Source organism: Natator depressus, chromosome 8, assembly GCF_965152275.1.
Source record: "Natator depressus isolate rNatDep1 chromosome 8, rNatDep2.hap1, whole genome shotgun sequence".
Lineage (NCBI taxonomy): Eukaryota > Metazoa > Chordata > Testudines > Cheloniidae > Natator > Natator depressus.
Window position 1 is genome coordinate 56,484,644 of NC_134241.1, and position 576,716 is coordinate 57,061,359.

The 576,716-nt window shown below is 41.7% G+C and overlaps 1 long non-coding RNA gene and 1 pseudogene across 1 annotated transcript; both read left to right on the forward strand.

Annotated features, from left to right (window-relative positions):
• Nucleotides 1-11,461: 11,461 nt before the first annotated feature.
• On the forward strand, nt 11,462-485,020 carry LOC141992855 (uncharacterized). Its single transcript, XR_012640668.1, has 9 exons — nt 11,462-12,098; nt 21,170-21,311; nt 241,681-241,860; nt 330,073-330,617; nt 337,630-337,748; nt 338,101-338,175; nt 354,918-355,043; nt 356,298-356,403; nt 484,990-485,020. It is a non-coding gene; the product is annotated as an uncharacterized LOC141992855 (long non-coding RNA).
• On the forward strand, nt 464,763-465,763 carry LOC141992641 (iron-sulfur cluster assembly enzyme ISCU-like; annotated as a pseudogene).
• Nucleotides 485,021-576,716: the final 91,696 nt, after the last annotated feature.

Sequence of the window (576,716 nt, forward strand, 5' to 3'; positions counted from 1 at the left end):
TTGTTTCAAGAGAGGCTTTCTCTGATTACCGATATCTAGGGTTGCCAACTTTCTAATCACACTAAACTGAACACTCCTGCCCCGCCCCACCCCTTCTCTGAGACCCTGCCCATGCTCACTCCATCCCCCCTCCGTCCAGTGCTCGCTCTTCCCCACCCTCACTCACTTTCACCGGGCTGGGACAGGGGGTTGGAGTACAGGAGGGTGTATGGGCTCTGGGGTGGGGCCAGGGATGAGGAGTTTGGGCTGAAGGAGGGGGTTCTGGGCTGGGGCAGAGGGTGTGGGCTCTGGGGTGGGGCCGGGATGAGGGGTTTGGGTGTGCAGGAGTGGGTGCGGGGTCCCAATGGCGCTTCCTGCGGCTCCAAGGAAGCGGCCACCAAGTCCCTGCAGCCTCTAGGCACACAGGCTGCCAGGCAGCTCTGCGCTGTGCCTTTGTGCCCCCAGGCGCCATCCCCACAGCTCCCGTTGGTCGCGGTTCCCGGCCAATGGGACCTGTGGAGCTGGCATTCAGGGTGGGGGCAGAGCATGGAGCCTCCCAGTCCCTGTCTGCCCCAATGCCTAGGGGCCGCAGGGACCTGGTGGCCGCTTCCAGGAGCAGTGCACAGGCAGAGTATGTAGGGAGCCTGCCTTAGCCCTGGACCCCTGCTGTGCCACCGACCAGACTTTTAACAGCCTGGTCAGCAGTGCTGACCAGAGCCACCAGGGTCCCTTTTTGATCAGGTGTTCTGGTTGAAAACTGATGCCTGGCAACCCTACCAACATCATTGCGATGGACAGAACAGAATTGCAGGGTCTGGACATAAGTCAGGTAAATCACAGTTGATACACAGGAGACTGCAACCTAGAGCCTAGTCTGAGAGTGGGAGAATCCTGTGATTTCACTTAAGAGACAGGTCATGGCTTGAGGGGATGCACCTGGAGAGACTGGGAGAGGTCAAAGATGCAGTTAGCCTGGAAACTGTGACACCATCTGTTAGTGTGAACATCCAGTAGGTGAATGTCCTTTGTTTACACTTTCCCCATCTGCTAAACGTCTCTCACAGTCTGATGTCAGTGGGAGCATAGCTCCCGAGCCCTGAGGTGCACTCAGGCAGGCTTGTCTCCAGTCCCTGGGGAAGTGCTACCTTGTGCTGTCTTGATGCTCCACCCTGTTATAATGACTTCAGCTTTATTTAGTGGCTGGGTAGTCCTGGAGGAGTCCACTCAGCTCTGCTGTTGTTCTCTGCAGTGTAAGCAAAGAGCCCTCTCTGGTTTGCACCCTATCGAAGAGTTGCTTCTGCATTGTATTATATTGAGGAGTCCTCTCAGGATGCTCAGTGTGGGGGAACCAACAGCATGCCGAACCTTTGAACAGAATCTTCACCACAGCAAATACACTGCTGGCTGACATGTTTGGGGGCAGAGCTAAGACTGAGCAATCCCTGCCCCTTCACACCCATCCCTGCCCACCTATGGGAATAGGGGTATGGTAGCACTGCAGAGGCTACATCTCCCACAACATAAATCGACCTGACTGCTCTGCATGGCTGCACACTTGGGCCACAATTTGGCCCATATTATTTATTTTGATTATTATAGTATTACTATATACCTCCAGAGGGAGAGCTCAAACCTAACAAAGAGATTGAAGACACCTTAAATTTCCTAGGGGTCAAGTGTTGCCAGCCTTAGCTGCACTGAATGTAACTTTGCTCTACCTGTAGTCCCATTGAAATCAATAATACTTCTCACAGAAGGACAGACTGTGGCACCTTTACTCACAATGAATAGTACCTTATCCCCTGCCTTCCCACAGATCTAGTGGAGTCAGTGGAAGTACCTGTGGGGCAAGGTGCTCTTCAGCATGACTAAGAGTATCATACCCTGGCTCAGAGTACGGCGCTACCTCTCCCCCCCCCCCCCCGCAACAGAGTTTAGCTGGCAGAATCTGGCCCTAAATGTATTGTCTATTACTCCAGTAATTGTCACAATGAAGTAAATATACCTAATATGTTCGTATTACTATATGTAGAGCACATATTTCTCTACAAATGTTATTGCTTCTCTTTTATATTAAGTTTTACTTTGGTATTGCTGCTGTCACTTAATAAATTATTTCCCTACTGTAGATTAACAGAGCTATAACATTCTGTGCCATAGGCAAATCCTGATACACTACCTTCGTTGAGTAGGATGGCAATGAATGATGATGACTCTTTTATGCAAAACAGAGTCCCAAACTGATTATATATTTCAGTAACTGAAATCTAAAGTATTAGTCTAAACAGACATAATGCTGCATATTGTTTTACCCTAGCAAAGCTACCTTTTGCATGAAAGTTAAAGAGGATACTGATAGGATTAATAGCACCACCGTTGATACAAATGTAACAGAGTGAGACAAATTCTGTTCATTTGCAGATATTTTTGCAGGCTGTTACCCTGTCCTCTGCTAATATCACATGTCCCTTTGGTAGAAAAGATGGTGTGTTTGGCTGGACACTGCTTTGTGATTTCTTACTGTAATTTGTAATGATTCCTTTGGCTAGGAAAGGTAGGGACAAAGAGACCAAATTCTGTTGATCCAAATGAGGCTAAACTATATTTCTAGGGCCTGCACGTGGCCTTATTTAAATCAATGACAAAACTCTCACAGACTTCATTAGCAGTAGAACTTGACCTCAAATGACTTGAATGACACCAAAATTGGACCAATACCTTCCTCGGCAACAAGGTCATTTCTGGGTTCGCCAATCATCTGCGTGTTTTGTGCCCTATTACCTCATCCAACCTGAATTTTGAAACTAATACATTTAATTAGGATTACTAATAGATGACCACCACATTCAATTTATTTCAAACCCATTAATGTATTCTTTTTAGAGAGAGCAAGAGAAAGAAAATGTTTTTATGGTGCTCATTAATGTTCTACTTCTCAGGTCTTTTTGTGAAAAGTTCAAGAGTCTTTTAATCTTAAAATCTTTTAAAGTTCTGCCGTCCGTTTGGCCTAGATCCTCCCTGTCCCTGTGTAGGTCACGCCATGGGAAGCAGTCTTTGGCCTCATCCACAAATGTTACTTTTCCTCTGGTTGGACTTCTCCTGCTGAGAAATCTTTGGTAAGATCTAACAAAGGCAAGTCCTTTTGATGATGTGCTGTCAGTTGGCCCAAGAATTATGCCAATGGAGTGGAGTTGACTGCGTACCAAAAAAGCAATTTATTCTTTCCTTTTTTTAACATGATTTCAGAGGAGAAAACACTTTTAAAAAATCTAGACTGCTGGAGAAATATATTATCAGAAAAATACTTCTACATGTACATGGCCTTGATTATAGAAGTAGTCAGTATAAAAGACTGAAACAGAAAATATGTTATAAAGAATCAAATTAAAACAAATACATGAATACAAAAATGTCTAGGCTAAGTTAACATATTATATTTGTCATAGAAAAATTGTTTGTGAGCATCTATAGTCAATTAAGAAACAATAGGTCTGAATCTTATTTTCATGAAGTCCCTTTTACACCACTCTGGTAGGATAAGAGACTTAAAGTAAATTACGTTTAAAGGCTAGAGCAGTATAGAGAGGCCTTATGTAAATGAGAATCTAGCCCGATGTGTATACACCACTTCCTGGATGAATTGTGAGCGGGGTTTGAACCCAGAAGCCATAGCTTCAAAACACTGGTCTCTACCACTTGAGCTGAAAAACTCCATCAGTTAGGAGCAGAGACAAAGGAAGCTACGCTCTATGGATCAGCCATTCAGGGGAGGGGTGGGAGAGGGGGGAAAGCACACTTTCTTTTCTACTCTGGGGAATCTCTTATGAATAACTGGATTTCTCATTTGTTATAGTGTGACAGTAGATAAAGGATCATGTCCAACAATATTTCTGAACACATATCTTTACAAGATCCCAACAATAAATGCCAAAACTTATGGATTTCCCCAAATCTTTGGAGACCAGGGCCAACTGACTGGGCCTTTACATTGACTCCTTGCTTACATCAATACGGTTCATCCAGGAGGTAAACTAACCTGGGCTCATTGACTGCTGCTGCCCTCAAGAAACCTTTTCAGGGGAGGGCAGAAGCATTTTCTTGCAACGAAAATCTGCATGATTTATTAGGAGAGGATGCTGATGCCACATAGAGTAGTCACACCCTCCCAGTCTGCTCGTCCAACCATTTGGCTCCTCCTCACCCTCAGAAGCCAGTCCCTATATGTCTACAATGCAGCAGGGAGTGACTCTCCCAGCATGGGTAGGAAGAACTGCGCTCACAGGGCTTGAGCTAGTGTGCTAAAAATAGCAATGTGGATGTTGCGGTTCTGGCGGAGACTCGGTCTGTTCCCCTGAGCTCAGACCCCAGGGGTTGAGTGGGCTAAAGAACTTGAGCTGTTGCCTGAGCTGCAATGATCACACTGCTATTTTTTAGCGTGCTAGCTTGAGCCTGAGTCTGTCTGGCCAGGCTGGGTAGCTGGCTCCCAGCTGCAGTGTAGACATACCTCAAGGACCTGCCAGAGAGAGGCTTGTGGGGGTCTTGAGGAAGCATGCCTCAGAGCAGAGCTGGCTTTTGCTGTTTCTGCATCATCCCACAGCATGGAGCTGTTGATTCTACCCCTCTCAGGAGCAGACGGTGACTTACTGAATGACCCTTTATTGTCAAAGTTTTTGGTTGCTCTAATTGTTCTGACCATGGGCTACAATACAAACTGTTGCATGGCTGTTTTGTTGCTGTCCCCATAAAAGAATCTTGGCTGAAAAGGGCTGTCATGAAATAAAAAATGTAGGTCAGGATACAGTTTAACCAAAAGATGGTGCTGATGTATCTGCAGAAGCCCTTTAGCCATGTATAAAAAGAGAAAAAAATTATCTTCACAAGGAGGTAAATGTAGTGCAGATAATCATACATTTTTAAATAATGAGTATTTATATTTACCACACAGCATTGTAAATGTAAACAATTTAATTTTAACAGATAAGCACAGCTTCTATAAGTGGATTATTAGATATTAGCAGCTCAGTGGTATCTCTCAGAATTAAATATGATAAATGAAACACATTTTCCTCGAGTAGCCTAGCTTTCAAATTTAGCAATTACGTTAACTCTTCTTGCTGCTCTCCCCACAGAAATGACTCTAGAACAGATTACATGCACGTCCAGAGTTTCCAAAGGATTAAATGCTGATGGACATATTATGCTGATGATAGTTCTGAAAATTTGGCTAAATATTCAATAATATGTGTGCAAAACAACAGGTAATGGAAAGTGAAGATTTCCCACTAATACTATAAAGTCAGGAATTGCAAAATGCAAGGGACTGATCCTGTTCCACTGAAGTTCATGGGAGTGCTTCCAACCTATACCAGGAAAGAAAATCACCAGGTATCTTCCCCCATGCTTCTACACTCTTCCTGCAGTCAGCCCTCAGAAGAGCATTATGCAGCTTCTAAGCCAGACTTCAAACTCATTGCATTTTGTGCCAGGTCAACAAGCAGTCTGTCATTCATTGCCTCATAGCAAATGAGACCCCGAACTTGGCATGTATTATTGATGTTGCAGGGCCAGCATTGGCTTACCTCAAACTGCACATACCACATTCCCTGAACACACATACAAACAATGAGGAAGGTGGTGGTGGTGGGATGAGGGGAAACGGCAGCTATTCTACATCAGTCCAACCTCAAACACAGAAGGAGCTTCAAAGGGAAAACATATGAGGGTAGCCACTTCATCTGTGAGTCAATAGACAAAACCAACTGAGAAACCCTACCAATCTACAGCCCCCTGCCCCCACCCAGACAATGAAGGTTTTCCAGAAGAGCTCCTGAAGATGATAATTGTCAATGGTAGAGTCCCCAAAAATCATTGGTGGAGACTTCACCATCCATGTAGACATAACTTTCCCCTCCACTGGTCTCATATAGATGATCCCTGGACCCACACAAATGGCTGCCCATACCCTAGATGAGGGGTAAAATTTTGAAAAGTGCCTGTGTCCTATTTTCAAAAGTGACAGGTACTTAGGCAACTAAGTCTCATTGATTTTCAGTAAGATTTAGGTTCCCAATTGCATGTTATTTTTGAAACGAGACCAGGGCTCCTAAGTCACTTAGGTGCTTTTGAAAATGTTACCATGGCTAGTCTGTGTAGAACTGGACATACAGGGCCAGATTCAATGGAAAGACACCAGTTCACACAAGTTGAGGATCTTGGCCTGGAAATGTAAGAAGTTCACTGTTGGATGAAATCACTATCACCTCCAAATCAGACATCAGATTCACCAGCAGGAAAAAAGCTCATACATTAATGTACTCCCTCACAAGCTTGTAACAGGGTGGCCAGCCTCTTTATGGGCCAGAGGCCTTGGGCCAATCAGCCCTGTCCAATTAGCCCTGCCCTGCTACACCTGTACATGGTATGTCTTCGGAGGAAGGAAAGCCCAGTTGCGGGGGGCTGGTGATGGAAGTATAGCAGACAGATTTTTCAGAGATGGATGAAAGCCAAGCTGGAGACAGAGACAGGGAGACAGTGTGGCACCCCTGAATGTTGAGGTAGAAGCCCAGGAACTGGGTCAGTGTTGGAACTTTTTATTGCAGCTGAGGCTAGTCTACAAAGAAGAAGGCTAACAGCTGAGTCCAACTGGGCTGAAGATTTCCTTTTTCTATTTTCTGCTATTTTCTGGTGGACTTTAAGTGAAAGATGTTGAGGAGCCAAAAGAGGTTGAACTCTGTTATATGGAGGGCCAGGTCTCTCCTGTAGCCAGAGTGAGCCAGAAGAGACAATGGGGAACCTAGGCAGAACTTTGCAATATTACTTCTGGCCATGAAGGGGCATGCTGAGATGACACCTCTATGATGGAGTTTATGGACCCAGCCAAATTCCAGAGCATCCTCAACAGAAACATTATCCAACCCATGGGTCAAGGAATGGAACATCTGATGAGATATTATGGTGGTACACTAACTCACAGATGAGCTGTGTCAGATGAAATAGAAAGGAAATACAAATATAATTGTCAAGAAAACTCAGTGGGATGAACTGCAAAGGAAGGCTTTCTTAAATTGTCTGCTGTAGCCCTGGGAAAGGCTAAGAAATCTTTATTTTCTGGCAAAGATCCACAAAATGAGGAAGAGCAAGGGCCATTCCCTCAATCATATCCACCACTTACACCAAATACACTGCTCCATTTCTACCCTGACAAAGAACTTTGAAAATAAGGTATTCCTCTTAATGAAACAATGGACAGCGACAGCTTTGGAAATATGTGCAAATTTGATCACTTCCTCCTTCCTAACAAATCCTGCCCACCCAATCTTAAAGCTTAAAGCTAAGAGTTGGGATTCCTAAACACAGTAATAAGTGTCCATGGATCACAGTTGGTTAGTAGGGACTGGAAGCCTCCTCTAGACATATATGGATCTGAACACACGACTTCCAGAGCTAAAAGTTTTCTTCCTAAAATTCTGCTGTCAAGACTGAAGAGAATGTTGGAGTGATTTCTCTGCCTCTGATGGAGTTTAGCTCCTTTCTGGATACTGTTTAATCATTCCTGCAAAAGACTACGCTCCTGGAGCTCCACATCAAATATTTTGCCTTGGAATGTTCTGGGATGCATCAAATCTCAAGTATTTAAAAATAAATAAATAAAGAGAAATCCTTTAGAGAAATAAAGGGAAAATAACCATCTCAGGACCCTCCACCATCACCACAACACAAAGCTTTGTGTCTCTCATCCACATCTCTAATTACATAGGTTGGAAACTATTCTATACTGTTAGCTAGAGGTGATGGGGGTTAAGAATGGGGAAAAGAACTTTGTGAACCAATTGTTGTATTTTCCCCCTCTAATTCTGTCATCCACCTGCCTTTCTGGGGGCGAATCCCCCTCCATGAGCGTGGCGGGTGTGCAATTTAGTGGCTGCTTACTTAGGTTTTAGTAGTTAGAAGGTGATTTGCACTAGATGCCATCTGATGTCCAGGCAAAGATCTGTTTTTGTGAGGCTGACCTTTAATTTTGGTAATGTGTCTAAGGAATTCAAAAGGTAAGACTAAAATCACCTAAGTGAATGGATGAGTAATTGATATGACTGCTTATCAAATGGTGTTGCTGGCTTTCTTGGTCAGGGATATTACAAAGCTCTTTTTATATGAAAAGGAAAACCAATTAATAAATTCATGAGTCCATTATTTTTCCTCTCTGCGGGCACATATACACATGGAGACTGTCACAAGCTAAAGGGAACAAAAAACTGGGACCCACTTCTTTAAAGATTGGCAGCACAATGCTGTGTTGTATTGACTTTCAGCAAAGGTTTCACTCTGTTTATTCCACTCACAAGGATGCAATTAATGGCTGAATTTTTTGAAAGGAAAACCAAATAGTTTTGCTTCCTTTTAACTTTTTAAGATGCAGAGTACACCTTGCCTGTTGGTAAAATGATCTAGATTAAGCCACTTTCTGATAACAGTTCAAACCTCTTTCAGATTTCTGGCATAGTGTGACAGCAGGGGTCACTGTATTTAGTAGTCTAAATTCAAATGTATATCATGTGCCAATAATGTCATGCAAATCTTTGTTTTAAACCAAGCTGACAGCATGCTTTTCATCCTGGTTCACAAGCAATCTTTTTATGCATTGCTTTTCACTTTATTTATTCCAGACATAGCCACACAATTGTTATTTCTGTTTTGTCTACTGTGCAAACATGCTGATCTATAAATGTAATATTTGTGGAGAAAGTTCAGCAAAAAGGTCTTTGCAGTTCCATATCAGCTTGCTGTTGAATGCATAGAAATGTCTTCATCACCTGTAATTATTTCAACAACATTAATGAAGGAAATAATTTATGTGGGGAGGATTTACTTTTCCTTGTCATCATGCAAGGGGATAGAATTAGGAAACAGAAAAGATACTAACCATTTGAAAAGGAAAAAAAGAATTGAATATGTGTCTGATCCTGCTAAGTGCTGAGGTTAAAATACTTTCATTGACATCAATGAGAATTGAAGGCATTTGGTGCTCTACAAAAGGCACTTCTGCAGAACTGGGCTCTAATGGTCTGATTTTTAAAATAATCCAACCCTTACAATTGATAACAGGGATGCTTCCATTTGCAAATAAAACAGCTCATTAAAGACTATACATGTCAATTATAAATCAGTTCCATTGCTTTGGGTGAGTTGTCTTAGGGGTTTAAAACTTGTATGTTGCAAGATCTAAATATACTCCAGGAGCAGATATTTTCCTGCCTTCAAGGATAAAGAATTTCCCTCGGACTTCATAGACCAAGAGAATTGCATATAATCGAAAATGAATATAAATTCCAAAACAGTTTAGAAATTGAACAGATGATTTTTTAAAAACATGTAGAAGTACATAATGCAATTCTGGGAGATGCTAAGCCATAAACAAATCTTGCACTACTAGATATAGTATGTAATATTTTCTTTTGATGGTACTTCTAGCAGCTGTCAAGTAAAAACAGACTATGAAAAATATGGAACAAAATACTGTCAGTGCATGTTTCATTCAAATTACTGCAGCATACTAATGTTCCTATAGTTCACCTAAATATTTTAATAAATGTTGTTGATTAAATACACTTAGAAAATTTAAAAAAGATTCCTGCTGCATATGCAGATCACTTTTAGATTATTTGTACACACCTGAGAAATTGCTAACTGATTTCCTTAGGGCCTCTTTGATCAGAAATTGAAGAGGTTCTGCTAGTGTATGTTGCTTTACACCAACAAGGCTTCATCATGATTCATGACACGAAAGAGAGCTGTTTTTTGTATATGCTGAAGCTCTCACTACTGCATTCCACTCCACCACAGACCGCTATAGAGCACAAAGGCATGCTTTCTTCTCTCTCTCTATGTCACAGGGTGACACTATCCCTTTAAGAAGAAAGAGGCCAATCCACCTGTGACTGGCCACCTGACCCCCAGGGCTTAAAACAGAGCGCCTGGGCCCTTGAATAGGGAGTGAGACCTGGTAAGTCAGTCAGGAAATAAAGTAAGTGAGATGAGAACAAAGGATAGATGGAAGGAAATGCAGAGAATTCACCGAGGAGAAGAACTGCAGGGAACCAAAAGGAGACCAGAAACTGCGAGCTGCTGGTGAGAAACTGAAGGACTGGCGAGACATGGGGAAACCTCGTCAACTTGCACGCTTGGGTAGTGGAACCTAGGAAGAAGGAAAGAACAAGTGTGGTCTATCTGAGCTGGACCCAGAAGCAAGGGGTTGACTCTGGAGGGAGTTCTCGAAGAGCAGGGATAGGACTCGCAGGCAAGGAGGCCCGGCGGAGTGTAACCCTGCAGGGAGCTTTCTGGCATAAGACCCAATTGGCAGGCTGTGGGAGAAACTGAAGAACAACGGGCTGGTTCTGGAGGAATAGGACTGGCAGACAGGGAGGCCTGTCTGAGTGGAATCCTGCAGGGAGCTCTCTCATGGAATACCTGGCTTGCAACTATGGGAGAAGACTTGTGGCAGAGAAGTGGGTCTTGAACCTCTCAGACAGAAGGACTGGAGAACAGGCTCTGAAACATGGACTAAAGGATCTAGGACAGCGTGGTTACTGTGGTTAATGTCTAGAGCCCTGCGTGGATACAAAAAATGTGTATCTGCATCCAATCTGCAAAAATTATCTGTGGCTATGTGGGGATTCACAGGGCTCTACAGCAGGGGCTGGCGTGAGACTCTGAGGTACCCAACTCCCCTGCCAGAACCCGGTCGAGAAGAGCCGTGGGCAGCTGTGGGGAACCCGCCCAGAGTTGCAGACCCTCCAGGCAGGGAGCTTGGGGGCGGGGACACTGCCAGGGGCTGCTCTCACCCCCCACCCCATGCGCACCGCTGGCAGGTGGAGGGTCTGCCGTGGCTCCCCATGGCTCCCCAGCTGGGCTCCATGCTGGCCTGGCTGGAGGGGAGGGCGGTGACCTATGGACCTGCCCGAGGGCTGCTTGGGCCCCCCACTCAGGGCAGGTGGAGGGTCCGCCGTGGCTCCCCACAGCTGCCCACCCGGCTCTTACCATGGCTGGACTATGGCTCCAAGCTGCCCCACTCCCCGGCCAGAGCCAGGTCAGGGAGAACCATGCTGGCAGCTGTGGGGAGCCCGCCTGGGTCCCTCGACCTGCCCTAAGTGGGGGGCCCGAGCAGCTCCTGCCAAATGTCCCTGCCTCCAGCCCCCCACCCAGGGCAGTTGGTGGGACTTAGGCTCCCCACAGCTGCCTGTGTGGCTCTCCCCTGGCTCTCACTGGACTCCAGTGTGTGTGTGTGGGGGAAGCCTCAGAGCCGTAGCCTGGCCACGGTAAGAGCCAGGCAGGCAGCTGTGGGGAGCTGTGGTGGACCCTCCACCTGCTGTGGGTGGGGGGCCTGAGCAACCTCCACCCAGTGTCCCTGCTCCCCAGGTCCCCCACCTATGCCAGGGGGAGGGACCCAGGCTCCCCACAGCTGCCAACACCGCTCTTACCCAGATCAGGCTCCATCCAGGGAGGGGGGTGCCTCAGAGCTGCAGCCCAGCCATGATAAGAGCTGGGCGGGCAGCTGTGCGGAGCTGCGGTGGACCCTCCACCTGCCCCGGGTGGGGGGCCCAAGCCACACCCGGCTCCTGCCCCTGCCCCACAGGTCCATCAACCAGGGCAGGTGGAGGGTCCATGCCATGGTGCCTCACAGCTGGCCCCCCGGCTCTTACCATCAGAGCTCTGCACAGATACAACATTTATAACAGCATCTGCGCTGCTATCCACAGAAATGGTCCATGGATATTTGCATCCATGGATGCAGATATCAGCGGATATAAAGCGGATACCCGTGGATTTGCAGGGTTCTATTAATGATTCTTGCATTTGTGAACTGGGAACCTTTTGATAGGGAATGAAGAGCTGCCGCATTATAACCTTGTTTTATTTTGGGGTTCTGAGAGGAACTGTTCTTACTATGATAGATCTGTGGATTATGGCACTTCATATAAATAAAAGGATTTGAATTTGCCCCTAAGAGAGACAGTATTCCATTGCGCAGGTGAATTTCAAGGGGAAAACTGTGCTCCTGGCATGACATGGCCTGCTGCTGGATGGTGCTTGGGCAGGGCACCTTGTGACACTATTCATGAAAGGTAGGTTACAAAGTTGGTGCAAGACTTTTTTTTTTTTTTTTTTTTAAATGAGCATGCACTGAGAAAATAGTATACACACAAAGAACTGCTCACATAGCCTTATAGAATGCATCACACCCTGCATAGGAAGTCATGTTTGTATTGTCTTTCAGAACTGGTATCGATAAGGCTTGTATCAATGGATTCTCATCCAGAAGTAATTGAAATTATAAAGCTAGTTTAAAATCTCTCTCTACTCCACTCTCCTCATATGCACGCACACAAAATTTACAAATGTTTTTGTGCATTTTGTGTGTGGGAGGGAAGAAAGTTATTATTCAAAAAAGTAATTAAATTGAATTTTGGAAATTTAACTAGCTCTAAAAATTTAAATGTAAATCCACTATATGGACTCCACATTCACATTTTATGGCATGGACATGTGCCACCATTATGTCTTTTGATGTTATATACTGGAGAAAACTAACTATTAGCAATGACAGAAAACTGTTTCCTCATATTGCTTTATACTTCTGGTCCTCAGTGAACGTATTCATATAAGCTGTCTACCTACATAAAACAAACTGCAATTTTTGTCTCTGGCAGGTTTAAATTTTTGTGCAATCCATAAAGGCAAGGGCAGAAATAATTTGGGTATCACTGACAATTGGGATAGTACCAGATGCTGTATAAAAGAAAGGTAGAACCGCAAAATAAGCAATAGAAGTGTCAGTCTCAACAAGATATAGAAGATTCTGCATATCCAATTGAAGAACATTCCCCAACAGCTGTTATGAGAAATTATAAGTCACAAGAACAGCATTGCTCAAGCAGGGAACACAGACAAGAGCATGAGTTTATTCTTTCAGAAGAAACCCAGTGACTTTTTGGAAAAAATGGCATAACAGAATGTATGGTTGCTGATGGGTATGCTATATTATACTACATAATACAAACTTCAGACAAAGGGAAAAAAAGTGGCCAAGCCAGCCAAGACTTCAAAGTGGGTGTCATGCCATTGCTGATCTTGAAGTATTTTTCCATATCCCCTCCTGTGCTTAATTTGTTGATAGAACAAAGCACTAAATGAGGAGTGCCATCATGGGAGACTGCCATGTAGTATCTTCTGTCTCATTGAGATTACCACTGCTACTGGTTGTTTGGCTTCTCCATCACTCTTTCCATCAGCCTTCAATTTCCTAAGTGAAATGGACATAATTATTACCTTCAATTTCAATGGCAGAAACCTGTAAGGAAAAATTAGAATCCAGAGACCTTTGATAGGTCTGGTTGTCAAACTGGACACACTTAGAACCTACACAATGACCTCTATGTTCAGTTCAGAGGGGCATAACACTCCAGGTGAATGGGCACAATGATACTAAACAGATGTTTGTGAAAAATAATGTACAAGTAAAGACACACCATGTTAGAATGTTGCGTAGGTCGCTATTCTAAAATATCCCCACAGTTCCTCCTGAAGACTTTCTTCATATTTAAGAGGATAAGCTTTGGCTAGTCAAGCACCAAGTTCAAAAATAGCTTCTTTAGTGTGGGAAGTGAATTTCTAAATCTTGTGAATCTGGAGCTGACTTCCATGAATAGGAGAGGAGTACTAGCATGAGGTCTCCACTCACACACATCTGTCTAATGGCCCCATATTCTGTATTTCTTGCCTAATGGCAAGTGAAGAGCAGAATGACTCACCCTGGAAGCCTGCATATAGCTTCTGCTAAATATGGGGCTTAAGATTTTGGTTCATAATCTGGATTAAAGTTCAATAATGCTACATATACTCAAATTCCATGATGCAATGTATAGATCTGTATTACATATCTATTAGCCATACCGGTAAGGTCAAAATAGTCAGAAAATGAAGCACAAACTCTCAGGTTTCTGAAAAAAAAATCTTTTATCAAAAACATATTGAAAAGGGGGCAACAACAAAAATTAACTTGAAGAAAAACAATCGCTTAGTGCTGTGACACTTGATCATTTAGCTGTAGGCAAAATTATTGTTGTTGGTCTAGAGATCTAAAATTGTAACATTTGCTATACTTTTACTAAATACCACAAATGAATGTTTCTGCATGCCTGACTTTGTAATCAGAGGCTGTCAGGCTGCTGTTTGTAGGTAGTGTGACGGGGCAAGGCCAGATGGCTATAGAAAAGTAGTGGGAGATAGATATATTAGCTCCAGGCTAAACAAATCCCTGGTACCAGGATAAGTGAAATGGCAGCTGCTCCAGGTCAGTTAAGACACCTGGGGCCAATTAAGAACTTTCCAGAAGGCAGGGAGAAGGCTAGGTTGATTGGGACACCTGAAGCCAATCAGGGGCTAGCTGAAACTAGTTAAAAGCCTCCCAGCCAGTCAGGTGGGTGTGGATGCCAGGAGTTTTAGAAGGAAGCTTGTGTTGTTGGAGAGGCTGAGTAGTACACACCATATCAGGCACAAGGAAGGAGGCTCTGAGGTAAGGGTGAAGTGGAGCTTGAGGAAGTGAGGGCTGCTGTGGGGGAAGTAGCCCTGGGAATTGTACATGTCATGTTTCTAAAAGGTCAGCTACCATAGCTGATACTATTAGGATCCCTGGGCTGGAGCCTGGAGTAGAGGGTGTGCCTGGGCTTCCCCTGCCCCCACCTTTGCCCTCTGATTAATCACTGAGACTAGGAGACAACAGACTGTGCAAGGAAGGATAACTTCTCCTCACCTCCCTTGCTGGCTTATGATGAAAATGGCTCAGTAGACTGTGACCCTTGTCCCTAGAGAAAGAAGGGTTATGTGGAGGGTCACGGTGAGCCTCTGAGGCTTGCAAAATCTGCCAGGAAATGTGGGACCCATGGAGGCAAGGACAGAGCTTTGTCACAGTAGCTTCACTTGCAAATGCAGAAACAGATTTGGTACATCAAAGCTGATAATGCAGGATTAAAAAACTTACTGCCCTACTCAAATTTTCTGATTTGAGTGAAATACTGACTAAGATTATTTGTGCTTTTCCATTGTTAAGTTAGTGCATGCATGACTGGGCAACTTTCAATTACAGAATACCTGAAGCTTTGAAAATCTCGAATCCTTGCACAGGACTAGTTAATAATATTGGTATCATGCTGTGATAAAACCACATTTTTAATCTTACAGTATTTAAGGTACATAAAGCACCACTGCTGTTAGAGATTTACTGGTCTCCCACTGTTCAAGTTCATGTTGTCAGCAATAGTGGAAATTCAGCTTTTAGCTCATAGGCAGAGAGAGGAAAAACTATGGAAAAAGCAGATGTTATTCAAGGGCCTTCCTTCTATTAAAAAACAAAACAGTTTATGTCCCAAAAGTTTGCTACTTTACATACAAACCATTTTGTTACAAATGTATCGCAGGGGAAATACGTTGACATTCATAGTATATGTATAGCTCTTACTGGTCATCACCTTTGAAAAACCAGGCTTTTCTCTTTTAGGGGGTGCCTAAATATGGTTGTAGGAACTTAATTGTAGATGCCCACAAATCTTGGTCAGAAAATGGAGTAGGAATGTTCAAGGCCAAGGACCATGACAATATTTCACAGAGAGAATGGAAATGGGAGAGCTGAAATAAGAAATGGGACGTGCGGGGTCTTTGAACAGGCTCCATGTGAATTAGCTCTGGAGCCTGAACAATCTCATGTTTTGTGTTACCTAAATTATTTGCAAGCAGTTTGATCTGTCCGTACTTTTTTCAGCTGGAGGTCTTTCTATCAAGAAATTCTTCTCACAGCACCCTTTTGCTAATCTTTTCGGAGCATTACAGTGTAGAACACACGATCTTGAACTTTCACAGTGAATTAGAACATTGTCACCCCCTGGAAGCAGCTGATAATTTAACATTTTGATATGAGCTAAGAGAACATTTCATCACACTGAATGTGCTGCTTCCATTGCATAATTTGGCATCTGTGAGCAAAGAGGTTAATATACCCATAAATAATTGGATATTTCTGCACCAGCAAGTCACTATTTAATTGCTTTTTATAAAATTACATGATTTCACCATCGCCTTCTTCCCTATAAACTGCCTGCCTTAGATGGTGTAAATTGGCATAGCTCCCTTGAAGCCATTGGAGCTACTCTGATTTACATCTGCTGAGGATCCGGTGCTTTGACTTTTGCAGCTTCTGTTGAGTAGAGAATGCTGATATATAATTATATTTACACTGGTGGCAATATATTTATGGGTCATGTGATACTATGGGGAGAGTGATTCATAATCAAAATATGCCCCTAAGATGTCTGGCTCTGTAGATATTTGACTATTAAGTTGAGAGCTCTGACACCTCTCGTTGTCTGCTTCAACAGAATGGTTACATTCCTGGAATCTTGAAATCTACTCCTGCCTATAGTGGTTGCCTGCCCTGCAGGGAGAGTTCTGTTGAATAATATGAAGTTGCAGCTGGGGGAAAAAAATACTCACTAGTTGCAAGGTAGGTAGGACTTCAAGACTACAGGTGATTTGGCCTTCAAGCACAATGCCCAGATTATTTTCTCTATGAAGATTAAATTTACACTGTTTTATGACCAAAAATGTAAATTGCCCTCCTCTTCATAGCAATTTATGACCTGTTGACATTTCCAGGTCTGCTGTGAGCTGCTATTACTGCCAGCAAATGGATGACATTTTATTGGGGGTCTTATGGTCTGATATAGGATTCTGAGTGGAGGCTTTCAAAATGTCTTTGGGGATTTAGACACTGTCGTAGGATTGCTGCCCCCTTTTAAAACAAGTTAGGTCTCAGCCCTCTTGTGACACAGCTGATCTGCCTTCCCCAGTGGAGAAAATGATTTAAGACACATGACCGATGATTATGTGACTAAATCAGGTTTCTGCAGGAGTAGAAAAACAGACCTGTGGACAGCCAAGTGGGGCTTGCAGCGTGAAGCTCGAGGAAGGGCTGGGTAGAAAGCACGGGCTGGAAACTCTGTTTTCTTTTTGGGAAGAAGGCAGGTCAGGTCTTGCATCTTCTCAGAGAATACCTATATAGGTTGTGCCCAGCTTAAGGCTCGGGTGGAAGACTTTTTTGTGTTTGTTTTGAACTTCATGTTAATAAAGCAAACCCCAAGGAGAGCTGTTATTGGGCTCATGAAAATCTCTGGTTATTGGGCTCGTGAAAGGGGGGAAAAGAGGGATGGTGCTGCAGAGCTGTCCCTTACTATGAGAGGGTGATCAGGATGCTCCTGACCCTGGTACAGACACATCTTCCATTGAAATTAATGGAAGATATGTTTAAATTCCCCAGATTACTTTGGAAATCTAAATAAGAACCTCATACATTTTGTTTTGTTCATCTTGATCTAGCGCTTCCTCATCAAGCGTTTGGAGTTTTTTGATAATGAGCTTAGCCTCCCTGTGGAGTATGACCCTTTGTTTTGGTTTTTGGAAGGTGCATGGGCAGGCAGCTGTGCCCTTTCTCATAGGCAAGTACCATGACTTCCAGTATGTCACCAAGTGACACATTAGCACTGAATTCCTCATGGGTAATTGGCAATTCTCAGGAACATCACAGCATACGTTTATGGGATCGTTTATCTGGCAGCACATTTCTAACTACATAGCTAGTAGGCTAGAAATGTCATTCTCGCCTCCTTATGATAAAATTTAGATTAATAAAAACACTGAAACGGGAAGGGATTCACAGAGAGAAGACAGGCTGCTTGAAACTTTGAAAAATACAAAGTAATGTTGGAACATAAAACTGATTTATTATGGAAAGTGCGTATCATCATCCCCATTTTACAGAGTGGAAACTCCAGCATGAAGAGATTAAGTGACTTGCCCAAGATCATACAGGAAGCCTATGGGAGACCAGGGAACTGAATCTCAGTCCAGTGCTTTAAGCACAAAAATATGCTTCCACACTAACAGTCTGGGGAACACCAGGGTATAAATAACTACTTAAAGGAACCTGTAAAGACTTTAATGACCACCACTCTACTGCATTTGATATAGATTACGTATAACATGGACAGGTTGACTCAGTAATGATTGCTTTATATGTACTAACTTGTTTCCAGATTTAAGTAGCTGTGAGATTAAAAAAAATTCTAAGAAGTATAGGACCATAAATAAAATACACATACACATGCTATAAGGCACTTACTTGGCATGGGTCATATTTTCAAAGGAATCTTCAATGGGAGTTGAGAGGGCTAACCCTTCTTACAATCAGTTTTTCTATAGCAGTCTTAAGCCTTGTATATACTAGGCTTTTTAGGGACTTAGACATTGGGACTTAGACATTGCAACACTTGATATTGCAGTGCCTAATTTATAGGCAACCTAACTAAATAGTCATTGAAGCAGGGACTGGAACCCAAGTCTCCAGGTTGAGTGCCCTAACCACAGGGCTGCAGAGTCATTCTCCCTCTCCCTGCCCACTGCATATTTAATTTATACAAAGTGGAAGAACTTCAACAGGTGGGATTGAGCAAGACCCACTCCAAAATACTCAGTAACCTGGTGTCTAGGGAAGTCTCCTGGGAAGTGGAGACCTGGGTGCAAGTCCCTGCTCCAAATTGGGCAGAGTGGGCTTTCAGCCCTAGGTCTTCCACCTCCCCAGAGAATACACTAATCATTGGGTATATTAGGGACACACATGCTCACCCTCAAATTTTCTCTCAACTTGCCCCTGGCTGCCTTTGTGGGGGGCCTCAGCATACCTACTGGAATGGATTTCTGCAGGCAAGGTCTAGTTTGTAAATGCTACTGGGTTTGAGCTAGGGTGTGAAGCCTTGATGCCCCTGAACTGCTCAGTTGGCTTTGCACATGCCCACCAGCAGAAACGTAGGCACCTAGGGGACTTTGCCAGTGGGAATATAGGTGCCTATAGGATTAGGTAGCAGCTACATGGGGGTTTTGAGGATCTCAGTGGCATCTAAATGTTAGACCTTGCCACCTAAAGTAGCAGTTAGGTGCTTATATCCCTTTGTGGAGCTACCCCTTAGCTGCTGGTGTAGTCACATCAATGTAGCTGCACTAGTGCAAACCCCTGCTATTGATACACTGCACTGGTGTAAAGTATGAGTTGCAATCTCAAATGAAGGTAAGAGGCACTGGTGCACTAGGAGTTTGCTTCCATGCAGTTACACTGGTGTAGCTACACCCTGGCTAAAGCCCTAATATAGACAAGGCACTAACAGCATTTTTCCTTGCTCCTCATAACATCCTACATCTCTGATGCTCCTGAAAGCCTTCAGATAGTCTGAATAGGAGGTGCTAATCTCAGTTGATGATGATCTCAGTTTTTCCAGCTTCCATGCACTATTGGCACTAACAGTCAACAGCCCCTCAAGATTTGATAGTACCCAGAATTGAGTATGATCTTAGTCAATAAAAAAAGATACTTTGCTCGTCTACTGAATACTCTGCTTCTTCTATACTGTGATTATTGTGAGACAATGGCTACAGCCAAATAGCTATTTCCCTTCTGTCCGATGAGGGAGATGCAGTAATAAAAATAAAGTGGTCCTCAAGTACCATGCTGCAATTTTCATAAGTTTTTTATCTTTTGTTCATAGTGGTACATAATGGCTGCAGTTTCAATCAGATACTAGTGAACCTTAAGAAAAATAGCATTTCTTGTCAGTTCCCTTTCCTCAGTTCTATCCAAAATAATAGTGGTGATAGATAAAAAGTACACATGCAGTTTTATTTCTTTTATAAAAAAAAAGTTTATTCTGTTTTATTGACACTGTCCATCTTTTATCTGTGCTCAGGGCAAAAAGCAATAATGCCAGTAAAAGGTAACATTTCAGAGGAAAAAGTTATAGGAGACTGAAATTCACACCACTGCCAGCCCATAATTGGAACCTTAGCTCTTGAATTCTCTGCACTGCATAGAGGAACTTCAACCACAATTTTGCCTTTGTGGAGTTTAAAACTGATCTCCCTCCGCTTCCATCCTGCAAAATGTTTAATAAACATTAAAGGAGACACCCTGAGTGTACATTGTTTTCCACTCACTCATCAGGGAAAGAATCTTAAGAATCAAACAAATGGGCATAAAATAAACCATCACTTACAGGCAGCTTTATCTAAATGTCTTCAATTGCTGTGGCTGTGGAACCATGCGACAGCACACATAGATCCTACCAAGGGACTGGAAGAAAACAGGCTCTTTCTGTCTCTGTGAAAAACCACAGCTGTCTCCCTGAAGTGGGGGATTGTCAAGGTGTAGCAGGTATGAGCTGGGTTCATCAAACTAAGTGAATGCTCTGAACGCATAAGAGGAATGGGCTGTGGGAAGATAAAATTGGCAGTGTTGGAAGCTAGGATCTCCTGGAGAGTGATGGTACTGTTGGTGGCAGAGCCCCCTCATCAAATTCAAATCTTGTTTACACAAAACCTGTTTAACCCCTGACTATGGAAGAGTTTGTTTGTTTGACAAGGGCTCTGAATCCAGGCAGGAGTTTGGCCTTATTTGTTAGTTTAAGCCTTACCTCTGGGGAGCAGCTTGAGGGTTATGTTGACTGGGCTCATTTGTCCCTATTGGTTGGAGTTTAGTCACTGAGCTATTGGCCCCAGCTGGAACTGTGGCTCTTCTGACTTAGTGTAACTTCCCTTTCACATTTCATGTCTCTACCTTTGGCAGCCACCACCAGGAGAGACTATTTAACACAGTTGTAGAGTATTGAGTTGATTAGGTTTTAGTCTTATGGTGAGGCAAATCTACTATGGTTGTGTAAACCAGGAAAGAGTTTAATTTGTCATGTTCAGCAAACTGCTTTTACCTTCCACTATGTAACAGCTTTCTGTGCTTGTGAAATAATTTAAAGTATGTGTCTAAAGAAGAAAGAATAGATGAAAAGGTAACATGTCTCAGGTCAAAGAAAATCCTATTTATACTTGGTAGATTGGGGAAACTTGTATGCATGTCAGCTATATGAATTCTAATCCTTGCAAGGACAATAATATTCTGTGTGTCAAAGTTCCACTAAGGCCACTTTAGCTTATATGTTGTGTGCAGCCTAATATCCAACTTTACACCCCTTTTCTAAACTTGAAAAAATGAATTTTGTGTGTGTGAAAGATACTAGGAGAGCTTGACAGAAATCCTTTTTATACACAGCTCAAGTCATGCATGGGTAAATACCTTGGACCTGAAGAAGCAATTAATAAAAAGAAGTCCAGAAGAATGGTCTTATGCCTAAAACTACAGACTGGCACCAGTGTGGAATGGGTTGTATTCATAGTTCCTGTCGTGAACTTTGGTAAGATGCTGAACTTCCTTTTGCTTTATTCCACTTCTCCCTTCCCCAGCCCTCTTTAAAACAGGCAAAATACATCCGGCAGCATCTACCTCACAAAGATGCTGTGAAGTTACACATTAATGTTTGTAAAGTGCTTTCAAGTCCTCAGAAGATGTTGTTTTATTTATTTTTTGCTAGGATCAGCCTCACTTCTACCTGTAGAGGCTGTAGATTAATGTTGAACTGAGGGGTGGCTTCAGCCCTACTGAAGGTAGTGGGAAACGGTGGCCATGCTGAATAAAGAAGTGCAAAGAAACTTCAGCTGGAGAAATTTTGTGTGATCTTGGCTAGCATATTTTGTACAAACTGGAGCTTTGTTGTAACCTGATTGTGCAAGTGAGAAATAGTGCTGTATGAAAGGTTTCACAAGTAAAGAAAATCTGTCTAGTACTGATATTTCTTGAAAGGTTTGGTGGCAGGAATGGGAACCCTCTAACTTATTACTGTTACAACATGTGTGTTACTATACTAGCTATAGGGAAATCATGATTCACCAAAGGTAGGCAGGAACACTTCCAGTTTTGATGAAAGTTTTGAATCTTTTGGGAGGAAAAACTGAAAGCTTTTCAGGAAAATTTTAATTTTCCGGAAAGTCCCTTTTTATGAGAGAAATTTTGAACAAAAGTTCAACCAGCTCTAGCTATAATAAAATGAGTCAAATTGTGCCCGTTAGGCACAGACACTTGCTGGGGGTAATGTGGCACGAAGGTACCTCAAGATACAATACATCTCCATGCTCCTGGGTGCAGAGAGGGCCTGTGTTGGCTATACCATCACTTAAGCTGGTATAGTGTGTTCCTCTTTCTGTGGTAACAAAGACATTGCAAATAAATAACTATGGCAAGGTAATATTGCAATTGCAGGGTATGGTTCTTAAGAAATAATGGTGGTTGGTTCCAATGTTCTGTTTTACATTCGATATAAAACTTCTGCTTTCCGAAAAGACCAAAGATTCCCAGGAAGTCACTGCCAAATGCTGCTGTTCAGTATTTATCAGAGGGGAAAATAGTCGGGCTGGCGATTAATCGCAGTTAACTCATGAGATTAACTCAAAAAAATTAACTGCGATTAATCACACTGGTAAACAATAGAATACCAATTGAAATTTATTAAATATTTTTGGGTGTTTTTCTACATTTTCAAATATATTGATTTCTTTTACAACACAATACAAAGTGTACAGTGCTCACTTCATATTTTTTATTACAAATATTTGCACTGTAAAAATGATAAATTTATTTTTCAATTTACTGCATACAAGTACTGTCATACACTCTCACATGAAAGAGATTGCAACTTGCAAATGTAGATTTTTTTTTTTTTTTGGTAACATAACTGCACTCAAACAAAACAATGTAGACTCTAAAGTTTTACAAGTCTACTCAGTCCTACTTCTTGTTCAATCAATTGCTAAGACAAACAAGTTTGTTTACATTTACAGGAGATAATGCTGACTCTCTTATTTACGTCACCTGAAATGAGAACAGGCATTTGCATGACACTTTTGTAGCTGGCATTGCAAGGTATTTGTGTCAGATGAGCTCAACATTCATATGCCCCTTCATGCTTCGGCCACCATTCCAGAGGACATGCTGCTGATGCTTGTTTTAAAAAAAAAAAAAAAAGCGTAAATTAAATTTGACTGAACTACGTGGGGGAAAATTGTATGTCTTCTGTTCTGTTTTACGTGCATTCTGCCATATATATCATGTTATAGCAGTCTCAGATGATGACCAGCACATATTTGTTTTAAGCACACTTTCACAGTAGATTTGACAAAATGCAAAGAAGGTACCTGTCATAAATATAAAGGGAAGGGTAAACCCCTTTAAAGTCCCTCCTGGCCAGAGGAAAAATTCTCTCACCTGTAAAGGCTTAAGAAGCTAAAGGTAACCTCGCTGGCACCTGACCAAAATGACCAAGGAGGAGACAAGATACTTTCAAAAGCTGGGAGGAGGGAGAGAAACAAAGGGTCTGTGTCTGTCTGTATGCTGCTTTTGCCAGGGACAGAACAAGAATGGAGTCTTAGAACTTTTAGTAAGTAAGCTAGCTAGGTATGTGTTAGATTATGATTTCTTTAAATGGCTGAGAAAAGAACTGTGCTGAATAGAATGACTATCCCTGTCTGTGTGTCTTTTTTTTTTTTTTTTTTTTTTTTGTAACTTAAGGTTTTGCCTAGAGGGATTCTCTGTTTTGAATCTAATTACCCTGTAAGGTATCTACCATCCTGATTTTACAGAGGGGATTCCTTTACTTCTATTAAAAGTCTTCTTGTAAGAAAACTGAGTGCTTTTTCATTGTTCTAAGATCCAAGGGCTTGGGTCTGTGGTCACCTATGCAAATTGGTGAGGATTTTTACCAAACCTTCCCCAGGAAGTGGGGTGCAAGGGTTGGGAGGATTTTGGGGGGGAAAGACATGTCCAAACTACGTTTCCCAGTAAACCCAGTTAAAGTTTGGTGGTGGCAGTGGAAATTCCAAGGGTAAAATTAACTTGTACTTTGGGGAAGTTTTAACCTAAGCTGGTAAAAGTAAGCTTAGGAGGTTTTCATGCAGGTCCCCACATCTGTACCCTAGAGCTCAGAGTGGGGGAGGAACCTTGACAGTACCCATGTGAGATTTCTAAGGATAGATACAGCACTCAACCCAATGTTTAAGAATTTGAAGTGACTTCCAAAATCTTAGAGGGACGAGGTGTGGAGAATGCTTTCAGAAGTCTTAAAAGAGCAACGCTCCAATTCGGAAACTACAGAACCCGAACCACCAAAAAAGAAAATCAACCTTCTGCTGGTGGCTTCTGACTTAAATGATGAAAATGAATATGCGTCGGTCCGCTCTGCTTTGGATAGTTATCGAGCAGAGCCAGTCGTCAGCATGGACCCATGTATTCTGGAATGGTGGTTGAAGGATGAAGGGACATACGAATCTTTAGCGCCTCTGGCATGTAAATATCTTGCGATGCTAGCTACAACAGTGCCATGTGAATGTCTGTTCTTGCTTTCAGGTGACATTGTAAACAATATGTGGGCAGCATTATCTCCTTCAAATTGTAACCAAACTTCTTTGAGTGGTTGGCTGAAGTAGGACTGAGTGGACTTGTAGGCTCTAAAGTTTTACATTGTTTTATTTTTGAATGCAGTTATTTTTTGTACATTCATAAAAAGAGATTGCACTACAGTACTTGTATTAGGTGAATTGAAATATACTATTTTTTACAGTGCAAATATTAGAAATATGAAGTGATCACTGTATACTTTGTATTCTGCAGTGTAATTGAAATCAATATGTTTGAAAATGTAAACAAACATCCAAAAATATTTAAATAAATGGTATTCTATTATTTAACAGTTCTATTCATCACAATTTTTTAATTGCTTGACAGACCTAGAAAATAGTGTGTGACTATGAGATAATATTAATAAATATTAGTTTGTATTTACAGCACCTCCAAAGATCAAATTGACTCATAGGTAATCTTGGGTCTGAACTGCTCAGAATAAAGTAAGAGGCAAAACTTTGAGGATTAGGATCAGGTTTCATAGCAGTGTGTCCTGACCTGTATTAAATTTTTGTCTGTCTCTCTCATAAACTTGCAGAAACTTTTGATTGCATTTTTTGTAGTTTCGTTTGTATGATATCCTTCATATAGTCTAGTGAAAATGTGATTAATTAGAATCTTTAATATTACTGCTATTAATCTAGCATTCCTGTACTACCTCAGATGGCCTTTATGTGCTGTTTATATGGCGCTGATATCGTACCACTGTTAATAAATGCCACTTAACCATTCTTGTATGCTTAATATAGATATCTGGAATTACAGTAGGGTACAAAGTTTCCCCATAAAAATCAACCAACAATACACAAGTCTGTCTATAAAACTTGCAAGTGAAATGACCTCTTTATTGAAAGAGACAAGTGGTAATACTACTTGCAGAGATCTGGCCCCATAGAAAAGGATGGAGAGTCAATGTGGAGGTCAGTTACACCTAAGTTCTGATTCCTGCTCCACCACTCACTTGGTACATGGTGTTAGGAAAGCTGATCTGCGCCCCAGTTTTCCAGCGATATGTAGGAATAATGCTCGCTCGCCTCACCCAGGAATTGTGAGTTGCCTTATGTTAAAGTCTGAAAGCATCGAGACACTCGTATGGAAATATCATAGAAGGAAGAAACAATGAGGAGTAATTATTTAATGCATAACATTTTGATTATCTAAACCACTGCATAAGTGGTATTAACAGTCAGAGCAACTAATGGTGTGTGGTTCAAGAGCTGAGACACTCCATAAGGAGAGATAAAAGCATTACTACATATTTAACCCAGTGGGCTAGTAATTGAGGACAAATGTGTACAACATCACACCACTGCAAATTCAACACCCCCAGAAAAAAGAAACAAAACCCCCAGCAATTTTGATTCCTTGATTCTTATATTTTACCAGTCCTGGTGGTATCAGACCTCCTTCCAGAGCTTAAAAACTTAGATTAGCGAAGTTAGTAGTGGGAGTAACGTACATCATTGGTGGTTTAGTTTTTGTACTGTACCTGTAAATATAAGTTTTATGGAAAGCACAACCAAAGCAGTGTTTTGCATTTGGATCTGGAAGTGTGATAAAGATTTGTGATCTTTCTTTGTTCTGCCAGGACTGAATTCCATGACTGAAGGCCAGCTGTGGTGAACAGCATAGGGGGCTGAATAAGATGACCTCTTGATGTCCCTTCCAGCCCTAGATTTCCATGAGTCTATGAAAATAACAGTTTGCCGCATGGGCTTGAGCTCCCTGTAACACTCCCACAGTGAGCTGTTTCCTCTTTGAATTTGCTGATGATACTTAGAGTGTATTTTGATTAGATGATATCCTGGTCTGTAAGTGAAACAATAGCTCTTTGCACTGAGTGGTGCTATATTATTTTTCAGAATGCAGGCTGGATTGAAGAGGTGATTCACCAACTATAATAGCTCTTTGCAAAGAATTTTTGCGACAGAGGAGGAGAAAAATGTTCTCTTAACCTGAAATACAGCCTCAGCATAACTTGTCAGAATTCTTTGCATTTAAATCTGTCTCAGCCCTAGGTTTTGGCCATTGACTCTACATTTTGCACCCTCTTCTCTTTCATCTGACTCAAGTCATCCAAGAGCCATGCAGATGTGTGTGGGATATGTAGAGAAAAGCCAATTCCATAACCATTGTGTTGAGTTGATGGCAAGTGTGTGGTGATAGCAACTCACCAGCTCTGCAGCATCTTGTTTTGTTGGTAATCTGTCATCATTATGGAGTGCACTTTGGAATTTGGTAGGATCCATGAGCTTTCAGGACTCGACATAATAGAGTGACTTTGCTGTTGCCTAGAGGCATAGAGAGAATTCTGGCAATTGCTTTTCTCAGATGGTGTTCTGCCCAAGCTAGGGACCAGCTAGTGTTGTTCACTGCATCCATATGTAATCCAAAGTGGATACATGTGGATCTTAGTGTGGACCAAATTCTGTTTGAATTGTGAAAGAGACAAGTTTTTGCGCTTACACAGACCTCTTCTTTAGATCTGGGAAATGTAGTAACTTTGGTCAAATGAAAGATATTACCTCACCTGCCTTGTCTCATTAGTTAAGGCTTTCTTCTTCTTTTCAACAGCTCTACCCAAGAGTTTACAATGTATTCTACCAGCATTTGAGTCAATTTGTCTTTGATATACCTTTTTTTTTTAAATCTTCTCACAAGGTCCTTTAAGTTTCTTCTTTCCCAAGGGAACTTTAATATTAAAAATGTGAAACTGCGATCAGAATGAATTAAAGTTTTACTGTTTCCCATATGAATTAATTTCTTCCATTTCTTGTTCTTGTTACAACCTTTGTCATGAGCATGAATTAATACAAAGTTTCATTGCTTAATAGTCTATCTAAATTATGGCAGAAGAATGAAAGTTTGACCTTTGTAGTATATTGTCTTCTGGTTGGATTGCCCCTGCTCTTATTTTCATAAAACTATAACCAAAAAGAGAACTGCAAGAAGGTGGTTTAACAGCAGACCTGTGTAAATGTCAGTGGCGTGTGTTCTCAAGGTTTTATGGGACCCATATTTTGAGGGAGGGAGATTTGGTTCACACTGGATTTTCACCTCCGGTGTCTTAATTGATATTCTGTTTTGGGTTATGTGGGTGTGTTTTTGCCTTATTCTGAAGCGTCAGATTGACCACAGCTGGTGATGGGACACTGGACCAGTGCTGTGAGGTGGTACACAGAATACTTTGCTTACATACTTGGTTGCCCCAGGTCAGATTGGCAGGAACCTGGGAGGGGTTTCACCTTGTTCTGCAGCATGAGTTGTGGATTGCCTGCTGGGATCATTTGGACATATCTCCTCTCATCAATTCCCTAGTATTGCAGGAACCTTGGGAACTGGTGGCACCTTGGTCTCTCCTGTTCTCTGCCTGTGGCACACAGCAGTTTAGTTAGACCAAAGCATTTCAGTCCTTAGGATTCTAAAGTCATTAGGCTCAATATAGGGGCATCTGAGTTAAATGTATTGGCCCATGATATATAGGAGGTTGCACTAATGATCTAATGGTCCTTTGTGAGCTTAAACTCTATGAAATTATTGGGATATGAGCCTGACAAATCAAATTGGAACTGAGCTGGAAATCATTGTGTTCACCATGGACTTAGGTAAAGATTGTAAATCACTTCTTGGCATCCTCAAGCAGGAGGCCACCACAAAGCTCAGTCCAGCTTTACCCAAATGAATTATCAACCTTTTAGCAAATCTGAGATGAGTTTAGGGTTGAAAAACTAAATCCAAACTATGAAATCCAGGGAAAAACACTTGATTTCGAATTCCATTTCATACATTTTTCACATCAGATTTTTTTTTTTCAGTGAGGAACATCTGAGACTGATTCACTCTGGACATAATTCACTTCACGGCAGAGGGCTTATACAATGGCATCCATTCTACTTGGACTCCCACATGGAGGATTTATGCCCCAATCTTGTGAGCACTTATGCACCTGTAGTACCATTGACTTCAATGGAACTACTCACCTGAGTAAAGTTAAGCATGTGTCTAAGTATCTGCAGGACTGGGTCTCAAAGCAGTCAAGTTATACCAACATAGTCCTGGAGAAATGTAGTGCAGAATCACTCCATTAATAGCAGCAAAAATGAATCTGAAGAGATGGAAATCAATCCTGATATGGAAGACTTGTTACCCAGGGTTTTCAGAACCCAAAGCAGTGGTAACTTAACTCTTTCTCTCCAGGCAGCGTCAGGAACAAATCAGTGGGGACGTAGCTTGATCTGTCTGAATAAATAATTGATACAAACCAGAAGTGCTTTCATCGAAATGCTACTTTTTTATTAGATCTCAAATGTGCTCATGTGTTCGCACATACACATTCATGCTGCTGCAGTAGGGTTTACAGCATTTCAAAACAAGTATATTTACCTATAGTTAAGAAATGGTTCTGAGGGATCTGTGGCCAGCCTTCCAGGGGGCTCTGCATTCTGGCTAGATGCTGGAGAACTTAGCTGTCAAATCCTTGCCCACAGAAAGCTTCCTTGGACTGCTCCAAAGCATATTCCTTTGCCTAACCTTTTATCACTAACTTCAAACAAAGCACTTAACCTATAGTGTCTCCTCCTGGGTCACCAATGCTCCTAATTTCAGCATAACTACTCATCTCTTATCAGAACAATTCTAGTCATAATGAGACTGTCAGGGCACTTAAAACCAAGGTTGCTTTACTCTCTTCCATACTTGTTAACTTTCAATTTCATCCTCCCATTCTGATTAACAAACTGCAAGCATGCAGCTGTCTGACCTTGCCTCACAAAGGCCTAAGATTTTCCTAACTATGTGATGTTTGGTTTTCTGCCGGCCGTGGCTGAACATACAAAATGGTTGACTGTTGTATTGTCAAATTCTGGGGTAACAGACTTGCCATTACATGTCCCTCCATACTAGTTAAGTCGTGTGTGGGGTGTGTGTGTGTGGTTTTTTTTAAATACACAACATATGTACTTTCTCCCTGGAACTGATTTCAATGGTGCTACACAGATGTAAACCAGAAGTAATGACATTGTGAATCAGGCCCATGTATTCTATTTATGTGCCAATATTGCTCAACTGGGCACAGTTCATTGTTCCTTAAGTAAATACAATATGCCCTACCTTTACATATTAAAAAAAAAGTTAAGATTTAATTGTAGGATTTCTTTTTTGAGCCCCATCTGCAGCATTGTTTTGTATTAACTTTCCAAATGTTAACAAATTCAGTAAGTTTCTTACTTTACTAACTAATATTGGAATTTTTCCACATTCTTAATTAGCTTTTACCTGTATTGCCATTATTTCATAGTGTATTCCAAACTGTATGCCTTCCAAAAAAAGCATAGCCAATGTTATGGCTCCAATCAAGCAACATCAGTTTTGATTAATTACATTTAAGTAGGGAGCTATTAATGAATAATAAACTTTCACATGTTCCTTCCTTCAACTTGTGATGCAGAAAAACAGGCAGTTTCTGGGCATTAGTACACAAAGAATGAAACAGTTAAAACTACATGTACAGGGGGCCTCTCTAACCATTTCTAGAGGGCCATGCAACTATCGCCTTTCTATGCCTTTTAGGGATTGGACTGGATTCTGGTCCAGGATCCAGTCCTCATATGCTGCTCTGGTACAAAAGGGGCCTCAAGAGGCCAGGGAAGAATTCCTCTTGCGTGGGGCTGACACAAGTGTCCCTAAGCTATCCTCCATGCAATCCCATATATAAATAGAACCCTGGAGGTTGGGTAAGAAGAAGCATGCTTATTGCACTCAGCACTTTGGGAATTCAAGGCTGTAAAGCAGTTTGCAAAAGGAAGTAGTAAAATAGAGTAACAACATGGGCTTATTTCAGCCCCGGCAGGAGCCCAGAATCTAGGTCGCATAAAGACATCTTTACCTCCCCTCCCCATGGGCTGAACGTCCTATGCTGTGTCTCTCAGGAGGCCAGAACAGATTCCAGCCCCTCTTCTTCAGGGAAGGTAAGAGTGTTTAATGGGCACTAGAAAATAATAATGGGAAGCTATTGAATTTTTAATCACCACTGGGGACAAGTAAATAATACTCCCAGTAGACATAGCACTACTGTCTTATTTAAAAAAATGGCATGTCATTTACGATGGAAATTGAAATGCTCAATAGTGTACAACACTGAGTTGAAAATCAATTCCTCCACTTACGGAGGATGTGATTTTTAGTAGAAACTTACATTACTTCTTGTTTTGCCTCTTCCATTAAGGTGTTTATGTTGGCAAAGAATGCTGTTAATAAAATATTCCCAAATATTGGTACAGTGACTCTAGTAGGGCAGGTCCTTTACATGAGAACCTATTTTGGAAGGTGTAGTGTGCTATTGCCTAAGTGCTTCCAATATTGTATAAATACTGTGCTTTTACACATTGCTTTTGTTGCTCAGAACAACAGGAATTGATGGTAAATGAAGAGCACTTACAGAATAAGGAAACTAGATGGTAATGGGAACATGCTCGCTGAAAGGATTTGTGACCTTCACAGGATGTACTATGTTTGTCTTTCTTCCACAAGACAGAAGCGACTTTCTCTGTACAAAGTGAAAGCTGGTCTCCATATTGGAAGAGAAGGTTCAAGGTCTGGTGAAACAAGTATCAACCCTGCATTGCATAAGAGAAAATGAAGATTTCCTGGACAGATGTCAGGATATACTTCTATGGGCACAACATTCTGAAGAATTACAGCCTGCTGTAACAGCGGCGACAGACGGACAGTGAAGAAAATTGGCAGCATGTGACCTCCAGAAGAAAAAGGAGCATCCATGTACCAGCAAGGCAGATGCAAGCAAGCAACCGTTTTCATGTTCTCTCCACAGGTACTAAAACAGAGAGTGGAACAGATGGTACATCTGAGGGAAGGGAGCAGAAGGAGATGCCACCAACTGGAAGACATGAGATGCACTGTCCTAGGCATGGGGATTCCAAGACCACCGCTCCCAAAAGAAGGAGGTGGGTGGTGGTGGTCAGGGACTCCCTCCTAAGGGGGACTGAGTCATCTATCTGCCATCCCGGCCAGGAAAACTAAGAAGTCTGCTTGCCAGGAGCTAGGATTCATGATGTGATGGAGAGACTGCCAAGACTCATCAAGCCCTCGGATCGCTACCCCTTCCAGCTTCTCCATGTGGGCACCAATGATACTGCCAAGAATGACCTTGAGCAGATCACTACAGACTACATGGCTCTGGGAAAAAGGATAAAGGAGTTTTGAGGCCAAGTGGTGGTCTCGTCCATCCTCCCTGTGGAAGGAAAAGGCTCGTGTAGAGACCGTCGAATTGTGGAAGTCAACAAATGGCTATACAGGTGGTGTCCGAGAGAAGGCTTTGGATTCTTTGACCATGGGATGGTGTTCCAAGAAGAAAGATTGCTAGGAAGAGACTGGCTCCACCTAATGAAGAGAGGGAAGAGCATCTTTGCAAGCAGGCTGGCTAACCTAGTGAGGAGGGCTTTAAACTAGGTTCACCAAGGGAAGGAGACCAAAGCCCTCGCAGAAGTGGGATACCAGGAGAAAGCATGATTAGGAGAGCTCAAGAGAGGAGGACTCCTGCCTCCTACTGAGAAAGTAGGATGATCAGCGAGTTATCTTAAGTGCCTATAGACAAATTCAAGAAGCCTGGGAAACAAGCAGGGAGAACTGGAAGTCCTGGCACAGTCAAGGAATTATGATGTGATTGGAATAACAGAGACTTGGTGGGATAACTCACATGACTGGAGCACTGTCATGGGTGGATATAAACTGTTCAGGAAGGACAGGCAAGGCAGAAAAGGCAGGGAAGTTGCGTTGTATGCAAGAGAGCAGTATGACTGCTCAGAGCTCCAGTATGAAACTGCAGAAAAACCTGAGAGTCTCTGGATTAAGTTAGAAGTGTGAGCAACAAGGGTGATGTCATGGTGGGAGTCTGCTATAGACCACTGGACCAGGGGGATGAGGTGGACAAGGCTTTCTTCAGGCAACTAACAGAAGTTACTAGATTGCAGGCCCTGGTTCTCATGGGGGGAATTCAATCACCCTGATATCTGCTGGGAGAGCAATACAGCAGTGCACAGACAATCCAGGAACTTTTTGAAAAGTGTAGGACAATTTCCTGGAGGAACCAACGAGGGGCAGAGCTCTTCTAGACCTGCTGCTCACAAACAGGGAAGAATTAGTAGGGGAAACAAAAGTGAATGGGAACCTAGGAGACAGTGACCATGAGATGGTCAAGGTCGGGATCCTGACACAGGGAAGAAAGGAGAGCAGCAGAATACGGACCCTGGACTTCAGAAAAGCAGACTTTTGACTCCCTCAGGGAACTGATGGGCAGGATTCCCTGGGAGAATAACATGAGGGGGGAAAGGAGTCCAGGAGAGCTGGCTATATTTTTAAAGACTCCTTACTGAGGTTGCAGGAACAAACCATCCCGATGTGTAGAAAGAATAGTAAATATGGCAGGCGACCAGCTTGGCTTAACAGTGAAATCCTTGCTGATCTTAAACACAAAAAAGCAGCTTACAAGAAGTAGAAGATTGGACAAATGAGCAAGGAGGAGTATAAAAATATTGCTCAGGCATGCAGGGGTGAAATCGGGAAGGCCAATTCACACTTGGAGGTGCAGCTAGCAAGGGATGTTAAGAGTAACTAGAAGGGTTTCTTCAGGTATGTTAGCAACAAGAAGAAAGTCAAGGAAAGTGTGGACCCCTTACTGAATGAGGGAGGCAACCTAGTGACAGAGGATGTGGAAAAAGCTAATGTACTCAATGCTTTTATTGCCTCTGTCTTCACGAACAAGACCAGCTCCCAGACTACTGCACTGGGCAGCACAGCATGGGGAGGTGGTGACCAGCCCTCTGTGGAGAAAGAAGTGGTTCAGGACTATTTAGAAAAACTGGACGAGCACAAGTCCATGGGACCAGATATACTGTATCTGAGGGCGCTAACGGAGTTAGCGGATGTGATTGCAGAGCCATTGGCCATTATCTTTGAAACTCATGGCGATTGGGGGAGGTCCCAGATGACTTGAAAAAGGCTAATGTAGTGCCCATCTTTAAAAAGGGAAGGAGGAGGATCCAGGGAACTACAGGCCAGTCAGCTTCACCTCAGTCTCTAGGAAAATCATGGAGCAGATCCTCAAGGAATCAATTCTGAAGCACTTCGAGGAGAGGAAAGTGATCAGGAACCGTCAGCATGCATTCACCAAGGGCAAGTCATGCCTGACTAATCTAATTACCTTCTATGACGAGAACTGGCTCTGTGATTGAGGGGAAAACAGTGTTGTTCCTTGACTTTAGCAAAGCTTTTGATATGGTCTCCCACAGTATTCTTTCCAGCCAGTTAAAGAAATATGGGCTGGATGAATGGACTATAAGGTTGACAGAAAGCTGGCTAGATCATCAGGCTCAATGGGTAGTGATCAATGGCTCCATGTCTAGTTGGCAGCCAGTATCAGGTGGAGTGCCCAAAGAGTCAGTCCTGGGGCCGGTCTTGTTCAATATCTTCATTAATGATCTGGAGGATGGCGTGGATTGCACCTTCAGCAAGTTTGCAGATGACACTAATCTGGGAGGAGTGGTAGATACGCTGGAGGGTAGGGATAGGATACAGAGGGAGCTAGACAAATTAGAGGATTGGGCCAAAAGAAATCTGAGGTTCAACAAGGACAAGTGCAGAATCCTGCATTCAGGACGGAAGAATCCCATGCACTGCTACAGACTAGGGACCTAGTGGCTAGGCAGCAGTCTTGCAGAAAAGGACGTAGGGGTTACAATGGACGAGAAGCTGGATATAAGTCTACAGTGTGCCCTTGTTGCCAAGAAGGCTAACGGCATTTTGGGCTGTATAAGTAGGAGCATTGCCAGCAGATCGAGGGACAGGATCATTTTCCCTCTATTCGGCATTGGTGAGGCCTTATCAGGAGTACTGTGTCCAGTTTTGGGCCCCACACTACAAGAAGGATGTGGAAAAATTGGAAAGAGTCCAGCAGAGGGCAACAAAAATGATGAGGGGTCTGGAGCACATGACTTATGAGGGGAGGCTGAGGAAACTGGGATTATTTAGAAAGCTGTTTTCAACTACCTGAAAGGGGGTTCCAAAGAGGATGGATCTAGATTGTTCTCAGTGGTAGCAGATGACAGAACAAGGAGCAATGGTCTCAAGTTGCAGTGGGGGAGGTTTAGGTTGGATATTAGGAAACTTTTTCAGTAGGAGGGTGGTGAATCACTGGAATGCATTACCTAGGGAGGTGCTGGAATCTTCTTCCTAAGAGGTTTTTAAGGTCAGGCTTGACAAAGCCCTGGCTGGGATGATTTAGTTGGGGATTGGTCCTGCTTTGAGCACGGGGTTGGACTAGATGACCTCCTGAGGTCCCTTCCAACCCTGATATTCTATGATCTCTAAGTCACTGGTTCAGATCTGATCTATTCACTGAGCACCATCCATCGTCTGACCCAGCAAACCAAATGAGTATTCCCATAGACTTCACTGAGGCTATTCACATGCTTAACATTAGGTGGATTATTAAGTGCTTTGTGGATGGGGGTCTGAACAAAGTAGGGTCCTTTGGGGGGAAAAAATAGTATGTGATCATGTAATTAAAGACTGTATCATAACACATACTCAAAAGGATCTGAATTAAGGTTATACAAGCAATCCATCAGATCAGTGAGTTCTGCTTTAGGATATTGACTTCAATGCCATTTTAAGCTGGTGCTTAATTGCTACTTAGTTAAAAGCATTTTTCCAGGTATGTTGCTTTCCTATCCCCAGACTTCAATGCATTGAATTTGCTCAAGTGAGTAAAGTGAGCAGGATTTAGTCCTTCAGATATTATTTCATTAGTTAAAAACATAATAGTTGCATCTAGGTTAACAACTCTTACGGTGCAGAATTGACATAGAAGAATGTTAAACATTAGATCCCTATTTATCTTCACAGTTCTAGTTAACAAGTTTAATGTGTTTCACTGTAGAATTTTAATTCTGGAGAATAATTTCTTTTCAAAAAGGAAATCAATATACATCTCTGCACATCAAAGAGAATGGCTGTCCTTTTAATATTAATCTGTAAAGCTGTACAGTCTCACCTCAGAAAGGCATTCAACATCAAAACAACCAACAGAATGCAGAGAAAAGATGGTATCATATATGGGGAAAAATATGAACAAGGGTAGTTCAAAGTCTGATGCTACAGTTATGATCTGCTGCCAGTTCTAGTGTATTCTCAGTAATTCATGAAATGCTATTATTAGCAGTGGAGTGTAGAGCAAACCAATATTATTAGAATGTATCTCTGAGTCTGGTTCGTACCACTGAGCATTATAAAAGCTGATCTCATTGATAAGGATGACTTCTTAGGAAAAAATTATTCCTTTTCCTTAACTTTGTAGGAATACAGGACAATAATTATGCTGCTGATTTAAGTTAAAAGCAGGAAAAGGCAGGAATAAGTCTATGGAAAGAAGATAGGAGTCTGGGCCCTAGATCAACAAGCATTTAAGCATGTGCTTAATTTTAAACATCTCTATTTAAGTCAATGAGACTTAAGCATGTGTAGGTACCAGCAATGATCAACAAGAGAATAAAATGAAGAAATAGTGGCTCCAATTCAGGAATGTAATTAGCACATTCCTAAATTCATCCATCTTTGTGAATGCACTTAAGCATGTGCTTAAAGTAAAGCATAATTTGAGGTACTATTGAGTTAAAGTTAAGCAGGTACTCAAGTGGTTTTCTGAATTGGGGCCATAAGTGGTGCTGTGATGAAAGATGGCAGTGTTCCAGAAACAGAATTAGAAAATCGAAAGAAGGCAGACAGACAGGAGGGTAAAAGCAGCACACGTGGAAAGAAACAATAGAGTGGACAGGGCTTAAAAGCAAAAACATTTGTTCATCTGTTACTTTTTTTTCAAGTACAGTGAGTTAGTGTCTGTGGATTGACAATATTTGAGAACTAAAAAGTAGATTGCAACATTTTTTGACATTTGGGATGTTATGAGGTCTTTTGTTTAACAACACCAGTGCTCAGCAGTGAGATCCTGCTGCAACATTGTGTGGAACTCCTCTGTAGATAATGAAATCCTGAAAAAAATGTCAAATTCCCATAAAATATACTTTCTTTCTATTTAAAAAACTGATAATTGTCTTTCTGTTTTAATTATAGGAGTAAAGGTAGGAGAATGGGTTTTGTTTTTGTTTTTTGGCAATATATCAGATCATGAAGAGCAAATAAAATTCAAAAGCGGAGAGGAGGTCAGGCTCAGCTGTCATTTCCTCAGGAATGTATGAAAGAAACACCACAGAGATCCATCGTGCCTGGAAAGGTGCCTGGAATCCTGGTGTTGGTGCTCTTGTCATTATCTTGTAAATGACAAAAAAAGGTGACATGAAGGAGAATGCGTCCAACAAGTACAAAGCAGACACAGACCACTGAAGGACACCAAGTGCTGTAGTTTCACTAATCATGGTATAGCGTATTAAGGAACAAAAAAGTCTCCTAGGGAAAGGACAGCAGAAAAATGGCAGCTACTCTCTGAAGTATTACTCTTATGGAAGTATTAGGTCTGTCTTTTCTTTCTTCTACATCTTGAAGCTCAGTTTTAATTTATTCCTCTCTCATTTTCTACGTGCTGGATGTTGAGGAGTAGAATTGGACAAACTCATAATGAGTCCATATGAAAATCATGGTTTCAAAAGTTTGACATAACTTCAACATTACTAGATGAGAGTTCTGTTTAGTATGGACTCTGAAACGGGAGAACAGATCAAGGGGGAGAGGGAAAGGAAAAATAAGTTTTATACCTTTTGTAGGGCACCCACGTGAGCCAAGCTAGATTTTAAGGGGTGGTTCTATGCTTACTGCAGAACACAGGTGTCTCTAAGTCGAAAATCATAGTTTGTTTTGTTTTTCAAATTTAATCATCTTCAATTCATCATGGCTTTAAATGAGAGGAAATAAAGGATTTGCAAGATCAGGCTAAGGTCCTGATCCTGCAATGAGCCCCACACAGGTCCTCATTGATTTGAAGTCAATAGGGCTCCTCATTGGATTCAGGGGGACCTGGGACACTCACATGAAGGTCATTGAAAACCCAAAATTTAGTGAGAGGTTTGCAAGGTCTTGAACTTCTGAAGGGAGGAGAACCATCTCTTATGAAAGCAAATTTTGCAGCCACCTACCAACATTCTCTCTCCAAAACTACAGAGCAATTGAGAAGAAAAGGAATTATAGCTGCTCTTGTTTTTCTTTTTCAGTGGCTGATGTACTGCAGAAGGATAAACTTGAAATAGTGAACTAGCGAACAACAAGCCCAGCACAATTTTCTCCTTCAGTACTATAATAAGGCATATTTATTGCTAGTATTTTCCTTTGATTTCCTTTCAGAGGCATACCTGAATTCCTCCAAGTACAAGGTCTTCTCTTTGGGACATAATAAGTGCTGCTGATCATTGGTGCTTGGTAGTAAGATATTCCTTGGACAGTGGCATAATTAACTATGAACTCTGACCTATTGTGCCTGCTCCTTAATTCTGCAGTGGGTTAAACTAAACCTTAGATCTGGACATGCTTGGAGTTTGGGAAGTTCAGAAATGGCTCCACCTGTCACAAGAATAAAGCTGCATTCTGAGTGGGATTTACAACAGGACTGTTGGCTTCAGCTATTGTTATTTAAACAGAAAAGTGCTTACTATTTAATGCAGACACAGAACCAACACTTACTTGCTAGCACAAAATCTTAATTTTTCCTACTTCCTCCTAGCCCCCTGCCTTATGTCTTATTCCAATACATTGTAGCAGAGTTTCCTGAAGTGTTTTGTCTTTCTACCCTGTGCTAATGATATATCTGCACATATATTCCTGCATATTAGTCCTCTGGCAATATTAAGGTTAGCTCATTTATCCTAACAGGCGAGGTATGGTTATTATAAAGCTACAGGTTTTTTTAATGATAAAACTATGCATACATTATAGTTAGTATGCTAAAATAATAACTCCTATTCAGATGGGAAGATAAAACTGCAGCACAGCATAGCTCATGCATAATATCATCCTGCTTGCTTTTTGAATATAGCTTTCAGTTTACATAAAACTACGGGTGAAATCCTGATCTCCCCCAATCGACGTTCATGAGAATTTTATAACTGACTAGGGTCAGAATTTCACAACAGACTTCCTGACAAGAATACAAAAGTTTAGACTCACCAGGATTTGGAGTAAATTAATCCCTAAAATCTGGCCTAACAAACGTCTGGGAGCTGTGAAGATCACACAAAGAGCAATGACACTTTTTTTATATGATTAGAGAGTGAATTCCAGTAGCCAGCCCCGGTACGGTCATCTTCATAAAGTTCTCTCTACTGAAGCTTCTGCATAACAAAAGTGGAGAGACCTCTCACATTCTGGGGTGCACCCCAGACCAGTGAGGGGTTGTGTCTTGGCCTGCCCTGTAATTCAGGGTCTCAAAATGCCCTACTGCGGTAGCTCTCTTGACTGGGTGCTTTCAGCCAGCATACAAGCATGCATTGAGTGTCTGTGCGTTAAGCAGCCATTGTTCAGCGCTCTGACTCCAGCAGCCTGCTTGTTACACCACAGCCACACTCTAGCCTCCATCAGTCTTGGTTTCACCTGGCAAGATAGCCCCAACACCCTCAGTCTTGCTTTTTTCTTAAAACCATGTACTCTGCAATGTCCAACCCTCTCCTGGACCATTCAGAGAGATAATAAGGGTCATTTGTTCCTTTAAAGATGCTTGCCACATTAACTGGAGTTAACATTCATTTTAAATCAAAGACAGCACTGGGTTGGTTTATATTTAAAGTAAAACAAGTTTACTAGCAAAAGGAGATGGGATTTTAAGTGAGTTCAAGTATAAAGGATACAGTTAGAAATGGCTACAAGCAAATACAAGTGAAAAACACTTTCCAGAGGCTAAGACAACAAAACAAGTGGCAGTCTTTGTTTAAGGTAGTTTTCTTACCAGTCTACCTTCCACCAAGATGGTTGACCAACCCCTCAATAATAATAATAACGACACAATAATATTAATGATCAATATGTTGTTAGCTTTCTATTGATATATTACATGACACCTTCTAGCTACAGGTTATGACTTGGCACATTCAGCTGGTCAGGACGGTTGAAACTCACTACCAGATACCAATGAGACCCTTGCCCTCTTGCATTGGGAGGCTCTTAGGGTCACAAGACCCCATTGTGATGTAGATGCATGAGAAGGTAGAGTTCAGATCCTTCACTGATGTAGAATCCTTCATTCCAAACATCATGCCTTTGGAAGATTTCAGATCTCAGATTTTTCTGTTAAGGGTGAAAATCACCTCTGTGTGAAGGGCTAGCATAAGGGCTATACATCAGTTAAGTCCCCAAAATAGTACTTAAATTGTGCATAGACTTTGTTCTGTCCTTCCACACAGAAATGAATTTCATCCTAATGTAGAGGAAAAGGGACTGTATTTAAAACAGAGACAGTACATATTTAACTAGAGAACATTCAGCTGTAATGAATAGGACTTTTTGTTTTCATGTCAGAACATTTCACCGGGATATAATTTTATGTCATCCAAAAGAAATATATTTTTGGCTGTTATACCTTTGAAGGTTATATGAGCAACACTGACAGACAGACACATTTATTCATTTATGCCTTGTAATAAAATAGAGCTGGGTCCAATCTGGACCCCTGCATCAGAACACCTGCAAGCTTTGGTGAAGCTCAGATCTTCATCCAAACTTCATAACTCATGCCTGTCATTATAACCAGCAGAACCATATAATGATATGTCCTTTAAAGCTACTGAAGTATTGTTATCTGAGATGCAAAAGCTACTGGAGTCTAGTCTAATGCATAAGGTGTCGGACTGGGGAACAGACTCTGGGCTATTTTGTGTTCTTGGACTGACTTCTACAAGACACTGCAAACTGGAACACCAAATTCAAGCATGTTCCCACTGCCTGACTCTACTACCTGAACCACTGAGGAGAACATCATGGTTTGGGCATGTTTCTAGTAGTAATGGTAACCGAGGTGATGAAGTGTGTCTCCTGCAGTGTGTTAAAGGGTTCCAGTAGAACTATAATTAGAGCAGTTGAAAATATTTTCCGAGAAAATCTAAAGCTGCTTGTAATTTGCCTAGTTTGGGGTTTGAATTCAATCTTAAATTTTTAAAGATTCACCCATGATGGAGATCTTGAACATATCAGGTGAACTGAGTCCTGATTCAAACAAATGAGCACAGTTTGAGAGAACATGCCCAATTTATAATTATGCATCACATCCTTGCAAAATTTTCAGTTGCTATGCCGGTGGTTCTCAATCTTGTGTATTATGACCCCTTTTTACATACCAGGCACTCCCCCAGAATCCATCTTCCACCTAGCTGGGATCTAGTATGGACCATTCTCCAACCTATCAATATGGGAAGGGCAGAGTGGACCTCTTGGCACCTGTTTGTGGCCTCCATGTTGAAAATTGATGCTGTTTGGTTTTAACTAGAGAGAGCGACCTGAACCAAAACACTTCATAGAAACAAACCCAAACTTTGGGTCACTTTACATCCAGATTTCAATTTAGGGACTGGATTCTCCCTCTCTGTTGGACTAAACTGAAATATCAGCACTGAGCATTCTCAAACTTTGGGGACTTCTAGCTTGGAAACTTGTAGCTTGAAACATCGCTAGTTTTGACTTGGTGGTTTTGGCTGAGCTTTGCTTTCAGATTTTCAGATAGCTTGGAACACCAGCTCAAAGGGAAACTAAAGAGGGAAACGTCCATGTGAATCAGAAGCAAAGAAAATGTTTGTATAAATCCGTATAAGGGGAAACCACCTTGTTTCTCGCAGCTCTGTGAGGTTGGTTGGCAAACAGAATATAACTGGAATGATTTTCTGTTCTCTAAAGTTCAGCAGCTGGCTTGCCAAAGATAATCCTCTCTCCCAAAGTCACTGGTTGCCAGGTCATTTCCAGAGAATGGAGGAAGAGATAAGCAATTGGCTCAGATTAGCAGAAACTGAAGAAGGACATCTTCCAGCTGCTAAAGGTCTAGAACGCAAAGCATCATTTGGAGGCTACTGTTAGCCTAACACATCACAGGAAGTAGGAGTGTGACCTTTTTGAATCACTTCCGGTGGACATTCCACTGCCCATTTGAGAGAATACTCTAGATAAGTCAACTCATCAAGAACTAGGTGACATTGTCTGAGAACTTGACTGATGTGATTAAAATATGCCCTCCAAGCAAATTTCCAAGCTGAGAGTGAAATCACATCTCATTTCCTGGCTGGCCTTATATAACTCTCCAGAACCTGTCATGCTGGTAAGCATCTAACAAGAAGCCTTTTGGGATCTTTATTTTTGTTTGTTTGTTTGTAATCAGAAATTCAGAAGTAAGGGAATGGGCTGCTGACTTTTTTTTCTTTTTAAACAAAGAATAACATACTCAGAAGGAGCAGTGGCTGTCAAGTTAGAGCGGAAACCACCAAAGAAGCATATGCACATTGCCCAGGGGCCACATGAAAGAAGGAAATCTCAATCCATAGAAAAGGAAGATGTCAAGAGTTGCTTCACCTGGAGGACGTCAAGGACAAGGGCTCCACATATTTGTTACTTGGCAACATCACATCAACCAAAGCAATGTTTGGGTTATTTTTGTTTAAGAACATAAGAATGGCCATACTGAGTCAGACCAATGGCCTATCTAGCCCAGTATGCTGTCTTCCAACAGTGGATGGGGCCAGATCCTTCAGATGAACAGAGCAGGGCAATTTATTGAGTGATCTATTCCCTGTTGTCTAGTCCCAGCTTCTGGTAGTCAGAGGTTTAGGGACACTTAGAGCATGGGGCTACACCCCTGACCATCTTGCCTAATAAGCATTAGTGAACCTACCCTCCACTACCTTATTTAATTCTTTTTTTAACTCAGTATGAAGACATTATTTTTGTGTTTTTTCCATAAGCTGATGTGTAGGAGCCATGTTAAGAGCATACAGCTTACCTATGTTGTGCACCACAGCAGAGGAAAAAATAGTCATTTTTGCCTAAGTGCAGGATGGAAACTATGTAGGAGAGGCCTGTTACGGAATCTGTGCCCGTTCATAGTGAGGTGGCTTGTGACTGATACTGTTGTAGGAGCAGCAATGATCTGTATGCTCTGTATAACCTGTATGTTCAAAAGGTCTGTCACACCTCCCCCCGCCTTTTTTTTTCTCCTCTCCCTCTGTGAAGTGGCTTTTCCCCTCCCCCTCTCTCCTGGAATGCTTGTGGGATGAATGGGCTGCTAGAGCAGCTAGAAGATCAGAAGAGCTCCCAGGTAGACAAGGTGTCTGGGACTCTGATTAGGCAGTGATCACATGACCAATGCATGGACACTGTGTGAGGTGGAATGTGACCAGCCAGAAGTGGCCAAGTCATCTCTAGTCTCAGGCCATGAGGAGCAGGTCCTTAAAAGGGGAAGGGGCCACATGCTCAGGAGTGCACTCACAAGATTGTACCTCCTGTGAAGGCCCTTTGCCCAGACTGCCTGGCCAGTGGTTCACCGCATTGCATTCCATCTTGCCTCGGGAAGACTCGCACTTCATCGCACTGTCCATTGCTGCACTGTGGGACACTTACCTTGAAGGATCCTGATATCTCCAGTGCCGGGCCTGTCCTGGGAGTGTGAGTATGCGAATGTGACCTCCCCCCCATCTTTTTTTTGAGCTTCGCTATCAGTATAATAAACGTGCTGCTTTCTGCCAAACTCTGGTGGTCATTAGTCCTCCCTAAGCTTACTAGCTGGCCCAGTTTCAGGTAACAGATACCACTTTGCAGAACTGTTTTTAATGCAGCATCAGAAGGTTTCAGATATTCTAAATTGGGTTAAAGCAAATATAAATAATGGAAATACAAGAATGGAAATTGATACAGGCTTTGCAGTATCTGTAATTTCTGAAGAGATGTGCAATTTGAGAGCCATAATACTATGGGAAATATCAGGCCTGCTGGTGTCACAAATGCACATCTTGCTCTCAAAATAGGTAGTTAATACAGTGACTCATAAGGGCTGGTGAATGTATGCTGCATTCTGCATGTGAAATAGAGAAGAGACTGAGTAATTCATATAATCTAGCCGAAAACCATCCGTTATTTTTGACATAGCTTTTTGCACTCAGTTGTTGCTATATCCTGTGTCTCCTAGGTATAGCCCTGCCTAGAGTGATGCCCTATTGTTTGAAATGGGACTACATTAATGCACACTAGGGAACTTTTAGTACACACCAGCAGGGTCCACACGGGCCAGTTAGTGCACAACACACTAGCGAGCACTGGAATTTAGACCCCTGTAATGCGCCATGTAGACAAGCCCTGAAACTAACTGTAAGTATTAGGAACCTTGTATGAGGTCACTCAACCCCCACATAAGCAGTCAGATACCTCCGAGCAGCACAATTACATTTAATGTTCCTTTTCTTCAGTAGTGTTTTGCCTGGGGTTGTTTACCCAAAGCTCTTGGTAACTTTACTCTTTGCAAGGTGGTGGTAGGAAATAAATCAATAGGGACACAGCACATCTGGCTGATAGATAGTTGATGCAAGCAGGCAAATAAAAGTGCTTTCACGTACAGCTTCTACTTTATTTAGTCTCTAGCACTTCCACATGTCCACAACAGGTTAGCAGAGCAACCCAAATTAACCCCATGTTAATATTTACCCAAGGTCTTGAGGTCTGTAGACATCCAGTGGCCACCCTTCTGTTTGCAGGGGAATTTAAGAGGTGTCCAAGAAATGTCCGAGTTCCAAGTGTCCACCGTGTCTTCCTCTTTTTACACCCAATTTGTTAGTATTACATAGCTTGTTCATCAAACACGAACAAACAAACAAAAATGCTGAGCAGAAGTTAAATGTGGAGTTTTCCAGCCTGTTAGGCAGGGAATTTTCCACCGGTTATCGAGCTGTATTTCACATAGCAATAGTTAACTATAGTTGACTATAACAGGATTCAAAAAAGAATTAGATAAGTTCATGGAGGATAGGTCCATCAATGGTTATCAGCTAGAATGGGCACAGATGCAAAACAATGCTCTGAAGTGCCCCTAGTTGCCAGAAGCTGGGAATGGGGAACAGGGGTGGATCACTTGATGATTACCTGTTCTGTTAGTTCCTTCAGGGGTGTCTGGCATTGGCCACTGTCGACAGACAGGATACTGGGCTAGATGGACCATTAGTCTGACCCAGTATGGACGTCCTTATTTTCTTATTGCCAGACTTCCTATCTTGCACAACTGCATGCTTCAGCAAAAAGCTCAAGACAGGAGGGCATAGGCTTTACTCGTCATGGTCATTCAGAGCTCCTGGTCTGTTAGCTGTGCTAAGGTTTCAAAAGGGCCCCCATTTAGCTGCTTTTAGCAATAAGCATAACACTTGGTATTCCAGATGCGGACACTGATCCAGGCATTATACTGGGCTCTGGATATCAAAAATCTCCCCCTGCCTACAGTGTTGTTGTTCAGGGTTTGAAAACTCTAGGAGCGTGGTTTTGATAGGTAATCTTCTGTAAATTTGTTCATGCCTTTGACCAGCTTTGATTTTTTTGTCGTTTCTTGTTGTGTTAAAGGTGAATTTGAAATTATATTTTATTAAATTAAAAACTATGTAACAGTTCATTAATACACTTAAATAATACATTTTAAAACAAAGAAAAATCATAATTTCTTTTGAAGTTCTGAAGTCTTAAAAAGATTCTCATCAAACCAAATCTTCACGAGTTGAGATCTCCTTATCTTTCCATTTATTGCATTCAAATTGTCTCCCAAACAAGTCTAACATTTGAGTTAAACTGAGCGAGAACATGTCTGGTGGGTTATTTAAAATATTTGAGGTTAACTTTGATCCTTGTCCCTTTCACAATGAATTCTCCCTCTAGTTCTATGATGAAGGCTGCACTGCAGCCTTCGTATGAAATAATGTTTCATAATGGAATTTCAGTTGACCAGACATGGCTTATTTTATCTTACAAGCATAATATGATGATTTTTTTAAGAACTTTGGAGACTAAAAGGTTAATTCTTATGCTGTGGAGAGTCTTGTCTTTCGCAGAAATAAATCACTGGAGATAACTAGAAAAAGATAAGTGTAAATCAATTGTGTGTATATAAGGTTACTACTTTGGCCCAAAAACTGGGCAGGAGCACAAAGCCCAGGTATTGTATAGTGTGGGAGAAAGGTTTGGAGGGTAAGACTCCTCTTTTTTCCCCCCAGTTTCTTTTTGTCAAAAACCCAAAACAAATAAAAGCAACCCACCCTGCACTCACAAAGCTGAAAACTGAACAATTCCAGACAAAACACCAAATATTTCAGTTTTCAAGCTTCAGTTGCCAAAAGCAAAACCAAATAAGGTGTTGTGTTTTTTTTTTTTTATGAAAGCCCAAATTGTTTTAATCAAAAATTTTCATGGGAACAAAACACATTTCCCAGCTAACTCTGGTCTCAGAGGCTGATGTGATTACACCTGGGGGAGGGGAGGGGCGCTGAGTTCTTAGTAGTGACTTTACATATGCAGTGAGTACTACGTGGGGAATACTTACTATGCTATTTTGGGTTTATTGCTACTACTATCGGTTATATTTTGACCGTAAAATCTAAAATGTATATGTATGTAGCCTACTACAATTGTCTAGGGTAGTCTCCCTGACTGATATGTGATTCACATTAGCTGTGAGAATAGCAGATGTCTTTTTACATGTTGTGCATCCTGTTTTGTATATTGTCGTAGTCTGTGTGATGTTTAATAGATGTTTGTTTGTTTATATGGAATTAAATTTGTTTGAGTCACTATCTCTGTATGTTTGCTGGGGTGAGCATAGGAATAAATTAACATTTTTAAAAAAGGAGTTGAAAAAGTGTTTCTCCTTTGCTGATATGCAAGATGTGCTGTCGGGTCCTGTTTTTCCCTGTATCAGCTTGAATTCACTAGTACTTAAATCTATTTAAACAATGACATCTCTCACAGGGAACAGTGAGAACTCTACCCTATTTGTCTGTTAAATGCCTTTCAGTCTACCTATAGAATCCATTTTTTTCTGTTTATTTTCTTCGATCAGTTTTCCATCTGGGCCTGATTCAATTTCCATGGAAGTCAATGGAATGATTCTCATTTACTTTAATGGGAGTTGCATCAGGTTCTACATAGGGCCACATTCTCCTATAATCATACATGTGAAAGCCCACTGAACTTGTTGGGTTGTATGGATGTCAATGGGAGCAGCATTAGGCTCATTAATCCCATCCTAATATAGCTAGGGGCTCTTTTGGAAAGCAGGGATGTTACCCAAGTTTGGAAGTTAAAGATATTTGTACCCTGATCTAATGCCCATTAAATTCATCTGGGCACTAAAGGATATTACCGTAATTTTTGAGTTAACAGTTACAAGAGCATTTGATGACTGCCACTCTTCACATCATAGGCTAGCAAACTGAACAGGTAACTTAATGTTGAGATTTTGTGTATCCATGGGCTAACTTTATTAAGTGCCTGATACACTGCAGCTGGATGTAAATGGTTCGACATTACTAGAGCCCTTTGTGGCAGGGCTCCAGGGAAGTCTTGGAGGTATGTGTTCTGCAGCACTTTGCAATGATAAAAGAGGAACCCAAGTGGTATATAAAGAGGGCAGTACTAGAGAGGGCAGTGCAAGCTGACCTTGTTGGGGAGGCAACCACGTTTCATACTTGCACCTGACCTTTCTCTTCCCCTCTTGGTAGGAAACTGTACACTGGAATATTTTCATTGGAGATGCTGCTCAAGCTTGTTTTTTAAACTGAACATGCATAGAGAAATGGCAGAAGCTCAGGGTGAAAACATTTCTCAGGCTGTGCAAAAATAGACACTCCAGGATGCTGTTATGTCTGAGACATCAGAGGATAAGAGCTACAGTTTAGATCCTTTAGCAGGAGAACCCAGCCAACTAGAGAAAAATTAAGCAGAACAAATAGGACCACTTCATGTTTCTTCCCATAACATGACCTTGTCCCCCACTTCCATCTGACTCCGGGAAGTGATGACTTACCATTATCATTGCTGCTAACTGTTCAGCCAGGTTATGTATTTGTATAACAATACTAAATTCTATAGCAACTTCAATCTCAAACTAATTTGCAAACAAAGCACAGACAAGAAGCAGTGCAGCATCTCTGAAGTGGAATATGGGCATCTGTTTTTTAACATATTTGAGCAATAATTCACAACAGTTTGACCAAAAGTGAGTGGAAATCCTGTATGCAAGCTAAACTTAGAGGGGGAGACTACAATTATCTAAGGTGCAATTTGAGTAGGACATCAGAGTTAACACCCACAATTCAAAAGGGCTTTGAAATCCAAATTCCTGGAGATTGGGAGTAACCTCCTAACTCTAAGATCTCTAAAAATCCAATGCAATTTCCTAAACAACTGCTTAGGATAACAGTGTTTTTTCTGTCCTGAGGTTCCACAGAGTTCACATCCCACAGGAGTACCAGTGTAAATCATTGAATGTGAGATCCCGAGCTGATTTATTTAAGATTAGAAGGGTCTGATTTTTCAAAGGTGCTGTGAACCCACTAATCCCATTAATATCAGTGGGAGCCACATGAGCGCCGTACCTTTGGAAAATCAGGTGACTTATTTTGGTCTTTAAATATGGATTTAAGAGTTTTCGAGTTTGAAAATTTTGGGCTATAGCTATAGAGAAGATTTATCTTTTTTTTTTTTTTTTGAATGTGTGTCTTTAAGGGAATATGAACATGCTAAAATAAGTTTAGAAATAGTGACTTTGGAAATGTGTAATAAGCTCCCTTTAGCCTTTGAAGACAGAAGAGAGGGTGATGATCTGGTGGGTCTGCGGTGCAGTGCAGAGTACATCTGAACAGAGTAATACTTGAGGTCTTTTCAGGTTCAGCAAGTCAGATTTTTTTTTCTTTTGAATGCTCTATCTTCGGCAGAACCTGATGAAAACAACACATTGCCTTCAAATCCCTTAACTTTTAGTAAAGCTGTACTTTGAGATTACCTCTCTGGGGATCTGTGTTACCCAAGGGAAGCAGAGAATTAAAAAAAATAAACAGCCTTAGTTTAGCATGGCACCATAGAATGTTTCTGCTGCAAAGGACATTTTAGAGTTGATTTAGTGTAGTTTGGGGATAAAATGTTCAATAAAATATACAACATCTGAACTGTCTTTATCTTTTGGCAATTCAGATAACAGACTGTTTCTCCTGCTATTGTTTTGGCATCCATTTATATTCTGTCCTTTTTGAGGGGGTTTTCTGGCAATCTATAACTTCTTCTAGTCTGTCACTTGCTCTTTGTTTTTGGTTTAATCAATCCTCTGAATTTAAGTTTATTTCAATCTATTTTGTCATTTGATGAAGGGGATGTGGCAGTTTGTTTTAGAGGACAAAGATGTTTAAGGGGATGTGGTCATAAGATGAGATCCAAAGCGTGTTGGAGTCTTTGTATTGACTTTGATGGACTTTGGATCAGTCCCACAGCCTGCAGGATTCTAATGGTGGTAAGCATGTGTTGTCTGGCTTCTAGGGCGTTGGCAGGAAATGATGGTCTTTTCCTTCTGGTCCTGATGGCAAAGAAGCTTCTGTTTTTCCAACCTTGTTTCTAGACGTCTCTAGATTATTAGCTCTTTCTGATAGTTACAAGGCTTGGGATAAAGACACTAAAGACAAGCAGAATCATCAGCAGAAGAAGCAGATATCACTTCCAGTCAATTCCCCCACCATAACCGGTTTGTCAATTGTTTTTTTATCATTATGGTGCTATGCACACTTGCATGCTTTAAATTGGACTGAAGCAATCTGGATTTATCTGCTTTGTAGGGGTAATCAGGTGACAAGGAATTGTAATTGAGGACAGATTACTTTAGATCTCAAAATCATTATTCACCTTCATAAATATAGTGAGCCATTCAATCTAAGAAGGAATATTTTCATTTTAATTAATTGTGTGAATATGGCAATAACTTTTCTTTTAACCTCTTTTCCCTAATTAAAGATTGTGGCTTTATGGTAGAGAGGATAGATGAAGAAATGCAAACAGTGTGTAATAAAGCTCAGCAAAGACAAAAATACTGTAATTATTGCTGCAAAAGAGCATTTCTCTTTCAGGTTTCTTCTTCATTTGGATTTTGAGATTATTATATGCTCTAGAAGAGATTATGCATTTCATTTCATTTGTAAAGGATTCTCTGTCACTGGCAGTTTTTAAATCAAGATTGGAAGTGTTTTTAAAATTCAAACAGGAATTTTTGGGGGGAAGTTCTATGACCTCTGTTATGCAAGAGGTTAGACTAGATGAAAACAGGTGTCCTTTCTGGCCTAAGAATTTATGAATCATTTTAAGTCCTGGTGCTGAAGCAAAAATTGTTCTGGTTCCATTCTAATGTATTAAACTATCAATTTATACTTGTGTATATTTTACATCATTAATTAGTTTAGAGAATTGCAAAGAACAAAAGTGAGTATCGTCCTTTGTATATAGTATGAGTTTACCTGCAAACAAAAAAGCATGTTACTGTACCTGTAGAAAGTTTGGTAGCCTGTAATGTTTGGCTTGCTTGTGTGGATATAACCCATAAACTACTATCCCTAAGAAAACTATTTTTGGTCACAGAGATAGGTAAGGGCAGAACAGATTTTACTGGATATTTGTTCAGCATCCAAAAAGAATTTTATTTCACAGAGTAATAATAATTTCTGTAGGTTCTAGCTCCAATACATTCAGATACATTTATTTGTAATAACTCTGTAGTGACTCCCAAAAATGTTGCAGATGGCATTAAAAAAAACTAGAGTAAATCTTAAAATGAATGGTCCAGTTCCTCATTTGGTGTAGTTTCAATGCTGATTTATGCCATTTGGGAATCTGACACCATACATGCATACCCTAGTGCTTTAGCAGGTTCTAGCCAATATGTAGCAGAGGTGAAATCTTGGCTCCATTTAAGTCAGTGGGAATGCTTTCACCACCCAACCCTTACACAGGTCCTGCTGATGTGGATCTCTCATGCAGGGGAGTAAGAGGCTGCTCATGAATCCTTACTCTCCAGTTTAGGCTCTGTGCCAACAGCATTGTGCAGATAATCAGATTAATTTATTTTGGATTCTCATTTTAAGATAATTTTTATAACCTTGTGGACAGTTTGCAAGTGAGTTAATATAATATCATTGGTAATTTACTTCATATAGTAAGTATTAATTCTGAGACCTATGAATAGTTGGCAGGACATACTGTTGTGATTAAGAAATTTTACTTTTGATTAATAATCCACAAATAGAATTGTCTTCCCAAGGTCAAGGAAGAAAATGATTAATGTCTCTTTGGACATTATTCAAAGAATTTCCCCATATCACCTGTAACAGTAAAATAGAATTTAAAGGGACAGATCCTAAGCTGGTGTAAGTAGGTACAGCTCCTTTGAAGTTAGTCAAACTATGAATTACTGCATTCATTACTTTATTTACACCTGTGTATCTTGCTTTTTATAAATCATCCCATTACAAGAAGATTGTGGGTAGAATCCTGGCCCCACTGAAGCTGATGACAGGACTCCCGCTGAATTCAGTGAGGGCAGCATTCCACTGAAGACACCTTTACAATTTCACCCTCTCTTTAATAATTTGCTTCTCGGCAACAAATAGTTTCTTATATTTCCCTTTTTTTTATTTTCTCCTACTGCACGAAGTTTCCCTTTCTTTGTGCAGATTATAGCTGAAAGTCCAATGCTAACCATTTTCCTCCTTCCTCTGGTTATTGTCTTATCAGGGAGTGCAAATAGCATAGCAGCTGTATTTTCACTCAATGGAAAGTGACATGTCATTGATTAGGATTTATTGCTAATGTGCTTGGATGAATGTTTGGAAGGCTGATATTGTTTTACTTTTTCATTTTTGGACATCTTCTATTTTGGTTTTATCATTGCCGTTTCCCTTACTGTCTGGATCCAATGTGTGATGTTAATAATGTGTCAGTCTCAGAAATTCAGAGGAAAAACTATACTTTTCCTGAAAACCAGTTAGGAAAAAATGATTTATAACACTTTACAATATGCAATTACATTTTTATTGAATTGTTAGTTATCTATGGAAAAATAATATAAGATGTTCTAATTTCTCTTGTTTCAAATTGTTTAACATGGAATCATAAATTAGAGAGGGAAGAAAGCTCAATTAGGTCATCCAGCTTGTCTCCCTATAAAAGTAGAAATGTTCCTGGTTGTGTTTTTTCTAGTACTTTTTCTAGTCTAGTTTAAAGTTTCCCAAGTGTTTGGGCTTTGGAAAATTGTCACAGCCTAATGCATTTCACTGTGTAGAAGATTATCTAGATATTCAACCTAAATTATTCTTTAATTAATTTCATCCTATCATTTATATCAAGTTTTACCTCTGTGCACCACATAATTCATCGTCCTTCTTGGGGCTCCATTCATCCTTGTCTTGCACCTGGTGTAGTTATTTACATCAGTCAAAACAAGGAGAGTTGGAAGTGCTTTACAGTCACTTTGCGCTGATGTGTAAATGACTATGCAAAGTGCAGTGCAATGATGAATTGAACCAGTGGGCGTATGCCCTTCAAATATATGTAGACTGAGGTGATGTCTCTTCTTGGCTTAGCCAAGCTATACCTCTTTATCTTTTTTAGGCCCTAATTTAGCAAAGCACTTAAGCAGTTGCTTAAATCTGAATGTGTGAGTAGTCTGATTGGCTATTGATTTCAATGGGACTTAGTTTTCCCCCATAAGTAAGTCCTTCAAACCTTCCACCATTTTTCTTGCTCTTCTCTTTATTCCTTCCAATTATTCAGCCTCTCTTGGTAACATGGTGCTTAGAACGGAATGTAGTATTCCAGGCACTGACATACCTGCACAGAGATGTATTGGTTCCCTATTTACATGTTATCCTTTGTATATGTAACCCAAACTGCTGCTAGCCTTTTGCAGCTAAATCACATTGTAGGCTAATGTCTAACCGGCTGTCCATTATCACTAGCTGGTCTCTTTCCATATTACTTCTTCTCAGGTTTCTCCCTTGTATTGAGTATGCATGTTCAGAATTTGCTTTCACCATCTGTATTAGCTTGCATGTGTCCAAATTAGATCTTATTTTTCTATTTTCTGCCCATGATTCTAATCTCTGTTTTCATGGTGTTAACAATGCATCCAAATCTAGCATCATTTGCCAGTTTCATTAATGTGCTGTTACTCCTCCTTCCAGATCATAAAGGAAGATGTTAAAAAAATACTATTAACTTTGATGATACCCCACCAGGTGCTACATCTGTCAACACAGTACATTGATATTCATCATAACTCTTTGTTTTCATTCTTTTAGACAGTGTTCAGTCCACATGTTCTTGCTTCTGTCCAAGCCAATTTGAATTAATTTTTCAATTAAGCTTTCATGAAATACAGTGTAAAGGCTTCATTAAATTATATGCTTTTTAAAAATAATCATCCCTGGATATAAAGAAACTTTTCAGGAAACCATTACAGTATATAAATCAGTAGTTTTGATACAAGACATCACTTGTAAGTTTATAATGCATATGTCATAAATATAAAGGGAAGGATAACAACCTTCCTGTATACAGTAATATAAAATCCCTCCTGGCCAGAGGCACAAAATCCTTTTACCTGTAAAGGGTTAAGAAGCTCAGGTAACCTGGCTGGCACCTGACCAAAAGGACCAATAAGGGGACAAGATACTTTCAAATCTGGGGGGGAGAAAGGCTTTGTCTGTCTGTTCTGTGTGCTTTCTGGAGAGAGATCAAGAAAGCAAGCAATCCAACTCCATTAGAATTAGTAAGTACTAGCAAGGAAATGCGTTAGTTTACTTTTGTTTTGGCTTGTGATTTTCTCTGTGCTGAGAGGAAGGTGTATTCCTGGTTTTCTTTTTGTAACTTTTTGCCCAGAGGGAAATCCCCAGGAGGGATTTTAAAGGTGTTTACCTTTCCCTTTATATTTATGACACTCTGTGTTTTAAATCTGATTGCCCTGTGAGATTAGCTTCCCTTCTAATTTTACAGAGGTGCTTCTTTTACCTTTTTTCTTTCTGATAAAGTTCTGTTTCTTTTAAGAGCCTGACTTCTCTATTGTCCTAAGACCCAGGGGTTTGGGTCTGTGATCACTTTGTAACCAATTGGTTAGGATATTATTCTCAAGCCTCCCCAGGAAAGGGGGTGTAAGGGCTTGGGGGGATATTTTGGGGGAATAGGAACTCCAAGTGGTCCTTTCCCTGATTCCTTGTTAAATCACTTGGTGGTGGCAGCGTACCCTCCAAGGGCAAAGAGTTTGTGCCTTGGGGAAGTTTAACCTAAGCTGGTAGAAATAAGCATGCAGGTCCCCACATCTATACCCTAGAGTTCAGAGTGGGGAGAGAACCCTGAAAGCATATTACTAGAGGTGAGCTTGAATCACAACCCCAGATCCAAATGTCTCTGAACTGGATAGAGCTACAGTTATCTAGGAACTAAACTTTTCTGCTCAAGCCCATCTTTTCATAGTAATAATGTTAATAGAATATTTGGGTCACATTGTAGTGTGGTTAAAACTCTCTCTTCGGAGAAGGTCCCGTCATTTGCAAAGTCTGCAGTTAAAAACCTTGATCAGCCACATATTATACAAATATCTCTCTGGATTTGGCTTCATGGTGTAAATTCAATTTCTGATTTCAACAGTTGTTCATACTTGTTTCCAGTATTGTTCCTCAGTGTAGGGATCACTTGCAGAGTTTTAATGTATGGTGACCTCATTCATATGACATCCCTTTCTTATGATGACTACAAGCTTCTCTTCAAATTCTAAACCAAAAGCTTTATAGAGATGGATAAATCTAAATAAGGTGAGATTGACTGCATCACAGTTACTATTGCTAGTATAAGAAATTACTGGGAAGTACATTCTATATTTGTAAGTCAAAGAATGACACATAGATACAAACGTGTGAAAATAAAGAATAGTATGGTACACGTGCAAACATATCACTTGTCAGGTAATGTATTTTATCTGGATAGAAAATTGTGCAGAGAGAGAGAGAGCCCAGCCAGAGTCATATGTGCCAATATGACTCTTCAGAAGAGTTGAACAACACACAACTGGTTATGACAGGAAATGGCTTTTCTACCATGGTGGTGCAAAATCACCTCAGAAATGTCACACTTGAAGAGTGAAATGCCAATGGGCAGAATTACATTGACAATAAATATGCAGCATTGAACACAAGATATAAAATATACACTTTATAATCAGGGCTGGTTGAAAATTCTGTCACTGTGTTGCAATTATTTTTTGTTTGTTTGTTTTTATTGCAAAACCTGAGATATCTTGATTCTGAAATGCCACCATGGCAGCTCATGAGAGCTCTAGTTCAAATGAATGGGCAACCATAACTAGTTTTCAGAAGTTTGAGTCAAATCAGTGCTCTTCAATAGGACGACATACCACCAAGCAACCGTAACGCTATATTAACATAGTTTTTTGCTCTTGTATTTCCTAGTGTTTTTTTTTAAATAGGAAAAGATATATTGTTGGTAGGAGTTAGTAGTCATGTAGGCAGTTGTACATATCCTTTCCCACAATTTGCATACTGAGCTGAATCATTCTGCAGCTGGCAATGCTCAAGTCAAGGTGTACCTTGTTTTCCAGAATTGCCCAGAATCTACTCTTTGGCAATCCTGGCAGTGCACATATTTCTTTTTCCTCAGCGGTCAAGGTACCTGTTCTGTCAGTTCCAAACCTCTGCACTAAGTATTTTTGGAAATACCACATTAATTTGCCCTGAGATCAGGAAGTGACCACTTGCCTCCACTCCCTGGAGGTAGTAAAATACAGATTTTCTCAAACCACCAGTCCAAGGCTTGTCTGTCACCCGTTCTCATTACCCAACCTCTCTGCAGCAGCATCCCCTCTTCCCATTCCTGTCCCCCATCGCCCTCCCACATACAAAGTCCTTTGTCTCCTTGTCTATCTGATATAACACAAATTTTGGTTAGACCGGCTGCTGACTATTCTGCTGTGTTCACAGTAAACCTCCCTATAAAATAAAAGCATGTTCTATTATAGCAGACACAACTTGTAGGAAGCAAGATGAGTTATTAAATATTTATTATACAGGTGTACAAGGATTCAGATTGGAAACATCAGTGTTGGCATGTTCACCATAGGCGTTGGTGTTGGCACATTCCCGCAAACGATGCACACAAGCATAAAGCGGCTGCATAGATACCTTCTGAGATTTTTTTTTCTATATTGGTATATGTACACTATGATCGTTCCAGAATGTACATCTATGCAAGCGAAGAAGTGAACATGTTCTTAAATACCATTCACACTTTGGATCCCCCAAAGATTTAGTGGGAATCATAAGCTTCCTGGGGTAAAAAATGACCGAGACCATTTTGACCCACATCATAGCAGTAGTTTGATCTCTAGTTCTGTGGAAAAATGAAACAAAAAAAAAAAGCCTCCAGAAACTTCTTGGAAAAAAAGGCTATTTTTTCAGGGTTTATATCTCTGGAACCCCTGGCTCAAATGGTCTGTAGCCCCAAACCCCTCAGCTCTTATTATCCTACTCCATTGGCCTCTAATCCGGCTCATTTCACAGCAAGCATTCACATGTCTAATTCCACGTTCCCCCCCCACCAAAGACTTTGATAAGATTCCCTCCACAAGAAAATTGCCCCCCCATGACTCTCAAATTGTAGCAACCTCCATCTACTCAGTCCAAAACTCCTGTTGTCTTAGGTAGGGGGGCTTGTGACTAATTTATCCTTAGTTAGTTAATTGAAGGGTGAGTTCAGAGACATCAATCTCAATGAGCTCTGTGATTTATCCAGTCATTAGTATCCCCTTAAATTAACAGCATAAGGCATCAGAAGGAACCATTTTGGGGAGGCTGGTTACTTAAGAACCCCTTGGTCAAATGTCCCCAAATTTGGATCACTAATGCTACCTTGCACCCCCTTGAGGCATGTAAAACTTCAAAGCAATCCAAATAACTGTTTGGGTTTTAAAGCACTTACAATAGTTTGGGCTTTAAAGCATATAAAATGGTGGGAAAGGAAATCCTCTAGCTGTTTTTCTGTATTGGCACATGCACACTGTAAAAATGTACATTTTCTTAAATACTATTCTCAGTTTGGCTCTCCCAAAGATTTAGTGGATGCTGTTCACTATCTTGTTGAAAACTCCACAAATTGAGGCAATTTTGACCTGCATCACATCAGTAGTTTGATCTCTAACTCGGTGGAAAAAAAACAACAACCAACCATCTAGAAACCTTTTGAAAAATATCTTTTTTTTAGGGTGTATATTTCCCCCAAACCCTAGAACAAGTGATTCAAAATTTGGATCACTAATGCTACACCTCAGCCTCCTAAGATGCACCAAATTTGAAAGGTCTCCAACAAAACATATCAACATTTCTAAGTCCTCTAAAATTGATATTTTAAAAAGAAGTCATGATGCAACCTTAGGGCATAACATCTACTTGCAGATGTAGAGCGCTTTGAGTTAAACCTGCCTTCAGAGAGCTCAGCAGGGAAAGCGCTGCAGTCTGTCCACACTGACAGCTGCAAGCACACCGGCGTGGCCACATTTGCGGCACTTGCAGCAGCATTGGGAGTGGTGCATGATGGGCAGCTATCCCACAGAGCACCTCTTCCCATTCTGGCACTGTGGCCTGTGGGAAGGGGGCAGAGGGTGTGGGGCATTCTGGGTCCTGTCCCAACACCCCGTGATGCATCGTTTCACAACCCAGCAATCCCTGTGCTTCCGTCCACATTTGGTGCGATCTTTCAAAGTTTTTTGTACTTTACGCTCTGATTTCCCTTTCAGTCTGCGGGAATGGAGCTCGAACTGCTGAGGAATATGCTGATGAGTCTCACCAGCACGTCACGTTTGGCAGTCGAGTTACTCCTTAAAATCCAAACTGACAGCGAGGACTCCGACGATGATATTGACTCGAGTAACGCATATGACACAAGATTGCTTGTGGCATTCTCAGACATGCTCATCACCATGGAACGCCGCTTTTGGGCTCTGGAAACAAGCACTGAGTGGTGGGATCACATTGTCATGCAAGTCTGGGATGACGAGCAGTGCTGCAGAAATTTCGGATGAGAAAAGACACTTTCATGGGACTGTGTGATGAGCTCGCCCCAGCCCTGTGGCACAAGGACATGAGACTGAGAGCTGCCCTGATGGTGGAGAAGCGGGTGGCTATTGCAATCTGGAAGCTGGCAACTCCAGACAGCTACCAATCGGTCGCTAATCAGTTTGGAGTGGGAAAGTCGACCGTTGGAATCGTGTTGATGCAAGTTCGCAGGGCCATTAATCTCACCCTGCTCAGAAGAACTGTGACTCTGGGTAAAGTGAATGACATTGTGGCTGGCTTTTCACAAATAGGTTTCCGTAACTGCGGAGGGGCAATAGATGGCACTCATATTCCAGTTTTGGCACCAGCCCACCTTGCCTCCGAGTATGTTAATTGGAAGGGCTATTTCTCTATGGTTCTCCAGGCACTTGTGGATCACCATGGGTGATCCATTGACATTAATGCAGACTGTCCCGGAAAGATGCGTGACGCACGCATCTTTCGGAACACTGGCCTGTTCAGGAAGCTGCAAGCCAGGACTTTTTTCCCAGACCAAAAGAGCACCGTAGGGGAAGTCGAAATGCCCATTGTGATCCTTGGAGACCCAGCTTACCCTTTAATGCTGTGGCTCATGAAACTCTGGACAGGGAGCCTTGACAGCAGCAAGAAGTGGTTCAACAACGGGCTGAGCTGGTGCAGAATGACCGTGGAGTGTGCTTTTGGCCATTTAAATGACCACTGGTACTCTCTGTATGGGAAGCTGGACCTGGCCAATGACAACATCCCTGTGGTTATATCTGCGTGCTGTACCCTCCATAACATTTGTGAAAGGAAGGGTGAAAGATTCACTCAGTCATGGAACTTGGAGGTTCAACACCTGGAGGCTGAATCTGAACAGCCAGAGAGCAGGGCTATTAGAGGGGCCCAGCGCAGGGCTGCAAGGATTAGGGATGCCTTGAGGGAGCAATCTGAGGCTGAAAGCCACCAGTAATGTCTAGTGCCCTGCACGGGAGTGAAGTGCAGTGGTTCAAATGTTCGTAGGAATCTGTGTTTGCTACAATGACTTGCAGTGCCTGTTGCTTTCCTGGGCTAAGGTATCTTTTACTTTATGCAATAATAAAGAATGTTTTCAAAGCCAAAAATCCATTTATTGAAAAGAAACACAAGTGCTTGGGAAACAGAAAGGGAAAGGGGATGGGGTGGGGAACGGTACAATCACAGATTTGCATATGTCCTGTTATCATACTCAGCCTTCCTGTTGGGAGTGCTGTGCAATGAGTGCTGCACTTCAGGATGGCTATACTGCATGATGATGGGGGTTGAGTGCAGTGGGTAAGGGTCATAGTTTGCAAGGCTGGGTGATGAAGCTATAGGTGTTGGAGGCAGCTCGTGGAATAAGTACCCGGATGTTGGGGAAAGTGGGTTGGCGGTGACATGGAGGCACAAGGGAAAGAGTTTTGGGACAAGGGCTGTGGGCGGGGGGAAGGGGGTGTAGTAGTGCTCCGCCTGCATCGCTACGAGCACCTGGATCGAGTTTGCTTGGCACTCCATGATGCTTATCAGCCGATCCGTGCTTTGCGGCCAGAGCTCTGCGCTTTTATGCCGGCGCTCCTCACTCTGCTGGCAGATCCTCCTTTCATTGTCCCTCCACTCCTGCACTTTTATATTCTTGTTTAGGGACTGCTGCATGACTTCATGCAGCATGTCCTGTTTGCTTCTATGTGGCCTCTTCCTATTTCTTTGAAGTCTTTCGGCTGGTGATAACACGGACGGTTGAGATCTCAAGGTTGCATCTGTAAAGGCAAAAATGCAACATTTAACAGAGGCAGCATTGTTCACACCAGACAGAGTAATGATTTTCCCCATACTTAAGGGCAAGCACAGTCTACACAATAGCATAATTTTCCCTTCCCAAAGTAAGCACACACAACCCATGGGAGCCCCAAAATGGTGAGTAAGCACAGAGTAAAGGGGGATTGATTGTTTCATGGCTGTACTGTCCTCTGACTTTTTGTACCTTGGGGAGAGCCAACAGCTGCAGGGGGTCCCTATACTGAACACTGTTCCCACATTTTCCACAGGAGTTCATCCTGGAAGATATCTCGCTGCTGAGGGTGACCTGGGAAGCAAGGGAGGGTAGTCTACTACAATGCGGCTTCCACTCTGGCCCATATGCAGCTTACCTGTGTGCAACAATGGTCCCCCCGCCCCTCATGGCACAGTGGCACGGACATGTTAGCCTGACTGGGACAAGGACCAAAGTGGCTCTCCCAAGAAACCCGCGCAAGCGCATTGTCCAACTTCTGGATGAGACCTTTGAAGGGATGACTGAGGCCAATTACCGTTATGTGAGCGAGCACATCATCACCCTATTCCGCATCTAGGCATGCATGCAGCCCTAACCCTCCTCGCCCCAAGAGCCTGCACCAAATAACTTCCTTCCCAAAATAAAAGCCACTTACCAGGAACCTTCTCTGGTGTTTGTCCTTCCCCAAGCACCAGCCGCTGTGACTGGCTGCCTTCCTCCTGGCTTGAGAACAGCTCCTGGCTGCATGCATCTAGGGATTCCGGGGTGTCTTCCTCGTCCTCAGCACCCTCGCTCCTGCTTTCCTTCTCCTCCTCCAGCGTTGTTGAACTGGGCTCTGAAGTGTCCATGCTGGTCCTCAGAGTGGAGGTGGGGTCGCCCCCAAGTATCGCGTCCAGCTCTTTGTAGAAATGGCAGGTCATGGCGGCACCACCGGAGTGGCGGTTTGCTTCGCGGGCTTTGCAGTAGGCATTCCACAGCTCCTTCACTTTAACCCTGCACTGCTGTGTGTCCCGGTCATGGCCCCTTTCCATCATGTCCCTTGATATCTGCCCGAAGGTATAGTAATTCCTACGGCTGGAGCGCAGCTGGGACTGGACAGCTTCCTCCCCCCAAACACTGATGAGGTCCAGCACCTTGCCATTGCTTCATACTGGGTATTGCCTGGCGCGTGGAGGCATGGTCACCTGGAAAGATTCACTGAGAGCACTCCACGCCTGGCTGAGCAAACAGGAAGGGGATTTTCAAAATTCCCAGAGAATTTAAAAGGCAGGTCTGACGGTTGGTGACCTGAGGGCAGGGCAGTAGAGTTCAAAGCGATGACCAGAGTGGCTAGAACAGGCATTGTGGGACACTTCTGGAGGCTGATCAGAGCGCATTAATAGACCAGGGTGTCCACGCTGGTGCTGTGGTGCTCCAGCGGGGGCGCATCAAACATTATTCAACTCGCTGAGGTGAATTACCAGGAGCACTCCAGCCACGGAGTCTGGGCGCTCTACGTGCCTTGCCAGTGTGGATGTGTCGTGAGTTAGGGCACCCAGGGCTGCTTTAATGTGCTTTAGCTCGCAAGTGTAGCCATGCCCTTAATTATAGTGGCACTGTTGCACCACTATAATGTATAAATAGGGCAAACTTCTGATCTCATTTACACTGGTGCAACTTCACTCAAATCAGTGAAATGGCGCTAATGTAGCTGACAGCACAATTTAGACCTATGTGTATAAGTACTATAAGATGTACGTTTTGTAGTATTAAGACAGGTCCAACTATTTACTAAAGAACACCCCAAGACTCACTACAGTATAACCAATAGAGTCATTGCATGGCAGAAGATTTTATCAAATAGTTTGTGTTTTTCAAAATTGTGGAGTCTGATTCCACAGCCCTTACTCACTGGGGCCCTGATCCAACAAAAGCATTTAAGCATGTGCTTACCTTTAAGTATATGCTTAAGTCTATTCCTTTTCAGCAAAGCATTCAAGCCTGTGTTTCACTTTAAGCATATACATGAATCCCATTGACTTCATTTTCCCCACATGTTTTAATTTAATTAAACATGTATTTTCCCTAGACTACTTATTTTTGGGTAACTGGAACACCAATACAGAAAGGATTGTTCAATGTCAGTAGCTCTAACTGAGAGTATAACAATAGCTTGGCTTTGTCTGTTGCAGAGCAGAGCCAATAACTATCATAAACATTTTATAGAACCAAAATGTGAAAAGATCCTTTTTTTATTGGCTGTTAACATGCTTGCCATATTTAATATTACACCAGAGAGTTTGCTTTCAGTCACAGTTCAGGCGTATATGTCTACCTTTCAACCTTGATGCAAGACTAATGGCTTCTTATAAAGCTCAGTCATGGATGAGGCTTGAAAAGACAGAAGGGACCATTTTTATCTTGCTGAAATCTACATCTAGGTGGATAAATTAACTGAAAACCTAATGCATCAGTGCTATAGCTCTTGATGTCTGAAACAATCTGTAAGATGTTAAAAATCACATTGGAAACTTTTTTAAAAATAGAATACCTTTAAATCCAATTTATAACTTTGGTTGTGGGTCACTAGGGTACTTTTGCTCTTGAAAGTAGTTTTTAAAACATATATTATTCTCTCCTAAATAGCTGGTTTTGCTTCATGATGTCAGCAACGTAATTTGACCTCTAAATTTAACAGGCATTTCTTATTATATTTCTAAATCACGCAGTGGTCTCCCTTCACTTATTGTCACTGAAATGCCATTTGTGGAAGGAGAAAGACCCACTTGCAACTGAAATTCATGAGATTTACAAATCTGGTTTTTATGTTTCAGAGCTTGAAAATTCAAGGAATTTAGTTCTGTATGAGCTACATATAAAGGCTCACAAAAGCCTCCAAGGGCCTGATCCAGCTCCCATTTAGGACAGTGAAAAAGTCTCCTACACACTTCTGTGGAAGTCAGATAGAGATCTAAAAGAGAAGGGGCTATCTAGAGAGTCAGGACTTTGCAGTTCCATTTGTGGCTCTTCCACTAACCCATGATGTGGTCTTGGGCAAATCATGTAGGGTTGGATTCTATCTCCCTTCATTAATGCTGAGTTGCATCTTATTCCTTGATTAGTCTCACTGACCAAAGATGTGGCCCTGGATTTTTCAGTTTACCCTTTTGAAAATGGTTATAACACTGAACTACAGTACCATACAGGCCTGGTCTGAGATTTCCTTAATACTGGTAAAACACTTGGAGAGCCTTAGGTGAAATGTGCTATATAAACTGAAAGCCAACTCATGTCCCCTTTTTATCAGTCTCAACAGAAGGCCAAAGAGTGAACGAGCCATGGCCCACAGTAGCTGCTCCTGCTGGAGTATGATTGAAATGCATTGGTGGGACAGCATGCAGAAGCTGGCATGCAGTTGCCTGTTCTCTATCTATTCTATGGCTATGTAGGGAATGTCAGTCTCCAGTGCTGTCAGCTCTAACATTTTTCTTAAGCACTTGAAATAGAATTTTAAAGTCTTTATTACAAACATTGTTAACCAAATACCTGTTGACAAAAGTATGATGCTGAAGAGTGTGTAAATTGCTCCGATGAGCAACTGCCCTCAATTCGTCAGTGCAGAGGTGCTAGGAGGTAAGGTCAAGTACATATGGGCTTGTTCAGTCTCTGTGGGTTTTTGTGCTTGTTAATCATTATATTCTTCTGGGTAAATCTCACATTATTAGTGTCTACTTGAGCCCCAAAAGGATTTTAAAATAGCTTGAGTGAAAGGAGATAAGAGGTAGTAATTTAGGGATGGAAATCAAACTACAGCATGATACATTTAGTGGTTCTGCATGTCTATTTTAGACTCTTAATTGTTTTCACATTCTTTTTAAAGAAATGACCTGCTATCTATTATTCAAGGATGTTTCCATGTATCTCGGTGTAGGGGACATAATTATCCACAAGAATTAAACTGAATTGCTGATTTACAGACTAGACTGCAATCAGAATTTGATTTCATATACCACTATTTTTAAAGAACAAACTTGTGTTTAAACTTCAGAACTTGCAATACAATATGTCCTTGGATCAAGGAGACTTATGCTTTGTTAAGTAAGGGGCAAGTTCTGCCCTTGTTTACACACATGGAACTTTCATTGACTATAATTGCCTAGCTTCTTATACCCAAATTCTATAGAATAGATAAGCAAGGGCATAATTTGGCTCTGAAACAACAGCTATTAAAAGTGCTTAGTTATTTGGACATGTGGTCTGATTTGGATATTTTTAATACTGATAAGGAAATGTTGTAAAGGGGTGAAGGTTGTTTATTAGAAGATTAAAAGAACTATGTGAATGCAGACCTCTGGGGGTGGGTTAGGGAGTAGAATCCCATGCAGAGATAGAGAGCTGTTTCCCTAACTCTCACGGGCAGCCCAGTTTGGGTGGGTCTCATTAGTTCCAATTCACAGGATCAAAAGGCTTAGTGTCTCTTTGTGGTAAGATGTAGAGAGGGAGGGACAGGAAGTCCTTTAGACTGGAGTCCTGAGAATAACTTTCCTGGCAAAATATTTAGGTAAGGTCTGTATTGACCTGTTTAGAAGTATAATTCCCACCTGAGGGTTTCGTGGCTTATGATCCAAATAAAGGCAAAGTCCAGGAATGGATAAGCTTGGGCAAGTGTCTGTTATGTATATGGGATAGGAATTTCAAAAGTGTTCAGGATAGGCCTAACTTTGCTCCCACTAAAGTCAATAGCAGAAGATTTAGGTCAAAACTTTTGAAAATCCCACTGATGAGGTTTACAAACAACTCACTAAGGCCTAGGTAGGGGAAAGGCTGGATCAGTAGTAGGCCAGGAAAGTGCCACCCCTCAGGTGAGCATGTTCCTGGGGAAAGGAGTAGTATAAAAAGATCTCCAGTAGCCCAGGCAGGGTGGAGAGAGAGAATCCATTTCCAGGAGAAATGCTGCCCACAGACAGGAGGAGAAGCAATAGCATGCACCAGCACTCAGACCCTGGGGGTTTGGAGCACAGGACTATAATAAAACAGCAGCCATGCCCCAAACTGAGACATTGGGTGGGGTAGGAAGTGGCCCCAGGAAAGGTGAACAGGAAGTGGGCCAGTGTAGGCCAGCCCACATTGTCACATTTTGAGGACCCTGAGTCCCCCTATCCTCCTCAGAATTCCTGATGCCTAGCCCTGAGGGCAGGACCAGGGGCTTACCAGCCAGGAATCTGACCAAGTTGAACTCCATCCATGGGTCCTGGACATATTGCATGAAAAGAGAGACTGGGGCAGCAGGCCCTGACCAGTAGGCCTGCTGACTGAACCTGCAACCCTACTATACCAACCATTCATTTTTAACACTCATGTGGAGTCTGTAGAGTCTGTACACCCTGGGAGAGGGTCTGGTGGTGCAAAATCCACAAGGATTAGGGATTGGCTGGGTCAGTAATCTTCCCTTCCCTGGGACTTTCAAGGTGAACTTTGGCTACAGCAACCAGGAGATGCAATGATTCAGGGCATTCTCTGAGCTCCCTCTATAGGTGAGTCTTATTGTGAGCATGTGTAGAGCTGGCAAGACAGCCTTTATGAGGAAGGCTGTAATGGACAGGGTCACCCATGTCTGCCTAAGACAGGGTATCAGATTTGGCCTGACATAAACCACTCTACCAGCAGCCACCCACATCTGACTTACAAAACTTCTCTCTTCTCCTGTACTCCAGTCTTTGTGTGGGTAACATTGTAACAAAACCACAGCTTTGTAAGTGGGCTGAAAACATTTTGTTTGTACTAGTGATGGCTGGAAAACAGAAATCCCTTCCCCTGGAAAAAACCCTCACATTTTTGAAAACCCTGAGGAAAAATCCTAACTACATCACCTTCCACAGGGTGCAAGTCAATAACTGGGGTGCAGAAATAATCCCATAATTATGGCAGTCTCCTGTAGTCCCTCTATCTGAAATTAGCTGGTCTTAATCTGTGGAAATTCCCAAGTACCAGCTGGTTTGCCATTGGGGCTATCTCCCTGGAGTTCATGGAATTTGCACCTTTCTGTGTCTGTGGGCATGACTTTATCTTAATTAGTTGTTTTTTGTTAAATGACTTTAGTGCATGTGAAAGGTGCCAGCCTCTTTGACATCTCTGGAGACTGAAGTCCTCCATTTAGCCATGGGACAGGAAGATCATGAGAATTAACAGTGAAGGATAGGCCTACATGCCTGCTTGTGGCTCAGAAATGGGATATTTGCCTAATAACTTTACAGCTCTTCTCCTCTGAGACTGAGTAATAGTCTAAACCTGATGGTGCAATCCCTGAAGAACCAGTCTGCGGGGAAGACGTTTTGTGTACTATCACCTTACACATGAACTCCTTTGCCAGTATTATAGGAGCAAATGTTCACACTAGGGAAATCCAAGGCCATGTCTACCCTAGCATTTATGTTGGCAAAACTTTTGTGTTCAGGGTGTGGGGAAAAAACCACAACCCCTTGAGCGACATAAATCTTGCTGTCATAAGCGCTAGTGTGCACAGCGCTATGTCGGTGGGAGACGCTTTCCCACTGACATAGCTACTGCCGTTTGTTGAGCTGGTTTTATGATGTTGACAGGAGAGCTCTCTCCTGTTGGCATAATGCAGCTACACAAGCGCTCTGACACCGGCTCAGCTGGATTGGTACAGCTGTGCCGCTGGAAGTTTGTAAATGTAGACTAAGATTGTCTGCAAATAGGTGGCTTAATTCTGCATGGACAATTATTTGTATCTCTAAATACCTAAATGGAGATTACTGTCTTGTATATAGGCATGATTATAATTGTGTCAATAAATAATGGTAGGCACAAAACTGTGCTTGCAATTTTGTGGATGCAAGAGGAAGTTAAACTGAGGCTGCTTTCAAAATTCAGCTTTATGTTGTGACAAAGCTCTGTCCTTGCCTCCGTGGGTCCCATGTTTCCTGGCGGATTTCACTAGCCTCAGAGGATCACTGTGACCCTGCAGGTAACCCTTCTCTCTCTAGAGACAAGGGTCACAGTCTACTGAGCCATTTTCATCATAAGCCAGCGAGGGAGGTGAGGAGAAGTTATCCTTCCTTGCACAGTCTCTGTTGTCTCCCAGTCTCAGTGATTAATCAGGGGGCAAAGGTATGTGGGGGAGAGCCCGGGCCCACCCTCTACTCCGGGCTCCAGCCCAGGGACCCTAATAGTATCAGCACTGGTAGCTGACCTTTTAGAAACATAACATGTACAATTCCCTGGGCTACTTCCCCCACAGCAGCCCTCACTTCCTCAAGCTCCACTTCACCCTTACCTCAGGGTCTCCTTCCTTGTGCCTGATATGGTGTGTACTACTCAGCCTCTCCAACAGCGCAACTTCCTCCCACAGCTCCTGACATGCACACCCACCTGACTAACTGGGAGGCTTTTAACTAGTTTCAGCCAGCCCCTGATTGGCTTCAGGTGTCCCAATCAACCTAGCCTTCTCCCTGCCTTCTGGAAAGTTCTTAATTGGCCCCAGGTGTCTTAATTGACCTGGAGCAGCTGCCATTTCACTTATCCTGGTACCAGGGATTTGTTTAGCCTGGAGCTAATATATCTATCTCCCACTACTTTTCTATAGCCATCTGGCCTTGCCCCATCACAATGTATATGCAGGTTAAGTTCAGCATAGTACTCTATTACATACGTATTATTGACTTGCCAGATATATTCAAAGATCCCAAGATTACCCATCATTACTTTGTAATAGTCAAAATCTAATTTAATTCTGAGTTCCACTAATATTCTGGGGATATCCATCTTCTAACAGATCACCTTTCAAATGATTTTTTCTATTCTTAATTACAGACAGCATCATCTGCCCAACTAGGAAACTGGCCAAATGAAGCTTAAACATTTCACTTTCTGGCATCTTTAATGTCAAATATATAAATGACCTCTGAATGAACCAAAGACAAGCTTGCAAACAAAATGTTTTATCAGGTAAAACCAGTGATTTTAACCTTGAGCAAATAATAAAGCAAGGACAGTTCCCTTTATCAGCAAAGTGGAAGTCTCATCTATCACCTCTGGGTTTATGATGCTTATGACTGAAGTGTGACAGTGATAATGTGCAAGACTTTCTGCTGTAAATCGCCTGATCTCTTAGGCATGGGGATCTTGTAGAGCACTGCAGGCAGTTTTGATGGATTTCTCTGGCTCGCTACATTCTCCAGTAAGCACTAGGGAGCTTCTGCAGCTGTTACTGCTTGACAGCTCCTCGCTTTGTCAAGTTCTTCCTTGTGTGCAGTTAACAAAGAGAATTTGTGCAATGGCTCCAGAAACACAAGAGCCCCAGTCTGACATTAGCAGATGAAACCGTCAAGCAATAAAAAGAGAGCACCCTTTATTTCAAGGAGATTGTACTGTTTATAAAGCTGACTTGACACCTGCCCTTGATATAGTTTATGGGGATGATTTTATAACTCTCCAAGGTCTGGTTCCCTCTCCTCACCCAAAAATCCCAGCTCAGGTTTTTTGTACATAATCAAAATACAATACTTAAATCCAACAATGAAATACATGGTGATTCCTGCTCCCTCGTCCACTGCTGAATTATACTTCTGGGAATCTGTTAAGACTTTACAATTGTGTTAGATACTTAGTGCTAGATCCTCAACTGGTATAAATCAGCATAGCTCCATGACTTCAGGATTAGTCCCGATCAGGCTGGGCATTGTACAAATACAGGCAAGACAATTCCTGTCCTAAAAAACGTAGTGTAAAAGACACAAGAACAGACAAAGGGTTGAGAGAAAAGACTGTTCATCACTTAATGCACTAGCTTAGAGCTTGGGAGACCTGTGTTTGTTCCTCTGCTCTGCCACTGACTTCCTGTGTGACGTAGGCAAGTCATTTAATCTTCCTAGGTCTCAGTCTCCCATCTGTAAAATGGCATAATAGCATTTCCCTATCTCACAGGGGTATATAGTGAGAATAAGTACATTAAAGTTGGTGCAGTGGTTCAATACTATGGTAATAGGGGCCATATAAGTACCTAAGATAGAATACAGAATACGAATAAGTTTACTGCATTGATGACTGGCACAGACTTGTTATATGTTTTGTGCCTTTAAAAATATTATGCAATTGGGGATCAATAACACTATGCTAATTTACATCCGCCAAGGTGTTAACTCAAGGTTAGTGGGAATGGCCAAAATTGGGAAGTTAGTAAAAATAAGGGACTAGAAAAAGAAGAGAAGGGGAAAGTGCACAATTACAGATTGCCACATGCCTAACCATGATTAGGTGTGATAGGATTTTTGTTGGCATCATGGCAGACATGAGTCTTAAGGAGGGATTTGAAGGACGTGTCCTGGTATTTAATTGGGCCTTGCTATTGTTATACAAAGCTCACTGCCATTAACTTTATGGGAAAGAATTACAATGCTTGTAAGTAGATTAAAGAATGCAACATGCGTTTATGCAAGAGTTAGAGCAAAGGCTAGATTGTTTTTAAACTTTTTAATCTTAGTTGTAACCTTGTCGTCCCTAGATGTAACATTTTATATTAGCCAAAATCAACTGCTTCTATATTTTATTAAAAATCAGGAGATACTTTCCTACATTTATTAGCGTTAGTCATAAAATTCATATTAGAAATAGCACACAAATGAGTTCCTTATCCATAAAACCATTGAAACATAACATGACATTTATTACCTATGGTTCATAATTAGACTCACATGCTCTTGTATACCCATTTATTTCATTCATTGAATGTGAGTATTTTGAGACAAGCTGGCTCTCTACTTACAGACTGAGGTTTCTAAATTAAATTCTTCCTCTCTCCACTCCACTACTTTTCAAAAGGTGTCATTTCTGATCGAATATTTCATCTAAACCCCTGGTTTTGCAAGGATATTCTGTTTGGGGAGAGTGTCACTGTCTATTGATTTGGATTTCAGTTTTCATCTCATTTACAGTTGAAGTAATTTATAGCATCCATCATTATCACTACCTTACAGAGTTTTAATTACTGAAGCATTTATCTGTAAATCCATTTGTGCACCTTCATTCTTCAAAATAAATGTGATGAAGATCAGAATCGTATTCAGTTTAAAAAAATAAACTTCAGATTTAGAAGGGACTAAGTCACAAAAATCAGCTCCTGATGTGACCTGCCCCAGGTCTGGGGTTAATCAATCACTAATTATTATTATTTCTTTGAATCCAAGATTTTGTCTTGAAAACTGCATCCATCTTAGGACAAATTGCACAATTTGGGATCCAGATCTGAACACCCCAAAATTTGGTGGTACATTCTTTTCTGATTAGTAATTTTGTGTGTGTCAAAATATTTCCCCTCACCCAAAGACACAAAAACATAAGACTTTGGCTTTTTCTTAATTTTTTTCATTGGCTTCAATTCTTGGCAAGCCCTGTGCTCAACCGCGTTATTTAAGGCAAGCAAGACACAGTTAATTTTGCAGCTGCATCATAGTCGCACTTCTACGGGTAGCTGCTGCTGTACAATATGGCTTTATCTTTGAGTTAATTCCCATTTCTTTGACTGAATCAAGTGGCAGGTGGTCTTATCCCTATAAACACCAGGAAGTAGTTTGGAAAGTACAGGTAGAAAGTCTTCGAGCCCCATAACTCCCCACCTAAGCACCAGCTCCATTTACTGCTTCCAATCAATCTCCCTCCCAATGAATCCTCAAATTCACCAGTCATTGAAGAGGCAGGAGATGTCAGAAGCTGTAGGAAAGATGGGCTTCCCCAAACCATGGTCAGGGAGAGAAGTGGGAAACTCTCCCTCTACTTCTAATGGAGGGAGGGGAGCTGTGCTCTCCCTGAGTTTAATACCGGTTGAGCAGATTGTATGAGTGAAACAGAGCACAATTTTGCCCATTAAAAGCAAGCCAGTACCAGTGGGCAGGATTGTGCTCTCAGTTTCACTCATACAATCTGCTCAACCGGTATTAAACTCAGGGAGAGCACAGCTCCCCTCCCTCCATACCACTGCAATATGATCATCCTTTACGATGCAACAGCACTCACTACCATGGTAGCTCTTTGCTTCTTAGCACTAAAGAATGTGATCTCTTTTATACTTGTGTTTTAATCCTGAAAGCTGGTTTCTGATACTGCACAAAGAAGGAAACCTGCATGATATATGAAGAGAACGATTTGTCTGCAAAATCTGTCAGTTTCATTTCAATTTTATGTGTCAGACTGATTCAGCTGCATCTAAGTAAAAGCTCTCTCTGTACGGAATAAGCAACAGATAGCCCTGGTGACGAGCTGTGAAAGACAGAATTGAAAGGATCCAGATGTAGCTTCAAAAAGAGGGAATCATATTAAAGTCCAGGATCTTGGAGTAACAAGCATGACACCAGCAGCAAAGAGAAATTAGAAGTATAGCTTTATTGATAGTGGTGGTTCACCAGCAACATTTTGCTGTTTACAGATATTTACAGTATATAAAGGATAGGCCTGCATGATTGCTACTATCAGAAATCAAGTCCCTGCCTGATGATGATTTTGGACCTCAAACTAATCTGACCAAAAGTATGGGCCATTGTTTTACTTGTATACGGTATTCTAATTTTCTTTTTCCACTCTACAGGAAGAGATTTATTTGACATATTAAGACCTAATATTTGTCAAAACACTAATAAAATGCCTATTTCTTATATAGCACTTTTCATCAATAGGTCTCAAAGCATTTTACAGTCTTTAATTTATTTATCCCCACAACATCCCCGTGAAGTAGGGAAGCATTATTATCCCCATTTTACTAATGGGGAACTGAGGCACAGAGAGGCTCAGTGACTTGCCTGAGGTCACACTTAGGTCTAGATGTTAGACATTTTAACCTTAATTTGTAAAACTTCAATCCAAAAATGCTGTCCTTGTTGTCCTTTAAATGAAAATAATGCATCCTACATTTATATAGTACCTTTCAACTTAAAGTGCTTTACAAACTATATAAAGGGTAAAATTTTATAAGCTCCTGAGTGAATTAGGTTCTTAAATCCCATTTTCAAAAGAACTTAAGGGCCAGATTTCAAAAGGTTAGGTGCCTTTGAAAATCTCACTAGGCACTTTCTGCATCTTTAGGTATCTAGATACTTTTAAAAATCTGGCACTTTTAAAAATCTATATTCTAAACAGAATAATGTTATCTGTTGTTGAGCCACAGACACAATGAGGTGACACTCTTTAGCAGAGTTCAACAATACTAAGCAATGGTTTGGGACAGGAAGGGAAGAATAATTTTGTATCCCACTAAAAAGGTAGAGGAAAGTTTTAGTGGATAGAGTGTAACTATCCAGATGGGAATTAGATTAGGATACTGGGTATAAACCCCTCCTTTTATAAAGAGGGCCACTCTAGCTCATGACCACAGAAGAATAAGAAAACTTCAGTTTGTCTAACCTAGTACATGGCATCTCCACCAATATGGCATCCTCAACCAGCATTCTCGGATATGAGTTTAAACTTGACTCTCAGTGATAAGTGCCACATACCATATTGTATCACCAGCAAGCACTTAGGTTTTGCATGGAATCTCCCATTCAAATATGCTGACCCAGCCCACCCTTCGTTAGCTGTTGATCTTTGATAAGATCACAGCTGGAGATGGTATTGCTAGATGATTATATGTAATGTCTAGGTTTTATGGTTCAGATCCACATGCATCTGTAGTATGGAATGTTAAATTTGTTTGAACCCTTATACCATAAAATACATATGGAAAATAAAACCAAACCAACACGTTGCAGATTCCATGCAAACATCAAAATAGGTAACTAACCTCATTTTAAAAAAATGATTTGAAAGCAAACAAAAAACTGTGGCCAAATGGTACAAAAGGCACAACTATCATTTTAAGCTGATCATGAAACGGTAGTTCAAATTCAGTAAATAACTTAAAAAATAATCACAGAAAATAGATGATTTCCATGTGCGTCTGTATTGTGCCTCCCAGTCAAACAATTCCATACATACATTGATCCAGCTAAACTGAGACTAGTAATTATGTGGGTCTAATCCAAAACCCATCAAAAATCTCCCATTTATTTCACTGGGCTTTGGATCAGGCTCTCTTAATGAAGATTAAAAAAAAGTTTTAAAATATTTAGGAGAAAAAAGCTCTTTGATTTTATTATATCAATTATGAATTTATGCTATTATTTGCCTTTCAACTGCGCTATGTTAAGTGGAATCATTTGAGGTCCCTAATGGAGCGCTTAATGTAGACTAAATATTATCAGGCAGTATTTGAGAAGAACTTTTTGATTAAGGCAAATGAAATAAAGCTCTTTTGTTGCTGCTCAGTAATATGGAATGGGGGATAAAGGATGGGGTGTAGTAAAATGATAGTTGAGATAAATGAGGCTGCCAGGACATTTGAGCTCATTGTGAGGTTTTTATGAGTCCCTTAGAAAGTGTAAGGATGTTTTTACCATCTCAGGTGTAACAATCCTCTCGGCTAAATGAAATTGTCTGACCCAAGATCCTTGAGTTAGATACTCTGACAGAAACTGCTTAGTATTGTATAGTACCTCCATCTGCAACTTCATTGAAGGAAACTCTTTTTCACTGATTAAAGGCTTGTTTATGGTCAGCTCCCCATTAAATCTTTTCATTGTTATTCTTCATATTTGTTCCCCTGGAAGGACAGTGAACTAAAAAAAGATATTTGCTACTTGCTGTGACAGGGTTGGGCCAGATGGCTACAGGAGAGTAATAGAAGGCAGATATATTAGCCCCAGGTTAAGTAGGTCCCTTTTCCCTGGGTAAGGTAACAGGGAAGGTTCCAGAGCAATCAGGAACCTTCTGGAGACAATTAAGAGACACAGGCTGATTAGAACACCTGCAGCCAATCAAGAAGCTGCTAGAATCAATTAAGGTAGGCTAATCAGGGCACCTGGGTTTTAAAAGGAGCTCACTTTGATTTGTGGTGCGCATGTAAGGAGCTGGGAGCAAGAGGCACTAGGAGCTGAGAGTGAGAAGCGGGACTGTTGGAGGACTGAGGAGTACACGCATTATCAGACACCAGGAGGAAGGTCCTATGGTGAGGATAAAGAAGGTGTTGGGAGGAGGCCATGGGGAAGTAGTCCAGGGAGTTGTAGCTGTCGCACAGCTGTTCCAGGAGGCACTCTAGACAGCTGCATTCCACAGGGCCCTGGGCTGAAACCCGGAGTAGAGGACAGGCCCGGGTTCCCCCCAGACCTCCCAACTCCTGGTCAGACACAGGAGGAGTTGACCTGGATTGTGGGTTCACGAAAACAGCCAAACTAAGGGCTGCCGTGAAGCTCCAAGGTGAGCAAATCTGCCAATAAGTGCAAGACCCACCAAGGTAGAGGAGGAACTTTGTCACATTGCCAATACTTAGGAGTAATCTGAGTAAATACTAGATAATTTAACTGGCAGCTGTATTACTCTACTGGGTTTTGTAAACAGTGAGATCTTGTGGCTGCAGCATTAGAGAAGACCAGGAATATCCTCAGAAACCAGATTTGGAGATAAGAACACTGCAAAAACAAAGCACTCATTATTAATGTAAGCAATGCAAATTTTGTATAGCAAAAATAAAATCTGCCATAGTGCGCTCAATTCAGTAAGCTTTCCTTATATAAAAATGAACTAGCCAAACATTTGCTGGCCAGAAATCTTAGAGTAGGAACTTTCTACAACTACCATTTATTTCTAATACCTAAGAAGGTTGAAAGCCCTGTACTTAAAGACCCCAATCCTCACTCATTTTAGGTTACTTCCTGGCAGGGTAATTCTATGTCAATCACCTTGGGTCCTCCCCACTTCTGTGTATTTGAGATGAGCACCAAACTTCTGAGCCAGTAAACCCCAAGGAGTCTGTTCTTCCCCCTTTCAGAAGACAAGTAACAAACTACAGCATTATCCCTCTTACCCCAAGTGATGGTTGATTGCTTGTTTCCTCTGGCTGAAGCCCACACTGCTTCCCACAGCTCCCATTGGCTGGGAACGCAGCCACTGGGAGCTGCGGGAGGCCATGCAAATGTAAACAAACTTCCTGGCGGCCCACCAGTGGATTACCCTGCCGGGCCGCAGGCTACCCACCACTGGCCTAATTGCAGCTACGCAATGTGAACTCTATAAATCAAAGGCATAGCCTGAGAAATTCATAAAACTCCAAATGCCACAAGGTTCATGGATACTTTCAATGACATTTGAGGCTCATTGAGATCCACCACTTCTGGTATAAAACAGACTAATAGTTCTAATTATAGAACTAATTATAGAACTTTTGTTTAATAAGTTGTTTTTGCTAAAAGCCCTCTAGCCTGGTCATCTCCGTCTTTGCTAAAGTCATGTATCACTTTCATCTCTGAAGAAAGTATCTCTTTTCTGTAAACACTGTTCAAAGAATTGGTTGATTGTGCCAAATAAATAGTTTGTGTTCATTTTATAGCTGGAGCTGGTGGCAATATCTGTAGTTAAGGTTGCCTAACACTTTCCATTATCAGTATACAGAGCAATGGTCAAAATAGTCAGATCCCATAGGCTTTATTATCCTGTGTTTGGGCAGGAGGAACCTCTTGTAAAAGGTAGGGTGAAAATGGGAAAAATGCATGTTTGCTGGAGTATGATGACTTACAAGCTTGAGATAATGTATTGCAGCAATTTATTTTATTTTAATGGTGCAGAATGGGAAAGTGCTAAACATGTAATTTTTCAGTCATTTCACACATGCCATCAGCAGCATAATTTGAAAGGATAATGATTTACAAACCACCTGCTATCTGGCAGCTGCTTAAGTATCTACATGTGAATGGAATATGGAACAAATTGGAACATTTTAATTCCCCACTGATGTAATAGTGTCTATTCTCCTGGAGAATGCTTACTGTACAGTTCAATGAAGTTTGATTCCTTTTCGTTTGAAGTAGGCCTAGAGAGACTTTTTTTTTAATAGGCAACAAACGAGGGGAATCTCCATAGGTATTTACAATTCTTGTTAAGTTGATGCCAAATCACTGACTATTAAAAGGTGGGAAAATATGTCAGATGAGTAAAAAGTGGAGAGCTTTGGAAATTGTCAGAACAGAGAAAGGCTAATAGCATGTCTTCATATGTCAAAGACAACAATATTTTCTTTTGAGGGAAGTAAGTTAAACCAGCTCAGACATATGGTCTGATCAAGACTTCATTTTACTAAATAGCAAAACTCCCATTAACTTCACTGGAAGCAGGATCTGGACCACAACAGTACAAAGTGAATAGTGAGTTTCTCATCATCTGTAACATTTAGACAGCTGAAAATGTGGCTACAGGATGATTGTCTTTTATCCAAAATCCATTTATACACATGTGCATCTATTATACATTTCATAGAGAGAGGCCGAAACCAAAAGTTGGTAATTGACACTCCAGAACTTTGGGGTAATTGTTTTTGGGATCTGGATCAAAACACAGTAGCTGTCCTGTATCTCTGTAGTGGACTAAAAGCCTGGATCTGAATGCCCCAAAAGAAAGTTTGAGATGATCTGAATTTGAGGGAGAAAGGATGAAAGCAACAGGAAAAAAGAATATGCGTTTACATAGGTCAGCTATGTGGTTTGAAGTTGATTAATTTAAAAAACAAGATTGAATTGCCTGTGGGGTGTGAACGTTGTGGACCTCTTGAGACATCTAGACAGACATATGTGCTGTGCTGAGGAGGAGCCCGTGGTCGTGGTACATGTAGATCCCAGTGATGTGGAGAAATGGAAGAAGTCCTGGAGGCCAAATTTAGGCTGCTAGGTTAAAATTAAAATCCAGGACCTCCATTGTAGCATTCTCTGACATGCTTCCAGTTCCACACGCAACGCCAGTTAGTCAGTCAGAGCAGTGGGATCTCAATTTATGGAAGAGACAATGGTATTAGGAGGAGAGATTTAGGTTTATTTGAAGCTGGGAAACTTTTGGGAAAAGGAGGAGCCTATATAGGAAGAATCAGCTCCATCTAAACCACAACGGAACCAGAGTACAATCCATTTAGTTTTAGATGCCAGTGGAGGAGTTTTTTAAACTAAGAGCTAGGGGAAAGCTGACAGGTGCAGAGGAGCACATGGTTCAGACAGAGATATCCTATAGGGGAGAATTTATTAAAGGGGATACTGTGTATCCTAGTAAAGAGGAGAGGATAGAATTTGATAAAATACAGACAGGAAGTGAACAGAAACAGCAAATGAAAAAAGAATCCCATTCAGTTACATCACAAGAAGGCAGGTAACTAATTATTGATATTTTATAAGCGATTGTATACAAATGCAATAAGTCTAAATATTAAGATGGGTGAACTTGAGAACCTGGTATTAAATGAAGATATTGATATAACAGGCATCACTAAAACTTGGTGGAATTATGACACTCAATGGAACATGGTAATACGAGAGTACAAAATATACAGGAACTCTTCGCTTAAAGTCATCCTGGTTAACGTTGTTTCATTGATACATTGCTGATCAATTAGGGAACATGCTCATTTCAAGTTGTGCAATGCTCCCTTCTAACGTTGTTTGGCAGCCGCCTGCTTTGTCCACTGCTTGCAGGAAGAGCAGCCCGTTGCAGCTAGCTGGTGGGGGCTTGGAACCCAGGTGAACCAGCAGCCCCCATCAGCTCCCCACTCCCCTAAGATCCCTGTGCAGCAGCTGCTCAGCAGGCTGTCAATTGCAGGCAGTTCAGCTGTCCCTCCCCACACTGCCATGTGCTGCTCCTGCCCTCTGCCTTGGAGCTGCTCCCCGAGACTCCTGCTTGCTGGGTGGTGGGGGGAGGGGAAGAAAAGGGGGGCTAATGTTAGGGTGTCCCCCTTTCCCCTACTCCTGCACCCTGCTTACCCCATCTTCCATAGAGCAGGGGGGACATGCGGACTGAGGGAGCTGCGGTCTGGTCTCAGCTTGCTGATCTAATTAACAAGGCAGTGTACTTCTGACCCCAGTCTTCATACTTAAAAGGGAAATGCGCATCTCTATCTCTCAAACACACACAGGGTGTGTGTCTCTGTCTCTGTCTGCCCTCCCTCCTTTCCTGCTGCCTTGTAGAGTGTGAGAGTTAACCCTTGAGGGCTCAGCCAATTGCTAGTTCATCATTTAGCAGTAAGGCATTCCCTGGGAAATATCCCACGTCTGACTCCTCCACCTCAACCAAGCTTCAAAATCATCATCACTGTGTACTAGTATTAAATTGTTTGTTTAATTAAATTAAACAGTAATAAGTCACCAGGACGAGAGTTATTCACCCAAGAGTTCTGAAGAAACTGAAATATAAAATTACAGAACTATTAACTGTGGTATGTAACCTATCACTTAAATCAGCCTCTGTAGCAGATGACTGTTAGATAGCTCCAGAAGTGATCCTGGCAATTACAGGCTAGTAAGCATAACTTCAGTACCAGGCTAATTGGTTTTAACTAGAGTAAAGAACAGACTTATCAGGTACATAGATAAACATGATATATTGGGGAAGAGTCAACATGGCTTTTGCATAGGGAAATCATGCCTCACCAATCTTTTCAAATTCTTTGATTGGGGTCAACAAACATGTAGACAGGGGTGATCCAGTGGATATAATGCACTTGCGCTTTCAGAAACAGTGATGGGATAAGAGGGAAGGCCCTTTCATGGATCATTAACTAGTTATAAAATAGGAAACAAAGGATAGGAATAAATGGTCATTTTTCACAATAGAGAGATAAATAGTGGGTCCCCCAAGAATCTGTACTGGGACAAGTGCAGTTCACCGTATTCATAAATGATCTGGAAAAAAGAACAAAGAGTGAGATGGCACAGTTTTCAAATGATACAAAATTACTGAAGATAGTTAAGTCTAAAGCTGACTTTGAAGAGTTACAAAGGAATCTCACAAAACTAGGTGATTGACCAACAAAATGGCAGGATGAAGTTCAGTGTTGATAAATGCAAAGTAACATACATTGGAAAACATAACCCAAACTATACATCCAAAATGACGGGGTCTAAATTAGCTGTTACCGCTCAGGAAAAAGATCTTGGCGTTATTATGGATATTTCTCTGAAAACATCCATGCAATGTGCAGTGGTAGTCAAAAAAAGTTAACAATGTTAGGAACCGATAATTAGATGGAAAATATCATAATGCCACTATATGAATCCAGGGTATGCCCACACGTTGAATACTACTTGCAGTTCTGATTGCCCCACCTAAAAAAAGAAGATTATATTCAGATATCAAAACAGATATACAGAGAAGGGCAACAAAATGATTGGGGTATGGAACAGCTTCCATACAAAGAGAGGTAAAAAAGACTGAGACTGTTCAGCTTAGAGAAGAGGCAACGGTGGTGGGGTATGATAATCTATAAAATCAAGGATGATGTGGAGAAAGTGAACACAAAAGTGTTATTTACCCCTTCTCATAATGCAAGAGCCAGAGGTCACCCTATGAAATGAATAGGCATCAGGTTTAAAACAAACCCAAGGAAGTACTACAATGTGCTGACAACCTGTGGAACTTATTGCCAGGGGATGTTGTGAAGGCCAAGAGTATAACTGGGCCCAAAAAAGAATTAGATGAGTTCATGGATGATAGGTCCATCAGTGGTTATTAACCATGATGGTCAGGGATACAACCCCATGCTCCAGGTGTCCCCAAACTTCTGACTGCCAGAAGTTGGGACTGAATGACAGGGAATGTATCACTTAATAAATTGCCCTGTTTTGTTCATTCCCTTTGAAGAATTTGGTACCCGTCACAGTATGGCCACTCTCATGATTTTTAAAATATATTGGCAATGAATAATTAAGACATGTATCATAGTGGGCACTAAGGAAGGATATAAAGGAGTACAGGGTAGTGGTGTTAAAGTCTATCTAATTCCAGGGGGGTTCATGAAGTATGGAAAAAAGTTCCAAGGTACTTGTAAGAGAAACTGAAAACTGGGTGATTGAAGCTGGCATTATTAGTGAAGGCGAGTGGATGACTGTATAATTGTAGGGAAAAGCAAAGTTGTGAAGGATCTTAAAAATGAAGACCATAAACTCGTATCTGATGCAATGGAGAAGGGGAGCTAGTGAAGGGGGTTGGGGCTGGCTGATGTGATCAGAAAGATTGTCTTAGCAGGCATGTGTTGAATGGAATGAGGTGGATGTCAGAAAGGACAGACAGGAAGAATTTGCATTAGTCAAGACTGGAGATGATGAGATCCTGGCCAAGAGTTTTAATGGTATGAATAGTGAAAAAAGGTTGTATTTTAGAGATGTTATGGAGAAAGAAACAAGAAATTTGGACACAGCCTTGATGTGTAGCTACAGGTAAAGGGCAGAGTGCAAGATAACACTCAAGCTAACTAATTCACCAGTGGAGAATGATATAGAATGATTTCGCAAAAAGAAAAGGAGAACTTGTGGCACCTTAGAGACTAACAAATTTATTTGAGCATAAGCTTTCACCCGATGAAGTGAGCTGTAGCTCACGAAAGCTTATGCTCAAATAAATTTGTTAGTCTCTAAGGTGCCACAAGTCCTCCTTTTCTTTTTGCGGATACAGACTAACACGGCTGCTACTCTGAATGATAATTGTTCTGGATTTTTACTCCTGTAAACTTTGCACAATTTGGGAAACTATTAAACGTAAAGTAAAACACAGAGCAACATGCGAAAAAAAATGCAGATGCTAATCACCTCCTTTGTAGAAAGTTAAAAATATTGTTTTAAAAAAGTAAAATATGAAATAGAGGGGGATGTTAATCTCACAAAACATTAATTGTTTTAGGCATGTATTTTAATTATATGGCAAGGTAACTACGGTCTGATCCTTATTCATGTAACTCCCAGTTGACCTTGTTCATACTTTTGTTTGAGTAAGGCTTTAAGTAAGATTAATATTTCCAAAAGTGTGCAATTCCTAATTACCTAATAGCTAACTCACTAGAGGAGAGGGAAATACAATGATATGTGCTAAAATGTGCTAAAATCATGGATGCTTCTGTTACTTGCTATATAAAACAGGGATATCTCGGAAGGAATGATAATGTAAACATTTGCCCATGGCGGATTAGCAGTGTTTGAATCAGCAGCATGGATTTGACAGTATTAACAAATTAATGTGTTAGATTTGAGTGCATTAGCTCTGCTGAACTGTGGAAAGGTTTGATAATGTCATTTTATGGACATGCAAATAGTGATGGCTTTCGAATTATGGTGTTACCAAAGTGCTTAACAGATTTGTCTACCATTTCTCATCTGTAAATTACTAAATAATTTAAACATTTAATGGCAGTTAGATTACCTGTTTCCTATCAGTCTTTTAAACTACTTGTCTGTGAATGAAGAACAGAAAGCAGTATTTTCATAGGATATATATGCCTGACAGGTAGAATTCACTTGAATGGAATTATTTAAATCACTCACTGTGGCCTAATATCATGGCTTTAGCAAACATGGATAAAATGGACACTGTACCATCCATTATACTTCAGGATTTCTACCTGCTACTTTCAGAAAGGTTACTTGTAAAGGCTTGTTGTTGCAGTCTTTTCCTGATAGAATGAGGTTTAATCAAAATGGTGCTGTTGAGCGTTAGTGGTCTAATTAAATTACGTTTTTTCCCATTAATAAGGGTGACCTTTAAAGAATATATCTCCATTTAACCCAACTCAAGTGTTTTGTGTCGTCTAGTAAAACAGTATTTAATAGACAAAATGTAGCATTTATTATGTAATTAATGGTACTGGAATAAAATCCTGAGATGGAAAATGGAATGGCTTAAAATGTATACAAGGTAACTTAGAATACATTTACAAATATTTCAGACTATTAACTTTACTAGACAGGTCTTAGATAGAACTATACAAGTGCTAATAGCTGGTGTAAAAGGCCCTACTGCAGAAGCCCTAAAGAATGTAAAGGAATGAAGCTAATAGGACTTTATAGAAATTCAGTTGGGATCTATAGAAGTTTGCCCTAAAATTCTGTAGAATTTTAATAGATAATTTTGTCTTTTCTATATAGTTGTCAAACTAACCTCTATAATTTAAGAGACTAATATGTGCATTATTGAATACTAAAGAAAGGCTCTACACAATTCTCTATGGAAGATAGATCTCTTCCATAATTTATATCTTTTTAGCAATAATTTTAAGTACGAGCTTCAGTGTCATTCGTGAATATGGATGCTATGCTGAATCAACTCCTCTGTCTCCTCATACTCTCTATGGCATAAAGTGATGCAAATCCTATTGAGTTACTGGGAATTGAAACTGCTTATGCTAGGGCTTCCTCAGGTCTCCATCACCATTATTTTAATTATCTACAGATAAGTCAAATCATTGCTAGGTAATTATAGAGTTCATCATATGAGAAATTGCTTTTACTTTAAACTCAGATTTCAAAGCCGTTATCAATAGCAGCCCCAATTCCACTTACTTTGAAACCAATGAATGTCTTGCCATTGACTACCCTGGGATCAGAGTAAGACTGTATATGCAACAATGAACAAGAATAAATGCGTATAAACTAGCCATAAATAATTTTATGATGTAAATTAGAAGGTTTTCCACCATTAGAGGAGTGAGATTCTGCAAGAGCCTTTAAAAAGGAGTAGTGGGGGTGAACAACCTAAATGAATAGTTTTAAGATGGAGCTCAATATGAAATGGGTATGGGATTATGAGACATAGCTGCCTGCAATAGCAGGGAACTGAAGTCAGTGACCTAGGAAATCTCTTCTAACCCTGTGTTCCTATAAACTCAGAAAAAAGAGAAGGAAGGCATCATTAAAATTGAAGACTTACAGGCATAAGTCAGGCATGGACAAGAGTGACATTTGCTTGCAGAGGTGCATTTATTTTAATACTTTGTGCAAAGTTTCTATAACAAAAGTTGGCCTCAGTTTCAAAAAAATATTGTTTCTCTGTGTAATGGAGATACCAAACTGTTCTTCATATCATTTGGATTTTCTCCTGCTTAAATAAGTATTACAAGTGGAGTATTCTCCAGTATTTCATAAGTGAGCTATATTGAAATTCCTACTGTGACATGACATGGTATTTGATAATGTCAAGAATACATTTGTCTACAGCAGGAGTCGGCAACCTTTTAGAAGTGGTGTGCCGAGTCTTCATTTATTCACTTTAATTTAGGTTTCGCGTGTCAGTAATACATTTTAACGTTTTTTAGAAGGTCTCGCTCTATAAGTCTATATATTATATAACTAAACTATTGTTGTATGTAAACAAGGTTTTCAAAATGTTTAAGAAGCTTCATTTGAAATTAAATTAAAATGCTGATCTTACACAGCCGGCCCGCTCAGCCCGTTGCCGGCCTGGGGTTCCGTTCACCTAGGCTGGCAGCAGGCTGAGCGGGGTCTGTGGCTGGGACCCCAGCTGGCAAGGGGCCGGCAGCCAGAACCCCAGACCGGCAGTGGGCTGAGCGGGGCTGGCGGCCGGGACCCCAGACCAGCAGTGGGCTGAGCAGCTCAGCCCACTGCCTCTCAGCTCGCTGCCGGTCTGAGGTTCCGTCCGCTGGCTCCTTCCAGCCAGGGTCCCAGCTGCCAGCCCTGCTCAGCCCGCTGCCAGTCTGGGGTCCTGGCCCTGTCCACATAAAGTAGGTACCTACCTTCTCCTTGGTTCTAGCCATTCCCTTCCTCTCTCTGCACTGAGATGAGGGTGGGAGTGCGCTGAGACCAGGGCTGGGGGTGAAGGAGCAGGTTGGGGTGCAGGGTCTGGCCAGTAGCTAGAATGAGGGAGGGGGCTTAGGGTTGGGGCAGGAGGTTTGGGTGTGGAGAACTTACCTGGGCAGCTCCCATTTGGTGTGAGGGGTGCAGGTGGAAATGTGGGGGTGTGTGTGTGCAGGAGCTCCCATTTGGTGCTCAGGGCAGGGGGCTGGGGGTGTGTGAGGAGGATACAGGAGTCAGGGCTGGGGTTGTGCAGGGGTCAGGGCACAGGGCTGGGTTGTCTGGGGGGCCTGGGGGTGAGGGCAGAGGGCTGGGGGACGTGGGGGGTTCAGGGGTCAGGGCAGGGGGCTGGGGTGTGTGTGAGGGGATACAGGAGTCAGGGCAGAGGGCTGGGGGTGTGGGCTGGGGTCATGGGGGTGCTCCCAGCCCCCTGCCCTGAGCAGCTCACGGCAGGGGGCTGGAGGGGATATGCCCTGATTCCACCCCCCGCCCCAAGGTCCCCGGAGCAGAGAGCATGCTGTGGTTCTGCTTTTCTTTCTCCCCCTCCGTAGCAAGGTCCATCAGCTGATTGGCCACAGGGAGGGAGAGAAGGAGGGGCAGGAACGCTGGGGGAAGAGGTGGGGGGAGGGGGAAGCTTGCCTGCCCTGCAAGGAGAGAGTGGTGGGCGGGGGGCGGAAAAGAGCAGGCCGGGCTGGGCAGGAATTTAAATGGCACGCTGCTGTCTGCTGGGGTCCTTTGGCACGCGTGCCATAGGTTGCCGACCCCTAATCTACAGGCTGTGGGCCTGATTCTCAGGTACATTAAGTCCCCTTTAAACCAAGAGCAGATCCCCAGCTGATGTAAATTGTCATAACTCCAACTGATGATCTGCCTCTAGAAGTGAAAAGGGGCCTTAAAGGGAGCCCATATTGAGGATCCATTACACTGGTTTTCATTCCCATTGCCAGAGTGGTTTGAGGTTGCCTTTGTGCAAATGAAAATCAGCCCTCATAACTTTACCTTCTGCAAACAGTTGTTTAATCAAGAGCCTAAACCAACAAACATTTCCCATTGGAAGCACTTTCCATCATGAATAATTAAACTTAAAATTCTCCTGGCATTGACGAATGAGATGAATACCAACAGGAACCAAGCTCCAGTCTTTGAATTTATTAGGAATCCAATTCTCATTTGGAAACAATAAAGTTCAGTTTAATTGTTCATCAAACCATATTTTGCTATACTATTTCAGGCTGCAATTTACAGGACACCATGGCAGACATAACTACTTTGCAATGGCAATATTTATAGGACACTTTACAGAGAATACATTAGGATCCAAGAAAAGTTCAGTAATTCAATGTTAATTGTCAGAAATTTCAGTATGTGGTAAAGCCAAAAGTCTCCAAACATCTGTTTGCTTGCTTTATGTTGTTAGCATTTTATTTTTTCCCTGAATTGTATTACCTGTAGTAATTTAAGATAAGTAAACAAAAATGGACTGAAGAATTGTATGTCTAGGTTAACAATGTTTATGGGGGAGTGAGAAGTATGTAATGGTAACGTTGTGAATGAAAAGGCTTTCAATCATTAGAATTCAGTACTGTATACAAAAGCCTGTTTGTGTGTCTGCCTCACCATCTGTTCATTGACATACCTTGCTTAGTTGGATATTTTTGTGTTTCTTAAACATTGCTTAAGCTACCATTTTGAATCAAGATATCCAATTTAGGGCCTCATCCAAAGCCCACTGAAGTCAATGGGAGTCTTTCTATTGACTTCAGTGACCTGTGGATCAAGTACCTCAGTTTGAGAACCATTGATTTAAAGGAATACTACCCTATTTCTATACACCAGGGGTCGGCAACCTTTCAGAAGTGGTGTGCCAAGTCTTCATTTATTTACTGTAATTTAAGATTTTGCGTGCCAGTAATACTTTGTAATGTTTTTAGAAGGTCTCTCTCTATAAGTCTATATTATATAACTAAACTATTGTTGTATATAAAGTAAATAAGGTTTTTAAAATGTTTAAGAAGCTTCATTTAAAATTAAATGAAAATGCAGATCTTATCAGTTTAGTGTGATCCTTGCCCTTGCTTTTCCTTGCTGAGTTTTCCAATATCTGGCACATATTTGGATACTTTAAGCTGCACACAGGCTTCTGAGTGATCAGCTGTTAACCAGCTCCGAGAGGGACAGAGGACAGATTTCCTGTGAAAATACCTGTTCATACAGGTATGTGGATCCAAATGCTGAAAGCACTGGAAACGCAATTTTCTTCAAACAGTTAAATTTCACTGGTAGGGACATCCAGCAGGTCAGAATAGAGGCCCCATGATCTCTCTTGGTAGCTTCAAGTGCACTCCACAGATCTCCAAACTTTGATGCCCACAATTCTGACCTTTTTAACTGAATGACCTGCATTTCGAAATCTTCAACACCCATCCACTGAAATACAGACAAATCCAAGTCACTTTCATTGAACTTTTCAGTTTAATTAGAAAAGAAAGCATTGGGCCGAATCGCTGGAAATCTTGAAATCTGTCAGAAAATTCTGATTCCAGTTCTTGCATGTACATTCCAATCTCATCGACACTGACAGTGCAACGTGTCGAAGTTCGAATATCCCGAGAAAAAACTGCTAGTTCTACAACAAATGCCTTCCAGTCTTCATAAAGATACGGAACCGTTTGCCCTGCACCCTGAGCTCATTTAGGTCAGTGGTGATATCAGTTAGAAACATGAGCTTACAAAGCCATTTGTCATCACCCAGTTTGGGGTAGTTTTGTGCTTTTTCCAACAAAAAGGCCTTGATTGCATCAAAACAGTTTACAAAGCATACCAAAACCTTGCCATGACTTAGCACTGAATGTTGCTGTGAAGTGGAATGTCGTTATAAGCACTGTCCATCTCTTCTAGCAGTGCTTGAAACTGGCTGTGAGTCAAAGCAGATCGAGCAACAAGGAAATTCACAATTCGCACCACTGCAGTCATCACATTATTAAGATCTGAATTAGAAATTTTAGCACATAGGTTTTCTTGATGAATGATACAGTGAAATTTGACTGTTGGGTGGCCAATTTGATCTTCAAGTAACTTTACAAATCCCTTCTGTTTTCTGACCATGGCAGGAGCACCATCTGTTGTCACAAAAAATATTTTTCTGATGTCAACTCCTCATTCTTCAAAATGGTTTACAAAACCACTACATCTTCCCCCTTCGTTGTGCCATGCAGGGGTTTTAGGCAACAAAGTTCCTCTTGGATTTCATCGGAAGCACAATATCTTGCAACAACTGCCAAACATGGAACATCATTTATATCCACACTCTCATCAACTTCAACGCTAAACACTGCTGTGTCTTTTAATGCAGTTGTCTGTTTTACGTAATGTTTTCTGCCATTTCACTTATGCGTCTCTCAACTGTTCGGGCAGAGACAGGCAGTTCTTTTATTCTAGATACGATCATATCTTTATTTGGCAAATCATTGAACAAAACCTCAGAACTGCTGAGAAAAACTTCTTTTATATATTCCCCATCTGTAAATGGCTTTCCATTTTTTGCAATGCACTGTACAATCTTGTAACTTCCTTCTGTAGCTTGATTTTTACTTACACTTAAGCATTTAAAAACACTGTTTTGCTTCTCATATCCTGCTACTGCCTTTTTGATCGATTCAGTCTTGTCTGCTTCGTCAAGAAAGGTTTTTTCATGCTTCATTTGAAAATGTCATCGAACACTTGATGTGCGACAAACAACACTTTCACAACAAAAAGCACAAACAGTATGGTCCTTCTTTTGAATAAATCCAAAAGTGTCTGTCCAAGAAGGCTGAAATGAATGGGAATCTAACTTTGTTTTCTTAGGAGCTGACATTTTGTCAAATGTACCCCTCCACTCACAGTGGAAAATTTTTTTGCGACAGACGGCATGCACAACATCAAACGCAATGTGCTGTTCCACATGGCATGTTATAAGCAGCAAATCAGGACTTAAAAATATCCCAGTGGCTCTGGAACAATTTTTAAGGTGGGGGTGCTAAGCTGCACCCCCTCTTGCCCCTGTCTGCACCCCTCACTGCCCCACGCTGGGGCCAGTGGGCCACAGCTGGGGGCAGCTGCAGAGTGCTGGGCTGAGGCCAGAAGCAGAGCCCTGGGCTGGTGGCCGGTACCCCAGGCTGGCAGTGGGCTGAGCGGGGCCAGCAGCCAGGACCCCGGCTGGCAGGGAGCCGGTGGATGGAACCCAAAGCCAGCAGTAGAGTGCCACTGAAAGTCAGCTCGCGTGCCGCCTTTGGCACACGTGCCATAAGTTGCTGACCCGTGCCATACACTATAAACCTATCCATGTAGGTGTTGAAATTGGGCTGAATCTCTCATAAGATCAAATGTTCTTGAAAGATTTCAAATCCCATCCTGCTTTTTTCCAGGCCAGAAATAGACAACAATGTATCTCATAGTTTGGGCATGACTTCCCGGTCCATTCTCAGTTGAAACCAGGAAGTTCAGAAATGCATGGAAATTTTTTTTAGATAAATGTACATTTTAAAACAGGTTTGAGTGGAGTTTAGTTTGTATCTGAGTGATCAGCCAGTGGGTGTTAAGTGGCACTTTTCTGCTTGGTGTGTTGTCTTCCAGGGACCCTTTAGCTTGTAATGAAAGGTCTCATGGCACTTGTTGTAAGACATGGTGTAAGCTCAGGGGCCCTGGTCAAATTACAGCTGTGGGCAACAAATCCTAGTTCCTTAAATTACCCTGCAATGTCTATTGGGTATGATATTCTTCACGTTGTATTGTAAACAATTGTATGTTGTTGCTGTACACTGTTAAACAGCTGCTGCATTTCATTGGAGGATGAAGTGATCACAGTGTATGATCTGTACATTTACTTCCACAATACAATAGCACTACATGAGCAGAATGTTCATATCTTATGTTAGTGTATTATCACGTCACTCTGTTCCACCAATGACACCAGTTTCCATCATCTGTCTGTCCACTGCTCCCACTAGCTCTGTCATGCTTTCTCTTTACTGCGTATTATGAATGGAACTCCCTTCCAAAACTTGCCAGTAAAGTGTCCTCCTGCAAGTCCTCCCTCAAGACCCACTTGTACCGTGATGGCTACAGTGAATATCCAACTAATTATGGCTAGGCAGGTAAGCGGGATGACCCAGGTAATTATAGGTCCATCAACCTGACATCAATCCCTGGCAAGATAATAGAGCAGCTGATATGGGATTTGATTAATAAAAAATTAAAGGAGGATAATGTAATTAATGCCAGTCAACATGGGTTTATGAAAAATAGATGTGGTCAAACTAGCTATCTTTTTTATGAGATTGTAAATTTGGTTGATAAAGGTAACAGTGTTGAAGATAATTAGACTTCTGTAAGGTATATTACTGGGCATAGCGAACATTTTGATTAAAAAACTAGAATAATATAAAATTAACATGGCACACATTAAATGGATTAAAAGTGGATAGATCTCACAATGTAATTGTAAATGGGGCATCATCATTGAGGAGGTGAGTTTCCAGTGAGGACCCACAATAATTGGTTCTTGGCCTTATGCTATTTAACATTTTTATCAGTGACCTGGAAGAAAACATAAAATCGTCACTGATAAAGTTTGCAGATGACACAAAAATTAGGGAGGAAATAATGAATAAGACAGATCACTGATTCAGAACAATCTGGATTGCTTGGCAAACGGGGGATAAACAAACAATGTGTTTTAGTATGGCTAAATGTATATATCTAGAGCATGTAGTCCGTAATTACAATACTTTTATCCAAGGAAGCAGTGATTCTGGAAAAGATTTGGTAATTGCGGTAGATAATCAGCTGAAAGTTCTGAGTGTTATGCTGCAGCCAAAAGAGCTAACATGATCATAGGTTTCCTTAATAGGGGAATCTATACTAAGAGCAGAGAGGTCACTTTACTTATATTTGGCAATGGTGTGACTGCTACTGGAATACTGTGTCCAGTTCTGGTGCCCACAATTCAAGGAGGATGTTGATAAATTGGAGAGGGTTCAGAGAAGAGCCACGAGAACAATTAAAAGATTAGAAGGCATGCCTTATAAAGATAAACTCAAAGACATCAGTCTATTTATCTTAAAAAAGAGACGGTTGATTACAATCTATAAGTATCTATATGGGGAGTAAATATTTGTGAATGGGATCTTCAATCTAGGAAAGAAAGTTACAACACAATCCAATGGCTGGAAGTTGATGCTAGACAAATTCATTCTGGTAATAAGGAATACATTTTTAATAGGGTAGTTAACCATTTGAACAATTTACCAACGGTCATGGTGGCTTCTCCATCACTGACAATTTTAAAATCAAGTTTGGATGTTTTTCCTAAAAGATATGCTTTAGGAATTATTTTGGGGAAATTGTATGGTGTGTGCTATATAATAGGTCAGACTAGATGATCACTCTGGTCTCTTCTGGCCTTGGAAACCATGAACCAACAAGGGTTACTGATGCCCTTAATATCAATTTTTTAAATACCTTTTAATAGTCTCAAGCAAATTGTATGTATATCTAGTCTTGTTCAACCACATGTTGTGTGCACTCAGCAGTCCGCCCACGCATACTAAATTGCATGAGCTATTCAGAACATTTTTATTAAACTTTTGTCAAAACATGATGTTTTGTGAAAGTCAAAATGTTCTGTAGATGTGTATAGATTTCAAGGAAGTTTTTGACAGGAAGGTTTGAGGTCCAGCGTGACCTCTCTGCTCAGTTCCAGAGAGACCTGAATCAAAAATGTGACCATTTTGATCAGACAGATGTTTCAGCACAATTCTGTTTTGTGAAAATGTTTGAAAGGTTTTGGTTTTGTTCCTATGTGGAATGAAAACAAATTTCAAAACCTCCAAAGTTGTGAAATGGAATTGTCATTCTCTGGCCAGCTCTAGCTGCAGGTTTAGGGACCTTAGTCCACAATGTATTTTGGGATATAATTTTTTATATACAATAAATATTTTTAAACAAATAGTTGTAGGGTATATTCATCCCGACAGCTATCTTTCATAAATGTCCAGTAATAAAATGCATTCACATAACTTGTAGATCATGCGCCAAAATGTTTACTCTAAAATGAGTAATCTCCAAAACTAATCATGTTTTCCTCCATTAAATTAACTGTAAGCAATTACTGGTGTTTTACTTATAGCTCTTAATTTCTGTGATGCTATAAAACTCCAAAGAAGTGGAAGAAAAAAAGCAATTCCATCCCCAGGCCTTGGAATACATGCCTGCAACTACAGAGGCTGCTGGTACCACGGAGATAACACATCAGTATAGGAGGGGAGGGAGGGCCTTGCCGCTACTGTGCAAAAGAACTTCTCATACTCTTTCTTCACATGGTCCACATTTTTAAAGCTGAGATAGTCTCATGTTTCTCCTCCTGTTTGCATGGACCACCTTCTTCCTCGTTCACAGTCACATAACATCTCTGTCAAAATTACAGCAACTGCTTACATGGAAAAGTCATACCAGAAAAGTATTTAGGGTATTATTACCTGTCTTCTAATGCAATTCAGGGTGCTGTAATTAAGGAGGAGAATTTGGCACCATGACCCATTTCAGCAAACAATGTAAGCATGTTCTTAAGTTGTATAAAGAATTAAGCACATATTTAAAGTTAAGCATAGGCTTAAGTGATTACCTGAAGTGGGATGGATTGCTCAGCTGGGCTCTAGGTGAACATTTAAATGTCTGTGCCATACCAGCAACTACTCTGCAGAATTTAGGAAGATCTGCTGTAGAGTGATACTGCTCACTTAGGACTCAGTCCTGTTAGGTGCGGAGCACTCTAGACCAGTGGTTCTCAAACTAGGGCTGCTGCTTGTTCAGGGAAAGCCCCTGGTGGGCTGGGCTGGGCTGGTTTGTTTACCTGCCATATCCACAGGTTCAGCTGATCACGGCTCCCACTGGCCACAGTTCGCCACTTCAGGCCAATGGGGGCTGCAGGAAGGGCAGCCAGCACATCCCTCAGCCCGCGCCACTTCCCGCAGCCCCCATTGGCCTGGAGAGGTGAACCGTGGCCAGTGGGAGCCACGATCGGCCGAACCTGTGGACATGGCAGGTAAACAAAACAGCCCGGCCCGCTAGGGGCTTTCCCTGAACAAGCAGCTGCCCTAGTTTGAGAAACACTGCTCTAGGCCAGACCCAGCAAAGCATTTAAGCATGTGCTTAAGTATAAGCACATGAGTAGACACAAAGAAGTCAAAAAAGGAGTGACAACAGTAGACTAGGAAAAGCATCTCATTCGCTCTGACATTTAAGGTCTGTGCATATCAGTAAGAATGAGCCTAAGTCAGTGAGCTTCATAGACATCTCCAGGCCTTAACAGGTGTGTGACTGAATGCACCCCTGTATTTACATTCTACACACCATTATAATAATCTTGGTACAAAATATGCCTTGTGAGGTATCATTTGAAACCTAATAACTCTCTGATCAATAATATCATGGTAAAATATATATAGCAACATTATATGTAAGCTTATGAATATAAGCTGAAGTTATGACTGAAATGTGTTTACCAGACAAGTCTGGGAGGGGGTAAAACAATTTGTCAAAGACAAAGGACAAGCTGTCGTTTCTAGCCAGGTGTCATCAAAGTTGATTGACAATCATCTGTCAAGTGGTAATTCTTTGGCAACAGAGGGGTGCTGGAACAGATGGATCTGCATTTTAACAAACAACATGGAACCTCTTCCACCACTAGACTCTGTCTCCATTCTCACAACTTTTAAGTTCTAGTTACTAGAAAGGATTTTAATCTTTATTTCCCTTGTAACATTTCTGACTTTAATGTCTTTGTAGTTAAAATTTTTTGTTATATTCTTTAATCAGATCAGTGTTGTCTTTAAACTGAACTGTGTGTGTAACTCCATTTAAGGCAGCAAACGGTTGTACATTGTCCCCTTTCAGGGGCAACAGACCTAAAATATCTGAACTGTTCAGGAGAGGGATGGACAGAGCAGAACACATGTTTTCAGGAAATTGAGGACTGAGAGTGTGTTGGGATCACCCTGCAAGTAGTAACCGAGGCTGGTGGAAGCCAGAATGTGTCTGATATGTGACTGGCAGGCTTCAGCTATACACAGACCTGCATGTTGGAAGGCTGTTTGTGAGCAGTCCAGGTGGGAGCTATAGCAACAAAGCACTGTGAGGCACCCCAGGTTGCAGGACAGGTGGTGTAACGGGGTTGCACTCACCTCTCGTGAGTACCCACTGGCCGAGCACATGTGCCTGCACGCTCTCTCTACCTGTTTGTGGTTGATCTTCACTGACTCAACTGTCCAGCCAAGTCTTATATGGTCTGTCTGAGATAAAAGCAAAGCAAACCCCTTTTGAGGTACAAGTCCATCAGGGGTCTCTTTCAGTTTGTCCCTGCTCCGGAATAGAAAACTGCCCCAGGGCTCCTTCTCTGGAGACCATGTCTTCGCCCTCTCAGGGCCTTTCTGGCCACAGCTCTTCAGCAAGGCCACTTCAGTTCAGTTCCCCTTCTGCGGTGCCTCAAAGTCCAGGCTGCTTTCCCAGTGGCTGGTGGGAGGGAGCCGGGCCCACCCTCTACTCTTTGTCCCAGCCCAGGGACCCTATAGATAGCAGCCATCTGCAATGTCCCTTTAAATAAACTGTATTGCTGCTATAATTCCCTGGGCGACTTCCTCGTGGCTACTGCACATTCTTCACCCTTATCTCAGGGCCTTGTCCTGGTGGAGTCCCAGCAACCAGCCCAGAACACAATCCATTCTCCTCCATCTCTAGCAAAAACTGTACTCACTCTGGCCCTGCAGGTCTTCTTATACTAGCCTGTTGGGCCCTGATTGGCTGCTTCCCACTCAGCCACACAAGGCAGCTTGGAGGACTTCTCTATTTCCCTTCTCTGGGGAGGGGTGTGGCAGGGCCACAAGACCTCCAGCAGGGGCCTCAGGGCCTAGTCCACCCCATCACAGGTGGTGAGACAGCCCCCCACTGGTCTGGATTGCACCCTGGAATGTGATAGTATGTCGACATTACATTGTCAACCTGGATCTGTTTTTAGAGTAACAGCCGTGTTAGTCTGTATTCGTAAAAAGAAAAGGAGTACTTGTGGCACCTTAGAGACTAACCAGTTTATTTGAGCATGAGCTTTCGTGAGCTACAGCTCACTTCATCGGATGCATAGCATATCGTGGAAACTGCAGAAGACATTATATACACACAGAGACCATGAAACAAAACTTCCTCCCACCCCACTCTCCTGCTGGTAACAGCTTATCTAAAGTGATCATCAAGGAGGGCCATTTCCAGCACATGGCCCTCCTTGATGATCACTTTAGATAAGCTGTTACCAGCAGGAGAGTGGGGTGGGAGGAAGTTTTGTTTCATGGTCTCTGTGTGTATATAATGTCTTCTGCAGTTTCCACGATATGCTATGCATCCGATGAAGTGAGCTGTAGCTCACGAAAGCTCATGCTCAAATAAACTGGTTAGTCTCTAAGGTGCCACAAGTACTCCTAACCTGGATGTGTGACCTGGAGTTGTGATCTCAGCGCTTTCAAGCCCACTCTTGAGCATCCACATTGTGTTGTAAACCCGGGATTACAGTTGCTGGACTTGGGTGTATCAGCTGTGCTGAAATGCCATACAACACAATGCAGACCTTCTGACTTGGGTCTATGGCTTGAGCTGTGTCTACACTGAAAAATGAGATTCTGACCCACCCCCTAGTAGGATCATAGGACCCGGGTCTTGAGTGCTTGTTGATCTGATTCATACTGATCTGTGTGTGAATGGAAAGGAGGCTTGGGTCAAAGCCCTGGCTTAAGGTATGTCTTCATTGTGATAAAACAATCTGAAGCACCAAGTCTCAGAACCTGGGTCAGCTGATTCAGACTCGCAGGGCTTGGGTGTGGGACTATAGAATTAATGTAGATGTTTGGACTTGGGCTGGAGCCCAGGCTCTGAGACCTTCCCCCACTCCCCCCCACAATCTTAGAGCCCAGGCTCCGGCCTAAGCCTGATAGTCTACACGGCAATTTTATAGACCCTGTAGCCCAAGCTTCCTGAGCCTGGTCAGCTGACTGTGGCCAGATATAGCATAGACGTACCCAATGTGTCACATGCAGCCAAGAATAAGTAGAGTAAGGAAGTTAAGGGCAGAACCCTCGGAGATGCTGAGCATCCTCAACTCCCTCTTAAGTTTTTCTCACTGAAGTCCGTGGGAATTTACGATGATCTGAACTTTGCAGGATTCAGCCCTAAGACCTGACCAAAGTCCAGTGAAATCAGTGAGAGGCTTTTCATCAATGGACTTTGCACCAGATCAATACAGAGCAGAAGTAACAATGTTGACTTTAAACTGAAAAACAAGGGTAAATTGGAAAACATGTCTGTATGAAATAATGTGTGCAAATCTCCCAGCTGCAAATATGAATCAATATGCATTTAGCAGTTCGAAAACAGAAGAATTTTTTTATGTACACTTTGTTTTCTACTGTGTTTCTGAATTAAGATGGTGGTTGGATCAGCTAAACTCCACTTTTTCTAGGGCAAGGTCATGAAATCTCCTTGGCCTTCCCCATGTTAAAACCCAGATTTGATTTGATTTTTTAATTTGAATATGACAATTTTCTCACTGAGAATATTATCAAGAATTCATATATTCAGGTTTTTTTAGTTTGCTTATTTATACAGCTACTAGAAGTTATTTGCATGTTATAAAATTTCCCTTTCTTTTATACTTGGCAAATGAATGGCATCCAAGCAATCTGAGTTTTAATTTGATCAATATTTAATGAATTATCACTAGCACTCAGACTTTTGCAGTGCAATATACTACTGCGTAATGGTTAATCAAGGAGAGAAACTAAAATATTATATCTGGAAAATAGCTATCAAGTTTGTGCTAAAGAAATGAAATGGAGTCAGGTTATTAACTAAATTACAGATGTCTAATTTAATCATTTTTCTAGTTACCATTTTAAAATTTAATTCTGGAAGCATTTCCCTCATTTATATTTTTAAGTATCTGTGATATTTAAATAATGCACAAAGAGCTAATGATTTCTTTAGTACCAATGTCCAAAATCTCTGCATCTTTAACAGACTAATACTAAGCTATTCTAAGTGGGACAACGATGATAACATTTTGCAGTTTAAATAGGATTTCTCATATGGAAAAGTGCAATTAATTATGCTATCGGTACTGTTTATAGATTGCTAAAAAGATAGCAATGTAAATGCAGTTGGAAACAGGTAATCCTTTATGGATGAACATATCAGAGGAGAGTGTAATGTGAGTTCAGGAAACTGTTTTAATATTAAACATGTTTCACAAAGAGAAGATTTATTTTCTTCAGTAGTGTGGGCAAATCTTCATGTTTGCTAATGACCGTTTTCTTTTCAAATATACTCTGGATAGATACAACTACTTGTGGGACTGGGGACAATAACACAAGACGAGACTATTCAACCATCTGATCTCTCTCACACACTGGCACATACATGGGCTATGGACATTTTCAGAGTAGTTGATTGCAGCAGAGATGGGATCACACCTAAACCAAACAACAGAATTCAAATTTAGGAATGGAATTCTCAAGTTCAGATAGTCACAGTTCACATTCATTTTGTGGTGGTTTTAATACAACAAAATTATAGACTTTTCTCTTAAAGTATTCACCATGAAAGCAGTCCAGGAATCTTCCACATGGAGTGAACTCAAAATGTCTAGAACTATGGAATGGCATAAAAATGTTCAAATGTGGTGTTTCTCATCCAGTGCATTAAATACTCCAATCAGCTGTGTGGGAGAAACTAGAGAATTGCTACACTCACAAATGAACTCACACAGAAAAATGATAGACAAAAAATGATTACCTACAAGTGAACACTTTTCATAAAACAGTCACTCCATATCTGACTTCTTAGTCCTTTTCCTCAAAAGATGAACATGGCAGCTTAAATTCATAACTATGCCACGAAAGCTTATGCTCAAATAAATGTGTTAGTCTCCAAGGTGCCACAAGGACTTCTCATTGGTTCCGGTCTTAATAAAGACACTGGATATATGGCTTACTACAACAACTTATAACCCACTAACCCCCTTTTTTTGTCCTATGACTGCAGAGGTGTAAATGAGCCACTTTATCTTGAATTGCTCCTTAGACTATACGTTAACTACTGGTGCTAAACAAACTGTTCCACCTTGTATTTAGCTGTGATGCTCTGAGTCCCTTTCCCAGACCTAAAGAAGAGCTCTGTGCAGTTCAAAAGCTTGTCTCTCACCAACAGAAGTTGGTCCAATAAAAGATACTACTTCAGTCACATTGTCTTTCAGATAAATACAACAGTTTCAGCACAGTGTGGAACTAAGGGTATGTCTACACTACAGTGGTAAGTCGATTTATGTTACACAACTCTAGCTATATGAATAATGTAGTTGGAGTCAACGTACCTTAGTTCAAGTTACCCTGGGTCTACATGGCGGGGGGGCGGGAGCGAGAGGAGAAACTGTCCTATCGACTTACCTTACTCTTCTTCTCCTCAGGGGGTAGAGTACAGGGGTCAACTGGAGAGTGATCTACTGTTGATTTGTCGGGTCTTCACTAGACTCGCTAAATTGACCATCGGTGGATCAATCTCAGAGCATCGATCCCAGCTGTAGTGTAGATGTAGCCTAAGAAATGGACATGGGCTTTTACCATTCTGTAAAATATGGAAGTTGGGGCAGAGACCATCTTTTTCTTTGATGTTTGTGCAGCACCTATCACAGTGAGATCTTGGTCTGTGATTAAGGTGCTAGTGCAACACAAATTATGATGATGATGATGATGAATGATGTTTGAGCTCACAGGTGCTTAACACACTTTTTGTTGTTCTCAGTTGATGTCACTTACACACTCTGGGCCTGATTCTCAAGGGCTCTGAGCCTTGTGCAGTCATTTGTATTGGTTGAAAGTGTGTGCAAAATGTTACCATTCTGATTTATACACACTTTGCACTCACTTTGTACTAAGGTAAATGATGACACAGGGTGTAGGCTGAAGGACATCTGTATTTCAGGGTCAAGTGAATTGATAAACTCAAACTAAATCAGTTAAAATTACTTACACATAGTGAAATCCTGGTCCCACTGTAGCCTGTAGATAAGACATAGGTATGGAGTAAGGCTGTAACACAATGATCCTACAAGCCTCAAGACCTGTAAGACAATAACTTAGCTAAACTAAAGAAGTCCTAAGGCTTAGCATAAGCAGATAACCAGGAATAACCCTAGACCATAAGATATCACAATTATGACTAAACTGCTGACAGGTAACCACAAGATGCAAGTTGATATCAGATTTGGATATTTTAAGTTAGGAACATTAGCAGATGTCCAACCACAAGAATACCATGGTAACTAATTGACATATATGCTAACGAGCTTGAGGTAAAAGGCCTAGTAACTTATGGGAGAAAGGCACCCCAACAGAACCCTGCCAAATCACAGAATGCTGACTGGGAATTAATACATAATCAATAGATCAGGCAACATCACTGAAGTCAATTGGAGTTTTGCCACTGATTTTAGTGATTTCACCCATAATTTCCCCCTGGAATGTATGCCTAAACTACTAATCTAAACTACTATGCCCTTCCTCCCCTTACAAGATCCAGGTTCCCCTTTGCCATTTGCTGGCAGCTGAAGACTGGAGAAAGCTGACTTACAACTACAGCTGTGGGACTAACTGATTTTTCAGTTCACTGCAATTCTGAAAAATTTAAAAAAATATTTTGGGGTTTGGGTTAAACTGAAAACAAAATTGATGAATCAAAGTACCAAAATAAAATAAAATAAATAAAATGTTGGGTCAAACAAAACATTTTCTTTAACCAAAAACAAAGTGTTTCCTTTTGATGTTGTGTGGTTTTTACAGTTTCTTAATATTTTTAAAATAAAATTGAAGGAAGTTTTTACACAGAACTTGTTTCAAATAAAAATATTTTTCAAAACCGTCAAACTTTCATTTTGACTTTTTTTTCCTGAATTTTGTTTTTTTTTCCTTCAACATTAACAATTTGGCAAACCTGACACAAATTCACGAAACATTGTGGGGTCACTGAATCTGCATTTTTCACCCCTCCCCCCCCCAAAAAAATTATGTCCAAATATTTTGTCTTTGAAGTTGTTACCTTGGTTTTTCAGGAGCGGACTGATTTAACTCACTGCACATCTTTGGTTTCTTGGATATTAGCAAGGTAGACTAGCTGCCCACCAAGTTTCCAGGATGATCTTCAGAGGGTGCAGTCAGAGAGGAGTGGGGGTTACAGCTTTCCACCCTTTCCACTGAAGAAGGCAGCAAAGGATTAAGGGGGTTAGGTATCCCATGAGAAAGAAGGGAAAAGTCACTGACTTGGTTACTTGAAATTAGGCAAACTTGGTGTGATGGGGTGTTCACCCCCCAACAGCCCCTGAAGGGGTAATGTTGCTAGTTGGGCCAATTAACTGCCTAGGATGCACCTGGAGGAGGCAGTTCAGGGAACAGTGAGGACAATTAAAGGATAAAGTTCATCTGGAAAGCAGCAGGCGGGGCTTGTATAAAGCCAGGTAGCTGAGGGCAGAAGGGGGATACAGGAAGGAGGTTTGCATTCACCCTGTAAGACTAGGGAGAGAAGGGAGCTTGGTCTGGAAGGAAGGGCACTCTGGATGAGGGTGGAGAAGGCACAAGATAGAGGCACCATAGGAAGCAGTCTAGGAAAACAGCAGTAAATTGTGAAACAGTACAGACCTTATCCACTGGTTGTAAGGTCCCTGGGCTGAAACCTGGAGAAGAGGGCAGGCCTGGGTTCCCCTACCAGCCACTGGGGAAATGGCAACATTGAGGGCAGTGAATTGGAAGCCTCCCTGGGATGGTTGATATAGAGAGACTTTGGTACACACCCCTTCTTCCCCCAGAAGGGGTAATCTACAGTAACCTGGCCTGAGGACCAAGCCATGGAGGGGGTGGGGAGGGGGGGGGAGAGTGAGCACCCACATGAAGAAGAATCAGACTGGCACAGCTATTCCCCAGCCTTGGCCACAAGGAGTCACTTCAGGGGTGACTAGATCAGCCCATGGCACTTGGGTTAGTTGAATCTTGTTTTTAATGATAAAATTATTCTGATTTTGTGTTTTGTTTTTAATCAATGTTTCACACAGCTTTACTTCCAATACATAGATAACAAGACATATTCTACCCTGCACTTCCAAAGTCATTATCCTGCTACTATGGGTTGTATTACATTTAGTTTATTTGGATCCAATGGCTGCAGGCTGACAATGTAGGATGAAAAATTTAACAGCTAGGATAATTAAAGATTAGAACAAGTTACCTAGGAATGTGGTGGGGTTTCCATCACTTGAAATCTTTAAATCAAAATTGTATGCATCTGCCTGTCTGAAAGATATATGTTCTAGCTGAACCAGAAGTTATGGGTTTGATGCAGGAATTCCTGGGTGACATTGTATGGCTTGTTATGCAGGAGCTCAGACTAGATGATCATAATGGGTCCCCTCTGACCTTAAAATCCATGCATCATTTTCATAAAACTAATAATATGAGACACAAGTGAACTATGGCTCGATTCTTACATTTTATTGATGTAGAGAGTGTTTCTAAAGTTGACGGGGGAAATAAATAGGAGATTCTTATCCTGTGCTACATTAGGCAAGGGATGGATAAGGAAGTGATTTTAATATGCTACTATCTTTTATTTTTCTATGCATATTTATTCCAGGAATGTATTTGATGTTTTATTTCTAATTAGTAGAACTTTGTCTATAGGTAAATATTGAATATACTGTGGCGTAATTGGTACCCTGAGAACTGGCAGTTGTATCCAAATTATTTAGTATTTCTTCCGGACTTATCAAATGAAATGATTCTAGCATCACAATAATGTGTCAGATTGAAATCTCATTCACCCAAACTTTTGCAATGTAGTGTCTGTTCCCTGTCATGGACAGTGGAGGATCATTACATTGTCAGCATCCTCCTGTATTTAGAATAATGCTTTGTGGTTAACAGGTGGTTAGCCTATTAAAAATCTAAGATGAAAAATGAAGAGCATAAAGATCCCAAAGATGCTGCTCCTACTACTACTAATAAAACAAACCTCAGTGTATTCTTCTGAGAGAAGGGCTAGTTGGAACATTTTTGCCAAAATATTCTATTGGTTTCCACAAGACTTTTGTCAGACGAGAGAGAGAGAGTGATTCTATAGTTCAGTGATCAGGGTTCTGGGATGTGGGAGACACAAGTCCAAGACCCCACTCTTCTGTGATTCAGAGCAGAGTTCTTCATCTCAGATTACTCTGAATCAGGAGGAGTAGGGACTTGATCCTAGGTCACCTCATGCCATGCCCTAACCACCAGGCTATACAGCAACTGACACTTATGCTCTTGTTTTTGTAAAAACGTTCTAGCAGTTCTTTGTTTGTTCCAGTACGGAATGAAACCACATTTTGAAACAGAATTGTCATCCTCCAGCCAGCTCTATCTAATGCTACCAAATGTAGGGTCCAATCTTGCAAATTCTTTGTCACATGAATAAAGCTATTATGTGTTTGCAGTTTGAATATTTGTCATAAATCATGTTTTAAATAATGCACTTGTATTCTTCCTATTTCCTAGATGTCATTACACTTTGTGAAATAAATGCCTAAGTTCTAATATTATTAATATGTGCCCACTACAAGTTCTGCAACTGACACTATTCATTACATCCCAATTAATCATCTGGAAAGAACCCAATATCCCATTTCAAGCACAGACCAATAACTCCTGGAGAAATTAAATCATCTTTCAGAAATATTTCATTTCTCAGAGCTAATAATACAATGTAAATGGATTTTCAGAACAACCTGAGCACATTACATAGTCTTTCTGTAGGGTTCTCTATCTCGTGTATTAAAACTTCATACCACATTTTAAATCTGCATTTGCTGCAAAATAGATTATAGCATTGTTTATAAGGACTGGTACCATTTGCAAAGTTATAATAATATGCTTTGCTATTCATGGGAGAACTCAAAAGAACATCACTTACACGTCTAATAATGAAGAGACAGAGTAAAACACAAAGGGAAAAAAACCCAGGAAATTCTCAGTTTCATAGTGACATTTTTATCTCATCTTTTTTTCCCCTTCTCACTCATAACATAGTAGCGACCCACTTCTCCAATATCATTTGCAATTGACTTTATTATTGTGCTCATTGTTCAGAGCAAGGATAAGAAGATTAATGAAAAACACTAAGTATCCCAAAATCCTCAGTCCTGAGTAGTAGAAAGGAAAGAAGTCACATCTTATGCCTAGAATGGGAGCAGGGGAATTGTTTGAAAAGGGCTCCTTAAAGGCTGACAATAGCACACTGCTGTTCTTACAGGATTTTTAGCCATTAGGATTGAGATTAGTGCTCACACCCTAATCATCAGTGATGTGCAAATCTCTAAAAGTTTGGAGGGTGGGCTCACTCAGAGGCACCGCAGTCCAGTGGCTAGAGCACTGGGCTGGGCGTCAAGAGACAGGAGTTCTAGGCTTGGCTTTGCTGCTAAACTGCTGCATGACTTTCTGAAAGTCCCTCTGTGACATTGCACCCCATAATGCTTTATAGAAATAAGCTTATGAGTGTAAATATGACATAACTGGAATATGTTTTATGCTAGATATGCCATGTAACATATCTCTGCAAAGGTTATGTTCTTCTGCATGTATTCATCCTATTTGTATGCACGTATCATTTTTAAGTTATGAGCGTTGGCTCTATGTTTGTATTTAAAGTGTTTGCTGTAGAAAGCACCCAAGGCAGATTTGGTCAACATAGTGTGAAGGGGTTATTGAAGTAATTGGGAGTTCTTGGTTAACAATGGACCTTGATAGATGCCAATCCACATCTGAGCTTTCCTGGGAATGTAGAAAAGTAGAAAACTGAGTCATGCATGGACATGAGACTTGCCCATATGACTCCAAAACTCCAAGTCCAAAGGGGTATCCAGGGGTTTATATAGTTTCTCTCTTGTGGGTGGAAACCCCTCCCCGCCCATGTAGAATCACTGCTCAACGTGGCGTTTTGGAGTCACATGGGCAAGTCACATGTCCATTCATGACTCAGTTTTCTACATCACATTCCCAGGAAAGCTCAGATGTGGATTGGCATCTATCAAGGTCTTGCTGTAGAGCTAGGAGCCCAGAATCCCTGGAATCCCTATCTCTAGCTGGGGCTCAGCTCCAGGCACCTCAGCAAAGAGCCTGAAAGCCCTGAGAACTCGTCTTGAGCCAGGGCTCAGAGCCTAGGCTCCTGGCTCAGCAGCAGGGAATTTTTGCAGTGTGATAGGGTGGCAGAATTGGGTGCTTAGTGCTTCCTTTTATCAAAAAGGTTATTTGTAAACTTTCCAGAATAAAACTCCTTTTATAATTTTCTTTCTCTAAATTTTTTTATTAAAACCCAAGATGGAACTGTATTTCCTGAAAGCTCCGGCTTGTGCAGGTTCAAGGTTTTGTTTCAGGCACATCTCAAATATAAACACTTGTTTGAACAATTCTAAGTACATGCAGCAATGGTCGTGATGCATTCTGGTGAATTACATTTTGGAGAGGCAGAAAGATCTGTGTGTGTGTCTATCACAGCATCGTTGGCCTCCGATGATTGAAATAGCTGAGCATGGATGCCAAGGTGATGCAGTTAAGGGGGCAGTGCTGCACCAGGGCTATAAAGGGTCAGAGGGCATTAAGGCAGTGCTGGAAGAGGAACTGAAGAATGAAGCTGCAGTGAGAGGGGGAGGTCTCCTGCATTGATCCCCAAAGAAGGGAGTTGACTGCTGAGCCAGCAGGACAGAAGAGTACCTCAGGAAGGAGGGGATGTGCCCAGATTATGGCTGGGTGGAAGATTTGTTTTTGTCTGGTTTATTGGAACTTTGTGCTAATATGAAAATCAGACCCCAGGAAGGGCTGTGAGTGGATGAGCACAGCTATATGGAGTTTAAGGAGCCCTGAAGAAGGGGAAAACAGGGTTAAGCACTGCAGAGGCACCCCTGTCCACAAGGGGCACTTGGGAAGTAGCTAAAGAGTTAGCAAGACTGAAGGTAGCTTTTTCCAATAATCTATTACCATTTCTGTTTTGAGATCAATGTTGACACAATAAAAAATGAAGCAAAATACTTCTGGATCTTTCCTGTATAGTCTTAGCTAAGATGTAATTTAATCCATATGTTTCATGCAAGTGATATATTAATTATTGAGTGGCTTAATGGATATGTTAATATGCAGAAATCAAGTGGCTTCTGCTGCCCTGTTGTGCTGTCATAAATTTTTGAAGAGGTGTCTGTAGAAGACAGCAATGGGACTGGTGCCAAGAAGCCATAATGAAGACCACATACAGAGTTCAAGGGCTGGGGCCTGCTCTTCCAGAATAACATAAATAATTCTTTCCTCCCATGTAACCAGGGGAAGTTGTTACTATTTTTCTGCTCCAATTGGTACATTAAAATAAGATTTGATTTGATGTTCTTCTTCCAATGGAGGGGGAAAAAAGTTAGAACAAGTTCATGTCAACAGTATATTTAAACTTCAGTGTTTTCCCTCTGCCAGCATGTGTAGTCAGATTACAAAAAACATTAAATCACGGTCACCTTGCTGTCTTTAATACCCAAATGAAAGCACAAAGATGCACAGCAAAAAACAAACAGCTCTGGGTAAAATTTCTGTTGTTAGGGTATAATTGTGTCTTTCAATCAGCAAAGGCTGATACGTAAGATGCTCCAATCAAGAAATAGCCTTGTGAGGCATGAAGCACCAGAGAAGATGCTTTTTTCCCCATGATGTTTCCCCTGCTTCTCCTTGCTCAGAGGGAAGAGAATAATTTGCTGCTGGGTCATAACCTCAGCAATTGCAATAGCCCTATGCCAGCTCAGCTGCATTGGCCAGCACAGAGTGGAAAGCAGGATCAAGACTCTGCCCACTCCCCACTTAATGGTGCCTCACTCCATCAGGGAGTAGCATCAGAGAGAGAAAGCTGTATGGTGATAAATGAAGACACCCCCCCCAAAGGCCATAGATTCTCTCTCCCCCTCTGTTACAGCTCTTGTTGGGGTATCTCACTGGTTCCTCATTTCTCCTGTTTAAAAGGAAAACTTGATCCACTATTCCTAGACTAAGTACATCCTCAAAAGACACAGTCACACTAGTTCTGATCACATTGCCTATTGCAGACCCTGTTTATGCCCACAGAACTGAACCCCAGCCCCACCTGATTGGCTTGACTTAGAAATTTGGAGTGGAAGGAAAAGTTGCACCTTGAATCTTGCAGATTTCAGCAGGGGCCACCTAAATGAGTGGCTTGGCCAAGAATTCCAGATCAGCTTGGTCCTTCCTGGGTTGGATAATTCTTATAACAGCTTATTCCCTTGCATTTCAGAGTTGATGTAGTCTCAACAGAAAAGACATCTTTGTCCCTATCTCAAAGAACTGGCTGTCCCTCAGAAAATCTCCCCTTAAGGTCCAGATCCTGAGATGATGTAAAATGGCCTAACTCCATTGACTTCAGTGGAGCTGGTGATCTAGCACAAAGTCTATATATTTTTAATGTTAAATGGGAAGAGACTTGAAGAAAGATATTTCAAAGAGAGGTTGGCATGGGAAGTGACAGAACTTGGCAATCTGAGTTCAGGCAGCAGCTTGGAATACAAAAGATGTTACATAGCATTTGGCACGAGTGATAGCGTTTTGCATCAAAGATGCGTGCAAGTGATAAACTAGAATATTGTGGTTGCCCTTGTGGGTCAAAGCAATAAAGCCCACACTTTGCTCATTTGAAATTTCTGCTTTTTTTTGTTGTTGTAAAAATGTACTTTCACTTTCAAAAAGCCTTAATTCTTTTTCCTTGGGAAAACAAATTTAATTACAAAACTATAAATAATCATATGTGAAAAATAACAGTGGCAAAGTATACCTCTAACCTTTCTTTTTAATGATTAATGGATACTATTTGTGTAAACTGTTTCTACACTCTGGCATGAAATGAAATTTAAATTGCAAATTTTACAGTGGTGTATTTTAACTGGTGACCCTTTCCCCAGTCACAAATAAAAGAAAACCAATTATATTTGTAATAAAGATGCTAATGCATTTCTTGTTTTTAAGGTATCTAAAGCTGTTACTGCTAGAAACTTTTCCCCTATTGATGAGCCAAGAATAATACATTATCTAAAATGCTCCAAGAAGTGAATGTATCTGAACAATAATTTTCAGCATATACTCAAGTAGCATTCATGGTCAAGTGAACCCATTCTGTACCAAGTGTTACAAATATCTGCCATTCTCTTCACTCAGCAAGAAAGCTCCTTCTAGGCAAGTACATTTTCCACATATTTCAGGCATCACAACCTCGCTCTAGTCAAAGGATCCTTCAGTATATGCGATTGCTTAACCCTCAAGGTTAAGACTGTATATGATGCCTTCCAAGTCCTAAATAGCTCCCTTCAGTTGGATTACGTTGTGTGAAGTGCTTTTGGGAGAAGCAGAGATCAGAGCTCTGTGCAGAAATGAAAAGCAACTGCTTGGGTATCAGCCTTCTTTGTCAAATATATTCACTCATAACAAAGGTAAAGTTATTTGTCTTCCCTACAGTTTTTGATTTAAGGACATACACATAATATTTTAAAGTGCAGCTCTAGCCTGAAAGATAATGATAAAATGGTAACACCTTTTTATTCAACGGAACACTTCTTTTGTGCAACCAGAGTCATATTTGCTGACTTAGGTGACTAAAATAAGTCTGGGCTGTGTAATAAAATTTACTCCTGTTAGCTGTTCGGGGCCAACATAGCTATAGGGGGAAGTAACTGAATTCTTTGCACCATTATCAGAATTGTATTATTTTCACATTTGTGGTGGATTGCACAGATTCATCATTGCCCCCCGGAGAACAAGTTGCAGGGCCAAATTCTGTCTTTATTTGCACCTGTGCATCCCAGCTAGAAAAGTGGTAAGAAAGGGCAGAATTTTGGGCCTATGGATTCTCTTCTTATTGATGATGCCTGGATTGAGATGGAATGGCAGATCACAGGATGCGTTTGTGTGGCTGGCAGCTAGAAAAGAAAACAATATTGTTTTATTTTATTGTTTATTGAGCAAACTTGATCTGGCAACCCCTGAGACAGAACAAATGTGGAACATTTGGGTGCTATTTTTAGAGTTGCTTTACAGAGCAGAATGGTGCTTTCATACTAGGTATATTAAGCTACTTAACATCACATTTGAAAGCCGTGAAATAAGTGAAGCAAAGGAATTCCAATACCTCTCTCCTTCCCTTCTAAACTTAGGGCTTGTCTACACAAGGATGTCCAGGACAGTTCATCTGAATTAACTAAAGGGGTGAATTTGAAGTGGATTAGTTAAAACTCATTAAATCTATGTGTGGATGCTATTATTAACAATTAAAGTGTCTTTAATTTGGGTGAGTGTAGTTCATTTTGGAAATGAATTAAGCAAAACCAATTTAAGGTCACTTTAATTCTAAATGGAGATCTTTACAGCAAGATTTAGTTCACTTTAACTATTCCACTTCAAACTCACACCTTTAGTTAATTCAGACAAACTGTCCTGGATGTCCTTGTGTAGACAAGCCCTTACTGAGCTGTTCCTAACTGACAGATCTCCAAGAAAAGAGAGCTGTTATGCAATGCAGAGGTTAAATGCAATGGAGTGAATTAAACATGGTGTGAGATCACCTTAGTTTGGTATGTCCTGGCCTTTATTGGTTGGTGTCACATCCTCAATGTTATGTAGTTTAAATGTATTAATTTGTATTGAAGTAGTCCTTGGATGCCCCAAATGAGATTGTGCTAGGCACTGTACAAACCTATAGTAGCCGTTGGCCCAAAGGGTCTGCAATCTAAATAGGCAATAGAGTGGTTGTATTATCATCCCATTTAAATTTCTTTGCTCTCTCAATGACAGAATAAAATACCTCATGTATAGTATGAGACTTTGGGGGTTAATATTATTACTAACATTGGGAGCTCATAGTACATTTTTTTAAAGCACAATTCAAGGGGTCCTGTTTAAAGTAATAGATGTTTACCAGTAGTTACCAAGCTACAGGATCTTGGGTACCGCATTCCTTCCTGCTTTAAGAAAGCCCAGTTTGATGCCCTTGCTCCTTCACAGTAGGCTTCCCTCTGTTACTCTGATGTTCCCCAGCCCACATACCTAAATATGTTAGGCCTGATTCTCTATTCTTCCTGCAGCGGGTGTAATCATTTACATCAGGGCAAAATGTGTAAATGATAGCATTCTGGATTAATAGCACTTTGCTCAGTAAATGACTACATAAGGTGATGGAAAATCAGGCACGTCATTTTGTGGTTTAGTTTCACACCGTTGCCGTGGACCATGAAAGAGACTCTGATCTTGTTCTTTGCCCATTGCCTCTATGGAAGGTTTTGCCCTTTTTCATTCTAGTTTCATCGTGATCAAGGCCCTACCTGTCATTTGTCTCCTAATTTCATTTAAGGTTATGTGATAATATTACTAAAATACAGGACATCATTAGTAATGGTGACCAAACCACTCTCTATTCTGAATATCTGTTATGACTATGTGAAATAGACTTCTGATGAGAATAGGAGTGTTATGTGACTGATACACGTGTATGGTTGTCATTTCATGATGGGTCAATTGGCAGGGCCCATCTCCTTTTCAGGACCCTGTGAGGTAGGGAAGAATTATCATACCTGTTTACTAATGAGGAACTGAGGCACGAAGAGGCTAGGTGACTTGCCTAACCAAGGTCACTGAAGAAAGCTATAGCAGAACAGGGAACTGAGCGTGGATATCCTATGTGCCAAGCTGGTGCCCCAGCCACTGAGCTATCCTTCTTCCCCTATTAAGGGAACACTTTTTTCCCCTAAAGCACCTATTTCTATGTAATACAGGGATTGATTGTATATTAACAAAGATGAACTACATGACCAAATAAGACTTTGATCATGGTTGTGGATTAGAATGGAAGCGTTTTTTTCCTCATTGACTGCACTGCAGAAGCTAGTGGCTTTTATTGAATCTGGCCCTGTTTTTGATGTAAATCAAACGTAGTATGTCTGAATTTGTACGTGAAGCTGGTAAAATGGAGTCTGTGATCTGTAAAGGATGAACCTTTGAATTGCTTCTCCTTCTTTACACAAAGTATTCAGACCTGGCATTGCTTAAATAGTTTATTATACCATCCAACGGGAGGAGCTGAAGTTGCTAGCTTGCTGATTGCATGGTTGCGTCAATGCTAATCATAACTGACAAATAACTTAAGTAACATTTCTAAATCTATTAAAGGACAGATCTCAACAACCACAGCAATCTTCTGAAACGCAAATGTATGTTGTGTATGAAACCCAGTCATGATCCTTCCAAGATGTGCAAACACAAGTTTGCTGTTCTGTTAGATGTGGATACTGATTTTTATTTTACCCTTTAAATTTTTTAATGAACAGTCACTGGAACAAATTAATTAAGGAAGTTTTGGAATCTCTGTCATGGGAGGTTATCACCTGTAATGGATGCGCTTTGATAATGTGGTTTCAAAAATCCAGTCATCATAGTTCTTGATTAAGCTCTCTTTATACTGACACATCTTCATTGGCTTCAGAGGAATTACTCACATTTTATATTGGCTTAAGTGAGAGAGTAATCAGGACCATTACATTTATTCTGTTGTTGTTAGAAAACACATGATCATTTTTACTGTTATAGTGGTGCAAACCAACCCCGAGCAGGTTATCACCATAAATTCAATATACATACAAATCATTGTTGGCCAATTCACATACATCTGTTTCTTAATGCTGAATTATGAATGGGGGGAAAGGGTCTTCTAGCCAATATTTACAAAACTTCCAGCTGATGAATTCCCATGATACATGAACACTGTCCTATGTATATTCAGTAGAATATGAAATATGACAATCAAAAGCTGGGGAAAGTTTCTTTGTAGTTAGTCTATATTTTATAACTAAGGGGAATTAAATTGATCTCAGCCCTCTGATCAATGCATCATTCTTCATGCACAGGGTTTTGAAGACATTTTCAATCCTGTTGTGGAATTCTTATAAAATATTCAATAAGTCAGAGAGTAATAACTTGGAGGCTTCAGGATATTTTCTTCTTGCTAGATGGAAAGTTCCTTGAGAGGATTGAAAAATATCCTAAAGCATTTTTCTTGTGAATAATATCTGGATTTCATACAAACCTATGCATCATGGAAAATGGCAATAAAATTTAATGAGTCTACTAGTAGCATGGTTGTCTTGTTACTGTACTGATATTCATAAACAGGCTTCAAATATATAATGGCTGTTGGGCAAATCACAAGAGGCTCTCTTTGCTTTAGATAAGCACTGAAAAGTTGAAGGTTCAATCTAGCAATCCTTACTCATGCAAATTGTTCTACTGAAGACAGTGTGACTATTCAGGGATTGTCGTTTTATTTGTTTCACAGTAGAGTCTGGAGGCCCCAGCTGTGGGGCCATTTTGCTACTCACCATACAAACACACAGTAAAAGACATTCTGCACGCTGAAGAGCTCTGTATAGACAAATGGTGGGAGGGTAAACAGACATGGCAAATCTTACACAGAAGAGCTGCATATAGAACTTAGATCTCTTGAGTCCCTGTCCAGTTCCCTATCGTCCACTGACCATAAGTTTTTATCCAGTGCCTAGCACAATAGGACCTCCCCTGATTAAGATCTCAGAAATAGATTTATATGCAATATACATTTTTACAAATACAATATTTGCACAAGTAAGAATTGCTCACATGGATAAAAGCAAAGGCTCAGGTGCTTTTTATTTAATCCAGATTTGCCAAGCCACACTCTCGCCATTTTGCCATGTTGCTTACACAGGGATAAGGTGTTTTACATACATTAACATTAGTCCATACTAGTAATTCTCTTTTGCACCAGTCAGAGCACAAAATGTCTTTCTTTCACAGGAGCTGGCTGGAGGCTGTAGATCTCTCTGCCACGTGACAGAGGAATGAGCACAGGCTACACGATTTTATGAAGTAAATCATAATGACTCACTAGTTTCTTCAATTTAGCTTTCTTTCAATAAACAAACTGTCCATTCACAAATTAACATGAACAGGTAATAAAAACAAACAAAAAGCCCCTATCATCATCCCACTAGTTCTCCTACAGACCGAGAAGGAAAGAAAAAAAAAAGAGGGATTGTTATTTCTATTTTTAAATACTTCAGAGGCACTCAGACACTACAGTGATAGGGGAAATCTAGACAGATAAACATTAATTTCACACATCAGCTAAGAGCATTTTTCAGCTCTCTTGTAGTCTGTCTTTGCTTTCTGCGCTTTGCAAGAGTCATAGTTTGAGACAAAAGTTTGTCTCAATCTTCCATTGTGTTTTCTTTCAAATAATGGATCTAATTAGGCCCTCCATTAAAATTCCGAACGTTAACCTGATGGCAGAAATCTTCTGAGGCTATTGTATTCTTTCCATAAAAAATAATACCATTAGCTTTTAATGAATGTTTCACTTAGACATTGTTAGATGCATTACATAATTTTCAAAACAAGACCTAAGGCAACTGTTACAGTCTGATTACTCCTCATTTCTCTGTAGTTCATAGTTTGTTATAACAGTATAAAGAATTTATCTGATACTACTCAAAAAAGTGTCATTATAGATATATTGTCTTGTTCTTTAAAAAAAAAAAAAAACAAGAACCAAAAAAAAATTATCTTAATTCTTTCCTCTCCTGAAGTGAATGAAGACAGACCACATTATCATTTATTATTGTGATCTCAGTAGTGAAAACAAACTTGAAGGAATCTTTTGGTCTTTGTTTTCAGTTGTTTAGCTGTTATCTTGGGATTCTTTATCGTCACTTATCAAATAAATATATTCACCTCCTATTTTCTAAGCTGAATAATAAAAGGTTTCCCTGGGAAATAGTAAGAACTAGTTTATTTCGATTTCAACAATGGTAGATGCCTCATCCCACTACTTTGGTGGTTAGGTATATATTTGGCTTGTAAACTCTCTGTGCAAGAATGTGTTTCTTTTTGTGACCCTACCCCCTTCTAAAATGCTATGTATACTTTACAGTCAGAATCTGCTCAAGTAAATAATTCCTCATGGGAGACTAATAACCATTAAAAGATGTCTGCATTTATGTTTTCTAAATGTTCCAAAAATTATAAGATATGGTGTTAAGGGTCAAAACTGATCTGAAGTCAAAATATGGCATAATATATAGAGGACATATTTAACTTCTTAACATTATAATGCATAGTTTTGAAAATGTGAATAACTGTCTTTATGAACAGTAAACTATTTGTAAGGGCCTTCATTTTTAAATTTTATTTTGTTTAACATTTCCCAGGAATTTGTCAGTGTTCATTGCAATTTTTTTTAAAAGGTGAAAAATCAGTGCAAAGTATGAACTTCACAATTTTCTGGATAAATGTCAGGGTATACTGGGGGATGTCAGGTTCAAAGGGGGCAGGAGACCAAAGCCCACAGGTAAGTCAACAACATGGAGACCGGGGAGCAGGTTTGGAATCTGGGGGGGGGGAGGGGGGCATGGGCTGTTAGAGAAGGGATAAAGGAGAGACAAGACAGAACTGGGTGTGGGAGGAATCAAATCAGTATCTTAGATTCCTGCGAGAAGTATGAGGACTAAGCAGGAAGAACTTGAAATGCTATTTAATAAACACAACTATTACATAGTTGGCATCACAGAGACCTGGTGCGATAATACACACGACTGGAATATTGGTATAGAAGGATATAGCTTGCTCAGGAAGGACCGGCAGGGAAAAAAGGGAGTAGGTATTGACTTATATATTAACAATGTATACACTTGCATTGTGATTGAGATGGAAATAGGACACAGATTTGTTGGAAGTCTCTGGGTAAGGGTAAAAGGGGTAAAAACCCAAGGGTGATGTCATGGTAGGGGTCTACTATTGTCATAAATATAAAGGGAAGGGTAAACACCTTTAAATCCCTCCTGGCCAGAGGAAAAACCCTTTCACCTGTAAAGGGTTAAGAAGCTAGGATAACCTCGCTGGCACCTGACCAAAATGACCAATGAGGAGACAAGATACTTTCAAAAGCTGGAGGGAAGGAGAAACAAAGAGCCTGTCTGTGTGATGCTTTTGCTGGGGACAGAACAGGAATGGAGTCCTAGAATTTAGTAAGTAATCTAGCTAGATATGCGCTGGATTATGATTTCTTTAAATGGCTGAGAAAAATAAGCTGTGCTGAATAGAATGGATATTCCTGTCTTTGTGTCTTTTTGTAACTTAAGGTTTTGCCTAGAGGGATTCTCTATGTTTTGAATCTGGTTACCTTGTAAGGTATTTACCATCCTGATTTTACAGAGGTGATTCTTTTTTACTGTTTCTTCTATTAAAATTCTTCTTTTAAGAACCGAATGCTTTTTTCATGGTTCTTAAGATCCAAGGGTTTGGGTCTATGTTCACCTATGCAAATTGGTGAGGATTTTTACCAAACCTTCCCCAGGAAGTGGGGTGCAAAGGTTGGGAGGATTTTTGGGGGAAAAGACGTTTCCAAACAACGCTTTCTCAAAAATAAACCCGGTCAGACGTTTGGTGATGGACTTCCACTGGAAGTCCAAGGGCAAAAGGTAAAATAGTTTGTACCTTGGGGAAATTTTAACCTAAGCTGGTAAAAGTAAGCTTAGGAGGTTTTCATGCACGTCCCCACATCTGTACCCTAGAGTTCAGAGTGGGGAAGGAAACTTGACAACTACAGACCACCTAACCAGGTAGAAGAGGCTTTTTTTAATTATTATTAAAACAGCTAACATCATCATCCAAAGCACAGGACTTGGTGGTGATGGGGGACTTCAACTACCCAGACATCTGTTGGGAAAACAACACAGCAGGGCACAGATTATCCAATAATTTATTGGAATGTATTGGAGACCATTTTTTATTTCAGAAAGTGGTAACCGCTACCAGGGGAGAGGCTGTTCTAGATTTGATTTTGACAAATAGGGAGGAACTGATTGAGAATATGAAAGTGGAAGGCAGCTGGGTGAAAGTGATCATGAAATGGTAGAGTTCATTATTCTAAGAAATGGTAAGAGGGAGAAGAGCAAAATAAAGACAATGGATTTCAAGAAGGCAGACTTTAGCTATCAATTTGCAAACAACTAGAAGATAATAAGGTGATAAGTAACAGTCCGCATGGATTTGTCAAAAACAAATCATGTCAAACCAACCTGATAGCTTTCTTTGGCAGGGTAACAAGCCTTGTGGATAGCGGGAAGTGGTAGACATGGTATATCTTGATTTTAGTAAAGCTTTTGATACTGTCTCCCATGACCTTCTCATAAAAAAAATTACAGAACTACAACCTAGATGGAGCTACTATAAGGTGGGTGCAAAACTGGTTGGAAAACTGTTCCCAGAGCATAGTTATCAGTGGTTCACAGTCATGCTGGAAGGGCATAATGAGTGGTGTCCTGCAGGGATCAGTTCTGGGTCCTGTTCTGTTCAATATCTTCATCAGTGATTTAGATAATGGCATAGAGAGTACACTTATAAAGTTTGCAGATGATCCCAAGCTGGGAGGGGTTGCAAGGACTTTGGAGGATAGGATTAAAATTCGAAATGATCTGGAGAAATGGTCTGAAGTAAATAGGATAAAATTCAATAAGGACAAATTCAAAGTACTCCATTTAGGAAGGAACAATCAGCTGCGCACATGCAAAATGAGAAATGACTGCCTAGGAAGGAGTACTGCGGAAAGGGATCTGGAGGGTCATAGTGGTCCACAAGCTAAATATGAGTGAGCAGTGTAATGCTCTTGCAAAAAAAGCAAACATCATTCTGGGATGTATTAGGAGGAGTGTTGTAAGCAAGACATGAGAAGTAATACTTTTGCTCTGATTAGGCCTCAGTTGGAGTTTTGTGTCCAGTTCTGGGCACCACATTTCAGGAAGGATATGGACAAATTGGAGAGAGTCCAGAGAAGAGCAACAAAAATGATTAAAGGTCTAGAAAACATGACCTGTGAGGGAAGATTAAAAAAAATGGGTTTGTTTAGTCTGGAAAAGAGAAGACTGAGAGTATGTAAAAGGTTGTTACAAGGAGGAGGAAGAAAAATTGTTTTTCTTAACCTCTGAGGATAGGACAAGAAGCAATGAGCTTAAATTGCAGCAAGGGAGGTTTAGGTTGGCCATTAGGAAAAACTTCCTGTCAGGGTGGTTAAGCACTGGAATAAATTGCCTAGGGAGGTTGTGGAATCTCCATCATTGGAGATTTTTAAGAGCAGGTAGACAAACACCTGTCAGGGATGGTCTAGATAATTAGTCCTGCCACAAGTGCAGGGGACTGGACTAGATGACCTCTCGAGGTTCCTTCCAGTTCTAGGATTCTATGTCAGGATGAAAAAAAAAAACCTAACAAGTAAAGAAAAGTAAGAGTATAAGCAGTTTTTAATGCTATGGTTTATTTCATGACCCCACTCCTGCTCTGGAAGGAGATATGGTGGCTTGGTAACATGGGCTGCTCAGGGTTATTGAGCTGCTATCTCTCCTGGAGAGGGCTCAGAAGTGGAAGAGGCAGAGGAGGAAACATGAGGAGATGGCACCATCACGTCCTCCACCTCTTCCACTTCTAGGCCTCCTCTGGAAGGAAAGATGGTGGCTCAGTAATCACCATCTGTCCTTCCAGAGCAAGAAGCCAGGTTTGGGGAGTTCTGGCACTTCTAAAATTTGGGTGAAAAATCAGTAAAAACTGAATAATGGCTTTTGTAAAAATTGGTTAAAGCCAAAAATGGAGGGCCTTAATTCTATGCAACTGGGCCAAGGTTTTCAAAAGTGACTAATGATTTAGGGTATTCAGTGTGAGACAGCTAAAAAGGGCCTGTTTTCAGAAAGTGGTGAGCACCCCCACTGAAGATCCAGCCTGCTTAGTGTCTTGAATCAGGTGCCCCAAATCACTAGACACTTTTGAAAATCTTGGCCTTGTTCTCTTTTAGCAGCTATTTTGTTAGTTATTTTAAAGATTTGAAACAGGTTAGGGAGGGTGTAACTTACTTTCACCAAATATGTAAGGCCAGATTCAGATAAATTTTCTGAGTAGCCTGTAACGATGCTGCCTTTGGTGGGACACTTCTGAGAGTATCTATTCAGGAAAAAATTGCTTAGAGCACAGCAGTTACAGCCCAAGTCTGGGGTTTCTTCACTTCTAAGGCACAGCAAACCAGCCAGACATAGAGGACTTTGGTTTTACCCCACTGGCTAACCATAAGTCACACAAGCAATTCCCTTAGACACTCCAGTTTCCCAGTATCACCACCAGTGCCACTCGTTATGGGGATGAATGGTTATGAAAACCAATGCCCCAGTAAAAGAGAAAAAGGTTCTCCTGATCCCAAAGGACCAAGCCCCAGACCAAGGTCAATATACCAGTCTGATCTTACCCACAAATCATGCTGTTGCCAATCCTTTAAAATCTACAATCCAAAGGTTTATTCATAAAAGAAATATAGATGAGAGCTAAAATTGGTTAAATGGAATTAATTACATACAGTAATGGCAACATTCTTGGTTCAGGCTTGTAGCAGCGATGGAATAAACTGCAGGTTCAAATCAAGAGTCTGGAGTACATCCATAGCTGGGATGGGTCATTCAATCCTTTGTTCAGAGCTTCAGTTTGTAGCAAGGTTCCTCCAGAGATCAGAAGCAGGACTGAAGACAAAATAGAGGGGTTTCCAGGGCCTTTTATATTCTCTGCCCTGTGGAAGATCACAGCAGCAAGATGGAGTTTGGAGTCAGATGGGCAAGTCACACGTCCATACATGACTCAGTTCTTTACAGGCTGACACCATTGTTTACATGTTTGTTGGAACGTTCCCAAGAAAGCTCAGATGTGGATTGGTGTCTCCCATAGTCCACTGTCAGTTAAGTGTTTCTTGATTGGGCAATTACTGAGAATAGTCCTTTCTCAAGAAGCTGATCAAATGCTTCACTGAGGCTATTTAGAATCAAAACACATTGAGATACAAGTACATAGCCAATATTTATAACTTTAAGTACAAAAATGATACACACATACAGATAGCATAATCATAACCAGCAAATCATAACCTCTTTATAGACACCTCACACAACAACCTTTGTACAATATTTGCTGCAAATATATAACAGTGGTTGTAACAATGATTTATACAGTCACAGTTTATGTCAATAACGTCACATAGCCACACTGCCAATTACGATACATTCACTCAGAGTGAGTAGCATGTTTGTTTTTGTTTGTTTTTTTTTTTTCCTGCAAAAAATTTCAATGAAAACTAAATAAAATTCACTTTCGGCAAAATTTTCAGCAGAATTTTTTTATTTTTTCATTTAAAAGAATCTATTTTTTTGTTTTTCTGATTGAAAAAAACCTATTTCTTGAGGAAAGCAGATGCTTAGTACTACCTCCCCACCGCCCCCCCAAAAAAACCCACAAAAAACCCACCTTCTTTAGTAAAATCTAATTTTCTGTTTTGGGGGAAAATAAATAACCCTCCTTCCTCCATTCATAGTAAATGTTCAACCAGCTCTGCTTGTCTGATTAGTCTTATTGAAATCTATGAGCAGAGTGCTATTCATTGTGAGGAAAGTTATCAAGTATCAGGCCCATACATTTTTATCCCTTCCATATTATATGTATCCAAGTACTTTCCACATTAATTGCTTTCCACATTAATTGCCTACTCCATTGCCTACTCTGTTCCCATATCTACTCTAGCGACACCATCAGCAGACCCAGCCACATGAGCCACACCATCAGGGGCTCGTTCACCTGCACATCTACTAATGTGATATATAAGCCATCATTTGCCAACAATGCCCCTCTGCCATGTACATTGGCCAATCTGGACAGTCTCTATGTAAAAGAATAAATGGACACAAATCAGACCTCAGGAATGGTAACACACAAAAGCCAGTAGGAGAATATTTCAATCTCCCTGGACATACTATAACTGATTTTAAAGTAGCCATGCTTCAACAAAAAAACTTCAAAAACAGACTTCAAAGAGAAACTGCAGAGCTACCATTCATTTGCAAATTTAACACCATTAATTTGGGCTTGAATAGGGACTGGGAGTGGCTGGCTCACTACAAAAGCAATTTTCCATCTCTTGGTATTGACACCTCCTCATCAATTATTGGGAGGGGACCACATCCACCCTGATTGAATTGGCCCTGTCAGCACTGGTTCTCCACTTGTAAGGTAACTCCCTTCTCTTCGTGTGTCAGTATATTTATGTCTGCATCTGTAATTTTCACTCAATGCATCTGAAGAAGTGGGGTTTTTAACCATGAAAGCTTATGCCCAAATAAATCTGTTAGTCTTCAAGGTGCCACCGGACTCCTCATTGTTTTTGTGGATACAGACTAACACTGCTACCCCTCTGATATTTTCCACATTAATTGGCCTTTAACAGTTTTCTCTACCTTCTGTTCTTTGTACTGAAATAAATTTCACCAGTCAATCACTCCTAGGTACCTTTAGAAAGATGGGTACAGTCTTGGCCACCCTCCAGTTCTGAGGTATAATAGCAGTATTTAGTAATAAATTAAATATTTTGGGTAGCTGCTTGGCTACTTTGTTCTTTAGTTGCCTCAGAACTCTTGGATGAATGCCATCCAGTCCTTTGGATACTTATATAATGTGATTAGATTCCCTCTCAGCTACCTTTTCTCATGCCTAATCCTGTTCAGTTCAAGTACTGCTAAAAGTCGTCACTTTTAAACAGTCCACTGCAGATCCTTATCAATCCATTTATACTTTTATTCATAAAAACTTGTAGTTCTGCTAGACCATAACTGTGAGCATTCCAGCAGGAAAAAACAAGGCATTGTGTGATGACTTGCTAGCTAAGAGAGCTGAATTTTTATATAAATGTATGTAGTGTTTGTTAGAAGTGCAGAGCTATGAAAAACCGGCTTGCCCCTGGAATATTTTGCCAGGCTTGAGAAATATTTCACTGCCAACTTCTCCAAACTCATGTTTCACCCTCCCACCAAAGAGCAAATTAACTGATTTGATGGTCATATTCATTGACTCCAGGTGTCCACCATCCTCAAATAGCCCTATAATGAGACCCATCTCTGGCCAGGTCTACACTAGCATGCCCTCCAAGTGCAGACATAGTTTATACGGGCAAAAAGAGTGCTTTTGCTGGTATATTTATGCCAGTTCCCTGAGTTAAATAAACTATACCGGCAAAAACACTTTTATGCCAGAATAACAGGGCTTTTGCCAGTATAGAAATGTAATAAAAAATCATCCTACTTTCCAACATTACTATACCAGCAAAAGTTTCTAGTGGAGATCTGACCTTAGTTGTTACATATACATACAGTAACCATGTGTCCCTGAAAATCCAGAATGTGTACACACACATGCATATGTAATGCCAGTAGACCCCGGTCATCAGCAGGCAGGATTGAACCTGAGTCCTCTGGAGTTTAGTGCATGAGCCTCTATTGCATGAGCTAAAAGCCAGCTGGCTGTTAGCTAAGGGTGTAGAGCAAACTAATTAATCTCTCTCTCAGTGGTCTTGGAGCCACTAGATGGGACAGAACGCCACACCCAGGGTTACATATACACTGCTGGATAACCCCGTTGCTACAGAATATGGAATAGGATGGCCTGAAGATTCCGGTCAGTTTAGGAGGGGAGCAAATCTACATTTCCAAGCTTCCAGATAAGGGGGAAGGGCTAACCAGCCACCCTTGAATGTCCCAGCTAGGCATCCCTAAGGGATCCAGGAGGAAAAAGAGTAGTAGACCAGTGGGCCTCCTCAGGATAATAGATCAAGGTAAGATGAGGCTGGGATTCTTGTAGAGAGTGGATCATCTACATAGTAGTCAGGAAACTCCACAGGGGGGTGTCCCTGCCCCACTGCCTCACAGGAGAAAAAAAATTACAGACCTGCCCCTAAACCCTACAGACCCCCTGAGACCTGTGCAGATCTTGGAGTTCTTGTAGGGCAAGAGGGCCTGTACATCTCAGGTAGCAGAACTCCACTTTACATGGATTTCCCAGAATGGAAGGGAATACCTAGATTGTGCTGTAAAAACTTTCCTCTGCTTTTTTTCCCCACTGGGTGCAGTAGGGCAAGGGATTATGTGCATCCAGCCAAATCCCACCCCAGCCTCTTGTCGTATTCTTGGGCAGCAGTTTTAGGAAGAAATCACTTGAGACACAGAGAGCTGTAAACCTTCAAAGCAGTCATTGATTGCCACCCACTGAACTAACCAAACCCAGCCAAAACTGGATGGGCTATCCCCTAATAATCTCACTCAGTTGCCATAGCAACAACAAGGTTCTATTATCACGACAACCAAATACACAACACCTCTCCCCTCTTGTTCACTCTCTTCTCCACTTGTGCATCTCTGGCCCTTTGGAGAGTCCTTCAGGGAGGGGTGAAGTGATGACCCTACCAATTCTGTATTGGGGGGGAAAGGGTTGGATCGTACGGTCATTATCTATGCCCCAGTTTTACTCAGTCATTTCTCAGGGAAACTACTAAAATTGCTGCATCCACAGTAGGAGGTTATGCTGATTTAACTATATTCGTTTCTTAAATGTTACACTTAAAGGAGGTCAAAAGCAGTATAGACGAGCCTGAGAAGTAAGAGCTTCAAAGTTTGGTTCTATACTGTTCTTTGTAGGGTTTTCCTTTGAAAATTTAAAAGGAAATTATCAGGGCTTGTTGCGACAACTGTTGTTCATGTTCATTATTTGTGCCAATTTGCTGGCCATATTCCTTTTAATTACTCCTTTAGGCACACATTTATTTCCCACTAATTGCTAGTGCATGCTTTCAAGAACTGTACCCTACAGACTAGAGCTGTTTGTGGGCATTTTTGAAGGAGAGTTAGTAACCACTGTAACTCACTCCAGGATGCTTTGATATGAATTCCCAAGGGTTTCAATCAGTATTTTCTAATCTAGGCCAAGAGCAAACATTGTTCTTAGTTTAGCCAGCGGACTATTCTTTTTTCACCCTGTGACAGATAAGGGCAACTTCCTGCAATATCTCTGAGAGACCATATGGAATTAAGTGTATGAATGGTTTATGTACCACTGTGGGCCAGGGACTGTATGTACTCCGCAGATGGAGGGTTACCATGGCTCCTCCAGGAAGTGAAAACAGTAGGGGATGATTAAGGCGCTTCACTCAGGTTACAACACCTCCAGAAAAGGCATCACCTCCTGCGGAGGCTTGTATATTTTGGCTCAAACTGGATTCTCCAGAGACCAACAGACAAAGAAAGGACTTTGGGATAAATAGCCTGTGCTTAAACTGAGTCGGGCCTTTGTTCTGGTTCCCGATCTGAAGACTGATATCAGCTTGTAACAACAGAAAATTCAGTTGTGGGGTATGGAGGGCTGACACCTACCAGAGCCCTATGTTGGAGTTGGGGACCGGGTGATCTCTGGTAAGCTTTATAGCAAGCATGTAAGCTCTTTTATTATTTATATGCTTTCTCTGTAATGCTTTTACCTTAAGAATACATGTGATTGTTTAAAAGGTACGGTGTGGTAAATTGTAATTGCTGCTAATACACTGGTCATAGCCCCTTTGACAGAAAGCAAAGCATAGGCCCTGGCCTTTTAGGCAGACTGCGCTTGCTGGGGAGATCACAGTGTAAAGCAGGGAACTATGCAGCCTTAAAAAACCCAGTCAGAAGGGAGAGAGATGCAGCTCTCCACCCAGGAGAGGTGATGGCTGGTGCCTGGAAACCTTTACTTGGGAGCAATATGGGTGCAGTTACTCTGTATCTGTGACACACCTGAATGAATATTTTATAAATGAAGTGATATTAAAATACGAAGATTGGGCTACATGGAGATTACCTGTTTAAATAACCTTTTGATGGAGAATGGGTACCCCCTTGCATAGACTAAGAGCGGTTTGAACTTTTATTTTTTAATGAAACCTGCAGTGCAAAGTAATATTAGCTACTGCATAATGGCAAGACTACTGTTTGCCTTTGCATGGACAATCAGGAATTAAGAATGGGTAAGTCACCCTGATCCAAGCTGCACTTCTGTTTTGTCACTAATTCTTCCATCAAGTATATTTTTGTTCTGAAATAAACTTTTTTTCCCCAGTGTTCCTTAGGACTCCTATTAAGTCACTGCCTTGGCCTCTATTTCATTTGAATTTCTTCATGCACAAAGCACATTTTCAAAATTGATCAGGCACTTAGTTTGCATTCTTACTTCTGTAATATTATTTCAGGGACACTGTGTATATATGATTAATGGATTTTGTAAACATCAGTTATATTGAACCAGATACAATGCTATTAGGGAATTTGATGGGCCTGAATAAAGGATTCTTTCTGGAGTTCTCTGAATTAGTGATTCCCAAGTTTTCCAGGTACTCAGGGTGATCTACTGGTAAAAACATGGCCTGGGAGTAGACAACAGGGTCCTAGCCTCTTTGTAATACTCTATCTACAGTGTTGGAGAGTTCTTTTTAAAGATCCCAGATAGCAGTGCTGGACAATCACTCAACCTCCCTAATGTCTCCACTAGCAAGGTTCTTTTTTTTTTTTTCTTGTCACCCCCCCGGGCACAGAGAGTACCTGACCATCCATCCATTGATGGTTTCTTTTGCGTTCCTTTTGTGGATGGCCAAGATGTTGTAACATTTTCTCTTTAATCCAGACCTCATAACAGTCATCTATGCCATCGTTAGGTCTGGGCTAGATTGTAAAGTTCTCTGTTTAGGGCTACTCTTGAATACCACCTGAGGCCTACGGCAAAAGAATGCAGTGTCTACCTTCCTAGTTGAGCAAACTATTATGCGCACTTCTGACCTGTGCTCAAAGCTCTGCACTGGCTGCTTCTTCTGGCCAAGATGTAATTCAAGATGTTCATGACCATCTTTATGAACTTGAATGGCGCAGGATCTCACTGACTGTTTCACACTTCATATCCTGAGTGACAGTTTAATCGGAATAATCTCGCTGTTAAACTCCACAGCAGTAGTGGCAGAAGACCCTGATCTTTTGAAGCTCATTCTCTCACTGAACATATTTGTATCAGGGGAAACTGAGGCAGGGAGCACCTACAGATCACACTGGGCTAGTGACAGTTCCTTTTTTACATTCTGCTAACTAAAGCCATGATCATGCAATCCCTTGTAAATGTGCTTACGTTTATGGACATGAATAGTTCTATTGATTTCAGTGGGACTACTCATTTTTGCAAAGTTAAGCATATGTAGAACTTTTACAAAGTTAAGCATATATATTGCAAAATTGGGCATAAAAATAAAGTCCATTTTAAAATTTTGTTTAAATTCTGTTGGTTTCAGAGTTTCCACCCAAACAATATGATCCTGTGAGATAAACTGCGGATCCTAAATTTCCCTGGATTTCAGTGTCTTGCAGAATTCAGCTGTTTAGCTCACTATAGATATGCATGCTTAGTACTGAGTTAAAAGGCCTCTAAACCAGATGTTTATGATGGAAATACTGATACGATATTTGTACTAGCACCATGATTATCACTGTATGTAAAGTAATGTCACTTTGAATTTTTGTAGTGCCTTCCATTCCAAGATATCATTGCATTTGGTCAATTTTTATTCTGCCCACTTTACAGATGAGTAAATAGAAGCACAGATAAATTAAGTGGCTGACCAAAGCTCACACAGGAAATCAGTGGCAGAGGCAAGACTAAACCCAGCCCTCCTGTGTTTCAGCTCCATACTCTGAACACTAGGAAAAAAAACTCTTCACAGACCAAAAATAATGGGTCAGTTATCTGTATGTAAAGAGACTCTAAATAAGGCATTTTGCTCCAGAGAGAAATTCTGTATGTGGCAATTTTACAAAGCGCTGATAACTAGAGTTTACCAAAGATTGAAATGTCTATCCCATGAGAAATTTTGATATCTTGTCATTTCTTCTCATCCTGAACTGGGACAAAAAGTCAATTTTTTTCACAAAAGGAAAAATTGCAAAAAAATTCAATTAGAAAATGTTAAAACATTTCATTTTGGATAGGCATGACACTGAACCATGTCTGCCTGAACTGCTGTGGTGCCTCATGGGATTTGTAGTTTATGCCTCAGGCCCCATTCTCCTCTGTGGGCTGGGCTCCCTTGCTGCATCTGTCATGATGCACTATAACTTTGGGACCTCCATGATGCACCATGTTGGTTCTGTGGTGCATTGAGAGTTGTAGTTGAGTCTGGCCCATAGACATTGATGGAGGCATGAGGCACCCAACTACAGCTCCCATGAGGCACTGCAGCAGCTCAGTCAGACGATGTCAAACTGTGTTGAAACAAAACGTTTCAGTGTGGCGTGGCATGACCTGATCTGAAACACAATTTAAAAAAAAATGTTCATGATGGAAAATCAAAAAGCTTTAACAAAATCAATATTTTCCTGCAGGAACTTTTTTTTTTTTTTTTTTTTTTTGTGGAAACCACATTTCCTGTTTGAAAAAACCTTTTGGTGGAAAATTGCCAACCAGCTCTACTTACAAGGAAACTTCTTGATTAAATCAAATACTTACCAAGCATGCTACATATGTCTGCCATAGCCATTAATAAACTATTCCACTGGTGTAAAGAAGATAGCTAGATGTATCGTGTTCTGTTGTGTCACGTTCTTCATTAGTGTTACACTATTGGCTTCTGGAATGGTTTGTCCTTATTACTAACAGGGTGGATTTTAATTCATGTTCTGGAAAAGAATTTTGGATGTTTCTTTAGCTGGTAAATATTTTGTACATATTTATCCTAAATATTTTGTACAATATAAAACCTGGAAAATATTTTTCTGCGAAATGACTATATATCAAAATTCAGACACTGCCAAAGAAGGGTGCAGTACATTTATGACCTTGTGTGATTAGAGATCTCTGGATATAATCTTAAGGTATTTAATGGACTATAATTATCTGCAGTGTATAGTTACTGCCTTTCCTGAGATTGATTTAAAATTGCCTTAGGGGGCAAGCACTCTTTAATTATCTGATAAGAGCTAAACTTAATACTCTGACTGGAAACTTTTGGAAACCCATAAATAAATATAGTGCAGGACAAAACTTACTGTTTGCCAGCTTCAGAAATGAAATCTGTTCTCACAGGTTGGCTCTGCTTTTACAGATACAAGAAGAAAGGGAAAGGGGCTTACAACTGTTTTCAAGATACCAAGCTAATTTAGCAAACATGGCAGAAGGGGAGATTGGTTGGAGTTGGAGTCATGCCCTTTGCTATACATGTTATTATATGTGTGCACAGAGGGGATGATGGCATGGGAAAGTAGCTTGGGAAATCCTCTTAGTTCGTCACTACCCAATAGGATTTACAATACAATAAACAAGCTGATTGGTAAATGGGTTAAACAGAAGTATAGAATAATTCAATAATACCTTCCCCAGCTCAAGAGAATGCCTATTCTGCACCACCTCCAGGGAGGGTCCCTGCTTTTAATGTTCAGATACTGTTTCTTTATCAGCCTCATCCAATGCCATTTGTCAGACCCCATCATACCCATCACCTTTAAGCATTTAATCTGCCCTGCTCTGGAGTGTTTTAAAGAAACCTGCTGTGTGTGGCAAGTTCTAGGCAGAACTGAGAATGCAGCTGCTTTCAAACCTTCTTTGTAAATTAAACTTTGATTATGTTTTACACGATTTCAGAAATTGCCTCTGCCCCTATGACCTGTCATAGCAGTTTAAGATTGATTGAGGGACTTTTGCTGTCAGTGCTTGGAATTCATCTTTCCAGGTCAGGCAATAGGATTCTTTCTTTAATGTATTTGTTACCATCTAGGCTTGGGGTATTTGGGCACTTAAATGGGACATTATTCCAAGGAATAGCTGATTGTATTTGTTCTTAAGAACATCAGGGCACCTAGATACTATGGAGTTAGGGGCAATATAAATCTCTAATAAGTGAGTGCATGGATGGATGGCCTTCTAGTTAAACCACTAGTCTAGGAATCAGGAGACTAATGAAGATGGTAGAATTGTTAACAATAATTCAGAAAAGGCAAAATGTTCAAAATTTCTCTTCATTTGGAAAGAAGCAAGATAATATTTTTAAATCACATGAAGATGATGAAGTACTTTCTAGTCCATGTAATTAAAGAGGAGGTTAGGCAGTATCTTCTCGGAATAAATAGTTTTAAAATCAGCAAGCCTAGATAACTTGCACAAAAGAGTCCCAGAGGAGTTGGCTGAGGAGAACTCTAGCACATTGTTAATTGTTACTAAATCTTGGAATACCAGGGAAATTCCAGAAGATTGGAAGAGTGCTAATGTTGTGGCAACACTGGAAAAAGGTAAGCCAGAAGACCCAGATAATTACAGCAAATTGGCATGACATCATTCCCAGGCAAAATAATGGAAAAGCTGATATGGGATTCAATTAATAAAGAATTAATGGATGAGACTATAATTAATGTAATTAATGCCAGTCCATGTGGTTTTATGGAAGTAGATCCTGCAAAGGTGACCTCATTTGTTGAGGATATTACAAGTTGGTTGATAAAGGTAACTGTATAGATGTAATTTACTTACATAATTATAAGGTATTTGACTTAATACTGTATGACATTCTAATTTTATAGAATTTCAATAAAGCACATATTAAATGGATTAAGAACAGGCTAACCACCAGATCTCAAAAAGGTTCTGTTACAGGGGAGTCATCATCAAATGGGGGTTTTTCTAGTGGAGTTCTGCACCGATCCTTACTAGGTCCAAGGCTATTCAACACTTCTATATAGAATTAAACATAAAATCACTGTTGATAAAATGCACAGATGGTATCAAAATTGCCAGAGTGGTGAATACGTGAGGACAAGGCGGTCACACAGATCTGGATCACTTGGTAAGCTGGGTCCATTCAAACAGGACTACAGACCTTGCCTACGGCATGGGGGACTGTATCCTGGAAAACAGTGACTCTGAAAAAGGATATAGGAGTCAGAGTGGAAAAGCAACTCAACATGAGTTCCCTGTGCGATGCTGTGGCAAAAAGGGCCAACATGATCCTTGGATGTATAAACACTGGAGTAGGGAGATGATTTTTACCTCTGCATATGGTAATAGTGAAACCTGTATTAGAATACTGCCTACAACATTTTTTAAAGGATAGTGGAAATGTAGAGTACAGTGAAGAGTCCCAGAAATGTTTTGAGGGCTGAAGAAAAAATGCCTAACAGTGAAAGACTAAGGGCTAGTCTACAGGGTCAACGCTAAAGCGCTGCCACGGCAGCGCTTTAACGTGGCCTTTGTGGTTGCCGTGCAGTGCTGGGAGAGAGCTCTCCCAGCGCTCTAAAGAAACCACCTCCTGAGCAAGAAAGTTGCAGTGCTATAAATTGCCAGTGTAGACAACCCCTTAGAGCTCCATCTGTTGGGAGAAAATGTCCTTCAAAATCTGTGGAGCCACCAAACCCATCTCACCAGAGGAGATGGTGCAGGAAAACCCAGTGAATAGGATCTTGGAGATCTCATTACACCCTAGTCCCCTCCCAGGGTAGGTGGTGAACTGGCTCTGTCAGTGGAAGAGTGGTTACATGTACTTTATCCTGTATTAAATGCACAGACTGACACAATAAACTGTGTGAATTTACTTCGGCTTGGAAAGTTTTTAGATTTTATTGGTAAGCATCAATTTCACTGTACACACAAACCAATGAAGAAAGAAATGTTTCCATTGATAATCTAAGTTTTCAGATAGGCAAAGTAGGGCCCAAGGATCAACAATTCCTAACTTGGGGTAACAAAAGAGTGTAGACACTGAGTCCCTAGGTTAACAAACCCAAGGTCTGCTAACTTGAGTTCTCATACACTGGGGTATGTCCACATTGCAATAAAATACCCTCTGCTGGCCTAAGTCAACTGAGTGGAACTGGGACTATAAAATTGCAGTGTAGGCTTGGGATAGAGCCTAAAACATTCAGGCTTGGGATAGAGCCTGGTCTCTGAGACCCCACAAGGTGGGAGGGTCTTGGAGCCTGGGCTCCAGCTCAAGTCTGAACATTTATACTACAGTTTTACCACCCCGCAGCCTGAGCCCCATGAGCCGGAGTCAGCTGACATGGGCCAGCCACAGGTATTTAATTGCAGTGCACCTTACCCTTAAGAGCAGGCACAAAGTGATTGCAGGGCCCATCCAAATACAGCAGGCTGCTTCAGAAAAGAAATACTTTCTTCTTTCCCCCAGGGAGACCCAGACTAAAAATCTTTTTAAACAAGAACTTCCCCCACTGGCCAAAATTTGGGCATTTTCTTATAAAAACACGAGCAAAGTTAAAATTAGGAGCTTTGCACAACATTGAAGAACAAGTGCTGTGGAAAGATTTGGCACCAATGATTGGATTCTAACACCCTTACTCATGTTGAACAGCACCCTACTCTAGAGGTAGCCCCAGTGATATCAGTGAAGTAAGGTGCTAATCAATGTGAGCAAGGCATAATATTGTGATTTAGATCTTCCTTAGTTTTATGTCACCATTATGACTGGGTTCAAGGTACATTTGAAATGGGGTGGTTTATTTTTCTGAGATTTCTTTTGGAACAATATGAATGAATAAATTTTATTCTGTTCATATATTCCCCTGAACTCATATAGGATCAGTGTCTGTACCTGTACTGTTATGGCCTGTGATCTTTTTCAATATCACAGATTATACGTGGTTGGGTCTAGTCAGTACTTGGATGTAAGCAGATGGTCAATTTGGCAGATTAACAATGACTTGTACTACTTTTTGATTACTGCCATCTTGTGTTCCAGAAGCTAAGCTTTCATTAAATAATAATGATAATTAGAGCTGTGTGGACAAAGGTAATTCCATTTCATGGAAGATTTAGATATTTTGAAGTTTGGTTTCTTTCCAGTTAGGAATGAAAACCAAAAGTTTCCTAAGCCTCTGTGAAAGAAAAGCCCAGGAGTCCCAGCTAAGGGGCAGTCTGCCCAGCTGGTTGCCCCTGATCAATGGACCTAGAAGCATAGATTGCCAAGGAGCAGGTGTGCTGGCAGGAAACCAGATAGGCTTCCAGCAGAAACCTGCCTAGTAGGCAAGTTTTGAAAGCTGCCAGGCAGGTGGAATACTGCCTGGTTTCCAGAGGAACTCAGCCAAAATCAAACCATCTCCGTGGAACACTTTGATTTTGACAAATTGGTGAATTCTGGCAAAAAAAAGTGTTTCATCAGAATGTTTCCAAGCAACTCATTATGAAGATCTGAAGAGTTTTACCTGGAAGTCATCTCATCTAGATGTCATAAGCAGGCAGAGTTTGTGTTGTGTGGACAGAATTGGGTTTGCAGGTAGACCGTAGGAAAGTACCACAACTTTCTTTAGATTGATTTCTGGTTGGGAGACCTCCAGGTGATACAGGAAATGGTGTTAGTGATTTTTCCCTCTGAGTCACTATTGAACCAAGGGTCCAGCATGGTGTAATGAGGCACTGGGACGTTGAAGGTGCTATTTTTTCAGATGATAATTAAAACTGGTCCCTTGTGACAATTAAAATAATAGGTTCTTTGTTTGCAAGAGGCCTTTAGACACTGTGCGTGATTTCAATGGCAGATGCACACATGTATCTGAATACAAAAAATGGTGTTAAAATGTAAAACTGGATTGGTGTCTCTAACAAAAGTTTGTGGTGGTAGCTCCAGTATCCTGTGCTAGGAAAGTTTGAGTTAAAGTGCTCTAGGGAGCTTCATCTTATTAGTGAGTGCACAAAGTGAGCAGAGAATTTATGCTGTTGTGTGCATCTTCAAACATATGTGCAAGAGCCATTCTGTAGGCCCTTTGTCCTTAAAGAACTGCCCAACCTATCTGTACTTCTGCTGCTGCTCTGAATACTTATCCTCTGATCACTGTGGTAAGTGCCACAACTGCTTGCATGTGCACTGATGATTTGCTCAGTGCATGGCGATGGTTTGGTACTGCAGCATGTTATCCACCCCACATTTCTGGGAATTTGCTTCCTACTCCCCACCCTCTTTGAATTGCTGGTTCATGTCAGTCCCTTACTGATGAGCTGCATGTTTAGATGCTTCGTCAAATACATTCCCTTTCCTGTTTTCTTAACTGACCAGTAGAGAGTTGTTGCACCACTCATGACTTGATCAGATTTTTTGGTGCTTCACTGGGTCATATGTGAACAATATCTTGTTGTTGCTCTTTTGTTTTTCATGGGTAAACTATAAAGCAGTGCATCCCACATCCCACATAATAAGCAATTATATGTACTGTCCTGGAGCCTTAAAATTCCTCCTGTATTGCACAGGATTTCCTTCCCTGCAGGGTGATTTCCACTGAACAACATTGAGTTCCTGTTAATTTTTTTTTAAAAAAGGGAAAAGGTAATTGGAACTTTAAAATTCTAGATTTCTTGCTTCTGGCCCTCTTTTTCACTGCATTTTTTCATGCACTGCAAATCCTTTAATGCAAATCCCCCCCCCTCACCCGCCTCACATACAAAAGGAGTTAACAGGGGGACACTCTGCATAATAGTGTTCGGTGGAGTTTTAGAAAAGGATCATTTAGATAGGATCATTCCAACATCCAGCTGCTCTGTATCTTTCTAAGTCCTGACCTACGACCACCCAGTCCAATGAGATTTCCTATTGTAAACATATGCTGTATGTGCAACATATCCTGTGCACACCAACTGTGGAGTAATTCATGAGAACTGTTTAGTCAAATATGAAGCTTACTCAGTCTGAAAATATGTCTTAATGCTGACCCAAACTATCCAGAGCCCGAGAGTCACATCTTGAAATTAGTGGAGCTACCCTGATTTATACCAGCTGAGGACTTGGCCTTTTGACTCTGTAAAAATTTGGCTGGGAATTTTGTGCAAACATTTCTCATAAACATTTCTTGTGCTTCCTGCTTCTGTTTGGAGTAGAGAACAAAGTGGGCACAGCCTTTTCACAGTATTTCAGTACTTTCAGTTCCACCAAAGGAATGTGCAGATTAAATTTAATGGAGAGGGGGAAAACAGCCAAACTTCTGAGAGTCTCCCCAAGGGGTTGGATTTGGTTGTGGCTATGGCCGTAGATTTGTAACTTGTGGGTGTTTGTGTCGTTTCCGAAATGAATATCCAAATTCTGTTAATGCCTATGACAAAACCCCTTCTATTCAGGCACTCTCACTATATTATATCTCTATGTTCTGGCACAGAACACTTTTTTTATATTGGCTTAAACACATTAAAAATTAGGATTATACCCATATTATCAGTGGGGAAACTTTTATGATTACATGACAAGATGCCAGAAAAAACAATCTGGAACCTATGAAAATCAGCATCATGTGCTGAGGAAAATCAATAAGCAATTTGCCAAGAGAATCCCAAAGAGAATATCCAGGTTTGGAGGTTTGGAATAATGTTGCCCATCAATTCTTAAAATATCCAAACAGAGTAATGCAAGAACAGGGTCTGATCCTGCTGCTATTGAATACGATGAGAGTGGGATGATGCTCCAAGCTAGTAGCTATGGCATTTAGAAGGTACACTCTGCTGCTTAATGAAACTGCTTAATTAGAAAACTTTGTCACAGCCCATACATAGCTTCAAGGCAGTGCTGCCAAACAGACTGAGTAATTGTTTTCAACCATTAAACCTGATTGATATTCTTAGCTTTGAACAGACAGAAACAAGGAGAGCACTGCTAATTAGAGTAATATGAAATTTCAGGCGTTCAGTTTGTAGGGGTTTGTGTGTGCCTTTTTTGTTGTCTTTCAAACCATTTGGTATGTGAGGCTGGCTAATTTCAGTTTAGCAATCATGCCACCCTGTGCCTCAGTTTCACCATCTGCACAATGGGGACAACAACATTGACCTCCTTTGCAACCGCTTTGATATCTACTGATGGTGATAATACTAAGCTCTTATATATCATGCATCAGTAACCCAACAGCATTAAGCTAAATAGATATGCACCACCTTTTAACTGAAATACAGACTTGCACTAGTTTAACTAAACCAGTTTAACTATACGCATTCAGTTAAACTTGTGCAATTTATAATATAGACAAGCTCTGAGTTTTCACTCAAAGCTCTTAATTGGACTGTACCTCACAATTAGAATTTTGTCTCAGCACTCAGTCCAGGGTTGCCCAAAACTTTGAACCTGGCTGGCCTCAGATTTTAGTTTCATTACTAATGTTTTGGCTTTTGTGAAGTACAAAATAAGTCGCTATTGCTAATAAAGTCAGCTGTACATAGTGGAAGTATTTGCATGTGTGGGGGGAATAAATTAAGATCTTAGCTTTGAAAATATTTTTTGAGGAGTTAAGCATGCTGTTCAGTGGATTGGTGCTTTTCAACTTGGTTGGCTAGAAATAAAACCTTTCATCTTTTTTATACCTTCTTTTGGGCTAGATTATAAATCCCTTACTCGCATTGGTGAACAGCTACTCACACAACTAATCTCACTGAAATCAGCTACTCACTAATGAGAGAAAGGGGTCTGGAACTTTGTGAAGAGAAAATAAATTGTAGTTAACAGACAATATATGGATTTCCATTTTGGCCTCTTAAAAATGTTAAAGTTGTCAAAATTCAGTAGAATTTAAATTCTCACCTCTTTCCTTGGGGAGAGGGTTCTTTGGGTGGAGGAGGGGAAGAGGAAAAATTTCATTAAGTACTGCTTTCAGGGCTAATGTCCTTGGGGTCGGCTCTTGGTCTCTGTTGAAATCAGTGGTAAAACTCTCTGATTTCAATGCGATCAAGACATGACCATTAATGTAAGAGCTGGTCAAAAAGCAGGATTTCTGTTCCTTGGGATATTCCAATATTTTGGCATGTTTTCATCTAATTTTTTTCAGGGAAAGGAAAAATGTCAATGTGGAAATATCAGAATGTTTTGTTTTCTGACACTTTGAATCAAAATGAAACACTCTAATCTGGCCCCATTTATTTTATTTTGACAAACTGAACTGCTGCTGACTGAGCTTCCATGGTGGGGAGTTGTAAGTTTTGGGTGCCTCGTGTCATCTTTTTCCTCTGGCTCCTTGACCAGACTACATTTCTCAGGATCCACTGTGGTAATTGGACTCCCATGATGCATGGTGGTGGTTCTGCCCGAGAGGAGACCATGGTGTATTGTGGGAACTATAATCCAATCAAGATTCTAGCCCACAAAAGAGAACGGGGGCCCAAAGTACAACTCTGAGGCACACCAGCAGGTCAGGGAAAAGCAGGTTAATATCAAACTGACCCAAAATGAAATGTTTCAACTCAGGTGAACTCAACTTGAAATGAAACACTTCATTTTGATTTTTCTTAATGGAAAACATTTAATTATTATATATTAGCAAAATCATAAACTGTATTTTCCAACTGAAAAAAATGGACAGAAAGTAGAGCTGGTTGGGCATTTAATGTTTAACAGACTGTCCAAATAGTCAAAATAGAACCATTTAAAATTACATTTAGCGGAGCCCTATCATAAGTTTAATGCCATCCCTAGTGATTTCTTAAAATCAGACCTACGGAAGTAGATTTTCAAAAGAGTTCAACCATTTTTTTTTTTAAGTGTTCAGCATCCAAAACTGGGGCCAGATTTTCAAAACTGCTCTAAGCCCAGCAGCTCACATTGTGTCACTTATGGCCAGGTTTTCTAAGGAACTCCTCACCTAGTATGCTGAGATCTTTTTGAAAATCTGGCACTACTTGTGGAAAAACAGCTCTGGATAATTTACTTACAAATTATCATATCCACTGTTTTTTTCAAAGCATCTTGCATCATTATGGATTCCTGGCTTACCAGCCAGACTTTTTAGACTGTGATGGCTCTGTTTGTGGGAATCCTTGTCTGTGGTAATTGTCAGACACCAATGGCCTTTTAGACATAAAATGGGTTATGAAGAATGCTGCCTTTTGTTAATGGCAACAATCTCAGACTCTGATAGTTTATCAGATAACATAGGCTATGCATTTTAAGTATTAACTTTTTAAATGCACCATTAGCTACACTTTCAATGAATTGATGGCACCAATGCATCTGCATGGAGATTAAGCCACAATACTCCCATGACAGGTAACAAGAAAGGCATGGGTAACCTTCTAGATAATACATGGAAAATAATAAACCTCTCTAAATCTGAACTGCTGTCGACACTACAGTATTCTGCATAGACAAGTATGTGATAATCCTTCAAAAAAACATTTGTAGATTCATTTATGGTTAGATTGTGCCTTTAGGCACAGCCCTAAGCTAGGGGTGGTGGCTAAACAGCACCATTCCAAAAGTAGCCCCAGGAAGCAGTGTGTTTCAGACGAAACCCGGGTCACAATTCCACCTTGCTTTTGTATTGTTTTCCGGAAAAGGTATAGTAACTTGCTGTTGGCACCTGGCCTATACCTGTAGAAAATTTTGACCTCTTCCCCTTTCTGGTGCACTGGGAGGTGGAGCAAAGTCTCAGTCCATTCCCTGCCCTTTTCATCCACCTACTCTGGGGGTGGGCAGCAGACTTGCTATATCCTCTTATTCCTATAGGCCCGGACCAAAGCTCTTGATAGACTACTCACAGGGGTGGTGTGGGTGGTGATGGTGGCTTATGTCCTAACCCCTTTGCAGTAATGTATGATTCAAATCTTAATCTAGCCCTTGGTGAAATAAACTAGATTGCTTCCCTATACGTCTTAGGCACTGAAGGGGTTTTTGGAGAAGACATTGCAGTTGAAATCCACACACCAAGCTTACTCTGTTTTGTCACCCAAATGACCTGGATGGAGTTGTGTACACACTCACAGTAGCCTAAGAAGTTAAACGTTTGCTGTTGGCAAGATCTTGGGTTTTACAATAAGAGCCACATATTCTAGTTTGAGACTTATATTTAAAAAGAATCTTTTGATCTGCTGTTTCGTACCCAAATGCTAATGTTGAGTATTACAATGTTGGAGTTTGTTCAGAATCAGAAAACAGATACCATTTGCTGATACAGAACTCTATGTACTGGAATAGAAAGGGGGATGTGATATGCATTTTGGATAAACAAGGTCCTGCATTGCAAATGATGCACAATAGGGGTTATTATCCACTTTCAGAAAACAGGGTTGGATAAGAAAATAATAAACTAAGTTATTTTGTATATGAAGATGGCTGTTTGTAATTTAGGATGCCTCTTGAATAATCAGCAAATGTATGCTGGGAGGGAGAAAAAAACTTTGCTGAATTTTTTGAGGGCAATGAACTGCTTTAGGATACCAGCATTATTGGCTGTAATATGAGTTCCGTTATCTGCTCCTTATTTAATTAAAAAAAACACCCCACATCTATTTAAGAGGATAAGAAATATTTGTTTCTGCTGCCATTCACAAGTACAGTCTTTCACGACACACATCTGCTCACGACTTTACAGTGCAGAGAATGCTGATATTTTTCTAATGTTGTAAAGCATTTCTGAAAGTACCACACCACCTTGTGGAAATATCTATCGGGTCCTATTGTATACTACTGATGAATATGAATGCCATGTAATACAAAACATACCTTCTTCTAATAGATTCTACTTAACATGATAAACTGGGTTGTGTGTTGCCTTGCTTATCCCTTTCCTACCACCTACAAACTCCTTAATTGCTACATCTTGCATAACAGGAGACATGGGCTTGTAGAGGTGGAGACTGGATTTGTTATAGCTCAACACAAGTTGCTCTCCAAACTGGAAATGGAAAAATGACTGCGGTGTAGCTGTCTTTATGTCTGAATTAATTTTACCCACAGACCATCAGAACTATTCTATGCTTTGGGGCCCTGGTTCAGCAAGATGCTTACATTTGTGCTTAATTTAAATCCTGCCAGTAGTCTCACTGAAGTCAATGCGAACACTCACCTGATTTTAAGCAGGTAAGTGCTTAAGGGATGCTGAATTGAAGCCTTAATTCTGATAGGTAATAGAAGTATGGTAATGGAGTATTAGGGAATGTTAATGCATTTACCTGCATAATGTACAAGTATGCCACTCTAACGCCCCACCCATGCCTGTACACAGACACAAACTGCATGGTTATTTCTCTTTTTAATGTGATGACAATGCCATCTTACAGCCCTGAAAAAAAATACAAATGAAAAAGCGATAGGCAATGAAAGATATATAGCACTAATTGTATTATTAACAATGTGTGCCAGAATATCTTCTTTGCACCTTCTTCTTGGCGAGGGAATGTTGATCTCATTGTTTTTTTGGTTTTTTTTATTTTTTTTTTAGCTTGTTACTTTGAGTAGGATGCAACATTTTGCTGAATAAAACGTATCCTGATTTTGTATAACACCTGCCACTACTTTATAGCACACAGAGACTATTTTAATAAAATATTTTTTGCAGGGAGTGAAGGAGCTGTATTTCAAAGCATCCAGCGTGGAAAGCAGGCATTTCAGTTCCCAGTTGCATTCTGACTGTCACCACTTAGCATGTGGTGGTCCTGAATCAATAATTGCAGTTGCTTGCCATGGATAAAGTGTCTGCCAGCAGTTAGGAATTTACACAGAGTACATTCTGTTCAGTCCTTTCCCACCACTTTGCATGATTATGAGCTTTCTTTTCTCCTAATTTTATGAGTAATGCCATCTGCTTGTCATTGCTATGAACACCTTGCCTAATCAAATTATTCCTCCAAGATATTTTGGTAGATATGTATGTACTTACTGGTTCCCCATCACCACAGCATTTATGTACCCGAGAATTATTAATGCATTTCCCTTTGAAGTAGGGAACTATTTTCCCAGACTTCATATATGGGGATATGGAGCACATAGAGCATGATTCAAAGCCCCATGAGGCCAAAAAGAGGCAGCAATGGGAGGCCTTTTAAGTGTTTTCTAGCAAGAAAATGCCTGTTGTTTTTTTTTTTCCTCCCAAACATACGGATAGAGTTTGATACATGGGTACTAACAGGCATGGGGATAGTCCTGTTTTCAGTAGATAGGGCTTGAACACTCCTGTGAGGTGGAAATTTTACAGGCCTAAATCCAGGGCTGTCCTTACCCATACGCAAAGTACACAGCTGCGTAGGGCACCTCCAGGCACCTACGCAGGTGCGTAGGGCTGCTCCAGCCCCTGCTCCGGCTCTTCCCGCCCCACCCCTGCCCCACATCTTCCTGCCCCTGCTCTGCCCCAGCCCTGCCCCCACTCCCCTGAGGACTGCAGCAGGGCCGGGTCTACACTCACCGGTGGCAGGAAGTGCAGCAACCCGGCCCCAGCCGCACTGCTGGTGAGTGCTGGTGGGTGGTTCCTCCCTGCCCCCCAAGCCAGCCCCTCCCGCATAGGCCTGGGGCCAGCCCCCCCCCCCGCTCTCTCCCCCACAGAGGCCTGTCCCCCCCATGGGGGGGGGCTGCTTAGGGCCCCAGAATAGCTAGGGACAGCCCTGCCTAAGTCCCATTTTCAGAAGTGACATTGGTACTTAAGTCTCATAAAACTCCTTAGCCATCTAAGTCACCTGGGGTCAGACTTGTAAAGGTATTTAGGAGCCTAAAGATGCAGACAGGCAGCTGGGGGGATTTTCAAAAGTGTCTAGGTGCCTGACTCTCAGTCAAATCAATGAGATTTAGGTGTGTAGACATTTTTGAAAGTCTCCCTAGATGCCTATCTGCATCTTTAGTACTCCTCAGTACCTTCACAAATGTGGCCTGAGGCCTTAAACTACTGCACAGATTAGTGACTAACTACCTCTTAAAAATTTGGTTTGAGTGCCTCCACTCCAATTAATGGGAGTACTGATACCTCAGCTGCCCATCAGATTGTGCCCACATGTAATAGCTCTTCATTCATTTAGTGTGACAGCTGCTAGAGTGAGGAGTAAAATCAGGTTTTCCAATAGCTCCTGAAGAAAATATTACTATATATGTTGTACTCTGAAAATAAATATATACAATAATGATATTGTGTGATTGTGCTTCTGGAAGGCTAGAATTTGGTTTATATAGCACCATTCAGATTCATTGGACCAAAGTGTGCTGTCAGTGATGTTGATCTGCAATGTCTGCACAGGGCCCAAGGGTACATCTACACTCTAAAAACGAAAACCACGGCAGTGAGTCTGAGCCCAAGTCAACTGAGTTGGGCTCGCACTAAGGGGCTAGAAATAGCAGTGTAGACATTCAGGTTCAGGCTGGAGCCTGAGCTCTGAGACCCTCTTCCTCCCTCCCCCAGGGTTTCAGAGCCTTTGCTCTAGGCTGAGCCCAAACATGTACACTGATATCTTTAGCCCCATAGCATGAGCCTGAGTCAGCAGACCCAGGCTGAAAGACTTGCTACTTTTTTTGTCCTGTGTAGATTCCCTAAATGTGCATCTCTTGCAGATTTCTTACGAACTTTAAGCCTACTTCTGATAGTCATTACGTGTCCTAGTAAAGGAAGTTACAAGAACAACATTTGTTTAACACAAGAGAGACCCGCTTATTCAAATAGTCCGCAGATCTTTGGCAAAGACCTAAGATGAGGGCTCTTATCTGAATCCAAAGGCATTCTCCCTACATATGTACATCTGTGCTACATTTACAAATGTTTCCATGACATTTACTGTAGTGAATAGATGACAATACAGTTGAGATCAGTACATTTAATAAATACATCTAGAATTTCATGTACTTATTTAGGTTCCCCTAAACCACTTGAATCTGAAACAAAAAATGGGGTGAAGATATCTAAAGAACAGGAGTTATCATTAGATTTCTGGTGTACTTGGATTCCACTCAATATAAAACTGTCATGGAAGGGACTCCTGGTATTTCAGCACTTTCACTGTTCTGTGTTTGTACGGTGCCTAACAATATATGAGTAGAGAGCCTAGGTACTACTACATTATTAATAATAATAGTCCCAACTTTTTTGATATTCAGATGAAGCATTTCACTTTGAGTTTGGGGCAAAGGTCCAGCTGAGCATTACTTTATTCACACACATTTTGTCTATCCTATCCCAGAATTCTTTCCTTTTGAATGATACCCCATGAGCCTAGGCCTGACCGAAAGTCCACTGAAATCTCTAGGAGTCTTTCAATTGATTTCAGTGGGATTTAGATTAGATAATGTCTAATAATCCCAAATATTCCCCTATTTCTATTTGTGTTTGTTTTGCATGATCTCTTATTGCCTTTTGGAGCCATTTATGGGACTGACACTGTTGAGATTTTCTACAGAATTCCCACCATCCAGGAAGTGAAGTACCATGAGAAGACCAGAATTCATATTATTTCAACTCCACAGCTAGCTCTCTAAGCCAGTTACATTGCTTTTAAAAATATATGCATAAATACAAAGATTCCCCTCCATGCATGCCCTAATTTATTATATTTGCTACAAATTTGGGGACATTATATGAAAGTGATCTGCATACAAATACAATATTCCTTCTCAACAGTGTTTGCCCTGAAAGATATGCACATGATTTTAAGTTGCTCTTCTGTGATCCTATTCCAAACTTCAGCCTTGCAGTTTCTCCACCAGGCACATTCCTAACTCATCACCGAGTGAGCCAGTAGCTATGTTCTAGTAACTAATAACTAATAAAGCTAAACATTTTACATAATACATTAGACAAGCTAATGTGCCCGGTGGTGAAAAATGGAATACATTAACATCCAACTTACAAAATGACCTTTTATTCTGTCACCAGCTGCCCATCAGCCCTACAGCATAGTCTATAACATACTTGAAAATATATCTTACAGGCATGTCATATCCTGGAAACATTACAGCTAGGCAGAGAATAAAAACAACATCTGAAGTTAGAATAACATGCTGAGACAGAAGCCTTGCAAATAACCACCCCATAAAGTGCACAAGATCTTCATTTTAATTCAACATTAAACTAAAGTGTTGGTGTTTTTCATGATAAACATGACAAAAAGGGTTTCCATGACTTTCTAGATTGGTCTTCTAAATCTTGCTATAACATTCAGCTTTTTTGAATGGTCAGTAGGGATGGGTAACCAACCCCCCCCCCTGCACCTCCCCTCCCAAACACACACACAAGAGAAGACCGCTTCCGCCTTGATCCTGGACTACTGATATTTCCTGTAGAACCAAACCAAACTTTGATAGTCTACAATGTTTAGCTAATCTCTTCACCCCCCATCTCTCCCCCCCGCATCATTTCCCATTGTAATACCTCTGAACTAGTAGCTACAGTGTTGGAATGGTAGTGGATGTATTACATGCTATAAGAGCAGCTGTGCTTCTAAAGATTCCAGCTAGTCAAGAAACCAGATGTACCAGGATTCTTGTGATATTTCCAGTTTGGTTCTGAGGTGTCAGAAGATTTGGCTAGTCCAAACATACTTCAGAAAAATATTTAGACTTCTGGGGTCACTTCGGATGAGAACCTCTGTTAGTAACATTTTCAAGTGCCACTCGTCTATTACTACTTTCGAGTCACAATCATGCTTATTAGACGTATTCACATTAAGTCAAATCTATGTATTAATTAAAATAACCTTTATAGTGTTAATGGAAATAAAACCACCAGTTTAACTACAAGGAAAAATAAGAGAGCAAGCTCAAGCACAAGAAAAGACTGTGTGCTGGAAATTTATTGGCCTGAGACTTGGGATATCCAGGTTTTATTCTCAGCTTTGCCACTAACTCCTTTTGTGATTCAGTGCAAGTCACTTAATCTTGCTGTGTCTTGTTCCCCATCTGTGAAATGAGGATGATGATCCTGCCTTTCTTCCTATCCTCTGTCTGTTTTGCATATTTTAAATTGTGCAGTGAATGCCTGCACAAGGTTCCCACCTTCCTGGAGGCAGAGTATATCTCCCTGCATGTCATCCATGAATCTCCAGTAGCTTTTACAGAGGAGAGGCACAAAGTTCTGTCTGAGACAGGTCTACTGCCTTGTGACAGCACAATTAACAGTTTTGACTAAATGAACAATTGACATGTCTGACCATCATGAAGTGCTTCTGCACACTCTACTCAAATATTTAGTTCTCAGATGTAGAGGGTGCTGTTCACAAAGAAATCGTGCTGCACAAACCCTGGCTCTTACATTTCCTGAGACAGAGACTTGCAATAATAAATGACGACTCTCAGAATTCCTTTGAGAACTACAAGCATAATTCTGGACAGAGGCACACCCAGAATTTTCAAAACTGAAGTTTTTCCATTGTTATGTTATTACTTATAACTGGGGAACTTTAGAAGGTCTGTAGGTTTGGATGAGCAAAACAAATTTTGCCTGCTCCTCCAAAGCATGTCTGAATTGTTCAAATCCCTTGCATCTATACAACTGGACCGAAAATCTCATCAGAACAGTCTTTCTCATGATATTTTGGTAATGTGCACTTCTGGTTCTCAGACAGATCTTGTGGTAGTTATAATGCTTGTATTATTAAAACTGAAATGATTTTAGAATTCTAATTTACTTTTCATGGTCTATGCTGCGTGTTTATTTTTAGTCATGAAAAAGGACTATGTAGTTTGATTTATGTCTCTAGTCAGTTTGACTTTCTAATCACTATAATAAAACTATAATTTTAGGTCTTCAAATACACCAAAGAAATCTTTAGCTTCAAACAGAGCATTTGCCATTAGATGAATGTGTCTTTAATCAAATAAATATTTTCATTATTCCTAGTTCCTTACAATATTTTGATGCAAAAACTGCATGAATATGACCCAAAGAATGTATCTAGTGAAAAAGCATTAATGTCAAACCATGGAGACCTGAGATTCCACTAGCCAATTCACAATGGTTAAACAAAGAGGCTGCATGGAAAAACTCACTTATTCAGACTTTGTTAGTGGGAGAGATATAACCCAAATAGGCTCAAATTGCCTATTTGCACTTCTGTGATGTCTGGGACAGGATTTATTACTGATTTAGACACACATTATTACTATTGTCTGCATTTGACCATTGTGCTTCATCTGGATTTAAACTCTTGCTTTTCTTTATTCCCTTCTATGCTTTTTATCTTTGGGTTTTTAACTCTGGTGTTGTTTTTGATCATACATTTTCCCCTTATTTGGTTTATGATTAGCTAGCAATGTGTGGTTGTTCATTATATATAAATATGAGCTTCATTTAAATTTTGCTGGTTTTTGAGAGAGCGAGCGAGAAAGCAATAAGTGGTAATCTCCCAAATATTATGACTCTTAAACATAAAGGTACCTCTATGGATTTATATACAATCACCCTCATTTTCAAAAGGTGAATCCACAAAAATGCAAGAGCATATTAAGCATATGTGTTGACTTTGGCCTAGAAATTGGAGGGAATTTTAAGAGGGTATTATGAGATTTCCAGTACTACTTGTTTCCAGCAGAGTTGTGTGAATACTATGAAATTAGATCTATGGTGTTTCGGTATCCACTCTTCCAGTCCTTGCCAAAACCAGGATGTTAAAGAGGAAGGCAAATATTCAGGGGCAAGGGAGGTCAGTCACAAAAATGTTCTTGAACCTCATAGAAGATTAAAGATTCTGAGTCGGATTAAGGATTTGGGTTGAATTTCCACTAGAAAGCCTTTAGCTAGTAGCAGGACAAGTGCACTTTTATGAAATCCTGGTCCCAATGTTTTGTTCAGTTAGCACTGGCTACCGTAGCAGTGGGTGGCATGCTTGCTTCACGTTTCAGTTTACTTTTGCAGGTAATCTCCTATGTATTTAAGAATAAACAGGATGGTAGTGGACGGATTTAAGGATATATATAGCTTCAATTGATACCAAATATCAGCGCTTTAAATTTTACCAGCTATAAATTCAGTTTGCAATAATCCTAACATAACTTGTTGACAATTTTTTTCTTTACATAGTGTGTGTGATCAGTGCTGTCATATAATAATGAATAAAATGAGATAATACCCTGCACTTATAGAGCCACATCCATTTGAGGATCTGAGTGTTTACAAATATTCTGTTGGATTCAATCCAGTGCAGAGCCTGTGTTGCCCATAAGCTCCATTTTGAGGATCACCAGCTGCCTACCAGTTGTGAAGGTTTTTTTTGTAGGCTATTAAACTATTTGTGCTATTGATGGTACATCATTGATGCCTTAAGCCTCATGACTCCTAAAATTTCAATGAGAGTTTGCCTGTGCAAGGACCTCAAGGCTTGCTGTTGGACTTAAGTGGGAACTGAGAAGTGGGCTCCAGCTGAAATTGCCAAGCCCATTATAAGTACTTTAAATGTCTTGATCAATTTTAGTATGAGAGCAGCTTTCACACAATATTTCCATTCAAGTATTTTTCATGCTGAATACTGTAATGAATGGACTTTGTGATTTACATAGACATAATTCTACAGCGGAGAAGCATTTTAGGTTCCAGCAATGTTCCTTCACTTGGTGGTGAAGTCACCAGAACCACTTGAAAGAATTCTTAGCATGCTGTTCGGTCAATAGAGGCAAAAATACTTGAATCATTGACTTAAAAACACTTTAGAAAATGTTCACCCTTAAAGAATGGAACAGAAGGCATGGTTGAGTTCCCAAATAGTTAGGCCTCATGTTTTTCTAAATCGAAATGTAGAAGTAGATTTATGAAGGCTGAAGCTGCTAAATGAAAGCAGAAAAAAAATTCAAGTCACTTCAATAGAGAGAGGGCATGCTCTAGAAAGATGATTCAAAATTTTGTTTCCACCAGAGTATTACAAAAGGCTGTTCATCACTTCTGTACCTGAGGTTACAAAGTATCCATTCTATGGAGCAGCAGTCTATTAACATGACCTTAAGGCTCTATGCTATAAATTCTGACGAGCTAGTAGTGACAATGTAAGTGTATAATAAGATGTGTGGCTCTAGGCGCCTAATGTATATGTGAGCAAAGAGGGTGAGAACACCACAGACTTTGAAGTAAAGAAACTCCACTGAAGACTTGTAGAGTTTTTCTTAATTGATTTCTTACTTATCCCCCACATGGCTCATTTTTAAAGGACTTGGATTGCTTAGAAAGTTCTTAGACAATAAAAAACAAAGAGCCTGATTCCCACCTGGTGTACATGAAAAAAGCTCCATTGAAGTAAATGAAACTACACAGACTTACACCAGATAAAAATCTGGTTCAAAATGTGCAGGTGTAGAAAGTATCATTTTTAACCACATATCGGGTTTGCCCTATGGGCAAATCCAACACGACCCTCTGCACCTGTAGCAGAACCTCCTGGCAGTGGAACTAGTGCAGTATCACTGTATGGGGGAGGGGGAGCAGTTCTTACTTGGGGAAGAGGGATACACTGAGGTGCATATTGGGAGTTTAGCTGAGCCACAGCTCCCTGCACACCGGTCTGCATGGGACAGATCTGAGAGGAGCATCTCCTCCTCCTGTGTTTCCTTCCCCTGTGCTGTGCCAGGGCTTCAGTTGTGTTGACGGAGCGGCTCCACAGCTGCTCAGCGTGCCTACGCAGCGAGTGGTAGCCCGCAGCAGCGAGTTGCATAGCCTGGGTCAAGACTCAGACTTGCTCCACAGCATTAAAAATAGCTGTGCAGACAGTGCAGCTCAGGATCTGAAGCCACCCCCCACTCTAGCCTTCAGAGCTCTAGTTCCAGCCTGAGCCGAAGTGTCTACACAGCTATTTGTAGCAGCGTAGCTCAAGCCCAAGTCTGTCAGCTGGGGCTCTGCAACTCGCTGCTGCGGGCTGTGTCGATGTAGCCTCTCAGGCATGGGAGGAGGATTCTTCTACCACTTGCTGTCCAGCCCACAGCTTGATATTTGGGCTGTGCATGGGAAAAAAGGATTGGGGCTTCATTGTATGCACCGTCAGGCTAGTTCAATGGGAGCAATACTGTGATGGGGTATGCACTACTCCGCAGTTATTTCCCTACTTAGTAAAGATCACTTTGCCCCTCCCCCCAACTTTAGTAATAATAATGACAGTTTGTTTGTATTGCAGTAGCACGCGCACACACACTGATTTTTTATTAAAATACAGCTCATTTGTGCTGCTCCAACACTGTAAATGGGGCTATAACAGCCCATGCAGAATACCCTGTCATGAGGAGGAGAGTCTTATGGCAGCCTAAAGGCAGCATTATTTTGAGGGACGGACGGGCAGGCCAGTGGAGGAATGAACATGGCCATAGCACACTGATTGATGGCTATTCTGTGCTAGTATAACAGTCCAGAGAGAGACATTATAAGCTGTTGCAATTTATAGCAATCCTGAGACCAGGGTCAGGCAGGCCCCCCAGTGCCAGAATTAGGGAGTCTCAAAGATAGCTTTGTCCGCAGCTGGGTGGAGGAAACTAACCCATGGTGTCTGCCCCAGTCATCAAATACATAAAGTAGCGCTCTTATTCAATGGCAAGCTGGTATTTTTTCCACAGGAACACTGACTTGTATTAGGATTTCTGAGAAGGCTTCATGTCAAAGAAAGAAATGTACAGTAGGTTGGGGTGCCATGAACATGACTCACCCAAACAAGGAACTTGAAATGTACCTTGTGTCCAAAGTATAGGCAGCCTAAATTAGAGGCAGATCTAAACAATGCTCTCACATTAGGCCTCACACATGCTGCTTTTCAGCTCTTCTACTGTAGTTGGCTAAGGGTGTCATCTGGGATTTCAAGTAATATCAGGAATTCCTTTTAACGTAGTGTTCCATTAGCTGGAAGTTAATTGGATCTGAAGGTCAGTACAGAGTGGATTAAAATAGTTTAGGAGACTGGCAAACATGCTGGTCATGTGCAGCACATTAGTAAACTTCTGATGGAAATGTCATCACCAGAATGGTTCAACATGTCATAAGTCTTAGCATTTCACTAGTGACCTTTGCCTCCGGTGCCTGCAGATGGATGGTCAGAACTACCATAGCAAATGTTCCTAATCTATTTCAGAGTGAAGATTCTGTCCCCCCGTGTTTGTGTAATGCCACTTGGTATGCCATTTTTAGTAAGTGTTTGTCTAGTGCAGCAAAGACAAATATAAGAAAATGAAAACACAATCTGAAAGGATTAATAGATCACAGCTAACCCCACCCAGCTGTTACTTCCTAAATTGATTTTGAAAAGATAGGATGTTTGTTTTCTTTCTTGATTAGCTTTCTAGTGATATACTCATCTCTAGACTTTATTTTCTTTCCTTGCTTTCTATGTAGAACTACTGGCAATTTCCATCCTTTTCTGTATTTGACTCTCTAACTTCTGCCATTCCTCCTCCTCCTCTTCTTACTCTTATCTTTCTCTGGTGCCTTCTCTGTAGTTATGTTCCCTGCCATCTCTCTGCTCCTTTCTCTCACTCCTTGCTCTCACTCCTACTTTCTTGAAAATAGAATGTCATTGGCTTACCCCAAACAAAACAAGAGAACTCATTGTAAGTACCAAATACACAGTCATAGCCTCAAATTATGCATCTATAAAAATGAATGCACAAGTGTTTTCAACTGCAAAGTTACATCAACATCCTATGTGCATACCTGTTTTAAAGTGTTTATAGGTGGACGCTTATGTGCTCAAGTACAGGCATGTGTGCTGTTTTGCAGACTCAAACACTTGCATGAGCAATCATGTATTTTTATGGCGGCAAAATTTAGAGGCTCATTTTAAGCCACCTAAAAAGGTGGCCGTCAGTAGTTAATAAGCAGTCTAGAATTTAAAAATGTTCTTTGTCTTCGTTTTCCTTCTCATTCTTCAGAGCACCGCTATCATTTTAAAAAGAAAGAAATATATGCCCAGTAACAAGCCTCTCAAAAGTACCATGATCAATAATATTTGTGTTGAGAAGACAGAGGCTAAGATAAGTGTAAGCAAGCCATGCCTTTCAGGACACAAACTAATCAATAGGGTTATGAAGGACTTTCCTCCCTAAGAATAGGGTCTACAAACCCCTCACAAAACACAGGCAAGAATAGGGTAGGAACCCTCCCTGCTGGCAGACAGCAAAACCAGCCCTAAACTGGCTCAGCTGTAAGAAATGTCAGTTATGGAGAGACCTGTCCCCAGCTGCTGCAGCTAATGAGGGCAAAGATGGAAAAATAGGGGCAGGACAGCTTGGGATGTAGACCAACAATTCTCTGCATGAGGCAGTTGTCCTCACTACTGACAGGAAGTTATGAACAGTTAGTGAGGTACATTATTTTTCTCTCTTTGCCTTTCTCTGATATTCTCCATTGCCAGTGGCTTGATGAACTGGATTAATCAAACCCTGTGTTTCTAGTAAGTGTTGAGTTCTTGCAGAATTTCATAGGGTTTCTGTAATGCAGAATTAGGGATGGGCATTTTTACCATTTGTATGAATTCACCAAAGTATCTAGTTGATGGAATATATGTAATTATTTTCTGTGGAAAAATTAACAAATGCTGTCTATTGCTAATAGTCTGTGCTAATAGGTATTGGGTTTAGCCTTGTATTTTCTTTTCTGAGGGACCTTTGTGCTGAGGCAAGTTTGACAAATGAGAACATTTATAACTGGTGTTATGTCTATACTAATTTTCTATATTTTCTTCCATTGGAAATGCCATATCTTTGTGGTGTCTGGGGAAATAGCTCTCATTTAATCACACTGCTCACTTCTTTGAACTAAAACAAAAGATATAGATATTGGGAATGAATTAAAGTGGAACCAAGAAGGATTCTGGAGGAGCAAAGAACACCAGCTTGAAAAGACTCATAGAAAATGTCTGCACATTATTCCAAAATATAAGAGATGGCTAATGAGCGAGAATGCTTGTTCTTTTCTTTGCTGAGCAGCAAAGAAAGAGTTGAAGTGTGTTACTGTAGTACTTACAGGCCCCAACCCAGATTTGGGTTCCATTGTGCTAGAAACATGGAGTAAGAGACAGTTCTCTCTCCCCCAGAGAGCTTACAACCTGTATAAATAAAGCAAAAAAGGGGGAGTTGAGGGGTGAAGCAACTTGCCTAATGTTAGTAGCAGAGCTAGGAAGGGAACCCAGGTTTACCTGATTCCCAGTCCAGTGCCCCATCCACTAGATCATGTTGCCTCCGACCAGGGAACATGTCTTTTTATATCAGTCCTTTTCACTAACTATTCAGAGGAAGCTTCTCTGAATGACTGAAAACATCAAATGGTACAAATTCAAGTTGAACTATGAGATCCATTTTTTTAAAAAAACTTTTTATTAAGGCAAGGTTACAATAAAACATAACATACTATATTGTGCTTTACTTGTTCAAGGTTAATAAGGTTATTACTCAGAGAATCGGGCTAAAAATTCTGGCTTGCCAGCTAAGGAGTCGTCATCCTCTGAATACGCTGGAAAGGGTGACCAAATTTTTACCTATAATCTTGTTTGGAGCTTCTCTTGTGTATATACTTAGTAGGGCAGCTTTTCTATTGCAAGACTTCAGTACTGGGAAAACTGGTTAAAACTATAGTAAAGAACAAAATTGTCAGACACATAGATGAACATAATTGTTAGGGAATAGTCAAGACAGTTTTTGTAAAGGGAAATCATGCCTCACCAATCTGTGTATGGGTCCTCTTTTAAAATGAAGCTGTAGTTTGAGGCCCAGCACAGAGATGGACTACTACTTTCTGGCTCCGGGAAATCACATTTACTTGCCCTGCTCACCTTTCTATGTGGCTCTTCCCCATTCACTAGTACTCAGTCCTTGGAGAACATTGAACCCCAAATACCTTTATTTGGGGGAAGGGGGGTAAAGAAACACAATCCTATATATATATGTTTATTCACAAGAAATGAACAAAGCCCAACCACTATCAGCATAGCCAACACCACAAGTACTACTTATTTGTCTGGTTAAGGTCCAGAACTCTTAGTCCTAAAGCAAACTACCCAGCTAAACTCCATTTATAAGTACAACTAGATTCAGTGGGTTTCCAGGGATGTCAGGCAGTGGCTCTTCTCAGTCTATATGCCCAGTCTAGAGATGTTGGTGCCACTGCATCCTGCTCCAATGTGTGGCTACCATAGGTGCTGGAATAATTTTTATAGTCAGGGTGTTGAGAGCCACTGAACCAAACTGGAAACCTTTCATGTAATGGAAACCACTTCAAGGCAGCGGGTGTGGCAGCATCCCTAGTTCCAGCACTGATGGTTCTGGAAAGTCAGCTCTGTGCCACCCCACTTCCCAGGCTGCTGTAAAGTCAGCACTGTGTTGTTGCTGGTGGTCAGTCTTGCTGCGAACTACAGCACAATTTCTATGACCTTTCATGAGTTACAATAATAATTTATTGTCCTTTATGCAATCGGAAGATAGATAAATTCCAGCTAAAGCAACAAAACACTGTACATGAAACTATGGGTAAGTGACATAATTTATGTAAATGAGCTGGCTTTTCCCCTTTTTCTCTAAGCCTTCTAGCTCTGGGGCTTACAAATTAATAAACATCTCAAGACTTATGTGGAATGGGAATAACCCAAGAGTACAGCATAAATCAAAATGCTCTCAGGATAACAAATGTGTTGCCACTGGATTTTTTTTTTTGTCAGAAATTCCAGATTGTTAGAGAATGAGCGGGGGACCCAGAGGTGGATTTGAGTAAATGGGCTTCTTTATTGCGGTACTTGTTCCCCTCGACCTAATTGCCGAGTAAGCACTGAGTTAATTACATCAGACTCTTATCTAAGTTAATATGTAAATATCTACATTCACTACAACACCCCGAAAAGGCGTATTTAGTAATATGAACGCCCATATAATGAATATTAATAGCTATAAACTGAATGATTATACCTGCCCCATTTACTGTTTACAGCATTAAGCATATCGTACAGACATTTTTACCTTGAAGATACATTTCTTTGCAGTAATTGTAGCCACAAGTTCCCCTAATCAGCAGTTCGCAGGGAAAGGAGGAAGGGGCTATGTCCCCGAGCTTGTTTATGTAGCTGGGAAAGGAAGGGCAGGGGAGATAGCACTTCTTTACACAAAGGGTACCCTTTAGACGGCTATATTCCTTATGCAGCTGCAACGCTTATTTATCCCCAGCAAGCTGAAGGGGAGGGCGAGGGATGACCCTTATCCCTCAAGTGAAGAACAGTGCCTGCCTGTGACTCTACTCCCTAATACCATGCTAGCGGCTACCCAGGCGTTTACTTAACCCTTACATATCCCAGAACAGAGGATACCGTTGGTGTTAGATGAAATAAGAAAGTAGAAAATCCACATTGCTCACTGAAGGTGGCAGGAAAAATTCTGAAAATGTATACAAAGGCCACAGACTGAAACATTTCCCTCTTCTGAGTGGTGTGGAAGGGATTGAAAGAGGCAACCCCAGTGCAAATGGCCTGAAGACATGCGCGAAGAGGAGGAGCAGGTCTTGAGGATGATTATCCCTCCTTTGAAACTGTGGAAGCTTCTCTAAAGGAACACTGCATTGTTGGGTTTCTTTGTTTTTCAGGGAGCTTGCATTGGGCTCAGAAGGGAATGAATTAGGGAATAGTCATTCCATGCAAGACACCATGTTGGCAACCAGTCAGACTCTAGGAATTGATAAGCTCTGAAGACCCAAAGAACCTGTTTTAATGAAACTGTCTCTAGTAAAAATAAACAAGAGAAGACCGCTTCTGCTCTCCCCCGCGTCCCCCTCCCTCCCTAAAAAAAAGAGTATTGGAGCTAGTGGAAAAGCACACAGACTTAGACAGGATTTATCCCTTAGGGCCTGATCCAAAGCCTATCGTGGTCCAATGGGAATTTCTCCATTTATTTTTGGATCAGGCCTTAGATTTTATTATGAAAACACTGATTGATGTTTAAGATTAGTCAGGTTGTCTTCTACAGTTAAGTAAATTTATTATTCTACATTGGGGGCCAAACTTTGCCTTTAGATATGCATGCAGCTCTTGCTGACTTCAAAACTGGCCATAACTGTTTTATACTTCCCAGTGTGTTGTTATCTTATGCTGCCTGGGAGCTTCAAAGACCTGTGCTGGTGCTATTAAAGCTGGCTCCCTTTTGAATTTCTTTTGTAAACTATGCATTATTCAATGTACAGAAAAAGCAGTTTTGTTGGAAGTAATCAAAAGACAAAGGATTTGCATATATCAGCATTTCATGGTCTGTTTGAAATTCCATTCGTGCAACACATTCTCAGTGTCAAAGTATGGAAAACCTGCTCTTTTCTATTTTTGAAACAAGTTAAAAAGAATGTGCTAATTACAAGAAAGAAAGCTATTTTATGATGGGAAGGAAGAGAGGACAGTTCTACACTTTTTTAAAAAACAATGCATAAGTTAGTCTAGAGGAAAATCTTTTTTTCCTTTAACCATTTGCAAATATGTTTATATTCTCAAGTTCTTATTATATCTTAAAAATAATAATCTAATGACTAAATTCAGACAACTGGTTAGCCTTTTACTCACTACAATGGAAATTTAAAAAAAAAGGAGCTACCCACTTTAATTTTGACTGGCACTTTGGAAGAAGCAGAGAGGGTAGACAGAAGATACATCTTTTTGTGAAAGCTGTTGGGAATAAAGTGTTCTATCTTGTACCTAAATAGACACAAGGTACCACCGTTACTCACTGGAATATAGCTGAGGCCTCTTTATCTGGCTGTACACAAATATTAATTTTTTTATAGGAATGAATTTGTCTTAACTTATTTCAGACATCCCCAAATTATGCTTGTTCACATTATCTTTCTCACTTTGTCTTCTGGTTTCCCTTCTAACTATTCCAAGATTGCTTCCTATGTCTACACAGGGATTTTAGCCACTGATGGAGCTGTCCCTCTGCAAACTCCTAGCACAGAGCATTTAGACTGATGCAACATGCTTTAATTTGAAACCAGTCTAGGCATGACCTATGCCACTGTTTGAAGAGAATGTTTCAAGAGGTGTGTGAATTAATTTAGTTTTGTTTTCCGGGTCAGAGTACCTATTGAAAAATTGACAAAAATCATTTTGTGTTGACCCAAAGCAACATTTTAAAATATTTTTTGGGGGGGGAGTGTAAACTGAAAGGTTGAACAATGTTTCAATTGACACAATATTCTGCTTTCAATACTTTTAGCTTTTTAATTAATTTAAAAATAAAAGTAAATAAATGTAAAGTAATTTTGAATCAAAACTTTGTTTAAACCTGTGAAAATATTTTTGGGAGGGTTGAAAGCTGCTTTTTTTTCTTTGACAGGTTTCAGAGTAACAGCCGTGTTAGTCTGTATTCGCAAAAAGAAAAGGAGTACTTGTGGCACCTTAGAGACTAACCAATTTATTTGAGCATGAGCTTTCGTGAGCTACAGCTCACTTCATCGGATGCATATTGTGGAAATTGCAGAAGACATTATATACACAGACGCCATGAAACAATACCTCCTCCCACCCCACTCTCCTGCTGGTAATAGCTTATCTAAAGTGATCATCAAGTTGGGCCATTTCCAGCACAAATCCAGGTTTTCTCACCCTCCGCCCCCCCACAGACAAACTCACTCTCTTGCTGGTAATAGCCCATCCAAAGTGACCACTCTCTTCACAATGTGTATGATAATCAAGGTGGGCCATTTCCTGCAGAAATCCAAATTGGATACTATTAATTTAGGCTTAAATAGAGACTGGGAGTGGCTAAGTCATTATGCAAGGTAGCCTATTTCCCCTTGTTTTTTCCTACACCCCCCCCCCCCAGATGTTCTGGTTAAACTTGGATTTATGCTGGAAGTGGCCCACCTTGATTATCATGCACATTGTGGGGAGAGTGGTCAGTTTGGATGAGCTATTGCCAGCAGGAGAGTGAGTTTATGTGTGTGTGTGTGTTGGGGGGGGGGGTGAGAAAACCTGGATTTGTGTTGGAAATGGCCCACCTTGATTTTCATGCAGGTTGTAAGGAGAGTGGTCACTTTGGATGAGCTATTACCAGCAGGAGAGTGAGTTTGTGTGTGTGGTTTTTGGAGGGGGGTGAGAGAACCTAGATTTCTGCAGGAAATGGCCCACCTTGATTATCATAAACATTGTGAAGAGAGTGGTCACTTTGGATGGGCTATTACCAGCAAGAGAGTGAGTTTGTCTGTGGGGGGGCGGAGGGTGAGAAAACCTGGATTTGTGCTGGAAATGGCCCAACTTGATGATCACTTTAGATAAGCTATTACCAGCAGGAGAGTGGGGTGGGAGGAGGTATTGTTTCATGGCGTCTGTGTATATAATGTCTTCTGCAATTTCCACAATATGCATCCGATGAAGTGAGCTGTAGCTCACGAAAGCTCATGCTCAAATAAATTGGTTAGTCTCTAAGGTGCCACAAGTACTCCTTTTCTTTTTTTTCTTTTTCTTTTTTTTTTTTTGAGGAGGGGTTAGGGATCAAAAGAATTTAATGAATTTGTCACAAATTAATGAATTGCTTTGATCAACCTGAATTTTCATTTTTGGGAGGAAAAAAGGCTTAGCCAAATTTTTTTTACCAGCTCCAGTTTTTAAATCTGCTTTTACTTTCTCATTATACTTCTATTTGTAGGTTTGCTTTCAATTGCTCTAATGAAATAGATTTCTATTTGAGTAAAATATTTTTTAATGTTAATCTGATTGGACTTGTTCAGTAGAATTGTCTCTATCTGCCTATTTTAAGCTCTGCTATAAAAAGCAAAGTTTAAACCCACTAGGATCAGTGAAATTGGCACATATGTTAAATTCTGCACCTTTGAAGTGTTGCCTATATAATGACAGTATCCCATGTATTAAACAACTGTCAGCTTTAATTATAGTATGAACATTGAGGTACAGACAAAGACCTGGAATTAAAGCAATGAATAATGTTAAAAATCTTTGTGATAAATACTGACAGACTTGCTAAAGATGTATAAATAACAGTCTATAAATACTACCTGTTAGTGCTACTATTATCTTGATTTTTTTGGCGGGGGGGGGGGGTCAGGTATTCTTAAAATATGAGTGATATAAGTGCTTTTGAAAATATATCGAACTTTTTATGATGATGCATGACATCATGCTGAATGTTTTGTAGTGTAATATGATAAACCATTAGCTACAGGGACTGCTCAGTTATGCTATCTCTGACTAATGTGCTATAGATTGTCAAGGTTTCTTCCAAATATGAACATTTCCTTCTGCATATCACAGAATAATGCTTCCACTAGCCAAATACACAACGCATTGTATTTTTTAAGTTGGATGCTTTGTTAAAAGTTCAAAAGTGATGTCCCTCGCGAGGCTTGTACATTTCACACAGCACTTTAAGCAGGGCTGAATTAATGCAGCGGCTTTAGGGGCTGCAACCCAGGGCCTCGGGCTAAGGTGTGTGCGGGGGTCTGCAGGCTGTATGCAGCCTGCTGCTTCATTTCATCTGGCAAGTCTCCGTGGTGTGGGATGGACACCGGTCCCTGAACCTCGGCACACCCTCCGCCCCCAGGGCTGGAGCCGCAAGCGCCAGGTCGCCGATGTGGCCCTTAGGCGAGGGGCCTTCAGGGAATCTCTGCGCACTGTCCCCACCTCCAGCGCTGGTTCCACAGCTACCATTGGCCAGGTAAGGCAGCTGCAGGGGTGGCGCCTTTGGGCACGGGCAGCGTGCACCGTGCAGAGTGGCCTGGCCCCTCTGCCTAGGGGATGGACATGCCGGCCACCTCAGGGAGCAAAGCAGCGTGGAGCCAGGGCAGGCAGGGATCCTGCTTTCGCCCTGCTGTGCTGCTGACCAGGAGCTGCCTGAGGTAAGCCTGCACCCGGCACCCCCTCCTATGCCCCTACCCCAGCTCAGAGCCCCTCCTGCACCCAAACTCCCTGCCAGACCCTGCAACCCCACCTGCACCCCAACCCCCTGTCCCAGCACTGAACCTCCCCTGCACCCAAACATCCACCCAGAGCCTGCACCCCGAACCTCCTGCTGCACCCCAACCCCCGTCCCATCCCTAGCCCCACTCGAGAGCCCACCCCCCCCAGCTGGAGCTGCACCCCCTACCGCACCCCAATCCCCTGGCCCAGCCCTGAGCACACTCCCCAACTCCAAACCTCCAGGGGCCCCACAAATCTAATAGCCCTGGGCCCACAGGAGAGTTAATCCCCGCCCTGACTTAAACCTATGATTAATGGCAAAAGAAATTGAAGCTTTGCTCCTTCCCACTTTTGTTTTCATCAAAACTGAAAAACCTAAAGTAAATCTCCATCAGGCTGTAAGGGACCCAAAGTGATTTCTTAGGCTGATTAAAAACCAACTGTCGAGGTTCCTTCCCCTCTCTGAACTCTAGGGTACAGATGTGTGGACCTGCATGGAAAACCTGCTGAGCTTATTTTTACCAGCTTAGGTTAAAACTTCCCCAAGGTACAAACTATTTTACCTTTTGCCCTTGGACTTTATTGCTGCCACCAAGCATCTAACAAATATATACCCGGGAAAGAGCCTGCTTGGAAACGTCTTTCCCCCCCAAAATCCTCCCAAACCCTACACCCCCTTTCCTGGGGAAGGCTTGATAAAAAACCTCACCAATTTGCATAGGTGAACACAGACCCAAACCCTTGGATCTTAAGAACAATGAAAAAGCAATCAGGTTCTTAAAAGAAGAATTTTAATAGAAGAAAAAGTAAAAGAATCACCTCTGTAAAATGAGGATGGTAAATACCTTACAGGGTAATCAGATTCAAAACATAGAGAATCCCTCTAGGCAAAACCTTAAGTTACAAAAAGACACAAAAACAGGAATATACATTCCATTCAGCACAGCTTATTTTCTCAGCCATTTAAACAAAACAGAATCTAACGCATATCTAGCTAGATTACTTACTAAGTTCTAAGACTCCATTCCTTTTCTGTTCCTGGCAAAAGCATCACACAGACAGAGAGAACCTCTGTTTCTCCCCCCCTCCAGCTTTGAAAGTATTTTGTCTCCTCATCGGTCATTTTGGTCAGGTGCCAGTGAGGTTATCCTAGCTCCTTAACCCTTTACAGGTGAAAGGGTTTTTCCTCTGGCCAGGAGGGATTTTAAAGGTGTTTACCCTTTCCTTTATATTTATGACACCAACAATTCTGCAGAGTCTTGAAACAACATGTTAGTGGAATGGGGATCTCTGAAACTGAAAATTCTTCAGGGGATGATCCTTGTGGAAAGTAAAATTCTTTGAGGGAAATGCATGAAAGTAAAAAGGCAAAAAGAGGTCTCTGCACAAGTGCTAGACTGAACAACAGGAGGCTCAGCAGGATTTTTTAAATTAATGTTTTTTAATTTATGGAAATGAGCTTCTGGTGCACTTTAGAGAGAAAGTAGGGTCCGAATGTATACTGTAGATCCACGATGCTCAATTAGTAATGGACTAATTGAGGATGGTGGATCTGTAGTATACATTCAGGCTCTGCAGATTAAGCAGCTAATTTTGCCATGAGAAAGAAATATTGCTGACATGAGCTAATGTAGAAAACCTTGCCACAATAGTTGAAACATCAGAGAATGGGGAGAAGTTTCTGTAGAGGTTCTCCCCTAGAAAAAGAAGAAAATCATGGCTCCTGCTCTGACCAAACATGATGGTTGAAAACCAACTTGGTCCTCTGTCACTCAATGTTTTGCTCATTTTATATTTAATTAATAGTATAAATTTACATATGTGTAATTTCCAGACCATTTTGCGGGGTGGGGGGGGAGGAAAGGCCTGGTCAATGGATGCAGGTACTGAAAAGAGCAAGTCCTTATTCTGAATCAGTCTTTGTGTTTCAAAAGCTTTGCCATTGAGATCCACTGTCATTGAGCAAGATTGTTGCCCAGACTTGCATGGCTGAGTAGGAGTGCAAAGGGGAGTAAGACCTTCATATCCCCCACTCCAGTCTTGCCTTGGCTGCATCTCAGCTGAAGACATGGTTGGAGGAGAGACTGGCCTGCGTGCCCAATACTTTCCCTGTCCCACCATACAGATGGGTGGAGATTGGGTGGAGCCCTTTTTCTGGCCAGAAGGAGAGGGAAGTAATCTGCTGCTGGTAATGAGTGGTAAAATTACTTCCTCTTGGGAGCAAGGTGGGAGCATAGACAAATTGTGATCATCTCTGTGAAAGTCCCAAGTCCTTCAAAGAGCTCCTGAGCCTGGGTTGTGACGTATTTGTGCTACTCCCTACCCAGGCTGTTTCTAAAGGTACAATTTAACCCCCCACTACCGCCCCCCCTTTTTTTTTTCTTCTAATAGAAATACAGACACCCTCAACCAATAAAGAATGAGAGAAAGAACAGGAAAAAATCTCCACAACAAAAACATTTGCAGAACGATTCGTTTTTTGGGAATAGCTTCTAAGCTTCATGAGGGCAGCATCTGGCAGATGGAGGTGGGGAGAGAGCTCATGAGATGCAGTCAACATACCCAGAACCTTTTCCAGTAAGAATACTAAGTACAGTGGAACCTTATAGTAATGTCAGAAAGACTGACACTTTATTGCCTGGGATGCAGAATATAAGCCCCAGTTCTCATTCAGTGTAGTGCAAAACCAAAGTGTATTGGCTAGAATTTCCCTTAAAACATCTTAATATTTTACAATATCTGTGGGGTTTTTTTAAAGTGATTCAATTCCAAGGATGATAGCTTATTCCTAGTGCTACTGCTCTCCAATAGAGCTAGTACATCCTAATGCTTCCACTCTGGTCGACAGGAGCAAAGCTTTATGGGAAACATTAGTGATGCTGCTAGTGAGCAGTCGGTAGGAATAAAATAAACAAAAGCTCATAGGGTCAGAGGAACAAAGTAAACACACGGGGTGGGGAGGGTAGGGGAAAATATTTGCTTTTTCTCACTTGAGCTTTACACTGACAGAGAGAACTCAATTCTGGGAGACTTAGTATGGGGTTTGCCTGAGTAAATATTGAATAAAGATCTCAGGATTTGATCCCTAACATTTCATCCTCTCTGTTTTAAAATGAAAAAACCTGCAGTACTTGGCACTCTCCCAGCCAAATACTAACCAAGCTGACTTTAAGATGAGATTAAATGGGTTTATATTATATTATTCAAAGTACGGAGGCCCTAGATGAAAGCTGGCTTTTGTGATGATTTGGGGATCTTGCTGTGAAATTCATGAATTCTCATTGATATTAAGAAACTGTTATGATGAAATTGTTATATCATGGAATGCTTCAGTGCTAATATGTATCCACCATTGCTGACAAGACCTGAAACAGCTGCACACCACACTAAGGAAAAAGGGAAGTACTTAACTTTTACTGTGGCTTGACTGGACAAATATATATGATAACAGATCTGTGACAAATTGAAGTGGGAAATTGTCACAATTAAATTGGGTTGGACCAAGTAAATATACAATAGAAAACTGACAGGGAGACATTAAGTCATGTAGTCTCTTAGCCTTCTCTAGATTCTATGCAGCTTATTCTGCTCCCTTTAATTTCAATGGAGTTATGTCTAGTTTATAACAACATACCTTAAATGATAGCAGAATTGGGTTTTATAGTTCTTTTTAGCAGTTCACAGAAGCATGGTCAATGTTTGCAGTGACAAAGTGTTAAATCAAGGGGGAGTTGGAAGTAACTTGAGTAAGCAACTTTAGGACTTTTCTCGAGTATTTTGGCCAGCCTTGTCTTAAATCTGAAAGCCTGAAGTACTTCATGTTACCTGACAATCTCCCATATAAGCACTAACCAAGCTAGACCTTACTTCCTTTCTGGGGTCAGACAAAATTAGGGGGCACAGGGAAGCATGGCCTTGTATTAGAATTAATTAGGTTTAGTTGTATTTTTGCAAGAATCTTCACAAAAGCACTGGTTCTTATTTTAGCCAACTTGACCCATCCATAATTGTGACACAGTAATGTATATGCTACAATTGAGTATATTTTGAGAATCCAGAGCAAATAAATAAATACCAGGCAGGTTGCTCTTAAAATCAAATGTAATAACTATTTAAAAACGTTGAGCTTTTGTGTCGGTTTCCATTTCTTCCTTTAATTTTTTGTCAGCGTTAAACATTCACATTCAGATCAGAGCTATTCACAAGAGGCATGTAGCTGTGGAATGTGTTGTGTATTGTAATTATAAAGATATATTTGTTTCTTTTTCTCTGTGAATAGATTCTCTTATATTGATTTGTTCTTACTTCTGAGCACCTACACTGAGGCAATGGGGAAAAGATTGGTTTTCTGCAAAATTACTTTAATTACCTTAGCTCTGGAGAAGAAATACAGTCATTGAAGTTACAATTTTGTAACAATTTTCCCAAACAGGTCTAGACTAACAAACAAAAAACACTTTTCTTTTAGAACGTACATAAGAATGGCCAAACTGGGTCAGCCCAAAGGTCCATCTATCCCAGTATCCTGTCTTCTGGCAGCGGCCAATGCCAGATGTCCCAGGGGGAATGAACAGAACAGGTAATCATCAAGTGACCCATCCCCTGTTGCCAATTCCCAGCTTCTGGCAAACAGAGGCTAGGGACACCATCCTTGGCCACCCTGGCTAATAGCCATTGATGGACCTATCCTCCATGAACTTATCTAGTTCTTTTATTTTTAATTAACAGCATGGTTTTTAAGTACTTAGTGGGAGCCTCGGAAGGGTTGGAAGTTTGGCACAATGCAGAAAAAATTACATACTGGATGCTCTTTGGTCTGGAAATCTCTTGGGAAAACAGGCTTTAGAATGAGATTTCCAGGGTGTTGTGGGGGTTTTGTTTGTTTGATAGGAGGGTGTTGGTTTTAATCAGATCAGAAATATCTTGTGGAATTTGGTGCTTCTACTTTGTTTTGTAAAATAATAATAATAATCAAACTTATTCTGAGGATTAAACCTATTGGTTTTGGGTAAGGATTCAAAAGTTCTTATTTTATTGAAAAGAGGCTTGCTCATCCCTAGTCTTATAAAAACATAACCAAGGATATTCACACTTAATGCCAAGTGTGCAGATCAGAATATGATGAACTATGGGCCTGACTTATGCCTGTGCAAGTTAGAATGCAGAAAAGGAGTACTTGTGGCACCTTAGAGACTAACCAATTTATTTGAGCATAAGCTTTCGTGAGCTACAGCTCACTCCGATGAAGTGAGCTGTAGCTCACGAAAGCTTATGCTCAAATAAATTGGTTAGTCTCTAAGGTGCCACAAGTACTCCTTTTCTTTTTGCGAATACAGACTAAGCCCTGGTCTACACTAGGACTTTAGGTCGAATTTAGCAGCTTTAAATCGATGTAAACCTGCACCTGTCCACATGATGAAGCCCTTTATTTCGACTTAAAGGGCTCTTAAAATCGATTTCCTTACTTCACCCCTGACAAGTGGATTAGCGCTTAAATCGGCCTTGCTGGGTCGAATTTGTGGTACTGTGGACACAATTCGACGGTATTGGCCTCCGGGAGCTATTCCAGAGTGCTCCATTGTGACTGCTCTGGACAGCACTCTCAACTCAGATGCACGATTGTTTGCCGTTGCTCTGACGCAGGGAGGGGCGACTGACGACACGGCTTACAGGGTTGGCTTACAGGGAGCTAAAATCAACAAAGGGGGTGGCTTTACATCAAGGAGTATTTCAGGCAGGACTTCACGGAAGGTTCCAATAAGAAATGGTGCACCTAAGTTATTGTTCTTATTGGAACAAGGAGGTTAGTCTGGCCTCTGATTGATACATGGCTAGATTTACCTCGCTGCACCTTCTCTGTGAGTGACTGCAATGTGACCTAGAGGAATGAGTCCCCTAGATGGGGGGCGGGTTTGCAAATGAGTACAAAACAAATCTGGTCTATTTCTTCTTTTGATCCACTCCATCCATCTTTTACATCTTTGGCTGGCAGCAGATGGTGCAGAAGGACTGCATGCCATCCACATCTCATGGCTACTCAGCAGAAGATGGTACAATAGGACTGCTAGCCATCCTCATCTCTTGCCTGCCCAGCAGAAGATGATGCAATAGGACTGCTAGCAATCCATATCACCTGCCTGCTCACCATAAGATGGTTCAATAGGACTGACTGCAGGACTAAAGAGAATGACTTGATCAAGTCACTCCAAATTTAGTCCCTGCACCCATGTCTGCCCAGGCGCTCCTGATCAACCTCACACAGGCGACCAGGAGCACCTCGGACATGACGATGACGGCTACCAGTCCTATTGCACTGTCTGCTGCCACAAGGCAATGGGTTGCTGCTCCTGTGTAGCAATGCAGTACCGCGTCTGCCAGCACCCAGGAGACATACGGTGACAGTGAGCTGAGCGGGCTCCATGCTTGCCGTGGTATGGCGTCTGCACAGGTAACTCAGGAAAAAAGGCGCGAAACGATTGTCTGCCTTTGCTTTCACGGAGGGAGGGAGGGAGGGAACGGGGGCCTGACGATATGTACCCAGAACCACCCGCGACAATGTTTTAGCCCCATCAGGCATTGGGCTCTCAACCCAGAATTCCAATGGGCAGCGGAGACTGCGGGAACTGTGGGATAGCTACCCACAGTGCAACGCTCCGGAAGTCGACTCTAGCCTCCACCGAGTTAATGCACTTAGAGCATTTTCTGTGGGGACACACACACTCGAATATATAAAACCGATTTCTAAAAAACCGACTTCTATAAATTCGACCTAATTTCATAGTGTAGACATACCCTAACATGGCTGCTACTCTGAAACCTGAGAATGAAGAGTAACTCCAGGGAAGTCAATAGATGTAGGCCAGTGTAAAGCTGCTTGTAAGTTTGTGAATCAGATCCCATGGGTGAAATTCATCCATCAGCGGAGGGATGGCCCAATGACTACCCTATTTGATGCTGTGTATCAAATAGTGCTAGGCAAATTTGATGCTGTGTATCAAAAAGTGCTAGGCTTCTCTCTTTCCATTTCTTTTCTCTCCCTTCAAACCTTGGCTTCAATGGGACTACTTACAGGAATAAGGACTATTCAGGTGGGTAGGTAAGGATTAGTCCTTATTTGATATAGTGGCTTTTGTATTAATGCAATCCCAAAATGCTTTACATGGCTACATACTTTGTATTGTTGCTTTTTGAAAAGCTGTAATAAAATGCTTCTTAGCTAAACTCTCACATGCTAAATTTTAGCTCACAGTAGTTTTTAAGGATGAGCGTAACCTCTTTAAATGCAAGGTTCTAACAGAAGTTCTGGTATCGCTTTAGCAATATTATGAAATACCGTTTTGCTTGTTAATGCAGCCATAATAACCCTGTCTGCTTGTAGTGCTTGTAGCTTCAAAAGCTAGAATTAACTAGTCAAAAAATATGTCCCTATACAGTGCTTATCAACTTGAAGTTTTGAATCCTGTGCTAATGTCCTACAGTGATATTGAATGGGGGGAGCTGTACAGAATGCTGACAGGGAATGTTTTTAAAATCCTGATGCATCAGATAAATCAATTTTCTCAGCAGTATAACAACATTTCTCTCCCACTTAGATGTGGGGCAAATGGAATTGCTGAGTCGTGATCTTGGTTCAAGATTAAGTATGTGGCTTGGGCCTAGCCTGGCTCACCATATCAGATGTTTATTAAAAAAGAAACTATACCTTTGACTTTAAAAATATTAATTAATAAAAATGTGTCCCTGCAAGAAAATGTTATACAAATTTTCCATTTCTAGCCACTTTAGAAATATATTAGCTACAGAAATGATTCCAGCTGCTTCAGTTCACAACATTGTTCCCTCTGTGAGTTTAGATTGCTAATAAGTGTAGCAGGGTGGCTTGCCTGTGGGCTGGAGAGCCTGGGGCTAAGCCAAACCTGATTACAGAATGAGCCCCACCTGAGGGGAATCAGGCACTCTCCTTTAAAGAGTAGAAGGTGGGCACAGAAGGGGGAAGCTTAGGAGGCTGTAGTGAGACTGCAGAGAATGAGAGCGGCTCTTGTAGGGCGAAAGTGAGATTAGAGCAGGGGCGGGCAAACTTTTTGGCCTGAGGGTTGCATCAGGTTTCTGAAATTGTATGGAGGGCTGGTTAGGGGAGGCTGTGCCTCCTGAAACAGCCAGGCATGGCCCAGCCCCTGCCCCCATCCAACCCCCCTGCTTTTTGCCCCCTGATGCCCCCCCCCCCGGGACTCCTGCCCCATCCAACCTCCCTTGTTCCCTGATGCCCCCTGGGGACCCCTGCCCCATCCACCCCCCCTGCTCTTGGTCCCCTGACCGCCTCTGGACCCCCCATCCCTAACTACCCCCCACTGCCCCATCCAACCCCCCCTCTCCTTTCTGACTGCCCCCCCCCCCGGACCCCTGCCCCATCCAACCACCCCTTCTCCCTGACTGCCCCTGGACCCCTTGCCCCTAACTGCCCCCACCACCCCATCCAACCCCTCCTCTCCTTCCTGACTGCCCCCCCCCGGAACCCCTGCCCCCATTCAACCCCCGTTCCCTGCCCTCTGACCGCCCTGACACCTATCCATGCCTCTGACCACCCCCTGAACTTCCCTGCCCTCTATCCACCCCCCCACACACTTGCTCCCTGCCCCCTTACCGCGCTGCCTGGATCACCGGTGGCTGGCAGTGCGGCTGCACCAGGACAGGCAGCTGCGCCACAGAGCACCGGCTCAGGCCAGGCTCTGCAGACCTGCCGCCCAGAGCATTGCGCTGCATGGCGGCGTGGCTGCAGGGGATGGGTGACAGCCTCCCAGGTCAGGAGCTCAGGGGTCAGGCAGGACAGTCCTGTAGGCTGGATGTGGCCCGCGGGCCGTAGTTTGCCCACCTCTGGCCTAGAGGAATTGCTCCAGCTAGGAAGGGCTGGGAGTAGCCTGCTAAGGCAGCGAGGACTCTTACCAGACCAGGGGCATTTGGGCTGTACCCAGTTGAAGGCTGGAATGAAGACTTTGATGTTTAGGTTCAAACCTTAACTTAATAAATTAGACCCTTAGCAGGGCTATTGTGAGTGGACTGGAAAAACCCTGTGTGACATAGGGCTCCAAGAAGGGAAATAGATGTGAGGGGCTGTGTGCAGAGATCCTCTGATGCCCCTAGAGGATTAGCCACTTGCCTAATCTTGAAGAATATGGTAACTTCATTTTCTTGGAAGGGTATTTCCCTGACATTGCTAGCCACAAGAAGGCTATGTTGTGTTTCACTCTCATTTGGACCTCTACAGGCAAGGTGTTCTTCCTTTCCCCTTCCTGTTTTTTTGCAATTACTGTAGTGCCTCTTGGCTCAGATGGTCTAGTCTCACATGAAAATTAGATTTTAATTAATCCTCCTGTACAATGTTTGCCTCATGTGGATGATGTCATGCTCCTGTTATCTACCCCTTAATAACTGATTATAGCCTAATTGAGTGTACTAGAGGAAAAAAGACAGGATGTCAGGATACAAAGTTCATTAAAGAAAATCAATTTTCAAGCCTTTAAATTGCATTAAGGGCTACTCTTTAAATTGTCTAATGTATCTCTTCCCTCCCCCCCCCCCCGCCCCGACTTGTTTAGGAAGGTAAATAGGCACACTGTAGAAAAATATATGCAATGTGAACTGGTAAAATTAGTGGGTAAATTAAATTGTAAATGACTTAAGACTGGTTTACAGTTCCATTATCTCTTACAGGCTGCCTATGTACTCAAAATAATACCTTGCCAAGTGTTTTATATTTTCTACTTTTTTCTCACTTTTTGTGATAGGTTGGACCAAGACACATCCCAGTTTATTAGCGAAGCGAGTAGCTAAGGCTTAACATATTCCAGCTGTGTGTATCTTTGTTTCTAAGGCAAGCTTGGCTGTCCCTAACATGCCGACTGCCAAGCTAAAGGTTCTAATCTTTCAATCCCAATTCTCAAGCAGCTTCTGTTTATATTCATATTCTGAAAACCAAGCTGTCACCTGTCAGCATTTGCCACTAGAGTATCCTGTGCAGAATATTTAATAAAAGCAGCCACTGAGATGCAGTTTGCTCGGACATTAGTAAATGCTTACAGGTAATCTAGGGAAGACTTAACTTTCTGAATGTGGTATATGTAGCATGAAATTATGGCTTTGTGTCATGCTTATGGGGAGAGCTGCACCTTGGTCCCCTTTCGGTGTATACCAACCACTGATCATTATGCAGGTCTGCCTGGCTTTTGGGGCACCTGCCTGATCCTCCCTTTGGGAGCCTGTGACCAGTGATATTGACCAACAGACTTCTTAGAACAAATCATTTTTTATTTCGCAGTTAGACTAAAGCATCAAAAAGAAGTGGATTTTAAAAGCACAAGCTGACTGACTACACATTTAGTTTCATCTAGTCTTACGCTTTAAGCTAAGCTATGAATCATAGAATCATAAAATATCAGGGTAGGAAGGGACCTCAGCAGATCATCTAGTCCAACCCCCTGCTCAAAGCAGGACCAATCACCAACTGTAGTCTTTCATCTTAAATTACAGGAACAAAATTAACTCAACTCATTCTCTTAGACTGCCAAGATCCTCTTGTGCATCTATGGGTTTCCCAGTGTTAAGTTCCCTGTAACTGGTTCCAGAAAGCTCACTCTTCCCTGTGAGGATCTGAGCCTAACAATCATATTGTTCAACGGTTTCTGTGTTTACAGGCCCACGCATGAAGACAGTTCCTCTTTTAGTTGTGGTTGGTAGGAAAGGCAAAGGAGTATGGAATGAGAATAATGACATAGCTTTGTTCCAGTTTTTATTCAAGTTTAGGCAGTGTGTTCCTTTGAGATTGGTTATAGTGATTTTTTTTTAAATATGTGGAGGTCTCCTAAATGTCAGTTTGAGTATGATGGCACCCATTATAAACGGAGTGCTTCATTTTGATCTCTAGTGGAGGGGAGGTTGACAGTAATTTTCAAATGCACAAGGTAACATCAGCAGAAAAACAATTGTGAAATTAACATAATGGAGAACAGATTCTGTTGTGATCATTGCAATACTAAAAATGAGGATTGTATTCTGAGAATCAAGTTAGTGACTTGAGCCAAATTAGGAAATGGGCACTGCCACTTCTAGCTATACTGGGCTCAGGTTGATGAGGAAACTAGTGGCAGTGATATTTTGTTTTGATTTTGCACTGAACGACTCTAACATCACATAATAAAATATCACCATAATTTTAGTAGGTACCCTAGTTATGGGGGAAAGTGTACAAATTCTTACATAAAAAGCAAAAAAGCACAATAAAATCAATCCTGATGTTCCTGAAATGGTACAAGGATGTAGATTTTGGTATCAACTATAGGTATGAACTATATTGTGTTTTATCTCTTTCACCCCTGCAGTCTACTTTTTAAAGAATTTTGTCTTCATTCACCAGTTGTATCTGTTTTTCTAACAGAAAAATGAGGGATCAGAGGTATTAAGTGTGCACAATTATCAGTTTTCTTTGCTTGAAATGCAATTATTAAAACTTTAATCTTGTGAAATTTCATCTGAGGCTTACACATTGAAAATCTGTTTGGGCCTGTTGCCTTGTAAGTCCATCCATTTTTGCAAATGATCTTAATTTTGCATGATATTTCACAATTTTTCAGTGTCTATCCTGGTTAAAAATAAGTCTTCATTAATTGAAAATGCTCCAATTTAGATTTTAATTTTTTTTAAATTGAGGGATTTTTGTGAAGTTTTCTACTAAATTAAAACATTGCAACACAATGTGAAAACTCCTATTTTGAATGTATTCAGTTTAATCAAATTTAGCATAGACCTATTCAGGAGCAGGAATGCTTTTCATCCATAGAAGAAAAGCCAACAACCCTATATTCCCATAGATGTTAACCAAATACTTTGTTCTAGTGAATAAGATGCCTACTTTGTATGTCAAAAGTATTGAGCTAAATCCATCTCTGGGACAACTCCAATTAGGTCATTCAAGCTCTTTGATCTCAGAAGGCAAAGCCTATTGGAGACTTCCTCTGCTTCCCCTTTGTTGAACCTTCCAGACTGCTTATGCCCTCTGTAGCCATTTACTTAATTTTATTATTCATTTATTGTGTGATGTTATGATTAACGAACATGTCATCTATAATCATTGTATGCTAAATAGATTTAAATTGTAGGATTATAGAAGTATAAGACTGATTAGAAGGGATAAGTATACATTAGGTATCTAAGGAGGGCTGAAATGCAAGGCCCTACAGGCTTCAGCCTGTAAGAAGTTAGCTTAGCCATGCTAGGCCATAGCCTTAAGAAATTGTTGACATAAGTAAGTGACCAAAGAATGACCCTATGCCACAAGATTACAGGAAAAGATGTACCAATGGGTGGTATTGCCAAAAAAACCAAACCAAAACCTGTAAGAGTAATTTTGGACTACAAGATACCCAGTAGTCACATTTTTCTAACAAGTGGCCTAACTGCAGGGTGCACTATGTGTGCCAATGCTAATGAGAATAAAAGAAACTCCAAACAACGTATGAAAAATGGGGTACCTGAAAATTCTTGGAGGACATAATGTAAATAAGAAAAAAGAGGGTGGACACCTTCATGCACATGTGCAGTGTTAGGTGTAGTCAGCATCACAAGATAAGAGGGCTTCCAGATTAGGTAAAATGAGTTCCTATGGGAAAATGCCAACAGGAACCATCCAATTGTCAAAGCATCCATTAGACCTTAAGAATATTGTTAAGGATGTGAGTATAGCTATATTTGTAACTTGTGCATAATCTTTATAGGATATCTATATGCTTGGGTAATCATAATTTTGATTGTAACTTTAATAAAACTTGTAAAACAGTCTAGACCTTGTACTTGTGAATGTACCCTTGGTCTTTGTGTTCCTAGAGACTCTAACTCTAAAACAAGTAGCAGAGGTGACTTTTACTCTATTCATCTTGAAACTGTAGCCACCAGAGCCGAACCCACAGTGGGGTAATGCCACATTATTAAATCACTTTTAAATAAATAAAAGGCTACATCTCCAAGAATATTTTCCCCATTGGCTGCTTCCATTCCTCCTCAAACCTTGGTGGGATGAGGCCAAGATCCTCCTGCTGACAGCCCTCCTGGCGTAGAAAGCTTGAGAATATAAGAAGGGGTGTGTTATGTACTGCAAATGACTTCCTCTGTGCTGCTGAATATACCAGTTCTTCAGTTTTCAGTCCTACAGAACCTAGTCACTAGACTACATATTATTGTGTGCCATCTATTAGTACTTTATCTAATAACTATGTACTAATATATATAGGCAGAGCTCAATAAAAGGTGTGCGGGTGTGTGAGAGAATCCAAATCTCCAGTTCTTCCTCCCTATTAAATATGCACCTGGGGTCTGTAGGTATAAAACGCAAATGCGTTTATTTCCAGATCTCTCACTTCTCTGGTCCCATGAGATTTCAAGGAGAATGGGTTGCAAGATTTAATAAGTATTTATATCTTTTCCTTTGCTAAGTTTCTGCCTTAGTAACAAAACCTTTTAGCTAGTTGTCAGTAATGCATTTTTTATATAATCCACTTGTATTCTTCATGTTTTCTTTATTGTGTTTGTCTTTGTAGAAAGTATAAATAAATCCTGTATCTGTAAACCTCATGGACTGAATATTTAAAGGAATTCACTCCTTGTACAGCTCCTGAGAGTAAGTTCAGCCATTGTGTTGGATGTGTTAGTCTTCATTAACTGGAGCAAATTTGAGAATGTTCCCATCACAGCCCCAACATCGGAGGTGCTTTTTCTGTTAAGATCTAGAAAAGCCCAGAGCAATGAACCAGTATGGTGCTAACCAGATACAATGTGGGAGTGACTGAGGGATTGGGAAAAAAAAAAGGGTTAGCGCTAATACATCTGGCAACATTGTGAGAGAAGCACAAAAGTCGAGAAGCTGGGTAAAGGGACTGTTCTGTGCAACTAGTCTACACTAGGAATTTATATTGGCATAGCGACATCTCTCAGGGTGTGAAAAATCCACATCGCTGAGAGATGTAGTTATCCCGACCTAGCCCCTGGAATAGACAGTGATAGGTTGACAGAAGAATTCTTCTGATGACCTAGTTACCACCTTCTGGGGAGCTGGAGTACCTATCCCCGATGGGAGAATCCTTCTTGTCAGTGTAGGTAGTGACTATACTGTAGCGTTTTAAGTGCAGACAAGCCCCATGTCTGCTCAGGGTTCACTGCGTTATCCAGTCTTGGCCACTCTTCCACAAGAAGCGTGCTGCCTTGTTTTTTTTTTTTCTCCCCCTTCTCCCTCACTCCCCTCAATCCGGCTGAGACCTCACAACTGCCATTAACTTAAACCGCAGGTGTTCAGAACCTCTGAAATTCAGGCCAATTGAAAATTAAGGTGTTGGATGTGCTGCTGTTCGAAATATACACTTATTATGGGAAGTGTCATCAGTGACTCCACAGTTAAGGTTGTGTTGGGATTTGGATTAAAATCCTCTTATTACATTTGAGGATGAAATTCATCCACTGAAACTCAGAGGGCAATTAAATTTTTCCATAATATTTTTTGACCAGCTAGATTAAGAGTGAACAACCCTTCTGCATGTCTTAAAAAAAAAAGTGCCCATATTAAATGGTACATAGGTGCTCTTTCCCCATTAGTGCTGAGTAAAAGAGAAGAAAAGGTGCAAGTTGAAAAATATTTAGATGTGACACATTCTGCCTGTAAGTTGTATGGACAACAAATGTATTCATTCAACAATTTTACTTCTTGCTCAATATTCATTAGGAAAGTTTCACCCAACATATGACCTTGGAGCCCACACCAAACCCAGTGAAGTCAATGGGAGTTTATCCATTGATTATGATTAGCTTTGGATAAGGCGTTTACATAACAAGAATCTTTTGTTAGGGAATAGGTCTGAAGTCTTTATTCACAAAGGACTCCCACTGCCTTCAATGGAAGTTATGCACAGATCAGGGCTGCATGACTGCGAGCTGGTTAATTCTGTTACTAGCATGTGATAGGTCTGTTTGGTAGCAAAGATTTTATGCAGTGAACAGGATGACATGGTTATATTTGGGCTATAGTTTATGTAGTAACCATAAAGGAAACATAGGGGAAACTGACATAAAATATAGTCTATTACCGGTAGGTTAAAACTATACCATAGTAAATCTGTCACAAGTGTAGCAGGAGCATAAACTATAATCCGATTGTAGGCACTTGGCTGTTACTGTGTAAAATATGTTCAATTATAGTTTAGTATTAACAGTAACTTTACCAGCGCTATAGTTCTCCCATAGTTTTATGATGAAACCTATGGCTTTAGGGGAGTCTTTCTTCCATTGGGACACATGGTCTCCTCGGTCCATGGCAGAGCTCCAATAGCAGCATGCAGATGAAGGAGAATGTGTATTTATAGGATTGCTATAGGGCAGTAGTCTCAGTTAAATTTCATTTTTTATGTTTGACATCTTAATTAAAGGACAAAGAACATCATAGAAAACTTCTAGTCCCTGTCCATACTTCATCTGAAATCCAGCTGAAATTGGACAATTGCCAGGCAGGCAGTGAGTTCTGATCACTGTTTCTGATTGGCTAAGAATTGCTAACATCCTATTCTTTTTGTTACTCTGTCTCCCTTGCCTCCAACTGAAACTGCTTCTTTGTCTTACCCACCTGATGTGTCATCTTTTAGACTGTAAGGGTCAGATTTTTAAAGGTGTTTAGGTAACCAACTCCCAGGGAGTTAGGTACCCAAATATCTTGTAAAATCTAGCCCTCACTCTTTGTGGCAGGGAATGTTTTTTTTCTATATTTGTAAAGTGCCTAGCAAAAAGGACCCTTGATCTGGTTAGTCTCGCTAGGAGGTATTTCAATATACCTGTTTTAATAATTACTTTTTTTAAAATAGCTGTTGCTGGTGCAGTTGAGGAACATTTTAGTTGTGATAGTGCATTTAGCAGTTGAGGAGCATTGTGGTTAACTGAGTGGGGAAACGTTGGTAAATAGGACCATTAAACAGTACGTGGATCAGGTGAAAGGTTGAATAGTTCTGAGCATTGGAAGTAGGGTAGTAAAGAGCTGAGAAACAGGGATAAAAAGACCCATTTTTGATGGGAGGTGGAAGGTGGGAACAAAGGGAGGAGGGTTCTTGGGTCTGGAGAGAGAGAGTTTCTTGGAGATTTGGGTTCAGGTACAACTTGCACTTTCAATCAAGTTTGCATGAGCTGGGAATGCAGAGCTCCTTAGCTAGTCAATTCTATGTTAAGGGACAAAAGGAAGGATGTTTTTATAATGGTTCAAGTCCTATTGTATCATCAAATCCTCTATGAGCTGTACATTTAAACAAATCTTGCCATTCAATTGCTTCTAATCTTTAATAATCACCCATGGCTAATTGAGGAAGGGCATGTACATTAATAGCAGTTCTTTCTCATGGCAGCTTAGGAGCACTGAAGGTGTTTTCCTTTGACCCTTACACATTCTAGATATCAGCAAACAACTGCTCTGAAGTTATTGATCAGCCAAATGAAAATATTAGATCTCAGTTAAAGTGACCATATTTAACAGTCACCTCACATTATGTTCACCAGCAATGGGATCATTTCAGATAACTGATTGAATTTTGCTAGGCATTGTGCAGTCTAGCATTTCTGAATGTAATAATCACATCATAGATGCACTCCTAAAGAAAACGAATCATTATATGAGATTTCATGAAGATTTACTTTATCAACAGCAAGCAGTGCATGAATTTTTTGACATAGCTCCCAGACCAGATATGAAATCAAGCTATTGCCTGCACACATGTTGCTATTTGAGCACCACCAGAAAATAATTTGTTCTTTATTAATAGAAAAGGTTTCCATTCATTTAATATGCAGGTTATTTATTATGCTAAGTACAGTATAATTGATGTAATTGCAATGTTTCCAGGATAATGTCATGATTAATTCATCTGTAAACAGTCTGGTATATTTCATTTATTTCAGATAAGGAAAAATGAAGCTGGATGGAATCTGGCTTTAAATAAATTTACCATTCTTAATTATCATTTTAAAATGTTATTTGAAAACATAATGTCCCAGTGGGCATTTGCCTACCTCATTTAAAGATACTACATAACTTGGTATGATTTTCAGTCTTTGTTCAACAGAAGCCCTGGAATAGAATAATAGCAGAGTAACAGGTCAAGATTCAAATTCATTGGCAGTTATGTATCGGGCACACTGATACTATGTCTAAGCCAAATCAATAACTTAGGGCCTGATCAAAAGTTCATTGATGCCAGTGGAAAGATTCACGTTGTCTCCAGTATGTTTGGAATCACTTCTTAAGACCCTTCATTTTATAAATACAATACTTGACTAAAATATAAAGAGCGAAACAATAGTTTAATTATTTCGGCAACCTTTCAGAAGTGCCAAGTCTTCATTTATTCACTCTAATTTAAGGATTCGTGTGTCATAATACATTTTAACATTTTTAGAAGGTTTCTCTCTATAATATATAACTAAACTATTGTTGTATGTAAAGTGAATAAGGTTTTTAAAATGTTTAAGAAGCGTTATTTAAAATTAAATGAAAATGCAGATCTTATCAGTTTAGTGTGATCCTTGCCCTTGCTTTTCCTTGCTGAGTTTTCCAATGTCTGGCATGTATTTGGATACTTTAAGCTGCACACAGGCTTCTGAGTGATCAGTTGTTAACCAGCTCCGAGAGGGACAGAGGACAGATTTCCTGTGTGAAAATACCTGTTCACACAGGTATGTGGATCCAAATGCTAAAAGCACTGGAAACGCAACTTTCTTCAAACAGTTAAATTTCACGGGTAGGGACATCCAGCAGGTCAGAATAGAGGCCCCATGATCTCTCTCGGTAGCTTCAAGTGCACTCCGCAGATCTCCAAACTTTGATGCCCACAATTCTGACCTTTTTAACTGAATGACCTGCATTTCGAAATCTTCAACACCCATCCACTGAAATACAGACAAATCCAAGTCACTTTCGTTGAACTTTTCAGTTTAATTAGAAAAGAAAGCATTGGGCCGAATTGCTGGAAATCTTGAAATCTGTCAGAAAATTCTGATTCCAGTTCTTGCATGTACATTCCAATCTCATCGACACTGACAGTGCAACGTGTTGATAGCTCTTTTATGTGTTGGAAGTAGCAGAAAGTCAAAGTTCGAATATCCGGAGAAAAAAAACTGCTAGTTCTACAACAAATGCCTTCCAGGCTTCATAAAGATACAGAACCGTTTGCCCTGCACCCTGAGTTTGTTTAGGTGAGTGGTGATATCAGTTAGAAACATGAGCTTACACAGCCATTTGTCATCATCCAGTTTGGGGTAGTTTTGTGCTTTTTCCGACAAAAAGGCCTTGAATGCATCAAATCAGTTTACAAAGCGCACCAAAACCTTGCCATGACTTAGCCACTGAATGTTGCTGTGAAGTGGAATGTCGTTATAAGCATTGTCCATCTCTTCTAGCAGTGCTTGAAACTGGCTGTGAGTCAAAGCAGATCGAGCAACAAGGAAATTCACAATTCGCACCACTGTATTCATCACATTATTAAGATCTGAATTAGAAATTTTAGCACATAGGTTTTCTTGATGGATGATACAGTGAAATTTGACTGTTGGGCGGCCAATTTGATACTCAAGTAACTTTACAAATCCCTTCTGTTTTCCGATCATGGCAGGAACACCATAGAATCAAAGAATATCAGGGTTGGAAGGGACCTCAGGAGGTCATCTAGTCCAACCCCCTGCTCAAAGCAGGACCAATCACCAACTAAATCATCTGTTGTCACACACAATATTTTTCTGATGTCAGCTCCTCGTGCTTCAAAATGGTTTACATAAGTTTCCGCTATATCTTCCCCCTTTGTTGTGCCATGCAGGGGTTTTAGGCAACAAAGTTCTTCTTGTAAGCGACAAAGAGTCCTTTGGCACCTTATAGACTAACAGATGTATTGGAGCATAAGCTTTCGTGGGTGAATACCCACTTCGTCAGATGCAAGGATTTAATAGGAAGCACAATATCTTGCAACAACTGCCAAATGTGGAATGTCATTTATATCCACACTCTCATCAACTGCAATGCTAAACACTGCTGTGTCTTTTAATGCAGTTGTCTGCTTTTTGTTAATGTTTCTGCCATTTTGCTTATGTATCTCTCAACTGTTCTGGCAGAGGCAGGCAGTTCTTTTATTCTAGATACGCATATTTATTTGGCAAATCATTGAACAAAACCTCCGAATTGCTGAGAAAAAACTTTTTATATATTCCCCATTTGTAAAAGGGTTTCCATTTTTTGCAATGCACTGTGCAACCTTGTAACTTCCTTCTGTGACTTGATTTTTACTAACAATAATTTAAAAACACTGTTTTGCTTCTCATATCCTGCTACTGCCTTTTTGATCGATTCAGTCTTGTCTGCTTCGTCAAGAAAGATTTTCTCATGCTTCATTTGAAAATGTCGTCGAACACTTGATGTGTGACAAACAACACTTTCATAACAGAAAGCACAAACAGCATGGTCCTTCTTTTGAATAAATCCAAAAGTGTCTGTCCAAGAAGGCTGAAATGAATGGACATCTAACTTTGCTTTCTTAGGAGCTGAAATTTTGTCAGATGTACCCCTCAACATACAATGAGGAAAAAAAATCGCAACAGACGGCATGCACAATGCCAAATGCAATGCGCTGTTCCACGTGACATGATAGTGATGTAAGCAGGAAATCACGACTTAAAAATATCCCAGTACAGTGGCTCTGGAACAATTTTTAAGGTGGGGGTGCTGAGCTGTGTCCCCTCTTGCCCCTGTCTGCACCTCTCACTGCCCTAGGCTGGGGCCAGTGGGCCACAGCTAGGGGTGGCTGCAGAGCCCTGGGCCGAGATCAGGAGCAGAGCCCCAGGCCAGCGACCGGGATGCCAGGATGGCAACAGAACCCCCGGGTCTGGTGGCCGGGACCAGGGGCCAGCAGCAAGCTGAGCGGGGTCGGTGTCCAGGACCCCAGGTGGCAGAGGGCTGGCGGGAGGACCCAGGATCGCAGCAGAGCCCCTGGGACCAGTGGACGGGACCCGGCAGTGTGAGTGCCGCTTGCTGACTTTGGCACATGTGTCATAGGTTGCTGACCTCTGATATATACGCTGTGAGATGTCTACAGGAGAGTGCAGGAAGGAAGTATATTAGCCACAGGATAAACAGGTCCTTCTTCCCCTGGTAACTGAGCAGGGGTTACGCCAGGTTAATTAGGACACCAGGAGCCAATTGAGAACCTGCCAGAATAGGTTAAAAGCCTTCCCCCCAGCCAGTCAGTGTGGGTGATAGGTGTGTGAGAGTGGAGGCAAGCTGCTGGAGAGCTGAGTGGTGCAGAAGCTGACAAGGAACAGGGGAGAATCCCACAGGAAAAACCCTACCCTAAACAGGAGCTAAGGACCCTTCCAGGTCCAAAGGAGAGGACCCTGCCAGAGGGGAGAGACTGAGCCGTGCGTTTTGGTGTGGTGCTGCCATGCCTGGAAGGGATATCAGAGACTGGGGCTCTCCCTCCCCCGGCGGGAGGGTTGGGAGGAACCCCACCCAAGCAGTGAGGGCCTAGCAGGCCCAGAAACAGGAAGGCCGCTTGGAGACAGAATTTCCCCGCCCATTATGAACAGAGGGGGGAAATTCTGAGAGACGAGAGCTATCCTGACTCACCGCTACAAGGAAGTGCAGGACCCACCGAGGTGGAGAAGAAGCCCTGTTACAACACTTTGAGACAATGATCAACCACTCTAGTTCCAACCCTCAATTTTCTCCAACGATACCTTAAAATTAAAGCTACTTAGTCATCATATCATTCATTGATAATCTAATCTATTGGTACAGCAGTGTTAGTGACACAGGTGATAGAATTTTGGCCATTAATACAACATGACATTTTAAATAGGAAACATGACTGAAATTTTTTGATTGTTGTGGCTTCCAAAGAAAATTATTCAAGCTAAAATACAATGGCACAATTAGTCTGCTTTATCATAGCATTTTCTACCTTCTAGGCTAACGGCTTACCACAGTGTATTAAGATGATGATTAGATGGAGATTCAATGAGGTTATCAGCCTGTGATCTGTGGGCCTTGGGCTATTTAGTGGTGGCTTGCAGACAGTGGGTTCTACTGTCTTTCCCCTGTTTCCAGTTGTTAAATTGAATTGGGGCCCTGATTTGAAAAGGCACTTAAGCACATGCTTAACTTTAAGAACATGATTAGACCCACTGAAGTCAGTGTGACTAGTTACTTGCTTAAAATTAGGCACCTGCTTAAATTCCTTGGTAAACTCGGGCCTAAAAGAAGCTATAGCTACTTTCCTAATATTATTTTTCCATGTAAGCAATTACAGTAGCTGCCTCGGGGGTGTTTGTGTGATTGCAGATAAGAGGGGAATATATGTGCTCCATTATGAATGTGAGTGGAGGTGAACCATGAAAAAAAATCTCTTGAATAAATCTCTTGAATAATCTTGAATAAAAAGAAGAATAACATTGCTAACTTCCACAAGGAAAACCCCATAGGCAGAGCAAATGATGCTGTGTGGAGAGCAGACAACTGCTAGTCCCACCCTGTCTACCAAACCAGTCTCTTCTCTGAATGGGAACCCTAGGTCCCACCAATTTGGGGCAGATGGATCCCCCCAGGGGTGGGAGAAGGGAGGAAGCATGTTGCAGAGTCTCTGCTTCTCATTTCCAGCCCTCCCCTCTGAGTGGCTTTCCTCCTTTCCAATTGTGTTAAGATTGCAAGCTCTTTGGAACAAGGGCCATCATCTTGTTCTATGATTGTATGATGTCTAGCACAGTGGGGACCAGGTATATTAGTAACAAGAAAAAGGTCAGGGAAAGTGTGGGACCCTTAATGAATGGGGGAGGCAACTTAGTGACAGATGATGTGGAAAAAGCTGAAGTACTCAATTTTTTTTTTGCCTTGGCCTTCACAGACAAGGTCAGCTCCCACACTGCTGTCCTGGGCAGCACAGTATGGGGAGGATGTGAGCAGCCCTGAGTGGTGAAAGAGGAGGTTAAGGACTATTTAGAAAATCTGGACATGCAGAAGTCCATGTGTCCAGATCTAATGCATTTGAGGGTGCTGAAGGAGTTGGCGGATGTAATTGCAGAGCCATTGGCCATTATCTTTGAAAACTCCTGGTGATCAGGGGAGGTCCCAGACAACTGGAAAAAGGCAAATATAGTGCCCATCTTTAAAAAAGGGAAGAAGGAGAACCTGGGGAACTAGAGACCAGTCACCCTCACCTCAGTCCCTGAAACAATCATGGAGCAGGTCCTCAAGGAAACCATTTTGAAGCACTTGGAGGAGAGGAAGGTGATCAGGAACAGTCAACATAGATTCACCAAGGGCAAGTCATGCCTGACCAACCTGATTGCCTTCTATGATGAGATAACTGGCTCTGTGGATATGGGGAAAGCAGTGGACATAATATATCTTGACTTCAGCAAAGCTTTTTATATGGTCTCCCACAGTATTCTTGCCAGTAAGTTGAAAAAGTATGGATTGGATGAATGGACTATAAGGTGGATAGAAATCTGGCTAGATTGTCGGGTTCAACGGGTAGTGATCAATGGCTCGATGTCTAGTTGGCAGCCGGTATCAAGCGGAGTGCCCCAGAGGTTGGTCCTGAGGCTGGTTTTGTTCAACATCTTTATTAATGATCTGGATGATAGGATTGTACCCTCAGTAAATTCGCAGATGACACTAAGTTGTGGGGAGAGGCAGATATGCTGGAGGGTAGGGATAGGGTCCAGAGTGACCTAGACAAATTGGAGGATTGGGCCAAAAGAAATCTGATGAGGTTCAACAAGGACAAGTGCAGAGTCCTGCACTTAGGATGGAAGAATCCCATGCACCGCTACAGGCTGGGGACTGACTGGCTAAGCGGCAGTTCTGCAGAGAAGGACCTGGGGATTACAGTGGATGAGAAGCTGAATATGAGTCAGCAGTGTGCCCTTGTTGCTAAGAAGGCTAATGGCATATTGGGCTACATTAGTACAAGCATTGCCAGCAGATCGAGGGAAGTGATTATTTCCCCTCTATGCAGCACTGGTGAGGCCACATCTGGAATATTGCATCCAGTTTTGGGCCCACCACTACAGAAAGGATGTGTGGACAAATTAGAGAGAGTCCAGTGGAGGGCAAAGAAAATGATCAGGGGGATGGGGACATGACTTACAAGGAGAGGCTGAGGGAACTGGGCTTGTTTAGTCTGCAGAAGAGAAGAGTGAGGGGGGATTTGATAGCCGCCTTCAGCTACCTGAAGGGGAGTTCCAAAGAGGATGGAGCTCGGCTGTTCTCAGTGGTGGCAGATGACAGAACTCAGGTGGCAGTGGGGGAGGTCTAGGTTGGATATTAGGAAACACTATTTCACTAGGAGGGTGGTGAAGCACTGGAATGGGATAACTAGGGAGGTGGTGGAATCTCCATCCTTAGAGGTTTTTAAGGCCCGGCTTGACAAAGCTCTGGCTGGGATGGTTTAGTTGGGTTGGTCCTGCTTTGAGCAGGGGCTTGGACTAGATGACCTCCTTAGGTCTCTTCCAGTCCTAATCTTCTATGATTCTATGACTGGGGCTCCTAGATATTCCTGAAGTGCTATCATGAATATAGTATGGGTCTATCATTTTAGCAAGGAGAATTGGTTTCTGGAAGATAATATAAAAAATATTTTAGTTGCTAGTCGAGAGCCTTTATCATCCAATCACTAATACCATACATTGCTTGGACTGGCAGAAAGCTAGACAAGCATGATGTAAAGCTGAAACAGAACAATAGCTGGAAATGCTAGGAATTGAATTTGAAACCATTTCTTTGCTAGATTTGGGACTGTGCTGAGCAATAAGAAAATGTGTTGTGTATTTTCTATCAGACTGGAGATCTATTGTCATTTAGGCACCAAGAATCTTATGTGGTAGTCTCCTGGTATTGCTATTATATTGCTGCTTATGGATGTTGGTGCGAGTGAAGTGATCTGATAAGTGAAATGTTACAACATGATGCATAATTCAGATCCACAAAGGCAGTATAGGAAAAACGGTAGCATACATAAATAAATTAATCTGTTAGGTTTACTACTATCTTAATGCCTTTTCTTCTGTTGTCACAATTCAGCCATAGATGCAAATATGATCTATTTCAAATTGAATGCTTTTTCTAAAAGCTATTTTCTGACAGATGCTGTTTCAAGGTAATATTACTTTAGTGGAGTACATTTCTTTTTATTTGAAGGACAGTAGGAATCTTCATTTAGAATAACTATTTGTCTGTCTTCTTTGATTTGTATACTGCTAATTTCAGGACATATATTTCAGTTTAATTCCTCAAGGTCCAGAGTCAGAGCTTTCATACTTATTAATGTCGTGTTGTTGTTTTTCACTATTTGTATTATATATGTGCTTTGATGCCCAAAGTTCAGGGCTTGATTGTGTTATGTGCTGTACAAGCACATAATAAGAAACAGTACCTCCCCTGAAAATCTAAATAGATAAGACAAACAAGCCTGGGAGAGAGGAAAGTATTATCCCCACTGTTCATATGGGGAAGTGAGGCACTGAGAGATTAAATGACTTTCCTAAGGTCACACAGAAAGTTGGTGACCATGCTGGGAACTGAGCCCACATTTCTCAAGTCTCACACCTTAGCCACAAGGCTGTGCTTCCTCTACATGTACATTTATGAAACGTACCATATTGCTGCTACGGCAAGCACTAGTTAATTTAAACTATAGTGTAACAACATTTGATTTATCGGACTCTATACCCATCACCACAAAAACTGAGTGTATTCAGAAGCCTCTAGATTCTCCCCCCCACACACATTTTGACAACCTAAACATAACGCTGTGAACTCAGACTATAGCTGAGTTGCTGAATGCAGCCACAAATAAAGAGCAGGTTTATTTGTATTTTTGCTTCCCTTTGATTCATTTCCCCCCCCACCCCACCCAACTTTCCTACTCAGGACCTTTATAGTATGTCAGCATTTCTTTTTTTTCTTGTTTAGGAATAAACTACCTTATATGAATGAACAACAAAAATCAGCCTTGCTGACATTCTATAGCTTTTTCATACAGTGCAGTCTCATTTTCACACTCACTGCAGATGTGTGTGGGAGACTCAACACAATATATGGAACATTTCAAAATTTAAAAGAGCGACAGCCAAAAAAGAGCAAATTTTGGTGAGGAGAGATGGGGAGAGCATACACAGCAGAAACTTAATACTAAATTTTTGCTGTTATCATTCAGACTATGTAGAGGGAAAAAAATCTGTGGATCTTATCATACAGGCTGAACATGAAGATTATAGGATCTGCTGCATAGTGCTGATGTGAAGTACATGTATAGATCTTTTTCACATATACTATTAATAAATAGGGCCATTGCTCTGACATACCAGGATAGGGAAAAGCTTCTTTTAGAATCAGTTTGCTCTTATTCTGCACTTTACACCTAATTCCTTCTTTATTGGGTAACTGTAGAACAGTGCTGATAAGGAGGTAAGCTACTGCAGGTATAGCTGCTTAGTTCCTGTCAGCTAGACAAGTATGGCTTAAAGAAAAAAAAAAAGGAAACCAGATCCCTCAGTCAAGGAGTTTGGTGAATGATGATGAAGTCTGAAGCACTATATCCTTAACCAGTGGTCACTGAAGCAGGGGGTGATGCAAAGCTCTTTCTGAATGATAACCAAACACTTTGTAAGGCTGAAAAGGCAAACACTGCACTGATGCTGTGAATTAAGAAGCTGAAATCATTTTGTTATGTAGTGCAATTTAGTTCAACTGAGAGAATGTCTGCCATAGGAATATGAGCTGAACTTGGCTGGTGTAAATCAGTACAGTTGATTGACTAACTGACTTCAGTGACCACGGATGGACCTCAGTGGATCTCTACTGCTTCACAGTTGTGGAAGAGGTGGTCCCAAGAGCTTGATTCTACATTGCCTTGTATCTTGTTTAGCAATCTATCCCCTCTGTGTGTGAGTGCAAAATGCACGTAAAATGCTACCAAATCAGAATTCCTCAGTCACTGATGGTAGTGTGTAACACTCTTTTGACTCATTTATGAAGATCCACATTGCTAAGAAAGTGGAGAATCAGGCCCAGTGTGTTTAAGTCACGCACCAGGACATGGGTGAATACTTAGCATGGCCAGTTCAGTGTAATACTAAAGCACACTAAAGATGTGATTGTGTGGATGACCTGTTAACTCCAGATCCCTTTCTGTCCCTCTCTAGTAGCTCTCCAGAGGGAAGTTAAAGGGTTTGTGGAAATTATTAGGCGATCATGCCAGTGACATGGCTGTCAGTACCTTTCCCAATACAACATGTATGGATGAGAGAAGGGTGGGAGGAAAATAAAATGAATGAATGCTGGATATGTGGTTATGTTTTACTACACATTCATACCAAGCAAGAATAATGCCAAATGTACTTTATTATTAATAATTAAAAGTCAGGTGACAAATTAATTTTTATTACTAATAGTATAGGAGCAAATGTAATATGATATTGTAAATATAATGAAATATTAATAGTACAGCTAATATTTACTGTAAAGCAAGGAAATGCCATCAATTTTTCTGAGTCAATATAAGCTGTTTTTAATTAAATGTAAAATTACAGGAAAATAAATTATCCTTCATACCGTATCTGATGTAGGAAGTAACTAACTTAAAAGAGAATTGGCATATTCAATAAAGACTCGTCCTGGTATTGATTGTTTAACTAAGAGTTATGCTTCAGTCTTGCAAATGACAACATTTATTCATACTTAACTCACTGTACTGACAGCCCTGCAAAGGTATGCCAGAGTAAAAGATAAACTACCAGGATCTGTCGTCTACAGAGCTTCAGGTCTCTCTCTGTATCAGCGTCCATGGGGGGAGAGGGAGGGAGGGAGAACAAAACAAACCTGAACTGTTTTTGTTTTCTTTCTTTGAAATACACTTCTATATCAACTCCAGTTCTTTGCAAATAGCATCTATCATTGGTTCTGAGGTTGATGTATCAGGTAGTGATGGGATACAAAGAAACTATTGATGTACATGCTGACAGGCAAACAGGATTCAGAGTCTCAGCCATACAAGTCATGTAGCATTTGTAGTAATAAAAACTACCACTCATTAGCCCTTTACCAATATGTTATTTTCAAAACAACCATAAGGTATATCACCAGTATATAGGAGGTTGACCTGCTCCTCAGAAGGGGCAGTGCATACCAGAGAAGCCCTTCTAAAACTAACAAATCATCCTGTCTGTTTTTCACAACATACTTCATATGAATAAATGAAATCTAGAAAATTTCTGGAAAATCTGCCTTAAGGCTATAGACTGCAAACACATAGTAGATCACTTAAGAACAGAAGAATGGCCATATTGGGTCAGACCAAAGGTCCATCAAGCCCAGTATCCTGTCCTCTGACAGTGGCCAATGGCAGGTGCCCAAAGGAAACGAACAGACAGGTTATCATCAAGTGATCCATGCCCTGTCACTCAATCCCAGCTTCTGGCAAACAGAGGCTAGGGACACCGTTCCTACCTATCCTGGCTAATAGTCATTGATGACCTATCTTCCATGAATCTATGTAGCTCCCTTTTGAACCCCGTTATAGTGTTGACCTTCACAACACCCTCTGGCAAGGAGTTCCAGAGGTTGACAGTGCGTTGCATGAAAAAATACTTTCTTGTGTTTGTTTTAAACCTGCTACCTATTAATTTCATTTGGTGGCCCCTTGTTCTTGTATTATGAGAAGGAGTAAATAATACTTTCTGTCTCACTGTTCTGGAATGTAAAAAAAAAGCTAAATCTCTTGGCCCCACCTCTCATAGGCAGCATATAATGTAACTGCAAAGTTCTCAGAATAATCTCTTATATAAGGTGTTCTTTGTATGTCTGTCAGAATTGAGTCAATATTTTGTAAAGGATTTCATTGGAAAGACTTTAGGAAACAGAGGGGTTTTGCTTTGTGCAGTGAAATGTTGCATATGAACTTTTAACAAATCTTACCGTTTGTGTGTGTGTGTGTGTGACAGAGTGTCCCCTGAAGAAATGCCTATTCCTCTGGGTACTAATCTCCAAGCTACGTAGAGAATCATTATAATGGAGCACATAAACACAGCAAAAATGCGAGTGAAAGGTTCTTAGATACAGTATAGTAAAAATGAACTGCTTAGAAAAATGTGTAGAGTTGCATTGCAATATAGTCCCTCCAAAGTGTGTGTGTGTGCGTATATAATAATAAGATCTCTTCTCCCTCCACTGCACATTATATGATGCTGAGGGGAGTTATGGTCTATGTCGTAGAAGAAGATAAGATCAATCTTTCAAATGACAATGATGTGATTCTTTAAATTAGATTAGATATACCTGCAGTCTAACTGAGACCAGTATTATACATATAGAGCAGCAGTAGAATGTTTGATAGTAAAGCAGGTGTACATTCTTTGCTAGAAAGTGCCAAAAATAATTACAGATCAACAAGCTATGTTTCTAACGTTATAACACCAAAGTTAAGAATCTTGGGTTTTTTAGGGCCACACTTCTACTTAGGTTGACTAGCACTTTGATTTCCATGGGATTACTCATGGTATAAATGGGAATATTTATAGTGTTAAGATATATACATATGACCTTAAATATTTTGCTATTAAGAAGGTTAATTTTGTTTTGTTGTTGACAGATAGCTGAATTTGTATTGCCAGAACACTTTTTAAAATCTAAAATGTCATATTTAGCCAAATTAAAATTTTAGTAGAAAATTATAATTTTGTTGAAACTTAGCTTTTTTGACAGGTTTCAGAGTAGCAGCCGTGTTAGTCTATACCCACAAAAAGAAAAGGAGTACTTGAGGCACCTTAGAGACTAACAAATTTATTTGAGCATAAGCTTTCGTGAGCTACAGCTCACTTCATTGGATGCATTCAGTGGAAAATACAGTGGGGAGATTTATATACACAGAGAACATGAAACAATGGGTGTTACCATACACACTGTAATGAGAGTGATCAGGTAAGGTGAGCTATTACCAGCGGGAGAGCGGGGGGGAAAAAACCTTTTGTAGTGATGATCAAGGTGGGCCATTTCTAGCAGTTGACAAGAACATCTGAGGAACAGCGGGGTGGGGGGGGGGGAGGAATAAACATGGGGAAATAGTTTTAGTTGTTTAATGACCCATCCGCTCCCAGTCTTTATTCAAGCCTAAGTTAATTGTATCCAGTTTGCAAATTAATTCCAATTCAGCAGTCTCTCGTTGGAGTCTGTTTTTGAAGTTTTTTTGTTGAAGAATTGCCACTTTTAGGTCTGTAATCGAGTGACCAAAGAGATTGAAGTGTTGTCTGACTGGTTTTTGAATGTTATAATTCTTGACGTCTGATTTGCGTCCATTTATTCTTTTACATAGAGACTGTCCAGTTTGGCCAATGTACATGGCAGAGGGGCATTGCTGGCACATGATGGCATATATCACATTGGTAGGGCCAAATCACATCAGCCACATTATCAGAGGCTCATTCACCTGCACATCTACCAATGTGTTATATGCCATCATGGCCAGCAATGCCCCTCTGCCATGTACATTGGCCAAACTGGATAGTCTCTACGTAAAAGAATAAATGGACGCAAATCAGATGTCAAGAATTATAACATTCAAAAACCAGTCGGAGAACACTTCAATCTCTTTGGTCACTCGATTACAGACCTAAAAGTGGCAATTCTTCAACAAAAAAAACTTCAAAAACAGACTTCAACGAGAGACTGCTGAATTGGAATTAATTTGCAAACTGGATACAATTAACTTAGGCTTGAATAAAGACTGGGAGCGGATGGGTCATTACACAAAATAAAACTATTTCCCCATGTTTATTCCTCCCCCCCCCACCCCGCTGTTCCTCAGGCGTTCTTGTCAACTGCTAGAAATGGCCCACCTTGATTATCACTACAAAAGGTTCCCCCCCCCCCCCGCTCTCCAGCTGGTAATAGCTCACCTTACCTGATCACTCTCATTACAGTGTGTATGGTAACACCCATTGTTTCATGTTCTCTGTGTATATAAATCTCCCCACTGTATTTTCCACTGAATGCATCCAATGAAGTGAGCTGTAGCTCACGAAAGCTTATGCTCAAATAAATTTGTTAGTCTCTAAGGTACCACAAGTCCTCCTTTTCTTTTAGCTTTTTTGAGAAATTGAAATATGCCTATTGTGAGGTGGAGAAAAGTCTAGAAAATGCGAAGGAAGCACACAGTGTGAGAGCACTTAATGCAGCCTTTACTACGAACATTGTTATACTGCAGTGGGCTTACAGACTCCAGACTAGAACATAGTACTGTACTTGGTAGCAGAGAGGCTGTGTGCAATGACAGTTGGCCACAGCATCAGCTTCCCTCCAAGCTTAGAAAGTACATTGTTTTGTGTCCTTATCTCTTTGTCTTTTCCGGGTGATGGCACAATGAGTGTTCTATCTGGACTGATGCTGAGTTGTGATGAACAGGGCTCATGGCGTGGATGGAACTGAATTGAAGAGTAGAGCTGTCAACTTGCTTTGCAGTGGAGCTGCTGAAAGAAACAGTGCCTCTTTTCATCAGGCTCTGTTTGAGTTCCCATCAACAGAAGAAATCTGTCAGGATCTAAAGGACATCCATTAAAGAATGAACTCGAGGTATAAAAAGTTCCAGACTGTCCTGTGAAACATAGGTCATTTGTGCAGATAAACTTGCATGCCTGTGTAACAGGGCCATCATTAGGTAGAAGCTAATGATTAGGAAGATGATTTGGTAGATGCTGGCATTTGTATGATCTATTTGAGTAAAATAATATAATGAGCCTTGTGGAAGAATGTTCTCTTGCCTGTATTGATGGGTGGACATAGCACTGAGGCATACTTTAAACCTTTGATTAAATATCTGCAACATGATCATTTGGACTGTATAGCATGGGGCCGTTTCTGATAGGTCTGTCAAAAGCCTAATATATTAAGTTGTTTCTCAGACAGCTGTTAGCCCCATTAGAAAACAAGATAACATTCAGATTTGATTGAAAAGCATTCTCCATGTGAGTTGTATAATTGGATGTCAAATTGGCATCGTTGGTTTAGGCAGAGTAATTACACTCATGCGCATCATGACTTTGGAATGTAAACCCCTTTGATAATATAACTGATAAGGATAGTAAGTAAAAACTTCATGGATCCCTAAATTCATCTCCATGTCAACAAGAACCTGCTCTAAAATCCCTCAGGAGCATTAGGTGTGTTGAAATCATTCATCTACCCTTATTCAGAAATTAGTTTGATTCCTTACATTCAATTTTCCATCTTTTTTTAGTATTCTGCCTCTTGTGGGGACTAGTTTTAATATAAACACATTATCCAAAGCATAATATCAAAAAAATTGAAAAATTAGATATATATTCATGAGTTTGAAGCAAAGACTTTTTAAAATAATTCTATTCCTGGATCATTCCTCTTCAATCTCCTTTTGTTTCTATAATATGGGGGGTGTATGTGTGTGTACATAAACAATTTTTTTAAAAAAGGAAAATGTTCAAATTCACATATTTACAACTTAACCTGAAATCATTAAAACAAACAGAACACTGACTTTCTTTTACCAAACTCTTAATATGGCAAAGTGCAAATTAACAAGAAAAACATAGTTCTCTCGTTTCATCAGTGTGGGGGTGATAGCAATTTCCAAATTCACAATGAGTGTTTTCCCTTCAGTTTTTGAAATGACTATGAGTGTCATTTTGACTAGCAAAAGTACTTATACCAGTGATAAAGACTGAGGCATTTCTGTACCAAATTGTCACCAGGAACTTCTATTCAACTCTCACCTCTCAGTGTTGCTCATGGCAAGGTTTAATATCTGTTGCTTGGGAATACAACTGAGATTTTTTTCCTGCTGCCAGCTCTGTGTGCAAAGTTGTCCTTATTCAAGTAAAGGCCCTAGTTGAGTAAGGACTGCAGAGTTTGGCCCTGGAGGAATTTGTAGGATGGCTACATCTGCTCATAGAAATGAAGTTTTGTTTTGCATGTTCCCTAGCTAGTTCCATTGCTAATTTTCAGAGTAGCAGCCGTGTTAGCCTGTATCCGCAAAAAGAAAAGGAGTACTTGTGGCACTTTAGAGACTAACACATTTATTTGAGCATAAACTTTCGTGAGCTCACGAAAGCTTATGCTCAAATAAATTTGTTAGTCTCTAAGGTGCCACAAAGTACTCCTTTTCTTATTGCTAATTTTATCACTTACTACACACAGACAAGGTCCATGCCCCATTGTGCTGGGTGCTATAAACACACAATGGAAGAATGTGCCTAACCAGAAGAGCATACAATCTAAATAGGCAAGATTGAAAAAAAAGTTTGAGAATGGCACTATTATCCCCATTTTATGGAGAAGAAACTGAGCCCAGAGTTTGTGACTCACTCCAGGTCAGATTGGGAATCTGTGGCATAGCCATGAATTGAACTCCCATCTACTGAGGCCCAGTTCAGTACTTTAACGGCAAGACCAAGCTTCCTGTCTGTGAATGATTTTGAATGTTTTTGCTTTAGTATGGTGAAATGACCTGTAGCTCACGAAAGCTTATGCTCAAATAAATTTGTTAGTCTCTAAGGTGCCACAAGTACTCCTTTTCGTTTTGCTTTAGTCTTGTAATAGTGGACGTAACCTTTCTGGTGAGTATCCCTTTGTTACTTGACACAGTTTCCTACTTGGAGATTTCTCTGCTAAATTTTATTCATTTACAGTTTTTATTATTACATAGGGACGCTCCCCTGATATATTCCTGTGAATTTTTCTCTTGCTTCCATTGGCACATCAATAGACATTGTGCTGATTTGCTGCAGACATTCCCAGCTGGTTCTGTTGACTCAGAGAAGGCCCATTGTCCATTTGTTGCTGCATTGTATGGATAGATATTATTTGTGTGTGGGTGTAGGTGTAGAACATATGTAGGACATTCACAAGCTAATGTTGAATTGATGGGCTCATTTATTATTGAAGTTAAATGAATGACTCAACTAATCCTCACAGCAAACTGCCTTTGAGTAGCTGAGCAGAATAAAACAATGGATGCTCTGCCTATTTAAATATTTCACAGTTCTTAATCCTTTCCTTCCACTTTGTCTGAATCTGCTTTTCTCATTAGCTTTGGATTTCAGCCACTTTCTGTCCATTGTCCCTAAGAAGACTGAGGTTTTTCCCCTTTCTTTTTACTCATATACTTGATATTTTTAGATCAATTTCTATGGAGTCTAAACACAAAAGAGGGGTTGTAATAACGCTTTTGACCTCAATGTGAAAGCCACACAATGAAAATAAATTAGAATATTGAGCAGTGAAGATCTGTCATGTGGATCAGAAAAGATAATTTTGTGCAGAGTTTTTATAGCTAATGCAATAAATATTTGCTGTTCTAAAGGGCTGATCTATGCCCTCAGCTTCCTCAGAATCCCAAGGGCATCAACAGAAGATCCAGGAGCATGCCACCAAGAGCAAAATTTGGCCTTGTATGTCTTCTGAATATTTAAGGGTCTGTCTAACCCAGTTTAAGAGCCCTGCTTGACATCTCACTTCCCTGGTGTAAATCAGCTATGCATTTTTTCTTCCGCTTTCCTGGCAGTTTTGAAAAATAACAGTTGTTTTGGGTTAGTCCAAACATTAAATATTTTTTGAGATTCAAAAGTTAAATAATGAATAAAGGCAATAAGTTAAATTAAAATAAATGAAACATTCCCTTCAACCTGAAGCAAAATGTTTTGTTTAGATTTCAACCTTTTTTTTACATTTTTAAAAATTGAATTGAAATAGATTCTAAACAGTCATTTGAACCTGACTTTAAATGTTTCATCTTGAAAATGTAGAAACAAAATGTGTCAAGTGTTTTGTTTTTGTTTTGCGGAAAAAAAAGTCTGAGGCTAACAATTTGGCAAAACTGACAAATTTGCAGAATGCTTTCTTGTAGGCAAACATGCTTAATTTTTTTCCCCAATTTTTTCCCCCAATTGTAGAAGTAAACCCAGTGAAATCAGTAGAGACCCAATGATGTGAGAGGAGAATCATGCCTTATAATGGCCACTTGACAGAGATTACGTTATAGATGTTTGCATCCCAAAGGCCATGGTGGTATTATACCAGTGCCCATGTAGGGCCAGACCATAGGCATGCTACCCCAGTGAGAGCTGCTTCAGACAGTGGGCCCGATTAATCAATGTTAGTCAGGCTCATTGTGCCTCCAACATGCACAAAACCTCCAAGGAGTTCAGCCATGGTACCACCCTTAAAGAACTGGGATCCAGCACTGCAGCTGAATGTGGTAGTGATGGGGCAGTTCTATGGGCCTCACCATTTACTCTCTTCTTGTCCCTTTTGGAGAGGTTGGGGCCACTGAGGATACACCTTGGTGTTGGCCCTTTCCTTTTCTGAGTGCACTCTGCATTTCTGTGGGGTGCAGGTGGCTTCTTGTGCCATATCTTCCTCAATTCTCCTTGTGTACTCAGGAAAAGACTAGTCAACATCTAGCCCTGTATACTGGTTTCCAAATGGCAGGCTAAGTACTAATGTACTATATCACAGTAACTGATTCCCACATGTCGTACATTCATCCTATAGCAACATGCCGGCCCTGTGAAATAGACAGAGAGAGATCTCTATTTTAAACAGATAAGACTTGACACTGCACATTCTGTTAAATCTAGAAACTAAAAATTAGTTACCAGTTTGATTTTAAAACTTTAAAGTCTATAAACTAAAACAAGACAATCGGTTGATTATGAGGCAATGGAGATGCTATAATCAAAGAAACAATTTAATACATAAAAATGTTTCTATTCCTATTTTATCTAAAAATTACCCTGACTTGAAGTCTGCAAAGCTCCAGTTGAGCAATGTAATTTTCACTGTAATACTAAACTGAATTAGATGGCTTCTTTTTGTAGTAAAATTTGGTTTAATTTTGCGATGGCCTGTTTTTTGGTTGGGCACCAAACTGTAAACAGTAAGTCTAAATGTGGAGGCAAATCATGCAACTGGATCACTGATTGCATTGCCTTTGCATGTGGTTGAAGTTAACAATTAGACGTTACCAACATGCACAGGTAAAAAATATGCAATGTTGTAGCTGTGTCAGTCCCAGGATATTGGAGAAACAAGGAGGATGAGGTAATACCTCTTATTGGACCAACTTCTGTTGGTGAGAGTGACAAACTTTCTAGCTACACCAAGCTCTTCTTCGGGTTTGGGAAAGGTACTAAGAGTGTCACAGCTAGATACGAGATTAAACAGATAGTTTAGCTTAAGTAGTTAGCACATAATCTAAGGGACCATTCAAGGTGAAGTGACCTGGTTACACCCCTGTAGTTATATGACAAAAAGGGAGTTTGTGGGTTACAGATTGCCGTAATAAGCCATAAATCCAGTGTCTCTGTTCAGTCCATGATTTTTAGTGTCTAGCAGAGTTATAAATATAAGCTCCCAGGCTTGTCTTTTGAAAGTGTTGTGCAAGTTTCCTTTGAGGGTGAGGACTGGTAGGTCAGAGAGAGTGATTGTTTTGTGAAAACTGTTCACCCATAGGTGATAAGGTGTTTTTGTCTTTTATCATTTTCCTGGGTGACTTCATTCAAGAGTGTACTGATTGTCTGGTTTCACCCACATGGTGTTTGTTGGGGCATTTAGTGCACTGGATGAGGTACACCACATTTTGTGATAGGCATGTGTAGGACTCATGAATCTTGAAAGGTGTGTTGTGGGAGTTGTTGATCATTGTAGCAGTGGAGGTAAGTCTGCAGATTTTGCATATGTTGTTCTGGCAGGGTCTGGTGCTTCTTTTGAGTTGATGTATCCTGGTCTGTGGGGAGCTTACTTCTGATGATGAGCTTGGAGAGGTTGTTTGAATACCAGAAGAGGGGATTCAGGAAAATTTCTTTTAGGATGGGGTCCCCATTGAGTATGGGATGTAGTTATTTGATGATACCCATATGGGTTCCAGTGTGGGATGATGACACCTAAGGGTGTTTGGTCGAAGGGGGTTTTATTTCTGTCTTGAAGAAGTTCTCTCAGGGTATTTGGGTGGTCCGTTCCATGGTCTACTTCTATGGTGGAGTGTCCTTGTTTTGTGAAGGTAGTTTTGAGTGTTTTAAGGTGTATATCCAGGACATTCTCCTCGGAGCATATTCTTTGGTATCTGAGTGCCTAGCTGTACATAACAGATTTCATGGTGTGTTGGGGATGGCTTCTGGATCTGTGAAGGTAGGTGTGATGATCTGTGGGCTTCTTATATATAGCTGTCTGTAGGATGCAATTATTGAAGCTGATTCAGGTATCCAGGAAGTTGATGCTAGTGTGGGAGTGTTCCAGAGACAGTTTAATGGGCGGGTGGTGATGGTTGAAGTTGTGGTGGAAATCTCTGTGGGAGTATAGGTCGTCATTCCAGAGGATGAAAATATAATTGGTTTCATTGTAGAAGAAACCCATGGATCACCACACTAACCCATCCCTTTACATTCCCTCAGCTGGTCATTTAAACCCCTCCCCATGACAGTTCCATGTGGTCTTTGAAAATGTAGCTCTATTCTCATAGAGCTTTGATCAGGATCTGAGTGCTTTCCAGAAGTACATTCAGTGTCATGACTAGTAGCTGTCACGTGTAGTTATTTCTTTCACCCTCCTCCCCAGGGGCAAATGTATGGAGATTTTTGATTTGTGTATTTGTGTGTTTATATTACCAAAGGTAAGGTCAAAGAAGTGCATCTTGCACATAAAATTAAAGATGGTGAAGTCTGTGGTATTTCTTGGCTCCTGTGGGAACTCATACCACAGTTTTGGACCTGTAGGTGGTGTGGGACCAGACCATGAGGTGCCTTGAAAGGATGGTCAGAGATTCTTAATGTTCTATGGAAATCCAGTGCAGAGAGAAGGCTTTGATGTGTTTTCAGGAACCCATGCTGCTGAGGAGCTGCGTTGGCCCATTCTGTACTATTTGGTTTCCTAAGGGCTGACTGTTCCATTACCATGTAGCTATCATTGTCATTGTGCAGCTGGGAGGTGACAAAGGCATTTGATACTGAGACCAGACCATCATCTGTCAGGATGAAACCATCTCCTAGCCAGCTGAGATGGTAGAATGCATTACTTACAGATGCTGCTATGTGCGCTTAGCGTCACAGAGGAACACTCCTAAATTGCAGACTGACTTGACTGGTTGTGGTTGTGCATGTTTAATCAAAGGAGGCTATGTGGAGGCTGCAAACTGAAATATTGCATCTGATAAGGACAGGCTGGTAGAGGCAGGGATGAGATATGGTTTTTGTGGTCAGAGCAGATGCCTGTTGGCATCAGGGCTTCAATGGTATATGCCAAACTCTTCCAGTGACCTGCTATGTGACCTTAGGCAAGTCAATTAGGGTATGTCTACACTGCATTGGAAACCTCTGCTCAGACTCAAGTTTGAGCCTGAACCCTCCTACCATCCATACATATCTGTCTGATTCGGGTCAACAAGAACTCAAGACCCAGGTCCTAGGACTCACCCAGGGATGGGTCTGAGCTGAGCTCTGGGTCCAAGCCCTTTCATTTTCCAATGTGGACGCATCAGAAGTCTCTGACCCAAGTCAGAAGGTCTGCATAGTGAATTATGAATGTGTTAGCATGGCTGAGAGACTTGGGTCCAGACATTCTAAACCCAGGTTTACACTGCAGTGTGGACACTAAAATTCAGGCTTTGAAACACCGACTCCACAAGCAAGGGTCCTACGCAGCTGGGCTTAGAATGCAATGTAGACACCTCAGGGATTATCTACACAGAGTCTTAGTGCATGGCAACCCAGGGTGTAAATTTACAGTACTCTAGCTTGCCACATATTAAAGGGCTGCATCATAGGTGTTGACTCCATCAGGGCTGGAGCACGCCTGGGGAAAAATGATGGGTACTGAGCACCCACTGGCAGCCCCTCATCAGCTCCCCCCTCAGCACTTCCCACCTGCTGATGGGGCCCCACAGATCAGTACCTCACTCCCTCCCAGCGCCTCCCACACACTGCAAACAGCTGTTTCGCGGCATGCAGGAGGCTGGGGGGAGGAGGGAGGAGCGAGGACATGGTGCGCTCAGGGGAGGGGGTAGAACTGGGTGGAGCAGGGGCCGGAAGAGGCAGGGAGGGTGTAGGGCCTTGGGGAAGGGGTGGAGTGGGGGTGGGGCTGGGGGTTGAGCCCCTCCCCGCCCCAGCACTTTGAAAAGTCAGCACCTGTGGGCTGCATGGATCCTGCTACTGTGCTCTAAAAATTCCATAGCTGAAACAACAATATGCAACAGTCAAAGAGCACTATGGAACTTGCAGTACACAGTAGCAGGGTCTATACGACCACTTGGTATGCAGCAGGCTACAGTACTGTAGATTTATACCCTGGCTTGCTGTGCACTAAGTCTCCATGTGCCCAAGTCATTAGGGTCACCCTACATTCAATCTCTTTCTAGATTACAGGAATAGTTTGACTGGAGAGGGGCATACTTTATTTCTTTCTGCTACTTACTTTTTATTTCTCATTTGTCACTTTGATTTCTACTTTTCTCTGTCATCCTACAGGAAGTTTCTATACTTACATAAACAAAGCAAACTTTGCTTGTAGGGAGAACTGCATGCTAATTGGGGGCTCTGCTTGTGTGCTGGCTAAAGGATCTGCTCATTTGAGAGTTTCAGCTGAATGGTCATTAAATTGCATGTCGAAATTCCAGCTTGCTTTCAACCACTGACCAGATATCTGGTGCTGCTGAATGCAAGTTAAAACAGAGTGCTCTGTTCATTTTCTTAATGTGGAAATCCAATTTGTGGCCAGCCTCTATTAAAAGTCTACTTTCCTTTTGCCCCTTATGTTCATGTTTGATGCCTTTAACTTTTATGGCCCAATTATTCAGTGATGATAAAAGCTGTATATCCATAGTAAAAGATAGAGACCTTTTCTTCAACAGTACTAATTCCATGTGGGATTTTAACTGAAATTGGAAGCATAATGATGAGATGTACTGAAGTAGAAAAGGTTGGCACTTCTATATTTGAATGCAATACAAATATGGGTAAGCTAAAATAGCACATTTGAATAGAAGCATAATTTTCTAGATGGTTAATTGCACTGAAAAACATCAACAACATCCAAACTGGTTGGTTGACACTTGCAGAACAAACAGTTTTTCTGTAAAATAATTATTTAAAAAAATAAGCTTTACAACCAGAGTCATGCAGAACCCTGGGAGCACAACCCACCATATTGCCAGTTCAAAAATGCAACCTTACAGAGGTGACATCTTGCCAGATTGGCAGCCCTACTATAGAAGCCTTGATAGCATTCCTGATTCATCATGGCCCTGCAATTTCAGGGATTGAATTGGGCATGCGGGTAGTGAACTCTCTGTAGCACCATTTTCTGAAAGCAAGCTGGTTTTCCAGTTATGAAGGCAGCAAGGCATTTAATATAGCTGGGAGCATTACCTCGCTTCTGCTTATGTAGTGTCACTCTCTCCTACATGCTTTATCCCAGTGCATCAAATGCTTTGCTGAAATTTGAGTTCACCTTCACCTTCTCCTTCCCCTCCTCATATTTATTATGTAGGCAAGAGGACATTTGTACATGAGTAGTTTCTTTTTCTTCCTACAATGAAAACCTAATGAAATGTGAACATTAAAAAAAAAGGGGGGGGGGCGGGTTGTAGGAGTTTCATCAATCAAAATCAAGCTTGCTTTGTTTTACCTACTAAAATCATGAGGTCAGAGGTTGCCAAAAATAATGTTTCTAGTTCATGCTGATTCTTAGGGTTTGGGGTATTTGTATAGTTAAAAGACAAAAAGCCTAAGAGATAACTAGCCCATCAGAGCCACAATTGAGATTGTTAAAACATTTAAAGGAGATTTTTCGAAGAGATTTGGAATAGACAAGCAATCTGTTGATGCTGTTTAAGCATGGTAGATAGAAATCCTGTTTCAAACCTCAAGGCTGAAGCCAAGATGGGGAAGTTAGACCATTGTTAAAGGAGCTGAATGTCTTTCTGGAGTTGCCCAACAGTGGGTTCTGTATACAGCTACAGCCTAACTCCCTGCCTCGGCTTCAAAGCCTGAGCTCCAGCTGAAGCCACAACTTCAAAGCACTGTCAACACAGACATTTTCTGAGCACTAGCAGAAACCCACACCTGTGAATCCAGGCTGGGAGACTTGCTGCCATGGGCTGCGTACCTGTGCCTTATGACTCGCTTCCTAATCTGCACTGGTTTATGATCCTAGTTCTCAGATGACATTCACAGTGTTTGTTTTGTAAAATGGAAAATCCATTACTGATGTTTCTCCACTCTTTATGTTTTAGCAAATTAAGTCTTTCTGGGATGGCATGAGTATCTTCTCATTCCATCATCCTTTATATGTAGTCGTAATACTGAATTGCTATGGAATCCTGGCAAAATGCATCCTTTGTATTACTATGTCCATTTGGTGTTTTCTTCCTTCGCATGTTGTCACTGTCATATGAAGACATCTCTTGCTATTTTTCCACTTCCATTTTCTCCCTCACACCCCATGCTGCATCACCTCTTCCTGCAAAGAAGTGTATGGGACAGGGCCATAGGGACAGGAAAATTCTGCAAAGTGAGTTGAACTCAGAATTATCATAACATTGTCTTCTCAAGGAGAAGAGACTTAGTGGGAAGGGGCAAGGCCTTTCAGGGAGTAAGCACAGGGATACAAATCTGCATGGACAGCTTCTACTTCTGGGCAGCTCCAGTGGCTCCTCTATCTTGGCAACATGGCTCCACTGAGGATTGCTCTGTGCATAAACCAGGCATGTTAAGTTGATTTAGCAGAGAAGGCTTATTTTTAGGTATAATTATGGTCTGTGGGCTGGGTATATATTTAGAATGATTACCTTCAATTTGCAGCAGATTTCCCCACTGATGTTAATAGATGGCTAGGAGACCCAAAAATCAAGGATAAAATGTTATATTTATTTGTATTGCAGTAGCACCTGGGAGCCCAAATTATGGAGCATGTTAAGCAATATACAAACACAGAACAAAAAGCTGGCTTTTATGTAGTATCTAAACTCTGTTACTGGTTCACTTTCATACTGTCACTTTCAGGGTCACCCAATGGGAAAATGTGCTCTCTTTTTGGGAATACTGCTATTTCTACCTTTTTGTTATCCTTCCTTCCCCATCTTCTTCTTTCTTTTCCCTGTCCGTGTCTTTGCCTGTCCTCCTTTCTTCTCTCTGCATTGACTTTCCAATAACAAATTCCATGCCCTGTGGGCTTCATTCAGGGATGGTTCAGATATTCATGGTGAGTAAATGCAACCTCTTTTTTGTTTCCTGATGTCTGCAAATGACACATTCATTTGCAGACATTTTCAGAATAGCTCTGCAAAGAAATTTTGGCCTGCACTGGGTTTGCTAACTGTTCAATCTAACTTTACTATTTATGTGTTTGGTCACCTGTATCACTGGATTTTGTTTTTGCTTCCTGATTGGATGACTGAAACTCTTTAACTAGGAGAACTAATGATGAATAGCTAATACTCTTGTTCACATTTGTTTGTAAACAAGGAAGGCCACTCCTCAAATGTGTGGGAACAAAATCCAAGCTGTGCAAATATTTGCCAGATAATAAAGGGTGCAAATACAATCAAACTGCCCAGATACCTGGAATTTGAATGAATATTCACAAGTGTTATTTTTGCAATATTTTAACCAGTTCTATTAATGCTGTTTCATAGCTTATAAGGCCACAAGTGATCATTATGAGCTAGTCTGACCTCCTATGTAACACAAGCAAGAGATGCAGGAGTGCTAGATGAAATATCAAGATATAGCTGAATGAATTATAGCATAGCTTTTAAAAGGTCATCCAGTCTTGTTTTAAAGGCCTCACATACACATTTCTGTACCAATTTATTTCAGTTAGTGAGGGGATTTTCTGCTGAAATAGTTAAATTGATATAATCCTGAGTGTTTACACAGTTGTACCAGTGCACAGGTGCCTCATAGTGGTATGGCTTATTCCCCTTCTCTTCTAGGAATAACTTTATACACCAGTATAGTTTATTTTATACTTCTGACCTTGAGTAAGTCATGTGAACTCTGTTCCACATCTGTAAAATGGGGATAATGATACTTACTACTTTTGTAAAGAGCTTTGAGATCTATTATTTATTTATTATATTATACCAGTATAAGTGCATCCCCACGGGAGTGTGTTTGGGGAAGGAGGTGAAGCTGTACTACTTTAGCTGTACTGACATAGTTAAAGTGGTATAATTTTTGTGTGTTGATAAGGACAAAGGCTCCAAGAGATGGAGAATTTCTCACATCCCTAGGAAATCTCTTCCAGTGATATTTAGCCTAACTAGTAAAAATGGTCATATTGTCAGCTGTGTATTTTGGTATAAAATGGTACAGAAATTAGATCACCAGTCTCCTGCAATTTCTGTTGGCTTCCCATCTGTCAAGCTTTTGTTATAGTTGAATTAGTTAGTAGGGAGCTATTGCATTGAGTTACATTACGGCATGTCATAAACCAGTATGTGATGAATTTAGTTGACTAATAGAAAGTGATACAAGTAGAACAGTAGACCGTGGGACAATGTGAATGTTATATTTTCTTTAAAAAACATAATTAGGCCTTCACATTTCTTTCTTTCCTATGTGTTTAGTTCAGAATCTTGAAGTTAGTCAAGCAGTTTTTTTCCCAAATGGCTTCATATTTTGCTGAATTCCTCACTATGCATGCAAAGAATGGCATAAATGTATTTTTAACTTAGCTATTGATCTGTTAAATACAAATGTAACTCCCCAAATACCTTCTTATTTATATACCCTTTGCCATATTGGCAGGGATGGAGCTCAGTGTTGATTTTCACCAGCTGAGTAACTGGCCCCTTTTATTTCACTGATTATTTTAAAAAAAAACAAACAACAAAATGCCACAGTTGCACAGTATGCAAGTGAAGAAAACAATTTATATCCTGAACTCTGATTGAGAATTCTCAGTACACTAATGTAATTTGAAACACTGGAGCAGAGCCCCTCTTACTATAGTAGTTCTGACCTTTAATTCTGCCAAACTTCTTTTGGGTATCAAGATCCATTAGGTACTAATTAAAATGACAAACTTAAAATTTAAGGATGGTTGCCTCACCAGGATCTATCAAATCTGTGGTCTACCTATATGACAGATGTTGGGGCTCAACTTTTTTCCAGATATCCCTTAAATAAACTGTGAGAGTTTCTCAAGGAGGCCCATGTGTGGTAATTCAGTTAGCCATTGTGAATATAGAAGGGAGCCCCATTCATATTCATTTAGCCACTGTTAGGCTATCTGTATACTTACAGTGGAGTGCAGAGTACAGACACTGCACGCCCAGCTAGTGTGGGTATAAATAGCAGCACAGACCATGAAAAATAGCTTAGGCAAGTAGAGTGTCCTGCATGCCTGAACCCCCTAGGGTTCATACCCTACATGCCCCTCTGCTCACCCAAGCAGTGCATCCCATGTCTGTTTTTAGCAGTGTAGCTGTCCCACTGCCTTCCCCTGGCTCCAGCAGAGGGGAAAAGGTCCCCGCTACTGCAGCTGTTCCCTGCTGCCAGAGCTTTTCAGTGTGGCATGTAGCTACACACTGTATAGATCATTATGGATACAGCCTGCCTTTCTCTGAAGCATGTAGCTACATGTGTAGTGCCTGTGCTCTACACACCACCATAAGTGTAGATATAGTCTTATTGCTATCAGAGGGCCAGATAATCTGGCCCTTATGCATGCACACATGGGCTGCACAAGGGTGTGTTCCTCTCCTGTGTAAAGGCCAGGCATCATTGTAGTCCTTATGTTCAGGGAGTGCACAGCCCGTAAAGGCAGGGCCATGACCTTACCCACCCCTGTGTGCACTGGCCTGTAGAGTAAGAACTGGTCTACACTACCAGCACAGTTTTGTATAGCTGTGTTGGTCTGGACTGTTGGAGGGAAAAATCACACTCCTACATAGCTACGCTGGCAAAAAACCCACTGTAGATGCAACCATGCCAGCAGAAGAGTACATCTGACTGGCATTGTCAGCATTGTTTGGGGAGGTGGCGTAGTTATGCTGGCAGAAGAACTCTTTCTGTTAGCATGTGCTGCCATAGCTATTCCCACGTAGGCTCTGTAGTATAGACATGGCTTAGGACGAGTACATGAAGAGGGTATGAAGTGTGCTGCACCCTGGCAGGGAAGTAGGAGCAGGTGCTGTAGGAGGTCTTCTGTATCCTTGTATCCCCAGCCATCTTCCCCGAGCTCCCCCTTCAGCAGTGCAGCTTCGCATCCCTTCCAATGTGGAGCTATGCCGTAACCCAGTCTGAATGACTTTATGGAAGAAGGAGAGGGAGGCTGTGAATTCCTGACACATGAGAATTTTTTAGGATTTTATTCTAGGGAATAAAATGTACTGATAGAGAAGTGTAAATAACATAAACATTTTGGGCTACATTTTCTGAATCTGCCTCTGCTAAGACAATATGTAGCATTTTCTCCCACCTAATCCTATTCTAGATAGGTCAACAATGTAGCTATTGCTCATCACTCATCCTCTGCCAGAACTTCGAAGAGAGTAATTGGAATGAACCTTCCTTCTCTGCTACCTTTCCCTTAGAGATTTAAAGCACGACTGGCTGCTTTAACTTCTTTTAATTATAAGTTGCATTCAGCCACCAAGGGAACAGAAACATTGCCATGTGACTGATGTACATAATCACACTTTACCAACACAGCTCAGAATTGGAATGCTGAGTGCTGGATGATCATAGAAAACTGTTTGCCTTCAATTCATAGATGGAAAAATTATATATAGCCAAAAAACCCACAAAAACTTTGAATGATTTGAAACAATGAATAAATAAGAGGAAGCCACAATTTGATTGTGAAATGTCAAGAATCGGGAAATAAGGCTAAATTCATCCAGAACACTTATTTGCTATGAATTATTGACAACGCACTTTGTAGCTTATGTAGGCTGAGTGCATTGCTCTCCTCTAGAATGTTCCCTGACATTTTGGAATTGTTCTGAGGTGGTGATCCAAAGTTGTTATGTTTCAGACAGAGAAATGCCTTTGAGTTGAGTGTGAGACCTCATATTGCTCAGCCAGCAAAGACTCCACTTTTCAAATGGTCTTGAGGGAATTGGGGTATACCTCCCATTAAATTTCAGTAATAGTTGGATGCCTAACTCCTTTGGGATCTTTTGATCCCAGTCTAAAGGTGTCATTCTCACATCTGTACTTAGACAGTAAGGTGCTACAAGACACGAGTAAGGAAGGCAGAAGTAGGTTTAAGTGGATTGAATGCCCATTAAAATTTAGAGGATCTTGGTCGGTGTTGATTTGGACTGCAAAGGAGGCCTTGACTCCCATGAGAGTTTTGGTGGCCTAGGGCTACCTAATCATTGTTCGGTGGGGTATCCACCCAAATGGACATCTTCAGTTGACAGCATTTATGAAAAAGAAAAGACCATCCTATATGTGACTGATAGCAATGAGAAAGCTGCTTCTTGGATAAGTTCACATTAACAGAGCAAAATAAGTAAGAAAAGTTTGAGATCCCATCAAGGAAAATAAGGCTTTGGAAAATGAGCAACCATTCCTCTTGAATTTGCACATTATAACAAATGACAAGGTGTGATGTGGTCAAAAGCCATCAAAACAATTTCAGACTAGAGCAGTAAGAGGGGACTTAATTGACTTTAGTCTATGATGTTTGGTACCAAACATTAAAAAGAGCAAATGCTTGAAAATGTTTAAGAAAATCTGTGCTGTACAAAATTGCCTTCTTTGGAGTATAGCTCATCTGTGTGTTTACATTAGGATTAAAATTTTGCATTTCTTTTGATAATCATAGATGTTAGAACAACTAGCTCAGCAGTTTTGTCATCACAGAACTGCAGAAAATATTCAAATACATACTTAGTCTCATCCTTGATGATATTTGAGGGTAGTTAAAAAGCCTTTAAAGTGAGAAATTTGATGCAATTAACCAGCTTCTGATTTGCCACATAAGCAAATAACATATTTGTGCAATACAGATGAATTCTGACATAAAATATTCCTGCTAAACTTTATCTTCACTGAATGACAGAGGGCTAAACTGAACACAGATTGAAAAATTCATTTGGATCTGATGCCTGTACAATAAATCTGTCCATAAGAATTTAACCCCTTGAGTGTTTAAATCATTTAAATAGAATGATTATGGAGATCTGGCAGTGGCAGTTCATTTATATAAGCTTGCTCACACTCATTCCTAGGTTGGTCTACACCCAGTGTTTGTACCAGTAGAACTATTTTGGTTAGGGGTATGACAATTTTTTAATTTATTTTAACACAACAGTTATAGTGGTACAAACCCCTACTGTGGTTTATATTTATTAATATATAGGAATAAACTATACTGCTAGAAGCACCTTTATACCATTATAACAGATCCAGGGTAGGAGGGTTGTACATTTTTAACTATTCCCAGTGTTAAGCTAAAGCGAACTAGGGGACACTATTACTGAATGAAAGCACCCTCAAAGGCATTTAACTAACTTTAACTTCACACCTTTAGTTAATTCATCTTAACATTCCTGAGTGTCCCCATGTAGCTAAGCCTAACAGAGCTCTATAAGAGGTTTGCAATGAAAGCCGCTCACATGTCTTCTGCTTTCATTACAAAATTGAAACTTAGTCCAAGTTCATCAAAAGATGTCAGAATGTTTCAAGCTAACATGGGCCCAAATTATTTAAACCATGGTGAGACTCAGGGATTTTGACAGGGTTTCACTCGGAGTTTTTGGGTTCGCTCAGACTCCAATCCATGTCAAGAGGGTGCAAAATGATGTAAATGGAAACCAAAGACCACTATGCCCATGAATTCTGAGGAACTGATATGGCTGACTTGCCTACATTAATATTTTCTAGTCTCCGAATTATTGAATATAAAATAATCTTTGTAGAAGGCTTTCTAGTAATTTTCAGCTTTCAGCCAAGCTCTTTTGAAGTATTTTCACTCCAGGGGAGATTTTCTATAAATATTTTAAAATCAAAATCCTGCCTTTTAAATCCAAAATGTGTGGGTGAACTCAATGCCTGGGCAGAGGCCCAATCTTGCAAGATGTTGAGCATCAAGTAGGATCAGTCCCAAGGGAAGTACTGGGTTAAGAACAACTAATCTGCTAGCGAAGAAGCACATGTCCCAAATCATGGGGATGTCTGCCAGGCATTCTCAGTCAGCTCTGTGGAAAGCTTTGTTCATGGTTGCAGCAAAGTACAGAACCACAAATTGTGATTTCTACGTATCAGCATATTGGGTACAGTGGGATATAAAGGGATTGTGACACTAAGCACATCATCTGTCAAACATCAGCTCTTCCGAGCTATTAAAAGATGCAGATCGGACAGACAAAACAATGTAAAAGGAAACTCATTAGCTGCTGGGCTATTACCTTTTTAAAGTTACTTTTCATAAAGACTAATTGTGAAACTGTGGTCTGAGAATGCTATTTCAAGTTGTGAAGCCATTGTCTTGTTCACTGTGTGGAATAGTGAAAATTACATCCTCTGCTTTTTGGTAAACATGACAATCTAAGTAATTTCATAATATTTCATGTAAAGGAAGTAAAAATTGGCTGTATTTATATTGGGGGCAAAAATAACAATTTAGTGCCCTAGTGAAGGGGACAGAATGGAGGAAGGGATGTGGATTTTCCAGTGCACTGCTCCCTGCTCCCCTCAGACTTTTCAGGGGGAAATACTGACTTACACACAGCTGTATCTTTTCAACAAACTGTACAAATGTTGCTAATTAATTCATGCAGCCCCTCAGTGATAAGATCCCCATTTTTAGTTAGGGTGATGGAGATTGTGACAGAGAACTAGAACTATTTGTTAGAAAACTATTCAGTATGGGCCAGGGATCAAATCATTCTGGAATGCTGGTCCGACACTTTGGGGGGGGGGGCATTGGGTCAGCATTGCTGTACTTCTGGTAACAGTAGTGGAAGTAGCAGGAGTGTGTTCTGGAACAACTTCTTTTTTTTTTTTTTTTTTTTGGACTTGAGCACTGCACTCTGCAAAATGCCTGGTCCTGAGCTAGATGCTGCCCAAGTTTCACAAGCAAACCTGTGCATAATGTCCTGTGCATGGACCCAGAGAGATTTTCTAAGGGCTATAACTAAGCAAATCAAAAACAATTTTCACCAGAAGGCTCATTTTTATCTTCACAGTGAGGGATATTTCCAGGCCAAACGCCAAATGTCTGCCCCTAGCTGGGTAGGGTGGGATAGGTGGAATTCTTATGTGGAATTTCCCCTATTCCCTAATCTTCTCCTCTCCTTAATCTCTGAGCAGAGGTGGTTCAACCATTTTAAACATTCTAGAGAACTTCACCTTTAAGCAGAAACCATGTCAGCTAAAGCTTCTTCAGGCTTAGGGTATGTCTACACTGCAAGTGATGGTGTGATTTGTTTGGTTTTTTTAAAGCATGGGTAGGCAAACCATTAGCAATTTAGGGATTGCAGTGCTCTCTCTCACTCACTCTAGTGTGTGTGTATACACACACATACACACACGCGCTCTCTCTCTCTCTCTCTCTCTCTCTGAGCCCTTTCTATCTAAACTAAAAAGATTTTTATTCCGTACTGGTTATTTACAGTCTCAACATAAGCCATACATGGTGATTGTTGTTGTTTGTAGGAAAGCCTCTTGTAATAAAATTGTAATATTACATACTTCTGTCTCCATAATCTCCATTCTGCCAAGCTGGCAGCAAATTATGTAGATGTGAAGTCTTTATTGGTGGTGAAATTATGTCAACATTTGAATGGCTTGAAATATTTGTGGGTTTTTTGTAGTGCAAGTACAGGTGAGTGATCTAAATAGTTTTGGAATCTAAATAACAATTCTACTATGCAGCAATTCCAAGATTGGAAGGCAAGGACTGCCTCATGTTCAAGGTTTTTCTTTATTCTATTTTCCCTAAAAAGGGGAGTGGGGGGAGGAAAAGGAGAGCAATGATAAAATGGTCAACCAAAATACCATAATGTTTTTCATTTTCAAGTTTTATTGGAATTTTTTTTAGAAGCTTGAAAATTATTGACCTTCTCTAATAATATTTTAAAAGCCTCTTTAAACTTTTTATTTTGGCCTTTTGCTCTCACTGCAAGTAATTCACTTAGCTAGATAAACCTGTGATTGTTGTTCAATCTCTGACCTGCCGCAGACTCAAATAGGATCTATACTGCTTTGTCTCACAAGGGTATTGTGAGGATAACTACATTAAACGTTTTGGGGTGCTCAGCTATCATTGTATGATCATTGCTCGCCCTCAGGTTGCCTTTTTCTTAGGGTTTCAATCAGCTAACATTTTGAGATTGTCTTTTGAGGAGTATAAGTCTCAGAACAGCATGGCTGATGACTGCAGAAGCAGGTCACTTTAGTATGTTTACACTGCAATTAGAAGCCTGTGCCAGCTGATTCGGGCTCACAGGGCTCAGGTTGTGGGACTGTTTAACTGCAGTGTAAATTTCTGGGCTTGGGGTGGATGATGGGCTCTAGGACCCTTCTGCCTTGCAAGATCCTAGAGCCTGGACTCCAGCTCGAGCCTGAAAGTCTACACTACAGTTAAACAGCCCTGCAGCCCATGCCCATGTCAGCTGGCACAGGCCAGCCCCGGGTGACTAACTGCAGTGTAAACATGCCCTTTACCTACAAAAGAGGTTGGCCTGCTGCAAAGGCTTAAACAGAAAAACTCTGCTCTGCAGGTGCAACCGTAAGATTATTCAGGGGAACAGACGTAGGTGGTTTCCTAATGAACTGGATTTTGCATGGCCATGTCCAATGGTGATATAGCTTCTACCTTTGCAGAGCATGGAAGTCTATGGACTAATAACCATGCCTAGAATAGAGCTCTTAACTCAATTTGTCTCTTTAAGAAAGACCTTTTATTTCAGCTCAGAAACCCAACCCATTTTCGGAAATGTGGCCTTCATTTTCTTTTCCAGTATTTTGTATGGCGGGTTTAACTTCTAGGCTGACGATACTAAATCAGCACAACTACTTTATTTTATTATTAAAGCAAAGTAAACCAAGCTCCAGTACAAATAATGATTAGGCCCCAGTCCTGTAATCTGATCCATACTGTGCTCATTGAAGCCCTGTGATTTAAGTAGGAATCTGCAAGTTAGGAACATAATATTTAAAAACTCAGGCCCCCATTCTGCAAAGACTAACTAACTCACCTGCATTGTGAATAGTCCCATTAAAATCAATGTGTATAAGTTTAAGCACCTAAGTCTTTGTAGAACTGGGGCCATAAAATTCTACTGAAGCATGTTTCTTCTAATCTCATATCTCTCTTCCTTTTTCCCTCACAATCTGCATCTATCTTTTTCTGACAGAGATATCAAATGTGTGCAGACTTTTTAGATCCATGTATTTGTCAGTTGTTTTTGCTGTCAGGGATGTATCCATCTGTGACGGGGCAGGGGACTCAGCACCGCAGTGCTTCCCGCTGTACATCTGGGAATTAGCTCAGTCCGTGTGGAGCACCCTCCGCCAGTGGTGTCCCATCGGTTTCTCGCCCTCTGTTGGTGTCTGGACCCGCGTTGCTTCCCACTCGGTGGCATCCTCTTCAGGACACTGCCCTCCAGCAGTGCCCCTTAATCCACGCTCACCCTGTTCCGGGTGGCGGGGGGTGTTAACAGCAGTCTCCTGGTTCACCCCTGCCGCAGTGGCCAACCATACCCCAAAGTCTAACCCCCTCCCTCAGGGGTCTGGTGCAGTCCGTTATGGCCACTTCCCACAGCCAGGTGCAAGATAAGGGGGAAGGGCGGGGACCCAGGTCCGCCCGTCCACTACTCTCAGTCCCGACCCAGGGACCCTCTAGTGACAGCCTCCCTGCCCTCCTTCTCCCCCTTTGTTCATCTCTCTCCCTGGACCATTTCCTCTTCGGCCCCTTTGCACCAGCTAGGCCGTTTCCTCAGGGCCTGCAGCCTGGCAGGTACCAGGCTGGAGTTCCCTTCTGCTCCCCCAGCCTGCCCAGTACTGTCCCTGGTGCTAGTCTCCTCACACAGGAGACAGACCTTCACCCTCTGAAGGCCTGGGAGAGACTGTCTGCCTCTCGCCTGGGCAGCCTTTATATAGGGCCTAGCCTGGCCCTGATTGGCTGCCTCTTGCTCAGCCCTGATTGACTCTCTAATAGGCCCGCTCTGATTGGCTGGCTGTCTGCGCAGCCGCTCTGGCCTGCTATAGCCCAATCTGGCCTGGGGGTGGGGCACCGCCCCACCACACCTTCCTATGTGTGATCATCTGAGAAAACACACATACTTTTATTTATAGCACTGTTTCTCTGTTATACAGAGAAAAATGTGCCTTAAAATCACAGACCAGTAAGTAAATGTACAATGTAGTAGTTTCCTCCCACATCTAAAAGAGTCATGGTGATAAATAACATTTAATTTCACGTAATGATTTTTTTTTCTTAACAAGCTACCAAATGTTTGTTTTAGCACCTGCTCACAGAGAGATGACATGACTTGCTCTAAGTCAACCAGCAGGCCTCAGGCAGAACTGGGAAAAGATCCCTGAGTCTCAGTCCAGTGCTCTATTCACTAGGGACCACTGCCTCCCCAGTCTAATGGTCTTCGGCTCAGGCTCTAAATAATGAAGGTTCAGATTCTGATATCTTTACTCATGTTCAATAAGTAAGTAATGGAGTAAGGCCATATGAATAAGAGTATCAGAATCTGCCTTGGATTAGTATTTGTGAAATCATTGCCTAATTTGGGGAAATTTACCTATTTCAATTCTATTGAGCCACTAAATCTGATTTGGAATATTTTTTGGCTTTTCTCTATAGGATGGGCTGTATCAAAGCACTTAAGATTAAAAACATACAAAACAGTAAACAGAAAACAGAATGTTGCATTTTTTGGCACATATCATATATACTTGAAATACCTGTATTTTCAAATCTTCTTTCTCAGTGTGGTATCTACCTTGAATTAATTTCAAGCTCCCATTGATCTGAGTTAGACAAGCTAAACTGATGATAAAGCAGGCAGGCTAAATTACCAGCATAAAAGATAAAATATGAAAAGCTGCTCATGCAGAGACATTAATCTCTCCTAATTCATAGTGGAAAGCAGCAAACATAAAAATATGTAGTTTATTTTTCACATAAAATGCAGACCTTCACAAAATAAAAAATAAATTGTGCTTGCCACTCAAATCCCAAAACTTGTAAGATTTTTTTTTTTAAAACAGCTACTTACATAACCATGTTCTGACATAACCAAAAAAATCTGCAAGTCTTCATTGGATCCAATTAAAAAATGTTTCAGTGAGTGTGAAATAAAAGGTCAATCATTAAAATTACATGTAAGATTCTGAGAGTAAATATTTGTGTCTCCTCTTACAGAGCCACTCTGCAGTGGAAGACTAAATTATACATAAAAACAATGTGAAGCTGGCATTAATTTCTACTCCAAATTTCAGCAAGGATCATGAAGATGGATAGATGTGTCTGTCTGTCTGCTTGCTAGCCCATCATATCTGATAAAAGTCTTAACTGAGCACAGATCTGAACGGCCCAAAACTCTGGTGGTGTTTTGATCCACTTTCCAGGTTTGTTATCTTCGTGCACTGAGAGACTCACTTTTTGAAAGTGCTGAGTATTTTGTGTGTACTATACTACACTAATAGTACTGGACTTTTTTTGCGTCCATGTTGTGATTGCCTCTACACTTGTTACAAACAAACCTGCTCCCATTTGTTTATCCTTGGCATGCCTTGTTATACCTATTTTTTAATTGATGTAGACTTTCACACACAGACTTTGACCCCCCCCCCTTCCTTTTTTAAAAAACTAGTTTCCAGCTTTTCTCAGTTGGATACCTGTGCATGCTGTTTTTTAACTTTCTCCTGCTTTTTTCCAGTGGAAAAATAAAAATGGGAGAAAAGGTCAGGGAGAAATGAAGCAGAAAACTGAAACAAAAAGGACATTTTAAGTAAGCATGAAATGAGTGAGTTCTTTTCAGAAATAAATTTCCTGCGGAAAACCTTCATTTTGGGGGTGTAAAAAATTTGGGAATGAGATTTTTCCCATAAAAACTTTCTTCAGGAAAAAAAATGGATTTCCCAATCTGCTCTGTTGCTTAGTAACTTTTTAATTTGAGAAGCAGTTTTTGACTAGTCCTGCAAATACCCACTAATTAGTTCATCAGATAACTGTTCAAATACATGTGATATAGCTTTACTGCAATTGTCTGTAATACAACAGTCAGTGGTGTATCTTGGCAGCTGGCCTCATGTAATGCAAATGTCTTCCTGAGTGATTATTCTTTACGTTGTTGAATAGCTTTATCTAGCAGCACATGGTCCATGTCATACTTGTTATGCAACACATGGTACTGCCCTGCAACAGGTAGCAGAGTAGGAAAGCTAGAGGTGGGGAAGGGGCATGTTGGGGTAGGGCAGAGTATTTGATGAGGGCCAGAAGGGGCCAGTAGGGATTGTTCTATCCAGCGCAACTTAGATCAGCCATATAGCTGCTTTAACTTTGTTCCAGGAAGGAGTTCAATACCCAGGCCAGCTCTGGTTTGGGGAAGGCATAAAGGCAGCCTCCCTTTGTTCAGCTATACAAATGTGAGTTCAGTGTGGCTGAGGAATGTGTACATTATATTATCTATAACATTAGAAACACTCATTTAAATGCTCAGAAACTGTGATGATGCGGGCTATAAATATCTGCATAGATAGCTCTAAAAGGTGAAGCTCTCCAAATGTTGCTGTACATTTAGAAACATAATTCTCACAAAATGGTCAAAGTGCTATATAAAAGTTGGAACTTTGCTTACAAAAATAAAAGGCAAAGGAGCCCAAAGAAAGTGTACCCAAGAACTGCTTTCCCTTTCTTGAATCTTTGTTTGATAGCTCACTTAAGGTCTAAAGATTGGCTAAACTTTGTGATAACTGGCAGTTACAACATCAGCAACAAGAAAAATGGATGATGGTCTCTGCCTTTAGATGCATGTTTGCATTTTGTTTTGAAGAAAACTCCTTCCTCAACCCGACAGTAAACCAAATAATTAATTCTTGCTATTATTGATAGTAGACCTATAGGAGTTAGCAACTTTATTAATAGCAAGCGGAATCAAGAAAGGAATCCATGTTTGCTCACTGTTGGGGGAAGGGGGAGAAAGCATCTTGAGAAAAAATTAATCTTGACAGAGCAATACTTGAGCTTAAGCAGGAATTAGTTCTTCAAATGTTTAATATCAGGGAATAATGATGTGGCTAGTTTGTGATATTGGTCATACATTATTAAACACAAAAGTCAATGTCCCTGGAAAAACTTGAAAATGAATAATACATTCAGCTGAATGTTATCAGCATAGGATAGGGAATGAAATTCATGAGTCTTAGAGGTGACTTCCAAAAGAAGAGAAATTGGGCTTGTGCCCTTTTGGTTCTGTGTGATGTATAAAGGCCACATTTGTGTGTGGTGTTTTTCAATAAAGGCTTTTTTTCCTGCCAAACTTTTATATTAGAACTTCAGATCTTGTCAAGTCTAGAAGACTCTGTTAACTGAAGAACAGATATCGCAAGAGTTTAGACCAGACTTCACATTATCAATAGTTCTAGATAAAAACCAAGCACATTTTGGAAGAAACCACAACATCAAAGGCCCCTTTTTAATGCATAAAAGTCTGACGGTTGGGGGGGAGAGAAATTAACATACTTTCTAAAGGATCCTTTGTGGTTTTACCTTTTGAAAAAAGAATTCAGCTGCAAATAAATTAATAAATGACCTTGAATCACTCTCAGTACTGGAGGTTAAAATATAATGTGGAAACATAGGACTTGCTGTACTGAATCCAGTGACCTTTTACAGTACCAGCTTCCTCAGAGGAAGAGATCCTGCAATAGCCAGCTATGGATACCTGCCCAGTGACAGTTTCCTCCTAACCCTCAATAGTTATAATTTTCTTATGCCCTGAAGTGTGAGGGTTTATATCCTCTCCAAAACTCTTGTTTATATATTTTAACATAAATTATTATAAATCTGAATATTCTTATTATCTATATAAATATCTAGTTCTGTAATGACTATTAGACTGTAGGACCATCTAAAGTAGGTAATTGAAGAAATACTGTGGAAAGTCAAAATATTCTTATAAACTAATCCTGTAAAAAGTAATCCTGTCATTCCCATTTAAAAATAGACAGCGATTTGAAATATCAAACCTGATGTGACATGTAGATGATAATTAGGCCAAGGTAGGCTGTGCCTCCTCATGCCGATCTGAAATTTGAACAAGGAAAATAAGTCAGATGAAGTTCACAGGATGAAGGCCATAGAGAGATGTTTTTATTGTTGCTGCTGACATATGGTGACAGGTGGAAAGCTGAGTATCTCTAAGGGTAATCATTGCAGAGTGGTAAGCTTTTTCTTCAGAGGGGTTTATGCAAATATTTACTATGCTTTTGATTTGCATGTGCATCCATCACAAAATTTCTGCTTTGAATCTGATGGTTTTAATTAGAGCTGGCTGAAACTCAGAATTTATGTCCCATGAGAAATTGACATTTTGAATTATCCTTTTGTCCTGAATAGGAATGAAGAGTTGAAATTTTTCATGGGAATTTTTGTTTCATGGGGAATTTCATTTTGGAAATATCAAAATAACCTTAGCTAAATCTTTTATTTCAACAAGATCAAATTGCTTCATTTTGACTTTATCATTTTGACCATATAAGATATAATATTCGATGTTTTGACTGTGAAATATAAATTATAATATAAAAGTCAAAACGATGAAGTTGAAACAAAGTGCTTCGACCTTATCAGAATAAAATGTTTTGATGATTTTTTTTGTCTCAAACAAGAATATATTGATTTTAATTGACATGAAGCTTTTTGATTTTGTTGAATCAGCATTTTCTGATGGCCAAACTATTTTGTTGGAATATTTTTGTCCAGTTCTAGTTCAAATGCATCCAAAAACTCAAATCAAAAAATGAAATTCAAATCACTAAGTTAATCACATCTAAAACCGGTGACATTAAATTTCATTGGATTTTGATTCAAATCTGTGCTTGGATTCACTCAAAACTGAGCCCAAGTTCACTCCAAAGTTTATGAACATTTCAACAAATCTGATCAAGGCACTGACTGTGGACCTCTGCCAATTGAACTGAAGTAGTAACTCCATTTACTGGTGATGGTAGTAGTAGGCTCTTATCCTTTTATGTGGATCTACCACTAGAGAGGATCATATAGCAGACACGCAACCTGCATTTTATCCTACAGATGCATCCATTCAGAATGCATTTTTGCCACCAGAGAGTCCCATTTCCAAACAGCGAGGCTCCATTCAGGTACAAAAGTCCACATTCATGGATCTGATTGCAGGATCAGAGCCATATTTGTAATTGTACTCCCAAACCAGAAAAGTTTTTTTTTTATTTTTTGGGGGCGGGTGTGGGGGTTCATAGTGAATACTTCCAAAGCATTAGAAATAATGAAAATACTATGCCTGCAAACTGTATTTATTTTAGGAAAACATAACATCTTTACTAAAGAATATTTTATTGCTGATTTTAAAAAAAAGTAACAACCTAAACCCCTAGATTATTATTTAAAATGACATTCCTGCTGAATGATGCATGCAGCAAACTGCACTATGAAAACTTCCCCTCGGATGCAGCAGGTGTATGATTTTCCAGATGATAAAATGAGAAGATGCCTTCAGCTGAAAAATGGGATTTTTGCATTATTCTCAGAACTCTAAAAATTCTCTTCTAGACAGGTCAATATGCTCAGTATTGAGGCACATAGGCAGGATCTGCCATTCAGCTTCTAAAACCTTCTGCCAGTTAAACCACTCCCTGGACTGAAGAACAAGCTACTGCTGTCATCACGAAAAAGTAATCTTTTATGCACAGCTATCACACAGTGGTACTGAAGATGCTTCAGATTACCTGTACTAATAATTGGCAATAACTGGGATATCTCAATGTCCAGTTAGCACACAGTGATCTCTTTTTTAAATAGTACCCATTGTATGGGGAAGTAAAGCATGCAGTAAACCTATGACATGAAGCTGGATTGTGAAAAGAAAAATCTGTGGTGTGTGTGTGTGTGGGGTTTTCTAGGACTGCAAATCTCTGTAGTGATTCCCCCAGGAAGTTCCTCCCCAATCATCCTCTCTGAAGGCAGGGTTTCCTCTTCCCCCACAGAACAAGCCACCCCCAAACTACAGCATATTCAGGGGTCTATGCCAATCTCATCCAGAGTCACCTGTTGGAGGCCCTGTGTCTCTGGTCTTGGATGGCACTCCTCTAGACCCTGGAAGTAATACTCCACTAGAGCGGCATTCTTAGGGACTCCCTTTGTCCATGACTGCAGGGTTAAAACACAATGAAATCAGGCATAATTTTCTCTTCAGGAAAATATTTATGGGATCAGAAGTATGAGGGGATCAGCCTACTGAGGCCTAGAAGATCCCTTGAAATTTTGGGATTTTTTGGATGCAGTTTTCAAAAGTGATTACATTAGATACAGGCAAACAGAGAAATGTCATCCAGTTGAGTGTAGGGACTCACTTTGCTTGGCTAATTATGTTATGGCAGGAGTCACCAGAGGGCATTGTTAAACACCATTCCACCTATTTCTCTTAGAATCTGAGCGCTGTTCAGTCTTTGAAGACATGCTGTATTGTTTTGAAATGCAGTTTCTTTTGGAGCATTCTGTGATGAGCAGCAAGCATCTTTGCTCTGTTCTTAATTTTTCTAACTAGTGTCAGTTCTTGAGACACTTGCTCCCTGGCAACTGGGTATTGATGTTTTGGTCTTGATTCTTGAAAGATGGATTTGCCTATGTGCTGTTTGTAACTACCTCTGTTCAAGGACTGGGGTATACGGTATAAACTAAAACAAGTTACACTAAGAACAGCCTGTGAATCCCCATCAGTGATTTCTGTTCCAACGGGGAGGCCCTGACATCTGCCATGGCTAGGCAGTGTGGGTCATACTTACATGAAATAACGTTGAGTTTTCTCCTTAGTGAAGTGATGCAGACGTGACATTTTCACTGCATACTTACTATTTCATTTATAATTATTAGAGCTGGTTGAAAAAGGGTAAACCTCTTTTTAAAAACATCAAACTTTTCCATGATGAAATTTTGTCAATTTCTAAACTTTCACAATTTTTACCTTCTCTATGAGCTGTTAAAAAAAGTGAACAATTTTCAATTTTTCATTAGAACTTCAAAAAAAAAAAAGTAAATATTTCAACCAGCTCAAGCAATCATTGCACTTTGTATACTCAGAAAATATGACAAATTTACTTTTTTAAAGGGTATTCAAATTCCAATGGGAGTTGAGGACGGCCTGTGTTCCTATTGTGGGGTTACTGTTCCAGATTCCATAGGAACATTTTGATAGACTTATTCAGAAGCTAAATTCTCCCTCAAATGTGTCCACAATTCCCATTCCCTTCTGTGGGAGGGGCATGCATAATTGAGTGTGGAATTTGACCTATAAGGTCATAAGCAGAATTGCAGTCTGCACATTATTTTTATTTTTCAGTAAAGTAGATACAGTACATTTCACATCATCATCTATCTCTTTACAATTTACCTACACAGCCCTCATCACCCTAGTATGTGAGTTCAATAGAGATCTGCTCCTGACCTGATTGAAGTCAGTGGCAAAGCTCCTGCTATTCAATGGTGGAGGATGATATAATAGAAGCTGGTTCTAATGTGTCTGCTCTGCATCCTATCCCAAACAGTTCAGTGTTTTGCTCTGATGATGATGAAGTGCAACATTCCTCCTTGAAATGTGCAGAGAACGAAATGAACAACCAAACCAGCAGGGTCTCACATGAAACAGCTTATCATGGGGAGGGATAGGCAAGCAGGAATCTTTCCTCTCAACAATCATAACTGAATTTATCACATCAGTTAAATCAGAACAAAAATAACTGTAAGAACAAGTATCAACATGTCTTAATTGCAGCAAACATTCTTCAGAGAGAATATATCTGAAGGAAAGAGAAGCGTTTCAGACAGGAGGGCTAATGAAACAAGAGTGAAAACTAATCTTAAAAGGGCAGGGTAATGCATCTTCAGTCATTGAACTAGTAACATAAGATTTTCAGCTTTCCACAGTAATTATTCAACTGCAACCTTCTCAATGCCTTTTCACTTCTTAATTTATTTTATATTGTAAACACCTGCAGGCCCAGATGGCCGATTTATTCTCACAAGCTTGGCATATTTTGCAGTGCTAGCATGAGGTAGGCTAATATTACAGTATGGAGTAGGTTTATTATTAAGAATTGCCAGCAATAAAATCCACAACTTTGAATGTCAAGGAAGTTGGGTGGAGGGAGGTGGAAAAGAAGAAGTCCTTTATGAATCTTTTTAGAAAGTCTGTTTTAGGATTAGTTTTCTCAATTAAAAATAACGTCCCATGATTTGTATTTAAAACAGATTTGATAGATGCATTTTAAAATATGCTTGTGTGAGAGTGTGGTTTAGTTTAGGAAGAAGACGGCATTCACTGAAAATTGCAGGTGAAATTGAAGATTTAATGAAGGCTTATTTGAAGCTTGTTGGTTTTTCAAAGCTGTAGGATTGAAGTCTTCTCTCCCACAGAAAGGAACAATGGTCTTAAGGTTAAGGCACTGGGATGGAACTCAGGCAGTCTGTGGTAGCATCAAGAAGTGCACCTAGACTTCCAGTATGACCTGGTGAATATTACTTCAACTCTGTGCCTCAGTTTCCCATTGGAAAATGATAATGCTTTCTTTGTCGTCTTCATCTATTTAGATTGTAAGTACTTTGAGGCTGGGACTGTCTCTTACTATGTGTTTGAAGAGAGTCTAGTACAATGGTGCCTGGGGTATCTATATGCTACTGCAGTACCTGATGATAATGTAACCTGGTTTAACACTGCACTGACCTCAGTAGAGTCATTCCTGGTTTACGCTGTAATAAAGAGGATCAGAATCAAGCGATGTCTCCTAAATGAAACAACTTATTTGCTCCTATCTGTACTCAGAAACATTAAAACAAAAACGAAAAGAGAAACTGAATGTCATGGTGTCAAAAAAACAAGTGAGAAAAGGAGATCTATCTTTACATCTTATCCTGATAGGTAGTATATAGGCACTGAAGCCTTGCCATTTTGTTGTTTTTGTATTCTGTATGGTCCTGCCCCTTCTAACCTGACACAACATTAAGAGCATTAATAGAAGCATAGGAATGTGTGACTGGAAAATAAGAAAAGCTTCTTTCATTTGTCTTTTTTTTGTGTTTGCACATTTTAGAAGCATAAGTAAATAATGTCTGATTTTTATGGAAATTTACTTACATATGTATATGGATGTTCACTAGGTAATGCATTTTTTTTATACAAAAGTGATAGGCCTGTAAGAAATATATAGATTAGCCAGTCAGGTCAACAGAACTCTGTAGGTTTCACTATAGCCCACATCTCTCCTTCTATAGCAAACTGTGGAGAGAGAAATTCAGCAAGAGCAGTTTCCTCCAGATTATGATTATCAGATCCATTGGCTACTGTAGCCACAGGTTTTATGGACCCCAAAATCCATACCGTGAAGAATAATGCATAATCTCTGGGAGGTGGGAGAGTAGTAATTGAAGTTCAACCTACATGGTTGATTTATCAGTCACATTTACTGTTGTAATTTCAGAATAACTCCGCTGGCTGGGAACAGTGTCCAAATGTGTGACTGCTGCCATCCAAGCCCACACACCAGGGATTGGACCAGGGAACTCCAGAGCTGAAAGCTTGAGCTAAAGAACCAGGCTTTCATGCTGAGAGCTGTAACAGACCCATATCCTCTTTGGGTTAGCCAAAAAGGGATATGTGTAACACACAGTAGCCAGTGCGTTCCACATGATTTTCCCACATATAGCATTGTGGGTATTTAACAATAGGTGACTACTGAATGGAAATGAAGTGTTCTTCCAAAAAGAGAGAGAGATTATTTTCAGAACAGATATAATAAGAAAAAATGAGCTATTTAATATAGCAGATCAGTATGTTCTTTCAATTAAGCCATACAAAGCTAGCTGCTGCAATTTAATTATAACAATGCAATTAATATCTTTCCATATGTTTAATGCACAATATACAGTTCCTACTTAAGAATAAGAAAGAAAAACAGTATTCACTTTTTGTTTAATAGAAATATGTTGTGTTTAATATGCTAATTGGGGATTTGCAACAGAAAATTGAAGTATCATTTTTTCCAGTTCATTAAGATTTGACTTTTGACTACTGTTCCACAATTGATTAGTTTAATTATGATTACCAAGGTCTCTGAAGGCCAAGCACGTGACCTTTCATGTGACCTTACACTATCTATAAGAAACAATTTGCTTCTGTCCAATGATAATAGGAGCCTCTCAAGTGAAAGACTCACTGCCCTTCATTTGGCTTGAAATGTGAAATTCTCTGCTTCTTGTCAATTGAACATTCCTTGGACCCTTTTCATTAGAAGCATGAAGCATATATGTTTTTTGAGTGATATAAATTGCATGCCAAGTGACCATCTTGTAGGCAAGATTTTCACACTCCATTAAGAATAAAATAATTTATACCATTTTCTCAGCATAATCCATGATTGTTATAAAACCATCCATGGGGATTAAGCATTTTGTGGTTATTATTGAAGAGTATCATTATAATAAGGGTAATAATTGTAGATGACAATGAGTATAGCTGGGTGAGTACCACATTTTGGTTTGGTTCTGTTTGGGGTGGGGGACTACAGTTAGAACTTGACATCACAAATTCAAAGAAAATGAATGTATACATTTTCAATTTTCACTGTGCCTCAGGGCCTCACAAGGTAAACATCAGATTTTCAAGAAAGCGTCCACAAAAGGGAGAAGGATAGTATAATCTTATTCCAAAATACTTTAGTAAAAGTTACGAGTGCAATGCAAGTAAACATAAGCAACACAAGAGGTGGAAGTGTCTTCAAATATACAGAATTTACATCTACACACAGAACTGAGTATTTATCTAGCTATGTTCAATACATACATATATGTTTTTGAACTGGATTTCACACCTCTTCCCAGAGTGTGTTTCATGTACCTGAGTAATAACATGAGAAGATTTAATGTTTGTAAAACTAATCTATCAATAGAAACATTTACAGAGATGCTGCAACTGCAGCTAGCATTTAAGTCATGTGCATGCAGACTGATCACCTGGCGCCTTCTCCAAATCTTTTCTCCTGGAACTTGTGCTTCTCCCTCCAAGTTACATGCAGATTCTGCAGAGTGCAGTACAACTCCTTTGCAGACTGAAAAGAGAGAACCTTTAAAATTGTTAGTCAAAATTCCTATTGATTTCAGTGGAGCAGAGTTAGTCTAATGTTGAATGCTTTTGAAAATCCTTCCCTAAATTTTCTTGTTTGGCATCTTTTCTTTATCCAAGTACTCCTATGTGCAAAACAAATTGAAAGAGATATGTAAAGAAAACACAATTTGTACAAAATAAATCAAAGCATGTATCTCTAAATCCACTTTCACAATCTGTTAAGATTAGAGTTTTCATTTTGTTGGCAGATTCTGTACTGTGAATTATATTACAAACCTCAGCCTCTTGGAGCTTGTGTGGAAGTTGTAATATTGAGATTGATCAGATAAATTCCCAAATGCCTATACTTTTCTTGTTTTGTTTTTGTTTTAGTGGTTTAGCTGTAATACTTTTGTGAGCATATCTTATAATAATGGGTCAGCGCTCTGGTGATTAGAGGCTGACCACTGATGTGAATGTAAAAAGCTGACTTTCAGATATATAACAGGAATATCTGTAGTTCACAGGAATGGGTCTAGTTTGGGGTAAAAAGGGGAACCTTCAATCTTCCAAACCACTCTCTTTTAGAGGTCTCTGCCTTATTAATGTTTTATACTCTGTTTAGATAAAGGTCTTGATTCAGGAAAGCATCCCTACTCAGGGAAGACCTTAAAGACAGGCATAACTTTAAACACATAATCAGTGAAACTTAAGCATGTGCTTGCATGTTTTCCTGAAACAGAGAAATGTAGTGAGATTTTTGATGATCCCTTTGCTTTCATTTGATGCTATCCCTCTCCATTCTACACAATCAGATTCCTCTGAATGCTTACCTTCACTCCATCAGTCCCTGTTGGACTTTGTCTCTGGGCTGCTAGACTTCTGCCTCCAAAGCCTGTACTTAACATGAAGTGTTTCTTCACTGCATCCAAAACCTTTTGTAATGCACTAGTCGGGTAGTTGAGTGAAACTACTATATCAATGATTATTTTGTGAATATACCACAATGAAAACTAATACCATTGCTATAATATAGGAATATTGTTTCTTTGTAAGGATGTCTGCTTAACTGCAATGTGTTGCTGGCCCTTCATTTTCTACAATACTGTTAATAGATTTGAACACAGGCTTTACAGGGATGATTTCAGACATCTCTGCTGTCTTAACACAGAATGTTGGAAGTGGTTTTCTTCATTTCTCTGTGTAGTTAAGGTGCAAGTGCAATTTTTTAAAGGGCCTGATATGAGAGAAAAAGAAAAGGAGTACTTGTGGCACCTTAGAGACTAAAATATTTGAGCATAAGCTTTCATGAGCTTATGAGAAGGGGCCTTTAGCTTATTTTTTACATTAGTGTTTGTTAATGTTTTCTGTCAAGTTTAAAAAAAATCAAAATCATGGGAGCATTTAATTCTTTCCAGTCTAAGCAAGAGATACTCAGACTAGAAATAGGATGGTTTGTTTTATTTAAACTAACCATTGGAACAACTTATCAAGAGTAGTGGTGGATTCTCTCTGACTGTACAATTTTAAATCAAGTTTGGATTTTTTTCTTTAAAAAATGCTCTAATTCAAACAGGAAATAATTCAAGAAAGTCCGATGGCATGTGTTATGCAAGAGGTCAGATTAGACTATCACAATGGTCCCTTCTGGCTTTATAATGTATGAAACTGAAATTCAATACGAAAATCATTGTCACTCTCTTTAAAATATAATTTATCCTGTCTGTCCATTTAGGCCTTTAGACCATATTCATCACTGTAATATCTGGCCACCAAAACAGTATCAAAATAGTACGTAAATGAGATGATGTGAAACCCTGGCAATTGAAACAAATACAAATAAATCCTGAGCCTGATCCTACTGGAGAGTTTTGCCAACGGTGGGAGCAGGCACATTGTTTCTATGTTTAATTTTTAATCTAGGACAGATTTTCCAGAAGACTGTAACATGTTGGGTGTTGAACTCTTGAAAATCTGACCATCCATGTGACAGTGGGAGCCACTGAGTACTGAGACCCTTTGAAAATCTGGCCCTGAGTCTCTTAAAATCTGGCCTTCAGGGCCAAAGCCTCAGATAGTGTAAATCAGCATGTCTCCACTGACTTCAGTGCACTGATTTATACCAGCTGAGGGTCTGGTCCCTGAATATGCAATATTACTAATACAGCAAATAAAGAGTAGACATGAGAATCTAAATACTGTGCCACCAGGTATTATAACATTTTATTTGATGGAAATTTAATTAAACAGCTGACAGATATAGAGTTTGTTCAATATGAGACAATTGGACTTCTCTCATATTATCGGCAAACTGTTTTCATTTGATTTATACCCTATAGAATAATCACAGGGCAACGTTCATCTTGTGCTCCATGCCCCCATTTCTTTGCCTCTGCTCAATACCATGCAGCAGCCTTCCATCTGTCAATGTGTGTATCAGTTCAGTGAAGTGAAAGTTAATAGTTTAACTAGTATAGTGGGCTATGATGTAGCAAAAACCCTTACGCATGTGCATAACTTCAACCATGCGGGTGGTACCCACTGGAGTTAATGGGACTACTGGCATGCTTAAAGTTACATGTGCTTAAGTGCTGTGGTAGACTGGGGTCTTAGGAAACAACAATGGGTCGTGTCAAGTTCCATGTGGACCTTTACAACATGGAATTCCCTGTTTCTGAATCTCCCATTTTCCCAGATCCCATGCAGCATCCCAGGTGTGGTCCAGGACACACCCCCCAAATCACAGATAGGGTGAAACACTGGCTGGGATTTCTTTCTGGAGCTCTAGGAGAAAACAGAGTTAATAAGACACATGCACCTCTAAATATACTACCAAGTATATAAAGACTAACAATATTTTCCACATCTCAAGGACGATTTTAACCAGTTGATTCTGGGAAACTTTCACAGGAGAGTGCATCATCCACTTTGTTAGAAGCTCCTGAGATGTGTTGGATGTCAAAATGAAAATCTTGGAGAGCTAAACTAGATGCCTATTGATGAGGCTTCAGACTATAATAAGTTCAAGGATTTGGTTTTAAAGCAATTTCAAGTGACATCTGAAATGTACAGAGTAAAATTTCAAACCCTTAAGAGAGAACCTTTGTTTCTCCCCCCCCTCCAGCTTTGAAAGTATCTTGTCTCCTCATTGGTCATTTTGGTCAGGTGCCAGCAAGGTTGTCCTAGCTTCTTAACCCTTTTAGAGGTGAAAGGGTTTTTCCTCTGGCCAGGAGGGATTTTAAAGGTGTTTACTCTTCCCTTTATATTTATGACACACCCTTTGGTGAATTATTGTGCATATACTTGTCTCACTGGATCCCTGTAAAACCTTATGCACCCCCTGTACTCTATATCAGTTAGCACAAAAGTTTCCTGTGTCACAGCCATTGGGCTGTGTGGGGAGGGAAGCCTGCATGAATTGTGGAGGGTAACACCCTCTGCACATATATTTTAAGACACACCGTGATTCCCCATGAATCCCAGTCACCGGCTCTGTGTCCCCGGCATTGCAGTGCTGTCAGCTGTGCCATATTGGCAAATGCAGTGCAGGAAGTCCAGCTCTTGCCAGTTCATCCTACAGGCATTTTAGATTAATTCTTCTTTAATTAATTATGTAGGAAAGGAACATAGCACCTTCATTTATTTTGCACCACGGTAACACCTTTGAGATTCTCAAGCTAAAGGGAGACAGTTCCAAAGGCACAAATGGATGATAGGCCTCTCCTATTAAAATGCATGGGAGTTTAGGTGCCTAGATGCCATTTTGTCTTTGGAAAATCTTCTCCCATGTGGTTTATAGCTATTATTACTTAAACATCAGCAAACCCTTCTGAGCTCCTACTTATGTGATGGCTGCACTATCAAAGCAATACCGTAGCTAGCTGCTCTGTATAGTGCTAACACAATGGGGCCCTGCTCCATGATTGGGGCCCCTAAATTCTACTGTAATATAAATACTATACTAAGTAGGCTTTTTTGGTTGTGGCCATGTTTACCAGTGTGTTTGGACAGTACCCAGCATGATGGGGCCCAGATCCTGACTGAGGAACTAAGCAAAAATCAAATAACAGGTGGTGACACTGAGACATAGAAAGGTCTAGAGACTTGCCTAAGGTCACACAGGACATCTGTGACAGAGCCAGAAATAGAAACCAGTCCTATGCTTTAACCACAAAGTAAGAGCCCTCTCTGGCTTATTTCACTATGGTAGGAGGCTTTTCCCACACAGCCCCTCTGTTCTGCCTTTTCTCCTCCACTTAGACTTGCCATTTGTCCTCTCTGTACATATCCTTGGCATCCTCCTTAATACGTCTCAACTACCCTCCCACATGTCTCAGTGTGTCTGCAGATCTCCCTGTCACCACCTCTGCAATATTTCCCAAGTAATTATTTTTAGTACTTAAAAAAAAAAGGTACAGTAAAGTCATTTTAAGGGTCTTAAATCTTCAAAAGCAAGGACATCCAAGTTAAGGTAGTCTCTGGGTCTGACTCTGATCTCAGTAACTCTGGTGCAAATCAGGAGTAACCCTAGTGAAGCTAATGGAATTAAACTAGTGTAAAAAGAGACTCACCCCCTCTGCTTTTATTCTGTCCCTTTACTTATGCATCACAGAGATCTGAACAGGAGAGTGACCTTCAATGCAGCAGCATATGCAGTGTGGGATAAAATACCTGACCCCAGTGGCTTAGGTTAAAGTGACAAAGTTCCTCCCCTGCCTCGGTGGGTCCTGCGCTTATTGGTGGATTTGCTTGCCTCAGAGAACTTGTGAAGTTTGTCTTGTTTTCTAGTTACCTTAAATTTACTTTTTAAGGTCCAAGAATTCACATAAATCAGTATGACTGGCTGTAGGGAGCTGATCCTGAGAAATGAAGTGAAATTAATTAATATATTGGTTGATGAGTTCATATTATTAATTATTAGGATTGTTTTCTGGACAGTTCAGGAATAACTCAACTATAAGACCATCTTGAATAATGTGTTTTGGTAACATAGCTATGTAAGTTACTTTTTGGATTGTATTTGGCCTCAAGCAATAGCCTCTCCCTACATAATTGCTGTGGGGCTGTATAACTTTCCCTGCAGTGAGTTTTAATTATTCCGTGCTAATTAAGCAACTGATTCCTCCTGTGAAAAAATTTCCCTTTGGCACAATGTGAGCAAAGGTGCATCCATAAATTTCATAACATATGCAGAAAAGCATCCATTTTTATCTCTTGAACTATTTCATGTCTCAAAGTTTAGTAGGTAGAATGAACAAATATAATTCTTAATGCCAGAGTGTACACATAATATAGTGCTTATTTCTGAATTACAGCAACACATTCTGATTTGGTTGGAACTGACCTCACTTGTGCTTTGCAATATCTGCAGTCCTTTACGAAGCTAGATGAAAGCTGCTGTCTTCAACTATAGTCATATTAGGAAAAGCCCAGATCAGGGAGTGAGTGCAAGTGACACAGGAAAAGTAGAAATAGCCTATGGAGTACTACTGCAGCATATTGAGTTCTGTTAAATTCTCATTATTTTAACTAAATACAAGCAGACAATGTATCATATGCTTCCACTGAGTTCCTTAGATCAAGGACAGTACATTACTGAAAGCTGTTATTGCATCTCTATCTTCCCATTTTACAAAGCCAGAGAGTTTGTATCACTCAATTTGTAATATAATGATAATAGTCCTGTATTGAAAGGGGCAGAATTTGATTAAAGGGCAAAAAATGGGAACACATTTCTCTCATCTCTGATGGTGTTTCTCATGAGAGCCCATATTGTCCTCTGCTGATATGGGTCAGGTTCTTCTGAGAGAAAAGAGAACTCTGTGAAAATAGAACTGAATGTGACTGTGAAGGAGAAGAGGCTACAAAATAGAATAAAAAGAAAGGGGATCGGGGTCCCAGGATAGGTTTTTTTCTGGAAAACATAGAGAAGAGAAAAGGAGTACTTGTGGCACCTTAGAGACTAACCAATTTATTTGAGCATAAGCTTTCGTGAGCTACAGCTCACTTCATCGGATGCATACTGTGGAAAGTGTAGAAGATCTTTTTATACACATAAAGCATGAAAAAATACCTCCTCCCACCCCACTCTCCTGCTGGTAATAGCTTATCTAAAGTGACCACTCTCCTTACAATGTGTATGATAATCAAAGTGGGCCATTTCCAGCACAAATCCAGGGTTTAACAAGAACGTCTGGGGGGGGGGGTAGGAAAAAACAAGGGGAAATAGGTTACCTTGCATAATGACTTAGCCACTCCCAGTCTCTATTCAAGCCTAAGTTAATTGTATCCAATTTGCAAATGAATTCCTATTCAACAGTTTCTCGCTGGAGTCTGGATTTGAAGTATTTTTGTTGTAATATAGCAACTTTCATGTCTGTAATCGCGTGACCAGAGAGATTGAAGTGTTCTCCGACTGGTTTATGAATGTTATAATTCTTGACATCTGATTTGTGTCCATTTATTCTTTTACGTAGAGACTGTCCAGTTTGACCAATGTACATGGCAGAGGGGCATTGCTGGCACATGATGGCATATATCACATTGGTGGATGTGCAGGTGAATGAGCCTCTGATAGTGTGGCTGATGTTATTAGGCCCTGTGATGGTGTCCCCTGAATAGATATGTGGGCACAGTTGGCAACGGGCTTTGTTGCAAGGATTTGTGCTGGAAATGGCCCAACTTGTAGTTCACTTTCCCTTGTAGTTCACTTTCCTGTTGGAGGAGAAACAGTGGCATAGAATCAAGCTAAGAGCGAGTCAGAAATTGAGGAAAGGGGGGTTGACAGAAAATGAAATTTTCATCAAACAACTAAAAAAAAAATCGGACTTAGAACAATCAAAACCTACCAAAAACATTTTCCTTTGTTCAGTCAGAAATGTTTGGTTTTCCAACAAGGAAAAAAAAAACACGCAGACGCTTTCAGATTTTTTTCTTCCCAGTTAATAGAAACCCCAATTTTCCGTTGGAAAAAGTTACAATGGAAAGATTTTGATCAGTCCAGTCATAGTGTTTTCTAATGTAACTTTATTTACAAAATGTGTACAAGTCCTGTTACCTGGAACAGAGATGGTCCCATGCTGCATGTGTAACCCACACACCTTCTGGGAGTGGTGTTCTGTCCCATCTAATGGCACTGAGATCACTTACAGAGAGAGATTTAGTCTGCTCTTCAGCTTTAGCTAAGAGACATATGGGCTTTAGCTCATGCAATAGAGGCTCATGAACTGAGGTCCCAGGTTCAATCCCGCCTGCCAATGACCAGGGTCTGTGGGTGTTACATGCGCAGGCAAGTCCCTCTGGTACAAACAGGCACCACCGCCCAGTCACCAAGAAGCTGCTGTCTCGGTCCCTGTCTCTCCTGGACTCTTCTGCCTAACACTGTTTCCACATTTCCTGCCTCAACCCCATACCTTTTTCCCCCGATGGTCACAGTACAAAATTGCTCACCTCGTGGCCTCAAAAGGTGGCCTTCGTTTGTGAAGCTGCTCCACAAGACAGAGGAATCATAGAAAAGAGTAATACCCTTTGACTGACTGGTTGCAGTTACTGCCTGGGTCCCATTAACTCTTTCTGTGGAGAATTGCTTACTAAGTGCTTATATGTGGATGACTCAGAACAAGCATGGCATTGCCAGCTTTTGCCATAACAGAAGGGAGAGGGAGATGGATTAGGAATGTGATTCTGCCTCAGAGTGAGAGGAACATGAAAGAATCAGAGAAACATGGAAGGAAATGGGCATTTTTGCTTTGCATTTCATGGCAAAGCCCACTCCGCACACCCTCTGTGAGTCTGGACAAATCTGACCACAGGATAATGGATGAGGAAGAGGCCCTGTGGTACTCACCCTGTGTGCGCTGTGAAATGCAGCTTTTCAGGACTTTCCTGTGGCAGTCTGAAAATGGTGAATGGCTGGGGAGCTAGGAGAATCAGCCACTATATGGATCTATGGGCTATTCCTTCCTATATGGGGGTAGGATATGTGTGACAGGAGCAGCTCTCAGCCACTCAGTAAAGGCAGAGGCCTAGAGCACTGTGGTCTTGGGGGTGGGGCGGAGGAATTTCTTACAAACTTTCTTCCCCACTTTACCTTTATGATTCACACAGTGATGCAGCTTATTTACTTGAGCTGGGTGTTTGGTCCAAGATTTGGAGTGAATTCTTCTATTCAGAGGAAAGCTACAGCAGGATATTGGCTGTGTAAGCTTTTCCCTTCACAGTCCTCCAACAATGTGCTCTAACCCTGACATGAAAGAAGCAGCTCTAAACATCAGAACTTAAGTCAACTCATTCCTTGACATCTCTGAACAACCGTTCTCTTCTGAACCTCGACTACAAGCTTGTTTCTCCTAGACTACTGAACATAGACTACCTACATATTCATTCTATTTTATCATTTCAACCTGGGCTGCATCGAAAACAGTGACTAGATGGTGGCTGAAATTTTCAAAGAATTTTGTAAAAAAAACCTGACATTTTGCAAAACAATTTCATCCTATTTTTGACCCTCTATGGCGCTAGCCAAAAGTTTTGAATTTCAATTTTTTTGACAAAATAAGTACATTCATTGTGAAAACTTTCACATTAAATGTTACCATATTTCAACCAGCTCTAGCAGTGACCTAAAATTAGAAGGTTTTCACTCCATTTGGAGTTCCACTGAAAATATAAGTGCAGAACAAAATGAGAGAAATTAGAATATGGGAGTTTCCAATTGTCAAAACATATCTGTTAATATGTCTGAGAAAAAGCAAAATGGGGTCTAATACTGGAGAAAATATATTGTGGAGCAAGACATTAATAACATTAAAGTTTTGGGCCAATGGGATTTAGTCTCATAAGTGCCTAAATCCCTTTGAAAGTGAAAATTTGGCTCCTAAATCAGTTAGGTGTTGCAACACTGAGTGTTGCAAAACCTAAATTGCTTTTAAATTCTGGGCCTTGATCCCTCTGTGCTTCATCTTCCCATCTTTAAAATGAGGATTTCACTGGGATGTCATGAAGATAAGTACCTTAGCTCTGGTCTACACTTGGGGGCGGGAGCGGATCGATCTAAATTACACAACTTCAGCTACATGAATAATGTACTTAGATCGACTTAACGTAGTGTCTCCACCGCGGTGAGTCGACTGCTGCCGCTCCCCCGTTGACTCTGCCTGCACCTCTCGCGGCACTAGAGTACAGGAGTCGACGGGAGATCGCTCGGGGGTCGATTTATCACGTCTAGACTAGACATGATAAATCAATCCCTGCTGGATAGATCGCTGCTCACCGATCTGGTGGGTAGTGAAGACATACCCTTAAAGACTGTGGAATCAACTCACTGTGGTAAGAGGGGCCATATAAGTACCTCCCATAGAAACTGATTAGTATACTTTAATTGTCCAAGATGACATGAATATGAAAGCAAACAGACAGCATAAACACAAAATTAAATCAGATTATGAAGAAGAATTGTTGTAGTAATCTGGATTGCTATTTAGGTCACATACGTGTTAGAGATGTGCGGACATTTAAATATCCACTACTCAGATCCACCTGCATATCTAGTGGCTGCCAATGTGTCATTGCAATGATGTGATCCATAAAAGAAGGGTCTTATGAAAGCAGCAGTTATTGGAATTATATTACGACACCTGGAATACCTTTTGTTACTAGATAAAGGCGAAGGTTCCAAAATACTTGCCCTAGCAGTGATCTACCATAAGGAGAGTACTGAAATAGAGATGACCTACGATTGTTAAAATGAGTTAAGTAAAGTCATGGAACAATCTGCATTAAGTATCCTTAACTGAGTCCAATTTTTCCTCTGTATTACAAAAATGTCAATTATATAGCTTCTTAATTTAATTAAGCCCAGCTCCAGCTAACGGGAAATCCCTCTTACAGCTAAAGCTACAGGAAAAAATGTATCGTGTCAGCTCATTTAAACCTCCCTTGACTTGACAAAATGAGTAAAATAACTACAGAGTTTATCTGACACATTTGTGCTTCCAAAGGTAACCTTACCTCAAGAAATCCATGGGGAATGAATTATGGACATTACATATAATAATGTGTGTGTGTTTGTGGATATAAATATATATATATATGTGTGTGTGTGTGTGTGTGTGTGTGTGTGTGTGTGTGTGTGTGTATATATATATATATATATATATATATATATATATACACACACACACCAAATTGTTACATGACAAACAGGAGACAAAACTGGAGGGGACACACACACAATATATGCCCTCTAGTTTTTGTCTTTTATGTGTCATGCAACCATTATTACACAGGTAAGATGGGTCCCCCTATGGCAAAATACACAGGAGAGGGCAAAAGGAAGGAAAACTCCATGGGGTTTCCCTTGCTTAACTTCTAAATCATTCCATTGGCAGATAGGGCTTGACATCTCATAAAACAATCTGAGGGGATCCATAAAGATCACAAAGGCCCTGTGCATTGTTCTAGCACTGTGTCCCCAGCAGTCCTCTTGCTAACTAATCATTACAGGTGGTTGGAAACCAGAACTCTTCAATTCATCAGGAAATAACAATTCAAAATTTGTTTTAATTCTCAACTGGAACGAAAAGCCAAAATTTCCCGTGAAACAAAAATTCTGAAAAATTTCTATTCTTAATTATTGAAACATTTCATTTTGATATGTCAGATAGTTTTGTTCAATAATGTTGAAATGTTATTATATTGCCCTTTTTTAAAGTGAGTGGTTAGCCAATTCTGGGGGTCTAGGTGGTTATTTTTGTTAGGAGAAGAAATTTATGATGGAGTCAGGTATTTCTTTGATACAATCCAGCTAATTTTGCAAAGAATGTACAAAGTTCTGTTTTCCTAAGCACTAGGAATAAAACAACAGAAGGCAGTTGTGATGCTCTGTACCTCGGGAGAACACCCTACACCCCCATGTTCATCTATATAATATGATTGTGTGGTATCCAATGCAAAGTTTGTCATGTCAGGTGTCTTCAGAAGGCTCATGATACACTGAACATTGTTGTTATAGTAATATTATGTTATAGGTTGTAATTTCATGTATATAATTATGAGGCTGAAAACGTGTCCTCAGGGCTTAAAACAAGCCCAGGCAAAAACTCTCCAAGAGCAGAGGGGCAGTTCATACATCACCAGGGCATGTATGGGACAAACCCAGCCCAGTCTCACAGGAACAAAGGAGATTGGCTTAGGCAGCAACAAAGGATCTGTTGGACTCTCAAGTGAGTCACCCCCCTTCCTTTGGTCAGTTTGGGACTACAATGAGGTAATGCTCACCTGACTCTGAAGGGGCGGGGGGCAAAGCCAAGAGGGAAGAAAGAACATGATAAAAGGGAGAGACATTTGCCTTGCTCTTCCTCTCTCTTCTACCTCTAGCAACTGAAGTGCTTATCAAAGGGGAGAGCTTGGCTGAAGGGCAACCAGCCAGCCTGTGGTGAGAAGAACCTAAGTTTGTAAGGGCATTGAAAGTGTTAAGATCAGTTTAGAATGCATTTTGCTTTTACTTCATTTGACCAAATCTAACTTGTTGTTGTGCTTTGACTTATAATCACTTAAAATCTATCTTTGTAGTTAATGAATGTGTTTGTTTGTTCTACCTGAAGCAGTGCATTTGGTTTGAAGTGTGTCAGAGACTCCCCTTGCGATAACAAGCCTAGTACATATCAATTTCTTTGTTAAATTGATGAACTCATATAAGCTTGCAGTGTCCAGTGGGCGTAACTGGACACTGCAAGACGGAGGTTCCCAGGGTTGTGTCTGGGACCAGAGATATTGGCTAGTGTCACTCGGTTGCACAATCCAAACAGTTTACATGCCAGAGGCTTTGCGTGAACATCCCAGGAGTGGGGGTTCTCACAGCACAGCAGGGCAAGGCTGGTTCCCAGAGTTGAGGATTGGAGTGGCCTAGCAGATCACTGGTCCGGATAACACCAGATAAGAGGGGAACATTAGAGCAGTTTCTTTGCTCACAGTCCTGAACCTCTTTCCAGCCAGCACTATGCCCAAAACACTCTTAGCTTTTTTTCTCAGGGTCACACTACTAGGGCATCCCTCCCCATGTCCAGAGCATCTTTGTTCCTTCTCTGTCTCTTTCAGTGGGTGTCTGCTGCTTGTCCCTTACACACAGACACACACAACTTCACCAATCAATGGTCCAGTGCCTGCATTTGTTATATCAGCCCCCAAGCATACTCTTTGGGCCACATGGTTTGGCTTCTATTCAAGCCTTGCCATATGCCCACATTTTAGGTAGTGGATCCTTTTGTTTCAGCTATCTGGTTCCATAAAGGAGCTTGATTGATTGTTTCTTTTATCCTGAATGAAGGGTGGCAATTATGCCCACTAGCTTCAATAAGGTTTCACCCAACTCCCCAGCATAACAATAATATGTAGATTAAGTATAATACAAGTGATATTTTAATATAATAATTAAACATAATTAATTGAACTGAGAAAGTCAAAACAAAATGTTTTTACTCTATTGGAATAAAATGTTTATACATTATCATAATGAAACAAACAACAGGAAATGAGTCATTTCAACTCTCTCATTGAAAATTTCAAAATCAACTCATTACGACGAAATATTTCTATTTTGACACAACTGGATTTTTTTTTACAGAAAAGTGTTCAGATTTTTTTTTATAAGCACTACTAATGATGTGGCTCCAAGAGACCTGCTGGCCATGGCTGTCCCCAGGATCCCTTTTAAAGGGAGATTCCCACAGCATAGGGCACACATTATAACTAGTAACACAGCCTTGGAATTATATGTACCTCTTGAAACTACACCACCCAATATAGGGTTGCTTACTTACTTCCCCAGCCCATGCTGTCCCCATCCCCACAAAGATCTCAGAATCACAGGAAAAGGAGCAGGGCCACAAAGATGGGTGATTCCTTCTCTCTCCAAACACCACTTTCATGTGGAAGAGACAAAATCTGCATACAGATATTTGCTTTTTTGTGCAGATCTGGGAGATGGTAGGAGAGCATGATCTGTCCATGGTTACCATCCAGGATCTCCGAATAGTACTGTATCCTTTTGCTTTGCACTATAAAATGTTCCCTTACTAAATATTAAAAATCAAGTACAAGGGGCCCTGTGGAATTTTCCAATAGTATAATATCCTGATCCTACAACATGGTATGCACCAAGGTTTAACAGGCTTTTGAACAAACCACTAACCAAATTGCTACACTTGATAGAATGAATTTTGAAGTACTTCTTTTTCTCCACAATAATGGCTGTCATTTACTGGAAAGGGCACATGTGGTCAAATATCTGCTTCTCTCCTGCTGAACAGAGCTTGCAAATTACTAATGATTCTGACAGATAATCCTGAATTTTGTGCCAATGTGAAATTTCAGGTTAATTAAATGGGCTACGTTACTTTTCCCTCTTACCAAGAAGCCATTCTTGGCTAAGATGTAGAAACTTGCCACCCGAGGCCATAATTGTGTCTTGGCCTGAACTTGATCAGTGTCAAGGGAACATCCCTAAGTGCCAGAACAAGTTCTGCAACTCATTACTAAAGAATTTGAACATTGGAGTTAAAAGAAACTGTTTGTCCCATTCAGGTGAAGAAGGCTGTGGAAAATTACAAGTTTTATTTAGGCTCCAAATAGGAAAGACTCTGAACAAAAGACCAGGTGACGATTTGTGTCTGTACCTGAAAGATCCTGCAGGGCTGCTGAAGTGTCATTCCAAACAAGACTGAGTAGCACTCAGGAAGACAGGATGAACAGAATGAAAAGGCAGGGAGGCACATGAGTAGAAGACAAAGGGGAGCACTGAGCAAGCTAAGTTAAGTTAAGCAGAAGTTAAGATTTTTTTCCCCCATTGCAGCACAGAATCCAACAGATGTGTATGTGATATAAGAATATAAACAGACTAGACTAGAATATTTGGAATTGTGAGGAGAATACCAAAAACCACTATCAAGTCCAGTTCTCCACACATGGTAACAGTAGTGCTCTTTTTCTAACTTGGCTTTGAGTCACTACTGTGATACTCAAAATAGACAATATATTATGAAAATATTGGTATATGTGTTCAATGTAAGAACCTAGATTGATAAATACAAGCACTGAGCATGGGATGCATGCAGTGGACCCCTATAAATTTTTTTCTGTGTAGGAGTATTGACTGGATACTTAGAAGATGACTTTACTCCATGACCTACATGCTTGGAATAGCCCCTTTTGCCTTCTTTAGGATTATAATGGGAAGACTTGTATTCATAAAATAATATAATGAAAATTTGAAAGCTTAGTGGGTTTTTAGTTACCTTCTGTTTGATTTTTACTTGTTACCGGGGGAAATATTTCTAATAAATATTCAAACAAGTGCTCAGCATTCAGTCACTTCATGAAAAGAGAAATGCAGACTTTGAATAATGTAAAACAAACCCCATCAATATTTGAGTATTGTTGCTGTTCAATTTCATTGAAGCCCTCTCAGTGCCACACTATGACTGTTAGCATCTGCTTTTGTTTGCATGAGTTCCAAAATATTGAAAACTTCTCCAGGTTTTTTACCCCCATCTCCTTATTTGGCCTTTGTTTCAAATCAGGCAATTGTGAACCTATCCAAGCATAAAGCAGGTGCTTCAGAAAAAGTAAGGATTAATAATAAATTATTCATAATACCATAAATTTGCATGGGGAAAGACAATGGATTCATCTATGATGGATGTGTCATGGGGCGCTGTAGATGCCTACATAAACCCTTGTGCCCAGGAGAGCATAGGGCTGCTATCAAGCTCTATACAGCACTGTCATAAATAGAAAGGGAAGGGTAAACACCTTTAAAATCCCTCCTGGCCAGAGGAAAAACCTTTTCACCTGTAAAGGGTTAAGAAGCTAGGTTTTCTTCACTGGCACCTGACCAAAATGACAAATGAGGAGACAAGATACTTTCAAAGCTGGAGGGGGGGAGAAACAAAGGTTTTCTCTGTCTGTGTGATGCTTTTGCCAGGAACAGAAAAGGAATGGAGTCTTAGAACTTAGTAAGTAATCTATCTAGATATGCGTTAGATTCTGTTTTGTTTAAATGGCTGTTAAAAATAAGCTGTGCTGAATGGAATGGATATTCCTGTTTTTGTGTCTTTTTGTAACTTAAGGTTTTGCCTAGAGGGATTCTCTATATTTTGAATCTGATCACCGTGTAAGGTATTTACCATCCTGATTTTACAGAGGTGATTCTTTTATTTTTTTTCTTCAATTAAAATTCTTCTTTTAAGAACCTGATTGCTTTTTCATTGTTCTTAAGATCCAAGGGTTTTGGGTCTGTGTTCACCTATGCAAATTGGTAAGGATTTTTATCAAGCCTTCCCCGGAAAAGGGGGTGTAGGGTTTGGGGAGGATTTTGGGGGGAAAGACATTTCCAAGCGGACTCTGTCCCTGTTATATATTTGTTAGACGCTTGGTGCTGGCAGCAATAAAGTTCAAGGGCAAAAGGTAAAATAGTTTGTACCTTGGGGAAGTTTTAACCTAAGCTGGTAAAAATAAGCTTAGGCGGTTTTCATGCAGGTCCCCACATCTGTACCCTAGAGTTCAGAGTGGGGAAGGAACCTTGACATCACCTAGCACAAGGGGGTCCATAACTAGGGCTTCTAGGTACTACAGTATTCAAATAATAAAATATCATTTTGCCTGATCTAAAGCCCATCAAAGTCCATAGGAATCTTTCCATTAAAGTCAAAGGGCTTTGGATCAGATTCCCTAGGAACACCCCACCAAAAGGAGGGGAGGGGAAGGGCAGGTAACAGGTGAAGCCATGAATGACGAGTCAGCTGTACAAAAGTGTTCCTTCATGTTTGTTCAGGCCACCCTTGAAGGATGAGCATTTGTGTCTGCACACAACTCTGACTTATTGCACACAACAGCACTTGTGTGGGTCTGGCATGGATGGAAATTGCACACACTTGATGAGAAGTGGGGTCTGGCTGTGTTGAAAAAAATTAATTTAGAGTGTATTAACTTGACCAACAAAGCTGAATTTCTCTTGTTCTAGGGTTTTCAATAAAAACTTCCTGAAATAAAAAATTCCTTTCATTCAGTTTTTCACCAAAGAACCAATTACATACTGATATTTTTAGCACATCTGATGATCTTATTGCTGATCAATGTATTAAATGAATTTCTGACTCAATTTTTACTGCAAAAATATATTTTGGTTTTCTCAGTGAAGTTTGGTTGAAGTCGCTTAACTGCATTTTTTAATAGTGCCTTCCATAGGTGAATGGATCCCAATAGCATATAATGTTATAACACACATATCCAGGAGGGAATTTGGAGAAATGAAAGCTCTCTATACTGGCCATGTTGCATTATATCATGCTGCTATATTAAAGAGTGTGGCAAATCAATTTAGTGTGACAGGGTCACAAGTAGGTACGTTAGCCAAGATTTTGTTATCCAGGAAACTTGAACAAAGCACAATGGTAACTTTCAGGATTGGCATCTGAATCTGTTTTCTTTTTACTTACTGTATAAATATGCAACTAATTCAGTTCTTTCATTTGCACTAACTGACTAGGGGTTGAATCCTGAATTTACACTTGTGTAATCCTGCTGTCAGTGAACTCACTCCAGATTTACAGCAGTCTAAATGAAAGCAGAATCAGGCCCCAAAGTTCCAGCTTACTTGTCTGAGAGGCAAACCCTAAAACAAAACACACAAAGGTTCATGCTGGAGGTTGGTGTCAAAAGGTTTAAAATATCAATTTGAAACCTGCCAAAGCACGTTTGTAGTGAAACAATAAATCCAGAACAATCACTGTTTATCTCTCCCTCTCACCTCCCCCCCAAAAATGTTCAGAAGCTACCCAGAGTGATTTTTGCAATGTCAGGTTGTTACTGGTATTGTTTTACATAATTAACCTGAATCAGATTTGGCTTTCTATTAACAAAACAATAGAGCATGGAACAAAACAGTAATAATGATAATAATACACTAAATCCTGCCCTGGGAAACCCAGGAGAAAAAAAGTGTTTTTTTTTTTCAAAAGTGAGATAAATGTATAGTGAGGGGTCGGACGGGGACCGGTGTTGCGGGGAGGGAGGGGGGGGAGGGGATGGGGAGAACTGGGACTGTACAGCCACTGTAAATAAAGAAACACGGATGAAGCACCTGCAAGAGGCGTCTGAGACCCTTTCTTTTGCCAGCTCAAGCACAGGGTGCAGGGACAAGGGGGAAGAAACCTGTGCCACCCTGTGACAGTGCTACTGAAATAAAATAATGAGATGTAGTTTTTGTAAAGCATTGGTGTTTACACAATTTGTGGCACTCTATTAATTATTGATAATGTGCTGAATCCTATGAAGAAGTATCCAAGTTTTTGACTCAATAATATTAAAATACCTGGTGTACCCACATATAGGTGTCTTGTTATTTCTGGGTTCCCTAGTAGATCTAGTAAGAATTTCTTTACAATGAGAACGAACAGTAATTTATTTTCCACAATAGCAGTTCTTGTAACTTATATAGAGGACACTGACTTATTTTGATCAGAATTTTTAAAGCATGTACTTTTAAAAAATGAATCCACGCTATCTTTGAGTAGAAAATGAAAACACAATTGCGCCCATAAATATTTGAGGGTACTGAAAGGTTATTGGACAATCTGAATAACCACTAGAAACTTGATGAATGAAATGTAGGAGAAATTCCTTAAAACAGTCAATTAGCAGTTGCTCTTGTGATACAAATTGTCAAATCTGCTTTCTTTCCAAAATATGATTAAAGTTAATCTTGATTGCCACTCTAAAATGTATGCTGCTGGCTCCACTATTGTAGGACAGCTGCCAACTTTGTCATTTTTCAAGATTTTTTTTTCAGTGCTCTAAGAGTACTGAGGTTATCAGAACATGTTAAGTCTGCTATAATACAACTAGACGATAAACAAAAGCTGCCAGTTATATTCTACGAGATGAACAAGGAAAAATGGAAGGGAACTGGTTGTGTCAAGGCCTTGAACATCTGAAAAGGACTATAATTAAAATTTACTTAAGACAGAATACCTATCAAACATCAATTTGTCCACAAAATTAATTACTTCTGAGCAGTTTTAATCTTGCTCTATGTCTTAGGTAACTTCCAACAAGTATGTATCTTCAGATTTTGCTATGTGAATAGTGTAATAGTGAAAAACAGTATTTTATATTTTGTTAATAATATTGACACTCTCACTCTTTTCAACACTGTACTATGGATTAGTGATTTAATTATCTTCAATTAGGCAGACTGATCTTTGGGAGAGTTCTCATTTCCAAATGGGGCTAGCACCTGTCTCTAGCTAAAAATGCCCAAGCTATCTGCCTTCAAAGTAATTTTGTTTTTATGAATAGAAACACTATTGTTTTGTGTGTGTGTATGAGAGAGGGAGGGGTGTGGCTTTATATTTTTCTGAGTCATGCACAGTTGAACTAGAAGAAACAAAGGCCTTTGGCTTTACAGACAAGGGACATGAGAAATAGTCCCAACGTAGTGTTTTATAAAGTTTCTAAGGGGCCTTTCAGTGAGCTCCATGTGAGCCCAGGGATCTACCTACACAGAACTGACATCAGGATCAGGGTATAAAGCCCCAGTAAAATGGCTTTTATTTATTACTGTACTGCAATACAGTCCAGATACATCAACTGAGACTGTGACCTCACTGTGCTCGGCATGGTACAAATACATAGTAAGAAACAGTCCCAAAGGATTACAGTCTGAGGAGTAAAAAGAAAAGGAGTACTTGTGGCACCTTAGAGACTAACAAATTTATTAGAGCATAAGCTTTCGTGAGTTACAGCTCACTTCATTGGATGCATACAGTGGAAAATATAGTGGAGAGATTTTATATACACAGAGAACATGAAACAATGGGTGTTACCATACAGACTGTAACAAGAGTGACCAGGAAAGGTACCCGCATGGCCCCACAGTATGCCAACATTTTTATGGTTGACTTAGAACAGCGCTTCCTCAGCTCTCATGCCCTAATGCCCCTACTCTACTTGCGCTACATTGATGTCATCTTCATCATCTGGACCCATGGAAAAGAAGCCCTTGAGGAATTCCACCATGATTTCAACAATTTCCATCCCACCATCAACCTCAGCCTGGACCAGTCCACACAAGAGATCCACTTCCTGGACACTACGGTGCTAATAAGCGATGGTCACATAAACACCACCCTATACCGGAAACCTACTGACAGCTATTCCTACCTACAGGCCTCCAGCTTTCACCCAGAACACACCACACGATCCATCGTCTACAGCCAAGCTCTACGATACAACCGCATTTGCTCCAACCCCTCAGACAGAGACAAACACCTACAAGATCCCTATCAAGCATTCTTACAACTACAAGACCCACCTGCTGAAGTGAAGAAACAAATTGACAGAGCCAGAAGACTACCCAGAAGTTACCTACTACAGGACAGGCCCAACAAAGAAAATAACAGAATGCCACTAGCCATCACCTTCAGCCCCCAACTAAAACCTCCCCAATACATCATCAAGGTTCTACAACCTATCCTGAAGGATGACCCATCACTCTCACAGACCTTGGGAGACAGGCCAGTCCTTGCTTACAGACAGCCCCCCAACCTGAAGCAAATACTCACCAGCAACCACACACCACACAAGAAAAACACTAACCCAGGAACCTATCCTTGCAACAAAGCCCATTACCAACTGTGTCCACATATCTATTCAGGGGACACCATCATAGGACCTAATCACATCAGCCACACTATCAGAGGTTCGTTCACCTGCGCATCTACCAATATGATATATGCCATCATGTGCCAGCAATGCCCCTCTGCCATGTACATTGGCCAAACTGGACAGTCTCTACGTAAAAGAATAAATGGACACAAATCAGACCTCAAGAATTGTAACATTCAAAAACCAGTCGGAGAACACTTCAATCTCTCTGGTCACTCGATTACAGACCTAAAAGTGGCAATTCTTCAACAAAAAGACTTCAAAAACAGACTCCAACGAAAGACAGCTGAATCTGAATTAATTTGCAAACTGGATACAATTAACTTAGGCTTGAATAAAGACTGGGAGTAGATGTGTCATTACACAAAGTAAAACTATTTTCCCTTCTTTATTTCCCCTCCTACTGTTCTTGTAAAGTGCTGGAAATGGCCCACCTTGATTATCACTACAAAAGGTTCCCTCTCCCCTCTCCCCCCCCCCCCCCCCGCTCTCCTGCTGGTAATAGCTCACCTTAACTGATCACTCTTGTTACAGTCTGTATGGTAACACCCAATGTTTCATGTTCTCTGTGTATGTAAAATCTCCCCACTATATTTTCCACTGTATGCATCCAATGAAGTGAGCTGTAGCTCACAAAAGCTTATGCTCTAATAAATTTGTTCTTCTCTAAGGTGCCACAAGTACTCCTTTTCTTTTTACGGATACAGACTAACATGGCTGTTACTCTGAAACCAGTCTGAGGAGTGTGGAAACTCTGTGGGTTGGCTGGAACCAGGCAGCCTCCCTGACTGGTTTCTGTCTAAATTTTGATGTAATCAGCATTATCCAATGGGAAAATTGCTCCACTGGAAATTCTTCAACCAGCTCTAGGTGAAATAGAGGCACAGAGAGGTGAAAAGAGTTGGCTGAGGTCATGCAGCTGGTCAGTGGCAGAGACAGGTTAGAATTCTCGTTTCCTGACTCCCAAATCCAGTGTCCCATTCACTAGATCATTTTTCATCCTATGTCTATGGCATAGAATGAATACAGGATGGTTCATGTTGTATAAAGCCTTTATTAGCACAGTCATTTGAGACCATCTGCCTAATTAAAGAGTGGCAAACAAAACCTAAACTCAAACTAACACAAGTTTTATATCACAGCATCTTGCCTTTCCTATTTCAAACCCCTCATAGGAATCTCATAATAAATTAAAGAAATCAAGTTGTGGCATCTTTATGTTTAATGACGTATTTAAAAAGCAAAGTGTATTAGCATTGCTTCGGTGGTGTTTTCTGTATTTGATGGAAAGGATTCATTATCTTAGCAGATAGTTCTGTGAACATAACTTAAGCTTGCATTGCCCAGACACAAAGACTGACCCTATAGCCTTTATTCCGTTAATAATGAGTCATCTCACTGAGGTAAATAAGGGGCTGCAGGATCTACCCTATGGTGATTAGCAGAAGCATCAAAACAATGAAATTCTCTTGGAAATATTGAGGATCCATAATTCTCCTGTTAAAAGAAGTTTATAAATGACCCTCCCCCCATCACTTACCCTGTATACTTAATCCTATTTAAATAACAACATGTCAAACATACCTGCTTATCAACTAGTCGGTGTCCCTGCAGAGACTTCTGCAGCTTTAAGTATCATACATCACTGTGTACAGAATTTTTTTCCAAATATTGACTTTTGGTGTTCAAGGTTACTGATGATGTGCTCAGACACATTAATCATTCTAACCACTTCAACAAAGAAGCTCATTAAGAAGACAAATACATTATCAGGCAAATCATCTAGCTGATTACATAGTTTCAATTTTAGCTGTAATAGATTGCAACTGAATAAATTCCTGTGTCCCCTTTATTTAAATATGCAGAGCACTTGTGATTCTTTATATTAAGATTCCTCAATGACGCAACTATAACTTAATGATGTAGAAGTGATGTAGGGTATTTGTTTTGTGGTGCCTGATAAAAATAGATATGGCACTTTAATGTGAACTAAGAAAAGCTGTTTTAGTGACAAGGAGGGGAGATAAGATATAAAGAAACAGACAACCATGAAAATCTGATTTAAAAAAAAAACTTCTGACACAACCTTTTTGTTTTTTTGTCAAAACTGAAAGTTTTACAGAAGCATATCGGTTTTGACAAAAGTTTAGTAGGAAGGGTTTCTGAGGTCCAGGATGGAAGTTTTGGTCAATGTGAAAGAGAGAGAGACTCATCCACCTCAGAATACCCACAGCCAGGGGTGAAAGTAAAATTGAGCTCTTAACGGTACGGGGCCGGCTCTGCCATCTGGGGCCTGGGCCCCTCTGTGCTGCCTGGCCCGTGCCACCCAGGGCACCAGCAGCGATTTAAAGGACCTGCGGTATAACATCGCTGCCCCTTTTGCACCCCACATCGGCGACCCTGCCGGGTTGTCGCTGCCCCTGCAGGGCCGCCGGGGGGGGGCGCAAAAGGGGCAGTGACGTTAAAGCGCTGCTTGAGGAGCACTTTAAGCAGGGTCCTTAAAGCGCTGCAGCAGCAGCTCTTTAAAGTTAGCGGTACTGGCGGCTACTTTTTACCGGTACACCGTACCAACCCGTACCGCATTACTTTCACCCCTGCCAACAGACCAGTGCATCGGGCCTTCACTTGGGATCAGTGGTATAATCCTGAATGTGCACATACCGGTTCTTATGGAACTTCGTGATCCGGCCCCACCAACATGACCTCTGTACAAAATGGCCTCCTCTATGTGGTGTGACCTCATACATGTAGTGCATATGCAGTCAGGCTGTGTGAAGAATGCCATTTTGTGGAGTAAAATGGCATCCTCTGCACTGCATGACTTTGCAAAAGTTCCACAGTGGGGTGCTGATTCCACTATACCACTGCCTGGGGTATGGGAGACCTAGATTCTAGTCCCTGCTCTGTAGCAGCAAGAGCATGGAGTTGAAGGTGGGTCTCTGATCCCCAGTCAGGGCCCTTAACCATCATCAGGCTACTAACGGACCTAATCTGGAGTTAAAATTTAAATTTTATGTTCACACTTTGTACACAACTTATTCTCCACCCTATCTGCCTGTGGAAACTTAGTATGAATTGAAGAACAAGTACAGCATTGGCCCTACTTTTTTGCTTTTTTTCTCTTGTTTTAAGCACCTAATCCTGCACTTAATAAAAATGTCGCTTACTCCTATGACCAAGAAAAGACCTTCTCATGGTAGGAATTCTTCTCTCTGCCCCAAACTCAGGACATAAATGTACATAAACTTATGTGGTGATCAAGCTGTGGGAGAGCTGTGGATGGGCTTGTACATCAGGGGAAAATACTTGTTCATTCTCCCTTTGCATGTGAAAAGTTCCACGGACTACTTGCAGAACTGACTGACAAACTATTTCCAGGGAAAGGCATACAAACACATGGACATAAAACAGACTCCTTGCACATGTTGCTCTTGGTTTAATGAGATAGCTGCACAGTGCCTAACTAATAATGGTAGACAGAAGAACAGGGGAAATGCTAAGTGAAATGACTAATGCAATATGTAGCATTCAAGATGTAAAATCCAAGTCTGCCTATATTCAGTTATCCTGGCAGCAAAATCACACATCTGTGACATCAGAGACCAATGCTTATGACCATCTCTTCCAAAATCATCAGTTTCTACTACTTGAAGTAAGGAGAATCTCCTTTATTATTAATAGTGGTAGAGTTCTTATCTTTAGTACACTGGGGGTACATATATATATTTTAAAAAAACCCACCAGCTAGTACATTACAAAACCCTACAGTAGATACTATGGTGATGGATGTTTTAGAACTATCACAGATAAACAGGTACACAGACCTGGGGAACAGAATGTGCTGGTTTGAGTAATCACACTAGGACAATTTTTTATGCACATACAGCTCTATTGATTTCAATCCAAGAATCAGTTTATCCTGTTTATAGCAGTTTCCAGGAACAACAATGGAAAGATGTAAAATTATCTAAAGTTACTCATGGACTCTGGTTATTGAAGATGAACATCTATTTTTAATGCTAAGCTTACTTTTAAAAGGAAAATTAAAAGGATGGTAAATGATCTGTACAAAGTGGTCCAGATATTGACCACAAATGTGCATGGATTATATTTACATTGATGTAAGTTACTTGCGTGTAAATGGGGAAAAAATTGATCCAAAGTAATTTCAGTCTATTGTGTAAATACACAAGCTAAAGCATTGCATATTTCACACACACAGCTTTTAAATACTACTTTCTTGGTGAATAATATCACAACTTTTTAAGTGTGTGCTTTGGAGATTGTTTCATTTATTGATTTCATTTGAACTCTTTCAAATCATAAATCTGATGTATAGTTTGTCCCTGGCAAGAAAGTAAGAGTAACATTGAACTCAAATGCTAATATAAACACTATACAGATTGAAAACAAAAGTAGAAATAAAAGATAATTTCCATGTTTACTATCAGGCGACTCATAATAAACAGCACCACAAAAAGGGTTTAATAAATGGGTTAATTTTGTGTGAGGGAAATTGCTGCTATGGAAATGTAATGCAGTGTCTTGGTACTGGAAATGGAGAAGGTTGATTTTACAGGATACAAACAACTGAATCACTAAAAAGATCATAATATATTCTCCAGCCACCCTTTTACAAAGCAAAACAAATACTGATCCAATGAGGTGTTTTTTCCCTATGTAAGAAATGCACGACTGAGCTGCTGGGCCAACTAAAATGACCATGCATCCTGGTTTGACCAGAACAGTCATAGATGTTCACATTCACAGCCCCCCACTCCCCAACTTTTGTTCTGTGTAATGGCCAGCACAACAGAGACCTGGTCCATGACAAGGATTCCTAGGTGCTATGATAATATTACTCCTAATAATAAAATAGTAAGCAGAATTTGCTCTGCATTTGCTTGGAAGAAACAGTCAAATGGGAAGCATTTATTGTGAACAGTGTTTGTAGTGAAGAGAGGTTGAAGGCATGTAGGCTACATCAGAACTACTTTTCTCTTGCTCACAGTGAATTTTAACACTGTTTAATCAGTGCTTCATATTGCATTGAGAACAATATGCAACTGAAAAAATCAGCCCCTCACAGAAATAGGCATGTTGCTGTTAGCTGAACAGCTGACTGTAGGTACAAGAAGTTTTGAAATGTGTGCTGATCCTTTGTATATCTATTTTGCAACCCTAAAATAACTGTGTGTAATCACTTTCCTGCTTCCAAATCTATTGCAAACCACCCCTGATTTCTGTGAAAGCATTGTGTGTGGTTTGCTAGTATTCACCTAATAGTCTGTGGATTAATTTTAGTTCTTTGGTTTGGTTTGTAGGAACTCTTCTGTGAGGGAGTGTGCTCACAGAACTGAGTTGGGCTAGGTGGGCTCAATCTGCTAAGTAGGCTGCAAATAGGGGAGCTTTAGGCTAGGCCTAAAGAGGCAGCTAATTAAAGAGAAGCTCACTTGTGAGGGACAGGCAGGGCTTCTACAAAAGACAGGAAACTGGAAGCAGTGGGGGCAGCAGACAGTCACTGGGAGGAGTGTTTCCGGGACTGCAAAGTTACTCCATGGGAGGAGGGAGTGAAGAGTATGGCAAATGCAGAGGAGAGGCTAGTCCCTGCCTGAGCCCCCTCTGGCGGTGGGCCCCTAATCCCATGGCCACCTCTAACCCTAGCTAGGGTAGCCAATTTTGGTTGGATGTAATCCTAGAGGTTTCATCATGTTACATAATTATTAATTAAAACTTAATCTTGGAGGATTGGCAACCCTAACCCCAGCCCGCGTATGCTTGTATTTAGTAGATGAAGATGAGCGACCAGACCAGCCTGCTTGGGCTGGAGCCAAGGGGGAAGGGCAAGCAGAAGGGGGCCTTCAGGGAGAACGTGGGAAGGGCTATGCCAGGATGTTGGGGGAGGCACAGCCTTCCCCTACCTACACTACCCACCACCTGTGCTTGATGTACTCTGCCTCCAACAGCTCCCGAAAGGGAAACCACAATAGTGACCTGGCTGGAGGACTGAGTCATGAAGAGGACAGCTGTGGCTTCTGAAAGCTAAAGATGAACTGCAGAGGAGAAAATGGGGTATAATTGCTGGAAGGGGTGTCGGCCTGATTGAGCTAATCTCCAAAACTGCCAGGGGGCAGCACCATCTAGTGGTGAGTACAGCAACCCATCACATCTTCATTTGAACTATTTTCTGTTCATGGTATGCATTCTGCCTCCTAAATCACACTAGAGAGAAAGTGGGTGAGCTAATATCTGCTATTGGACCAGCTTCTGCTGGTGAGAAAGACAAGCTTTCAGGCTTACACAGAGCTTTTCTTCAAGTCTGGGAAACCTACTCAGTGTGTCATAGCTAAATATAAGGTGGAACAGATTGAAATCTATGTTAGCTACTTACATTAAACAAGGTGAAATGGCCTATTAACAGCACTCCAGTCATAGGTGGGAGAAGAAGGTAGGGAGCGAGGAAGTATTAGTGGGTCAATAAGCCATAAATCCAGTGTCTCCATTCCATCTGATTTTTAGTGTCTAGTAAAGTAATGAATTTAAGCTTCCAGGCTCATCTTTTGAAGGTGAAGTACAGATTTCCTTGAGAATGAGGACTGAGAGGTCAGGTATGGATTGATCATTTTGTGAAAAAGTGTTTACTCACAGGTGATACGGTGTTTGTCTTTTATCATTTTCTTGTGCAAGTTCATTTCAGAGGGTAGTGATTGTCTGGTTTCATGCACGTAGTTCTTTGGCATTTAATGCACTGGATAATGTATGCTATATGTTGTGGTAGGCATATGTGGTGCCCATGGATCTTGAAAGGTGTGTTTGGGGGGTTGTAACCCACACGCCTCCAGGGTGTGGTGCTTTGTTCCATCTAGTGGCAATGAGATCACTTAGACACAGAGATTTGAGTCTGCTCTACTGCCTTAGCTAACAGGTAGTCTGGCATTCACCTCATGCAGTAGAGGTGCATGCACTAAGCTCCGGAAGTCCCAGGTTTGATCCCACCCACCAACAACTGGGGTCAGTTGGTGTTGCACATTAATAATTGTTGTGATATGTCTATGGATTTTTCATCTGTTCTGGAAGGGTCTGGTACCACTTTGGTTTTGTGTGGCTTGGTCTGTGGGGAGCTTGCTTCTGATAATGAGGTTGGAGAGGCTCGGGGTGGTGGAAGGCCAGAAGAGGGGGTTCAGGAAAGTCAGATGATAGCTTCTACTCTCTGATTCAAGAACTGAGACTCTTGAAAACAAGATAATTAAAATAAAATGACTAACCTGGAATAGTAAAAACAAACAGTGAATGTTTTCGTCTGTGCACAATACCTGTATTTACATGCAAAAAAAAGCTATTTGTAGAAACAGCCATTGCCCAAACACTTCTGCAAACAAAACCTGTTTGTATGAATGTTCCTGAACAGGAAGGGACATGAACACAGCTGAAATAAACTGCCATTTTGACTCAGTTTCCTTTGCTTGCTTTCTTTTTCTGAATGCTGCCCCAGAGGGGCATTTTCTTCTTTCACTCGTGACTGCTGTTCTATGCCAGCTATAGTGGCTCTCCACACTCAATTGAAGGGGACAAATAAGCAGGCTGGTATCAGGGCCTGAGTGAGGAAAGATATCAGCATCTTAAGGGCCTAACTGGCTCCTACTACTTCAGTTGACTGTCTATTCTTCTCAAGTGGGTTCAGGGAAGCAGCAGGAAGCTCCCTGAGAAGCTGGTGTTAATCAGTCCAGGCTCCTGGGGGTGCTAGAGAGGTATATAAGAGGCTCCTCCTCTCTCTCTCTGCAGCTCCTGCTGCTTTGTTATTCCCTCTCACTTTTTCTCCTGCCTGCCTGTTATGTCTCTAGTGCCCTCCAGCCCAGCAATCCACCATCTCTGTGCATCTAGAGGAGAGAGAATACACATGCACCAGCAGCAGACACAATATTCTACACTCTGGGTCCTAGTGGTGCCTCCCCACAGTCTGGCACCTGAGGCAGCCACCTCAGTTCGCCTCCTGGTAAGGCCAGCCCTGGCTTTAAAACATCCCTATGGCCTCCATGCTATTATATTCAAAGAGCAAAATATTGGGAGCAGCGGGGTTGTGAAGTGACCATCACTTTCTTTCAAATTAAGGAAATGTAACTGGAGACTGTATGAGAGCAGTGTCTCTCTGCTGCATGTGAATGAAAACAAAGTTGTAGCTACCTAATAGCTATCCCTGCTGCAGGTAGGGTGATTACTGTATACTTAAAGACCCAGTATGCAGAGAACAGTGGAATCTCTGCTAAGGCCTTGTCAGTAGGGTTGGGGTTTTTTGGAGGGGTGGGGGGGAGGGGTGTTAGTGGTATAAGTGGTTAGGGCTGGTTTTGTAAGTGATAATTATACCCGTACAGCCCCTAGAGTTTGGATGCTGTTTTACCAGTTGTGATGTGTCTGACAGTTTGCACCATGCCACAATTGCAGTTTGGCGATTCCCTTACTTTCCATCTATGGAGCAAGTATGCACATCTTCCATGTTGGATGCAGATATGGTTTAGAGCTGTCCATATGCACCATGGGGAGGAGAAGCCTGGCTCTTGCACAGCTGGATCATCAATTAAATTTTTGTTTGTCTGCAGCTGCCCAGGCTTCAGATCATCTTCTGTAAACATCCTTATCTACTGCCAGGAGGGCTGCGGCATGAGACCAGGAGGGTTTTCTTGAGCTTAGTCGGTGGCAAGGGTGGTGTTCTAGGTCATGTTAGTGTGGTATTTGCAATATCTATACGTATTCCTTAATTGTTGCAGCATCTCATCAGATACTTGCTGGTGCAATGTTAGTCAATACTGATAGCCATGGAAGTGGTGTTGGTGAGAGGGTGCCACTGAATATGCGAAGAGCATTGTTAATTGTGGTGCCCACTAAAATGGCATGTGGGCTTCAGCTCCAAACTGGAGCACAGTGTTCTACTGTGGCATGGACCAGGGCTAGTGCAGTATTTAGAGTGTATGGGTGTTGCTTCCCCAAGAGGTTCCTGCAAGCTTCTGTATGATGATGACCCTGGCATTCGTTTTCTTTTTGGTTTGTTCAAGGTAGCGACGGAAGCTGAGCATGCGGTCCAGGGTTATCCGCGGTGACCGCGGATAGTGATCGTGCAAAAACCGTGATCCACAGACATTGGTGTTTAATGTCTTCTTGGCCTGGGTGGTATCAAATGGAAAGCTGAGAACTGTTTTTGAGGTATTTGGTTTTAACCAACATGACCTGAAATAGGTTTCTAGTGCTTTTAGATCCTGTTCTAGAACCTATTCCGAAGTTTCAAATGAGGAAGCCTGAGTAGCCAGCACAATGTCATCCATGTACTTGAAGTTGGTGGAATCTTACTGGTGTATATAGGTTGAAAAGTGCTGGAGCTAGAATGGACCCTACAGTCTTACCAGTATAAAGATGACCTATATGAATAGTTTAGGAATAAGCTGTACTGAGCCCACTTATACCAGTTGAACTGTATTAACGCTAGGTGGCTTGTATCGCTTTGATTGCACTGGTACAGTTAAAGCAGTACAACTGTTTGTGCAGGTAAGGCTACCATATATAAACCAACCATCCTAAATTGTGCCACCCCTGGAAAATATCAATTTAGGAATTGCAGTGGGCTTACTTGGGATGTCAGTCTGATGAAATATTTGTATTGTGGTGGGTGTGAGTGTGGTCCTATGCCTCCCTATTCCCTCCACCAAATAACTTCATTCAGAGGTTTTTTACCACTTTTTTAATGCATAATGTACAGCCAGGGTTAGTTTTAGGGGTAAGCGAGCAGGGTGGTTGCTGTGGGCACCAACTTCATCTCTGAGTTGCTCAGCTTTCTCCCCACGCCCTTTTCAGTTGCTATGGGGGGAAGGAGAGCTGTTTTCCACCCTGGCTGGTAGAACACCAAGGGCCAGGCCTGTTCACAACAGACCAAAATATTAAAGGAGAGCACAACAGTTCTTTTAAATATTCAATAAATTCATCATATTGGGGAATTAGGGTTTTTGGGTTATTCCAATCAAATAAAAAAAAAAGCTGAGGCGAAAGGGAAGTAGAGGGAATAAATATTAAGACAAGTATTTTTCTATGATAGTACATCCCTCTGTGTGTGTGTGTGTGTGTGTGTATATATATATATATTAGTAAGAAGAGCAGATAATTTTACTTTAATATATCACTGACTTTTTAAAAACCTCACTTGAGCCAGTTACTCATTTATATACTGAAATGAGAATAAATAAATTAGCCTTTAAAATTTAGTGACCGCTCTAAAGATTCCATCTGTAATAAAGATTCTGAAAGAGCAGATGTAATCTTCAATTATTTCTCCAATAGCATCTGAACAAGACTTTGGGTAATAAGAAGAGAGACGTCTCCCTTTTACATATGTTGGCAACCTCTCTACACCTGTTTATTTCCTCTTTGCTGTGTAAAGAATCTGATCAGATAATTCTCTTTGCTGCATTTTACCACCTTTTGCGTCATGGAAACTTCAACAAAGAGCTACCAATAGTAAGATTGCCAGGAGAAGCCAGTCACAAAGGAAGGAGGATGAAATGGCTGGACTACAAAAGATCAGTTTGCAGCTGATTTCTGATGTAGATGTTTATGTTAAGGTATATTTGTGCGTTTTAGAACCTGATGCAAAGACTCTCATTGACTTTAATGGTCTTTGGTTCAGACCCATAAATGCAAAACAAAAATGTGATCTATATAAAATATATATATTTTTTTAAAGAATTTCTTAAGGGAATCCAAGCAACACATTAAGTCTGAAGTAACATTTGTCTATTCTTTAATCTTTTAAATAGTCCAAAAAGCAATACAGTGTAGGATCACAACCTTTTAACTGCTATTTTGTGTGCAGACCAATGCCCATTTGTACCAGTCACAAAACTAGCATGTAACTGGGTACAGTTAACATCTCTGGTAAAAGGAGAGACCCAATATGCAAGAGCAAGGTTATTGCAGGTCAAGGCTGAAGTGCATTAACAGAAGTGGGTGGGAAGTTAGCACAGCTAATGTCGGATTGTAATATGCTTATCTGTCTTATCTTCACTCCAACTATATTTTAAAACCATGATAAATAATTGCATATGATTTAATCAGTAAAATGTTTGCTGAAAAAACAACCTTGGCACTATACACAGTTCCAGTAAAATATCTGCACGTGATGTCACTCTAATCTTCAGAGGATCAAAGCCTGCCTGGTATTCAGAATGCTATTTTTTTCTTATCTATTCTGGCAAATTAATCTAAACCAGTTCTCCAAACCATTTTCAAGATGTCAGTTAAGAGTTTGTCAAATGGAAAAGTGAGGATTATCAGCCCTCTCTCCCCGCTCTTTAAAACTATGGGCACATGCTTTGATGTATCCATTGGGGATTTAAATACCTTTTGAATATTGTCTATTCACATACCTCCATTTACCCTAAAGATCAACTTCAATGGCAAGAAAATACTTTTAAAATTAAAGAATCCATTGGGCCAGATTCAAGTCAAGATCCTCAGCAGGGTGCATATCTAAAATGAAGTCCCAGTACAACTGGAAGCTTTGATGGCAGACCCTATACCAAAGCCATGGAGACTTAACTCCTTCTCTCCTAGAACTAGAGGTGAGTTCTTCAGAAGAAGGCAATATGAGCAGAAAGCTTCACTGCTATTTCCCATGCTTACTGTCTATTTGCAGGTACAACTGTAATACAAGCTCCAACTCGGATCAGGGCCATATGGTGCTTTATAAACACATGGTGAGACTGTCCCTGTCTCAATGAACTTGGAGTCTAAGTATTCAAAAAGACCAATTTTGGGAGATGGAAAACCAGAGGCATAATGATTAAGTGACTGGATCAATGTCCTGTAGCAGAGCTGGGAATCGAACTCCTCCTGAGTCCCACCCTAGTATGCTGTTCACTGGGTCAGATTGTTCCAACGCTTTGCTTATATCCGAAAATAGAGAATTCAGGCTCCAGCACTGTTAATAAGGTACTATTTAAAAATATTTCTAAAAAACCATACTCTAACACACAAGGTAGGTATAATCTCAAATGTTAGGAGCTACACCACTTGGGATCACCGTTTCTTACCAAGACTCATATAATGTTTGCCCTTTAAAGTCCTGCTAGTTGCCTTACTTAATGTCTTAACTTATCACAGTATTTTTAGTATTCTATCTAACTGTTCCTTTTTGTAGTAATACAATAAAGAGAAGCTTAGGTAATGCTACAAAGGCTGAGTTTACCTGAATGTTTGATTAAAAGAACCAACTGAGACCACTTTACTTACCCCCCCCCATGCCAAACTTCTCCCAGACCCCAACCTGAATCTTTTAGAAAGTTGTTTGCTGTTCTGTGCTTCTCCCCTCCCCACTCCACATGAGATGGAGAGAAGCTAAGAGAACAGCTGATCCCATGGTAATTCTAGCCTAGCCACAAGCGGGAAGTATTGGAAATCTTGAAAGAAAAATCCATTCCAGCTCTGCAGACTAAATATTTTGGTTGGCTTGACTGGAGTGCATGGAAGCATCCAAGCATAAGAGTGCTCAACTCATTTTTTTTTTCTTACGCTGTGGGCGAAATCCAGTTGCACCTTTCATGCAACTGAGTTTACCATAAGCAACGGAGCTATAATGATGTAGACCAGCAGAAGATCTCCCTCTAGAGTGGCATACTGGGTTGTGTGCTTCAGAGGGGTTAAACTGACCTCTTCGTTCTGCAGTATTTTGTAATTTATATGTGTGAAACACACTTTGCAGGTTCAGAGCCTTAATTCCCCCAAGAGCTATACAAGTATCTAATCATGTGCTTAAATTTAAAGATATGTGTAATCCTATCCCTATTTGTTCTCAAAGGATTTAAGCATATGCTTGTAATTAAGCACTTGGTTAAGTGCTTTCCTGAATCAGGCCTTAAAAAAGGAAATGCAGTTACCAACAAACTAAAAGAAGTCATCCAGGCCAACATATACTCTCTAAAGGTTAAAATATCTGAAGCTCACCTGTTTAGAAATAAGGAAAGCTGGAATAAGTTATCCTGCATCTTGGGACAATGCAGAACTGCTGTTCCTGCACTACAGAAATTGTGTTCAGTGCATCTCAAAAGGAAAACAAATTCCAGGGCTTTGTTTCTCTGAAAAATGGATCAAGCTGTTGGAATGTACATGATTGATCAAAGCCCGCTGAAGTCAGTGGGAAGACTCCCATTGGCTTCAATGGGCTTTGAATTAAGTCTCTCTCTCCACTCTTCCACCCCCCCGTCCCGTCCTGTCCCATGCTGAGCATCCACAGCTTCCTTTGACTTCCTTGGAAGCTGCAGGTACTTCTCACCTCTGAGAATCAGTCCACAAACCCTTAGGTTTTTACCTTCTTTTCTGTTTTAAAAGCTATGCTTATGGCACTGAATTACAGGTATTCTAGTTCTAACACAGTACGTCTTAAACAAAACACAATTTTGTACAACATGCAAAAAGTCAATCTTTTTGGTGTGGTAAAACTTAAATGAAATCCATACTATGCATTAAAAATAATGTAATTGCTTTTCTTTTCCATAAAATGTATTTCTCTCTTGCCCTTCTCCATAATGTCATTTGCCCTGCAGTAAAACGAATGGTTCTGAATCTTCTAATGGGCGATTTAAAAGCTGCCTCAACTTTGAGAAATGTTACCTTTTTCTAATTCTTCTCTGAACAAAAAGACATATTTCCGAAGTAATACCCCAACTTTGCATTTGGATGTTTTTTCCATATTTTGCTCACATTTTGAAACTCATTACTGTAAAAATCTTGGATGGGAGAGAACTGTGGTCTCATAATAAAATATAGACTGAAAAAGCGATCTGATGAGAACAATCTATGCCAACTCTCTGATTTAAGACAGTTTTCTTTCTTTATATTAGTTTTTTACATATGGTACCACCATTATACCTTTTCTCTTTTCAATAGCACATTAAATATTTAAACTATAAGGTTTGCTATCTACGGTTTATAAAATACAGCCTTTCACTCAAAATGTAGCTAAAGTGCATTTGGCATTAACTGAAAAGGGCTTATTTATTTTTATATATGTGATGCTTTGCTTAAAGTTGCTTCTGCCATCCATTTTCAGGGGTCTACAAGTTGGATATTACAAAATGGAAAAATCATTCCAGCATGAAACTCGATATAAAATCACGGGGATGCAAAGGCCAGCTTCTAATTTGGTGTAAATCTGCATGGGTCAACTGAAGTCACCAATTTATATTAGCGGAGGTGGTGGCCCTAATTTTTTAATTAAACTTTGAATATTTTTCTGTGCTTCTAAGTACAAAATCAAAGGAAAGAGATCCAAGCTGAAAGGTACTTCTTTGCATCCGTCTGATTGAGAAACAGTAGCTCCTGGACTTCACTTTAGTTAATTTTGGTGTAGCCATACTAAGTGTTGTGTGTTGGTTTTTGGTTTTGTTTTGTTTTGTGTTTTGTTTGAGGCAACTGTCAAAACTAGCAAATAAAATGCAAATCTGGATAAGACTACTAACCTAAATTCAGCTCTGGCACAAACTTCTGCAATTCCTTTTGGCAACATCAGGACTAGGGAAGAATTTAGTATGCTGAGACATATCTCCAGGTAGTATGAATTAGTGTTGCTACATTGACTTTAATGGAACAATACCGGTTTATACCAGCTAAGGATCAGGATTGCAAACATGACAGGCACTGTCATCTGCCACCTTTCCTTCACACCATCCCATCCCATCCCCCCCCACCCCCCAAAAAAGTATGTTTTCTCACCAACACCTTCAGGCAAAACTTCTATTAACGCTGAATAAGGACTACAGGATTTGTTCCATTGACTAATTATGAAATAAGCTCTTTTCAGAAAACACAAATTCAGAGAAGTACTTAAGCCTGTCACTTACAGTAAGGCCACAAATTTATCTGGCAGTGTTAAAGGGCCTTAAAGGGGGAATACAGCTATTCTAAGCTATTTTACCATGTTCATCTGTCCTAGAAATAGCTCTGAATCCCATTGGCAAAGCATGTGTCTCCAACCCCTCGAGGCAGGTCAGTGCAGAAGATAACAGACTTGTACCACTTCTTGTTACTCCATTAGCACAAATGATAGAGAAGTGTGCGGATGTACGTGTTAAGTGTGTGTAAAAATTCAAAACAAAACATTCCCTGCATAATCTTCTCCCAGTGAGGAGAGGATGAGAGAACAAACAAATGACAGATACTAGTCCTGTTGCTTAATGCTGTAGTGGAAGGCACTCAGATACTGTGAGTGCAGAATAAGGTCCTGTGTAGATACATGGCTAACCAAGTTTGCACTTGTGCTAGGTGGACTTCCTTGCACTGTTAATTCACTTGAGCCATAGAGGAGAATAAACAAAATATGCCTCAATAAAGGTTTCAAAAATCCTTATTTGGGAACCCTCTCTTTCTCCTCTCACTACGTGGGGGTAAAACATTTGTTTTTGCTAATAGTCATTCATATCTCATACTAATTATATCAACTGTGAAGTAACTAGTACTTCATATTGTGATAGAAAATCGGGTCAATTGTCTGTTCATATTACACTATGAAAGTGTACCTAGTAGCACCAAAAGCAACACTCCCTGGGAATAAGAATTACTCTCAGCAAACAGCATTAGCAACAGGAAATTACAAAGCAAATGTTTCTTCATTACCCACTAGAAATAGCACCACCAGAAACAGCAGTATGATCAAAAAAGAGAGCTGTGTTGAAGTTTTTGGTTCCCATGGCAACCATTGCTGCAAAACAAATGCATGCTTTTTGGGATGGAGGATAAACTTCAGTAGACATAGTATTATGATGATCAGCTTTGTGCAGAGAGTCCCACAAGTTCTAGATGCCAAATTTCTCTCTAGCCTTATTTTGAGGTATGGAGTGGTGCATAGTTCTTGTGGTAGCCCTCTGACTGAAATGTCTTTTATCCTTGAAGCCTTTACCATTAAGCTATGTCTACATTGCACACCACTAGTGGCGGTGTGCACACTAGGTGTAGCTGCACCTACAGTGAAAAGCAGGTTGAATCCACACTGTGGTGTGTAGCTACACATCTTAATGAAAGTCTGAGGAAGTGGGGAAAGGCTCTGGCAGCAAGGAGTTGCTGGAGCCTTTCCCTGCTGCGTCCGCTCTGCCAGACTCTTTCCCTCCCGCTGAAGTCTTTTTCTTACAGTGGGGAAAGACTTCAACAATAGAGAGGCAGTAGGATACTACACTGCTTTAAAAAAAAAGTGTAGGATAGACAGTGGAGGCGTTGCTTGGGCATGCAGAGATCCATATAGGGTTCAGGTGTGTCTTTACATGCTTAAACAGTGCCTCACTGCTATACCTGTGCTGGGGAAGGGGGGATATGCATTCTACATGCCACTGTAAGGATTGTGCATTGTAGACATACCCTAAGTATGAAGACTTACATTACAGTGGAATGCATGTGGAAGTTATATATAAGATTTGAGGCCAGAAGGGACCATTAAATTACACAGGCTAATCTCTGGTGGTGCATTTCAACCAGTTACTCCTGAACTGAACCAATAACCTGTGACTTGTTTGACTTCCTGAGATTCATCCAGCTCTTAATTTGAAGACCTCAAAAGATGAAGAATCCACCACTTCTCTTGATGGTTGGTTCCACTGGTTAATCATCCTCACTGTTTAAAAGTAAGTAAATAAAAGCTAAAGCCAATTTCAAGCACAGGAGGTGCCCAAGTACTCTCAATATTTATGAAGATAAATATAATATACTGGAGTATGCAAGGAACCTAAGCAGTTACACAGGATCTAATGGAAAAACATGATTCAAGCAGGGAAAAAAACCAGTGTGTATTGTATAATTGTCTTCCTCTGATGTTCAATTCTTTTTATAGCTTTGGTAGACTATTATAAGCAAGTTCCTTAGCTGCTGTAAAACAGTGTACCTTTTCAGACTTTTATAGAGCTTTCCTGATTGTCAGTAGCTGAGCTTTTAGTCCTTTATCTACCTGTTTTGAACTTTCCACTATTGTTTGGTGAATTCTAATTCTGTTAACTCTCGGGGACTACTTTTTCTCTCAATTTTAGCTGATGGATCATTAAGTGTCATTGTAACATAAGCTTATTTAAAGATATCCCTGACTGCTTTTGGCAATAGAAAAGGACTTGGAATTTAGTCTCTAAAAGTCAATATCTCTTCATTTAATGTAATTACTAAAAGACATTAACTTCTAGAAATTAGACATTAACTGTACATTTATGATATTTAATGTCTGCAGTGTGTAGACAGCATACACGTAAATGGGAATTTTTAAAAGTGGTATTTTAGAATTACAATTCATCAAGATCTTCACTACATGACTTTTCGGAAGCAGCAGCAAATCAATTCAGAAGTGAGAGTTATGGATTATAAATGTCTAGAGAAGTTGTCCAATAAAAATGGCATTAAAAATCTGTTCCACAGTTAATATTTTTAACACAAGACTGTGCAGCTTGCTGTGACCAAAATATGAATTACATTTGTGTGAATTGAGATTACCTTTGTTGTAGCTTGTAGAGAACATAAGAATGGCCATACTGGGTCAGACCAAAAGTCCATCTAGCCCTGTATCCTGTCTTCCGACAGTGGCCAATGCCAGGTGCCCCAGAGGGAATGAACAGAACAGGTAATCATCAAGTGATCAATCCCCTGTTGCTCGTTCCCCGCTTCTGGCAAACGGAGGCTAGGGACACCATCCCCACCCATCCTGGCTAATAGCCATTGATGGACCTATTCTCTTTTGAACCCTGTTATAGTCTTGGCCTTCACAACATCCTCTGGCAGAGTTCCACAGGTTGACTGTGCGTTGTGTGAAGGGATACTTCCTTTTGTTTGTTTTTTAAACCTGTTGCCTATTAGTTTCATTTGGTGACCCCTAGTCCTTGTGTTAGGAGAAGGAATAAATAACACTTCCTTATTTACTTTCTCCACACGAGTCCTGATTTTTATAGACTCTATCATATCCCCTTTTAGTCGTCTCTTTTCCCAGCTGAAAAGTCCCAGTCTTATTAATCTCTTCATACGGAAGCTGTTCCATACCCCAATCATTTGTGTTGCCCTTTTCTGAACCTTTCAATTCCAATATATATTTTTTGAGATAGGATGACCACATCTTGTACAGTGTGTGCAGATGTGGGCAAACCATGGATTTATATAGAGGCAATATGATGATTTCTGTCTTATCTATCCCTTTCTTAATGATTCTCAACATTGTTAGCTTTTTTTTGTCTGCCACTGCACATTGAGTGGATGTATTCAGAGAACTATCAACAATGACTCAACGATCTTTCTTGAGTGGAATCAGCTAATTTAGACCCCATCATTTTATAGGTATAGTTGGGATTGTGTTTTCCGATGTGCATTACTTTGCATTTATCAACATTGAATTTCATCTGCCATTTTATTGCCCAGTCATCCAGTTTTGTGGGATCCCTTTGTAGCTCTTAGCAGTCCGCTTGGGACTTAACTATTCAAATTTTGCCACCTCACTGTTTACCCCTTTTTGCAGATCATTTGTGAATCAGTTGAATAGAACTGGTCCCAGTACAGGCTCCTGGGGAACACCACTATTTACCTCTCTATTCTGAAAACTAACCATTTATTCCTATCTTTTAACCAGTTACCAATCCATGAAAGGACGTTCCCTCTTATCCCATGATGGTTTACTTTACTTAAGAGCCTTTGGTGAGGGACCTTGTCATAGGCTTTCTGAAAATATAAGTACAGTATATTCACTGGATACCCCTTGTCCACATGCTTGTTGACCCCCTCAAAGAATTATAGAAGTTTGGTGAGGCATGATTTCACTTTACAAAAACCATGTTGACTCTTCTCCAGCAAATTATGTATATCTGTGCCTGACAATTCTTTACTATAGTTTCAACCAGTTTGCCTGGTATTGAAGTTAGGTTTACTCGCCTGTAATTGCTGGGATTACCTCTGGAGCCCTTTTTAAAAATTGGCATCACATTAGCTATCCTCCAGGCATTTGGTACAGAAGCTGATTTAAATGATAGGTTACAGACTACAGTTAGTAGTTCTGCAATTTCACATTTGACTTCCTTCAGAACTCTTGGGTGAATACTGTCTGGTCCTGGTGACTTATTACTCTTTTTAATTTATCAATTTTTTCCAAAACCACCTTTAGTGACACCACAATCTGGGACAGTTCCTCAGATTTGTTACATAAAAAGAATGGCTCAGGTCTGGGAATCTTCCTCAAATCCTCAGCCATGAAGATTGATGCAAATAATTCATTTAGTTTCTCTGCCTTATCCTTGAGTGCTCCTTTAGCATCTCGATCACCTAGTGTCCGCACTGGTTGTTTAGCAGGCTTCCTGCTTCTGATGTACATATTTTTTTTCCTATTACTTTTTGAGTTTTTGGCTAGCTGTTCTTCAGATTCTTTTTTGGCCTTCTGTGAGCGGGTGGACTAGACCCAAAGACCCCTGCTGGAGACCTCCGGGTTCTGTCATACCCATCCAAGGAAAAGATCAGTAGAGAAGTCCTCCAAGTGGCCTAGAGTGGTTGCGAGGAAGCAACCCATCAGAGGGGCTGCTGGAACCACCAATTAGGGGCCAGGAGGGCCATATAAAAGGAGCTGCAGAACAGAGCCGCAGTTAGTAGCTCCTTGGAGCTGGAGAAGGAAGGACTGTGTGCTTGGCTGGCAGAGCAGCAGGATCATGGATAGCTAAGTTGGGGGCAGGGACTGGGGGAGCGAGAGGATCCTGGCTGGCTGGCTGCTAGGACTGAGTAGGGACTGAGCCCGGGGAGGGCTGCAGGAACATAGTGTCTTCCAGGAGGAAGCCCTGGAGATACAGCCCCATACCAGGGCCGGGACTACTTACTGAAAGAATGCAGACATGCCCAATCAGAGGGGGGCACTCGTGAGACTTGGGTGTTGATCCTGTTACACCTTCCTAATAACATTTTACACTTCACTTGCCAGAGTTTATGCTCCTTTCTATTTTCCTCATTAGGATTTAACTTCCACGTTTTAAAGGATGCCTTTTTGCCTCTCACTACTTTTTGCTTTGTTCAGTCATGATGGCACTTTTTTTGTTCTCTTACTATGTTATTTATTTTGGAGTATACATTTAAATTGAGCCTCTGTTATGGTGTTTTAAAAAGTTTCCATGCAGCTTGCAGGGACTTCACTTTTGGCACGGTACCTTTTACATTTCTGTTTAACTAACTTGTATTTTTTCTGTAGTCCCCCTTTCTGAAACTAAATACCGTGTTGGGCTTCTGTGGTGGTTTCCCACCACAGGAACGCTAAATTTAATTATATTCTTGTCATTATTACCAAGCAGTCCAGCTATATTTACCTCTTGGACCAAACCTATGCTAAACTTAGGACTAAATCAAGGATTGCCTCTCCTCTTGTAGATTCCAGGACTAGCTGCTCCAAGAAGCAGTCATTTAAGGTTACAAGAAACTTTATCTCTGCATGCTGTCTTGAGGTGAAATGTACCCAGTTGGTATGGGGATAGTTGAAATCCCCCATTTTTTTAAAAATTTTTTTAGCCCCTCTAATCTTCCTGATCATTTCACAGTCATCATCACTTTCCTGGTCACATGGTTGGTACTAGATTCCCTACTGCTAAATTCTTATTATTCAAGGATGGAATTACTATCCATAGAGTTTCTATGGTACAGCTTGGTTCATTTTAAGATTTTTACTTCATTTGATTCTGCGCTTTCTTTCCCATATCTTGCCACTCCCCCCACCAGGATGACCTATTCTGGCCTTCCGATGTATTTTGTACCCTGGTATTACTGTGTCCCATTGATTATCCTCATTCAACCAAGTTTCTATGATGCCTTTTATATCAATAGCCTCATTTAATACGAGGCACTCTAGTTCACCCCTCTTATTATTTAGAGTTCTAGCATTGGTGCCTCAACCTGCAGCCCCCTCCCACATTCCAAATCCCTGAGCCCCAGCCTGGAGCACACTCCTGCACCCCAAACTCCTCATTCACAGGCCCAGACGAACCTGCACCCCAACCCTCTGCCACAGCCCGGAGCCCCCTCCTGTACCCTGAACCTCTAATACCTGGCCCCACCCCAGAGCCTGCACCCGGAGCCCTTGCCTCCTCCTACACCCCAGCCCAATGAAAGTGAGTGAGGGTGGGGGAGAGCAAGCCATCGAGGAAGGGGGAAATGTAGACTGGCTAGAGCATTACTTGATCATTCTGTGTTTTTTGGTTTTTGCTTTTTTTTTTTTTTTTTTTTTTTTTTAATATGGCTTGTTTTGCTGTCTTCGGTTATTAAGGCTACAAAGGAATTGGCCTTGGAATAGGACAGTTGGGGGCACCCCCCGCAGACTCTCTCAACCTCCTCTCTTGGGTTGGAATACCCCATCCGTTGGTGCTTCTGAGTTACCTAGAAGAGCTGCTTCTCTATGTTCCTACTCTCTTTTTCTCTCTCATTTGAATAGACTATCTCTATGTAATTGAACAAATCCCACTGTCTGCTTAATGTTCAGCCAGGAAGAACACTGGAGCCATGTGTGGGCTGGGGGTAGCCTAACATACTACACATTAATTTCAGGCAGAGATCTTTCCCTCGCATTTAAATATATCAGGAAACTATGTTGATATTTGGTGCTGGTCAAAGATTCAGGTCTTCTAGGATAAGGGAATTATTCACATCTGCTGCCTAGATAGACCTGTCAGTGCAGAGGATTAGGCAAATTAGCATATGAAAGGTTCATTTGTGTTTGGGAATTTGACTTCTGCATCTTCAAGAAAGGGGAAAGTGAATTTGGAAGCTTCATTTTGTTAATGAATATTTTGAAAAAATGTTCAGTCTGTGTAAGTGTTGCAGTATTAGGTAGATTAGCAGGCTACAATGTGTGGATCCAGGAATGACATTATCATCAGGCGGGCTAGGAGTGATGGATCAAAAAAGACCTTTGCACTTTTTTTTTACATTTCCACAAAAGCTTGAAAAACCCAAAAATGAAAACAAACAAGACCATGGCTTTGTAGGTATTATGGTTTTGGCCAGAAAATTCATCCGTGTACTTTCCACTAATGCTTGATTGCATATGTAAGTCCAAAAGTAAGTAATTCAGGGCTGGTTCAGACAGTGTCACCAATCAAGCCTGCAGCCATAAGGGGTGGGTCTTGGGCAAACCAACAATTCTAGTGTTGTTTAATGGTGGTTGTGGACTAATGTGGTAGGGTGACCAGATGTCCCGATTTTATAGGGACAGTTCTGATTTTTTGGGTCATTTTCTTAAATAGGCTCCTATTACCACCCCCACCCCCTTCCCGATTTTTCACATTTGCTGTCTGGTCACCCTACAATGTGGTGACGTGCAGCATGACTTTTCTAAGTTACGAGTTTTTTAATCTTCTGACAACTGTTGTTGTCTAGATGCACTCGCAGCTAGTAAGCAAATGGCACCCCATTTTGGATTTAAATGCAGTCCTCAAGTGCTGAAGATATAAGTTTTGTATAATGGGATTGTAACTTACTGCACAAGCTAAGTGTATTTCACCATGTTTCTTTCCTTTGTAAGAGATTGCCACTTAGTACATTTGTGTTCAAATAATGTGCATACAATCACAGGATAAAAAAAGTAACAATAATCCATTAATATTTTCACCGTTACCCACCATCCCAAGGTCCTACAGAAGCCATGGCATTTTCATATATTTAGAATAGGAGATGCAGAGAAGCGCCAAATATTTGATGGTGCCCACTATGACAGAATGATGCAGGTACATTAAATGCACTACATACCTGAAGACACTAGAGGGAGGTTGAAGGAGTGAGTCAGCAGGAAGGAAAAAATAAGATGGTCAATTTTTGAGTTTTCTTGAATCCACTACAAAAGATTTTACCCCTGCTCTCCTGTTGATAATAGCTCATCTTAAGTGATCACTCTCATTACAGTGTGTATGGTAACACCCATTGTTTCATGTTCTCTGTCTATAAATCTCCCCACTGTATTTTCTACTGAATGCATCTGATGAAGTGAGCTGTAGCTCACGAAAGCTCATGCTCAAATAAATTTGTTAGTCTCTAAGGTGCCACAAGTACTCTTTTAAATTCCACTGTTTATTTTCTTCAATCAGATAATAGCAGAGGTGTGTTTTCCCCAAAAGATAAGATGTGGTGATCATCAGACCTATGTACTATCAACATTTTCCCGATTGAAATGATGTTTTTCATCAAATTATTTTTCCCATGGGCGGGCGGATATTATTTTCAATTATTCCTTTATACTTTTTTTTAACGGAAACTTTTTTATTAAATGTTCAGGGTCCCCTCCCCCCTTATATTTCTCCCACTCTTCTTTTTTTCGCTCCCCCTACCTGGGTTTTTTGCAGCCTGAAGGTTTTTTGCAGAGGATTTTGCTTAACCACATTTACTATTCCACTTGTGAGAGAAACAAAAGAAGCAATAGAAAGATGGCACCATAAATTCCCATGGCAAACTAGCTTTTTCATTCACACTACTAGTGTCACTCTCATTAATATATAACATCGGATACTATTAACTGAGCTTTTATACTTCTTATGTAAGCAACAACTTCTGCAAGTCAGGAATCCTTGTGTTTCCATGGTCTTTGACAGTGTTGGAATCAACTTGTTTGATAAAGCAGTTTTATTTCAGTCCAGAGCAGAAATATAACCAGTGATGAGGGAATCTAAAAATGAGATGAGCAGAAATCTAAAAAGGAGAGGGAGGTTATAGATATTGGCATCTAAATTTCAGAATTTTCTTGCATAATTTCGTTAAAGCAGTGTCATGGAATTTCAAGAGCTTAATCTGCAACCAGGGACATTTAAGTTAGATATTAGGAAAAGCTCGTAGTTTAAATAAGGGTAGTTAAGTTTGGCAATAGGCTTCTATGGGAGGTTGTGGAATCACTATCCTTGGAGGTTTTAAGAACAGGTTGGAGAAACACCTGTCAAGAATGGTCTAGGTTTGTTTGGTTCTGCATCAGCACAGGGAGCTGTACTTGATGACTTCTCATGGTCCCTTCTAGCTATACATTTCTATGATTTCCCCTCCTTGTTCCTCAGTTTCCCCATGTGTGAAATAGCAGCTAATGGTAGTGCTTTACAAGAGAAATCAGTGCACTATAAAGCACTAGGTAAGAACTAGATATTATTCCATTTTGACATGGTAAAGGATATTTGTGTGAAGACCCTTGACCTCTGAAGCTATGTGGGGCCTTCAGCTCCCATTGAAGTCAAGAGGACTAGACTGAGCAATTCATATGGAGTAGGAGTTTTGGACAAGGAATATTTTTTTGAAGGTGGTGTCCTGTGTTTCTTTCATGCAGGAGCACTGTGCACCCCTGGATTTGGAGTGGAATCTGAATTCTGGCAAGATCAACCATACTAAATATTGATTTCAAGATGTCTTTTAATTTGTGCTACTGGCTGATTTGTTCAAAAAAACCTGACATTCTGTGGGTACTATTGAAAAGTTAGAGAGCAAGTTCAAAGAGATTGAAAGAGCTTTTCAGAGTTAATGCTAACTGTCAGGCAAGTATGAATACCGAGAATGAACTGCAGAATGATTCACATTTTTAAACTGGTCTTGCTAATAAATCCATAGATGCTGATAATGCTTCTGATAGTGACAGTGATAAGTGGGATGTATTATCTGATGAAGATTAGAGGCCTCAAAGTCAGAACAAACCTCCTGAACAGGAATCCCATGGTACTGTAGCACCATTTATGACCTCTGACAAAGAGATAAGTGGCCTGGTATGGCATCTATTTACTGGAAATAAATGATGATAAATAGTGAATCTGGCTGAACTATGGCTGGGAGAAAATTTATAGCTCTCATGGGTGTATTTTTGGGTTAGTCATTCTGCCAGAAATATTTAGAAACAAATGTCCATGCACAAGCATTTGTGTGCTCTGCTATTAGAGAGGGGCTGAATAAGCATCCCTGTTTTCTCACTGCAGCTCCCTTACTATATTCCTTATCTCTGTCAGATGTCATCACTCTCATCAATAACTTCCAACAAGCCCTTCTGGCTTCCCCTGGGATCTGTTATCTTATGTTTATTATGTCATCTCTACCTTCTCTCTCACTTGTGATTCCTCCATTGTCCTGAAAAAGGCTCACCTTGGACTGCAGTCTGAACTGGATTTTAAAAGAGAGCAAGATTTCTCACCAGATGGGTTTTACTCTAAAAGCTTTAGCCCCAATGCATCTTAAAGGGATAATAAATTATCTTCGAAAGAAGAAAAGGCGACTAGAAATTAATATTCTGTACCAATGGTTCTCATCCATGTTAGCAACAGAAAAGTGTCAGGATCTCATTCCCATCTAGCCAGATGATGTGGCCATGTGCCTTCAAAGCCTCTTGGGGTTGTGACCTTCAGGCTGGCAACCCATGCACTACAGGACTTGAAATAATAGATATCCATTATTGACCTGACTTTCACCAACGCTTAGGTCTACTAGCTCCCAATTTTGCAGAAAGAGAAAGTGAGAGGTTTAGTTCAACACTTCAAATGTGGCCACTCGTTTGTGGCTGTTTCAGTTGTTGGGTCCCCAATTTGAGATACAATGGGTCAAATTTCCTTTTGGAAGTTCTGAAAGGAACAAAGGGTTTGGATGAACGTTCCCAGAAGACCTGGTAAGGGATGGCTGCTGCATACATTGTGAAGTGTGCGGAAGCTGGGGAAAAGGTTTGGTAAGAACCACTGCCTCTACTGGGGCCTGATTCAATGCCCTTTGAAGTCAGAGCTTTTCAGGTAGTCCTTGAAAGAGCTGGTGGGAAGGGGGTTAGAAAGCGCTACTGAACACTTTGAGGATGTAGCCAGATACCTAACTCTCATACACCTTAGGAGTCTGTGAAGTCCACATCTTTACTCTGGCATTTTTAATGTTCTGTGTAACTTCAATATTCACTCTAGAACTAGAGTGAAGAACAGTTCATGTGCTCAGAGTGTATAATGAAAATACTAACACAACCCTGTTTTGAGGGTTTAGAATTCAGCTGTAGCGATGGTCTCTGGGCTTTAACTATTCAGCGCACCTGAACTTAAAAAAAACAGTGCTGTTGGACTAAATTAAAAACAAAAGTGTAACTTGAGGGTATTACAGTCCTATTTCAAATTAAAGCTACATCCTAGCTTTATTTATTACAAAAAGCCTAGGAGGGATGTTGTCAACATAGCACTAAACAGAAGGCATTAAATTGCCAGGAGGAACATATTTGTTATGACAAAGTAGGTAAAGCAGCCACTGGTATTTGGCCAAGTAAAAACTGAAGGACTAGTAGTTAAAATTTCAGAAATGCATCTTCATCTGTTCCACACTTCTGTTTTCTCAGGTTCCTGGATGGTGAGAAACTAGATTATTCAGAAGCCAAGACTTTTCCATGTTGTACGTCTAGATATTTTGGGTTACATTCCTTTGCTTTGTTTTGTTTTTGTGTTTTCCCCATGTTGATATGAGGTTTATATTTTTTTTCTCATTCTGATCTTGTATAAATCAAAAATGGGTAGGACTGCTTAAGGTTCAGAGAGGATGGTCCAACAATGCAAAATCTGGTTAGGGAGCTGAGCTGAAATTGACTGGGGATGAGGAAGGAACTCGTGTGTGTGTGTGTATGCACTTTGGATTCTGAGCTTGAAAGTGTATTTAACTAGGCAAAATAGATAGTAATACCTGTGAGTATCACATGGAACAAATCTCTGATTGTACCAAGCAACAACTGAGGCTTTAGACTTTTTTTGCAAAATGCATCCCACAAATTTCTGTCCCTGCGTCTGTCTGTCGTACATAAACTTCATAAGCTATAAATGCTTGAGTTCAGTTCAAAAATGGCTTTAAACTCTTCCAATTCACCACATCTCTTTATTTTCTTTAAACTTTAGGTGATGGGGCAGTTAACTAGTCAGCCAGGAGTTGACTTCTTAGAACATTTTGTATTTATAAGCATACATGTTTAATTCCAAATGAGTAACAAATAGAAGAGACAATGTACTTTAGTGCCTCAACTCATGTAGCACACAGTAACTTAACACTCCATAAGAGAAAGCCCTATGTTACAATGACACTTCGAATAGACTTTTAAATAACCATTGCAGAGATCTGAATTTATTCATGAAGTTCAAGCATCTAGCACACACATGAATATCTAACAATCCTTATTTTCCTCACATCTTGGAAGAAGATAAGCGATGTTTAGCTGGTCATCACAAAGGTATTGGTATTAACTACAATAATGGGCATTCATATTCTTGTGTCTTCTATCAGAAGAGCCCTCCAAAGACAGGAATTTTATTATGTGTGCCTGGGAAGGAGAGCAGTACAGCCTGGGATTTGTATCTGCTTAGTCTGGCTATGATTCTGTTAATTCAAAACAGAAGTAAATAAAGGTGTGTGGGATGAACATGGAGGGGGTTTTCCTCCCATAGGTCCATATATTTCCTGTGTGTGTGGTTTTTAGAAAGTCCTTTGCTGAGTCTGAGTGTTACGTGACAGTGTAAGCAAGTTATCGTCAGGGAGGGGAACAATAAACTAGAGGGTCCACAGTTTCACTGAAACCCTGGGAGTATGCAGCCACTGTTGCGGGGCGGGGGGAAGGAAGAAGGCCTTGAGAGAGCGGTGTTTAGTTTCATGGACTAAACCAGGGGTCAGCAACCTTTCAGATGTGGTGTGCCGAGTTTTCATTTATTCAGTCTAATTTAAGGTTTCACGTGCCAGTAATTCATTTTAATGTTTTTAGAAGGTCTGTTTCTATAAGTCTTTAATATATAACTAAACTATTGTTGTATGTAAAGTAAATAAGGTTTTAAAAATGTTTAAGAAGCTTCATTTAAAATTAAATTAAAATGCAGAGCCCCCCAGACTGGTGGCCAGGACCTGGCCAGTGTAAGTGCCACTAAAAATCAGCTTGCGTGCCACAGGTTGCCTACCCCTGGACTAAACAATTGGACTGTGGGTTTCCTATTGCCAAGAAGGGTGTCAGACACTGGATCTGCACTTTGAATATGTGCCCAGAAGACCAGAGCAAGAGCATGTGAGACCCAAGTTTTGGTCTCAATACAACAGCCTGGTGAGCATTCAGGAGGGGGATCTCATTCAGTGTTGTAACAACTTAGTACAAAGATTGATATTTTGCTAGAATATAATAAATTATCTCAGTTAGACAGGAACCTCTCAGGCCACAGCAAAATTTATTTTCAAAGAGATGTTGAAAGTCCATTTCTTCAGCCTCAAAGCTTTAAAAACAAATCCAGTGACTAAATTCCTTCAGTCTGACTCCCCTGAGCATGGGTCCTCACCAGTTCAGTCAGATTCATTTTGTTGAGGTAAAAGGGTCTGTAATAAAGGATGCTCAGATTTTTGTAAATAGCTTTTGTTGATTGACAATGATCAGTGATGGAAACATTCCTTTGCAATATATATAGTTCATACAAAAGGTATCATGAATTGGGGGAGGCTTTCACACGCTTTGCTTTGCTTTCCTTTCCTTGGGGACAGATTCTAATGCCCTTGTTCATACTGAACAATACTTTTCCTCATGAGTCATTCCACTGAGGTCAATGTGACTATTCGTGGAGTCAAATGCTTCTAAACTGCAATAAGGTATCAGCATTTGGCCCTTGATTTACTGGAGCAAAGGACATAAAAAGAAGTACCAAGAAAAGAACAAAGTTAGATTTGACATTGGCAAGATGCGTTAGACGTGTTGTCTGCTTGTAGATTCCAGGCGTGGGTCTAAAATATTCATGGAATAGAAATGGCCTAACATCCAAAACTTCTCAAAGTTCAGATGCAGGGCTAAAGATCTAAAGGAGAGCTATTTAATTTGAACAAGGAATTAAAAGGAGACACTAGTAACATGTCCCATGTAACACTTTATCAGAGATGCCAGTATCTATAAAGAAAGGGCTGATCTATTCTTGCAGTTTTAAGGTGCATATAATAACAAATGTGAAAGACGCACCAGGATCCTTGTGGTGATAGGTATTGTTCTTGACAAACAGGCTGTGCCAGCTAACTGAGATGTCAAAATTTAGTACTGTTTTGTGAGGAACAGCAGATACCTGTAGCAGAAGAATTGGCTAGTTTGCCTGCTATTTAAGGCATATTAATAATACAGTAGATTTGATTTCTTAAACTCAGACTAAAGGCTATATTCATATTGTATACAAAAGCTTTGCAATACCTTTGCAATTGAATCACATTCTTTCATATTTTTGGTTCTTAGGTAATTCTCCTTTTTGATTGATCAACAAGCATCATGCTTCCTTCCTCTCTGTGCCAATGTCTAGTGTGCGCCTCAGAAATATTTCTGTTCCTCAAGTTGTGGTACTCATGAAAGACTTTGTTTGGCCTATGTCTCTGGCCTGTTATATTTATTAGCTCTGGAAATGCACTTATTCCATGGGTTTAATGTAGGAACAAATGTATCATCCTTCTTGGTCCTCAGCAGGGATTGAATTCAGGACTTCCACAGCTAAAGATTGAGCTTCAGCCATTTTCAGGTAAAAAGGATTGGGTCAGCATAATGGAGCCCTAGGTTCCCAGTTGTGGGTGTGGGCGATTCCCTCAGCTCAGACACTGTGGAAGACAGCCATAAGATTGCCTTTCAAGGATACCATAGCAAGCCCTGTCATAGGGGACATACCAGGATGGGGCTCAGGACAAGAGAAACATCTTGCAGGACAATGGAGATTTTATGCTACGTAGTTGTAGCCATGTTGGTCCCAGAATATTAGAGAGACAAGATGGGTGAGGTAGCTACTTATGCTAAACAATCTTTTCCACCTTGCGTGTAGCTGAGATGCTGGGTATACCTTTCCCAGACTTGAAGAGCTCTTTGTGGCTCAATCTTCTCTCTAGAGAAGTTGGTCCAATAAAATATATTACTTCACCAGCCTCTATAGCCTCTGGAGAAGCCCAGGTATAGGAATGGGCAAAGATGGCTTAATTATTTTCCTAAAGAGATGTTCATTCTCATTTGTTGGTATAATCATTAAAACATGGTAACTTGCAACCAAATATAGCAGCTTTTATGCTCAATTTGGAACTTTTGCCCACCAGGAGGATATACTCCATCTATATATATTTATTTAAGCAATTATATAGCCTAACATACATTTATTCAGATCCTTAATTCACTGTTTTATAACAATGTAAAATGATGTATTTCTTAATTATTAGATAGCTTTCTGCTCAGGATTTGTGTTAAGCTACGTTTGGATGAAAATTGGAATTCAATTAAAAGTATACAAAACATTTAAAATAGTTTTATTTAACTAATGAACTATTTTAAAATGTGCTGGATGTGTAAGAAAAGCATTGCTAAAACATGGCTTGCATTTAAAACTGATTTATTAGAGTATTAACTATAGTTAAAGAATTGATTGTTTCTCATCACCATTGGCCAGATTTTCAAAGGTATTTGGGCACCTAAAGATATAGACAGGTACCTAGAGGTTTTTCAAAAGTGCCTACATCCCTTGGAATGTGTGGACCCTGATTGTCCTACTCTCCTACCTGGTTTTATTAGTGTGGAAGAGGGAAAATAAGCTTTCCTGCTTTTTCAACTTCCAGTCAGTGTTTCAACTTAAATGAAGTAATTCAAATACAGAAAAGCTTTTCTGCCCAACAGACACTGAAAATCCCTTATATTTGGAAATAAGTAATTACCAGGTTTTGTTCCATTATAGAGACTGAAAATAGAAATTGTGATAGATTTATAAACCTTGATTGAGACCTCAAGAATATTTTCCCCTGTGGTTCTGTACACAATTAAACCATACACACAGAGATCACCCTTTAACTGTAAAATTTGAGGAAGGCTCACTGATGCAGCATATTTGAAAATATGCATTTAAATTTGAATAAATTATAGAAAGTTTAGGTCTTAACATAGGTTGTCATAATTTCAAATTTAATTTTAAACAGGCTTCTTCTTTAAAAAGAAAAATTAATTGAAATAAAAAAATCTGATTTTAAAAATGTTATTTATAATCTTGTCTGGCTGGCCAGGTATGCATATACCTAACTACAACAGGAATTAAATCACTGATTCAAATACATCAATTCATTTAGAATACAGCAGCCCATCTGCCTGGTAACCTAGTCTGCCAGGAACATATCACCCCATCCCTCACTGTCTTTACTGTCTTCTCATTAAATACTAGCTCAAATTCAATGTTTTGGCCCTTGTGATGGGGTATACAAACTCTTCAATAGTCAGGAAAGGGTGAATAAGATGCTGTATGATCAATCAGCCACACCCTTCTACATCTGCAAGGGATGTCGGTTTTGGAGGAATGGATTAGCAGGGGAGGGCACAGCTCAGCTGAGGGCTGACTGGGAAGGTTAGGTATCTAATTCTCTGAGAGAACCTGAGGCTGCTAGAGAGGCTGATGCCTGCCAGACCTTCCCTGAAGGAAGGTAGGCCTGACTGTGGACTGTTTGCTATCAGTGCCTTGGCTGTCGCTGTGCGGTAAGGCTGTGGCAAGTGGTATCCTCCCTGAAGCGGTTGACAGCCAAATAATCCCCTTCTTGTTTTATTGCACCCAACAAAGCTCTTGTAAGTGGCTTGTCCCAAGGCCCCCGTCTCTTCAAAGCCTTTTATGGGATTCGTGCAGAATAGCCCAAGGACTGCAACATCCTATGTGATCATGACAATAATGTTCACCTGTATCAGTGGAACTGTCTTTCCAAAATGAAAGTCATGTGCAAAGGAGAGAGAGCTTCCTCAAAACAGCCCAACTAGCTTTTCAAAAAAAATTAGAATGACCACAGCCAGCAATGGATTTGTCAAGAACAAATCTGGTCAAGCAACCGAATAGCTTTCTTTGACAGGGTAACAAGCCTGGTGGATGGGGGGAAACGGTAGAGGTGGTATATCAGACTTTAGAACTGCTTGTGATACTGTCTCACGTGACCTTTTCATAAACAAATTAGGGAAATACAACCTAGATGGAGCTACTATAAGGTGGGTGCATAACTTGTTGGAAAACCGTTCCCAGAGAGTAATCATCAGTGGTTCACAGTGAAGCTGAAAGGACATATTGAGTGGGGTCCCACAGGGATCAGTTCTGGTTCTGTTAAATATCTTCACGAATGGTTTAGATACTGGCCTAGAGAATACGCTTATAAAGTTTGCAGACAATACAAAGCTGGAAGGGGTTGCAAGTGCTTTAGAGGATAGGATTAAAATTCAAAATGACCTGGACAAACTGAAGAAATGATCTGAAGTAAATAGGATGAAATACAATAAGGACAAATGCAAAGTACTCCACTTAGGAAGGAACAATCAGTTGCATGCATGCAAAATTGGAAAGGACTGTCTTGGAAGAAGTACTGCAGAAAGGGATCAGGGAGCATAGTGGATCACAAGCTAAACTGAGTCAACAGTATAATATTGTTGCAAAAAAAGCAAACATCATTCTGGGCTGTATTAGCAGGAGTGTTGTAAGCAAGACTCTAGAAGTAATTCTTCTGCTCTACTCTGCTGTGATTAGGCCTCAGCTGGAGTATTGTGTCCAGTTCTGGGTGCCACATTTTAGGAAAGATGTGGACAAATTGGAGAAAGTCCAGAGAAGAGCAACAAAAATGATTTAAAGGTCTAGAAAACATAACCAATGAGTAAGGCTATGTTTTAGTCATGGGTATTAGTAAAAGTAATGGACAGGTCACGGGCAGTCAACAAAAATTCACAGTGCATGACCTGTCCATGACTTTTACTATATGCCCCTAACTAAAACTTGGGCTGCAGGTACTCTGAAATAGTGTAGATTCTAACCAAAAGTTGTTCCAGGACACAAACATTTGTTGGTAGACACTTTGAATTGTAGGCTGCAATCTCAGCTTAAACATGTCTAGCAATATATGTCTGTCTGCAGTAGTATTTATAGTCATGTTTAACATGTAGTAATACACAACTTTACAAAGCCAAGTGTAGATATACCATGATGTATTATTAGCCATTCTAATGATGCAAATACATTGTCTAACTCCTGTTTTTTTTTTTTCCCCAGTTTGGTTTTGTTCAAAACCCAGTAATGCTCAAACTCTCAATCTCACTTTTCTGTCCTCCCTGGGTAAGGAGTCAGTCTCTTTCTTAAACTTTTTAAAATCTATTTGCAGGAAATACTTTTGTTTCCTGATGTATCTGGAACAATCCAGTTTCAAAAGGATATATCTGACTTACTGAATCCTGAATTTGTAAAGCTTGGACCTTAAGGGCCTATATTTTATCTTCTAAATTATTTCAGATAGCAATAATTACTCTTTTTTTTGTGGGCTTTGATGGAGTGAAGACATTTTTAGGGCAAGATCCTCATCTGGTATAAATAAACTGTGACTGGGCAAGTCCAGATGGCTATAGTAAAGTAATGGGATTACAGATATATTAGCCACAGGCTAAACAAATTACTGTTAGCAGGATAAGCAAATGGCAGCTCCTCCAGGTCAATTAAGACACCTGGGGCCAATTACGAGCTTTCCGGAAGGCAGGGAGGACAGCAAGGTTGATTGGGACACCTGAAGCCAATCGGGCTAGCTGAAACTAGTTAAAAGCCTCCCAGTTAGTCAGGTGGACACGCATGTCAGGAGCTGTAGGAGGAAGTCACGCTGTTGGAGAGACTGAGCAGTACAAACCATATCAGGCACAAGGAAGAAGGCCCTGCGGTAAGGGTGAAATGGATCTCGAGGAAGTGGGGGCTGCTGTGGGGAAGTGGCCCAGGGAATTGTATGCGTCCTGTTTCTAAAAATTCAGCTACCATAGCTCATACTACTAGGGTCCCTGGGCTGGAGCCCGGAGTAGAGGGTGGGCCCGGGCTCCCCTCTTTGCCCCCCGATTAATCACTGAGGCTGGGAGACAACAGACTGTGCAAGGGAGGGTAGCTTCTCCTCACCTTCCTTGCTGGCTTATGATGAAAATGGCTCAGTAGGCTGTGACCCTTGCCTCTAGAGAGAAGGGCTACATGGAGGGTCACAGTGAGCCTCTGAAGCTAGTGAAATCCACCAGGAAATGCAGGACCCACAGAGACAAGGACAGAGCTTTGTCACAGAACATAATTTCATTAACTTTAGCCAAGCTGCTTTGATTTACATCGGGTAAGAATCTGGCCCTCAGTTTATACAAATGCATACATGGTTACGAAACCATTTTATTTCTGAAGTACTGACAAAATTTAATATTAAGGGCCTGATTTTTTCCACTTATACTGGCTTAAATTGGGAGTAACTCTATGGAAGTCAATAGTTACACCAGTATAAAATTAGTGTAAGAGGAGAATTGCATATTAAGACCATTTCATTATGCAATTTCAAAATATCTTCAAAAGTAATGGTGATAGAGAGGATGCCCAATTTAAGGAAAAAGTGAGTCAGCTATGTTTTCTCTGGATTACTGAACTATGGATTTGTTCTACCTCATTGGATTAGTGCTGAATCCTCTGCACAATCTCCTGCTTCAAGGAGAAACCTAGACAAGGACAAATGAGAGTGACAGTTTTAAAAGACTAGAGTTTTTTTTTAAAAATCAGAAATAATAGCTCTGGTTTGAAACTATAAGAAGGTGAGAGTCTAAGATATTTAATGTTACAGTTTTGGGAAATGGCTTCTTTCCCCAAGAAAAGTTTTAGGTGGTTATAAAAATGAGAACTTTTTTGTTTTCAGTTGGGAAAAACTGTTTCAAGAAAAGCCCTAAATGTTCAATCTGAACAATATTTTCCATGAAAACTTCATTTTTAATCTCTCCCCCCCTCACACTTTTTTCCCAACTAAAAAAACTTTTCATCAGAAAGTTTCACCAGTTCTACTTAGCATTGTCCTTAGTTGCCCTTTACCAGAGCTTGTAGAAAAGGCTTCTGGGGACAACTATAAGGAAGCAGTTTACACAGTTGGTTTATTAGAAATATGATTTGTTCTCACTTTTCATCTGCTCTTTTACCCTTTTCATGCTGGTAGGCAGATTGTTCATTCAGATAGGATGGGCCAAATGGTAAATTTGTTGTGACTTCAGTGGAGTCACACCATTGTTTGATATATTTATGACATTAAGAGAATGAGTAATATTCCTAAACTGAAACAAAAGTTCTGGCACTGACCCTTTAGGGTCAATGCCAAAACTTGGCTTTGATTCTCCATTGCTTTGCTCCTTGTGCATCTTACTAAATCAAATGGCTAGCATCACATTATTAATTGCAATTTAGATCCTAAAATTAAAAGGTCTTAAGGGCCAGATACTCAGTTTTTGCAAATCAGCATAACTGCACTGAAGCAAATGGAGCAACACCAGTTTATACCTGCTGAAAATTTTCCTCAAAGTTTTTATGCTTTTGCCCTTTTGTACAAAAGAGAAGTTGGTTGGTTGACTCAGTTTCTGTAGTTTTTCATCCTGGGCTGATCATGTTGTACTTTCTCTAAGAACATTTGCACACTTAAAAATAATGAGGGAGAAAAATATAAGGTTACATCAGGAGCTTCCTTAATGTCTCATAAAATGTTGCTGGCTGTTAATGAATGAGTTATTTCCCCATTGTGTATTGATTTCATTGTTCTCATTTTATTTTTTTAAAGTCAAGGGGAAAGTAAGAAATACCATGAATGAATTAAATATTGACAAGCAGCGTGATGCTGAGGTAAAGGAAGCAGATGCCAATCTGGGATGTATCTAAAGGAAGTGTCTGTTTGATCAAGAAAGTGATATTTTTTTTTTCTTATTCAGATGGCAGACAGAGTACTGCATTTAGCATTGGTCTCCATAATACAAAAAACATATCTAGAGAGAATGGAGGGTTGCAGCAATGCATCAAGAAGTTGAGGGCTTGCCTTCTAAAGAGAAACTCAAGGCATTAGATGTGTACATCACTGTATGCAAGGATGAGTACAGTACTTAGGTGTATATCTATTTTATGAATCTTTTTCCATTGACTTTTTGCAGCTGGTGGTCACCTAGCAGGCAGGAGCTCCAGCAATCTGCCACAACACACCCTATTAATGCCCTGATCGGCCTCTTAAGCCAGGAGGCCCAGGAGCAAATGGCACAGAGCAGGCCCAGGGATATGGGAATCTGGCTATCTCCATGGAACTAGTGCGAAGGGGCTGGAGCAGGAGCTAAGGATCTGGCCCTTTGACTCAGTACTAATGTAATGCTAACAGCTGTATTGAATAGATCCAACCTGCCTGGATATCTGTATAAAATTAACTTTAAACTACCCTGGGTATCCTATTCCAGCATGCACTGGGTCTCATAAAAAGCTTCCAACTCTTTAGGGTTGGTCTCTGATTTGATTTGCCCTAAAGTATAGGGGCCTGAGTCTCTTCTCACCCCAATATTACATCAGTGCAACTCCATCAACTTCAGTGGAAGCCCTTGTGACTCAGACGCTGTAACTAAGATCCAAATTGGCCTCTGGTGAGGAATGCGGAGTGGGTTTGGGAGCCCTCAGAATATTACAGAGAGCAGCTGGGTGTCAGTGGTGGAGTCTCTTCTACTGACTTTGCTGAGCTTTGGAGTCCAAGGGAAGAAAAAGGAATATCTGTCTTTCACAAACTCTCCTTATTTATTCCAGCATGTCTTCAATGCTAATGCCTCCCTACATATTATCACTCCTATGTGATGTTACCACTTCCCCTTCTTTGCTAGGCACCTTAAATTATATGCAGACCTTGAATGTCATATTTCTAATCCTCTGTGGTTCATTTGAAAGTCTTGTAAAATAAAACTAATTGGTGTGTTCATTAAAATGTCAGAAATATTTTTGAGTTCAATTAGGTAGTAGAGCAGTTTTATCCTAAGTGTGCTTATAGTACAATAACTATGTCAGGAGAGTGTAATTAGCAGCCATTTAAATGAACGATGGCCTTAAATTTTTCTGGTTCTTCATGCATTTTAACTTAATCAAACAGCAAAGTTCTTATAAGCTTATCCAGTGGAGAAAAAGGTGAAATTCCATAAACTAGTTTTACGGCTTTCAATTTGACTTTTTAAAAACGATTGAACTAAAAAGTCAAGCCAATAAAAATGAAAGACAGAAACATGCCTTATTTCAGTGTTAAGTTTTCACAGCTAAAATCACAAATGAGAAAAGGCAAATGTTAAAGTGCTGCCTTCATCTCTGGAGGAAGGTTGACATTTAGACTGGCCTGAAAGCAAGGGCACTCTTGAGTGGGGCACAACATAACAATGCTGTCAAGGTTCCTTCCCCACTCTGAACTCTAGGGTACAGATGTGGGGACCTGCATGAAAACCTCCAAAGCTTATTTTTACCAGCTTAGGTTAAAACTTCCCCAAGGTAGAAACTGTATTTTCCTTTTTCCCTTGTACTTTATTGCTGCCACCCACCAAGCGTCTAACAGATATATAACCGGGAAAGAGCCTGCTTGGAAATGTCTTTCCCCCCAAAATCCTCCCCAAACCCTACACCCCCTTTTCTGGGGAAGGCTTGATAAAAATCCTCACCAATTTGCATAGGTGAACACAGACCCAAACCCTTGGATCTTAAGAACAATGAAAAAGCAATCAGGTTCTTAAAAGAAGAATTTTAATAGAAGAAAAAGTAAAAGAATCACCTCTGTAAAATGAGGATGGTAAATACCTTACAGGATAATTAGATTCAAAACATAGAGAATCCCTCTAGGCAAAACCTTAAGTTACGAAAGACACAAAAACAGGAATATCCATTCCATTCAGCACAGCTATTTTTCAGCCATTTAAACAAACAGAATCTAACACATATCTAGCTAGATTACTTACTAAGTTCTAGGACTCCATTCCTTTTCTGTTCCCGGCAAAAGCATCACCCAGACAGAGAGAACCTTTGTTTCTCCCCCCCCCCCCTCCAGCTTTGACAGTATCTTGTCTCCTCATTGGTCATTTTGGTCAGGTGCCAGCGAGGTTATCCTAGCTTCTTAACCCTTTACAGGTGAAAGGGTTTTTCCTCTGGCCAGGAGGGATTTTAAAGGTGTTTACCCTTCCCTTTATATTTGACACATGCTAACACAGGAGAAGTTCTGACACTGAGGGATCATGACACACAGCAACAGTGGTGCTGGAACTAGGAGTGCTGCTGCAGCTCCTGGCTTGATGTAGTAATACCTAACACCGAATCCATGGCTTCCATCATCAGCACTCCCACTATAAAAATAGTTCCAGCACCCCTGCACAGCAATGAATTAAACCTAACTCCTGAGTCCCATCCAGTGTGCTAAACACAAAACCACCCTTCACGTTTCAGTGAAGATTATATACCAACTTTTGCCTTGGTTTATGTGGGCACAAATACCATTGGGTATGAAATATATAGGCCAAGGGCCTTGTAACACCTAAAATAAGAGTGGCCTGGTTTTCAGAAGTGCTGAGTACCCACAGCTTGATTCTGGCAAAGGGTGGCCAAATGTCTTGCAGAAAGCATGATGCATTTCCTGTTGGTGCAATTATTCTATGAGGCCAGAACTTGGTATTTAGTACTTCCAGGGTCTGCAGGTTGTACTCAGCTTGGTTCTATAAATAAGCTATGGAAGAGTTGGGGGCGGGGGTTGTGGTTTATTTTCTGAGCAAGGTCACCCACACTAGTAAATACTGTACTCTAGTATTCCAGATGAATAACTTCAGCACTAAGTCAGGGTCAGATTGGGATCCACTGTACACTCTGACACAGGAGAGTAAGGGCTAGTAAGATGCCTCCCTGCTTCCCGGTACGGTCTGCTTATATTGCAGGTTACTAGCTTGAGGGGAGGAGATGCCTCTAAAAGAGTTTGGGGAGTGGATGGAGTTTTGACTTTACCTGCCCTCCCTCCCCACCATGCACTGGCTGTTGCAGCTGAGTCAACCTTGAGCAGGGAAGTAATCTGGAAAAAGACTTAAGTCTCTTGCACAGGTTACTTCCCTTGACTCCCCTGGAGTAGGTGGGGAGCAGGGTCCTGATTCCCCTGTCTGATCCTCTTATTCAGGGCTGGTGGCAACAAGTAAAAGTTTTTTATTCTTTTGCCCCAAGTTAAACATACTCAAGATTCAAGCTTTCCAAGGAACCTACGGAAAAATGTACATGGGTAAAATAATATTGTGTGTGATGCATAAACTCCTACACAAATTTTATGATTTTCTCATCTCATTTAAACTCCTGATGCAAGAGTAAAATAAAAGACCAGCTCTGTAAAGTAGCCCTCTGCAGAAGGATACAACAGGAAGAGAAGTTTCAATAGGTTCTTTGTATCTGAAGGCCATGCTCACCTTTGTCTCTCAAAACTGATTTTAGTTGTTCTACAAGCTATAAAGGAATTTGTGGCTGCTTTGGTCTTGTTGGCTTTCACTGCTGCTTTTTAATTAAAGCTTAAGGAATTAAATGAACCAGGCATGCTGGGGTTACACATGAATGAGAAAAGATCAGGCAGTCAAATCCACTGAGGTGTAATGGGTCACAGGTTGATCCTAGGATTATCATACTCAATGACTTCTTCCAGTGTAAAGACTAAACATTAATGCATTTAAGTACTGGACAGATTATAGAGCTCATAGATCCAGGTCAGGCTGACAGAGAACAACTGTCTGAGAGAATTAGATTTGAAGCTACTTTATTTACTTAAGAATCTTCACATCTTTTTGGGTGTCTTGTGGAAGACATGTCAGATTAGTAGTCTCCCCCGCACCCCCCATTGGACTCAATAAGAAATTAGCAATCAAACTTTCTTAAGAGATGTGCCATTTTAGAGGTGACAGCTATTTTAGAGCACTGATAGTTTTTGGTGGTTTTTTTTAACTGGGGTCATGTTCTTTTAACATTACACTCTCTAATTTAGCCATAAGCTTTCATATTTATTTGGGTGTGTGTGGAAATTTAGGTTACAGGCTGAGCTGCTAATATTTACAGAGCTGAGAACTCTTATTTTCCACTGATTCTTGTAACGGATGCATTCTTAAATGAATTCCAGGAGTCACAGTATATTGGCCTCTCACTCTGTTACACTGTGTGTTTGTTGTCCCTGCAGCATGCCTCTCAACTGTGACTCATTAGGACTAGACATAACACTTGTTTTTTACTGGAACAAAAATATTTCCTCTCCCAAATGCACAATACAATCCAGACTTAGTTTTTTTAAATATATATTCAAAGAAAAGCAACTGTTTTCAGTATTTACAAAATAGATCTTCTAATTTAAGCAATATTATCTTCCCCAGTCAGTGGGAGGAATTTAAAATTTGGTCTCTCCTTGAGACCAAAGGGGTATACTAGCCTTTTGCTCTATGATAGAAGAAATGCATGTGTATTTGGAAAAAGGAAAATAAGCATTTTATGTTCACAGTGGGTAGGAAGGATGGTTTAGTGGACAGGGTACTGGATTGGGACTTGGGAAACACAGGTTCAATTTCTGGGTGAGCGACAAATTTCCTTTTGTGAGCTTGGGCAAATCACTTAATCAGCCCTGTGCTTCTATTCCCCATTTGTACTTAAAACAAAACAAGTCTCTTTACCTCACTGGGGTGTACTGCAGATAAAATCCATTAATGATTGAGACTTGCACAGATACTGTGCTGATGAGGGCCACAAAAGTACACAGACAGAACTCTTCTGGTGTAAATGAATACAGCTCCATTGACTCTGATAGAATTCTACTCATTCACTCCTACAGAATTTGGCCCAAGGATGTTAACTGGGAAAGTGGGATAGGCTGATTGGACAGTCTAGAGTTTGGGGGGGTTCCATAGAGCCCCAAACCTTTTACCTACCATCCAGCTTTATGAGGAGAGAACAAGTGATCCTGAAAGGTGCTGATCACTTGCATCAGGCTGGGCATATCTTCAACCGATACTGAAGTCAGTGGGAAGTGAGGGTGCTCAGGATCCTGCAAAATCAAACCCTGTCAGTTTTAAAGCATTAAGATGGCTTTTGTTCTGAGATAGTACGGGCCTACTTGAGCACTATCTGTACAAGATTTCACAGGAGATTCAAGCATGCTACCCCCTTTTTTTTTAATAAAAAGTTGTGTTGGTGAAACGCTACAGGAGGACAGCCTGGAGAATAAAAGTCGAAGGGCCATCAGTCCCTCTTGGAAGTCCTTAGCACTTAACAGAATTAGATCCCAAAGCAGACAATATGTAGAGATCAGAGCAGAATTTATTTTCTATTCAGTCCCTGAGCTCTCTGGACTATGAGCGCTTGTCCACTATAACAGCCTTTCAGCACAAACTACTTTCAATCACTACTGACCTGAACTAGATTTCAGCTAGGTGCCTAACTGTGAAAGGATCTGTATCCTATTAACGACTGTTTGAGCCAACCAGCTCCTCGTGTACTACACTGTTAAATTGATAGCCAAATATGTGTGAAGTTGCAGGTTAACTGGATAGAAATTATTAAACAGCCACAGCTGCCATGCTATCAGTTGTTTGTTGGCTAATCCAACCAGAGCATGATCTTTGACTAATCCAAATTTTGAAATTGGTGTGCAGAAAATGATGTACTTTTGCACTCTGCTTCCTTATTTGGAGCCTGGGTTGCTAGGAAACAACTTACTTTTAAAGCATGACTCTGTTATTTTAAAAGTGCCCAGACAGTAATACCTAGCTCTTACATAGAGGTTTTCATCCTCCGATCCCTAAGCCCTTTGCAAAGGAGATTACTTGAGAAACGCTAACATTGTAACAATCTTTAAGAAAGGAGATAAAGATCTCCTACAGCTCACTTCATCGGATGCATCACGAAAGCTTATGCTCAAATAAATTGGTTAGTCTCTAAGGTGCCACAAGTACTCCTTTTCTTTTTGCGAATACAGACTAACACGGCTGCTACTCTGAAATCTATCCAAAGTGGTTTTCTTCCTCCAAGAAGTTTTGTAGTTGCCTTCTCCGCAGTGGCTTTGTTTCCTCTACCTGGTCTGATCCATCTCATGAATGTTAGCCCGTTCTGTAAGCCAGCTGCACAATCATCTGAAGTCTAAACTCTGCAAACTAAGTTCTAGTCAGGGCTTTCTGATTCAGATCTTCATGTATATATCCTGATGGTCTGACATTCTAAGCCAAAAATTTAATTAAAAATATTAGTCTGCACTGCTGCCCTTCAGAGTACCAGATAAGGACTATTGAAATTAGGCTTTGACAAAGCATCATAAAAAAAGCCACAAACATACTTGGGTTATATCAGAATAAAGGGGATTCCTGACGATATGGCTTTGGCATAATGTGTCAGCTGTCATTGGTTCCTTTTTTTTTTTTTTTTTTTAAACAACTGAGTTTCTTCTTTATTTTTTTTCACATCAGGTTTTTGGTTCTGGAGTTACATAAGGCTGAAGCATTTTTCCCAAGTTATGCATCATAACTGATAGCATTGTCAAGTTGTACCATGTAATGAAGTCTGGTGTGAAGGGGCCAATTGCTGTTGGAGTCACAAAGCAGAAAATACAGAAACATTGCAAATTTCTCATCTCAGCAAGCCATCCATTTTAAATGTAGGAAATGAGACAGTTAGTTTGTGTTTCTTTTGTCTAGACCAGGCAACTCTAGCCACCACAAGTCTGTCTGATTATCCTTGCCTTTTCCATCACACTAATTTTTCACAGGATATTCTAGGATCTAGCAGGTTAGAGTCAGTCAGTAGTCGCAAAGTTTGGCTTCAGATCCAAACTGTCCCACAGTTGAAGGGTATTTGGGTCTGGGATTCTTTTTCAGGGTCATCCATTCTGTTTGTTGTTGCTGTTCAAACTTTTTTGGTCTAACTCTTTTTGAGGGAAGATGGCAATGCTGTTGAAATGGAAATGTCTTCAGGAAATGTTTGCTTTTTCACTAAATGTTAGACTTTCATAAAAACAACCCTGAAATCCTCAAACTCAACAACTTGACAGTTTGGAGCAGCTAATCCCTCCCCATGTTTGACAATCCCACCTCCCCCCCCCAAAAAAGGGGGGAGGGAAGGAAGAGAATCCTCATAGATTATAGAATAAGGTGGTGTTTTTGTCCTTCTGGGTTACTATCACCAAGGTTTCACTGAATCACTATTCTCAATAGCTTTCAATTGTTCCGGGCCTGAGTGAAGATTCAATGTCCTTATTCAGACACAGTTTAGCTGTTGTGATCCTACTGTGTTAGATGTTACTGGCCTGCTTTTTTTTTTTTTTTTTTTTGGAAGTGCTCAGCACCCAGCAGCTCCCAAATCAGGCCAAAGTTCTGCTAAATGAGCCTAGACACTAGAACCAACACAAATTGATTAGATGAATGTTGCATCAGTTGGCTGGATTTCATGTATGTGCATTTACACATTACCTCAGCTGAGAATCAAAGCTGGAGCCTTATGGCTTGTAGATAGTATCTCTAGCAAACCAGAAGAACCCTCCCCAGACTTATCCACCAGGTCCTAGTCTATTTTTTCCCCTAGACTGAAGTGTCTCTGAATTCTAGAGAGGCCCAGACCTTTTATCCAGCCCCAGGAACTCCGAAGTTTAGGTGGCTTAAGTAAAGTGGATGCCATTCCCAAATCATCCATGGTTTTATATTTGTTTTAACCTATACAAATCTTGACTGATGAAGCCTTGCAGAACCAAATCTAAAATACATCTTTCATGGTGCATCTTGATTAATTATGTCTTCAGTTGCATCTATGATACAGCTCAGTTGGTTCAGGGCCATTCAGGCTGATGCAGGAGTCAGAACACTGCTAGACTCTTAGATCTGATGCTCAATTTGCAACTTTAATGGCTAGCAATACAGTCCTTTTATTGGAACCCCATTGCGTAGTTTTACAGGTTGTTTGTTAAGGTGGCCTAAGGATTCTTCATGGTATGGCCATACATTCCAGTGTATTAATAATTAGTAGTTTGCCTCTTGTTCATAAAAGCCATATGTTAGCCAGTTTTTCACAAAGTAAAATAAAACCATGCACAGAATAGTTATTTAACCCCTGAGAGGGATTTTGACAGTGTGGTAAATGGCAAAATATTTTAGTGTTTAGTAGTGGAAGTGTCAGACCCACAAATTTCATAGGGTTAAGTACATTCTGTCTAAGTCATAGCATTAAAGGTATGAGAGTTGCTATAGAAACTGCATATTTGCTTCAATATGAAACAGAATAAACAACTTTTTATAGCCCAGAGTTAAGTGAAATATAAATACCAACAATGTGAAAAGTTATTGTATATACTCTAAAGAACTCCAAGAAGATTTTCCTCTACCACGGTGCCCATTTGATTGATTGATTTATTTTAAATACAAGCCTGCTGCTATATTTCTTTCTACTCTGATCCAGAACTCACAAACAAAGCAGGGTCAGGCTCATTCTGTACATATACTGAAGACCTCCAGGGGAAGCTAGGTGCTGCAGTAAGTGGTATTAATGATTCAGTAGGTGACATTCTTCACTTTGAGCCAATTCCCATCATAGTCTCTGTAGGACAGTGGGCTGCTGTACGTGCTATTGGATAGGACATTGAAGAATAAAGTCTTGACCTTTTGTCATCATATAAGAGCCTGTAAGCTAGCGGGCAGTTTCACCAGCCAGGGAAGGGAAACAAAAAGTTTCAGGCAGCTTTTCCTCAGGGTTTGTTTTATTGTCCACAAAATGAAAAACAAGTCAGCTGAAAAACACTGGACAGTAAAGCCCTGTGGCTGGGATGCCTGGATGGGCCACATTGGGAATGCTACACTCAGGGCAGACTACAAGGAACAGGGCAGACAATCCCCCAAACTGATGGTGAATCTAATTATAGAATAAACCAAGCCAGTGAAAAACAACTTCTGTAATACCACGCTGGTTAACAAGGAAGCCAAACACAATCCCCTTTAAATAGTCCAGCCCCTGATACCCGTCTAGACAGCCAAGTCTAGTATAGTGAGGGGTTATTGAAAACCTGATTCACCATATCTGAGGTTCACCAATCTCAAAGGACCAGACACTTATTCCCAGGTCAATGAGTCTTGGATTTTACCCAATAATTATGCCAATTCTTTACTAACTAAAGCTAAAGGTTTAATGATAAAAGAAAAGAAGAAAGAGTTGCAAATGGTTAGAAGATCAATATTAATACAACTATGTGTAAAGTCCTCAGGTTAGTTTCATAGTAGAGATGTAAAAAGAAAAGGAGTACTTGTAGCAACTTAGAGACTAACATGCATCCGATGAAGTGAGCTGTAGCTCACGAAAGCTTATGCTCAGATAAATTTGTTAGTCTCTAAGGTGCCACAAGTACTCCTTTTTCTTTTTGCGAATACAGACTAACCCATATGGCTGCTACTCTGAAACCTGTCATAGTAGAGATGGTGAGGCTGCTGATTTGTAAAAGTCTTTCTGGAATCAGTTTAAGGGTTATAGTCCATTAGGCAGTCCAGGTGTGGAGTCTGTTCGAGTCTTTCCATGAATTTTCCAGGTTATTCCAAATCATTATTTGAAAGATCTCTGTCTTACGACTTATACTTTCCCTGTTCAAAGTTTAAGCAGACTAGCAATGGATGCCAGGATCAGGCTTGCAGGTTTCCTTTATAGCTCCTTAGCAAGCTGACAAGTCTCTTGTCACAGTCAGACCTTCCCCTGAGGAAGAATATGTGGTGCAGATGGTCTGTGGACCCTTGCTTTGAAGCGAATCTTCTATTTCCTATGCATACACAGGTAAACTAATTGTATTCATTCACATAAGGCAATTAGCAGGTACTTTATTATAGCTGTTAATAGTTAAGCTGAAAACGATGTAGATACTGCAGGAAACTAATCATTATCTTATATCTTTGATCTTAAGGTTAACTGAACCATCCACATGTATAATATAAGGCAATTAAGACGGAAAGGGAATTAGTATCTACAAACTAAGCTGGTTACCTTGTTAAACTTCTAACAAGATTATAGGTAAACACAGACAAATACACTTAGCATCTACCCTTGATTGGGTTAATGACTGCTGGGCTAGTACATCTCTTTGAAATTCACATACAAATAGATTGTCTCAATTACATTTCAATGTCTCTTGTTAAGTTTCAGAGTAGGATCCCTGTGGGAGTCCGGGCCCTGCACCCCTCTTCCTGGGATTCACCATGACTCTCAGCCCGCCAGTAAAATGGAAGGTTTATTAGATAATAGGAACACAGTCTAAAACAGAGCTTGTGGGTACAACCAGGACCCCTCAGTCAAGTCCTTCTGGGGGGCAGGGAGCTTAGACCCCAGCCTTGGGGTTCCCTGTGTTCGATCACCCAGCACAAAACAGAAACCAAAAAAACCCCCTCCTGCAGTCTCACTCCTCCTTCCCCCAGCTCCTCCTCCAGCCTTTGTCCGGTTTCTCGGACAAAGATGTCACCTGGGTCCAACCCCCTCCCAGTTCAGGTTACAGGCTCAGATATCCTCACTGAAGTGGAGTCACCCCTGCTCTCCCACCCCCATGCAGACAGTCCCAGCAGAGCTAGATGGCATTCCCTGGTCAATCCACCCCGCTCCCTACTGCGTCACATCTCTTACCCCCCTTCAAGACTGAACTGAGCGGGGTCACTCTGACCAGTGACCTGGGGAAGTTCAGGGCCCCCTCTCCGGGACAACGCATCCGCTATCATGTTGGCACCTCCCTTCACATCGACCACGTCCATTTCATTATCCTGCAGGAGCAGGCTCCACCTCAGGAGCTTGGCGTTGGCTGTTTTCATCTGGTGTAGCCAGGTCAGGGGAGAGTGGTCAGTTTACAAGTACTCCTTTTCCTCTTAAGTTGTTAGAGTAATAACCAGGTTGGCCAGTTTGTCAGTGTCACAAGCCTATAGCCTTTCTCTGCTGTAGCCACTCAAGAAAGAAGAGTTCACACCTTTCTCCTTAGTTTCCTTCTGTCCCAGTTTCTTTTATTTCACCTGAGCAGCCATGTGACAAGCTGGGACCTTTTAACCGAGGCTGGTAAGAAAATGTTAACCAAGGCTGGTCAAAACTGCTTCTCAATGGAAAACTGGGTTTTTGATTAAATGACACTTTCTATGGAAGTGTCTGCTTTCTGAAAGAAATGTTGACCTCCTTCTTCATTTGAAGAAAAAAAACAAAACAACCCTCCCCCCCCCCCAAAAAAAAACACCCCAACAACCCTTTGACTTGTTTTTGGAGGTTGGGAGAAGCATGGAACATTTTCAGATCACCTCTACTATTAAACTTTACAGACTGTAATATCCTTACCATGTCACAGACATCTCCTTCTCCCTGCCCTCCAGCACTTTTCAGGGTCTTAAACAAAATCTAACTTTTTAGCTGTTGTCCTGGACAAACTCCTAGTTGGGTACATGACGCAATTTTTCTCCCTTTCCAGATTCCCCACTCCATTTCTATTCTATGTAGATTTTTATACTGCACTCATCGCTGAGTGCCATCCAGTAGTGCATTAAGAAATATGACGAACATTTATCATGTACTTGTTCTCTCATTCTCTCCCTGGGGGGAGAAGTGTGTGCAAAGGAGTGGAGCTGGCTAGAAAATGAATTTTCTATCTTGTTCAAAATTTAATGACTTTGAAATTTTGGGAAAAAGAGAAATCTTTGAATTTTTTATGAGATGGAGATGCCAGGAAAACTTCAATTCAGGAACATTGAAATGTTCCATTTCAATTCATTTGATCCATTTTGATTTGAAAATGTTGAAATGAAACATTTTGACCTCTTTTTTTTTTTTTTTTTGACTCAGAACAGCAAATCCTTCCACGGCTATGCTGTTTTCTAATTTTACTGCATCATTGTAGAGAAGGGAGGGTAGAGGCAGGATGTGTGTAATTTGAAATACCCCAATATGATGAAATCATAAAGAAACCAAATGAGAAACAACTTTTAAAAAAAAGTCAGAATGAAATAAAAGTCAAGATTTCATTAAAATCATTCCACATTTTTTTAAATCTATTTTTTGTTTTGGTTGAAAGAGTCATCAGAAGCAACACCATTATATAGAAGTTTTTGATTTTGATGAAAACATTTTGGTGGAGAATTCTTGAATCGCTCTACAGGGGAGTGTGTTTGGAAAACTCAAAGAAATGCACCTTGCACTTAAAGCAGAAGGTTATGGTGATTGTGATGGGGCTTGGTTCCTTAGGAAGTTCAAACCACAGTCTTGGGCCAGCTTCCGAGAAAGTTCTGACTCCTGTTGTCAGTCTTAGCCAGTTTATGCTATTGTTCCTTGCTCCCTGTCTTGTGCTGCTGTGTAGGTTTGCCATGTTAAACAGCTGTAACATATTTTTGGTATTGGGATGGGATGTCGACTTCAATGTAGATCCTTTATCACAGGTGTCTTTGGAGGCTTTGCTAGTAATGATGATGATACCTAGCTCTTACATAACTTTTTATCAGTAGACCTCAAAGCACTTTACAAAAGAGGTCAGTATCATTATCCCCATTTTACAGGTCAGGAAACTAAGGCATGGATAAATGAACTGATTTGCCTAAGGTCACCTTCAAAATGTTTGCAAAGTGCTTTTAGATCCTTGGACAGTTGGAGAAGTGTAGAGTGTTCGGGGGAGTCTTTTGATAGATTTATATATTTTAATGCCAGAAGGGATCATCTATGTAGTATATCCTTTTATGTAACCTAGGTGATAGAGTTTCTGTTTATTAAACCTAAGAAGTTGTGTTTGACTAAAGCATAGAAAAAAGGCACCAAGTCCTGATTTGAAAACTTCAAGAGGTGGACAGTCCACCACTTCCTTTGGTAGTTTTTTCTATTGGTTAATCACCCTCACTGTTTAAAAAAAATGTATGCCATTTTTAGTATGGAGAAAAAACCCAAGCCCTGCATGGTATGTACAACCCTTCTATATGTGAGAAAGATTGGAACTTGTAAACCCCATAGAAACAATGATACTGACCAATTAATAATGTGGATTTTATTTACCATACAGTGATGTAGTGACCTCAATCCATACATGGAAGCCAAATTGTCCTTAAATAGTTCTGCCACAGATTGAGGGCCATCCTTACTCCCCCTAAGTAATACCTTGTTCTGCAAATATCCCCATTTATTTCAGGGGGGTATTGACAGAGTAAATGTGCACTCTGTGTAAGTGAGCACAATCTAGCTCTGAGCAATTAGTTATTAACTCATATTTAGTTATTTCTTCTACAAACATACATTTAAAAAAATGGTTTGGGGTTATTTTTTCAGAGTCTTGTTTGTAAAGAAACAATGTTCCAATATTATATGGGATGAATCAGAGAGCAGAAGTCATATGTGACCTGAAGCAAGCAGAAGGGCATTGTGTGCATGTCAACAATGATATGTGAACCTATAGCCGAGCAATGAATCTTGCGTCTACATTTCAAGCACAGTCATTTTTCAGTTATTCTCAGCACAGAAAGTAAAACACGTAGGGTCTAAGTGAGAACAAATTGTTTCCTTCCTTTGTTGCCCCAGGACATTTCTGCATCTTTAGCAGATAAGTGAAACATATATGAAAAGGAGTAACTTTGACGAGATGGGAAATAAGCTGCCTGGGAAGTAGGTAGTAAGTAGTTTTATCATTCAACCCCTACTCCCTCCCCATTCTTTCCATGTTTTAGGACCTGATCTGAAGTAAATTCAAAAGCTACCACTGTTTTCAGTGAGACTTAAATAAGGCCTTAAATGCAGCTGTTTAGAATATGGTAGGGCTTAGTGAGTGAACAGGGTAAATGAATAAATAAAATCTGTATGGCTTTTATTGTCCAGTGTTGTGTCAGTTTGGCAGGTATTTGCATTATGGTGATGTAACTCACTGTGCTCCAGAAGGAGGGAACAGGTCAGCATCCTTCCAGGCTGCCCAGAAATGCCTTCTCTTACTTCTCCTACCTTACTTCTTGCACTCCAGTGATGGCTTGCAGGCTGTTCTGCACTAATTTCATAATGTGAGGATGTTTGAATGTGACCCTGTCATTAATTAATACCTACCGGGCCTTAAATACCCAGTAGAGGTATTTGAGAGCAGGTTGCAATTTAACAAACACAAATCTTCAGGGGGAACCTCCCATTTTAGCCAGAATCTCTCTTCCTGCTTTCTCCCAACAATGCCAAAGTCTCTTTAAAAAAATCTTTTAAATGCCACTTGAATTATCCTTGGGCTGGTTTGGAGGAAGACAAAGGAGTCTGGCAATGAGGTTCACTCTCCTTTCAGCTGTGGAAGGAATCTCAGACCACATTCTCTGAATTTTTGTTAGTAAGGCATGAGGTTTGAGAATGCTCCAGTCCTCTGATCTAAGCCTGAACTCCAGTGGGTGTGAGGTTTGATGTGATTATTGCACGCACACTGTGGCTGCATCCAGGGTTTGGAAACTCTGGGGCTATAAATTAGCCCTAAATTTATTCACAGTTACCCATCACTAACATGATATGGATTAATTTTTGCTGTCCTGATCACACTTAAGAATCCACAAATAAACTGGATATCCACACACACAGAGGGGAAATTGAACTCTTATTATTCACATGCCACATACGGGCGTCATGATTGCAAAAGGAAGCTGTCGTAGAAGCCATATTTGGATGCTATAGTGATGAGTGGTGTACACAAAGCTTAGATGGGGAAAAAAATAAAGCTGGCAGTACATGTTTCTACAAGTAGCTGTCTGTGAACTTGAAAGCTGAATAGTGCGTTTTTTATCAGCAGTTACTCCTTGTCATCAGAAATGTTTCAGTTAATTGGATTATAACAAATGCTGAATACTGCAGGCAGCTCTTTGTTCCCAGCTCTGTGCAGTGTCCATTTGCACAGGAAAGGAAGATTTAGTAAGACACTACAAATCCTTATTCTGACAGGTAATCTTGTGAGTGACAAGGATAGGTAAAATGACAGAATGTTGCCTGGCTCTGTGGATATGGGGAAAGCAGTGGACATGATATGCCTTGACGTTAGCAAAGCTTTTGATAAGGTCTCCCACGGTATTCTTGCCAGCAAGTTAAAGAAGTATGGATTGGATGAATGGACTATATGGTGGATAGAAAGCTGGCTAGATAGTTGGGCTTAACAGGTAGTGATCAATGGCTCCATGTCTAGTTGGTAGCTGGTATCAAGTGGAGTGCCCCAGGGGTCAGTCCTGGGAACGATTTTATTCAACATCTTCATTAATGATCTGGATGATGGGATGGATTGCATCCTCTGCACATTTGCAGATGACACTAAGGTGGGGTGGGGTGGGGGGAGAGGTAGTTATGCTGGAGAGTAGGGATAGGGTCCAGAGTGACCTAGACAAATTGAAGGATTGGACCAAAAGAAATCTGAGATTCAGCAAGGACAAGAGCAGAGTCTGCACTTAGGATGGAAGAATCCCATGTACTGCTATAGGCTGGGGACCAATTGGCTAAGTGGCAGTTATGCAGAAAAGGACCTGAGGATTACAGTGGACGAGAAGCCGGGTATGAGTCAATAGTGTGACCTTGTTGCGAAGAACGCTAATGGAATATTGGGCTGCATTAGTAGGACCATTGCCAGCAGATCAAGGAAAGTGATTATTCCCCTCTATATGGCACTGGTGAGGCCACATTTGGAGTATTGCATCCAGTTTTGGGCCCCACACTACAGAAGGGATGTGGACAAATTGGAGAGAGTCCAGAGGAAGGAAACAAAAAATGATTAGGGGACTAGGGCACATGACTTATGAGGAGAGGCTGAGGGAACTGGGATTATTTAGTTTGCAGAAGAGAAGAGTGAGGGGGGATTTGATAGCAGCCTTCAGTTACCTGAAGGGGAGTTCCAAAGAGGATGGAGCTAGGCTGTTCTCAGTGGTGTCATATGACCGAACGAGGAGCAATGGTCTCAAGTTGCAGTGGGGGCAGTCTAGGTTGGATATTAGGAAAAACTATTTCACTAGACAGATGGTGAAGCACTGGAATGGGTTACCTAGGGAGGTTGTGGAATCTCCATGCTTAGAGGTTTTTAGGGCCCTGGCTTGATAAAGCTGTCATAAATATAAAGGGAATGGTAACCACCTTTCTGTATACAGAACTATAAAATCCCTCCCGGCCAGAGGCAAAACCCTTTCACCTGTAAAGGGTTAAGAAGCTAAAATAACCTTGCTGGCACCAGACCAAAATGACCAATGAGGAGACAAGATACTTTCAAAGCTGGTGGGGTGGGGGGCAAAGGGTCTGTCTGTGTGATGCTTTTCCCGGGAACAGATCAGGAATGCTCTTCAGAACTTCTGTTGTTAGTAAGTAATCTAGCTAGAAATGTGTTAGATTTCCTTTTGTTAAAAATGGCTGCTAAAATAGGTTCTGCTGAGTGGAATGTATATTCTTGTTTTTGTCTTTTTGTAACTTAAGGTTTAGCCTAGAGGGATTCTCTATGTTTTGAATCTGATTACCCCGTAAGGTATTTACCATCCTGATTTTACAGAGGTGATTCTTTTTCTTCAATTAAAATTCTTCTAAGAACCTGATTGCTTTTTCATTGTTCTTAAGATCCAGGGGTTTGGGTCTGTGTTCACCTATGCAAATTGGTGAGGATTTTTATCAAGCCTTCCCCAGGAAAGGGGCTGTAGGGCTTGGGGGGGGGATATTTTTAGGGGGAAGACATCTCCAAGTGGGCTCTTTCCCTGTTCTTTGTGTAACACGCTTGGTGGTGGCAGCATAGGGTTCAAGGACAAGGCAAAGTTTGTACCTTGAGGAACCTAAGCTGGTAAGAATAAGCTTAGGGGGTCTTTCATGCAGGTCCCCCCATCTGTACCCTAGAGTTCAGAGTGGGGAAGGAACCTTGACAAAAGCCCTGGCTGGGATGGTTTAGTTGGGGTTGGTCCTGCTTTGAGCAGGGGCTTGGACTAGATGACCTCCTGAGGTCTCTTCCAACCCTAATATTTTATGATTCTATGATTCGTGCCTAGCGAATGCTTTTAGCTTCTTGGTGTTGCATTTCTTTTATGGATTTTTAACGTTACTCTTGTAGCTGTTGAAAACAAGGAGGTAGGCTGCAGAGGAAAATAATAGTATTTCCATTTGTATTTGTTCAGCTCCTTAGATAGCTTAGAAGCACCTGCAGCTAATATTGCAAGTGAGTCACTGGCTCTAGAGAATGTAATAAAGCCCTAGAAACAGATTCATGGGAAAGTTTTCAATAATTGTGTGTGTGCAAAATCCATCTTTGCTGTGTGTAATGCCTTTGGGGCGGAAATCCACATGCCAGCACCCAGTTTGAGTACTTTAGGTGTTTGTGAGATCTGCCAGGGATAGTGGGAAGCAAACCGTAGCTTCTTTTCCTTCTTTCCAAAGCTCTATAGCAGCAGCTTATTTGGTGGAGTAGCCTCTGCTGTCACAAAACACTTGCTGTACAGAGGAGCTGTGTGACAGTTGGTCTGGCCCCATCCCAAGTGCTCTCCAACATGGTTATGCAAGTGGTATACACTCTGTGCTGTGTGGAGCTGGCTTTGGGAACAGCACTGTCCACTTGAGGAGCCCATGTATCTGGGCTCTGCTTGCCCCAACAGGTAGTGTGCCTCCCTTTGTACAGCACTGCCTTTCTCCCTGGTACAGAAGAACCATGTCTGTGTCACTACCACTGGACAAGAGCTAAGTTATACCCTCCAAACAGAACTTGTGAGGACGAATGCAAATACACAGACTAAAGTGATGATTGATATGTTGCTGAACATCTGTTACCCATCATAGAAGTGAGTCAGCAGTTGTTCCAAGTGATCTGACACCCATTCCTTAACTTCCTAGAGGAGACTAGGAAGTGACTGGTGAGACCTGGGTGCTGAATTTGGCTGCCCAGACTCTTCTTTTTACTATAGATACAAAACAACTGAGAGACAAAGGAAATAAAGCTTGCATGAGAAGAGCTTTTAACAAAGGCAGACATGCTCTACCTGACAGTCATATGCAACAAATAGGTGTGACTGATTGATATATATTATTCTTTAGCTTTCTGTATGCAGAGTTGAAAAACTGAACGTTTAAAAATAATAATCTGAGAACAGCGCGCCTTTCCTATTGGGCATCCATTATTATTCCATTAAATAGTTTCCATCGTCCAATCAGGTAACAGGGAGTATACTCAAAGACCAACCAAATCACATCCACAAACACACACATTCCAGACCCCGAAGATGATTTGTCCGAACTGTTTTATAAATAGTTATGAATAACAAATGCACTCGTGGAAATCAGGAATAGATAGAGAATGCTTTGTGAACCATAAAGAGGCCTTTGGTTCAACAAATATTGGACCAGATTCTGGAGCCTTTTGCATACCGAATAGTACTTTACTCCACATTTGGTTCCATTGATAGAGCTGGGTGACATTTTTTTCATCCAAAATTTTGGTTAAGAATGCAGATTAAACACCCCCAAAATATGTGCCAATTTGTGCCAGTTTGCCTGAATTATTGTTGTGAAAAAGTAAAACTGAAAAATCTGAAAATCTAAACATTTTTGATATTTTTTTATCAAAGGTTTCTATTTCAGTTCCAAATGTCTTTTAATTCAGTAATTTCCTTCCAACTAATTTAAAATTAAATAACATTAAAATACTTGAAATTAAAATGAAATGTTTCATTTGACCCAAAACATTTTTTTTTTCAGAACTGGTAGTTAGCCAAGACATCCATTATTTGCACTGCTTTATCCATTAATGATGAAGACTATCACAATCTGGGCCAATATTTGATCAGTTCTGCAGATTTTTTTTTATCTTAAACAGTTTTGGAGCTATTGAGATGTGTATCTGTCAATTCAGAAAAATCACAACACCTGGCACAACAGCCAAAGGGAAGGCACATCAAGAGTTGTGAGAAGCTAAACATGACTAGAAGCCATCTGCTGAAGATACCAGATTCTGATCCTCCTTACTCAAGTCAATGGGACCATTAATGGAGAAAGGTGTTATTCAGTCCGGTGGCACCTTAAGGACTAACAGATTTATTTGAGCATAAGCTTTCGTGGATAAAAACCCCACTTCTTCAGATGCATGGAGTGAAAATTACAGATGGAGACATAAATATACTGACACATGAAGAGAAGGGAGTTACCTCACAAGTGTAGAACTAGTGTTGACAGGGCCAATTCGATCAGGGTGGATGTAGTCCACTCCCAATAATAAATGAGGAGGTGTCAATTACAGGAGAGGCAATGCTGCTTTTGTAATGAGCCAGCCACTCCCAGTCCCTATTCAAGCCCAAATTAATGGTGTTAAATTTGCAAATGAATTTTAGTTCTGCTGTTTCTCTTTGAAGTCTGTTTCTGAAGTTTTTTCGTTCAAGTATAGCTACTTTCAAATCTGTTATAGAATGTCCAGGAAGATTGAAGTGTTCTCCTACTGGGTTTTGTATGTTACCATTCCTGATGTCCGATTTGTGTCCATTTATTCTTTTGGTATTCATTTATTCTTTTCATTTATTCTGATGGTGTGGCTAACGTGGTTGGGTCCTCTGATGGTGTCGCTAGAGTGGATATGGGGACAGAGTAGGTAACGAGGTTTGCCGCAGGGATTGGTTCCTGGGTTAGTGTTTCTGTGGTGTGGTGCGTGTAGTTGCTGGTGAATATTTGCTTCAGGTTGGGGGGCTGTCTGTAAGTGAGGACTGGTCTGCCTCCCAAGGTCTGGGAGAGTGAGGGATCATTTTCCAGGATAGGTTGTAGACCGTTGATGATGTGCTGGAGAGGCTTTAGTGAGGGGATGTATGTGATGGCCAGTGGTGTTCTGTTGTTTTCCTTGTTCCTGTCCTGTAGTAGGTGATTTCTGGGTACCCATCTTGCTCTATCAATCTGTTTCCTCTGTTAGTCTTTAAGGTGCCACCGGACTCCTTTGTTTTTGTGAATACAGACTAACACAGCTACCCCCTGATATTAGGTGTTGTTCAGTGTAAGGGTATCCGAATCAGGCCTAAACTTTCTGGTCCTTTCATAGGCTACTAGAGATATAAATTAGAAAAAATGGTTTTGATGGGAGGTATTTTCTAATTCTCTTCATGGCAGAAAATTCACTGGGGGAGGAGGGAAAGCAGTCGAAGTGTCTCCTTGTGGACTCCCAGATCACAACATATCCTAGGCTAATAAATCTGTGACCATAGCACATGGAAAAAAAGAATGAAAGAGGATCAGTCCTCTGTTTACAATGTACATCTTGTAGTGGCAGAAAATGACAAACCTCCAGAAACTGTAAAATCCTGACTCCGTGTGCGTGTGTGCGCGCGTGTAAATTTTATACTCCTAAACTTCACATCACCCTCCCCCCCACACACAATTTTTTAGAGGTTATTAAGGCTGCCTCTTGTTCTGGAAAGCTGTAATAGGGTAACCCAAACTGGAAGAATTTGGAAGCAGTTTGGTCTATTTGCAGATTTAGCAGAAGTATGCTTGGAAATTGCTTACTTTCTACTGTGTGTTTTCAGCTGTGGTTACTTTAGCTACTCTGCCAAGACCAGAAAAATTTCAAATGAGCAGTAGCAGAAAAACAACTTATAATATCAGCTGTAGCAGGAGGTTCCAGTGAGTGGGAACTCTATTTATTATATGCTTGAGAGATTCTTGAAACAGCACAAAGCTGTGCCTTAATACATGGGCAAGCACAAGACAGACAAGGCAGATGTATTAACTACAACTCATTGGAATTGGAGAAGAGGTTTAGTTTGTTTTTGCTGCCTGTTTGACCTGGTCAGTCTGATAACCTGTTTATACAATCTCCAAGATATGTACTTCCATACAGGAATTATTTCAACTCTTATTAAAATATACATCAAACTGAGAGATGCCCAACTTGTACTGAAAGCCTTGGAGGTCAAGACTCCTCAGCTCTACTTCTGGCTCTCACTGATTTGCTATATGACTTTGAGTCACTTAGGGAGAAATTCACCCAGTTACAGATGGACTCCACAGAGTCCACTGGTCCTCTTAAACCCTTAGCACAATTCTGAAATGGGCAGAGATGCTTGGTAGGCTCTGCACTGGGGTGAATTTCACTCTTGTTCTGTCTTTGTAGAATAGATCTAATCATACTTATCTATACTAGTTTTGCAGTTTAATTTATGTTTACAGATGTCTACATATATGAAACAGTTTTCATCGGAGGACCTCAAAGCACTTTTCAAAGTATTTGTGCCCCTCCACATAAAACAAAGGGTTGGGCTGGGATGATGAAGAAGAATGAGTGTGTCTGAGGGTCGCGGCAGCTCTTTGAGGAACAGCAACAGGATAATAAAAAGAAGGAGAACATGTCTCCTTCATCTCCTCTATTCCATTAATACTATGCCATAGGCTGGTTGGCTTCAGCAAGTATGCCTGATCTACGGGCAGTCAGAGACCTCATTGAAGCTGATGGGTGTGCTGGCTGTCTTTCATTAGGATAAATAAGGGAACAATTAAATCCCCATTTAGCAACAGCTGAAACAAAGGAAGCCACTGTCCAAAGACTAGACTGAACGAAAACACCAGGCTGGGGGGTTAATTGGTGGAGCTGTGTGTGTCTGTGAGTCAGAAAGCAGCCTGAAAGAAGGAGACTGCAGCAGAAGTGCTGGTAGTGTGGCTTTGAGAGAATGCTGGGAGAGAGCCTTTTGGGCAGAGTGCTGATTGGAAAGGCAGGCTTGGAACTGTGAGCAAGGAAATTGCCTCCTATTGTTTGATCCCACTCTGTTTAGAGAAACAGAACATTGTGTACCTTCTTTGTAAATAAATGGAATTTCATCAAAGAAATGCCACATTTATCATCAATATCTCCTCTTAATGGAAATGGCCGACAGGAGCTCCAAAAGGAGTAACAATAATAAATGATGGGGCTGGCAGTGTGGTAGGAAAGAGATCTTTATTGAATATGTGAGTGTTCTGGAGTTTGAGAGTTAGCAGGTTGGGCTCTATTTACATTCAAGACCACCATGGTGTCACCCTGTACTGGTCGTCTTGAAATCTGATGCTCTTACTCCAGTTCCAGTCATCCTACTTGATTCTCAACAATGGCAATCCCTAGCCATGTGAAATATTGTGACTGAGCAATTAACCACCCTACTGTCCTAAGTTATTGTGGTTAATTATTCTAATGTAGTGCACAGCTCCAAAAATGTGAATGGCTATGCATTGTATACTGGATGTTTTAATAGGGACTAGAAGTAAAATATTGCTTAATAATTGCAAAGATTTTGCATGGTATTCATACAATCATAGAATCATAGGACTGGAAGGGACCTTGAGAGGGCATATAGTCGTGCCATGAGTGCAGGGGACTGGACTAAATATTATCTAGACCATCCCTGACAGGTGTATGACTAGCCTGCTCTTAAAAATCTCCAGTGATGGAGATTCCACAAACTCCCTAGGCAATTTATTCCAGGGCTTAACCACCACCAAGTTAAGAAGTTTTTCCTAAGGTCCAACCTAAACTGTCCTTGCTACAATTTAAGTCCATTGCTTCTTGTCCTATCCTAAGAGCTTCAGTAGAACAATTTCTGTCCTTTCTCCGTGTAACAACCTTCTATGTACTTGAAAACTGTTATCATATCCCCCCAGTCTTCTCTTCTCCACATTAAACAACCCTATTTTTTTCAATGTTTCCTCATCGGTCATGTTTTCTAGACCTTTAATCATTTTTTGTTGCTCTTCTCTGAACTTTTTCCAATTTGTCCACATCTTTCCTGAAATGTGGCATCCAGAACTGGACACAATACTCCAGGTGAGCCCTAATCTGCAGAATACAGCAGAAGAATTCCTTTTAATGTCTTGCTTGCAACACTCCTGCTAATACAGCTCAGAATGATGTTCACTTTTTTTGCAACAGTGTTACACTGTTGACTCAAATTTAGCTTGTGGTCCACTGTGACCCCAGATCCCTTTCCGCAGTACTCCTTTCTATGCAGTCATTTCCCATTTTGTATGTGTGCAACGAACTGTTCCTTCCTAAATGGAGTACTCTGCATTGGTCCTTATTAAATTTCATCCTGTTTACTTTAGACCATTTCTCCAGTTTATCCAGATCATTTTGAATTTTAATCCTAGCCTCCAAAGCCCTGAAACCCCTCCCAGCTTGGTATCATACATAAACTTTAAGCATACTCTCTCTGCCATTATCTAAATCATTGATGAAGATATTGAACAGCACTGGACCCAGAACTGATCCCTGCAGGACCTTGATATGCCTTTCCAGCTTGACTATGAACCACCACCAACTACTCTCAAGGAATGGCTTTCCAATCCGTTATGCACCCACCTTATAGTAGCTCCATCTAGGATGTTGTATTGCTTACTTGATGTAACTCTGGTTGTGATTTTGCTTAATTTTCTTCATTTCTCTTCACTGACTTTGGTTCATGAAACAGTGTTTTCATCTGAGGATCTCAAAGCAGCAGGGAATTAAACAGTGCAGCTATCTTAGATAAGTATAGTTAAACTAATTTTTCAAAAAGGCACAGAGAGATAAAGGGTTTTTTACCCAGGTGCACAGACATTGCATGAGGTCTTCTGACAGCTGAAAACGCACACAAAGAATTTAAGTGGAGTGTCTGGACCTGGGCAGTTCAGAGCAAAAGTACCTTTGTCTGCTTTCCATGGTCCAGAAATGGCAGCCACTCTGAGGCTTCTGGCTACCCAGCCATCACCTCTCTTGGACGGAGAGTCATGTCACTCTATCTCCTGACTGGGGTATTACTAAGCTGCACAGTTCCCTCCCTATACTGTGAATTCCCCATTAACTCAGACTGCTTCAACAGGCCATCTTTTGCTTTTCTCCACAGAGTCAATAAACAGTGTAATTGCCCACGGGTAAGTTACCACACAAGCCTTTCCAAGCAAATACATTTATTCTCAAGTAACACTACAGACAAAACATATATTAAAACAATAAGAGAACCTAGACACAGGCTAATAAGCTTACCTGAGATCATCCCAACTCCAACCAAGGTTCTGACCAGTGAACAGTCCTTCAAACCCCACACGGGTTTTCTGTGGTTACAAGTCTATAACAGTTTTTTCTCACAATAAGAACCCTCATAAATCTGTGGGCCACTCCCATATATAGCCTAGTACTTTGATCTGGGAAGAGCTAATCCATAATGAATGGGTTTCTCCTCAGGGAATAGCTTTGGAAGGTTGGGTGCAGAGGTGGAAATTTGCACTCACCTCCTCCAAAATATTTCCTAGGAAACCAAATTCAACTTTGTTTATCCCTGCTGTTTCTTCTTGCCTGGCCTATTCTTTGAGTCCTTTTGAAGCTCATAAAACTTCCTAGGGTTTACACTAGTCATGTCTCCTCCTTAGAGACGTTAAATACCATCCCACAATAATACATAAATAGTTGCATTTTTAACACAAACTCCTAAAATATTTAATTCAATAAGGTTTGTCCAGGATGTTGCAGGAAGTTGCCATATCTGTCACAGACACACCGAAGCTCAAACAGTGGAACAGCAGCAGAGTCAGGAATAGAACCCAGGAATTGTGATACCCAGTCCCCTGTTCTAACTAAATACTCTTTCTCTCACTTAATAGTCTTTGTTATGTTTAGGATCTCCTTAATAATAATTGTCTTGCAGATTATCTTTATTTACAAAACTCTTGCAGAAACAAATATGTTATGCAGAAGAGTGACTGGGATAGCGGTTTGACTTTCACCTTCAGTGCTTTTAAATTGGAAGGGTAGTGGATGAGACCAGTTAAATGAAAATAAAGTGAATGAGCCGCTTTTTATTTCAGTTAATTCTCCGAGCACATAGGGTGCTCTCTTTTCATATTACAGATATACCATTTCTGGGGATTGCACATGATGAGGAATATCAGTTGGTCCCCCACATCTGGTACCTAATGCTGATCAAGAAAAAGAAATCTGTTTACCATGAAATATTTTTTCTCTCACTAGTGCAGCCATTTTGTAGGATCACAGCTTGCATATATTTTCTAATATATTTGTTTACTGTAAACCTAATTATTGAGCCCATCAAGTCCTTTCTACTGATATCATTTATTTTTAGCATTTAGACATCCCAAAAGGCTTGTGGCTGAACAGGTCATAACCATTCTGCCCCAAGAACACTAATTTATGGTTAGAAGTTTGCATTGGCAGGTGCAATTGACACCTGCATCAAAGGTCACTGGTGAGTATGTGTAACAGGCCCTGTTTGGGTCTCAGTATAGTTTAAGCCCAGGGTCTTCAGCACTAAAAGACTGAGCAGCTGCTCCTCAACTTGAGCTGAAGGACGAAGGGCAGGTTTACGCTTAAAATGCCGCACCCATTAGAGAAAGGACTAAGATTCATACTTTCCTAGTGTGGGTTACGCATACTCCTCCAATGCATTTCTACAGGTACAGTGCCTCCGTCCCTCACCACTTGTCTGGTGTTCCTCCTCTTAACAGCTCTGCTTTTCTTCTAATGGCCATAACTGAGTCCAGAGAGTTTATAAATACTTAATATGTTTAGGTGCATAAACCGGGCACAGATTCCATGCGACTGCAAACAACCGAATTCTGGGCATGGAAATTCTATCCTTTGTGTACGTGCAAAAATTGTGTATACAAGTGACTTTGTAGGCCTCTCTAAAAATATGTATCCCTTACTGACCTCTAAAGAGTTCCCTTTTGTCTTGATGTAATCAATACTTCTTTCTAGTAATTTACATTTTAATGTCCATTTTTTGTAGCTACAGAAAGAAGCAGGGAATGCATAGATACCTCTGATCACTTTGTTTACAACTAACTTATGCACATGGAAAACTACTGATTTTTTTTTTGTGTATTTCCCAATTATGAGTCAGGTGGTAACACCTGGACCCAATCTGATGAAGTAATTATCACTGAATGTGATTACTTTGAAGCACAACTGAATCAAATGATGCATTACTCTGCTTTTTAAAAGTCTCTGTAATATGACTAAATATTTTACTTACTATCCCTATTGCAAGAAATAAAACTAAATGATATTTGTCTACTCAGAGTGGAAACAGTGATGTTCACTGAAAATAAACTGCAACCTAAATATCTGTGCCCAGTTAGAACCCAATATATATATATCCAAACAGTCAATTAACTCAAGCTTCATGTCCTGCATAAAGTATGAGTACAAAATGAGCACACAAAGAAATTGAGCCCACAATGAATAAATATGGCCTGATGGAGAATTGATTCTACAGCATTCTGTACTATTGATACTGTATAACATGGAGAGAAGAAAAAAATAGATAAGAAAGGGAAAGTGCTTAACTCTACTCTGGTTATTTCCTGCAGAATAACCTTCTCAACTTACCATAACTCAAGCAACTGGCATGTGGCATGTTTTGCAGATGGATCATCATCAGCACATCTACAGCTGTGCGTATTAGACACTCAAGCATGTCTAATTCCTGCATGGCAGATGGTGCATATATTTTCTGGATCAGGTGTTTTTTTTTTTTTTTTAAATAGCTGCCATAGTTCACAATGGTTTTGGCAATGCTGCTCTTGGCACCAATAGCTGGTTGAGGAGTGTTAGTGTCTGGAAAAAAAAAAGTTAGACTCCTATCTCAATTTTTGTCAGAGTGGCTTTGAACTGAATTGTGTCTAATCCTTTCTTTCTTTCTTCTTGGCAATACAGTGTTGCTAGGACCTCACTGAGAGAACGTCTAATCAGCAGAGGTATCTTTGGTCTATGATCTCAATTTATACAATACAATCAAATTTTATTTTTCTATCACATAAGTGATATAGACTATTGTAAAACCTTTATATAGAAAATCACTAAGATATAACACGCAAGGCATTGGGGTGGTTTGAGCTAACAGAGCATTGAACAGGGAACCACAGGACTTGGGTTGGGTTACCCGCTCTGCTAATGACATGGTGTGAGACTTTGGACAAGTCTTTCCATTGAAGACAAATTTAAAATTAAACACGTTCATTAGTGTTCACAGGATCATGCACTTTGTTTTTAAATCTTGGGGAGACCTATAAAGCTCACTATGGCTGATGAAAATTTGTTCATTAACTTTCAAATAAGAAACATTTAGAATGGACAAATGCCTCATTAATTGTGATATACAAATAGCAGCACAGGTCGATGGGGAATGGAAGGAGCCAGCAAAGGACCAGCTGAACTGTAAGTAATTTTGTATCTGGGAAGGACCAACAATAAGTTGCCTCCATTTCTAGCATGCCCAGTTACTATGGCATCTCAGTTTGTTGCAGCCATTTGAAAAACAGTAGCAGTTTGTTCCAAGCCAGTGAGTTGAAATCAGTGTTAAATGTGCAAAGGCAGAATATTACAAATGCAACAAAAAGGTTTTTTTACTTTAGGTTTAGTCCTGCATTCATTGGACATCCATACTCTTTAACTTCACTTGCTAGTTTGAAGGATCAAGCACCAAATGTTAATTATTCCTCTTTGCATCTGAGTGCCAGTTGTGCTATGCTGCGGGGGAGGGGGGGGAATAATCTTAAGGAAATATTTGTGTCACTTATTTTCATTATGTTAAGGAGAGATGTGGCATCTTCCACTGTCATTCAGTCAGTACTGCTTTTGTTAAAATGAATCTGATACATTTTGCTCTCTTATAAAACTTATTTAAGATTTATTGTCGATTTGGAATTTAAATACCATGGAACGTATATTGACTTTTTATTTTTATCATTGGAGTTGGTTTACAGATTGACTTCTAAAGATCACACTGTCGGAAGAAAAAAATGTTAAAACTGAAACAAATACAAATACACACTATTACATGTAAAGTTCATCCCTTTCTAGAAGAAGAAAGATCAACAGTCTTTGACTCAACAGAGTTTTAAATATTTCATTGTCCACAAAGAAATTCACAGTAAAGTTATCCCGTTGTTCTATTTGCACTGTGATTACCCTTTCAAATTGATTTACAAGAGAATTCTATTAGGAGAAATAGTGGTAAATTGCATTTTTCAGTCTCAGCAGTATATTGTACCCCCTTTCAGAAAGAGTGACCAGTAACATCCAAGCTCAGTACTAACTTTTACACCTTTCTTGCATGCTGAATGAGATTAGAATTTATGCAACTATATATTGTTGGGTCTTTTGTTTGTCGTCCGTTTACACCACTCAGAAGGTTTTATACCTAGGAGTATCATCTTTGCACATTCATGATTCCGAGGGTAGATGGCAGCAGAGCTACAACAAATATACATTTTATGAACACCTAGTCTAGTAAATAGACCTCTGTCTGCCAGAGGTCTGCTATAATTATACAAAAAAAAATACGAAAAGCTGAACCTTGAAAAGATACTAAAATGACTGGAATCTGATTGTGTTCAGAAAATTAGAGGAGACTTCAGTTTAATAGCTTATATACTTGTAGCCCATACTGCACATCAATAACAACATTCATACTAAGTTTTGTTTAATAATCAGAACAATGTATTTTATTTAGCAAAACTTAATAATGAAGCATACTGTAAACAGTGATAAATGCAAATTTATGTGATCTTCATGTATTGTTTCCCATAATGCAACCATCAATTATCTACTACTGTGGGACTGGCTATGGATCTTAGATAGCCCATTCAAATAATAATTGACCATTAACTGCACAAAAGACACAATAATTATTTTTTTCACTAACTTTGAAAGGAAATACTTGGTAACAAAAACAAAACAAAAAAATCCCACAACCCATTACGAGCCAAGGATATTAGAGAAATGAACTGTTCATTAAAACACTATATTAGAAAAGGTTATTGTGATATATAAATAAAAGAAGCTGAGAGCAATTATGTTTTAAAAATTAAACAGCAAAGTAGAGCATGTAGCTTTTCACTCCAATTAAATGAACACAGATGAAAGCAAGCAAACGATAAAGACAACTGGATAAGCACTTCAGAGCAGGTTTTCGCTTACTGTTCAAATAATGATCTGCTCACACTATAATTTCCAATGTAGTCTACAACAGAAGAACAATTTGGATTTCTACATCATAAGAAAGGGCTGATCAGACTTAGGAACAGAACCAGATTTGAAACCCAGATTCAGAACTGAACTTTGCATATAGAATTTCTTATAAGAAGCTCAGTCAAAACCCTGGATTCAAATATTGGGAGGTTTGAAATCTGGATATGAATGTTGTAGTCTCATCTGATTTTATCAGTCTTTCCATTAGAAACTATTTCTGTTGTTTCTACTCAGTTGTGAAATTTCTCCTGGCTTAAAAAAAAATTAAAAACTTTAGTCCCAAGGTTCAGTTTGGGGGGGTGTGCGCATGCGCGCCTTTTTCCTGGGTGATTTTCAATTAATTTAGAACTCAGAAGTGGTGTTTGACTAGTTCAAATTATTCCTTCTAATGTGCATTATTTTGTATTTGTTCACACTGAATTTCATCTACCATCTTCCTCCTCATTCGCCCATGTTTATTCAGTCCCTCTGAATTTCATCAACATCTCTTCTGTAGCCTTAACTATTCTAAGTAATTTAGTGTCAGTGTCAGCTTTTGCCACCTCATGTTCAATGCCTTAAAAAATTAATACGTATATTAACACCAGGCATAGTATGGAGACCTTGTAGAACCCCAGTTAGCCTTTTTGCCATGGGGACAGTAGACCATTTATTTTTCTTGTTTTCTGACTCTTAGGTTTTCATTTATGTAAGTAATTTATTTGGATTTTCAAAAATCTTTCTTCAGAATCCTTCACAAAAAAATATTAAAGAATCTAAGTAGTTTGTGTGATGAGAGATAAAATACATTGACCATTTTAACTGTTATTTTGTCGACATCTTCAAAAGAATGCTAATAGATTAGAGGGGCATGATTTTTCCTTTCCCAAAGCCATACTGGTTTGTCTCTATCATATTTTATTCATCTAGGTATTTGCTGAGATTGCAAACTCTTTGAGGCAGGGACTGTTGTCTTTTGTTACAAGTGTGAAGAGCAATTAGCACAGTGGGGTCCCAATCCTAACTGAGGTCTTGAGGTGTCACTCCTGCGAAACAAATACCAGTGCTACTCATTGTATTTTTAATTGTCATTTAACTAATTTACCAGATACTGCAATAAGGCTCACTAGTCTGTAATTCTCAGAATTTCCCTTACTGCACCTTTTAAAGATAGGTAGAACATTGGATGCTGCCCCATCATGATAAAAAAAAATTATCAACATATGGTGGTGAAGAGTGACAAAAAGAAAATATCTAGCTTCTCTGGAATCTTCTTATCCTCAATGGCTCCTTTAGCTTCTGGTTATTCCTGTGGACCCACCAAGCAGACTACCCCCTTTTGATATACTTACATAGTCTTTGACTATTTACTCTTCAGTTTTCCTCTTAGCCTTCCTAATTTCACTCTTACATTTAACTTGCTCCTTCCTACCTGTTTCCGCTGGACTTGATTTCCAGTTTCTGAAGGATACTTGCTTGACTCAAATAACCTACTAAACCTTGCAATTTAATCTTTTTTTTCATTTTCCTGTCTCTGTGTTCCTCAGAGGTATACTTGTGTTCTGTGACTGTCATGGAATGCTGATGTAGCCGCTACACTGATCTAAGGAGTTTTAATTTGCTTATATCTGAATGGTCTCTTTTGACTAGCATCCTCATTTAAAATAAATGTCCCTTTCTAAACTAAACTAATTTTTGCATGCCTCTCTATCTAGAATTGATTTATATTGGGGTCACTATTGCTTAGTGCAGTGTTGCCAACACTCATGATTTTATCACATCTTGGGTTAGATTTCTCCCCCCCCCGCCCCCCGAGTCTTAGCTCCTGGAGACCTTTTATTACAGTAGAATTTCAGCTTTCATTTTTTAAAAGTAATACATTTCTAGCCCTCCTGGTTGCAGAGAAAAGCTTGAAAATGAGCCTAATGTCTCAGACACCAGAAAGGGAAAAAAATGGGTTAAGAAAAAACTCATTCATTTTAATTGTCTCATATTTTGCAAGGCCATGACTCAAGATTTTTGAATGTTTAGAGTTGGGAATACTGTTAGTGGCTCAACAGTAAGTATGTCTTGGAGCAACTCCCATGTGTTATGACTCAGACTCTGATCCGGCAAACATTGATGCATTAAGAATGTGCATTAATCTTTGCAGGATTGGGATCCGCATTGAGAATAATCTTGCCTTGTGTGTTCTAGAACTAGTTGTTCCGAGAAGCAACCATTTAATCTGTGATTCAGCAAAAGCACTTCAGCATGTGCTTAAATCCCACTCAAGTCTGTTAACCAGTAGCTGATCCATAAACGTGAATGTGATCCAGCCTTTAGAGTATGACAGACCATCACTCTGTGCAAGCATGGGTTACACAAAACTTGGATGTCCAAGTTGTTACAATATGTGCTGAACCTCCTATTGTGATTTAACTAGAGAAGTTTGATGAATTTTATGATATGTAGATAATCTCTTTTTTAAATGTCTTTGAGTTGTAGCATTAAAAATGTAGATATAATAAATTATGAATTTAATTAAAAAGTATCAGAGTTCTAGACCACTCAAGTTGATTGATTAACATACTGCTGGGAAATTCATTAAAAAGTAGAGTACCAATGCGGGATAACATTCATTCATTCACTAGCTGTGATGCAAATTACTAGGGAATATCCTGGGACAAATAGAAGTCACTAATTCTAGTTTATATGTTGGTGGTTAATGGAAAAAATATACAGGGAAAAAATGAAAGCAACTATTTTCAAACCAAGGAATGATCTGAGATTTACATAAAGATATGCTGTTCGCCACTCATAGTCTGTGTTGTTACTAAACAGACAAACAGTGATTTGCGTTTGGGGGTTTGTACATAATCTGAGGCAATATCTGTTTGTTTGTTCCTTTTTAAAAAATAATATAAATTCAGACAACTGTGGATTACCAAATAAAGAAGTATGCAGAAACACATGTCTGATTCCTGATCACAGCTAAATATCTCTAGGGAACACTACTGGAGCTCACTTTTGCTTCCGTTACATTAGCCCCGATGACAATATTTGCAGGTATCTTATATTTTACTGCCATGTTGTTATAACATCATCACTACTTTAAAAGTTATGGAGCCAGATTTGCATGTGGTGTAAATCATGGATATACACCAGCTGAGGATGTGATGCAACATGTTTATCTAACATATAGCATGGACCCCCCCCCCCAAGTTATTCACCAGCATATAAAGGAATAGCTATAGCAGTCATTAATTTTGTCCCATTTTACCCTTTTGGGGGAATATGTGTATTAACAAGACTATTATTCAGTTCCACAATTTCACCAATCGATTCTAATATAATAAAGATATACTACTGGCTAGAATTGTTCAGTGCATTTCCCCCCTGGAAGATGGCACTTCCAGGTCAAGTTTTAGACACAATCATGTGGGGAAGATTCTACTGTACAGTCTTGTGAATGAACAAGGAATTTAATTTCTTTACAGGGCTGCTAGTTCAGCTTCATTCATGATCACTAAATTCACTTAACTTTTTATCTAATTTTTGTTAGTAACTTTTTCTCTGATGGACACTTTTGTTTGCTTGCTGTATTTTGTGTGTGTGTGTGAAAACAAGCTCGGAGTGAAAATTGAATACATTATACTTCTAGCTCATGGATCTGAGTTTTCAAGATTTATAAGATTTTTTTTTTCCAGTGGCATGTTCTTCAGTAAAGAATTGTAATTAAAGAAAAACATTTCAAAAATGCACAGGTTCATACAGGTTCAGAGCAATTAGCTAGGTAATTAGAAGCATGATAAAAGGGGAAGCATGGAAAAAGGAATTTAAACCCCCTTGAACTGTTACATCAAAAAGTGAATAAGAAAGAGTAAATTAATAGTATAGCATATAGGCAAAAGATAAAGCCATTATTTGGGGGGGATGTGGGGGGGAGAAGAAGTGTTTGCTTATTTATCTAGAATTACTATTCATCATGTGTAATAAAGTTACAGAATGTGCAGGTACCAAATTGCTTGCTACTCATTTCTACCTATTGGTACCCAGATTATGGCCTTATCCTATCAGCTGCTGTAAAACCGTCAGCCCTTGTCAGGATCAGATCCATTAGTCCAGGATGAGTAACTTGCAACATATTGGGTAAAGAGTGTAATTCCCCAAAACTAAAATGTGACAATAAATGAAACAACAATAAGAAAACCTGGATGCTGTCAAAGTAAGAGTTACCCAAGTAGTTACTCTGAAAAGGGATGGGAAGTAGAATTAGGACATGAATTTGAGATTTTTCACACAGATTACAATTCAGCAAGGCACTTAAGCATATGCTTAAATCCAGCATAGTTCAAAGCATCAAAATCAATGGGATTGAAGCACTGGCTTAAAGTTATGCATGTGTTTAAGTGTTTTCCTGGCATATAATGGCAAAATCCTAAGCACAGGGCCTGCTAGGTGGGAGGGGCACTGGACTAATACAGGGAAAGATGGAGGAATTTTTCCCCAGGCTGCCAATTGGTTGTGGAAATGCTCTGTACAAGCCAGAGCATCACATTGTACGCTGCCTCCACACAGTCCCTACCCCGAATCTTTCCACATTTTGACACAGTGGACCCACACTATTTCCACTTCTAGGGCATCTGTTCTAGTCCTGGCCTATACAGTTCACCTCACCCTGAACTCAGTTGACTCTGGGCAAAGAAACACTTAGCACCTCTCCCCGTATCTGTCACTTGAAATGTGTTGTAAATTTTTGTTAGCGATAGCTCCTACTACAAAGGAGAGCTGGTCAAACTCTGCTAAAGCACTGCTCAAATATTTGATTATATTCCAAACATCTGTTCAGTGAATGATATGTATGCTCCTTTGTATTTAAAGTTTCTGAACATTTGCACAAGTGGGATTTGATCAAAAAATATTTTGGGAATGGCTAGTGGGTAAGATTCACCCCTGTGCCATGGGCCAGCATGTGGTTTATGCCTAACTTCCGTTCCATTTTAACTTTATTTAAGGGGTTAAGTGAAACTAAGTGAGGCAGAAGATACATGCTTGTTCTCTGCACAGGGGTGAACTTCACCACTTACAAATATCTATACTGACACACGCACAAAGATATTCATATATCCTGCATGAATACATTATTCTTTATTCACTGTTTCTTATTTGCTATTCATCGTTTGTTATTCATTATTCTGCTTTAAAATGTCAGTCATCCAAGCAGAAACAATATCAAGAGACTTAGGTAACCATTCATACACCATGAAGAGCGAATAACAAATTGTCAAAGTGAACAGTTTCCAGACAACTTGTGGGTTGAAACGTATTTGCATAAACAGTTGATTGAATGATTACAGATATGGAGAGTGAAACATCAACTTCTATTCAGGTAATGTATTTACTATGAAAAATATGACTGTCTGCTACGCAATCCAGAAACTATTAATTATTTCTATTACAGTAGTACTTAGCCCAACCGAAATTGGGTTTCTGTTATGGTAGGCATTGTGCAAACACCTAGTACAAGACAGTCCCTCTTTCAAAGCATTCAAAGAGCTTAAAATCTAACTAACTAAATGTCATAAATATAAAGGGAAGGGTAAACCCCTTTAAAATCCCTCCTGGCCAGAGGAAAAATCCTCTCACCTGTAAAGGGTTAAGAAGCTAAAGGTAACCTCGCTGGCACCTGACCAAAATGACCAATGAGGAGACAAGATACTTTCAAAAGCTGGGAGGAGGAAGAGAAACAAAGGGTCTGTGTCTGTCGGTATGCTGCTTTTGCCGGGGATAGACCAGGAATGGAGTCTTAGAATTTTAGTAAGTAATCTAGCTAGGTATGTGTTAGATTATGATTCCTTTAAATGGCTGAGAAAAGAATTGTGCTGAATAGAATGACTATTTCTGTCTGTGTCTCTTTTTTGTAACTTAAGGTTTTGCCTAGATGGATTCTCTATGTTTTGAATCTAATTACCCTGTAAGGTATCTACCATCCTGATTTTACAGGGGTGATTCCTTTACTTCTATTTCTATTAAAAGTCTTCTTGTAAGAAAACTGAATGCTTTTTCATTGTTCTAAGATCCAAGGGTTTGGGTCTGTGGTCACCTATGCAAATTGGTGAGGATTTTTACCAAACCTTTCCCAGGAAGTGGGGTGCAAGGGTTGGGAGGATTTGGGGGGGGAAAGACGTGTCCAAACTACGTTTCCCAGTAAACCCAGTTAGAGTTTGGTGGTGGCAGTGAATATTCCAAGGACAAAGGATAAAATTAATTTGTACCTTGGGGAAGTTTTAACCTAAGCTGGTAAAAGTAAGCTTAGGAGGTTTTCATGCAGGTCCCCACATCTGTACCCTAGAGTTCAGAGTGGGGGAGGAACCTTGACACTAAACCATCAACAAGATGTTTTGGGGATCTTTTTATATAGCAAAAGGAGTCACATGCACTTATATAAGTGCAGGGTACTGTTATGTTAATTATTAAGTAAGTACCACTCTCACATGATCAAGGACCAGGAAAAGAAAATGCATTCATTCCTCTGTTTTACTGCTTTTTTTTGTTCACATCTGGAAACATCTTAACGTGCTATTCAGTTGACAGCACTCTGTGCAGCAGAGAGACAGATAGTGCTTAGATTCTGGTAGTTAAAGCCAGACAAATTCAAATTAGAAATAAGGCACATTTTGTTTTAACAGTGAGTGATTAACCATTGGAATGAACTACCAAGTGAAGTGCTAGATTCTCCATCTATTGAAACTTAATATGAAAAGTGGATGAGTGTGGAAGATGTGCTCCAGCCAAACGTAAGTTAGTGGGCTCAGTACTGAAGCAACTGTGTGAAATTCTGTGGCCTGGGTTATATAGGAGGTCAGACTAGATGATCTAATGGTGGCTTTTGGGCTTAAAAATCTATGAATGTCGATCACCCTTACCCATTTTACTTGGAAGTTTTTTGCCTGTGTTGTACTTCAAGAAGGCAGTGGAAATTTCAGTACTCAGATGCATCATTGCAGCCTGTGCTGATTGCTAAACTGGCCCTTTCATTGACTCTTTCTTAGTCATCTCCTTATCCAGCAGTTCTCAAACTGTGGGTTGGGACCCCAAAGTGGGTCACAACCCTGTTTTAATGGGCTCACAAGGGCTGGTGTTAGACTGGCTGGGGCCTTGGGCTGAAGTCAAAGGCTGAGCACCACTGCGAGGGCCTGAAGCTGAAGGCTAAGCCCCACCACCCAGGGCTCAGGCTTTGGCTTCAGCCTGGGGTGGCAGGGCTCAGGTAACAGACCCGAGCCCTGGGACGAAGCCCTGGGGCTTTGGCTTCAGCCTTCCCCCGCTTTGGCTGGTGAGGCTTAGGCAGGCTTCAGTCCCCCCACCTGGGGTAGTGTAAAAATTTTTGTTGTCAGAAGGGGGTTGCAATACAGTGAAGTTTGAGAACCCCTATCCTTATCCTGAACTGTAAGTCTAAGGGTTTTATGTGTATGTGCTTTTCAAGATGAGGAGGTGCAAAAAGTACTTCATGGCTCAAATATGTTTTGTAACCCATGAAAATGATTTGCGCTAATGCTCCAAACAACTCTGAACACAATGGAGAATAATGATTGCAGTTTGAGGAAGTGAGAGGTTCTTTTGAACATAGGGACTTTCATGGGGATATTCTTGGCACCTCTGGACACTTGGGTTTGAAATTATTGTCTTCTTCTGAGTGTTGATAGAAACCACAGCTGTCCATATGCTCTCTAAAGCTTCACACCAACTGCATTTTAGCTCAAGCATGAGTAGCACTCAAGTTTCACCCCGCTTCCCCGGATGGTCACCTACCTTGAGTTTAAAGCATCACATAACTCATGCTAAAGACGTGTGTGTGTTTGGACATGAGTTGGGGTAGGGGCAACATTTGACTTATACCTTGAGCTGGCACTGCAGTGAAGACAAGCCCTGAAAGTAATGTTCCTACCACTTTCCCAAAACCCTGGGCTACTTTAAAGTCAATAATACCATTGCCTTTGCCAATGTGTTTGGAATTTTTCAACTCATTGTAGTGCTTTTAACTGCGTGATCATTACATCATATATACAAAGCCAGATTTTGGCCTCTCCTGTTTGCCTGCATAGTTAAGGGAGGGTAACAGTGCAGGGTGGGTTGGTGTACAGGGAGATGCTATTTCCCATCTTGGGTGGGTGGGTTGGGAATAAGCATATATGGGATGAGGAATGGGCAAAGCCTTGGCTCTGCCTCTCCAATTTACTGGGGGGAAGGGCGGCGCTGCACCAGGGGACGTACAGTGTTCCAGGTATTGGCATTGGTACAAGGTATGTCTTCCCTGCCCCCCCACCCATCCCTGATGTAACAAGTCGGGGAGTCCAATGCGTAATTCACATTAATTTCAAAGGGAAGGAGAAAAGTAAATCCACCCCAGATATGGGTGGAAGAAAGTAGTTCTAGCTCAATGCTTAACTTCAATGCTTTTGAATGTTTTGAAGTTGTAATGGTGTGGGCTTTTTAAATTTATTATGTTATTTAATTGATGTATAACTAGTGTGTTTGATTATTACTGCCCTCTGAGGGTGGTGGGGAAGCCTTAGAAATTAGATGAAAGTCTCACCAGGTTTATTTGTGGTTAATTAATAATCAGATATCCTTCATCTGTAGCAGAGTTTGGCAGCAAAAGAAGTTATAAAAAATATTGATTTAATGAGGAGACAGACATTTGCTTTATTGACTATCTGGCTGTAACTGTAAAAATTATTTATTTAAAAAAAAATTTGACAACTGTAGAAAAACAACCACCAAACAAATAACCCCTTCTTTGTAACAAAGCAGTCAACAAATGTTGCTTTACTACTTCATCACAAGATATAGCCTGGAAATCGGCTTAATAAAACAGGGCTCAATTGTTTCATTTATAGTTCCATAGATTTTTAAGGTCAGAATGTCCTCACCGCACATTAACTTGTGGTTGGGGGGTGGGGCCACTCAGTCATCTACCTGTACAGAACTTGTGGGTTTCTTCTCTGGGCTTGGCCCTAAAAAAGTGCTGGGTGAATACCGCTTAATTCATCACCTCTCATACCACAGGGTAGCTCAGTTAATGGTGGAATAGACCCAGCCTTGTATCTGTGCACTTTTCCTCCATTTACGAGGCTATGCTCGTGGTTGGGTTGTGTGGTATGGATGGTGATGGCCGAGTGTAATGTCAAATCTTTTTTTCGATTGCTGCCGGTGCATCCTTCTGATTTTAACTTTATGGGTGTATCTTCTGAAGGAAAATTTTATTTTGCTAAAGCTATGCCTGTGGGATGGGCAATATCTTCGGCATTTTGAGAAATTTAGTATAGAGATGCACAGGGCAGTGATGTGGGAAGCTGGTTTACGGCAGGTAGTGCATTACTTGGGTGACTTTTTGTTCAATGTACAGGGTGCGTTTGGACAAGTCTGTTAGCCTGACAGACACCTTTCGGGCCCTGGCTAAAAGTTCGGGGTACCCCTAACAGAGAAAAAAACAGTGAGGCCTTCCACTATGCTGACCTACCTAAGGGACTGAGCTAGACACACTGGTGGATATATTGTAACTCCCTCAGGATAACCTTCAGGAGATCCTGGGCTTGATTGGGGGGGAGCAGCCAGGAAAGTTACACTCCATGAGCTGCAATCTATTATTGGGCATCTTAACCTTGCCTGCCATGTGGTAGACTGGGGGCAGGCATTCTGAGCCCAGCTTGCAGAGGCCACACCACAGGCATAGCTAGACTTTCCCATTTTATAAGCATTACTGGAGAGAGGAAGGCTGATTTGAGGGTGTGGAACCAGTTTGAGTCATTTTAGTGGAGTATCATTGTGGCGGAAGGAATGGATACTTGAGGCTGATTTAATAATCCACTTAGATTCTTTGAGAGATACAGGTTTTGAGGTATTTTACAAAGGAAGTTAGTACACCCAGAAATGGCCCTCTACCTGGATACAAAAAGGGATAGTGCAGGGTATAACACTTCTGGATTTCCCTCCCTCCTCCCCCCCGCCCTCCATTTTAGTTGCAGTGGTCATTTGAAGAATCATTATGACCAGCTAGTCTGACCTGATGAATAACCCAGGCCAGAGAATGTCACCCAGTAATTCTTGCATCAAGCCTATGACTTTTGTCTGAGCTAAAAGCATCCCTTTTAGATTGTTCTGCCTCAACCCAGTGGAAGCACTGGAAGTACTCTTCACCAGAGCCAGAATGCCTCCCAGAGTTCCCCGGAACACAGAGGAACTTAAACACACTGCCATGCCCTTCTAAAGTATGCATAAGGCTCAGGGTGCCTGGTTCTCCTGGGAGGCAGCCTGGGGGTGAGGCGTGAGGTCAGCCTTCTGCTCCCTGTGGACCTGTTGCTGCAGTGGTTCCAGCTGTCTCTGCTGCTGGAACCTAGCTCCTTGCACATCTTGCTTCCTCAGGGAACAGGGGAAGCAGATTGGGCCACACTGAAAGGTTGGGGTCAGTCGTGTGCTCTGTCTGGCAGACTCAAACTACCACCTGGCTCCCTGCCCGTCTCATTCCCCAAAGTGGGGATTGAGAGTTAGATGAGATGGGCAGGCAGCTGGATGATAGATGAGTGAGACAGGCAGGGAGCCCCTCTCAGCTTTTAGGACCCAGCTCCCTGCATGTGTCTCTCCCCCCCAAACACAGCAGCAGCCACCAGCTGGTAGTTATCCTCCTCTGCATGGGTGCACTGTGCTGTCCGGCAAGAGATTTGGGGGCTGGGGAGTTGGACCTGGCAAGTTCCAGGACTTGCAGAATTTTTGTTAAAATCAATAAAACCCAAATACTTGCTTTTGCAAAACCCGGAAATTGTGCAGGGAAGTAAAAACTGAAAACAACGGGCCTCAAGCCTGCAGTGTACTCCCCTCCCCTCTTCTGGCGAATACATAATCTGGACAGAGCCATGGTTCTGCCTTCTCCTTGCCTCTTCTCAGGGTCTTTAGAGAATCATGTGCCCCCAGTGGAGTTACCAGACAGTGGTGTCTGCACTCCCCTGGTTGAAGGGAGTGCAGTTCTTCCTGATTTTTATGTGAGCTGTGAAGGGAGAGGGGAAGGTGTCCTCACTGACCCAGTGCATCCATGTAAGGGCTAGGCAAAATCTTAGCCCTATGTGAATAATGCATGTAAGTGTTACTAGGTCACATAATCCCATTACATTCTTTTTGTAAAGATGCTACATTTAAAATCCGAGCTGTATCAGAGTGCATGGACTAATACAGTAACATGAGATTTTGTAAGAAGAATACAACAAAGGGCAATTTTAATCAACAGTGGAATCAGACTGGCAGTCTTCTATTTTTTTCCTCTATCTGTTTTTCTTTTACCATCTTCCCAGCCCCCTGCAACTTATATTATTTTGTAATAGCTGTTAAAAGCGTTAATGAAAGCATTTCCACCATGCCTCTGCTAACAGGCTGCTCACCCACTCAGAGCACTCAACTAGCACTTCTGAAGTATCACCAGAGCTTGATCAAAGCAACATGTAGGAAGATGATCCACCTTTCTGCTTTTATTTTTCTCTTCCTTTATTTCTGAGTGACTTCAGCTGTCATAAAATGTTTTCTCCTAATGCTGGAGACTGAAGTCATATTTACCACCAGAGCAGGAGTGCAAACTTCCTTTGGTTCACCCTGATCATGTACTTCTCACCTGACCTGGTGAGACTATTGCAGTTTCTCTGCCATGGGCCTGCTTGTGGTGGTGGTGGTGTAGACCTATGGTATTGGATTGACATACACAGCACAGGTCACCAAACAGTCACTAGATATCAGTGGCTTTTAGCACAAATGGTATATGCTGTATTTGAACCAATGACCTTGGAGTCAAAAGCCTTCCTAGCCCATTGTCAAGCCTCCTGTTTGAGCCATCCAGTTCCCCTTCCTGTTTTTGTTTTTACATTTATTACAAAGTGTGTGACAAATCATGCCTAAGAGAAGAAACCTAGACACTAAGAAACCTGATCGTCCTGGACCTACAGGAAGACAGCAGGCTCTCTGAAATACTTCTCCTTCAAAAGAAGTAGGGAGATAACAGAGTAATAGGAACTCTTGTGAAAACCCAATTTTTAAATGTTGATACTGTCTCTGCCATCCCTCCTGACAGAATAATGTGAAGTAGGTGAATGATGGCAATTGGTCAATTGTCCGTTCTCACTGGAAATGATGATTTATTTTATAGGAGACACCCACTCTCCTCTCTGGGACAGACACTTAGCTGGTATAGATTGGCATCTCTAGTGAAGTCCATGGATCTTGGCTGATTTCCAACAGCTGAGGATTTGGCTCTCTGCTGTTAGTCCAAGCTTCATTGATAGTAACAAGATTGTAACTGCAGATCAGGCTGGGACAGATAAAACAAAGAGGTTATAATCTGTCCACAGATGCCCAGCAGAGAATTCCCCTATTGGATGTACCTGGTCCAGCTGCAGGTCTACATCTCTGCAGACAGTATGTTGGCTGAGGGGAAAGGGTATGGTAGTGCTCCATTCTGGCTCACCAGTATAAGAACTTTATGGGTATGTCGACACCAGAGGTGGGCAAACTACAGCCCACGGGCCACTTGCGGCCCACGGGACCGTCGTGCCCGGCCCCTGACCTCCTGGCCCGGGAGGCTTGTCCCCGGCCCTCCCCCGCAGTTGTGCCGCCACGTGGGCAGCGGGGCTGCAAGCTCCTGTCGCTCTGAGTGAAATCCTTGCTGATCTTAAACGCAAAAAAGCTTACAAGAAGTGGAAAATTGGACAAATGACCAAGGAGGAGTATAAAAATATTGCTCAGGCATGCAGGAGTGAAATCAGGAAGGCCAAATCACACTTAGAGTTGCAGCTAGCAAGGGATATTAAGAGTAACTAGAAGGGTTTCTTCAGGTATGTTAGCAACAAGAAGAAGGTCAAGGAAAGTGTGGGCCGCTTACTGAATGGGGGAGGCAACCTAATGACAGAGGATGTGGAAAAACTTAATGTACTCTATGCTTTTTTGCTTCTGTCTTCACAAACAAGGTCAGCTCACAGACTTCTGTACTGGGCAGCACAGCATGGGGAGGAGGTGACCAACCCTTTGTGGAGAAAGAAGTGGTTCAGGACTGTTTAGAAAAGCTGGGCAAACACAAGTCCATGGGGCCAGATGCACTGCATCTGAGGGTGCTAAAGGAGCTGGCAGATGTGATTGCAGAGCTATTGGCCATTATCTTTGAAAACTCACGGCGATCGGGGGAGGTCCCGGATGACTGGAAAAAAGCTAATGTAGTGCCCATCTTTAAAAAAGGGAAGAAGGAGGATCCAGGGAACTACAGGCCAGTCAGCCTCACCTCAGTCCCTGGAAAAATCATGGAGCAGGTCCTCAAGGAATCAATTCTGAAGCACTTAGAGGAGAGGAAAGTGATCAGGAACCGTCAGCATGGATTCACCAAGGGCAAGTCATGCCTGACCAACCTAATTGCCTTCTATAATGAGATAACTGGCTCTGTGGATGAGGGGAAAGCAGTGGACGTGTTTTTCCTTGACTTTAGCAAAGCTTTTGATACAGTCTCCCACAGTATTCTTGCCAGCAAGTTAAAGAAGTATGGGCTGGATGAATGGACTGTAAGGTGGATAGAAAACTGGCTAGATTGTCGGGCTTAACAGGTAGTGATCAATGGCTCCATGTCTAGTTGGCAGCCGGTATCAAGCGGAGTGCCCAAAGGGTCGGTCCTGGGGCCGGTTTTGTTCAATGTCTTCATTAGTGATCTGGAGGATGACGTGGATTGCACCTTCAGCAAGTTTGCAGATGACGCTAAACTGGGAGGAGTGGTAGATATGCTGGAGGGTAGGGATAGGATACAGAGGGACCTAAACATATTTGAGGATTGGGCCAAAAGAAATTTGAGGTTCAACAAGGACAAGTGCAGAGACCGGCACTTAGGACGGAAGAATCCCATGCACAGCTACAGACTAGGGACCGAGTGGCTAGGCAGCTGTTCTGCAGAAAAGGACCTAGGGGTTACAGTGGACAAGAAGCTGGGTAAGAGTCAACAGTGTGCCTTTGTTGCCAAAAAGGCTAACGGCATTTTGGGCTGTATAAGTAGGAGCATTGCCAGCAGATCAAGGGACGTGATCATTCCCCTCTATTTGGCATTGGTGAGTCCTCATCAGGAGTACTGTGTCCAGTTTTGGGCCCCACACTACAAGAAGGATGTGGAAAAATTGGAAAGAGTCCAGAGGAGGGCAACAAAAATTTGTTAAAAATGATGCATCCAATGAAGTGAGCTGTAGCTCACGAAAGCTTATGCTCAAATTTCTTATTCTCTAAGGTGCCACAAGTACTCCTTTTCTTTTTGCAGATACAGACTAACATGGCTGCTACTCTGAAACCTGTCAAAAATGATTAGGGAGCTGGGGCACATGACTTATGAAGAGAGGCTGAGGGAACTGGGAGGATTTAGTCTGCAGAAGAGAAGAATGAGGGGGGATTTGATAGCTGCTTTCAACTACCTGAAAGAGGGTTCCAAAGAGGATGAATCTAGACTGTTCTCAGTTGTAGCAGATGACAGAATGAGGAGTAATGGTCTCAAGTTGCAGTGGGGGAGGTTTAGGTTGGATATTAGGAAAAACTTTTTCACTAGGAGCGTGGTGAAGCACTGGAATAGGTTACCTAGGGACGTAGTGGATTCTCCTTCCTTACAAGTTTTTAAGGTCAGGCTTGACAAAGCCCTGGCTGGGATGATTTAGTTGGGGGTTGGTCCTGCTTTAAGCAGAGTGTTTGATTAGATGACCTCCTGAGGTCTCTTCCAACCCTGATATTCTATGATTCTGTGAATGTCTTCATCAGTGATTTAAATAATGGCATACAGAGTACACTTATAAAGTTTGTGGATGATACCAAGCTGGGAGGGGTTGCAAGTGCTTTGGAAGATAGCATTAAAATTCAAAATGACTGGACAAACTGGAGAAATGGTCTGAAGTAAATAGGATGAAATCCAATAAGGACAAATGCAAAGAACTCCACTTTGGAAGGAACAATCAGCTGCACACATACAAAATGGGAAATGACTGCCTAGGAAGGAGTGCTGCAGAAAGGGATCTGGGGGTCACAGCGGATCACAAGCTAAATATGAGTCAACAGTGTAACGCTGTTGCAAAAAAAGCAAATATCATTCTGGGATGTATTAGCAGGAGTATTGTAAGCAAGACACGAGAAGTAATTCTTCTGCTCTACTCTGCGCTCATATTAGGCCTCAACTGCAGTATTGTGTCCAGTTCTGGGTGCCACATTTCAGGAAAGATGTGGACTAATTGGAGAAAGTCCAGAGGAGAGCAACAAAAATTATTAAAGGTCTAGAAAACATGACCTGTGAGGAAAGATTGGGGGGAGGGAGATTTGTTTAGTCTGGAGAAGAGAAGACTGAGGCTGGACATAAGTTTTCAAGTATATAAACGGTTGTTACAAGGAGGAAAGAGAAAAATTATTGTTCTTAACCTCTGAGGATAGGACAAGAAGCAATGGGCTTAAATTGAAGCAAGGGCGGTTTAGGTTGGACATTAGGGAAAACTTCCTAACTGTCAGAGTGGTTAAGCACTGGAATAAATTGCCTAGGGATGTTGTGGACCCTCCATCATTGGGGATTTTTAAGAGCAAGTTGGACAAATACTTGTTAGGGGTGGTATAGATAATACTTAATCCTGTCTTGAGTGCAGGGGACTGGACTAGATGACCTCTCAAGGTCCCTTCCAGTTCTATGATTCTATAAGAGCTGTCAGTTTAGACACTAACATGAGAGAATGAAAAGCTTTCTCCTCAGGCTCAGGAAACAAAAACGGAGAATTGAGACGTCAATAATTGAGGGTGAGAGCCGGTGACTACGTTTAGTAGTGTCCCTGGCTGAAAAATTATACAATACACCAAAAAGAGGCTGAATTCTAAGGGCTCGTCTATGCTACTGCTTAAGTGGATGTAACTTATGTCCCTCAGGGGTGTGAAAAAGCCCCCCCCCGACCGATGTAAGTTACATCGACTTAGCACGGTGCAGACAGCGCTTTATGTTGGTGGGAGATGCGCTCCCAGGGACACAGCTTCTGCCTCTTGTTGAGGTGGAGTAATTACGTCTCCCAGAGAGCGTTCGCCCATCAACATAACATGTCTTCACCAGACAAGCCCTCAGACAACGTGGCTTACCAGACTCTAGATGGATGCATGCACCGATGACACACTGCTACCCCAGATTTGAGAGGTGTTACCCCTGAATTTCATAAAGCTAATTGCAACCATAATGTGCAATTCAGCCCCCATGAATTAATAAAATAGACTATCACATAGCTAAGGATTAATTTGGACAAGCAGGGCTTTTTGGAGGGAAGCTCAAATATTAGCTGCAGGCCTGCAGTTCCTGCTGATCAGAATGGGAGGAGGGGAGAAGAGAGTCCACAAATTAAGAGACTGAAAGAAAATAAGTGGATGGAAACCTTGAATTTGGGTGCCTTTGATACAGAAGCTTATTGTGGCTAAGATTATTAAGAATGTTTTATTGGTAAGTTCTTTATTGAATTTAGGAGAAGCAATGACCCAGTAAGGGTCACTATAAGCTATGTGTTTTGTAAAAATTAGCTACAAAAAGACTAGATAATAGAGCAGTTCTCTGAAGCTACCTGGAGAGACATTTTCCTGACACCATACTCCCCTTTGGGGAAGCGACCGGCCGTCACTGACCTGCTGCTAATTACTCAATACCATCTGAGATTTTAGGTAATCATTTGGGATGTTCTAAACCTATTGATTATGTCTGTGTGCTTAAATTGAATAAATAGTAGTTTTAGGTAAGAGCATGCTTGTTTGTATCAGTCTTTGATACAAAGTTGGAAGAGTTCTGTTTCCATTGATTTATTCCTGACACCACCGGGAGTGAAACAGTTAAGTTACCCCTGCTTGGGTTCTGAAAACCCTGGATAACAACACCTGCCTAGACCGACCTTCAGGCTGATGTAATTTATGTCAGTGACTGTCCTAGCTACACAGTCAGGATTGAGGAAACATATGGATCCCACAAGCATTTTCCATTCCTGAATTTTGCATCTTAGTAAAACCCAGTATAGGTCTTGGCCTAGATCTCTGTTACACTTCTTTTTGTCTATATAGCACATGCTGGATGGAAGACGATGGCAAAATTCTTGCCGAATTCAGAGGGGTCTGGATTCCACACATTGTTCTCAGAATTGTGTAATGCCTAAGCAACTGGAGTAAATTAGAACTGAAAATCTTAACTTGTTTTCGGCTTGGTTGTGTTTGTGTCCGTCACAACAGCCTGGTATTTGTTGTAATTACTGCAGACCCATTCCTGTGAGATGTTGAACAGTCCAAATGCCTGTTGACTTCAGTAGGAGTTGAAGGCACTTGGCATTTCTGTGGACTGGGTGATATTTTGTGGGGGAGATATAAATTGTCCCATTTGCACTTGTGATTTCCAGTTAAATGCAGATCTGTTGGCAAATGACCAGGGCCCTACTATGATAGATTTTTGTTACCAATTTGCCTGGGCCCACAGTTGATTAGGCTGGGGCCACAGGATTTTTTGAGGGAGGAGATGACGACGAGGCACACCAAGCGTCTAAATTTTTAAAGCTTTATTAATAAAATAATAAAATAACAGAAGAGAGTGTTGGGAACGCTTTTACGTTACTTATGGGAAGAAAGAAAGCTTTAATGCCCCAAGCCCTAACCCACTTTCATACTCACATACGCACAACCCAGACTGGCCAAGTCTGGGTGTAACGTTAGAAGAAGGGAGGGGGGAAGGTGGACGGGAGTGCTTTTTTTGGCCCAGGCCGTTTAAGGATTTGCTGTGTTTTTTGAGTTGCTTTAGCTTTTTGGAGGGTTATAAGTTTTGGGTTTGGGGGAGGAGGGGTGTTTTTGTTTAGGGCCCTTTGTTTTTGGTGCTTTTTGTACCAGTTTAAACAGGTTTGCTGTGGCCTTTTTGGCTTTTTAAAACATTTTGGCTTTGGAGACTGTGTTTTGTTTTGGCCTTTGCTGTTGCCTTTTTATTTGCTTTTACTGTTTTTGCTGTTATTTTTGCAGCTTTGTGTCTTATTTGCTCTCACTGTTCTCGCTCCTATTTCTGCAGCTCTGTTTCACTTAGTTTTTTGTTGTTTTTTACAGCTGATCGGGGGTGTGTGTTAAACTTCCCCCCTTTTGTCTTGGCAGGTAGCAGCTGGCCTTGGGCTAAAGTTAGCTTTTTATCTTTAAACTAAGCTTGCTGCTGCAGTGTTAAATTAACCCATTTTTTGCTCCCCTCCTCCCTTTCGGCTTCTCATACTCCTGCAAAAAAATCTTCCACTCTCCACTCTCACACCTTTAGCCCTCCCCAAAATACTTTGCAATGCTCACAACATCGTTAGCAATATACAGTGCTAATCTACCTTCCCAAAAAACTCCGTAAGGGGAGGGGGCCATTGTGTTGTAACACTACCAATTTCACTGCCATGAAAAACGTGTCACAGACCATGAAATAATCCCTTCCCTGTGATAGCCAATCCTCCACTATGCTTCTGGGAGCACCCCAGCTGAGGTGCTAGTCCTGGCTGGGCTGAAGAGGGACAGGAATTGTCCTTCCCCTGTACAGCTGCTCTTACGGGGAGATCAGACCCACCTCCAGGTACCTCTGGGGCTGCTGAAAATGTGAAATTTGACTAATTTTCAAATCCTATGGCCATGAAATTGACCAGAATGGACCATGAGTTTGGTAGGGTCCTACAATGACAGGTTCACCTTTTCCATTCTAAAGTTCCACTCGGTGACTAATAATATAACTTTTTAACTACTCTGCTGAGCAGAAACATTCATACAGTAAATATGGTATAGAATAAATCTGTTACAGTTTATTTTACTGTAGTGCTAGATTAGTTTTTTATAGCTCTGATTTCTTCTGTTCAATGAAGAAAAACTAAATTTACAAGGAAGATACTTAAAAGTGCAAAATGTTTTCTATGGCGACAACCTTTTCTCCTGCCCAGATATTTTCTTACAATTAATTGCATTATAATATTTAAATATAGGGTTGATTTGCATATCTGCCATGCTGCTTCCCACTTAGTGTCTTTCCTGCTTTTGGTAAAATCCAATTCACGTTTCAGTATATTAATTGTTTTACTGTATTTAAAAAGAAATGCAGCTCTGGTAAATGCATTTTTTCTTGTTTGTTGCTTTTTATTTTCTTTAACAAAGTAAACGAATATATAGCATCGAGGAATTCTATTCAAAGCCATATATTTTCTCTGAATTCCAGTAGAGCTCTCCCAAATCATAAGTCCATCTATTGTATAGTCAGCTTGTATTGCTCTCTTACCATTAGGCTGAACTATTATGATGAGCTATTGTAAATTGGTGTTTGCTCATCTTGAACAACAGAAATAAGAATGTCTAAAAGAAATATTGTTAAAATAATCTGAAACCACCTAATAACCTTCTTGCTCAGCCAGAACTCTCACTTCCATTTTTAAGAAGTGGGCATTTATTGATTTGTTTCCTTGAAGGGATAGTCTCAATGGTAGCTAGAGTTCCCCATAATGGAAATAACACCCATAAGGGGAATATGAAGGGGGCAAGAGCTCTCTACAGCAGTGAAGTGAACATGTTGTCTTTTTTTATTATTATTAGAGTCTCAAATCATTAAACCTGATTCCAAATCTCAGTTACAACATACTTTTTTTTTTTCCTGACTGGATTCAGATATAATAAAATAAGCCACATTGGAACTAAAAAAATCCTTTAAATTCTACTATTTCAAATTAATTTTGCATATTCAGTGCTTTGCACGCAATGGGAATGGATATATTAACATAACTCTTAAATACCTGTTTTCTTAAACATATATGGCCAGATTTTCAAAAGTGCTCAGCACCCAAAATGAGGGTCAGATTTGCCAAGACATCAGCTATTCAGGCACCAAATTAGGTGCACAGGCTTTCAAAATTGCTCATCATGTTGGTGCTGAGTGCTTTTGAAAATCCTGCCTATAAATGTCAAAATGGGACCTTCTGGATGCTGAGATCTACTGACAATGTCTCCAGTGGTAGCTTCTGAGTATTTGACAATGTGTCTCTTAGCTTTTTTGACAATCTGGGCCACACAGTACCAAGAAAATAAGTAGAACTAAAATGTTTAGAAACTTTCTACTGTGAACTGATGTGCCTGATAGAATAACCTATATTTCTAAAGGCTGGGAAATGTACATTCAATCCCTTGAGTAATGTGTTGCTGTGCTAGAACTGTGACTGTCTTTTACAGGCTAAAGAAGTTAAAATATATTAAAATGGGATTGAACAGAAGGGCAGAATTAGATCAATGTGTATGTTCCATGCATATGTCATATAATGTATATACAGTGTATAGGTTAGACACCATTTATTGAGGACATCTTATCTCAGCAGGACATGCCTGCTGGGCTGTTGAGATTTTTTTTTTATTATATATAAATCCTTTTTTCAAGGGCATCCCTGGGGCTAAGCAAGACACCATACAAACATTACCGTACACATTAGGAATCTTTATGTCTCATTGCAATTTAATATGAAGCATGAGAAAATGAGTCAGCCTAAGGACACCTTGTCAAGCCGACAGTGGCTGGGATGAAAGAAAGAACCTGTTGATCAATGGTTTTCAGCAGTAGTGGTTTTAATACAGATTTGTCAATTTGAAAGACTTGTGTGTTCTTCCACTGCTGGTCACCCATTTTAAATCACGTTAGAGATGAAAAAGTGTTCCTTTATGGTAGCACTTAAAGAAAGTAAGGTCCAGCCAGGTGTTCTAAAAACATGCCACGCTTTTTCTGCCGTTGTCTGGAAGGAATCCTGAGAGAGTTTTATAAATGCATTTTTGGTAGGTATAGATGAGAGGCTAATCAGTTGCAACAGCAAACTGAGGTACTTATTAAGAGCATGAATAGCGTGACTCTATTCCAAATGGCAGAACACTGCTGCCTAGTTATTAACATAGGATCAGACATCCGTTTTCCCTCCATTATGGTGCACTTTTGTGACATAGGAGCCTTCTTTCCTTGTTCACATGAATGTTTTAATTGTATAAGGCTAACAATGACAACATCACCTGACCACCTTTTAAAATGTTAATAAACCTTCAGTTTTTGAGACAGGTACATGAAATAAGTAGGCTGCCGTCACACGCGTGTTGGACGCGGGGTTTAGTGGCAAAATTCTACTTACTCTTACATTTTGCTTTCCTTGGCTGTGCAGATTTCACTTTCATGTTAACAGTATTTGTACACAAAGAGCAAAATATGTAAGGAGGGCTGTATCCTGTTAATCTGAAAACAGAGTTTTGTCCTTGAACATTTGATTCCTTTTCTTTTAAAGGGGCGGATTATGTACCATCAGTACAACATTTACCTGAGCCTTTATTCCAGCATGTAAACTGTTGCTAATCACAGTATGGAAGAACAAGTGGAGGCACTAAATTGCTAAAGGGACACAATCAGTACTGGCTTCTGGTTCATTTCTGGGGTTTGGGTTTGGGTTTAGGTTCAGGTTCATTCAGGTTTGGGTTTTGACCAAAGGAACTGATTGGAAAACATTTTTCTTGAAATCATTGTGGATTTTCTTTTAAATTTTAATTTTGATGGAAATTTTCTAGCCAGCTGTAGTTTTGACTAATTGACTAATCTGAGCCCTGGCTACCTGAGAAACCATCTTTCCTTGTAGTCAAAAAATGTTTTCTTTTGGAAACTTTTGCTGAAACCGAAGAAGTGTCGTTTTGTGAAATTTTCCAAAGAAAATTTCAACTTGTAATTGAAAACACACAAACTTTAGGTGAAAGACCAAAACACTGTCCAGCGTTGCACTAAAGGGTTAATAACTGGTTCTTAGGGCCAGAAAAAGCTCTAAGGAGAACCCCAGTCTCTCCAAACTCAAGTATTACCTTAGACGGCAAAGGAATGCAAGAGTTGAGGCAATTCACATACCTTAGCAGGAACATGCAAGCCAATGAGGTTATTCAGAAGACAACCTGTCACAAACTGGCAAGGCAACAGCTGCTTTCACATGATTAAACAAGATTTGGTAATTGAAAAACTGTGAAAGACCAAATGATTATCTTCAACTCAAAAGTTATTTCCCTCTTAACATATGGATATGACAGCTGGAAATCAACTGAAAGCATAGTTAGATGTCTGACTTTGAAATCAAATGTCTCAGGAAAATACTAGATATTAATTGGAATGACTATATAACAAATGCCAGTGTTCCTCAGAAAGTTCAACTCCTTATTTCCAAAGTTATCCAGAAAAGATGGAAATATCTGGGACATGTGTTTAGAATTAAGCCAGTGCATCTGTCATGGCAGGTGTCATTGGGCAGCTGGAGGAACATGCAAAAGAGGCTGAGTAAAAGAATCCCTCCATTGAATTTCACTCCGAGAGGGAAAACTTATGGGACTTAACATAGAAGACCTGCAAAAGCATCCTAGGATAGACAGAGATGGTGGAGCCTTGTTCATGCCCCAAGCAAGATTGGATGGTACAAGAAGGCTTCAGATTCAGCAAGAGAGGAGAGTGAATGGGTGGCTTCGGTTTTGGGCCATATTTATTTGTCCATTAGTAGTAGTAATTTTTTACCTCTTTATGCATACCCTGATATTTTGTAATGAACATATAAGAATTCTAGTTCTAAACCTACGAGGAGTCCTTGTGGCACCTTAGAGACTAACAAATTTATTTGGGCATAAGCTTTTGTGGGCTAAAACCGCATATTTGTTAGTCTCTTAAGGTGCCACAAGGACTCCTCATTGTTTTTGCTGATTCAGAGTGATAGCCGTGTTAGTCTGTAACCTGTAGCTTGTAGAGCGAACACCTTTTTTGTGCTTTTCTATGTGGCACTAATTCATTCTTAGGGGGTAGGGGGAGCTATAAAAACTTCCACCTGAAGTTCATCTTCCACTATGTAACTAAGATATTTGTTTTATAGTACCAGACCGAAAATATCTCCCCATTAACTAAGTTTTTAGTCAAACTATGCTGATGATACCCTTTTAAAAGCATTTTACCAGTTCATAACTCTCCATATGACATATCAGATCTAGTGCTAAATAAACTCACTCTTCAGCCACCTCCATTACATTGGTTTCTGCTTAGTAGTGTATTTAGCTGAAATAACGGGGCAATAGTATACAGTGCATGATGCATCTTTTTAATTATTACATTACTTCTGTGTACAGATTCTCGTGCATAAAGATTTAAAAGAAACACTCCAATGTAAATGACTAATAATTTGGAAATAATTGCTATAGTCAGCCATTTTTGGTTATTGCATGTTTCTGGATACCACTTGTGAGTGTGGCTAGGTCATAGCTGTTTGCCACAGAAAATTAGATACCTGATTGTCTGAAATGATTGCAGAAATCCAGACCAAAACATATTCCTACCTGACTGTTTCTGTCCATTGTATTAACTTGCTAAAGATACATCAAACAAATCTTCCCTTTCATATTTTAATATAATTAACAGAGGCCTAAAGATGGCATTATTCAGCTTAGCTGTTTGTATCTATAGTGGGCATCTGAGAAATCTGCCAAAATCCTTAGAGGAGAGCCAGATACTGTGAGCAAGAGAAGTTTCTCTGGACAGGGATATTGGAAAACAGAGGGCATGGTTATTACTAGAAATGGGAGAAATTATAACCCCCCTAAATCCTCGTCCATTTTTCAGACTGAGCTCAAACTGATCTTTTGCCCAGATGCTGAAATGTTCCAATGTTTGTTTACATTTTAAACGGTTGTTATCGGAGGATGACAGAATACAAATACTGAGAAAAAGAGAGAATATAAAAGGATATATTAAAAAAAAGATGCCCAATATTAAAACCTTACCCACTTTATTAAAGATAAATAGAGATTACCTCAGCATCAGTAGTATTCTCTTATATTTTCTTACTATTGGAAATAACCTTAAACTTGCAGTATTTAGGTAATAAACGCAGTTCCCTTGGCCTCTCCTCTTAACTCATGTGCCCAAGCCCCCTAATAATTTTTGTTGCCCTCTGCTGGACTCTTTCTAAATTGTCCACATCCCTTTTGTAGTGGGGGCCCCAAAACTGGATGCAGTACTCCAGATGTGGCCTCACCAGTGCCATATAGAGGGGAATAGTCACTTTACTAGATCTGCTGGCAATGGTCCTACTAATGTAGCCCAATATGCCGTTAGCCTTCTTGACAACAAGGGCACGCTGTTGACTCATATCCAGCTTTTCGTCCACTGTAATCCCCAGGTCCATTTCTGAAGAACTGCTGCTTAGCCAGTCGGTCCCCAGCCTGTAGCGGTGCATGGGATTCTTCTGTACTAAGTGCAGGACTCTGCACTTGTCCTTGTTGAACCTCATCAGATTTCTTTTTGTCCAATCCTCCAATTTGTCTAGGTCACTCTGGACCCTATCCCTACCTCCAGGATATCTACCTTCCCCCCATAGCTTAGTGTCATCCATGAACCCATCATCCAGATCATTAGTGATTAATGGAATCACTGATTTTTCCATTCATATTTTGACATCAATACCTAGTTCTCTGTTTAATCATGTATTTTAGTAGTAGATCCTGCAAGATTTTAGGCAACTATATCCCACATCAGCTGCCCATGCCAAGGACTATGGGTAATTCTACAAGAGCCTCCTCTCAGCCTTTCTACTTAAGCTTATGGGATTTCTTTTCAAAATTAATATCCATCTGCTTCCTGAGAGGCACTGCCTTACAATGATAAACCATCTATATGAGGGCTATTTTCACCATTGGCAAGAGATGCTATACCATGCTGGAGACTGGCCACTAGCACCAGCTCCCACTTCCTAGTTGGGCTGGTCATAAGACATTACTAAGACATTACAGTTGGGGGATGTTACACTTGAGGTGTGCGTTGCACGGGACTCAGACACACAGAGTGGCAACCATACCACATGGGGAAAATGCACTGTGGGATGAAGGGAGAGAGGACTAGATTTATAGACTACACAGTCATGGAGTCTATCCATAGTGCAAATTTACTGTGTGTCTAGCTGCTTTCAGGAGCTGAGCAGTATGCCAGGCTAAGCCTGAAGCAAGGGTGGTATTTTTCATGGGTTGACTGATTTGCCATATTCAGTGTAGACCTTTTTTAGTCTAGCTAACTGTGACTCTAACCAGTTAGCTGCATGGTAGACAATATTGTGTGGATGGGGGCCTAGGGTTCCCATGTGCATGTGTGTGTGAGGACAGGGTTGCTAGAGGTAGACTGAGTGCTTCCAATAGTAACAGCAGGTGGGCAGCCTCAGAAAGGCAGACAGTTTAAACCATGTAGCTTGTAAATCAACAGAAACAGGCCCCCTGGAGTGGGCACTTCATCTAGCCCACTGCAGTCTCTGAAGGTAGGTACTGCCAAAAAGGAGCTATCACTGAGGCAGCTGCACTGGAACAGATATCTGTCATCTTAGAATCTAAGTTGAATAGAACTGAATGTGGCCATGCACTTCTTTCAGGGACAATGGAGGTAAAAGCCCTTTTATAAAGGGAGTGCAAATCTGTGGTGTTGAAGAGTTTGTTCCTTCCAGTCATCATCTTTAAATGTGCAAATGATCTTCCTGTTCATAGACAATCAATTTGGCATGATTCTTTCAAGGCTTTTGACCACTAGACTTACAGAGCTACCATCACAAGTAATTCCTAAATAAGGGCTCTATTATGGAAACGAGCACTAATATGTTAAATCTAAGCTGTGCTATTTCATTCTGAAGGATGAGGGCTGGATAGTGAAGACTTCTGAATAGTGGTCTGATGTATTAAGTATGAAATGCCCTGCTTCAGTATACTGGGTTTCCAAAGGGCTGGCTTTTTAGTTTGAAATAAGTCATAAAATAATAACAGGGAAAATGGCCTATGAGAATCTATTAGACTCTCAAGGGAAGTCCTATCTGAGTCATTTTAAAGCTCTTGAGGATAGAGAATGTGGGAAATTGTGTTTTGTAGGTGGATGGTGAAAATGATTTAATAGGATGTTTTCCATTTCTCATATCTGATTGTATGGCCAATGTATTTTTGTGGCTGGGACTGCATTACAGAAAATGGTCTTACCTGAAAACAATATTACTAAAAAAAAAGAGAGAATATCTCCCCTATCCCTGTGCTTAACATCCACACTCAGCTGTGCTGTTTGCTAACTGTATACTCATGTTGCTGATGAGAAGTTTTATATTGTGTATTTTAAAAGTTCTTGTGGCTGGATTCAAGCGCAGTCGGTAACACGTCAAAAATCTACAAGGAAAATAAAGCAACATATTTAAGCAACATATTTCCTTACAAAGGTGTGTGCCAGTAATAGGTTCTAGATGCAATACTCCCAAACATCCCACATAATAGGACTAGACTTTATTTAAAACATTGACCATAGTTATTTTAGTATTGTAAAAGCTGGTTAAAGGTGATCATACAGTGTTTCCCAAAATAAACTGATGTGAGCTTGTAGAAATCAGATCTCCTAATGGCATTTAAAGCAATTAAGATAAATGACATATTAATTCCAAAGAAAAGCTTGCATAAATGTGAATCATGGCATAGAGAATAATTAAATTGTACTTTCAAAAGGTTAGTGCAGCAATTTACTTGTTTTAAAATTGTAATTTAGATAATTGTGCAAAATTCTGTGGTCTGACAAACCATCTATCCACAGCATGTGCCACGTTTTTTATATGAAGCATACTGTGTATGTACTATACAGCATAGAAGATATTAAATATTTTAATTGGCTGGGAATAAATAAATGAAAACAACATTCCCTCTCCCCTTTTTCTGTCACCACATCTTCCCCTTCCTGTCCCTTTTTCCTGTGACTTGATCTCCTTATTCATTGCATGATGCTTACGTTCTTTGGATCAATTGAACAGGAGACTGGGTTTATACCTTATTCTCCATGTTCCTTTCAATGACAACATATCAGCAGACATTAGACCAATAGTTCTCAACCTATTTCCACTGTGGGCCGCATATGCAGTTCTCTGTTATGTGGGCCACATCCACATGGCCCTGAGGATGTCACATGGGCCACAGCTGTGTGCTGATTGGGCCCCAAGCGGCCCACAGTTAAGGACCACTGTATTTGACAAACAGCAAAACCTGTTAAAATCCAGAAGCCTGTAGAAGGATGACTTCTGGGTATTATCAGTCTGTAGTTTTCTGAGTTCCGAGGGAGTCCTGCAGATATAGCTGTCATGCTCAGCAGTCTTATTTCGTGCTATCACGAAGATGCAGCTTTCACTTCAGAAAAAGGCTGATGATAACAAGAACTGTGACGTGGTGGCAGCTTCTGAAAATTAAATTTGAGATGGACAGCATCTCTCTCCTACCCTCGTCCCTAGAAAAGTAACGTGGTGGTTGGTGTGCATGAAGAATCTCTTAAAACGTTAAGTTTCATACTGTAGTGAAGATTAGACGGTGCTTGGTGAACTTTTACTACTATTGGAGATTAGCAAGCTTTAGTATGATAGGCCTAATAGTGTGGAGTTTGTTATTTTAAAGTCCCAGTGATCAAGCTCAGTAGCTATGAAATACTCTTATAGTTTACAGGTCCAATTGAAAAAAAAAAAGTGCTTTTTAGAAGGCTGGTGCTCTATCCTCACTCATGACTAGAGCTGCGTGATATATATACACAAATAGTTTATTTATTGAAAAATGCAGTTTCAGTCAACCCCAAACAGCACAAATTTAACCCAATAGTTTTTTGCTGAAGAAAAGTTTTTCAGGGTCAGCTTTTTGGTGCGGGTGTGTTCCTTCCTGTTCTTTAAGATCAATGATTAGGAGACTTGTCCGGGATGTGGGAGATCCTGGTTTGAATCCCCATTCTGAAGCAGAGGCTTAACTAAGCTCTCCCCTTATGGAGGTAAGTGCCTAAATGCCAGGCTATACTGAGTGGGCTACTCTTAATCTCTGCTGTTGAAGCTGTTTCACTTTGTAAAGCTATTTAAATATGCACTGATTCTATAGCTAGGTGATTAAGGCACTCATCTGGGAGGTAGGTGACATGGATTCAAATCCCTTCTCTGAATCCGGCAGAGACAAGATTTGAATCCACATCCCTGGGGAGTGCCTTAGTCACCAGGCTGTAGAGTCATGCTTTGTCTCTCTCTAGCTTAGTGATTAGGAGCACACCTGCAGAGGGGAGGTCTGAGCTCAAGTTTCTGTCACAGAATGGCAATTTTAATGTCTCTCTCTGAAATTCCAGGCAAGTAAGTTTTACTAGTCCAAAGATCGATTTTACAACTTGCCAACAAATTCTGAACATTTTGAGAACTAAATGGTTTTTCCTGATTTTTTTTTTCAGCATGTTGCCTAAACTGAACTATCATAATTCATCCAACTCTGCTCATGACCTTACTTTCAGCCAGTTGGTTGCAGTCTCAGATATTCATCTTGGCTTTAACACTTGGCTTCACTTATGAAGAACGGACTATGTGCATTAGCCACTACATGTTTCTTTTTATTTCTGTTGAGGGTCCTAAAAGAATGTGATCCTAAGAGGGTCAGTGCCTACCTACGAGTCTAATTGTCATCATATAAAAAAACTAAAATAGTTATTTTGGACCTGATCCTGTGAGGTGTAGCCTATTTCTCTGGCACTACTGATGCAAATCAACCCTAAATCTCATAATCCCAGTGCAGGGGGCACTTCTGGCAACACTGGGCTTGTGCAATGCCTCTTAGGGTATGTCTACACTATGAAATTAGGTCGAATTTATAGAAGTCGGTTTTGTAGAAAGCGTTTTTATACAGTCGATTGTGTCCCCCCCCCCCACACACACACAAATGCTCTAAGCGCATTTAGTCGGCGGAGTGCATCCTCAGTACTGAGGCAACCATCGACTTCTGGAGTGTTGCACTGTGGGTAGCTATCCCACAGTCTCTGCCGCCCATTTGAATTCTGGGTAGAAATCCCAATGCCTGATGGGGCAAAAACACTGTCACGGGTGGTTCTGGGTACATATGGTCAGGCCCCCACTTCCCTCCTCCCTCCATGAAAGCAATGGCAGACAATCGTTTTGCGCCTTTTTTCCTGGGTTACCCGTGCAGACGCCCTACCACGGCAAGCATGGAGCCTGCTCAGCTCACCGTCACCATATGTCTCCTGGGTGCTGGCAGACCCGGTACTGCATTGCTACACAGCAGCAGCTCATTGTCTTTTGGCAGCAGACGGGTGCAGTATGACTGGTAGCCATCGTTGCTGTACTCCTGGGTGCTCTTTTAGCTGACCTTGGCTAGGTCAGTCAGGGGTGCCTGGGAAGACATGGGAGAGACTCAGCCAGGTTATTTCCCTTTTTAAGTTTCATCTCATGGAGATTCAGTCCTGCCGGCAGTCGTACTACACGGACTTCTGGTGAGTAGCCAGGAGACGACAATGGCCAGCAGTCATACTGCACCGTCTCCTGCCAGCAAGATGTATAAAGATAGATGAAGTGGATCAAAACAAGAAATAGACCAGATTTGTTTTGTATTCATTTGTATTCATTCCCCCCCCGTCCCTCCGTGAAATCAACAGCCTGCTAAACCCAGGGTTTTGAGTTCTATCCTTGAGGGAGCCATTCTGTTTCTCCTTGATGCAAAGCAACCCACTTTGTTGATTTCAATTCCCTGTAAGCCATGTTGTCAGTCGCCCCTCCCTCTGTCAGAGCAACGGCAGACAACCATTTCGTGCCTTTTTTCAGCACAGACGCCATAGCACTGGAAACATGGAGCCCGCTCAGATCACCACGGCAATTATGAGCACTATAAACACCGCACGCGTTATCCAGCAGGATATGCAGAACTATAACCTGCAAGAAAAGCGAAACCAGGTGAGGAGGAGGTGACTGCAGCGTGGTGAAGAGAGTGACGAGGACATGGACATAGACTTCTCACAAGGTACGGGCCCCTGCAATGTGCACATCATGGTATCAATTGGGCAGGTTCATGGCGTGGAACGCCGATTCTGGGCCCAGGAAACAAGTGCAGACTGGTGGGACCGCATAGTGTTGCAGGTCTGGGACGATTCCCAGTGGCTGCGAAACTTTTGCATGCATAAGGGCACTTTCATGGAACTTTGTGACTTGCTTTCCCCTGCCCTGAAGCGCAAGCATACAAAGATGAGAGCAGCCCTCACAGTTGAGAAGCGAGCGGCAATAGCCCTGTGGAAGCTTGCAACGCCAGACAGCTAACGGTCAGTCGGGAATCAATTTGGAGTGGGCAAATCTACTGTCGGGGCTGCTGTGATGTAAGTAGCCAATGCAATCACTGAGCTGCTGATATCAAGGGTAGTGACTCTGGGAAAGGTGCGGGTCATAGTAGATGGCTTTGCTGCAATGGGATTCCCTAACTATGGTGCTGCAAGCACTGGTGGATCACAAGGGACGTTTCACCAACATCAATGGGGGATGGCCAGGAAAGGTACATGACGCTCGCATTTTCAGGAACTCTGGTCTGTTTCAACAGCTGCAGCAAGGGACTTACTTTCCAGACCAGAAAATAACTGTTGGGGATGTTGAAATGCCTATAGTTATCCTTGGGGACCCAGCCTACCCCTTACTGCCATGGCTCATGAAGCCGTACACAGGCAGCCTGGACAGTAGTCAGGAGCTGTTCAACTATAGGCAGAGCAAGTGCAGAATGGTGGTAAAATGAGCATTTGAGTGTTTAAAAGCACGTTGGTGCAGTTTACTGAGTCGTCAAGACCTCAGCGAAACCAATATTCCCATTGTTATTACTGCTTGCTGTGCTCTCCACAATATCTGTGAGAGTAAAGGGGAAGATGTTTATGGCGGGGTGGGAGGTTGAGGCAAATCGCCTGGCCGCTGATTATGCGCAGCCAGACACCAGGGCGGTTAGAGTACAGGAGGGCACGGTGCGCATCAGAGAAGCTTTGAAAACCAGTTTCAGGAATGGCCAGGCTACGGTGTGAAAATTCTGTTTTTCTCCTTGATGGAAACCCCGCCCCCCTTGGTTTACTCTACTTCCCTGTAAGCTGAGCACCCTCCCCTCCCACCTTCGATCACCACTTGCAGAGGCAATAAAGTCATTGTTGCTTCACATTCATGCATTCTTTATTAATTCATCACACAAATAGGGGGATAAATACCAAGGTAGCCCAGGAGGGGTGGTGGAGGAGGGAAGGACAAGGCCATGCAGCACTTTAATGCTTTATTGAATGGTAGCCTTCTGTTGCTTGGGCAATCCTCTGGGGTGGAGTGGCTAGCGGCTGGAGGCCCCCCCACCGCGTTCTTGGGCGTCTGGGTGAGGAGGCTATGGAACTTGGGGAGGAGGGCTGTTGGTTACACAGGGGCTGTAGCAGCAGTCTGTGGTCCTGCTGCCTTTCCTGCAGCTCAACCATACGCTGGAGCATATGAGTTTGATCCTCCAGCAGCCTAAGCATTGACTCCTGCCTTCTTTCAGCAAGCTGATGCCACCAGAAACAGACTCTTCCTACCATCTTCAACCCGCCACCTCTCCTTGCAGTCATATTGTGTTTTCCTGCACTCTGAGATTGTCTGCCTCCACATATTTTGCTGTGCTCTGTCAGTGTGGGAGGACAGCATGAGGTCAGAGAACATTTCATCGTGAGTGCTTTTTTTTGCCTTCCAATCTTTGCTAGCCTCTGGGAAGGAGAAACATATGCAGCTGGTGGAGGGGAAAAAAAGGGAGGGTGTAGTTAAAAAGACACATTTTATAGAACAATGGGTACACTCTCTTTCACAGTAAACCTTGCTGTTAACATAACATTACATAGCACATGTGCTTTCATTACAAGGTTGCATTTTGCCTTTTATTGAGGGTAAGCCGGTTTGGGGTGAGAGATCACTCATGCAGTGCCGGGCAACCGAATTCGACTGCAGGCAGCCATGGTAAGCCACAGTCTTTTGGCTTCTTTAAACTTCATAACATGTGGGAATGGTTTCAAACAGCAGCACCCTCATTTCCCATATGAAGTAGCTGTTGGGTTGGCAATTTAAAAGGAGGGGCTGCGGTTTCCGGTTTAACGTACAGCAGAAACCCAGCTAACCTCCCTGCCCCTGACACACACACCCAATTCTCTGGGATGATGGCTTCACCCCTCCCACCACCACATGGCTAACAGCGGGGAAGATTTCTGTTCAGCCACAGGCAAACAGCCCAGCAGGAACAGGCACCTCTGAATGTCCACTTACTAAAACCACCCTATTTCAACCAGGTGACCATGAATGATATCACTCCTGAGGGTAACACAGAAAGATAAAGAATGGATGTTGTTTGAATGCCAGCAAACACCGGCATTGTTTGAATGCTAGCAATTCTGCAGAACAAAGCTTTGTCCCTGGAGGATTTCTGCTCCATCCCCAGACACGTTAACAGACTTTTCCAGTAGCTGTACTGGCCACGAATGCCAGGGCAAATTAATCATTAAACACGCTTGCTTTTAAACCATGTATAATATTTACAAAGGTACACTCACCAGAGGTCCCTTCTCCACCTTCAGGGTCCGGGAGCCTGCCTTGGGTGGGTTCGGGGGGTACTGGCTCCAGGTCCAAGGTGATAAACAGATCCTGGATGTTGGGGAAAGCGGTTTCTACGCTTCCTTGCTGTGAGCTATCTACAACAACCTCCTCATCATCATCTTCCTCGCCCCCAAAACCCACTTCCGTGTTGCCTCCCACTCCTTGGATGGAGTCAAAGCATGGGGTTGGGGTAGTGGTGGCTGCACTCCCTAGAATGGTATGCAGTTCATCATAGAAGCAGCATGTCTGGGGCTCTGAACTAGGGCGGCTGTTTGCCTCTCTGGTTTTTTGGTAGGCTTGCCTGAGCTCCTTAATTTTCACATGGCACTGCTGCGGGTCCCTGTTATAGCCTCTGTCCTTCATGCCATTGGAGATTTTTTCAAATATTTTGGCATTTCTTCTTTTCGAATGGAGTTCTGACAGCATGGATTCGTCTCCCCATAAGCGATCAGATCCCGTACCTCCCGTTCGGTCCATGTTGGAGCTCTTCGGCGATTCTGGGACTGCATGGTTTCCTGTGCTGATGGGCTCTGCATGGTGACCTGTGCAGGTGACCTCGCCACGCTGGCCAAACAGGAAATGAGATTCAAAAGTTTGTGGGCCTTTTCCTGTCTACCTGGCCAGTGCATCTGAGTTGAGTGCTCTCCAGCAGTCACAACTGAGCACTCTGGGATTGCTCCTGGAGGCCAATACCATTGATTTGTGTCTACAGTACCCCAAATTTGACCCAGCAAGGCCGATTTCAGTGCTAATCCCCTCATCGGAGGTGGAGTAAATAAATCAATTTTAAGAGCCCTTTAAGTTTAAAAAAAAAAAAAAAGGCCTTCGTTGTGTGGACGTGTGCAGGGTTAAATAGAGGTAATGCTGCTAAATTTGACCCAAACTCGTAGTGTAGACCAGGCCTTACACTGTTCTCCTGCTGGCAGCTGGTATAGGAACCATGGCTAGTGAAAAGGGGTGTGACCAAGTCCTTCCTGGACCCTGTGATCTGCAGCTGCTGTACTGGCCCTTTGGGGCTCTTTGCAGATGGCAGAAGTCAAAGTGGCTCTCAGGCATCTCTAATTTACATGAGGGAACTGGCCAACAACGTAGCTTGCCAGGATATAGGGTGTGGATTGGTGGCTTAAAGCTATCTTTGCACACCTCATCCTCTGCATTATGATCTCCTGCCACAGTGGACAGGGCAGAGGCTCTTCTGTGCCCAAGAGATCTCTGAGTTGCTCTTACCTGTGCTTGGGGACTAGCTCAACACACAGCAGCCACAGGATCAGGGAATCCCCAGGAATGTCGTAGAGCCATGTCCTCAGCTGCATTTGAGAGGAGGGAGCTCAAAATGTCCTGAGTCCTCCATCCTTCAAACACAAGGACTTCTCCTCCCCACCCCAAAAATGTTGAATGTGATGCATTGTTGGACCTAGTTAATTAGAAGGCAGGAGCTAATTCTCATCTTGTTGCATAGGTTTTATACTGGTGTAACTGCAGTGATTTCAATTTACTCCACTGTAAGTGAGTTCAGAATCTGGCTGAGAGACCCAAATAAAAGCAAAGTTCAAATCCTTGAGTGAAAGTAAAACTTTTAAAAATGGATGAGCAAAGAAGAGGGAAAGTTTCAAAATCCCTATGTGCCTCTCTCTTGAAAAGTTTTTGTCTTATACCTTTTTCAGGCCAATAAGAATAGCAGTAAAGCTTTAATTTGAAGTGACCAGCATTGTGATATTTACCCCTTAAAAAAATCTCTTGTAAATATCAAACAGTTTCTGAAATTAGCGAGCACATTCATTTCAACATCTTCCTATGCAGTTGATACCACCCAGCAGGAGTTATTAAGCTATTTCAATATAATTTACAAGTTTTTATAAACTTATAAAAATATGGATTACAATGCTTCCTTTCAGCATAATGATTTTATAGAAGATTTTAATTGGCTCTCAAGATACCTCCGTGACATCCATGGCCTTTCAGTTGTTCATGCAAACATGATCTGTGCATTACTTTAGAGCCTTATTCAAATTAAGCAAAATGAAATTTCAGCAATTCATCTCACTTCTGAAATTCACTGTTTAATGTCTAGTGGGATGGAATACTTAATGTCTTAATGGTGTGAGAAGTATTTGGATAAATTATGCATGTATTAAATCTTGCTGGGAAATAGCAAAAATGCAATTCAAGTATTTGGGAAGAAAATATGAATATTTCTGTGAATTAACTGTAAAGAATTTGCTTGCTTTTTAAAGGATTTATAAGTTAGATTTTGAATAGGGATCCCAATTTTCTGCACATACTAGGGGTTGGAGGTAAGTTAATAGAAACAGTGTTAAGGTAAATGTTCCCCGCTAAAAAGGTAAAACTTTTAGATATGTCTTTCAAAGACAGTTCTGCATCCTGGGGTGCCTGGAATTTAGATTGCCAATCCCAATAGTGATCATAATGCACTATTGTAATGGTGACTGTATATGTGCACAACTGTCCTCTGCTGCATGGCTGAAGAACTACTACACTATGTCCTAGGCCCTATAGTGATGAACTGGCGTGTGTGTGTGTGCGCATGCATACCATAGTTTTTTAATAGATACAATCACAAGTGCCCAACCATGTGTCATAGGAATTAGTAGAGATTCTTCTTTAGCACAAGTGATACTAGCCAGGAGGATTAGTAGTAGAGGAGGATTCGAATAGTGGCCTAATCTTTGTGGTCCTGTGCCCTCTCTCGCCACTTGCTTAGCCCTACCACAAGTCCTGGAGGAGCTCACAGGGGTGAATTATGGAGATCCCAGAGCCAGGGTGAACCTTTCCCAAACAAGCCAGCATTTGCTAAGACAAGGTTTCAGAGGGTAGGTCAGGGCTTTTTAATCTTTTTAAGCCAAAAAGAGTCTGCACAGGCCCCTGACATCATCTTTCCCTGAAACCTAGACTCTGGACTGCTACTTATTCCCCCTTATTCCCCTCTACTCCCCATGTGCTGAATTGCCATTACTTGTTGGTCCCCTGCATCCCAGCCTTTAGCCGCCCAACACCACTCTTCCTGCCCAGTGCCGCCCTCCTCCTCCCCCTGCACTCATTTCCCCTTTCTCATCCCCATACTCTCTTCTCTTCCCCCCCCACCCCGTTCCACCCAAAACTGTCCCCAGGAAAAATATACACATGATACTGAACTTTTGTAATATAAGTAAAATAAACCTGTGAACAAATCAGTACCAAAAAATGGACATGGATCAAACAGGACATATGCCAATTGGTATCATGGCCTTTTTGCTTGAATGCTGTAGCCCTTTACACCACCCTTCATCTGCTTTTCTTTCTGTCTCTTTAAATTCTAAAATGTTTCACGCAGGCTTGGTTTCCCTTTATGTATGTACAGTACCTCATCCAATGGGGTTCCAATCCTGATTAGGCCTTGGGTAGGAGTAATAATAATAAAGTCAGCAAAGTTGAACTGGAAATAAGATGCTAAACTAGGAGGGTAATTTAATGATTGGAACTACTAACCAAGAAAGTGGTACATTCTCTATCACAGAGTCTCTAAAGCACAATTGGATGTCTTTGTAAAAGATCTAGTTCAACCAAGTTACTGGGTGTTAGGAATAACTGGCTGCTTTCTCCCAAGTCAGCTGAGGTTCTATGGCCTGTATTGTGCAGCCGATCAGACTAATCACAACAGTCCCTTCTGGCCTTAAAAATCTATGGGAGATTCTCATTTATACTCAGGCTCTTTTGTACTGCACTGACTGTGTGCAGAGCCTAAAAGTGTATGCAGGTGTCACTTTTGCCCACTTTATGGCTGCCTCACATTGCCGGAGTGGTATAGAATGAGACTCAGGCCCTGTGAATCTAACTATGAAAAATAACAGCTCTTACACTCACATTTTCAAAGAAGGCCTAGGGGAATTAAGCGTCCAACTCTTGTTAAAAGTCAACTGAGAAATGTGTATCTGACTCTCTGTGGGCCCTTTTAAAAAAGACTCCCTTACGTTTTTATGCAGTCATAAATCTGTGGGTACCTAGGAGTTCAGTTTTCTCTGTGCTGGGACTGAACCCAAATCCTCCCTTTCCAATAACTGCAGGCACTATCCTGTACCTATCTTCTAATGTAATGAAAAACACTTCCCTCTCTAGCTGGTGGAGCCAAGCTAGTACAGACCTGTATATTGCACAGCTATGGTTCAGTGGCCCCTTTGCTTTCTAAGTTTAATTGCTTTCTCCAGATGTAATCTTTTCTTTTCTTTTTGTTTTTTGTTTAGATTTCAAAACAACTCCACTGCCCACTTTCTCCCAAGTCAGAAATAGAAAACTAAAGTGCTCAGCATAAACCAGGCTCCAGGTGCCATTAGTAGTTGCGTCAATTGCATCTGTTGATTTTTAATGCTAAGGTCTTGATGCCAAACAAACAATTAATAGACACAATTAAATCAGACAACTACAATCAACAAAGGAGGCAAGTTGATTAATAGCTGTAAGCAATATAGGCACTTTGAAGAGATGGCATATAATATTTATGGTTTAGCTTCTTGCTGTAATTTCAGTAACTGATGGTTGGGAGAGAGAACCAGGTTACACATCATATATTATAAATTAATGATTGATTTTATCTGGCAGACACGCATCTGAAAAGCTTATTATCTAGGCCTGTAAAGAGATGGATAAAATAATGGTACAATTAAATTTTGATGGAATAAAGCATGTCCTCCTTGTCTTCCTGTTTGTTTTATTTTATTGGCTGGAGGGTGGATGCAATTAATTGCCTCTGTGTCTTTAATTCAGTCTACAGGTGCTTTCTGTGACACACATCAAATTTTATGGGCCTTATCCTGCTGTCATTCACATGACATAATTCATTTTTGCCACCCAATGTATGTGACTGAGAAGGTTTGGCAGTCTAGGTGAGTAAAGGAAAAAGACAACGTATTTCACAGACAGCACATTTAGATTCAGGATTAACAGTCACTTTATAATCCCATTACATGTCTTAGAATGATTGTAATTAATCTAATATCTCTTAGGGCCCTTTAAGAGAGTTGGGGTTAGCCCCATCTCTAATTAGCTGTCTCCCTGGTGAAGTGTTTGAGGCCAGGGATTGGGTGGTAGGACCACATGATCTGCAGCCTTAAATAGCAGGGCAACAGTCCTATCAGTTGAGAAGGATACTTACAAGTGGCTAGTCACTTGCTGGGGGTAGGGCTAGGGTAGGGAAAGGGAAGGACTTGGCTCATCTGTTGAATGGTTTTGTTTTAGAGAAATAAATTCAACATGGAAGAAAAGGAAGTGAAATCTTGGTGCTGCTGGGAATGTTACATGATGCATTGGCTGGTGAGTTGGCCTAAAGACACAGTTATTCTCTCATATGTTATGTTGTTTTTAGTAAACCTGTAGGTATTCAATGGTAAATTGACAGCATTGCATAAGAAGTTGGTTGACTGAAATCTAAGAATGAAATGGCCAACAGCCAAAGTTAAGAGGTTTAGTTCTTCAACGCTACACTGTAGGAGCCACTTTCTTCCTGATTCCAGCTGGTTATCAGGGGAGGACCTGAAATCTTAAAAGTGGCAGTCAACTATTAACCTTCTAATCCACTACATTAGTGTAGTACCTACACTAAATAAAACTACATAACATAATATTTAAGGTAGAATGATGATGATTTTATGGGATATAAAAATGGAGAATTTGGGGCCCAATCCAGCATGCTTTTTATACAAAACTCCCATTAACATCAAATCTATTGATTATTTGTGCTTGCCCCCAGTATTCCAAGTTCAGCCTTAACAATGTGGTGCAAAGTAGCATTATAAACTGTCACCTTTCAAGAGCGATCTCTCTATATATGTCTTAATGAACAAATTTGACCTTCTTTGGAAGACCTTTATATTACAAACTTGAGCAACCAAATACTGTTCCAAACTTGTAAAGAACACTATACCTTTTCTATAATCTCATAAACAGGGGTTTACAAATGTTTATAGGCTTTATTATTGTCCTTTTGACTTGAGGCTTTTACTTTTCCAAACATGAATCAATCCCAGGATTATTAAAGTGCAGTTTTCTTTTGTAAATATTGTCAACTATATTTGTTTAAGAGAGCGTATAGCATAAATTAAAAAAAATACTCAGAGTATAGTTCCAAGATGGATGAATAAAACATCTTTTCAGATTTTGAAAAGATAAATTGTTGAAGGAGCTTTCTATATTGTTCAAAACCTGCTCCATTTATTATCCATTTTCTCCCCAGAATATGAACAACTGCTTGGTTAAAAAGTCCATGCAGGCTTTAAATATACTCTTCAGTTTTATTTTTAAAGATATATATTTACTTTTGTATGTCAATTAAGTGTCTGTTCCATTTAGCTCTGTGTGAAAGGGAGTTTGAGTTCTGCTGGTGATCAGGGTAAATTACTTTTTAAAAAATTATTGTTCTGTGCGGCAGATGTGCTAATTGTCACAGGCATCCCTCTTTACTGAATAAATCAAAAAAATATAAATACAAAGGTTTCTGAAAAATAACCTAAAGTTAGTAAACATCCCTAGAGGGAAAGGAAGAGACTATTCTGTTGTAATGAGTCTCTTGCTTTCTTTTGAATGCTGTTATATCTTTCAGTGCTAAGTCTTTTTTCTTTTGTACCTCTTCAGGATTAATTTTAACCTCCATTCTTTGCATTATGGACCTAATTAAGTCCTCTTTGGGATGGAAGAAGTTTTGCTTTGGTTTCTCAATTACAAAAGGACAGCAGCTAGGGATGGGGTAAGAGCAAATAAGAACCAACTCAAACTCAATGTACTGAAATGAAACAAGCTTTTCTTGGAAATCAGACTGTGCAGGGACTTCAGGATCTGCCTATTGATTGCACGATCTATCTGTCATATAGAATAAAATAGCTGTTTAAATATATCCATGCTAGTAAGGATCATTTTTCACTGTCAAGCGCGATTTGACCACCTAAACAAAGTTCCTAGTTAAAAGAAGAGGAATATCTGAGGAATACCTGCTTCAGGCATGGCAAAAGGTCCCTCCTTATTATGGACACTCTTACTTACAATGAGGAGTACCTTATTCAACAAGTTTCACTGAAATCAAGGTCAATAAGGGTGTCAGGATTGGGCTCCATGCCTTTGATTATGCTGCTTTGTTGCTGAAGGGTGGGAATTTTGCGCTTCAGTGTTGGCAGGTGAATGCTTAATAGCTGCACATAACCGTCCTGCTCGAAAAGCTATCGATTGCAATGAATATCAGTTAGTCTGAGAGATCAAGTTCTGAAATACAGTAACTATTGTGCTTGACATATTAGCTTTCTGAGAGACACTAATCATGGTGCTTGCTGAGCAAAATCATCTGGGTTAATAATGGCTCCTGATTTACTAGTTTGTTAATAGTCTGACATTGCAACAGATATGTTTGGCCTTGAAATTGTTCAGACTTTTTGAACCTTTGGCATTGTAGCTGTAACAGTAAATCTACAGCTACATGAGCACCTGAAATGAACAGAAGAATACAAATAGTGTTTAAACAAGATAGGATTGAAAGGCATGATATGTGGTGATAGGTGACAAATCTTGTTTTCCTTTATTTGATCATGTTTGATGTTTGCAGCTAGAAAGTGTGTGAGATCACATTTCTAATACAGACTAAGACTACTTTTTACTCTGTCTTATTTGCTTCTTTTAATTTTTTGTGTTCCTAACCCTGCAGATCCAGGAGGAAAAACCAGCAACTGTGAAATACAAAATCTCTTTAAGCTTGCTAAGCTCTTGAGTTTCTTGTAGTCCCTGGCACACATTGCATCCATTCCTTTTTAGCTATACTCACATTAAAACATTTTCCTCCATAATCCCCATTCTCCTCAATAGTGGCAGTATTTTTATCAATAGTGTCTCCTTAGGTAATTTTCTGTTTTTTTTTGTTTTTTTGTTTTTTATTATTATTATTCTTGCCTGCATCACCACCTCTGCTTCCACTGAGGACTGGTCTATACTAGAAAAGTATGTTGTTTTAACTATGTTGGTCAGGTGTGGTGTTCCACTGACCTAAATCCCTGTGTACAGAAAGACGAATCCTTCCATCCAGCTAGCGTCTCTTGTGGAGGTGGATTACTTATGCCGCTGATGGGAGCGCCCCTTCTGTCAGTATCGGTAGTGACACGCTGCAGCAGTGCAACTGTGCTGCTGTAGCATTTTAGGTGTAGACAATCCCAGAGTAAACTTACTTTTGAAGCACAGTTCTGCTTTAGAAACTGGTTCTGTCAAAATGGCATCATGGTGGTGCAGGTCGACTCCAGCACCTGTCACATTCAACAAATCTCTTAGGGCTTGAATAAGTGGGGAAAATTAGTGGCCTAGCTAACAGGATAGCTCTACCAGTAAAACTCCCGATTGTGAATGCTCTATCCTGCAATAAGAGTACTCTTTTCCAGTTCACCTGATGCTGCTTTGAACCGGATTTAAGCTAAACTGGGGAGGGGAAGAGTCCTCTTATTCCAGGATAAATATGTTCACGTGCAGAGTTTTACTGGATAACTATGCAGGTAAGTATTCCTATGTAGACGAGCCTTAATCTCTGTGTATCAAAGTTCCCCTTTTGTAAATAGGTGATAATACCACTACTTTAAAAAAGGGTATTGAGAATAAAGCCAAGATTTTTGTGATTTTTTTTTTTGTAGCTCAGATACTACAGTAATGACCAGGAATGCGTGTGTGCGCGCACACTATAGAAATACATAAAATGGATAGGAATTTAAGCTAGTCAGAAAAAGCATTTTTCCTGAATTTCTGAAGGACAAAACAGTCACGTTAATTCTTCAATGAAAAGCTGAAAATGGAAGAAGTTTTGGGTTTTTCATTGAAATTATAAAATAAAAAAAAATTGCATAAAAACTTTCATTTTGTAAACAGGCCATTTGCTCATTGAGTCTCTCAAATGAAAAATGTTGACCAGCTCTAGTAGACGTGCACACATTTTCTGTCCAGCCACTTTTCAGTTATTCTCCCTCTTTACCACTGGAGTAAGATACAGAGAGGGTGATGTATTCAATCAATTCCATTTTTGTTTTGGCTAACTAAAGGAGACAACTGTGTAGTCGTGTGCATGGAAACATGGAGAAAGGGAGAAGGGGAAATTTGGGGTTAGTGTACACAGGCAGATGTGGAAGGGAGGGAAGTAGGCTAAATGCTCAACTGGCTTCAAAGTGTCCGATGTTGCATAATACCTGTAAATCCAGAACGTTTGCTGCTTTGTGCTGCTCCAGAGCGGCATACAGCACCTAAATTGTACTGGTGAGTCTGGCCCCCAAAGCTAAAATGTTTAAAAAAACCTCAATAAACAAACAAAAAAAGAATTAAAGCTTGTAAAGCATATTTTCAAATTAGAAATATTACATGGCAATAATTACTTTTGAGTTACTTTAGTATTCATGTTTGTGTTTTTCTTTAAAAAAAAAAAAAAAAAAAAAAAGGAAATTCCTAGACACTAATGTTAAGATGCAGTTAAGGTTTAGTACATTTTTAGTAATTTAATTTAATTTTAAAAAAAACAAACACAAATTCACAGTATCTCTGTTTACTCCAAAACCCTGTTTCAGGCACCCCACAGGGGAAAATTGTGTGTATGGGAGGCAAGTTTATTTAATCTGGGACCACAAGCACCAATATCCATCCAATAACCATTGTATGGTCATTGCACAGCACCACTGCACGGTAGAGTTAAGGTTGAGTACCTTAAATGTGGATTTCCATATTTTAACTGCTTGGATTTTATTTTAAATGTTTAATCTACCTGACTTTCTCAGTTGAGAATGTTTGTTTGTTTATTTTAGAATAACTGCCTCATCCCTGTCATGTATTTTACTCTAAATTAAATATGTGCTCAACCTTAAATCCGCTCTACCATGGCTTTTGTCTGGCAAGATGTGCATTTTGAAAAGGCAGGATTTCCCTGAAAGTATAGACCAAGGCACTTCAGTACAACTGTGTTCAGAGGCGTTTACGAAGTATCCTGGTAATTTGTAGAATAAATATAAACTGTTTCAAAAGCATCTTTAGAGTATGTCTGCAGAGCAATTAAGCACCCATGGCTGGCCCAGGTCAGCTGAATTGGGATTCCAGGGCTCTAACGTTGCAGTGCACTTTTTGGGGCTCAGATTGGAGCTCTGGCTCTGTGACAACCACCCTCCCCTGTCTCTTGGGTGACCAGACAGCAAGTGTCAAAAATCGGGACAGGGGGTGGGAGGTAATAGGCACCTGTATAAGATTAAAGCCCCAAATATCGGGACTGTCCCTATAAAATCGGGACATCTGGTCATCCTACCCGCCTCCTGGGTCCCAGAGCCCAGGCTCCAACCTGAGACTGAACTTGTGTGCTGCAATTTTACAGGGCCTCAGCCTGAGCCCCAAGAGACTGAAGCCAGCTGTGGGTGTTTAATTGCTGTTTAGACATACTGTCATAAATATAAAGGGAACGGTAAGCACCTTTCTGTACACAGTGCTATAAAATTCCTCTTGGCCAGAGACAACAACCTGTTACCTGCAAAGGGTTAAGAAGCTCAGCTAACCTGGCTGGCACTTGACCCAAAGGACCAATAAGGGGACAAGATACTTTCAAATCTTGGGGGCGGGGGGAAGTTTTTGTTTGTGCTCTTTGTTTACAGGGTTGTTCTCTCTTGGGACTGAGAGAGGCCAGACAGAAATCCATCTTCTCCAACCCATCCTAATCCAAGTCTCCAATATTGCAACCAGTATAGGTAAGCCAGGCAAGGCGGATTAGTTTATCTTTTATGTGAATTTTCCCTGTATTAAGAGGGAGGTTTATTCCTGTTTTCTGTAACTTTACGGTTTTGCCCAGAGGGGGATCCTCTGTGTTTTGAATCCGAATACCATGTAAAGTATTTTCCATCCTGATTTTACAGAGATGATTTTTACCTTTCTTTTTTTAATAAAATCCTTCTTTTAAGAACCTGACTGATTTTTCCATTGTTCCAAGATCCAGGGGTTTGGGTCTTAGATGATTTTGTAACCAATTGGTTAGGATATTATTCTCAAGCCTCCCCAGGAAAGGGTGTGTGTAGGGCTTGTGGGAATATTTTTGGGGAAGACGTCTCCAAGTGTTCTCTTTCCCTGTTCTTTGTTTAAAACGCTTGGTGGTGGCAGCATACTGTTCAAGGACAAGGCAAAGTTTGTACCTTGGGGAAGTTTTTAACCTAAGCTGGTAAGAATAAGCTTAGAATGCATTTTGCTTTTATTTCGTTTGACCAAATCCGACTTAACCTTACAAACTTAGATGCTTCTTACCACAGGCTGGCTGGTTGCCCTTCAGGCAGGCTCTCCCCTTTGATCAGCGCTTTAGTTGCTTGGTGGGGATATCTGTAGATGGAGGCGGAAGAGAGAGGAAGAGCATGGCAAATGTCTCTCCCTTTTTGCCCTCTTGGCTTTGTCCCCCCACCCCCTTCAGAGTCAGGTGAGCATTACCCCATTGCAGTCCCAAACTGACCAAAGGAAGGGGGGTGACTCACTCGAGAGTCCAACAGACCCATTGTTGTTGCCTAGCCCAGTGTCCTTTGTTCCTGGGATGCTGGGCTGGGTTTGTCCCATACATGCCCTGATGAGGTGTGAACTGCTCCTCTGCTTCTGGAGAGTTTTTGCCTGGGCTTGCTTTAAGCCATGAGGACACATTTTCAGCCTCATAACTATACACATGAAATTACAACCTATAACATTACTATAACATTACCATAACAACAATGCTCCGTACACCATGAGCCTTCTGAAGACACCCGACATGACAAACTTTGCATTAGATACTACACGATTATATTACAAGGATGAACATGGGGGTGTAGGGTGTTCCCACGAGGTACAGAATGTGTCACACACTTTACAAAACCTTAGCCTAGAGGTCTTTAACTCCACTGACTTTAGTGGAGTCACTTGTGACTTACACTGGTGTGAGAGGAGAGTCAAGCCCCATTAATTATGATTACAAAGAATAAAACTTACCAAATGGAAGATGACAAATTTTAGAAAATGTCTTTTAAAAAGTTTTTAAAAGGCGATTTATAAAACAAGAGTATGTATTAGTATAGCTTATTTAATATAGAATGGCATAATTCTTGGAGGTTCAATATCATTTAGAACATCAATAAGATTCCATTTTAGAACCTGCCTGCTGCCTTTTTATGTTCTAAAGCTCATGTATGTCAAATACACCTGAAGAGTCCTGTGTGTTGAACTTCCCATCTGAAAACAAGTAACACTTGAAAAAGCTTCTGAGGATGGCAAATCTTTTAAGCTAGCCAATGGGGAACAGCAAACACTTATCTGCTATTCCAAAGCTACCAGATCACTGTTTGGTACAAGTACCGACACTGTTATATATGTATTGGATGTTAATGGCATATGCTAACTGGTGCTATTATACTGTATACAGAAAATTAACTTAGAAAGAAAAATGCTATGTTGCTTTACATCTTACACTTATTGTAGCTATCTCATGGCCAATACTAATGTCCATGACTTCAGTTGAACATATTATACAGTTGTACACATTTGAGTGTTTGAGGGCTTCAACTTGCATAGCATAGATGAAGTGTTTGTATGTAAAAGAAAGATTAAAAGTGGTGAACAAGACAGGGAGTTGAGGACACTTGACCCTGCACTAATAAGAGCGCTGTTACAGATTCTCAGCCACTATCTAGTAACATGATTAAAGCCTCTGAGGGTAATGCCTAGCTAAGTGCCTCATTAGTATGATGAGGTTTGTTATGTCTCCCTAAACATCTTCATAACCATACAGTACCACACTTCACTTCAAAGAATGGATGCATTGATCTCTCAAACTTCCCTTATCTCAAAAGGCCTCCTTTATTTTGGACCCAACCTTGCCTCCATTGCACAAAGGTTTTCTGATCTTTTAGTATTGAAAACTATTGATACGACAGTCTGAATCATAAACCAGAGGTCATAGTTTTGATAGCATGAACCTATTCTAACTTCACAGCATCTTAAGATTCTTCGCTATCGTGCCATAAGTTCTTCGAATTGATCTGTCCCATATTGTCTCAAGTCTATGTCTTGGCACATCTTAGTAGTAATGCAAACCAGATGCAGGAAAACAAATTAACACAGGGCTTCTTCGCCACTCTGCATCTTCCTTTTTCTAAGAATTTGCAGTAGAGAATGTACAGAATATCCTACCATGTCCTGAATCCTGAAACATTCCTGCTTCTAAGGGACAATATGCAAAGGTTAAAGATGTTTTTAACTCTTAACGCACATGTTCAATGGCTTTCAGTTATTTTGTACACTGATTAAGGACAAACTTATCTGCAGTAAGTATCATTTAAAAATTTCATGGTGCAAATGTCTAATACTATACTTTGCCAAGATGCAGCTATGTAGAACATGGTTTAAGTTTCACTACAATTAAACAAACATTCAGCCTGATGTGTTCTGGGGCATATTGGAGATGGTACTTTTTTCATAGCAAGAACATCAAAAATGACATTTTTCTTCCTGGTAGAGCAACATGTTGAAATCATCCTAACAATAAGGAAATGTCAATTTAAGTCTGTAAGAAATGCTATATACCATGTAAATCATTTCTTGGAGAAGATCCAAACAGATATGTCACCTGAAGATCAAAGCACTTAGGTGGGTGGAGCTAGCCGGCTTTGCCGTCAGATGCCTCAAAAGAGCTGCTGGCCCTGAGGACAGATTTAGCTAAAACTTTACATGGGGGATTTTACAATTATTAGCTAGCAGAACTCTAAACAATATACAACATACATACAAGACAAAATGCTGGCTTTCTTTGCTCTGCAGGCTCCTCATTCATGCAGGATTTTTGAAAGATGTAGTTTTACTAATTTATCACGTCATTACTGGAGTCACTGATCAGGTTTGCTTTGTCTTGGTGAGTCGTGCTTCTCACTGTGCCTACCATCTAGTGTGCTGCCAAATCTAAGCCTTCATTTAACAACAATGAAATCTCAAACTCTTCCCAATGTAAATCAAGTGTAAACTAGTGCGGCAATGTCTGCCTGAAACAACATCAAAGGTGTGAACTTTTCCCATTCATCTCAGTGGGCTGTTTACGTAAATGTCAAAATTAAGCATTTCACTGCTGATCAGAGCATGCAAGGAGAGGTTAGCATAATATAAAGATCTATACTATGTAATATGAATGACATCTATTTTGGTATCAGTCATGGATAGAACTTGACCTTGTGGATTTTTGGATTATTTTTATGAAGTTCTTGTTAACTGTGATGCAAGTCCTCTTACAGGACTAGAACACTGAGTAGAGACTTGAAAAACAAGTTCAGTTGAGTGGACATGTAGGCTGTTCAGCAAGAGGAATTTAACATCTGAAACTAAGATGGCCTTAAAACCTTGACTAAAAGTCAAGTAATGTAAAAGATGGCATGACTTAAGATAACCAACAGTAGAGCCATAACATCAGAATTCTTTGAATCCACTCTAGGAAGGAAAATGAGGATTCTATCAAATTCAAAGAAAACTGTCAGTCAGTGGCTATAAATATTGTTGTGGACCATACAACTGAATACAGTATTATAGGTTCTCTGTCTGCTCCATGTGACTGACTGACTGATTCCTGCAGGTGGCTAATGTGAAAATTAAAGTAAGCAAAACCTTGGACATCAGAGGTTGCTGTGACCAAGGTGGATTCAGGTAGCTTGAGTGCTAAGCAGGCCTGCAGGAAATCCCCAAACATCCTACCTTAAACCTCACCATCCAACCTAAGAAATATTGTGCTTGACCACTGGAACCCCAGAAGATGCCCTATAGCTCTATATGTTCCTCTCTGAATACAAAAGCACTGAAAAAAGAGATCTGCCTCCCCTTCCACAAACAAAATGGTGCCTGAGCCTGATGGGACAGAGCTGATGGCTGTGCTACAACAGATGGCTACAGACCCTGTTGAAATTAAATCAACAATTCCCACCTTATAGACCACCATGACTGGGATTTGGAGTACACTACAAACTCTTTCCAGATGGATGGTGAATCAGAATACAGAATTTCTGAAGTGGAAGATGATCTCAAAGAGGACAAAGTACATGTTACGAAGAACTAATTATATCAAGACTATTCAGACCAAGCCGCTTGAGCTAGAAAACCATTCACAATGATGTAATATCAGGATTTGGGAATTATCTGAGGGAATAGAGAAAGGTAAACCCTTTGAATTCATCCTTATACTAACTAAGTTGTTGAATCTGCTGCTAGATGTCCATTTTGATATGGAATGGGCACACCTGACCCTTTTTCCTAAACCAGCTCCTGGAGGATAGCCTCGAGCACTGACTCTGAAGTTCCTGAAATATACAATGAAGGAGCATATATTGCGGAAGTCCAGAGGGGGGGAAAAGGTTATGGGGAGAACCAACAATTAAAATACTGCTTCCTCCCCACCCAAGATTATGCCTGTGCTGTGATTACAATGAAGGCAGCTTTTAACCAAGTGAAATAATTGGGCAAGAAGATGGACTCAAAGTATTTTATTAAATACCCAACAGTGCTCCATATTAAGAATGGCAAGACGATAATATCATTCAGTTTACCTCAGGAAGCAGAAAAGTACCTCAATCTGCAAACTCCTCCCTGCAAGAGATGACATCCTAATGTAGGGGTGGGCAAACTACGGCCCGCGGGCTGGATCCGGCCAGTCAGGGCTTTGGATCCGGCCCTCGGGACTCCCACCCCTGTGGCGCCACGGGCCCCACGCCAGTGCTAGAGGTGGCTGGCACCACGTCCCTACGACCTTGGCAGGGGGTGGGCGCAGAGGGCTCCGCACGCTGCCTTGCCTACAGGCACCACTCCCTACAGCTCCCATTGGCCGGGGAACGGGGAACCACGGTGCCAGCCGCTCCCAGGAGCAGCAGGGTGCGGGGCAAGGGCAGGCAGGGAGCCTGTCTTAGCCCCACTGCCACCCCAGAGCCACTCCAGGTAAGTGGCACCAGGCCAGAGCCCGCACCCCCAAAACTCTCCTGCACCCCGCACCCCAGACCTCAACCCCTTGCCCTGAGCCCCCTCTTCACCCTCCCCAGGGGTGAAAGTAAAACTGAAAACTTACCAGTATGGGGGCTCTGTCCCCCATGAAAGGGGCGGGGCCTCAGGCAGAAGGGGCGGGGCTGGAGGGTGGGGTCAGCATCCCCCAGCCAGCCCTTCCAGGCTGTCTGGTCTGCACCACCCGGGGCTCCAGCAGCGATTTAAAGGGCCTGGGGCTCTGGCCACTGCTGCCACTACAGTAACAGCGGCCGGAGCCCCGGGACCTTTTAAATCGCCGGCCTGGGGGCAATTGCTCCTTTTGCCTCTCCCCCCTGCTGTTGGCAGACTTGGGGGGGCAAAAGGGGCAGCAATGATAAAGTGCTGCCGCAGCAGTGGTTTAAGCAGGGTCCTTTGCCGCGACCCGGCAGAGCCACTGACGGGGCACAAAAGCAGCAGTGCTTTAAGTAGGGTACTTCAAGCACTGCCACGGCAGCGCTTTCAAGTAAGGCAGTAGGGGTCGGTACCGGCAGCCACTTTTTACCGGTACACCGTACCGGCCCCCACTGACTTACTTTCACCCCTACCCTCCTGCACCCCAACCCCCTGCCCTGAGCCCCCTTGTACACTCCGTACTTGTACACTCCAGCGCCCCAACCCCTTGCCCTGAGCCCCTTCCTGCACACTGCACCCCCTCCCCCACCTCGCTCTTCCTTCCTTCCGCTCCCCCAACCCCCTCCCCCAGCTGTACATTCATGGCCCTGCATTCAATTTCCCCACCCAGATGTGGCCCTCAGGCCAAAAAGTTTGCCCACCCTGTCCTAGGGGATAATCCAAGCATATGGGATTTATGTATTGCTCTCTAAGATTTCATATTGCTGCTCTAAACAAGTTGATAGGCTCCTCTTGATATTGATATGTTAGTACCTCCTTAAAGGGTCACTGTGAATGTACTTCCTATTGCCTTAACTCATGGGAAAGGAGCATCAATGTAAAATCTACCACTGCTTTATTAGATGGTGCTTCCTTATGGGCTAGTGTATCAAGGTTCTGTTGATGATAGGTGATTACTTTAGTACTACTATTTGGGGCCCTAGGGACTGAGGATCTCCAAGTTTTACTTGATCTAGCTGCCCTCTCTGGGTGTTGTGTGTTTTTTTTTTTTTAAACTGATTCTTCTTGATTGTATGGTACTAATGAATATTTCTCTCTCCATTATGTTTTCCATTAGTTAATTCCTTCTTCTGCCCCCCACACCCATGTTACCCTTCCATGCTGGGAATTTTCTTCCCACCCCTGAAGAACATGTATTGGGAAGTGACACCCTGCCCCGGATTATGTAACTTTTGCTGCTTGCATATGCAAGAACTGTATGCTGCTCAGGAAAATTAGCAGTTTCTCATTTATTCACAAAGCGACTTTATATTTTTATCTGGTATATTTTAACAATGATGGCTCTGATAATTGTCTCCTCAGATATAAGGGGGTTTAATAACCCTATTAAAAGAGAGATGTATATTCAATACTTAAAGAGAAGGTTGACATGGCCATGCTTCAGGAGGCACAGTTGACAGAACTTAAAGCTTCTAAATTTAACAGATTGGGTAGGCCTCTCACTTTCCAATTGCTTTGATTCTTAATCAAGGGTTGTTGCTATACTAATACATAACATTGAATGTTAATATTCTGAGCACAAGGTCTGACGGTGAGGACAGATTTACTCTCATCAAGGCTGATATTGGCAGTTCTGTAATCCTCTTTGCCAATCTGTACAGGCCAAACCAGGATGATCCCAAATCTTTCATCACTTCTTTGAGTATCAATGCCATGGACCATAAAGATATGATTCTGTCACAGAGCTCACAGGTTCTGTGACTTTAATGAACCTCTGTGACTTCTTTGACTTCAGGCTGCTGCCGCGTCAGTACTGGAGCAGCTGTCAGCCCCCATCCAGAAGCAGTGGCGGGGGGCCAGTGGTTAGCCTGCAATGGGTTCCCCCCCACCCCTGGGTATTTTTAGTAAAAGTCACAGACAGGTTAAGAGTCTGAATTTTTGTCTATTGTCTGTGACTTTTACTAAAAATACCCATGACCAAAATTTAACCATAACCATCATCCTATTATAGCTGAAGACTTTAATGAAACTCTAGACCAGGGATCTCAAACTCTAATCACAACGAGGACCACATGAGGACTAATACGTTGGCCCGAGGGCCACATCACTGAAACCTTTTCATACAACGGTACAAAAGTATAGTCAAAAATGAAAAAAATGAAGAGTAATATAGTATGCTATTAAAAGTCAATGTATTAGCTTTTTTAAAACTGTAATGCGAAGAGGGGTTTTAATAAAATATAAACACCTATAACTATTCCTTATGTGGTCAGTAACACTGATGATGATCTACACTAACAGTCTATCAACATAGCTGTAATGGCAGTAACTTTTTAAAGTAACTATTCATACAAAATATGTTGCCACTTTTAACAAACATTCTTCCCGACTACTCCAAGCAAAGAATCATACATGCTGAACTCATACCTCAGACTGCTCATCTAGTCCATGAGGCCACACCCCCTGCCCCGCCTCTTCCCACCCCTTCCCCAGCCCCATTCCAACCCCTTTCCCAAAGTCTCTGCCCCCTCCCTGCCCCTATTCCAGGGGTGAAAGTAAGTTAGAGGACTTACCGGTACACCAGAGTCCTGAGCAGGGGACGTGGCCTCAACCGGAAGAGGCGTGGCCTCAACCGGAAGAGGCGTGGCCTTAAATCCCTAGGCCCTTTAAATCTTGATTTAAAGGGCCAGGGTTCCAGCTGCAGTAGTGGTGGCTGGGAGCCCAGGGTCCTTTAAATCACCCCTGAGCTACCAGCTGCAGAGGCGGCTGGGAGCCCCGGGGCAATTTAAAGGGCCCAGGGCTCCAGCTACCACAGCGGAGCGCCAGGCCCTCTAAATCACTGAGGAGCCCTGGGGGCTCCCGGCTGCCACCACTACCCCGGGGCTCTGGCAGAGCTTTAAAGGGCCTGGGGCTCCATTGTGGTAGCAGCTGCCGGAGCCCCGAGCCCTTTAAATCCCCGCCTGAGCCTGGGGTAGGGGTAGGGGGGCTCTGGCAGGGATTTAAAGGGCCCCAGGGCTCCATCCGATGCTACCGACCCGGCCCTTTAAATCCACTCTGGAGCCCCGCCTCCGCTACCCCAGGGCTTTGGTAGCAGGGCTCCGGCGGGGATTTAAAGGGCCCTGGGGAGGCAGTGGTGGTTGGAGCTCCAGGGCCCTTTAAATCCTCGCCTGAGCCCTGCCGCCGCTGCTACCCCAGGGCTTCGGCAGCAGGGCAGGTGGAGAGTTAAAGGGCTGGGGCGGTAGCAGTGGCTGGAGCTCCGGGGCCCTTTAAATCCCCGCCACAGCCCCGCCACCACTATCCCAGGGCTTTAAATTGCCTTCTGGGAAAGCCGGTCCCAGTGTGGGGTACCAGCTCTTACAGGTACGCTGTACTGTGCGTACCAGCTTACTTTCACCTCTACCCTACTCCACCCCCTTCCCCAAATCCCCGCCCTGGTCCCGCCTCTTCTCCGCTGCCTCCCCTGAGCATGCCGCCTCTCCTCCCCCCCAGAAAGTTCTAAATGCCGGGAGGTAGGTGGAGGAGCAGGGATGCAGCGCAGCCCGCATGTTTGAGACCCCTGCTCTAGACCCAGTCCTTGATCTTTTCTATCTCCACATAAAAATACCAATACTTGCCAGGTACTTAATACATGGCTGATTTAGATTTACGAGGTATGTGGAGATTAGGTAGCCTACAGAGGAAGACTTTAGTTTGTGGGGGGTTTTTTTGTTTGTTTTTTTTCTGCAGCTCATTCAACATATTCAAGATTGGACTATTTCTTCATGTCACAAGACTTGGTCAATTTTGTTACTGACTGTGGCATTGGTACTTCTGTTATATCTGACCATGCTCCTATGCGTGTGTCTGTTAAGCTTTCAGGGTACACACCCCAAATAAAATGTGGAAATGAAATACCTGTCTGCTTTTTGATACATTTGTTGTTTCTATCCAGCAGGAGCTAGAACTTTCTTAAAACAAATGCTCCCACTGCTTCATTAGGTGCCACATTTGGGGAAGACTTTAAAACCTTCATCAGAGGTCATTTTTCTTTACCTTTAAAAAGAAATGGAGAGAACACAACATTGATACTCTTGCAAAGGAAATCCAGGCCTTGGGTGTAGACTATGCTTCTGCCCCCGCCCCAGAGAAACTCAGAACCCTTATCAGTCTAAGATATGAAATCAACAAACTTCTGTCCCAAAAGGATGAGGTTGCTTTATTCTGTTTGAAGCAAAACTTCTGGGAATCTGAGAGAGTTGGCAAGCTTTTGACATACAAACTTAAGCAAAAGGCTAACAAAATAAGATTTCTACTGTTTGTGATAGTAGCAATAAATTAATATCTGACTGAGATGTATATAAATTTCAATAGTTTTATTCATAACTATATTTAGCTGAAGAGGGAATCAATAACGATGCCGTAGATTGTCACAAATCTGCCTTTCAGAAGAAACTTTTAGATATCCTTCTAGAAATAGTAGCACACTCTCAGCGTATAAGAGAAATTAAGGTCAGAAAGACTCTTGGTGCAGATGAGTTCTCAATTGAATTTTGCAAAAAGCTGTCTGAAACTCTAACACCTACATCGCTGAACACGTTCAGTGAGGCCAAGAATGAGCATACTCTCCCATCTGCTCTAAGAAGTTATAACTTCACTTATACCTAAATCTAGCAGAGACTTTATCCTACATAGTAATTACTACATAGTACTGTTTCTTTAATCAATTGTGATGGAAAGACTTTAGCTAAAGCTTCCGCTATGCGACCGGATGAAGTTCTCATATGTTATACACATAAATCAGGTTGGTTTCCTTCATAATAGACATGGCTCAGATAATTTGCACCAGTTGATGATATTGCCTCTTTGAGAGATTATAAACTCTAAAGAACCTTTAGCTGTTTGTTCTTTAGATGCGCAAAAGATCTTAATGCCAGGGTGTGTGGTCATTTTTCACGTTAGCAGAACTTGGATCTGGTAAACCACTTACTGATTGGAGTAAGCTTTTATATTCTAACCTGATCTCGGGAGTAGTTACCACAGGTGGTATTTCCACCCCATGTCTGTTACAGAGAGGGATGAGGCTGAGATTGAGCTTTCTAGATAAATGCTGGATTTTTCATGAAAAAAAATCTAGCAACCTTTTTCTGTACTGTTAGTACTAAAACCTCTTACTTAGAGAAGAGGAAAATGACTGAATTATGCTTCAGGGTTAACTTCAAACATCTAACATGAGAAATAATCTTATAAATGACCCATCTCTTCCCACAGAGGCGCCCCTGCAGATGCGCTCATGCCCAGTACAGTCATTGGGAGCTGTGGCCTTGAATTAGATCATATCCCTGTGACATACCAGGGCCCAATCAGATTAGTGGGAGACTGTCACCCCTGCCCTATAACGTGGGGTGCCCTTTACAGTGTCTTCCTGCTGTAGCCTCCAACCTGGCCTGCTCACAAACAGCCTCCCACATCTAAGTCACTCCCACGTGTGTGTGTGTGTGTGTGTGTGCGCGCGCGCGCACGTTCTCATACCAGCCTGGGCTCATACCAGCCTTCATTATGCTGCAAGGTGACCCCAAAATACCCCTAGTTCCAGATCTTCCCCCAGAAATGTATGTCCTGTACTGCCCAGCTGTCTCCTGGACAGGACAAATATATTAAGTCACTTATTACTTTATTGGAATAACATGCTAGTTTCTTTTAAATAGTTACCCAAACACTCCAATTTAAACACAGTGGATTTGATAGAACAGTAAAACAAGATTAACTACAAAGAGTTTTTACATGAAGATAAGTAATGTCATAAATGTCAAAAACTGTTACAAGAAAAATAAGGATAAAACATTTACTAATGCCTGACTCCACAAACTATATTAGATTCAAGGAAAACTTCTCACTACATGCTCCAGCAGATTACTGGACACCCCTTCCCCAACCTGGAGTCCACTGGCTGTTTTCTTTTGTTGTTTTAGGTGCTGTGCAGAGACAGAGAGAGAGAGAGAGAGGAGGGGTATCTTGGGGGTGTCTGCCCCTCTTTATAGTTCTGTCCATTGCTTTGAGAAGCATTTCCAGCTGGGAGCAAGGCAACAGGCTGCCTGGTAAGGAGAGGAAACACCATGCTGTTTTTTCTGCTTTTTTTTTTTTCTGCTTTTTTTTTCTCTGTCCATACCAAAGAATGGCCACTTAGCAGGTAATGATCTCAGCCTTGTTGACACCTGGAGGGGGCATCAGCTTGCCCTTTGTCTGGTTTAGCCATTCCCCAGATTTATCTGGGAAAATATACTTCAGATGTTTATAACTTTACATATAATTTTGCCATGCTATTGATCAGCAAGTTGTGTTTTTTAATGATACCTCACAAAGCATACTTCTGTACAAACATTATTACAATAGTGTGTGGGGTCTGAACATGAGTATATTCTGTCATAGTCCCTAAATAATTGAGGCACTGACATATAGACAACATACCCTGTCAGCCAGTGGTTAGCATCAATTCCTGATTACTTAGTCATACATGTGTACATTTTTGGAAAATGTATAAATGCCCGAAACACAGTATAATGTAACATATTGCCAGTCAGTATACATTGGTCAATCCTATCCTACATTACCACGTCCAAATGTGAACTAAGCAGCTGTAATCAAATGTTCCATAAAATACTTGCCAGACACTTAGACATGACAGATTTTTTAAATCTGTCACTTATGACATACTGTAGCAATTATTTTACACCAGCGCCGTGCTGAATATTCAGAATGGATGGAGATTGAAATAAAGGAAGGCACCGCATTATCCATACTTAACACAGTAAAAAACCTCACCTATACAGTATGTAAAACACAAGAGTCAGTCTCTGTAACAAGGGTCATCAAAACACATGCTTTAGGGTATAGCTGGAATGCTGTCGGACTTTGGAAATAGTATCTCACATTCTAGTGAGTTGCCTAGATGCTTTATAATGGAACCTTTTGTATTTACAATATCATTGCAGGCTTATAATTTTGTTTAAATCAAACATCAAAAGATGGCTTTAAAGCATGATATTTATACCCATTTTAGAGGTAGGGTTTGATCATGCCAGGTGTTGCGTAACCTGAATTGACTTCCAAGTGACCACCAGCTCACATGATGAGGTTTGAATTTCACTTTTCAAAGCTTATACAGTGTGTCAGTAGCAAGACCCGAGTCCTAGTCCCCAGTCTCTCTTAAATACTAACACAGTTTGCACTGGAGGCAAAATAATAGACTTGATGTGCCAGTGTCTGACTGGGTGGGGCACTATTTCTCTAAACACACAGGACTAGCTGAATAGCACACGTGGAAATGAATGAGTCTCTCTTTCCTTCTTTAGGGCCTGTTATGCCTTGATGTTACAGTTGTAGATTGCAGTGGTGCAGAGATGGGTAGCAGAATGCTTCTCAAAGCTCCTGGGAATGGTGAATATTGGACAGTGATGGGTATGTATTGTAGCTTTTTACATTTCCCCTTGATGTACATTTCCACAGCCTTGGATTCTGTCTCTGTACATACAAGCAGTAGGCTTCACTGATCTCCATTATAACTTTTTACACATGCTGACTTGAATGGAATTACTTCTGATTCTCAACAGAATCAGGCCCAATAGCTGAACTTGCACTAAAAGAGGATAATATTATGAACTTAAATACAGAAACAATATATATTGAATAAAATACTAATAGCACGAAAAGGCCTTTGAGGTTTGGCAATGGACTCCATGGAATCTTCACTGCAGCTCAGAGGGGACCAGCTAGATCTCAGCGAACACTGGCTGACTCACAATCTACTGTGTTAAATAATTCTTGAGACATAGCTGTTTTTGTAGGCAGATTTCAGAGTAGCAGCCGTGTTAGTCTGTATTCGCAAAAAGAAAAGAAGTACTTGTGGCACCTTAGAGACTAACATTTATTTGAGCATAAGCTTTCGTGAGTTACAGCTCACTTCATCGGATGCATTCAAGATGTTAGGGGGCTTATTCCTTCACCCACTTACTTCCCTGGTCCTTCTCGCATGAACAGAGAGCAACACTACCCTAAGTCCAAAGGTGCAAACAATTCGATGTTTATTGGGGTGAACTTCCAGTTCCATGTTTCCAGTTTCCTTCCTTAGTGTCCCCCTTCCCAGCTCTGACACCACAAAGCCTTACACCTGTGTCCCTGTTCCCATTCCTGCCCTTAGCCAAACATGATTCCAATTTCCCCACCCCCACTGAATGCAGCCGATGAAGTGAGCTGTAGCTCACGAAAGCTTATGCTCAAATAAATTTGTTAGTCTCTAAGGTGCCACAAGTACTCCTTTTCTTTTTGTAGGCAGAGTGTGACATAAATTTACCATGTTATCCTGAGATAACGCAGTTACCATTATGTTGCACGGGATAACTAATTTTAGTGCACGGTATTTCTGTAGTACATGTGGCTAGTGGGCTCGAGTTTTTAAGTTTATATGTCTTTACACACAGGCAGTCTTTTTTAAAAAGGGTTGAAATAGTACCAGATCCTGCCTTCGGTGAATGCTTGTGCATGGGAGCAAGGATAAAGCTCAGAGAATTTCTCCCCCTTGGATCCTGCATGGTCCCAGCGGGAACGCTGAAAGCTCTCATAACAGGGTGTATGTGGCTGCTTCATCCAAAAGGAGTAGATCAGCGCCTGCTATAAATAGCAGCATACCTTCAAGTTGAGTGGAGGTTTGGCTACAGCCTCTGGCTGAAAAAAACTGAGATTCTTAGCACCATGGAACGTGATACTCCTAAATAGTGTTCCTAAATAGTGTAATAGTGTAATAGTGTAAATAGTGTAAATAGTGTAAATAGTGTAAATAGTGTAAATAGTGTAAATAGTGTAAATAGTGTAATAGTGTACTGCTGCTCTAAGGGAAGGAAGAAAACAGGGCACTTTCAGCCTTGTCCTTTATTAGCACAGAAGGGCAGGATTTGGACCACACTACTTGTCCTGAAATACCGAAAGGCAAAAGCCTTTAAACTTTGCAATAGTACAGAGTTCCCTATTTGGACCCCAGTTCAGCAGGGTGCATGTACCTAACTCTATGCATATGAGGACCTGAAGTCAAAGGGACTGCTCGCATCCTTAAAGTCAGGTATTTGCTTAGTAGGGCTGGATGGAAAACAAGAGTTCAGCCCCCTACAAAATTTAGAGGTTTTTAACATTTATTTTGACTTCTCACAAGAGACGCAGATACCAGAGAATGGCCAGTCACTAGGTGGCTAGGGTATTCACTGGGGCTGTGGGAGACTCAGGTTCAAGTCTCCTATCTGCTTGATTTGGAGCCCAGACTCACAGCTGGGTCTTCTACAGACCAGAGCCCTGATCACTATGCTCTTGGCTATTCCAGGATGAGTTTCTCTCATGTTGACCAGAAATTCCATTCTTGACCTGACAGCTTCCCAATTACTTTAATCAAAGCCAGTATGTTCCCATTAAGCACATTGGTTTCAATAGAAAAAAGCTGTCTTTTTTTTTTTAACCAGCTCTAGTGCTTAAGTACCTTGCTAAATTGAGGCATTAAGGAAAATAATCTAAAAAGAAATCAGGATTCAGCTGAGTATAACAAAACGCAATAAGGACCTGTGAAACAAATGACAGTGGAGGCTCTTCATCTACTTTTCCTTTAATCAGATATAGTGGGATCTTTATCAACTCTGAGCACACCTTTTGCCTACCCACTTTCAAATAACTCCATTTGCATTGGGGGCTGGTGACCTGCACAAATGATTTACAACTAGCCTTTGGTTATATATCTTCCTTGCTCTGGTTATGAGTTTCAATAAAGAAACGTTCCACTTGGTTGCTGTGCCTGAAGATTGAGGAATAGCCAAGAGAGGGGGTCGAACACATGCAAATATCATTGTATACTGTAACTGTCTACAGCAAAATTAGAAATGAATGCATAGACTTGGGTGCTTTATCCATTCAAAATAGAAGTTGAGATTAACCAGTTTTGATTAACCAGTTTTATTATTTTAGTGCTATAATGCGAAAAGTAAATCAGCATTAACTGTTCCTGTTTGGGGGGGGGGGGGGGCTACTACAGGAAAGGAATGTCGACTATTTTTATTATTACAAACCAAAGGCAAAATAAGTCAACAGGAGAGGTGAGAACAATGTAATCCATTCTTCAGACTTCCAGGAGTAACAGACTCAAAACCAGACTCCCTTTCCATCTGTTTTGTTTGTATAAAGTGCCAGTGGGTGTTCTGCAATCTTCAAAGAATATCTGGCAGAACTTCACCATTCTATTGAAATAGAAACAGAATAGGGGGTGGGGAATGGTCTAAGGTCTGAAACAATTTACGTTTAAAGAGTGCTACAAGACTTTGCCATATATACTATGCTTGCATAGTGTGTTGCTGCAAAACCACATAACTTATTTTTGTGGCATACCATTTGGCTTTCTTTATAAAAGTTGAACTATAACATTAGCATAGATATTTGCAACTGTTACCTAAGAGACTTTCTGATGCCTGCCTCACTTCTGTGTGAAATTATTCTTGCATGGCATTTGTAATTGTTTCTGTCAGGAAAATGGAAACCTTGCAGATATTTAATAATGTGCCTTGGAGAGCATGTAACCTTGGCGATATGTGTAATGTACCTTTGGATAATGGAAATTCTGCAGATAGTTCCTAAAATACCATGTGTGTGGGTTTTTTTTTTTTTTCACTCATGATAGCTAAAATCTTTCCAGAGGCAATGTTTGCCCTTGGCAAAACAAATTTTGTTACAATGTTTATAAACATCATAGGAAACAAGAAATCATTCAAAACTGTCATATGTCTGACTATGAAACTTTCTGCCATTCACACATGACAGAAAGAGGTGCTTAGTTAATAACTTTTACATTACAGAAGTGTCTAAAAAAGCACAATTTAGTCTAAATTCTTACATTTACATATCAAAATGGCATTTTCCTGAACCTATTTTTAAGATATTTTTTTCTCTTCAAATCTGTAATAAAACATACTTTAGAAATTTGGAAATAAAACAAGAGAAGAAAGCACACTGACTGGAATTTCCAAAGTGGACTAAGGGGTTTAAACCTGTTTGGAAATCCCTGCCTATATATTTTTATTTGACGGAAAATATACATAATCTTGTATCCAAGGCTATTTTGGGGTACATTACCATAAAGAATGTTCCTGTATCCTTATTTTCTTTATGAGTAAGGGGTAGAATTTTCGAGAGTGCATAAGCCCCAGTTTTAAAAGTGATTCTGGCACTTAGGCTCCCAAGTCTCATTGAAAGTCCTACATTTAGGTTTCTAACTCATTTAGGACTTTTTCAAAACTTCAGAACACTAAAATATGTACAACTAGAGTTGAATTTTGTAAGTGCACAATTACCTCACAGGGGAGAAGGCGTACAAAACAATCAGGGTAGGAAGGAAACCTTATAGAAAAATGTCTTTTGTCTGACTACCGGGACCACTGGAATTACGGAGTTATTCTACAAACTGACCTCTTCCCTGACTTGTCCTTCAAAGAGCCCCTTTTTTCCCTGAAGCAGCAACATTTCTGACTTCAGGGACACATGGTTAATCACTGGGGGGTCTCATCACAGAGCTCACTCATTCATTGCAGCCTCTGCACACCCCAGCATTCCTGGTGGCTGGATCCACTCTTAGGGAAAGGGATGGATAATATTCAGAACAGGACACATTCTGATCATCATCATCAGCAGCACAATTTTCAGATGGCAACCAAATGCACACCTGATCCCTGTTTACACAAAGGCCACTTTTATTGCTCTGCTAGTGTGAAGGAGCCTAAAAGTGCCTACCAGAGTAATGTAAAGTGGTTTTAATGTAAACAGCCTGCTAGGTCTATTAGGCTTACCAGCCTTATCAATGGCCCTTTAAAAATGAAAACAAATACTATCCTGTTTCTACACAGCATCTTAGCACACTGGAGATGGATCTTAATCACATGCTTCACCAGAAGCTGCACTGCTTGAAAAGTCCCATTCTCAAATTTCAGAGGTCAATTCTTTAGCACTAGTTCTTTCCTCACTCTGAGGAACACCTGGTCTAGGTCCCAATACCTGCTCTACAATACGAGGTTAGGTCGAATTTAGCTGTGTTAGGTCAATTTTATAAGGAATGGGTCTACATAACCAACCCCGTTCCGCCGATCTAAAGGGCTCTTAAAATCGACTGCTGTTCTCCTCCCCGAGGAGAGGAGTAGTGATAAAACCAACCTTCCTGGGTTGAATTTGGGGTACTGTAGGTGCAGCACTGTGCAATTCGATGGTATTGGCCTCTGGAAGCTATCCCAGAGTGCTCCAATGTGATCACTCTGGACAGCACTTTCAGCTCTGATGCACTAGCCAGGTACAGAGGAAAAGCCCCAGGAACTTTTGAATTTCATTTCCTGTTTGGTCAGCACAGCGAGCTAAGCAGAACAGGTGACCACGCAGTCCCAGAATTGCAAACGAGCTCCGACATGGAGTGAACAGGAGACACTGGATCTGATAGCTGCATGGGGAGAAGACACGGGATCTGATTGCTGTATGTGCAGGCAGAACTCTGATCCAGCAGACGAAATGCTGATATATATGCCAAAATCTCACAGGGCATGGTGGATAGAGGCTACAGCAGGGATACACAGCAGTGCTGCTTGAAAATTAAGGAGCTCAGGCAAGTCTACGAAAAGACAAAGGAGGCAGATGGTTGCTTCAGGTCAGAGCCCGAGACATGCTGCTTCTATGATCAGCTGCATGGCATTTTAGGGGCAGAGACCCTATCACTACCCTACCACAATCCAAGGAAGCCTGCAAGGTGGCAGCCTCACGCAACACGGGGGAGGATTTTGGGGATGAGGAGGAGGAGAATGTGCAGTAGGCAAGTGGAGAATCCATTCTCCCCGGCAGCCAGGACCTTTTCATCACCCTGGAGCCAATACCCTCCCAGGGCATATTGTTCCAGGACCCTGAAGGCGGAGAAGGCACCTCTGGTGAGTGCACATTTGTAACTACACTACAGGGGTTAAAAGCAATTGTGTTTAATGTTTGATTTGCCCTGAACAATTGGGATGCATTCGCAGCCAGTACAGCTACTGGGAAAAGTCTGTTAATGTGTCTGGGGATGGAACGGGAATCCTCCAGGGAAATCTCCATGAAGCTCTCCTGGAGGTACTCTGAAAGCCTTTGCAGAAGGTTTCTGGGACGGGCTGCCTTATTTCGTCCTCCGCAGTAGGACACTTTACCACGCCAAGCCAGTAGCAAGTAGTCTGGAATCATTGCAGCACAAAGCATGGCAGCAAATGGTCCTGGGTTTTGGTCGCATTCATGCAACATTCGGTCTTTATCTTTCTGAGTCAGCCTCAGGAGAGTGATATCATGGTTGAAATAGGGGAATTTTTGTAGGGACCAGTAATCCCCTCTGTTTGGTGATCCCCAACACATTAGACCCCGGTCATGCTGTGCTGTTAGTGCTTGGCTAAAAGGGATCATCACAGAGAATAGCCATGTGCAGGGAAGGGGGGGGGTGCTGCACATCCACCCCAAAACAGAAGCCCCTCCTTTTAAACGGCAAACCCAAACTGCATTGCTTGCTATGGGAAAGGAGGGCACTGCAGTTTGAAACCATTCCCACATGTTATGAACATGGAAGAAGCCAACCTCCATATACCCTTTGGCTTACCATGGCTGCCTGGAAACTGAATTCTGTTGCCCAGCCATGTCTGATGTGTCACCATACCAGCAGGTGCTCAATATAAAAGGCAAAATGCAACCTTGAACCTGAAACACATGTGCTGTCTGCTGTGAATTGCTTGATTCACTGTGAAAGAGTCTCTCTTGTTCTCAGAAATGTATCTTCTTAAATTCTACTCTCCCTCCCCCCCCCCCCCCGCAGCTGCAAATGTTTCTGTGCTCCCTGTATCAACTCCGTCCCTGAGATTATCGCAGATTAGAAGGTGAAAAAAAGCACACTGGTGATGACATGTTTTCAGAGCTCATGCAGTCCTCCCGCACTGATAAGGCACAGCTGAATGCATGGAGGCGTTGGGTGGCAGAGGCCAAGAAAGCATACAGTGAGCATGATCGGAACACGCAGGAGGAGATGCTGAAGCTAATGGGGGAGCAAACTGACATGATGAGGCATCTGGTGGAGCTGCAGGAAAGGCAACTAGACTACAGATGACCACTGCAGCCATTGTGTAACCACCTGCCCTCCTTGCCAAGTTCCATATCTTCCTCACCCAGATGCACAACAACGCTGGGGGCATTTCAACATCCCCAACGGTAATTTTCTGGTCTGGGAAAGAACAGCCCAGAGTTCCAAAAAATGCGAGCATCATACACCTTTCCTGGCCATTCCACGAGCCCTTGTGATCCACCAGTACTTGCAACACCCTTAAGAAGTACCCCTTGTGGTTTATGTACTGTTTGGCAAGGTGGTTTGGTGTCAAGATAGGGATATGCATTCTGTCTATTGCCCCACCACAGTTAGGGAACCCCATTGCAGCAAAGCCATCCACTATGACTGGACATTTCCAAGAGTCACTACCTTTGTTAGCAGAAGGTTATCGATTGCTCTGGCCACTTGGATCACAGCAGCACCCACAGTAGATTTGCCCCACTCCGAATTGATTCCTAACTGACCGGTAGCAGTCAGGCGTTGCAAGCTTCCACAGGGCTATCGCCACTTGCTTCTCAGCTGTCAGGGCAGGTCTCATCTTGGTATTCCTGTGCTTCGGGCAGGGGAAAGCAACTCACAAAGTTTCATGAAAGTGGCCTTACACAGGCGAAAGTTTTGCAGCCATTGGGAATCATCCCATACCCGCAACACTATGTGGTCCCGCCAGTCTGTGCTTGTTTGCCAGGCCCAGAAGCGGCGTTCCACTGTATCAACATGCCCCAATGCCACCATGATAGCCCAATTGCCACATCCTGTGCTTTCAGGAATGTCTGTGTCCGTGTCGTCCTCACAGTCTTCCTCATGCTGGTGGCTCCTAGCTAGGCTCCACATAAACTGCAGGATAATGCATGAGGTATTTACAAAGCTCACAAAAGCAGTGTGCAGCTGAGCAGACTCCATGCTTGCCATGATATGGCGTCTGCATGGATAACCCAGGAAAAAAGGCGTGAAACAATTGTTTGCTGTTGCTTTCAAGGAGGGAGAGAGGGGAGACTGATGACATGTACCCAAAATCACCCACAACAATGTTTTTGCCCCTTCAGGCATTGGGAGCTTAACCCAGAATTCCAGTGGGTAGCTACCCACAGTGCACCACTCTGTGAGTTGATGCTAGCCACAGTATTGAGGACACACTCCATGACCTAATGCGCTTAGTGGGGACATGTACGATCGACTGTATAAAATCACTTACTAAAGATCAACTTCTATAAAATTGACCTAATTTCATAGTGTAGACATGCCTTTAGTTATCAACAAAAAAAACAGGCTTGGGAAATTGTTTCATGTGAGCATAGTGATAACACAGTCACACTTGATATTAAGGGTACATTTTGTAAATACTTTATAAAGGTTAACAAGTTAATAAAACATGTGCCCAAGAAACACTATGGTTTGTATAACATAGTCCTCATCTAGAGTAGTTTGTTAAAAAAAGGTGTTAAGGCTAATTCCCCACTCTGGCACTCCAAGTGCAGAAGGTGGGGGCCCACAAGGATTCTAAAAATTAATACTGGCCACTCCAGGCTTGTGTTAAACTCCCAACGTTACCGCTTTTCTCAGACCTTGGCTTGGTAGATGCTGCCACCACCCAAGTACAGAACCCCTTTGAGAGACCAGGAAGGTGCACTTGGGTATTCCTTCTTGTGGGGTACCCTCAAGCCCTTTCACATCCGCTCCGGGGAAGAGCTGAGAAAAAAATAAAGGAAATTAGCTGTTGCTAGCAGCTAATTAAACAACATGTGCACAAACCTCTTAGGACACAGAAATCCAAGCCTGTTCTTTTAAAAGATCAATTTTATTAAAAAGGAGAAAAAAGAAAAATACATCTGGAAACCCAGGCTATTGCTAGATTTTAAAAGAATAACTACAAGGATTAAGCATCAAGAATAGCTTTCTTGAGGTCCTGCTTAAAGGTTACAAGCAAAACAAAAGCACCTGGGGGTTAGCACAGAGGAGTTCACAAGCCATAAAGAAATAAAGAGAGAAACCTAATTACATCGTCCTAGACATGTCCTGATCTAATTACATATCTGAGGTTTGAAATGAATAGTTTCTTAGTATGATACTGAGGATTTTTCATACCTGGCCCCAAGCTTCTTACAGCATAGCTCTTCCCTGTCTGCCTCTCCTTGGAGAACAACAGACGGACAAAAGGGGAGTTGTTTTTCATTTTTTAAAAGTTCTAGCCCTCCCATTGGTTCTTTTGGCCAGGTGCCTACTCAATTCCTTTTACTTATGCATAGCAGTAAGACTTTTTAACCCTTTACAGGTAGAACAATTAGAGAACAGCTACTAAGAGGGATTTTATAGCTACTGGCTGACTAGGTGTCCATAAAAGGGAGCTACTTCCTAACCCTTCATTTATCACAAAGGGATTATCATGATATGATCTGAATGCCTAGGGGAGAATTAAAAATCAGTCAATATTAATCACTTATCAATAAAGACAAGTCTTAATTGTGATTTTTTTCTAGATATCTCATTAGGCCTGGAGAAGACAGTTAAGACACAAAATAGAAGAGTGTCTAAGCCTTTACGCGCTTCTAGATCTGATCCCATGCTAAAGTTAACACTCACTTTTTCTCCTCAGCATTTTTTATTTTGAGTGCTTGTACTTCCAGCTTTCTGGCAGGACAGGAAACACAAAAATATTGAGGGAAGGGAGGAGTCTCATTTGAATAGGACCAGTGTGAAGGTCTAAGTATCTGATCTTTTGAGATCTTAATTGGATTGATCCTGAACTCCTGACCTAATACTTGGCAAACATTAGATGATCTACTGCCTTTCCTCTATTGCAAAGCTGGTGAAGCTGCTTTTAACAACAAAAAAAAATAAATGCCATCCTTTTTTAAGGGGTAATGGAGACAATACTGAGGACTGAAAGTCTTTGTACAGCACCTAGCACCAGGAGTCCTGGTCTGTGATTATGGTTCCTAGGTGCTACAGCAATACAACTGAGCCCCTTATTTGTCCTCAGAACTGGTAAGCTTCCCTCTTCTGGGTCTGATACAAAGATGGTTGAAGTAAATGAGAAGTGACTTCAAAAGCTTTGGGTCAGGACCTGTGCCCTATCAGCCTTCCTCAACCTTGTTTGGAATATTCATTTGCTGTCTGGTCTGTTAGCTAAGCTTGCCAATAAAGGGGCCAGTTGTTATGGTTTGTGATGGGGTGAGGATAGCTGTCCACTAAGTCTTGAATAAGATTAAACCTGATTTAGCAAGGACCTTTCCCAAATCTCACTGAAGTCACTAGGACCCTTTCCACTGACTTCTCTGGGCTTTGGATCAGACCTGTAGCTTAACATCTGTTAGACTGACAAAAAACACTTTCAGTCATTACCATTCTAGGACTGGTGACTCACTGTTTCAAACAGTGACTCCTTTGTCGTTCTTGTGCATTACTAATGTTGGGACTCACCCAGTATCTCTCTGAATATCAACAGGTTAATACACTTTTTTTTAAAAAAAAAGGGAAAAAAAGCCCTTTTTTTTTCCTGCCTGCAAATAGAGATTGTCTGTCAGAGGCAGCTGGCTCTTTAAAAGGATTTGGGCTCAGCCTTACCTTTGATCAAATACCTCCTAGCTGAGATTGATTAAAAGCTGATGGATTCTTGGGTCATGGGGGAGAAAAGAGATGTGTGGGGAAAGGCCCCTGAAGAGGCCCACAAGACCCTAGGTTAGGGAAAATGAATGGATTTGTACATAGACTTTCTATTGAACTATTTTATCAGGTCTTTCCAGGCCCTTCCTCCAGGGCACCGTTTATTTTTAGACACAATGGAGCACTGGTCCTTCCTGGGCTGACATACAGGTCTGCAGCCTACACTATGCTGACAAAGGGAGTGGAAAGGGCTTTCATAAATTAAGAACAAATATGCCAGCCTCTGCTAAAATGTGAATGTGCACCTCTGGTAATAATCTGATTTTACTTCACTCCTGTTATCTTGTTACAAAGATAATCTCCGCCACCCTTGCAACTTCACTTGCTAGAGGTTGGAAATGGGATTTTAGAGCAGAAAGCATCCATCAGCCTTCATAAATAAGGTAAAATGGTGGATGACATAGTGCTATAGAAATATTGTATGTGGTGTATAGAGATTGGGAACAAAATTCCAATTCCTTGGTATTTTTAGCTTAACTGGCTTGATTGGGTGAAAGTTTCCATAATAGACTTTTTTCTAATTACTTTCCTGAATAACTTGAGTAGAGATGAGAGCAGATGCCTAAAACTGAAATGACTGTGAACCCAAAACTACTTGTGTTTGCTAAAGCTGTCCAAGCCATTTTCAGTGAGCAGTTAGTTCATCAATCATAAGAACATTACAAGTCAGTGTTAGATGTCAGGGATTCTTGTGTGTACTTTGGGTTTTAAATTGAGTCAGTTACTATTTTTATACTGATTCCTCAACTCTCGTTGCAGTCTACTTCTAAGGCTAGCTACGCTTTTTGACTTAAGTGGTTGACAAAACAAGTACCCTATTATCTGGTCTGGATCTGAAGGAAATATTCCCAGCAGGGCTCTTGAAAAAGGTGACAAGTTTTTCACCCCCCACCCCTGCCCCCCAAAAGGGAGTTATTTTGAAATACAGCTTTGGTTTTAAGTTACCCAATAATCCTCAAACCCTTTATCCTACTTAATTTTAGCCAGTAAATATGAGTACGTGGCTGATATCTAAAAGCTCACCATTCAGGTATACGCAAAAAGAAAAGGAGTAGTTGTGGCACCTTAGAGACTAACAAATTTATTTGAGCATAAGCTTTCGTGAGCTACAGCTCACTTCATCGGATGCATTCAATGGAAAATACAGTGGGAAGATTTATATACATAGAGAACATGAAACAATGGGTGTTACCACACGCACTGTAACGAGAGTGATCACTTAAGGTGAGCTTTAACCAGCAGGAGAGCGGGGGGGGGGAAGGGGGAACCTTTTGTAGTGATAATCAAGGTGGGCCATTTCCAGCAATTGTCAAGAAAGTCTGAGGAACAGTGCGGGGTGGGGGTGGGGGAATAAACATGGGGAAATAGCTTTACTTTGTGTAATGACCCATCCACTCCCAGTCTTTATGGATCTTGGGTAGCAGATAGAATACCCCAGGTCACCAGCAACCACACATCACACAACAGAACCACTAACCCAGGAACCTATCCTTGCAACAAAGCCTGTTGCCAACTGTGTCCACATATCTATTCAGGGGACACCATCATAGGGCTTAATCACATCAGCCACACTATCAGAGGCTCGTTCACCTGCACATCTACCAATGTGAGATATGCCATCATGTGCCAGCAATGCTCCTCTGCCATGTACATTGGCCAAACTGGACAGTCTCTACATAAGAGAATAAATGGACACAAATCAGATGTCAAGAATTATAACATTCAAAAACCAGTCGGAGAACACTTCAATCTCTTTGTTCACTTGATTACAGACCTAAAAGTGGCAATTCTTCAACAAAAAAACTTCAAAAACAGACTCCGAGGAGAGACTGCTGAATTGGAATTAATTTGCAAACTGGATTCAATTAACTTAGGCTTGAATAAAGACTGGGAGTGGATGGGTCATTACTTTTACTCCTTTTCTTTTTGCAGGTACAGACTAACATGGCTGCTACTCTGAAACTTGTCATTCAGGTATAGTTATATCTAAACCTCTTGAGTCTGCAAAATGGGCTGGAAAGTTCATGAGAGCCATTCTTCATTTTTCCCTCAAATTCACCTTTCAGTTCAGGACAGCATACTGTGAATAAATTACTTTCAGGTTTGTGTGTGTTCAGATAATTCCCTTCCCTTCCCTCCAGGAATTTTTTATTATTTATTTATTTGCACTAAGGCCCCTTTAAGTGCCTTTTTTTCTTAAACACTCCAAGCTGGTTTCAAGTGGGTGTACGTCTGTGCCCACTTCCACTTTAAGGTCTCTTTGTTATTAGAGCATTTTAAAGGAGGCTTGGTTTCAGGAACTGGGACTTCCTATTTTTACATGCTTTCCCACTTCTGCAATCAGATCAAGACCAGAATGGACAGTGCAAAAACACCCCATGAAAGGCTGCCAGCATTCAAAGATTTAACTTCAGGAATGCTACATCCTTCAGAGATTTTGTGTCTCCACTTAAGGAAGGCAGAAAACTGTAAAATTTTAGGCCTGTGAACTGGGTCATGAATCCTTTTAGAACAAGCTGCAATATTCACTGTCCATTATATGAAGCTGCTGTGGTTCTAATCTTACATGCTATGTGCTACAGCCTCTGTTTAGAGATGTAATCCTTTGCCTGTCAAAGCTCTTTGGGAAGATTTTTAGAAAGAGAGGATTTAGCTGCTTATTCTCCATTTCTTTGAAACAATTCACTCTGAACGAAGCCCAACAGGAAAACGCTTGAGAGAGTATCTGTTCCGTGGTATTATAGTAGTTTGCTAAATACAGCCAATGAACGCTTGCCTCATATAAAATCTAATCATATTGTCTCAGACAGGTATCTCGCACTTGTGAACAAATAACACCTCTTCAAGAAATGGAGAGTAAAGTATATGCTTGACTACTAGCTATTCATCAGTTGTCAGGATAAGTGCATAACAGGAACTTTGGGATGGAGCATCCTTCATTTTTATGTATATACATTTTAGGCCTGATGCTCAGCTGGTGTAAATTAGGGTTGCTCCACTGAAGCCAATAGAGCTATGCCAGTTTACATCAGCAAAGGATCTGGTCCACTTTACTGTGCAGCAGACAATGCGCTCCATAGAAAAATTATATCTGGATTCTTTGTCCCTTGGCAAATCTGAGTGCTCACTTTAGATGAGAAACTTGATGCAATGGGTTTGTCTACACTGCAATTGGACACCTGCGGCTGTCTCATGCCTGCTGGCTTAGGCTCTTAGGGCTGTTTAATTGTGGTGTAGACGTTCAGGCTCAGGCGGGAGCCCAGGCTGTGAGACCCTCCCCTTCACAGGATTCTGGGGCTCAGGGTCCAAGAGCCCAGGGTCCAGCTTGAGTCCAAACATCTGCACCACAGTTAAACATCCCCATGAGCCTGAGCCCTGAAAGCCTGAGTCAGCTGGCATGGGCCAGCTGCAGATTTTTAATTGCAGTATAGATATACCCTATATGTCCTTAAAGCATTAAGTGTTGGGTTTGTTCCAATTCTTTTAAGTACCTATCATGCCCTTTTATCCAACTTTATAACAGTGCACCACAAGAAAATAATCCAGTTAGCAAAGTATGTACAGCTCTGGCAGTTCATAAAAGTAATATTTTGTCCAAGCTTATACTTGATCAGACTTGGAATAGAATTGACATGACACAGATGGATAAAGTAAAGTTCTTTACTGTTCTTCCTGTAGTTTGAAATCAATTCTTTGTAGGCCTCACCCAGCCAACTTAGAGGTGGCTCTGTCTTGCTTGTCAGGTCATAGTGCAGATATGCTATTGTGTAGTCACTTTCTATATACTAGTTCAGGATGTAGTTCGTGTATCTTAGGCTTTCTCTGCACCAAAATGGAGGTATAAAAATATGTAATAAACTGAATCTACAAAGCAGATACCATGCACAGTTGCAATTAATGTAATGGTAATACTTGCACTGGATTTAACCATCTGGCCCAACTCTTCACTGGACTTGTATGGAATCCTACAGCTGTTGCAAAGGAGGCATCTACTACACACTTCTACCCATCAACTCTCTCTCTCTCTCTCTCTCGCTGTTCTTCACTGTGGGGAGTCTTCCAACCTTCGTTTCCCATCTGCCCCTTCTAAAATTGTCTTCTTGCTGGCTGGGAAATGCAATTCAAACTGAATATGCAGGATCTAAAATTAGCACTACCGAACAACCTATAGCACCCTACCACATGTCAGCTTAAACACTTGCAGCATTTAGTTCAGGTGACTAGCAGAAAAGAGACACTGAAGACTGTAGTCATCAGTATTCAGTGTAAAAAAAAAAAAAGTACTAAATCTACAAGAGAACTTTCCCCTAAGTTTTTAATACTCTATTCAGATGAAACAGACTTAAAATTACATGCAGTGGGACCCAAATGTCCTCCTTTCTCCATGCTACTGAGCTTAAATGAAATTCTTTTTTCCTTTTTTAATTTACATGCTCTTGCAGAATAAAGATCCCCAAATCATTAACTAATTTGATATGTCTGAAGTACTGATTCAATTCCCCAGTCCCTTAAGGATCTTAGATATCCACTTCAAACATATCTTTACTAAGTTTCTTAATTAGATACACCTTGATGGATGGGTTTTCATAGAGCAGTCTCAGAAGGAAGGAAATCAACCTGTTATCACTATTCAGCAGGTGAAGATTGGGTCTTTAACAGCCAAAATCACTGGTTCCAAGAAGAAACAAAACCTAGTTTTAGGAAAGGATAGGTAAAGAACTGTGACTCAGGTAATAGAACTCTCACAATGTTACAGCATAAGAATATATTATAGTGGTGGGCTAATTAAACTGAACAGACTGTTCTTGACTGAATACTCTCTTTTTATAAGGTAAGGAATTTTTAATGGTTTCCAAATAAAAGAAGCCTTTGCAAAATTAATTTTTGGGACAGATCATAATTAAGAATAGGCAAAAGCTGGGATTAAAATGACTTTGAATAAACCTCTGAGAAAGTTTTCTGGAGCTCCAAAAGACGTAAATGCCTCTTTTGTCATCAAGAATGAAAGCTATACTATGCACTCTTTTCTCAAGCAAAACTTCTGTTGGCTAATTAGTAACCTAGAATGAAGCCCTGAAAGTAGGACACATGCATTTCAACCTGCCAAGACCCAAATGTGGGACCCAAGGAACCAAAATGGGGGGCACCTAAGAAATTATTCAAGCTGGAAATTTTACCTAATTTGCCATTTATTCCTTAAGTGTAAATAAGTCAGTCTTTCCCTCTCCCTCTCCTTCTCCTCTTTCTAACTCTGTTTTATTGCTGAAAGAATCACGAAAGTGAGGACTACTACTTTGTGTGAAGCATAATTTTGGGCTAAAATGAAGTGTCTTAAGAGCTATTCAAAGATCAGTGTAATACTATATCAGAGGCTGTTCTGGTATTTAGGACACAGCCAGAGCTATAAAGTACCTGAGAATCTGAGAGGATTGTTTTCTTGTCCATCAGACAAAATAAATGTTTTGGAAAGCAATATGTCAGAGGAAGTGAAGAGCAGTTTTCCTCAGTTTCTGACAGTATTTCTCTGTGTTTCACCAACTCCACCTGCAACAACCTGGTAAATCTGGGTAAACAGATATGATCATGCATATACTGTAGAGAGTGAGGGTTTTGAAGTTACAGGTATTTGTTTATGGATTTTAGCGAGATAAGATTTATCTCAAGGAGTTTGTTTGAGGAGTTTGGGTAATAAATCTTGTATTGTGGTGTTAAATCAATTGGAAAAGAAATAAGCCACACACTTCCTCCTCTTTTCTTCTGCTTGATAGTCTTTAGAGATTATCAAGGTATTAAATGTGTTCGTGGTTGTGGATTTATAGTTTGTAGATGCTATTAAGGAAACTCTGAATTATGGCATTTCTGAAACTTAATGAAAAGACTGATTTGTTTTCTTCAATGACCTCCGTTTTCCATCTTCTGTCTGCTGGGACAGTTTTGGATATGTAACTTTGTGATCAGTACCTATAGCTGATGGGTTGTCCCAGAATAGCATGTGTTTTGTAGAATGTGTATTCTTTAATGGAAATGAATTGAAGTAAGCCTTTTAAAATAGATATTTTTCAACACTCAAATGAAGGAACTTCCATTTAACAATAAACTCGATGGACCCTAAATAGTTCTGTTGTCTTCAATATCACTATTCACAGTGCATAAAGTTAAGCATGTGCATAATTCTTGGAAGAATTTTTGCTATATTTGGTATATTAATTTTATAGATCATCATGATATTGTGATCTGACTGTTTATTTGGTTTAATCTCTTTATGTGCCTTCTATGATAGCATGCATACATATTTTAAAAAGAGATGTAACTTTTCAGGGAGTGTGACATCTTAATACATATTTAAAGACTTGATCATGCCATTTTATGTGCAGCCCCCTATGGTCTGGTGCAGTTATACTCCACTACCAATAGAATTTCCCTCTCTTCAAGTTCACTGTCTCCCACAGCTCCCTGGTGTGCAAGGAGAGCTATGCACACTGCTACACCACTGCACAGAATACAGTGCACTTCACCATGCATGGCAGGAGGGAGACAGAGCAATGATTCTGCCTACTCTCTGCCCCTCCTGCACTCTTGGAGTGCTGTGTCTCTCTGGGGAATAGTGAGGGAGCAGTCCTCACAATGACACACAATGTGAGAAGACTCTCTGCCGCACACCTTTACCAAGAGAGCCATAGAGCCTGACTCACGGCGGCTACCCAGTTTTACACTGGTCCAACTGAAGCAATACAATCATGAATCAGGCACACAACTTGTATTTGAATGTTTGTGGCTTTTATCCTGTGTGTACTTAACCTTTTTCTCATTGTAATAGTTAAATGAGCTCATCATAGTGTAAGCCACACCCATTCAATGTGCTTTGTCCCCCTCTGGTGGTGGTTAGGCCACAAAGATTGATGTGGCTACAGCCTTGTTAAATAGACCTGGGTCTCCTAGTCCAGGGCACAGAGGATCATATGTAAAGATCCAAAGTCCCAGGCTCAATTGTCGCTACTGATGACCTAGCCTGGGGTATCTATGTTACATATACACCTTCATCTGTGCTTCTCTCTTCCCTCCCCACCCCCCTGGCAAACCAGTGTAACATCTATTTACTCACATGTCTCTCATTTTACACAATTGGGTAATGAGTTGAAAAGCCGCTATCCAGTGACCAGGATATTCCATAAACATAGAATTTATTATGAGTTTAAACACGAGTACTCCACTGCTATGGTAGTTCATCTTGGTCCCAAATGAACAGATCATAATAGACAGACAATGTAATAAACCTGATAAGGGTTGTCATCAGCTAATAAACTAAATAAAAGGAAACTCAGAGGGGAAAACCAACAGGCTTCAGAATAAAGTGAACCAGAATTTTAGGATGTCTTAATTTTGAGTATTAATTGTAAAAGGAATGAATACTGAAACAAATAGTGAAAGACACTAGATGTGTGTAAGGAAAACAGGATGTGAAAAGGAAATCAACAATTCCTTGCAATTGACAAGAGTTTAAAAAAATGATTTGAGAACAGTGTTATTGATAGAGCTAAGCTAGAAAAACAAATGCATAGAAAGACTCCTGTCTAATAAGAGTCAGTGAATGAAGGAAAGAGGTGGCCAGAAGGAAAATAGAAGCCGGGTTTGAAAGACCCAAATACAAAGCGAGAAGGATTAAAAAAAGTTAAGATACCAATAAGTACACACATGTTCTGATTGAAACATGAGTGACTCTGAGGGATCATAAGGTTAGGTAGTCTGATGCAATAGCATGGTGTTTCTCAAACTTTTCCATGCCAGCTCCCTTTTCCACACCCAACTCAAACTCCCTTAACTATCTAACAAGGATCAAGTCAGCACCCTCTTTCCTATTTAGCAGTATAAGAAGAACAAGGTGCCATGACATGGAGTTGGTTGAAACTCAGAATTTCTATTTCAGGGGAAATGTTGACACTTTAAAACTTGCTTTGTTTCAATTTGGAACAAACTTTTTTTGAAATTTCACATGAAACAATTTCCAAAGGACTTAAATGTAGGAATTTTCTTTCTGGAATACAAAAAATTCATTAAAACGTTTGCTTGCTATATTTTTTTTTGTACATTACTGACATGTCAAGAAGTAGTAGTGTACAAAGTGTCAAACTGTTTCATTACAGCACAAATAGGACAGTCTGAAACATCTTATCAGCTGCCTTTGGTTTAAAAATGTAATAGGATATTTCAATTATTGTCATTATGACTCATCAAGTAGTTAATCTAGGGGTATATTACTGACATGTAAAAATAAGGGGAAAACCCCATAAAATAAATTCAAAGCATATCTTTGAAGTTTTCTGAAACAGAAATTTCCTGAAATAGTTTTCCTTGGAAATTTTCTTCAAAGGTGATGCCCCCTATTACCCGTCCAGTCATCCCATCACATATTACAACTTGATGGATCTTTTGAAATGTTTTTAATTCTCCATGGCTAAACATGATCTTTCTGGATGCTTTTTTAAAGACTGAATCACCTAGTTCTGAAAGAAGTCACATAAGACTCTTTTCTCCCCATTCCCTGTTTCATTATGACTGTAGCTTTTATTCTGACTAGCTAGCTATCTCTACCAAGATAGTTATAGTGCTCTGCATGCTATGCCACATAGAAGTCCAGAAAATAAAATACATGAAGTCTCAAACTGACTTGGATACCAGTTGTCACAACCTGCCCCCATCCCCCTCTCTGGATGAACACCAGCAACTGGATTCCATAGGTGGGCCTGAGTAGTGACTGCTCATTGTTCCTAGCTCCAGGGGTCTCAGACACATTCCCACGTGCAGAGCCCATGGCCACACGGTCCAGTCACCCGAGCCCTTGGAACCAGACAACATTTTTTTTAAGCCTCTGATGCATTTCTTACCCCTGTCTGCATGTCTGCTGGGGAGTTTCCAGATTCCTGCCCCCACTCAAATCTGCTGCTGGGCAGAGAGTTGCTCGAAGTTAATGTCCCTGCTGACAAAAACTCAATGTTTATCTAGGATAGAGCCACTTAATGTTCCCACACAGTCTGTCCACTAGGTGCTAGTTTCCTGTAATGAATCCTCAAAAGCCACACTAAAGGCTACATTCAAAAAGGAGGTTGAAATACCACATGGCATTCGTAAAGGTAAAATGGAATTTGTAAGTTGACAGATGTAGCCATCAAATAGCATGGCACAATCGTAATAACAAAGTTCTGCTTTATACATATTATAAAATATCTGCACAGGCTCAAGGTTACACAGCAATGTTTATAATTGTTAAGGATGGCCCCAAGGAAGTAACCTAGTTAAGCAGGTGCCTAACTGTAAGCATGTGAATAGTTCCAAAAAAGGCTTGATCCCAAATGGGACTAGTTGCTGAATAAGGAGTTGTTTTTTTCTTACCTATGATCCTCTCATTGATTTCAGTGGCTTTGGGACAGAGCCTAGGTTTACAGACTTACTGATGCCACACCTCAATGACTTGCACTATCTGACATAGATTTACTTCTGATTCACCCAAGTGAGACAAATAAGCTCTATTAGGGTAGAAACTGTACTTGGTCCTGATTTATCAGATGGAACTGTCTGTGTTTTCCGGATGCTTGTCCAAGGGCTACTAGAGTGGCTATCTGTGTATTCAGATTTTAACTCTAGATTCTGTGGCTAGTCATTTGGATATCTGACATCCGGGATCATTTTTTCCAGTAAACCAAAAAAGGGTTAATGTAAACTTTTGAATAAACCTTTGAGAAATGATCTCTCTATTCTTCCACGTTACTGTGTGTGAGAGGAGGGTGGGTGTAGGTCTCTTTCAGAAGATTTTGCTTTTATTTTTCTCTTGCTGTGGAGGCTGTGCATTCAAGACCTTTTAGCGGTTGTAGGGTTGTTGTTTTTTTTTAAATATAGAAGCAGGAATCAGGAATTAAAGTCTGGAAATGTCATGAAGTGCAATTAGTCTCTAAGGTGCCACAAGTACTCCTGTTCTTTTTATGAAGTGCAATCTTCGCTGGTCCTATCTTTTTAATAAAACTGACTATATTATGAGCCCCCTTGAGGGAGAATGGCCAAGTAGCCAAAGCACTGGACTGTGTGACTCAGATATGGACTCATTTCCACGCTTCTTGTGTGATCTTGGGCTGGGAATCTCAAGGCAGCCTGCCTCCTCTTCAAAACTGGGGTAACTTTTGCTTTGTGTTGTCTAATTAGACTGTAAGGGGCTCTCTTATGAGCATGTAAAGCACCTAGCGGACTGGGTTCATGATGTTGGTTGGGGCCTCAAGGCATGAATATAATAGAAACTATGTATTCACATCTGTATACATACAGATGCTTGTTTTTTCTATCTTACGTACACACTGAATGTCTAAGTGAAAAGTAAAAAAACAAAACTCTGTAAGTCGGTAAACAGAACAGCAAATGGCTGGAAAAAAAACATTACATTTTGTAGCCCCAAGCCAAGTAGAATAAAGAATAAAACACTATGTAATGAGGTAAGACTACTGTGGAAAGACCATAATTATGGATTTCAACTTTCTCATTTTAAAATGAAAAACCTTGCCCAATGGAAACAGAATGAAAGATGATGCATATGATTAGGATCTGAAAACATATTAAAAATTCTGTTTGTTTAGTTTTTGCCCCCAAACAATATTAGAATCAAATCACGAAATTACAAGGGAAAAATAATGGAGTTAGTAGGTTTAATGATAATATTCCGCATAATATGGAAGGCCTGTGGACTGTCAGATAAAAAGCTTTATCAGATCAATTCGATTTAGAGGGATGAAAAAAGTAAAGCTTTCATTACTCTTGTGCTAGGCAAAATCTAATAGAAAGCACATCCAAGTATGAGAAAGATATGTAAAAAGCATATGGTAAGGGCTCAGTTCTTCCTCCTTTAGTCACACGTGTAAAGTAAGGAAACTCCTTGGCCTGAGTGAGGGTGGCAGAACAATCTTTAAAAGAAAAGGAGTACTTGTGGCACTTTAGAGACTAACCAATTTATTTGAGCATAAGCTTTCGTGAGCTACAGCTCACTTCATCGGATGCAGACTAACACGGATGCTACTCTGAAAGAGAACAATCTTTAGAATACCCAAGGGGATCATTAGGGGCTGGTGCAACTAACTCCCCTCAATAATGCCCCAGATGTCAGCCACACTACAGACCTAGGATCTATAAGGTGAGCGCTGTACTGCAGCATGCAGCAGCACCTGCTGCCCCTGGGGCCCACCTGAAATCTGCAGCGTAGCGGCTTCAGGCAGCAGATATAGACCAGGGGATACAGGTCTGTTTGTGCTTCTCTGGGGCAGGATTTGAGGCTTCCTGATCATGCTTTCACAACTTCTGGTGTGACTGTTCTGAAATCGTGGCAATGGGCATGCTGCATGGGGCCAGATTCTCAATTAGTGTAAAGTGCCACAGATCCTCCTGCTGAGGATCTAGCCCCAGGTCTGTCCATGGCAAAATAAAATCATGGTAAATGCCAAAAGGGAATAGCTGGTGCTGAAAGTCACTCACAGACAGTGGTGGATTTAGAGTTAGTGGGGCCCTGTGCACAGCTTCATTTTGGGGAGTCCCCACCTGGGACCCAGCCAAGAAAAAGAACATTCTCTCTTATCTCCCCCGTCCTGTTTTTCATTCTTTTTTTCTTCATCCTCCTCCTACGTTATAAGTAATAGGAAGTAAATGAAAATAAAGTGAGGTACCTTGATTGGGGCAGAGGAGTGGGGTGCAAGATGGTTGTGGGGGTCAGACTCTGGGAGGGAGTTTGGGTGCAGGGTGCCGGCTCTGGGCTGGGGGTTGGGGTGTGGGAGAGGGGTGCAGGCTCTGGGAGGAAGTTTGGGTGTGTGCTCTGGGATGGGGCATGGGTTGGGGTGCAGTAGGGGTCAATGCTAACCTTGGGCGGTGCAGATCCCAAAGCGACTGACACACCTCTTTGGCAGCAGCTTCTAGGTATGGGGGACAGGGAGTCTCTGCACTTCCCATTGGCCGCAGTTCCCAGCCAATGGGAGCTGCGGAGTCAGTGCTCGGGGCAGGGGTAACGCGTGGAGACCACCCCCCCCCCCCGGGGCTGCAGGGACATGCCGGCTGCTTCCGGGGGTGGCGCGGCATGGAGGGAGGGAGGCAGCATGGGCAGGGAGCCACCTTAGCCCTGCTGCGCTGCTGCTGGCACGTCTCTGTGCTCCCCTTGCGGGAGAGAGGGGCAGTGGGTCTCCATGCACTGCCTGGGGCGGGGGCAGCGGCAGTGTGCGGAGCCTCCTCCCCCTTGCCAGGCGCACACAGAGACGTGCCAGCAGCTGGCCACTTCCAGGAGCAGCGTGTGGCCACCAGCCATGGAATGCAGGCAGCCTGCCTGCCTGAGTCCTGCTGCGCCACCGGTCGGGACTCAGGGGCAGGTTGTCAGATGAGATTTGTTCTGCATTTTGGGGGCCCCCTGTCATTGGGGCCTCATGCCACCGCACTGTATGTTTCATGGCAAATCCTCCTCTGCTTACAGACCGTGTCTGTATAGTCTTGAGAACTAATTGGAAAGCTGAATAAAAAAATGGCATAGAATTGGAGCAAGATCCTGCACTGAACAGATATCCCACTTTGGGATATATGACAGGGTCAAAAGAAGAAAATGAAAAACTCAGTTCATAATGATCAGAGACTGGTATTGTGTTGGTGCTTGAATTTAATCATTTGAGATTGTCAGATAATAGGATCAAATGAAATTATTGAATTAGTACAGCACTATACAGAAAATAGATACATTATCACCTTTGGTGTAAGGTAAAGAGCAGGCTTCTGTCTCCCACTCCTCTAACTGTTGGGGTGCTAGCAGTTTGCACTCCCAAACTAATTCCCCAAACCTCTGTCGTTTTTTTTTTTATAGAAACCCCTTTTTGGAGGGGAAAAATACTTTCCCATGGATAAATTTACCCTGTGTTCTGTTTTCCTAATTACAAGTGGAATTTCTTTTACAGTCTTCAGTTTACCTGTTTGCATAAGACGGAACCTGTAATCCAGTCATTATCACTAACAGCTGTGACAACCAACATTTCTTAATAAGTTAAAAACATGTTTCAATAGGTCAAATTGCCTAGGTGGTGGACTCTCCATCACTGGATGTTTTTAAGAACAGGTTATACAAACACGTCAGGAATGGCCTAGTTGTTATTTAATCCTGTCTTGAGTGCAGGGGACTAGACTAGATGACCTATTGAGGTCCCATCCAGTACTAAACTTCTGATTTTTTTTTAATCCCTTGCAGAACCTATCTGTACTAATAATGATCCTTTATTGACCACCCTGTCCATTACATAAGTATCTTCCATAACAAGTATCCCTTATCAGCCACCTAGTTTTGTTTCTACTTCTGGAGATACTGTCCGTAGTTTGAAGGGAGATGGGGTAATTAAACCTTGGACACCTGGATTCCCACAGATCTGAAGATGCACTCAGTTACATAAATTCCTGAATACAGGTTAAGAGCCAACCTGCTGGGTCTTAGAATTCAAACGCACTCTTTGCTAAATCTATAAAGATGCTGGGACAATAGCTAATATGCAAATGAATTTAATTTACAAGAAAGAGGACTAAACAGGTTAATCTTTACTAACAGTTACTAAGACTAACACTGGCAAAGGCAAGAGTACATGCTTGGTGGCAGTAAACGGGAACACCGAGAAAGCTACGCTAAATGCCCAGGATTAGGCTTTCAGATTAGGCTTTCAGAAGGCAATACAAAAAGACTTTCTAACGTGGTCAAAGAACATGCTGAAATGATCTTGCTGTAGTGTCCTAAGAACAGCAGCTAGCTCTCTGCTAACGGAATAGCAAGACATCCAGAGCAGCTGGAAAGAAAAAGCTACACAAAGCATACAGTTAATGAATCTCTCTGTCAGTAGTATGGCTAAAGTATGGCATGCTTGTCATTCAAACAGGAGTATACAATCCTTTGGGAAAAATCTAATTCAAGGGTTTATTTTTACCTTTCATTGTATAAAGATAGTTTAGTCAGGTACAGTATAGACAGAGATATCATGTTGAAGGTCCAGTATAACATCGCAGCATGTTGTCAGTGACTACATAAATTGGATGGTTCCAATTATCTGGCCTCAAGGAAGAATAATACTGTGCTAAGTTCAGGTCTTTGGAGATCTGTGGGAAGCTTGTAATGGTTCAGTGAATGGCAACATCACAGGGAAAGAGCTGGCCTAACTGGAGCATTTTAACATCTATAAAGATTAGGTCTAGCTTTCCCAAGAGGGAGCAATTATTGTAAGCCCTGGGCATGCTGAGCTTTCATGGAAATGCAGAGCATTAGTGACATACATTTGATGGAGGGGTTGTGCAGAAGGGGTTTTGTTTTCTTCATGCTCCATAAGATCACAATTAACTTGTACAGGCCTGTACCCTGCCAAAGTCAGGCTAGTGAACGGTGTTAACCCCCAGATTGGGGCACATCTCCAACAATTTGAAGCCCTTAAGAAAACAATGACAAAGAAGCACAAAGAGGCTGGGGGACCTCACAGAGAACTGATTAATTTTGCATAGTGTTTCCTTAACTAAGCAACCCTATTGTCTTTGTGTAGAAACAGCTATATAATGATAGCTCAAAAAAAAAGATAATCGATGAGGGTTTCATTTATTTGTGTCTGGCTTTGGGGGAATGTTAGCGTGCTGTTCTGTGCTGTGCCTTTAAGAGGTGTGGCACAATTTGCAGCCACCTGTCTCCCCTCCCAATTCTGGCTGCACTGAAATGGCCCCAGGGGTATGTCTCTGCCTGTCTATGGTAGCAGCACTATGTGGGTGGCCCTCTCCTGATAGGCCCCTCCCACCACCAGCAAAGATGTTATACCAAGACTGGGGAGTGGGTCCTTGGAAGAGAGATCTGGGTATTTTAGAATACCTTTACCCAGTGTGCAGGGGCTGGAGCGGGGGGAGATTCTTACCTAGTATGCTCCCCTAGTATGTCTTGTATTAAATGTGTTAGTTACAGATGGGCCCAAATCAGAGTCCCATGAGACCTATAAGAGTGCAGCAGTTCTGGAAGTCAGGCCACCAAATTTGAAAAATCTTGGCCATAATCTATTCAAAAAACCCCTACTTTTAAAATGAAGCGTACTATTGAATAGATCTAGTATTGTAATGTAAAACTTCACAACAGCATATGAAAATTTTAAATCACATCATTACAGTGAAATGAAAACATGAACAAATGTCTCAATTACATGAAAAGGCCAAGACTGAATTTGAAGTTTTGCGTTAGCTATCAGTTACAGAACTAGTCAAATTTTTCCAGCAAAATGAAAGCTTTTTTGCAGAAATGTCTGAAATGGTGGAATTTCCCCCCCATAAGAACTGAGGTTTTGGCCCAAAATACACTTTTTTGAGGGGGGAGGGGCTTTTGAGTACAATCATTTTTCTTTAGGAGACTTTGGCTGAATTTTCATTTGTGAGCTGCTTTAAAAAAATGTAGGTTTTTTTTTTTTATTAAATGTCTTTGTGTGTGTGTAGGGAGGATCACTTTGCAACAAGCTCTACTCACATAATCTCTTTGAGGCTACTGAATAAGGTGTTCAGGATCTGTTCATTTATTTGTTAGCTGACTATTGAGGAACTCCTTGGGCATATAGGCCAGATTCATTTTGGAGACTTATTCATACACTCTAAAGAAACATCAGTTACTTACATAACTCAAATGTAATAGATAAGCAGTGTCCCAAATATTTAGAATTACCTTTCTATATAATAGAAAAAAAACGTATTTAACCTATGAACAAACTAAAAACTAGACTTTTGCTACATTTGCTATGAAACATACTATCGTTTCCTACAGGAAGGAAAAGTTTTCAGTAAATCACTGGACACTAATTACTGGGAGTACAGTAGACAATTACCATTGATGATGTTCTCTGCAATTATCTTATGACATTATAAATATGAATTTGTCATGAAACTTAGGAGCCGTGAACTTGCCATGTGCATGAACTTCCAACTCCAGAGGTATGCATAATTAATGGTAGTTCTTTCTTATTAGGCTAATAGACCTGTAATGAAAAGCTTTTCAAGTGATTTAAAATGGCACAACTTTTCATTAGATTTATATTGTTTCATACTAGAAAAATAAAATTGATAAGACATAAATCAAGTCTGAATTGTAGACAATAACAGGGTAAGAAATGTCCAGGCAAAATGGTGGTGGTGTTGGATCATATTAAAGAAGTTCTGTATTAAAATCACAAATGATTTTGATTCCCCATAGTTTAAATTCCAGGGTATTACTAATTGAGAGGTCTCTTGGTTTTTGGTCTCTTGTTTTTACTGTTTCTTTCTCTCTGTGTGTGAAACTTGCAAGCTGCTAATTGCGTTAGTACATCCTAAAACAGAGTCTGTTCTCAAAGCAATACTTTGTAACAACAACTACTCGCACAACATCCGATGAAGTGAGCTGTAGCTCACGAAAGCTCATGCTCAAATAAATTGGTTAGTCTCTAAGGTGCCACAAGTCCTCCTTTTCTTTTTGCGAATACAGACTAACATGGCTGCTACTCTGAAACCTGTCACACAGAGATTCAAAACGATACTTTGTAACAACAGAAACAGCACACAGAGACTCCCTGCCCTTTTGTTGTATTTATCTCACTTGGTTAACAATTGTGATTAAAATAGAGATAGAGGATGTATGTGGATGGATGCTTGATGTAAATAATAAATGAATGATCAGGGAGGTGCCAGCCTAGGAGTTCAGTATCGATTGGCCGAAGAATGCGCAGAGTGGAGACAACCAGATGACCCCCAGAGGGCAGACTGGAATCCACCCAACAGCCTCAAGGATGGGAGAACCGAAGAACAACACGGAGCCGTCAGGAATGTGCCATCTGCTGATTGATTCAGCAACAGCATGATGAAGCAATTCCCACAGACTGGCATAGAAATAAATTCCTATAAAAATGGACTCTAGAAACTCAGAACTTTGGGGTCTGATTCTGCAAACCAAATTCCAGGAGCATCAGATGAGCATCTGACATGGCCCTGCTCCCGCCTCGTGTCCAGGCCACCTGGCCAGTGGCTTGGCACGAGCAACTCTAAGGCTGGTAACTATGATAACAACCTTGCAGAACCTGTGTGTGTGTGTGTGTCTGTCTGTCTGTCTGAATTAATGTGTGAATAAATATGAAATTGAATGGAATGTTATAGCTATAACTAACTGCTTACTATGATTCTTTCTGTAGTCACAGTAAATGTGGCATTTTGCCTTATTGCCTTTAATAAGATCGTGCTGGTTTTTATTGTATTGGTATAACAGTGGAAGCGGAAAGAGACTGCATCTCTTAAAGCATCTTGTTAACACTGAAAGATCTGAGTTAGAGGGAAAGGTTAGAAATTAGAAGGCTCTTATGTGCTGATTGACTCAGTGTGAATCCACCCACTGTGGCCTTTATATGAAGGCCACACTTTCCTGAAATTTCCCACTGTTGTTGCAACCAGATAAGTTGTTGTACAGACAAATACCTCAGTGGAAAAACTGAGGAAAATTTGTTATTATAGACACATGCTGAATTTGCTGGATAATGTATTTACAACTAACGATTCAACCAGCTCTTTCTTAGGGTTTTATGCTGTCACCTATCACTGTAGCACCTACCATGTGAAGTCCCTAGTGCACTTGGAGTGCCAGTCAAAGCTCAGCTTGGGGCAGGATCTCTGTCAGGGACATGAGGGGTGTGTGTGCACACACACCATTCTTTTAGTTGAAAGGTTTTGTGATACCATTTCACTGTTCATGTTCACATTTGGAGATATTATCAGTGCTCAGCAGAAGGATTTAATCAAGGCTGGGATTTCCAGGTTTGTTGCTTGAGGATGTCTCAATTCAAGTCTTTTTGTAAGTAGTTTTTCTTACACCATATCAACCTAAAAAATATATATAGCTTTAGGATCTGAATAAGTCATTCTGAGAGCAAACCCCAAGTATGTGTGTTAAAATGTTAACATAAGTACTAAACTTCTGGCAAATGAGGTAACGTACCTAGTACTTGATGTGGCCAACTGATATACTTATTTGTAATTTTTCTTTTATTTAAAATGAGAAACTTTCAGATTAAAGTGAGTATTTGACAAGTGTTTTGAGCTACATGAAAAATGATTTGTTCTCTGCCATTCTGCAAAAATGAAAAACCCTTTGCCTTTATTATAAAGGGCTTTGAATGTAATACAATTCCTTAGAATATGTAACTTAACTTTGTAGTCAGATTGATTATCCCATATGTTTGTCTTATAAAGCTACTTTACATAATTTAATAGAAACAACTTTAAAAAGTACATGAAGCCTTTTGTCTATTGTACTTGCAACTCTCAAGAAGTGGCTTCTGCTGTCAGTGTATCTTGCATTCTGTTTGAAATAGACAGATATAGAAATTTCATTGTTTTTGCAAGAAATGATTTGTTTGAGAACTGAGCAGTGAGGGAATGCAGTACCATTCCAGATGCCTTTACAATCTTTAGTTCTTCCTTGTCAGAGGCAAAGGTATTCTAATACATGTAAATTAAAATCAGTCATAGTGTATTTCAAAATGTTCTCTGGGGATGGATAGAGGGGGGAAAACCTGCTGTCACACCACAAGCTTTAATTATAAAAACACAGTAAGTGGAAGAGCAGGAAGAAGACTGAGGCAGCTTTAAAGAATACACACCAAAAACAGAACACATCCGTCCATTGCTTGCAATTAGTACTTAATTTTGGTTCCTCATAAAAACACAGTGACATTAGTGAGACCCACTGTCATAAATATAAAGGGAAGGGTAAACACCTTTAAATCCCTCCTGGCCAGAGGAAAAACCCTTTCACCTGTAAAGGGTTAAGAAGCTAAGACAGCCTCACTGGCACCTCACCAAAATGACCAATGAGGAGACAAGATACTTTCAAAGCTGGAGGGGCGGAGGAGGAGGGGGGGAAAGGGTTCTCTCTGTCTGTGTTGTCTTTTTTGCCAGGACCAGAGCAGGAATGCAGGTCAGAACTCCTGTAAAGAGTAAATAAGCAATCTAGTTAGATAAGCGTTAGAGTCTGTTTTGTTTAAATGGCTGATAAAATAAGTTGTGCTGGATGGAATGTATATTCCTGTTTTTGTGTCTTTTTGTAACTTACGGTTTTGCCTAGAGGGATTCTCTATGTTTTGAATCTGATTACCCTGTAAGGTATTTACCATCCTGATTTTACAAAGGTGATTCTTTTACTTTTTCTTCTATTAAAATTCTTCTTTTAAGAACCTGATTGCTTTTTCATTGTTCTTAAGATCCAAGGGTTTGGGTCTGTGTTCACCTATGCAAATTGGTGAGGATTTTTATCAAGCCTTCCCCAGGAAAGGGGGTGTAGGGTTTGGGAGGATTTTTGGGGGAAAGATGTTTCCAAGTGGGCTCTTTCCCTGTTATGTTTGTTAGACGCTTGGTGGTGGCAGCAATAAGATCCAGGGACAAAAGGTAAAATAGTTTGTGCCTTGGGGAAGTTTTAACCTAAGCTGGAAAAAATAAGCTTAGGGGGTTTTTCATGCAGGTCCCCACATCTGTACCCTAAAGTTCAGAGTGGGGAAGGAACCTTGACACCCACATTTTCACTAAGAGTAAAACATGCATTTAGCTGGCCTAGTGACTTTATGCACTGTGCTGTTTTGTGTAACATAGCTGTTACAGAATAAACCAGTTATTAGGTCAACATGCTAGAACTACAAAGACTTAAAATTTTATACAGGTGAGCAATATATTCTAGAATTAGCATTCATGAAATGTCACTGTTGGAACTAGCTGAGTGAATATCAGATACTGAAATCAGCAGGAAGTCTGGGGTAAAAAATAGTATGAATAATAGTAAATGTGAATGTTTAAACTTATTACAACAAGCGTCTTAAATTCAAAATGCAGCATTAACTATTGGAATTTAAACCGCATTATGACCAGCCATTGCTTTATTCTATTATCAGTATTTTACATTTCCCAGTCTTTGGAGAAACAACTATTCTACTTGTTATCATCTTGAATTGTATCCATATCTGTTTTTAAACTATCTGTAGAACTAAAACTTCCATATTTCTGAGATCTCATGGCACAGGCATATCTGAAAGATTTTTTTTTTGTCTTCCACTGTCCCTGAAGCTCACTAGGCTGCAACTTTAAATGTTGCCTAAAGGATTTGGATGCCCAATCCTCATTAATTTGAGTTAACTAACTTAATTAATTTGGATACCCACTTCCCATTAATTCACACAAATATTAATGGGAATTGGGGATCCAGTTCTCAAAAGCAGGTTTAAAAATATCTAATGAATCTCAAAGGGAGAAAATTCCAGAGTAGCCAAGGACTACTCACCGGAGAAACCTCTTCTATTATTTGTGGAGAATTTAACAAAAAAACCATCAGCTGATGTGCACTGCGTATGGTAAAATGTGATTTCTCAAAAAAACATAGTCCCATGGGTCTTCAAATTTGATCAACTTGAATTGAATGCTGAAGCAAGTAGGAAGGCAATAAATAGACTACATAACAGCAATTTGTGGCATTCAAAATGCAGGTAGCTGGAGCTATGTTGTGGATTTCAAAGGTAATGTAATTGGAGTATATTATAGTGTAAAGGTGACACAGATATGGCTGGTTTTTGGAATTTCTGTATTGGAGAGGAATGGCCACAGACTCCTGGTCAGCAACAATTGATCCATGGAACAAGGTTACTAACTTAGAACCAGCAACCAGTGAATGAAACTGAGGAGGCTGCAAATTATGGTACTGATTTTACAAGGTGGTGAGGTTTCCTTGCCATTGGGAATTAAGAGAGACAAGGTGGGTGAGGTAATATCTTTTATTGGACCAACTTCTGTTGGTGAGAGACAAGCTTTCAAGCTCACACAGAGGTCTTCCTAAGATCTGGGAAACTTACTCAGTGTCACAGCTAACTACAAGATTTGGACAGATTGTTTAGCATACGTAGTGAACACATATTTCAAGGGACCATTCAAGGTGAAGTGGCCCATTAACACCTTTCCAGTCACAGGAAGGCAAGAGAGAAGCAACTGGGGGAGGCTGGTTGTTAGTGCTTTACAGATTGTTGTAATAAGCCATAAATCCAGTGTCTCTATTCAATCCATGGTTTTTAGTGTCTAGCAAAGTAATGAATGTAAGCCCCCGACTCATCTTTTTGAAAGTGCTGTGCAGTTTTCCTTTGAGGATGAGGATTGGTAGGTCAGATAAAGAGTGATTACTTTGTGAAAAGTGTTCACTCACACATGATATCGTGTTTTCGTCTTTTATCATTTTCCTGGGTGAGTTTGTTAGAGAGTGAAGTGATTTGTCTGGTTTTACCCGCATAGTTACAATTGGGGCATTTAGTGCACTGGATGAGCTACATCAGTGCTTCTCAAGCTATCTGATGTGGGTGACCGGCAATTTTTTTTTCCAATGTGCACACAGACCGGCAGCTGATGGCTCGCGGACCAGCACCAGTCCGCGGACCACCACTTTGAGTAGCACTGAGCTACATCACATGTTGTGACAGGTATTTGTAGGACCCAGGGATCTTGTGAGGGGTGTTGATCATTGTAACAGTGGAGATATGTCTGTAGGTTTTGTATCTGTTCTGGCAGGGTCTGGAGCTGCATTGTGTTGGTGTGTCCTGCTCTGTGGGGAGCTTGCTTCTGATGAGGAGCTTGGAGAGGTTGTTTGTTTGAAGGTCAGAAGAGAGGGTTCAGGAAAGATTTCTTTTAGGATGCATTCAACAAAGAACCCTGCAGACAATTATATATGAGAAACCCACAGATCACCACACCTACCTTCACAGCTCCAGTAACCACCCTAAACACACCAAGAAATACGTTAACTACAGCCATGCACTTAGATATCACAGAATATGCTCTGAGGAGAATGTCCAGGAAATATACCTTAATGCACTCAAAATCACCTTCACCAAACAAGAACACTTCACCGGAGAAGTAGATCGCATCATGGAACAGGCCACCCAAATATCCAGAGAGAACCTGCTTCAATACAGAAATAAACCCTCCTCCAACCATACACCCCTAGTTGTCACCTACCACCCCACACTGGAATCCATACAGGGTATCATCAAACTACAACCCATACTCAATGGGGATTTTTACATGTGGTGTTCTCATACTTGCATATAGGCTTTCTTTTACATTAAAAAAAATCATAGATACTTTTAACATTTAATTCCTCCAAAATAGTACTATTGTAATTTTCCCAATTAGTAATTGAAAAATAAAGATAAAGATGTTTCAACTGCAAAATAAGCAACCAAACCTCTTAATTCATTTAATTACTACTGAATGGAGAGAGAAAACTGCAGTTTACCAGCACAGGGAAAAGGCACTTCATCATGTTGCATTTAATTGGAACAAATAATTATAATGAAATATTAATCATTCTACACTGACGCCCCATTTAAAATGTAATCTGTCTGAATAGAAGAGGGCTTTTCTACTGCATTAGTCTGAACTAAAACCTTATTTAAAGTGTTTTGTTCCCTCTGAATATAAGTAATATCAATGTAGCTATTCTGAGGACAAGATGTCTCATAACTCTATTGTTCTATGTTAAAATCATCGCTGTGGGACTTTGTAAATATTGACCTGACAAGAAAATGGTTACTGTGTTTTGTTTTGTTTTTTAAACTAGGCTTAGGAACAGAAGAAAAACTGAATTAAGTCAATGGACGGAACTTCCAAAGCTCTATGTAGATGGAACACTGCTCCTATTTGACGTCAAATGGGAGTTTTGCCATTGACTTCAGTGGGAGCAGAGTTTTGACCAGTGCTGAGAGTATGTGTGGGGAGTGGTTTATTTGGTTTTGTTTTTTAAATCCCACCCTAGGAATGAATGAAAAAGGATATTCACAGTTTCTCTGAATAGCTTCTATACGAACACCTTCTGTTTGTCAAATTTGCTTTCTGTTTATCAAATATAAATGGAGATAAATTTGTTCTAGAATAGATGACAGGGATAGCAACTGATTATACAACCACATTGTATGAAGCAGTTTAACACAAGTAGGAATAGTAACTTTTCTCTGATTTAGGGATGGGTGATTCCATTTAGATTTAAAAAAAAAAAAGACTGCCAGTTCATAATTAGCTTTGAACTGTTAGCTGGGGCATAGTTTAAGGGTGGGGTGAAGGGGTTTGATAAATCCTAGACTTTAATCAGATTTTTTTGTAGTATGTTCCTTTCATTTATAAGCACCTTTATGGAGTCTGATCCTGAAAGATTGTTATGACCTTCTGCAAGCTGCTGAGTCCCCTCAACTCAAAACTTACAGGACTGGGATTCTGAAACACTAACCTTGTAGGCTGAATTTTTCTGTGTTTAGTAACTGTCCACATATAAATGAAATGGGCCAAAGCCTTGTACTGAATATGTTACAATAGCATTCTTCCTGACTCTGAGGCTGATTTTCATCTGACCCTCTACCTGGACTCATTTTCATAGACGGGCATGTGAAAAACAACTGTGTGCACCTGTACTTAGGCCTATACTTTCTAGAAGAAACTTTCAAAAAGTTATAATGTAGGCACACTTTAAATAGTCAAGCATTTACATGGGAATGGTCCAAAGACCATCAAAGGAGTCCAGCTTGCCCCTGCAAAATTGAGTGGGGCCAACAATACTTGCTCTATGGTACACTCACACTTGCACGTGTAGTTTAAATGTTCATCCCTGCACCGGTCATATGCAAGGATTGAACCCAGGACCTCTGTATTTAAAAGCACGAGCCTCTGTATCTGAGCAAAAAGGTCTCTGCATGGAGACAGTTGTAGAGTCAGAGAGAACTTTGCTCACCATTTTGCTCCTTGGCAGTCTGGTTTTTGAATATTCCAGCTGCTTTTCAATTGTTTGACTCCGCCCCTTCTACGAAAAGCTCTAGCTAAGTGTTTCTGTAAGGAAGTCTGCAGTGTGTGTTCAGGGGGAACTAGGGGGGAAATTTCTCTTTCCTAGGGAAGCTTTACAGTTTGAGGCTTTTTATTAGGTGCTTTCGACAGAAGCCAGGACTCCCTAAAAGGATAAGAGGGAGGATGGCGGGGGATGGGGAGAGAGAGAGACTGAGGACATTGAAGGTACGATGGCATCTCTTATATTAGTACTGGATATTATTCAAAGAACACTTTCAATTTAAGCTTGTCTATTAACAATTCAGTAGTGATTAACCACTCAGTCCCTCCTGTGCTGATCTGTGACTTTGTGCTTTTTAACATATCTTACCAACTGTTTCAACCTATTTTATCTTCTATTTGAAAAGGATATGGCAGAGAGTTTACCTTTTTCGATAGGAATTATGGTCTTCCCCAGAAATCTAATTTAGTAAAAGATATTGAGAGCAAAAGGGGATAATATGAAGAACAATCAGAAATTATAGGTAGGTCTGCAGGCAGGGATCGGGTTGGTAGCAGAATGCAGGAAAAATACAGAATTAGCAGGCAAAACATGAGCTAACTTTGGGCCTAAATATTCATCCCACATCTTTCTGCCAGATGCATTGACTTGAGTGGATCTGTGCCCATTCATGCCAGTGGAGATGTTGGCACATCTTTTCTACGGACATTGGCAACAGACCTCACTTCAGTACCTTCTCATCTGCGGAACTTAATCTGTTTGTGTTACTTGTTTTTCTCTTTATTCAGCCACTGGCCTAACTCTTATGGTACCTGTTTAATGTATTTAGATAATAAGGTCTAGCACCTGTGGCCCTCACTTGTTGGAGCATTCTACTATTCAATATTTGAATAGCTGAGTCTTAGTTCTGCTTATCTCTGCCTTAAAATGATGCTTTATCCTGGTTATTTTCATGTATTGTTTGTATTTTTCATTGCGTGTGCTTGTTTGTTAAACTGTAAAATACCTCTCTGCTTCTGAAACATAATACTAATAATAACACTAATGATTCTCCTTTTCCTTTCCTGTTAGCCAGGGTCAGTGGTGAAGAGACCCATAGAGCATGAGAAACTGGCACAACTTTTACAAACTGTCTGGCCAGGACTGATGTTCTTGGTTTGAAATTAGAGCTTTCCTTCTCTTAGATGGACTGCCTGTCATGGCTGATGAACCACATCCACTCAGTAGAGCAGTGGTGGGCAACCTGCAGCCCATAAGGGTAATCCACTGGTAGGCTGCCAGACCACTTGTTTGCATTTGCATGGCTGCCCGCATCTCCCAGTGGCCGCGGTTCACCGTTCCCAGCCAATAGGAGCTGCGGGAAGCTGTGCAGACCTGGATGCTGCTTTCCACAGCTCCCATTGGCGGGGAATGGAGAACCGCGGCCACTGAGAGCTGCGGGCGGCCATGCAAATGTAAACAAACGGTCTGGAGGCCTAGCAGCAGATTATCCTGATGGGCTGCGTGTGGCCTACAGGCCGCATGTTGCCCACCACTGCAGTAGAGGCATAAAGAGGTGAAGTGACTACCCAAGGTCACCCGGCAGATCAGTGGCACAGCCAGGAACACAACCCTGACTCTGAAAAAGATTTGGGTATCATGCTAAACATGAGCTCCCAGGGTGATAATGTGGCCAAAAGGGCTAATGTGATCCTTGCATTAATGAATAGGGGAATCACAAATAGGAACAGAGAGGTTATTTTACCTCTTTTTTTTTTTTTTTTGGCACTGATTTGTTAGCTAGATGGCTTTTACTTTTTATGTAAATATACCTTCATTGTTTCTGCCTGATGAACAGACTGGTCAGCCAAGCAAATACATACCATCTTTTGTGTAGGAGAGACTGGTCTTATGGATTGTTTGCCAAACACATTTTAAGAACATAATTGTCACACATCTCCACAACTCATTGTACACACCCGGTACATACATCACAGATGAATATTAATGATCAATGAATTATTAGTTTTCCAGTGATATCTTACATAACACCTTTTTAGCTATATATGACAATAGTGTGTTAGGTGCAGTGAGTATGTCAGGCATGACAGAGTAGTGAACTACCACTGGGGCTGTGCGCCACACCAGGTCTCCTTTATCTGTCCTCTACCCTCCCCACTGTATCACACTGCCTCCCCTTTTAATAACGTTAATGTGTTTTTTCTAATTGTTACCATGAAATCAATGCTTGGTATTGGACTTCTGGTAAGATGTGTTCCTGGCACTGAGTACCGGTATCATGAAGACTGGTAAAGAATTCCTCATCCAATTTATGTACATCATGATGTAAACTGTGATGCTGGCATAAGTGTAAATGTTGTGGTCCCCAATCCTTCCATGAGGTCTTAATGGGCAGGCCTCTGCATTCACTCAGCACCATATTGAAGTCAGAGGGGGCTCCTACTGCTTTGTAGCTCAGTTCATGGTAAGATCAGGGCCACAGTATTTCATGCCCTTCCACATTAGGTCTCTTAGTGGGGAAAATTTACAGGTCTGGCACTGGTGATTACATCAGGAAACTGGTGATCCTTTATAATACTGTATAAAGTCAACAGCTGGCCGGTTCAATCTCCGGTTAAAGTAGTCTTATTTTACAATAGTAAAATTGGTTACTTTTTATGTTTTGTTGGTCTTGGGAGGTCTTTTTTAATGTTAAATGCAAAAAATGGGAAATAACCTTGAAATAGAAACTGAAGTACTAGCTGTAAATTTGTGCCTCTGAGGGATCTGTTACAGACCATGCACTGGAATGGATACATACAAGGGGAACCAGAATCTGAGATTGGAATTATCGGTAATTTTGGACATGAAAACATAGGCCAACCTGGACATTTCAAATAGGGAAGTCCTGAATAAAAATGGACTGATTTTCAGAGGTGCAGCACTCCCATTGATTTTATTTGCTGCCTTAGTATTTACTTAAGTGTCTAACTTTAGGCTCCTGCGTTTTTTGTTTTGTTTTTGTTTAATTATGGGCCAAATTTTCAAATAAGGGTCAAGGGAAACTTGCCTTCTTTCTAGCTCTTAAGGTGAACACAGCAAATAACTCGCCAGGACAGGGGCTTACAAACCTGGTGTCAGGTTTATGATAATTTTTCCCTTACTACATCTAAATGGATGAGGTAGCAAGATCCCAGTTAAATGGGATGTAGGATCCTGCTATTGAAAACGCTGAGAACCATTATCCCAGAAGGAGAGAACTACATGTATAAATACATATCTCAGGATAACCAAGTTGCATGTAGAAGTTATGTTGTCATTAGCTGACATATATACAGGTTTAAAATAGGTAATCTACTGGTCAGTGGTTCTCAACACGTGGGCCACTTGTGGCCCAATCAGCACACAGCTGCAGCCCATTTGGCATCCTCAGGGCCGCAAAGGTAGTACACATATATTGTGTGGATGTGGCCCACATAACACAGAGACCTGTATATGCTGCCCACAATGATAAAAAGGTTGAGAACCACTGCTATAGGTGATGCAGTAGGGAAAAGTATATTTGCAAATTAATGGATGTGTAGGAAGCTTTCTGGCCAAAGTCTGCAGCATTTTTACAAGGTAAGATGACTGCAAGACTATGTAGCAACTGCCAATAACATTTACTAGACAAAATATTTCTGCAACAGTTTGCAAGAAAAATCAGACACTTTTATTGTTTGTTTGTATTACTTAACAATGGCTTTGATCTTTAAACACTTACAAATGAATCCAAACTGAGTTTTGGGATTTGCTGAAGTTTGCATAAATGATTTACATTTCAAAAGACCCTGGAGTAAACACCAGTTATGGTCCCTTAAAAGAGTATTTTAAGAGAAAGATTAACTTGAAAAATCCTTTATTAATAATTAGCCAGTGGGCTAAATCCTAGGTGAAATTGTTTTGAAAGAAAATATGGATTTATCACGCATTAGATTCTGTACTTTGAAAACAGTTTAAAACAAAAACAAAAACCCACAGCTATATATGTGAGGTATAGCATTGGCATTCAAATTTGGAGTTAATGTTATTGTTTTTTAAAACAAACCAAGAAAAATATTGAATTGCACTTATGGAATTCTGTCGGGCTATACAAGTTTTTATTCTCATGAAAGAGTAAGTGAGCTGAGTTTAAAAAAAAAAAAGTGAAAAAGTTGACTATCTTATTACCATAGTACCAAGGAGCCCTAGTCATATACAGAATAAAAAGACTGTCCCTGGGCCAAAGAACTTACAATCTAAATATAAGACAAGAGACCTCTGATACAGACAGAAGGAGTACAAGGGAATCCTGAGACAATAGTGGTCAGAATGGTATAGACAGCTCCCTCAGAATATCCCCAGCCTTGCCATTGTTAAGTTTTTTTGTAGGCATCATGGCAGAGAAGAGTCTTAAGGAGGCACCTGAAGAAGGGTAATGCATTAGTCCTGTGATGTTTATAAGGAGCTCCTCCCAAGAATGAATGGCAGCATGGGAGAAAGCATGAAGGTGCTTTAAGTTATCAAATAAGCACCTTCAAATAAGTGAGCTTCGAAGGCTGATATCATGGGACAGTTGGAAGTGGACTGGGAATAAGTTAGGAAAGGCCTTGAAAGGGAATTCATCACTCTCTCACTGAGAGTGAGTGTCCACAGGGTCGTGCTTCCAAGGTCTGACTGAAGCAGCCACTTCTTACTCAATAAATAATTTCAAAATAGACTCATAGACTTTAAGGCCAGAAGGGACCATCATGATCATTTAGTCTGACCTCCTGTACATTGCAGGCCACAGAACCTTGCCCACGCACTCCTGTAATAGACAGACAACCTCTGGCTGAGTTATTGAAGCCCTCAAATCATGATCTTGTCTCTAGGGAGCCTGTATCTCCATCTGATACTTTAGATATTCACTGGTTTTGATGGAATGATCAAAATGTGCACAGATCTTTCTCGATACCATGAGGTGTGTACATTGTCATTAGATTATCTAATTGCTGGATTCTGTGCATGTCCATGCATAGGTACAAAAGTTATTAATGTTCCCATCAACACTGGCCTTTACAGCCCATTATTTAATATCTATCATACAGTAGATCCAGGTATAATCATGGTGTTTATATAGTCTGCCAAATGATTTTAGAAGTATGGCTGATGAATGCTTGACCATTAATAGTTCCTGGTGGTGCTAACCTGGCATATGTTATTGCATATCTCTCAACAGTCCTGGGTTTTGTGGGACTGTCCTGCTTTGACCCAAAGCCCCCCCTTTCCAGTTGATGGCAGTTGCCCCAGGCCCTAAACAGAGTGGCATTGTGATGTGGCACACAGGGTAGTGGCACAAATCAATTTTGGCTTGGCCACCCATCCATCCCCATCTATTGGGGGTTTCTTATTCACAACCATACAAATGGATGGTACAACAGAACAGCTAAAAAAAAAAAATTGAGTGTAAAGTGCTGACTTGTCCCCAGCCCATGAAGGAACCACTGCCACAGCCAGTCTCTCTTTCTAAGTACAGTTTTATTTTCTAAACATAAGCAAAAAAACACCAACAGTTCCTCAGCCCACCCTGGGCTACAGCTCCCAGGGGGTTTTATTCCTTTGCCTTCTGTTCCTCCTGCGTCAGGTTCTTCCTTGCTCTTAGCTCTGGGAAGTAGTGCTCAGTTTTCTCCCTGAAGGCCACTTTTTTCCCCACAGCGTGTTCCCACTGCCTCCCCACAGCGGATTCTGACACCCTCTCTTAGGAAACTCCCTGCTGCTCTTGTCCTTCGTTACTGACCATCTGGCTTCTTACAGGGAATCTGTTCCTTCTCAGCTGCACTTGATTAATGGGCCAAACCACCCTGTCACCTTGTACTAAAGCCAGTGTAACAGAATTCTAAAGATTGAGGCAAATGCTGGGGGGTCTTACTTTCTCTCTTTTGGGAAATAACTGAACATCAAAAGCTGTCTTCTCACCAGTTCTTGAAAGTGAAATGGGACACAGGTAAATCATGATGGTAACAGTAGTGCTGTCAGCAACAGGAGAAGTGCTCGGTTGCAGAATTTCTAACAGCAAGAGCTACAAACTGTCCATTTATCTGTGTCCCCAAATGGAGGAGACTGGTCCAGACCATGGTGGCTTCATCTTTCCACTATACCTGATTTTCTTAGATGGCCTGGTATGCCATTGCAATGCTTCATCAGTGATTAGCCGTTCCTATGTACAGTAGCCAATATTAATCCTGCATCAGGAATCTTTTGCCCCTCTCTGGGGAAAATCATACCTGCTCTTTGTGGCTGCAAATGAACTGCTAGTAATCGAACCAGTGTGATTCTGCTATGTAATGAGGAGGATTTCAGGCCACACATGGGACATGCTGTAGTAAGAGAGTGGGTTTTTCCTGTTACATAGCTTCCATCACTGGGAGCCAACAACAGAAAACATTGGAAGAAGAACCAAGAGAATGTTTTTCACATTTGTTAGCCAATGCATATCTTAAGTGTACTACACACCACATTAATTGGTGTCATGCACAATGTAGTCATATGATATACATTAGAGAGAGAGAAAGGTGTTGCAAAGTTAATGGTATTTGCTTTTCCCAGAGTGCAGTTCACACTTGTAAAGATAGATATCTACAATACCCTTCACAGCAGAAGTCTGCTCTGACATGGGAAACCATGTCAAAGACAAGATACATTAATGTTTTGTACTGGTTCAAGCTTGGGAGTTACCGTCATGAGCAACTGGTTTGAAATGTAGTATTCAAAATGAGACAAGCAAAGTTATAGAATTGGTATGAACTGGTGGGTTAGAACTCAAGAGTATGAAAAGCTCTCCTAACTTGTAAACAGGTCTGGCCTAGATAGAAGTGGGTTTTTTTTTTTTTGTTTGTTTGTTTGTTTTGTTTTGTTTTTTTTGTTGGGGGCCATATTTTGGGAACATGCTTTCTGTGTCAGGTGAACCAAACATGCTGTGAGAAACTGCTTCCCAGAAGGATTAGTAACATCTTTAACTCTTTCCTGTACTGTACTGGTTTGGCTTTGGACAATAAATCAGCTAAGTTTGCTTATTGGTCTCCTGAACATTTTAAATATCTAACTACAGTAGTCAAACAATTGGCTATCTTTTAGCATTACATTATACTTACAGGGTCCCAGCTAACCCATACAAGCATTCATGAGTGCCCCATATTTAGACAATGGCAGCATATCACCAGATACCATTCTGCCATAGCTTGACCTCGCTCCCACCCTCATTGAGTTCTCTTCGCCCTCATTCCACCCCTTTCTGCCTCCTGTCACTGCACCCATCCCTCTCCAGCTGAGATCAGGACCCCATTGTGGTAGGTAATGTACAAACACATACAAAGAGACTGTCCCTTCCCTCTTCTTCTTCTGTTATTCCCTCCCTTTGGGATTTTCTTGTCCCTACTGGGCTTCCTGCTCCTGCAGCAGTGTGGCTACATGAGGAGGAGTAAGAGGGGCAGCAGAGGAAGACTTGTTTAGTCTCTAATGTCTAGTGATTCCTGCAGTGGAGAAGGAAACTCTGCGGGCACTAGATCTTTGTCCTCTTGCCCTGCAGATTGTGCTGGTAGAAGTGCCCTATAAGACAGGGCCAGAATCTGAAGGGAGGGGAATAAATAGTTCAACTGAGAGCTCTGGGAGCAGGTAGAGAAAACAGCTGGCACAACTGAATGCTATGTTGGATCAAGAAAATCAGGAGACCCAGGTAGGTATGTTCCCTTGTCTCCCCCTTCCTCCCCCCACACACCAAACACCTGTGGTTGTGACATTGAGGTGAGGCATATTCTTCAAAGGTAAAAAATATTCCACACAGGGCACTTCTACACCTTGGAAACCGTTCAAGAGTCTAAATGGATAACTCTTACTCTTAGATGTAAAATGCATATATCTCTAATTATATTTAAAAGATATGGGTCAAGCTTACCTTACCCACCATTTAAAGTTCCTACTATAATTCCATAATTACTGGCTTAAGAATAGCATTAGAAGAAAAATGGTATTCCCAAGGTTGGTTATAATTGCAAAAGCAGTTCCTGTCTATACTAGATTAGTTCCCTATTACACACTGCCAGCCAACAACCCAGCAATCCTTCCTGTTTAAATGGAATCTCTTATGTACAGTACATTCTTTATAAATGTTGGAGGGGCACTGGCTTGCTTTAACATGTATTTCTTTATTTAAAATCTTGATCTGCATTGAAACTCCTGTATGTGACATCTTGTTCTGGGATCTCTTATTTCATGCTGAATACAGTATGTTGTAATATAAACAAATACATATCAAACACGAATATATTGTACAAAAATTACTAACAAAAAAATCTGGAATCACAGAAGTCAGCTGTGGAGCTATGTTTGTCTGGTTTACCTTCAAGCCAGTTACAGTATAACTTTCTAGGCTGAGCCTTTCAAAGCTGCATAAACCAGAGAGAAAAACCAACTTCCCTGCAGTTCTGAAAAATTCAGGGGTGGGAGTGTAGGTCAAGAAAACTTAAAATTCTGAAAAAATACTGGCAAATAGTCCATTTCTGGGCATTTCTAAAGGTCTCTGTTCACAACATGGGAGGTGGCTGGGACACCTATGTGAGGAGTGGAGAAATCCAAGTTCAATTTCCCTCTACCTGATCTAGAGAGAGGATATGAACTTAAGTCCCTACATTATAAAAAGGGGTCCCTAGCCACTGGGTGATGGGATGTTCTGATGTGGGTGTCTCAGTTTGTCCTGTTGAAGCTATTCCTCTGTGAATAAATAGCTAGTCATTTGGACAAAGAGAATGACTCCCTGGTGATTACAGCATTTGTCTAGTAAGTGGGAGAACAAGTTCAAATTCCCATCTCCATCAATCAGGCACAGGGCAGAATTGAATGTGGGTCTCCTATATCCCAGGTGATAGAGCCATCACCATCTTCTCTTCTGGCTATTTGATAGTGCCTCTATTTGTCTTCCTGGAAAAAGCGTGTGTGTGTGTGGGGGGGGGGGTAAGAACTATTCAGGCATTTCATGTCGTATTGATGAACACTTTGGGTTCACATTTACTATTTGCCCAAACAAACAAAAATCACCCAGCTCCGCTTGAGGCACTTAGATGCCCAACTACCATTAATGTTTAAGGGGAATTGGGTACCCAGGTCGCTTAGGCATCTTGAAAAATCTCTACTCTTATTGGTTTTTTTTGATAAATCTTTCCGGCCTGATCTATTGAAGTCAATAATAAAGACTCCTGTTGACCTGCACAGATTTTTGGATAAGGCCTTAACTAAGGAAGTTCATCTAGGAAACCATGAGATGATGATCATAATCCTCATTTTGGTTGGGGACCATGGGGTATTACCATAATAGAAATAAACAACTCTATTCTATCAGAATGTATATATGGCATACATTCTGGTAATTTAATTGTTTACGTTTTGTTGCCTCTTCCAATCTTCTTATAGGGAAGAATGATAGTAGAAGGATGTTTTATATTGGCCTTTACCTTAAAGACCTTTGTATTGCTCCCTTCTGGCATGGCAAAACTAAAAACGGGGAGTTAACGGTGTTATACAAGTTACTCCACTCTTAATAACTAATGGAAAGTGAAGTCCACATGCTGCCAGTGCCACCTCTCTGAAATTAATCAGAAAGGGTAAGAGTTTATGAATGTCAGTAGGGAAATAGTTCTCATTGCCGGTTGCCAATACATCAATATATGCTTTTAAGTCTACCAGTTTTCTCTTGTTTCAGAGTAGCAGCCGTGTTAGTCTGTATCCACAAAAAGAAAAGGAGGACTTGTGGCACCTTAGAGACTAACAAATTTATTTGAGCATTTGAGATTGCCCATTGCCCAAACAGGAGTTTCAAACACAACTAATTAGTGCTCAGTACTAGGAGATTGGTGTGATGCATAGCCAGAAAGGGTTAAGCAGCTTACAGGCTAACTGCCCCAGAGTCAACCATTAGAGACATGCTAGAAAAGTGTGTGAATGGTAGTTCGGGCCACAACATGCTAGATAGGCTAGAACTTTGTAATGCAAACCTGTATAACTCTTAAGGAATAACTCTTGAGGAACGAGACACAATTCATCATTTGCTCGTTTAAGACACAACCAGGCTTATAATTGCAGGTGGCATTTAATACTGATTTATCCATACCATTTACATTTCTAATTAAAAAGTTCAGCTTAGCCTAGATTTTTAAATACATCGCATTCCTTTGTTCGGGAAGTTCTTATTTCTGAAATAGAAAGATGGGTTCCAGAAACTGCATTTTAGAATACAGTGGGAGTTGCTAGAGGAAAGTATCATGTGGGAGAAAAGATGAACTGTGATTCTTGGAGATAAGTTTCTACTTTGTTAAAAAGAGGCAACATCAGGGAGTCACTTTAAACTGATCATAAGTGGCATCTTAGCGGAATACATAAATTAATCAGTGGAACTCACTGCCTTAAAAGCATATTGAGGGGAAAAAGCTTGTTTAGCCCTTTAGGAATCTATCTAAATGAATAAAAATATAATCAATAGTTAGATAAGCAAGGGGGAACATTTATAATATAAACACACAAGCCAGCCTCTGAGGTTAGGAATAATTCCCACCATGGATCTATTCAGTATTACTATCCATTATGGGATTCTACAACTTTCTCTTAAGCATCTGAGACTCTAGCCCTCTAAAGTCCATTTGTTTCTACACAGAATAGGTATAATGCAGGTGGCAACAATGTAAGCTCCCTCCCATTACCCAAATCTCAGCCCTGCTTTGAACCACCCTTAATGGCTATTTCTGGCAATTGTAACTTTTGTTTTTCCTGATGGGTGGACGTTTATCACTGGTTGAGGTAAATTCATTTCAATGGTCAATATGGATTGACCTCTGGTGGTAATGTAGTTCTTCCTTAGCCATCTGAGCCTACACTTTCAATGCATTTATGAACTAATCTGTGTGTGTGTGGGTGGGTGGGTGTACACACATAGTATGCAAGCCTGTTAATTAAAGGTCAAATGCCTCCTGACAACCCATATTTTAGATTTTAATAAAAAAGGGTACTTCATGACTTGCCTTGTTTGATATGTAATTGAACACTCTGATCTGAGAACTCATCTCCCTGTATGCCATTCACTTACTGCACATGCAAAAGGTGCCTTTCTAAATCATATAGAAAATGGATTTCAAAAGCACTCTGACAGTAAAACAGAGTAAATTGCAACATGTTAAGAAACTAAACAGTCCACTCCTTTGGGGAAAAGTATATTTTTAATTAATTAAAGTTGACTTGCTTTATGAGAGAGAAAATCTGCTTGGATTAATGCAAAAATATGCTTAAGAGGCTCGAAAGGAAGAAAACATCTCATTTCTTGTTTGTTATTCATGCCACTAATCAAAGTCTGCAGAACTGTAGGCACTGAAGTCATCTGAAATAACAATGTAAGACACTGCTAAATCTGAATTATGGCAAGTTTTCTATTAATTTGAATACAGTACAGTATATGCACTCTAAAATATAATTAGCAAGTGAGGATGCTTTGTTCCTGATAACAAGAGAGACACTGTGCTGTAATACATTATATAATATTTTGAATATTTTTATCATATATCATAGGAGAGGTATTGCATGTGTTCACTATCTAGAGTTCTTGAGTTTATTCAATCAGTAATTAGGAGAAGTATAATAAAGAGACCATCCAGATTTAGAATACTAATGACTTTTAAAAAATAGTTTATATCCCTTCCGATTATCACGTTTCAGGGCATAAGACAAACATTTCTCATGGACAGTAATTCCTAAGCCAACTATGGCAGGCTTTTTTTTTTTTTTTTTTGGATCTTCCTCTGAAGCATTTGGTCAGGATACTGGTCTTATCTAGTATGGCAGTTCCTCTATTAAGATTTTCAAGGAAGTTAAAACACCTGCTGTTAAATTAGTATTGTATGGGACTGTGTTCTGTTGTCATGGAAAAAATCTTCTCTAGGAAGAGAACAATTTTGTTTGGGGCTGTGTTTTGTTCATTCTGAAAAAGACTCATATTTTCTAGAACTTGTCTGTGTGTCCGTCCCCTCCCAACCCACTCAGTATTCAGACTGATCTGCAGTGGAAAAGAGAACAAAGGCTAGACTGTGCAACTGTCACTTGTTTTAGTGAGCAGTTACTGCCATGAGTAGTCCCGTTGAATAAGTAGGGGTGGCAGAGACTAGTCTCTAAGTATTAAGGAGAAAACATTCCTCTTTGAAACAAAGGGTGATCATAAAAGAAATCACAAATTATAGAAGCTCCACTGAAACACAACTTGAGTTGCCACTGTTCAGTCTGATATAGAAATCATGCACTATTTCATCATTATTTATCAGTCTATGTAGTCACAGTAACTTGTTGCAGGAATTTCTTAATCTCTGATAAATGTAAACCAACCCGTGAAGCAAAATCAAACCCCGATACTGCAATGCATACATATGCACAATGTTGTGGCATTTCAGGAAGCAGAGAATCCAATGTCTGAAAGTTACTTTGATTTAAAAAAGAAAAATCTTATTAATGGAAATAGGCTCATGATCTCATACAGACAGTACTAAAGTTGCAGTGCAGCTCCGTGGTGCTTAGATCCACATTGATGAGTGGGCACCTAGGTAGGCAGGCACCTTGCTCTAGACACATTCTGTTTTCTTGCTTACCTTGTAGTTACTACAGTTTTCTACTAAAGGGTAATATACTACACTCCAAAATGTTATCCATGCATACTGTTTTCATTCTGGCCCATAACTTTGCCTGGCTCGTCAATAAGACATCGTAAACCTGGTTCATTTTCCATCTTTGAACAATGAATGACACTCTGTTCAAAAGCGGCAAAGAGTCCTGTGGCACCTTATAGACTAACAGACGTATTGGAGCATGAGCTTTTGTGGGTGAATACCCACTTTGTTGGATGCTGACGAAGTGGGTATTCTCCCACGAAAGCTCATGCTCCAATACGTCTGCTAGTCTATAAGGTGCCACAGGACTCTCTGCCGCTTTTACAGATCCAGACTAACACGGCTACCCCTCTGAAACTCTGTTCAAAAGTGTGTGTGTGTGTGTGTGTGTGTGTGTAGGCACGGCGGAAGCTAACGAGTTCATCAAGTTTCAGATACCCAAGCCTGAATCCAGGCAGAAGGAGAGCTCCAAATGAATTTGTGCTTGTCCTTGAATGTGACTCTTTGCTACTTAGTCAGATAAAATATAGTTCGCTTCCCAGGTATGTACTATGAAGACTGGGTTCAAATGAGAGCTGTATAGCCCCAAGGTACCTATGAATAGTGTGTCCATAAACACAGCGTATCCCATTTACAGTGAAATCCAGTTTAGAGTCAAGTAGAATTAAATTCCCAAATAGCTTTGGTGGATCCTAGTGTGTGAATTGCCACTTCCATTATTGTGAACATGTGTTGATGGATTGTGAATGTTACTGGGGAGGAAATCAGTATAAAAGTGCCATTCTTTTTCAGTAATCTGATCTTGTTAACTGAGATGAATAATGCTTTGTGCATCACATGATTTATTACAAACACGTTTTACTACAATAACACACAAGTTCCTCCAATAAATATCATCTTAAGAGCTTGATATAAAATGACTTTTGCCTCCTCATACTGACCAAACAATTCCGCAGTTTACAACATGCTTTCTAATCTAATCACCGTCAATTAACAAATTAGACCTCCTGTAGTATTTGTTTCAGCCATTGGGTAAGCAGCTATTAGCCCCATCCATTTAATTGAATCCACATGTAATTATACACATCACAATATGGAATCTTAACCTGTCACACAAGCTGCACAACTAATCAAATCCCAGAAAGCATAACTTCCCCCTAGTTCTTTGTAACACTTGTTCATATTCATTTGATTCTTCCTTGGCATTTACAGTGTGTCTACCTGCAAAAATGTTTGCGGTTTTCATGGCAAAGTTCAGACTAATTAGTAAAGGCTTAGAAATTTATAAACTAATCCAAAGTGTCTCAACCTGGGAAATCAGAAATCCATGCGGTTCTTTTGAACAGCCTGAGCTTTTATTAGTTTCCTTTTATTTAAACTCTGCATTTCTCGACGGCTGGGTTAGGGATTTGATTTATAGTTTCCTCAAGCTACTCTTCTATAGTCATTTCAGACTGGGATTGGCACTGGGGGAGCGGAGGTGATTGTGCCCTGGCTGGAAGGACTGGGCAGGCCCCCACCAGTCCGCTGCTTGCTCCTTCCAGCACAGGGCTGAGATACCCAGCTCCAGAGGGCAGCGCCAAGCCCCCGGTCATGCTTGCAGGGAAGGAGAGACAGGAGGCAGAGCTGTTCGGTGCCTCCCACGCACCTCCAGGCCCCTCTGGTTACTCGGCAGCGACAGCCAGGCTGGGCACCCCGCCAGCAGCATGACCTGGTCCCACCCGCATGGACCACGGACCTGGGGTCGGCGCTGACGTCCTGCCTATGCCAAGGCCTCTGGCGCAGGGGCAGCCCTAGCTCTGCCCAGGCAGACACAGCCCAGCTCACTCCATGGCCAGCCCAGTGAGTAAATGGGTACACTAGTAGGAAATTATTTTATTTCACTAACTACAAATTCTCTGTTTTCATTTTTTAAATTTTAAACAGTCAAAAAACAAAACAAAACAAAAAACATTTCAAAGTGCAAACATGTAAAAGCCAAAAAAAAAGGGGGGCGGGGGGAGGCCAAAATTTTTTTTGCTTGGGGCAGCAAAAAAAACTAGAGCCGGCCCTGGGCACTGATCGGCATAGCTGTCAGTGGGTGGGAGGTGCTGGGAGTGGGGGTAGAGGGGGATCTGATGGGGTGCTGCTGACGTATTACTGTGGCTTTTTGGCAATGTACATTGGTAAATTCTGGCTCCTTCTCGGGCTCAGGTTGGCAACCCCTGACGTAGGCTGACCAGATAGCAAGTGTCAAAAATTGGGACAGGAGGTTGGGGGGTAATAGGTGCCTATGTGAGAAAAAGATCCAAAAACTGGGACTGTCCCTCTAAAATCAGGACACCTGGTCACCCCTGAGTCATGTTTAAATTTAGGTTCACCTTCACGGAGGACAGAGCAGAGGGAAGGGAGAAATCAGGGAAAATAAATATGGAGTGCATGGAGGTGGGAAGGTGGTAAAGCAAAGAGGAAGGAAGGTTGATGGGAGCTAGAATGATTAAGGGATGGGGGGAAAGGTGGAAGCAAGGATAGGACACAGTCAGGGAGGATTCACAATGGATCCTTGAACCCTGTGGGGACTCAAAGCCCAATACAGAAGCTAGTAGTGAAACTGAGTGGAGTAGGAGAGAAGTGATAGACACCTCACCTCACAAATTGTTATTGCTTTTTAGATGCCAGACTTGGAACCCACAGGAGGAGAGGATTACCATTCTTTAGCTGCCAGGTTCTGTGCAGCTCCAAATGTGACATTTCCCACCACTCTCATTTATTTCCTCCTTAAGTTGCCTTTTAGTAGCCAAGGGTACAGGAGAAGACAAAGGCCTATATTTCCCACCTTGCAGAAGTGGGAGTTGGATGGACTCAGTGGTGGCTGGGGAGCCTGGATAAATTAGTGGGAACCATTTGCAGTTTTTATTTTTAAGAATGAGTTTTGTTCTCTTTGGATGTTTTTCCATAATCCCGCTATTCAGAATCAGCTGCCCTCATGGTACATCTCACTAACTCACCATCAGCATCTTGTTGATTGACCCTCTCTTTCAAAACAGACTGCCCCGCCCTTACCACTCCACAAGTCCCCAGTTATTTCAAATGGTAGGTCTAGCACTCTGACACTTCCAAACTTAGTTCTATCCAATACTCCAAGGGAACAGAATCCATGGCGGAACTTGTGACACTCACTATCCATGGTCTGGAAAAATGTAAATATCAGTGAACAAAAGAAACCTAAAACCAAACTTATGTGACTTATATAGTAAGAATTCTAACACAGTATAGTCAAGCAGATTACATGAATATCAAGGTAAATTGTTTTACATTTTGTTTACAAGGTTAAGTAGAAGGTAAAACTTTAGCTTATATTTTGTGACATTAACTTTTACACTGAAACACCAACTGTCTAATCTGGTTTATAATTACTTTTGGGTTACGATTTGACACATAGACTTTGGGGAGAGAAGGGGGAAGCAGGCACAGATCCTTAAACTGAGATTCAAATGCTCAGCTGGAGAGAGCACACCACAGATTTTAAAACAACCCCAGGTCTCTGCGCAGGACCTCATGAGACAGACTGACTATGTCTGTCCCATCTCATCTCTGCCAGTGTCGCTGTTTCATGGTTTTGCATTTTATCTAGATGGAAAGACGATATGTTGTTAATGATCTTTCCACAAAATCCCTTCTCCCTCCAGTTTGTCGTTTCCATCTTCCTGGAGCCTAAAGCCATTTGCTGACCTACATTCCCAGCTCTAATAATCCAAAATCTATCTTCAAAGTAATTTTTGTTTGCCAGCATTGCTAGCAGCCATTTCCACTATCATATCTGTGCCTGCCCTTGCCAGCCAATCCCACGTCATGTCTTGTCTTCATTCTTTTCATCCCAAAGCATCTTTCCAGACACAGGGAGCCATTCAGAACCACCATTCATTCTTGTCCATGGCTTGTTCCTCCATTAACTCCAGCCTGATCATGTCCCTGCATACCGTGTCCCAGCATCTAGTCAATGGCAGCCTCTATATCGAACTGACCTTGGCTGTGTTTGTATTTTCTTTGGCATCCTATCGTCTGTTGGACTTCTGTGTTGTCCCCACCATCATAACTTTTCAATTCTAGCCAATCCCATACCCTGATTTCATATCCTACTCTCCAAACTTCTTAATTTGCCTGAAAATCATTGCACTTTTCTCCTGCCATTGCCTGAAGGACTCCCATCTGTCTCCAGATTTCTGATGTTTCATTTAATTCAGCTGCTTCCAGACCATAGAATAATACTGTTATTACACTGATTTGATACCAAAATGAAAATTTAATGTTTGTCATTAATTTCTGAGCAGCACATATAGCCAAGGCCCATCTCCTTGTAACCCCATCCTTGATGGAACTGTCAGCATGGATCAAGATTTTACTTATTCTACAACTTCCCGGCTGCATTTCAACGCTGTATCTATTGTCCCTTTTCTAAGATGTACTTCATCTTCTTGGCATTTCTTACAAGTCCAAGTTGACTACACTATTCTCTGATTTAGCAAAGAGTGTCATCATTAATTGAAATGTCTGACATCTGTACGATGTCTTCTCCATGAGCTCAGGAGCTTCAATCTAGCTCATCCACTACCATGCACTCCATCTCATCTAACATCTCTAATGTCCAGTTTAAAAACATAAGCGATGGTGATTCCACCCTTTGTCTTACACCAAACTTTGACTTGAACCAGTTACTTAATTTCCCACCAATTCTTACAGCAGTGCAGGATTCTTCATAAATAGCTTTTACAGCTGCAATTATTTGTAATGCCATGATTTTACTACTTTCCATAATGCTTCACTGCAAAGTATCAAACGCCTTCATGAAATCAATGAAAACAGCAAACATTTTTAATCACCATTCTTGCTTTTCATCACTTTTTAAAGACAAGCTAAGCTGCTAAAAGCTGATGAAACAAGTGCTATCAAAGCATTATAAAAAATATACAAAATGGTCTGGGAGCAAGAGGAGGCACCAGATAACAGGTACAGCTGGCTGAAGGCAATAACCTTCAAAAAAGGAGATCCTGCTGATCTGAATAATTAGAGATATAAGCTTATTGTCAGTACTGGGAAAATCTGTTAACAGTTACTTTCACTCAGTTTTAGAGGAAGTAGTAGGTGAGGAACAGTGCATCTTTAGACCAGGCAAAAATTCCATTGATCAGATATTCATGCTCTGACAGTTGCAATCAGTATTCAGATTGAAATTCAAATAGCATAGAGTAGGCTGAACATCTTATAGATGGTTTTACCTAAGTCCCATACACCTTTCTCCTCTTTTTCAGGGTTTCAGATAAAATTTTGGTCAAATTAAAGTATATGTCTCTGCTCCATTGATGCTATGCTTTCAATCCTACCTATCACAGTTTTCAATATCTAATTGCAGATTAGCAGCAAAATAAAATCCCTTCCTTTCCTAAATTTCCATAACTGTCCCTGCAGCTGCTCATTGTCCCGATCACATTTTTTCCAGTACAACTTATTAATAATAATTACAGGTTTGTATTTATTTAACTAATTCTGGGGGTTCTGCTACTAGGGCCTGCTACTGTCAATTTAGTAAGACGCTAAGGCGCAAAGTACTCAAAAATACAGCACTTCCACTGGTGAAAATGCAGTTAAAATATATTTTTCTGATTGCTACTAAATATGAAAAGATCTGTTTCAGTGACAGGTTATGCAGTAGGCAGACACTGTAAAGACATAACATTACCTAGGTATCAAAGAGACAAAAATGAATGCCCAAAAGAGCAACAGCAAAATCCTGGAGCAGCTGGGACTGAGAAAATAGTTTTATCTGGCTTCTCTCTCTGAGAGAAAAGATGTAAACACCAGAGGGAGTAGAGAGAGATGAGTGGGCACCACACTGAGGTAGGGATAAGGGGAAAATGGTGACTGCCTTCATCAGTTGCAGAGCTTCATTGAATTGGTCTAAGGTTGTCATACCTGTAAGACTGTCTCAGCTGGAAATGAGGGAGAGTTCAGAATGCAGGAAAATGAGCCGTACGTTGAATCACAACCTTTTATGACTCTGGATTACAGAGCATGAAGGAGAGACTGTAGAGGCTGGAAATGTGGGTCTCACTTAAATCTGAACAGTACCAAGGGGAGATATCATAAGGCAGTGAGGCCATGCTCTAAGAATGAACAAAACAAAGGGCCTAAGTAATCTCTTTACTGGAAAAGAGGAAGGTTCCGTGCAGGGAAATGAAAGAACTAATGAACACGTGGTGGAGAACAAATTCATAGGAAGGACCCAACCCCCTCTAAGGGCTTGTCTACATAGTCCATTAGTCTGCAGCAGAGGGATATAAAACCTAGCAAGCACTAGTTTTGTGCGTTAACTGGTCTGCCTGGACCCTGCTGGTGTTTACTAAAAGTTCCCTAGTGTGAGTAAATGTAGTCTCATTTCAAACAGTACTACATTAACACACACTAGGGAGCTTTTAGCGCATGGCTGATTCAAGACCTTGGGCAGATTCTATGGCCCAATCCACTCTTTGCAGTTTTCAGGCTGCGTGAAGGGAGAGGAAATGTCTGTAAGTACCTTGCTGGGGGATACTTCTTGTCTGAAGGAGTCCGCAACAGGTTTGGAGCCAGCACAGTAAGTTCCTGTGCTTCCTTCCCTGCAGCCCTCAGTATAAAGGGCATGTTGGGGCAGGAAGGGTGCAAAGGGAAATGACCATAGCATAGTGTACACCAGCAATTCCCAGCTGACACATGGTTCCTAGGGAATCACAGCTGGTCCAAGTTAGAACAACCCCAGGCTCTTCTAACTTAAGCAGGGGAAGAGAATGAAGAAGGCATAACTGGCCCCCAGACAGCTTTTCTGCTCTGCTGCACAAGCAGAAAATCTGTGCTTTTAGCTCCAGGGCCAGCTGTAGATTTGAAGAGATCAATAAAAATTAAAAAACAAAACAAAACTCAAAAAACCCCCTCAACCTCCGAATAGTAACTACTATAAAAAATCCAGTAATTACTATAATACAAGTTCTCTCTCCCTCATGAACTTTATTCATTTCTCTTCGGAAGTTCTGGCCCTAATAAGGGAAATTGTAGTTACCTATGAAATAAGGGCTTGTCTATATGAATTAGTGTGGGGTAGATTTACACCTCAGTTTGCCATGAACTAGCTTGCAGTGTTGGCCCTGTATGGCAAACTAAAAATTCCTTAGTGCATGTTTATCTACTTCGCTTTGAAATGGGAGCAAGACAATGCGCATTAGGGAGCTTTTAGCATGCAGCAGTGGAGTCCACACTTAGTTCATGGCAGGCTAGTATGGAGTAGATTTACATCCCGGCTTGCTGCAAAATAAGTGTTCATTTAGGCAGGTCCTAAGAAAGCCAGCTCATATGGGAGCTAGAGAAAACACTTCACACCCATCTCTCATCTTTTAAAGATTGAGTAGGCATTAAGAATTTCTTGGATAAATGCGGTGTCAGCATATAAAGCTTATATAATGTAGACTGTGAATAAGACAGCATTTTCTTTTGCTTAATGAGGTGATGTAACCTGTTAATATTTCAGGTCCCTACATTTAGAGCTTTTGGTGCCTAGGCAATTTAGCTATATAGCAAATGAGCAGAGGGAGAGCAAATCAATCAATACGTGGCTACACAGCAATGACAAATTTACAGTAATTCACTACTACATGCAAGATATCATTATTAGAGACAACTGTGCAGGACTAGTGGAAACAAATTCATGACAACAGGGCACCTATAAACCACAGACAGATGCACCTTTGGCTGGTTAAGTCAATATGCCTAACACATAGTTGGGCACAGAATAAACACCTAATGTCCTAGCTAAAGAAGTGAATGAGAGAATAACTGATGCCACAAATTAATGCTCTATGCATGGGGAGATTTTCAAAGCCTCATGTAAGTGCCCAGCTTCCATTAGGTCAATGAGATTTAGGCACCTAATTCCCCCACAGAGCAAACTTTCACAGGTACATAGATACAGTCCTACACTCCCTCGCCCACGACTTGGGGTCTGCTTCTAAAATTGGTGCAAAAGGGGTGGGGAAAGCCAGATTTATGTGCAACTGTGCATATAAATGATATAAATAGGAGTGAATAGCAGGCTAATTTGCACAGCAGAGAGACTATAATATGGACATTTTGGGCTTCTCTAAAACATATATCCTTTCCATATATTTATATTTAGATTGATATTGAGTTTTGAATCCTATTTTATCTTACTGAAATGTTTCAAATGAGTACATTGCACCCTGGTGAATTCCAGAACTAATGGAGTGCAGTTGGAATTTTATGTGACACTGCTTCTTTCTTTCCTTTTTCTTTTCTTTTCTTTTTTTTTGGGGGGGTGATACTTTTTTCCCCCAGAAAGCTATTACAAACTCACTACTTCATGTCTGATGGACACTCCCCTTAGACTAAAGGGAGTAGCTGTCTTCTAGTGGACTGAGCACAGGTCAGGGTATGGGGAGATTAATTTTATTCTAGACTGATATTTACCTGTCCAAGGTCACATAGCAAGTCACAACACTTTTGTGCATCTGGGATTTAAATATTTACCTGTTTTAAGATGTGGCTTAAAGTTGAGTTCGCAAAAAATGAAGGCACCCAAAATCCCTAGTTTTTTTTAAACTCCTGCCTGAAACATTTCTACGCCTTCCTTTGGGGAAAAAAGACCATTCAATTTGAAAACAAAGCACTGTAATAATGTCTGAATATAGCTGTTGTCCATTCTCTTATTAGTGTAGTGAAAATCCAGCACCTTCTTGGGGAGCTCTAGTTGACCCTATCTTATCTTATAATTAACTGTGCTCACGAGAGGGTGAGAGAACCTGGATTTCTACAGGAAATGGCCCACCTTGATTATCATACACATTGTGAAGAGAGTGGTCACTTTGGATGGGCTATTACCAGCAAGAGAGTGAGTTTGTCTGTGGGGGGGCGGAGGGTGAGAAAACCTGGATTTGTGCTGGAAATGGCCCAACTTGATGATCACTTTAGATAAGCTATTACCAGCAGGAGAGTGGGGTGGGAGGAGGTATTGTTTCATGGTGTCTGTGTATATAATGTCTTCTGCAATTTCCACAGTATGCATCCGATGAAGTGAGCTGTAGCTCACGAAAGCTCATGCTCAAATAAATTGGTTAGTCTCTAAGGTGCCACAAGTCCTCCTTTTCTTTTCATCTAAATCTGGCAGGTAGCACTGTAGGTTTCCCCAGTCTACTCAATACACTCTCTGATTTTGTTTCCTAGAGCTATTACTTTCAGGCTTTGAAAAGTCACAAACTTTGAAAAGTCAGCTTGGTCACAAACAAGGGCAGAAGCAGATATTAAGGGCCAAGCTTACAAAAATGTGTACACAAAAACATTCATACTTTTGCCCTGACCAATATGCAGTGACTAGTGAGGGTGCCCATGTGAAGGGCTGCTACTATCTAAGATATTTATATGGCCCTCATTACCACAATCTTAGTACCTTACATCATCTTATCCTCACAACACTGCTGTGAGGTAGAGAAATATTATCCCTATTTTATAGATACGGGAACTGAAGTACAGAGAGATTGACTTGTCCAAGATCACACAGGAAGACAGTGTTGGATCAAGGTTTTGAATCCAGGTGTGAGTCCCAAGGTAGCAAGGTCTATTCTTCCCCTCTTGCCAAAATCCCTGGATTGCATTGGAGGCTTCACATGTACAAATTAGGAGCAGATACTTGAAAATTTGGGCCCAGATGTCCAGCTGCAGAAGTCATAGCTGTTCCAATTTTTCACATACTCCATCTCCATGCTGGACAGCACTGTTTCTGAAGCCTAAAGCATCATTTTGATGATAATTCTTCTATTGGGCCAGGATATCTTGATAATGTTTGCAACAATCTAAATATCAGTCTTCTTAACAAACTAGACTCTTATTGTTGTTGCAACATGTGTGTGTTTGTTGTTGCATTTGGATTTGTATATTAATTTACCTAGTGAGTACACTTAATTCCTTTAAATTCCTAAACACCATGGCTTTCATATTAAATAAGCAAAGCCTTTTTGTGGAGTAGTACAATTCAGCATTAGGTTTAGAGGAAATCATGGGGCACTTGCTGTAATCTTTGCTGTTAAACTACTTATTACCCAATCAAACATACTTCTAGTGAACTCATCCAACAATTACTCATTATTGCAGCAGACGCTTCTTCTATTCTGAACAGTTGGAACTGTTTGTCCTGATCATGATCAAAGTTCAGGGAAAGCCAGGCTATGGAAACTGCTTTGTTATAGAAACAAACAAGTATGTAAAAGCGTTTTGCAAGGGAAGCATTAATAGGAGCAGAAGCATGCTAATTAGCTGTGTAGTGTGTCCAAGGAACAAATTGGTAATCAGTGTGTGTGTGTGTGTGTGTGTGTGTGTGTCAAGGAGTGGAGGGGGACATCATGAACATTCATGGGCGAGGTCCTCAACTGGCATAAACTGGCATAGCACCCATAATATCAACAGAGTGATGCCACTTTACATCAGTTGAGGATTTGGCTCAGGGGATCCTTAACAACATATATTTTAATTCCTTAAGATCAACAACCGCTCTATTGTAGACCAGAAACTTATTGGGTATTGTACCTTTTTAGCGAAGTGTTATCAAATGAGGAGATGACATCTTTACTTGACTCCACATATTAAGCCCATGCCCAACCTCCCTCTGAGGGGAAACAATGCTGTCATCCATCTCTTGGAAGTGATGCTTCTCCAAAGTATGCTGCTATGTTGGAGTTGTTGATTGGCTGGCAGTGTGGTGGCAGAATTAATACTAGAACTGGTTGAAAAATCCAAAAGTAGTTTTACAAAAAATTCTGAACTCATTTATACTTTGAAGTGCTTGAAATGAAACTACTCTTCTCTTTTAAAATATTTGTTTCCTTTTTTTGCTAAACAAATGTTCAGTAACCATTTATATGACATCTTTTTATATATAAAAAAGAAAAAAATATTTTAAAATCAACTCTTCAAGAATAACCAAATTCAGGCAATGTTCAAAATTGATAATGAAATATTTCATTTTAGTATTTTAAATAAAATTTAAACTTTTTTGTGTTGTGGTAGTTGCTGGAGGCCTCAGTCAAGGATCAAATCCCCATTGTGATACGCTCTGTGTGTGTGTGTGTGTGTGTGTGTGTGTGTGTTTATATTGTGACAGGGTCGGCCCAGATGGCTACAGGAGAGTAATAGAAGGCAGATATATTAGCCCCAGGCTAAGTAGGTCCCTTTTCCCTGGGTAAGGTAACAGGGAAGGTTCCAGAACAATCAGGAACCTTCTGGAGATAATTAAGACAGGCTGATTAGAACACCTGCAGCCAATCAAGAAGCTGCTAGAATCAATTAAGGCAGGCTAATCAGGGCACCTGAGTTTAAAAAGGAGCTCACTTCAGTTTGTGGTGTGTGTGAGGAGCTGGGAGCAAGAGGCACTAGGAGCTGAGAGTGAGAACGCGGACTGTTGGAGGAGTGAGGTGTACAAGCATTATCAGACACCATGAGGAAGGTCCTATGGTGAGGATAAAGAAGGTGTTGGGAGGAGGCCATGGGGAAGTAGCCCAGGGAGTTGTAGCTGTTGCACAGCTGTTCCAGGAGGCACTCTAGACAGCTGCATTCCACAGGGCCCTGGGCTGGAACCCGGAGTAGAGGGCGGGCCCGGCTTCCCCCCAAATCCTCCCAACTCCTGGACGATGGGTTCAGAAAAACGGCCAAGCTGAGGGCTGCCGTGAAGCTCCAAGGCGAACAAATCTGCCAAGAAGCGCAAGACCCACCAAGGTAGAGGAGGAACTTTGTCACAATATATATTAACTGGTCTGCATGGACCCTGCTGGTGTTTAGTAAAAGTTCCCTAGTGTGAGTTAATGTATTTATATATATATATATAATGAAAAAAGACAGACGCTTCTGCAAAGGGCTATCTAAATAAAATGGGAGACAACAGGTGAATACACCAAACAGCTGGAAGGGAACACAAAGTACCAGTGAGACAGTTACATTAAGCGTATAAGGAATGGATACAGTGCCCCAGCTGCCTAACCCCTTCGGTGCTACACAAACTCATCAAATTTCTGTATGATATGCTGAATTGTTTGACTATGCTGGCTAGCATATAAATATATATCTATAATATGTATTATCCACACTATATATTAGTCTGCATTAAGCACCAATAACATTAAGCACCAGTATTGTAACAGAGAGAGAACCTGAAGTGGCCTATACCATAATCCTGTTCACTTATACTAAGTATCCCGTAACACCTTGCATTTGCTGAAGTAAACATTTGGCACAAGCAGCTAAGAAACTTGTCAAGATCAAGATACATTCATTCTGTGTTTTAGTGCAAGCTAGGGAAGTAGCTTCATGGATCAGGAGCTGGAATGCTAGTATCCAAAACAAAGATAAGGAAAGAACAGAACAAATTAGGGAATGGGAACAAATGGATGGGTTGGATTTTAGTAACCTGTAAAGACGTGTGAAACTTGTAAAATCATCAGTGATACTAGCTGAAATGTGCAACTTGGGAAGCACACCTTCTTCATAATGTGAAGGTAAAATTGCTGCACGGGACTGCTCTTAGGAGACTGGTGTCCTTTTTCCTGTACCATGTTAATAAACCTGACTGACATTGGATATTTGGTCTCTTGAGTATATTTCATGACAAAATAATGAACCAAAGTATGGTCAAGCAATTAACTATACAATTTATCAACAAGTGAGATGTCAAGTTAGTGCATCCCCAATGTTAATGGAATGTTCTGGGTTTTGGGCAATAAGCCAGGAATAAGCCTTGCAGATTAAAACACGGATAGAGAAATGAACTGGTGAAAGTTGTCAGAACTTGTCCAAATCTGGAATGACTTTCATTAGTCAAGAAAAGGCCCCTACCTGACCTCAGAACTATTCTTCAGCTAACTTTCAAATTCCTGGTGCAAACCATGGAGCCATTAGAGCTATTTAAAAATGGTTGAGAGAACTTTTATAAGGGAAAGTACTAAGCATCCTAAGCCTAGGGATCACTGACACTCCTTTACTTCAGGACGGATGAATGTTGCATATCTATCCCTCATATATTATTTTTAGGGAAGCCTAAAAGTCAAATACTTGAAAGAGGGTGTCTCTTTTTCAAAGATAAACCACAAACATTTTACACTTAAAAAAAACATTTAAGCTTTAGAATTTTAGACATAAGAAGGTTTGCAAACAAGCTTCACCTAATATGGATGAGGATTTTTAAAGTGGTGTCTAAAGTGGTGCCTAATGGTAGCTGTGGGTGGGATTTTTTTTTGTTTTTGTTTTTTTTTTGGATGGCGGACAAAGTCCCATCCACCTTGTGTTTTTCTGACTTCAAGTTCCTGCCAAAGTGCAGTATGGGACATTACCAGCCTTAGTCAGGTATGTCAACTGGCTTGTTTCAATGTTTAGTGGCAAGAGGAAAAAGGATGGGATCTCAGAAGCCCCTGTGCAGAGATCCAAGTGGTGATGGTAGCTCCTTGAGCCTTTCTTCATCCATCATGCATTCACAAAGAGGCTGGTGATACCAGTCAGCTCTGTGTTCTTGGGGAACCAGGGTGCAGTATCCAGCCTGTCTGACTCATGAAAGACACCCCCCGCACCAGCCTATGTTTAAATCAAAACCCATCAGAGAAAAAAACTTGCAGAGAGCAATGAAGGGCGGATGGGAGACACACCTAGACCCCTCCTGACAAGGGTGACAAGATTAAGACATCTCCATTAACATACAGAATGGAAAACAGAGACAACTCCCCTAGCCTCATCTGCATGAAAGATGGGACAGGGAGACATCTCAGTTTGCATACAGAATGCAGAACAGAGAACCAAACTGAACTCTGGGACCAGAAAAGCAGGGAAGCATGGCCTCTGCTCCAGATGTTAATGAACCTACGTCTGCACACACCCAGCTCAGCAATTATCAGACCAATTCTAGTAATGAATCCTTGATTGATATCCAAAATACTGAAGCAGCCTAATTGCATTGTGAGCTCCCTGGAAGAAAACACCACCTGTAGCCAAGAGTGATCAGCAAATCTGGCACCTGACCACAATGACCAATGAGGAGACAAGATACTTTCAAAGCTGGAGGGGTGGGGGGGGGGCGGAACAAAGGGCCTGGGTCTGTCTGGGTGATGCTTTTGCTGGGGACAGAACAGGAATGGAGTTTTAGAACTTAGTAAGTAATCTAGCTAGATATGCGTTAGATTATGATTTCTTTAAATGGCTGAGAAATTAAGCTGTGCTGAAAGGAATATCAAAAGTATTTTTTTTATATTTGCCATCTGGTTCTAGGGCTGGAGGAACCTAGTGCCGGGGAACCTACGTCCTGCAAGATAGCTCCATTGGGAGGGGACTTGCAGAAGGAAGGAGTAGAGCTCCATCTGAACACACAAGTGACATAAGCAGTACATTAATAGAATTACAGAACCCCCCCGCCCCCCAGAAGAGTAACCCTAATAAATGAGTGTACCCTAAAGTAACGGGCACATCTGGTAACACTGGCTAGAAGCTGGCCTTATTAAATAATTCTAATAGCTGCCTTGTTGTCATGAGCACATGTGCTGCAGCTGCAAGGAGGTTTCATTTTGTATCCAGCATATGATACATATCCATTGTGACACTTTAAAGAGTGTCTCTTATAGTCATCATTCATAAAGCAGATCATTTGTGCAGAATTAATATTTTTCTACTGCGAGAGTATGGAACAAAGCACCAATTTTTTGTGCACAAGTCTAGTCTATGATTTTTTCCATATTGCAGACTGTGAAATGTTAACCTGATCAAAATGACCTTGTCAGTGGCTGGAATTGAAGTTACCATTTTCCCTCTCTTTCTTTGTGAAAGAAACATCTATTACTGTATAAAGCAATTTGCAGAAGCGAGGGCATCTGAGTGGCCTTCTTTAAAACCCACTAGTCTGGTTCAAAGTGTTGGAAGGTTCCATCTACATCTTGCAGGGAAGAATTGATTCTGCTGTTTAAAGCTTACTGCTGTACTGGACATTGAACATGACACATACGTTCACTCCCCCCCCCCAAAAAATAATAACTTCACCCCCAATAAACACTGTCATTCTCTGAAGCTTATAGAATAAACTTAGTGCTTATAATATTTGTTGAATGAGTGATAACTTCAGTAGCACAAAGCAGTACTTAAAACAATACTACAAGTTGGGATCATTAGGATCTTCAATAGTTATGGGAGAATAGGATTTGTTAGTAATATAATCAATAGCATATTAAATATAAAATAGATGGTGACTAGTGATTATGTGAGCCTCAGTGTTTAGGTGCCCAACTTGAGACTCCATAAAGGAGCCTGATTTTTTCAAAGGGCTATGTTGTGGCCGTTTTGGGTGCAATCCAGACCAGTGAGTCACCTCCTGCCCTGTAACTCTGAGTGCCCCAAATACTTTGCTAGTGTGATTCCTTACCTGGGAAGTTCATAGTCAGAAACAAGCATGCATGTCACCCCCTGAGTGTCTGTGTATATCTGCAGCCTTGGTCCAGCAACTCTGACCCCCCCAGCAGCCTTCTAGTAATACACCAGACACACTACATGGTTTCTATCTACCTTTGGTACTAGTTGCAGGGTGAGCCCAATGTATTCTCAGTCCCAAATTTTCCAAAAACTGTGTGCTCTGTAATTTCCAGTCCTCTCTGGGACAGTTCAGAGAAATAATAAGGTTCATTTGTTCCTCTAAAGACACACAACACACAACACACCAGCTTGCCACATTAACTGGAGTTAACATTCACTTTCATTCAAACACAGCATTGGCAGTTTAGATTAACAGTAAAACAAATTTATTAACAAAAGAAGATAGGATTTTAAGTGAGTTCAAGTACAAGTGTATGTAAATGGGGCTTCCATTGTTTTGATTCCACCATGTTTAATTTACATAGTAGACAGGTAAAGAGTTGCCTTCTCTTCTGTCTGGGAGGGAACCTGTTTCTCCCTGTTTGGCCACAGACTTTAAATCATAGTATCTGTCATAACCATACAGCTAAGGTAGCCTAGAATTCCTCCTTACCTGTAAGGGGTTAAGAAGCTCAAATAACCTGGTTGGCAACTGACCAAAAGGACCAATGGGGAAAGAAGATACTTTCAAATCTTGGGGGGGGGGGAGGGGAAGGCTTTGTTGGTGTGTTCTCTGGGGAAAGCAGAGAAGCATCAGGTCAAAAAAACTCCTTCTCCTATAAACCATCCTGTACAAGAGTCTGATATTACAAAAAGAGTAAGTAAATAAGGCAAGGCATGTTAGATTACCTTTTGTTTTTAACTTGTGAATTTTCCCTTTGCTAGAGGGAGGTTAATCCTGTTTTTTTGTAACTTTAAAGTTTTGCCTAGAGGGGAATCCTCTGTGTTTTGAATCTGATTACCCTGTAAAGTATTTACCATCCTGATTTTACAGAGGTGATTCTTTTACCTTTTTTTTTAATAAAATTCTTCTTTTAAGAACCTGATTGATTTTTCATTGTTCTTAAGATCCAAGGGTTTGGGTCTGTGCTCACCTGTACCAATTTGTGAGGATATTATTCTCAAGCCTTCCCCAGGAAAGGGGATGTAGGGCTTGGGGGAATATTTTGGGGGAATAGGACTCCAAGTGGTCCTTTCCCTGGTTCTTTGTCTAAATCACTTGGTGGTGGCAGCATACTGTTCAAGGACAAGGCATAATTTGTGCCTTGGGAAAGTTTTTAACCTAAGCTGGTAAAAATAAGCTTAGGGGGGTCTTTCATGGGGGTCCCCACATCTGTACCCCAGAGTTCAGAGTGGGGAAGGAACCCTGACAGTATCATTAAATATCCAGATGTCCTTATATAGTGTTAATACAGACATTTCACAATTATATTAATCACAAGTGTCATTTGCTTTCAGAAAAGACTCATTCTATGCATTTTTATAGTACAATAGCACTTGTATACAATCAATTGATTCAACTGCTTATCACTTGGGGTTCAGACCTCTTGTCTTTATACAGCAGTAAACCTTTGAAATGGATTCTTCTGAAGGTTACTCCTCAAAGTGAAATTATTCAAGCTGTGAAGCAGGAGACATGGTGTCCAGTAGTGAAGGAAACTCCATGCTCTTTCTTCCCCCACTTTTGTGTTTGCTGAAATGCAAATTGTTCTGTTTCCTGCCATCTTCTCTCCATGCAGTCTTGATTATCTTGTTTACTGCTTCCATGATACACATTCCTTTGTTTAGAGCAGACCTATTAAACAACTCCCCCCGACATACCTGGTTTACACACACTTCAGTAAAAATTCTTGCATATATCCATAACTCTTAACACTCACTATGTACATATATCACACAAGAATATTAATAATCAGTGAGTTATTAGCTCTCAAATGAAACCTCAAGACATATTTTGTACAAAGACTATTACAATGGTGTGTGTCAGGTGTGAATACAGAGGGGCTTAGTATCTCAGCAGGTGGTCAGTACTTAGTGAACTTCCCATCCCTCGAAAGTGTCTTAAGTTGGGTAACTTTTTCCTGTTAGTGTTAATTTTAAAATGCCAATTAAGGTTTTCAATTGTGTATATAAGCAAACAAAATACCACAATATCATCAACAGTAGACTAACCTAAAAGAGAGGTACAAATTATACCTGGACGCAGATCCTCTGCTGGTGTAAATCGTCATAGCGCCACTGAAATCAAAGAAACTATGACAACATACAGGAAGCTTTTCCACCTAGCTCTTACATGCTGCATTAGATTTATAGATCTCAAAGCACTTTACAAAGTAAGAAAGCATCCCTCATTATCTGACTTTTACAGCTGGGAAAATTGAGATGCAGAGAGGTGAAGAGGCTTGGCTAAGATCACATACAATGGCAGAGCTGGGAATAAAACTGGGGTCTCGTGAGTTTGTCCTCTATCCAGTAGGCCGCTCGGCCCAGTTGAGTATCTAGTTCCCAGGAGATGCCTTTTTAGCAACTGAAAAGTTCTGTTAATATGCAGACTTCAAAAATACTGCAACACTAGAATTGTCTGAGTAATTCAAATTGCAGAGTGGCAAAAGGGACATTAAACTTGTGGGTGCTAAGTTTTGCATTGTTAATCTCTCAATTCTTTATTTAGAGTCAGCCCTTACACACAAACCTTTTCAGAGTTATAGCTAAAGCTTTTGAAAATAAATGATTTAAAAAAAAGAAAACAAGATGAGAAAAGCACAGAAAGAACCAGGCTGACCAAATGCCCAATCTGCCTACTTAAGCACCATTAGAATCTTCTGACCTTTCTTTGATAAACATAATATAGTCTTTACATGAAAACTTGTGTTCCGTCACTTCATAAACCCAGAGGCAGATCCCTGTGGCTAAGGCGTAGTTTCAGCTAGAGCCGGTGATGCAAATGCAACAGTTGCTGTACTCTGTGCTGGCTGTCAATGACCCCAAAGGATCAATACAGAGGCATAGCGAATTAACCTTAGTCCATGCCCCTTAAACCAGCATCCAGGAAAGGGTATGGCACAGAAGTTTCCCCGATACAGGAGTGATCCTCTGGATGATGGATCCTCTGAGTGAACAGCAGTCTATGCCAGTGGAGGAGTGCACAGTGGCTGGAGCACAGTCCAGAGTCAGGGGCCATGCGTTCATATTGAATCAATCTCTCAGTCATTTCCATATCTCAGTCTTATCATTGGGATCAGATTACTGTTTCATCAGGTAGAACTACCTTCCTGGGAACCAATTCAGCTCACACTAAAGTCAATTGCATCAGGGGATTGGTGAGAGAAAGAGGTTGATAACCACTGTTTAAAATATTATATATCCTGCAGGATTGAGCAGTCCTAGAACAAAAGTATTTCTAATCCTAAATTATGGTGCTCACAATTTAAAAACTGTCCAGTTTGGGCTCGCAAATAGATACATTTACTGCAATATCATAGCATTCCCTGTACCAGGGAATACTGCAAACACCGCAATTTGCAACTAAGTCAATTAAACATTTGGCCACCTCTGAATTCCTTCTGTACTGATTTTTTAAAATTTATTTTGAACAAATTGAAGGTAGGGATTATAGCTTGTCATTCCATACTATAGCAACAATGCTTTCCCACCACTCCAGAAGACACATTTAGATGTGGATTAGTATTCACTAATTTTGCTATAATTTCAGTTTTCAGGGCTACCTCAGTAAAATCTAAGATTCCTTCTTACTAGCCAATGGCTTTGCACAGTGACATATTTCAATTGGATACTACCAAGTTCCATTCCGTAAAAATGTGTATGTGTATTGTGGTAGCACCTGGAAACTCCAGACATGGACCAGGATGACCTTACTATGCCAGGTATGGTACAGACACAGAAAAAAAAGACTGTATCTTTTGGGGGGCAGGCACAATCTAAGTAACAAAATATAGGGTTGCCAGGTGTCCATTTTTCGACCAGAACACCAGGTCAAAAAGGGACACTGATGACTCCAGTCAGCAGCGCTGACCGGGCCGTTAAAAGTCTGATTGGCGTGGGGCTGGCAGGCTCCCTACCTGGCTCCATGTGGCTTCCAGAAGTGGCCGGCATGTCCCTCCGGCTTCTAAGCATAGGGGTGGCCCTGGGGGCTCCGTGCGCTGCCCAAACTCCGGCTCCACAGCTACCATTTGCTGGGAACTGCAGCCAATGGGAGTGGCACCTGCGGACAGGGGAAGTGTGCAGAGCTCCCCCGCCCCAGGATCTGGAGGGACCTGCCGGTGGCTTCCTGGAAGCCGCCTGAGGTAAGCCCTGCCCAGAGCCTGCACCCCTCCCCCCCTCCCATGCCCCGTCTGACACCAAAACTTTCTCCCAGAGTCTTCACCCCACCCCCCTGCCTCAGCCCAGAGCCCCCTTCTAAACCGAAAGCCCTTACCCCCGGCCCCACAACAGAGCCCTCACCCCCTCCCGCACCCCAACCCCCTGCCCCAGCCTGGAGAGCCCTCCCACACTCCGAACCCTTGGCCCCAGCCCAGAGGCCTCCCCCCTGCCCCGCACTCGGAACCCCTCATTTCTGGCCCCACCTTGGAGCCTGGAACCCCAGCCAGAGCCCTCAGCCCCTACCCCAGCCCAGTGAAAATGAGCTAGTGAGTGAGGCCTGGGGACAGTGAGTGATGTAGGGAGAGGGGATGAAGTGAGCAGGGGTGGGGCTTCAGATAAGGGGCAGGGCAGGGGGCAGGGCAAGGGTGTTCGGTTTTCTGCTATTAGAAAGTTGGCAACCCTCATAAACAAAAGAACCAAAACACCACCCTGAGTATGGGTTTGGAGGAAAGATTACAGGATTTTTTTTTATTTTACCATTTCCTCCTTTTATTTAAATAAGGTTTTTTTAAAAAGTCTTTTGCTAAAAAAGGAAATGCCACACCTGTTTTCTCACCTATCCTCTATATCACCATCTTCTTCCTTCAGACCAGCTAGTGCCATTTTTCAGCCAGTTAGGGTCCTGTCAAGTATTTTTCTTGCCTTAAAAACTGAATTTGTACCTGTTCAATGCCAACCAGTGGATTCTCAGGCTCTATTGAGCACATTAGTGACTCTGGGAGGCACCTACTTTGAAGCTCCACCACTACTGCTACTTGGTGTTGCCAACTCTTGAAATTTCCTTGCAAGTCTCATGACATTTCATGTTTTCTCTTAAAGCTGAAGTCCTGGAATTAAGTTTTAACATGAGAATCTCAGCTTTCATTTAAAAAAAAAAAAGAGTTCTAGCCTTCATATTTGAGGGCATAGCTTGGAAACACGACCTGAGTGTGCCTTACAAGCTCTGAAATCAGCGGACAAAAGGAAAGAACCCCAAATGTGGTATTAGCCTTAAAAATTAGATTTTTAAAGAATCTCATGATTTTTCTGAGGGCTGACTTGTGATTTTTGGATGCTTGGCATTGGCAATGCTTCAAGTGGTCCAAGGGAAAACCGCCACTTCCCTGCCAGCTATGGTACCTGATGTTAGCTGAGAAAATGCGCTAAGGTACATTGAATGTTCTCTTTCAAGCCCTGAAGCACCTCTGATTTATACAGTATAAATTGATGTCCAAGGAATGACTCCTGATTTACATCAGTATTGCATAGACAATCACTGTGTCATAGGTGCTGATTGAGAGTTTCATTCTCTGTTACCTTGCACCTTGGGAAGGTGCTTCCACCTTGTGGCAGATAAAGCCAGCTGAGAATGGAGCGGAGCAGTTAAGAATTGGGCCCTGAGATTTTCAAGGACCCTCAGATGCCTACACAAGAAGTTTATGGCTAGGGGTAAGAAAAAGACTGCTGAGCGTTACAGGCAGAATAAAGCTCTGAGGTAAGGCGAAAGGACGGCAGGGGCAGGACGTGGATATGCAGATGCTTTCTCTGAAACTAATGATAACGTAGGCCTTCCAAAAAGTCCAATTTGTCTACTGCACAAATGAAAGCAGCAGAATTAAATTCCACCTGAACTTTGATTAATACAGCACATATGAAAAGAAATGGGGCAGTTGGCAGTTTACTCGTGGAGTCCTGCATCTTTTTTTTGTAGTGTTAAAAATGCAAGAGTTGCCTGAAAAATGTGCTACAAGACAGGGGGCTGAAAAATAGCTACCAATAAATGTACAAACCCACTTTAAACTTTAAAAAGTGATTTAAAAAAGCAATATTTTACTTTCTCCTCGAATATTATACTGTTACGCCTACAGAAACTAGTCTATAAGCTGTTGCTTTATTTTCATGTAGAATTTAGGAGGGGCGTGAAGTGAATATTAATGTACTTCATCTGATTTAATAGTTTACCCAGATCTTGTGCAAGCGCTAAACCTTTACATCTAACACAGTTTCACTTAAAGCGCTGAACGTGTATTTTATTGTGATTTGGATACATTTTACTTTCATGGATTATCTAGTCTGTTTTAGAAGCTTCACTCTCCACATCTCCTCTAAGAAAAACCCTCAAAACCCCTGATTCTTAAAACATGGGGACTCAATGAGTCACTTCATTGCACCAGTTTTATGCCAGTTGTATGCCTCCAGTGTGGCAGATCCTCAGCAGGAGTAACTCAGTGTAATCCACTAAAATCAATGGAGCTGTGCTCGTTTACACCAGATGAGGACCTGTCCCGTTGATTTTCATGAAGTTAATGGAGTTTATAGAGATGGAGAATCAGGTTTGTTTTCTTTCAAGGAAGATATTGCAGCTGATGTTCCACTCTGATGGTAGAACTCCATCAGACCCACTGTGATTAGATTATTTGTCTGTTTTGTCTATGAGAGAGAGAGAGAGAGAGAGAGAGAGAGAGAGAGAGAGAGGACAATAAGCTGTCTGGTTGGCTGTGTGAAAGGAATTTATGCTCTCAATTCCATTCCCAGTGGCTAGGAGACCACTTTCAAAAAATACTTCAAACATTTTCAGAATTGACACTGAAGCCCCAAACATCCAGCACCAACTTCTTGGCTTTCACTCCAGCAGTGCAAAGGTCATTTAGAGCTGCCTTGAAGTGGAAGGTTAGTATTCCTCAATGTAGGGGAGATCCTTAGGTGGCACAGAGTTGGCTATGCCAGTTTATTTATATGAATGTATTATAGTAGCACTTGGAGGCTTCCTCTGCAATTGTGATCCTGTTGTGCTAGGTGGTATACAAAGTGAAAATAAGACTGTTCTGATCCTGAAGAATAGGGCATTATATTTTCTATCATATTTAGCTATAATCAGTCATTTCCTTATTGAATGTTTATGACTTTAATTCCATTCTGTCTTTTCCATGAAAATTAGAGATGATTTTTGTTTATATTGAAATTGTAAAAAAAACAAAGGCACTTCCTTATTAATAGAAATTTTTTATCCATCTATTGGATTTGTGTAACAAAACTGCAGTTTGAATTTACAGAAACTTCTTGTACCAGTCATTGCTCTTTGATAAACTTGGTTTTCCCTTTGTGAAGGGGCAAGGCCAGATGGCTATAGAAAAGTAGTGGGAGACAGATATATTAGCTCTAGGCTAAACAAATCCCTGGTACCAGGATAAGTGAAATGGCAGCTGCTCCAGGTCAATTAAGACACCTGGGGCCAATTAAGAACTTTCCAGAAGGCAGGAGAAGGCTAGGTTGATTGGGACACCTGAAGCCAATCAGGGGCTGGCTGAAACTAGTTAAAAGACTCCCAGTTAGTCAGATGGGTGTGCATGTCAGGAGCTGTGGGAAGAAGTTGTGCTGTTGGAGAGACTGAGTAGTACACACCATATCAGGTACAAGGAAGGAGGCCCTGAGGTAAGGGTGAAGTGGAGCTTGAGGAAGCGAGGGCTGCTGTGGGAGAAGTAGCCCAGGGAATTGAACATGTCATATTTCTAAAAGGTCAGCTACCATAGCTGATACTATTAGGGTCCATGGGCTGGAGCCTGGAGTAGAGGGTGGGCCCAGGCTCCCCCCCTCCACCTTTGCCCCCTGATTAATCACTGAGACTGGGAGACAACAGAGACTGTGCAAGGAAGGATAACTTCTCCTCACCTCCCTTGCTGATTTATGATGAAAATGGCTCAGTAGACTGTGACTCTTGTCTCTAGAGAGAGAAGGGTTATGTGGAGGGTCACAGTGAGCCTCTGAAGCTAGCGAAATCCACCAGGAAATGTGGGACCCACGGAGGCAAGGACAGAGCTTTATCACACCTTGTTTGACCAAAGATCTAGAGTATAGTGGGAGGAAAGTAATAACCTAGATTATAATCTCACTAGCCTAAAGGTTTAGGAGCATCTAAATCTTTGGGGGGGGGAAATAGGGTTTTAACCAAACTTACATATTATCCACTGATAGTGAGTAGGACAAAGTTTCAGTTATCTGGGTTTGGATTGTGTGCATGAGTGTATGTATTGCAGATAAGGAAAATCCATGGGTCTACAAATTGTGAAGATAATCTCTCTAGGAATTTTAGCAACCTAAGAAAAAGATAATGGAATATATTTAAACTATATATATAAAGTTTATTATATATGAATCCTGCCTTTCATAAGATGTTTGTTTAATCTGACATTTTATGCAATTTGGATAGGCAATAGATAACCACTTCTCTTTGCATGAGTATTTCTGTGGACCCGAAAAATAAACCATCTCTGTCAGGAAAGATTAATTAGTATGTGGGGGGAAGAGGTAGACTCCATTAGAGGAATGAAAAATCACCTCAACTCTCCCATCAATATGGCATCCCACTAGCTCCTCCCTCAGCATAGCAATTTTGTCTCACAAAAAAGCAGGAATGGGGCGGGGGGAAGGCAGAATATGGGACTGGGAGAAGCAGCCTGGGACTATTTCCTATTGCATTTTGACTAATGATATCTGTTAACAGGTCACTCATAAAAGCCCACTGCTGTTCCCATTAAGTCAGTGTCAAAATTCTGATATCCTCAGCAGAAGGCTGGCCTGATGGTTAGGCCACTGGCCAAGTACTTGGGAGATCTGGATTCCATTCCCTGCTCCACCACAGACTTTCTGTGTAACCTTTGATCAATCATTTAGTCTTGCTGAGCATCAGTTCCTCATCTGTAAAATGGGGTTAATAGCACTGCCCTACCTCGCGTGAGTGTTGTGACGATAAATACATTAAAGATTGTCAAGTGCTTTGAGATCTATTGATGAAAAGAGCTATAGGTACTATCCTAAAAACATAACTCAATGCTCAAATACATTGTCAAAGGCCGATGGGCCTGATCCAAAGCCCACTGCAATTAGTGGGAATTTTTTCATTGATTTTGAATCAGGCCCAATGTCTGTCTCGAGACTTCATATCAATATGGATTTTGGATCAGGCTCCAGAATAATGGATTTGCAATACTAGGAAACTGCCTTTTTAGTTCTCTGCTTACTCAGGTAAACAATCTCTTTAGTTTTGGGGTGTGGGCTATGCTGTTTAAAAGATCTTTCCCGTTGATTTGAATGCGATATCCATATTTTCTAGACATGCTATTGGAGATTGCAACTGAAAGAAGGGCCTGAGAGCTACCTATCCGCTAAGCCTTTTGTGAAGGTAATAAGATAACAGAGTCCTTAATGAAACACTTTATTTCCCGCAATGACAGGCAGTTCTCTTTTTTGAGGCCATTTTACTATGGAAGTGTTAAGAATGGAAAGCCTGAGTACATCATCCTGTCACCTTAATTGAATTAAACATCCTCATCCAGAAGTGCAGTCATAGAAACACCCCAAACTGCCAAAGGCAAAGATTATTGTCTCTGCCTACCATGGAGCTGAATTGTTCCTTGTATTGAATTGAAAGGTTTACATAGCTCTCATCTTTCCTTATCAAGCTTCATTTGTTCCTCATCTCCTCTGCCCACAAATGTTCCAAGCCATGTCCTCCTGTTTGTCAGTGTCTCACACAATCACCACTGTGACTTCTTCTGTGTGGCCCTCTGTGAATAGTAAGACCACGCCGAGTTCATCTGCAAAGCCCCTAACCTGCCACATTTAAATTCATCTTCAAGACCCACTTCTGCCATCCTGCTTTCAGTGAACTAAGCCTGGTAGTGTCACCTATTATTGAGGTTGTTTGAAGCTTCCTATTAAAGACCCTGTTTTCAGTTGCTCACAACTTTGCCAGACTTTAACCATTTGGGCAGAAATTTTCCGTGCTGGGTGTCTGCTTCAGGCTGTGGGGTTTTTGGGGGGTAGGGGGAAGGGAATTTCAACCTAATGGTACAGCTGCTTCTGAGAAGGAGTATATATCTACATAGCAAAACAAAGCATAGCACTGAGTCTCAGAACTCAGGTCAACTGACTTGGGCTGGTGGGTCTTGTGCTTTGAGGCTAAAAATAGCAGTGTAGATGACCAGGCTTGGGCTGGAGCCTGGAGTCCAAGACATTTCCCTCCTTGCTGAGGGTCAGAGCCAGGGCTCCAGTTTGAGCCCAAAATGTCTTTGCTGCTATTTTTAGTCCTGCAGTGTGAGACCTGCAAGCCCAAGTCTGTTGACATAGACTTTTGAGACTCGCTGCCATGTTTTTTTGATATGTGAACATACTAGAGAGGCTAGGGGAAAAATTCCCTCTTTTGCTTTTAAAAAAAATTGTGATCTTTTCTCTGAACAGTTCTAGTGCCCCCTGGCTTTGGAGCAGGGACTTGAAATTTGGCATTGGAGGAGGGGGATGGCATTTGTGTCAGGCCAACTTTGTGCAAATCCACCCAAATGTGGCCAAGTTATAAGCCTTTAAAATCACAGTTAGCACATGCTTACATAGTCTTTGATTTTTAGCAGCTAAAATCGAAGAAGATTCCATCCTCACTGAGCATGCTCAACCCTCCGACAGCCCCTAGTGCTGACCAGACTGCACATGAGCAATCCCCACAGCTACCAACCATGTTCCATCCAGCCTAGGGTTACAGGGATGTAGACAGACTTTTCCTGTAAAGACTACTCCTAGCTGCTCCACCCAAGGTGTGGCAGGGCATCAGAACTGAGAGCAGAGAATCTGTTTCTCCTGTGCTGTCAGACAACCCCTGCTGCCACCCAGGCAAAGTGGAGGAGGGAGCCATCTGATTCAAATGTAGAGGGGCCAAAAGTTGAACTGGGGAACAGAAAGGAATAGATTGAGATTAATTTAGTGAGGATGGGACTGAAGGAGTGGGGAGAGAAAGGACTAGGTGGGTAAGGAGACTGGGAGCCATGTGTTGGGGAGAAGAGGCCAGAACTGTTTACGGTGAGGAGATATGGTCTGGGAGCTAGCATAGCAGAGGAGGCTGGGACTAGTTATGCAAAGAGGCTGGGCCTGGGAAGGATTGAGGCTTGGAGCCTCTGAGGGAAATGGAGGGGATATGACTAGGAGCCAGTTGGCTGGGGTGGGGACTGGGACTAAGAAATGGGGGAGGGTAGCGGTGGTGGTGGGGAGACAGATCTGACAAGGAGCTGGAGTGTGGGGACACAACTGGGACTGGCTGGTCAAAAGAGCCAGGGACTGTGGAGACTGGGGAAAGGAGCCGGGGAGGGGAGGAAATTGGGATTGGATGAGAAGCCTGGGGACGGAGACTAGGAGTAGGAACCAGAGGTGTGTGGGTAGAGGGAGAGACAGGTTGGACAAGGAGCCATGGGCGGGAACTGGGACTGGCACTGGGATGAGAAGCTTGAGGACTGGAGATTAGATTGGGTGGGCAAGTTCAAGGGAATGGAATAGAAGGTGTCAAGCTTGGAAGGAACTTGTAGAGGAAACTGTGAGAGGCTGGAATGGAACCAAAGATTAGAGACTCGCCATTCCTCTGTTGTCTGCAAATATCTGATATCCACTGGCGAAATGTGTCCTAGGTCCCTCTAGTTCCTGTCCATATAGAGGATGACATTACCGCTATCAATTACTCTGTTAGCTCAAATGGCAGAGGTCTGTGTGGTGGATGTTAAAGTTCCAACTCTGCTGATGACCCAAGTGGGTGTCAATGTGATGCCACATGAAGGAACTTGTTTTTTCAATTTGCTTTTTTAAAAACAGACACACAATTGCACTCTACATTAAGTGAAGATTATTAACCTGTTGTCTGTCCATAGATTGAAAACTCTTCAGAGCAGGGACCATTCTTCCTGAGTGTTTAGAAAACGCCAATGCATAGTGGGCATTACCATAAACAAATAAAAATGAGATCAATTTTGCCTAAGATGTTATCTATTGCTAAATAACACACCACAAACCTAAACCTATTTATTCATAACAATATGTTTTGGAGTTATTTAAAAATGCATATTAGAACTATTTACTGCTGTTTAAGACACTATGGATTTAATTGTATGTGCACTATTCTCTCAACAAGTTGGCTCTCTTCTTCAGAGAGCTTGATTAATACAAAAATATGTGGGTCTTCCAGGAATTTAACTTCCCTGTTTGCTACATTTATTAAATATATGTAGAAGTTAACTCTATAATTACCTTTTTACTCTGTCTTTTCTCACTAACCTTAAAACAACCCAAAAACTCTAGGCCAGTGTTTTTCAACATTTTTTTACACCAGGTTCCGCTTGCTGCCTTCCTAAACTGTGTCAGGGACAGGCCACTGAAAAGCACTGCTCTAGGCCATAATTTTCAAAATGACTAATCATTTGGGGTGCCCAATTTGAGAGACTTTAAAGGTACTGGATTATCAGAAACTGTTCAGCACCTGCCCTCTGAATATCAGGATGCTTTAAGGTGTTTTGAGTTGGGTACCCAAATGGTGAGGCACCTAATATAAGTAGGTATTTTGAAAATCTTGACGTCATTGAGTTATTCTCCCTACATTTAGCTTTCAGAGTAACAGCCGTGTTAGTCTGTATTCGTAAAAAGAAAAAAGAAAAGGTGCCACAAGTACTCCTTTTCTTTTTTCTTTTTACATTTAGCTGTCTCCCTAATTATTGTTTTTGTCTACTTTTCTAGCATGATTTGATGTACTCCTTTAAAAGCTTCTTCTATTTATGCATCTCCTATGTTTGAGCTTGGAAAGAATCCATACTTGTAATTATTTTCAAAAGTTTGAATAAGAATACATGGAAAAACTAACTCTAAATTAGAAAATGTGTATCATCTCGATCAGAATATTCTAGCCTCCTTCCAAGGGAAAAAACAGTCCATTGTATAATAAGAGAACGCTTACAGGTCTCAATATTAGAGCTGAGTGGGAAAAAGTTTTCCTGTCCCATGAACATCTTCAAGAGTTCACATTTTTTCTCTGTCTTGAATGGGGACAAAAAGTAAATCTTGCTAATGTTGGTAAACTAAAAAATATTTTTTATTTTTGTTTTGTTCTGATTCAGATCAGCTGAAACATTTAGAAACATTTTGTGTAGATTTTGACCTTGTTCCCATCTAATTAGCTTAAACATCAAAAGAAAAAAATGTTTGTTTTTAGCCATGTTGATCCCAGGATATTAGAGAGACAAGGTGGGTGAGGACCAGCTTCTGTTGGTGAGAGAAACAAGTTTTTGAGATTATGAAGAAGAGCTCTGTGTAAGCTTGAAAGCTTGTCTCTCTCATGAACAGAAGTTGGTCCAGTAAAAGATATCACCTCACCCTCCTTGTCTCTAAAACCAAAAAGTCATTTCTGATCCGGATTTCTAAATTTTTTTGCAATCCTGAGATTTGTTTAGAAAATGTCAAAGCAAAACACTTTGACAAGTTTGAAACTTTTCCCCTCAACGCTTTTATGTCAGGAAATTCATCAAGACTGACCCTGCCTCATGACCAGTTTCAGTTGTGATGGGTTGGCATTTTTTGACCAAAAGAAAGATTTTTTCCAAAAAATTCCCAAGAAACTCTACTCAATACCTAATTAGCCAAATAGCAATCCTGAGATTTAGTCAATCAGTCGACTAACCCTAATAAACCACAGAACTTTTCTTCATGGCAATGTTGCAAATTGCTTTACTGTCTGAGCTGCACAAGTCCTCCCATTTTAACAACTTCAGCAAATTCAAAAAGGATCCTAGTAATTCAGACCATTAACTTTGATACCTTTACAACACTATGATGCCCCCTTCGGCACACTGAATCATTATATCTATATATAAATATATAGATAGATAATCCATATAATACTTATTTCAGCCAGGGAACTAACTGTCTAGTAGAGGGTATGTAGATACCCATTAAAACCACTTTTTCTTATGTTAAAAATATTGTAAGCTTATTAAACCCTTAAAATGTAACCATTAACATTTAGCACACTGTACCCGATACACTAAAAACATGATGCCCAGCTGATCTCTGACTCATTTAGGAAAATACAAATGGTTCCAAAGTAGTTTTAGTTTATATTCTAATTTCAGACGATATTGTTCTTCTGTCTGTAACTTACTTTAGTAATCGATGTGACTTATATGGGTGGAAGATTACAGAGAAAAACTTTATGAAGCCTCCCAAAGTATTAAATGTGAGCAGTTTCCATATTTGTGATTATGATTTTCAAGAAGTTCCATTGTTAGAGGTTGAGAAGTAAATTTGCTGTGGTTAAATTAATCCGTTAAATTAATAACTACTGTGTAATCCATCATAAGTACTGACTTTATTTCCTTCCCTTTCCTTGCTGATTCCACAGATTACACTTCATATTTAATATTCATTACCATTCCTGAATTCCATTTTGAAAAAGTCTCCTTCTGTTCCATGACCATGTGAAACTGAATCATGTGACATACATGCGTTCTAAATATCGAAGACTGAACCCATATGGGCTGTCCAGAGGCCGAGTGCCCTCAAATTGTTGACTTCAGTAGGGAGTGAGAGGACTCGACACCGCACAAGAGTACTCAGCACATGGCAGGATCAAGCCCTACCTATCTGTGCATATTTCCTGGTCTTGAATTTTGAAAGCATATCAGCCATTCTTTCTAGCTTAGGAACTGAGAGTCACGGGCCCTTCTATGGAGATTGTGTGTATGAAGTGTGTGGACAAAGAGCTTCTCCCCACTTCCATGGCTCATGAAAAGGCTTTTCACAGTTAAATTCCCTGTGCTCAATGTGGTTCAAGAACTGATCCTTTCCATAGCCTGGATCAACTGCATTCAGAGAATGCACGCTGCCCCTGCCCCCGTGTGCACTGGGCCACTAGGGGATTTTTTTAGTTGAAAATGACCTGGGCCTTTAACCAAACTGAACCTATGTATTTTCTTGCAGTTTGAGGAACTTGTTACCTTCCCTCACTCTATCTTGTTGCTCTTGCAATTCTTTTCAGCCAGGTGAAAGGAGGAAGCAGAGGTCTCAGGAGAAATTATGATCTCCATTGAGATTCCTCGACCAAAATAAACATGGTGGGCTACAGTTCAGGGGAGCATTAACAAATTAGGACACAAACCCAAACCAGATTGGAGCATCCACCTAAATGCAGAAGTTCAATTCCAGATACAAATTCCTAACTTCTGAGCTGGCACTGGTCTCGGTAATGGACCAAACCAAAACACTGGGTCTGAGACTTGAGGAACTTTTGGCTCTAAATCTGGACTTTGAAGCTCAAGCCCATCTTTATAGCTGAAATTTACCCTTCACTAATTCAGTGAACACACAACTGTTATCGTGCATTTGATTCTGCCATAGAAAAAGAAAGCGGCACATTGCCGAGAACTGATTATTTGTAGCAGGTTCAGAATGACTCCATTGAAATGGCAGCATAAATAAGCAAATGGAGTCTGCTTGCCCCTGCTACTCCAATGTGAAATTTGTCTTCCTAGTTAAATTCTGTTCTTTCCCTATATGCATGGTTTTACTTGCTTGTCAAAGGGAACAGAGCAGTCATAGGAAACTCTGGAGAGGTCCATTATAATTTAATGGCACATATATCTTAACAATAAGCTTATGGCTGAATTGATAACTTTGTTCTTTAATAGAATTCCATTGAGGTAATGTTTTTGTGAAGAGGAATCACACCTGCTCTCCACAGCGTGTCAATGAATATTATTATGGAACTAAATCTGTGATATATTAATATGCCACAATGGACACTGAATATAAACACACTGCATATAATTTTTGGTTTTTTTATTAGAAGCCATATTCTTTGTTTGCCCTTTCTGTCTCATGTACATAGTTGCCTGCAAGAATTAGAAATTAAAATGCGGAGTGTTTGTCCGTGTCTGTCTCTGTGTCTGTCTGTCTGAATGGGCTCCCAGATCAGCGAGCAGCCTGGAGTAATGGAGTGGGCCTGGAGTACTGGAGCAGGAATCCAGTTTTATGATGGTGTGACTCTTCTGATTTTAGTAGTTACACTGGTTTTAAAAGAGGAGTAATGCTGGAGAGAATCAGTCTTAGTGTTTTTATAGCTGTAAAAAAAAACCTTTATAATTTGAGTATATCGTGTCTTTTTCATGAAAACAGAGGTGACTGGAGGAGTCAGTTATGTACTCATTGAACACAGCACCTTCCACATTCAGGTCTTTGATCTCTTTGGTTTCTTAGTCATTGGGTAACGTCTGCAATTTCTGTTGCACAATAAAAAGCCTATGTAGTTATAATCCAAGCCTATTCTGTCACTGTTTTTGTGTATGTCAAGCATGATATCCTTTTATCTCGTAATTGATGTACATTTAAAATTACCTGACTTGCCTGTAGCTATTGACTGGGACATTAATCCAATCAGATATGACAAATCCGAGTGAAACACTATACCATTAAGACTGGCTTTATTGCTTTCTGCTGCAATTACTTTGCTGATTTTCTGGAGCTCTAACAGTACGTGAACTTGCTTTGCATTAAACACTTTCAGAGGGATGAAACTAGTGACATTTTCTTCTATGCAATATGATATGCAATATATTCACATGCAGTGGAGGTCATGAACAGAGGAACTGGAATATTTGAACATAAAGATGATACAATTTGAATAAATAAAATACCACACAGTCATTGTAGAAACAGTTTCAATGTCCACAATTTCAATATTTTCAGTGAGCTATATAACTATTAAAGACGTAGGCTTTAATCTTTCAAAAGTCAAAAACTCTGCATGGGCTGAAAAGGAGGAGAAGACTGGAAGAGAGTGAAACAACCAGAACATGGTGGTGTGGACAAAAGGACTGAGTTTAGGCAGGAAGCCTGGAACTTTCAAAGTTCTAATCCTCAGTCTTCTATTGACTTTTTCCCCCTTAAGCTAGTGTTGATTTGCTTTAAATCTGCCCATTCCCCAGATACAGGCTGGGCACTGCTGACATCCATCGGCATTTGGATCCCACTATCCCAACTGCACTCTGAATACAGATAATACCAGTGAATAATTTGTCAGACATGCCAGAAACTCCGCTCACTTTCTATGTATCTGGTATCTTACCCTTCAGATACACACATTCCAGAGGCAACACCCTCCCTGATAAGCTATTTTACTATGGCCTGGAGAGCCAAACCAACAGTTTCTACCTTTCCCGTATCAGCTTCCTGGTGGCGGGGGGTCAGACACAGTTCAGAAATATACCTTTACCTTGCCCACTCTACACTTATTGGTCAAAGACCAGAGCATCCCATAGACATGACAAAGGATTTGATGTGTATCATGGAGGGGAAAGGGGAGCTTGTGTTTATGTATATAGCCTCTGCTGGTCAAATTCCTTGAGCCATAGGCAGTATGAATCCTACTATTTTACCTTCCTGTTCTGAAACTTTTCCTTCAGGTGTGTCAAAAATATCAGGTGATATTACCTGAAAGTGTCATTAAGGAAAATAATGTCCTTCTACTCTTCTGCACATTAGATCCTGCACATTGCACTGGCAGCATGCTGATAATCATCACATGTGGATCAGCTGCTGCAAATTGGAGGGCCTTTTCCAGGCTACGATCTCGATTTCAAGGATCTGAGGACTTTCTCTTAATCTACCAAGATATGGTATATGAAGAAGACTACTTGGAAAGATGAGTGTTGATTATATCACGCACAGACACACACAAAAACACCATATTGTTGGTATTCGTATATAGTGTAACCTTAGTTAAGTGAATACTGGAAACAATCCTTTATTGTTAGTAGTTACACTGGTAATGGCCTCTTTGAAGAAATCTGGGTCCCTCAAGACATGAATGTAGTCCAGAGTAAACCAAGCCCAATGTACAACTCCAAAGATGGCCAACATTTGGAAAGCCAGGTACTAGAATTGTAACTTTGTAAACTAGAGTGATAGAAATGGGATGAAATTTAATAGTGCAAAATGAAAAGTCATGCATTTAGGGACTAACAATAAGCATTTTTGCTATAAGATGGGGACTTATCTGTTGGAACCGACAGAGGAGCAGAAAGACTTGGGTGTATTGGTTGATCTCAGGATGACTATGAGCCATCAATGTGATGCAGCTGTGAAAAAAGGCTAAGGCCATCCTAGGATGCATCAAAAAAGGTATTTCCAGTAGAGACAGGGAAGTGTTAGTTCCATTATACATGGCACTGGTGAGCCCTCATCTGGAACACTGTATTCAATTCTGGTCTCCCATGTTTAAAAAAGATGAATTCAAACTGGAACAGGTGCAGAGAAGGGCTACTAGGATGATCTGAGGAATGGAAAACCTGCCTTATGAGAGGATCCTCAAAGAGCTTGACTTGTTTAGCCTAACCAAAAAAAAAGGCTGAGGGGAGATATGATTGCTCTCTATAAATATATCAGGGGGATAAATACCAGGGAGGGAGAGGAGTTATTTAAGTTAAGCACCAATGTGGATATAAGAACAAATGGATATAAACTGGCCGTCAACAAGTTTAGGCTCAAAATTAGGCAAAGATTTCTAACCATCAGAGGAGTGAAGCTCAGGAACTGCTCTCCTTGAAGGCTGTCAGGACAAAAAATCTATCTGGCTTCAAGACCAAGCTTGATAAGTTTATGGAGGGGATGGTATGATGGGACTGGCCACAATAACATGTGGCCCATCGACAACTGTCCATAGCAAAAATCTTCAATGGCCAGAGATGGGACACTAGATGGGGAGGGCTGAGTTACTACAGAGAATTCTTCCCAGGTATCTATGTGGTCGGTCTTGCCCACAAGCTCAGGGTCTAACCGATTGCCATATTTGAGGTCGGGAACGAATTTCCTCCCAGGTCAGATTGGCAGAGACCTTGGGGGCTTTTTTCACCTTCTTCTGCAGCATAAGGCATGGGCCATTTGCAGGTTCAAACTAGTGTAAATGGCGAATTCTCTGTAACTTGAAGTCTTTAAGCCATGATTTGAAGACATCTGCAACTGAGCCCCAGGTTAGGGATCTATTTTAGGAGTCGGTGAGTGAGATTCTGTAGCCTTCAATATGCAGGAGGTCAAAATAGATGATCATGATGGTCCCTTCTGACCTTAAAGTCTATGAGAATAACTTCACTCAACTCTCTGTTCCCTTCTGATTTGCATGCACCTGCAAAAAATCTGTACTTCTACAGCTGCGTGACGTATAAAAATAGAAGTATTTGCAAAAACTTCACACACTCATTGCTATTGCTATTTTGTTGCCATTTGTCTCTTGTATTTTCCTTATATATACTATTGAGTATTTATTTTGTATCTGGGGAGAAGATTTCTGTTAGCAGAGGATTCTTTAAACTAGCAGATAAAGGCATACAAAACAAATGCCTACAAGTTTAAGCTTGACAAATGCAAACAAGAAATAAGGTGCAGGGTTTTTTTTAACAGTGAGGATAATTAATATTGGAATAATTTGCCAAAAGATGTGGTGGATTCTCCATTCCTTGAAATCATTCACAGAAATTAATAGGCAGTAGGTTTAAAACAAACATAAGGAAGTACTTCTTTACACAATGCACAGTCAACCCATGAAACTCATTGCCAGGGGACATTGTGAAGGCCAATAGTATAACTTGTTTCAAAAAAGAATTAGATAAATTCATGGTGGATTGGTCCATCAGTGGCTATTCCCCAAGATAGTCAGGGATGCAAACACAAGCTCTGTGTGTTTCTAAACCTCTGATTGTTAGAAGCTGGGATTGGGTCACTCAATAAATTGTACTATTCTGTTTATTCCCTCTTAAGCATCTGGCACTGAGTGCTGTTGGAAGACAGGATACTGAGCTAGACAGACCATTGGTCTGAACCAGTAGAGCCATTCTTATGAATCAGTAGATGAAATTCTGTGTCCTGTGTTATGCAGGAGGTCAGGCTGGATGATCATAACAGTGCCTTCTGGTGGTAATAGTCACAAATCAATGAAACCTGTGACTCCATGGATTTCTGCATTCTGGGTATCTATCTGAAGGCTTCTATTACAGAGAATTCCATTGACAGCTGAAGTTGGAACCTATGCAGGGGGCAGCGCTGGTGGGGGGTACTTCTGCCTCTGCTGAAACTTCTTGATACTTATTTAGATAGATTAAGTGGGTGAGTATGCTGGGGTGGACTAGGCCCTCTGCTGGAAGCCTTGTGGCCCTGCCACACCCCACCCCAGGTAAGGATAAAAAGTGTGCTGGAGCCACAGGGAAGTGGCCTAGGAATAAGAGCAGCATCACAGTTTATTTAAAGGGACATTGCAGATGGCTGCTGTTGGGAACACTGGGGCATGGCCACTAGGTAACTCGAGGGGATGGAAGACCACGAGTGTCGATGAAGCCCCCTCGCACAAGGCCCAGGTGTCCTTGCCCCCCCCCTCCTCCCGCCTGGAGGCACTTGCAGCAGCTCTGCGTCCTAGGCCCAAGTGTCCTTGGCCCCCCAGCCTGGAGGCACACACAGCAGTTATGCTGAGAATCTGCAACAATATGCTGCAGAGTCAGACTGCCTGAAACTAAGCAAGGCCAAACAGGGCAGATATGGAAGAACAATGCTGAATAAAGCAGCTTTATATATAGTTTAACAAATGATACAGAGAACCAGGGAACTAGCTGGGAACTGGATTGGCTGGCTATATGGATACTTAGGGCAGCTTGCTATTGGATAAATACGCTGGGAAAAAGGATGTATAAAAGCCTGTGTAAGTTCCTGCTCTGTGTACAGGATTTGAGATTCAAATCTCCCTGTACCTTTTTGAAGCTTCAAATAAACTTTTCTGCTTCTCCACCCCGTTGTGATTATTGGGTGTAGCACACCAGGTAGCGAACCAACTCAAGCTGTTGTTCAGCCTCTCAGCACTGGGTGCCGGCAACACTGCTATCTATGGGGTCCCTGGGTTGGGACCTGGAGTAGAGGCTGGGCCTGGGTCCCCTGACCGACCCCCTCCCCCAAGCCACTGGGAAAGTGGCCTGGACTTTGTGGTACCCCAGAAGGGGAAATGAACTGTAGTGGCCTAGCTGAAGAGCTGGGACCAGAAATTCCCTGAGAGGGCAAAAACATTGCCTCCAGGGAAGGAGCCCTGAGACACTGCTCTATTCCAGAGCAGGGAAAACTTGAGGGAGACATTACAGAGATGCACTGAGAGAGAGGCCCCTTATGGACTTGTACCCCCAAAGGGGTATGCTTTGCTTTTATCTCATAGACAGACTGTGTATGTCTTGGCCGGAGGGCTGAGTCACTGAAGACCCACCACAAACAGAGCGAGAGAGCAGGCACACGCACTTGGCCAGGGGGTGTGTCATAAATATAAAGGGAAGGGTAAACCCCTTTAAAATCCCTCCTGGCCAGAGGAAAAATCCTCTCACCTGTAAAGGGTTAAGAAGCTAAAGGTAACCTCGCTGGCACCTGACCAAAATGACCAATGAGGAGACAAGATACTTTCAAAAGCTGGGAGGAAGGAGAGAAACAAAGGGTCTGTGTCTGTCTGTATGCTGCTTTTGCCGGGGATAGAACAGGAATGGAGTCTTAGAACTTTTAGTAAGTAATCTAGCTAGGTATGTGTTAGATTATGATTTCTTTAAATGGCTGAGAAAGGAACTGTGCTGAATAGAATGACTATTCCTGTCTGTGTGTCTTTTTTGTAACTTAAGGTTTTGCCTAGATGGATTCTCTATGTTTTGAATCTAATTACCCTGTAAGGTATCTACCATCCTGATTTTACAGAGGGGATTTCTTTACTTCTATTAAAAGTCTTCTTGTAAGAAAACTGAATGCTTTTTCATTGTTCTCAGATCCAAGGGTTTGGGTCTGTGGTCACCTATGCAAATTGGTGAGGGTTTTTACCAAACCTTCCCCAGGAAGTGGGGTGCAAGGGTTGGGAGGATTTTGGGGGGAAAGACATGTCCAAACTACGTTTCCCAGTAAACCCAGTTAGAGTTTGGTGGTGGCAGTGGAGATCCAGGGACAAAGGATAAAATTAATTTGTACCTTGGGGAAGTTTTAACCTAAGCTGGTGAAAGTAAGCTTAGGAGGTTTTCATGCAGGTCCCCACATCTGTACCCTAGAGTTCAGAGTGGGGGAGGAACCTTGACAGGGTGCTTGCAAGAGGTGAGTGCGACCTCATTACAGTGAGGTAGTATCTTTTATTGGCCCAACTTTCTGTTGGTGAGAGAGACAAGTTTTTGAGCTACACAGAGCTCTTCAGGTCTGAGAAAGGTACTCAGAATGACTTATTAAATACAAGATGGAACAGATTGTCTACGGTAAGTAGTTAACACATATTGTCAGAGACACTTCAAAGTGAAGTGACCTTTGTGGCAATAGGACAAAAAAGGCAGGGGGGCGATAATGGGTTACAGATTGTTGTGATAAACCATAAATCTAGTGTCTTATTCAGACTATGACTTTTTTTTTTTTAGAGTCCAGCGAAGTTATGCATTTAAGCTCCCAGGCTCTTCTGAAGGTGTTGTGCAGGCTTCCTTTCAGGACAGAAGACTGAGAGGTCAGATATAGAATGATTGTTTGATGAAAAGTGTTCATCTATGGGCAGTAAGGTGTTTTTTGTCTTTTATAATTTTTCTGTGTGAGCTCTTAGAGAGTGTAGTGCCCATCTGCTCCCTGGGATGCTTCTTTCAAGAAGCATTCCCAGGTATTTGTCTTAGCTGACTGTTCCCTGATCTTTCCTTCCCAGGGTGTTTGGTTTGTCACTATATTGTGCCATATTGAACTTTTCTTTTTGGTGGCAATGAGAAGTATGTTATAGCAGCTGTTGCTTAGAGCTAGTGTGGCCAGGAGTTCCACAGTGAATTCATCCTCGCCATTCTGCAGTGATCTGCAGCCAGTAACTGAACTTGTCTCACACTGTATCTCGTTAGAAGGGATGTGTTTGAAAATGACACTGGCACAGCTCACTGAAGAGGAAAGAAACATTCACTGCCACTTGTGTGTGTAATCTGCCACCACGCTGTCTGGAAGGTGTGACTTGTTTTCAAACATTTTTGCCTTTCTCTGAGTTGATGATCAGATACACACATGTTAGCCTCTTCATATGTAAGTGCAAATTTTTGCTCTTTTGGAAATGTAGCCCATTTTCTCACTAGCAAGGAGCTGACTTTGAGAGAGAGAAGATACAGTCCTCACTTAAGATGCCAACATCAGCTCTTTCCATATGCAGCATCACAAAAATTCTAATTTGATTTAGTCCTTTATTAGCTGTAGGATCTGAGGATGGGTGGGGGACATACTGGTGAGCTACTTCTCATATATGGCAAAATGTGGCTTTTCAATAGCGCATTTATTAAACAGCATAAAGTTCAAAAGCAGAAAATATAAATCATAGTGCTGTAAAAATTTACAGGAATAAGAACGGCTTAGAACATTGAGGGTTATATATGCTGAACAGTAAGTGAACCTAAATTCTTTGCTCGCTGTATAAATAGATATGTTTGAAGTCAGGGAAAATGCAGTGTTTTTAAAAAAAAAAAAACAAAACAAAAACAAAAACAAAACAAAAAAACTGTGAAAGGCCTTTGACAATGTAAAATACATCCCTTCCCAAGCTGGCTGATCATAAAGAATACCACCTTTTAACATATCCCCAGATGAGCTTTAAAAATGACTCAGTGGATTGTAGAACAGCACATTTTCTTTCCAATTATTTTTGAAGGGATTCTGACAAATGTTTTGTAAGGGAGGAATGGCAGACTGTCTATTTTGTTTTAGTTTTATGGGACTTTTTTTATCCTGTCAGGAGAAGCAAATGGCAGAGCTATGATTAGGATAAGCCGGGTAAGAGGGGCTCAATCTGCACAATGTATGATACAGCTTTCTTTAATCTGTCAAGGAATGTGTGTTTTATGGTCTTTCAATGAGGATAGAGCTTTGGTTACGTATGTTAATAAATTCTATCCAGACAACCTCAAAAAGATGCCAACAATTTCTGGAAGTGCTTGGAGCAGAAACTGTCTGAAATCCAGAGAGGACTTGTCCTGGCTATATGGATTTCTTTATGATAAATAAAAACATATTTTGACGTAGTATTAAAAATTAAAGACATCTTTTTGTTTTAATAGTTAATTTTAAAAATAATACTAGCCTGTCAGGATAAATGGCTATTGTAGACTATCCATTATGAGCCAGTGTGACTTTATAACTACTTTACTTCTGGGGTAGGGGAAACTGTGATCATCAGCTAGTAGGAGGAGAGGGAGAAGCACATTGGTCTCATAATTTTAGAAACATTTCCAATGTTGACAGCAAAGCTGCACAGTTTAGATTTTTTTTTTCAGTAGCAAGATAAAGAAGTGTTTTTTAATACAAATCAAGTTGGTTGCATTGACCATTGACTATTGCATGATATTATAATAGAACTGCCAGTGTAAAGGAATATGGTATGGCCACTAAGCAGCCACTCCATTTTCATGTATGTTGGTAAATATTGGTATGTTACAGGAGACCTGAAGTTCTGCAAATAATTTTGCAGCAGTTCAAAAAGTAATGGAGTACTTGTGGCACCTTAGAGACTAACAAATTTATTTGAGCATAAGCTTTCGTGAGCTACAGCTCACTTCATCGGATGCTGTAGCTCACGAAAGCTTATGCTCAAATAAATTTGTTAGTCTCTAAGGTGCCACAAGTACTCCTTTTCTTTTTGCGAATACAGACTAACACGGCTGTTACTCTGAAACCTATTCTTTTTGCGGATACAGACTAACACGGCTGCTACTCTGAAACCTGTCAAAAAGTAACGTAATTGTGAAATAATCTAATTCCCTCCACTTCTATGGATTACAGCACATTAAGAAATTGAGATTTACTACTGCTAATGATATTTTGCTCTGATGCAGTTTATTTCGGCATCACTCTAGACCTAAGCATTAATCAAGCTACACTGAACAAAAAAATAAAGGTCTTAAGATATATCTGTTGGAGCTTTACATAAATAACTTGTATTTATCTATACAAGTCTTTATTGAACTTTCACTATATTGTGATCCTGGTTCTTCTGTCATAATACTTTATACTGGTTTAGCTCCATTGACTTCAATAGACTTACTCCTGATTTCCACCAGCATGACAGGAGAATTAGACCCAATATATGCATTTATGATTTGTATCTTTAGGTTATACAACAATTTAAATAAACTGAATAGAACATTCTTGTAGAGTCGTGGTCATGGTAAAATTAAGGTCTTTAAACTGCAGAAAGAAAAGGAGTACTTGTGGCACCTTAGAGACTAACAAATTTATTTGAGCATAAGCTTTCGTGAGCTACAGCTCACTTCATCGGATGCTAAGGTGCCACAAGTGCTCCTTTTCTTTTTGCAAATACAGACTAACACAGCTACTCTGAAACCTGTCTTTAAACTGGAGACTTTTCAGATAACCCTCTTAGACAAAATAAAGTAGTCCTCTGCACTGGGGAGTGAAAGAGGATACTGTCATGTGTATCTTGTATGGGTTGTGAGTGTGTGTGTACCATTCACATCTCAAAGCATCCAATTTCAGTGAATCCTGTGTTTTGCTGAGGGCAGGAAAGCTCACACTTATGGTCAGCTTCCACTGGTGTCAAGCTGTTCCCCAAACAGTGTAGTTTTCTAGGCTGTAATAAAAGAAAAGTCAAAGAAAACATATTAGAGTGTGATCATGTATCTCATTCTTTGTGTGAGTCTTTTGTCTGTCTAATGAAAATTTGCATACAAACCTGAGCAAAGGTCCATGATAACCATTCCTACCCAACACAGAACAAAGCTGTAGAAGGCAGCTATTAAAGTGAAATTGTAACCTGAATTCACTAAAGAATCAAAGCTGATAGCTAGGAATGGGAAATGTGCAGATTGCTTAGGCCAAATCATCTTCAAAGGAAACATCTTTAAAATTTTGTCTAGCAAGGATTGAGAGAAACTGAGCTCCCTAAAAGCAGGACGACGACATTTTGCAATTCTTATGCAAAATTTGCATTGACTTTAAAAACGATTTTTTCTTGAGTGAGGACTGCAGAATTTACCCATGCATTTCTGGGTTATGCCATATACTTAGCTGGCAGAATAGAAAATGGTGTGGTGGTGCTAGTCTCATCAAGAAAGAGTGATCAGAGGTTCACTTAACTACACATGTGCAACTACAGTGGAAAGGAAAAGATTATCTGAGGGGAATGAGGGGCGATCAACAGGTTATCTCAAGTGCTTATATACAAATGCACAAAGCCTTGGAAACAAGCAGGGAGAACTGGAGGTCCTGGTGATGTCAAGGAACTATGACGTGATTGGAATAACAGAGACTTGGTGGGATAACTCACATGACTGGAGTACAGTCATGGATGGTTATAAACTGTTCAGGAAGGACAGGCAGGGCAGAAAAGGTGGGGGAGTAGCACTGTATGTAAGGGAGCAGTATGACTGCTCAGAGCTCCGGTACGAAACTGTGGTAAAACCTGAGTGTCTCTGGATTAAGTTTAGAAGTGTGTGCAACAAGAGTGATGTAGTGGTGGGAGTCTGCTATAGACCACCGGACCAGGGGGATGAGGTGGATGAGGCTTTCTTCCGGCAACTCACGGAAGCTACTAGATCGCATGCCCTGATTCTCATGGGTGACTTTAATTTTCCTGATATCTGCTGGGAGAGCAATACAGCGGTGCATAGACAATCCAGGAAGTTTTTGGAAAGCGTAGGGGACAATTTCCTGGCGCAAGTGCTAGGGGAGCCAACTAGGGGGGGCGCTTTTCTTGACCTGCTGCTCACAAACCGGGTAGAATTAGTGGGGGAAGCAAAAGTGGATGGGAATCTGGGAGGCAGTGACCATGAGTTGGTTGAGTTCAGGATCCTGACGCAGGGAAGAAAGGTAAGCGGCAGGATACGGACACTGGACTTCAGGAAAGCAGACTTCGACTCCCTCAGGGAACGGATGGCCAGGATCCCCTGGGGGACTAACATGAAGGGGAAGGGAGTCCAGGAGAGCTGGCTGTATTTCAAGGAATCCCTGTTGAGGTTACAGGGACAAACCATCCCGATGAGTCGAAAGAATAGTAAACATGGCAAGCGACCAGCTTGGCTTAATGGTGAAATCCTAGCGGATCTTAAACATAAAAAAGAAGCTTACAAGAAGTGGAAGGTTGGACATATGACCAGGGAAGAGTATAAAAATATTGCTCGGGCATGTAGGAAAGATATCAGGAGGGCCAAATCGCACCTGGAGCTGCAGCTAGCAAGAGATGTCAAGAGTAACAAGAAGGGTTTCTTCAGGTATGTTGGCAACAAGAAGAAAGCCAAGGAAAGTGTGGGCCCCTTACTGAATGAGGGAGGCAACCTAGTGACAGAGGATGTGGAAAAAGCTAATGTACTCAATGCTTTTTTTGCCTCTGTTTTCACTAACAAGGTCAGCTCCCAGACTGCTGCGCTGGGCATCACAGAATGGGGAAGAGATGGCCAACCCTCTGTGGAGATAGAGGTGGTTAGGGACTATTTAGAAAAGCTGGATGTGCACAAGTCCATGGGGCCGGACGAGTTACATCCGAGAGTGCTGAAGGAATTGGCGGCTGTGATTGCAGAGCCCTTGGCCATTATCTTTGAAAACTCGTGGCGAACGGGGGAAGTCCCGGATGACTGGAAAAAGGCTAATGTAGTGCCAATCTTTAAAAAAGGGAAGAAGGAGGATCCTGGGAACTACAGGCCAGTCAGCCTCACCTCAGTCCCTGGAAAAATCATGGAGCAGGTCCTCAAAGAATCAATCCTGAAGCACTTACATGAGAGGAAAGTGATCAGGAACAGTCAGCATGGATTCACCAAGGGAAGGTCATGCCTGACTAATCTAATCGCCTTTTATGATGAGATTACTGGTTCTGTGGATGAAGGGAAAGCAGTGGATGTATTGTTTCTTGACTTTAGCAAAGCTTTTGACACGGTCTCCCACAGTATTCTTGTCAGCAAGTTAAGGAAGTATGGGCTAGATGAATGCACTATAAGGTGGGTAGAAAGCTGGCTAGATTGTCGGGCTCAACGGGTAGTGATCAATGGCTCCATGTCTAGTTGGCAGCCGGTGTCAAGTGGAGTGCCCCAGGGGTCGGTCCTGGGGCCGGTTTTGTTCAATATCTTCATAAATGATCTGGAGGATGGTGTGGATTGCACTCTCAGCAAATTTGCAGATGATACTAAACTGGGAGGAGTGGTAGATACGCTGGAGGGGAGGGATAGGATACAGAAGGACCTAGACAAATTGGAGGATTGGGCCAAAAGAAATCTGATGAGGTTCAATAAGGATAAGTGCAGGGTCCTGCACTTAGGATGGAAGAATCCAATGCACCGCTACAGACTAGGGACCGAATGGCTAGGCAGCAGTTCTGCGGAAAAGGACCTAGGGGTGACAGTGGACGAGAAGCTGGATATGAGTCAACAGTGTGCCCTTGTTGCCAAGAAGGCCAATGGCATTTTGGGATGTATAAGTAGGGGCATAGCGAGCAGATCGAGGGATGTGATCGTTCCCCTCTATTCGACACTGGTGAGGCCTCATCTGGAGTACTGTGTCCAGTTTTGGGCCCCACACTACAAGAAGGATGTGGATAAATTGGAGAGAGTCCAGCGAAGGGCAACAAAAATGATTAGGGGTCTAGAGCACATGACTTATGAAGAGAGGCTGAGGGAGCTGGGATTGTTTAGTCTGCAGAAGAGAAGAATGAGGGGGGATTTGATAGCTGCTTTCAACTACCTGAAAGGGGGTTCCAAAGAGGATGGCTCTAGACTGTTCTCAATGGTAGCAGATGACAGAACGAGGAGTAATGGTCTCAAGTTGCAATGGGGGAGGTTTAGATTGGATATTAGGAAAAACTTTTTCACTAAGAGGGTGGTGAAACACTGGAATGCGTTACCTAGGGAGGTGGTAGAATCTCCTTCCTTAGAGGTTTTTAAGGTCAGGCTTGACAAAGCCCTGGCTGGGATGATTTAACTGGGAATTGGTCCTACTTCGAGCAGGGGGTTGGACTAGATGACCTTCTGGGGTCCCTTCCAACCCTGATATTCTATGATTCTATGATCTGAAAAAATGTATTGACTACCTAATTAACATTGTATCATAATCCCTATGTAGAATGGACAAAATTAAGGTTATCTATTCAAAATTAACATTTGCATTGCCTGATGTGTGCTTAACCTTAATTTTTTAAAAAAAAATCAAAGGTTTGGTTTCTATTATGTAACCAAAACCAGTTACTAGATTATAAGCATATTCCATGCATCTTAATAAGAGGGGGGAAATGTTTTCACTACAAACTCTTGAATATGCTATTATTTGTTCATTGTGCTCAACCTAAGTCTCTGGAAATATATATATGTATTTTTGTTTGTTTCTGGAAAAATCTGCAAGATGGTGAATCAAGATACAAGCTTTAACAGTGATCACATCATTGAGGAGCACCCCATATTTCCTAGCATTCAAATTACATTTGAGTAGTATAGTCTCTTCTAACATTTAACCATCATCTAACATTTAACCATCTCCGATATTATGAATGATTGGGATTTTATATAGACAGACTAGTACAGAGTGCCCTCGATATTGCTGATACAGTCATATTGAATGTAATAGTGATGCACCAATTGGGTGCCGTACAAATTACTCTGAAACCTATCCCCTGTTCTATGGAATAACAGCCTCAACCCTCTATAAACTGGCATAAAAATTCAACAAAGTTATTCATTCCCTAAACTTTATAAAACTTCTACCATAATAAAAATACAGACTAACATATTCCTGGAACCCATAGAAATAAAATACAGAGAGTTCAGTATTCAAACAATCTCTTTGTAAGGTCATTTTTTGGAAGCTAACCTGTTTGTTTTACAGCCAGATGCATTTAATAGGTAGATTTTGTGAAACGGTGTTAGTACAGTGCAACCTGAAATAGCTTTATAAGAGATTTTGGTGTGTCTCAGCAAAAAATCACTGCAGAATAATTCAATCAATTCCTGGGAGAACTTTGTGATGTGAGGATATAATTGAATGCTTGACATCTAACTGTATAGGTCAAAAATTGAAAAGGCAATATCTCAGCAATAACCTGAGATGAAATTGTGGAATTTTAGTTGTGAGGTAAGTTTGTGGTTTCATGGAATAGATGAAGTGTGAGACCCTGGGCTTCAGAAAGTGCTTTCTGTGAGGTCCATAACTTTTATGGAATTGCAAACTTTATATAAAACTCGAAGGGGGGGGTTATGTTTTAGAGGGGTTTCATTCTGATAGATTTCTAAGTAACTTTTTTTCCAGCAAGATAAAGATTCCAGAAGCTGTTTGACCTATGGCCTAGTTTCATAAAGACCATTTGTCTGTTTTTGGATTAGTAGAGAGAGTAACCATATTTCCTATGCTGAATACAGGACACCTGGTAAAAATACTTGTATTCAAATGAGTTCAATCAATTATTCAAATGATAATCAATCAGAACTATGCAATACAAACATTCAAATTAACATCAAGTTGACTGAGCCCCTGTTAAAATGAAATACTGCATAGTTGGATTCTTTTTATTTACCTTCTTATCTTTAAGGCTTTTGGGTTCACACTCACAGTGGGGTTGACTGACCTACCTGGTGCTCTCTGCTCTCTATGCCTGGCTGGGCCCCCGGGACGCACCAGCTATTCTGGTACCTGGTGTCGCGTCTTCCTGAGGCAACATGGGGGGGGGGGTTGAACTCAGGGTCACATGCTCCCCCTCCCCAGATTTCTGCCAGGGTTCACATCAGAATGTGGCCAGCAGCAGCCTTTCAGTACTGTGTGGGAGGGACGGGCGCTACTTCCAGCCAAAGGGGAGGAGCAGGGGGGAGGGATGACCTGGTCCATGTCTTTGCAAGCTCATCTCTTCTCCCTGCCACCCCCCTCCCTTGCATGTCTGGAAGCAGCTTGTCCCTGCCTGCCTGCACAGTATCAAAAGGCAACTAACACCTCCAGGCTCCTACTGGCCACCGACATAACCCAGCTGCCTCCGGCTACAGGGTGAGCAGGAAGGGGTTTAGCCCTAAGGATGCATTGTGCACCAGGGCCCCGGGAACCTGACTGCACAGGCTTCAGGGAACCCAGCCAGAGGTTTCTCAGCAGGGGAGGGTGCCTAGGGGATAGAGCAACCCCATGCTCCATGAGGGCAGGACCCAGGGCAGTGAAGAGGGAGCTAAGCCCCTGCCCTGGGAGCACGTAAAGGGCCAATGGGTGGATAGCGGAGGCGACACATAACTGGCCGCTGCCTGGTGCCTGCCCACACTTACCAGCCACCATCACGATGAGGTATAAAGCCATTATAAGGTCTCAAGAAGCCTGTCAACACTAAGGAAATTTCCCAAATAATAATTGATATTTTTATAGTCAGTTGAGTTTTAAAACTGGCTGGAATAGGCCTTAAGATGGTATTGTAACTGATTATTTAAAATGGCTGCCTGAACCCAGTCTACGCTACAGCTCCAATCAGTTTTTAAAACTGTATTATCCAAACCAGTAATATATTTTATCCCCTGGTTTAAGGTTTTTGGCTTTCATCCTGCACTGAGAACTGCACAAGGAGACATCTGTGCATCTGCTAAGTCTCATGATTACAAGAAGGCTCCCCATGGATGCAGGGTCCTCCCGTGTGCTTCTCCATGCCTTAGTCATCCTTTGAGTTTATTGGCTCTCAGGATCTACCTGGCAGTGTGGGGAAGGTAGAGAATGTCCTTCTGATACACTCCTCACTCCCTCTCATTTTTTCATTTGTTTGGTTAATTCTTTATCAACTCCATACAGACTTTGAAGAACATACCACCCCCCCTTGCCAGGGAAACAAGTCCTGAGATTGCACAAACAATCTTTCCTTTAGAGGAAGCAAATATAAGAACATGTGAATTTCTAGTAGCACTGCAGTAATGTATTACAAGTGACCGCTGGGAAAATTACAGGTGTAATGTACTATATATATATATATAATCTGAGAAGAGTGAGAAAACGTTAATTACAGGCATTGGTGCAGTAAATTAGTTTATACACTTTGCTAGTTTTGCACAAAGAGTAATTGTTCCCAATATTTCTTGCAAAGATTGCGGTTTGATAGTTGATTTTTTTTTCTTTGCAACATGAAGCATTTGTTTGAATAAATCTAATGTGATGTGGAATAAGCAGTGTTTATTTCTTACTGATTAATGTGGAGTAATTTCTTTCTATTTCTCCTGTTTTATTTTTAAAAGATTTTAAGGTACAGTAACCTAGCAGATACTCAGGCATTATAACATTCTCCTCACCCTCTTTAATATGGTCCTAATTCAGAAAAGCACATATGCATGTCCTTAATTTTAAGGACATGCTGAAGTCCAGTTCACCTTCAATGGGAGTTAAGCATATGCTTAAAGTTAAGCACATACCTAAATGCTTTCCTGAAAAAAAGATACTTTCTTGAATCCGGGTTTATACTATCAATTTTAAGTAATTTCCGTTTTACGCTTTTGCCCTTATTCATTTAATCTCCTGGCTGCTAGAATTCCTTTGTGTAACTGCCAACGGAGTCCTAATACTGACATTTATTACATAATTATGAACCCAATAAAATTTGGAATTGGACTATAATTCAGTAGACAAGCAAACAATAAAACAGCAAGGTAATGGAAAAGGCTTGTGGTTAGCTACTCACAGCTGAAACTCTATCAGCTAATCAGTTGTTCCCTTTCCTATTGCCAATTTTATAATTTAATATATAAAGATAGATTATGGCACTTTCACAATTTTCCTGGGGGATATTTTCGAACCCTGAAAGGATTCATTATCAGGAAAATCTTCCTGATATTCAGCCAACATTTGCTCTGTCAATCTCATCTTGTTACTGTTAGTTAAACATACTTGTGCCATCCAAAATTCCTCTCCATGCTTAGAATTTTGTAGACTATACAGCGGGTTCACAAAGCTATTTAGGTGTCTAACTTCACCCTATGTTCACTCCTTAGCTTTTGATCCTACAAACCTCATGAATGTATCTAACATAACTCACATAAATAGTGTTGCTGAAGTAGGTTTTTGTTTTTTTTGTTTTTTGTGCTGGCTGGCATATCTTATTTTGGTCTGGGGTATGAAACTTTTTAAAACTAATATAGTACAACTCATAGTGTGGACACACTTATATTGGTATACATGAGCTTTATGAGAGTATAGCTTTTCCCCTTTCCATATAGGACTACTTATACTTTGCTAGTTTCCATACTGGACCATATTTTTTTGTTGAGTACCCAAAAACAGTCTTTCATGTCTGAGATTCTGAGCAGGGATCCAAATTAATTATCTGGTCCCTTCCCTTACCACCACTTTTATTTTTTAAATGATCTCCTAGAACTTTTTGGATGCCCTAAAAACTGAATTGTGAATATCCCTGCTTAGACTCTGTTTTTTCCCCTTTAATGTTGAATATGAACACATTTTCATGTATTAATTCTAGCATAGTGGGCGATCATTGTAATGGAAGCCATCATATATTTTAACATTCTTTTTACGGATGCATGAACTCATTATCCTTGCTTTTTAGTTAAAGCATATGTAGCTTGGGTATTGGTCTATTAATCATGAGAACCCAAAGGCCTGTCTTGATTTAAGAACCCTGAACTCTCCATTAAACTAACTTCTATCTGTCAGTCATTACATTAATGATATGATTAATGTACACACAAACTATGTTAAAGTAAAGTTAAAGGATCTGATTTAAACTGAGGAAAGAGAGAACATTCATAAGGAAGATTTCTGCTTTGCTCTCTGCTCACAGATGATTTCCTATGTAATGCAAATACTCTACTATAATGGGAAGAAAAATAAAGCCAAGAAAAATCCACAAATGGTCAATATTGTGTCATTCCTATAGCATACAGCTCATTATTACAAAGATGTATACACATTAGAAATCAGTGCATTAAGTGGTTATAACTCACTCAAAATCCAAATTCAGTGTAGAATTAAGGTTGGAAAATTAAGCATAAAAATACAGGAAATTCCTAAAAAAGCTAAGATTTCTATGGAAATATTAAAACAAGCTATGTAAATTTACTGCATACATTTAACAGCATAAATGAATATGCTAGGGATATATTATACAAGGAAAGCAGGACTAGAAAGTACTATATAAGGTTACACTTTACAGTCAACATGGCTAAGTTAACATTATTGTAGACCAGGTACCAGCATATTTAGCCCCCGCTAAATGGATGTAACTCCACAGAAGCCAGCTTTGAGTTTCTCAACTTTTGGGCATACTTGTTTTCTGAATCTGAATATTGCAATAAATAAGTGACACCTGTTCATGATCAATAGAGTAAATCGTTCTGGAGGAGGGGTAAGAGAGAGTATATTCAAAGAGGGCTGTGCAAACAATGTAAATTCAAACGTTAGAAAACTAAACAGATTTTCTTCAAACTTAAAGAGTTTCTCCTTTATCAAGTGAAGACTTCAATATGGAAGCCAAATATGAAGTTTATAGTATCAGCTGTATTTGAGTTGTGCAAATTCTACAATTTATATCCAAATATACAAATATATTTTTCGCTTCTTGGCCAAGACTTACCCCAATACAGCTTTTCATCCAAGGCTCTCAAAGCACTTTAAATACACTAATTAAACTTACAACATTCTGCCGAGAAAGGTGTGGTGTTCATCAGTTTAAAACCATAAATCTAGAAGTATGGAAACTGGGTAAATGCTGACTTCTTAATGATAAACATTATTATATACACTATGAATGTGTAAATGAGGAATAAAAAGATTAAGGCATTGATGTGCTCAGTGTTGCAACACCTAACTGATTTAGGAGCGTAAGCTTCATTTTCAGAAGTCATTTGGGCACTTAGAAGCCTAAATCCCAATGGAACTTTGTCTCAAGTGCCTAAATCTCCTTTGAAATGAAATTTAGGCTCCTGATCAGTTCGGCATTGAAACACTGACTGCAGCATAAGAAGATAAGAACAGCCATACTGGGTCAGACTGAAGGCCCATCTAGCCCAATATCCTGTCTTCCGACAGTGGCCAATGCCAGGTGCCCCAGAGGGTACTCATCAAGTGACCCATTTCCTTTCGCCCATTTCCAGATTCTGGCAAACAGAGGCTAGGGATGCTATTCATGGACCTATCCTGCATGAATTTATCTAGTTCTTTTTTGAACCCTCTTATAGTCTTGACCTTCACAATAAGTTCTGGCAAGGAGTTCCATGGGTTGACTGTGCATTGTGTGGAGGGAAAAATCTTCCTTTTGTTTGTTTTTAAAACTCCTGCCTATTAATTTCATTTCGTGACCCCCTAGTTCTTGTGTTATGAGAAGGAGTAAATAGCACTTCCTTATTTACTTTCTCCACACGAGTCATGATTTTATAGACCTCAATCATAACCCTCCCCCCTTAATCATCTCTTTTTTTCAAGCTGAAAAATCCCAGTCTTATTAGTTTATCCTTATACAGAATCTGTTCCATACCCCTAAAAAATTTTGTTGTCCTTTTCTGAGCCTTTTCCAGTTCCAATATATATCTTTTTTTGAAATGGAGTGACCACATCTGCATTCAGTATTCAAGATGTTGGCATACCATGGATTTATATAAGCAATATGATATTTTCTGTCCTATCTATCCCTTTCTTAATGATTCCCAACATTCTGTTCACTTTTTTGACTGCTGCTGCACATTGAGTGGATGCTTAAATACCTTGGACAAATCACTTAGGAACAGATTTTTAAAAGGCTAGTGTGTGAGTGAATGGAAAGCCAAGTACAGAACCTAACAGCCTTGGGGCTGAAGTCCTGGTCCACTGAAATCAGTAGCAAAACTCCTATTGATTTCAGTGGAGTCTGAAGGTCACTCATGAATTCTAGTTCTATACTCTCTACGTATAGATCCATGGTTAAGTAATATTTATCTGTCTGATTCCTGTCAATCTCAGAGAGACAGAGGTATTAGCAAGTTTGTGGCAGAAATATCTTTAGAACTGGACTGAGACTACTAAACAATCAGCACTGGATTTGGTTATATAGAGGTGAGATATCAACATTTCATCCAGTTCCTTGAACTATACTGTGACATACTATACCTTGGGGGAACGTCTTGTAACCCCCATATTCCTCATTTTTATATAATTGTGATGTTACATATAAAGCATGCCTTGTAAGGTATAAGGAGAGAGGTTATGCTCTGCTAAAAGTCATTTCTCTATCCATATATGTATATCATTAATGCATATGAAGTTATGAGAGTTATGCTGTATGGTGGTCACTAAAACATGCTGTAAATTGGGGAATCAGCCAGATATTAACTCCCCAGAGGCAACAGCAAGGAAAGTAACCAACACCTGGGCAAGGTGTCAAACAACCCATCAACAAGCATTGTCCAGCAAGGGAGCTAAAATTAAGTGACTCACCTGCATGAGGCCACACCAGGGGAATTGCTTGACCTTGCCTGGAGACTCAGTAATGCTCCCAGACATGCCTGGACATATCTGAGGGTATAAAACAGATACAGTGGCCACATGCTGGGCTTTTCTCCTTCACCCACCTACACTTCAAGCAACAAGGACACTCTGAAGACTGCAAATGAGGGGACTGGCCCAGAGTACAAGGGTGAAATCTCTGTACTATGAACTGCAATATCCAGTGAGGTGAGAAAAACAGTTTAGTCTAGATGTTGCCCAGTCTAGTAGGGTTGAGAGTTTAGACTGCATGCTTATATTTTATTTTTATTTTTGGTAACTAACTCAGGCAAAAAGTCAATCACTTAATATCGCTTAAAATCTCTCGTTTGTAGTCAATACATTTGTTTAACTGTTTATCTTTACCAGTGAATTTGCTTGAAGTGTATAGTAAATCTGCTCAGGTTTTGCAAAGGCTGGTGTATATCCACTTTCCATTGATGAAGTGATGAACCAATTAATAAATCTGCATTACTCGTATTGAGCAGTGTAAGACTATATATTCCGGGGGTGCAAGGCTGGGAGCTGGGGGGATTTGGCTGGTGCCTTTCCCTGTGTGATTCCTGAGTGTCTCTGGGAGCATTCATGCAATCTATCTGGGTGTGGGGCTCCACATATGGTTGTGTTGAGTAATAACAATGCCTGAAGGGGTTTGCTGCCGGTCACTAGCAAGGCATTGTGTGAGAGACAGCCCAGGTTGGAGAGAATTAAGGGGGTACAGTCCCAGTCTGCACCCTGGGGATTCTGTCACACATCCCATCCCTCCTAGAATTTTCCTTTAAATAGTTCTATCCATTTTTTCTCCATCCTGTGGAAGTATATAAAGGAAATTTGGATGCAGGCCTCTGAAATGAGCAGCAGTCAGGCTAACTCTAGCTTTAATAACATGAGATTTGTAGAAGCAGGGATTCTGCGAAGCGAGTGAGAAAAGAACTGTGAGAGAGGCTGTTGTGACCTTGTATTAGATAAGAATAGAATGTAGACTATAAGAGAAATTGGTGAGAAAAATAAGATATCATGAAGGAATATGTATAAACAATATGCAGCTGTTGCTGTAATAAAGGTATAAATGCTTGCTCTAATTGTTTATCTTTAGAAAGACCTGCCTAGGTAAGAGAAACCCTGTGGCCTAGTGTGCACTCTCCCTCTGTGCAATTGCTTGAGAAAATAAAGTGTATCTGACTTGCTGCACCCAACCTGAAGAGTGAGAACTGTGTTTTTCTCTGACAATCCTAAAATACAAGGGTCCAATCTTGTGCGCGCGCACACACACATTCTGTACTCACATGAGCAGCTCATTTATTTCACAGGGAATCATGGGGCTGTTTGCATGAGCCAAGGTTCCTGGATCTGGCCTCAAATCAACACACTGGTGTAGACTCCTATACAGCATGTGCTTAACTTTAAATGCTTAGGTAGTTCTACTGACTCCAAAGTTTAAGCACATGCTGCAGTGCACTACAGGATCTAGGTAAAAAGTTCTAACAAATATCCTTTATTCTTTGGGTTTTTTATTGTACATTGTTTATATTTTAATTTATAAGAGAATTCATATAAATCATGCAGAATCAATATCAGGCTTCATTGAAGTTCAGCAATAGGAAATTTATTTTAAATGCTGTATTGATTTGTCTGTTGCAATCTGAAACTTATAAATTGTTCACAAATTCTAGTGCATTAATTAGGACTGCTCTCAAGACCTTTAATCCCTGCCCTTACCCTCGTAACATTTTAGTTAAGAAAACCTTCTATAAAAATGGCTTGTTCACTGAAAAGTATTGTCTAAAGGGCAATTAAAATATAGTTAAATATTAGGCACTACTTTATTAAAATGACATACTCAACTATTTTATCAATATAAAACAGGATTTGGGTCTGTATTGGGAAATTGGATTTAGAGCTCGGTGAAGAAATTTCTATGGAACTTTATTCTGTTGGATATGAATTTCTACCTAATTAAAACACTTTGCAAGATTGAGTTGATTTTCACTGGAATTTTGTTTCAGAAGAAAACTAAGAAAATGTTCTGACAATGCTGAAACACTCCAGTTTCAGAATTAAATGTTTTGATTTTTAATTTGGGGATTTATTTATTTTATTTTTATATTATTAGTGAGCAAAAAAGGCCTGCAAACATAAAATGTACTCTTTTGTAATCTTGATCCATTTTATGTGACTGGGGCCAGGGAACAAATACCAGTTTCTTACTAGCACTCCTGGACGTCATACCTATATACAATATCTAAGCATGTATACCACCCTTATCAGTGTAGGGTGTGTGCTCATGTGGTGGTATGTGACTAGTGTGGAAAATGCATATTGTGCTGTAAGACCTGATTCTGCCACCTTGGCTTTCAGAAGTACTGAGCACCTACTATTTCCCTTGATTCCAGTTAGGATTGTAGATGGTCTGGAGTTCTTTACATCAGACCCAAGGGGGTGGGGGTCTCCAGTGATAACCATTGAAAAATCTGGCCCAAGTAACTTGACCGTGATCACAGAGGAAATCTGTTTTTAAAAGTGCAAGTAGAAGGAACTCTATGGGAAAGCTGGGAACTGAGACTAGGTCTCTGATACTGGAAATCTTGGGAATTTAGTAAAATAGTATCTTCTCTAGAAGAGTTTGAGACATGGAGACTTGTCAGAATTTTTAGATATGTCTGCTATTTTCAAATAGATTTAAATGCAGCTTAATAATCTGCATATGATGATCCTGCAAAAAGTATGATAATCTGAGGTATGTATAAAATGGACTAATGTGAACTGAGCAAGAACTCCAGCATATGTACGATTGCTTTATGATTATTTTCTTGTTATGCAAAGTCAGTGCTCAGGCCACTGCAGATATTTAGAATTTGAATGTCTGTAATCAGAATATATAACACCAAGTGTTTGCAATATAATGATAACATTATAAAGTTTAAACTAAAGAAAAACCTTTTGTGAACTTTACTTAAGGGGCATGATTTTTAGTACAATCAATTATTGTAATCTCAGTCTCTTAAATAAATCCTAGCCTTCTATTGTCTGATTAGCTTTGAAGTAATTCATTTCATCTAGTTGAGGGTTTGGCTGCTCTTTAATTCTAGTATTTGCTTCAACCTTTGCTGAATTGTAGAATATTCAGGTCTTTTAGTTTAAGATCTTCTCTAGGAAACACAGTGTATAATAGGTAAATGATTTACTTATAAAATGTGCTGATGAAATGCTAAGTGTGTATTAAGGCTATGGATACATTAATTAAATAAAAGAGAACTGACTCAATCAATTAAAGGGCTCTAAATCTTCATCCCAGAAAAGAATCCCAAACCCCACCCCAAGCAAAAGCCTCTGAATAGACAGACCTTGCAGCATGCCTAAAAATCAACAAACTTGAATTTTGTTGGACCAGTGAGGTAAAATGAACCCCAAAACACAGGCCCTTGTTGCATATATGTTGCCCACAGTTTCCTGATAATTTAACACAGGAGCAGTTAATTTTCCCACCTCAAGATTTGTAGGGAAAACTCACAGGCTTAGATGCAGAGAATTGCAAAGAACAGTGTACTTTCCATTATGAAACTCTTCATGGATGTGAGGGATCAAGTGGTCATCTGGGGGCATGCCCTCCAACAATCCCCAGCCGGTCTATTTCCTTTCACAGGAATCCTCTTTCACACACAAACACTTTCTTGTGCCTAACTTTGATGTACATAGTGCCCCTTCAGCTCTTCCTCTGTATTGCCCCTCCCAGAATTGGCCACAAATCTTCCTTCCTGACTGCAATCCCTCTTCATCTTGTCGTCTTTCATCCATCTCATCTTTACACTTTCCCCTAACACCTAGCTGTACCCAAAATTTTTCTCCCACATTTAGAGGTTTTCTCCCATACAGTCCCCTGCCCCACCCCAAAAATATCTATACTACTCTCTCTCTCTTCTTCCCCACAATGGCTCCATTGAGGAGAGGAGAGGTGATTGGCTTCCTGGCTGTTAATGGACAATTTACAGGGGAAAGCCCATCACTTCACTATATACCTGATGACTGCAAGATTCCGGTGGAGATGTGCAATATAAGGGCTAAAGGGAACAACAGATACATGTGTCATGTGATTTGCATAACACTTGCCACGTCTGGAGATGTCCTTAAAAGTCGGGATGCCTATCTCAATGCCAGGAGCTTACAAACTTAGCAATGAGATCTCACAAGAACAGTCAGTCAGGGGATCATCATACCTCCTGCTTTCACTGGTGAGGAAGTAGTTCTAGGGCTCTGTTGCAAAAGAGTTTCACACATGCCTTCCTCCCTCCCCCAAAGCAATTCTTTTACAAAGAAACCTCCATTTAGCAATGCATCCTCAGGAAATGAACAACCTGTCCAAGCTGGAATTCTTGCTAGCTATGAGAGTCTGTAATTCAAAGGGACCTAAATCAGATAATTCAGAAAGAAAGAAAAACTTCCTTCCAACCCTGAAAGTTTTCTATTGGCAGCACTTTACTTCACGACTGCCTAGACAGCAATGATCTACTTGTATACTTCATGTCTCCTATTTTATAGATTGCTTCTGCATCAGTTAAATCTTTCCCATCCATAGATAACTTGAGCTCTACAGGCAATTATAAAGTATGATTTCTGACTCATAGTTAACACTCTTATGACAAAAAGTAAACTGCCTAAACAGTTTGGAAATCCACTAATGGTATGACCTATTCCACTTGCACAATAGTTAGGAACACCTTAGATTTTTCTGTATCTTTCAAAGATAAGTATGATCTATTAGCTGGTGGACTGGAGATTTTAGTTGTAAATTATATATGTGACAATTTTGGTTTCGAAAGGCCAGGTTTTCAAATGCTCAGCACCAACAAGTGGGGCCAAAATTTAAAAAGAATTCACCTTTTATTTAGCAGACTTTAATAAGAACCATTTCCCCCCTTCCCCAATAATTCAGCATTCAGCAGCTCCCATTGTGATACTTTTGGCCAGGTTTCTCAAAAGAGTTCAGCATCCAATATGCTTAAATCTTTTGAAAATCTGGTCACTTATTTTGGTGCTTAAATGGAAGCCGAGATCTCTTGAGAATCCATCTGGCTGATAGTGCACATGAAGGATGATAATTTTAAAGCCGGGGGGGGGGGGGGGGATGCATTTCTAGCAATGGAAGATTTACTAGGAGTGGATTCTACAGGTACTAACATTTAGGAGAGAGTACAGTCCAGTGATATCCTGTCAGTAACAGAAAAGAGAGAGAAAGGAACTCCTAGCACTTTTAGATCCTGGACCTGATCCTTTACTCTGTTACAAAGGTTTTACAGTGATGTAGCTCTCTGAAGTCACTGGAACTATATTGGAATAAGGGAATGGTGCGTCGGGCAACCTGTCTTTTGACAAGAAGGTGTGAGTAACAGAAGGGGGGGGGAATTTCCCCCTACTAATTTTCCCCGAATGTTACTCTGACCTTCTTGTCAACTGTTTGAAAATGGGCCACCCTCATTACAACTACAAAAGTGATTTTTCCTCCCATGGTATTGTACTGTTAATTGAATTGTCTCATTAGCACTGACCCCCCCCACAACTTGGTAAGGCAACTCCCATCTTTGCATGTACTGTTTATATATACCTGCTAGTGTATTTTCCACTCCATGCATCTGATGAAGTTTTCGCCCACAAAAGCTTATGCCCAAATAAATTTGTTAGTCTCAAAGGTGCCATACGGGCTCCTCATTGTTTTTTTCAGTTTATTCTGTTGTTCCTCTTTACAAAATGACATAATTTGTTAACAACCCTACAGGGCCTGGCATTATAAGATTGTACAACGTGGTCTACGTAAATAAAGATTAGATGCTATTATGGAAAATTGCTATTTACTATAAATATTACATGTATGGATTCAATAAATAAAGCAGGCAGATGACTGGTGCAGTGAGGGAATGGGAATATGATTGAATAAGTAGTCAGAAGAAATTAACCATTTCTGTCATGGCCATCACTTTCTGAAACAATCACCTAGTAAATTCCTTCTAGCTCTTCAGCTGTTACATGTCATAGCTGGTGATGGGCCTGAACCAACCCCCTGAATCTCAATGCCACCACATATTGAGAAAGTTCAGATCAGGATCCAAACTTCTCAGTTAACTGTTCTGCATCATGACCTGAACCACAGCCAGTAAATCAAACACTCCTGAACTTTGGGAGACTTTCGATCTGATTCAGACTTTGTAACTTGGACTCATCATTAGAAATGAACATAGACCATGCAAGAAGGAGGTGGGAGAGGATATAATGGTGAATTTTTAAGTTCCAACTTATTCTGCTTTTTATTGTATAAAAATGTGGCAAGGGTGAGATTGGTTGATGGTATTTTTGTTTGTTTGTTTTTTTTGTTTTGATTCACTGGCTTCAGTCACAAAGTATATATAAAGAATCCTTTACATTAAATAAATGAAAACACACCAGTTTGAAGGCTTGGAAAAATAGCTTCTTTATGCATAATGGGAGTTACTGCTTTGGATTCTCTGATGCTAAAATGTGCTCTTTCTCCCTGCCCTCCCCCCCCGGTCCCCCACTTGATGGGCATAAAAACAACTGCTTTCTTGGTAGACTATTCTGAAATAGTCAACCTACAGGTCTGCCCATCTCTAAATTAGGAAGGATCAATAGAAGTAATACATCAAAACAGGAGAGGCAAACCACATTGTGCAGCTCATCTTGAATAAGATGATTCCCCCTGCCCCTGCACGGATGAGTGCAAATCCCAGGGAATACTATAAAGAATTTAAAGCAGGTAAATAGTCTGAACTCACATTCTATCTTCTGTATTAGTAGTGGTAAGTTGATGTTAATAGCTTTCATTGCATTGTTCATGTTTTAAACATTATGTTTGGGGAAATGATCATTACCTGTCATTCTGAATATTTCCAGAGGACATAGTAATTTCTGTCAATTATTTTACAGCCAGCTTTTGGAACTGTGTTCTGTATATACGTATTTGGTATTGTCAAGATGACGCCAGAATGCTTGAGTGATGTCTTCTTTGGGAGCAGCTAATATTAACTGTCATTAACTGTATAGAAAACAAAATCATTGAGAAGAAATTCTTTGACTCATATTGCCTATCATAACCAGAGATGTATGAGCTACCTCTCTACATTCGGATGGTACAAATATGAAGTACCTCTGGCCAAGCTTTGAGAATCAAGGAATGTGATAGAACTGCTGGGTGATAATCTTTGTTCGCTGTTAATAAATAAACAAACAAATAAATAAATGTTGGAGTCCACAGAACTGGAGTTAGGACTTCTTTTTGTATTTAAAATAGATAAGTCTGGAATTTCAAATGAGACTAAAGGAATTAGGTGACCAAATCCCCTAGAATTTCAATGAGTCTTCGGTACTCAATTTTACCTTAGAAAAGTCACAAAAGATACTTTCCGGTGAATAAAAAGAAATACAAAAACCCAGAATCAGTGAAGTTTAAAACATTTTCCCCAAGTTGTTTTGAGTATTTTCTTCAAGCTTCATTTATTATTCCTTTCATAAAAAGTTCTACTCAGACATCTCATTTTTACCACTGGGCCTCAGGAGTGCGCTGTTAGTTCCATTAGCTTTGCTGTTAGCTTCTGTTGTAGGAATGCAGATTCTTTCAGAAAAAATGCTAATGGTATCTTGGCACTTGTACCCTTTTGGTTAAGTAACTGGAAGCTTAATTGGGGTGGTTTCCCTTCTTTTTTTTTTTTTTTTTTTTTTTTTTTGCATTTCAGTTACTATACAAATGCAAGCCAAATGCATTTATATATAAACAAATACATATGCCACAGGAGCGTGTAAAACAGTAACAGCTTTTATATACTGAAGTTATTTTTGACAATGGTAAAAATGTATTTATACAATATGCTCAACTAAATCTCTTTTAAAAACCAACTCTAAAGCAATTGGAACTGTTTCCCCAATTCAACAAAAATTAACCTGCTACTACAACAAGATCAATTTGCTACAAAACTTTTCAAAAGTGTAGCCTACCTAAGATTGAGTACCGTTTGTTTCATATTTCAGATAAAACATTACAACCAATTTCATTGACATGTATTCCCTTTTTGTGCATCTTGTGTCTTAAAAATTCTACCTACTGCTGTCACTCTGACTACCAATTCAATTTCATTTTGCAGCTGTTTCCCGGGTAACCCAAACAGCTATGGGGGGAAAAAAGGAATATAGTAGAAAGAAACCAAGAAGTCGGCAGCCTTTCCACTTTGTTTCAGATGCATCCCAAGTGTGAAACCCATTACCAAATATAAAGATACAGAAAACTACTGTATTATACCCAATGGGTCAAATTCTGACTGGTGATACCCAGAGGTGCACACCAGAAAGCCTGTTTGAAAACATGCTGGAAGTTGGTTTTCTTGCTTGGTTCCAATTCAGAAACCCTGCCCTAAAGCTGCTCTACCACTGATATAGGAGAGGAACATAACAGAATGCAGCCACTGCCCAAGCAAAAGTAGAACAGTGTGCATGTACTGTATCATAGCTGTGTGTACACACACACCTTTCTAAGTACTTCTATGAACTACCCTCTGTCTCCACCATTACATCTGAGCACTTCATAATCATTAATGTATTAAAGCTATTCAGAATATTTTTTCCCTTGACTTTTGATAGAAAAATTTGAGTGGAAATTTTCAGTTTTTGGTTAAACTTTTCATTTTCTGAGTTTGATGTTTGTTGGTGAGAAGGTAAAATCCTCTGTAGAAATCAGACATTTTTCATGGGGGCAGAGGAGGGAAGTACTCATGTTGTACTCATACCAACTCAGGGTAACAGTGGCAGACTCAGGCTCACAGTTGTTTAGTTCTGTGCTAATATGAGAGCTATAAAGAACAAAAACTTGCCAGACACTTTCAAAGAGATTGCCATAAGGAGTTTTTTTAAAAAAGGATAGAGAGCAGGACTTCAGTCGAAACTCAGATTTCTACACTAATGTAACATCCATTATATATGGCCAGATCATTATTTAACTCTGTTTGGGGGTGAAGAAGGCTAATAAAACGTTTTAAATAGCTACAGTGAAAGGACTTCATTTTTTTTCCTTTTGATTTTTGTATCCTGAACATACAAATAACTTGCTGTGTAGGCCAGCTAAGGCAAAAAATATCACTTCAGTGTGCTTGTGCCAAGGTTTGAACCAAACAAGTAATAAAGGTAAATCTACCAGACATTTAAAAAGTGTTAACCTTTTTTTTTCTTAATCAAGGGGAATCAATTCACTGTGAAATGCTATATCACACATTCCATTGAATTTTTCATACCAAACAAGAAGCCTGCAGAATGGGGATCAATGACCTGAGGTATTGCAATACAGAACAGATAACATTAGGGACGGACAAATGAAGACAAAAGTTTGCTCTCCATGGCTATGCTTGTAACTGATGTCCTGTTGGATTTAATTGTACAGGGCCTGGTACAAAGCCCATTGAAGTCAGAGGGAGTCTTTACATTGACTTCAGTAGGCTTTGGATAGGTCCATGGTGAAAACTCATGACTTAACCTCAAAGGGTTGAAGTTTGGGTTTGGATAAGGACGCACAGGTTTGAAAGTTTATCTGAAGACTATTTGTGTCTCTTAGGCCTGTAAACTTTGGCCACCTGTAAACTCATTACCCTAAGCTCTATAGGACAGGGAGTCTGGGTAAGACTCTGATCCTGTCCCTGTACACCAAGTAAAAGAGGCATAGCTGTGTAAAGGGGCCCTGAAAGCCCTGTATGCAGGTGTAGGAAGATCTCCCCAGCAATCACTATAGAAAACAGCCATAAAGCTGCCTCCCAAGGACTCCCCACCCCTCAAAGTCCTGGTGTAGGGGGTATGATGGAGACCAGGTGAAGGAGAGGCATGTGAAGGGTGAGGCTGCAAAACAGCACATCGGCTCCTCCGGCACAAGGTGCTGGTGCTGAGAGCTGGACTGGGGTGGCACCCCTGGAGCTGGCAGGTTCTACAATGGGGTATCATGAGGAAGTAGTGGATCACTAGGGGAATCCAAGAAATATGGGCTCCCTTGATAACACTGGTAAGAATATTTGGTACTGGATAAGTGGGTGCTCCTGCTTGTGGAGCTGTGATGAAACTACAGGCTGAACTGGACAAAAAATGGAAAAAAATGTTGATACAAGATTCAAAACATTTGGCCATGGATAGGCAACTGCCTCAAGCTCACTGGCCATGGAGTGGATTAAAGGAAAAACTGTTGATAAAGACTTGACTATCAGGAATTTTGATATTGCTAAAGAACTCTGCCATCTTCCAGTTAAGCTACTCTGCTCTATGCTGGCTAAAGATGAAATCAAGGTTGCCTTGACAGATTATAAATTGAAACAGGATCCTAAGAAAGAACAGCCAGAGAAGAAAGCAGCCAAAGCCTAAATTTGATGTATGAGAGTATAAAGCTTGCTCTCTCATTCCACTTAAATTTGCAGTGCAATGACTTTTGAGATGGGAATCAGTGCACTAATAAATGAAGCTATAGGATATGCACATAAGATAATTACAATATTCCACTGTTGCAAGTGTATTAAACCACTGTTGTCATGCTCAAATTATTGGATCCTCCTCTTCAGCTTATTTCAACACAGACTACTCTCCTGTCTTGATTTCATATGACATGAATGGGTGAGGCAAGCAAGTACTGAGTTCTGAGTGTGACCATTTTCGGCAAAAAAGGCTGCCATAATACCATGTCTTTAGAAAGTTCAGCATTGTCCTTCATGAAGTTAAGAGCCATGTGACAGGGTGCTGGCTTGAAAAGCCTGAGCCAGTCTTCTGTCACACCAGCTCCAATCAGAAAAGGGGTATTGGAGCTGGCTGAGTAAGCCCAGGCCTAAGTGGTAAATGGGGGAACAGCTGTTGGCCTTGTTAGCCAGGGCTACGTACAGGCTGTCAGGAAGAAAGCCAGGGGGAGAGGAAAGGGAGGAGCCAGGGAGTTAGAGGCTACTTTCCCCTGCTGGCTGCAGAAGCTAGCAGTCCCTGAGGCTGAGAGCCTGACACTGTCTCTAGCTACAAGGTGGTGGGAACTTGTAGTGTAAATAAATTGCCTAAAGCAGAGGTCGCTGGCTGGCTTGTGGGTGCAGAATTGGCCAAAGATAAAGGGGCCCACTGGCACCCTGTTACTCGTGGTGGCTTGTCTGGTATCCTGAGCCAATGGACGTGGTTGGCAGCCCAGAGATGGACGGGACCCTGCAATGGCTCATCAAACACCAGGAGCAGATGCAGAAGGTGCTGCAAGACTTCCAGCAGTCCCACCAGGCCAAGAGACAGGCCTTGCTAACCTCGCGGGCAGGACAGCAGAGAAGCCTACAGGACTTTATAAGAGACCAGGCCAGCGTGCAGCAGCAACTCCTGCAACAAATGGCGAGTCCTGTGGTAGGGGATGGCACCTGGCTGCCAGGCTTGGGACTCTGTAAAGTGGTCTTGGCAGATGACCCGGATGCCTTTCTCAGTATGTTTGTGTGGAGTCATGGGCGCAAGATGGAATAGGGCAACCTGGGCCCTATGACTGGCTCCCTACCTGGTGGGAGAAACTCAAGTGGCCTTCATGACCTTGAGTGAGGAACAGGCCTGGAATTATGAGATGGTGAGGGCGGCCATCCTAGACTGCGTGGGCCCGTTGGCAGAGAAATACTGCTAAAAGTTCCGGTCAGCCCAATGGATGGGGGCTGTGTGGCCCAGAACCTGATGGAGTGGGCCACCTATTGGCTGAGGCCCGAGATGCAAACAGTAGGGGAGATAATGGACGCCCTTGTCCTAGAACAATTGCTGCAGGGCCTCCCTGAGGATAACAGAGTCTGAGTCAGGTGACATCAGCCAAGTATGGTCGATGCAGCAGTCAAGCTGACCAAGGAGTACATGGTGGCAGATGTTCCCCGAAGGGAGGGCTGACCTTACAAAGACAAAGAACCTTAGACTTGAATGGAAACATGAGAACCTTAGACAACAGAGCCCGGATAGATTAGAGTAGAGGCAGGGAGGTATGGGGGAGATGGCCAGTCCAAGCCCCTTAGAGGGAGAAAAGGGGCAACTGGAACTCCCCACAATGCATCTCCCAGAGAAGAAATGGGGAGTCCAGTTGGTGGCTTGGGAGAACCCTATGCCTGAGGTGTCCAGCAGGAGGTCAGGATTGGCCTCGACCCCCTACAGGAAGGAAAGGGGATAAAGGAGAAGGGACGCCTGCAGGGGTGCAATATGTGTGAGCATCTGTGGGTGGTGGCAGAGCTATGGGGACATCCACCCTCCGACCAGCGTACTTTTTGCGGGTGGGGGATGAAGGAACCCCCAGGAGATGATGCAGGTAATCCCTCGAAAGAGGGGGAGAGGCTTCCCTGGAAGAACCCCACTGGATGGGGGCGGAGAGGCCAAGGAAGCACAAACCTGGAGGCCTATAAGGGGGGAGGTGTGTGACAGGGTGCTTGCTGGGAAACCCTGGGCCAGATTTCTGTCACGCCCTCTCCAATCAGAAAAGGTGTATTGGAGCTGGCTGAGTAAGCCCAGGCCTAAGTGGCAAATAGGGAACAGCTGCTGGCCTCATTAGCCAAGGGCTACATAAAGGCTGGCAGGAAAGAAGTCGTGGTACTCTCCTCTGCTGGTTGCAGAAGCTAGTAGTCCCTGAGGCTGTGGGAACTTGTACAGTAAATAAAGAGCATGAGTAATTGCACCAAAGCAGAGGTACTCTGGCTGGTTTGTGGGCACAGAAGTGGCTGAAGATAGAGGGCCCACCTGCACCCTGTTACAAGGCCCTTCCACATATGTGCTCCACATGTACTTAGCTTTAACCCCCTGCTTTGTTTAAACGGAACTTTAAATGGTAGTTGAAGGCTCTCAGCAACTTAAAGGATCTTGGTATTAGTGTATGGCAGTGGTTTTATGGAGTACAATGGACGTACATGCAAACACAGCTGGGCAAAATTTTTTTTGTCCAAAACTTTTTCAGCTAAAAAATGCAGATTTGGATTTGGGTCAATTGAAATATTTTGTGAATTTATGCTGAATTTGCAAAATTGTTTCAGTCCCTCCCTCATTCTTCCTCTTTCTCTCCCCCTCCCCCTCCCCGGTCCATGTTTGACATTTACTTCCATTTTTTAAAAAGGAGGTAATGACCCAAATGTGACCCAAAATGAATCTTTTACTTTTTTCAGTTCACTGAAAAAAATTTTTTTTCTTGTTTTCTGTGTGTGTGTGTGTGTGTTTCCCCACCCCCCATTTTAGCCAGTGAACTGAAAAATCGGTAATTCACCCAGCTCTACATGAAATTTAACATGGCCATTTCTTGGCGTCTGGGGCTGTGTGTTTACCACACCATGTTAATGCAGAAGGGGTCAGAGTGAAGATTGTCCATATAACTTTTCTGTGTCCATTTCTTGACTTTATGTTCTTACCAGTACAACCTTATTATTTATATATATATACACACACATTTAACGTAATACAATTTGTTGTGGTTAATAGGAAGCACATTGTTTCAGAACAGGCTCATCCAAACTATAATCATTTGCCAATCTTATAATTATTTTACTTGCAAACATATATAATTATGTGCACTGACATAGCCCAAAGCTATAAAAGTGTGTGGAAAGTTAGGCAGTTGCTAACTGTAAAATCCATACACTTCAGAGAAGAATTTCTCCCATTATACTTGAAAATAGCTTTAATGAACATTAATGAAAATTACTGGGAAATATAATTTCACATACTGTTTAGTTTATCCTTACCCTTTTCTCCACATCTCAGAGTAGCATTTAATTGCTTTAATGGTCCATGATAAAGTGACACTCAATGGTAGCAGATTTGTATAACCCCTGTAAGAGCTATTTAAATATATACCCAATACTCTATTACAGTTGTCTGGGTTCTGATTTTATCCAGGCATCCAATTAATCTACACTCTTAAAAATAGGACCAGTATTCATGTAGAAAGAACAAACATTTCTGTATTGCTTCCTTCCCAAGAATACCGCATTCAATACTGTCGTCCCCCACATGGGAAAGATTCTTGACCAAGCAAATGGATGCATTATTTCACCTATCAACATTGATATTCTGAAAATCCTTAAAGTCAGAAGTACAAACCTAATGAAGATAATTAAAAGGAATATAAGCTGTCATCTAAAACAGAAGGAAATTAGCTGGGCTATAAGGGAATTTGAAAAGCAAATAGCCAAAGGCACAAAAACCAATATTAAAAAAAAACTCCTTATGTTTAACAGAAGCCTGTGAGAGGGTCAGGGGGACTACAGAAGGGAGTAAATGGAGTTAAGGAGGATCACTGACAACTGGCATAAATAAGGGCAGCCTTTTGGTTGCTATAATTTGTAGGCTGTTGTAATTTGTGTTTGGAACCAGACCAGCACCTGGATGCCCAAGGACAGGTGAGCATAAAGGTACCTTACATCTACCTCCTCCTGAACGATGCTAAGTGCTTCTAGGGCACAGATCAGGATCTGGGCTATTATTGCAGTTCCCAGCAAAATCAACAGAAGCACCAGGTGATCACCACTCAGAAGATCAAATCAGTTATTTAAGTGTATAAATGAGGATTTAGATGCCTCGGTTTAGGGACTCCAGTTTGAACATTATATTATTTGATTTGTATCTTATTTAAGTTGAAAAAATCCCACCCTTGCTTGCATTTTCTTTCTGCTTCCTACTCCATCTGATTGCACTGCCCATTTCAAAATGGGCTTAGATATACACTGAATTTGTATTGAATCTACTAAATCTCCTTAAGTGCTGCTAAAGCTCCCTGTTGGGGGCAAAATACCCATCAGCAGTCCCTTATATTCCAGATATGTCTGCTGTGGAATGTTTTCATTTCCAATGAACAACATTTTGTTTTGCTGCAGTGACACAGCAGTGATTAGGTTCTTGTCTAAATCAAGACCATAATAATGAAAGTCTTTTAAAGTCAGAATAGCGATTAAAAACTAAGGCTTTCAAAAAGCATCTTTTACAAGCACAAGCCCACTTTGAACACCACTAGGACTTATGCTCCTAAATCATGTAAATGCTTTTGAAAATCTACCCAAATAAAACCGCTTCTTGGTTTTTACTCCATTGATTTGTTCCATGACTTATTAGGGCACAGTGGATGGAGAAGGAATACACAGACCCAAACTGTGGGGGGAGGGGGTTTCCATTTAGAGTCAAGTAAAATTATTCAGGTGAACTGTTTTAAGATAGAGTATTGTAAATGAGCACCAATGCTACCAGAATTCAGGGCCATTGGGCTGGGATTTTCAGAAGAACCTAGTGGAATCAGGTGCCTGTCTCAAGGCACTATCTGTAGCATTTTGGTCACTGAGGTTGCTGCAGCGCTGGGAAGGTTGCAGACACAACTGAAGTTAATTAACCAGCTTGTTGGGGATTAGTGACAGTTTGGTGGCAATTGCTGGGCTATGAGGCAATTAGCTCAGTAATTGGGAGGATATATATATGGGAGGAGCAGCAAAATAAGAGGGGTCTCAGAGCGGGAGCAGTGGACTAGAGAGGAAGCTGTATGGAAGTTTCCTCTTGCTGTATCCCTCCCAGATATAGCCGTATGGGTTGAAACTGAAGATTAAAAGCACACATAGTCAAAAAAGATACAGTTTCTCTGTGTTTGTGACAAGGAGATCATTTGAACAAACTAGGTGGCAGTATTCATAGGGTACGAAAAGGGATGCCCTGTGATAGTGCCGAACTCCCATTGGAAGTCAATGGGTGTTAGAAACGTAACTCTTAGACCCTTTTGAAAATCCCCGTTTTAATATATATTTTACTCTAGCCTATAGTGTGAAAGAACCTGGAAATAATTCCTACATAAAATAAAATCTCTAAATGAACAAAACAGAAAATGTCATTAAATTTTAGGCTAGTTTGTTAATGTCATATCTATTAAGAACATTTAAAAATATTTATAAAACTGAGATTAGAACTATTTATTGACTAGCAAACTTTCTATTTTCCTTTTATTTATATTTATATCTAAGCAAGCTTGTTTATATTTTATAAAAGAAATAAACTGATCTTTCAATATGTTATCATTTCTAGGAGTTCATGTTCAAGAAGGAAAGCTGTCTGTGTCTTTCCTTCAGCATAAATCCACAGCACTGCTTCTGTGAAACCAAACCCGATATCACAGAGAAAAATGAGTTCATTAATTTTGGGCCTTATTGATCAGAGAGTAATGAAGTCTGTTTATAACATGTCTGATGTTTTAAATGGTTGTTGAATCGAACAACTCTTGTTTCCTTCAGATGTATATGCCATTACCTCTATATTATGAAGGCATCATTTTCATTTAAAACAGACTGTACAGTTCAGTTGCTTATGCTTACTGTGATAAATAACTATACTGTAATACAAGAATCAACAGTGGCAGAAACGAACCTGGGGATTTCTGTGATCACTGATTACACTTTTGAAAATAGTGCAGCACCTTAAAGTATATCACATACTGTCTGCTTTGACATTCATGAATACAATTCAAATGTGAGTTTAGAGAACTCAGTCAAGTGGCTTTCCAAGAGATTTTAAATTTGCTGCTATTCAGAAGGGGACTCGGAAATGTGCTGTTTTCTCTTAAATGGCATCCAGAAGGGAAACGGATTTAATTATCCTGTTTGTTTCTAAATGTGGCTTGTATTTACTGTGTTCATTACAATTAATGGTTAATAAAGGAGGCGTTCTCCTTGACAGCTAAACATTTACTGCGTGCAACAGCACAGCGTGCACATTCTTATTGGTTACGTTGCCCAACACTGAGCAAGGTAATCAACTAGGCTCTATTCATGAATATTTAAGCTATGTGAAAGATTTACGGTCAACCTCTCCCACAGAGCCTTGGGTTTAAAATCAGGTGAGTTTGCATGTCTCAACCCTGTGGATGCTTGTGAAGGTTTGGCAAAAGTGTTCCTAGCCTAGAGTAGGTTTAACTAGTCATACTCCCACCGCAAACCGTTCAACAATCAATTTCATGAGGTAATCCTGGGGGAATTCTGCACCTAAAAATTATGTGCACAATATTTTAAAATTCTGCATATTTTGTCAAAATAACACAATATAATCATACCAGTTTCAATTATTTTGGTAATTTATTTCAGAATAAATGTCAGCAAGTATGTCTGAAACAATACAGATAAAAAAAAGATTCAGGAAATTTTTTTTTGACAAATATACTCCTTACTAGACATATTAATATAGAACTTTGAGTAATAATTCATTTAAACTACAATACAGCACCATATTTCCTGCACCCCTCAGAAGCAGTGCAAAGGCTTGGGAGTCAGGAGTAACAGAGGAGCTGAGGGAGAGGGAAGTAATTGCTGGGAAGGAGCCTGACTGTGAACTTGGAGGGTTGTTGAATATGGGTGGGAAAAATATGGAACAGGGGTTTTTTTGGCAGGAAGGGTTGGTTAGGGAGCTTCCTCCATGTAGATCCTGGCTGACCCTTACCCTCTCCCATTTAGTCAGGCACATCTGCCCCATCCCCATGTGTCCATACATCCCCATGTGTCCTTGCACCTCTGTCCCCATGTGTCCCTCCACCTGCACACCTGTCTGTATGTGTCCCTGCACTCCCTCCCCCTCTCTATGTCTCTGAGCCCCCACCCAGCCATCCATCTCCACCCCCCTCCCAAGGTAGTCCTGCACCCCCTCAGCCAGCACCCTCACCTCATCCCCATGTGTCCTTGTGTGTCTCTATGCTCCCACTCGGCCATCCCCCTTCCCCCATGTGGCCCTGCACCTCTACTCCCATTCAGCCCCTGCCCCAGTCTGTTCTCCACCACTAACCCTTATTAGCCCCTGTCTGACCCACACTGTTTGTCTCCCCATATCCCCTGTCTCCTGACCTGGCCCGACAGGTTCTGTGAAGAAGGCACTGCACGCTCTTTCTCTTCCCTAGCTTGAGTGGCTGCTCTGTTCTAGCCCCACAGCACTCTCTTGTGGGCAAAAGGAAGAACTGCAGCAACTTTCCAGCCAAAGCTATTTTCTCCCTCCCCCCGACCAAAAAAATTAAAATGTGTGACACATTAATTATGTGCATGCACAATGGCACAGAATTCCCTCATGAGTAATGAGGATTTGTTAGTCCCTACTGGAAATCTGGACCTCATGACTGGACTAAAGGTGGGGATTCCTGAATACACACTTCTCCAGGAAGCCTTAGACCATCTGAGTTCTAGCTTTCATGCCTTCTTCTGTGAGGTTCTCTAGTTAGTGATTTATTTATTTTAACTCCTCACCAATGTTTTAGATTCATGTCAAAATCAAGGCCGTAATAATGAAAAGGCTTTCAAAACCATGATAGTGATAAAAGACAATCAAGTGTCAAATGATTCTCATACCTTGTAAGGTTTTTTCCTATCACTGAGTTATCACTGAGTTTTTTCCTCTCACAGTTGAACAGAAACTGGTGAGAGGGACTATATACCAGGAAGCATACTGAGCAGTTAAGGAGGGTCTTTGGCAACGAGTATAAATTAGAACAGCCTTCTGAGCTTACACTCTAGTCTAGTATAGCATGGATGTAACAAAGAGTAGGAAAGGAGCCAGCGGGGTGTGTGTGTGTGTGTGTGTGTGTGTGTGAAGACAAAGGAAACAGCAAAAGGTGTATGTCTTAACACATAACAGATGTGTGCAAACCTAGATGTCTGTATCTATGGAATATTAAAGCTAAAAGTACATTTAAGTCAGAGGTGCCTAATTCTCTTAAAGCTCTCTGAAATCCCAGTCTAAATGCTTGGTGATGAAAGGGAAATCCCACAGGTTTTCCATCATGTATGATCATGTATCTCTAGCAATCATGTAGTCTTTCTCAAATTTGTTTTGAGGTCACTACCAGGACTTTCAGTCCCTCCAGTGTTAAAAAATATTATCTTGCATTCATTCAAATGAATAGTGTTACAGTTCTTCTCCAGTTGAAAACACTGTACTAAAAGAGGAATGATCATATAACCAAAAATTATTAGCACCACTGTAAACATAGTCCTTTAGCGTGTGAGACATGTTCATTGCCTTGTAGATCTTGCAAAATATTAAAGTACCTCAATATTATGGAAAGTAGCAATGTATTTGGGGAAATTTTGACTTCACTTGAAGACAGAGATTTTCAAACTTTCAGACAGAAATGAATCTTCTGAGGCTTGAGTTCCATTTCTCATTACCTCTTTATGGGCCTTCTCACATGCTTCTTGCTTGCAGAAGTACAGTAAATTAATCATGAACAGGCAGTGCAATTCACTCTCTGGAGTCCTTCTGGTCAAATTAATACAATCAATATAGCACATACTGTCAAGCACTTTTTTTTATATTCTACTGCATTTACCTATATGATAAAGTAGACCTGCTAAAATGTGGCCATTCCACAATATATGATCTTACATATAGTATAGACAAAATATTAAAAGAAGCTTCTTGTTTCATTGGAAAAACAACAAATTGTTACTTTACATTTTCTTATATGTAATTCTATGACTATATCTCCAGCAAAAGACCAGGAAAATTCAATGCACTCCGTGTATGTGTGCACATGCAAAGTTCAGCTTTGCACTCTGCCAATCCTGTGGACATAGGGGGTCCCTAAATGTAAATTGGAGCAGCTAAGCACGGTACTAATTTAAACTGATTGTTAATAAGCATGAGGTGTTGTGTGCTGGGATCAGTGTAGGCATTCAAGCTCTTCCCCCTTTCCTCCAGTCATGCCTCTGCACCAGCAGTAGTGGGAGGAACAGAAATGCATCTTGTGCTGGCTCTACAGCATGGGAGAATCGTCTTTATAGTAATGACTTTACAGCCAAAATCTGCAGACAGTATTGCCTAAAGCCATCACCCCACATTCCAGGATCAGAGAGGATATGAATTTGCAATCAAAACAAACCAAGTCCACTAGAAAAATAATCATATGATCTCTGCCTATGAACCAGGGCAGTCAGGAGACATACCAGATGCATCATCCTTTCTCAATTAGCAATTGAGCACTTGGACCTTGCCGTCTCTAAATAGTAATCTTACGCCGGAGAGGCTGCTCCAGTTTGATCCTTAATGGTAGCAAAGTAATTGAGTTTAATCCAACCTGATAAAGAGATCCTCTGAGATACAGTGCATGTGGGGATGCAGCACACTGAGCTTCTCCAGTAGTGTGCTAGAAGCCTGTCTGCTGAAGATAGGTGATTTATGTAAAGTGTGAACTGATTTGACTACTTACTGGGTGATCACACTGCTTTCACACAGGGAAGAGTTAATATCATGCTGACCTACCTTGTTCATGATTTATGTTGTTCAAATTGATGGTTAAGCATTGTACGCTACTTAAACCAGAGAACAGATTGAAGTCTTCATATCCTGTAATTAATATTCCTCCCAAAGTATTACTATATTTGATGGAGCTAGTTGCCTAAGATTTGGCCAAAAGTGCTTTGACATTAGATTCTCAAAACTTTAAGACTCAGAATAGAATGAGGCATGTGAAAGGCAATTAGAGTGTGATTCATTTATCTTGTATAGTACAGCGGATGGCTCCGGGCTGGGTAGAATTAAAAATAGACTGTGTTTTATGTGTTATCATGGTGTGATACTATGCTTTTTCCTTAACAATTTGGGGATTGGGGGAACTTTTTCAACCCTACAACAGCATGAGTAACATTTCTTCCAATCTTGAAAAAGCCTTCCCCCCCCCCCTTCAAAAATCTATCTCTATATATTTTTCCCCCCTCTCTCTAACACTGGTTGAACAACCATATTCTAGAGAGAGATCCGGCTTCTGTATTGTCAAGAGAAGCTAAAGTTTGTGTAGGAAAAACCACTGATTGTGTTAACCACTGAATTCTGATTTGCTGCTGTTGCTGCTTTTTCCTCTTCCTGTCTTTAGATCTGGTGTATGTCAAAGAAAATGCAAGAGCTTCAAATAAGTTTTATACAGAAACTGATGACAAATGCTTCAGTTATATGCTCAAACATGAGAAAAGTGGAATTTTTAACAGCTTGAAGTGCAAGCACGGAAACTCCCTACATGTCATAAAACAAATCATAATTGAGAAGCCAGGAACTGATTGTCTAAAATCGGAACTGACTTGAAGCTTAGTCGTTGCCATGAAGTTGTGAGAGACTGACCATGTGAGCTGTAAAATGGATACACTGGGCCTGATTTTCACTCACATTAGGTTCCATTACACCACGCTGACAGTGTAAAAGGGCCTTAAAGTGAACTTAAATGAAAGTTATTGCCACTTTGAGGAGCCTTTACGTGACCAGAGTGTTCTAAAGGGGCCTTAGTGCACATGGAAAAAAGGTTCCTCTATACTGGAGTTGTATGGTCAAATTCTCTGCTAGTGTATTGCCATGACCTCTAATAACCTTGCTCATGCTGAATCGTGTCTTATGCCAGGAGTATCTCCAGAAAATCCAATTAGATCACACTGGCATTATGCCAGCAGAGAATTCAGCCCTGTATGCTTTTTCTAAGTAAACCATCCAGCCTGCTTATATAGCATGATCCTATCTTCCTTAGCTATTTTCCAATCCTCAAAACTGATTGACGGACCTTAAAACTGATCCTTTCTAGACCCAAGAGCATCTTTGTATATACCTGAACACATCAAATGATTCCTTTTATAAAGCATCCTCTAACTCTTTTTTGTTTGTTTTTGTTCTTAAACTAGGTGATCTGCTTCAGCATGACCTGTCTTTGTGGCTATGTAGTACACAAAGCATGGTGGTGCAAAACAGCTAAAATTGGCTTAACTATCTGACAGGTGACAGTCCCAGTTCTTAATCTTGTCATGAATTTCTCAATCAAGAACAGAAAGTAGCCTTAGGTCATTCTGATAATTGATTTAATTTATATAATAATGAGAGCAAGGGGTAAATTCTTCCAGCACTTAAAGCTAAATTAATGTGGCTAGAAATCTAGCCTCTCATATATGTTGGAATTTCAGTGTGTGGGGCAGGGAAACCATATAAAAATGGCTTCATTTAAGATGGAGATCCAGGAGGGAAGGCAGGGATTGGAGGAAGTGGGAATGGAGAAAAGAAGGAAGAAAGTTGGAAGAAGAACCTTCTTCTGAGGTGCATACCTTCAGTGTTTGTACAGTGCCTAGTGTTACACTAATAAAATAATATCAATAGGATCTTATAAGAGGGATAAGGCAAAATGCCACGTTTATTGTAAATACAGCAGTTGGCATATGCTTTTCAGGCGCGCGCACACGCACACACACGTCCTGCAGATGGTCTTTATAGTTACCAGTCTGTTGTAGCTCAAGTCAATCTATGTCCAGTTAGATTGAGCACGAGTGAGGAGCAGAGCTCTGTCAGTCGCAATCCGATGCTCCGAGGCTTTGCAGGACTGAACCCAGTGTTCCATGGCAAAACACCCCATCTTTATAGTTGTAAATTCCCATTTGAGTCCCTGCATTTTGCAACATCACCCTGTAATCATTAGTCCTTAAGTGGTGTTAATGTTGTTGTTTAGCTGTTGTCTCGCCTTCGGGGGTGCCTGCCTCACCTCTGAGGTTGTCAATGCTGCTAACATGTTTAGCGAGGATACAATGGATATTTTCTGATTGTCTCCTGCTGCTTCCAAGTCTCTCACTTTTTCTTTACCATCTGGACATTTGTGATGGCTTTTACACCTTATCTTTTCCTGATGCATGCATTCCTAATTCACACAAACAGTCTCTCACAGAAACCTTCAAAGGTATACAGAATACATTGTAAATTAAGCCGTGCTAAATCTTATAACTAAAATAATTCACATTGGGGCTTTAGGCCCTCAACATTTCTTTAATCTATTTATCATAGACACAATACAAAATCCTGTCTTTTACTAACTAAACTTCATAACAGGTCCTAATTGTAATGCATATGGGAAACAGGATCCCAGTCTCAGACAGTCATTCCTTTCTGTTATTCAAAAAGGGTGGCTGGCAGAATGAAATCAAGGTTTATATCAATTCTTATAGTACAATTATAAAATTTAGCCCTACACTAGCACAATGGGGCCCTGGTCCATGACTGGGGCTCCTACATTCCACTTCAATACAAATAATAAATGTTTAATAAAAGTTACAGAGCCAAAAATCTTTAGTATACCAGCAATGTGTAAAAAGAATTGGGGTCCAGACTACCAAGAGTGTCTGAGGGTCATTGTTAACAGCTAGTATAAAGAAACGTGAAGAAATATAGCAGGTTCCTGCCACAATAAATATTATAAAGAATATGCAAAATTGGGAACATCCAAGAGACAATTCAGCCATATCACACTGTTGCCATGGTCCACTTTGCAGTATGGAATGCATTCACTTTCTGCAGGAAGGTGTTCTTCTGGTATGAAGTAAGGAGGGAGAAAAGCTATGATGATCAGGGCAACATAAACACTTGGATGGATAGATACAATTTCCTTTTTCTTTCCTTTTCCTTCAGTAATCAATATTGGTCCACAATGCACAATAATACCTAAATCTAAGAGAGCATTAAAGTATTAAGGAAATCCCATTTAGCAGCAATCCTGTAAGGAGTCATAAGCCATATTAATGACCAAAGATTTACATTGCAACAACAAAACCTTCCAGGAGAATAGTTTGTCTTTCATTCCTTATCCCCTGTGATAAATGAAGAGGGGGGAGGTAGCTCCCTTTTATGGACACCCAGCCAGCCAGTTAGCTATAAAATTCCTCTTAGTAGCTGTTCTCTACTTGCTTTACCATAAAAGGGTGAACAAGCTCACAGGTAAAAGGAAAGGAATGGGCACCTGACCAAAAGAGCCAATGGGAGGGCTAGAACTTTTTAAAATTGGGAACAAACTTCCCTTTTTCTGTGTGTTGTGGTTGTCCAGGAAAGAAGGGAACAGGAAGCAGTTATGCTCTAAAAAGCTTTAAGCCAGGTATGAAAAACCATTAGACAATACCTAAAGATTGCTTATCTGAAACCCCAGAATAGTAAGTAAATTAGGTAATATCTAGGAGGATAGAATTAGTTATTTCTTTTATTTTTTTATTGGCTAGTGGTCTCCTCTGTGCTAACTCCAAATGCTTTTTGTTTTGCTCGTAACCTTTAAGCTGGACCTCAAGAAGGTTATTCTTGATGTTTAAATTTTGTAAGTGGGTTTGTTAAATCTGGCAAAAAGTTTCAGATGTATTTTCTTTGTTTTGTTTTTAATAACACTTACGTTTTTTAAGAACAGGATTGGATTTTTGGTGTCCTAAGAGGTTTGTGCATATGTTGTTTAATAAACTTGTGGGAACAGCTGATTTCCTTTTTCTCCACTCTTCCCTGGAGGGGGGGTGGGGTGGAGCGTGAAAGGGCTTGAGGGTACCCCATAGGAAGGAATTCCCAAGTGTGCCTTTCTGGTTTCAAAGGGTTTGGGGTTTTTTTTGCATTTGGGTGGTGGCAGCATCTACCCATCCAAGGTCAGAGAGAAGCTGTGACCTTGGGAGTTTAATACCAGCCTGGAGTGGCTAGTATTAACTTTTAAAATCCTTGCGGGCCCCCACCTTCTGCACTCAAAGTGCCAGAGTGGGAAATCAACATTGACATCCCCTTATTCAAAAGTTTATTATGTTTACACAGAGTAGGCATTCTCCCCCTTTACTGGTCAGAGCAAAAAGAATTCAGCTAAGCGCGCATGCTCGCTCTATCCAAAATATGTTGCCTAAGCTTAAACAAATGTAGCTCCCTTTTCTTTCCCCTCAGTCATGTGCCTGCCTCTTATTAAAATAGGAAAAGTGATTCTTATCAATAGTAGGGCAAGTAATTAACTGAATAATTGTCACATAGTCAGTAGGAAAGTACTAGTAATCTATGCTGCTCTCAGTCATTCATGCCAGTTGGCCAACCATTTCTACATTGCTGCAAAGTAACTGCATGCATTTCCCATATGAACTTCAGCTATCAGTTAGGGGAGAAAAGGTATTTCCCCAGACAATCATGTAGTAATGAATTGTAAGAGAATTAGTCAACACTGCAGAACACTGGATTAAAAGGAAAAAAATTGTCTTCTAGAGGTAATTTTTGGTTTACCTTTAATTATTGAGGTACTCGGGTGCTATGGTAATGCACACCTTGGAAATATTGGTAAATAAAATAAATATTAAAGAAAATGAGGGTTATACTTCAGGATTATTTACATCTGGATTAACAGATTCCCCTCAGACACACTAACATTGGACAAGGGCAGGGTTTAAGGTTTTGCTTCTGGTCTGTTTCAACTGAAAACACTTAACAGGTTTGCCCATCAGTAGCTGAAAATGAGGGAGAGGATATCATATGCTAGAGTTGGACAAAGAATAGTAACTGTGTTTGTTGGAGGATTTTGACATTTCAAAATCTAGTTTCATTCTGATTCAAAACAAACCCTCATATTTTCAGAGCTGTCTGCAAAACAGATTTGGGACCCTGGAGGCCCTGAGAGCCTGGGCTGCTGAGGAGCCACAAATCTGGAGCTTGGGAGCCAGGGCTTCCAGGCTCCTGACTCCCCCTCATGTCACCAGATGGGCTGCCAAGGAGCTGGTTGCCTAGAAGCTCTGGGAGGCTGGGCTCCCAGTAGCCCATCAAAGAGACTTCTGAGAAACTGGGAGGAACTCCTGCCTGATTTCCATTGTGATTGCTTTGAAATTGACAGGTCTCCAGGGAATGTTTTGGATTTTGATGAATCAGCAAATTTGGACAAAAATGGTTTGTTTAATTTTTTTTTCTGACTAACTCTATCAACCATTCATTTAACCTACAGTACTTGTATTATATTTTTATTATATTACCTAACGAGAGTCTGCTTGTCAAGCATCAATCCGTTTGTGATATAAAACTTTTACAGCTCTACTGCTCTTCTTATTCTTAAGCGTTTCATTGGTACTTCCTGATATCTTTTTCTGTTTTGTTCATAACTTGTCACAGGTGAACTTTTCACATTACTTTACATAAGCTTTTTAATGGTTGGTAGCTTCTCTCTCTTATACTCTACTAAACTTACTTTGATTGTCTAGTAGGAGATTCTGTTGTATTTCTTAATTCAGTTTGCTGTGGATTTTTTTTTTTTAACCAGCTTCCAGGACTATTTTGTATAATAAAAGGCTTTGAGTATATTTTGCTTACATTTTTGTTTAAATAGAATATCCAAACAGATATTATTTCCAAGAAATTTCCTTTGCAATTATCATGTTTCCTTTGTTAACAGAAGAAGATATTTCAGAGCACATGTTTTCAAAAGGGAGTGGTATAACATTTAATAAAGTAATAGAAGAGACCATATTTATGGTGTTGTATCAGATTAATTTAGTCAATGTTGGATAACTGAGGTGAGGTAGATAGGACTTCACGTAAAAATTGAGCCCCAAAATTGTGAATAGAGGAAGATTTTTTTTCCCCCTTTGACTGAATAAGTGTGTCACCTTTCTCCCAGATTTTGTGCATGAAAAATATGCTGTCCAAAATTGAGCTTCTGAGCAGAGCTGAGTGAATAATTGATTTTTCAGTTCAGTGGCTGAATCAAAAAATCCAGGAAAAAAAAATCTTTCAAACCCCAAAACTGATTTTTGTTTTGGTTTCACACTGAACCAAAAACTTGAAAAAAAATTCCATTTGGGTCAAACAAAATGTTTTGAAAATGTCAATTTGAAACGACATTTTGATTTGAAAATGTCACTTTAAAACAAAATGCCGAAATAGTTGATTAGAAAACTTTGAAACAAAATGTTTCAATATTTGCAAAGTTTTGATGTTTTGATTTTTTTTGGCCAAAAAACTGTCAAATTCAACCCAAATTCCTGACTAGTTACAATGCCCTGCAAAATGGATTTTTTTGGTCAATTTACTATTTGTCCAAAAAAAAAAAAAAAAAGCTGCCCAGCTCGACTGAGTACCAATATATAAACGAAAGATCTATCTGTAAAACAGAGATCTGTCTCTGAACATAACTGAGTGAATGTCTGCTTAGTGTAGTCCTATGATTTCAGTTCCAGCTCTTTGCTATATTTGCATTTTTACATTGTTTTTAGGAGACTTTTTGGGATGGTTGAGATAATGTCTCAAGATATCCATAGACCTAGTGACCTTGGATCCGTGGATGAGCCTGAACTTACTGGAAAATGAGGGGAGGTTCTTTATTTGCATAAAGGTGACCCATTTGCTTGCATGCTTGCAATGGCTTGCTGCCGTGGCTACTGCTGTGGCCCTTGGTTTCTGGCTATGCAATTCCACCATGCCTGACAAAGAGGTTTTCTCCACCCACCCTCACCCAACTAGCTACCAATGGGTACGTGATTTTCTTTATATAATTAATGTAATTATTTTTAAGTTAATTTATTTTCCTACTGAGCTTGAAGAATCAAGCTTTGCCCTTAATAACCTTTTTCTTTGAAACCATGAGGGCTAGAAATTTACTTTTAAAAAATTTGATAGTTGAATGTCTCACATGGATTTAAGAAAATCCAGAATATCACAAGAGCTGTCAATGCTGCAATCTTCAAAGCTGTGAGAGCCCCAGACAAAACATTTGGTTAACTTTGAACAGTATCGCACTAACACATGTCATAAGATCAAAGGAATTAAGAAGTTCTCATTTGACATCACATTATACTCCACTTCTCAATGCCAGCTACTCTTCTCTTCAATACATATCTTCATTCTGATTTTCAGCAACCAAAGTGCAACCTTATTTCCTGCCAGTATATTGGTTATAAGCAGAGTTAGGCAGCAAATGATTTTCCAATCCCAGGAAAAATTTTGAGATTTCAAAAAATGTTCATGTTGAATCAGGATGAAAAGTTGAAATCATGAAAATTGTCATGAGCAGACAATTGGGGTGATGGTGGCAAGGGGGAGTTTGGGTCAATTGCAACTTTAAAAAAAAATTGTGGAATGTTTAGTTTTCATTTCAACTTTATTTCAATCATTTTTACTATAATTAGCTTAAATTACAAAATAATAATAATAATAATTAATAATAAATAAAAAACTAAAACAAAAAAACCCAGAATTTTTCATTTTAAAAATGTCAAAATGTGACATTTCAACAATTTTGAAAATTTTTCCCAAAAATATTTAGAAACAAGAAATTTGTCAAAATTGATCCCTTTCCCATTAACCGTTTAAGTTTTGATGAACTGGCATTTTCTGACAAAATAATAGTACATTAAAATTAAAATAGTTTTAAAATTAATATCTGTATTTATAAAGTTCATGTATTTTAACATAGTGCTAGTGTGGCTGTCAGAAATTGCATATATGTTCCTTCGTATTGGTTTGTAGAAGTCAGAGAGGTGTGAATTCAGACTGCAAAAACAAATTATGAGGTTTTTTTCCCTTTTAATGGCCAGGAAAAGTTCTGAGGTTGAGTGGTCTATGGTGTTAGTGATTGCTCTACATATAATTGTAATTTTCATGTAGAAATTTCAGAACTGAAATATGAATGTGTGTGGTAGTATATTTATGGTCAGAGTTAATGCTGCAATTGGATATCCCCTTCCCATGCTTCATAGATTTAACAGATTTTAAGCAGAGACCATTATGATAATTTAGTCTGAATGACACATGACAGATAGAAATTCATCCCATGATTCCTGAATCAAGCCCAATAACATGTGATTGAGCTAGAGCAGGGGTTCTCAAACTCTGGGTTGGGACCCCAAAGTGGGTCGCAACCCCGTTTTAATGGGGTTACCAGGGCTGGTTTTAGACTTGCTGCGGCCCAGGGCCGAAGACCGAGCCCCACTGCCTGGGGCCGAAGCCCAAGGGTTTCCACACAGAGTGGTGGGGCTCAGGCTTCAGCTTGAGCCCTGGGTGGTGGGACTAAGGTTACATGGCCCTGGCCCCCAGGTCTGAAGCCCTTGGGCTTTGGCCCCCCTGCCTGGGATAGTGGGGCTCGAGCAGGCTTAGGCTGTAGTCCCACCTCCTGGGGTTCTGTAATATTTTTTCTTGTCAGAAGGGGGTCGCAGTGCAATGAAGTTTAAGAACCACTGAGCTAAAGCAGGTTTCAGAGTAACAGCTGTGTTAGACTAACCGCAAAAAGAAAAGGAGTACTTGTGGCACCTTAGAGACTAAATTTGTTAGTCTCTAAGGTGCCACAAGTACTCCTTTTCTTTTTGAGCTAGAGCAGACATAGTTCTAATGCTTCTCCTCTCTCTGCTGCATTTCCCTCACTCTCTCTACCTTCTGCCTCCCAGTCCGGTGCTCTGAATCAAAACCAAATACCCACAGTTTCTATATTTCTTCTGTATGTTGTGAAGCTCTGGCTTTATACCTCCTTGAAACACAGTGCCTCCAGCAGTTCCTTCTGGGATGGCACCGCTGCTGTGCAATGCCATAACAAAGGTCACGAGAGAGCCCATTATACCACAAAATACATTATTATATTTTCCCCTTTCCAAGTTGAAAATCTCTAGAATTTCTAACTCATCCAAGTAATGTGTTCTGACATCCTCCACTGACAAAAGATGGGGGATAGAAATCCTGCTACTAGGGAATTAACCCTTCACTTGCCAGCCTTTCTTTCAATAGCTCAACCAGACTGAAACCACTGCCAAAATAATGAACTTCATAAAAATAAACCCATAAAGAAAACATATTTCCTGATCTGGGTCAAATGGTATGCACCTTTCTAAAATGATTTTTATAAATTCTCTTTGCAGAAACGTTTAATGATGGAATGCAGAATGTCAACAGACTGGAATTCGAATGCTTTATTATTCCTGATGTAAAACATGTTAATTTTCTTTTTAGTCTAGCCCATGTTCATACATCATTTGCCTTGCTCTTGTGAAATGGGAATAGCAGCTCCTGGCTCTGAAAAGTGTTTTCATTGTTTTCTCTATCAAATGTTTCAAGATACATTGTATCAAATTAAAATAGAATTGAATTGCAGTAAAGCTACTAAAAGAATTCATTGCACTCCACACAGTTTGCTACTAAATATATTATGCAATGTGAATGGGCAGTTCAATGCCAAAGGATTTGTACTTATATGCTTGTTGTAATAAAAGTTGCATATGAATACATCATTCAGTGTATTTAATTACCACGAATAATGGTCATTCATACATGCCCAAGACTGCCTCACTGTATTAAAAATCATTTCAGTGAGATTATATTTCCTGTCTCTTCCTGGATGGAATAATGGTTCTTTTAGGTGTACTCTTCAGTAACAGATAGGCTTGGTATGCAATAATTTCCCACACAACAGTTTTGTTGGCAATATCATAATGTTTCCATATCTTCGATGGAAGAACTCTACAACTGGAGAAGAAGCTGTGCTGACTTTGTGAACAGGGATTATGCAGTTATCTGCCTTTTAAAATGATTTACACAAACAATTTGGAACATTTAAATAATTCAACAAATTCTAGATGTAATAGCCTATTGATTCTGTTGCTGGGAAAACTGAAATTTTACAATACTAGAGACGTATTCAATTAAAACAAAATCAGTTCTTTAAAAGCCAAATTTGATTTGGTTTATGTGAAGCAGAATGATCTACTTTGATAATTTCACTGTTGTACCTCATGCTATAGATCTTTGGTGAATGGCTAACAACCTGATCCTGTGAAGTGCTGATCTGCTTCAGTTCCTGTTGACACCACTGGGACCTTAGGACACTCGGCATCTTCCAGGAAATGCCAGAGAACTGGGCCTGGGATACTATTTATAGCTTTACATGGTAAGATGCATGGGAGGGTGGCAGATAATGCTGGAAACACTCTGGAGAATGTCACTGCCTTCCTCTTGTGGGTGAAGGAGAGTAAAAGATCACACAGTAGGTAGGGAGTGCAGCCTTCAAAAGTCTTTGTGGCTCTCTAGGAAGATAAAGCTCCAGCCTCACAATGTGCCAACCCCTCCATAATACTGCTTGATTCTCTGCACCTGACCATGGCACCTTTAAGAGCCTCACTCCAATTTCATCTTATGACTACACCTGCACAATATGCCCTCTTAGAGGGAGTACAGGGGTGGGGTACATGTTAATCATGCTAGAAGCACAGAGTTCTGAAGTGAAGATGTTACAAGGATTGACCGGGGGGTGGGGGGGGATCACTCTTCCATTTTGGGCTATTCGCTTCTCAAATGTAGCTTCATTTGACTGGAGATGTTTTCTGCAAAAACTAGTTTAACAGAGCAGCAGTACACCATTATATACTATGCTGACTATATCATGGCCCTGAAGGCCAGATTCTCTCCTGCCCAATTTAAATTCCCATACAGAGTTTTATCTTCACTTGAGAACTGAGTTGTGTTCAGGCTCAGGCTGCCTTTTCTTATCCTAGATCCCTAGAATGGCCACCTAGACCTAGGAAGACAGTCCATTATTATTTACATATTATATTCTAGGTAAAAACAAATCAAATTAATTTGGCAACATTACACATCCTAAACACAACTTTTCAGTTAGTGGGAACAGGGACAAGCTGTGTTTAACATAATGTCAGCTGATTGTGGTTAATGATACGTCTAACACTGCCAGAGAAACCCCACAGTAGCATGTCTCAGAGCCCGAGTCTATTGACCCAGGTTCTGAGACTCGCTGATCTGTGTGTGTGTGTGTGTGTGTGTTTGCATTGTAGACCTACCCTAAATCCTACTGGAATCATAGGTTTAACCCCAGCAGTTGGCACAATGTTCAAGAAAACATATCTTGTCTCTGTCTATACCAACTGCAAAGTCATATTTAACATCCTGTTATTTAACATGACCCCTTGTGGGTGGGAAGCTTCATAAAAGTTTCATTTGCAGTTTCCTTCCAATTCTTGCATGATGCAGGAGGGGCAGGGATTGCTCTTTCTCCCCCAGAAGTGGCAGGAGTTTCTCCCCATACAACCCAAGGATCGACACAATAAGTTTAAAGGACTTGGCTGTATCACGTGAATTATTGGTGAGAGGGTGACCCTGGGGCTTGCTTGCCTTCAGTGATCCAGGCTGATGGGAGTTTTCCAGATACTTCACAACATGTCAAGGTTTTTGCTGCACTTTTCCTCCCACCATTTGAATTTTTGGCATGCAATGATGAATGAGGCAAATGTCCTTCATGGGTCAAAGAGGCATTAAGTAGAAGGCATTGCTTCTGAAATGCTGACTAAGCATAGTGAAAATAGAGAGGTCCTGAGTATTTGGAACACTAAAATAATGAGTGGGAAAGAAGAAAAGAAAGGAACACGAAGAAAAGCAAGAGGTTCTTCTCTCAAATTTTCATCTTTTACCTATCTTTCATATGAAAACAGTTTGGAGTTTTCTGAAGTCCTAATGTTGTCTTTGTGAAGGTCTTTTAGTGTTGAGGGAACTTATCTTTTTGGCCCGCTTCCCTACTTAAACAATTTTATGATTTGAAAAGATGTCTTAATGACAATTCCTTGCTTTATGGCAATAAGATCATTTTAGATTGATGTTAGTGCATTAAAATTATAGGACGTGAAGATGTTAAGTATAGAAAATGCTACCAAAGCAGCATAAAAGGTCATAAAACCACTGACATGATTGACAATTTACCAGAAATTCAGGGGGAAGGGAAGGGGAAGGCAGTATAAAGTTTTTTTTCCTTTTAGTTTAGATACTATAATTCCTCAGAAAAAAGGCTATACTCATTCCTAGGCCAGCAATAGACACTTATAGTTAGCAGTCTTTCCTTCCTTTTCACGATATTTATCAATATAGATATTAATTCATTCACAATAGAGTTAAATAGTTAATACAGTATCTGTAAAAATTAATAAACCCATCAGAGCTTTGGAAATTCAGTCCAGATAAACACTCAAAGGTTCAAGTTTTCAAACATGGCTAGTTATTTTTGTCTCAATATTTGGGTGCCCAAACTGAGATGTCTTAAAGAGGCCTGAGTTTTAAAAAGTATTGGGTGACACTGAAGTAGAGAGAGTGTGATCCCTGCCCAGCCAGTCAAATCCTACTTCCTGCTAGCTATGCCTGCTCATGCATCTGCAGTGGCTCTAAAAGAAACATGCTTTTTGTGCCCTGCAGTGAGGAAACTTGCTTTCTTACCTGCTGTGATGGCTCTCCCGGGAAAGGACTAGATTCATTTCATCTCTATTATTCCATCGTCCAGAAATCTGTCACCCCGCCTTCTGCTTTCTCTTGTTTAAAGCGGGACATCCCACCTTACTTGTCTTTAGGGCCAGCATTTTCTAAAGCAGGTGCCTAAAGTGTGCCCAGTGGCAAGTTTGTTTTTCCTCCTAGAGTCAAGGAAGGAGGAGACATACATTATTTTATGATGTTTCACTGCTGGGAGGTACTCCAGTAGCGCAGAGATGGGGGGGGGGGCGTATAGGACCTAAACAGACTTGGCAAGAGCTGTTCCTCTTCCCCAATAGTGATTGTGAGGTTCAGGAGTGAACTGAGGGAGTTTTAGTCCTGGGAGACAAGTTAGGTCAGAAAGAGAATTGGAACAATGTTCCCTTCAAAACAACTTGTAAGTAAACAAAATTGGTTTTGCCAAATTCTCCAGTTTCACAGGTGTTTTCTATATCCCAAACGTATGCATTGGAAACAAATGTCGAATGAAGTTCACATCAGTTCTACTCACAGCAGCAGATGGGCATTATTATTTCCAGTTTATAGATAGGGAAACTGAGACACAGAGGATTCATAACTTGCACAAGTTTAGCCTGCGAGTCAGGAGTAGACACGCTGCCTCCCACAATATAAGCTGCTTCCTTATTCAGTCTTTGTTTATTGCTCAGCATCACCCTCAGTCTTTGCAAATGTAATGTATTTGTTCCACAGCCTGTTTTTAGAAAGTAATATATAGTATAGTAGTAATATATAGTATAGTAGTATATATAGTAATATATAAAGTGTATATATATATTTGGGAAAAAAGACCATATTAAACAAGTGTTCCAAGTATTAGGGCCTGTTTCACTTATCTCCATGACTATGATCTTTACAGAGCAATTTCATGGACGATTTGAACGATAACAAATCAAATTTGGATTCTCAGTGTCAGGTAAGAGGAAAAAAAGAAACCTATTCAGTTTATGCCAGAAGTTTTGGATTCCGTCTCCAGTTTATTGACCCCCTAGGGCAGTGCTGCTTTTTTTTTTTTAATTCATTGTACACTTATATAATCCAACAAGCTAAGTCCAGGAACATTTCTGTCTAAAGCTAGACTGAGAACATGTGCTATACGGTCTGCTCAGCTGAGATTTCTGTCTAAATAATTAAAATATTGTCCCATAAAGATTCTCTGTCTCAGGAAATTTCCCATCATGACAGTCAATCATTTCAGAGGTCAACTCAACCTTTCCTGCATTTACTTTTGTGTAAATTAACACCTGGCAATAAAGAAAAGGGTATTGCCGTCAGAGCTAAGTTGCGGTGTTTTAACATCCCACTGAGGTATGCGAAAGATGGTGCCAATATAAAAAGAAAATAAAGGAGATGTCCGGACAACTTGCCAAAGGTCTGTATCATTCTTGGATTTATTGGCACTGAGTTAGCTATGGGAAAATAGCAGGACAATAGAATTTGTTCCTATAAAGTGGCCATGAGCTGTTTGCTAGTTGTCACATAACCAGTTCTTCAGGTTGCAGAGGATAAGACACAGACGTTAACTATTCCAGCAGTTACCGTTTAGTTTAATTAGAGCCTCATATTTCCCTCCATGTATTTGTGTGGAGAGGACCCAGGAGAGTTGCACCTCTTTGCCATGCATCCCCTTCCCCGCCGTTTCATGGAAGCTCCTCTGTCTGTATTGCATTGTTATGGCAGGAATCAACAAGTGGCTCTGTTACACAAAGGCTTGCAAATTCTTTTTCTTAGCATGCAAGTAGTGTACAGTCCTTGAAGAAATGCTGTATTGTTTGTTTGTTTGCTGTGGCTTCTTACAACAGCAAAAGTTTTCTTTTTCTCTGCCTTAATTTCTTTTACTAGTCAATTGCTTAGGATAGAGTTGCTTCCTGATGTTGATTATATATGCTGGCTAGCATATATACATATCATATAAATATGCATTATCCACACCATAGATAGAATATAGCCTACATTGGACTATGGTTTTTGTATAACCCTGATCACTTATGCTAAGTATCCCATAACCTCTAGGAACTTACTGAAGTAAGTTTTGGCTTGAGCAAATAGGCAAGCTGTCAAGATCAGGACAGATGAGTGCTTAGTGCTTTACTATACCAACAGAAAGGAAACTTCTTTCACAGGTCTGTACTGAAATGACTCAAAGAAAGAGGACAAGACATATGATTGTTCAATCCTAGTACAAACCTAGAAGGTGCTGCCATGCCCTTTGGTACCTGAAATGCATGTATCCAGAATAAAGACATAAGGAGTACACCATGGTACCAGAAAAATAAGGTAGAAAGCTGATTGGCTAAACCTAGTTTCAAATGTTGTTCACAGTTCCTTTTACTTGTGAACAGGTAGGGTATAAAATATATCTTTACATACATAACTTTGGGGAGAACACCTTCTGCATAAGGTGAATGTAACATTGCTGCACAAGATGCTTCCCAGAGACTGGTAACATAGAATTTTTGTTGTTGTTTTGGTACTATATTAGTATTAGCTTAGAGCAATAAACTTGACTGACATTGGTTATTTGAGGTATTTGTGTTTTAGCTGAGATTTCTAAAAGCCGGGTTCGTCTGCATGCTGTTTGTGACCATATCTGTTTAAGGACTGGTGTACATAATGTAATAGACTATAGTAAGAAAGTACCTTTGTCACTGATTTTCCTCCAGCAGGAGGTTGATCTACAAGGCCCTGACATCCACTACTCCTTGGCATAGGTGCAGCAATAGTAAATTGTGCTGGCCTGTTGCTCTGCTCTGCTCAACCTCACTTGAAAGTGAGGGGTTGTCCAGGGAAAGTGGCAGGCAGGAGTATCCCCAGCAGCAAGGCTGTAGTGGAGCTGCTTTGCCAAGGAATTGGAGGTGACTCTGAAGTCAGTCTGCATGTGCTCATTCTATGACCTATACATGAGGTTTTGGATACATATTGAATGAAAACACTTAAAAGTGCCATTTGGGATGTTAGCATCTTGCTTCCCATTTTCTGAGATTTTAAAATTGGGAAATTAAAAATACTCCCTGGCATACAGAGCAAAACCCCACAGTTTTCTGGAATCTTTTTGGTGCAATCTTTCAATGTTTTTATTGTTTAGCTATGGAACACATTTAATCGGCCTAATTCAGCCCAGCTGTTTGTATCTGCCTCTCTCAGGCTTCACTGGCTTCCTGACGATTCCCCATGTGTGAGTGGGTGGATGTTGGGGGAATCTTCAGCACATCTCCTGGTATGGGGAACTCCATTTCACTCCTCCCAACAGTATTAGAAGCCAATCAGAACTGCTTCTGCTGCCACAGATGCTCCGAGCCACAGACCTGCTTTTGGTCCCCTTCCAAGCCAAGGGTAACTGTTCTGGCCAGTCTCCCCTGTCCAGTGGCAGCCTTGCTGAACACAAAACTGCAACTGATTGCAGTGACATTACATAGCTAGAAATTTAGGGCTTGTCTACACTAGCACGCTACAGCGCTGCAACTTTCTTGCTCAGGCGTGTGAAAAAGCACCCCCCTGAGTGCAGCAAGTTTCAGCGCTGTAAAGTGCCAGTGTAGACAGTGCCCCAGCACTGGGTTTTGTTTGTTGTGCGTTTTTGTTTCTTTTTAATAGCACTGTGGGAGCTCTCTCCCAGTGCTCTGCTGTGACTACACAAGCCACGTTTAAGCGCTGCTGCGGCTTAACGGCAGCGCTTAACATGAACAAAACAAATGAATAATATAACATGCTCCACAAAACCTGAGGCCAATTGTCCTTTAATTTACAGTGTTTTTAACTAATTACACCTAGCTTCCCCTGGTGTAAGTAAGAGGAAAACGAGGCCCACCAGATGAGTTTTCTCCAAGGTCGGGGTGGCCAACCTGTGGCTCCGGAGACGCGTGTAGCTCTTCATAGGTTAATATGCGGCTCCTTACATAGGCACTGACTCCGGGGCTGGAGCTATAGATGCTAACTTTCCAATGTGCTGGGGAGTGCTCAGTGCTCAATCGCCTGCTCTGCCCCAGGCCCTGCCCCACTCTACCCATTCCCCCAAGCCTGCCATGCCCTCACTCTTTCCCCCATCCCCACCAGAGCCTCCTGTGCACTGTGTAACAGCTGATCGCGGGAGGCATGGGGCGGGAGCAGGAGGCACTGATTGGTGGGGCTACCGGCGGGCAGGAGGCACTGCAGGTTGGAGTTTGGGGGGCTGCTGACATATTAGTGGTGGCTCTCTAACAATGTACATTGGTAAATTCTGGCTCCTTCTCAGGCTCAGGTTGGCTGCCCCTGTCCTAGGTATTCACATTGCTTTATTTCTTGTGGGGAGGAAAGTACGAGAAACTTAAAAGCTTCTAAGTACTAACATACACTAAATGCATCCCGGAAATCAAAATAGTTTTAAAATGAAATCCTTGTTTTTATTGGGCTCCAAAGTACTAAGAATTCAGTGAAACAGATGTTGTAGAACTAAAACAGAGTACTTTGTATCACATGGCATAAATAAAAGAAAGAAACAAACACAAAACCTTAAAGGTGCCAGGCCTCTGTGTTTGAAATTCTTTTAGGCTTTGGCTCTTAATAGATATTCTTTACTATGTGACTTGTTTCTTTCTTCCAATCCTTCTCTTCTCTCCCAACCTGTTTATCCATTGAAGTCAATAGGAGTTAAGGATGTATTAAATGCTTCGCTGAATTGGGGACCTCTGCATAACTTAGCTTCCCTGGCTCATTCTTTTCTTCAAGCATCATTCTTCAGATTTCCCACTACAATCTTGCCTATTCTTTGTCAGTTCCATCAGTCAAAATTGCTCCCCAGGGCAGCTGGAGAGCACCATTAAAAATCAATCATTGATGCCATTTTGACTCATGGGCTGTGATTTCCTTTGTCACAGCTAAAATTCTTGTAGAAGTTGATCAAAGAGCAACAAGGCAAGAAACTAATAGAGAAAGAAATGTGTTCTACCTGTCTGAACATTAATCATACCTGAACTTTCTTTTTATACTCATTTGTAACAAAAACAAATTTTGAAACATTGGAATTTCCTGTGGAATGTAACTTCCATTTCCCAACCAGTTCTAAGTGTTCATATTTGAATGAGCAGCTTAAAAAAAAATTCTCCATAATTAATTATTATCTTTGCCCTGTTGTTCACTTAGTGATGTCTCCAAATTTACTAATTAACTCAAACTCATACAGGGCAGAAATATATAATTTATATTTCTTCCTTTTTTGGCTATTAAAGTGCATCTCAACAGTAATTCTTGTACTTTGTGTGAAAACATGCCACATTCAAACCATTACAGATCTCTTGTTGGAACAGAGATTCAAGGCGAAGTCTCTTTACTGTCCTTTTCATACCTGCACATATACGTTGGCTAATTTTGAGTTCCATGCAGTTAACTGAAAATCTTCAGTTTGCAATCCATGCAGTCCCATACAGATAACTCCTTAAACTCAGAGGTCCTGTCCCTGCTATATGATATTGGATAATCCATCACCTAGTTTGGTGGCATTCACAGTCAGAGATGGTCAGAAAATGGAGGTTTCTTCCACAGAAAATTTGAAAATGAAAACAATTAGTTTTTGGTCAAAATTTTCAGTGGAAAAGTTTGATTTTTTTTGTTTTTGTTTTTAAACCCCCAAACCATTTTTTTTAAAATTTGGTGGCTTTTTTTAGCAACAGAAACATGATTTTTTTTTTTTTTTGGTCTTCTGACAAATTTAAAAATTCAACAGAAGTAGAGGCTTTCTGTAAAAAAAATTTAATTTAGTCAAAAACCCAATTTCAGGTGGGGGGGGGGGGAATGCTGGCCAGACTACCTAAACTGCCACCTGTTGGTCAGACTAGCTAAGCCTCTGCAGACCATATATCAGAGTCACAATGCCTTCTTACAACCTATCTAATGTAACGTTGTAACACTTAGCTCCTGATATGGAATGCTGCTATGCAAACCTTCTGGTTGCATCTGGCAAATCTCTGTTAAACACATGATTGTTTGAAACAATGGTATTGATGGAATGGTAATGGACTCTAATATCAGTTATGAGGTAGGTTTTCCAAAGTATCTAGTCCCGTAGAATGTCACTGGGACTTGTACTTTGAAATCCCTTTTTTTGAAAAGGGATTTTGAAATTCCCAATTGGGAATTTGAAATTTGAAATTCCAAATTGGGAACTTTGAAATTCCCAATTTGGAGGAGTGGAACATACATGGAAGGATACTTTGTGTCTTCTAACACAGATACTGCACATTATCACTTTGAGGAGCTCAGATCTGCTTGATAGATCTGATAGGTGTCACAGTAACTTAGTACCAGTGTATTCCTACTGTAGTCATAATTATGTTGATAGCCCAATGACCTATATTTCTTTTAGTGGCATGCATTCTTTTAAGATCTACAACTATTGCATAAGATTAGAGTCTTTGGAAATATAAAATGGAAATCTGTGGCTAACAAATGCATAAAAAATAAATCCAGCAAGTGTTCTGTGAGAAACATCTTGTAACGTAGCTGAACAGAGAGGACTAAACTGGCAAATTGTTTTCTCTGACTTCTTTATTTCCTTTGGCTAGTATAAGGCTACCTACAGTAGGCACCAGATTCACATTCAAGCTCCTTGAATCATCATGACACTCTACTGAACTAAAGTGGAAATGACTTTGAAAGAAACCAGTTCAAAACGCACTGGGAAACTTTTGCTGGGCATTGGCCACAGTAGCACTTGAGAAACTCCTGTGGTTGTGCATAATTGGTTTTGTTCAGCATGCTACTCATCTCACATATGCTTTGACATAAATCTCTCATTCAAATTCGTGTTTTATCCAGTTGGTAGCTTTTCCAGGTTCCATATTACTTTATGACCTGTGGCTTAGGCTTGTTTTCATTGCTTGGTGGTAGCTGAGATTTTGCCTGCTATGTATTTGTTTTTTCTTCAAAGGCATTCTCTTTGATTCACCCGCCTATTCAGAAACATGTTCTCCATGTGGTATTTTATTTCTGAATCTTATTTCTTGAACATAAAATGTTTTTATCCCACAGTTCCTTTATTATTCTTTTTGCATATTATACTAATACCCACAAAATACAGATGGAGGTCATCTTGTGACAATTGCTTACTTTAGTCCTTCTGTTGTTCTTGGGAATATATTTTTAATAATCTTCTATAATCATTTGGCTCTGGGTTACCTATAGGTTCCACATTAGTTCTTGTGCCAGTTGTGTTTTTGTTCAGCACCACCTCTCTCTGTTCTGGTTTTGAAACACCAGACTTCTGATGTTTTCATAGCCATAGGTGCCTGAGTACTATATATAATTATCTACGTTCTGTTGCCGGCCTACGTGATGATAGGAGTATCAAAAACACATATTATACTTTATATGAAAAGAATCGTACATGTAATAGGATTTTCAGGTGTATTAACTTTTTTCAGGTGTATTGAAAATAACAAAACAAGCAATGTCAACGTGAATTCAGACCAAGAGAAGATATTTGATAGACCAGCATAAAACCAGAAACAGGTTTATTTGCCTCATGAGTATTGCACTTTAAGAATGAATGAGCATCAATTTAGGATGGTTTGACAGTGTTTGTGTTTGTTGATTTTGATGACATAGTGTCAGACCATCTCTGTGTTTTCCTTTGTGTTTGTTTGAAGCCCCCAATCCAGCAAAGCACTGAATCGTGCTTAGCTGTTAGAGTTTAAATACTTTGCTGGGTTGAGGCCTGAGGTGCAATGGTGGAAAATATGGTTGATGTACCTGAGGATGCCTGCTTCAAGAAACCATAGGTCTCTCTCTAATTTTAAAACAAAACACACAACATGCAAACTTGCCAAGAAAATCTTGATGGGCACATAAAAATGGTAAACAAACAGAAATGGTTCGGATAGGAAAAGAAATAAAGAGAACTTAATCCAAAATAAAACGCAAGCTATTATTTTGTGTGGTTAAATACTCTCAGTTGATACCTTATTTATTAATGTTCATATCCCTGTGGACTTTCTGGCTTCAGTTGGGATCAGAAGTACAAATACTAAAATGTCATAAAAAAGGCTATTTTCTAAATATTTCTAGTCTGATGAAATTCAGCAAGTACTGGTGAGATTTCCAATCTAGTTTTCAGAATGAAGCTCTGCTGATATATATACTATTCTTTTCATTTATAAAACATTTTTCACCCATAGAACTCTAAACATTTTACAATGGCACATTATTAACTCTGTTTCACATAGAGGGAAAGTGAAGAACTGAGTCATTAATTGACTTGCCCAAGGTCACACAACAAGTCAGAATTAGGAATTGAACTTATGACCAGAAGCGACTTTAATGCATTTGTGGAGGTAGGCAAAACAAAATGTGTCCTCCTTTCCCCAACCCCCTGCCCCAAACCAAACAAACAAAGGATACCTAAAAAAACCCATTATCGGCTTCATTTACACTGCTCCCACCAGTATGCATTGAGATAGCCTGAGTACTTTGGAACGGGTTAGGAGGATGATTCATTGGCATACATTAGTAACTCATTTTACATAAAACACGTGGATAGCAAGGATGTGTAGCTCCTCCTCCTCCAGCCAACCACTGTAGAAGTAGAAGCCTGTAGCACGTTCGTTTTAAGACTAGTGATCGGTTTACATCATTTTACATTTTCAAAGCTATCTTTGCAAGGAAAAGATGTAGAGGCTTCCCTTAAAAAAAATCTTTTACAGTCTGATTTCCCCTGCGTGGGGCCTGTGGGGCTTCTGGCAGTGGTGTAGGTAGGACTGCAAATTTGGGTGGGCCCCGACTTTCAGGTTCGCGGGCAATGACAGGATGGGCAGGAGGGATCGGGGGCTGCCTCCTCTCACCCCTCCAGCCGGCCTTTACTGGGGGCAAGTGGGGCTCAGCATCTGGCCTTGTGTGTGTGTGTGATGGAAGCTCTGGCTAGGGGTCCTCCAAACCCTCAGCCCTGGGAGGAGACACCGCTCTCCAGCGTGCACTTCTGGCACCTGTCCCACCAACCCACAGTGGCTCTCTATCTCTCTTTTGATCTCCTCTCTGCCCGCCTGGCAACCACCCTGATGTATGCTCTCCAGAATTGTGTGCTGCTGCCCTGGTCTCACGGGGGTGGGGCTAGCACTGGGGCTGGAGGGGAGCCAGGCCAGGCACCTAGGCACATGGCTGGGCAGGGCAGGGGCAGCACAACATCCCCTGCTCAGATTTGGGTGGGCTTGTCAGCAGTCACCTCAGAAAGTAGCCACAGGGTTTTCAATTGTGTTAGCTTGGGGAAAATAACAAATAAAACAAGCAACGTCAGGGAGAATTCAGAACAAGGAGAAGATACCTATCAGACCACAATATAAAACCAGAAGCAGGTTTGTGTGTATTGTGAGCATTTCCTTAGAGCGAATGACCATCAATATTAGGATGGTTTGAGAGTACAGGTTTGTTGAGTCTGGTGGTATGGTGTAAGATCCCTCCATTTTCCATTGTGGCTTATAGGCACAATTCTGAAAAAAACAATTCCTTCTCTGCTTGCCTCTTAGGGGAGAGGGCAAACAGCTTACTTCAGCCCTGTAGCACATCAGTAAATTGCTACTCACTCCACACTGGCTCATCAACTCCAGCAAGCAAATAGCCAGGGATGAAGCCAAGCCTCCACTCACTCCCTAGACACCTGCTCCAGAGAAGGACTAAGAAGAGTACTTCCACTTACTACTATAGACTTAGATCCTGTTTCCAGGTAGCCCATGTTAAGGCATAAAGGGAGTTCTAATTTCCTCTTACTCCCTAGTGCAGGTACATAGCCAAACCACAACCTAGCCCTGTATTTATAATGGAAAATATAAGTAAAATGAAAAAAAAATAAGTATAAAGTAGACTGTGGCAACGCTAACTTGCAGCTTTGTCCACTGCCCATATGTACACAGGTCACAAGGATGGCCAAAGCTTGGTTATGGTGGTGAAGCATATTGAGATACCACAAACTTTTATCAATCCCAGAGATCTGATCATACCTGAACCACAGGGCTTGGTGGGACAGGGTCAGGAAAATAAAATCTATATCCAAATTTTTCAGCTTCCTCTAATGCATGTAGTGATTTATGGACAATATTTGAAATGTACTTCTAGGGTCTTGTCTTCACTGGGAAAGTGAATCCTGTTTAAAGAGAAGTTTTAACAAGTCTGCTGACAAGCTGATGGGTGCTGAGTGTAGACAAGGAAGAGTGTTGCTTGGCTAGCCATAGGTAGCACCATACTGGACCAAGATTTGCCTTTGACTTACTGACAGGATTCTGAACACACCTTATCTTTTTCTACACGTCAGCTGTGGTCATTATTCTATTACCTAACTCAAGTGTTAAAAATTGAGAATAAAAAAAAATATATTTCCTTTTCAAAGGAAGGCCATTTTTGTACTAGCTCTTCTTTCAAAAAGGTTTGCCAATTTATTATGAAAGAGAGAAAACATATCACATTCTCACTATTCTCCAAAATGCAAAAGAAGAAAAAAAATGCAGTGATATCTCAAGAATGTATATATATAAGTTTACCTGAGAAACTTATCAATTTCAGTGTATAGGTTTCCAGGATGCCCCCTGGTCAATGCAATGCAGCTCCATATTGGCTCAGCAGTCCAACTATGTTTATCACAATGCAGAATCTGGCCTAAATTGCTTATACAGTAGAACAAGCAATTTTCTGCCCCAATTTCATATTTCTAAAAATAGGGGGATTTTTTCCCACATTGATTTTTGTTATATTGAAGGATATGAATACTTGACTAAAAGCACAGCTAACAACACAACTGCTTGTAACATAAATCAAAGGAATGAAACATTTCCATCATATTTTGAAAGCCAGTCAAGTTCTCGTATAAACAGTTCTAATTCACAGATGCACTATACTTGATATTTTATACAGCTCATATTTTGACAGCTATTATCAATGTTTAAAACCTTCTAAACTTTAGTTAGACAATGGAAAAATGATATTATTCTCAGACTTTAACAACATGAGCACTGAATCTGTAATGGTAGTTATTCTAATTAATAGTATTCAGCCTTTTTTAGAACAATAAATTTATGCACACATGCACCCTCAGTGTATATATCAATGCAGACACAGAAAGAAACACACTAAAAAATGTTATTGCTGTAAGCAGACAGTATTTTCTCAGTTTTGACAGTCTGATGTAGTTAACAAGCCAGTATGTCAAAGCTAACATTTTTTCTATTACACGTGTTAGTGTTCCCCTAGGAAAAAGCTGCAAGATTTATAAAGCAAATATCAATATAGAAATTCGTACGGTGTGTAGAACTATTGTTCTAGACAGGCCAACTAACCCTAATTAGAACTGCCAATATAATATTATGTAGATTATGCACACAAGTGCCGTAGGCATGTGTGGAGAAAGAATGGTGTTGAAATGAATTTGACAGTTGTTCTTGGATTTTATATGGGGTGGAAGCTAAGGGTTGCACAAGTGCTATTTGAATTTGGGGAAAGGGGCTTATATGATGAAGGGGTTTAGAGCGGGAGAAAGGCGAGGTGAGATGAATATGTAATGTGGAAAGGGTAAGGGTGGACCTGACTGGTTGTCTTGGTTTCCTACTGTTTAGATTATTGGTTTGTGCACTTGTTTAAACAACAACAGTAGTATTTAGTAGGGGCTACTGTACTGAGCAAAAGAAGCTGAATTGTGTTGAAAATTTATAAGTTTCAGTGTGTGAAACATGGGGAGTATATCCAACTAGATTAATCAGAAATTGTTGGACCTGAATCCAGGCTTGGCTGCAAATTTCAATGCAATCAATACACCTGCCCCAATATAATGCCTGTATTGTCCCATGTAAAACAGTACTGATAGTACTATGCAAACACTACATAAAAAGTGTATATGGATGTAAACATATATAGTGTATGTTATAATTGTTTGTATTAAAACAAAGGGACAGGTAATCAGATTGTGTAAACCAATTTATCTCCACTGAAATCAATGAAGTGATGCCAATCTCTGCCAGCTGAGGGTCCAGCCTTAAGGCCAAATTCATCCTTGTAGCAATTCCACTGAAGTCAGAAGAGCTACACCATTGCTGAATTTGATCCATGTGATATAAGAAACACAACCTACATGGCTGATATGTGTATTCCAGAAAAATATGAACATACAATCACATGCATAATATTTTAGATATAATGTAAGTGTGCATACATATTGTGTACACAAATTTAATGTTAAAAGGTACAACTGGGCGGGTTTTTATATGTTCTGTCATGCCAGCATTTACCTAAAAGACCCCAAAAACCAAATAATAATAATAGTTATCTTTTGAAAAAGAATGGCAAAACTGTCACTTATCTGGTTAATCACACAAAATTGCCAAAAACAAATAAACATTAAGTTGGTGTATAGCAATAATATTTGGTGAAATGTGTTCCTTTCTGAAGTTAGATTTGAATGTATTTTCTGCATGAATTGTGGCAAAAGTTGAGCCATTAAGAAATTAAATGGCAAGCATCAACTTCCATATCATTGCAAGATTGCTTTGGCCTTATATTGGGACAGTGAGGCAGATAATTGTGCCTGACCATAGTGAGTATTATAAAGGAGATAAGTTAACAAATTTTCCTTTTGTTTGTAGGTCTGTCTTGACATTAGTCATTGAATGTGTGTGTGAGGGGTCATTTCTTGGAAAACAGGATTAGGGAGGTAACTAGATCAGCAGGCTGAAAATGAAATGTTTATGCTAAGTAAATGGGACAGTAATCTTAGCTAGCTCAGACATTCTGTCTTTTAGCTAGTAGGGGAAACATCTGGGGAGCCATAATCTAAGAACAACGGATGGGGTAAATCAGGAACATAAAGATGAGGGAAAGAGTAAGTCCTACATTGACAGTGCATTGATGGAGCATGCCATACAAGGATCTGTTCCTACAAAGTTACCAAGCAAATTCCAAAACATGTGATGCAATGTATAGTAAATGCATTGTAATGTATAAGTGTATATAAAGGAAGAGGTTTGCTGTACAATTTTGCATGTGTGAGATGCCCTGTACCCACCCCTTACATTTGAGCCCTATCAACTCAAATATAGTTTGACTATGTGCCAATAAAGGAACCTGAGCAATGGGTCTGGAATCAAACTGAGTTCTTGGTTAACTGAGTGGAAGAGTCCTGGGGAACCCCAACAACGTCATGAATCAGTCAAAAATTATAGGTACTATAAATATGAAATTAAACTCTATTATGAAATATTGGTTAGTATAGGCCTTTCGTTCTCAGGCAAAATATTAACATTGAAGTACTCTCCACATTGTTCATTCTCTGCTTCATTGTCTCAATATTATATCAGAGCTACTCAGACATTGGTTTAAATATTTACTGTGAAAAAAGCTTGCCTCTGCTTAATTTCACTGTTTGAAACATGTAACAAAAGCAAATTCTAAGTATTTCAATGAAAGAAGAAAATAAAATGTAATTAGAGGAATATGAATGACCAGCAGTTAGCTTTCAAATTTATGATGAACAGAGCCAAGTTTTCTGATCTTTTCCAATGGAGAAAGCCAACTCTGTAATAACTCTTTTTGGATATGGGCTACCTCCATGAGATAAAGTTATAAACATTTGGTAACCATGACCCATGCCATTTGAGTAGGATCAGAACATTAAAATTAATCTGTCCCTTACCAATACCCCTGTGTGTCTTGCTTTTATTACATGGTGCAAGAAGTAAACTAAATCTTTGACAAATGAAAACTTTTGGATCTCTCATTTCAGAAGAGAACCTGGCAGAGAATTGGAGGAAGGGGTTGTAGCAATTCCCAGCTTTCCTGGAATCACGTGGTATTGCAAAGAAATCAGAGTGTGTGAGATTTCCACTCTGTGATATGTGGCAGACACAAAGGCAATGGTGATCTACAGTGCCTTCCAGGGGGAGCATATGAGGGATTTAAAACTACTAGATAATGCCATTTTAGAACCGCTAGGAATACTGTGAGTCAGGCAAAATGTCATTTGGTAAAGACCTATTCTTTATTGGAAACCAGCTGCCTGGTCAGACCATAGGCCACTGTGGGTATATCTACACTGCAGCTGGGAGGTGTGGTTCCCTGTGCAGGTAGAAAGACCTGTGTTAGCTGAGTTCACGCTAGCACATTACAAATAGCCATGTGTATATTCCAGCATTGGTGGTGGCTCAGGTTAGTCACCCAGGCTCAGAGCCAAGAGGTCAGTCAGGCATGGACTTAGGCAGCTAGCCAAAGACACTGCCAGTGCCTCAATGTCCACATTACTATTTTTAGCAGACTAGCTTGATTTGAGCTAGTGTAAATCTGTCTATCAACACTGGGCATCACACCTCCCAACTGCAATGTAGACATACCCTTAGCTACAGACCTGTGTAATAAAGCTAAGCATGTTAACCTGACAGATGGATGAACTAAAAATTAACTGTGATAGAATTAATAACCAGGTCTAACAAAGTTAATGAAAATAAGGAACTTGACTTTGCAATGAACAGTAGATATTTACAGGGCAAGTAAAAACTGTGCTTCCCAAATTAAAGCATTAGCAAGTAGCGAGAGAACAGAAGAGACTTCAATTAAAAAAGACGTACCAATGCCTAAATATGGAATGACATAGTAAACAAATGGCAGAGTCAAGATTTTCTTGCAGTAAATGTGGAGGCAATCACACCATGGCACTAAGGGGTTCAACTTTTTCTGCTCAGTTGGTGCAATGTCATGTATGAAATGAGAGCAAGTATTTTGCTAAAGCAGAAATTCCAGACAAATTTAAAAAAATGCATTAATGAACATACAGCTTGGGGGAAAATGGATGATGATGATACAGGAACAGAATTCACAAAGCAAGGCTATGCCGCAGATTGGTCTGTGTCACTGGAAATAGCTTAACAAAAAGGTAATTTTAAAATACATCCAAGCACTGGTGCATAAGGACAGCAAGTTCATACAAAAGGTTAGTCATTTCCTGATATTAAGAGGAAAATACTAAAATTGTCTCTTGCCCTATGTGTCCACAAATGGGAAAAAGGGGTGCCTGTCAGGTTCCCATATAGGAGGAGAAAACATCTTTAATAGGGTTGCTACTCAATCTCCTACCTATATGGGCAGGGGTAGGGAATGGACAGAGCCTTGGCACTTTCCCCCCGAATGCACCAGCTAGTGCCACTGAGTCAGCATGGAAGGGGAACATCTTTTGCTACTGACATAGATTGCTACTGGAGTAAGGGACGGTCTGATCCTTCCAAGGTCTTGTGACAAGTGGAAATTTAGCACATTGTAAGCACAAAATGGGCCTATGTGGCAAAACCATAGTGGCACGTTTGTATATAGCCAGGGATGGCTCCAAATATCAAATAGTGCAAAAAAGTGGATTGGGAAGTGCTAGTTCTGCTTGAGGTGAAGAACAGTTTGCAATTACTGAAGATCAAATAGTCTACAGAACAGTATGCAAAAGGTATTGATGATTTCCATGAGGTGTCTAATGGACTAGGATGGTTTACAGTGTCCTTTAGTGGACATTAAGTATATAATCATCATGTTGATATAGAAACCAGGGTGACACATAAAATACACCATTAGGAATTAGAGATAAAGCAAAAGCTGAACTTCATCCAGTGTAAAGTTAGAAGTTCTGGAATGAATTCAGGCTCCAATTGAGTGGGTGAAGAATGTGGTCACCATAAGAACATAGGAATGGCCTTATTGGGTCAGACCAATAAATATCTAGCCCAGTATCCCATCTTCCAACACTGGCCAATGCCAGATGCTTCAGAGGGAATGAACAGAACAGGCAATCATTGCTTGATCCATCCCCTATTGTTCACTCCCAGCATCTGGCAGTCAGAGGCTAGGGACACTGAGAGCATGGGGTTGCATCCCTGACCATCTTCCTTAATACTCATTGATGAACCTATCCTCCATGAACTTACCTAATTCTTTTTTTAATCTGTTATAGTTTTGGTCTTCATAACATCTGGCAACCGGTTCCACAGGTTGATTGTGCATTGTATGAAGAAGTACCTCTTTTTGCTTCTTTTTAAACTGTTGCCTATTACTTTCATTGAGTGACCTCTGGTTCTTGTGTTATGTGAAGGAGTAAATAACACTTCCTTATTCACTTTCTCTATCTACACCATTCATGAATTTAGCAACCTTTATCATACCCCCTCTTAGTAGTCACTCTTCCAAGCTGAAATGTCCCAGTCTTTTTTTAATATCTCTTCAGACAAAAATCTGTACCTTTTCCAATTCTAATATGTCTATTTTGAGATTTAGTGACCAGAACTGCACACAGTATTCAAGTACTATGGATTTATATCATGGCATTATGATAGTTACTGTCTTCTTATCTATCCATTTCCTAATGGTTCCAAACATTCAGTTAGCTTTTTTGTCTGATGCTGCACACAAAGTGGATGTTTTCAGAGAAGTATCCACAGTGACTCCAAGATCTTTCTTGAGTGGTAACAGCTAATTTAGATCATATCATTTGGTATTTAAACTTGGGATTATGTTTTTCAATGTGCATTACTTTGCATTTATCAACACTGAATTTCATCTGCATTTTGTTGCCCAGTCACCCAGTTTTGTGAGATCCCTTTGTAATTCTTCGCAGTCTGCTTTGAACTTAACTATATGAAGTAATGTTTGCAAAATTTGTCACCGCACTATTTACCCCTTTTTCCAGCTAATTTATGAATAGGTTTATCAGCACTGTTCCCAGTACAGATCCCTGGCAGACACCACTATTTCCCTTTTTCCATTCTGAAAACCATCCATTTATTCCTACCCTTTGTTTCCTGTCTTCTAACCTGTTAATGGTCCATGAGAAGACCTTCCCTCTTATCCCTCTTATCTTACTTTGTTTAAGAACCTTGGATAAGCGACCTTGTCAAAGGCTTTCTGGAAGTCCAAGTACACTGTATCCATTGGATCACCCTTGTCCACGTTTGTTTGACCTCACCTCAAAGAATTCTGATAGATTGGTGAGGCATAATTAGCCTTTGTAAAGGCTATGTTGACTCATCCACATCAAATCATGTTCACCTATATATCTTATAATTCTGTTCTTTACTATAGTGTAAACCATTTTGCCTGATACTGCAGTTAGGCTTACTGGCCTAATTGCCAGGATTGCCTCTGGAGCTTTTTTAAAAATTGGTGTTACACTAGGTATCCTCCAGTCATCTGGTACATACAATGATTTGAATGGTTAGTAGTTCTGCAATTTCATATTTTAGTTCCTTCAGGACATCTGAGTCTGGTGATATATTACTGTTTCATTTTGTCAGTTTGTTCCCAAACCTCCTCTATTGGCATCTCAATCTGGGACAGCTCACATGTATGAACCGCCCTCAAATCCTCTGCAATGAAGAATAATGCAAATAATTCATTTAGCTTCTCTGCAATGGCCTTATCTTCCTGAAGTGCTCCTTCAGTACCTTGATCATTCATTGGCCCCACTGATTGTTTGGCAAGTTTCCTGCTTCTGATGTACTTAAAAATTGCTGTTTCATTTTTGACTCTTTGGCCGTTGCTCTTCAAATTCTTTTTTTGGCCTGCCTAATTATACTTTTTAAACAATACCAGAACCAAACAAGTGTATGCATTCAAAATGATTTCAGTAAGGCCATCATGCTCAAGCACTACTAAAATCCAAGAGTATTTTTAATTTGGGATGCAAGCCAAGGGTTTTGGCAAGTATGACTCACACAGGGCTCTTCCCCTTTGTCTCCCTGTTGGTAGGTATGTTTAAATGACTTCCCTTTGGTGATTGGCTTGGTACAAGGGCTAGCAAAGAATCATGTCCGAGATCTTCATTCAGAATGCTACTGGAGGACATTGAGAATGCCACTGACAGTGGTCTTATACTGACAGAAGTAACACATGCCCATACGGTCAATGAAAAATACCAGGAGCAATTAACAGAGGCTTTAGGTGGCAGATCCACATCACTGTCTAAAGAGGCCATTTCTGAAGAAACAGTTCTGAGAATAAGAAGTGTCCAGAAAGCCACAGAGGTTCAGAGATAACTACTGAGAGATATCCAATAGGAGGCAAAGTAATCGCGTGAACTGTCAATGCAATCAGGAGGACATCTGCTCTGATCTCCATTATAGCAGTCTCCATGCAACAAGAGTATTAACTGATTGGAATCCAGCCCCATGTCAGGTGAACACCTCTGGGAAGCAAAGAGACACCTTTTACCTGCATTCCTGTTTGTCACACCTTTATTACAATACTCATTCTTACTGTACATTAGATTGTATTATTTCTGGGGAATCAGCCTTGACTTCTGTTTCAGAACATATTTTTTCTTTAGTGCTATAAAATCCCTGTGCATTTCTACCGTGCTACATTAATAATAATAATGGAGTACATTCTGAAGTCAGTGGGAGTTTTGGCTGAGTAATGAATTCAGGATTTAGAATAACAACAATAATAATGATTAATATGTCATAAAAATGGTCATTAAAAAAACATAAGTATTTTGAAGCTATTAGTTATTTAATAATGGGGGAAACAAATAATAATTCCATATAATCAAAGTGTTGTTCCAAATATCTTAGAGGCCTGATAGTCCATTTGTTCTCTAGCTAGCTGTGTTACATGAATGTAAAAAACAAAACAAAAATCCACCCCAAAACAGCTAAATTGCAAGCTATAGGTGCTGAAGTCATATGTCTTTAAATAGCTGAACGCTTCATTCACCAGCAATATAATTTTAATCTATGTTCCATATCAATAATTATAGAAAAGACACAATCTCAGCGTTGGTAACTGCAGTCAGGTCTTTAGATTGTTTCTTAAGGATAACTTTTGTGTTACGCAAATGTACTAAGGCTGATCCTTGGGTACATTCTGCTGCATTTTTAGTTTTGAAGGGTGGTTTGCTTTTTTTAGGGTTACCCAAGAATATCATACATTTCCAACAGAGAGAGCAGAAATGGGAAATTGCCATGATCAGTATTTTGATGGGGACAATATTTGTATTTTTTTCCCATTCTGAAACCATTCTAAATACCTCTAGTATTTGAAATTGAAATCACACTCGTATATACCATGGCATTAGTAACTCTCCTTAATCAGTCTCGTCTGGAAAGGAGCATGACACATGCATCTTCAGGAACAGTGACCAGTACAGGAAGCTGCAGGTGGGGACTTTCTTTCCAGACCACAAGATCACAGTGAGGAATGTGGCAATGCTCATATTAATCCTGGGAGACCCGGTTTACCCGTTACAGACCTGGTTCATGAAACCTTACGCAGGACATCTGGACAGCAGCAGGGAGCATTTTAAGAAAACAGGCTGAGCAGGTGCCACATGGTAGTCAAATGTGCCTTTGGCCATGTGAAAGCTCATTGGAGGTGTCTCAATGGCATAAGGATAATATTCCCGTGGTCATAGCCGTGTGCTGCACTTTGCATAATCTGTGGGAATCTAAGGGTGAAATGTTCGCTCGGGTGTGGAGCACTGAGGCGGAGCGCTTGGCTGCACCGTTTTGAACAGCCAGATGCTAGGGCTGTCAGAGGAGCCCAGGGGGCTGCTATTAACATCAGAGAGGCTTTGAGGAGCAACTTTGACAATGAGGGGCAGTAACACATGTCTGCTTTGGAGTTGCTTCCCTGGTGCATCCATGTACAATTTTGGGGCCCAAGATCCATGCAACAAAATGCTTTAGAAGCCTGTTCCCAAGTGTGAATTGATTGCTATACGCTTTTGTAGAACACAGAATAAAAATGCTGTACCATTAAATACCTTCGCCTTTATTTATTGTAAAAAGGGTAAAACCTCACAACTGTACGTAGCTCCAGCTATCATTGTGCAAGCTGTGAGGGGGTGGAGCAATGAGGAAACTCAGGAGTGCTGTGAAGCGAAAAGGAATGTGTGAGCATAGAGTGGGGTGGGGTTGGCTATGAATTGTGCATGTGTTGCGGTGGAGATCGACCACGGATCTGCTCAGTCTGCAGCTGTATCAAAGACTTGAGCATCTCCATCTGATCCTCCATAACTTTTATCATCTGCACTGTCACTTGCCTAGCAAATCCTGCACTCTCTTTTCTGTCCTGACTTTCGGCTTCCCAGCACTCTTTGTGTTCCCTGGTCTGTCTCTCATCGTGCTGCACTACCTCCCTGAACATGTCTTCTTTGCTGCATCTTGGCTTCTTCCTTATCTGCTGAAGCTGGTCGGCAGGGGTGTGTGGTGTGGTGTGCAAGGTCTCGGCTGCTGTGGACAATGCACAGAAGAGGGATTGTTACATTCCAGCAAAAGACTGAAACATTTCAATAACAAGGGCCTCTTGCAACTAGTAGCAATCACTTTCTCACTGACTCTAGGCAAGCACACAGCCCCGTGAGCACCCCAATCATAGTGAGTGTCGGGAGTGGGGGGATGGTGGTTGTGCATATGGACAAAACAGTCACAGCTTGCAGGGCAGATTTGCAGGGAACTCATTCTAAAATTATCACACACTTTTTCTCAGGTGGCCAAGCTGCTGGCTGACATTTCACTGCTGTGGGTAAGTAGGGAAACCAGGGTACAACTACTGCATGATTGCGGCTTTCACCCCGGTGTACATGCAGCTCAGTTATGTGCTGCTTTGGTTCCAGCTCCAGTTATTGCTAAATGGCATGGTACAGTTTCCTACAATGGGGGAACTAACAAGGCTGCAATCCCTTGGAATCGGCGGTAGAGGATTAACAAATACCTCTTGGAAACTTTCCTCTCTCTGGAAGATTCCCTGCAGGTCTCAATGTCCATTGAAACCCTGCTTGGCCATGCAGATTACCTACACAGGACAATATCCAGCTCATATAAAACACTACCTGCCTCCCACTTTTCGATTCCCTACACAAGCCACAGCAACTTACCTGGCATCTCATCTGCTTCCTGCTCCCCGTAGAGCACTTCTGGAGTGGAGAAAAGTTCCTGGCAGCCTGCCCCACCAGGCGACCCTGCTGGGAGCTCCACATCCTCTTCTAACTCTGCTTCTTCATCCAGAATTTCAGCTTCCGGGTTACCCACTCTTTCTGCTGCCTTTGAAGTATCTACAGGGCTATCAGCGATGGAGGTGGGGTCACTACCGGAGATGGCATTCAGCTTCTTATAGAAGTGGCAGATCTTATGTGCAGCACTGGAGCAATGGTTTGCCTCCTGTGCCTTATGGTACACCTGCCTCAGCTCCTTTATCTTTGCTCTGTTTCAAAATGTTTTTGTATTTTATATACTATAAAATCTTTAAAAAGTCTAATTCAAAATGAAACGTTTCAATTTTATTGAAATGAAAAGTTTAGATCAATCTGATTTTTTTTCTCATGTATAGTCTTGAAATTTTGGGGGTATGTTCAGACTTGGACTGTAAACAAATTTAGAAATCCTCTGTGAAATGGAATTATTGTTCTCCACCTGTTTCTATTATATGGCTATTGGGGATTGGTTGGCAGACACACACGGAACAGAATTTTCCCCTCTGTATATTTTTTCCAAGTACTTGTTTCAACAATTCTAGGTTTAAAACAAACACATACCACCAATAGCCCCTCCCCCCCAAGGCTCTGAAGATAAATGTTTTTATAAATTATATTATGCGTGTGTGGTTTTCCAGACGCTTTTATAAAAATATTCCAACATATTGGTTTCTTTGAAATACATGCTTAAAATTTCACATACTCTCCCCTGAAGGGTCCCAATTTTGGTAAGATTACACTTAAGAAAAATGAATTCTATTTTTTACTATGCAGTGTTAGGATGGGTAGGAGTCCATTAATATTCCTTATTTCACAGGCATTTTTAAACTGTGCATGTAAATTAAGACAGCATAGCCCTTTATAAATAGTCATACCAGGTGAAGAGTACCTCTGCTTTCAGCATCACTCTGCATTGCATTCTAACCAGTACATGACAAAAATATCTATTGGCAGAGCCTGACAGTCGCCCTTTTTTGTTTTTAAGCAAATACGATCCATCAGCTTTTTTCCCCCCCTCCATATTCTATATCTAGATTTTGTGCTGGTTTATGACAATGGGGGAAAAAGAGGTACAACTTCTGGGGGAGAAAAAAGGCACTTTTATCAATAGAACAACTCTCCCATTTGCTTTCTTAAACCTCTTCTTAAGAGTTGTCTCATATCTGTGAAAACATAACCTCCTCCCAACTAAACTGAATATTTTCTCATTCAGCATATGTCCAAATTGTACTTATAAATATTTAACAAAAGCTGACAGCTGGATGTCATGGACCTGAATACGCTGTCAACTTGCATGTAAAAAGCTCACAGATTTACTACACATGGCACAATCCTCTTTAGGAGATGAGCAACAGAGCAAATATAGTTAGATGTTTCTCCTAGACCAGTAAAATAGTGGAATAGAAACTAAATTAAAATTGAAATACTATATCAGCCCATTCTCTTTGTTTAAGGTTAGAATAAAGTAGATTGCTAAAACAAATAAAACCAGAAGCATATCAGTGAAATGTGACATTCCTTATTAAATGCACATGATTGCAGGATGAAGCTTTAAAATCAATCAGCTTCATGCGGAAGGACCTTGCTGACTTCAGTGGGGCTCAGGGTGGACAAAGAGCTCCACCCAAATGGAGCTAATTACAAGATTGAGGACAAAGGCTCCATTACAATGGGATGAACACTGTTTGACTGGACCAAATTCAGAGCTGGTTTAAGCACATACATTGCCACTCACTTTTAAACAGCTTTGTTTATGCCGCTTACCTGAAGTGGAGAATATAAAGATATTCAAGATTTTTGGCAACTGAGCGGAATAGATGTTTAAATGCACTTCCAAACAGTTTGGCTGAACAGGAATATTAAACAAAAGGTCTTAATATTGACTGTTCAGTCCCACTGTTATGGGACAAGGAGTAATGGATGGAGATTGAGTGGGCCATTGGAAGAAGTTGATGCATGTTGTCCCCATTCTAGACCTGATGAACTTAATCAGAAAAGACAACATGATGTAGAGCTGCATTTTCTTACCAAGGAGACCTCTGCTCTTGGAAGTCCATGGGGAAGCCCCTAGGGAGGGAACTATGCTGCCATGATGTGGGGACTAAAGGCCACCAAAGGGAATGTGGAAGCATATGTGTGGTTGACCCTGGTCTGTTGCAGAGATTCATCAGGATTCACCAGTTGTGAGGGCAGCCTGCTCCATAATGAAGTGGGGAATGAAGGGGGATGAGGGGACGACAAGTTCTGTCCTCCCACCGCCTAATAAATGAAAGTGCGAGGTATGCTGCAAGGGAATCTTCACATAGATTTCTTTCCCCAGACATCCCCTTATGTGGGTCTTTTCATCTGAGGATCATGTGGTGACTACAGGATTTGATGGACAAATCCTGCAGCCTGTAACCAATGGGAGTGTTGCCTGGGTAAGGTCTTCAGATTTGAACATAAGAACAGCCATACTGGGTCAGACCAAAGGTCCACCTAGCCCAGTAGCCTGTTTTCTGATAGTGGCCAATGCCAGGTGCCCCAGAGGGAATGAATTTAGTCATAAATATGGAGATCCTGGTTCTCCACTTATACTAGTGAGAATCAGGAGTAAGTTCACTGAAATCAATGGACTTACACCAGTGTAAAACTGGGGAATGAGGAGAATCAGACCTCTAGTTTTTCTTGTATTTTCACAGTCCACTAGTGCCAGGGCTGCTGCGGGGAGGAGGAGGGTATGGGTAAAGGGGTAGTTTACCTCAAGGCCCCTGTTTGAGAGGGCCCCCAAAATGATGGAGGGGTGGATGGACCAAATTTGAGGGAGAGATGTTGTGAGCTGGTGCACAGGGTCACAGTGTCGCTTAGGTTTGGCACTTGCCATCACTAGTGCAGGGAGTGACTTGCCTACCCCAGCCAGGCCAGTTCCCACCATTGCTGCTGCAGGCATCGTTGTGCTAGGTCTGGGGCAACCCACAAGGCTGAAAGCCTGGAGGTAGAAGTGAGGTCAGGTGTTGGGGATGCTGCTCCCACCGGTAGTGGGGCCAGAGCTCAGGGGGAGGCAGGACTCTGGGCCCACTATCACTATGTGACTCTGCCACATGCAGAGCAGCGTGTCCCTATCCCTGCATGGAGTGCACAACATCACAGGCCTGGGCTCTCTCAAACCCTCCATCTCTTCTGCTCTTCTGAAACTCTTTTGTTTAACTTCTTTTTGTTTGAAAGGTGGGAAGGGGCGCTCAGTTTCAAATTTTGTCCCCACCCCTCAATCATCTGTGTGGCCCTGTCCAGTACAAATCACGTTTAAAATAAGGTTGCTCCTCAGGCTGGTGTGTGTTGTATGATAAAGCGTGATGGCATATTTTGTATATTGTAACTTTTGTTGAACAAAAAACAGCTGTTCATTTTCAAGCCTTCTGAAAAAATAGTGTGGGGGTAGGAGGTGGAAATCAAAATGTCTGTTAAAAGGAAAAGAACAAAAATGGTAAACAAAAACCTTTTCTTTTTAATTTTTTTATTGGCTTTTAATTAAGGCGCATATAACAAGGCAGAGAAATACCACAGTAAATTCTATATAAAACTCCTCCTAAATCTGTACTTACAGCCTACTATTTTAAACCACTGATTAACCTCCTCTCTTTCTCAAAGCTCTGCTAATAGTAAAAATCATTCTGTTAGCCTCAGACAAGTGCATAATGATTTATCACAGAGCCATTGAGTTTATGTATTTGTGTACGCTGCACCCAGCAATATCTTATCTAGGTACTTTTACAAGTATTCTAAAGAAAATATTGACGGAACTGTTGTCAGAATACTGGTAACAAAATAAATCTGCTTCCACCAACGGGATAAATCTATGGTCTCTGATAAAATACAGACACTCTACCATCCATTAGTCTAAACAGATTAATCTTATTACTTATTTTGAAGACTGATAAATTTGGGTTCTAGTAGACTATAGAAGGGAATGAATTATAGAGTCCTTTTGTAAGAACTGACTGCCACCTGTTAGCTATAGATCAGCTTCAGATATTCTCACATGTGGGCCTTTGAATCCCTCCGTCCTCACTAATGCCACTGCTGTGCAGAGACCACCAATGCAAGAGCCATTAGCAAACCATCATTTTCTATTCTGTTTGACTCTTTCCCTCTTTGGGCAGGCTGGACTTTCTTTCTCCCTAGTCAGGGATGACTGTGCAAATGGAGCTGCCATCTTTTGAAGGAAGTGTAAAACAAAGCCTTGGGTAAAACTTTCAAAAGCATCTAAGTGATTTAGGTGCGCATGTCCCATTTTCAAAACTTGCATAGAAGCCTAAATCTCACTGAAATGCCTTCAGGGTTACGCGGTTAAATCACTTAGGCACTTTTGAAAATGTCCCCCTTGGCTGCCCTAGAGCTGGGAATTGAGGGAAAAGTGACCATGGTACAGGCAACTATAAAGCACTTTTTGTGTCTTCTTGAAATACAGGACTATTCAAATGGAAAGTACTGTTCATATACGTAGGGGTCAGATTCTCTGTTGAAGTAATTTGGCCTAGTTCCACTAACTTCAATGGAGCTCTGGCAGTTTTCATGAGCTGAGGCTGTGGCCCATGGTATTTTAGAATTTAAAACACATTTAGAACAGGGTTTTTTGGCTTTTGAAAGCAATTGCCTAACCTAGTTACATAGCAGGATTCAATGGCTGTTGTTTTAAAATTCCTGATTTTGTTAAATCCTCTCTTTCTGTCTTTCTTTCTTTCAATAATGTTAAGTCCTCCCACACTGGAATGTGCATCTACATCCTTGGCCTGAACCTTTGACTCTCGTTCTGTGTAAAATCTTAACCTACTTTCTATGTGTATTCAGAGCTCTGTACAGATTTACTGCACACACTCAATAGAAATACTAAATTAAGCCCTAATTCCATTATTTACTTTAAATTTCCCTCACACAGCAAACATACACTGCAATGCTTGTTGTACACTGCAATGCTTGTTGTACAATGATTCCCGAGTACGTGCTACTGGCCTGGAGTGGTAAAGTGCCCTACCATGGAGGACACAATAAGGCTGCCCTCCCCAGAAACCTTTTGCAAAGGCTTTGGGAGTACATCCAGGAGAGCCACGAATGCCAGGGCAAATTAATCCTTTCACATGCTTGCTTTTAAACCATGTATAGTATTTTAAAAGGTACACTCACCGGAGGTCACTTCTCCGCCTGTCGGGTCCAAGAGGCAGCCTTGGGTGGGTTCGGGGGGTACTGGCTCCAGGTCCAGGGTGAGAAACAGTTCCTGGCTGTCGGGAAAACCGGTTTCTCTGCTTGCTCGCTGTGAGCTATCTACAACCTCCTCATCATCATCATCTTCTTCGTCCCCAAAACCTGCTTCCGTGTTGCCTCCATCTCCATTGAAGGAGTCAAACAACATGGCTGGGGTAGTGGTGGCTGAACCCCCTAAAATGGCATGCAGCTCATCATAGAAGCGGCATGTTTGGGACTCTGACCCGGAACGGCCATTCGCCTCTCTGGTTTTCTGGTAGGCTTGCCTCAGCTCCTTAAGTTTCACGTGGCACTGCTTTGGGTCCCTGTTATGGTCTCTGTCCTTCATGCCCTGGGGGATTTTGACAAAGGTTTTGGCATTTCAAAAACTGGAACGGAGTTCTGATAGCATGGATTCCTCTCCCCATACAGCGATCAGATCCCGTACCTCCCGTTCAGTCCATGCTGGAGCTCTTTTGCGATTCTGGGACTCCATCATGGTCACCTCTGCTGATAAGCTCTGCATGGTCACCTCTGCTGATGAGCTCTGCATGGTCTGCAGCTTGCCACACTGGCCAAACAGGAAATGAGATTCAAAAGTTCGCGGTTCTTTTCCTGTCTACCTGGCCAGGGCATCTGAGTTGAGAGTGCTGTCCAGAGTGGTCATAATGGAGCACTCTGGGATAGCTCCTGGAGGCCAATACCATCGAATTGTGCCCACAGAACCCCAAATTCGACCGGGCAAGGCCGATTTAAGAGCTAATTCACTTGTCGGGGTGGAGTAAGAAAATCGATTTTAAGAGCCCTTTAAGTCGAAAAAAAGGGCTTCATCGTGTGGACGGGTGCAAGTTTACATTGATTTAATGCTGCTAAATTCGACCTAAAGTCCTAGTGTAGACCAGGGCTTAGAGACTAACAAATTTATTTGCGCATAAGCTTTTGTGAGCTACAGCTGTTAAATTTGTTAGTTTCTAAGGTGCCACAAGTACTCCTTTTCTTTTTGCGGATACAGACTAACACGACTGCTACTCTGAAACCTGTCACTAGCAAAACTGTTTAACTCATGGAGGTGTCCAGGTAGGCCTGAAGGAAAGAAGCCTCTTCCTTTTAGCAGACAGCTGCTAAATTTAATCCCTAACACAAGTACCTCTTTGCTGTGCATTCTCAGAACCTAGAAACTAACCCCAGGACTCAAAGAGTTTGGAATCTAACATTCACAGCAGTGCTGTCATATTGCTCCATATTCTTCTCCGAGACCGCCTTTTTCTTGAAACCATTTCATTGTTTGGATTTTATTTTTGGCCACATATCTAACATCTTACAAGGATCTGTTGTCTGACAAAGAGCCAGGTAATGTTTCTCATCCTATTTGTGATCCCTTTGTGTTGTCTCGTTTTTCCTCTTGGATCATCTCAATGGGAGGATTGTTGTGTTGGCTGCAGAAAAATAGAACATTCAGAGTGAGAATAGACGTGATCAGGCTACTCTGAAATGCTGTCCAGGTTCCTGAGACTTAAGATGTCTGTTATGTCAGTGGAAATGGCACAGATCAAAGTTTCTTAACTGAATAAATGTTTGAAGAATTGTCCAAGTTCTGAGTTTGTCTCTAATTCATCTGGGCAGCATTCTCTTTTCCTCCATTCAGGCCCATCCTGCAGCCCACTTTAACTTGTACTTCACAAATGCATCGTGGATTCAAGGACATTAATAATCCCTAAAATTTATGCAAGAGTCTCCCATTAATTTTACCTGCAAGTGCATCTGTGTGCATTAGCTTTTTCTCAGGGTCATGCTACAAATGCTTTTCTGACTGTCCTTGGCTTTCCGTTGCCTTCTCTGTCTGCTTTGTTTGTAACAAATGTGATATATGCCATCATGTTCCAGCAATGCCCCTCTGGCACGTACATTGGCCAAACCGGACAGTCTCTACGCAAAAGAATAAATAGACACAAATCAGATGTCAAGAATTATAATATTCAAAAACCAGTCGGAGAACACTTCAGTCTCCCTGGACACTTAATAACAGACTTATAAGTGGCAATTCTTCAACAAAAAACTTCAAAAACAGACTCTAATGAGAAACTGCAGAACTGGAATTAATTTGCAAACTGGACACCATCAAATTAGGCCTGAATAAAGACTGGGAGTGGATGAGTCATTACACAAACTAAAAACTAATTTCCCCATGCTAATTTTCCCCCTACTTTTACTCACACCTTCTTGTCAACTGTTTGAAATGAGCCACCCTGATTACCACTACAAAAGTGATTTTTTCTCCTGCTGATAATAGCCTACTTTAATTTAATTGTCTTGTTAGAATTGGTCAGGCAACCCCCATCTTTCCATGTACTATGTATATATATCTTCCTATTGTATTTTCCACTATATGCATCTGATGAAGTGGGTTTTAGGTCACAAAAGCTTATGCCCAAATAAATTAGTTAGTCTCTAAGGTGCCACAAGTACTCCTCATAGTTTTTGCTGATAGAGTTTAACACAGCTTTCACTCTGAAACCTGCTTTGGCTGTGTTCCTGTCTGCTTCCGCTCACATCCACACATGTAGCTTCATCAAAACAAAGCTCATTCAGCCCCCAGTGAAACCCCTGCACTCGGTTTTTGACTAGATTTGCTTGTGGCCTGTGTTTTGGCAATGGCTCCTATTTTGTTCAGCAAGTTCATTCTAAAAGGGGCTTAACTGTTTCTTCATTTATCCTGAATGAGGGGTGGCTGTCACATCCACCAGCTTCAACAAGGTTTCACCCCATACTACAGTTTTTTGGTGAAAATCAGGTGTTTGCATGTACATGTAGTTAGCTAGGAAAGTAGTAATACACACGTTTGTACCTTGTTTGCATGTACAATTTTGCACATTAATCTGGGATATCAGGCCCTGCTTACTTAGATTCAACCCAGAATCTGAGTATAAGGAATATTAAAAGGAATCACCTAAATTATATTTAAGTAACATTAATGTTGAAGCTTAGGTAAGCAAAAGGAATGTAACTCGTAGGGCATATTAGTATCAAACTATTGTCACATACCTGGGATGCCATTATGGTATCCACTGCATATGAACAGTATACATTAAGAAACTACAAGTTTTTTTGCTGCTCTAATCTGTTCCTTCATGTTTAATATTCCCTTGATTTAATGTACTTTCCCCTTAGTGCAGGGGCAGGCAAACTTTTTGGCCTGAGGGCCACATCGGGTTTCCAAAATTGTATGGAGGGCCAGTTAGGGGAGGCTGTGCCTCCCTAAACAGCCAGGCTTGGCCCGGTCTCTGCCCCTATCTGACCCCCCCCGGCTTCTCGCCCCCGGCAATGCCCCCAGGACTTCTGCCTCATCCAACCCCTCCTGTTCCCTGTCCCGTGACAGCCCCCCGGGACCCATGACCCATCCACCCCTCCCTATCCCCTGACTGCACCCACACCCCCCACCTCTGACTGCCCCCTGCCGCCCCATCCAACCCCTCCTCTCATTCCTGACTGACCCCCCCCCGCCCCGGGACCCCTGCCCCTGACTGCCCCCCACTGCCCCATCCAATCCCCCCTTTCCTTCTTGACTGCCCCCCCCCCCGGGACCCCTGCTCCCATAGATGCCAACTCCGTGGGTGCTCTGGGGCTGGAGTACCCATGGGGAAAAATTGGTGGGTGTTCTGCACCCACCAGCAGCCAAGCTCCTCACCCCATCCCCCCACCCCAGCTCACCTCTGCCTCCTCCCCTGAGTGAGCTGTGTTCCTGCTTCTCCTCCCAGTGCTTGCTGTCGCAAAACAGCTGTTTCACGGTGTAACAAGCTGTGGGAGGGAGGGGGGAGGAGCGGGAACACGCTCACGGGAGGAGGCAGGGTCGGGGCAGGGATTTGGGGAAGGAGTCCAATAGGGGCACAGAGGGGGTGGAGTTGGGGCGGGGACTTTGGGTAAGGGGTTGGAATGGGGGCAGGGGGTGGAGTTGGGGCAGGGGCAGGGCCAGCACCGGGAGGGGTTGAGCACCCACCGGCTCCAGGAGAAGTTGGTGCCTATGCCTCTGACCACCCTGAACTCCCCTGCCCTCTATCCAACCACCTCTGCTCCCTGCCCCTTACCGCGCTGCCTGGAGCACCGGTGGCTGGCGCCACTACAGCCGCGCCGCCCAGAGCACCGGGAGAGGCAGCCGTGTCACCCAGCTGGAGCCAGCCACACCACTGCCCAGCACAGAGTACTGGGTAAGGACATGGCTCTGCAGCTGCGCTGCCCAGAAAGAGCTCGCCCCCCTGCTGCCCAGAGCCTTGCGCCGGCAGCCCAGTGAGCTTAGGCTGCGGGGGAGGGGGGACAACAGGTGAAGGGTTGGGGGCGAGCCTCCCGGGTCAGGACCTCAGGGGCCGGGCAGGAGGGTCCCGCGGGCTGGATGTGGCCTGTGGGCCATGGTTTGCCCACCTCTGCCTTAGTGCCCAAGCATGTGTATATCTGTAAAATGAAAGAGATTGTCCCAAAAACTTCCAAAGGTCTAGTATTTTTCATATGGAAGTGTAGTGGGGAAAGGTTTTGATTTGCAGCTATAGAACTAAAACCCCCTTTAACAATTTTCACTTTAATTTACATATATTTGCATCTGTGTATGGACTTGTGCCAAGTTTCTGCAATGTTTGGTTTGAAATAACCAAGATCATATTTCTCAAGTTGCCAGGGGCCAAGTAGGAGACCAAACATGGCACAAAGACCTAAAGAGAAACACACAAGACCAGTTGTAAATGCAGCCATCTAAAAATGATGAGGGAAGGGGATTAATTTATTTCACATAAAGGGCATTGTTTTCTAATCTGTTTTATAATTCTGTGTTTCTGATGTAAATATTTTACAATAATAAAAGTGAAAGAATGCCAGGTCTGAGGGGATGGAGATAAATTTATATCTAAAATGAGGGACTATTGAGAGAGATAACTAAGATAGTAAACACCTCTAAATAGGAATTTATAATGAAAAGCCTGACAGAATGTTAGCATTGGATACGCACACTGACAGCATTGTAATAACTAACAATTGTAAAGCCTGGGTAACAATGGAATAATTTGTCGATGATAAAGGCTTTTTGAAATGTAGCTTTTGTGCATGCCAGAGTGAATGTTTTTACAAAGTGAAATAATTCATGTCAGCCACTACAAGATATTTTTTCTTTAAAAATACCACTTGGAAACAGTACACACACGTCAGCACACACATGCTTATGGAAAAGTCCCATAGACTTTAACAGAGATGAACACAGCAGTGTTCTATAAAAGTGTGATAAGATTGTATATAAACAACTATTAGATTCTGTAGGTTTTCACAGAGGATGAGAGTCTTTCTATGTAGATATCAATAGATATAGCTATAGATATCAATATAGATAGATAAAATTATCCTATACAATTCTGCAGTGGGATTATAATTTTCCATTACATTCTATAGGATGGTTCCAGAAACACAAAGAATTTCAGAGTAGAAGTTGCTGGTTGATCAGCCTGTCAGTGCTCTCCCCAGCCCCCGCCACTCTCCTTCCCTCTCTTTCTTTGGGTTAGTACTCAGCCCCCCATCGCTGCACCTTCATATTGCCTTCTCCATCTGCTAACCGCACCCAGAAGCAAAAGAGAGTATGAGGTCCCCACTCAGCCTTAGCAGTTCAGTTCCAATTTTCATTTCTGAAGTTGCGCGCATGCACACGCACACACACAGACTCCAAGAGAAGTGAAAATCAGGGACTGTAAATGACATGGGGCTGATCCAAAAACCACTGAAATCCATCAAAAGACTCCCATTGACTTCAATAGGGTTTGGATCAGGCTCCAGAAGTGCCTACAATAAAATGCTAGTTTCCAACTTTAAATATTAAGAAGGCGTTACTGGGTGAAAGAAAGTGCATTAAAAAGAACAGCAGCAAAAACAGCCAACCTAGCTCCCAATGGGATAATTACAAAATATTCCTTGGTCAGATTTAGAAGGAAATACCGTGGCCATTAAGTGCTGTACAAAAATTGAACGTGTTTTAAAATGGAATCCCTCTCTCCCTTTCCTATTCCATTTGACCTCTTAGACCTTTTCATACCCATTAGAGGGAGCTCACAGCACAACTTGGAGGGCTGAAGGAGGGGCTTGAATGCAAAGGTATCTTTGAGCCATCTTCGCTCTTCTTTGATCCTAGGCCAGCTGCGTGCCTCTACGGCCCCTTAGCATCAGTCAGTGTTGCCTGAAGGCTGCTCTAACTTGCATAGTTCACCAGCTGCCCCAAGTGATCAGTAGAACATTCAGGTGTCAGTGGGGTAAATGGATGTCCTGGCCACACCCCTTTTTTCTCAGCCACACCTGTGTGTGGGAAGGTAACCATAGGAACAGCTATACTGGTTCAGTGCCCCCAGAGCTTTGCCCCTTCCATTAGGATAAACCTGTCATGGCTGGATATATCAGCAAAAAGCTGCAGAATCTGGGTTTAACTGAGCAGTGCAGGACGGGGCTGTTTGACCTCTGGATCAAAGCTAAGTCAACTTGACTTACACCTTCAAGTCACCATGAGTTCTCTTCTTCTTGTGATGTAGTATCTTAGACTCCACAGTGGCTATATGCAGCTTGCAGAATATAAGGGGTATTATTACCGGTACATGTTCCCCTTTCTTGCAAACTGCCTCCCCTATACCAGTATCTAATTTTTTTAACTGATTCTGCTCTTTTCATTTTTTGCATGCAAAACAAAAAGAACAGGCATCACTGGAGCCAATTTCCTTAAGTGACAGGTAATCTGCATTTCATAACGAATATTATTGCAGACAGAAATGGAAAAGAATATTTCAGCCATCATAGCCTCTCTGGGGACAGGTTAGAGAAAGTGAAAGATCATAACAGATGCTCTCAACTATCCACTTTGCTACAGTTATGATGCAAATAATTATTACTGCCATTATCTTCTAAACCAGCTGTCTTATGTCCCCATGAGAGACAGGAAAATAATAGTAGTAGTAGTAGTAATAATAAAGATGATTTTTAAACCTTGTTGCCGAATTACAACTCAATACATATTTTTGGTACCACTGTTACCAACAGGTGAGTTGAAATGCTGAGGAAGAAAAAAATTTTTTTACAAATACCATTAAGGAATCTTTTACAGTTAATCTCTAATTTATTAATAATGATCCATACAGTCAGGATGTGCTAATAAGAATACATAAGTAAGGAAAGAAATGATGAATTATCCCAGCAATGTTCTGTCAAGCCAATGTGGTATGAAAAACTATGAATCACATGGCATATTTATCCAGAAAAATGCTCTGTGGAGGTAGCCCAGAGGCTTGGCAGCTGTTTTATAACATTGAGAACTATGAGACCAGATTTGGGGAAAGAATACGGCTTTCATATTACGTCTTCGGAGACTGAGCTTATTTTGAATATGGCATATTGCCTGAGTGTTGGGAGTACCAGCCAGTCTATACAAGGGCAACCTTTTACTAGCCAGTCAAAGGATGGTGGAATTTTTTGGAGTATGACATGGGAAACAGACTTGTTGGGCTGCTGGGGAAAGTGGAAAGGGAAAAACAGGGCAAGGGCAAAACAAAAGCTACCTCCATCCCCAAATGCACAAATTCACAATAGAGAATGAACTAACAATGTTTGTATTTGTAAAGGATTTCCCTTCCCCTATCAAAGTACTCATGATAATACCTTACTGCTGATAAATCCTTGCAATTATACAGCATCTGTCATCTGAGCATTTCAAAGTGCTTTAAACACATTGGGTCTGGTGTTTGCAAAGGAGCTCAAAGGAGCATGGTACTAAAATCCCATTGAAATTCAATGGGAGCTGGGCAACCAACTCCCTTAGATCCTTTAAAATTCTCAGCCTGAGCCACCAATGACACTGTGAGGTAAGTAAATAAATATTGTCCCTCATTGCAAGAAAACTAGAGCAGAGAGCGATTATGGCCTCAGTTTTCAGAAACGACAGCTAATTTTATGTGCCTCATTGTTTGCGTGCTCGGCTTTTGACAGCCTGATTTTCAGTGGTGCTCCACAAGACTTTAACTATCGTTATGTCTCCTCAGCATATCTAAACATCAGGCCTAAGGCATCTGAAGTGATTACTCACAAATGGAGCCAACTAAAACTAGGGGACGCTATTGAAAATGTTGGCCTAAGTTACTGACCCACTATCATGAAAGCCAAAGGACAGAAGTGTTGGACACTATTGCTACACAAACTGTTCAGATATTATCATAACATATAAACACGTACAAATAGAAATCAAACCAAATACTAAAAGAGCAAATAAAATAGCCCTGCAAAGAGAGATAACTGTTCAGTAGTTTATTACGGATATAATTTCTTCTGGGGCAGAGCCAGGCATGGTCTCAGTAGTACCTGAATTTATGGAACCTAAATCTAGATTTCCTCCACCCCCAACACCTTCCTGGCCACGGCTACATTGTTGGCTCTGCCACTCTGAATACTTTTCTGCTGTCTTGATCCCTGCTGCTTACATCTCAGCCCCATTACCCCCTTAGCCCACAACAAATGATACCCGCACACACATTACCATCCAGCCCCTATTTCACCCTCATGCCAACACATTCCTGATGTTCATTGCTTACCATACATCACCTAAAACCAGACTCCCAGCAACTTTGGGTCATCCCATAAGTGACTTCCTTCCCCTCCACTCTTACCTCCATGACCCAGATGTGAAGTCTTCAATGTGGGGCCCAGAAAGAAGCATTGTCAAGAAACACTGAGATTATATTCTGGTAAATGCACTGCCAGGTATCTGTTGAGGATGTAGCTAGTTCCTATTGTCCCCCTAAAGGGAAGGGCATGTCTGGGGTGCCATTCTCAGGAATTGGGGGCGGAGGGGAAGGCAATGTCCCGGTTTGATTCTTGACCCTTCAGGGTGCATTGCACCTCTGGGTTGATCAGCCTCTGCACTTCTCCAAACATAGGAATGGCAGTTTTTGCTGGCCTGTGCATATGGCGCTTTATTCCCTATGTAGGGTCACAGAGTCTGTGCAAAGGGATAATGACTGGTTATATAATGACCAAGTAGCAGAGGGTGTTGAGACAAAGTGGTGGAGCTGCATTTGCGTCTTTTCATGAAAGCTCCCCATACCCGCCTTGATACAACACCCTTTGTAGTGAATCAGAGTCTTTCCATTGACTTCTAAGGGCATTGGATTGGGCCCATTATGCATCTCTCACTTCTGAGAAATCCCTGAATGTTTTAAGGAAGAAAATACAGATTGTGATTACTTATCTTTAGTGTATTTAAAAACCTTTCAAGTGCTATCATGTCACTTGTGACTTATTTGCTTTCTATGAGGCTCTAAGAAATGAAACAGTTCATTTGAAAAAATCTGTTCTTTGAAAATTTAATATATTTATAGATCCCAAATTAACTGTTGAGCCATAGGAAAAAAAATAGCATGTTACATTCTCCCTTTGGGAACTGAATACTTACCATTTTTAAGATTTATAGCAATTTTATGGCTTTTACAATCTGAAAGTGTCTTTGAGTCTAATCTGTTTTAGGAGAGAACGCACTGGCTATTTTCCAAACTCATTACTACTAAATTAAAAAACTCAATTCTTAATCTTAAACGGAAACATTTAAGTCTGTAATTAAGGCTGGATACAGAATTAAGGGCAACAACATCAACCCTGAGCCCTGTTGGAAACCTGGACACAGAGTTTGGCTAGCGGTTGCTGAGAGAAAATGCTATCAGCCTGATGCCCAACTGCCTTGTCACTTATGTCATCATTTACACCTATGCCATCAGCATACAATGCTTGCAAATCAGAATGGGAGATGGCTTTACTGTTATGATTACTTTAAAAATTGTGCTTTTGATTTGATTTTAATAAAACACTTAAGCAAGTGCCTAATTTAAGCTTGTGGGTAGTCCCACTGAGTTGCTGAAAGTTACGCTCATCTGTTAGTGCCTTTCCGAATTGGGAATCTCAAAATTCATAATGTCTTTAACCTTCTAATTCATGAAAAAGCAACAGTAGCATATTGTCCTTGAGAATAGTTTCCCCTGTGCCCACAATGACTGTATTTCAAGTTTGATATTTTGAATGTGTGTATGGGAATCTAATTTGCAAGTGACTGCATTGTGAAGTAAAATTATCACAGGCGCATTTCAGATGTAGCATTACAATTACTCTATGGGCACTTGCTGAGGACCATTTTGTGGAATTATATTCATGCCTGTAACCATGAGATACTGCATGTGTGTCTCAACTGGGGCAGAGTTAAGGCTATGATTCTTATTCGAGTTTGAGTCAGTTCCTCATGTGAGAAGTACAATCTTGATGCTGCATTTCCTGCTCCCTCTTTAAGATTAAGATCAGGATCTTCAACTGGACCTGGAAACAAACACTGTACAAGAAGTTGTAGGTCTGAAGTGTTTTCAGTAGTCTTCCTCTGCTTGCAGACACTTTTTGAGCGGTAGCTGGGGTTTTGCCAGGCTCAATCTTAATTGAAGCATTGCCTCCCCTTCTGAGTAGGTCACAGACCCATCATGTTACTCCCTTCCACAAGGCCAAAGGCTGTCCTTGGCAGCAGTCCTGTGGGCATTCGTTTGTCTGAAAATATCAGAAGGGCATTCACTATTCATTGTTTCTCCTATTTAAAATGTTTCAGTCAGCCAATCAGGCAGTAGAAATGCCATGTGACTAACTTAGTGACCAAAGACACAAAGCACAATGAATAGAAAAAAACAAACAAGCTGTGAACAAGACTGAAAATTATTCATTGAAACCATATGGTGAACTCTTGTGAATTACAAATACATTTGAAGAAAATCAGGATCAGCTCATGGACAATTCACTAAACAAACAAGGGACTAAATTCATAAAGAATACTAGGCCAGATCTTCAGTTAATGTAAAACAGCATCGCTTCCTTGATATGCTCTCTCATTGGACTGATTTCTATGGAGCTATGCCAAATACACCATCTGAAGTTCTGCCCCTGAATTCACAACCAATTTTACTTCTGCCTTTTTGTTGCATCTCCCAAGCTGAATCCAGGTGATACGAAGAGTCAAAAACAGGCATTTTGGGGCAAGGCATTAATGGTTAAGTTTACCACGTTATTCTATTGTTTCACTAGCTTGTCAGTGCAGTGGTCCTGTATTACTGAGTTTTCTTTTTTTCCTTTTTAGTTGTACTGTATGAAAACTTATCTGTTTAATTTTTAATATATTATTGAATAAAAATTCTCAGCTGGCCCGATGATTTGCATACTTATTGGAAAACAATACGTAGAAGCCCAGGATGCAGTAAAACTTAGGCAACCAGTAAGAATTAAGCATCAAAAGATGGAGCGTGATCCAAAAATCAAACATGCATTGTTCCTTCTGTTTGTCAACAGCAAATTACAGCTGACTTTTAACAACAAGAGAAGGGAAATCTGCTGGGGACTTCTGTTTCTGCATTGTACCGGGATCAATACTGTGGAGAACAGCTGTTCTAGGGTTTTTTTCAAGTTGTTTTCTCTGACCTCCTAAAGCCAATTGTTAGTACTTTTTGATCACCTTCAATTAACTTCTCTCTATCCTGGCTTGAGTGGCTATGTCCCAATATATGGTCATCCTCCATCAATGCACGGTATATCTGTTGGCTGACAATCCCTACAAAAAAACCCAACAATTTGCTGTTAATCCCAAATTATATGGCTAATACACTGTGGGGATGAGGTGAGTGAATGAAGTGAAGTGAAACCTGGCTTGCCAAAGCCTGTATTGCTGTCTAGGGGTGTTGGGATTTTTCAGAATTATTGAAGTTTGATCAAGCCCCTGTCAGAGCCCAACCTTCTCTGGACAGCCCTGATCTCAGATTCTAGCACAGAAGAAAAATATTGTAAAGACTTATAAAAATAATTTGGGAGTCACAGCAAAAATGAAGGTTGTTTTTTATTAACATGTTTCAGTGACTGTTGAAAAGAAAATCATTCAACAGTCATTAATTTAACAGCTCATTTAGAAGTCCAGCATTCCTGAACTTGCTGAAAAGCAGAATGTGATTAATGATGAGAGGCCTCAAACAGCTTAGTTCAGTTCAAACTCCTGAAGTTTGGATACATACAGCCTTTTTAGTGTCTCTGAAAAATCTCTCTCTTCCTCCCCACCCAAAAGAGTCTAGCTTAGTCCCAGTAACCACTGAACATACCTCAATTTTGTCCCTGACCTTTAGGGACTGATCCAAAGCCAATTGAAGTCAATGAAAAGACTCCCACTGATTTCACTGGGCTTCAGATCAGGCTCTTAAATATCTGTATCTAAGAGAATTAGTTATGAAATGTTCAGTAAAAAGAAAAAAAACAATACAGGAGTGTGGCCTACTGGGTAGGACACCTGTCTAGAATCCGGAAACCAGAATCTATTCCAGACTCTGCCACTTACCTGCTGTGTGATCTTGACATACCTTTTCACCTCCCCGTGCCTCTCTTTCCTTTCCCATTATTTGGGTATGTTTACAATTCCATCAAAGGTGTGATCTGCAGCTTGGATAAGCATACCTCTGCTTGCTTATCTAGCTAGCACTCTAAAAATAGTAGTGAAGACATCGCAGCATGGACTTCAGCACAGGTCGGACAAGCCCACCCAAGTACTCTGGGTACGTACTCATATTACTAGACTGCACTGCATCTTCAACAATATTTTTAGCATGCTAGCTAGAGTAAAGATAGTGTGGGTTTACCTCCCTGAGCTATAATCACACTTCTGAATGCCTTGTAACATACGTTTTGTTTGTCTTGTCTATTTTGATTGTAAGTTCTTTTAGGCAAGGAAACCATTTCTTAGTATGTGTTGCTTAGCACAATGCAACACTGTTCTTGGTGGAGCTTCTAGGTGCTGTTCTGTTACAATTAATCATAATAAACCTGGAACTCTAACCATCCGCAAACAAACTGAAATATCTAAAGGAATAGAACATCTTTATGCTCCAGGGGGAAATGAATAAATGACTGATTAATAGCAGGTCTGACTAATGTTATCCCATGAATCTGAAGAAAGGAGCTGAAGTAGGTAGGTAAGATGTATGAGAGAGTCATTTTGCAAACATCCAATGGTGAAAATACAAGGAACTTACCTTTTACAAAAGCTACAACATCCAAAGGTGTCAAAGCTGTGCCAGCAATGGAAATATTTGGTCAATAACAATTTTCCCCAAACATCTGGTATTGTCACTTGTGATTTTTACTGAAGCTCACCCCTCAGTTAGCACAGATTTGTTTTTTAATTGGCCTGTACTGCACCTGCCCCAGTCTGATTCCCTGTCCTTGGAAGCATTAGGTGGATATCTGGGGGGGATTTAATCTTAAAGCACTACAGGAAGGGCATGCACAGCAACAATTAACGTTTAAAAGACAAGAATAATGTGCACTGGCATGAAGTGATGAGGAAGAGGAATGGAATCTGGGGAGTAACTAATGAAGAGGATTAATTAGCCATAGAAGAAAGATCATTAGGGGGGCTGCTCCAAAGCCCATTGAATTCAATGGAAAGACTCCTGTTCACTTTAGGGGGCTCTGGATCAAGCCCAAAGATTTTAGAAATGAAAAAGCCAAGGATGAGAATATTTTTAACAGGGCTTATTTTTAAATGATGCTCAAAATGGTGTACACTGGAGATAACTTATAAACAGGTGGACAGGACGACTGGAGGGCAGCACCAGTCAGCAGGTTGACAAGACAGCAGGATGGCAATGCCAATTATCCAGCAGGTGTGCATGGAGACTGGAGCCATAATGAGTTGCTGCATCTTTTGACCTTATCTCAGCTCAGTGTTTTTTCTCCAACAAAATAAAAGTGGAATATCTAGTTGTTGGGTTATCTATGAAATCTCCTTTGATATTTACATCTGCAAACTATTATTATTATTATTTATATTACAATAATGTGAATGTGCCCCAACCAAGATCAGGTCTTCATTGTGCTAGGCACTGTAAAAACACACAGTAAGAGGTAGTCCCTGCCCTAATGGGCTCATATTTGAGTAGATAGGACAAAGGGTGAGAGAGGAACTGGGGGCACAGGGAGGATAAATGACTTGCCTAACGTCACACAGCAAGACTGGGAACATTACCCAGCTCTCCAGACTTCTAGTGCAATGCCTAGCTAACACCACCTCTATGCTAAGCATTAATCTGCATTCTTATTAGATTTTGCAAATTATGTTCAATGCCTAATGATGTGTCAGAAAGATAGATATCCTAGGAAGAGAGTATATTTCAGGAGACCTTAAAAGTTCCAATAATTAGGCTATGCATTTTGATAGTACCTTTCATTCAAGGACCATATGGAATTTTAAAATATTAATAATGAAGTTTCACAGGTAATGTTACTCCTTTGATGTAGGTTAATACTATTATGTTGCACCCATTTTACAGATGGGTAAATTACATGATTTTTTCTGGGGGCCAAAGATGGGAGTAAGTCTGTGGAAGGGCCTGGGACAGAACCCAGAGCCTAAGCCACATGATATAAGAACTGTAAACCAAGTCTTCTATATGCTGTTTATTAGACAACCATCAATAAATACTAATTATGTCCAGGATGTGCAGTAACTATGATTGACTGGGTCGTCACCTAGTGCTTGTTTCTACATCTAAAACCTTGGGCTTGGATCATCTCTTATCCTACTACCCTATCCCCCTCCTATTTGGCATCACCATTCTCTCCATCCCTCCTTGATGATCACTTTAGATAAGCTGTTACGAGCAGGACAGTGGGGTGGGAGGAAGTTTTGTTTCATGGTCTCTGTGTGTATATAATGTCTTCTGCAGTTTCCACAATATGCTATGCATCCGATGAAGTGAGCTGTAGCTCACGAAAGCTCATGCTCAAATAAACTGGTTAGTCTCTAAGGTGCCACAAGTACTCCTTTTCTTTTTTCTTTTTACGAATACAGACTAACACGGCTGTTACTCTGAAATCTATCCAAAATATTGCAGTTAAAATCATCATCCTATCATGTGATAGCATCCATGGCAACACTAGCCTGGTATTCCTACACTGCCATCTTGTTTCTGCATTAAATTCATATGCTTTCTCCTCTCACCACCTTAATGCAACTCCATCCGTCTATATTTCAGTTACTTCTTCATTCCCCCTTACGATATCCACTGACCAATTTTCTCCTATGGTGTTTGCTGTTGACCTGACTACACTGCATTTTTGTGTGTAGCCATTTATACCTGTGCAAATCTAAATGCAAGAAAATCAGAGCCACAAACATCTATATCCTGCTATAAATGACCACATCAGGTGCAAGGCAGAGAAGAATCAGGCCTTGTCCTTTCTTTTTCTGCCCTTGTTTCATGCATGTCAGCAAGCCACCTTTTATGCTTAGAACAGCATCTCTCTTCCCATGCATCCAGTGGCCTGCTTCATCTATTTCAAGATCAAAACCCATTGCTTTCCCTTAACCTTTCAACGTGAGTGTCCTCTCAAGTACTGTATTCTTCTCTTCTAGCACCTAAGCCTAAACTTTTTATTTTCCCCTACCTGAAGGCAACAGAAGTTGGGATATATATAGAAGGCCTTGTATAGGTCTTGGGCATATTTGGAAAACTATATCTCTGAAAAAAATTTTTTTTTCAAATGGTAACTATGAAAGTATGCCTATTTTGTATCACCATGTTTGTGATAAATTGCCATTCTTTTTACATTAAAACAGACTGTCTATTGAATGAGCTTGTATGTTAACAATTAGGACATAATTTCCAAACTGCCAAAAGGAAGATATTTTGAATGTTAAATTGTGTTTGATATGTTACTATGTGATATAAGTACCATTGGGGCTCCATTAACATCACTTACTTAAACATTCTCCAATTTTCCTGTTAAGTTAGTGTGTTAAATCCTGTGGCTAGGTATTTATTTATTTTTATTTCATTTACATGTGTTTAGATCATAAGTTCTATGGAGCAGAGACCACCTTTTTGTCCATGGTGAGGGCTCCTATGTGCTACCACAATATATACACTACATGAATCAATAATAACAATAATAATTTGTAGTCTTTGTTAAAAATATTAATAAGAGCAACTGTGAACCAAATGAAAAATAAGCTCCTAATACATATTTCTATTATATGAGGGGAATAAAGAAACATTTCCCTACTTTTGATAGTTCTTCTTTCCCTTTAAGAGGTAAGAAAGAGCAGATTTTAATTTCAAGAAGTTTGAAGTAACTGTCCTTTTTACACAGTCCTTTACCTTCTTCTTAAAAGTGACATTGAACCAGATGCTACGAGAATGGCTTGTAGTACAGAAACGTTGTAATATTCCCAAGAAAGAATAATATTAGTCATAGAGTGTATTTTCTATGCCACAGTCTACCAGAGGGAACAGTGCAGTGCTACACTCTTAGAAGTGAAGGTTTTACAATTTATTGATGAGCAATTGCAAATATTTTTCCACAATCTCCCCTTTAGGTTTTTAACAGTACATAGAAATAGTCTTCAAAACACAATTCACATATAAAAAAAGCTATCTTTTTTTCTTCAAGTAGTTGAGTAGCATAGAGTAAGCATGAGATTTAGCAAAAAATCTGGAGGAAGAATGAGTGCTAAGTGACAGTAATTTTTGGGGAAAGTGGCTAATCAAACCAATACTATGTGTAAGTCAGTATAGCAGCTGAGATGGCACACAGAAAACAGGTGTGCTGTCTAGTATAAATCAAATGTCTTATCAATCAGAGAAGCTGTGAGTAGCTACAGTAGTCAAAAAGTCAGGGAGTAGGTCTACAGCTTAAAGTAACTGGTAATTATAAGTATCTGGCTGGCACCTGAATGGAGTGACAGATTGCTGAGAGATCACAGGTCTCCTTTAAAAAACTAATTTATTTTCATGTAATGTAATAATAGAGAGAAGTCATAAATTCTTGAGGACATGCTTTACTTGACTGAAAACCTAATTTTTGGCAGAAGTTTAACACTTTCCATGAACTTTATCCAATATGGATTCTGATTATCTAATGGCCCTAGGATTCTTTTAATGGTACAGTGCATACTCTATTGTACAAGTTGCTCTATATAACCTTTTATACTCAGATTATGATATAATGTGGCCATTTTCCCTCTGTTTTTGCTATATTTCTAAGGGTTTGGGCATATCAATGCTTCCCCCCCCCCATTTGTACTTTAATATAGTTGGGATATATACATATGTTTTACAACCATACAAGCATCAATTACAATATATTGTGATGGTGTGCAGCATGAACTGTGGGACCACTGAGCACTCTGTCCCACCAACCTGGGGTAACCTCTCACACTGTGATGCTGTGACAAGCTGCAAACCTCTGGCAGGTATTGCACTTACACAGACATCCACGGGCAGGGATACACCCAACTGAGTTACATGAATGCTTCTCCTGGCTATTCATGAACCAACAATAGAGAGGCTCCAGCCAATTCCCCCCAGCTTCCCAGCTTTGCACCCTCAGAATTATACCATCTTGCTCTGGTCAGAAGCCTGACCAGTGTAAGTTTATCACTCAGTCCACCCATCCCTCGATGTGGAGAGGATACACACTAGCCTTTGTAACCTGAGATGAGATTTCCCAAACACTTCAACCAAAACACACTGTTTTAGGTAAAATATGAAACAGATTGATTAACTACAGAAAGAAAGATTTTAAGTGATTATAAGTAGTGAGTGTAGAGATCAAAGTTGGTTACCTAAGAAGTAACAATACATTTGCAATTTGCAAAAAGAAAAGGAGTACTTGTGGCACCTTAGAGACTAACCAATTACTAGCCACAAGTACTCCTTTTCTTTTTGCGAATACAGACTAACACGGCTGTTACTCTGAAATTTGCAATTTGAGTTCTATAAACTAAACAGGATTTGAACCCAGCAGTGTCTCACCCTGATAGATCACAGAGCTTCAGTACACAGGCTGGAACTCTTCTACAGCCTGTGGCCACCCTCCCCAGTTCAAAGTCTTTGTCATCCAGACATGTTTCCAAGTGTTGAGTTGTGGTGGGAGTGAAGCCAAGTCATGATGTTACTTCCCCTTTTTTTTAATAGTTTCTTCCAGCTTGGTGGAAAGATGTATGCTTGTGACATGGGGATCCGCCCCCATTGGTCAAGCATTTTTCATTGTCTATGTGCTCTCCCAGAAGTCTTCTGGAATGGCTGTTGGGAAAGTGGATTCCCTTTAATGGGCCATCCGCGCATCTGGCTACTCCACTGTTGTACCTGAAAGGCTTGTTGTGGTTGTTCCCAACCTCACAACATATTTCAATAACACACACATAACAAAACTTCATATCTTCACATACAATGATAGCACATACCATCCAAGAGGATATTAATGTTCAACAGATCAAAACTTTTAAAATGATACCTCACAAGGCATACTTTGAACAAAACATATCATATTTATATGACAGCGGTGAATGTGGGGGTTCCAGGGTGCTGTTTTGAGGTACAGAGTGCCACATATATATTTTCTACTTTTCTCCAATGTGTCTCAACTCTGATCTGGAGAGTTTGCCTCTGTAGCGGATAGGGCATGTATATTGCATGTTTATAGCTTCAACTCACTAACAGGGTGCTAGCGTTCCAAGTTGTCACTTGAATAACTATCCAGTAGAAGCTAGACTCAAGCTAATTACTCATGCTGTAAAACAGCCTTCCAAAGTGACTTTCAGAAACTACTCACCTGGTTTATACCAGCTCCAACTGTAAATCTGGGCCATCCATTTGCAGGTCCAGTGCATCTCTGATGGACCAGTATTCCTGTTTCTGTAGTATACGTATGACCTGTATCTCAAATGCTTTGCAAGCTTGGCGAAGACCTTGAAGGATTTTCATTTTACTACTTACCTCTCCTTGAATGACCCATTGGGGAGCTGGGTTATTATTTTTGTTCCTGAATATTAATTTGTTCTGCTTTTAAACCTTGAGGAGGAGGATGTTGCTCACAAATCCCATTATGTTCCTGAGTATTCTGTAAGAGGCTGTAAGTCGATAGTCTCTTGTCTGATTAGTCTTCCTGTTCGCTTAGTGTCAAACTGTCCTTTGTGTATTATGACACTTAATACATGGTATAAAACTTTGATATTAAAACAATCAGTTGTCTCAAATTTCAAACATTTACAAGGAGAAGAAAGAAGCAAGGGATTTAAACTAAAATTGGCAAAAGCAAGTTGCTATACAGTACTAAAAAAAACCCTCCAGCTGAAAACCTCAATGATAGGTAATTCTATTTCGAAATGAGGCAATCATTATTTAGCTATGAAGAATATAATTAATTTGATCACATTCTATAGCGTTGTACTCAATACAGATAATAGACTTTTTGAGATATTAGCTATCCAAACACATTCAACTATTGTAAAGAAACTCATTGTACATTCCCTTAATGAGTCAACAGTAATAAAATCTTCCTCTCCCATTCCAATAAACTGAGATATGCCAGCAACTAAGATTTGTTTAAATGAATTCATAAAGTTTAGAGCAACACTCTAGATTTGCTTCATTGAGGGTCATTCAACCGGTTCCTCACTTTCACTCATGAGGTTCTTGATTCTGCAAGCACAGTGCTGTCCAGTATATACTGGGTCAAATTCATGGCTGACATAATTCCATTGACAGCAGTGGAGTTATACCAGACATCAAATTGCCCTGTTGCATGCATGGGTCAAAAGAAGAAAGGCAGGAAGTGGCATACCATTTCAGACCAGGGTCCATCTAGTCTCCTACCCTATGTCTACAAGGGCATGTCTATACTACAATTAAAAACCCTTGTCTGGCCCATGCCAGCTGACTCAGGCTTGCGGGGCTTGTCTTAATTGCAACGTAGATATTCAGGTTCAGCAAGGTGGGAGGGTCCAAGCACTTGGGCTGGAACCCAAGCCCGGAGTCTACACCCCAATTAATAAGTGATAAGTAATAGCCAACATGGATTTGTCAAGGACAAATCATGCCAAACCAACCTAATTTCCTCTTTGGTAGGGTAACTGGCCTAGTGGATCGGGGAAAGCAGTAGACATGATTTATCTTGATTTTCAGTAAAGCTTTTGACACTGTCCCACATGACATTCTCATAAGCAAACTAGCAAAATGTGTTCCAGATAAAATTAGTTTTAGGTGGGTGCACAGCTGGTTGAAAGTCCGTACTCAAAGAGTAGTTATCAATTGTTTGCTGTCATACTGGGAGGGTGTACCTAGTGGGGTCGCACAGGGGCTGTCTTGTGTCCAGTACTATCCAACATTCTAATGATTTAGATAATGGTGTGGAAAGTATGATTATAAAATTTGTAAATTACACTAAGCTGGGAAAGGATGTGAACATTTTAGAGGACAGGATTAGAATTCAAAATAAGCTTGACAAATTGGAGAACTGGTTTGAAATCAATTAGATGAAATTCAATAAAGACAAGTGCAAAGTACTGCACTTTGGAAGGAAAAATCAAATGACCTCTCAAGGTCCCTTCCAGTCCTACATTTCTATAATTCTATGAACAATCCTTAAGATGCTATTTGCTTTAAAAAAAAAACCCAGGACATCTAACCACTATAAATGAGAAATAAATCAAAAATAAAAATCATAAGTTGTTTGCAGATCATTTGTGAACAGAAAAAAGGGTTTAAATATGCATAATGAAAGATGTATTAATTTAATTTTTCCACTCGCAGTTCACGCACATTTTGTGTAGTATTTTTTCCCTACAATTCCAGTGAAAACAAAGGTTGTTAGAAATCACCAAAATGCTCATAATAATGCAATGTTATTCTTGAAGGTGGATGCGGTTTCTGCTGCTTTTGTTGCTGAATGTCAGTGTTGACTGACACTGTGTTTACTTTTAAGGAAAAAAACAAAACATAAAATGCCCTGTCAGCTTAAGAAAAAAGAGAGCATCACCTAGGGAAAATGTCACCTATGGCTGTAAGGATCAGTCTAAGAAATGATGTTACCTGTCAGCTCTGTGTTCTTGGGGAACCAGGGTGCAGTACCCAGCCTGTCTGAACTAAAACCGATCAGAAAAAAGACTTACAAAAAGCAATGAAAAGGTAGTGGGAGACACACCTAAACTCCTGGGACAAGGGTGACAGGATTAAGGAAACTGCCCTAGCCTCATTTGCATCGAAGATAGGATAGGGAGGCATCTCCATTAGCATAAAGAATGGAGAACAAAGATTCCAAGGCAAGAACGGCACGGAACTCTGGGACCAAAAAAGAAGGAAAGCACTAAAAGATGGGGGATCACTGCTCCAGATGTTAATGAACCCACGCCTGCACAACCCCCAGCTCTATAGTTATCAGACCAATTCTAGTAATGAATCTTTTATTGGTATCCACAATACTGAAGCTGCCTAATTGCATTGTGAGCGCCCTCCAAAGAACACCCTCCATAGCCAGGCATGATCAGTTCCTATTGTCTAGCCTGAACAAAACAACTTTGGTATACTCCCTTAAGCCAACAGTTTAACCATAAACAGACCTAGTGTTCTCCCTTGAACTATTGTTGTTTCCCTACAAAAACCCCTACCCATGCTCAAGTAAGTGTTCCGATGCCTGGATCCAAAATCTGCATCAGTTCCCTTGGGACTTCATCTTCTCCTGACTGATCGTGCTGGGGCCTGTCTCCAGCACTCCGGTCCCTCAGCTACCATGATTGATTCAAGTTTCACGGAGGGTGAGAACCAGTTCTCTCTCTCTCTCTCTAGGTATAGCCTTCTGACCCTGACTTGTGTGCTCAGTTATAGTTTTCAAAACATGACTTTTATAATCAAATTTAAGTTAGATTTAATATTATCTGTTTTGTTTGTTTGGCTCCCTTATGGTTATCACCTGGCAATAAATAACTTTCATGGTTAAGCTGGTTGCTTCTCTCTCTCTCTCTCCCCCTCTCATGGGTGGTTTTTTTGGCTTCCTCCTTTGCTCTGCAGCAACGCTCCTTGTACCTAAGCTAAAGATCCCTGAAGCGCCCAAAAATCCTGTGGGGTTTGCTCATCAAGTGGGTTACTGCCAGAACTGCATATGTGGGCGGCAGCTTGGAAGTGCTGCTCGACCCAGCTGACTGAGTCCGGGGACATGTAAAGGGTCAGCTTGGGAGTGCTGATTAACCCGGTCCTCTCAGATACATGTGTGTGTGTGTGTGTGTGTGTGTGTGTGTGTGCGCGCGCGAGCATACCCCAAAGTAACAGGCAACTCTGGTAATAATTATCAATGTGAAAGTGAATTGTGACCAACAGAAAACAATAGAAGTCTCATCACAGCAGCATACATTTCTTCAGAACACAGAACTAACTCTCATGCATAATTATTTTATGCACACATTGCTCAGAGGATGCAGGGCATGGTAGTGATAATTTTAACTTCAAACATATGTACGTTTGTTGGTTTTGATCTTAAAATATTATTGAAATCAGTCCTTGAAGAATATATTAAAGTGACTCATTTCCTAGCAAAATGAGGCTTCATTTACTTTTACCCTTGGTTAAATTAAAGACTGTTCATAAAAAGTACATCAATACGGTGGTTAAAATTTACAAATAGGTTTAGATCAATATCAACATTCAAATGCAACAACAACATTAAAAAGAAATCTAGCATTTTTTAAAACATTCCTTCGTGTTTCATATTCTGGTAATTTATTTTTGTTCTCTAGATATGCTGATCTGAATTCTTGGGAAGTGACAGCAAGGCTATCTGGGGCCATATTACTTCAGGTTTAATGATGGGCAAAGTGATTGGGCACAATCCAACCCTCACTGAAGTCAGTGGGTTTCTTTCTATTGACTTTGAAGTGTGCTGGATCAAGCTAGAGTTTGCTCAGGCCTTATCTTCTAGCCCAACCTGAACCTAACTAAACCACAGTCAGTCTGAACCCAACCCAAGCATGTCAGGTTGTTTTCAGACCTGACCTGACCTGAACCCACCCCTTGTAGTTGGGACCTGTCAGTTTTGGTTGGGTTGCAAAGGTCTAACTGCTGGCCTGTACTCCATTTTCTTTACTTTCTTTCTTCCATAAACCTGCTAAGGCTAATTACCTCCCAGCCCTACTCCTCCCGCACCTGGCCTGCCGGCCGCTCCCTGCCACAGCTCAGTGCCACGCATCCAAAGGGTGGTCTGTTTCCCCTTCCTCCCAGGGGACTCCCCCCAAACCTATGTCAGCACCACTGTTACTTCATTCTTGGGGCTCAGCCTGATAAGGGCTTCCCAGTCCCCTCAATTTATGCCCTGTGGGGTTTGCATGTTGACAGCTGTGTGCCCCACTCTTGCCAGTCTCTGCTGCGTTGCTGCGCTGTGTGTGCTGTGGAGTGAGAGGTGCTGCGACTCATTGACACACTCAGTACCTGGAATCCTATATCTTTACAATGCCATTTTACACATCAGTTGTGTTGCCAGACATCTCCTATCCTGTTGATGCCAATGGCTAGCAAAAGCATGCTAGCTAGGATGGCCCCTCACAACTTGACATCATGTTTCCGAGATATCTTGCCATACATCCTGGGGGAAGCAGGCAATTTGAAGGAGTAACCAGATGAAAAAATGAGCTGGAGTGAGTCAGGGGAACTTTGGAGTTTTTGAAACCAAGAAAAGGGAAAGGTAAACATGCTGATATGTCTGACTCATGGAAGGTCTGGGAAATTTGTGAAGAATAGGATAATACACAAGTAAATTTGTGGGCACTTTAGGGCAAAAGCAATGGAAACACGATTGCTCTGTTGGCAGCTGTGAGGGATATCATCATGTGAGCTAAAGTCTCCTAGCCCTGGCCTGAACTCTGCAGTGGAATAGTGTGTAATGATAGATGTGGGAGGGGGAATGCAATGGTATCTGCCCCAGAACACATACTGGGAGCGAGTGTTTTAGTCTATATAGCTAAGGATTCTGCCTGTCAGCAGAGGCAGCTGCAGTTTTCTGAGGCCAGCTGATGCAGCATATTCCCAATAGCCCCACAGCTTGTTCAGAAAATACTGGAGCTGAAAGGAGCTATGTTGTTATTCTAGATAGCCCTTCCTTCAGCCCTGCTCGTCTGGTTTGTGAAGAGAGGAGACAAAATGACGGATGTGAAATGTGAACACTATCTGGCAAATGGAATAAACCACATAGTTGAAATCTAACTGAGAATGTGTGACATTATCTGATTAAAATGTGACCATGTAGATCATTGTACAAAATTTGGTGCAATTATATAACAGTGATAGCAAAAAAGTGTGAAGTAACATGTCTATAGGAAGGGTATGATTTGCTGAATATGTTTATGCTGTTTATATGCATTTATCATTTTTGTATTTGAAGTTATGAGTATTGGCTCTATACCTGGATTTCAAATGTTTCCTCCTGGGGTAACACCCATAAGGTATTTAGCCAGCACGTATTGCAGGGACTATTCAAATTAAGTGGCTCATCAAAGAACATTTAACTCACAATGAAAGATCCCCACCTACACTGAATGGACTTTCCTATGAAGAATGTGCTGTTTGGGGTATAGGTAATGACTTCTTCTGTGACTAAGCAAAATCAGGAATGGATATGTGACTTGCCCATGTGACTCCGAACACCATCTTGTTCCCTGTGATCTTCCACTAGCTGTGCTGAGGGCTTTGTTTGAAACAATGGGTTTCCCTCTTCATGGCATAAGCTATAAAAGGCACTGGAAACATCTCAATTTTGCCTCTTTCCTGCTCCAGCCACCTCTTTCCTGCTCAAACATCTGGACTATGGACTTACACTAATGGAAGCATTCTAACCAAGGGATCGAGGACCTTCCAACGATTTGGAAGCAACCAGAGACTTGATTTAAACCAGCAGTTTATTCCATCACTGCTGCAAGCCTGATCCAAGAACTTGAAATTGGCTGTAAAGAACCACTCATCTTAAAGTCTAGTGTTTTTGATTGTGATACAAAGACTGCAATGTCTAAGGAAACTACTGTTCTGACTTCTTGTTAGCCAGTGTGGCGAAACAAAAGTTTACTTTTGTTGCTGGTTTGGTATATCTTATGGGAGAATAACCACCAGGTTGGGGATGTGTCCACCCTATTTCTCAGCAGTTTGTTCTGAATTTGGTATTCTCAGTTGTGACCCACTGAGGCACGGTTACAGGAAGAAAAGTGTTCCAGGTCTTCGATGTCTCTATAGCGTACACTCGTTTATAGCTGTGGGAGATCAGTGATCCATGCAATAAGAATCATGAGTTTCAAGGGGGACTTCTGACTGAGATGAAAGATAAAGATCACACTGTAGGAAGGTGATTCCACTTAAGTAATCAAACTGGTATTCTTTTTACAGGACTGTAAATTTTGAAGAACCTGCCAATCTTGTGATGGGATAAAACAGAATTTTACAGAGCTATGCACCAGATGCTATGTCGCTGAAACAGTACCTTCATAGTTTGCTACATCTAATTAAGAGTTGCTCAGCTCTCTGTCCATGTTTGATTGGGGATATTTTCTATTAGAGTCCTCCTCTCCCACACTGCACTTTATGAATACTCCCTAATTTGCAGAGGTCCATTCTGAATTAGATTATTACCTACCAATCAAGGGTTTCCTCTGTAGGCTTGTGGTTTTGCTTCCAAAAGAATGAAGTGACTCTTTACCACAAACACATCCCTCTCATGCTAATTTGTACAATGTCAGGGTTAAAATACTGTAGTTTGGGAAAATAAATAGAATAATACAGAAAAATTAAGGGCCTTCTATAATACCCTGCACAATTAGATGAGGAATAGAATGAAGTAGGATAACACTAGCATTTTATCATTCCTCACTGTGGAGTTTAAAGTAAATTAATATGCAATAATACACACATATATAAACACCATATATAGATGGTTGTTTAACAAAGAATATTGAACATCACAATGTAACAAGGAAACAGATAAATCCATATATAGTATTTTGTCACAGTGTTTGCTTAAGCTCCGGTGAACGAGAGGTTTAATGAGAACATTGTTACTCTAGAAATTGAACATTATAGGTGAAACTTGTACTTCACTGTTGGACAAGCCTTTAGGTCTAAAAAAGAAAAGTACTATTATTTTGGTCCGATCTGAGCTTTGATTTTGAAGTGTCTGCCAAGCCTCTGCTAGTGCTTCATAAAATCTGGTGTAACCTACAATTGATAGCGGGGTACCTGATTGTATATCTAACGTCAATGTCATTCAGAATCTGCTTTATTCCATTAAATGTAGCACTTTGGGCAGCTGGGGTAGGGGGGAGAAGGTTAGCAGAAAAAAAGAAATTGTAAGGTCATTATGGTGCCTTTCTCCCGCTTTCCTGGAAGTGTTTATCATATTCTCATTGCATTTCTGTAGCTGTAAGATAATAGGTCAGGATTTGTGCAAATCATGTCTTTTTGGGACCTGACACACACTTAGCCTTTTCTACATCTACTGATAGGAGATGAGACCGCAAATTTACATATGTCAGGAGAAATTTCTGAAGAAAACTTGTAACATTTACCCCTTCAAAACCTTTAGTGATGCCAGTTGTGCAAAGGCTAATTCTTCTGAATCTGGTTTTCCAAGTAACCTTGCTTCTCTGTAGTAGTTCAGTTATTCATTGAGATGTGTTTACCCCTAAACTCATTATTTTAAACAGAAGGGTGTTCTTTCCCCATACCCCCAATTCATTTTCTAAACCTTCCATACAAGAATTTACTTTGGAGATGTCTCTAATCTGTAATGGTTCAGATTTTATCCAAACAGCTTTAGCTTTAATGACAAATTTGTTGTTCATTTGTCAAGCAAAATGCAATTTCAAGTGACTTGGTGTGTCAGGAATGAGGTGGCCATAAATCAGGCAACCATTGCCTTTTTGGGTATCATCTGACACCACCCCCCACCGTCATTTTTTCTGGTTGTGGAATATTTGTAAAAAGGGCCAAGATTTTCTGAAATGTAGTCATTATTCAACTCAATGTTTGTTTGTAAATACATTTTAACCCCATGAAAGAACCATGAATAGCCTCTATGGGCAGTAATGTTTGAGTTGTGGTACATCGAACAAGTCGCTCTTCCCTAGTTGGATGAGTGTGCATCTGACATATAGATTGTTGAGCTGTTGCTAGCAAATGTTGGAGCCCTGCATGTTGGATCCTGGGTATATTTTTAGTGGTGTTAATAGCACAAAAACAATACCTGCTTGCAGGAATCTCATCATGAACACCAGTGTCTGGTTCCAGTAAAGCAACTCTGTCCCAAGAATTTACTCTAATTAGAGTTTAAGATAAAGAGCAAACTCTTTTGCTGTTTGCCATAGCGCCCCTAAAGGACCTACATCATAGAACTAACCATAATTCTGCATTTCTTAAAGACTGAACAATGCTCACACATTAAGAACTTGTAAAACTATGTGCCCTCTGGTGACTCCTGCCATAACAACATTTTAAATTGGCCTGTGAAAGTATTGTTTCCATGAATACATGTTCACCCCACCCCCACTCCATCAGTATTTATGCCAGTAAATTTAATCACTTGAATTTTCACAGCAGGTGAACACAAAAGGGGCATAACCATGTCTGAAGTGAATTCATTTAAAAAAGATATGATCAAATATTTTCAAAATATGATCCAAATTTTTTGCAAGTCACCTTGTTTTATTGAAGAACAAAAGAAAAACTGATAAAACATTCTGAACTATACACCAGAAGTAAACATCACATTTATGATATCAATGATACTTCACAGCTAAAATTCTTTGTCAGTCTTTCTATGTTCTGAATAAGGAAAAAGCAATTTTTCTGCACAATATCACTGAGCCTTTTCTACCCCAGTACTAAATTTCCAGATGAATTGATGGTGCACACATAGTTCATCTTGAATATAGCTATGCCACAACAGTATTTGTTCTTGAGAATCCTGTAATCTTATGCTTTCGAAGGTTCTAATTGGATATGATTGCCATCACCTACCACTGACTGATTAGGCTAGCAGGTTAAATGTATGTCCTGTTAATATCTTGCAGACTTGCACAGCCTCCACTAATAAATGAAAGCCATGATTAACAAATAGAGTACAGTATATTTATAGCATCATGTACTCTAATGCCAATTACTGACAGATTTTGTGTATATAATTGGCAATCTCTATACATATGTATTGCCAGCTTTTTATCAGATAAATTCTACATCATGAACAGTGTGTTGTGTAAGCTAATACATAATTCTTATCACTGGGAGGGAAATATGGTAGAACAAGGGGTATATACCCTACATACATAAAGCAAACAGGTCATCATAGATATATTTATAATATGGTCTAACATTCTATGTGACAGCAAAGCTAATGAAAAAAACTAACAAACAAAACTAACTTACCTAGTATGCCAGTGTTTGGGAAGTCAAGAGCAATTGCATCTTTCCATGCCAATTCAAAATCTGTAAAGATTCTTGTTTGGTTGACTCTAGGAAATTATTAAATCTAGGTACAGAACAGTCTTTACTGTACATCTTAAAGCATGTATGGTAGCAATGCACTTGCAAATGACAGTACTTTGTCAGACACAGCTTCAGTTTATGTGAACAGTTATGTAGCTACAGAAACAGTATCCTCTGGAAACCACCCTTTGGAATTACCAAGCAACTTCTCATTTATAGAACAGTAAAAACTGAATCTCCGGAGATGGACCAAAGAGATAGCATTCAGGCATAGATCAAGTTTAGAGTAAGGTTTTGGCTTTGAGGCTACTTTACTTTTAATTTCATAGGCCCAAACTTGTGGCAATCAAGTAATCTCCATCATGATAGATGGTGGGAAAATACAAGAATGGTTGTTCTTGTGAGAATCCAGCTAGACCCAAACTGGACCAGGATAGCAGTCCCCTTTCAGAACCAAGCCAGGCAGACAAAACCTGCTCTGGAAAACAAAAACAAAAAAACTGAAATTTTTACATTAATCAGCAAACACTACTTATCAAACTGAATTGCAGATACATTTTTTAAAAGGGTTTCATTCTCATTTTAAGAAGTGAGAGGCTCCCATGGAACTTAGGCTCTTAGGGTAGGATTCACAAAGGTATCTAGGTGCCTAAGTCCCGTTGAAATTAATGGGAATAAATACTTTTATGAATCCCACCCTGAAGTGTGAAGGGAACTTTTGTACTTCTGAAAATGTTAGTGTGTGTTCTTTCCACCTGGTTAAGAAAATACTTAAGGAAACACAGAGAACTTCTTTCCCGGTGTTTTCACTGGCATGTTTGTGTTTCCCTATTTATTTTTATAAATTTATTTATATTTTATAGCTTAGCTTTGCACATCTTTCACCTTTCATGGGGACAAAACTAGTATCACATCACAACTTCGCTTTATCTACATATAATTCCCTGCAGTTTCAATTAGATACTGAATTCTTCTTCACTTCTTGTCCTGACCTTCTGTGCAGTGATGCTGTACAATAATAAACAACACCTCTTAGGTAGGTACATTTTTGTGACAGTTGAATTGAAACACCTAGCAGGTACCCTATTCTTGCTACTACTAACTTATAAAGTTTTCCCAATCCAGAGGGACACTTTCAAAGCCATATTGCATTAACTTAAAAAAAAAAAAGATAGGAAGCTATTTGAAGAGCAAACGTGTATGTTACCAGGAGAAGTTGCCTTGTTATTAATGTGAACTTGTCTTTGTTGCAAGACTTTGTTGCAGTATACCTTTGTTTGCAAGGATAACTTTTTGTACATAATGAATGTAGCCAAGGAGAAGTCACATGACAAACTGAGCGCATGTTAATACCTTGCAGCCTGCACAGTGCCAATAATAAAAGAAAGCCCTGGTAAGAAAATAGAGTATATTGATATCACCATGCATTCTAATGCCAATTTTACTTATTGACAGATATATATGTATCCCCACAGATATATATATCCCCACACACAAGATGTCTTGGATGAAATGTAGCAATATTAAGGGTTCTAGCAGAAGTACTCCATGGGCCTTTAAAGAAACAGACACAGACTTGCTTTTACATCAGGGAATATGCTATTGTATAAATGTGATGCACACCATCCTTAATGTTTTTTCAAATCATCCAGAGAAGAAAACATGTTCTTGTTTAAAACCTGTTTGTTATTTCTCTCTCATGTTCTCTCTTTCTCTCTCACACAGATACATGACTGATTTTTCTCCTAATGTATTAAATCAAGGAAAAGACATCTGTAGCCACCAGGTTAGCAGTATAAATATTTACCAACTTACAGACAAACAATAACTTTATCCGAAGAAAGGGAAAGCCAAATCTTACTACTATTTATTATGCAAGACATTTTTCACTCTTTGTCTACCCATTGTTTTAGCAATAAATGGAAGAAAATTCCTGCTCTCTGAAGAATGGGAGGACAATCTCTGTTAAATTCTCTGGATTGTTCTAGTCTGAAACAGTCATCCTTAGCTCAGTTATCTAGCAACTAGAGCCACAAACATAAGGTGGCACAAGAAGAACCAAATATGTACAGTCCAATTGACTTTATAGACCCAGTTTGTAAAATCTCTCTGAGCTATATCCGCTGTGTTTGTGCTCTACTTATTTGCTCTGCCATTGTATCATTCTTACTGTGGGCAGACAAAGCCCCTCTTGTGGATGGCTCCTCTCTCAACCTCTGAATGCAGTGCAGATTCCATACATTCACAATGGCAACTGTAAAGGACTTGCTTACATGAAAAATAATAGTACACAAATAGAGGAGACAGGCTGAAAATAAACTTGCTGTTGTGTGTGGATGCCAGGTTACATCTGCAGCTGGCTGATATTTTCTTCATTTAAAATGGCTTTTTTAAAATAAATAAAATCTTTAAAATGTTATAAAAATGACAAAGTTTTGTGCTTTGAACTGGCTTTTGGCAGGAGAAAACTTTTGATGCAAATTTCATGAAAAGTAAAAAATAGTGAAAAAGGGGAGTGGGTAATTTTTGAACTCTGTGAAACACAGACTATTTTTGATTTTCCATTTTTGACCAGTTTGAGTTAATGTAAATGTAATGTAATGTAAATGTGAGTGCTGTATTTCTTACCAGTGGGCATGATACTTTGGTGTTATTAGCATAGAAATACAAAAAAGAAAATATTCTCTTTTCATTTATTGTAGCTATTACCCTCCAGCTACCTCAACTGTATTGTTGTCCTTTAATGGCATTATTATGTTGGATTAGGTGATGAGTAAATGCAAAATATCCCCTCCCTCCAATCAAAGGATGAAGAAATCATATCAATAGCTTCTCTACACAGTGTTTTTTTGGGACACTTTGTCCTGTGGGGAAAAGAGAGATAGAGACGGAAGCATTTTTTTCAGCATCATAATACTTGTAGAGAATGAAGCTGCTGAGAGTTAAAGCACACCGGCATGTGTCATTTAAAGAAGGGTTAAATATTTGCAAGCCCACTCCATGCCTACACACATTAATTTGCCTACAAAAGCCCTTTCTAGTAGGTTAGAGAAAATATATCCATTCAATGGATAAGTTGGACACCTGGAGTTCAGCACTAAAATGTTTTTTAAGAGACCACGCTTACATGTTAACCAAGTTTTTAAACCATGTCTTTAAAGAGACCATGCTAACACTGCCAGTGCTTACACAAAAGTCTGTATGCTGCACTTGCATGCAGTCAAACAAGGCTAGACAAAAGCATTTGAAAACATACTGGTGATGCAGGTGCAAAGAGAAATCCCAGGAAATGACTGTGGGTTTTCTTTTCATTTGACACTATTTTTTTATTCATTTCATGTATGGTTGAGCTCAGGATCTGCTGGTCACTTCTAGCGATCAACATGTGATTGATCAAAGATGTTGCATATCCAGTATCCTATTGGATACTACAACCCATACGAGTTAGGTACCTAAGTCAATTAAGCGCCTATGGAAAATCCCAACCCTAATTCTTAATGAAATAAGCAATTAAGTCCAGGAATGCAACCTTTAAATTGGAAGAGAATGAGTTTTTCTTTAAGCTTAGGGTGTATTTAAAAAAAGAAAAAGGAACCAATGGTATTTTTCATACGATCTCCTGCTGTGTGCACCAGCAAAACAGCAGTACCTACCTGCCATTCAACTGGGCCTGCTGCATCCAACAGTGGAAATTTAGCTTTTATGGACCTTTAGTAGAATTGCTTAGTCTGGGTTTAAAATAAAAAGTTGATAACACATTTATACATGGAGTACTTTAACTTTTCACAGGGCTACTTTATCATGTGTTTTGGAGATAAATACAACTACACAATTTGCCTAGCTCCATCAATTTATTCTAGTGAGAAAACACAAACTCAGCTGTTAGCTAAATGCAGGGCTTGATTAGCAATAGCTTGATTGACTGTAGCAAATTGATACAGCCATTATTGTTGTAATTTTTTCAAGTCACTTGAACAACAAAAGTAGGTATGGGGAGATTTTTTTAAAAAATTGTTTGTTAGTAATGTGGATTTCCATCAAAGCACTCCACAAAACTCTGTACCAGCCAGTTTCCCCAGCTACTCCCTGGAGATGGTTCGTTGCCACTTTTGAGGGTGTGGCATAGTGACATCTTGTGAATACTGCATGCATCTATCAGGAAGTGCAGAGGGGGGAAGAAGTAGCCTAGAGGATATGCCAACATATAGGGTGAGATGCTCGTGACAGATGTGAGATTGTGGACACGTACAAACCTCAAAAAACTAATCTATTGAGATGGGCCAGATATCACAGGCACCAGGATTTATAATAAACTGTTGTGTCTATAAACGTTATTTGTATCCTTTTGAGCCAGGGACTGTATGCTAACTCCATAGGGAGGATTACTGAGCTTTCCCCAACAAGTGAAATCAAGGGGGATAATTAATACCCCTGGGATAAGTAAACAATTCCAGAGAAATGCCACCCCTAGTATGAATTGCTTGTGCTGGTTCAGATCACATTCAAGAGGCCCAAGAGACAAAGACAGAGCTTTTGTTATAACGGTCCAGCCTGAACTGGGTGAGGAATCATTCATTTTGATCCCACAACTGGCATGAAGTTGTAACCAAAAGGGAAGAACAATGCTGGCCAGGGTCTCCATGTGGAGGATGGGTGTCACCTGGTGAACTGAGCAAACATGGAGACAGATCGTAAAATAATAAAACGGTTTTCTCTGTAGTGCTTGTGTCCTAAAATAAAGGTACTGTGCTCTGTGAAGGCTGGCTGAGCTCTGGTAAGGAATGTCATAGCCCTAGATGCTGTTCTCCACCCATAGTGTGGTAATGGCTGGAGATTTGTGACTGAAAGGGACACCCTTGAGCTGATCACAGAAGAGGAAGAGATGCAGTTATAACCCCAGAACTGCGACAGTCTTCACCCATGTTCCAACTGCTTTAGGTCATGTAAAAAGGCAAGAGAGATATAAGGATCCCTAAAAGCCTCACCCTGAGCTGGGAGGGGATTCCAGTGCTGCAGAGACAGTGGCAGATAGCTATAAGGCTGCTGCCTGAGGACCCCCAGCCAAGCCCCAGCATAGAGAGGATGCTGGCAGAGGGACTAGGTGTGTTGGGGCATGCAGGGTGCCGACAGAGCTATAAGATAGCATGGGGAGGCTGCTGTATCTTAGATAGGTCCCCAGGGCTCTTATGCTGTGGCTCCTCTCCAGCCACAGAAAAGCTGATGATCAGGAAGGTGCCAAAAGGCTAAAGCCTCTTTAGCTCCCCCGCGCCCCCGGCAGCTATGAGTTTTCTGCTGTCCTTACAACTGCCACAAAGACTCTCCCCCACAGAGTTGAAGGATTCTCTGAACTGGTTTCATCCATTTCATTGTTCAGATAAAATAAAATAATGTTCCTGAAACAGGGAAATACAATGGAAAGATTAAAAATATGTTTCAGTTACAAAAAGAAATCTTGGTTGGCATAAAAGAAAATGAGAATTGACTATGGGACAAGCCAGATCCCTCTTACCAGCCACTTTCTGTAAACACAATAAAATATAGTTATAATAACTTTTGCTAACACATTTTTGATATTGCCTACCAGGTTAAAAGGTCCTAATTTACCAGCAAGCATCTTCCCACCAGAAAATGACTCAAAGCTGTCATTTTAAGCTAACGAATTGTGATGAAAGACACTCATTACGAATGCTAGATATATAATTTTAATGTGTTTTAGAGTGTCTTTAATGCAAACACGGTAACAGCTTTCAAACTGTTTGTGCAGATCAAGGGAAAAGAGCTTTGAACGTAAGCTTTTTCCTTTTGTACTGCTAATAGGGGTAACATCTGTTTTCCAAGTACAGAGGCTGAGCAGCTCCCAGCACCAGCATAAGAAGTGTAGAAGAGTGATTGAAGTTCGCAGGACTTGTGAAGTTAAACACTTAAATGAAGTTAAACACTTTCAGGTTTATATCCATGTTTATGGAAAGTTTACAGTATATTTATAAACTTACACTGACTTTGAAAACCGTGTGCAGCTGCTGCCTCAGATGTGGACCTAATTATAGAATTTTCCTCTTCTGTCTCAGGGGCCCTCTCCTGTCTCATCAGGACACCACTTTATTGTAATGGTTATGGAAGAGTTGCACTGGGGTTTTGAGTCATATAGGGATGTGGGAGAAACATATAGCTACCTTCCAAATGTATTTTTTAAAGGGCTTGACAGGATAATGTCCAACTATCTTACTAGCCTTTGTGTAGACCCCCCTAATTTTGACCTGTCCTGGACAGAGTTATAGGTAACTTTGAATGCAAACTTCAGAGCTTCTAGGTAGTCAGCAAAAGAGCTAGAAAATGGAAGAGGCAAGTTCTATAGGATACATTCCACCATCTGCCATTCTCATCTAACACAGTAGAAAGCTGTATTCCTTTCTATTATATAGATCAGGACTTTAGGATATCCAGACAAATAGAAATAAGAAGCATGACAGATATTGCTACCCCGTGCAGTATCTTGGGAGAGCATTGTATTAAATCCATGAATGTTTTATGTATGATTGTGTTTTACTTCAGGGGGAAGGATACCACAGCTCCTTCAGGAACTAAAAACAAAGGGGAGTGGGGCGTGATTCAGGACAGTCACTGAGACTAAGCTTTAGGTTCACTGGAGAGGTTGAAACTGGGTTTCTAGGGACTCAAACAAAGAAAGGGCTTTTGGTATAAAAGGGCTGAGTTTTAACTGACAGGGCCTTCTTACTGATCCAGCAAACAAAGAGGACCTTCTGTCCAAGAGGGGCCTTGACCATTGCAGAAGGGTGGGAAAGACTTTGTCTTAGTAGGGTCCTATAAGACTGCTGGGTGATTACTGGTATATTACGGGCATGTTTAATGGCTGTTTATTGGCTTTATTCTGGTTTTGTTTCTGTAATGCTTTTACTTTAAGAATAAATGCATTAGCTTAGAAAGAGCTGTGTGGTAACTTGTAACTGCTGGCAATACACTATTCATACCCTCGGGGAGAAAGCAATGCATAGTGTGACAAAGTTCCTCCTCTGCCTTGGTGGGTCCTGTGCTTATTGGCAGATTTGCTCACCTGAGAGGTTCACGACAGCCATCAGTTTGGCCATTTTCGTGGCTCAAATCTGCCGTTCACTCAGCCTCATCACTGGCCATCATGGGGAAAAGGAAGAAGAACAATCCCCGCAGTCTCTACTTATCCACCTAGTGGATCGGGGAACAGGCCAGAGACCTTTCCCTCTGGTGGAACCCACAGTCTAGGTCAACTCTTCCGGTATCAAGTAGGGAGTTGGGGGGATGGAGGGATGGGGGGAACCCAGGCCCGCCCTCTACTCCGGGTTCCAGGCCAGGGCCCTGTGGATTGCAACTGTCTACAGTGGCCCCTGTAACAGCTGCGTGACAGCTACAACTCCCTGGGCTACTTCCCCATGGCCTCCTCCGAACACCTTCTTTATCCCCACAATAGGACCTTCCTCCTGATGTCTGATAATGCTTCTACTTCTCAGTCTTCCAGTAATATGCCTTCTTACTCTCAGCTTCTTGCACCTCTTGCTCCCAGCTCCTCACACGCACACCACAAACTGAAGTGAGCTCCTTTTTAAACCCAGGTGCCCTGATTAGCCTGCCTGTCTTAATTGATTCTGGCAGCTTCTTCACTGGCTGCAGGTGTTCTAATCAGCCTGTCTGCCTTAATTGTTTCCAGAAAGTTCCTGATTGTTCTGGAACCTCCCCTGTTAGGAGACGGAATCGTTTCTTCGCTCGCTCCTGAGCTATCTGCTTTCCTTTCTTTCCTGAAGCCCCCTGGCCCAGATTTTTCACACTTTTCCTTTCGCTTAGTTTCCCCCCCCGCGTTTGGGCCGGACGTTTTGTTTTTTTGGTTTCGTTTTTTCCCGCTTTTCTGAGCTGCGTCAGTGTGCTGGCCGGTCGCCAGCACCCCCCCCAGACGCCTGCTTTTGGACTTTGCTCTTTGCTTAATTGAAATCCCCAGAGGAGGGGGGGAGGACTGCCGACCCGCTGTCCAGAGAGGGGAGTGGACGCCCCCAGACCCAGCCGTTTTGTTTTTTGCCTGGACTTTTTTCTTATCATTACAACATTCCTAGCTGCCGAGAGCCTTGGGACAGAGCCAACAGCTGCAACAGATGCCAGAGGCCGGAGAACTCGCCCGAGCAGTTATAAATCATCGTGGAGAGAGGCCGTAAGACTGAGGATTTCCTTTGAATTATACCCTCGGGGGGGGGAGTTGACTGCGTTCCAGCTGCGCCTGTAGCGGCACAGGGGTGTAGCAGGGAGCTACCCCCAGATCCACCGGTGCCCCCAACCCCCCCACCACTACTACGACTATCACGGCCCCCGCTGCCTCGTCCCTGCTGGCAACCTGCCATCTGCCTTCGGATCCAGCTGTTTGCTTTGGACTTTGCCTTTCGGACCGGGCATAACAACCAACCAAACGAGACTCTTTGGACAATTGTGGTGGGTCGTCCTCCCTCCACCCCCACCCCCCGGATTGTTTATCCCATAGTTTACCCCTACTACCGGACCCCGATTTTTGCCCCCCCCCCTTCTTCCGGTGTCTCCCTGTCTCTCCCTGCTTACAATGGCAGAGATGGAGAGACGCAAGGCCCCTCCAACGAAATTGGTTGTCCCTTCCCCATCTACCCCCCTGCCCACCCCTCAAGATCTCCCCACCGCCTCCATTGTTAGAACCCCTGCCCCCGCCCCCGCTGGGGCCTCGGCAGTGGGAGGCACCGGGGCAATTACTACTGCTGCTTTGGTTTTTGCCCCATTAGATTCTAGGAACCCCCCCCCAGTTAGACGGAAAGGTCGGGGCGGGCCGAAAGGAAAGGGCCCCGCTAATGCCGCTGGGCCCTCCATGGCAGAGGCCGCCCCCACCACTGTGGCCTCATCATCGATCGTGGCACCCCTCCCAGCTGTTCCCTCCACCAGCTCTGCGACCGTCCCTCCCCCGGCCCCCAGGACGTATGCCCGGGCGGCGGCAGGCTCCCCCTTGCCTGCCGCCTCCTCATCTCGCCCACCCACTACCTCCGCTACCATCACTAGCGCCCGGGGCCCCCTTCCCGCCCTGACCAGGAAGCACGGTGTCCGTTGCCTCCTGGTGCCCGCCTCGCCCCACGTGGAGGCATACATATTTTCGCCCGGGCGACCACGGGAGTCCCGCTCTTGCTGTAACCACCTCGGCAGAGCCTCTGGAGGAGAGTGTGGCACAGCTATTACCAGGTGCAGGAAGGGGCTCGCCCCAAGGAGAATCCCCCGCCCCTCCTGCTGCCTTACCGCTATCCCCCCGAACCCCTGAACCTTTGCCTCCGTGCCCCGCTCCGCCCCCTGCTACTCAACCCCCAGATGATGCTATGGAGGGCTGGACTGTAGTCCAGGGGAAGCGAGGCAAGCGGAGGGCTCGAGCCCCGCTGCATCCATCTGACGCGGAAGCCCCCCGGAAGACCAGGAAGGGAGGTACTGACCTTGAGCCTCCCGCTTCGGCCACGAGTGAGATCCATTCGCTGGTGTCGGGAGGTGAAGATAGACTGGCGTTGGAGGGAGGAATCCCCCCTCCGCGGGGGACCCTCCCCTCCGAAGCCCCGGAGGAAGCCCCTTCTAACCGGATACCACCTGAACTCCCTACGAACCCCGACGTGACCGTTGAGGCGGGCCCTAGCGGAGAGGCCCCCAGGGTAGTAGGAGTCGGCCTCTCCTCTGTGTATGCAGAGATTGAGGCCCTAGATTTGACCCCGGTCACCCAGGGAGGGGATGATTTACTGCCAGCCGGCCTCGATTTAGGCAATCTCACCCCAGGCCCCCTTTCCCCATGTTCTCTCCCCCTGACTGCCTTTCCGGGTGAGCACCCCACGGAAAGTGGTTTACCACCTGATGCCATGGCTGCCACGACCACCCCGGAGCCAGCATCTAGCATTGCTCAGAGCCCCCTCCCTTGCCCCTTAACCCCCGACCCTGCTCAGGAGGCATCTCCTTTTTGCTGCTCGCCTCCTGAAGCCCAGGGCCTTACCTCTGCCCCTGCCCCCACCCCTGTCCCGGTTCAATTTCCCTCCTCCTGCAAGGCTACTGCCGCCCCTGGGGTTATTTCTTTTCCGCCTTTTGCAGACTCCCCCCAGGGAGCAGTCTTTACGTTTTCTAGTTGCGACTCATTAGGAGTTGCGCTTTTCCCCCTGCCATCCCCGTCCACTCCAAGGCACGAGATGGATTTAATAACCCCAGCCTGTCAGACGCCCCGTCGGCGGTCCGCACCCTGCCTACCCGCCTTAGCGGACCTCGAGGCTGTATTAAGAACCCCATCGGGGAGTACCCCGGAAACCGTAACCCCATCCCCCCATGAGCTGCGGCATGCACTACGGCAGTTCTTAGAGCACACCCGTGGTGCCCGCAATAGGGCACAGCTGGCTCTCCAGCGATGGGGGGACTTCGATCAACTTGTTCAGGCCGCAAGGGCCCTTATGAAGGAGGGCAGAGGGCAAGGGAGGCGCGGTGCTGCGGCCTACGAGCGGGCCCGCGGCTTCCGGAAAGATCTACTTACTTATGGGATGGGACACGGGTTGCTACGCGACCCGCCGGGGGCCATGAGCACCCCCACCAATGAGAACTCCCCACCCCCCCCGGCCCTCCGCATGACACCTCTCATTATTGTAACCCTGAATACCAGGGGCTGTAGGATGGCTCTCCGCAGGTCCCAGGTGCTCTCCTACCTTCGGGAGGGGGGGTACTCTGTGGTTTTCCTGCAGGAAACCCACACGGACCCAACCGCCGAGGATAGGTGGCGGCTGGAGTGGGGGGACGGGGTATACTTCAGCCATTGCACGACCTGGCAAGCTGGAGTGGCGACCCTGTTCTCCCCCGCCCTGCGGCCCGAGGTGCTAGGGGTCACTGAGGTCGTACCGGGCCACTTGTTGCACCTCCGAGTTCGTCTGGAGGGGCTCGTGGTCAATCTTGTTAATATCTATGCCCCGCAAGTGAGTTCACAGCGGCCACAATTCTACCAGCAGGTGTCCGATTTTCTCGGCACCCTAGACTCGCACGAGTGCCTGATCCTGGGAGGGGACTTTAACACTACCCTCGAGGAGCGGGACCGCTCGGGGGCCGAGCCGAGCCCGGCCGCCGCGACCATTCTCCGAGATATAGTTGATTATCACTCCCTAGTGGACGTCTGGCGTGACCATCACCCAGATGACACTTCCACGTTTACCTTTGTCCGGGTGGAGGCCCATCGGTCACACCGCTCTCGGTTAGACCGTATTTACCTATCCCGTTTCCATCTTTCACAGGCCCACTCCTCCACCGTTCGGCCGGCCCCTTTTTCCGACCATCATTTAGTTACCGTCACGGTCTCCCTCCGTGCGGAGGGACCGGGGCCGGCCTACTGGCACTTTAATAACAGCCTGCTGGAGGACGAGAGCTTTGTGATGTCCTTCCGGGAGTTTTGGCTGGCCTGGCGGGAGCAGTGGCGTGCCTTTCCCTCGGTGCGGCGCTGGTGGGATCTAGGGAAGGTGCGCGCCAAGCTCTTCTGCCGCAACTACACTCGGGGCGCCAGCCGACGGAGAAATGCAGCGATAGAGCAGTTGGAACGGGAGGTCTTAGAGCTGGAGAGGCGCCTGGCCGCCAGCCCCGGGGACCCGTCCCTCTGCGGAGCGTGCCGGGAGAAGCGGGAGGAACTTCGAGCCCTCGAGGACCACCGGGCCCGAGGTGCCTTTGTCCGGTCCCGCATCCGCCTCCTTCGGGAGATGGATCGCGGCTCCCGCTTCTTCTATGCCCTGGAGAAAACGAGGGGGGCCAAAAAACACGTCACCTGCCTTCTAGCGGAAGACGGCACCCCCCTCACGGATCCGGAGGAGATGTGTGGGAGGGCCCGTGACTTCTACGCAAGCCTTTTCTCCCCGGATCCGACCGATCCTGGCGCTCGCGGGGTGCTCTGGGAGGAACTCCCCACGGTCAGCGTGGGCGACCGAGACCGGCTAGAGCTGCCTCTCACCCTGGCCGAGTTCTCGGAAGCCCTCCGCCGCATGCCCACCAATAAATCTCCGGGCATGGACGGGCTGACCGTGGAGTTTTACCGCGCGTTCTGGGACATCCTCGGCCCAGACCTAGTCACTGTCTGGGCTGAGTCTTTGCAGGGCGGGGTCCTCCCTCTGTCGTGCAGGCGAGCGGTGCTTGCCTTGCTGCCGAAGAAGGGGGACCTCCGCGACTTACGAAACTGGCGTCCCCTCTCACTCCTTAGCACGGATTACAAAATCGTAGCGAAAGCAATTTCGCTGCGGCTAGGGTCCGTGATGGCGGACGTGATCCACCCAGACCAGACCTATACTGTCCCGGGTCGCAGCATTTTTGACAACCTCTTTCTAGTCCGAGACCTTTTGGAACTCGGGCGGAGAGACGGTCTGTCGTTCGCCCTCCTGTCTCTCGATCAGGAGAAGGCGTTCGATAGAGTGGATCATGGGTACCTCCTGAGCACCCTGCGGGCGTTTGGATTCGGACCTCAGTTTGTGAGTTTTCTCCGGGTGCTGTACGCCTCCGCGGAGTGTTTGGTTAGGCTCAACTGGGCCCTGACCGAACCGGTCAGCTTCGGGCGAGGGGTGCGGCAGGGGTGCCCCCTCTCAGGCCAGCTGTACGCTCTGGCGATCGAGCCTTTCCTCTGTCTCCTCCGCAGGAAGTTGACGGGGTTGGTGCTGCGGGAGCCGGAGCTGCGGCTGGTCCTGTCGGCGTACGCCGATGACGTCCTCCTCGTGGTCCAGGACCCGGGCGACTTGGCGCGAGTGGAGGCATGCCAAGCCATCTATTCAGCAGCCTCCTCCGCCCGAGTCAACTGGGTCAAGAGCTCTGGCTTGGCGGTGGGGGGCTGGCGGCAGGTAAGCTCCCTCCCACCCGCGCTTCAGACCATCCGGTGGAGTGCCGGCCCTCTGCTCTATCTCGGCGTTTACCTTTCTGCCACGCACCCTTCTCCGCCGGAGAACTGGCAAAATTTGGAAGGCGGCGTGATTGAGCGGATCAGGAAATGGACGAGGCTACTCCGATGTCTCTCCCTTCGGGGGAGAGCACTGGTGCTTAACCAACTAGTCCTGTCCACGCTCTGGTACCGGCTCAACACCCTAGCCCCGGCCCCGGGTTTCCTGTCCCACCTCCGGAGATTGATTCTGGAGTTCTTTTGGTCAGGATTGCACTGGGCCCCTGTTGGAGTTCTTCATTTGCCCCTGAAGGAAGGAGGGCAGGGCCTGGAGTGTCTGTACACTCAGGTCCGCGTTTTCCGCCTCCAGGCCCTGCAGAGGCTCCTTTATAGTGCAGGTAGTTCGACGTGGAGCATATTGGCGCATGCCTTCCTACGCCGCTTCCACGGGCTCCGATACGACCGGCAGCTCTTTTATCTTTGTCCGAGAGGTTTTCCGCGAGACCTCTCCGGGCTGCCGGATTTCTACCAGGACCTCCTCCGGACCTGGAAACTGTTTTCAACCACCAGGTCCGTGGCGGCCATCGTGGGGGCAGATCTCCTCACGGAGCCCCTGCTACACAACCCCCAACTTCGTGTGCAGGCGGCGGAGTCCCGCACGGTGCGCCAGAGGTTGGTCCTGGCGGGAGTTACGAGGGTCGGGGACCTCCTGGACTACGACCGGGGAGACTGGCTGGATCCCCTGATGCTTGCTCGACGCATGGGGCTCTCCAGCCTTCGCACCCCCCGGCGCGTGCTTCAGGAGGTGGAGGCCGCTTTGACCCCCGCTGCTCGGGCTTATGTCAGCCGAGCCTTGCGCGAGGGCGCACCCCGCCCATCCTTTACCCCAGGCCCGCCGGACCTTTCCATCGAGCCCCTACCCTGCCGATCCCAATACACCCCTCATCCTTTCACTGCAAGCCGGCTGCATGAATTGCAACCGGTCGGTTTTCAAGTTGCACCACGGCAATATTTATATACACTCACGCTCCATACCCTTCACGCCCGCACCCTGGTGTCCCGCCCCGACACAAAGTGGCGAGATCTCCTACCACCCTTGGAGGGGGAGCAACCTCGGTGGGCCAGCCTGTACTCCACCTTGGTCCCGAGGCCCGTCGGGGACATCAGTTGGCGGCTCCTTCACGGGGCCGTGAGCACGGGCGTGTTTTTGACACGTTTCACCTCCGTTCCGGAGACTTGCCCCTTTTGTAATGTGAGGGAAACCCTGGCGCACATCTATTTAGAGTGTGCCAGATTGCAGCCTCTTTTTCGGCTCCTCACAAATATTCTTTTGCGCTTTTGGCTTCATTTCTCCCCTCACCTCTTTATCTATACACTCCCCATCCATGGCCCCACCAAGTCGCGGGATCTCCTGGTTAGCCTCCTCCTAGCCTTGGCTAAGACAGCCATTTATAAGACCAGAGAGCGGAGGTTGGCTCATGAGGCGTCCTGCGATTGTAGGGCCGTTTTCCGATCCTCAGTACATTCACGCATCCGGGCGGAGTTCCTCTGGGCGGCGTCCACCGACTCCCTTGACACCTTCGAGGAACGGTGGGCGCTGTCCGGGGTTCTCTGCTCGGTGACCCCGTCCGGTTCCCTCCGTCTGACCCTCTGATTGAGGGACAGAGCGAGAGACGCCAGCCACAGCCGTTAGCTGCTGTGAATACCATCATTATTGTCATTTAGGAGGGGTTTTATAATACATGGGTGTGCCCCCCTCCCTCCCAACCACCCACCCCGCAGCCGTGCCCATCTTGTCGGGCACTCTCAGGAGAGGGAGGGTCGGTGACCCTGGGCGCGGCACTAGGTAACTCGAGGGGGTGGAAGACCACGAGTGTCGAGGAAGCCCCCCCGCTCTAGGCCACCAGGTAACTCAGGAGGGTGGAAGACCACGAGTGTCGAGGAAGCCCCCCCGCTCTGGGCCTGGGCTAGCCTGAACACCTCTCCCTCCTGAAAGCTGTTGTGTTATACCTTCTGATTGCGTTGTTTTGTTGCTAAGTTTTTCTTTATCTTTTTGTAATCTCTGTAACTGTTACAAATAAACTTCTTTTCTGTTTCAAAAAAAAAAAAAAAACAACAAAAAAAAAACCTTCCCTGTTGGAGGACGGGACCGTCCCTAGCTTGCTCCTCAGCTATCTGCTTTCTTTTCTTTCCTAAAGCCCCCTGGCCTGGATTTTTCTTACTTTTGGACCCTGCCTTAGTCCCCCCCCCGACCGGGCCGGACGCTTTTTTGTGTTTTTTTTTCGTTTTGGTTTGATTTCTGCCGCTTCTTGCTGAGTGCTGGTCGGTTACCAGCTTGCAGCCAGCACCCGCCCCCGCCTCGCCTGCTTTCGGGCGCAGCTATTTGTTTCAGCTGAAACCCCCAGAGGAGGGGGGAAAGATTGCCGATTTTGCCATCCGGAGGGGGGAGTGGAAGCCCCCAGACCCAGCCGTTTTGCTGGCAGTTCGGACTTTATTTCTTATCTTTACAACATTCTTAGCATGCCGGAAGCCTTGGAACACAGCCAACACGGCCGGAGAAGAAGATTTCAGAAGACAGGAGAAATAATTTACGGAAGTTACAAATGATCGGGAAGGGGCCGTGAGACTGAGTAATTTTTCGAATTCTATTCTCGTGGGGGGGAGTTTGACTGTGTTTTAATTGCGTTTGTGGTGGCACAGGGAGTGTGGCACAGAGCCGCCTTCCGATCCATCGGTGCCCCCCCACCCACCCTCACCGTTATTACAACTGTCACGGCCCCCCGCCATTCATCCCTGCTGGCAACCTGCCATCTGCCCTCGGATCCAGCTGTTTGCTTTGGACTTTGCCTTTCGGACCGGACATAACAGCCGACCAAACGAGACTCTTTGGACAAACGTGCGTGGGTCTACACCCCCCCCCCCCCCGGATTGCTTATTTTACGGCTTGCCCCTATTATTGGATTCCTTTTTGTTTCCCCCCCCTCCCTGTCCAACCCTTTTGGCATTCCCCCCCTCCCGCCTGCAGCCTAGCAGGGAGGAGTGGTTAATTTGCTTTCCCCTCCCCCTCCCTTCCGGTGTCTCCCCGTCTCTCCCTGCTCACAATGGCAGGGAATGAGAGGGGCGAGGCCCCTTTAGCAAATTTAGTTGTTCCTCCCCCACCCCCCCCGCCCAACCCCCAACCTCCCCCCCGCCACCACGATTGTTAAAATATCTGCCACCGCCCCCGCTGGGGCATCGGCAGCGAGAGGCACCGGAGTGATTACTGCCTCTGCTGTGCCCACCGCCCGCCCAGGTTCTAGGAACCCCCCGCCAGCTGGCCGCAAAGGCCAGGGCAGGACGAAAGGAAAGGGCCCCGCTAAAACTTCTGGGCTCTCCATGGCAGGGGCCGCCCCCACAGCCGTGGCCTTGTTATCGACCGCGGAGCCCCTCCCCGCAGTTCCCTCCACCAGCTCTGCATATGTCCCCGCCCCGGCCCCCAGGACGTATGCCCGGGCGCTGGCAGGCTCCCCCCTGCCTGCCGCCTCGTCATCTCGCCCATCCACTGCCTCCGCTACCATCACCAGCAGCCGGGGCCCTTTCCCCACCTTGACCAGGAAGCACGGTGTCCGTTGCCTCCTGGTGCCCGCCTCGCCTCACATGGAGACATATGTGCAGGCGTTGGCGAAGGTGGTAGGACCCACGGCTATTGTGGCAGCCTCCAAGATGTATGGGAAGGTCGTTTTTTTCTTAGCTATGGAGGCTGCCGCCCAGGAGGCGGTGGAAAGGGGCCTGGTGGTAGGGGGGGTGTTCCTCCCCCTAGAGCCGCTAGAAGACCTGGGCGTTCACCTCGTCCTCACCTCCGTTCCTCCCTTTTTACCCAATGCTGCCCTGTTACCCGCTCTCTCCACCCTGGGGAAACTTACCTCTGTCATCAGCCCTCTCCCGTTGGGCTGCAAGGACCCCACCCTCCGTCACGTCCTTTCGTTCCACCGGCAAGTGCAGCTTCTACCGCCGGCGGGGGTCCGTGATGGGGAGGCGCTCGAGGGGTCCTTCCTAGTCCCCTACCAGGGATCCCGCTATCGGGTCTTTTACTCCACCGGAGAGGCCCGGTGCTACCTCTGCCGCTCAGCCGGGCATGTCCGCAGAGACTGCCCTTTGGCCCGGGGGGGAGGGGCACCCGAGACCCCCGAGACCCGGCAGGACATCAGCCCCGTTGTTGCTGACGCCCCTGGCTGCCCAGCACCTGAAACCAACCCTCCTCCTACTCAATCCATCGCTGCTCCTGTCCGGGCCCAGGAGACTTCTTCCCTACAACGCCCGGGCGAGCAAGGGAGTCCCACCCTTGCTATTTCCACTTCGGCAGAGCCTATGGAGGAGGGTGCGACAAAGATATTATCGGGCATAGGAGAGGGCCCGCCCCAAGGAGAACCCCCCCATCCTCATGCTGCCTCACCGCTGCCCCCCCGAACCCCTGAACCATCGCCTCCGCCCCCCCGACACGACCCCTGCTCACCAGCCCCCAGATGACGCTATGGAGGGCTGGAACCTAGTCCAGGGGAAACGGAGCAAGCGGAAGGCTCGAGCTCCGCTGCATCCATCCGACGCGGAAGCCCCCCGGAAGACCAGGAAGGGAGGCACTGATATCGAGCCCTCCGCTACGACCACGAGTGAGATCCATCCGCTGGTGTCGGGAGGGGAAGACAGACTGGCTTTGGAGGGCAGAACCCCCCCTCCACGGGAGACCCTCCCCTCCGAGACCCCTGAGGACGCCCCTTCTGCCCAGATACCATCCGAACCCCCCACGAACCCCGAGGCGACCGCTGAGGTGGGCCCTAGAGGAGAGGCCCCCGGGGTAGCAGGCGTTGGCCTCTCCTCCATGTACGCGGAGATTGAGGCCCTAGATTTGACCCCGGTCACCCAGGGAGAGGATGATCTACTCCCGGCTGGCCTCGAGCTGGGCAACCTCACCCCAGCCCCTCTTTCCCCATGCTCCCTCCCCCTGATTGCCTTCCCGGGCGAGCACCCTGCAGAAGGTGGTCCACCACCTGATGCCACGGCCGCCAAGACCACCGTGGAGCCAGCGCCTAGCATTACTGGGAGCCCCCTCCCTTACCCCTTAACCCTTGACTCTGCTCAGGAGGCACCTTCCTTCAGCTGCTTGCCTCCTGAATCCCAGAGCCTTACCTCTGCCCCTGCCCCTCCCCTGCCCCCGCCCAGTTTACCCCCTCCTGCAATGCTCTTGCCGCCCCTGGGGTCGTTTTTTTTCCCACCTTTTGCAGATTCCCCCCAGGGAGCAGTCTTTGCACTTTCTAGTCGCGACCCATTAGGAGTTGCAATTTTTTCCCCGCCATCCCCTTCCACCCCAAGGCATGAAATGGATTTAATAACCCCAGCCTATCAGACACTCCGTCGGTGGTCTGCACCCTGCCTACCCGCCTTAGCGGACCACAAGGCTGTATTAAGAGCCCCACCGGGGAATACCCCGGGAACCGTAACCCCACCCCCCCATGAGCTGCAGCATGCACTATGGAAGTTCTTAGAACACACCCGTGGTGCCCGCAATAGGGTACAGCTAGCTCTTCAGCTCTGGGGGGACTTTGATCAAATTTTTCAGGCCACAAGGGCCCTTATAAAGGAGGGCAGAAGGCAAGGCAGGCGCGGTGCTGCGGCCTACAAGCGGGCCCGTGGCTTCCGAAGTGATCTACTCATCTATGGGATGGGTCACGGGTTGCTGTGCAACCCGCCGGGGGCCACGAACACCCCCGCCACTGAGAAACCCCCACCCCCCCAGCCCTCCGCACGATGCCTCTTATTATTGCAACCTTGAATACCAGGGGTTGTAGGATGGCTCTCCGCAGGTCCCAGGTGCTCTCTTACCTTCGGGAAGGGGGGTAGTCTGTAGCTTTCCTGCAGGAGACCCATACGGACCCGACCGTTGAGGACAGGTGGCGGCTGGAGTGGGGGGACGGGGTCTACTTTAGCCACTTCACGACTTGGCAAGCTGGAGTGGCGACCCTGTTCTCCCCCACCCTACGGCCCGAGGTGCTAGGGGTCACTGAGGTCGTGCCGGGCCACCTGCTGCACCTTTGAGTCCGTATGGAGGGGCTCGTGGTCAACCTTGTTAATATCTATGCCCCGCAAATGAGCCCAAAGCGGCCACAATTTTACCAGCGGGTGTCCGACTTTCTCGGCACCCTAGATTCGCACGAGTGCCTGGTCCTGGGAGGAGACTTTAACACCACCCTTGAGGAACAGGACTGCTCAGGCGCCGAGCCGAGCCCGGCTGCCGCGAATATTCTTCGGGGAATAGTTGAATATCACTCCCTAGTGGACGTCTGGCGTGACCATCACCCAGATGACACCTCCACGTTCACTTTTGTCCGGGTGGAGGCCCATCGGTCACACCACTCTCGGTTGGACCGTATCTATTTATCCCGTTTCCATCTTTCACAGGCCCACTCCTCTACCATTCGGCCGGCCCCTTTTTCCGACCATCATTTAGTTACTATAACGGTCTCCCTCCGTGCAGAGAGACCGGGGCCGGCCTATTGGCACTTTAATAATAGCCTGCTGGAGGACGAGAGCTTTGTGACGTCCTTCCGGGAGTTTTGGCTCGCCTGGCGAGAGCAATGGCGTGCCTTTCCCTCGGTGCGGCGCTGGTGGGATCTAGGGAAGGTCCGCGCCAAGCTCTTCTGCCGTGACTACACTCGGGGCACCAGCCGACGGAGAAATGCGGCAATAGAGCAGTTGGAACGGGAGGTCTTGGAGCTGGAGAGGCGCCTGGCCGCCGACCCCGAGGACCCGTCCCTCTGCGGAGCGTGCCAGGAGAAGCGGGAGGAGCTTCGGGCCCTCGAGGACCACCGGGCCTGAGGTGCCTTCGTCCGGTCCCGCATCCGCCTCCTTCGGGAGATGGACCGCGGCTCCCGCTTCTTCTATGCCCTGGAGAAAACGAGGGGGGCCAAGAAGCACGTCACCTGCCTTCTAGCGGAAGACGGCACCCCCCTCATGGATCCGGAGGAGATGTGTGGGAGGGCCCGCGACTTCTACACAAGCCTTTTCTCCCCGGATCCGACCGATCCTGGCGCTCGCGGGGTGCTCTGGGAGGACCTCCCCACGGTCAGCGTGGGCGACCGAGAGCGGCTAGAGCTGCCTCTCACCCTGGCCGAGTTCTCGGAAGCCCTCCGCCGCATGCCCACCAAGAAATCTCCAGGCATGGACGGCCTGACCGTGGAGTTTTACCGCGCGTTCTGGGACATCCTCGGCCCAGACCTAGTTACTGTCTGGGCTGAGTCCTTGCAGGGCGGGATCCTCCCTCTGTCGTGCAGGCGAGCGGTGCTCGCCTTGCTGCCGAAGAAGGGGGACCTCCGCGATTTACGAAACTGGCGTCCCGTCTCACTCCTTAGCACGGATTACAAAATCGTAGTGAAAGCAATTTCGCTGTGGCTAGGGTCCGTGATGGCGGACGTGATCCACCCAGACCAGACCTATACTGTCCCAGGTTGCTGCATTTTTGACAACCTATTTCTGGTCTGAGACCTTTTGGAACTCGGGCGGAGAGATGGTCTGTCGTTCGCCCTCCTGTCTCTTGATCAGGAGAAGGCGTTCGACAGAGTAGACCATGGGTACCTCCTGAGCACTCTGCAGGCGTTTGGATTCAGACCTCAGTTTGTGAGTTTTCTCCGAGTGCTGTATGCCTCCGCGGAGTGTTTGGTTAGGCTCAACTGGATCCTGACCGAACCGGTCAGCTTCGGGCGAGGAGTGCGACAGGGGTGCCCCCTCTCGGGCCAGCTGTACGCTCTTGTGATCGAGCCTTTCCTCTGTCTCCTCCGCAGGAGGTTGACGGGGTTGGTGCTGCGGGAGCCGGAGCTGCGGCTGGTCCTGTCGGCGTACGCCGATGACGTACTTCTCGTGGTCCAGGACCCGGGCGACCTGGCGCGAGTGGAGGCATGCCAGGCCATCTATTCGGCAGCCTCCTCCGCCCGAGTCAACTGGGTCAAGAGCTCTGGCTTGGCGGTGGGGGACTGGCGGCAGGTAAGCTCCCTCCCACCCGCGCTTCAGACCATCCGGTGGAGCGCGGGTCCTCTGCTCTATCTCGGCGTTTACCTTTCCGCCACGCACCCTTCCCCGCCGGAGAACTGGCAAAATTTAGAGGGCGGGGTGATAGAGCGGATCCGGAAATAGACGAGGCTACTCCGATGTCTCTCCCTCCGAGGGAGAGCACTGGTGCTTAACCAACTAGTCCTGTCCACGCTCTGGTACCGGCTCAACACCCTGGCCCCGGCCCCGGGTTTCCAGACCCACCTCCGGAGATTGATTCTAGAGTTCTTTTGGTCAGGAATGCACTGGGCCCCTGTCGGAGTTCTTCATTTACCCCTGAAGGAAGGAGGGCAGGGCCTGAAGTGTCTGTACACTCAGGTCCGCGTTTTCCGCCTCCAGGCCCTGCAGAGGCTTCTTTACAGTGCAGGTAGTTCGACGTGGAGCATATTGGCGCACACCTTCCTGCGCCGCTTCCAAGGGCTCCGATACGACCGGCAGCTCTTTTACCTTTGTCCGAGAGGTTTTCCGCGAGACCTCTCCGGGCTGCCGGTCTTCTACCAGGACCTCCTCCGGACCTGGAAACTCTTTTTAACGACCAGGTCCATGGCGGCCACCGTGGGAGCAGATCTCCTCACGGAGCCCCTGCTACACAACCCCCAACTCCGTGTGCAGGTGGCGGAGTCCCGCTCGGTGCGCCAGAGGTTGGTCCTGGCGGAAGTCACTGAAGTCGGAGACCTCCTGGACTACGACCGGAGAGACTGGCTGGATCCCCTGACGCTCGCTCGGCGCATGGGGCTCTCCAGCCCCCGTACTCCCCGGCGCGTACTTCAGGAGGTGAAGGCCGCCTTGACCCCCGCTGCTCGGGCTTATGTCAACCGAGCCTTGCGCGAGGGCGCACCCCGCCCATCCTCTACCCCAGGCCCGCCGGACCTTTCCATTGGGCCCCTACCCTGCCGATCCCGACAAACCCCTCACCCTTTCACTGTGAGCCGGCTGCATGAATTGAAGCCGGTCAGTTTTCAATTTGCACCACGGAAATATTTGTATACACTTACGCTTCACACCCTTCACACCCACACCTTGGTGTCCTGCCCCGACACAAAGTGGCGGGACCTCCTGCCACCTTTGGAGGGTGAGCATCCTCGGTGGGCCAGCCTGTACTCCACCTTGGTCCCGAGGCCCGTCGGGGACATCAGTTGGCGGCTCCTTCACGGAGCTGTGAGCACGGGCGTGTTTTTGACACTGTTTACTTCCATCCCGGATACTTGCCCTTTTTGCAATGTGAGGGAAACCCTGGTGCATGTCTATTTAGAGTGTGCCAGATTGCAGCCCCTTTTTCAGCTCCTCACAAATATTCTATTGCGCTTCTGGTTTCATTTTCCCCCCCACCTCTTTATCTATACACTCCCCATCCATGGCCCCACAAGATCGCGGGATCTTCTGGTTAACCTCCTCTTAGCTTTGGCAAAAACAGCCATTTATAAAACCAGAGAGAGGAGGTTGGCCCATGAAACGTCCTGCGATTGTAGGGCCTTTTTCCGATCCTCAGTACATTCACGTATCCGGGCGGAGTTCCTCTGGGCGGCGTCCACCGACTCCCTTGACACCTTCGAAGAGCGGTGGGTGCTGTCCGGGGTTCTCTGCTCGGTGACCCCATCCGGTTCCCTCCGTCTAACCCTTTGATTGAGGGGAAGAGCGAGAGACACCAGCCCCAGCCGTTGCCGCTGTGGATACCATCGTCACTGTCATCTAGGAGGGGCCCTATAATACGTGGCTGTCTACCCTCCCACCCCCAAACCGCCCACCCCGCAGCCGTGCCCATCTTGCCGGGAACTCTCGGGGGGGGATAATCGGTGACACTGGGCGCGGCACTAAGTAACTCGAGGGGGTGGAAGACCACGAGTGTCGAGGAAGCCCCCCCGCTCTAGGCCACCAGGTAACTCAGGAGGGTGGAAGACCACGAGTGTCGAGGAAGCCCCCCCGCTCTGGGCCCAGGCTAGCCTGAACACTTCTCCCTCCTGAAAGCTGCTGTGTTATACCTTCTGTTTGCGTTGTTTTGTTGCATACTATGGTTTATTTCTTTGGTAATTTCTTGTAACTGTCACAATAAAATTCTTTTCTGTTTCAAAAAAAACCCAAAAACCTTCCCTGTTACCTTACCCAGGGAAAAGGGACCTACTTAGCCTGCTCTCCTGCTGCTGCCCTCTGGCCTGGGCTTTCCTTGCTTTTGCCCCTGCTTTCGGCTTCCCCCCGACCGGGCCAGACACTCTCCCCCCTTTCTTTTCCTTTTGTTGTTTTTTTTCTTTCTCCGCTGTTGCTAGAGTGCTGGCTGGCTGCCGGCCGGCTGTTAGGCCCCCCTGCCCGCCCTCGGATGCTGCTGCCACTCCAGCTGAAACCCCCGCCCCCCCTGAGAGAGAGGGGGACCTGCTGGCCTGCTTCCCTGGAGGAGGGGAGTGGAAGGACCCAGCCCCCAGTTCCAGCCGCTTGCTGTTTATCTGCGGACCCATCTCCGGCTGAGAGAATTTCTTATCATCTGCTCCGGAATCCCTGGAATGCGAAAAAGAAAGCCCGGAACAGACAGAGAAACAGCCAGAGGAACACCGCCCAGGGAATCTACAAATCGCCGTGGAGGAAACCCAAGACTGAGTAACTTTCGAACTGTGCTCTCGTGTGGGCGGAGGCCTTGACTGTGTCGTGAATGTGTTTGTAGGGACACAGGGGGTGTGGCACGGAGCTGCCCCCCGATCCATCTGTGTCCTCCCAACCCCCACAGCACTATCCTCATCACTGCCCCCTCCATCATCATTGCTGGCTGTTTAACATCTGCCTCTGGACTTAGCTGCTTGCCCTGATTCCACCGTGTGGGCCAGAAGCACCAGCCAACCAAACAGGACTCTCTGGACAAGCGTACGGTGGTTCATGTGCCCCCCCCCCCCGAACTGCCCATCCCACAGCCTGTCCCTTTTTACCTGACCCCAACTCCTGTTAACCACCTGCCACCACCCCCGCTGGGGCATCGGCAATGGAGGGCACCGGGGTGACCTCCGCCGCTGCCATGCCCACCGCCTCCCCAGACTCTAGGGGAGCCCCCTGAGCCGGTGGGAAAGGCCAGGGCAAGAAGAAGGGGAAGGGCCCCGCTAAAACCACCAGGCCCTCCGTGGCAGGGCCCCCCCCACTGCTGCGACCCCACCACCGACCACGGCATCCCTCCCTGCTGCCCCCTCCACCGGCTCTGCGGGTGTCCCTCCCTCACCCCCCAGGACGTATGCCCGGGCAGCGGCAGCCCCTCTGCCTGCCGCCTCGTCATCTCTCCTGCCCACCACCTCCGCCACCATCAACAGCGGCCGGGGCCCCTTCCCCACCATGACAAGGAAGCATGGTGTCCGATGCCTCCTGGTGCTCACCTTGCCGCACGTGGAGACCTACGTGCGGGCGTTGGCGAGGGTGGTGGGACCCTCGGCCATTGTGGCAGCCTCCAAAATGTATGGGAAGGTCGTCTTCTTCTTAGCATCGGAGGCTGCCCCCCAGGAGGTGGTGGAGAGGGGCCTGGTATGTGTGGGGGTGTTTGTCCCCCTAGAGCCGCTGGAGGACCTGGGCGTCCGCCTGGTCCTGATCTCTGCCCCTCCTTTTCTTCCCAATGCTGCCCTGTTACCCGCCCTTTCCACCCTGGGGAAACCTGTTTCTGTCATCAGCCCTCTCCCGTTGGGCTGCAAGGACCCCACCCTCCGTCACATCTTTTCCTTCTGCCGGCAAGTGCAGCTTCTACTGCCATCGGCGGCGTGTGACGGAGAGGCACTTGAGGGGTCCTTCCTAGTCCCCCACCAGGGGGCCCGTTACCGTGTGTATTTCTCCACGGGGGAAGCCTGGTGCTACCTCTGCCAGGCGTCAGGGCATGTCTGGAGGGACTGCCCCTTAGCCCGGCAAGGAGGAGCACCTGGGATCCCCGAGACCTGGCAGGATATCGGCCCCATCATTGCCGATGCCCCTGGCTGCCCGATACCCGAACCTGCCCCCCCCTTCGGACCACCACTTCTCCCACTGAGGTCCAAGGGGCACCTCCCCTACAATGCCCAGACGAGCAGGAGAGCCCCGCCCTCGCTGCTGACAATCTGGCGGGGCCTATGGAGGAGGGTGTGGCAGAGATGCCACCAAGCATGGGAGAGAGCCTGCCCTAGGGAGAATCCTCCCTCCCTTATGCCGCCCCACCGTCCCCCCCCACAAGTCCCTGAGCCATTTACCCCGATACGACCCCTGCTAACCAGCCCCCAGATGATGCCATGGAGGGCTGGGCCCTAGTCCAGGGGAAGCGAGGCAAGCGGAAGGCTCGAGCTCCGCCTCATCTACCAGAGGCGGAGGCCCCCCGGAAGACCAGGAAGGGGGGCACTGATGCTGAACATTCTGCTTTGCCCACGAGTGCGTCCCATCCACCGGTGTCAGCCAGGAAAGACGTGGTAGCACCGGAAGGTAGTGTCTCCCCTCCACAGGAGACCGTCCCCTCCGAGACCCTCGAGGAAGCCCCTTCTGTCCTGACACTACTTGAAGCCCCCGTGAACCCCGAGGCAACCATTGTGGCGGGTGCCAGCGGGGAGAACCCCGGGGCGACGGAAAGTGTCCTCTCCTCCTTATTCGAGGAGATCAAGGCCCTAGATCTGACCCCGGTCGCCCAGGGGGAGGACGACCTTTTGCCAGCAAACCTCGATTTGGGCGACCTCACTCCACCCCTCTTTTCCCCATGCTCCCTCCCCCAACTGCTGCTTCTGCTCCCACCTCCGAGGAGCCCCTGGACTCCTCCATCGACCCGGCCGCTGATGGCACCCCACTGATGACCACCGAGCCTGCTCAGGTGACAGCCGGAGCCATGCAGCCGGTACACGAGCCGCCAGGGGCACCCCCCGTTGGTGCGGAGCAATCGATTTCCTTCCCAGGCAGCAGCCCAACAGAAGATAATCCACCTCCTGATGCTGCGGCCGCTAAATCCACCATAAAGCCCGTGCCCGGTATCACTGAGAGCTCCCTCCTCACCCCCTTAACCCTCGAGCCTGATCGGGAGGCGCCACCATCCAGCTGCTTGCCTCCCAAAAGCCAGAACCTCGCCTCTGCCCCTGCCCCTGCCCCTACGCCTCTGCAGTCTACCTCCTGCCATGTTATCGCAGCCCCCGGGGCTGTCTCCTTCCCTTTTCCAACCGATGACCCCCAGGGAGCAGCCTTTGCATTCTCCTGCCCCGACCCATTAGAGGCTGTTATTTTCCCTCCACCGCCCCCTATCGCCCCAGGGCTTGAGGCGGGCCTAGAAGCTCCAGCCCATCAGGCACCCCATCGGGGGTCCGCACACTGCTTGCCTGTTTTAGTGGGCCACGGGGCTGCACCAAGGGCTCCGCCGGGGAACAACCAGGAAACCGTAACCCCACCCCCCATGAGCTGCGAGGAGAGCTGCAGAAGTTTGTAGAGGATGTCTGTGGCTCCCGCAACAAGGTACAGCTTGCTCTCCAGCGATGGCGGAATTTTTTTCAAATCCTCCGGGCCACAAGGGCCCTCATGGGGGAAGGTAAAGGGATGGGGAAGCAGGATGCCGTGGCCTACTGGCAGGTCCGCGTCTTCCGTGACGAATTACTCACCTACGGGATGGGTCAAAGACTGTTACGCGGCCCGCTGGGGGATGCGAGTGTCCCTGCCAGTGAGGCTCCCCCCGGCCCTCCCCATGACACCTCTCACCATCACAACGTTGAACACCCGAGGCTGTAGGATGGCTCTCCTCGGGTCCCAGGTGCTCTCCTTCCTTCGGGAGGGAGGGTACTCTGTGATTTTCCTGCAGGAGACCCATACGGATCTGACCGCCGAAGATAGTTGGCGGCTGGAGTGAGGGGACAGGGTCTACTTTAGCCATTCCACGATTCGGCAGGCTGGAGTGGCGACCCTGTTCTCCCCTGACCTACGGCCCGAGGTGCTAGGGGTCACCGAGACCATGCAGGGTCGCCTGCTGCATCTCCGGGTCTGTATAGAGGGGCTCGTGGTTAACCTCATTAACATCTATGCCCCGACATTGGGCCTGGAGCAGCTGCAATTCTATCAGCAGGCGTCCACCTTCCTCGGCACCTTAGATTCTCACGAGTGCCTGGTCCTGGGAGGGGCTTTTAATACCACCCTCGAGAAGCGAGACCGCTCAGGGACCGAGCAGTGCCCGGCCGCCGCAGACACCCTCCGGGAGATAGTTGAACATCACTCCCTAGTGGACATCTGGCGTGACCACCACCCGGATGACACTTCCACATTCACCTTTGTCCGGGTGGAAGCCCATCAGTCGAGCCACTCCCGGTTGGACCGCATTTATTTATCACGCTTCTGTCTCTCACGAGCCCACTCCTCCAGCATTCGGCTGGCCCCATTTTCTGACCATCACCTAGCCACCGTGACAGCTTCCCTCTGTGCGGAGAGGCCGAGGCCGGCCTATTGGCATTTTAACAACAGCCTGTTGGGGGGTGAGGGCTTCGTGACGTCCTTCCAGGAATGCTGGCTGGCCTGGTGAGGGCAGCGGCGTGCCTTTCCCTTGGCGTGGCGATGGTGGGACCTGGAGAAGGTGCGCGCCCAGCTTTTCTGCCACGACTACACCCGGGGCACCAGCCGACGGAGAAATGCGGCGATAGAGCAGTTGGAACAGGAGGTCTTAGAGCTGGAGAGGCATCTGCCACCAGCCCCAAAGACCCGCTCCTCTGCGGAGCATGCTGGGAGAAGCGGGAGGAGCTGCGGGCCCTCGAGGACCATCGGGCCCGGGGCGCCTTTGTTCGATCCTGCATCCGCCTCCTTCGGGAGATGGATCGCGGCTCCCGCTTCTTCTATGCCCTGGAGAAAATGAGGGGGGCCAAGAAACATGTCACCTGCCTCCTGGCAGAAGACGGCACCCCCCTCACGGAACTGGCAGAGATGTGCGGGAGGGCCCGAGCCTTCTACGCAAGTCTTTTCTCCCCGGATCCGACTGACCCTAGCGGTTGCAGAGTGCTTTGGGAGGAGCTTCCTACGGTCAGCGCAAGCGACCGAGACTGGCTAGAGTTGCCTCTCACTCTGGCTGAGTTCTCGGAAGCCCTCCGTCATACGCCCACGAATAAGTCTCCAGGCATGGATGGGCTGACCGTGGAGTTCTACCGCGTGTTTTGAGACGTCCTCGGCCCAGACCTAGTCACCGTCCTTCCTCTTTTGTGCAGGCGAGCTGTGCTCGCCTTATTGACGAAGAAGGGGGACCTCCGCGATTTACGAAATTGGCATCCCGTCTCGCTCCTCAGCACGGACTACATAATCGTAGCGAAAGAAATCTCGCTGCGGCTAGGGTCTGTGCTGGCAGATGTGATCCACCCAGACCAGACCTACACTGTCTCGGACCGCAGTATCTTTGATAAGCTATTTATGGTTCGGGACCTTTTGGAACTCAGGCGTAGAGATGGTCTGTCATTCGCCCTCCTGCCCCTAGATCAGGAGAAGGCATGCGATAGGGTGCACGATGGGTACCTCCTGAGCACTCTGCAGGCGTTTGGCTTCGGACCCCAGTTTGTGGGTTTTCTCCGGGTGCTGTACACTTCCGCAGAGTGTCTGGTTAAGCTCAACTGGACCCTGACCGAACCGGTCAGCTTCGGGCGAGGAGTATGGCAGGGGTGCCCCCTCTCGAGCCAGCTGTATGCTCTGGTGATTGAGCCCTTCCTCTGTCTCCTCCGCAGGAGGTTGACAGGGTTCATAGAATCATAGAATCATAGAATATCAGGGTTGGAAGGGACCCCAGAAGGTCATCTAGTCCAACCCCCTGCTCGAAGCAGGACCAATTCCCAGTTAAATCATCCCAGCCAGGGCTTTGTCAAGCCTGACCTTAAAAACCTCTAAGGAAGGAGATTCTACCACCTCCCTAGGTAACGCATTCCAGTGTTTCACCACCCTCTTAGTGAAAAAGTTTTTCCTAATATCCAATCTAAACCTCCCCCATTGCAACTTGAGACCATTACTCCTCGTTCTGTCATCTGCTACCATTGAGAACAGTCTAGAGCCATCCTCTTTGGAACCCCCTTTCAGGTAGTTGAAAGCAGCTATCAAATCCCCCCTCATTCTTCTCTTCTGCAGACTAAACAATCCCAGCTCCCTCAGCCTCTCCTCATAAGTCATGTGCTCTAGACCCCTAATCATTTTTGTTGCCCTTCGCTGGACTCTCTCCAATTTATCCACATCCTTCTTGTAGTGTGGGGCCCAAAACTGGACACAGTACTCCAGATGAGGCCTCACCAGTGTCGAATAGAGGGGAACGATCACATCCCTCGATCTGCTGGCTATGCCCCTACTTATACATCCCAAAATGCCATTGGCCTTCTTGGCAACAAGGGCACACTGTTGACTCATATCCAGCTTCTCGTCCACTGTCACCCCTAGGTCCTTTTCCGCAGAACTGCTGCCTAGCCATTCGGTCCCTAGTCTGTAGCGGTGCATTGGATTCTTCCATCCTAAGTGCAGGACCCTGCACTTATCCTTATTGAACCTCATCAGATTTCTTTTGGCCCAATCCTCCAATTTGTCTAGGTCCTTCTGTATCCTATCCCTCCCCTCCAGCGTATCTACCACTCCTCCCAGTTTAGTATCATCTGCAAATTTGCTGAGAGTGCAATCCACACCATCCTCCAGATCATTTATGAAGATATTGAACAAAACCGGCCCCAGGACCGACCCCTGGGGCACTCCACTTGACACCGGCTGCCAACTAGACATGGAGCCATTTATCACTACCCGTTGAGCCCGACAATCTAGCCAGCTTTCTACCCACCTTATAGTGCATTCATCCAGCCCATACTTCTTTAACTTGCTGACAAGAATACTGTGGGAGACCGTGTCAAAAGCTTTGCTAAAGTCAAGAAACAATACATCCACTGCTTTCCCTTCATCCACAGAACCAGTAATCTCATCATAAAAGGCGATTAGATTAGTCAGGCATGACCTTCCCTTGGTGAATCCATGCTGACTGTTCCTGATCACTTTCCTCTCATGTAAGTGCTTCAGGATTGATTCTTTGAGGACCTGCTCCATGATTTTTCCAGGGACTGAGGTGAGGCTGACCGGCCTGTAGTTCCCAGGATCCTCCTTCTTCCCTTTTTTAAAGATTGGCACTACATTAGCCTTTTTCCAGTCATCCGGGACTTCCCCCGTTCGCCACGAGTTTTCAAAGATAATGGCCAAGGGCTCTGCAATCACAGCCGCCAATTCCTTCAGCACTCTCGGATGTAACTCGTCCGGCCCCATGGACTTGTGCACGTCCAGCTTTTCTAAATAGTCCCTAACCACCTCTATCTCCACAGAGGGCTGGCCATCTCTTCCCCATTCTGTGATGCCCAGCGCAGCAGTCTGGGAGCTGACCTTGTTAGTGAAAACAGAGGCAAAAAAAGCATTGAGTACATTAGCTTTTTCCACATCCTCTGTCACTAGGTTGCCTCCCTCATTCAGTAAGGGGCCCACACTTTCCTTGGCTTTCTTCTTGTTGCCAACATACCTGAAGAAACCCTTCTTGTTACTCTTGACATCTCTTGCTAGCTGCAGCTCCAGGTGCGATTTGGCCCTCCTTATATCTTTCCTACATGCCCGAGCAATATTTTTATACTCTTCCTTGGTCATATGTCCAACCTTCCACTTCTTGTAAGCTTCTTTTTTATGTTTAAGATCCGCTAGGATTTCACCATTAAGCCAAGCTGGTCGCTTGCCATGTTTACTATTCTTTCGACTCATCGGGATGGTTTGTCCCTGTAACCTCAACAGGGATTCCTTGAAATACAGCCAGCTCTCCTGGACTCCCTTCCCCTTCATGATAGTCCCCCAGGGGATCCTACCCATCCGTTCCCTGAGGGAGTCGAAGTCTGCTTTCCTGAAGTCCAGGGTCCGTATCCTGCTGCTTACCTTTCTTCCCTGCGTCAGGATCCTGAACTCAACCAACTCATGGTCACTGCCTCCCAGATTCCCATCCACTTTTGCTTCCCCCACTAATTCTACCCAGTTTGTGAGCAGCAGGTCAAGAAAAGCGCCCCCCCCTAGTTGGCTCCCCTAGCACTTGCGCCAGAAAATTGTCCCCTACGCTTTCCAAAAACTTCCTGGATTGTCTATGCACCGCTGTATTGCTCTCCCAGCAGATATCAGGAAAATTAAAGTCACCCATGAGAATCAGGGCATGCGATCTAGTAGCTTCCGTGAGTTGCCGGAAGAAAGCCTCATCCACCTCATCCCCCTGGTCCGGTGGTCTATAGCAGACTCCCACCACTACATCACTCTTGTTGCACACACTTCTAAACTTAATCCAGAGACACTCAGGTTTTTCCACAGTTTCGTACCGGAGCTCTGAGCAGTCATACTGCTCCCTTACATACAGTGCTACTCCCCCTCCTTTTCTGCCCTGCCTGTCCTTCCTGAACAGTTTATAACCATCCATGACTGTACTCCAGTCATGTGAGTTATCCCACCAAGTCTCTGTTATTCCAATCACGTCATAGTTCCTTGACATCACCAGGACCTCCAGTTCTCCCTGCTTGTTTCCAAGGCTTTGTGCATTTGTATATAAGCACTTGAGATAACCTGTTGATCGCCCCTCATTCCCAGTATGAGGCAGGAGCCCTCCCCTCACAGACATTCCTGCCTGTGCTTCCTCCCGGTATCCCGCTTTCCCACTTACCTCAGGGCTTTGGTCTCCTTCCCCCGGTGAACCTAGTTTAAAGCCCTCCTCACTAGGTTAGCCAGCCTGCTGGCAAAGATGCTCTTCCCTCTCTTCGTAAGATGGAGCCCGTCTCTGCCCAGCACTCCTCCTTCATGGAACACCATCCCATGGTCAAAGAATCCAAAGCCTTCTCTCCGACACCACCTGCGTAGCCATTCGTTGACTTCCACGATTCGACGGTCCCTACCCAGGCCTTTTCCTTCCATGGGGAGGATGGACGAGAAGACCACTTGCGCCTCCAACTCCTTTATCCTTCTTCCCAGAGCCACGTAGTCCGCAGTGATCCGCTCAAGGTCATTCTTGGCAGTATCATTGGTGCCCACGTGGAGAAGCAGGAAGGGGTAGCGATCCGAGGGCTTGATGAGTCTCGGCAGTCTCTCCGTCACATCACGAATCTTAGCCCCTGGCAAGCAGCAGACTTCTCGGTTTTCCCGGTCAGGGCGGCAGATAGATGACTCAGTCCCCCGGAGGAGAGAGTCCCCGACCACCACCACCCGCCTTCTCCTCTTGGGAGTGGTGGTCGTGGAACCCCCAACCTCAGGACATCGCATCTCATGCCTTCCAACCAGCGGAGTCTCCTTCTGCTTTCTCCCCCCAGACATATCATCTGGTCCACTCTCCGCAATGGTACCTGTGGAGAGAACATGAAAGCGGTTGGTGCTGCAGGAGCCAGAGCTGCGGCTGGTCCTGTTGGAGTATGCTGATGACGTGCTCCTCGTGATCCAGGACCCCGGCGACTTGGCACAGGTGGAGGCTTGCCAGGCCATCTATTCGGCAGCCTCCTCCGTCCGGGTCAACTGGGTCAAGAGCTCTGGCTTGGCGGTAGGAGACTGGCGGCAGGCGAGCTCTCTCCCACCCGCGCTTCAGACCATCCGGTGGAGCGCGGGTCCGCTGCTCTACCTCGGCATTTACCTTTCTGCCATGCATCCCTCTCTGCCAGAAAACTGGGAAAATTTAGAGGGCGGGGTGATAGAGCGGCTCCGGAAATGGACGGGACTACTCCAAAGTCTCTCCCTCCGAGGGAGAGCGCTGGTGCTTAATCAACTAGTCCTGTCCATGCTCTGGTACCGGCTCAACACCCTGGTCCCGGCCCTGGGTTTCCTGACCAACCTCCGGACATTGACTCTGGGGTTCTTTTGGTCAGGAACGCACTAGGTCCCTGTAGGGGTTCTTCTTCTACCCCTGAAGGAAGGAGGACAGAGCCTGAAGTGTCTACACACTCAGATCCGTGTCTTCCGCCTCCAGGCCCTACAGAGGCTCCTTTATGGTGCAGGCAGTTCGGCATGGAGCACACTGGCGCACGCCATCCTGCGCCATATCCGAGGGCTCCAATATGACCGGCAGCTCTTTTATCTCCGTCCGGGAGGTCTTCTGCAAGACCTCTCGGGGCTGCCAGTCTTCTACCAGGACCTCCTCTGGACTCGGAAACTGTTTTTAATGACCAGCTCCGTGGCGGCCACCGAGGGGGTAGATCTCCTCGCGGAGCCCCTGCTACACAACCCCCAGCTCCATGTGCAGGTGGCGGAGTCCCTCTCAGTGCACCAGAGCTTGATCCTGACAGAAGTCACGAGAGTCAGAGACCTCCTGGACTATGACCGGGGAGACTGGCTGAATCCCCTGATGCTCGGGGCTCTCCAGACCTCGCACACCCCCGGTGTGTACTTCAGGAGGTGAAGGCCGCTTTGTCGTCCGCTGCTCGAGCTTACCTCGATCGGGTCCTCCTCGAGGGCGCACCCAGCCCACCCTCTACCCCAGGCCCGCCGGACCTTTTAATTGGACCCCTGCCCCGCAGACCCAATAGACCCCCTCACCCCTTCACTGCGAGCCGGCTGCATGAACTGCAGCCGGTACGCTTCCAAACCACACCAAGGAAACATCTATAGATGCTCGTGCTCCACACCCTTCATGCCCTCACCCTAGTATCCCACCCCGACACAAAGTGGTGAGACCTTCTGCCACCTTTGGAGGGTGAGTAGCCCCGGTGGGCCAGCCTATATTCCACCTTGGTTCCGAGGCTCATCGGGGACATCAGTTGATGGCTCCTTCCTGGAGCTGTGAGCATGGGCATGTACTTGGCGCAGTTCACCCCCCTCCCAGATACTTGTCCCTTTTGTGGTGTGAGGGAAACCCTGGCGCACGTATATTTGAAATGCGCCAGGCTGCAGGCCCTGTTCCAGCTCCTCACAAATCTCCTATTATGT